This window comes from Pipistrellus kuhlii, unplaced genomic scaffold (assembly GCF_014108245.1).
Source record: "Pipistrellus kuhlii isolate mPipKuh1 unplaced genomic scaffold, mPipKuh1.p scaffold_m20_p_3, whole genome shotgun sequence".
NCBI classification, from domain to species: domain Eukaryota; kingdom Metazoa; phylum Chordata; class Mammalia; order Chiroptera; family Vespertilionidae; genus Pipistrellus; species Pipistrellus kuhlii.
In genome coordinates, this window is record NW_023425529.1 from 37,905,819 (window position 1) to 38,424,317 (window position 518,499).

Consider the following 518,499-nt stretch of genomic DNA (forward strand, 5'->3'; position numbering starts at 1 on the left):
TTTCCTATTCCCTTTGGGCTTTCTTCTCCTTCTGGATGAAGGGCTTCCTACCCTTTATTTTGTAACTATAGACCTCTTGCTGTTCCCAGCTCCCTCATTCTATCGAAATGTACCTGTTGCAGCTTTCCAGCTCCCCTATTCTATGGAAATGTACCTTCTGCTGCTCTGCAGCCCTGTGCTTCTTCCATGATTTCTAAAATTTCCTAAACTTGTCTTTTACATGCCCAAAAATTTCTGTTTCACCGAGTAAAATGTTTAATGATAATATAAAGAAAATTTGAAGAGAAAGTTTTGATAGTTACCATCTTTTGTGAATAAGGAAGTGTCAGGAAGTCTTCCACTTCCAGTCACAGTGAACTCTTTCTCTGAAATCTGTACCAACCTTCTAGATTGGACAAAATAAGTGTTAGGATAGGCTAACTGCTGAAACAAACAACACCCTGAAATATGGTAGCACTCATACTTGGGTAAAAACTGCTGTCTGACTTCTACCTTCAATTGCTTGCTTAAACAATAGGGTAGTTACAGGAGATTGACTCCCACTGACTCAGTAGCTTCAGGGGTAGAAACTGTAGATAACCTTTAGTTCTGCTTTTGTATTATGGGCAAGATAGGGCCACATCTAATGTCAAGCAGACGTGACTGGAAACCAACCCTGCAGGCTGTCCCCAGTCTTTAGAATTTAGTCTTTAGGATTTAGGAACAGACAACTGATTGGCCAGTTGTTTGTCCTGAGGGGCCAATCAGGGTTAGCTGAGGCAGTGACATCACCGACCTGAATAAAACTCCTGGACTGGGCGAATTTCGCTCTCTTCCGCCATGCTGCCGGCGTGAGTGGGACAGGGCCCATGCTAGCATGGAGATGGCTCTTTTGTTTATTGCATCGGACTCGGCTCCCTGGTGGTCCTTGGGGATCATGACTGGAATCCCCAGCCAGGACCATGAGGGACCCCCATTCCGAAGAGCCTGACTGGCCGCGGTAGGTGTGTGTTTGTCTGTGTTTTTGTGTGAGTGCTCTGGAGGGACTGCCCCTCCATCGGGGCTCTTACCTGGGTGTTTACTGGCTGCTGCATCAGCCATGGTTTGAGTCCAGATTCGAATCTGTAATAAATTCTAGCATGCTTAATCAAATTGGCTCCGGTGGTCCATCTCTTGGGGACTCGCTTTGTAACACACCCAAACAAATCTCAGAGGCTTAAATACACGTTTTGGGTTTTTTTTGTTTGTTTGTTTGTTTTTTTGCTCCACCAACCAGCGCATATGGTCCTTCATGGATCCAGGCTTCATCCCTGTTTTACCTCCATCTTTCTCTGAGTCCTCAGAGCCCTCTCTGTCCAGCCAGCAGATGAGTAAAGGAAGTGAGGATGCTGTCTGGGAGGTTTTTTAGGGGTAGGCTACATTAGTCAGTAACCTCTATTTAGGGATGTGTCAATGAAGTGATTAACTCTTACATTTTATGTTAATGATGGGAACAGTAGTACTGTGAATCTCACAAAAGGGATTGTTCAAAGTCATTAAAATAATTATATTGGATTATAATGCATTTTAATGCTTTAAGAAACGCATTCTGTGAGACTGACAGGTACTACACAATATCCTTATTCCTAAACAAGGAAAATTAATTTTATTTGGTGTGGCAAAGTGCACAGATAAAAGTTTGCATTTCTACCTCTCTTGCAGCTAGGTGTGGCCAAGTGATTAAGTTCTGTGGAATGATAATGTTCTTATTATTACAGCACTTGAGATGGAAAAGTTGGGTGAGTCTTTCTGAAAGGCTCTTTAAAACAAGGCTAGATAGCTGGTGAGGACTTTCTTTTATTCTCCACTTCCTCTTATTTCCTGCAAGAATGAAGATGTAATTACTGGAGTTTCAGCTGCTTTCTTGGACCTGAGGCAGCAGGTCCTTGATGATAAAAGCCATGAATTAGGTAGTTGGAAAAAAAAAGACAGAAAGGAGCCTAGGTCTTTGTAGAGTATGTCTTTCCCATATCATACCTGGCATGCCTACTTCTAGAATTCCTTTACATTTGAGAACAATAACTTCTACCTTATTTACGCCTCTATTATTTCCAGTCTCTGTTACTACTAGCCAAATATATTTTATAATATAAGTGAGACATTTGGCTTTACCAAAACTGTTATATATAAACTAGAGGCCCAGTGCATGAATGTTGTACACTGGGGAGGGGGGGGGGCGCGAGCAGGGGTCCCTCAGCCAGGCCTGCACTTTGTTGCAGTCCAGGAACCCTTGGAGAGTGGGCCTAAGACATCAGACATCCTTAGTGCTGCCATACACACCACCTCTGCTGAGCCCAGCTTCTGGTTGAGTGGTGCTCCCCATGGGGTCATAATGACCAGTCGTTCCACCGTTTGGTCAATTAGCATATTAGCCTTTTATTATGTAGGATATTTCTCATTACACAGTTCTTTAGTTCATAGAAAAAGTATTTGGATAGCAAACTTGTAAAATGAGAGCTGTGTTATCCAAATCCATTTGGTTCCTTGATTTAGGATAGTAATCAGAATTTAGACAGTAAGAGACACATATAGTTTTATAGGTAAAATTATACCTACTTGGTATTCCATATTCCTTTGCATATAATAAGATAGACAGTGGCAAATTTTTTTTTATAACTTTGCTAAATAAGAGAAGCAAATTGGCCTACACCTAAAAATATTTCTTTGTATATAAGTAGATAAATGTGAATTCTTTATCTGATTGAGAAATATTGTAGATTATTCAAAATATACATTTCTTTATTTTTCAAAGTAATTTTGATGTTTAATGAGATTCACTTCTATAGTAATTTAAACATTTTAAAAGTTTCAACATTTTTCTAAAAATTTATTCAACCCTATGTTATATAGGAATTTCAAAAATCTTCACCATCTTAAAAATATCTAGGAGTCTACTTACTGACTAGCTTTGATAAATAGTATTATAAACAGATATGAATATTCCCTGTCTGAATTTATAATGTAATCTTACAATTCTGGTTTGTACATCATTCTTTGTTACCTACAGTCTCAGACTGAACATTGTTTTATCTGTTCTCTCTTAAATGAATTCTCAGAGACAGCTCCTAAAACAGAAAACTCCCGTGAACAATTTCTCTCTGGTGTCTTATGTCAGTCATGTTTGATCTGTCCGTGGTCAATAGAGACTCAAGCTTGTTGGAGAATTTAGTGGAGTGGGACCACGGAATTCTCAGGAGCATGGAAGCTTGTCCCACTTTTTATTTCTCTTTACTCACTGCAGTGTGGCACATTTTAACACAAGTAATGTGCACCTTGGATTAAGTACAGTAAGAAGACAGTGAAGGATATATTGATACCTCAGGGAGAGAAATGGCAAACTTTTACTTTTGTGCTACTCGTGGCAAAAGTTTCACAAAGTTAACCAGACTCCTCCATGTATTTCTCACTTCTGTCTTCCAGTTTACCACTAAGTGGCCTTTACACGTGGCCTTTGTGATCCATCTTACTAAACTAGTTGACTTTGATCCAACGATGAGGCGGGGCTTTCTCATTAAGAAGCTGAGTCTGCTACTCTGGTTCCCAGGTCAAATTCCATTTGGCTTCAGTATGGACCAGTGAGTACATCTCATTTGCCCTCACAGCAATGCTCTGACCAGCCTTTCGGACTGATGCTGGGTGCTAGATTTCTTTCATTCAGGTTTTGTGAACAGGTTTTCCTTTTCATCTTGATGAGGAAAATAAGACAATTTTTTTGCAGGGGAGACCAGCAGCCTGACTCTGTATCTAGTTAACTAGTATCCCTAATGCACATTCCTGTCAGCCTATCATCTAGTCACTGCCCCTTCCTTAATTGTCTGGTCTTGCAAGACCTGTTTACCTAAATACTCATATTTTACAGAGGCCATAAACCATGAACAATACACAACACCCCCCACATGCACACACTCCGAGGAGATTATCAGCTTTGGTGCCAGGCCAGGCCTTTAGGTGTGGTCTCATGGCCCCCATCCCAACACATGGGGCTTTTTGCAAAGCCCACGAAAGGTCCAGAAGTTTGATCCTTATTTGGGGGACAACAAAACCAAAGGTATAAAGAGAAAGCTTCCTCCATATTGGTTGGCTCAGGCTTTGGAAATAAGCTCCCCTGAGTCATGATACTTGTACATCAGGAAATAAATGGGTTTTTCGTGATCTCTGGGTACTCCCGTGTATTTTTTAGTCATGTGGTAAATTCTATAACAATCTCAACACCCTGAACTACTTTTTCCCTTTTCTCTGCAATAACATTACAGCCTATTTCTTCCTACTCTAGCCAATGAATACTCACAAGAGAGATAGACCGGGTCATATGGTCATCTCATCAGTCTATCTCTCTTGTGAGTATTCATTGTACTTCCTCCTAAGGAAGCTCATTTTAAGGCCCTTACTCATTGGCTAATGCTTCCTCCTGAACCACCCTTTCACAGAACAGTGGCACAGGTCCTGTTAAGTCACAGTCCACTTTCCCTGGTTCTAGACACAATAACCTCCAATCCACTTTTACTTTGATTCTGTTTGTTTTTAAAGATTGTTTTTCCTGCCGAAACTGGTTTGGCTCAGTGGATAGAGCATCGGCCTGCAGACTGAAGGGTCCCGAGTTCGATTCCGGTCAAGGGCATGTACCTTGGTTGAGGGCACATCCCCAGTGGGGGGTGTACAGGAGGCAGCTGGTTGATGTTTCTCTCTCATCTATGTTTCTAACTATCCCTCTCCCTTCCTCTCTGTAAAAAATCAATAAAACATATTAAAAAATTTTGTTTTAAAAAATTGTTTTTCCTCTCTCCCTCGCTCCCTCCCTCTGTCCCCTCCTTTCTTTCTTTCTTCTTCCCTTTCTTTCCACCTGCAACCACTGCCAGTGCCCTGCTATTTTCCATGTAACTATTCTAGCTCATTAACAGTGAAGTAGAACAGAAGGGAGAGGTCCCCAGTGCATTCTCAAGTATATTCTTATTATTACAGCACATCTTAGGTGCTTATAAAGGAGCTGGGATAAATTTCAAAAGGATACAGATCTTTCTGTTCTACAGCTCCAGAGAAGAAAGAGAGAGGAACCCGGGTCTGTGTTGACTGTGTCTCTCCCATAACGGGGGCAATAATACGTCCTCGCAGAGGACAATTATGTGCACTATGGCTAGCTCAAATGTAGAAACACGTCTGAGATAATGGGTAATGATTTTGAGGAAAGTACAGCTCAAAGTGAGGTAAATTGCACTTTTAAGATTTTAAAGTCTGTTCAAATAGGATGCTGTCTTTCCTAATGGGAAAAGCATTGGGTTCCAATTTCACTTCCACGACTGCTTAGCTGTGTGATGTTGAATGTGAGATGGCAAAAGGAAGGGAGATGACTCAGCATCCTTGAGCCACAATATGAGCTCAGAATTGTTTGGGGGGTACTTCCTTATTATTCCCTGCTTGTTTCTACTCTCACTGCCTTCCTTCGGACATAGCAATTTTGTGACTTTTTCCCCTTGGCTTCTCGGAAAGGTGTGTCACCCAGGCCTGCCGGTGCAGGGCCTCTGGGCTAGATTGCATCTTTCCTTTCTCCTACCATAGTTAACTTGCCCCTGGTCTCACTCATTCAGAATGCTTGTCAGGTAACTGGAAGCCAATCTGGTAAAGTAATTCACAGCAAGGTGCTCAGTCACGGATTCATCAAACATTTATGGAGCACCCTGGCTCCTGTGCGAGGTGTGAATGACTGACCAAGTTCACTTGGCTGCATTTTCTTTTTTTTCTTTTTTTTAATTAAATATATTTTATTGATTTTTTACAGAGAGTAAAGGAGAGGGATAGAGAGCCAGAAACACCGATGAGAGAGAAACATCGACCAGCTGCCCCCTGCACGCCCCCACAGGGATGTGCCTGCAACCAATGTACATGTCCCTGACCGGAATCGAACCTGGGACCCTTCAGTCCGCAGACCAATGCTCTATCCACTGAGTCAAACCGGTTTTGGCTTGGCTGCATTTTCACAGTAACAATGGGGTAACCATGGGCTTGGGGGCCAGACAGTCCTGGATTTGAATCTTGATCTGTCACTTGCTAGATACTATTCTGGAGAAGTTTACTTAGCCCTTTTGAGAGTCTCAAATGGGGACAATAATATCTCCTTGCAGGAGGGTTTGTACTTTGAGGACAGTTATGTACACGAGGGCTAGCTCCCAGTAGCATTAAATCATCAGTGACTATTGTGATATTATTGGTCACCCTTTTCTGGTGTCATTTATAGGGGCCTTTACCACTTTCCCTTCTGATGTAGGTTGCCAGTGCGTTGATTCATATGAATGTTAAGTCTCATGGCAGGTTGTGAGAGACATTTAGGGAGACAAGGAAGTCCTTCCCTGCCTCTTACCCACACCAGTTGTCTCAGTTCTGACAAGAGAATACCTGCGTATCAGCTGTCTGAGGAATCTAAGCGGAGCGAATTGCTGAAGACACAGGAGAGGTGTTGTAAGGATACACAGGGGTATGTTTTCAAATGAGGCAGTCTGGCTATAAAACGCTAGGAAACAGACACAGCAGATCATGGAGTGAAAAGTAGGTCACTTGCTTGGAGTCCAGATATCGGGTAGCATACAAGGTGAAGAGCCCAACGCCATAAACAGTAATGGGCTGTGGAAACTGCTGCCGCAGCCAGAACGCAGAGGCCTGCCTCCCCGCAGATGCCGGGTGAGGAGAACTGCTGGCCCCTCGGCCGTGGTTTTGCCACACTTGCACGTATACGGAACAACCCCGTCAGCCATCAGCAGCAGCCTTGGGACAAAGAGGACAGTGATAAATCCAGGGACGGAGAGCTGGCACTGCACCAGGGCAGGAGGGAGGCGAACAGAAGCCGAATGAAGCTCACCCATTTTGCTTGCCTCCTAAATTTGCGTTGTACTTCTCAAACCTGTATGGCTCCAAATTTTACTGTGTCAAATTTCGTGTTGTCTAGAGGAAATGTCTGCTCATTTGCATATTCCTATAGGCCTTCTACCACTGTAGGATGTTTTCTGTGGTTGTGAGGATTTAAAAAACACACACACTTATTTTGTGTGCCAGCTATAAAGAATGCTAATCTCAGAGCCTGAGGCCAGCACTTCAAATGACATTTGGGCAGGTGTCTGAGGCTGTCAGCTGTGGGAGACAGGGGGAGGCAGACGTGCTTGTGGGCATGATGAGGGATGAGAGTGGGCGTGGTCAGCTCTCTTACACTGATGTCACTCTGCTCCTTGCTACTCTATAGTTCCCTTAAAAAAAACACACACCCACATAAAAAACATATATATTGATTTCAGAGAGGAAGGGAAAGGGGTAGAAAGAAAGGTATATCAATGATGAGAGAGAATCACTTCTCAGCTGCCTCCTGCATGTCCCACACTAGGAATAGAGCAGGCAACCTGGGCATATGTCCTGACCCGAATTGAACTGTGACCTCCTGGTTCATAGGTTGATGCTCAACCATTGAGCCATACTGGCAGGGCAGGTTCGCTCTTATTACTTACATTCATCTTTTGCCTACTACTCGTGACGGTCTAAATTTGGAGAGATTGTTGAGATAAAAGAGTAGCTGGGAGAACAAACTCTGGATTTAAACACTAGTTGAAAAGAAAGAAAAGACCGAGCCATCATATACCAGTGTTTCACTTTGGTCATTGGTGATTTGTAAGCAGAATCCTCCATATTTCTCAGGCTTCTGAAATTAACAATATTATGATTATTACCTTTTAAAAATAACATTTCTGTCATAAACTAAAGGTTCATTAAAGTGCTAGATTGTTGGAAGTTATTGAAAATAAACTACCTGAGACCCAGAGTATGATGTGGTGCTAGCATTATTTCTCTGACATCCAATGTATATTAATTTTATACAAAACTAGGGGCCTAATGCACGAATTCATGCACCTTGAAAGGAACTATGGGCTGTGAGGCTGTGATGGGCACAGGGGTGGGGTGGGTCTCAGCCCATCCTCTGCACCCCTGCCTGGACCCCACCCACTGTGGCTCCCTGCCCCCTGCCCCCCCTCTCCATTCCCTGGCTCCCTGCTCTTGCCGCTGCTCCCATGTGCTGATGGCCCCGGCCCCACTCACACCTGTTGACGGTGCAGAGCAATTTGGGCTGGAGACAGCATTGGGTGCAAGTGGAAGCTGCTGCCCCAATCGCCCCTCAGGAGCAAAGGGGAGGTGAAGAAGCCATCAAGGGCGATCAAGGCAGGCATCCACCAGTCACACCTGCTGACTGGCGCTGGCAGAAGGTGTGGGTGGCGGCTCTGGCACGAGCTACATGTGTGAGCAGGGCCAGTGCCAGCAGTGGGTGTGAGTGGGGCTGGTACTGGAAACAAGTGCAAGTGCCAGGTGGGACCGTGATACACAGGATCAAGGCTCACCCTGATGACAGTGACTGGCACCTCACCTTGGTCTGGCGCCCCGCTCACCTGTTCCACCATCTCACCGAGGCTGATGCCTGCCATGTTTCATGCATGCCCCTTGGAGGTCAGCACACCTCACAGTTCAGTTGTTCCACCGTTTGGTCTACTTGCATATTATAGTTTTATATATTCAGATGGTATAATTAAAATTTCACGCAACTCCAAGGCCATGAAGAGTTTAGAATCAATTGAAATAATTTGGAAACCAGGAGCTGTGAAAGACAGAAATAACTGTATTGGCTGCCCTAGCCCTTCCAGCTGTCCAGGAGCACACTGGGTTCGGCAGCCTGGGAGCAGATAAAGGATCTTCCAAAAGTCCACTTTTAAATGAGTATAACTATTGGTTTTAATATACTTTAAAAAATGTATATTTTATTGATTTTTTTACAGAGAGGAAGAGAGAGAGAGAGAGAGAGAGTTAGAAACATGGATGAGAGAGAAACATTGATCAGCTGCTTCTTGCACACCCCGTACTGGGGATGTGCCTGTAACCAAGGTACATGCCCCTTGACCAGAATCGAACCTGGGACCTTTTAGTCCACAGGCCAAACCGGTTTCGGCTTAATATGTTTAAAATAAGAACAAATGATGGAATTGAATAAAAATTCAAATAGTTCTAAATTGTTAGGAAGAGTGATTTGTATAGAAAATATGCCTGTTAATCCACTCAGACAAGTCATCCTTATGGATCTCTGTCAAAGGCATTGGCCTTACCTGAAGGGGTAATAAGCTGGTGAGGGGACTATATTCCTGACAGTAAGTATTTTTTTAAAACATAATGAGTGAGCCCTAGCTGATTTGGCTCAGTGGATAGAGCGCGTCAGCCTTTGGACTCAAGGGTCCCGGGTTCGATTCCAGTCAAGTGCATGTATCTTGGTTGCAGACACGTGCCCAGTGAGGAGTATGCAGAAGGTAGCTGATCAATGTTTCTCTCTTATTGATGTTTCTAACTCTCTATCCCTCTCCTCTTTTCTCTGTAAAAAATTAATAATATATATATATATATATATATATATATATATATATATACATAATGAGTGAATAAAAATTCCTCTTGGGAGAAAAATTAGGATGTGTTAGACCTTTTGTTGTAGGATTGAAAATTATGTGCATTTGTTTATTTGCATTTGGAGTCCTGACTTAGTAGGAGCACAATTTATATCTTTAACTGACTGGAATGAGCTTAAGATTTTTATAAGTTTAGACAGCCACAAAGTGACTCTTCCACTACTCCTGAAGGCAATGGAAATGATTTAAATATTTTAGAGCAGACTGACAAGGGATGACATCATTCTTTTGAGTTAAAAATCACCTTTTATTTTTCAGACTATAAATTATGTTATGTAGGAACACAAATGTCCTAGAATATTTTGAAGGGACACTCTTTATTATATTGATTGATTCCACTTAGCATCAATGCAGAATACATAAAAACACAATTTTGTCTAATCTTGGACTTAGTCTGTGAATTATTTCTTTAGTCCCTACTAACATAAAATTTACTTATATCAGCTATATTAATGCAAGCATAAGAGCTTTATTCTTCAAGGAGGTTAGTTTTATGAACTAAATTTAGAGACAATTTTTAGTTTATCTCATGAGTAATGATGCTATTTTAAAAAACATACAGAAGCAAGAGACTTTATGTTCACTTTTGGCTTAACCTTACTTGAAAATATGTGCTTAGTTATAGAACAGGTATATGCTAGCACTTACTTAGCATCTTAAAAACAAGGAATAGAAGATTTCATTTTTCAAGGCTGCCTTGTTGATGAGCTTGTAGAATCTTAAGTGCACCTTTATAGTGTTCCTGAAAAAAGGACACTGATTTTTTTTCCTACATGCACTTTAAACTTGCAGATGGATTCTCACTTCCAGCCCTTTATATATGATCAGTTCTAAGTTTTTGAGTGAATCAAATTTCTTGTGGTGAGTCGAAAGCATATAAAAGTAAGTGCTGACTTTTTTTAAATTCCATTTTCTGGAAAATAACTTTTAAACAGATAGTTGTCTTCTAACTTACAAGCAATCTGCACTTACCACCACCCCCACCTTAGCCTTCTTCTCTTTTTAATTTTATCTCTGTTCTCGTAATCTTAACATTTTAATATCACCATTCCTGTTTCAGTTTATATTTTGATATTTTTTAATGGAAGTGAGAAGTAGAGATTAGTGAGATAAAGTTCATAATATTTTAAAGAATCCTCTAACTCCATAATCTCTCTCTACCTTTTATTTCTTTCCATGACTTTACTTTTCCTTCCTTGTCATATACCTTTTCAACTTGAAATACCTCTCAGCATCACACCACTCTAGCAAAACCGAAGGGGTTTCCATAATTCTCTGTGATGGGCTGCATAAATTGACAACACCATGTTAACATGGAGCTGAAGCCGGAATTGTAGGGGAAGAGGCAACATTAGGTCACAGCTGCTGATTGGGTCATTAAATACCGGGTGAGGAAGAGGGCTTGTTGAACCAGTTGTTTGATTGTTGACCTAATAATTCACTTTCTATGAAGTAGAGTAGAAACAGTCAATGCCAAGCTTTCACTGCCCCCCCCCCTTTTTTTTTTTTGCCTCATAGTTTTGCTAAAGTGAAAAAGAGTAGGGGCGTCTACCTGTCTCTGAATCTATTTATTGCAGATTTTTCTGATTTTTGATTCTGAAACTTGATTGGTGGCTTGATTGGTGGCAGATTCTACTGTAAGATGAACTTCGCTATCTTGTTTCTCAGAGTAGTATCACATTTCTTCTTATGCTATTTCAGAAGGGATGTCAACCCAACAGCATTGATTTTCTCTATTATCACAGTCATGACTCGGTGGTTACTCTGAATTATGTATCACTTCTCTGTAGGCAGATGCTGAATTCTACAAAGAATTTTATTTTATTTTATTTTATTTTATATTTCCCAGATAAAGGATTTGAATAAAGATGATAAATAAAATTAGGGAAAAAATCATCCACTACACATTTTTTTCAGATATTTCATCTCTCTAGTTATTAGGAGCAAGTAATTAAAGGTATATTGCTCCAAACCAAATTGATGCATTGCTGTAGAAAAATAAGCAGCAAGCTTTGTTTGTTATGCAGCTATGCAATTTTATGCATATTGTCCACTTTATTGTTTCCATAATCAGAAGACAGCAGGAGGAAGAACACAGATCACTAAAAAATATAAGACAAATTAGTCACAAACATACAGACAAATCATTGAGTTAAATTTCACCAAACTTGCCAAAACCAGTTGGAGCGTCGGCCTGCCGACTGAAAGGTCCCAGGTTTGATTCTGGTCAAGGGCATGTACATTGGTTGTGGGCACATCCCCAGCGGGGGTGTGCAGGAGGCAGCTGGTTGATGATTCTCTCTCATCGATGTTTCTAGCTATCTATCCCTCTCCCTTCCTCTCTGTGAAAAAATCAATAAAATATATAAAAAAATTGTTTTTTACCAAACTTGTCTGCCTTTCTATGAGAAGACGTAAAATGAATAAAATTTGCATTTATCTTCACATCATAGAAATTATTTAGAACTATAGAATGTTAGAGGTGAAATAGACCATTATTGATGTGTCAATACCCTTATTTTTTACATGAAGAAATCCTGTATATTAGTAAAAATACACATACGTACATGGAGTGAAACTTGGGTGCCCATGGAGAAGCCCTACAAATACCTGGATCTCCTAAAGTTTACAAAAATGTATTGAGGTCCTGAAGGTACAGAGATTAACAAACTCGTCCAAGGTGGTACAGGTTGGCAGTGGCAGAGCTGACTAAAAGCCACCTTTCCTGATTCCCATTTTAATTTTTTAATTTTCTTTAAAAAAAAAAAAAAACTTCAAATGTGATATCTGCAAGGCCACTGAATTATTAAATTATTGTGTTTCTTTAGTGGGGAAGGACAAGGGATTTGACCTTCTCAAGAAAGCTAAGTTTTTACCATGACAGCCATGAGGGCCCACATTGGGTGAACTAGCTGTAAGTGTGGGTGCAGAACTAACATCTTGTTTGTCTCTTTCATGGCAACAACTAAAGAGAAGTGTTGGGTTTCAATGCATTTTACAAACTCTAAGAGATCCAGGCCTTTGTGGATATGAAATGGATGTTTAAGATTACAAGACTTTTCTATGGGCATCCAGCATCCAGCCGTGTGCTAATTTATGTGTATTTTTACCAGGGTACCAATGTGAGCTGACTTCTCTGATAGACCAGCTTCAGAAAGTCACTTGGCTCTGGTGTGAGCCCAGATAACCACTCAACACCCGTATCAAGACAAGATCTTTCTTTTATTGTTAAATACGTACTGCAGACAAACTCCCAGAGAATAATAAAACTTTGGTTTCTCAAAATAAAGTCATGATTAATGCTTTTTCAGGAATGATATAATGTAACATAGTTCAGTTACATGACAAAATTAATTTAAGTCATTTTATAAATGGCTATAGCTTAGTATTTATAAAATCCTTATAGGTCTAAAGAGCCCCTTAAGCCGTAGCCTGTTTGGCTCAGTGCACTGAAGGGTCCAGAGTTTGAGGGTTCGGTTCTGGTCCAGAGCACATGCCCAGATATGGGCTCTGTCTGCAATAGGAGGTATGCAGAAGGCAGCCAATCAATGATTCACTCTCATCATTGATGTTTCTATTTCCTTCTCTCCCTTCCCCTCTGAAAGCAATACAAATATATTTTTAAAAAAGAGCTTCTTAACTTTTTCCATTATGTTTTACAATATTTTATGAAAACTATAATGATATTTTGGAAATGAGGGAATCTTTTTTTAGACTTTCCGGATATATCTCTCTTAAATGTGGTAAATCTATTTCGGGACAAGGGCGTTCATACACAGAGAAGCCTGTAGATTCACAGAGCAGAACACAAATTATTATACAGTAATAAACAAGTAAAATGCCATTAAAATAAGCTTGATTTGTGATGACCAAATTCTTTTCATAGTAATCTTGTAATATCACTTCTTACTTTGCCTGTGAATTCTCCCATATTTATAGTCAAACCTTGTAGTTCAATACTCTTGTTCTTATAAGATATGTATATATTCCTTTGTTTTTATAATGTAGTATAACAACATGTTTACCTGTCTTTATCTCTATAAGATGAGCAGGATTAATATTAGTTTAGCTGTTCCTACAGTAGACAATAAATGTTTGCTAAAAGTATGAAGTAAACATTGCTTGAAGTAAATGGCAATCTGTTGAAATTAAAAAATCTTTTTCTCTACAGAGAATTCTATTTAATAGTAATTATAATAATATCAGAACTACTGTACAAATTGTACCCAAATAACATGGTAAAAATATATATATTGAGTAAAAATCATGGATTCAGAGGTGTGATGATGTTTTTCCATTAAAATTTTGATGAGGTACGCTGAAACCGAAACCGGTTTGGCTCAGTGGATAGAGCTTCAGTACATGCCCTTGACCAGGTTTGATTCTGGTCAAGGGCATGTACCTTGGTTGTGGGCACATCCCCAGTAGGGGGTGTGCAAGAAGTCAGCTGATCGATGATTCTCTCTCATCGATGTTTCTAATTCTCTATCCCTCTCTCTTCCTCTCTGTAAAAATCAATAAAATATATTTAAAAAAAATTTTTGATGAGGTATTCCTACAGGAATTTTGTTGTAAAAATATGAGGACTTTTACTAGACCTGTTATCCATGGGAATGAATCATGATTTATTAAGAAGTTAATAGAAGATATCCCAGTATAGAGCAGATGTTTTACGTTTACTATTTTATTTAATCCTCACTGTGGTCTGTACCATATATTATTAGCTAAATATTATAGACAACAATATCTGTTGTAGATAGAGTATGTACTAAAGTAGGATTTGAATCCAGGTTTACCTAACTCCCCCAAATATCTACCTTCTTTGTATTACACGACACATTTACTCACGCTAAAAGATAACATGATCACGAACATAACCACATTCTTTTGAGTGAGGCTGCAAACTTCAAACAAAATTGTGTAACTTTTATTGTTGTGGGCTGATAGTGAATTAATTGAAGTGCTTTCCACATCAGTTCAAGTACTAATTTTCAAGGATTTTTTTTTATACTGCAGATAAGAAACCTTTTGTGCCAGTTTAGTAATTTAAATTGAAAAATTACTTACATTAATATGTCATAGGAAACCAGAGAAGAACCAAGCAATGCTGGAGAGTTTGGAGTCACACTTTATTATGTGTGGGTCCAGAGGAAAATGTCTCAAATTCTGGGCCCCAACATGGAAAAATTTTCTCTATTTATATGTTTTTATCTTCTTTGTCTCCAAAATATGGAGTGTTTCCAGTCCCTTTTGCAAATTCTTAAAATATATATATATATATATATATATATATATATATATATATACACATATACATTTTATTATTGATTTTTTACAGAGAGGAAGGGAGAGGGATAGTTAGAAACATCAATCAGCCGCTTCCTGCACATCCCCCATTGGGGACGTGCCCACAACCAAGGTGCATGCCCTTGACCCGAATTGAACCCAGGACCCTTACAATCCGAAGGCCGATGCTCTATCCACTGAGCCAAACCAGATTTTTTTTTTTTGGCTTCTTATGGAAATTCTTAAAGAGCCCTTATGTGCTGGGGCCTTGAGACCTTAACCAAAGGCTTGGCCTGGTGCCAGCACTGATAATTTCATCAGGGAAGGTTTAATGGCCTCTTTTGAAGTGGAAGTAGTCTTATGTTCCTTATTATTCAAGCAAGCAAGCATTTACAGAAGCCAAATAGCAGGGTTAAAATTTCAAACAGCAGTTTTTATATAAGATGGATGCTTCAAATATATACATCTCACAGCACTATCACACTAAAAATTACATGCAAATATCTAGCATTGGTATTTTCCAAAATAAGGATGGGTCCATTAGCTAATGTTTGTGAAAGTAAGGGAAACAGAAAAAGGAAATGAGGATGTTCCTTATTACAGAGTAGGCCACACTTCTCAAACTCAGCTTAGGAAACCAGCCCTCCCCAGACCGAGGGAAGCTCTGTGGCCAGCCAAGCCGGTGATGCTCCCTCCCAAAGAAGCATCATTTCAATGCATCTCTCTCATCCAGGGAATGAAGAGTGCCTCTGATTTGTGGTTAGTGGGGAGCCTAGTCCTTCGGGTAGAAAGCTGAAGTATCAGTATGAGTGCCAGACTTCACCTGAGCCCGAGGGAGCACTGCTTCCCCTGCACCTGCACCCGCTCCTTCCATGTGACCTGACACTATGCCAACTGCAGCTCCAAGAAACGGGGCTCTAGAATCAGAGGGTAAAACCGGAAGATAACATGGGACCTGTTTCACGTGGTTTCTCCAAACTGTGTCGTATGCCCAGGGGGGCTTGGAGATCTGTGGCAAGAGGCTGCGGTGGGGACCGGGATGCAGGGTAGAGGCTGGGGAAGCTGAGTAGGTGAAGCCCCTGGATATTGTGCAAACGCTCTCAGAGGCCAGGTGACCAGGTGGCTAATTTAAATGACCACAGAAGGTGCTGTTGGGGGAACTGTTTCCATTCAAGAACGTAGGCCCAGCAAGACCAGTTCTTTAAGTGTTCATGATAAGCAAGAAATTCAAGGGTTGTTTTATTTTTGAAAATAGGAGATCTATTGGCTTTTTAAATATTTGCAATTAAGTTAAAGTTTTAAAGCAGTGTGAGAGTCAATGTAAATAATCCACTGACCAAATTGCCCCTACTTTGCAAGTTTTGTTGTAGGGTAGCTATTTGGGACTTGGGAGGAAAAGGGCCTACCTCATTTCCTCAAAGAGACACAGATTTCAGTGGTCAGGGATGGGTCTCCAGTACCAGATTACCCCCAATGTGAAGTCAAAGTTGAGACTTACTCATTCAATTCTAGATGCTAAAGGGCCGTGGGGAAGGCTTCCCTAGCTGCCTTTTTCTCCTACAATCTCCTTAGGTAACTATTTCTGTAGAGCTATGGCATCAGCAATTCCCTCTACCTGTATTTTTCCAACTTGAACGTGGGTAAGAACCACTCAGGAGCTGATTAGAATACATATTACTAAATTCCATTGCAAGAGACGGATCCAGGAGGTGGGTTCTGGAGCTTGCTTTTCACACCCACCTTAGTTTACTGTAACACAGATGGTCTGGAGAACACTCTTTGGAAACACTGACTCATCAGTGCCAGCTGGTGGCTGGCACATCTGTTGTCTCAGCCCTGGTTTCCTGCCGAAGTTAGAGATCTGTTTATACAACGGCCTCTTGGAAATATTCACCATCTCTATCTGGATATCTCCAAATTATCACTGTCTCATGGTGGGCCCATAAGATTATAATGGAGCTGAAATTATTCTCTCACCTAGTGACATAGCCATTGTACTGTGATAGTGCAACACATCGAACAAGTGTTTGTGGTGATGCTGGTGTAAAAAAATGTGCTACACTGCCAGTCATATAAAAGTATAGCACAGCCGAAACCGGTTTGGCTCAATGGATAGAGTGTCGGCTTAAAAGACTGAAAGGTCCCGGGTTCGATTCCGGTCAAGGGCATGTACCTTGGTTGTGGGCATATCCCCAGTAGGGGGTGTGCAAGAGGCAGCTGATCGACGACTCTCTCATCATGTTTCTGACTCTCTATCTCTCTCCCTTCCTCTCTGTACAAAATCAATAAAATATATTAAAAAAAAAAAAGTATAGCACATAGTTGAAACCGGTTTGGCTCAGTGGATAGAGCGCTGGCCTGCAGACTGGTGGGTCCTGGGTTGTGTTCTGGTCAGGGGTATGTGCCTTGGTTGCGGGCACATCCCCAGTGGGGGGTGTGCAAGAGGCAGCTGGTCAATGTTTCTCTCTCACTGATGTTTCTAGCTCTCTATCCCTCTCTCTTCCTCTTTGTGGAAAAATCAATAAAATATATATTTTTAAAAAGTATAGCACATACAATTATGCACAGTACAAAACACTTGATAAAAATAACAAATCACTGTTGCTGATTAATGTATTAACTATAGTATACTTTTATTGTTATGTTAGACTGTACTTTTCCTACTTATAAACAAACAAAAGTGTGCTGTAAAACAATTATGCTGTGCTAGGATAACAGCAGCCTCAACATTTCATGTTGTCTGCATCTCCTGATTGCATCATTTTCTTGTGCTTGATTTAATCTAAGCACAGGACAGTGACATGCCGTACAGGCCTGTGGGCTATAGGCTATCCATTTAGACTTGTGTAAGTACACTCTGTGATGTCCACACAATGATAAAATCAGCTATTTATGCTTCTCAGAATATATCCCTGTCAAGTGGCACATGACTGTATTTTCATTCAAAGTCTGCACAAAGATTTATATTCTTTATTGAAATGCATCATCCTTGATTTAAGTTGCTCAAGGCAGAAATCTGCATATGCACCTTTGTTGGATAGAGACTAGTATTCAGGGTGCAAGGAGCAAAGGGAATCAGCATGCCCACCAAATTGATGCTTTGCTACCCAACCTTTGCAATGGCTGCTCAGTTACTCTACCTTGGCTTTCTGAGTATAATCCAGTCCTTCTGGGACAAGTCAATAATAACAACCTCTTTATTTGTGGAGGTTTACTCTATGCCAGGTACTCTGTTTCACATGGATAAATCCAATATTTTCTTAATGCCACTGAACTTCCTATCCAGTGTTTAGAATCTCAGTACCCCTTGAGACTAGATATGGTCCGCATATTTCCAATTGCCAGAACCTCTACTTCAAAATTGGTAACGCCATCTTTCCCACTCTGATATCACCCATAAACCTACAGACCCCAGAGTCAAGGGTTCCTGCTATTGTTTTCTATTTGTGATTCCAGGGATAATGGTGGTTGGCTGAATTAAATCCTATTTAACATGTCTCCTTAGTAGTAAATCAGGTTGTGGCCAGCCCTACAACAATAGAGTGCTAGAATCAGAAAGGCATTCAGAGATTGTCTAGCACAGTGGTTGGCAAACTCATTAATAAACAGAGCCAAATATCACTGGTACTACAATTGAAATTTCTTTTGAGAGCCAAATTTTTAAAACTTAAATTTCTTCTAACACCACTTCTTCAAAAATAGACTCGTTCAGGCCATGGCATTTTGCTGAAGAGCCATACTCAAGAGTCCAAAGAGCCGTAGGTGGCTTGCAAGCCGCAGTTTGCCAACCACTGGTCTAGTCCAATTTCCTTCTGTTACATCCTTGAAAATTGAGGTCTGGAACCATAAAGTGATTTGCCAAGGGTAAGAGAGGAAGAACAAGGGTTAGAGATGGGGATCAAACCTCAGTTGTCTGTTTTCATGTATGCAAGCCCCACTCCAGGGGAGTTATTGTAAATGACACTGAGGATTTTTTGTTGTGTATTTTCTGTCTCTGCCTGCACTCAGTGCCTGGAGTGTAGTGATTGTGAATGGATACAACATAGGTGCATCCGTCTATAGTCGGTTGGCAATGCAGTGACCAGAATTCTCCTTTGATATAAAGAACTATGATGATATTAGAGGAAGATTATGTTTAATGCAGTATGTAGGCTGTTCAGCACCCCTAGTAAAAATGCAATGGAGGACATAGACATAACGCTGTTCAGCTAGGAGCTAGCTTAATCATTCTGCATATATGTCTCCTGCCATGGCCACCTATTCTAAAACCGTGACCCGTGTCTTTCTCAATGCTCAGATTCTTTCTTCCTTCCCTTCTTCCTTCCTTCCTTCCTTCCTTCCTTCCTTCCTTCCTTCCTTCCTTCCTTCCATCCTTCCTTTTAACTATATTTTTATTGATTGCAGAGATGAAGGAGAGGGAAAGACAGATAGAAATATCAATAATAAGAGAGAATCATTAATTGGTATCTCCTGCATGCCCCACAACCCAGGAATGTACCTGACAGGGAAATGAACCATGACCTCTTGGTTAATAGGTTGATGATGCTCATCCACTGAACAAAACTGGCTAAGCTGGATTTTTATTTATTAATTGCATGTTTCTCTGAAATAACATTGCTATGCATTTGTCTTTACTATCTGTGTACTCATGAGGAGAAGCTACATGAAATCATGGATTTAATCTTTTTCACCACCATATTGCTGGGACCTAGAAGAGTCCAAAATAGTAGATCTTCCCTAAAGTGATGGTTTAACATTTTGCATTGGAAGCCTGAATAACCTGCAACACTTTGGCATTCAGAGGCCTAATAACTCCCCACAAATAGAAGCAAAGCAAAAGCCCAGCACTGTGCAATGATAGAGTCATACTGTGAGAAATTCTGATAACATTCTGATACCCTTGCTGAGCCACTGTGATGAAGGAAGGAAGGGACTCAGACACTACAGAAAGCCAGGCCAAGCCCCTTCCTCATTTCTTCATATGATCTGGGAGTTGGGGGTGGAGTGGGGAGGATTGCTTCTCCTAACCCTCCGGGCAGGTGTGTAGAATAGTCCTTCAGCCTATGGATACGTGAAAACATGACCATCATCTTCAAACACAGAACTGAATCATTTTAACCTCTTATTGCTTGACATTTCTGGTGCCAACTTTTTATCTTACCTTCCATGTTACCATTCCTCTGCCCTCACCTCCTACTGCTAAAATGGCTGGAACAGAGAAATCCATCCTCAACAACCTGGATTTCGTCTCCTCCCCAAATGACATATCTCACTATCCCCTACTACCCACTCCTGCTAATGGACCACGGCACTCCTGTTCCTCCGGGCTTCCTCTTTCAGCTGCTGTCCCTCCTTTTCCTCCTAACCTCCTCCTTGCCTCTCTGCCTTGCCTCAGCAATATTGGTTGGGAACCCTATGGGTAATGAGCCCTGGTTTTGTGCTGTGCCCATTTCCTGGGAATTTCTTATTCTATTTATCTTCTGCTTATCTAAATTCTCTTTATCTCTCAATGTTTGCCTCAAACTTCTTCTATCTTGCCCTCTTTTATTTTTTGGTGGAAGAAAAAAAATGGATTTATTTAAGAACCTGTGGTATCCTGAGAAGATGGGGGACTCTCATCACAAAGACCATATTACTATCTCAGTGCAGGCAGAGGTTTTTCTGAGTGGGGAAGGGGAAAGCAGAACAAATAACCGGCAGGGATTGTAGCTCTCCATGCCTCTTTGAGTTAACACAGTCTGCTCAGATAACCATCTCGGAGCTGGTCAAGCGTTTCATCTGGCCTTCTATAGCAATTCCTAAGGATAGTTTTATTTCTCCATTTCAAATTTCTGTTGCCCTAATGGTCAGTAAAATACATTCTGCCCTCATATGTCACCTTGTATTGCTATTTATGGAGATGATAAGCCATCTCTTGTCTGCTCACTGAGAGCATGAGTTTCCTGAGGAAACAGACATGCTGAATCCATCTACGAAACTTCAGCATCTTGTAGTGCTTCGGATATATTTATAGGTGGTGGATTTGATACTTTACATGAAATGAAGGCTCTTGAAGGCCAGCATATTTTTAAGTTCTCTCAAATCAACACCCCCCACAACACACACACACACACACACACACACACACACACACACACACACTCACACACACCCCCCCCTTGGGCTAGGACTATTAAAACTTGTCTAAGTTGGTCTTTTGGAAACATAAAAAGGAAGAAGACCAGAAGACCATTTGTTTTAGGAGAAACCAAGCAAAAAGAAAGAAAAGGTCACATCAAAACAGAACAAAGGCAAAATTGCCATTTAAAGCCAGCAGTCAGATTCTTATGGATGAAGTCATCACCGATCTCCATGGAACACTGCTCCTGGGGAGTCAGGCACTGGCAGTTCCTAGGCCTCTGTATATACAAGAGCCTGTGGGGCAGAGAAGGCAAGAGGCCAAGAAAGGAACAGAAGGGAATGGGCAGTGGAGCAATGGCCCTCTCTGTCACCACAAAAGGAATTTGATAGAATTACTGTATTTAGGCAGATGCTTCAGGACAGGTAGGTCCATGTGTGAGACAGAGCTGATGCTGGTCACGAAGCAGGTGATGGTTCTACTTCTGCTCTGGTCGTTAGCTCACATTGTTTGCATGACTCCTTTAACTTAAAAACTGCCCAGGAAAGTTCCTTTGCCCAGCCATTTGTAGGCTAAAGAGCAGGCTAGGTGAATCAGTCTCTTGGTAAAGGAACTCTGGGACATGCAGAATATAAGCAGGGCAGGGGGTAGATGAACAATAATGATGATAAAAAGAACATTTAGGCAAAACTTAATATGTACCAGAACAAATACTAAAAGTGTAACACTGTTTACTCTCTCTACAATCTCTGAGGCAGGTACTGCTACTGTACAGAGCTTAAGTAATTTGCTTAACATGGGATCACTATTTTGTGGCAGAACCAGGATTCCTGACTACAAGCTCCAGTGTTCCAAGCAGTAGACATGCGATGACCACTTTTTTCCCAAGCAAAATCCAGGACATGTGGCCTGAAACATATTAGTGACCATTGGGTACAATAGGACTGGATATTTGCAGTTAAGACCAATAGAGTCACTGGCCTTTAAATGTCAGAAGAAAACTATAGATTATGTTCAAATTTCTATTCTTGCCTCGTTGGAAATAAGGAAATTCACTGTTTATATTTGGAGCATGCCATTAGCATCATCCTGATTGACCTATTGGTAGTTAAAAATAATTTTGCTGGAATCCATCAAGTCACTGATAAAAGTATTTCCTGATTGACTGGTAGAAGTTATTGAAGCTTCCAGGGATAGTTTCCTTTGCTTTAAAAGGTCATTTAAAGAAGATACATTTTGCTCATATTCAAAAATTTTCACCTATTTTTGAAATGTATATTGAGCTTGTCTTTTTTTTTTTTTTAAGAGTATAACTGTATTATTAATCTATTTAAATATGTGAGATGAACAGAAAAACATAATCTCATGTAGTTATTTCTAATTCTCTGTACTGTTGGGAGATATTTTACAAAGGAATTATTTATAAACAAGACACATTTTAAGCCTTTCTGCAGGTTTGACTTTGTATGTGGAAATGGAGTAGGCAGATATTTGGAGAGTGTGATTTGAAAGTTTCCTACCTAAACTATTTTTATTATTCCCCTGACACTGTCTGAAACTGTGGCTAATTTGCTGAATTCCTTTTACAGAAAATAAACAAAACTGGGTTAAAACATGAATGGGATAAGTTGGCCATCGAAAGCTCTGCCATCTTGGTTTCTTCCTGGGGTTTCTATCCATACCATTTTAATTTATTTATTGACTTATTTTCATACCATTTTTAAAACACTGGTGGCCAACACTGGAGATGGTTAATTTCTGTGAATCACCATCTGTGTACTGGCCGATACATTTTGATCCTAAGAAAAGTTTTCATGGAACAGTACATTTTGATAGGAAGGGACAATGGCCTTTATTGAGCATCTATTATATACCTAGCAATATATAGGTGCCTCACGTACATTAGGGCATTTATAACTCCTAAACAGGCGTCCTCAAACTTTTTAAAGTGGGGGCCAGATCACGGTCCCTCAGAGAGCTGGAGGGCCGGACTATATGAACTACTAATTGCTACTGTAACACCTCGGCTGCGCTCACTGCCCAAAAAACCTGGCGGGCTGGATCAGACTCCTCTGCGGGCCGCATGTGGCCCGAGGGCCGTAGTTTGAAGACGCCTGTGACAGGTCTATGTGGTAATGACTGAGATGGAGAATCGGGAGAACAGTAGTCTAAATCCTGAGTAGGATCCGTTCTTAAAAAGGCCAAATGACCTATTCTGGACCCTTAAGTTCTTATATAAATCTAACATCTCACAAATTCAAAAGTTAAAAAAGGCTGATCTGGGGAGTCTTATTGTAATTTTATAGTAGCAATTTGCTTAGGGTTTTAGCTCCCAAGTGATAAAACCAAAATTCATACCAATGCTCCCTATTCCAGGTGTCCTGACTATAAGAACCACATCCCTTCCCTGGTACCTGGGGAGGAAGTACAAAGTGAGGGATTAAAACATGGGCTGGTGCACTATACCACTCTGGCTAGTCATGAGATCTTGCATGAACTACTCAGTCTCTCTGTGTCTCTTTCCTCAAATGTAAACACAGAAGAAATGCAAATAGCATATATCTCTCAGGTTTGTTAGAAAGATTAGATGTTTTACTAGATGAAATGGGCCTGGTACACTATAAGCCTTCAATAAGTTAAGCTTTTATCACTGAATATGGTTGACAAAGATCAAAGAAGGAGCATTCCTGCTTGCTCCTTTGATAGGGCTAAAATGAAGATCGTGGGTGGCTGCTATAGCATACTAGGGCACATGCTTCTTAGCTAGTGGTAAGAAGGCAGCACTGACATTGAAGAAAGACTTGCTCATCTCAATATTTTTGCCTTGAAGTAGTCCTGGAAAATGACATTCTTTAAACCCTGAGAGCTGTCAAGTAAGAGCAAATTGTTTGAGTTTATTTTTAAAATTATGATTAAAGGAAGCAAGATTTATGCAAAGAAGACAGAGACCTAAAGGCAAATAAGAAGCTCCAGGTAACCAAAGCTAGATGTTTTGATTCTGATTAAGTTCATTCTACCAGACAACCTGAAATTCCATGGGGTAGAGTGAGCTCTTTCTCTCAAGTAGGCAGAAGAGAAGCTGCCCAATCATTTTTACCCTACTAGCTTTTGTGTTTTTCTGACTGTCTTTCCATGAAAAGAAAAGCGCCTTCTGTTTTTTGAGGGAGAGTGGGGATAATACACCACAGATCTCAGTATTACATTGCATTATTTATGAAACTAATTTTTTTCTTTTTAGTTTCAGCTGATTGAAGACACCTTGCTTTAAATGGAGATGCAAGGAACAGATAACACCTGAAACCCATTTTAAACAGTAATTCTTTGTAAAATAATCCTAATTGTAATTATAAATACATAGTAGAATCTAATGATTCATCTGTAGGGTTAATCTGCTACTTATCAAGCCATTTCTCAAACTCACTACATTAGGTATTGAGGATGCAATGGTGAGAAACCGCCCTCAAAGAGTTTACGTAGCTTAGTGGGGGGAAAAAAGACGTTGCAATAAATTGTAGCAAGATGCATGAAGTGTCAAAGTTAAATGAACAAAAGGCTAGCATAGGAAATAACTCTCAGGGAAAACTTTTGAAAGCCCCACTAAAGAGAATCTTACTGAACCAAGAGTTTCATCAGATGATCACAAACTATAACTACAATGTAGAAAAATGCAGTCATTCTTAAAGGCTAGAAAAGATGTCAAACTTGGGAGACGTATGGCGGTGAACTCCCAATCACCCCTGTGTTAACGAACTCCCCCACAGGACTTAGCAATGGCTCTCTCTCACCCATTGCACGATCTGCTGACATCTCAGCTCTCTCTCTCTTGCTACCAAGGCCATTTCTGAATCTCGCCAGTCCAGGAGAAGGGCTAGTTTCCTTGTAACCTAGCCATGGTAAGTGTATATAAATCATTCCATTTCCCATTTGAGAGCTACAAATCAGTGATCACTTCCATTAACATGGAATATCAGAATGTTGGATAGCAGCTTTTTAATACATGATAAGCAACTGGTAAACTGAGGTAGCAGTTGTTATTGAGCGTGGAAGGAAACGAAGGCCACAGATATCTAAATGAAAAAGATGACTCAAGAAGAAAGGAATTGGCCAAATGTGGTTCAAGGCTCTTCCTCCCTCAAGCTGCAGGTGAATCATTTGAAAACTACAGAATGACAGGCTCCTGAGAATTTCAGGCTGCAGAAACATTAACAATTGCGTGTGTGTGCGCGCGCGTGTGTATGCTTATTATATATCTGTGTGGTTAACTATGTTTATATACATATGTAGACATGCATATATATTTGTTTATTTCTAAGGGTATTAATGTGTGTCCTATTAATATGTATGGCAATATTTGCCTATGTGTGACAGACCAGACAGGCTAAAAAGTCTAAGACTTGCACTCCTCACGGGCTCTATCTTCCCCATATACCCACCCCTCCACACCACCAACCCACTGAAGCAGAAAGGATGCCTTGAGACCTAAGACTGAATTAAAAAGTTTGCAGCTGAGGATTTCCCATCTGGGAACCTCCTTGGTTCCCTGCAGAATGGTGGGTTTAAGAAGTCTGTGCATTCCCCTAGGAAGACTTGGACAGCTCTCCCCCGCCCCCTCCCAGTCCTAAAGCGTCCTCCGCCAGCCCGCAGCTGCCAGCTCTGCAGAAGCGGGCCAGGCCCAGGCAGGTCGGCCCGCGCGGGCTGGAGGGAGGGGAGCGGGGGGCGGGGGCGGCGGGAAGCGGTGCCTCCAGCTGCGGAGGCCGCCGCACAGCTGGAGCCGCCGCGGTCACCTGCCGGCGCCGTCGCCCTTGCGCTCCCGCTGCCCGGCCGGCGGCCCGCGGACTGTGCGGAGGGCGCCGGGCGTAGGCGGCGGCGGGTGGGCCGCGCCGGTATTTATAGCGGTGACAGCAGCGGCGGCGGAGCACCGCCGGGCCGTCTCGCCGCGCTCCCCAGCGAGGCCGCGGGCGGCTGTGCCCCCTCCGCTCTCCGGCGCCCCGAGCCCGCGCGGCCCCATCGGTGAGTACGCGGCCCGGCGCCCGGCGCGCCCCCCGCCCCGGTGCCTCCCCGCCCGCTGCCCGCAGCCCCGGCCCCCCGGTCCCGGCCGCGAATGCGGAAACCTCCTCCGGGAGCCCGGTCGGGAGCCCCCGGTGTCTCTCCGCCCTGGCCCTGGGCTGGCGAGCAGGAGGCAGGCTGGAGTCTGGGAGGGGGCCAGCGGGGGCGGAGGAGACTCCTGGGCGGAAGGCTGTGGGTGGGTAACCCTCAAACTCCTGCTCCAGGGGGTAAGGGACATCAGGACAGACCTTGAACTTTCCTCGCTTCACTAGTTCCCAGGATAGGGATTGAGTAGAAGCCCTATCCCCCTATCTGCCTGTCTGCCTGTCTGCCTGTCTGCCTATCTATCTAGCTATTTAGCTATCTATCTATCTAGCTATCTATCATCACTGGTTAAATTAACAGGTTGCAGTTATGGGTGTTCTCATGAAAAACAACAGCAACAGCACTTGAGTGTTTGGGTGTGTTATTAAGGCGATCATAACTCAATAAAGGTAATTGTTGATTCCCGTTTTCAAAAATACCACAGGACCACAAGTGTGTTTGACCCATTGTGGTAACAATTTGGCTTCCATTATTCATTCTAAACTGAGTGTGTGTGTGTGTGTGTGTGGTGTGACGGTATAGTAAACACCACATACTTATTTTGGTATTTGGTATTTGTGTGTGGAAACAAGTCTCATGAACCAGAAGATTTTTTTTGAGGAAAAGTATGTTGAATAAATGTGATTATAAAAGACATATTGTTTTGAAGTTCATGGAAGGACTTCTAGAAAGATTTCAGGGTTTTGTTTTCAGAAAACAAAACCTTCCAATTTATGGAATGTAAAGAATAGTACAATAGAATCCTCTTAAAGGCCATGGTTTGTTGTTACTGTAAAGACCGAGTTTTTGTCATGAACTTTGTAACTCAAATTGTGGATTTTGATGTAGGTATTTACTCCCATCCCCATCCCATCTCCATCTGATCTTTGTGATCAGAAACCAGTATTTGTCTGTTTTATTTAAATTGCCAGTCATTACAAAAATTTTTTAGATATGAATGAATTTTACTTTATTCACTAACTCTTACTTTCTTTGGAGTTGTATTTACAATAGATTCTTTACCATAAACAGATGTTGCTGAAAAGAAGGTCTAAACATTTTAAAAGAATTCATTGCTGATTATTTTTCAACTTATAATAACGTGAAACGGCTCATAAATATTTTGCCAGTTTAATGAAAAGTTGGCAATGCCTTTGTCAGAAGAGAACCCCAGGTCTACCTTGCTTGCAGGTTGTCTGTTTGAAAAACATGCATTGGTTCAGTGTTTTGTTATCCCAAGGACTGCAGGGTAAGAACGAGGAAACAAAATCACGTAAAGGTTGAAAAACTGTGAAGAGAACGTCTAGGAAGTGATTTATGGATATGATCTTGCAAATAAGGAGACCACAAACACCATCCTGGTATCTAAGCCACTTATGGTGGTTTCATTGATTGACTTAAAAGGTTGCTTTTTATTTAAAAGGCCATGTGGGCTCTTGTGTTGGACTAAATGTAAGGAGTTCTGAGTTTACTTCTGTTACTATTGATATAACCTGCATCAATCAAGTGCAGTATGTAAATGTTATGTGTCATCTCCTCATGTCTGCTTTTTCTTCCAACAATTCAAGGGACTAGTTTTATAATAGGTCTCTCCTTACCATAGGGCTGTCCAGACAAATATATTTTTGGTTTTCCGGCATTTCTCTTTTTTAAAGACTTGAATATTCATTTTCCAGAGTCTATTCTCTCTAACGGAGTCTTCAGTGTTTTTTTCCTCATCAAACTTGGTCTGTTATACCACCATGCATACATTGAATTTTTCATTGATTCATCCATTAGCAAATATTTATTGAGTGCCTAAGAGGTGCCAGCCATCATCTACTTGCCAGTACTTCTGCTTCCTTCCCAATGGTCCTTTATTTTGTATTCTGTACTTCTCAGTGTAGGGAGTTCAGCAGTATTAAGAGTATTGACCTTGGGTCATATGGATGTATTTCTGCCAGTTGGTAGCTATGTGACCTTGGGCAGGTTATCACCTTTCTGCATCTCCATTTCTTCCCTGGTATATCCAAAGGTTTGGTGTAAGAACTAAATGAGACGATGCACAAAAAGAGCTTGCCAAGAGCCCAACACATAGAAAGAATTTACACATGTTAATTAGCATTATGTTGTCTGTATCTGCTTCAAAAGGTGTTCATCTCAGAAAATGCATTTCCCATTTCAGGAAATGGCAATCCCATTTCTGGCTTTTGTCAGACCACGTCCATGTCCAGCCCATCAGTCCATCCAGACCATCAGTCCATCTTGCCAGCCCATCCTTTCAAATGTGCCCAGAGATGATGCGTTTCCAGGCATCAGGCAGAGTGGCTCTTCCGACATGGTCAGTCGGATTGTGTCCCTCTCCTGCTTCCCCTTTCACACAGCAGGAGAGCCCAGGTGCACAGGGTGGTCTCCAGGCAGGATCACAATCCTATGCTCCCTCCCAGACCTATCTCCTTTCATACTCCCAGGCACCCACAGCCTAGCCAGTCACACTAACCCTGGTCTGCTCCTTACGTGCACTAATCATGCACACAACACTGGCCTTGGCAATTTTTTATCCCTTCTGTCCGGATTACTTTTTCCCCAGATATCTCCCTGCCTCCCACCCTTGATTCATATTTCTGTTTAAAAGTCACCTTATAACAAGGCCTTCTTCAACTTTCCTTACTCCTGATGCTCCCTATTAACTTTGTCCTGCTTAATTTTCTCCACCAACTTATAACTTTACAAAATACATAGTATTTCATTTTTCTCTGTTTAATGTCCCACATGAGACAATAACAGGCAAGGCAGCAGGGCGTGGTCTGTTAGTAATCCTCATGCACAGGCCAGTACCTGTCACAAGTAGACATTCTAAGTATTGAGCAAACGAATGATGCATGTTATTATGAATTAACAAATCTGGACTTCACCACTTCCTCTATATGATTTTTGAGCCTTAGTTTCAATATTTGTAAAATTAGGATAATATTAATCCTTTGTAGAGTTGTTGTATTAAATATCCTTTAATACTGAGAATAGCATATATAGACACTCAATAAATGGAATAGATAGTTGATGTTATTGTCATGCTCATTTCTAATGGAAATGACCTGGAGTCACTTGTGTTTTAATAATGGTCTTCAGGGTAGGAAGTACATGGAAGTGACCAGACACTTTACAAATGAAGCCTCCTTTTGTCTTCACTACAACCTTATGGAGAAAGTACTTTTGTTAGGATTTTATTGATGAAGAAATGGAATCTCAAAGAGGTAAGGGATTTGCCCAAGGATTTGCCAGGGAGTAGCCGAGTCAGGCAGAGCTGGGCCATATTCCTCCCTCCACATTAGGCTGCCTTCTGCAAAGCAGATGCTCCTAATTCCTTTGAATCATTCTAATGACATTCTAATGGTGTGATTTTTGCCATTGAAAACACTAACAGGTAAAATCTGCTATAGAGGTGGGCTACATTTACCTTTTAAGAAAACAATAATAAATAATTTAAAACTCCATTTTTCCTTTTGACATACAATTTTACAAATGATTATATATTAGGGGTTAAATGAAACGATTGTAAAAATGTTCTGCTAACTGCAATGAACTTTACCTACATTAGTAGAATACTACAACTAGGTAATTGAAGAAAAATAGCCTTTAATGTTTTCTTGTATGATAAAACTAGGGACCGTTTGAAACACAGCTGTATATGTCACAAAATGCATACCTTAAAAAGTAAAATTAAAGTAAAGGAGGCCTCTTTCTTTCTTTCTTTCTTTTTTCTTTTTTTCTTTAATTCTTACCTGAGGATATTTTTTCAATTGATTTCTAGAGAGAGTGGAAGGAAGGGAGAGTGGGAGGGTGGGGGAGAGAAACATTGATGTGAGAGAGACACATTAATTGGTTGCCTCCCATGCTCGCTCCTACAAGATCTGGGTACCTACAACTGAGATACATGCCCTTGACCAGAAATCAAACCCCAGATCTTTCAGTCTGCAGGCTGATGCTCTAACTACAGAGCAAGCTGGCCAGGGCTTAGTACAGGAAGTCTTTTTAAAAATTATTTTTAAAAGAAATTAGATTCAAGGTGCTGAAATAATATTCACACTTTTGGCAGAGTACAGACACAGAGTACATACAGCCCTTTAATAAGAGCTAATAGGGGTTACAGGTGAAATTTCAGATATACATACCAAGAAGCTTCAAAAAATTTGAAGCGATTTTAATTTTATCGCATAATTTAGTTCTACAGTGACAATGTTCTCTTCCTGTGACCTGATTGGGTGTTCCCTGATGCTGAGACTCACACTAGCAGAGCTGCGCTTTGGGTGTGGTTTATTTGACTAATGATAATGTGTTTCTTGTTTTGTACATTTGATTAGTTCATCAGTGACTTTCCCATACACATCCTTACATATTTTTTAATATAAGTGATTCAGTCCATCTAGGTCATACCTGTCATTGTGTAGAACCTATTCATGAGCCAGGGTCTCTGTTGGGAACAGGACGTTCACACTTCTGAAGTCCTTCATTTGTTTATAAAGACCCTCATAAGGAAGGAAGGCCTCGTACTTTGGTTCATTGAAACAAATTATTACAATAATTGTCAGGACATTGATGTTGCCTTGGTCTGGTACCTGATCATCTTCTAACTGTTGGGGTTACCTCTAAATTATCTCCCCACTTTCATCAGGCCTCATACCAATTGATCATTTCCATGTTGACAGAGAAATCTTCCCCAAACCCTGCTCTAATCAAGCATATCACTCTTCTGTTCTGAAACCTTTGATTCCCTATTTTCCATTGAGTAAATTGCAAAACAACACTTTTGTACAATCTTCCTTCAAGTGGCCCCAAATTTTCATCAACTCTCACAAGTTACCCCCAAGCACTCTGTGTTCCAGCCACACAGAACTACTAATACATCTCTGTATCTGTACCAGACTCTCTCTCCTATGCCTTTGCTCAAAGTATCTTCCCAGCCTGAATATCCCACCGCTTTCCCATTTTTCTTTGAATTCTTCTCCATTCTTATCCTTGAATACCAGGTGAACTACTGGCTTGCAGTAAAATGGGTGGCATTTCTAAGAGCGAATATAAATATTAGAACTGCCAGACTTGGAACTGGTAACTGAAGGCCTGTGGGTTATTAGACAGCATATTAAAGTTTGAGCCTATAGTTACTAATATCTTCATCACTGTTATAATGTGAGAAAACAGAGGCTACCAAGAATTGATAGTGTCCTGTACGTCATGATGTCATCACTTATAAAAGGGAATTAAATGGTGGAGAGCTGAGAGATGCAGCGTTTTCTATAAGCATCCTTGGAAAATCACAAAGTGAACATCAGTGATGCGTGACCAAAGGACAATCATATCAGCTCCACTACTTATACAGATGCTCAAAGAAGAACAACAATCTGAGCCATTCTGTAGGCAGTCATATGGGTCCTGTTCTTTCTGATCATGTTACCAGTTATTTTGAATAGTAATAGTAGATTCATTTATCCTAGAAGTACTGTGAATCTTTTATCAGATAAATCTTTTATCAGGCACTTTTTAACTAACATATAAAGGGCAAAATTTTGGAGTTTATTTTTGGTGTGGAGAAGGCATAGCCTGGTGTCGAAGCCAGGTGGCATGGATTTGAATTCCAACTCTGGCAGAGATTCCTTTTGTTATTTGGTAAAAATTACTGAACTCTTAAGTTTTGGTCTTAACATTTGTAAAATAAGAGTATTTTATTCATTGGGCTGCTATGGAATTTAAATGACATTTAGTTTGTAAAGCTCATAGTGGTAAGTACTCACTAAATGTCAACCTTAGTAATAGTGATAATAATGCAGAGCCTGGTATTAAAATGGGATGGTGTTGGGTGGGGACACATCACTGCTGCTATTGAATGGGTCATTGGTGCAGTCTTTGGGCTCCTCTGCTCTTCTCTTTCCATAACGTCAGCCAAGGGCAGGTTGCTTTGCCTTCTCATCTCTCCTGAACCAGTACGGGGGCTTCTCCTTTGGAGGGTACCACTCAGCTCCTCCAGCAGGTGTTTAATGAGAGTCCGCTATGGGTTTGGCACTGAGCTGTGTCCTGGAAGTAAACAGCCCCCCCTCCCTGAGGACTTTATGATCCATGAAGGGAGACAAACACATAACAGATCACTTCAACGTGATATGATAAGAGCCAAGATCAAAGCAAACTTAACTAAGATAAAAGCTCATCCATGGGCCCAGAATTGGATTTAAACGAATGTAAAGGGTTAGCTGGCTGCGCTGCACTGTGTAGCATATTTGAATAGTCCTTAATCCTAGATTATTAATGTTAGAGTCACCAGGTGATCTTGTTGGTCATAAAGATGCTTTTTGCGAGCTGTGGAAGAAAGAAGAGTTTTGGTACTCTGGATGTCAGAAGCCCGAGGAACTAGAAAACAGGGCTGAGAGAATGAGGCAAACTTGCGGCAACCTTGTGTATAAAATCAGGAAGTGGGGATCCGAGAAGTTTTATTCAAGCTAGGCAGATTTTGAAATTGGGGACCCTGTAGAAGACATCACTGCAGCTTTGGAGTATGAGGTACGAATACATACCAGCCATTCTTAGCATAAAATAAAAAGACTAACAGATCAATAACAGAGCTGTGTTCATTTAGTATTTAAGTCACTAAATCTGTTAGTGGAAATTAAGAATAAGCTGTAAATGTGTTGGGAAATATTATATTGGGAGAAGCACTCACAGCTTTGAGGTATTGGTAAATTAGACAAAATAAGGGCTAGGAATGGATTTGGATTCATATGCTGGCTCTTCCACTTCCTGGATATTTGAGTCTTTGTTTTCTTACCTGTAACATGGGCATGATACCAGCATTCATAGCATCCCAGTAGGAATTAAAATCTCTTTTTAGTGCTGGTCTGTTGCTTAATTCTGTAGTTCTCTCTCTTGAGACAATATGATTACTGGAGAGGAATAGCTATCTCCAACATTTTTAAAAAGTGTTCTCATTCAACTTGGACATATAGACATTACGATATAGCCCACAAAGCAAGATTCTGAAGTTAAAAGCAACTGTAAAATAAGCATATGTATTATTTAAAAAAGAACCAAGGCCATATGTATTCAGTATTCTAAATTCTGCTGCCTTAATTGCATGTAGGTAGAGGGAGGGGGGAGGGGTTGGTGCAACTACAACAGAATTTCTCATTGGTTAGAGAAGCCATAAAGATACCTCTTAAATGATACCCTTATCCAGTTCTGATGGCAGGTCGGCATCACTTCTGCTTCAAGACTCATTGGCTTTGAGATGATTTCGGTATAGTCTTTGTAATGGTGGTCTCTGGACATTTCCAGAGATGTTGCATGCAAGTGGGTTGATATTTACCCATTTGTCATCCTCACCTATTGAATGTCATGAAAACACGTGACTTAGTGATCATTTTTGTTTTTTTGTTGCCTTCTCTGCTCTTTTCAGTGTGAGAACTATGCAGGTCTCTGCTGCTGCAGTGGGTGATGAACTTTACATTAAAAAAAAAAAGAAAAAAGAAAGAAAGAAACTTGCGATTGTCACCATTCCTAAGTGTCTGAGCCGCAGCCCCTGGGGACAGATATTTCAGAGAAGACACACAGGTCACAAAGGACTTGCAATGGCTTACAAGTTTGATGAAGCCAAGGCACAGTGACTGTTTTTGCTGAATTTTATGGTCATTCCTTTTGTGTTTATGTTGCTTTTCTAAAATACTTAAGTCTCATTAACTGAAATTGTGGGTTTAATTGACATTCATCAGCCTAGAATATTGGATTTGGGAGCCTTGGAGCCTATTCTGTTGACTTAGAGTTACTTTAGGCGTAGCTTGATCTTTGTACTTTTAGCCATGTACACATATACATTTTTCCTGTGCTAGAGAAGAATGTATTATATGGCAGAGCTAATAGAATCATCTCTAGAGCAGAATGTATCTTCAGAAGGTATTTGGGGGATGACATCCCTGGGGCTGGGCCCTAGGCTGGGAAAATGCCTGGGGCTGATCTGGCTGCTGGCAGGGGCTGGAGACCAGGACTTGGGGTCAGACTCCAGAGGCTCAAATCAGAGCTCTCCTGCTCTCATGACTTCTGGAAGTTACATAATCTGTGTGAGCTTCAGTTCCCTGCGTGCACACAAAGTGATGCCTATTTCAGAGGTTGTTCAGAGGAAAATGAAATAACAATGCATGCAGACAGCCAACACGGAGGCTGGATGTCACATACTGTAGGCTTTGTAAGAGTCTCTCTTTTCTCTCTCAGTTCTAGATACATTGAGAAGGAAGAAAAAGAATTGGCAGATTGTGGTGCAATCTTTTCTTTATTATTATTGTTTTTATCCTGGGCTTAATCAGCTTTATTATTGGGGGAAATGGGAAATACAGCTTAGACTGAGTACCGGATAGGCTTACCAAAATGGAACTCCAGAACCCCAGAATTAGGCAAAATCACCCAGCCACAGTCCTAGTGGATCTCGAAGGCTTAATGTGTGTGTGTGTGTGTGTGTGTGTGTGTGTGTGTGTGTGAATAGGTTGGCTCCCAAAAAGGAAAGAGAAGCTAAGGTAGGGTCTGGAAATCAGAATTTTAGATATATTTTTTAAATTGATTTTAGGGAGAGAGGAAGGGAGAGTGAGAGATAGAAATATCAATGATCAGAGAGAATCATCCATGATTCTGCCTCTTCCATGCCTCCTACTAGGGATTGTGCCCACAACTTGGGCATGAATTGAACTTGACCAGGAATTGAACTATGACCTCTGGTTCATGTGTTAATGCTCAACCACTGAACCACACTGGGTGAGCTGGACATCAGAATTTTAAGGAAGTTTCTCTATTTCCAATGTACATCCAGGTTAGGATCACCACTTAGGCATGTTAGATTTTTTTTTTTTTAACAGAGAGGAAGAGACAGATAGTTAGAAACATCAATGAGAGAGAAACATTGATTAGCTGCCTCTTGCACATTCCCTATTGAGGATGTGCCAACGCTCTATCCACTGAGCCAAACTGGTTTCGGGCATGTTAACTGTTTTGCATGGCCTCTACACCTTTGCATATGTCTAGATCGAGCATTCTTGCCTTCATTACTTGGGGAAAGAAATTATGCTAACTTTCCAATCTTGAACTTGGGTATGTACTCCTCTGTGAAATCTTCTTTTCTCCTCACTTCCTTCCTACAGAAAAAGTTGCCCATTCCCTCCTAAGTGCAACTATTCTACCACAGACTGAGCTATTTCACAAAACTTACTGTGTTAAAATTGACAACTAGGATGTGAACACTGTTTATAAAAGTCTATACACATATGTATATTCGTCAATGTTTAAAAAAAATTCTCATCATTTGCAGCAACCTGGATAGAACTAGAGAACATCATGCTGAGTGAAATAAGCTAGTCAATGAAAGGGAAATACCACATGACCTCACTCATTTATGGATATTAAAAAACATTATAAACTGACGAACCAAAAGTCAGATATAAAGACAGTAAAGCAACAAGCAGACTGTAAAATTACAGCAGGTAGGGTAGGGAGATCTGGGGGAGATAAGAGATCAACCAAAGGACTTGTATACATGCATATAAGTACAACCAATGGACACAAAACTCTGGGGAGGGAGGGTATGTATGGGGGGAGTAATGTTAAAATATGTACACAGATAATAATTTAATAAAAAAAATAAAAAAAAATAAAAAAAGATCTGAAAGTATATCCACCAAATTATCAGGGATTGTCACTCTGGAGAGAGGGATTAGGGTAGAAGAATACATGCTCAGTTAACTTCTACATTGCTTTAATTTTTAAGCAAGTCTGGATTATAACAGTATCAAAAATAATCTAAGACAGGAAAAGTATTGCATTGTGTTATTTTGCTCTGTGATTCCTCCTGAGGTGACTGCCACATGTCATCTCAGTCATCATCCTAATTTTGATCCTAAGTGTTCTGTCTTCTCTTATTCCTCCCTCTCCTCTTACTCTTTTATTTTTTCTTTCCTAAATCCACCTATAGGCCTTATTAGATGACAGGGAAGGCACAATATTTACTTGCCTCAATCTCAGACTTGCCTTGGTGCTGTAAGAAACAGGTATCATCTTTTTCTGAAGAACTGTTTATTGAGCCATTATAAATGTGAACATATAACAGGAAGAGAGATTGTTTGTTTTCCTGCTCTAACGCTATGTATCTTTTCTTATCCAGGTAAACGACGGAATTCAAGTTTTGAAGGATGGGTAAAGACTTCCGTTACTATTTCCAGCACCCCTGGTCTCGCCTGATTGTGGCTTACTTGGTGATCTTCTTTAACTTCTTAATATTTGCGGAGGACCCGGTTTCTCATAGCCAAACAGAAGCCAATGTTATTGTTGTTGGGAACTGTTTTTCATTTGTAACCAATAAATACCCCAGAGGAGTTAGCTGGAGGCTCCTGAAGGTGCTACTATGGCTACTGGCCATCCTCACAGGACTAATAGCTGGCAAGTTTCTGTTCCACCAGCGTTTGTTCGGTAAGTACCCATGAGCTATAATGCTGTAATTATTCAGTTACTATTCTCCAAAGGAGAGCTGTGTTATTTCTAAATGCAAAATTTAAGATGCATTTCCGATCGCTCCCTAGCCTTACCAGTAATTTGGTATGCACTGTTGTAGCTAGGCTCTTCAGCTACTCTCTGTTTAATGGTTTATTTTGTTTGATATGGCCTAAGGGAAATTATCATGAAGTACCAGACTTCATTTAAAAAAAATAGCTTTAGAAAAAAAAAATAAATGAACGTTTATGTAATCTTGTTTAGGAATAGATGAAAATAACCCTTTCCCCCATAAACAGTACTTAAGTATGATGTGGTAAATAAATAAGAATTGGCTTTAGGATGCTTATTTTGAGCTTATTCAACTACAGAACAGTATATAAGTAAAAAATCTCTCGGTGCTAAGCAACAGAAAAAGAGACTAAATTAGTTCAAGATAAAAAGATAATTCACTGTAAGGATTTTGGGTTGTTTCACCGAGATGAGGGATAGGATTTACTTTGATAATTGGGATAAATGGAACCAGGGGCTTGAATTCTTCAGGTGTTCTTTGTCTTGGCTCCTCTATCAGTCTGCTTTATTCTCTGCATTCACACTGAAGATCATTTTACATTCACCCAGAAAGACTGGCTTGACTCTCTTGATCCCAAGTTTAAACATTCAGGGAAGAAGCTCACATTGACCAGTTTGTGTATGGTTTCCACCTCTGGCCTAATTCATTTTGGCCAGGGGATGGGCAATATTTATCTCATCAATATTCATTGATCAGTTATTACATACCAGGCACTATTCCAGGAAGTGAATCAAAAAGGTAAGATATCTGCCCACATAAAAATGTATATCCTACAGGAGAAAGTCACTAAGCAAGTAAATTTCTAACCTGTACCATAAAGGGGTGGTAAGTGCTATGGGGAATAAAGTTTTAAATGCTGCTTGGCCACTTCGGAAGAGAACTTGGTAATAGAGCTTTGAATTTAGCACTTATAAGATCATAGGTGACTTATTGTGAGTGTTTTCAGTCTAGCAGTTTGGTTAGAAACAGATGGCAATGATTTAAATAATGAATGAACAAACTATGTACATACATATATAGTCACATATAATATTACATATATATTCCTTTCAGTCTCTACTTTCTCCGCAAACTTTTGCCATCTGGTTCTATTACATAAATGTATAAAATATACATATTGTCTATTTATTATATATGTACATAGTTTAAGGAGTTTGATGAAGAAATGGAAGAAGAAAATGAGAAATGGGAAGTGGCTAAAAATGGAAGGCCCGCCCTAACCGGTTTGGCTCAGTGGATACAGTGTCAGCTTGTGAACTGAAGGGTTTTAGGTTCGATTCTGGTCAAGGGCACATGCCCTGGTTGCAGACTGCATTCCCAATGGGGGACATGCAGGAGGTAGCCAATTGATGATTGTCTCTCATTGATGTTTCTATCTTTCTCTCCCTCTCCCTTCCTCTCTGAAATCAATAAAAGTATATATATATTTGAAAAATTGAAGGACCAATGGTAGATTTTTGTCATTGGTTTTGTTGGTGATTTTATTTGAGGAGTAAGATTGATGGATCTGCTTGTTGTTGTAAGGGAAGGAGCTAGTAGACTGAAGTGCAGGTGAGGATATGGAAGAAAAATAGCATCTCTGAAGGTTTCTTTGGTTTGTGACTTAGGACACAGCTAGAAATAGTGGCCTTTAGAGGCCAGGAAGAGAGACTCCTGTTCCTCAGAAATAGTCATAAATGAAGTGAAAGCTAGTACTCGAATGGGTCTGTTTGAAGTGGAGGAGCAGAGAGGGCGAATGTGCTGCCATCTGGTAATTTCTACTTTGCTATGAAGAAGGAAGAGCTAAAGATGGATGTGGAGAGGGTTGAATGGCATCCGTCTGAAGTGCTGAGCAGTGTTCTCTATGAGAGCTCTGCCACCTGGAACAGAAGTTGAGAGTGATTCATCTGGGTGGGGACCCTTCTGGCTTGTGGTTTTGGAAACAAAGGATGGAACATAAATGGAGAGTTTTAATAAAAGAGTTATTGATTTGATTAATAGGGGATCTGGTTGGATGTGGAAAGGAGGTGGGGAAGATGATAGTCTGGGAGGAGTGAACAAGAGCTTGAAGATTTGGATGAAATTGAACAGGTAAAATGAAAGTAGGAAAAGGGAAAGAATTGATGGGTGTGGTTAAAGTTCATATTCTAACATAATTACAGCTATTTGTTGTGGGGATTTCCAACTAGGGAATCTTTAGAGACTGGGTGCTGGAGTGGAGAGACAGGCCATTGATATAGAGGATATCTAGGAACTGGGTATTAGTTGGGCCTTCCACCAAACATTGAACAAGCATGGTATCCTGAGTAGTAATCGTATGGATAGAAGAGATTTAAAATGGGGGGGGGGGGGGGCAGAGGAGGAGGCACTGGGTCAGCAAAAATGGGTGGAGGGTGCTGGGCAGACAAAACAATAGATATCCCTTACAAGTGAAGGCTGGATATGTTTGTTACCCATTCAGGAAATTTACTCAGTGTAGAAAGTTAAGGTGAACTTAGACCAAAGCTTTCTGCCTATATTAAGGATGAATTGAGAATCATAGTTATGGTATTAATAATAAGAGAAGATCATTTGGTTTTGTAATTGCTACATTTTAAGTTATGCCATTGCAAAGTCTTACCTCCTATACAAAAATCACATTTTAGTCATAACTTACTTTGTAATTCTCCTGTTGGAATAAATAATTCACTCTAGATTTCAAGTGGTATATTGAGTACAAATGATTTTAAAATAGGGTAAAAGTGTATCTTTTTTAAATTTGATTTTGCTTAATATAGGGAAGATAGTATTATACAGTCAGCTTTATCATTTGTATTTGGCAGTATGGCAATTTCTTTTAAAATATATTTTTATTGAATTCAGAGAGGAAGGGAGAGGGGGAGAGGAGAGGGAGAAACATCAACAATGAGAAAGAATCACCTATCAGTTGTCTTTTGCATGCATGCTATGGGGATTGAGCTTACAATCCAGGCATGTTCCCTGATTGGGAATTGAACTGTGACATTATAGTTCATAGGTTGATGCTCAACCATCAGAGCCACACCGGCTAGGCAGCAATATGGCAGTTTCCTTCTATTTTTTTTTCTTACTAAAAATCTACAAAATTATATGGGGTATTAGAGAAGGGATGATAACCTTTTGCAAATTTTGATGACAAGTAGGTAACTGGACTCCTGATTGAATTTTCTAATAAACTTGAAACTTGTCTACTCCTGTTATCTCCCTTCACCTTCCTTTATGGCCATTCTTTCTTCCTTCACTCAAAAGCAGTCATATGCTTCTAAGAATTCTCTCCTTCATAATTCATTTTGATTTTGCTACCAAAAATAATTTTTCTACATGGCTAAATGTCTCCTGTGACTTACAGAATAAAGTCTTAAGTCCTTTGATTGATATTCAAAGCGCATTATGATCTACGCCTGCTTGACTTCAGACCTGATCCCTTGACATTCTATACTATGCAGAATTATTTGCTCATTCTCCAACCTGTGGGAAAGAAACTGGATTGAAGTGTAGACAAAGATATAGAAGAAAGACAGCATCTCTGAAGGCTTCTTTGGTCTGTGACTTAGGACACAGGTAGAAGTAGGGACCTTGGAGAGGACAAGAGGAGAGACCCCGGCTGCTCAGAAATAGTCTTGCATGCTTCTTGCCTTTCTTTGCATGTGTGCCATCCCATTCCATCATGCTCATCCCCTCCATGTTAAGTTGGTGAATTTCTCTTTTCCCTTCACATCCAAGTTCAAGCATTATACCCTCTGGAATGCACTCTTTAACTTCCTTCTGTCTGTTGTCATCCCCCTGGCTTCCACTTTTGTCCAATTGCACCAAAGAAAGTACATCAAGTACATCAGGGGACTCTGGAACTGGCAGCCATGCAACATTGTGGAAAAGAATCCAAAATTTAATGCAATCATACTCGTTGTTTTTATTGGCTTGGAATGTGACAAATGTTTTCTCCTTTGTTCCCAAATCATTAGCACTTACACAAAATTCATTTTTTTAAAGGCCATATTTAAACCTTTAACCATTTAGTCACATAAGCTTGTGGTAGTTGATGGTGATGATGGGGTATGTATGTTTAGAGGAGGGGTTGTTAATTGCAAGCACAGACATTTTTGTTAGTAGAAATTGGGATGGTTTACAAAATAAACAATTATTTTGTGAGATCAGTTAAATTGTTATTTTTTGTCATTCTCTCATGAAATGCCAAATAAAAATATTGAATAGAATGCCACTACCCCTTTCATGTAATTAACTTGTGAGTCTTCCCTTGTTTATTATGATGGATAGTCTCTTCTTAAAAGACTCCAAAAGGACAATACAATATCGCCAATTTTAAGCAGACATTCGCTCGCTTCATCCAATCAAAAACTCTCTCTGATCATTGATATTTCTCTTTCTCTCTCCCTCTCCCTTTATTTCTGAAATCAATAAAATTATATTTAAAAAATGAGGAAGAGCAAATGTTCTGTGAGCACATAATTTTAATTCAGCTTCATTGGTTATGACTTTTATCTTTTAATGTGACAAACATTACAATGTTGTGGCTATTTTAGTGAACAACATGAAACTCTCATGGACTGTAATTTGTAGGAGGAATTGTACCAAATAAAAATAGTGACTCTTGCAAATTGGAAATTACATGTTATCAGAGTCAGAAATTATTAAGTGCATTTTAAATTCTCTCTCTCTCCCATTCACTTTATGATTGGGATAATACAAGAGAATTAGTTTTCCTGCATATTAGCACTAAACTGTTATGATTTCAGACTGGTCACAAATCCTAAATTTCATAAATGTTGAAAATAATTTAGGATCATATGTGCTGGGACTGACCAGCAGACCCTGAGCAACGGATGAATGGATTACTCTGACATATGTTTCTGTGAAAAAGAGGACTAAAGGGCTGCTTGGCTATAGGGACCAAACAGTGTGGTTCACCTGCTTCCTTAGGCTTTTATTGTAACAATGGCTTGAACTAAAATTAACTACTAGACACTATCATCAGGGTAAGCATCCTTGAGAAGACACATACATCTGTAATGTCCTTTAAGTAAGATGCTTTGAAGTGTAAATATAAAGATTCCAGTAAAACACCCGGGGGCTCAGACTTGTTTGGAAAAGTCAAGGTAGGGGCTGCCATCTTCCACAAGGTTCCCCAATTTGGAGATTCCTCCTTACAAACTTTCCAACTAAGTCCCATGCTTTCTCACATCTTCCCCCCTTTTTGTTTTGCTGGCTGCAGTAGACAGAGGGAGGTGGTGAACTTTCTGCTTTGGAATATTGAGGTCTGCAAAGTGTGTTTACTGCTCAAGTTCTGATTTTGTGGACTATAAAAAAAAAGAAAAAGAATTATAATGACAGCAATGCTTAGTCTAATTAAAATGGGGTGCTTATAAGCATTAAATCTTGCCTTTTAGCAAAGTGTAGGGGACAGGATTATAAAGGGGAAGGAGCTAGGGTGAGGAATGTAGCTGTGTGTGGGCCTGGGTCTGTAGAGAATAGCTATTGTCAGGCGATGAGATTTTGTTGATGAGATGATGCTTTGACTCCTGGTGGGTTGGTCTGAAATGCTTATAGGTTCTGCTTGCTGGATTCACAGTGGAGTTACCTTCCCAATTACTTTGTATAGGCCTTGAAGAAAACTTTAAGAAAAACTTAACCCCTTATTCACATATAAGTATATGTATTCTAACATTTAAAATAATATGATTACTTTTCAGATTAATTCAGATGCTTCATCTGTAAGATTTATTATTCAGTACTAGAGGCCAAGTACATGAAATTCAGCTCAGCCTGCACCCTCTCCAATCTGGGGCCCCTTGGGGGATATCCGACTTACAGACTTTCCAACCAAATCCTGTGCTTCTCCACACATATGTGAAATCAGAATTGATGTATATTAGAAAAATGTCTTTAGATTTAATATTGAATCTTGTTGAGTATTATAAGATTTATAAAAATTAGATTCCATTGGGATGTCAGTTTTATTTTTCCAGTGCTTCTCTTTTACATTCATTTGGTAGATTCCATTAAAAAGGAAAAAAAGACCTGTGTTCAAGTAATGCATCCTAGCCTTTGGAGAATTCTGCATTACAGATATCTATAACTAGAGAAATCCAAAATTATTGTGCTAATAAAACTTTTGTACAAAAGGAGAATTTAATTTCTTTGAGTTTATTCAATAAATAATTCTTTAAAAATACATATTTATTGATTTCAGAAAGAGGAAGAGAGAGGGAGAGAGAGATAGAAACATCAGTGATGAGAGAGAATCATTGATTAGCTACCCCTTGCATGCCCCACATTGGGGATCAAACCTGCAATTCAGGCATGTGCCCTGACCAGGAATCGAACCATGACCGCCTCATTCATAGGTTGATGTTCAACCACTGAGCCATGCTGGCTGGGTAAGAAATACTTTTTATTCTAAAAAGGAATTGAAATGATTTACAACTACACATATGCTTGATACAATAGTAATAGAAAGTGAGGACCACAGAAAACAAGGAAAATAAAATATATTTTGATTTCATGAGCTTTATTACCTTATTGGTTTTGAGCTTCCTTGGAGCCCGGACAAAAAAATAGAACTGTGACATATTATATAGCTTTGAATATCAGAAATGATGAACATTACAAATTTCACAGGGAAAGTTTTCTTAGCACTAACTTCTGGGATTTCCTTGCCCTTAATTTTGGTAAAGAAAAATTTTTTTTCCTTTGCTTTATATAGGAGGCACTGAATGGTAAAGTGGGAAATGAAGAAATGGACTTCATACTGTTGTATCTTAATGCAGACATTCACAATATTTAGAGTATAGTTTTTGAGCATAAACACAGTTCTAATTTGTAGTCCATGAAAATTCTACAAAGGGCAAAGTGATCAAAGTGTAAGTAATGCTTTCCAATTGAATAACTTTACCCAAGGATGAATCTAAGAATATTAAGATTGATACAAATGTATTTCTCCAACAAACTGCTCCTGCTATTTGTCCCCCACCTCCTTTTTTATTTTTTTTCTAACATGAGCAGAGAGCCTCTATTAATTGCTTTAAAAAATTGTTTTTTAACATGGATGGAGGAAAGGCCAACTCAGATTGAATTGACAGGTATAGCATTTGATAATGATTCTGAACCTCTTAATATTACATAGTATTTTTCCAAAAACACATATATATATGTGTATATAGTTATTTATAAAATAATTCATGGTTCCCTAGCCATACCATTAGCCTGGGGGGTGGGGGGAGAGGGAGAAGCAGAGATTATGCTGTATTGCTTATCATTTAATCCTCAGTGACTAAAAAAATGCTAGGAACATAGTAGTGTTTGATACATTTGAATGAAGAATTATTAATGTTCCTTTGTTTTTTTGTTCTTTATGTGGACTTTGCTAATGTTGCCTTTTTATTGTAAGTTACAGAAGGGTATTCATTGTTCATTCATAACTGTGACTTGGTCTCTGCTCTTAAGGAATTTAAAATCTGGTTAAAGAGACAAGATACATATTTGTGAAAGATTACTATGATAATACAAGGAAGTACATAGCAAATGAAAAGTACAGAGTGTGAGAGCTGTGGGAATTCAAGAAGAGAGGTCATGGTGGGGCAGGAAGGCAGAAGACAACTTTGCTGCCAGCATGGGATGAGTCGGAAGCATGAGTAAGATTAAAATGAAAATAATTTTACAGATTTCAGATCATGGAGTGGAGGGCGTGAGCAAAAGAGATGAGAACAATTTAGCTCTTTTTGGAGTGAGGAAAAAACTGAGGGCATGCATATTGTGTTACAACAGAGCAGGCAGTGCAGTAGAAATGTGGGCTGGCTGTTATATTCTTTGGTTTTTCGATGCCAGTCCCATACTTTATCTCTTCTATTGCGGTATTTGAATCAAGGAAGGTATTTGGACATGGTGGAGGAGGATGATGAGATTAATTTTGAAGCAGAATCTGGTGGGAGTTGGTGGGGAAGAGGTTAGGGGAGTAGAAAGGAAGTAGGCAATTATTTTTGGAGCTTCTTGCAATCATTCAGCCTTGAGATTGTTCAGGTCAGTTTGAAATGTGGGTGGATGGTGGGCAGCAGGTTGGGGATGTATGGAGCCTGTGAGTCTTCAACAACTGATGGGATATGAGGAGTTGAGAGTAAGAGTGAAATTCTGGGAACTAGAAAGATTGGGCTGGGCGATTATAGGGGTGATTATTTCATTAAGAAAAGACAAAGTCGTTAGGAGAATGCAGTTAGAGAGCATAATGAGTTCAGGAAATGATGGGTTTAGGTAATGAGAATGTAGGCGACGGCCCATTTACCTTGAATGATCCTCAGAAAAGCACTGTGTGGGTTTACTGAATTTAATCCAGGCCCACCATTTCTTACTCAAACCTTGAGACCAGTTGTAGTTCAGAATTCAGTGCATGTGTTTGCATTTAGTAGCTCTCCCTATGGAGCTGAGAAGATACTCCATCATCAAACTCGTTAATATATCTGTAGCTGAATATATACATATTCACATGAAGTGACATAAATAAAGGCTATAAACAGCCTCATATCCGCACAAATTAGGTTTTGTTGCCAAATGAATTCAGGTTTGGCCAGGTGTTGCCAACAGATCAGCTAAGAGATCAGAGTCTTTTGGATTTCAGAATTACACAACCTGGATAATGGGCCCAGGCTTGACTATAAGCAACATTTCATATATAGCTTTGGTTCCCCCAAGATACCAGCTGCATAGAAATCATTATTCTTTTTTTTAGAAGCATGTCATTAGAAAAAAAAAAAAAAGAATCATTTGACTGATAACCTGGCATCTATGAAATACACATGTTAAAAGAGTATTTTTGTTATGTTTATATTATTCAAAATATTAAGGAGTATGCTATTTTCTGTGTATTTATGTCTCCTAGTTTTAAACAGAAAGTTGTGAATAAAACATTCTCAGTACATCCTGACATTTGAGAAGACAAATTCTCAGGCTTTTTTTCTTTTATTTTAACAAAAGGCTCTTTTCCATAAAATACCAAGTAAGTAACTCAACAGTGTTTTGTTATTTAATGAATTTAATAAAGCTAAATGCTAGATTGTTTTATATTGTCTTACTAGTAGCTTACACCTAGTTTGAAATTTTTTCCTTTGTGTTTGAGCTACACATATGATTTTATCAATTCAAAATAGGAAACATTCCAGAAAGTGTGGGCAAAATAGTCTTGCTGATACAGGAACATCCAAAACACAAAGAAATAAATTTAATCATAATTTAGGAAGGAAAACCATTTAATACAATGATATGAGTATGATCTGACTTCTCTTGTGTTAATTGAGATATAAGTAGCTGAGTAGTATAAATCTGTGGTTGGCAAATTTTGGCTCTTGAGCCTCATGCAGCTCTTTGGCCCCTTGAGTGTGACTCTTCCACAAAATACCATGGCCTGTGTGAGTCTGTTTTGAAGAAGTGGTGTTAGAAGTTTAAGTTTAAGAAATTTGGCTCTCAAAAGAAATTTCAATCGTACTATTGATTTTTGGCTATGTTGACTAATGAGTTTGCCGACCACTGGTATAAATAATTCTCAAGTTTATCCTGATAGTTGATAGTAAATATAAACAAATGTATATTTATTACTATTCAGAGTGATTGTCAACAATTATTTTAGGATTATACAATCAAGGTGATAAGGACTTCATTTTGGAGGGATTACTTGAAGAAATTCTATATATAATAGGTAGCCAAATGTTACTTAGAATACATGTAGTTTTAAATCCTTTCAAAATACAGTATTTGATGCTCATGATACACATTATTTAAATGTTCATCGCCTTCTTCATTCTCAACCAGTGAATACTGAGTGCCAGAATCTTTGTTTTTCTTGAGACTTGAATTGTCAACCCATAATTCATTTTTGTTGAATAAAATCATTTTAGAATCAGAAATGACAGCAGCGTTCAAGTTAGAGAAAGATGTTATTCCAATGCTTGGAGTGTCCTTTAACATAGAGGAAATAAGCAAAGTTTTTGATACAAGAGGTTAGGAAAGATAAGTTGGAAAATGATTGATATTTAGCATTAAACTGATCCCTGAGGAATACACCTCTTCCAGGGAAATTTGATGTCTAAGGGCTTTTGAAGTTGGTAGCACTTTACAAAACCCTCATCCTGTAACTTTTTTTTTTCCTTCTGCAAAAAGCTTTATTGTTTCATTTGGTCCCATGCATGGGAGAGGGCTTCAGGGTGGATAAAATAATGGCTAGTAGTTTTGAAAGAGGCTCAGGTAAAAGCTAGACACGAGGGGAATGCAGAGGGGCCTTTCAGAGGCCTCTGGGCTCCAAAAGCTACTAATCGTGTTTGAGAGTGAGCCTTTGGAAGAGATACTCCCCCAGCCCAGCCTGGGGGCCGGCCAGCCTATGGAAGTGAGTCAGGTGTCACCCATCTTCTTCATGAGTCTCACCTCTTCACCCCGGAAGTGGTTTTCCAGGAAGCCACAGAGGTGAGAATGTGCACAGAGATGAGGGAAAAACCCAGGGCCTGCATCTCCAAAATGGCATGGTTCGAGCTCCTCTTCATGGCCCTGAGTTTTGACCCACTCATCCTGAGAGGCCTCAGCAGTCCTGGAAGAGAATGCAACTGATTTTGCAACTTTAAGAGATGCTCAGCACCCTTGCGCTTCTCCGCCAGCTCTCCGAAGAAGTGGCCCACACCATCAAGAGCCACACGGTGGGTCGCAATAGAAGCCCAGAGAGAGGTAGGTGCGCGAGGCCTCCACCTCGATGGAATAATTCTGACGAATTAGGGAGGTCATGGTTGCTCAGCAATGAGAAGTTGAGGTACAAAAACAAACACACACACACATACACACAAACAAACAAACAACTGGTGTGTTGGCTGGTCCTGGAGGTGGTTCTGAAGGTGGTGACTGGATAAGATGCAGGAGAGTGGCTGGAGGCTGGAAAAAGGAGCATCCTTGGGTCTGTTCCTTCCAAACACTGTTGAAGCACGAGGCAGATCCGGGACTGCCGAGGGCACTGCCTAATCCTATAACTTTAGTGTTCTCACTCATAGAGAAGGAAAGGAAGGGGAGGCTGGAAATCCCCAGGTATGCAGTCACTTCCTCCCACGCCTGCTGAGTAGGTGCCCGATTAGGTGCGGCAGTGTGTTACCCAGCCATTAGCACTGAAGGGCAGTCAGCCGCAGCTTTCAGTGTGGAAGGATCCCCAGGTGCTCTAGTTCCATCAGAACAGAGGAAGCAAACAGTCAAGGCCTTACTAACACCAACTCAGGGTAGAGCATTGTAATTAAGCAATAATTAACCAGGTACATTTCTAGCTACTTTTTATTTATTTTTATTTTTTAAAAATATATTTTATTGATTTTTTTACAGAGAGGAAGAGAGAGGGATAGAGAGTTAGAAACATCAATGAGAGAGAATCAGTGATCAGCTGCCTCCTGCACCACCCCTACTAGGGATGTGCCCACAACCAAGGTACATGCCCTTGACTGGAATCGAACCTGGGACCTTTCAGTCCACAGGTTGACGCTTTATCCACTGAGCCAAACCGGTTTCGGCTCTAGCTATTTTTTACTGTACTTGTTAGAGATGCATCATTCAGGGGTCAAGGTACCTCTTCCTTACCAGGTCCAATCATTGCCTCCACTCCTCATTTCCCACCTATGGAAGGAAATGGTAGAAATTTCTTATGAAAATGGAATTGTAGCAGGCATACCCACGCAAGAGTAGCCACTTCACTGATGGGTGCAAGGTAACTAGCCAGTGAGGAACTTGACAGCTGGTTCAACAATACAGAGTAAAATGGGAAGTGAAGGGTGCTGGATTGTTTAATTCTCTCCTACCACATTGCTCATACCCCATTTGTTTGTTGTTCAGGTAATAAACAGTCCTGGGAAGAGGAGTGTGCGTTGAGAGGACACTGACAAATAAAAGTTTTCCCTGTTTTTCTTTTCTTTCATTAATCTTTATAACTAGAATCAGTTCTTAAAGATGTTCTCATTGGGTTAAAACAGTAGTCAGCAAACTTATTAGTCAACAGAGCCAAATATCAACAGTACAACGATTGAAATTTCTTTTGAGAGCAAAATTTTTTAAACTTAAACTTCTTCTAATAACCCCTTCTTTAAAATAGACTTGCCCAGGCCATGGTATTTTGTGGAAGAGCCACACTCAAGGGGCCAAAGAGCCACATGTGGCTCACGATCTGCAGTTTGCCGACCTTGGGGTTAAAGTATTATGCCGCTTGTGAGGTGTGATGAACAAGCGAGGATGTTAGCAGTTGGCATCACTGGGAGATGTAAGTCCACAGAGTAAGTGCTAGTCACTGGAAGAACATAGGAGAGTGTTCTGATCAGGAAGCTGTCCTGCTGTGCAGGATTCTGGAGCGAAAAGGGAAACAAAGGGCATTAGAAGTGAACCTAGGGGCTTCACAGGGGGTCAGGCTGGAATAAGGGGTGCATGACCTCTCCAAAGACAAACTGTAATTGCGTTCTAATGGTGGCTTTGCAGCTGTGTATTGATTTTGAGTATCAACGGTGGTTGAAGCAGCTCTGTTGGTTTTGATTTGTATTTTTGTCAGGGCCATGGCCCAGACTTACTGCTGAACAGAAATGGTAAACAGAAATGTTCAGGGTTGATTTGCTTGGCTCCAAGGTCACAACAGTAGCCAGCAGTAAAATTGGAACATAAACAGAAACCTCCTGATTCCCAGACAGGTGCCTTTTCAGGCATCCCAGATGGTGAGCTGGCAGCCGGTGAGCCTGTGGGCCTCGGGGCTGGGTTGTGCTAGGCCACTCCCTACAGCTCGCTCCACTTTTTCTGTGTTTAGGGACCTTTTCTGGCACCACCCTCTGCCTTACCAGACCTCTCTTTTGGGTAAGGAAAGGCATTTAGTTGACCTGGCAAGAAGTTGCACGGCTCCAGGACAAAGCCTGTCATTGCTGCTGACCCAGAAGGTCTCCACACAATGCTTCCTGCTCTGCAGCCATCAGCAGCCTCACATTCTGTGCTGGGCTTCACTTCTCTCCTTTCAAGAGGAATGTGATTACACATCAAGATTTCCCTGGGCTGGTCCATGCTTGTTACAATACTGCATGTCCCTGAGGACATGCCCATTGACATGGATAGACCAGCGAAGAGAAGACAAGCTGGTACACACATAAATCCAAGAAGGGTGAGCTTGAACGTATCTCTCAGCAGCCCAGGGAAGCTAATGTTCATATTATAACCTTTTAAACGTCATATTTTTCTGTTGTCTCAACATCCCCTCAAACAGGCTGTGAGTACCCTTCCCTGTGACCAGGTTTAGTAGTATAAGGTTTCCCCTTCTTGTTTCCCCTCTCCCGAAAACCTGTGACCTAGTGACATTCAAACACACCAATGAAACATCCCTGTATCTTCCCTTTGTGTCCTCCTGATCCCCAATAACGGTATTTGCCTACGGGTCCTTAACTCTTGGCTCCCCACTTGCCTTGTTGAGCCTGCTTCCTTGCCTGTCATGCCTCCTACCCACAATGGTGCCCCCTCCTGGCAAGCAGTGACTAGGATTCTCTAGGAATGAATGGTGTTTTCCTTCTCTGTCCCTTCTTGTGGCCACACGTGACTGACCATTCATGAAAGAATATAGAGCAAAGTTTCTTGTTCTTCCCAATTTATTTCTACTTGAACTGTCCCCCTTTTCAGCATCATCACTGACAAGCATATCAAGTACCTATCAGTTGCAAAGAACAGTTCTAGAGGCCATGAGACTGTCTTTCAGGAGTTTGCATTGAGCTATGGAGATTAGACACAGACGTATGAAAATACAGCTCTAATGAAACTGCATTGCCAGCATATGATGATTGCCATCTAAGAGGGATGGACAGTCTATTTTGAAGGTGGCGAGAAGTCATCTCCAACAGAAGTGGTCAAATAAGGTAGAAGTAGGAATTCACAGCAACCATAGCATCTCAGTTTGCTTGGGTTTGGTGAGAGCTTTCTTGTTCCATTTTCAGTCAGTCTCTGAGCATTTCTAATAATGGCGAACACACCCTCTTCTAGGAAGTCTGTCCAACCACTGTTTCTGCAACAGTGCTTGGGTCTGGATCTGAGCTGTGTCTTGCTCTTCCAGAGGAATTCCGTAGGAGGGAGAAGGAGGGCATTCCCAGCTGGAAGAATGGCAGTCACAAAGTTGTGGGCAAGGAAAGGACAAATGGTTTTGGGGTAAAGTGTGGCTGGGACAGTTTTCCTGGGTCAACAGATTTGTGCCCAATGGAGACAGGAAAGGGAAGTTGAAGGTAAATTGTGGAGGGAGGTGAATTTCAGTTTAGGAGTTTAAAATTCTGAAAACAATGGGGAAGACATGGAGCATGTCCCTCCCTTTTACATTACAAAATCATACAGCTTGTTGTTAAAAGAAACTACAATATATAAAGTCAAAGAAGAAAAGTAAACATGTTTGATCACAAGGATGACAGAATCACGATAGGAAGGTGAATGCAGGATGACTGGCACTTGGGCAGGGGGTGTGCTGCAGTCTCTAGAGTACCCCTGACGTCTGGTGAGGAAGGCTCCATTTGGAAGTGGCAGTGAGGATGGTGTTGAGGGGAAGGAAGGAAGGAAGCAAGGAAGCAAGGAAGCAAGGGTGTGGAGACAGACCTGATAGCTCAAAGCATGCTGTTCTTCTTTAAAAAAAAAAAAATAAAAAAAAAATAACATCTTCACTTTAAGAACTTATGTTCCCTGAGTCCATTCCCATTTACTGAACATAAGGCATATCAATCAGTTTCTAAAATTGGAACTTCACATTATCATTAGATCATCCTACTTTCTTTTCAGCTTGTTCACTCTTTTGGATTATGCTCATCGATTTGTCTCAATTAACCTGCAAGGTATTGGAGGCTTAATAACACAGCTTTAATAACTATATTTTGTTCATTCAGTAAATACTTATCGAGCATTTTCTAGGCTCTGGGGATGTAACACTGAATAACACAAAGCTCCTGCCCTGATTGAACTTCCATTTTAGTGGGAAAAGGCAGGTGATAAACAAGAAGTCATTACATATTAAATCAGAGGGCTGTGTTGTTGACTAGACAAACAAAGCTGAGCACTCCAGGGTGGAGTCTGGGACATTGCTGGAATTCCATCTCTGATAAGGAGATACTTGATAAAGACCTGAAGGAGATGAAGGAACAGCCCTAATAGCTATCTGAGAGGGGGATGGGTGGGGAAAACTTCTCAAGAAGAGATCAGGGCAACTGTCCAAGCACAGGCCATCCTGTATTTTGAGTGTTTGATGCATAGCCAGAGGCCAATGGCTGGAGCTTAGTGGGGTTGAAATGGGATTGCATATCACAGACATTTCATTGGAAAAAGTCCTTTACTCTTAAAGGAAAATAAAAACACTAATAAATATGTGTATATCACTTTGAGAATTTAGAGTCTAAAATAGGCATACTGTATTTACAATTGGTGTTTTAGCAGACTCCTTGACCCTCCTTCTTAATTTACTCTGAAATAATACAGAAAGATTTTTATTCTGGAAGTTTTATTCTTCTGAACTCCCCACTAGGGCCACTTTATGGAGTGCCCACCCCACCTCCATCCAAGCTGCTTTAAAAAATGGTGTTATTTAATACTTTTAAAGACTGTCTCTACTCCATGCTGTCCCTCATCCCTGGCAGCAGAGCCAACTCTGTAATGATATTTTCAGCAGTGGAGGTAAGGAAGAGGGTCCCCAAGGAGAAGTCGTGGGGCAGTCCTCATTGTTTTTAAAGTTCCTCCTCTCCGATCCTTTCATAGAGTAAGAAGTTCTGTCCACATGTGGTGGGAAGGCTGTAGAGATGGGGGTTCATAGCCCTTCCTACTTTTCCCCATTATATCCCCAGCCACAAGTCTGCTGGTTTAGCTAACTGAAAAATGACCTTATCCATTTATTTCTAGGTTGCTTTCCTGCTTCTGTTTAGAGCCTAAACCGATTACTGGACTCGATCCCCTCCACTGAATTTTGTAAACACAGGTGGTGGTTAACAATCTATATTTAAATCAGGACAGAGCATTTACTGACAGAATTTATTCTTAATTCCAGATGGCAGATCAAATTGAATATAAAAGAAGAATATTTTTACTCTTTTTCAGAAAGCCATCAGCAGTGGGTGGAGGAAGATCTTCAGTAAGAAAAATCAAGATATTTCAGACTTAGGAATTCAGGAAAGGTTAATAAAAGAGATGCTATGCATTCATTCAAGAGGTATTTCTAGAGTGCCTACTATATTGGAGGCCTAGTTCTGGGAACTGGGGATAATAAAAACAACAAAACACTTAAGGTTATTTTTTCTCTCTCATATGTTGTACACTCTGGTGGAAGAAATATAAATAATTGTGGTCATTAATGCAATTCACTATAGTTTTCTGTCTCATCCATTTCTGGAACATGGTAGGATTGTACTTCTGGTCTTGTGATGTGTTCTGGCTGGTTAGATGTGAGCTGGGTGATATGTGGTACTTCTAAGCTAGAGCATTGATTGCACATGCTATATCTTCCAGCTTTCCCCCCTCACTTCCTCAGCATTCAGCAGTGCTTCACAAGTTGCTGCTCTGTTAGCCTGAGTCTTAGAGTGAAGGTAGAATGGAATAGAGTCCTTAGCTGACCCTAATGGACATGTAGTTTGACAAAAGAATAAACCTTGGTTGGTTAAACACATTGAGGTTTTGGGATTGTTTGTTATTGTGACATAACCTAGCCTAACCTGACTGATACAAGATTTCAAAAATAAACACAATTCAAATAAGAGATGATTTCAGAGAATGATGTATTCTATAAAGAAAACAATACAGGGATCTGGGACGCTAAATGCCTAGGGTGGTCATACTCTAAATAGGGTAGTTGGATTAGCTTCCTTTGAGGAGGTTAGATTGGAACTAAGACAAGAATGATGAGAAGGGCCGAAACCAGTTTGGCTCAGTGGTAGAGCATCGGTCTGCGGACTGAAAGGACCCAGGTTCGATTCTGGTCAAGGGCATATACATTGGTTGCAGGCACATCCCCAGTAGGATGGCAGGAGGCAGCTGGTCGATGTTTCTCTCTCATTGATGTTTCTAGCTCTCTATCTCCCTTCCTCTCTGTAAAAAATCAATAAAATATATTAAAAAAAAAAAAAAGAATGATGAGAAGGAACTAGCCAAGTGAAAATCTGGAAATAGTGCACTGCAAATTGAAGGAACAGCAAATGAAAACATCCACAAGTGGCAAATATTTGGTACACTTGAGAAACATCAAGGATGTTGTAGGACCTGAGGAGGGAGGAGGGAGAGGAAGAAGTAGGTAAGAGTGATGTAGAATGTGGTAGATCAAGGTAAGGAAATTTTATTTCATTTTAAGACTGAGCTATCTTAGGGTTTTGAAGAGAGGAATGTCATGATCTTATTTAGGCTTTTTCAGTGACTTTTTGGGTTGCTCTGAAAAGAATGAAGGCAGGAAGACTTCTATTAGGGTCTAGTAATAATTAATGTCGTTTTTAAACATTCGTTTAAAATCTTGCTTGGCATTGACTTGTATTGACATAACCTTTAAACACGTGGTATCTACAGAACATGTGAAGTGCAATTAACAAGTTTTGCTTGAAAAAGTTTGTGTTTGGTTTGGTTTTTGTTGCAAAACTAGGGCTAAGAAGATGGCGGATGAAGAGCATATTCGGCACTGCATGCTTTACGAGTTCCAATTAGGAAGAAAAGCAAGTGAGGCTGCAAAAAACATCTGTAGTGCTCTTGGTCAAGATGCAGTTAGCGCCAGAAAATGCCAGCATTGGTTTGAGAAATTTCGCGAGGGAAATTTTTCGTTAGATGACAAGAGTGGTCAAGGCTGTGTGTCCAATTTTGATCAAGAAGCTCTTCAAGCTCTTTTGGTGCAAAATCCTCAAATTACCCAACAAGAGCTTGCGACAACTTTAAATTGTTCACAAAAAACAATTTCCAATCAATTGCGTGCACTTGGCAAAGTCCAAAAGTTTGGAAAATGGGTTCCTCATGGGTTGACCGACAACAACCGTAATCAAAGAGTCACAATTTGCAGTTCGCTCCTCTTTCGTCAAAACCATTTGCCGTTTTTAGAGCAAATTGTTACCGGAGATGAAAAAATGGGTGCTGTATGTTAATTTGAAAAGGCGGCCTCAATGGTTGGACAAAAATGAGGCTCCACAGCCCACGCCAAAACCTGACTTGCATGCGAAAAAAGTGATGTTGTGTGTTTGGTGGAATTTTAAAGGAATTCTTCATTATGAACTTTTACCATCTAACCAAACCATTACAAGTGCAGTGTATAGTGCCCAATTGGAAAGGTTAGCCCAAGCTTTAAGAGAAAAAGAACTCGCACTGATTAATCAGAAGGGCGTAATTCTTCACCATGATAACGCATGACCGCATACTGCAAGAATCACTGCTGAAAAACTGTGCCAGTTGGAATGGGAAGTTCTCCCTCAACCTGCATATTCTCCTGATATTGCCCCTTCCGATTACCATTTGTTTCGTTCTTTGCAAAACTTTCTTCTTGGAAAAAAATTTAATAATGAAGAATGCCTCAAAAATGCATTGACTGAATTTTTTGCATCAAAATCACAAGAATTTTACAACAGAGGGATTAAAATGCTTCCTGAGCATTGGGCACAAGTAGTAGAAAACAACGGCAACTATATTGTTGATTAAATTTTGTTGTATTGTTTAAATAAATTAGATTTTAAAAAGTATTAGAAAACGACATTAATTATTACTAGACCTAATAACTCGTTATTAGGAAATTTCTGTGTTTAAGGAAGGAGCATGGTGATTTGACTCAGGATGGTAACAACGGAGATGGACAGAAGTGGGTGGAATTAGAATGCATTTTGGAGATTGGTCCCACAGGATAGGATGTTGAATTGGATGTGGGAAACAAATTTAAGATTTGGGGATGAAAAATCAAGCTTCTATTTTGGACACATTGAGTTTGAAATGCCTATCTGTATACTCATGCTTGTTCAATGCAAATTTCGTATGTATGAGAATCCAGTTCTAGTAATATACAGTAACTTGTATCAGAGTAATTTTTATGTAGATAAAATTATAACCTCTTACCACCCCTTCCCACCTAAAAAGACACCTATTTTAAGGCATTGGAGAATGACCAAAGAATGGTGGAGACAAGAGGAGATACAAACTTGATTAAAGAGAGCCGTACTTACCCTAACCAGTTTGGCTCAGTGGATAGAGCATAGGCCTGTGGTCTGAACGGTCCCAGGCTTGATTCCAGTCAAGGGCATGTACCTTGGTTGCTGGCACATCCCCAGTACGGGGTATGCAGGAGGCAGCTGATTGATGTTTCTAACTCTCTAGCCCTCTCCTTTCCTCTCTGTAAAAAAAAAAAAAAAAAATCAATTAAAAAAATATATATGAGCCATACTGGTGAGATCCATGTGTATATAGTTTTAACCCTGAAGGTACTCCCCAGTACCTTAACATGGGGCAGCTCTAACTCCAGTAGAGAGACACATTTGGCTTGATTTGTGGGCTCAGAAGCTAGAATTCAGGGATGGCACAGCAGTTGGAAAGTAATGAGGGAAATCCTGAAAAGGGCCAACCCTCGATAGACACAGTTTAACAAAACTGGCATGAGGAGAAATAATCTGAAGTGCTATGTAAATTGAATTCTTTATTAAAAAGCTAGCTGTCCATAGAGAAATGTCCTGGCTTAAATGGTTTCATTTCTGGTGGTCTTGAGGACTTGGTGTTATCCCCTAAGGAAAAAGGGGGTCGGGATTCATTTATGTTTAATTTATTTAATACTTATGTAGTACTTATTATGTTCTTGGCTCTATTCTAAGCACTTTACAGATAACTTATTTATCAGGCATGTATATGTTGCTATGGAGAACATGGAGAGATGAAGGACAATTTCAGGAATGATCATTTTCTATAACATATACAGTAGAACTGAATATTTACAGCTGTTTTCTGTCCACTGGCAACAGAAACCTGTGACAAAACTGGGACATGCTTTCAAAAGTGCACTCTGTTGGTATGAACAATTAGTCAGTGTCTTATTCTTATGTTATCTCTGAGTGCAGAATAGGATGCAGTTTACAGTTGGTAAAGCCTGGACTATGAGGCCCAGTTGGACTGTTTCCCATTCCCTGTCCTTGCTCATTCTTTTCTGCCTTTCTCACTCTGATTGTTCTCTTGCATTTCTACATGTCATATCTTACATTTTCTTCAAAATTTATTTTAAACCTTACCCAATGATTTTTTGTGGTATAAACTCTCGTTCTCTCACATTTTGCAGGGTTTTATAAACCTTATTTTTTTTTGTTCTTTTATTCTTTTTATTGAATTTATTGGGGTGACAATGGTTAACAACATTTACAGGTGCATAGTTCTACAACGCATCATCTGTTCACTGTTTTGTGTGATCACCACCCCAAGTCAAGTCTCCATCCATCACCATTTATCCCCCCTGTCCTCTCCCATGAGGGACGAATGAATGAAGGCAGGTGTCTGTTATGTTAGATGAGGCAAAGAAGCAGCCTCCTTTGTGCAGCTTCATCCTCATTGGTATCATGATTTCGCAGCTGGAAAATAACTGAATAAAATATCTATCTAGTTTGACTGTCTGCACAACAGTGAGTAGTGCTTAGTACAATTATGTAAGCTATCACAAAACAATTTTGCAGTACTTAAGAATGAATTGACTTGTTATTGATTTGATAACTGATGTATGTCAGCAAGAAGTTAATGCTTCATAAAAGATTAATTAGATACTGTTATTTAAGCACTTATGAGGAGTCTTTTTTCTTGTGTTTAGAGCACAGTATTAGGTCCTATTGGGTCTTCAGTAATTCATTCAGATATTATTCTGATAGGAAAAAAAAAGGACCCAAACACATTAGTTGATGAGCTTTGTGGATTCTATCTTAATTTATTTATATCTTCATATAAACATACTTGTTAGTTATTAAATATGTAATCTTAAATGATAATTGCTCAACTGTGAGTGATGTAAATGAGTGTGGTAATCTCTGCTCTTCCTTGGGGTGAGTTGTGACTAAGGCATTTCAAAGCTCCCTATCTTCAGAACCACCTGCTACCTCAGGCTCATCATTTTCCATTTTTGGCTTATATCCTGGAGTAATCAAGGACTGGCTTGGAAACAGCATTGGCACAGACCGTCATTATGAGCACAAATACTATTCTAAAAATAAATTTAAAAAAATCGTCTGCCTCTAACCATAGAAGACCTATGACTAAGACATTGCTTCTGTTTGGCCGCTGTGGAACTCAGTGACACAGCAGGTAGTAAGAAGTAAGAAAAAAAAAATTTTTTTGAAGATACTTTCTTTTAGACATCTTATTTGCTAACTTTAGTTGAGAATTCCAAAATAATTTCCATGACAGAGCTTTTGTGTGTGTTTTAATGTTACCAGAGAATTAGCTTACTCAGGAATGGAAATCAGGAGTCACTTCATGACATATTGTATTAGAAGAGGTTGAACATCATTTGTTGAAAATCCCCCAGTTATAAAGGTAATTTTGAATTTTTTCATCTTTCAGTTAAGACATTTAGGATACGAATGTGTTTCTCTATTCTACCATCAAGTAGTATATTTTGCTTCATGGCGCAAAGAAATTGTGTCATGAAATAAAATTTAGCCAGTTTTTAAATGCTTAATACCTTTAATAGCATTATACAATTTACATAATATCCACAGATTATAGCCTACTTTTCCTCCTTTGATTCTTGTGTCAGGAAATAAAATTTAGCCAGTTTTAAAGTTCTTAATAGGTCTTATGCAATTTCTCTAATATCCACAGATTTCTAGCCTACTTTTCTACTTTGATTTTTTTTTTTTTGCCAAAAGAGAGAGAAATGATGATACAGATAAAGTGTTTTATTGCATTTTTATAAAATATATTGAAATAGATTACAAAATCAGAGTCTAAAATGTAGGAGCAACTGTCAAAATGACATATGAAGCCCAGTAGAGAATTGCATCTAAGATGCCATGCGAAACAAAATTTTAGGAAGTGAGTGCTCAATAGAGCTGAATGCCTTAAGAGAGACAGAAAGATGTTGCAAAGCGTCATTAAATGTGGTGATAGTTATAACAGAGACAGTAGTTTGTTATAAAAACTGCTTCCATTTTATCTTTTTTTTTTGAATGACAATACTTTATGAATTTAAGTTCTGTGTTACCCCACAGTTTAAAAAAGAAATAAAATCTTATTTTTCTTTTTAATAAGCCTAGTACAGGAGAAGCAGGCATATTTAACAAGGGCTCTGTAGCATAGGGATTCATTTAAAAATCAGTCATTTGTTTGAGATTCTACTTTAATAAAAACCTTTTAGTATATTATATGAGAGTACATTTAGATTCTACAAGTATATCTGAAATTCTGTTAACTCAATTATATGATATAAAGGAATCAAACGCATCTAACACATTCAGATGTTCACAGCTCTAATGTAGTTCTTCTTTAACAATTATTTTTAATGCCAAAATGTAATGAAAATATTGAATCTACTATTGTTTTTGCTTGCCAGGAATATTAGCCAGAATTGGAGGCTTATGCTGAGGCAGGAAAACATTTTGTTAATTTTATGTCATTTAAAAAATAAAAGAAACTTGCTCTCTTTCATTTTACTCCTTTGAAGGTTTATTTCTCTCCTCACTGTTTCTACCTATTTTTACTGTATCCTTTTTTCCAGTTAGTTTTTATTTCTTTTCTTTTATTGCCATTCTGAGAATTTGTTTCTTGCCTTTTGCCACATCAGTACTTAAGTTTTTTATATTTTATTTTTGTTTCTTGCATTCTTTTTATTCTTTTTCATTTCTTGTAATTATCCCAACCATCTCTTTTACTCATTTATCAGTACAGTCAGTGAGTTATAACTGTTTTTTATATAGCTAGTTTACTATTAATCTGAGCTTAAAAATCCATCTATCTTTTTTACTCACTCTTCCCTTGTCTTCTGTTTTGACTTTTCTTTTCATTTCTCTATTTTGTTCTTGTTTTCCTATCATAGCTTTTCTCACCTCGGTATTTTTCCTCTTTGGACTAGTAAACATGAACTTTCTTAGTAACGTTATAGGAGGGAATGAAAATGGGGAAGACAAGAGAACATTCTGCTTTTCCATCTCATTAAATAGGAAAAAAATTATGAAACTTTGTTCTCATCAAGGGTCAGAGGTCAAAAAGATATAAACCATATGAAAAGAAAGTACATTATAAAGTCTATGAAAGTAGATGTAGACCAGTTGAATCCTGGAAGATAGCTTTCTCTAGCCTGTCTGTTTCCCTCAATCTTTGCTTTCTCTTTTTGTTTTGAATCTACTTAGGTTCTTGAATAGTTGATCCTGCATTCTTAGTGTTCTTTTTAACTTGACTTGTTTTTCAGTTTAAGTGCTTTGCCAGTACTTGGCACACAAGAAGTGCTCTGTATATAGCAGTTGAGTTAATTTGAGCTTCTATCTAATATGCTGGCTTCTTTACCATTTACAGGTACTCAAACCCCTCATTTTTGAAAGGGTAATGGTGATATCACTTTGGAGCCTGGGGATGGAGGGAAGCCAGGGTGACCAAAATCCCCCTGGGGATGCAAGTGGGAATTACATTTTTTCACTAGTAAATAACATTGATATTTGATAAGTTTTTTTTTTCCTTCCAGTTTCTTAAGTAATAGTAGATCCTCAAGGGAATGAACTGGTTAAACAAACTGTATCAATTCTGCTCTGTAAAGAACAAGTTAGCCTCAACCATTTGATAGATATAAGTTGCCTCAAAGTATTTTATAAATGATTTTAAAAAGTGAAATGCAAGTAGTTTCTTTGCAGCATTAAAGAAATTAAAGGAAAAATTAACATAAAAAACCCCACAGGACAAGGGATGAAAAAATATGGTGGGGATGTGTGTGTACTTTTATATGTGTGTGTATATGTATACTAGTATGTAAGTATGCATGCATGCATGGAGTCATGTGGTATATGTCTCTTTGTGTATATTACACGTGTGCATGCATGTATGTGGCACATGTCTCTCTCTGTATGTCTGTTTGCAGTATATGTATTAATATATGTGGTGTGTATGTATATATGTATGTTATTTATGTGTGTATGTATGTGTGTATGTGCTATGTGTCTCTGAGTGTATGTGTGTATGCATGCATGTATACAAAAGGATTCAGAGTCTGGTAGGGCAAGAAGACCAGCAGGAAGGTCTGAGCTTGGGCTGTACTGGGAGCTGGCTAGGTGTTTTGGGATATAGAAAAGCTGCATGTCTATTATTTACAGTCTTGGGGACTCCGAACCCTAGACCCTTGGTAGGCAAACTGCAGCTCATGAGCCACATGCGACTCTTTGGCCCCTTGAGTGTGGCTCTTCCACAAAATACCACGGCCTGGGCGAGTCTATTTTAAAGAAGTGGCATTAAAAGAAGTTTAAGTTTAAAAGATTTGGCTCTCAAAAGAAATTTCAATAGTTGTACTGTTGATATTTGGCTATGTTGACTAATAAGTCACTGCCTAGACCAAATTTACAACTTTTTTTGTTTTGTTAATCCTCACTGAGGATATTTTTTCCATTGATTTTTCTTTTTCTTTTTTTTTAAAAATATATTTTATTGATTTTTTACAGAGAGAAAAGGAGAGAGGTAGAAAGCTAGAAACGTCGATGAGAGAGACACATCGACCAGCTGTCTCTTGCATACCCCCTACCAGCTGCCTCTTGCACACCCCCTACCGGGGATGTGCCCACCACCAACAGACATGCCCTTGACCGGAATCGAACCTGGGACCTTCCAGTCCGCAGACCGACGCTCTACCGCTGCGCGAAACCGGTTTCAGCTTTTCCATTGATTTTTAGAGAGAGAGGAAGGGAGGAGGAGGACAAACATCGATGTGAGAGAGACACATCAATTGGTTGCCTCCCTTCCCCTTTCCCCCACCTGACATCCCCTCCTCCCGCCACGTACCCTGACCTAGGTTGGGAATGGAGCCTACATACCCTTTATCAGAATTGAACTCAGGCCCTTTAGTCCACGGGCTAATGTTCTATCCACTGAGCCAGATTGGCTAGGGCAGTGGTCAACAGAGCCAAATATCAAGAGTACAACAATTGAAATTTCTTTTGAGAGCCAAATCTTTTAAAGTTTAACTTCTTTTAACACCACTTCTTTAAAATAGACTCGCCCAGGCTGTGGTATTTAGTGGAGGAGCCACATTCAAGGGGCCAAAGAGCTGCATGTGGCTTGTGAGCCAGAGTTTGCTGACCACTGGGCTAGGGCATGAGTTCTTTTACAAGAAGATCCACATATGAGATTTTGAGATAATGTTACTGCTTTATTCTTTCAGTAGTTCAAGTGGTTCAACTTGGCTTATATATTTTTTTCATTTTTATTTTAAAAGTCATGCTGGATCATGTCCAATAGAATTTTTTTTAATAAATTCATTTTTTAATAAAATCATTTCTCCCTGACTTCAAATTTGGCAGGGTTGACTGTCTAGCTGCTTAATATTCACAGAATCTAATTTGGGTCAGGGCCTAGAACAAAAATATGTTAGGCTGCTTTATTTATTTTTGAAAGGAAGAGTGGCAAATTATCACACCATTACTGGGTTTGGCTAACAACCAGCAAGGGGAAAAAAATTGGAGGCCATATGCCCCACTCTTCTCCTCTTCCCAGTATATATTACTTATTTTTTCAGAATGATATGGGCCCACAAATCCCAGTCTATCATACAGCTGGAAACCCTGCAGTTACTCTCATTTGGTAAGCTTAATCTAGAATAATTTGGGCAGCTAAAACTTTTAGACTCTTCCAACTTAATTGCCTTGTTGGTGTAGTTTTGATTGATTTTATTCCTATGGATATAATAATAATAATTATTTTAGATTTCAACTCCATCTCCAAGATGGCCTCTGGGGGTGTGGTAGAAAGGTTTGCTTTTTTTAAAAAAATTATTATTTTTTAATGTTTTATTGATTTTTTTTTTACAGAAAGGAAGGGAGAGAAATAGAGAGTTAGAAACATTAATGAGAGAGAAACATTGATCAGCTGCCTCCTGCACACCTCCTACTGGGGATGTGCCTGCAACCAAGGTACATGCCCTTGACTGGAATCAAACCTGGGACCCTTGTGTCCGCAGGCTGACGCTTTGTCTACTGAGCTAAACTGGTCAGGGCTCCAAACATAATTTCATTGTGTTTATAAGGGAGGTTTCCCCACATTAACAAGCAATTCCCCAGACACTAGCAGGGTATCCTACTATTTAGCTCAGTTCTGGCACTACCTACCCAGATATAGCATCAAATTCTACAGGTTGAGAGGTGAGATTGCACCCCTGCTTCCTTCTGACCTTCTGACTATAGTTCATAGAGTTTCACACACCATTCCTTAGCTTCCATTAATTTGCTAGAACAGCTCACACATTTCAGAAAAACATTTTACTTACTAGACGACTGGTTTATTTGAAAAGGATACAACTCAGGAACCACCAGACTGAAGAGATACATGTGCAAGGCGTGGGGAAAGGATATACCACTCTCTTAGCACCTGCATTTACGCACCAACCTGTAAGCTCTCAGAATCCAGTCCTTTTGAATGTGTATCGAGGCTTCATTACATAGTCATGGTCCACTAAATCACTGGTCATTTGTAATGGAGCTCAACCTTCAAAAGTGGGGTGTGAGGAAAGTGAGACCGAAAGTTCCAACCCTTTCATCACTTGGTTGGCTCCTCTGGCAACCATCTCCCATCCTTAGGTGGGGTTCACACGTTCCCTCATTAACATAATGAGGGTTTATTATAATTCACAATATCAGAGGCTTGTAGCAGCAAATAACTGATATCAATGTGAAAGACCAAAAATAATAAAAAGGTTAAATAAAATGTAGATCATTCATGCTAATTATATGGAATATCTTTAGCCTGGCCTGGTCAATGTGACTCAGGGATTGGAGCATCAGCCCACGCACCGAGGGGTTGCAAGTTTAATTCTCTGTCCTGGTTTGAGTGCATGGAAGGCAGCCAGTCAAGGTGTCTCTCACGCATCAATGTTTCTCTCTCTCTTCCTTTCCCTCCCTTCCACTGTCTCTTAAAAAAACAAATGGAAAAAGTATCCTCAGGTAAGGATTAACAAAAACAAAACAAAACAAAACAAAACAAAACAAAACAAAAATGATATTTTTAGCCTGGCCTGGTAAATAGCTCAGTTGGTTAGAACATTGTTCCCATACAACAAGATTGTAGTTTCAATTCCAGATCAGGGCACATACAAGAATCATCTAATGAATGCACAGGAAAGTGGAACAACACAATATTGATGTTTCTTCCCCTCTCTTTCTTCCTTTCTCTCTCTTTAAAATCAATCAATATATATATATTGTTACTTATTGATCTAAGATGATGTCCATGATGCTAAGTGAGAAGCACAAATTGCAAAGTGATGATTCTTTTATTGTAAAACCAAAAAGTGAATTACACACACACACACACACACACACACACACACACACACACACAATAAAAAAATTAAAAAAAATCACACTATATGTTTGTATATATTTTATTTGTTTGACCACAAAGTTGTGAAAAGACATACTCAGGTTTATGAAACTGTCTCCTAGGCAGTGTGTGTTGATACATCTTTGTATTGTTTCACTTGCTATAATAGAGAAGTTTACTTTTGAAATAAAAAAAGATAATAAATAACAAAAATAAGGAAAAAAAATCACAGCCCTAGCAAACTGCTTCAACTTTTCTGAAAACTGCTTTCTAAACTAGAGCTTCCTACAGTCTTCACAGGAATTCCAGGGCTTGGAACAGTGTGCCCTGCAGTCAGGATGACTTTTATAGTTAATATCATGGATTTTTGTTTTTGTTTGTTTTTACACAAGGCAGGAGCTAAGCTATTGGGATATTCTTTCAGTTACTGATGTTCTCAGAGGTAATCATTTTCAGAAAGGCTGATGAAAATGTAGTCAGCTCACATCCTTGCCCAATTCATGTCAAACAACTGATTTTTCAGAAGAGGAAATAGAAGATGAAATAGCAAGAATGTATCAATTCAGGAAATTATTTTCAGAAATAATCTATTATTTCCAATAGACAAGAGGAAGGAACAAATTTTGTACTAGCTAAAAATATAGAATAAGAAGAATGGAAAAATAGGATACAGCTAGCTGTGTACTTTTGGTAGCTCACTAGATAGATGGATGGAGATTTTGATTGAAATTTTGCCTTTTCAATGGAGAGCAGTAAGTATTAAAAGGAAAAATTTCAAAGCCTGGTAGAAATTTTAAAGCTTGATGGCACTATATAAAATCATTTTAAAATGAGAAATGTTAGTAATTTAAGAAACTAAAGTAAAACAAGTATTTTAGAATGGGCACACAGGGAAAGCTTCTGAATATTTTTCCACCCTTAAAACCCTTAGGATGGAGGATCCAGCCTGCTATTCCTCCCAAGAACATGCCTTGCTTTTCCCTTCCCTTTCCTTCTTTTCCCAATCCCTAATCCCGCCCAACCCTAGACATGTTACCATTAGCTTCCTCACTCCCAAGCTCCCAGGACCCTTCTTTTACCTCCATAACTTGTTTCCTAAGCTCATTTCTTCTAGGAATTACCTCTTCTATCTCTTTGACTTATCAAAAAAATGTTCTCTTACAATAAAATAAAATACAATAAAATAAAGTAAGAATGGTTATTGGTCATGGCTAAGATCTTGCAATTGAAATATGAACAGAGATGGTGACATAGTGACTTAAACATAGTAGGCAATCTATATTAATAAAAACCTAAGTGGCATCTCGCCCTCACATCATCACAAGATGGCCACCAGAGATGCCTGCCACAAGATGCCTGGCAGGGGAGGGCAGTTGGTGGTGACCGGGCCTGTAGGGGAGAGCAGTTGGGGGTGACTGGGCCTGCAGGGGAGGGCAGTTGGGAGCAATTGAGCCAGTGAGGAGGGCAATTGGGGGCAATTGGGCTGGCAGGGGAGCAGTGAGGCATCAATCAGACTGTCAGGGGAGTGGTTAGGGGGTATTCAGGCTGGTAGGCAGAAATGGTTAGGGGCAATCAAGCAGGCAGGTAGGCAAGCAGTTAGGAGCCAGCAGTCTCAGATTGTGAGAAGGATGTCCGACTGCAGGTTTAAGCTCAGTTCCTGTTGGGTCCCAGATTGGAGAGGGTGCAAGCTGGACTGAGTACCACTCCTTTCCCAGTGCACAAATTTTGTGCACTGGGCCTCTAGTCTATTTATAAATGTGTACCAATGATATTTTGAAAATATTGAAAGGAATTCCTAGGAAGCTGTGCTTATACTTGATTAGCCAAAAACAAATCTATTTGATTTAAATTATAAATGCTAATCAGAATTGCTAATTATACATACTGGCTTGTGAATAAGTTTGTCAAACATTACCACATCAGGTATTTGAAGTTAATGTTAATATTACTTTCATATTTTAGATGCACATAGTTTCATCCAGAGTTTATGCTGAAATTATTCTCAGAATTCAAACATTACTATAATTTCAATGTTTCATAAGAAGTGATAACAGGTTAATGAATAGGCAGATATGATTTATTTTTTCAAAAATTACAAGCAAAAATAACTGAAGTGTTTCATTTGATGTCAATGAAATTGAATGCTGAAATAGAAATAAAAAATTTTTGTAGCAGCTGTTTGGAGACCACCATATATTTCTGTATGTAATCTTAAATAATAAAAGGCTAATATGCAAATTGACCAAATGAAGGAACAATTGGTCGCTATGATGCACACTGACCACCAGGGGGGAGATGCTCAATGCAGGAGTTAGGCACACAACTGGCAAGTGCAGCGGTGGTGGCAGGAGCTTCTCCCACCTCTGTGGCAATGCTAAGGATGTCCAGGAAGCGAGCCTAAGCTTTCAGTTGGACATCCAAGGATTCCTGGACTACAAATCCTCTCCCTACCACCCCCCGAGTGCATGAATCTTGTGCACTGAGCCTCTAGTTCTGTATGTAATTCTCTTGCTCCCTGTTGGTGAGGTCACAATGAAGCAAACTTTTACAAGTTGTTCTAGTGCAGGTCCCAAAGCAGTAAATAAATTTTGCTATTAGGTAAGGCAAGTGTACCAATATTTGCAGCTCATGTGCAGAGTTGTACTTCCTGCCTCCTCCTCTGGGTCTGATGTGGGCTGTTGGCTTCTCCATAGCAAGCTAGGGTTCTATATCAGTGTCTTGTGGCCATTTGCTATATTTTAAGGAGAGTCCTGATTCCTCTCTGCAGAATTCATCAGTGGGCACCATATCAGTATGCGCAGTTTAAAACATTCATTTATTCAAGTTTATTTTACTCAGCTAATTGTTAATTTGTTTCCTCTGCATTGGGGGTAATCTATCCCCAGGTCGTTTGATGTTATCTTGAATAATTGAGAGCATTCTGGTACACAGCCACATTGCTACAGAAGCTGCTGCTAAGCCTCTGAGAGGCTCCCTCACTTGAGCGAGATTGAAATTGATTCCAGCTGGCTAGAGAAAAAAAAAAAGACATGAAGGCTGTAATAGACCCTTAGGAAGGAAATCTGTTTCAACCAAGACAGAAGAATGATTCATATGTGAGAAACATAAATTAACGCTTCTGTCTAGTCATTGGAGTGTTTCTAATGTTTCAAGTAACGTTATTTTATGTCTTATTTCATTAACTTTTTAATCTTTACCCAAGGATATGTTTTTATTGATTTGAAAGGGAGGTGGAGAGAGGGAAAGTGAGAGCGAGAGAGCCAGAGAGTGAGAGGACAGTGAAACATTGATCCATTGCCTCCCATTCATGCCCTGACCAGGGGTGAACCTGCTCTGACCAGAAATTTAACCCTCAACCTTTTGATGTACAGGACAATGCTCCAACCAACTGAGCCACCTGTTCAGGGCTTATTTCATTAACTTTTTTTTTTTTTTTAATATCATTGTTGAAATTATTACAGATGTCCCTCTTTCTTTCCCCCATTGCCCCCCTCCACCTGGTTCCTGCCCTGCACAGGCCTTTGCTACCATTGTCTGTGTCCATAGGTAATGAATATAAGATCTATGTTTAATCTCTTCCTTCTCTCTCCACCCCACTTCTTTCTGAGAATCATCAGTCTGTTCCATTTCCATGCCTCTGATTCTATTTTGTTCACCAGTTTATTATGTGCATTAGATTTCTTTTTCATTTATTTTGATTTTTAAATTCAATTGTTGATAGATATGTATTTGTTGCTATTTTGTTGTTGATATTTTTTTTATCTTTTTCTTTTCCTTTTTCCTTTTCTTAAAGAATACCCTTCAACATTTCATGTAATACTGGTTTGGTGATGAGAACTCCTTTAGTTTTTTCTTGTCTGTGAAGCTCTTCATATGACCTTCAATTCTAAATGATAGCTTTGCTGGATAGAGTAATCTTGGTTGTAGGTCCTTGGTATTCATCACTTCAAATATTTCTTGCCCCTTTCATCTGGCCTGCATGGTTTCTGTTGAGAAATCAGATGACAGTTGTATGGGTGCTCCATTGTAGGTAACTAACTACTTTCTTTTTGCTGCTTTTAAGATTCTCTCTTTGTCATTTGCCCATGGCATTTTAATTATGATGTGTCTTAGTGTGGTCCTCTTTGGGTTTCCCTTGTTTGAGACTCTGTGCTTCTTGGACTCGTAGGAGATTTTCTGTCATTATTTATTCAAATATATTTTTAATATCTTGCTCTCTCTCTTCTCTGGCACCTGCATAATGAGAATGTTGGTACACTTGAAGTTATCCCAGAGGCTCCTTGCACTGTCTTCATATTTTTGAATTTTCTTTTTCTTTTTGCTCTTCAGGTTGAGTTTTTTTTTTTTCTTCCTCATATTTCAAATCATTGATTTGATTCTCAGAATCCTCTACTCCAGTGTTGAATTCCTGTTTATTATTCTTTATTCCAGTCAGTGTATGCTTACTTTCTGATTGGCCCTTTTCCATGTTTTTGGAGGTTTCTAGGAGATTCTTGAGTAACCTTATAACCATGGTTTTAAACTCTATATCCAGTATTTTACTTTCTTCTATTTCTTTCATTTGTGACATGTGTCTTTGTCTCTCATTTTGGCTGCTTCCCTATGTTTGTTTCTGTGTATTGGGTAGAACTGCTATGTCTCCTTGTGTTGTTGATAGGGTGGCCTTGTGTAGTAGGTGTTCTATAAGGCCCAGTGGCTCAGCCTTCCCAGTCCTCTGAGGTGGGAGCTCTAGGTGCACCCTTTGTGGGCTGTGAGCACAGTGTTGTTGTGGTTGAACCTGGATTGCTGTTGGTGTCACTGGGAGGAATTGACCTCTAGGCCAATTGGCTGTGAGGACCAGCTGCGTCTACATTGGGAGAGTTGTTGTGCAAGAGACACCCCTATGGAGCAGGACTTGCTTCAGTGGGGCTTTGGTGCTCACTGAGTCTGCCCCTTGAGTGTGTTGCTTTTGAATGTGTAGAGTTGTAATCTGGTATGGTCTGACACTGACTGTTGAGTACACTGGTTCTTAGGTCTCCATGGATGTGCAAAGTTAGCCACTGAGTTTCTTTGAACATATATCTAGAGAGATCTGCAGATTCCCTTTCTTTGTATTGGGTTTGTAAGTTCCCAGTTGAGGCCCAATTATGAAGCAAGGGAGGCTGGTGCTGGTGTCAGATCTTGGGCCTTTTATTGATAGGTTTGGGGCTCCCTGACTCAGCTGCAGCTTCTTTGAGAGAATTTTAGCTTGAGCAATGATAGGCCATTCATATGCAAAAGCCACTGCACACAGCTTGGGTGGGTTGCAAATTAGATGAAGCAGAGTCTTAGGGAACCCCCAGGGCGGAGTCATGAGACCAGGAGGTCTCAGCATAGGAACAATGACCCCTAGCGAGCACCTCTGTCTGGGAGAAAGCCTTCCCCCAAGTTCCTTCCTTGATACTAGACATTCCAGTTCCTCCTCATATGTGTCTGTGTTTCCCAAAGCCTCACCCTGGAGCTGGAGCTCAGAGGAAGCAGGACCTTGTAAGTTCAGTTTGTATGCCAGCCTTTTAAGAGGAACAGCTGGGTCCTCAGCAGCCTCTGTGTCACTGAGCCCCAATCCATACTGGTTTTTGCAGCCCATAGTTATGGGAACTTCTTTTCCCAGCTCGAAGACCCTGGGCTGGGCATCTGGTGTGGGGCTGGGACCCTTTGCTCCTCCAGGTGGCCTCTGCAGAGATGATCTCCCTCCTGAATAAAAAAGCAGCACACTTGGGTGTACAACCAGCCCATTCCATGCCTCTGCACCTCCTTCCAGTCTCAGTGTGCTTTCTTCTTTACTTCTTTAGTTGTAGAACTTCCATTTTAGTCAGCTTTCCAGTAGTTATGGATGATGGTTGTTCTGTGTTTTAGTTGTAATTTGATGTGGTTGTGGGCAGTGGCGAGTACAGGCCTTTACCTATGCTGCCATCTAACACCAAGTTTTAAAGGGACTCTTCTTTCATTAACTTTCCTGGGACACTTTCTGAACCTTAGTTCTGTCTTTTATAAAATGAAATAGTAATACCTGCCCTCAATTCTACAGTTTTGTGAAGCTCACATTTATGAAAGGTTCCCATAAGTCAGAAATTTGTACAACACTCCAGGGCATTTTTTTGGGTCTTTTTATTACTTTTCATAACTTTTTCAATTTTGTACTATTATTTGGATACCACTTATAACCAACCAAGTGAAATAGTTAGAGCACTTTTAAAAAAATTGAATTTCTCACTAACTTGAACCTTTACCCCTTTTATTTTTTTTCTGTACAGAAAGAAAATCAAGCCTGTCAGTTACTCATGTCAAACTGCAGTATTATCCTGTAGAATTAAGGAGGTGTGACATTGCCATAGCTTGGGGAGCATGAGTAATTGCAGATGAATGCCAGCTCTTTCTGGGCGTGCGATGCCTAAAGAACAATGATGTTGCTCTGTTTCAGTTAGTGGTGCTTGCAGGTGGGTGCAGGGGCCTTGAAGCCTTGCTTACAGACCTGGAGACTACTTTTCTTTTGCCCTTTTCCCACTGAGGCAGAGCAGTGTGACCTCTTGCTGCTGCACTTTCTCAAAGTGATTGTATTTCACTTCTCTCGTAAACACGTCTGGTCAAAGAAAAAAGGTTGTCTTTTAAACTTTTGTGCTCCCGCTTGACAAGAAAAGTAAAACCTAGTCTCCTTTCAGGACCTTTTGGCCTAATGAGAAGTCCATCCTTTTCATTTTTATTAAGAATGCTTTTGTATCAACTTCCCATTCTTCATGGAGAAGTGCAATGTATTATATGAAGAAAGGATTGGGATTGATAAAGAGGCCATTCATTGGGATTGATAAAGAGGCCTGGGATTCAGAAAGTTTTAAATAGCAGAACCAGTTAAATAGAGAATTTTAAGACCCACAATGTGAAGATACTTGTTAAATACACTTTTTATTGCTTGTTTTTTGTTTTGTTTTTAATTCTATTTGGACATGTACCTAGCTTATATGTCTTTTTGGTCTATTATAATATCCCATTTATTTTATGCTTTGCTATACCAGTAATGCAGATATTATTAAATAAGGCCAGGATGTAATTGATTTTTTTTACAGAGAGGAAGGGAGAGAGATAGAGAGCTAGAAACATCAATGAGAGAGAAACACCAACCAGCTGCCTCTTGCACACCCCCAACTGGGGATGTGCCGGCAACCAATGTACATGCCCTTAACCGGAATCGAACCTGGGACCTTTCAGCCCACAGACTGACACTCTACCACTGAGCCAAACCGGTTTCGGCCCAGGATGTATTTTAGTCTTTTAATCTGAAGTTAAGTTTGGTGCTCAGTGAAATAGGTTCGATTCTCTAGATATGCACTGTCCAAAATAATAGCTGTTATTGAGCTACCAAGCACTTGAAATGAAGCTAGCATGATTGAGATGTGTTGGAAGTGTGAAATGCACACCAGAATTAGTACAAAGAAAATACGTAAAATATTTTAGTAATACTTTTATGTTAATAACATCTTGTGAAATATTTTGATACATTGGTTAAGTGAAATATATTATTAAAATTAATTTTTCTTTTCCTTTAACTTTTAAATAGGATTACTGGAACATTTAAAATTGATGTGAGATTCTCATTATGTTTCTGTTGCATAGTACTGCTCCAAATAGTCTTGATATAGATGTACTATATCTCTTTATCAAGTTACCTTACCTTACCCTTGATTTGGAGAGCAATTTAAAGAGGTCTGCATTTTATGGAAACATCAATTTTCATGGTGTCACATCTACAATTTCACTAGAATTACTTAAAGAATTTACTCATCTCCTAGAGGTTTCAGTTATAAAAAGTCGATTTGAAATTCACTTTGGATCAGCAAGTTGAGTAGTTCAGCTGTGTGCATATGCTAGTAAAGGAGGATCTTTCTGGAGAGAGGGCACTGTCTTGTGGAACATACTGAATATAGCAGTTCAGATTTCTGCCATAGATTTCAAGTTCCTGGAACAGGCAAATACAGTCATGAAAATATTATGACTGTCTATTACTTCAGATGTTGTGGGAAAAGCTCAGATTAATGATGAAGATGTTTATTTCTTTGTGGCATCTTTTTTAATGCCTGGAGCTCATCTCAATTCTGGGACTTATTTTTCTTAGTTATATAATGCTGAGGCTGAGACAATGTAATAACATTCTGATTTGGAGTGCTTTTTAAAATGATAAAACTCTTGTTCATATTTTTGGACTATTTTTGTCCTCCCCAAATTCCCAAATGAGGTTTTTGTATTTCATTGTTAAAACAAACAAAACCAGAGTTATATATTGTTGTCCTTTTTTCTGTGTAAAACCTGAGGGTGTTTACATTATTAAATCTATACAAGTATAGGTAAATGGGGAAGAAAATGTATAAACAGTAATATTAAATTTTCTCAAGAACTGGTTTTAGTTATTTTTTAGACATGCATTTTATTTATTTTATTTTTAAAAATATATTTTATTGATTTTTTTTACAGAGAGGAAGAGAGAGGGATAGAGAGTTAGAAACATCAATGAGAGAGAAACATCGATCAGCTGCCTCTTGCACAACCCCTACTGGGGATGTGCCCGCAACCAAGGTACATGCCCTTGTCCCCTGGGACCCTTCAGTCCACAGGCTTATGCTCTACCCACTGAGCCAAACCGGTTTGGGCTAGACATGCATTTAAAAAAGAGAAACTTATTGAAAAATCCTGGTTCATAAATTTCTTGGTTTCTATGTTCTTCTTTATGTTTTATATGTACATATAAAGATGAATTATTCAAGTCATATCTCATTAACACATTTCATATTTAAAGCCTGCCCAAAATAATTGCCACATCACAGATTTTTACACTGAGAGCAGAATAGATTTCTTATGATTTGAATTATATTAAACAGTCCAGTAAAACAGTTAAGATAGGAGCCAATGTCCAGCCAATTGGCTAAATGAAGTTCTCCATAGATTTTATTGCCTTTTCAGGTTTATGTAAAAACAGTTATTGTAGAATTTGTGGACCTATTCACCCCAATAAATTCAATAAAAGAGAAAATTATTTGAATAAATATAAAAGGAAAAAGAGACAGTAGTTGTAAGAGTAATTATAATGAAATGGATCTATTGGATTTCCTTTTCATGTGGAGACCCTGGCAGCCACATTACTGAAATTGGGCCCGTTTTTATATATATTACCTTCTTTAGGACAATAATATGAAAAATTATTCTGATTATGAAAACCGGACACAATATCAGGACAAGATCAAAACAAAACAAACAAGAAGTCAACCAAATCTATCCTAAGGAAGGAATCATAAGAATGGTCTACTCCATTAGCAAAAGAGGTCAAAATTTACAGTGAAGAGCTGAAATAATTGTTTAAACTCATGAAAATATTATGACTGTCTATTACTTATTAATAAAAAGGCTTTCATGAGTTTCTATAGAGTAATGCATTTTTAGATCACTATTTTATATTATGAAGTACTACTGTTAATCATTCATTAGATAAATAAATTATTAGTAGGATGAAAAGTTCATTTAAATACACATTGCCAAAAGTCAATTTTTAAATTTATAATAATCGTTTTAGTGATAACTACTGCTCAGTTCTTTCTAGCATTTCCAGAAATCTGTGCATGCTTCACAGCCTCCAATAAAGCCATCTGTTGGTGAGAGATCTTGACCCAATGTCAAGATCAACCATTTTTTTGTAGGGAAGTACTCATTCAAAATGGAATCTTCCGAACAGCTGTCTCAACCGTCTCCCATATATCTTGCTCCACTCCCACTGTTTTCGTTTTTCTATCCCATCCCATTTGTGAAAGCTAGGCCGTGGGCCAAAAGACACCTCATGGATTACTAGCAATCACCGTCACTTGAGAGCAGGGTGGCCACATGGCCTCTTTTGGTGTGAACAATTCAGCTTTGTGTGTGTTGGTCCTAGTCAAGGCGGGCTCTGTAAGGACACAGTTTGAGATCAAGGTACCTATGCCCTTGTAGGCTCGCTGTCAGCACGTGAGCTCTTCAAAGAGAATAGGATGCAGCTTCCCTCCTTACCATCCTTTTGTTCCTGATGGAGAGTTCAAGGCTTCACCTGTTTTTCAGTGAGAAGTTGAATGGCTGCAACCTACTGTCAGTCTCCAAAGCAGGAAGCAGGACTACTCTTTGGAACAGGGCTAGAATTTAGTACTCACAAGGAAAATTTCCTAGGAGCAAATCTAATTTGGTATTTTGTAAACTGTCGTTCCTTAGGGGATAAATGATTAATGCAGGCTAAGCATAAATAATGTACGGCTTCCAGCAATGTACACAAAACCAATTAAAACCAATTATTGGAGGTTGTGGGAATAGCATCATGAAAAAAATTAAGCTGTTGGAGGGCAAACTTTGATGGCATATGCAGGGACATTTACAAGAAGCCTGAGCCAAATGTTCTTACAAATGTGCAATCAGAATTTGCTTAGGCCGAAACCGGTTTGGTTCAGTGGATAGAGCATCGGTCTATGGACTGAAAGGTCCCAGGTTTGATTCCAGTCAAGGGCATGTACATTGGTTGCAGGCACATCCCCAGTGAGGGGTGTGCAGGAGGCAGCTGGTCGATGTTTCTCTCTCATTGACATTTCTAGCTCTCTATCCCTCTCCCTTTCTCTCTGTGGAAAATTAATATATAAAGAATTTGCTTAGGGTTTGGTCTGCTTCGTGACCATGCTTTTCAGCCAGAGCAGAGATGGGGGTCCCAGAACAGGAGCCCCTCCAGTAGAAGAGAAAACACGCTGATGCCAGCAGCTTTAAGGTGCTGCTGCTTACTGCAAGGCCTGGAGGGCAGGAATGAGTAGAAGTACACTTATTTGGGATCAGATTGAGTGTTGGATTAGCTTCAATACTCAGTAAAAGACCAATCAATGCAATGCATATGCTCATGAGAAGAGAGATTCCATGGACTGGGTATGGAAACAAAGGGGATGTGGAATGAAAGTCTGAACAGACATGTCTCCCAAGAAAACATGTGGGTTTATGAAAAGATGCTCAACTCCACTAGCTATTTGTGAAATGCAAATAAAAACTACAATGAGCCAAAACCGGTTTGGCTCAGTGGATAGAGCATCAGCCTGAGGACTGAAAGGTCCCAGGTTCGATTCCCGTCAAGGGCATGTACCTTGGTTGCGGGCACATCCCCAGTAGGGGGTGTGCAAGAGGCAGCTGATTGATGATTCTCTCTCATCGATGTTTCTAACTCTCTATCCCTTTCTCTTTCTCTCTGTAAAAAATAAATAAAATATATTAAAAACACACACACACACACACACACACACACACACACACACTACAATGAGCTTCTACCTCAATCTGTTAGAATGGCTATCATGAACAAGACAAATATAATAACAATAAGAGATTGTGGAGAAAAAGGAACCCTCTTCACTGCTGGTGGAAATGTAAACTGGTACAGTGATTATGGAAACAGGATGGAGGCTCCTCAAAAAATTGAGACTATAAATCCCATATGATCCAGCAACCCCTCTTGTGGGTATCTACCTAAAAAATTTGAAAGCATTTATTCATAATGATTTATGCACCTCTATGTTTATTAGAGCATGATTCACGATGGCCAGCACATGGAAACAACCAAAGTGTCTTTTCATAGATGACTGGATAAAGAATATGTAGTACATAATGACAATGGAATACTACTCAGCCATAAGAAAAGATGGAATACTGCCATTTGCAACAAAATGGATGGATCTTGAGAATATCATGCATGTAAGTCAGAAGTCAAGAACCATACGATTTCACTCGTATATGAGATAGTAAACTGAAAACAACAAATGAACAAACAAGACAAACAAAAACTCATAGACACAAACATCAGTATGATGGTTATTAGAGGGGATGGGGAATGAGATAGTAATGCGTAATGGGGCTCAAGTATGATGATGGAAGGAAGTTTGACTTTGTGTGATAAACACACAATACAATATATACATGATGTATTTAATTAATAAATTAAAAATACCCACAAAAAATGACAACCATTTTTTTTTGTAAGGAAGTACTCATTCCCTATAGTATTAATATAGATACTTTAAATATAAATTTAAAATGTATTATTTGCTTGAAAAAAAAAAAGAGTGGATTGCACTACTGGAGGTGAGACCATTGTCGTCTTTAGCAGTGAAGGCCACATTAGCGGTTACAGATTTCTTCTCTCTGATATACCTTGCAGACTCTATGTATCTTTGTATACCTGATATGCCAGAGGGCATTCTACTCTGTGGAAGAGAAGAGGAATAAAGCTAAGTTAAAGAACTTAGCTTTTCTGTAACAGCCTAGATACAGAAAAACTAAGTTCAAATATTGGTTCTGCTCAGTGGATATCCATTTAATGGATGTGCAACCTTGAGTAATTTACTTACTTTCTCTAAGTATCACCAGTTTCATGTCTCAAAAGAGGCATTACATCTACCTCATAGTATTGTTCTGAGGATTAAATAAAATATAAAACTTTCTACATTGTATCTGGCATGCTGTAAATGCTTGGTAATTGCTAAACTACTATTATGTATTAGATTCTATTTTGTATGAATAATACATTGTTGTATTTTCTTGATCAGATATGTCATTCATAGGCCATACAGTTCTTTTATAATTGCACTAGTGGCCCGGTGCATGAAATTTGTATGCATTAAAAGGGAATTAATTAGAAAAAATATTTTAATATTGCTATTTGCCCTTTCTCTATAATAGAAGTGTTAGAGATGAAAGAGGATTGGTAAAATGTATATGAAAATCTTTCTCCTGTCAGAGTCTGGGGAGTGCCATGGGACCCAGAGTCAAGTCCCTGCCCACCTGCACCTTGAAATCACACGAGACCCAGACCTGGCCAGCCCCACCACCAATAAGCCCTGCTGGGTAGGAGGTGCAGCCTCAGGTCCCCTGTCAAGTCCCACTGGTGGGGGGCATGGCCTGAGGCCCCCCATCAAGCCTTGCCAGATGGGGGGTATGGCCTGAGGACCTCAGTCGAGGCCCACTGGGCCAGGAGTACAGCCTCAGGTCCCCCGCCCAGGTTTGACTCCACTCAGTCTCAGGTCCTTGCTGATTGGTCATTATGGGAACCCCACCTCTGCTGTGGGTGCAGCCATCTTGTGATGGCGTGCAGTTAATTTGCATATTACCTCCTTCTTATATAGGATGTTATTCATTACTAGGCATTTGCATAATCAGAAAGCAGCTCTAAACTCATGAGAAAGCAAATCTAAACTCATGCCCACCAACAATGAATGGAGAGAAGGGAAGTGATATTTGTTGAGCACTTACGGTGTATTTTTGTGTAAATAACCTTAGTTTATTATAACAGCTTAATGAGATAGACACTATTATCTTTTCTTTAATGATGAAGAAACAGAGGATCAAAGAACTTAATTTGCCCAAGCTCATGTAGATAATTAATGGTGGAACTAGAATATCTTTGTTTAAAAACAGGATATGCTTTTGCATTTTTTGTTTTTAATAACTCACTTTTGGGGAATATCCATAATACCTACTTTGCTGAAATTTTGAAGAAAAGCAATACATAGATACCCATTACTTTTCATTCTTACAACAATGGATGAAACTTTTACCTCCCAAGCAACTGTTGGATGTTGAGTGCTTTTGTAAGTGAGCATGACCTTGGGTGAGGCAATTCTCTTTAGAAAAGGGCCATTCTTTGAGGGGACTGAAAACTGAGGGCTGTCAGTTGACAACCTTCCCTGCAGCTCAGGAAATAAGTTCTCCAATCTTAAAGGAGGTACCTGGGAGATGCAGCCCAGCATCCATGAAACTGCTATGATATTTGATTCAGAAAGAGGAGAAAAAGTAACATTTAATGTAGGAATATAGACTTTTTTTAGTATTCTGTTTTTGAAGCAGTTTCACAATAGACAGCTTGAAGCATAATATTTGGTGTTTTCCTTTCAAATGCTAACAATTCTCTTTGTAACTTTACACTAAATTGATTATTTCCACACTTTGCTCTAGAGTCTAAGACCACTATTGAAATAAAAGTACCATGTCTCTCCTGGTTCAAATGAAGATCATTTGTGATACTGCCATTTTAGAAGGATTTAAGATAAAAGAAATGTCTTTTTTTTAAATCATGTTTTAGACCCAAAGAAAAGGAATTCATATATGGCTTATTTTCTTGTTAGTACTGTTACAGAGGCATTGATTCAGTTGAGTTTAATGAGGTATTATGTTATATAATATTCTAAACATATTTTAAAATTTCATTTCCCTTTTTTAAAATCTGAAGCAGAAATCTGAGTGGAAAGACAGTGCTGTATTTTTGTTATTACCTTAATGATTCCTATGGTTTCCCCAGATAGGTGATCATGGACATTGCCTCTCCTCTATGAGGACTGACCTCTACACCCTTCTTACTTGATAGCAGGGGTGGGGAACGTCTTGCCTGCAGGACATATAAGGCCTTCAGAATTATTTGGTCTGGCCCTCTCAAGGCATTAGGGATGAGTTAATTAAATGTTTGACCAAATACCAAATATAGCAGGGTAATTTTTAAGTTGATGATTTTATATGGCCCTTGAATGCTGTTATAAATATCCAAATGGCCTTTGGCAGAAAAAAGATCCCCTATTGCCGAGACCAGTTTGGCTCAATGGATAGAGCGTCGGCTTGGGGACTGAAGGGTCCCGGGTTTGATTCCAGTCAAGGGCATGTACCTTGATTGTGGGCACATCCCCAGCGGGGGGTGTGCAAGAGGCAGCTGATTGATGACTCTCTCTCATAGATGTTTTTTAACTCTCTATCTCTCTCCCTTCATCTCTGTACAAAATCAATAAAATATGTTTTTTAAAAAAATCCCCTATTCCTACTTTCAGAGATAATCATATTTGATATCTCTCCTTTTTCTTTTTTTATATTTCAAGTTTTCTTTCTTTAAAAAAACGCCCACATTTTTATTGATGAGAGAGAGAGAGAGGAGAGGAAAGGAGAGAAGAGGAGAGGAGAGGAGAGGAGAGGAGAGGAGAGGAGAGGAGAGAGAGAGAGAGAGAGAGAGAGAGAGAGAGAGAGAGAGAGAGAGAAACAGAAACATTAATGTGAAAGATAAATATTGATCGATTGCCTCCTGCATGCATCCAGGTTGGGGATCAAACCAGAACCTGGGAATGTAGCCTGACCAGGAATTGAACCGCCAACCTTTAGTTGTATGGAACAACACAAGCAACTGAGAAACACTGGCCAGGCCTCAAGTTTTCTTAATATGAGCCCTCTTCTTTCCTTACAATGTGTTGAGTACTTGTGAACTGCACACCATACATTAAGTACTCTTCTAGGTGCTTGCCATGTGCCAGTGAACAAAACACATGAAGTCCCTTGCCCTCAATGAGTTTAAAAAAATAACTTACATTTATATTTTTGATCCCATTTCCATTATTAAGTCCATCTCTTAATGTCTCCTTTGGGAAATACTAAGTGATTATTTTAAGCTTCTTACCTGCTTTCTAAAACTGTATTTATATCCCCTTACTCTAATTATATCATAATCTAGCTACCCTAAAGCCACCATACTGTCTTATTTCTTCTATTGTCCAAGAGTAGTCAATATTTAGTGTTTAATCTTTCTTAGTTCTCCTTCAATCCTTAACTTCTGTAATCTAGGTTCTTACCTTAAATTTGACAATATTTCCCTTGGGAAAATACAATCACAGGTTTATCTATTTTTGCTTCCATTGCTACCATCCTACCTTTGTCTTGGACCCTTGCAATAGCCTCTTCCCTAACTAGCCACTTTAAAAATAATTACTTCAGTCTTCAAATTCACCTTAGGAGATTCTGGCAAGCCCATTGGGGTAGCTCAGTGGTTGAGCATCAACCTATGAACCAGGAGGTCATAGTTTTTGATTCCTGGTCAGGGCACATGCCAGGGTTCCAGCCTCAATCCCCAGTGGCGGGGATGGGGTGGGGTGGGGTGGGGTGGGGGAGGGTTATGCAGGAGGCAGGCAATCAGTGATTCTCTCTTATCATTGATGTTTCTGTCTCTCCCTCCCCCTTCCTCTCTTTGAAATCCATAAAAACATATTTAAAAAAAGATTCTGGCAAAATAATCCATGTTGGGAAGTACCCAAGACCAACTCCAGTTTTGATGATTCCCCAGGGGGACTCCCAGGCCATAGCATAGTAGTCAAAGGATGTGGTTTGTTATGGTGAAAGGATACAAAGCAAAATCAACAAAAGAAAGAACGTACACCAGACACAATCCTGGGGAAACCAGGCACAAGCTTCCAGAGTCCTTTCCCAACAAAGGCACACAGGACACACTTAACTTCCTTCTGCAAGGAGTTATGACAACATGTGTAAATTGCTGACAACCAGAGAAGTTCTTTCGAGACTCAGTACCCAGAGTTTTTATTAGAGGCTGATCACATGAGCATCCTCTGCCTGTCATATACCTAAATTCCAGATTCCCCAAAGGAAAGCAGTAGTTCAGCATAAGCCCATTATTTATACAGCTTAGGTACAGCAAGACAACTTTATTAGTTACTAGAGGCCTGGTGCATGAAAATTCATGCACTGGAGGGGGGTCTCTTAGCCTGGCCTGCCCCCCTCTCACAGTGTGGGAGCCCTTAGGGAGAGAGCCCCAGTGATCAGGGAAAGGTGACACCCCATCATACCTTTGCTATTGTCACTGCCGGCAGTGCAAGCCTCAGCTGGCCCTGGTTACCTGAGCCTCTGGCTGCCCTGGGCAGCTGGGCAGCCGCCATCCAAGGCTTGCCTGTGCCTCAGGCTAGCCCTGGATGGCTAGGAGGCTGAGGAGACTGGGGGACTCTGGAGGCAGATGCCCCGGTGGGGCTGAGGGGACTGGGTGCCACCATCCTTGAAGGCATGTCAGTCAATTAGCATATTCCCTCTTTATTGGCTGTGGGTGCCACTATCTTTGAGGGTGAGGCAGTCAATTAGCATATTCCTTCCTTATTGGTTGTGGGCACTACCATCTTTGCAATGGCATGGCAGTCAATTAGGATATTCCCTCTTTATTAGATAGGATAGAACAGTGGTCGGCAAACTCATTAGTCAACAGAGCCAAATTCAACAGTACAACTATTGAAATTTCTTTTGAGAGCTGAAAACTGACTTCTGCGCATGGGCCATGAAGTTTCAATTGCACTAAACATGTGCGTCCACATGTGATATTTTGTGGAAGAGCCACACTCAAGGGGCCAAAGAGCCGCATGTGGCTCACCGCTGTGGTTTGCCAACCACTGGGATAGAATGATGGGCATCCTTTCAAAATTCAAATTCCCACATACCATACAAGGGCTAATTCTTCAGGTCTTTCTAAGGGCAGGAGTTCAGGCCTGCTATGCTCTTTTCTACACCTTCCTCCTGAAGTGTAGTCTGACAGTCATTCATTGTGGAAATATTTTTGAACATCCACTACCTACCAAAGCCTTGTGGTAGGTACTGGAGATACAGTGGTGAAGAAAAGAGACAGAAATCTGTCTTGTGTTGCTTTTGATCTAGAATGGGAAATAAATAGCATGTACTACCATGCTAGGAGGTAATCAAGGTTATAAAGTAAAATAAAGCAGTTTAATGAGATAAAGAGCACCAGGAAGGGGTGGGCACTGTTTTAGATGGATCAGCAGGGAAGGGCTGTTTGAAGAGGTGAGATGTTAGAGACTTGAAAGAGCATCCAGGAAGAGGGAAGAGCAAGTCAAAATCCCAGAGATGAAATGAGCTCGGTGTTCCGGAAACAGCAAGCAGATGAGTATAGATAAGAGTGGAATATGGAAGGAGAGGGATTTGGAGAAACAGTTAGAAACTAGATTAGGTCGACTCTTTTTGTATACCATAGTAAGAATTTGGACTTTTATTCTAAGTATAATATAAATTTCTCTAAGTGCTTTGAATAAGGAGTGACTATCCAATTTGTTTTTAAAATCATCTTATTAAGTGCTGTATCAAAAACTGGGTTAGTGGGCAAGAATGGAGAGCATGAGACAGATCCAGGTCTGTTCTAGAAGTCAGGACACCCTGGGAGCTTGGACTAGAGTACGAGAAGTGGAGAGATGAGATTAGGACACTTCACTCACACAGAGTGGGGGGAGGTTTCTTATCAAGAGAATGATATGGACTTGTCAGGAGGAAAGAAATTAATGGCAGCCTTTTTGAAGACAGCCTTCACACTACAGCGCTCATTCAAATTGTTATTTTCAGTGTTTGTTGGTATATGTATTTGCCTCAATGTCTCATATCCCTTATTATATTGTAAATTCTTTGTGGGAGGGAATGGTGGCTGATTCATCTTTGTATTCCTAGTGTCTAATCCTTACATCACAGATTTTCATGCCTATTTCTTGAATAGAATTTTCTTGGCAATATTTTTAGGAAATATGTGCCAAAGTGAAAAAAAAAATAACTCAGTTCAACAAATAATTATTGAATATCTACTAAATTTGATAGGTTGGTTAATTATAGGTATCGATTATTTTTACATTTGAATAGTTTTACATTTTACAGATGAAGTCATTGAATATTTACTTGGTAAAGTTCTCTGATGTGTGCTGTGGGAGATACAAAGATTGCTAGCACCATCTTCAACATACATTATAAAATATGAACCTTACAATGGTCTGAGGTATGTGAGGAGAGTTTGCCAGCTTCATATTACAGATAAGAAATAGTCAAAGGAATTTATGGCAGATCTGGGCCTATCGTTACTTTCTTTATGTCCAGGGCAGTGATATTTCCAACACCATGTTTAGGATTAATGTTTAGTTTACATTCAAAACCCTTAATAACATGGCCATAAACTTACCCTCCCATTTATACCTCTCACTACTCTCCAAGTACTGGATATTCTTGTTTTATGAACAGGCTCAAAATGTTCCCATAATTTTGCTGATGTTTCCCTTTCTTTTCACATTATTTATTTTTACTTATTAATATGAAAATACTAGAGGCCCAGTGCACAGATTTGTGCACAGGTGAGGTCAGGCCAGCCTACCCCAATTGTAGCCAATTAGGCCGGACTGGCTGGCCCCACCACCTGGTGGAACTCCTGGTCGAACTGGTTGAATTCCTGGTTGAACTGGTAGAACTCCTGGTCGAGGGGACAATTTACATATTAGCCTTTATTATATAGGATTAATATTAATTGTGGTGCTACCATGTGAGATACTATACTAGGCATTAAAGATCCAAAGGTGAGTGTGAAATATTCCTTTCCCTTAAGGGGCTCTCAGCCTAGTGGTAGAGACAGTATCTCCTTAATAGAGCCTTATCTCTATCCCTCTTTCTTTTCCCAGCTCTTATTGAAATTCTATTTATTTTTCAGAGGTCAGCAAAAATGTTGCCTCCTCGATTTTTGTTTTCTCTTGTCATCTTAAAACTTTTATATGGCAGTGATCATATTGTTCATAGTTTGTAATTGTATGGTTGTCTTCAACTTCTTTGAGTCTCCTTCTCTACTGAACTTTGGGTTCAGTTTATAGTACCTATTATGGTATAGGCACCCACATGCTTTGTAACACTAATCTATATAAAAGCCTAAGCTGAACAGGCTGCGTGGGTGACCATGCCCGCAGGGGGAGGGGTAGTTGATGACCAGGCTGGTGGTGGTGGGGGGAAGTTAGGGGGAGTAGGCTGGCAGGGGATTAGTAAGGGGCAACCAGGCTGGTGGGGGGGGCAGTTAGGGATGATCAGGCAGGCAGACAGGTGAGCAGTTAGGAGCCAGTAGTCCTGGCAGTCAGACATCCCTTGAGGGGCAGTCTGGGGCAGTCTGGGCTGAGGGGACCCCCCACCCCGTGCACAAAGTTCATGCACCAGACCTCTAGTTAAATTATAACAGCTTCTTCTAGGTTGCCTGAAAACAAATCCTCTTAAACATCCTTTTTGAATTCTGCCTTAATCAGTGGCCTCTGCGGAATGAATACCTTAGTAACTCTGATTATATCAGGTGATTTTGCCTTGCTGCAGTTAATTGGGCTAGGAAAGTGATATGACTCCAGGGTGGTGAACTCATTCGCTGCATGAGTTCACCATAGGCCATCTCCAAGAGGGCTGCCATTAATTCATTTCCTCCTGGCAAGCCCACTAGCTGCCATTAATTTTTTTCTTCTAATGAGTTTGTTAGACCAAGATGTTACAGTTTCCTATAGATATTCACCCTATAATTTAATGTTTTTTGAGTCAAGCAACTATATCAGCCTGTGTACAAGGAGAGGAACCTACTCAAAAGGAAAATTGGAGACTGAGAAGATGGCTTTGGTCCTAGTTGCTTCCCAGTTTCTTTCTTTATGAGATTGCCTCTCAGATAATTAAAAAAAAAAAATCCTCCTTCACTTAAGTATTCCTTTACAATCCCACATGCTTTGACCTAAACATTGCCAGATTCAGTAATTTCTCAGTCAACATCTTCCTTAATCTCTTACTGCACATTTATATTGTATCCTAGGACTACATTCTCAAAATGTTTGTTTTCCTTGGCTTTTAAGATATTGATGATTCCAATTCCTCTTTTACCTGACAACTTTAGTGCTTGCCTTTATTTTTATCCTTCTAAATATGTGTATTGCCCAAGGTTTTGCTCTTGGCCTTCATTTCCTTTGTACGTATTTTATGTCTTCTTGTTCTTATCTATTCCCATGATGTCACCTGTCATCTCTACAAAGGTGACCATTAAATATATTTCTCTCTCTGTATCTTACACACACACACACACACACACACACACACCACCTGTACCTTCATAGTTTTTACTTCTCCCCTAAATTCTACTGTTTGCTTATCAACATCTGAAACTTCCCAAGTCAAAACAAAATTCTTCATTATTCCCTCCAGATGAGTTCATATAGCTATTAGATAATTTTTGAAGTACTTTCTCATATTAATCTAATGAGCCTGAGTCCTTATGACATTTTTATTTTCTGTCACTGGTGTTGTTCCTCTCTTGGTAATATAGCTGTAATTTTTTTTTACCCTTCTGGGTATTTTTAGTATCAAGCTAGACTTTTAGGATATATTATGATTAATAATGATTAATAATAGATCTTATCTAGGTAATGATTAGTAATAGTAGACCTTACTTAAACCCCAATTTCTAGATCCAGCCTAATCTGACTGTGGGATGAGAGATTGTTTTCATCTCATCTGTGATCCATTGTAGATATCTAGGATGCAGAAAATAGTGACTCCAGAGTCCCAGGAGTGAATTGATCTTCTTGACCTAATAGAATGTCCCCTGAAAGGTTTTCTATGGGTGAGAGCACCATGTGAGGTTGGTGTTGAATAACTTACTTCACAGTGTCCAGCACAGTAGTTAGTTGTACTCTAACAGAGTGCTTCTCTTACATAACACTTTTCTTGAAATTCAACTCCTGAACTGATTTGTTAGCATTTGCAATAGAACCAGAGTGTCTGAGAGATCTGCAGAAAGTAGGATTGGCTTTAAGACAAAAGTGGCCTTAGAAGTAGTTGGAAAAGTAACTGATCTGACTGATTCGAGAACTTCCAAATTCTCTCTCCAGTCAAAGAAGACCACACTCATCTTCCATTTGCTATGAAGCAGCTGTCAGTCAATGGGCATCTATAGAAGTCATATGCAGGTAACAGGCATGATGATAATAAAGCCTCTGCCCTCTCATAGGAATCTGTCTGACTATTGAGGAATCAGTACAAATTCTAATTCAACCACATGAGAACAGCTGATGACTATGCTGTTTTGTTTAGACTCACATTGCTTGACGTCTGGTCCTGAATATATTTGTTTAAGAAACCTAAAATATTTCCCTGAGCCCCAGTTGAAGGCATACTAATTAAACAATGAGCTTTGTAAGGCATGAAGTACAAGTTGGATTGTATAGAGTACAGTTTACTGAATATCTTTACTGATGGGTCCTCTGTCTAAACCATTGTAGCAATTTATGTTCATAATTTGTGAATGAGTCCAGAGTGATCTAGACTAACAAAAAAGATACACTTATTTTCAGTATATATTGTTACCTTTTATTGGGTGCAGTGTAAAACTTCGGTAATCCATCTATGCATTTTGAAGTAGCAATACTAAGCAGCCATATTTCTTGATCATTCGGAAAAAATAGGAATTTGCCACATTGTAAATTTGGCATATTGAAATCATGTGGGAAATTGTATTTTGTTTTCTTAAAAAGCCAAATCAGTTAACCGAAGACCTTGGAAATTCATTTTAGGTATATTTTTCCAACTTTTTAATTCTTTCTGAAGTAAGAATGTATAAAAATTACAAAATTTCCTCACAATGTAAGGTACTTTCATGCATTCTCTTTAAAAGTTTTACTTTTTATTGATTTAAGGAAGCAGAAGAGAGAGAGAGAGAGAGAGGGAGGGAGGAAACATACATTGATTTGTTGTTTCACTTATTTATGCATTTGTTGGTTTACTCTTGTAACTGCCCTGACTGGAAATTGAGCCTTCAACCTTGGCTTATCCAGACAATACTCTAACCAACTGAGCTACCTGGCCAGGTTCTGCGTTTTCTTTAATTGTTCTATCTTGAATTAGAAGAATCATTAGTCCTAAGTGGTATATTAGAGATAAAATGAGATTCAGAGGTAGTCAGAGATGGATTTGTCATTACATAGATCTTTGACCTTATACAAATTACTTTTCTTATCTCTGAAGAGGTTTTTCATAGGCTTCAAATGTACACATTTAATTCTCATATGCATCTATACTAATAAAAGGGTAATATGCTCATTAGACCAGGAGATCTTCCAGACATCTTTCCAGACAAAGCTATAGTGGTGGGGCTAAGGCAGAGGTGGTTAGGGGCAATCAGGTCAGGAGGGGAGGGAAGTTGGGGGTGATCAGGCCAGCGGGGGGGGGGGGGGCAGTTGGGGGCGAGCAGGCTGGCAGGGGGGAAGTTGGGAGCAATCAGGCGGTGGAGGGGGACAATTGGGGGTGAGCAGGCGAGTGGGGGGTTGGATGGGGGTGAGCAGGCTGGCAGGCAGAGTGGTTAGGAGCTATCAAGCAGGCAGGTAGGTGAATGGTTAGGAGCTAGCAGTTCTGGATTGCTGTCAGTCAGACATCCCCCAAGGGGTCCCAGATTGGAGAGGGTTCAGTCTGGGCTGAGGGACCCCCCCCCCCCCCCCCCATACACACACGAATTTCATGCACTGGGTCACTAGTATTAATATAAAACTGGTCAAAATTGGTAGCATTCAGGAAGTGTTTATACTAATCCTTCTCTATTGAACTGACTGGGTAAGAATTGAAGGTGAGTTTTTATTTTGAAGTTTGGAGCCCACATATAATGTCCTTAATCTATTCTCAAAGTGACAAGTGGAGTTTGCTTCAGCCTACTGCATTTGAATAGGGTACTTAGATACCTTGGTGTGCTTGCTTTTTCCTTAATGTCTTAGAGTTCTTCTAGGATTGTGTTCTTTTAATAGGGCAGCTACCACACACAGGTAGATTAAGACATTGGGACATTGAGCACAACTCTTTTTTTTTGGAAATCATCCCTATTAATTTTTTAAGGCACTAAAAAGAGAAATATATTAGATCCTTTATTGTACTTGAAGATACTCTCAGACTTTTAAACTATTCTACATTTTTGCTAATTCTTTCCCTTTTTGTTCAGGTTATTTTAAAAAGCAATGCATGCTAGTATAGAGTATTTGGAAACTATACAACCAAATGAAAGAGATAGAGATAGATATATATATAGAAAGCCATGAAAAAGAAAATTAAAGTCACCTGCTGTTCCATCACTCTTGACTAACCAGAATATAATTTTGTTTCTGGATTTTTCCATTTCATTAAGTATATGACAATATAATAATTTTTAAAGACTATATGGTTTCCAATTAGATATACTGAAGTGATAATGATATCATATTATAGAGAGAAATGGTAATGTTAATATTTCATGACCTAGATAAGACTTAATATTACTCAATCTACATAAGTTTGTAAACCTATCAAAAATCCTTTTTGATCAGTTATGTATTCTATTGGTGAATTTATAACCTGAGACAGAGTCAGGCCTGACAATGTTTATTACCCCATTGAAACAGAGGATGTTTAGGAGATCTAGGCTGGAACTAGACATGCCCTTTAACAGATGAGATTGGGGATGAGATGGGGATGGGGTGTGGGACTAGGATATCACTACAGACATTGGGTGGAAAAACACATCCAGGAAGGTACTTTGTGGCATGCAGAGAGCAGATGTTGTGTTTTAATCAGGACAGAAATAGGCACTGAGGGAAGTGAGCAAGGGACCCAGGTCCCATACCTAGAGGGTCGATGGGACTTGGTTTCAGGAACAAGGCAGAAGCCTCGCTGTTAAACCTTTGCCAAGGGATCAGTTATCAGAGTTGGATTAACAGCAAGGCTGACTTGATATCTAGTGCTCTATATTGAGCTAGAGTTCCCTTCTCATGAGAATGCTATTGGTCCAAAGCCTGAGATAAGGTTGAACATCCAGGGGAGATTAAGTGGCTTCCACTGTGGATAGAGAAGGCATGAGGGTAGGCGGGGATTGGAACCAGACAGACCACAGTAGGATCACCCAAAGGTGATTATCAATGTTTTAGAAGTTGGAGGAGTGTATGGTAACTCTGATAAGTCAGTCCTAGATTTAGTGCTATTTAACACCGCCATTAAATTGGTAAATCAGAGAATAAGTCATTAATTAGTCAAATGATGTTAATAAAAAATAGTAGCTTGCATTTTGGGAAAGAAAATTTCAACATTATCTTGAAAATTTGGACAAATGATTAAAACCAAACAGCCTCTTTGCAAGGACAAATGCACAACAGTACCTTTAAATAGAGGAGCAAATGCTACCAATACATTATTTCCACTCAATTACAGACTAAACTTTTGTAGTCCCTTTATTTTCTGGTTGACCTTTTCTGGAAAACTGGTATTGATGGATCATTTTAACTGTGACATTAGTAACTTAATTCTTGCCAGTTTTAAAGTGTCCTGAAATTTACTTGATTTTGTAGAGTCCAGTTACATTTAGAACAAGAATAAAATATTTATGAGACCTCTCTTGGTGCCACTTGGCAGGTACTTTTCAGAGTAAGTATTGTATTTTTTTGTTTGTTGCTGCTGCAAGTCAAGGAAAGTGGAAATGATGAATTTATGAAAAGAAAAAAAAATCTGTTTTATCTAGTGCTGGATGAGAAAAGGTCACTAGCACTACTAATTACTGCTTTAGCTGGTGCTGTAATAAGAACTTTTTAAAGAAATTGAGTGTTGAGGACATGAGGTCAATTGAGTACAAGAGGGAGTTATCGGATACAGAGTGGAGGAAAATACGAATTAGCTGAGTAGCAATTGGAATAAGTTATCACACTTTTAAAAAATGAGGATAATGGTGCAGTAGACATATTTCGATTTCATTTAAAATTGTTATAATAGTTGAAAGATAGAATCCACTGAATTTGGCTAGTGCCTTTTAAAAGACAAGATGAAGAGGTTAATGATAAGGGAACACTTATAGTCTGAAATGTGGGCTTTTGGGAAGCCTTGACATTAGAGAAAATTGTAAAATGTCTGATATAACTGCATTTAAAAAAAAAAAAATTTCTTCCAGTGAGCTCTTTTTCTTGGAGATTATGCAACCCAAGCAACACTCCTTATCTGGCAGCTCAGCTCTGCCTGGGCCATTTATATGCCTCGAATGGTTATCTGGTTATCTGACCTCTTGGAATACGAATCCTGTCCTTTCTAATTTTCCTACCACCAAGAGTGGTTGAGCAAGCGTTTAATTCTGCCTCAATGACTTCTTTATGTACTCAAATGCCATCTCTCTGATATCTTAACTTTTTCTCCTACAAAATGAAAACAAAACCCCATTCTTTAACTTTCGTCACTATCATACTTGGTGATAATACCTTCACAAAAGTGCGTTCTATCTAAGTGAATGAGCGTGCAGTCCCCTTGCCAGCTAGTATAATTAAGGAAAAAGAAGCATTTTGATTTTTCTAGGATCAGCTGGCCTGAGCTACTTGGCATCTTCACAGATGAAAAAAAAAATGATTTTTGAAAACGGGTTCAAAATCACAAGATAAGACTAGGTTCTTTAAAGAGTTCACAAAAATAAATTTTACTTCCTCAACTTTTTACTTTTAAAGTCCTTTATTTATGACCTGAGTGTTTTAAATTCTATCTTCATCTTTCAAATGGCAATTTCTTAGTATACCCTGAATTTACTCACAACCATTTTATATTGTAAGCAGTCAGTTTAAAAAAAAAAAAGTATTTTATTGATTTTTTAGAGAGAGGAAGAGAAAAGAATAGAGTTAGAAACATCGATGAGAGAGAATCATCAATCAGCTGCCTCTTGCACACCCCCTACTGGGGATGTGTCTGCAACCAAGGTACATGCCCTTGGCTGGAATCACACCTGGGACCTTTCAGTCCACAGCCCGACGCTCTAGCCACTGAGCCAGATCTGTTTCAGCAAGCAGTCAGTTTTTAAGATTGGGAAACTATTCCTATCGTATGTGAGTGAAACAAGCATTGAAATTAGTAGAGAACAGTTCACAACTAGACAGACAAGGTGTTGCTCTGTTTCTAAGTCCAAATGGCAGAACAGACTGTTTGAACCAGAGGGCTCTCTGTTGACAAAGATTTGATCTTTGAGTTGCCATTGAGTGTTCATGATGAGGAGAAAAATTTTAGTCCATGAAAATGTTTATATTTCAGTTCAATCTGTGCTTTTAAACTGTACTTTAGGCCTAAAAATTACAAGAGGGTATTAAACACCCTATAGCATAGATGTTAGCATTGATTCTGATACCGCCATTTATGAGTCCTCTCTATGCCCCTTCACAGGGAGGTCTTTCCTCCTCTGTCGCAGCCAGCTCTTTTGTACCAGTTGGTCATTTATCACTCTCAGGTAAGTGCCTTGGCGTCCATCTCTGACCTTCTCACTATCAAAGGAGAAAACATAGTGTTACAACTGTTCCAAAATGGCATTTGCTTCAACATTTGCATATCAAAAGGTCTGCTTTTAATTGTGTGTGTGTGTGTGTGTGTGTGTGTGTGTTCTCAAAATTTCTGCTCCCCTGTTTTGCAGAGAAATATTTGAAAAGGTGGCTTCAGTTGAAATGCTTCAGATGAGTTTCTTACAACTCAAGCTAGAACACTTGAAGATTCCTTGCTCATTCTCTTTTCAGGCACATGATGGGAGGATTCCTGAAGGGGAATGGGGAACAGAAGATAATTTTCCTTCTCCTTCTGGCAAACCCCATGGATTAAGACTTTCTTCCAGAACATTTCTCCCATTACATTACATTAACTATTGACCAGTTCACATATACTTTTTATTATTTATTTATTTATTATTATTTTTAAATATATTTTTATTGATTTCAGAGAGGAAGAGAGAAGGAGATAGAAACATCAATGATGAGAGAGAATCATTGATTGGTTGCCTGCAGGCCCCACACTGGTTATTAAGCCTGTAACACTGGCATGTACTCTGACCAGGAATCGAACTGTCCTTCTGGTTCATAGGTTGACACTCAACCACTGAGCCATGCCAGCCGTGCTACATATGCTTTTTTAAACTACATGTAATTTTTCATTTTATTTTGTGTGTGTGTGTGTGTGTGTGTGTGTGTAATTGATAATGTCAGAAAAAGGTATTCCTGGGCCCTTTGATTTGAGCATAAGTGTGTTAGGAATAACCTCAAGGGTTCAAATTAGAGAAGGATGAAAATTATTTAAGAAAGTTACTTAGGCCTGGAACAAGAATTTTTTCCATGATCTCTTGGCCCTGCTTTTGGCATAGCCTATATTTTATAGAAAAGGGAGTAAACTCAGCTCAGCTTATTGACAACCTTATGTTTCATTGCCTCCAGGTTAATTTAAGATTTTATGCTCCCAAATCCCCAAAAATCTTTTCATTATTTTTGTTTAGATTAGTGAAATGAGTATAGTTAAAATCATTATCTTCTTAGAATCACCAAACATATAATATCCTTAACTATTTACTTCTTTATTTCTGTTTTGGTTCCAATGATTCTCTTACCAACATATTTACCAGCGTGCTAAACATTACATTGTATTTTGCCATTAGTAGTTTTCTCAAACGTAATTTTCTCTGCAGCATACTTTTTATTTCTATTTTACTTATAAAATTTTAATACGTATCCAAAGTTGAGCAATACATATTAGATGAATTGAATTATTAAACAATGATGGTAGAATGGAAGCCCCATGAATGCAGGGATTTTTGTTTGTATTCTCAGCACTACAATACATGGCAGGCACTCCAATATTTGTTCAGTGAAATGATGAAATGTGATCTTTTTCCTCTCTTGATTAATGTTATCCTTAGGGCACTGACATTTTTATTGGTGCTTTTCCATATGTTTTTTTAATTATAACATAGCCTTTAATCTACTTTATGTCCTCCAAGAAAATTAGTCTCATTACTTACATTTACATTCATTTCAACCAAAAACTCCACAAAAGCTCACCATTTAAGCATCTGCCTATCATATTATCTTACTACTAGTGACCCGGTGCACAGATTTGTGCACATTGAACGGAAATTAATTAGAAGGTGGCCAGTGGGGTAGGACTGGGTGAGATGGGCTGGAAATGCCCTGGAGCCAACCTCCTGCAGTCTTTCCCCAGCAACCGCACCTGCACCTAGGGTGGCACTGTGGCTGGAAGGGCGTCTGCAGAGTGAATAGGGTCTCTCCAGGAGGTAGGGTCACTCGTCCTGGCCTGCAGGGATTGGGCCAAAACCGGCTCTCAGACATCCCCCAAGGGGACCCAGAGTGTGAGAGGGCACTCTGCAAAGTTGCTGTCCTTCAGGTTGTGGAGGGCAAATGCAAGTGTGAAGTCAACCAGATGGGGGCCGACAGTGCCCCAGCAGTAACATAACTCACGGCCAAAGGTGGAATTGTGCGGCTCCCTAAGGAATCAGGCTCCCTCCTCTCTGGTTTCGGGGTGCGTCACTTGGGAACCACTGCAGCCCAGTCACTGCAGCTTGGCAGCTCCTGTTTTGAGTGTTTTCCCCCTGGTGGTTGGTCAGGGTGCATCATAGTGATCAGACAGAGGGAGGGACACTTAGCATATTAGCCTTTTATAAATATAGATGGTCTTAAGGACATCAAAAATCAGAGCTCTTCTCCAAGGAAAACCTGTCATCATTGAGATTTTTCACAAAAGTTGTCTTGGGCTTTGAAACAGTTCAAGGGAAAAGTTCAAAAAATGTTTTGAGCAACTGGAACTATTTTGAAAACTGGAATACTTTTTATAAGCCCAAAGTTAATGGTTCTTAATCTTATTGGGACCATCAATCCTTTTGAAAATTTGTTATATCTGACTCTGTCAAATGCACATACCAACAGATAATACATTGTATTTACTTTAAGAGGTTTATAGGCCTCTGAAAACTCATTTGTGAACTGTCTGTGGGTGCTCTGAATCTGTTTAGGAAACCTGACGTTGAAGACATACCTACTAAACTCTAAATGCTTGAGCTCAGTGTCCATAACTGATTCACTCTTCATTACAGGAAAGTTCCTTTATGTTTAATAAATGTTGATTAAGTGAAACACTGTCTCAAGAGGAGGCTTTGGCTAAATTCAATCAATTAAATGCAAGCCCTGATCCTATAGCCGAATGTATAATTGATATATGGGGAAGTGGGGGCATGGAGAGGGTTAGAGAGAGGATATGTGTGGAAGGCTTGCTGCTATCAACATTATTTTTTTAAGGAAATATTTTCTTATTGATTTCAGAGAGGAAGAAAGAGAAAGAGAACAAGAGAGAGAGAGAGAGAGAGAGAGAGAGAGAGAGAGAGAGAGAACAATGATGAGAGAGAATCACTGATTGGCGGCTGCCTGTATGCCCCACACTGGGGATTGAGCCCACAACCTGGGCATGTGCCACAACAGGGAATCGAACCATGATCTCCTAGTTTGATTCTGAGCCACATCAGCCGGGCAACAACATTATTTATGGAGAACAAAACCGAGTTCCTAAGCTTGCTCTGATTCTGCTTTGGTTTTGTTCATCTTCTTTTCCATCCATACTTATCCCCTTCTCATACTTGCAGGTGTTCTAAGAATCTTAGTGCTATTGAATACTTCTTATTCTTCCTCTAGATTGTGATTCCATTTTATTTTTCTTTATCTTGGCTCCACATCTGATGTGGTGGTTGAAATGAACATATTCATTTTACTAATTGTGTGCCAAGCACTGTGCTAGGTGTTCAATGAAGAACAACAACAACAACAACAAAAAACACACAGTCCACAGTCCTTTGGAACTGTTAGCCTCTGGTTGAATGCATGCTAGAGAGGACAGGGGAAAAAGATATGGGGAATAATGGGTTACTTTCACAGTCTCCAACTGATATGTAAGAATAACGCTGAGATTGATGAAATTAGGTAGTAACACAATAACGCTGGTGGTCCAGCATTTAGAAGTGTTCAGGAAACCTAGAAAAGGGGCTGTGCATAAATTAATAAAGGGTCCAGAAACAAAACATAATATTGGAAAGCATCTGGGGAGGAGAGCAGAGGACCTTGGCTAAAGAAATCAAGTTCTCCTCATCTCAGGACCCCTTGCTTTTTATTAACACAAATTGTCCTAATGCAAGGGACATCAAAGGGTAGGGTTAGGTACAGAATCCATTGTCAGATTGGAGAATTGCTGGCTGTTCAGGTGTTTGGCCAACAGGAGGCAATAACATGTAGATTAAGATGCCTTGAGCTGTCTGGCAGCAAGCAATCATCCTTTTCAGGTTTGGGGAAATGCCTTTCAGCCATCCAGATGATTCAGCCCTTGCTGACATGTTGGAATTGGCTTCTGGTAACACAATAACAGTGGCTCCTTTAAGTTCTTCTCTCTCTCATTCATGAAGTCAATTCAGTTCTAGATTAAGGAGGTGTCTAAAATGCCATTTGGGTATATGAAAATTTGGGGATCAAAGGGAGAGGAAGCTGGCGAGCTTCAAAAGTAGGGATTTGACCATATTTGGCTATGTTCATAATGAAACAAGTTAGGAATCACTCTATAATGGTGGTATAAATTCAGCAAATTTAATTAAAGCCAATTCTATATAGATCTACATATCAGAAAATTTAGTATCTCCTTCCTGGAATTCCCTTCTCCTCTTAATCTCCCCAAGAACCCCAGCAACTGGCATTCTAAAAAAGATGGTTGATCTTCACTTTCACACCCTGTTAGTATTGAATGATAGTACCTTCTAGGCATACAAAAGCCCCTGTTCTGCTCTCCAAATCCAGGTCATACCCATTGATTGACCTACCCCTCAGTGACATCTACAAAAGGTGCTCCACACTCAGACTCCCCTTCAGGCAGTGGTCCCAGGGCCAGCCATTGTCCCCTAGGGTCCAAGCAATGTGCTTCATGGCTGGAAATGGAGTATAGACCAAAATCTGCCTTCTCCAATGGACCCTAGTAATGAGCATAGTTCATTACCTTGTCTCAAGGTAACTTTATTTCCAGAGCTTCATTACCTTCCTTTGCCACTTGACCTTGTCTAGTCTACCTGATAAATCTCCCTAACTTCAAACCTTTGTGCTTCTTAATGCAAATGGACCCACATCCCTTTTGGAGACCAGCCCTGCATAACTAAACACTCCTTCTTCATCACAAAGGGATTTTTTGTACCTTAGTCCCAGGATAATAGCTATCTATCAGCCCTAGAAATGCCTAATTTAGAGGACCTCTCAAGTAAGGCCTAAGAGAACAGAGGTTTGCATACATTATGAAGGAAAGGAGGAAGGAAAAAGAAAGGAAAGGAAAGGAAAGGAAAGGAAAGGGAAAGGGAAAGGGAAAAGGAAAGGGAAAGGGAAAGGGAAAGGGAAAGGAAAGGGAAGGAAAGGAAGGAAAGGAAAAGGAAGAAATAAAAGGAGGGGGAAATCCAGCAGTGTTTTTTGGGCACACAGCCCTCATATAGAGAGCAAGGTGAGAATGACTTCTTCTAATGGGAGGGTATGACCACATTTCACTGTTGCTACTGAAGACTTTTATCACCCCACTCCCCACCCTTTCCCCACCAGCAATACTCTCCTATTTGATCTAGAAAAGGAGCTGCTGTGGCCATTATTATATAGATAAATAGTGGCAGAAAAAGAGTGAAGAATGGGTTGAAAAGGGAGCGGAGAAGGATAAATTCATAGTCACTAACTCATCCTCCTTTCCCCAGCTATATTTTGGGACAATTTGGCACTGCTGGTCTCTGACTATCAGAAGAGGGAAAGCATGGAGGGAAACAGTACAGGGGAACTGGAATAGAGAGAGGAGGGGATTCCTTGTTTGCTCTTCACTGCCAAATATTTTCAGTGACTTAATGCCAACCATGCCAATCTCTTTGTTTTCTTAAAAATATTGCCTAAGTTATTAAGCTGAAACAAGAACATTGTGGAGAATTTAGAAAATGTAGCAAGTTTCAAAGAATAAAAATTCTCTTGCAATCTCACCATCTGGAGACCACGACTGCCAGTATTTTGACATGTTGTCTTAGGAATATATACTCATAAAACATGAGCTTATACTGTGTATTCAACATTTTTATGTCTATACCTTTCAGGTCATTAAATATCATTTGTAACTACATCTTAATGGCTGCATTATTCTTTCACCTTAATGCATCGTGATACTTGGTTGAACATTTAAGATGTTCCTAGCTGCCTTTATTTTACTATTTATATCCCTCCAATGTGAACATCTTGTCTCATAAATGTTTCCACATTCTCAGAAGACAATGAAGTGTTGTTGCATTACTGCTGCTGGAATATGCTAGGTCCTTATGGTGCTTTTTCTTCAGTTTCTGGGACTAAAAAACCTAAAGTCATCATTTGTAGTTTTTCTACCCCATCATAGGACTAATCTCTTCCAAGGGTTAAAGGGGAGCAACCCTGAGCCAGGTGTAGATACTGGATAGCACCTCTGGCTCTTTTTGGCTTCTTGTTGCTTGAAGTGGTTGCAGGCTTCTTCTCTGATATTATAATCTCAGTGTACATATTCCATCTGCTGCTCCTCTCAGTGCTCCATCCTCCCTTCCTGTACAATTAGATTTGTGTTTGGGTCACAAATTTAGGGCATATTCAAATTATCTGACACCATTTAGTTAAAATCTTCCATGTCCAATTGTTTCTGATGAGTTGTATGTAGGGCTCAAATCTAATCTATTGATAAAGGGATAAAAAAATAATAACTCACCTTGAGTGCATGTCATGTGTTAGGCAGTTAAGTAAGTGACTTATATAAATTACAATGTATTCCTAACAACAGTCCTATGATGTGGTTATTATCCTTATTTGGCATATGAAGAACAAGAGGCAGGAGAGAGTAAACAGTTAGCTCTAGGTCACTGCTATGGGCAGTCACTAACCTACTTGGTTGTCTGTCTCCTGAGCCCTCATAAACATGTTTTTATTTTTATTTTTATTTAAAAAATATTTTTATTGACTTCAGAGAGAAAGGGAGAGTGAGAGAGAGACATCAATGATAAGAGAGAATCATTGATAGGCTTCCTCCTGCACACCCCACATTGGGAGTCGAGCGTGCAATCAGGGCATGTGCCCTGACTGGAAATCGAACCATTACCTGTAGGTTCATAGGTCAATGCTCAATCACTGAGCCATGCTTTCAGGGCTAGTTTAATTTAAAACCACGAAGGTTCATAATTCTTGCTTGAATTTTCAAGCAATTACTTTCTTTATAATTTTAGTTTTCTTTTAGATTCTTATCAGGCAAAGAGCCAAAAATGTTATGAGGATTTACAAACTCATAGATTGTTGCAGCTGGAGTGAGTGATCTCAGTGGTCCCTGGCCTTATCATCTGGTTTTATAGACTTAGCCTGTGTGTTAGACTCGGGCTCTTTGAGGTTGATTTAGATTTCTGTGCTGATTGTTGGATTCTGTTCTGATCTCTATTCAATTGCCTACTCTGTGGCACTGAGTCATCTTCACCAGTTTGTTAGATTAATATCTTAGTGTTCAGTTGCTATTTATGCTCCAGCAGAACACCCTTACCATCAAGGGCACAGCCTGTGATAGAACATAACTGTCAAACACACTCACATTATTTGACAAAAATATTGCCTACACGCCAACTGTAGGATTCCTGGCAGAGTGCTGTGCTTATGGCTGTTACAAGGGAGATCATTCTGTCCTCTCTGGAACATTTATTTTCTTTATAATTAGTGACAGTGCCCTTTTTTATCTTTGTAGGCCACCATTTTGTATAGTGTGATATAGTTGATGCTTATTTTTATGTCACCAGCAATCAGATTTTTCGTTCCATTTTTAGAACATTTCTTACAGGGATTCTGAATACATTTTTTACTTCTCTTTTGGAACATATCACCAAATTCTTACAAAGCTTAACAGCAAAGTTATTCAATGCCAGCCTGAGAATTAATCACTGCCTAAACAAAAGGTTATTTCACCATGCTGATTATTTGGACAGCTCTGTATAACTGACTAGTTAATTACTTAGAAACTACTTCTAATTTTATTTTTCAAGATTAGATGCTCTGATGCTTTTCTTTGAAGTTCCTTTTCTTTCCTTTCACCTCCCTCCCTCCTCCTCCTCTTCTCTCTTCTCCTCCTCCTCCTTTTTTTTTTTTTTTTTTTTTTTTTTTTTTTTTTTTTTTTTTTTTTACATCTAATTTGATGCTTGCTGGGTACAATGCCTCAAGTGGGTCTCATTGCTCTTGGCTCCATGCCTGCCTCCCGAGCACTGGGAATTATCTTGCATTCTATTGAGTTCCACAGCTGTATGTCTTAACTAACACTCAAAACCACTGTGGCCATCCTCACCCTGCTTCTGAAAACGCTTTCTTCAATCTCAGTTGACCAACTCCTCTTTCCTGCCTACATTCCCTTTAACCTTTGTACAAGTTGATGCTTAACTGTACTCTCCGTGATATTTTCTTATTTGAATCCCATGATGAACACTATCTGCTATATCACTCTGCTGCTTTTGGTATTTTTTACTGGTACTTTATATATACCTTTTTATTGATTTCAGAGAGGAAGGGAAAGGGAGAGAGAAAGAGAAACATCAACGATGTGAGAGATTCATAGATCTGTTCCCTCCTGCACGGCCCCTCCTGAGGATTGACTCCACAATCTGGGCATGTGCAGATTGAACCAGTAACCTTCTGGTGCATGGGATGACATTCAACCAACTGAGCCACAATGACTGGGCAATCTTTGCCTAATTTCTGGGAATTTCTTCATTCTGACTTCAAACAGTCTAGTCTATTAGGGGTGTCGAACTCAATCAGAGAAGGGGCCAAAATCTAAAATCCAGCCTAAATCGCGGGCCGAATGGTTTACTGAACAGTCATAAACTGTCATTGTGATGGAAACGCAGCGGAGTGCAGTGATGACAGCGCGGTGCGGGCAACATTGCAAGGCCTGGCGGGACGGATTTGGCCCGCGGGCCTTGTGTTTGACACATGTGCATAGTTGGCATGAGCGTAAAAGTTGGAGCACATGAAAACGTTGGTTAGTCTGGGTGGTTGTATTTTGTCTTTTAATATAATGGTTGATTGTTCTCATCATTGATGTTTTCAACTTCGTTAGAAGCCCCAATAAGAAGTACCCATCTTCTCTGTCCAAGTCTTGAATAAATTAAAAAATAAGCTTATGGTGACCAAAATATTACCTCTATTCTGGAAGACTATGTACTGGATAATGTGACTTATGTCTACAGGCAAGGGGACTTCCTAATACTAACGTTCAGAACTAAGCAGGAGTCCCCAGCCCCAGACAATGCCACACTGCACATCTCCCCTTGGAGGCAGGGCAGAATTTGGGGTGCTCTCCAGAAGTGATTTGGTCTCTAGAGAAAAGGTCCTAAGTTATACACACTAAATCTCTTCATTCAAAATGATCAACAAGTCATGTCTGCCTAGAAGTGGAGATATGTTAGGAGTGCCATAGCTAGTGGAGCATTCTCTCTCTTGAACGAAACAACCTGGACTAGGGAATAGCCATTCATCCTAACAGTGTTAATTCTCTGTGGTAATCTGATGATTAGGGAAAAAAATGGTATGCTTGGTTATAATTGATTTATTCCAACATAGTTAATAAAAGGGACAGTTGAGATCTCAGGTAGTGCTTTTAACCACTATCTAAAGATGAATTTTTAATGTTAAATTATGTACACAGATAATAAATGAATTTAAAAAATGGGGGAAAAGAGATGAATTTTTAAAATACATTTTATTGATTTTTTACAGAGAGAAAGGGAGATAGTTAGAAACATTGATGAAAGAGAAACATCAATCAGCTGCCTCTTGCACACCTCCCACTGGGGATGTGCCCGGAACCAAAGTATATGCCCTTGACTGGAATCGAACCCGGGACCTTTCAGTCTGCAGACTGATGCTCTATCCACTGATCCAAACGGGTTTTGGCTAAAGATGAATTTTTTAATGTATATGATAGGCAAACTAGGGTGGCACCTTGTCACACATTGGCCATTTCACAAATCTAACACTGATCCCCAATATGCTCCTGCAATATGTGTTGCTGTTTCATCTTATGTGTTAATGATAAACCACAGAAACATATAGACTGTTACAATATAAGTATTCTTCACCACCAACATATCGTAAGTTATCACTTCACCAGGCACTGACAAATAACTACTTCCAAGACTCTACAAGAGGATTATTCAAATGAGATTATATTTAGAAAGAATTTTCTACTAATCTCTCTGAAGTTGCTGGTTTGCATACTTGATTAAATAAAAATTTAGTAATGAATTAAATTTTCTGTCATAATTTCAGGTTAGTGTACTATAAAATATTCAATTTGTTCAGTTTCATTTTGTTTAATTCTGTAACTATTTTGAGGACAAGACAGTTCTTTGAATTGAAAATATTGAGAAATACACCAATAGTCTAACCGCAGATATTTTTATTCCACATATACAGAAAAATAAGCGTCAGTAATATTCAATAATATTTAAGTCATAGAGGGACAGGGTTACTATGGGTGAGAAAGCATCAGGGTGAGAAAGCAGTTTATGCTTTATAAATATTAAATCATAACCATCAAAGTTTAGGATAGTGGTTATATAAGTCATTCTTTAACAAAACATCTATCATACAGCTTAGAAAATCATAACACTATATGAGTGTCTGTTAAATGAGAACTAAATAAAACAGTGAACTTAGTAGGAGTAGGACTTCAAGCAAAAATGGCACTGTGAATTCTAATGGTTTATATATCTTTAACTCTTTTCTAAATGCAATTTGTTGGCTATCCAGAGTATACTGTGGCTCCTTATTTGTTTGGCTTGTGTATTCTTTCTATACCTCAGATAAATTATAAAGCTCAGTAAATTAAAACTTGGAAACAATATTGCCTACAGGCTTGAAAGGCAAAAGAACCCTAACATCTAAATTACAATGCATTGTTATTCATTGAGTTTGCATAGACACTGATCTTCTAAAATAACTCCTGCATCTATTATTTTATTATTCATGTAAGACTCAAAACTCTGACTAAAAAGATAGAAAATATGGTAAAAGTATGACATATTATGTGAGTAACATTAGTGACACTTACTCTACAAAATTGCTCTTTGAAATTATTCAATTATTTCCAGGCTTTCATACTAAGAAACTTATCTTTACAAAAGTTCTTTTGGTCTGTCATCATCATGTCCAGCATTTTATTAAGGTAAAGAGACCACTGACATTATGAATATTAAACTTTCATTTCTACTTTGTGGTCTCAGACCTTTCCTCATGAAATCAGATATAATGTTATATTTTGTCATTTCCATGTTTAGCTTTCAGACTATCTATAGAGCCTCGAGGTATCTTTGCTGTGTAACAAATCACCAAATTCAGAGGCCTGAAACAATCATACACATTTGTGATCACACAGTTACTCTGGGTAAGGAATTTGGGGGTAGCTTGGCTGGTTCACTTTGGGATCTCTCAAGAGGTTGCTGCAGTACATTGGCCACAGTCATGTGTAGATGTAACTGGAAGTTTTCTACTGAGATGGTTTCCTCAAATGGATGGCAAATTGGTTCTAGCTCTTGTCTGGAGCTCTCATCTCCTTGGAAACTGAGTTTCAGTGTTGGGTTTTTTTTTTTTTAATTGTTATTATTTAGTAAATCTATAAATTAAATGGGTAGAGGAATTATCAAGCTTGCAAGTACCAGAAACAATCTGAAGGAGTTAGAGGACTTGTGGAAAGCCATTATTGAAAACCAAGTTCTAGAAAGAAGAAAGAAATCAACGAGAGATTTGAATGCATGATATAGATAATAGGAATATCAGAAATGTGGGTGACATGACAGAGTTTTTGGCCTCTGGCCTGGTTTTGTCTCCTCAGTATTAATAGTTGTGGCAGGACCAGAACCTCCTGTCCCCTCCACCTCACCTGTGACAGGGAGCAAATGTCCAAACCTTGTGATTGATCAGGATTGCTTGTCACCATGGGGCAGCCTGCATGGGATTAGTCTGGACAATTTAACCTTTCCCTTTTTGTCAATATAATGCCTGGCATTAAATGAAAACCTACTTTGAAATTGTAAGTAGCCCTGTTTTTTTTAAACTGGTATATCTATACTGATGATGATGATGTAAAAATTTAATAATGTGATGATATTCATTTTTCACAACAGGGTCCTATACTTTCTATTCTATTGCCCATTTCAAAACACAAAATTGTGATAATAACAACCTGTAACATTATGAAATTGTTTTATTTATCTTTCTTTTTTGATGGGTTTTGACTTAGAAGTGCTATTTAATATGATTTTACTTAGAAAATATTTAGAAAATAAAGAACAAATTGATTTAATCAACATTATAGGGCATTATAATATATGCATGCATAAATTATGCTGCTAAATCATACATAGGAATCCAAAGTAAGATGTAAGGTTAATTTAGTATTATTTTATTCAATTGTTAGTTTCTCCTTAAATGGAAAAGTAACAGGTAATAATTTCCTTTCAGAATTACATATTTTCCTCCTGAACAATAATAAGCAATTTATGTCAATTCCAATTTTCATTAGTCTAATGGAAAACCTATATTATAGTAAAATATAATATTTTGACTTTCTCAATAAAATGGAAGGTTTATCACTGTTTTCCTATGGGGAATAATTTATATAAACATATTACTAAAATTTTATTTTAATACATATACTTTTGAAATTGACCTTAAACTCTGGATCTGAAAATATGATTCTTGCTGAGTTTTTATACTTTAGGGCAATGTGTTCTTTTCTTTTCTTTCTAGAACCTCTTTTGAATTGCATATAGCATAATATATATTTTTAGTACCAAATGGGATTATATTTCAATTCTTGATATTTAGATTCTGTCAAACTCAGTGAATCACAAACATTTTTGATGTAAGCTCCTACTTCTAATAAGAAATTATAACCATCTGCTCAATATTTTTATAAATTCTCTTTGCACACTAAAATAACAAGATTTGATCTGATATTAATTGAGTGTGCCTTGAGGGCACAACAGTTTTATGATCCTATGTGAAGCTGTGTTTATCTAACTAGAACATCTTTTCTCCTTGATGATATTCTGATATGTTTTGCTATATAATTTTCTTTGCTGATGTCCCATCAATGGAATAATTCTCTTTAGTTATTTTTATTCTGTTGCCATTATAAATTTACAGAAACCAGTCATGAATACTTTAGATACTTATTTTAGTCTGATTGGAAATAAAGCACAATTAATTTTCCAGTGCTCTGGTCCAATTTCATTTTATCTTTTCTTCTCTTATTCTAGATGTAAGTAATGGATTTACATGTATTGTTAAGTATTTTAATATGTAAAATATTGAATGTTAATTAGATCTTTAAATAATCTTATCAGTGTGTTATTTTGGGTTAATTTTATTTATTAGTCATACAATAGAGAAAACATAAAAAGGAACCCTTTTTCTTTTTCTCTTACTAGGTGAGGAAAATTTCTTCATTTTTAAACTAAAAGTCTTTTGAGTTAGCCCTAAATGGTTTGGCTCAGTGGATAGAGCATTGGCCTACAGACTGAAAGGTCCCAGGTTCAATTCTTGTCAAGGGCATTTACCTTGATTGAGGGCACATCCCCAGTAGGGGGTGTGCAGGAGGCAGCTGATTGATGTTTCTCTCTCATTGATGTTTCTAACACTCTACCCTCTCCCTTGCTCTGTGTAAAAAATCAATAAAATATATTTTTAAAAAGTCTTTTGAGTTAACAGATTTTGAGCCAATCTTCTCTGACAAAACTAATTCAAGATATAGATTGGAACATATAGTCATGTGATCCAACCCTGTAAATTCTACATGGCTAGTGGCCATTCCTCCTTGTCTGTCCTGAATAGAATTTACTACCTCCTGAGAGATTCCATCCTATATGTTCTTTCTGACTATTACTCCAGTAGATGAAATACTTGATAATGAAAATGTCTCCCAAGAGAGGGTCATCTCTGACGTGCATTTTAAGGCCATAGGAAATAAAGGAGTTATTCAAGTGATGGGGAAAGAAGAGTATTCCAGGCAGAGGGTTCAGCATCAATGTAGAAAACTGCAGCTGTTTAGTGGTGATGGAACTAGAGTGAAAGTTAGGAAGTGGTGAGAGGGCAAAGGTAAGCCTGGGTCAAGTCAAGCAATGCCTTTCTGTATCACATTAAGGAACTTGAATTTTATACTTTAGGGGAATGTTGATCAATGAAAGGTTTCAAGAGAAGGGATGGTGTGCCCATACTTGTATTTTAGCTAGAGCTCTTGTCTTTTTATTCAATGGCTAGTTTATCCTTAAATGGAAAAGTGGATTTGAGGTGGAAAAGGCTAGAGTGAGGAAAACCAGGTAGGTTGTTGCAATTACCTACAGGTTGAGAACTGCTGTTGTAGAGCCTAAGACCATCAAAAAACACAGATATTTACATTATGATTCATTACAGGTATAAAGTAGCAACAAAAATAATTTTACTACATCATGAGGAACTGTATTAAAGGGCCATGGCATTAGAAAGGTTGAGAACCACTGTGAGAATCTCTACTCAAGAAGAGGGACTCAGAACTCAGGATAAAAATCTGGGAAATACTCCTTTCCATTCTTTTGCTGTTGAGAACATAGCAGCAAAAAGCCAAGAAAGTAAAGTAATTTCTCCATAATTTTCTTGCGCTTAATAGCCTACCTCTGTTTTACATAATGCATGTGAGCTCATTATATATTTTAATATGCTTTTATATTTTTAATCTCATTAAAATTTTATGACATCTTATTGGTCTTAATCTTACTGTATTTCCAGGAGGTAGTCTAAGTTGTAGTCCATTTCGGTGAACTTGAAACAGTATTTATAGCTGTTAATCTCTGCCCTCCATTCCTCACATCCAACACATATATATAGGTGTGTGTTCCACCTTAATGCTTATGATTGTTTTAAGATTTATATTCCATGACCTTGACCATATTGAAGGTGACAGTTCATACAATCCAAAGTAGATTTTACTAATAACATAAATATACACTCGGATTTATAAATATAACTGCGATTAAAATAAAAGTCACGTATAACCCTGCCAGAAATGTACCTCTCTTAGTGATGTCTTTGACTTTTGCTGACCTATAAGAACTATTTTCACTCAGCTATTTCCTGAAACTCTTTCTAAAGGAAAGTGTTATAAAATTCTGAATTCTGTCACCTATAGGAAAGTGGCATATAATTTATTGTCCAAATCCATACACTTAAGAAAGGATGGAGATGTATTAATAATTAGGCTAGAACAGTTATAAGCCACTACTATCCCAAGCAGTGTATAGTGACACTACAGGGCAAAGACAGCACATTTTTATGTGATATCCTTAGATTAATTTTGAAGTTCTTGGTTGATGTGATTTGACTACAAATTTAGGCCATACCACTTCTGGTCTGAAATATTGCAGCACTTTCATTGTGTGCTTCAGGTGAATTTCAAGCCAAATTAACCTGCCCTGTGTGCTAATGACTCTAATGATTGAAATTAGTGCCAGTGAGCTTGGCAAGGACAGCATAAATGGTACTGTCACATTTCTCTTTTTATTAACTGTCTCACTTCAGTCAGTATATAGTTAATTCACTATGTTTTATTTGCAAAGCACTCTTAAATCAACAGCATAATTATCTGACTTTTAAAGTACATTCTTAGTGAATTTTTTGATATATGCATATGTTAAGAGGGAGATTCGTGTTTAAATTTTCAAGGAACTCTAATTGCTGGTCTTCATAGTTCTTCAAATAGGTCTTGATTTGAAGCTAAAAGAACCCCCAGCAAAGGGAACACAGAGACTCAATGAGTCTAAAATAAGGTCAAGTTTTCAGCAACTACTCAAATGATGATTGACTTCAAACACCTCCTTGCCCTGCTCACAGCACCCAGAAGAACCATGGCTGGCCTGTAATAAGCACATTATATATTCGTTCAATGAATGAATAATAGTCCTTACAGTTTGTGCTTCCATATTTATGACATGCATTTTTTTTTTGTTCTCAAGCATTCTGTGCTTAAAATCTATTTATGGTACTCCTGACCCTGGGTTGTATGGAGGCTTCCCTGGACTTTCCATACTTTTTGATTCAACTAAATCAATCAGTTTGTAATTTGCAGGGCTGGTTTCCTTTGCTTCAGTAGAAAGTTTTCTGTGTTCTTTTAGTTACAATCCACATTCCACCCTGACTTTCAGATTTGCCCTTTGCTTTTCTGGTGCAAGCCAAGAAACCAGATGATGTAACCAAATCTCTCTTTTTGCTCTATTTAAAGTTTTAGCTAGGGTAATGTTTCTGTTAGCCTGGTTTCCAAATGAAATCTGAAGTGCTGTTTTAATAAAAGTGAGGTACAAGGGAAAATCTAGCAGTTAAATCTTAAAAGATCTTTCTATGCTCAGTAACCTATAAAGAGCCACTGTCTAGCCCTAGAAAGGCAATTTTCAGATGGAGATGTGTGTGTGGTGTGTGTGTGTGTGTGTGTGTGTGTGTGTGTTCATAACTTTGACTTATCATGAATAAAATGAGAATATTTTCTTGAAGGAGAAATTCTATTATAAAATTTTAGGCCTATCCTATTTTAATTATAGTTTATATACATATATCATCTCCTGTATCATTATTTAAATACACTTTCTCCGGAGTGGACATAAGTATAATAGAAACTTTATCTTAGGAGAAGCCAGATTGACCTGTATTTTTGTTTTTTACTCCCATGGTTTTCATCTTCCCCATCTTGCCCTCATTTCAATTCTCTACCATTGATGTAAAACACTTTTCTGAACTAATTCTGATGTCAGTAATTTTTACTTTAGTGTTCTTCCTAATACATTTTCTTCTTGAAATATTTACATTTTAACATGCTAATTTAGCATTTATTTTTGTAACTGGAATTTTAGGTCTCAGTATGGAATCTATGTTTTTGTGGGAGCCACACCAAACTCTGTAACACATGCATATGTCCTCCCCCTTCCTCCCCAAACATGCACACACACACACACACACACACACACACACCACACACTTGTGTAGGTACCTGAACATGTGTATGGATATTTTAGTATGAGTAAGGCTGAGTCATCTCTCTCTTGTGATAGAGACTTTACTTTTATTTTAAGTTTCCATGCACCTTCAGTAATGGGATCCTCACATACGGAAGGCCTGCCTTCGTTTTATTGTCTGGCCAGTGTCAGGAGTGGGTTTCTGGAAGCAAAAGGGAATTGTATGGAATTTATGCAACGTCTTTGCCATTTGTCTTAAGTAGTTTCAGCTGAATAAACCAAAAACATATTTGTAAAATCGACCATAGCAGGTAGGTGCTCTAATCCATCTTGTTTTTATGCAGCATGATGAGCAGTCTCTGTATGCTAGATTCTCATGTTAGTATCATTTAGTCCAGGATGACATAGGGTTTATTCTGGACTTCATCTCTGAGCAGCAAAAAGGACATTATACAGTGATTTCACCAATAAGTCAGTCTTAACACCAAAGACTTCAGAATGTGGTGGGATAATAAATGTTTGCTAAGACAGAGCAAAGATGAAAGAATTTTGAGTTATGGTATATACTGACTAACCATATTTATATTTCAGGTCAGTTGCTCCGGTTAAAAATGTTTCGAGAGGATCACGGGTCGTGGATGACAATGTTCTTCAGCACGATTCTCTTTCTCTTCATATTTTCTCACATATACAACATGATTCTTCTCATGGACGGGAACATGGGGTAGGTTATATTTCTGTTTTCTACTGTGGTGAATGTTATGTTTGAAACTCATAAGAATTCAAAGAGAATTCCTTAGTTTTTTAGCAGGCTAAATGTTGTTTACAAGTATTTTACACTAAGGAGGAATACTTGATGCATTTTCTTACTTGAGACATTTCAAGTATTTTCTCCCAGAAGCTTTACACAATATTTACGTTGTGTTTCTTATCCTTTAGGTTCTCTGTGAGGGTAGCTACTAATTTCATTACAGTGACAGAGAGTCTGAGAATCAGGAAATCTTATTGTTTTGTTCATACTCCCTAGATTAGTAAGGCTGGGTAGAGCTGAAGGTCTCCAGATTTGCAATTCCCTTGCTCTCCAATGCCTGGCTGAATAAAGTGTTTGATGCTGGTGGCATTTACAAAAAACAAAACTTTCTTGGCAGTTCCAACAGAAAGACTTTTGTTATAAATGGATCGTTTTAGAAGTGGCCACCCTGTATTAAATCCAGGGTTGTGATCTATACTTATCTAATCACTAATCAAATCACCATGGCTGCCGAGTAGATTGTAGATTATTTTTACCTTTCTCCAGGTCTCGGTGTGCTCTTGGTAAGTTTGAAGGGCAGAAAATAAGGAGAATTGCTTAGACTGTAGCATTAAGAACTAGATTAGTGACAAGAATAAGCTGCTTTCGATACCCGTGGTGCACTGAAGTAGTTCATAAGGAAGGTGCTGATTTATCCTCCCAGAGATTGGAAAGTTGGGTTATAGCCTTTCCTTCTAGACGGAGGTGAGGCAAGCTTGTCGGCCAGTTCTATAGTGCAATTACTTTGATGTTATACGTATGTCTTAGCCACCGCTGTTCAATGCCGAGAGGGATAGCTCAATTAAAATTGTGTTTCTTTCTCCCACCATTAAAGGAGATGAATAGAAAAGAGAAAGCAGGTATTTCACAAGTTTTACACTTTCATCTATACTAACAAATGATACATTCAAGAATGTGATTTTAGATCAAATGTTCAAGCTTTAAACATTAAAATGCTTTATTTATAATTATTTCTTGAGCTTTAAAATACGCCATTTCTACTGGGTCTGTTTTTAAACGGTGGAGCTATACACTCTAACGCACAGCTACTCAGAATAAGCCTCGGCCGCAGAGCTATGCCTGTGATAATGATGCTCTTAGAATCACCGAGCACAGCCAAAGGTCTGGAGCTGAAGTGCATGCTCACCACTGGAACCAGAGGGAGAATGGACCCAGGTCTCTAACTTACATTTTTAAGACTGCTGCTGGAAATAATACATTAAATAGTATATAAAATATATCTTTTTCTCAGAAGTTGACTTTTCATCCATTTCTATTTAAAAAAAAAAATGAAGCTAATAAACTAACCATAAGTGCTTGTTCTGAGGGAAAAACAGATTTAACTGTAATGAGTTAAATGCAACAATAGATAATTCCTGGCATGTTGTAAAGCACTCAATAGCTAATAATAAAACTTGCCCTAATGTGAGCCACCAGTCACTGAGCACTCGGTACCAGACATGACTTGTCTGACTTAAGCCTCATGATGACCCTATGCAATAAGTGTTTTTATTATCTTCATTTTACAGAGTCAGAAATTGCGGGCCAGAGAGATTTTGTCACTTGACTAAGGATGTGTTATAATTAAATCTGCATTTTAAGCAATAATAGAGGACTAGAATTCATAGCTTAATCTTTCTGTAATTAAGCTGTGGATTCTAGTTAGATAGCAGGCTCTTCGGCTAGCAGATTTGATCCATGGTCAATCCTGTTGCTCACTATATGCCCATAAGCCTTTCTTTATATTTTTGCCACTCAATCTGAATTTGAAAGAAGTAGGAGGTATGTGCAATACACTAGAATTCATGTGTATTGATCTTACCTAAAATCGAAAGTGATTTCCTTGGATTCTCAGACTAATTACAGCATTTCATATTCTTATGTATCTCTTGAACTCTTCATCAATATGCCTCATCTTTGTAGGAAAAAGACGATTTACTGAAAAGACATCTTAACGGTGCCACTTTAAAAAATAAGTCCAAAGCAAGGGATAAATTATTTAGTTCTATAGATAAAAAGAATTTCATCTCTATTTATAAAAGGTGTGTTACTGACTTTTATGACCCATGCCAGGGAACACTTTAAGGTAGGAATGTAAACTTGGAGCAAAATCAGCTCTAGAGCAAATGGATACAACTGTGCTTTGGGGGTTTTCCAGGAAACACCACGAGGTGTTGCCTCATCCTTTGCAGGGAACGATGGAGCCAGAGGGAGTGGAAAGGACAGTGGGCACAGATACCACAGTCAACTGGCTTCATACAAGAGGGTTGTTGGCGGTAGAGGAGCACTCAGGATTCTTGATGGTGAATCTGATGTCCACTGGGCATCTCAGTGTACTCTGGTGTGTGGATCTCTCTAGGAATATTGGTCTAGAACTATTCCAAAAAGGATTTCAAGGATTTTCCATGATGTCTAGACCTTCAGGCCTACATTGAGTGGTGTAAGGTTTTCGAGAGGGAAAAAGGAGTTTTCCTAGAATGATTGGCCTTCTCTCCCACTCCTACCCCCGTTTTAGGATTGGGTGTAAGTGTAGACTAAGACAGAGCCCTTTGATTCCTTGTTACAAAGAACACAATTCCTAGGTTTATCTGACTAGAAGCTCAAGAGTGTTAGCCAGAGCTAACTTGATAAGAGTCAAGTTGCCTGCTCCTGGCTCTCTGAGTACAGTGAGTTTCCTGGAGTATGCACTAACTCTTACACCTTTAGCCACCTGTGCAAGCCAACAGAGAGGCAGTCAGATGGAGGGGAAAGTGGCCAGTTGGCTGGCTGGGCCAGAAGGGACCAAGGTTCATGCCATTGGTATTTCCTACACCGAGGGAAGTCTCATCTTACCTTTGATTCATTCTGCCTCTCTACACCTCACACCGCCAAAATGCTGTTATCACAACTTCTTTTAGTCTTTCAGTCACCACGACCAAACTAAATTCATCTCTTTGTAAATGTCTGAGCTGTGGGTGAGGGTTCTGCTGTATATAGAAGGCTCTGATCCTGGGCAGGGTTTTACATGTAGACATACTTTATAAAACAACTTCCTTTTTACAAGGTGGTTGACCAGGTAACCTGAAGCTTGTCCTAATACAAAATCATTAGAAATGCTGGAAATAGAATGCAGCTGATAAACTATTTTTAAATCCATGGCTGGGCTTACCCATAAGAAGGGAAAAACCCTGAAGAAGGACCTGAAAACCAGGGCAGTGAGCCTGTGAAGTGACACTTGAGACAGTGACTTAGGGACTTGAGTTTAATTCCTGTGTCAGGACCAGAAATAAGGATTTGGTCTCGTATCAAGTGAGAAATTGAAACAGAAGCCCTTGCATTAGATGGCCGTGAATTAGAAAGCACATAACCACTAGCACAGGCAGCATCTACAGAGCTTCTCTGACACCCTGGACATTGGGTGACAAACAACAATCTTCCATGGAATTCATTACCGCAGCTGTGGCTTTTTTATTTTTATATACATTTTCCTTTTGCTTTTAGATACGTTCCCCCAAAACAACAACAACAACAACAACAACAAACAACAAAACAAAGAAAAAACAACTCATCCCTGGCCATTCTTTTCTCCCAGTTTCAGGGTCCTACTTTTCTCTGAGGCCCCTTCCCCAATAACTTCAAGAATTCCTCTGGTTTATTATTTAGAGCAATTTAGTTCCCTTTCATCCCAACTTCTGTCCATGGCAGTTTATCCGGGGTTTTTCCTTTCATAGCCGAAATCTTAACGCATTTTCCAATCAAAAGCACCAGTCCTCTGAGATAAGTGTTGCTGCCTTCTCAAAATGCCAGAGCATTTTGAGTTTGTTGTTTTAAAAGTAGCAGTTGTCCTTTATCTTTTGATTCAACTGATGTTTAACTGTCTCTTGGGAGAGAGATAAGAAAAAGTGGCAAAAAAAAAAAAAAAAGAGAGCGTTTTCTAATCATCACAGTTCAATAGTCTGCTGAATCATTTACATTCAGGGCTGAAGCCTAAAGAAAGTGAGATGATAATAGGAAAGAAAGAAATATGAAACCATTTCTTTCCCCACAGCCACGGGACTTTATTAAAAATGATTCTAAATAAATCCCTCTCCTTGCTTTTTAAAAATTTCATCTGTGTTCAGCTAGTTAACCTAAAGCCAGTCTATTCAGTAGAAAATTTCTATTTGGTAGAAATAAACAGAGGTGTGCAAAGTACAGGTTGAGGTTTTTCTAGGAACTGACACTTTAAACCCTTTTTGATGTAGTCTTTCTTAGTCATGGAATTTTTATAGCATCTACAGTATAAAGCCCTAATTCAAGAAAGGATTTCCTGGTGTTTTCAAATATCCCAGCTCCCCTCAGGATAACACATGTCTTATGTTTAAGGAAGGAAGCCTGTCCAGTGTTTCCCAAACTCTTCCCAGGGGTACGGGAAGAGTTTGGTGGGGGTACGTGTTGCACCGGAGTTTAGTGGGGATATGCACTGCACCGTGCTTAGCTGCACCTAATTCTACATTCCCATGAGTACGAGGGGTACTCAGCGTTACAAAAATTATAGAAGGGGTACACATATGTCAAAAGTTTGGGAAACACTGGACTGTACACCATAGTTGATGTTCATAAAAAAAATTCCGAAAAAAGCCACTTGATGGCAGCAAAGGGCACGTTTTCAAGCACTGACAGCCTCAATGTATTGTCTTTCTCCAAGAAAAGAATCTTTTGGATTTCTGAAGCTTGGTGTTGAAATGGTTGTGTTCCTAATTGTTAATGGGCTTCTTTGAAGAAATCCATGCAGTGAGCTCTATATAAACACTTACTATTTTGTGATGTGTGAGGCCCCCTTTTATGTTCTAAAACAATTTTAAATAATAGTGTATATAACAGTGTTTGCGCACACGTCTATATTTTATAGACTTAGTTCAGGGTTACAGGGATATCACCGAGGAAATTAGACACTTGACTTACGTATAAAAATTCCTCTATGAGTTGGAATTTCCAAAGACTATGTAGTATTTTAGGGTAGGGTATGAGGAAGCTGATGTTTTCTAGTGTTAATGACAAAAAGAAGGAGTTTTATTTTTCCTGATACAAAGCCTTTTCCAGAGAAGTTTTACAAATAGTAATTAGTAAGTAGGTATGTGTTAAGTATTTTGGGGGCCGAATTTGAGAAATAAGACAACATGGTTAAGGCCATTTTGAAAAATGTATTAGTATTTATAATCAGGACCTGAAAAAAATGAAGGTAAGAATCAGGTGATGGGTATAGTGAATATGGATTAGACTGCCTCTCTTCTGTTATCATCCTGATAAGTTTTATAAGACTAATGAGGAATGCTCATTAAACGTCTAAGAGAGATGACAGGAGGGAGTATTTGAAATGGACACTTACCTAAAATCTAAAATGAGTGGTAAAGAGGGGACAGCAAAAGGAAATGCATAGACTTGTCTATGGGTTGGAGGGAACTATTCGAGATATAGTGTTTTTAAAATCCATTGCTCCCAGCTTATTTAGGCCTTAGCTCTGATACTCTTAACCTCATTTTTAAAAGAATGCCCCATACTTCAGTCCGTCACTGTGTCCACACATGGTATTAAAAAAGACTCTCTGATTTATAGCTTCAGTTTCTGTTGCCTGAGGTACAGATTTTAGCAGATTATTTTTTCCCCAAAGCTGAATTACTCTTAAATGGAAAAATTCAGGGTGAAGTTTTACTCCAGGCAGTATTGTTCTCTTTACTAAGTTTGCTATTTTGAAACTTTCACGAATGTTTTCAGAGTCCCAAACTGTTTTGCTCTGTTAGTCACCACTGACCTAGCAGTAGAAGCTCTGAAACATACTTTTACTGTTAAGAACTGCGATTGTCACTTGCTATTGCTTTTCAAGTACACAGTTGGTTGACCTGCTACCACTCTGTACATGATAGCTTCAGTCTCAGAAAAGAATGTTTGTGTGTTTGATTCTCTGTTTTCAAAGGTGCTAAATTTATTTTGGGAAATAGCAAGAAAAAATTGAAATAGTCTTTAATAATGTTAAGCTATACAACTTTGGTCTGAGCTATACTGATAAAATTGTTGACCTTCAGGGATATTAATGTAGGTACTAGTAAAAGAAAATAAGAGTACATTATTATTTTCAAAGTGATGGGTATATGCTAGTAGGGATGGGTAAAGGATAGAAGCCCTGGGCAGGGTTTAGGAGCTGGGGTGGGGAGAAAGCTTAGTTGTAAATATTCATGAATCCTGAAGTACTGAGCCAATGGCTGGAAAGCTTGATTGGCTGCTGATTCAAGGCTAAATGCAAATTCTGCTGGAGTGGTGCTCTAAATAATTTGTTGGCTTCACTCTTAATTAGGCTAAACACTGACTTGCTTGTACAATTAATTCACAATAATAGCACAATTAATTACTAAAGCTAGGGGAAGGGACAGAGCTGGCTACTGAGAATGGGCTGGTGAGAAGAAGAGCTGGTTACTGAGAATGGCTGAGTCTGGTCAAGAGGGCTGTCCCAGGGGGCACTGGAGGGAGGCTTGGTGAGAAAGAAAGGCAGAGAGAGAAAAACAGAGAGAGAGAGGGAGTCAGGGAGGCAAGGAGGCAGAGTGAGAGAGACAGACTTATTTACCCAGAGGCATTAGAACAACAGGGCAATTTTCTGCTTTTAAAATTAATGCTTTCACATTACTTGGTTGGGATAGTACAGAGGTAGAAAAGCACAGCATATCTAAATTACCACAAGTTTACTGTTGGTATCGTCTGAATTGAATAGTTTTAAAACATTAATGAAAAACACAATGTTGCACCCTTACTATTCTGTGGGAGTGCATTATCTGTACAGACTCCACATTGATTTGACACACTTAAGAGGTGTTCTGTTCACAGTTGCTTATTTCAATTCTGTTGTTAAATAGTTCACCAGCTTTTGCAGGGGGAAAATTCTGATCCAGGAAACAGAGTACCTGGATTTTAGCCCCATTTTAGCCACTCACTGGCAAAAATAATTCAGAAAAGCTGCAGTTTTCTCATTTTTAAGATATGGGTTGTGATTATGGGGTTGTTACTGGTATTACTATCATCATCACCATCATCTTAATCTGGAAGAAATGCATGGTTCTAAAGTAAAGAAAAAAACTAAATTTAAGATTGCTGAGAAAGTGGCATTTCTGTCATAGTTTATCCCATTTGTAATCTAGTAACACCATAGTTACTTTTGAGGGATTGATGAAAAACAGTAGAGTTCTATTAATAAAAGACTTCAGCATTCAAATTGACCCTTGGTAAGGTAACATCATTGCGATACACTGCTCTGGCTGCTCAGGAAGGAATGGCTACAACCTCTTTCGCTCTTTCACACCAGGTCAGGAGAAGAATGCCTCTCTCATGGTGGAGAGAAGTGAGCGCACCTGTGCTCTCCTTGAGGTGAGGATCACATTGGAACCGGTTAACTTCCGTCTAGTGCAGTTCCCTTAGGCTACCGCCAGGGGACTCTGACATTCTACTTTTTTTCCCCTCTAGGGAAGCAAAAGCAAATATGCAAACATACTTGATAAATGTAAAAAGGCATGGAAGAGCATAATTTTATTTGAAATGTTAAAATTACTTAGAAGTGGGACACTCAAAGACCGATCTTGATTTAAGCAACCCTTACCTAATTAAAAAATACTAATACTAACATTATTTACAAGGAATGTTTGAAAGAAAGAGAGTATTAGATTTTTACTTATATTTTATAGTCTATGTAATTTAATTCTCTTGCCCTAAAATTCATATTTTAGAATATTAGAAGGATGATTCCCAGGTACTTTGCAAAGCATAAAATGTTCAGTATTCTGTGCAGTAATAACAAATAATATATATGCCACATATAAAATGCTTATTTTCTTTTAGCAAATAACAATAGATTTTTTTTTTGCTTCAAGATTATCTAGATCCTATCTATATGTGCATGTTGTGTTATCCTTAATATACCTTATATGGAATACCATAAATTATTCAGTATACTCTTATTAGAGATTTTGATGAGCAAATTAAATATAAGCATCCAAAATAAACCACTGATGATAAAGTTATGTGTAATACACAGAGATAAGAATCTGAAACAGTTCTGAACCTTACAGAGGCATCTTAGTTGAATATGTGGATATACATAAAGCTGACAAGCAAGTAGGATTTCATGGTCTTAAATGAGCAACAGATATAATATTTCTGTTGGGATCATGCCAAGTTAATATAGGGCTCAGCAGAAAGGGGAGAGCTAAGCTAAAGAATTTTATTCAGCCTCTTAAATAATTTAAGGGTCTGAAGAGGATGATATTGATTATTACTTCATTGCATCATCTAAAGGTGAATCAGTTTAGGGTTAGTTTATGAAAATTCAATGACCTAAACTAGTAAAAAAGCTAGGTTTGTGCACCCATTTGGTGAACTGCTTCTAGAGAATTTACTTATTACATAGACCCTTCAGGCTTTTGAGGAGTTCCTAATTGAAATTCCTAATAGGCATGTTCCTTATCTTTCTTAGGAACAAGGTCTCAGAGTTGGACTATCCACACTGTTGCTCTCACAGAGCTCTGCCTCAGTGATTACAAAACATTTTCTGATATCTACTTTACACATCAATGACCAGTTGTAGTTTAAAGACTGATCTCATTGAGCCCTAACCAGTCTGGCTCAGTGGATAGAGGATTAGCCTGCAGACTGAAAGGTCCCAGGTTTGATTCTGATCAAGGGCATGTACCTTGGTTGCGGGCACATCCCCAGTAGGAGGTGTGCAGGAGGCAGCTGATCGATATTTCTCTCTCATTGATGTTTTTAACTCTCTATCCCTTTCCCTTCTTCTCTGTAAAAAAATCAATAAAATATAGTTTTTTAAAAAGATCAATCTCATTGAGATCAAATACGTTTTGAGAGCTGGGTCAGGAAGCAGGTGATGGACACGTTTGTCATAGCCAGATAATGAGTGATCACAGGTTACAAAGACAGGGAGGGGATCTAAGTAACAGTTGGCAACAAGAGGTTACCTGACAGGGTTTTAGACTAAATTCATAGATTATTTAAGAATCAGCAACAAGATAGCACTAAAATCAGAAGTTTTGGAGGATTTAAACATGAACACTGTAGACCTTCTTCCCTAGCCTCCTGAATTTTGTGTACAAGATGAGGGAGTGTATAGACTTCATGTTTAAAACCACTGAAGGGGGTATCTCAGAATTAAAGCCAAAAGCAGGAGCTTCCAATAATGAGATCTTAGAACTATAATATATCAGTCAGGATAGGTTATAGGATGTCTCAGTAACAAACAAATCTAAAAATGTCAGTGGCCTAAAACCACCAAGTTTATTTTGTGCTCACACTGTACGTTCACTGTGAGTCAGCTGGAGGGTTCTAATTCGAGGCCCCCTCCCTGGGAGATCAAGGCTGAAATAGCAGCTATCGTGTGGGAGGTTAGTAGCTGGCCTTGGGTGGTCTCACAGCAGGAATTCAACATTCTGTCTGGGAGCTACATACTTCACTTCTCACAAGTCTTTGATTGGAAGTAATTATTTGGCTCCACTCAAGCACAAAAGGGCTGGGGAGTGCAATCATGCCAGGGACCCAGCAGGGGGAGCACACAACAGTTCAGAAACAACCACACTGACCACCACCGGGCCACTCCAAGCACACTAGGAAGTGAAGATGTTTTTTTCCTGAAACTTACATCACAAAGACCTTCCTCTATACAGTGCACTTAATATCCTTCTTCACACAGTGTCTTTCTTCCTGTGAAGGTGATGTATAAAATGATTTAAAAAAAAAGTAGTATAATGAGATTTGACATGAGGCATGGATGAATTTCACATCAAAGTCCAATTTTTATTTAATTGTATATGGTGTATTCAATTGTATATTATATTTGCTAGGAGAAAGGGGAGGTATCCTGGTTAGACATTGCACTGATGGTGGCTATGATGCTCTGGTTCAATTCTTGTCTACAATTGGTAGACATTCTGACTTGGTTGAATACATCTATTTTGGTTGGTACTTTTTACGCCATGAGTGTTCTAAACATGTTGAATATTATCCTCCGTTAGTGGAAATAAATGAGTTAAGTTAGTGAATTCAGGAGAAAAGGTACAGGTCAGCAGGACTTTATGAAGATATGAATAAAATGTATAATTAGTCACAGGAATTATGATGTATTTTACCTTCTCATTTCTACAAAACTGAGATGAGTCACGCACACAGCTAGATTTTGACCAATTAGAGTCAACTTAAGGCTGAACGTGTGCACAGCTCCTGGTTTCCCTGGCAACAGGGTTCCCTTCCCATGCTCATAATGTTATAGTGTGAGCAAAGTTATAATTGGAGGTAGAGAAATATGTCTTCACCTCCTACCTCTGGGAAAGTTAGGGGAGGAGTTTGCTAAAGGCAAAGGATGAGGTCATGATAATGAAGGAATTTGGAATTTAAAAAGAAAAGGAAAATGAAATTGAGCCTGAGCTTGATGCTTCTGGGCACAGCACTGCACATAGCAACGCTTCTCCCCCGACCAGTTAAAGCCAGAGGATATAGGAAACTGTGTGGTTGCCCATCTACAGGATCTCTTCTGGCAGAGCCCAGGAAAAGCCCTGGCCGGGAAGTGGTGGCCTGTGTGATGGCGTGGATTGGAGCCCTCTGCTGTGTGTGCTCTGCCCGTTCCTACAGATGCCCAGGAGGCTCTCATTTGCCCAGGAGTCAAAACAGACTTGTCCTTGATTTTCTGAGAAATTGGTTTACTTTGTCCTTCATGTTGTCCTTGAGTGTTACTTGTCCAAATATATTTTTTCAAACTGTTCAATAGTCTGGGCCTTTTCTGCTTTTATTAAATATATGTCGAATGTGCACCGCTGCTTGGAAGATTGAGAGACTGAGAGAGTCGGTAATGAGCAATTCACTTTTTCCATTCTATTTTTTTCTTCTTTGAACCTTTCTCGCTAGAAAAAGAAGAGGATAAGGAGTGCTCGCTGTCCATTCCACTCTATATAGCTCCTTAAACAAGTCCCAATTAAAAAAAAAGGATGAAAATTAGAAAAAGGCACACAGCATTACCTAGAAATAAGTTTGTTTTATAATTTATTATTCAAACCAGGGCACATTTGACCATGAAAGGGAGTGTTAATAGGAGAAAGGCATACATTGTGATGTCCATCAGTAGGGAGAGACAGGAGGGAAAAATGATCATCTGGGAATATTCTCTCCCCCCTCCCCCTAAAAAAAATGGATTCAATGCACTCTGAATATTCCTGGACATTTGTAACTAATTTATAGCAAAATTCTATTCTGATAAGGCCCATAATATTATTTTAAGATTCCAGATCTCATTGTCCTTTTCCAGGAATAACCTGTACCAGGTTAGAATGTAGTTAGAATTGATTCCAAGGCAAAAAATAAAGCCATAGGGATTCATATTCATAGTGCAGCCTCAGAAAGGGCCTTAGTGATTGACCAAAGAATGGTCAAGGTGAAGGACTGACTGACCAATTTGATTCCATTTTCTGCACCCATGGCTAGAGATTAGAAAATTAAAATCAGTTTCATTTTGCCATTTTTTTTCTTTTTTCTTTTTTTTTTTTTAGCCGTATCAAACCCAGTTTTCTCATCCCAGATCCCAATAGGAGTGAGTCCTTGTAACGTGAGAAAATGACTGTAACTGTGCAGTGGGCAGCTTCTGAGATGCTTCCAGTGACCCCTGCCTCCTGGTATGCATGCTCTTGGGCTCCCCTCCCCTTAGTGGCTGGCATCTAATGAGTAGAATATGGTGAAAGTGATGGGATTGAATTCCAAATGTAGGCTTCAGTGTTGTTGCCTCTCTCCTCTGTCTCTCTTTCACTCTCTCTGAGCCTTACTCTGGATGCACATTGCACATTGGGAGTGATATTATGGAGAAGCCCATATGGCCGGGACCTGTCCCTAAACAGTAGCCAGCAAGGACCTGAGGCTGTGTGAGGGAGCTTGCAAACAGAGCCTCCCCAAATCCAGCCTCAGCCCACATGGTGATTGACACCTGAGCCAGAGGTCTCAGGACACTGCCCTAGGATTCCTGAACTGCAGTGACTATGAGATAATACATGTTTGCTTTTAAACAGCTACACTTTATGACAATTTGTTCCTTCGCAAGAGATAACTAATATACTGTTTAAAATAGTGGGTTCTGTATTATGAAATGTTTAGAAAGAAAAAAAAAATGCTTATATACACACCTACTCATACACAGACAATGGCCACAAGATCCCTGTCTGTGGTGGGGAGCAGTTTTCCCTCTGCTCTTCTCCATTCTTGGCACAGATTTTATTCTCTGCTCTGTGTTTCTCTGGATGTTGTCTTCCATGTTGATGGTGGGTTAAAGCAGTCCCAGAGAATATTAGCAAATAATTGACAGATACTTTCAGACATAGGGGCCATGGATTGTATTCGACAGTAGATATTTGGGAGAAGCACTATGATCCTTCTGATGAAAACCAGAGAGAAAATTTCCCTGTGAGTGTTTACGAAGAGGACTCCAGCATGTAGGGAAAGGAATCCTCAATGGCATTCCTAACCATTTCCTTACAGGAGGTAGAACAATGAATTCTAGTGAGCCATTTCTCTTCTAGTCTGTCAGTATGACCTTTATTTCTGATTTTCATGACAAACCTAATTGTAGGTAGGACAGCCAAGTGACTCTTACCAGTTTCCCAGGAGAACACCTTGTGTATTGGGCTTTTTCAATATCATCGTGCATCACAGCACAGGAATTTGTCAGATGTATTTGGCAGGTGGATAGTTGACTTTTAAGGAGAGTTTAAAAGTTCTGTTGTGACCAAGGAAGAAGTAGTTGGCTGGTAACATCTTACTGTTCTTTCAGTTACATAATTCTGTGATTTAAAAAAAAAAATCTAAAATCTATTTTTTTTATGTGGTACTGAAAAGGTCAATATTTAGCTTGGGAAGCTAAAGGAAGATTAAGTTCAGGTGACTTCTAGTACTGTTTTGATTGTAGGTGTAGCTAGGACTGCAGAATCTTCTATTTCTCTCTGTAGGGCAGTACCCATTGTCAGAGTCTTCAGACGACAGGTGCCACACACCACTGTAATTTAGGAATAACGGTGCAGTGCTCTTTCCGTGAGGCCTGGAAAAGGACCCGCGTTTAAAACTATTTCCAGAGTTGGCAGTTTTCACTGCAGCCTGCACGTGGGCAAGTAATTCTTATGGAAATCACTGAATACTTCCTCAGGAGCTCTGTGTGACAACTGATTTATGTGTCGATCCTTTTAGTAGGAAATGAGTTTGATTTTTACTTCAGGAAGTAAGAATTATGTTGCCAGCTGAAATATAAAAAAACACACACAAAAAAACGATAAAAGCCTTTCACCCGGTAATGCCACAGCATCCCTAATCAAAGGAAGCGCCACCGAGCCACCGGAATAGCCTTCCCCTTTGCAGAACGAATCGGCTTCCTGTAATGAGCAGAATACTCGTAGTGATAGATGTCAATGCAGACTTATCATCCTTTTAAAAATTAATTTAAAACCCCACACCTGCCCTTAGATAAAAACCTTGGAGGCTTCTCGCATTTATTTTGAAGTCCTTCTGTTCTGTCATCAGCAATTTGCTGATCTCTCTCTCTTACTCAGGAAGAGGCTTTATTCAGCTCCTGTATCAGTGCTGGTCTTTGCTGCAAGTCTTGCTGTCACCCCAGTGTGTCCAAAATCCACCTGTCAAACCTCCTTGTCTGTGCACTTGTCATCATCCCTACCTTCTTGAAATGCTCTATTTCCTTGGGCTGTATTTTTTTTGTACACTCTTTTCTTTGTTCTCTCCTCTCAAGGTACTGCTTTTTAGCTTTCTTTAGGATCTCATCATTCAAGGTTCTAATCTGATTTTCTTACTCTCTCCAGTCTCGTTGTATGAGACCCACTTTCTGGCTTGTACACGTTTCTACTGGTGATTCTAAAATATTAAGTCCCAATTTTTTTTTTCTGAGTTGCATATCATACTAACTACAGTAAATAGCTATTGGAATATCTCAGTAATACCCAAAACTGAACTCATCTCAGCCTCCATTTCCCAAACCATTCCCTAAAGCCAGACACTTAGCTATTGTTCATTCCTTCTTGCCCTCCCTTATCTCATTCATGTGATAAATCATAAAGGCTTATTATTTCTACCGGCTATCTTACAAATCCGCCAAAACCCATTTGGCTCAGTGGATAGAGCGTCGGTCTGCAGACTGAAAGGTCCCGGGTTTGATTCCTGTCAAGGGTATGTACATTGGTTGCGGGCACATCCCCGGTAGGGGGTGTGCAGGAGGCAGCTGGTCGATATTTCTCTCCCATCGACGTTTCTAGCTCTCTATCCCTTTCCCTTCCTCTCTGTGGAAAATCAATAAAATATATTAAAAAAAAATCTTACAAATCCTTCTATTTAGGTCTATCCTGCCTGCTATGCCCTTCTTATGTCTTCTTTGAGTTACTGCAAAAGTTATCCCTCTCCATTCATTCTCTACACTGTGGTGATTCCTCTAAAAACAGAGAATCCTGGCTTACCACTCTTTAGTGGATTTTTATTGTCTTCATAATAAAGTCCAGATTCTTCCATGGCTTATAAGGCTTGCAGTAATGTAGTCCCAACTTACCTTACTATTCTGCTCTTCTGTTATTTTTGCCTAAAGATGAAGTTCCATCCCAAGGGAACTTCCTTTAGTTCTATGAGTAGAGCATTTGTTATACATTTTAGATATTAACCCCTTATTAGGTATATAATTGGCAAATATGTTCTCTCATTCAGTAGGTTGTCTTTTCATTTTGTTGATGGTTTCCTTTTCTGTGCAAAAACATTCTAGTTTGATATAGTCCCATTTGTTTTACTTTTGTTTCCCTTGACCAAGGAGATATATAAGAAAAAATGTTGCTAAGAGAGATGTCTGAGCTTTTATTGCCTTTGTTTTCTTCCAGGAGGTTTATGGTTTTGAGTCTTACATTTAAGTCTTCAATCCATTTTGAGTTTATTCTTTACATGGTGTGTAAGAATGTTGTCTCATTTCATTTTTTTGCACTTGTCTGACCAATTTTCCCAAAACCATTTATTGAATTGACTCTCTTTACCCCATTGAATGTTCTTGCCTAAAGCAGACATTTTAAATGATACTGTAGTGAACTGAAAGATTTAATTCTCAATCGCCTAAACTGCTACCAGAGAATGAATGACATGAAAGCACCTAAAGGAACATTTTATAGCTGCTTCAGTGGTGTAATAGCATGGTACCACATTACCCATAAAAAAGTAGCATTACTGACCACACATTATTAGATATATATTTTGAGTGATGTTTCTAGCAATGGTGTGTCTATGGAACTACTGTGTTTACTTTTGATATATTATTTATTTGTTCTTTAGCTTCAGGCAGCCTTTTAAAACTTTTTAGCTCGCTCATATTTTGTCAGCATTTCTCTAGGAGAGTTTGCAGATGGGCTGAAAATATGAAGCTGCTTTACAACCCAAGGTGGTTCCTTTGAGTTAAATGATGGATGCATTTTTTTTTTTTTACAACATGGAGCACTTTTTAAAAAATTTCACCCCTTGATATGGTCTACATATGCCAATTGCAGATGTGGCTGGGTGGAATAAAAGTTTTGTATTTTGGTTCATGTGTTACTTTAGCTTACCTGATCAGGGATGGTGTTAATGTGGACATAGAAGTTCACATCCTGATTGGGTCCCATGGCCCTTCTCACTCCAGCAATGTAAAATATGATCATCCCTGGCCATTTTGACCACTATGAGCATGAGCAGGGCATGTGCTCTTGAGACATTTTTCTGTAGTCCTTCTAGACTTGTGAGGATCATTGTGTGTTCTCTTGTATTTTATCTTCATGGAGAAATATAATTTTTGTTATAAGTGAAAACGCCACGGATGCGCTACATTTTTCTCCGTATATTTCTTGCTCTTCTTAAAAAAGGGAAAGCATACATAGAGACAAAGCAAGTAAGACTTTGGAGTAGGGCCATGGATAGCTTTTGCAGGCTTAGGGGATTTGGAGAGATAATGACTATAATTGTGCAAGTGTAAATTTTTCAGTAAGATGGCGGAGGTTTGAGTCTTGTCTCTGTTTATTAGAAGTCAAATTTTAAGCAAGTTTTTATGTCTCTGAGCCTCAATTTTTATATCTATAGATTAAAAAATACCTTTTAGAGTTGTTTTGAAGAGCACGTGTGAGATGCTGGATAAGAAAATGATAGTGTTGTTAATTTATTTTTCTCTGAAGACATGCTAAAGGTACATATTAAGTGGCTGGTTTGGCTCAGTGGATAAAGTCTGTGGACTGAAGGGTCCTGAGTTTGATGCCAGTCAAGGGCATGTGCCTGGGTTGCTGGCTCGATTCCCAGCAAGGGGTGGGGGGGGGCGTGTGTGAGGCAGCCCATCAATGATTCTCTCATCATTGATGTTTCTCTCTCTCTCTCTCTCTCTCTCTCTCTCTCTCTCTCTCTCTCTCTCTCTCTCTCTCTCCCCCTTTGTCTCTGAAATCAATAATAAAAAAAAAACTGGTTCCTACTTTGGGATCTTTCTGGCAGAAGAATCTGAAACGGGATTGGCTGCCCTTGGCAATGGCATGCACTTTAGTACTCTCAGAGTCTTATGGTTGCATTAGAGCTGTCAAGGCAACCTTGGCTTCTTGGTTTGGGATTAGTTTCCAAGACGGTATAATTCTTACTGAGCTTCCTCTTTAAATGTTCACTGTTTAAAGCACATGTGTCAAACACAAGGCCCGCGGGCCAAATCCATCCCGCCAGGCCTTGCAATGTGGCCCGCACCTCGCTGTCATCACTGCACTCCACTGCGTTTCCATCACAATGACAGTTTATGACTGTTCAGTAAACCATTCGGCCCGCGATTTAGGCTGGATTTTAGATTTTGGCCCCTTCTCTGATTGAGTTCGACACCCCTAGTTTAAAGGATGCTGCAGCTGAACTTCATTGACTGATCCTAAACCAACATCATTACCCATTTGTACATGCCACATTTTAGTGACTTACTTATTTTAAAAGTAGTAAAGTTTGCTTGAGAACTAAGATAACTGAGCAGTTAAAAAAGAATGTTTTGCATATTTTTTTCATCAGTTTAGGTATATTGAACAAGAATTCCAACAGATTATACCAGAATTGTCTATGACTCAGTCTTTCCTACAGAACCTTTCTACTTGTCAGGCAAGAAAAGCAGGACTTGATTAAATTGAATAAAGTAAGTTTTTCTATACCCTTCAGTTATTTGACTTTAAGCCATAATTGGAAAGAAAAGTTTCCTGCCTTTGTCATGCAACGGAATCTGTCCATGTCATTCTCCCTGGTATTTCACGGACACAGTGCTTTGACATTTCCCTGTCTTTTCTCATCAGTCTCAGTGTTGAGAGAAGCTCTGGTTGTATGTCAGTGGTTGACTCACTTGAAGTAAACTTCAACATTTAGAATTAAATCCAGAAAACTTTTACTTTTATAGTAGAATATTGATGTTATTGTTTGTTTGAAATAAAAGAATATGCGTGGCTGGTGTGGCTAAGTGGTTGAGCATCGACCTATGAAGCAGGAGATCATGGTCAGGGCACATGCCTGGGTTGCAGGCTCCATCCGCAGTGGGGGGCATGCCTGAGGCAGCTGATCAATGATTCTCTCTCATCATTGATGTTTCTATCTCTCTCTCCCTCTCCCCTTCCTCTCTGAAATAAATAAAAATATATTAAAATAAAATAATTTGTAGCTGAGAATTATTCTTTGGAAACTATGTTTTGTGACAGATTTGCTTTCTTTCTGACTTATTGAATCTTTAATATAGTTTAAAAGATTGTGGTTGATTATATATACATTAGACTGTGTGATACCTGAAAGTGGAAGAATGCTCTTTAGAATTTCTGTTATTTCCCTTTGTCTTCTTAATCAAATAACTAAGATAAGCAAAATTTGTGCTTTATCCCTGTATCTTACCTGTCTTGTTTCAGATGTACTTTTTTGTTGCCTTTATTCCAGTTACATGTATTTACCCTGTTTCCCCGAAAATAAGACAGTATCTTATATTAATTTTTGCTCCCAAAGATGCGCTAAGTTTTATTTTCAGGGGATGTCTTATTTTTCCATGAAGAAGAATACGGTACACATTTATTGTTAAATGAAAATAAAGGAAATTTATTACCTGTATACGGTATGCTAGTACGGTAGTTCTCAACACAAACCAGACAAACTGTGAATCCTACAGTATCAAGAATTTACTCATTTATTCAGTGACAATCATGTCATCATCTTCTGGAACATCATCATAACAATCCAATTCCTGAATTTCCTAGTGAATTTCTTGTGACTCCATTTCTTTCAGAATCAGTGGACCAAATCTCTCATGTTTAGCCTGGGGGGGCCTTATTTTCGGGGGAATGCCTTATATTTCACTCAGAAGGAAACCTGTAAGTAGGTCTTATTTTCGGAGGATGTCTTATTTTCGGGGAATCACGGTAGTATAACCTCCTCACCTTTGCCACAATATGAAAATGGATCTTTTTACTAAAAAAAAACACACACATTGACATTTGTCTTCTAGCTTAATGACTTTCCCTTCCCTAACTTTGTTGAGTTAGAATTGACAAAAAATTGTATATAGTAAGGTGTACAATGTGATTTGATAATATGTAAACATTTTGAAATTATTATCACAATTAAGCTAATTAACACATCTATAATTTCCCATAGTTACCTTAGTTTTGTGTGGTTAGAACATTTAAGATCTACTCTGTTAGCAGATTTCAAGTACATAATGCTGTATTAGTAACTATAGTCACCATGCTATACTTTTCATCTCCAGACCTTGTTCATCTTGTATAACTAAAACAGGATACGCTCTTACCAACATCTCTGCATTTCCACCACCCCAAGCCCCTGCCAACCACCATGCTACTCTCTGATCCTATGAGTTCAACTTTCTAGATTACAAATAAAAATGAGGTCATGCAGTATTTGTCTCTCTGTGCCTGGCTTATTCTACTTAACATAATGCCCCTGAAGTTCATTAATATTGTCACATGATAATTTTTTTTATTGTAAAGCTTGCTAATATTGTATTGCAGTGTGTGTGTGTGTGTGTGTGTGTGTGTGTGTGTGTGTGTGTGGTATGTGTGTTTGTCTCACATTTCCTTTATCCATTCTTCTTTTGATGGACACTTAGATAATGATATTCTTTCCTTTGGGTCCATAGTCAGACAGGAGATTGTGGGATCATATGGTAGTTCTATTTTTAAGTCATTAAGGAACCTCCATACTGTTTTCCATAATGGGTGTATGGAAACTTACAATCCCACCAACAGTTGCACAAGGATTCCCCTTTCTCTATAGCCTTGCCAATATTTGTTACCTTTTATATTTTTTGATGGCAGCAGTTCTAACAAGTGTGAGGTGATATCTCATTGTGATTTTGATTAGCATTTTCCTGATGATTAGTGATGTCAAACTTTAAAAAATATATCTGTTGACCATGTATATGTCTTCTTTTGAGATTTATATCCTTAATAATATCGATGTGCCTGTAAATAATATTTAATGCTAATGAATAATTTAGCCTCTCAGTGACAGCAAATGAATTTGTTGCTGCCTCACCAATGCTCTGCCTTAGCTACGGCTTGTCTGCCTTGTAACTCATCTTTCCTGTGACCTCATTCTTAGCCTGTATTTTGTCTTTAACTTGTCATTATAAAAATCCCTAATTGGGCTGTGTCTTCAGGTGCATTTTTTCTTTTATTAGTCTCAAAATGCTTTTTTTTTTTTTTAATCGAATCAAACAATATGGTCAGGGAGACAAATTGTATTTGCTAGAAGAAAGATAAAATTAGTTCTCTGTGTCCTTGACTATGCACATTTGTAATTGCTTTGGAGTCAAACTTTGCTTCAGATCCTGCCTTTGCCACGTTTCTAACTCCCTTGTCTTGGGCCCTAGTAACTATACATAATACTTATTAAGACCTTACTATTTTCCTGGTACTATGTCTCATGATTTGCATGTATCATTTTATTTAATGCACATTACAATCTTAGGAGGAGGGACCACTAACTGTAACCACAAAAGTAGTTTGCCAGTGGTCATGTAGCTGATATCATATTGGGCTGAGTTAGAATTTAAATGCAGGCTTCTGACTCCAGGAAACCTGCAGTTTCAGCCAGATTAAATTTTTCCAGCTATAAAGTAAAAATGGTAATAAATACCATGTGTGAAAAATGCATTTTTTCCTCTTTAAAACCAATCTTCATACATTTAACGTTAGCAGACTCTCAGGGTACGTTGCATTCTCTATCAAACGAGGATGATTTTTGCCAGAAATCCAATGCCTTTGTGGTAGTGATTCATCATTTTATAATAAAAAAACACACACAAAAAGCCTTATGATTTTAGCATGACACGGAAGAGCACATGTTAAAAGGACCAGCACCCACGTGTCCCTCAGCAGCCTCTAAGGGTGGGCCACTAGACTTTGGATGAGCCCTCGCCTAGTAGCCTATTGGTAGTTGGATGATGGTAAAAAAAAGCTGAGGAAGGGAGTTAAAGCAATTAGCATTAAGAGAAACCTCCATAGATGAGGGTGATGGATGACGGTAACAAGAGGGAAATTAGAGGCAACTTTCAACCTTGCACTCAGATTAAAAATTCTACAAGAAAAATATGGACTGTCCTCTTAATAGAAGTTTGTTTAATAAAGCTCTTAGTGTTTTAGCTGACTGGAGGCTAAATGACTATTAAAAGAGATAATGCCATAATAAAGAGGTGAGTAGGACTCTGCAGTATCAGACCACATCCAGCACATTTGATCAGATCTCAGTCCACAGGCTAGAAGTTTCATCGGTCATTTCCTTGCATTTGGAGGCTAGACTGCACTAATAAAGGGTTTTCTGACGGTTTTATTGAAGGAACTGTTAAATCCAGAATTTAGCCTGGGGAATGGTATCAGTGCCTTCAAATACGTGAAGAGCTGTCATGTATAATTGGGAGTAGGCTTAATCTAGGCAGTGCCAGAGGACAGAAAGGGAAAGATGAATGGATCACAGCTATAGGGAATCAGTTTGAGCTTACTGTAAGCAAGAGCTCTTTACATAAGACATCTGACATTCAAGTGCCTGTTTTGTTGGTGTAGCCATGTGTTAGTTCTCTGTCACTTGAAGTGCTCAAGCCACGACTAGCTAACTCACCTGATAGAAAGACAGGGTGCACAAAAGATTTCTACTTTGGATGATTAGTTAAAGTTGATGACCTCAAATGTCTCTCCAAGTCCAAAGTTATTTGATACTATAAAAGAAGACATACGTGTTTGCAATGGAGCAAAATATTCCCTTGTGAAATTGGGAAAGAAAATGGATTCTATTACAGAAATTACATTTTCAAGATATATTAATTTTTTATTGTACAAGTAAATATAATTTTCTTTTAATAAGTAGGACTGTAAATGTATTATTTTAGGGCAAGACTATAAATGTCAGGAAGACTGGATATTTGGGTTGGCTTAATTAGTTTCCCTGAAGAATATAATAGTGGAAGTCAAATTATAGGAGAGGCCTATGATGAGGGTGACTCTGGATAGAGTGAAGAGGTGAACAATTGAATATTCAATCACATCAGGTTCTAACGTCTCCATCTCCACACAAGGGAGGTGTCTACTGGGTTGACAGTCCACACACTGACATATTAGGTTGCCTCTTATTTCCTAAGTCAGAAAAGATGGGTCCAACTAAGAAACCCACACACTTTTGTTTCCTGATTAAAAACATTACCTTAGATCAAATTATAATTAAATTTTGTAGTCCTGTAGTTATTTATTTTTGGATACTTTTTTTGCTTATATATTATATGTGTGTTTTATTGCCCAAATTTTATATTTAAAAATTTCCTGTTTTGATTAGGCTTCTATAAATTAAAGTATGCAAGAAGACCAGTGACAAAATCTCATTTTAAATTAGTAATGAACTTACTATTATTTAGTTTTTCTACTTTACCATAATTATCTCATCCCTACATATACTTGACAAGTTTTTGAGTTGGCAAATCAATGTTTTCTCCTTTGATAATACTGGGAAAAGGTCTCCATTAAAAAAAAAATTTTGTCTATCTTTCTTTTTCAAGAAAAATCACACCGAATCACTCAGTAGCAATCTCTTCTGGAAGTAATCTGGGAATAAAATATTTCTTCTTTTACTTCTCCTATGTGATCACTAATCAGAAAATAGAGAGTATTTATGTATTAAATACTTTGTTTAGGAGCCCAGTCATCAAGGTGTTAAGCCACATGAATTTCTGGAAAAAGTCCTTGTACCCTATTTCCCCTGGTTAAGGATGTCCTTAATCCATGTCTTCTCAAGCAGATTAGCAAATCTCATTTTTAAAATTCATATTACAAAGTTGAAAATAACTACGCAGTTGGAAGAGCTGCATAATAAAACACTCCCAAATTTAGTGGCTTTAAAAGGAGCTGTTTTTTCCCTAGCTGGTTTGGCTCAGTGGATAGTGTTGATCTGAAGGGTGCTGGGTTCGATTTATGACACATACTTACATTCCTGGCTAGATTCCCAGGCCCCATCTGGGTGTTTTCAGCAGGCAACCAATCAATGTGTATCTCTCACCTTGATGTCTCTCTGTCTCTCACCGTCCCTTCCACACTCTCTAAAAATATTCTCAGGTGAGGATTAATTAAAAACAAACTAACTAACTAACTAACTAACTAACAGTATTATTTGCTCCACAGCTATAGGAGCAAATAAAACGGCTTTTTATTTGCTTCTATAGCTGTGGGTCAGAAATTCAGGCTGGGCTGGGCTGGGTATTTTTTTTTTTTTTTTGCTTGTCTCATGCAGCCTTAGTCTATCATGCTTTAGGATGACCTTACTCACAGGCTGGGTCTGTCAGTTCCTGCTCTTGGCTAGCCTACAGGTCCCAGCAGACTTGTTCACATGGTGGTAGCATCTCATAAGTCACAGGAGAGAGTTCCCAGCAGCACGAGGGCAAGCCCAGTGCATAAGCAGTTTTGAAGCTTCTGCTTGTGCCGCATTTGCTTGTATCCCACTGACCAAAGCAAGTCACATTTGGTGAGGAAGAGGACCATGCAGACCCATGAGTCCAAGGAAGTGTGATAAATTAGGAACTTTTACTATAGTTATCTATCGTCTCTGTGTGTACATTTTATTTTAATTTTTGATGCATTTAGTTTTTGCTTTTGGTCAACATTCTAGTAATATGAGCATAGACTCTAAGTATTGTAAAAACTGTGTTGTGGACAGGAGAGAATGAACATTCATTGAGCGCTCATGGGGCCAAGAACATCACTAATCTTATTTCATTTAATTTTGTGGACTTGGAATGAAAACGCTGAGATAGAGAAAGTAAATAACTTGTCCAAGGTCACAGTTAGCAAGTCATACTCAGTTTAATGGTGTCAAAGTCATAACAAAAGGGAATAGCTTAGAAAATATCAGTAATGGTACATATTATGGATAGGTACTATTTCATGAACCATTTTTGTGTTGGTTCACAGTGCATGATAAAATTCTTGCAATGAATAGTTTTCATGAAAGCAAACCACTCTGTTACCCCTGACAACCTCCCTTGAGCATGTGAAACCAGAATGCTCATAACCAGGGGTATTAAAATATATCACTATTTCCCCATTCCTGATTTATCTGAAAGCTGTACCTTGACTACTGTATTATGTTGACATAGTGTTTTAATCAGGTGATGAGCACCTGACCTTTTCCACTGCAGTTAATCTCTTTTTATCAGCATCTACTAACATTTCTTTGTGACTTAAAAGAAAATCATGACCTTAGGAAAGATTTGATATTCTGGTTGGGAGAGATTAGAACATAAATTTTCCTTATTGATAGACCCTTTTAGAAACCAATAAAGAACAAAGAGGCACCAAAGCAGTCTGGATACAATGCTGTGGGTTTGGACTGAAGCATTTGTTACTCAGATTTTTGTGTCTGAAAGATGTAAGGAGGAAACATTCTGTCACAATCTGTTACCATGTCTCTGAAAATCTCATTTGTCTTCACTCACGTGAGATGGAATAGTCCTTTTACAATCAGCTCACACACTGAAATGTCTTTTATTTGCAAAATGGAACCATTTCATTAAATGTTGGTAAGGAAACTTTTAAAGAAACATCAACAAGGCAGAATCATTTCCAATGGAGGTTTCTTTGGGCTGAAGTAAGTTTCTGCTTTGATGGCTTAATTTGAAGTTTCCCCCTTTGGGATTATTTTTCACCCAACATGAATAAAGATTGCAAATTAATAAGCTGGGAATCATTTGATGGAAAACAATAGGAGAAAAATGTCCACACATTTTTACAAATCTCTGCATGTGAAGAATTCAAACAGTAGCTGGAAATTCTCAAGAGTGCTTTATAGATTGATTAAGGATTTTTTTTTAAAGCCTTCATCTTCTGTGCTCACAAAGTAAAGTGTGTGCTGGAGCATTATTTTAAAGTCATTTTATTGTGAGGAAAACAGCAGGATTCTGCCAGAGTCCAAAGGCTGGTAAAATTGCAATGAAACACTGAAAATCACAAGGTCAAAGCTTTATATTTATATGAAAGTAATATTCACATGTTTAAAAAGGTGATAGGATTTTTCTAAAATATGGCATATTCCAGAGATACACTGAAAGACAAAATGGCATAATATAGTTTAATAATTACCCACAATTAAAAAATTATAATGAAGAGCATACTTTTTAGATATTAACTGTGATACTTTTTTCACTTTAAAAGTGCTTGTGAAATGTAATTGTGGTGTGATTATTTCTTACTGACTTTATTTACAAATATCATTTAGTGTGTGGAGTATTGTTTTGGAAGGAAAGATTTAGCAACAACAATTAGCTCATAATTAGTGCTGATACATTAATAAAAATAATCATGATGATAGTAAATAGACAATTGTAACTAAAAATAAAGGTTATTTTAAAAAGATAATTTTAGAAACAAACGAAGAGGAACTGAATATGGAATCCCAATAGTTTCCCTACTTTGGCTCACTGGGTCACACCTCTGACAGCTGAATACGAGGCTGGCGCTTGGAGAACAAATCACCAATGGGTGAGCCTGAGCTGTCATCTCAGATAAAAGGTTCCATAATATGTTTGTACAATCCTATCTAATAAAAGAGTAATATACATATTGACCATCACTCCAACACACAAGTTCAAGATAGCTGCCCCCATGTGGTCAAAGATCCTGTCCCCAAGTGGACACAAGATGGCCATCACAAAATGGCCAGTGGGGGAGGGTAGTTGGGAGGGACCAGGCCTGCAAGGGAGGGCAGTTGTGGGTGATCAGGCAAGCAAGGGAGGGCAGTTGGGGGTGATCAACGCTACAGAAGAGGGCAGTTAGGGGTGACCAGGACAGCAGAGGAGGGAAGTTGGGGGCAAACGGGCTGGTAGGGAGTGGTTAGGGGGTGATCAGGCTAGCAGGCAGAAGTAGTTAGGGGCAATTAGGAAGACAAGCAGGTGAGCAGTTGGAAGCCAGCAGTCCTGGATTGTCAGAAAGATCCCAGAATGGAGAGGGTGCAGGCTGGGCTGAAGGACACCCAGCCCCGTGCATGAATTTTGTGCACCTGGCCTCTAGTAATATTAATAAAATGTTATATTTCCATTACACCTGAATCCAGAGTCACTGCCCCACTTCTTACATGTTAATTTGAGGATCGCTAATTTTATTGGAAAAGTATGAGTCTTTGAATGAATATTTATTTTAATGAGTTCAGAGATGCACTACACCAAGAAAAATTACATTTGTTTAAAGTGGAGAGAATGACTATAACGTTATTCCTTTTTCACTTTAAAAAAAACCCACAAACTTCTTTATTGATTAAGGCATCCCATATTTGTCTTCAACCCCTCATTCCCATCCCATGCCCCCTCCCCCTGTTGTCTGTGACCACTGGTTAGGCTTATATGCATGCATATAAGTCCTTTGGTTGATCTCTCTCACTTATGCTCCCCCTACCTTCACTCTGAGGGTTGACAGTATGATTGACTGTCTCCTGGTCAGTTTTTGTTCATCAGTTTATGTTGTCCATTATTTTCCCTAGATGAATGAGATCTTATGATACAAGAAATATGCTTATAAGAACCAAAAATGAGACAAGCAATAATGGTTATGTTGAGAGATAAATGAATCAGTCTGTAGTGAGTTTCTTTCTGGGCCAACAGTTTTTTTGAGTCCCAATTTCAATGTCAAACAGTTCCTTATGTGTACATGTCAGCAATGACATTTCAGTTCTGGATGGTGGACAAAAGGTGGTAATGCAGGTCCGACCCTCTCTGGTTTGGTCCTGGGTAACCGGCAGTGACGCACAGCTGTTGACTGCTAGAATGGCAACGTGTCGTCAGCGTATTCCATCTCTGGACTTTCTCTTCTGTCTTCATGGCTGGAAAAGTCCTGTCAATTCCTTTCTGTTGCAGGAATCCACATGGTTTTGGAGTTGTTTCCTGAAAATATGCAAACACATATTTATAATGACAAAATTATAATGACCTTGTAGAATAATACCATGTAAGGATATTCTTTGCTCTAGGCCATGGCAGTTCCATTTCAAACTGGCTGTCAATTTCTTTTTGTACAGACAAGGTCTTAGTTACATTTTCTGTACCTCTCCCAGTAGCAATTAGTGATAGTCCCTTCCTTTGGTGTCCACACAAGCCAGAAACCTCTCTTTAATTTTACATACAAAGGAGCAGTGGTTTGATTTTGTGTCATACAAAAGAAAAGCTGGGTGGCGACCCCTGTGTAATTATACTTCCTTGCCCTACCCATAGCCCTCAAGGTGTTTGGTATTATTGGTGACTAAATTAGGTGGGGGATCAGTCCAGGAAAGGGCTCTTACCCATGAAGGGTCAGGAACATAAGTCCAAAATACTTCCCCATTTGCCCCATCTTTTCCACTTTTAATATGGTTTTATTGCTTAAGTTTTTTTTGTGTTTTTTTTTTTTTTGCTTAGTGTTAATGTTAAAATGTTAGATGTTAAAAGTAACAGTTCATTATACATTTTTGAGAATACATAAAAGTATAAACAAAAAATAAAACTCATCTATAATTAATATACTTAGAAGTGATTATGGTTAACATTTTGGTATAGACACATCTAAATCCCCCCTTACCTTTTCTTTTCCTTTCTTTTTAAATGTGGTGTAGCTGGATATAGAATTAAAAATGGCTACTTTGAACATATTCTTCAGCACTTTGAACATATTATTCTCTTGTCCTATTGTATCTATTGTTGATGAAGTCTTTATAATTTTTATTGCATTTTAGGTAATGCAATTTCTCCCCTCTATTACTGCTTTTAAGATCTCTTTGCATTTGAAGTTCTTCATTTTATTACAATATATCTAAAAGTGAATTTCTTTTTATCTTTCTTGCTTAGAATTTTGAGGGATTCCCAAATTTTATAATTAATATGTTTCGTGAATTCCGGAAAATTCTCAACCATGGGATTTTAGAGATTGCCTTTCCCTTCTTTCTATAATATCATTTCTGGAATTTTAGTAAGACATTCATTGGGTCATCTCATCTTATTTTCATTTCTTCTTAATTCATTACTTCTTAGTCTACATCTTTCTATTCCTTTGTGCCATATTATTCATTGCTCACAGATGTTTTCCAGTTCACTAATTCTCTCTCTAAACTCCAAAATTGAACTTTTGCTGTTTAACCTATGAATTAGACTTTAAATTTCAGACTATATTTGTATTTACATAAATTTTATTTTATTGTTTCAAATTAGCAATTTTCCCTCTTCCATACTGTGATGGGCTTAATTGTGTACCTTCCCTCCAAATTCCAATTTCCAGTACTTCAGAATGTGACTGTATGTGGAGGCAGGACTTTTAATGAGGTAAGGTAAGATGAGGTCAGATGGGCCTCTAATCCAGTATGACTGATGTCTTTATAAGAAGAAGAGATTGAGATTATGATAGCCACACACAAACACACACCCATATGAACATACAGTAAGAAAATGATCACTTGCAGGTCAAGGAGAGAGTTTAGTTTTTGTGTTTGGTGTAAGATAAGGGTCTAATTTCATTCTGTAGCATGTGGATATCTAGTTTTTCCAACACCATTTATTAAGTTGACTATCCTTTCTCCATGGTGTCTTCTTAGCACTCTTGTCAAAGATTACTTGAATGCATATACAAGATCTATTGCTGGGATTTGTCTGTGGTATCATTGACCTATATGTCTGTCTTCATGACAGTTATCATACTATTCTCTCCCAGGCAGCTAGCCTGTGCTGGACCTGTCAGGACTTCAGAACTTGTAAGACAGATGCTGATTCTTTAGACATCCTTGGGGAAGTTGGGACACCGGGTGCATGGATTTTCACCTACTCATTCTATTTGAGCAAGGCGGGGAATGGGGAAAAACCATGTTGTCTATTGGCCCTAGCTATCAACTCATTCCAGGCTGCTAGACTGTGCCACACTTTATCAGAGCTTCAGGACTGATCCAATGGATGCCACTTGGTTGGCTGGTCCCAGAGAAGTTGGGTCCTTGGTCATGCAGATCAACTCTTTCCCTCCCCAGCAGGTGGCTGGGATATTTTTTTGTCCACCCCCTCTGTGTTGAATGAAGGATAGGACCTATGGCATCTATCAGCCCAAGCTACCATCTCCTTTTTTTCTCAGGGAAACTAATTTGTGCCGGACAAGTCCGAGCTCAAAGATTGTCAAGACAGAAGCCATTTTTCTAGGGAAGCTCCTTAGAAAACTTGGGGTTCTTGGAGCATGAACAAATCCATTTCCTTCCCTGGGTGAAGCTGGGGGCCAAGGCATCTCTTCCTGATCACATAGCACTACACCAGAGATAGCGGCTCTGAAGGAGAATATTTCAAATTTCCTACTGGAGCCATTGAGTCTGGTTTCACATTCTCTGAGGTACAGGAGCCTTTCAATTAGTGTATGGATTTCTCACAAAGGGAACTTTTCTATTAATTATTGCTGAATAAGTATTTTTATGGAACGAGAAGGATTCAGAGCTTCCCACCTGCCAATCTTGCTGCTGTCACCTCTGTTTTCTGGTTACATTGTTTGTTGGAAATCACATGTGCCCTAGGCCAGTTTGAAAAATAATAATCCAATGGGCAGAAATTGAATGGCATTTTAATTTTTCTTATTTAGCTACTAGTGTATTGGAACTTTTTCATATGATATCAGCTATCTGCATTTCTTAAAGTTCAGGTCTGTATTCATATTCATCACTTTAAAAAAAGGAGCACATTTATCAGCCTACATTCTTGTCTGATGATTCATGATATCCATTTCTGAGCTCTGTCATATCTGCAAGCTATGTCTTTCTTGGCCTCCTCCAGGAAGTTAAATATTAATATTCATTTCTATGTTTGGCAGGAAAACACATGAATGTTGGAGGAAGATGGGGTGGAATCTTATTTTTAACTCTATTTAATACCTGCAATTAATCATAGAAAACTATTAATTTTAACTTGTCAGGATAGTGTTACTATATTTTAATTTTGCACCATTTAAAATAACATACTCCTTTTTGGTTGAAATCCCTTTAGGATCTCAGGCCAAGCCTTAGAAAGAATATTAGTGCTATAGAAAACACGAAAACATGAAACACTGAACAGAAAGATTTCAGTTAAATTTCTTCTTATAAGAGAATAAGATGAGATACGGTGTGGCAATAGGTCTTCACAGAAAGGGCCCATAAGACTTATCTATAGATTAAAAATAGATATTAGATGCCTGGCAGCATTTGCAAGAGTGGGATGTAGGCGTGTGTTCATGTTATGTCATCCTTGGTTTGGAAGTACTTCCTACAATTGATAGAAGAGTGGAAGTTTTAAGCTTTAGTTTATTAAAATACATAGATAGGACACATTTTCATAAAGTTTTAACGACTATGAAATTTGGCAGTGCCATACATTATTATTACATTAAGATGACTGAGTTTCACACCTCCTGCCCCAGGAAAGCTGTTGTTAAATTTCTGCAAATTAGAATGTAAGCATTTAGACTTGAGGAAATATGATAGATTACGGTACATTAGAAAATTCTAGAAAGAATTGCACCAAATATTACACAGTGGTTAAAATGAAAATTGCATGGGGGATAGTTTAGGAGGTCAATTAGTGATTGCTCTGAGTGATAAGTGGTATTTTTCAAAATGATTACAAGTATGTATTTAAGTGTTTGCTAAATGTAACATGTAAATAAGAAACTTTTTAATTATGAGCAACATTTTCTTTTCTTATTAGTTTTTGAGTTGAGCATGGGAAGTAGATATCACCTCAAAAGGCGTGTCTCGTTGATCAGTAGTGACTGCCTAGGAACAGTGATTTTAAAGACCTTCTCTATGCTCAGTGGGAAATGGAATCATTTTGTAATAAGTGATGTTTACTATATGGGCAAGGAAAAGGGGAAGGTGGCATCCATGTGTGGTATTTACTTACCCGTTTTATTATTTGGCCTTCATAAAGTATGTTAAAAAATAGATTTACAAATGGGTGAAACTTTATTCCTTCCAATTTTATTTTCATTTTTCTGGGACAGTTTTTGGTATTTGTTACTCTTGGGCATCTATACTAATAAAAGCCTAGGTGGCGTCTCGCCTTGTGTCACCACAAGATGGCTACCCCATGTCATCACAAGATGGTCTACCCCATCCCATCACAAGATGGCCTCCCCCATGTTGTCATAAGATTGCTGCTACAAGATAGCCAGCAGGGGAGGGTAGTTGGGAGTGACTGGGCTTGCAAGGGAGGGCAGTTGGGGTCGATTGGGCCAGTTAGGGAGGGCAGTTAGGGGTGATTGGGCTGGCAAGGAAGGGCAGTTGGGGGCAATCAGGCTGGCAGGGGAGCAGTTAGATGTCAAATAGGCCAGCAGATGAGCAGTTAGGGGGTGATCAGGCTGGCAGGCTAAAGCATTAGGGGCAATCAGGCAGGTAGGCAGGCTGGTGATCAGTTAGGAGCCAGCAGTCCTGGATTGTGAGAGGGACATCCTACTGCTGGTTTAGGCCAGATCCCACCCAAGGGGTCTCAGATTGGAGAGGGTGCAGGCTGGGATGAGGGACACCTTCCCCAGTGCATGAATCTCATGCACTGGACCTCTAGTATGTTTATATTACTCATTGCTTCCTAGTTGCTGCTCCTGACTCAGCCTTCACCAGGATGGGAGTTAGACTGCCAGGCAGTTTTGCTGTAATGCTTTTCATTTACATTTTAAAATTTAGATTTGGTTTCACAATGTAAGACCTGGGATCTGTCTACTGTTACAGTTTTAAAAATTTCTATGTTATTCTCTTTCCTACAGTTTATTCTACCCAGGGCTAGCTACTCTCTCCTGTTTCAAAGCCTGGTAGTATTTGTGAAAGTAACTTAACATTTGGGTATTGGAAGTTTCTGCTATTACTTATATGATTTTGATCAGATAGATCTATTTGAACTCAAATATATATATATATATATATAGATAGATAGATAGATAGATAGATAGATGGATAGATAGATAGATAGATAGATATGTGTGTGTGTGTGTATTTTTGGACAATTTTCATCTCTGTTCGAGAATTCTTAGCTGCTAAGGCTTCTAGAATGTCACAGCTCTTTTTTGGGAATGCCAGCTCCATAGAACATGTTCCTCTATTCCCCAAATAATAACAGCCATTGTCATTATTAAATATTAGGATTATTATATCAATATGCTATAATGTTAATATTAATGATATTATTAAGTAATAATGACTATTGTTATTATTTTGGTTTCTGCCTAAAACTTTATGCTCAGACAGCAATATGGAACAATTAACCTTCTTTAGAAGCTTAGATCTTAAAATTTCTCTTGTCCTTGGGGTCAGTGGCATTTCCTGACTCTTAAAGAAATAGGTTTTCAGTTCTGTGTTATTTCTGCACAATGACTGTGTCTTGCACTTCTTCCCAGGAAGCGTTTTGGGCACTATCTCCAAAATGGGAAGCATGCCCTGTAGTAAGATTTAAACTAGTACATAAATCAAGGCTACACTTCCTAATGTGGAAGCTGATGTGCCTTAGGAAACATTAATCATGAGAAAATTGATTTAGGAGAAAAACTTGTTAAAGGCGGTTCTTGGAATGGAGGGTATTGGAGAAGTGGACCCTCAGCCCGAGTCTGGAGCTCCAGAGTTCTGGGCAGCAGGCTAGTGTCTGCCTGATCTATTATACACCCGCATGGGGATGCGGACAGATCCAGGCAGCGAGGGTCAAGTGAGTCCCGGGTCTTTTTTCTTGCAGTTTCAGAAAATAAATTTTAAACCATTTTGTTACCCCGAAATGACTTCCCGGCAACTCCACATGGCCTCTTTAAGTGCTACCATGAGCTCTTTTACTGTTCTCTGGATGTTTAAAAGAAGATGAAATTTAGCACTACTGGCTTTTAATCTGAAAAGGAGAAAATATTTAGAAAATGATCTTGTATTTAAATGTTTTTATACCTCACTAGGCACAAGTTTTTGTGTAGTTAATATGGCAGTGAATTCCTCTGAAGTGTATACATTAATAGTATTAGTGTGCATCTTTAAATCATTAAAATTAATTAGGATTTAATGTGCTGGATCTTTGATCCAAAGTTCTCAAAGCATCTTGAGCCTGTCTGTATTGGCTCAGTATTTTTTCAGTCTATCCCTGTGAGGTAGTTGTTAAGTATTATTCCTTATTTTACAAATGAGGCACAAATGAAGCTGAGAGAGACTTAAGGGACTTGCTTAAAGTCCCAGAGCAAGTTGATAGCATGCTAAAAGCAATAAAGGAAAAGTCCCTTAACTTGAAAGATTTTCAACCTTTTTTCAGAATATATCCTACTCTAAAATGCTACGTTTTCCATGAAATGAGCATATTCTTATATACCCAGTGCTTTAGGAAATTAAAATGGACCTAAGAAGAATTTAATAAAATACTTCTCTCTCGCTATTACACTTTGATTAGGTTTCCGGGGAAACTTGTGATTGAAGTACCCTTCCTGCACATGTCGGTATTTCCTTTTGTGCAGTCAGATGAGCACTGAGAGAGGGCGTCAGACAGTAGCCAGGGGGAGTATGCTGCCTGGAAGAGCAGGTGAGGTTAGCAGGGGCTTTCTTTCTCATGGAGAACCTTGCAAGGTGAGATGTTCCTATTAATGAACAGACAGTGCCTCCTTCACATTCACTGAATCAAAAAGCCAAGGAAATGTTAGTGTTAGTAGAAGCCTTGGGATTTTCTGGGGCCATCTTCCACAAAATACAGGCTCTTGTTGCACTGTATGCTTGACAAGTCATCATGCTGGCTCTGCTTGAGCACTTTGGGAGAAGCAACATTGTCTTTTTTAAAGAAACTGTTCTGCTGGTGAATAATTGTAATAACCAATGCGCCACCATATATAGCTATACATAGTATTTATCTATAAACTTTATTTTATATATATATATATATATATATAAATATATAAAAATATATTTTATATTTATATATATGTAAATAAAGTTTATATATAAATATATAAACTTTATATATTTACACACACACACACACACACACACACACACACACACATATATATATAAAATGAAAAAAAAGATAAATAATGTTTGACCTCAATAAGTTTGGCCAAGTTGATTTCTGAACCTGCTTCTTCATCTGTATAATGAGCAATTAACTTATTTGAGTATTAAATGAGCTGGATATAAAGCATTTAGGAGAGAGCCTGTTACATAGTAAGTGCTCAATAAATGCCAGTTCCTATTATTATCTAAGATGAGGGAGGGAGGGGAGCAAGGAAGGAGAGAAAGTGGGTCTCATCATTCTGGTTCTTATTTTGCTCTCTATCCCATCCTTGAAGATCTGCCCACCATCCTTTCTCATTTGGATTACTGCTGGAGTCTCTAAACTTGCCTCCCTGTTTCAAGTCTCAGTCCTTTCAATCCACTTTCCCACATTTAAGAAAAGGGAACTTAATAAGGTGCAAGTCTGAGCATGCTAATCACTATCTTAAAATTCATTGCTCTTCCTGAACTTCAGGAAACTGTTTGACACCTTTGGTGATCAGCCCCCAACTGCTTCTTCAGCTTATTTGCACTAAACCAATACCCTGATTTACATTCCAAACTGTGAGCTGTGGGCAATGTGCTGGCAATCCACATCTGACCCTGTTTTCCTTCCTTGCTCAGACTTTGTTCTTTTCATCTTCAAGGTTCAGTCATTTTGAACCCATAAGTGCTCTCAGACTTTTATTTCTACCTATTTGCCATGTTTGATCACAATGACTTTTCTGTCCCTCTCCATCTCTTAACTTGAGAGCCTGGAGATCAGGGACTGTATCCTATTCACTGCTCTTTCTCCTGACTCCAGTTCTTGGCACATGGTAGGTAATAGGTGTTTGTTGAATAAATAACAATAGACAACAGAGTGGAATTACTGTTAAATAATTTCTTCAGACAAAGAGGGTGATAAAAGTTACAGAAAGGAGGGCTCATCTCTAACTGTATTTACAGGCAGAGAAAGGATCATAGCGTGTTGGTACTTGAGTTAGTGTTTTAATTGATCTTTCTGGAGTAAAGACATTCAAATAAAACTTGGGGGCATCAGTTAGTTAAACTGTAGCCTTTGTGTCAGGATGAAATTCCAACTTCTTAGCTGTAAGAGATTATATATCTATAAAATAAGTATTAAGCCTATTATAGTACTGTATGCCTCAGCTCAATTAAATCCTTAACTCTTCTGAGGGACAGAGTAAGCATATGTAAGCTGTTTTCCTAAACCCGAGATTAGGAACACAGACTGTATATTCCTGGTCTGTGCACTAGATCCTTGTGTTGGAGTTTAAGATCTTGAGTGGAGAGCCCTTGAGAAGATGGAAGGGGTGAGAGGTGTGAGAAGATACAAGGGAAAGAAAAAAAAAATTAATTGCTATATATGTGTCAGAGGGAACAGACATGGACTCACAGCTATAAAGTTCTTTTAAAAATACCAATAGTTGAGAATTTTTTTTCTCTTAAAAGACTAGTTTTATCATGCCAATGTTATTTTTTTATAGGAATGTTTTCATGTCAATGAAGATATTAATGCAGAATATTTAGATATTCATCCTGCTAAATCAGGGACCAGCGGAGTCCACAGGAGGCCTTTGGATGTCTCTTAAATGGAGTTATGTCTATGAAATTTAAAAAAAAATTCAAAATTTCATGAATACATTTTTCTTTCTCTGAGGAGAGAGACCATTATATTGTCACAGGTCTCCTGGTTTAACAAAGGTCAGGAATGAGGAGAATTTTGTGCTTTCTCCAATCGGAGTCAGGTAATGAGTTGCAACTCTGAACAATGGTGGTGTGCTTATTAAAAACAGACCCCCTCAAAATATTTAGTTACAGTGGAATATCATCTCAAAAAGACTTTAAAAATATTTATCTTCTTGTATTCCTCATTGAACAATCACAACAAAAAAATTTACTAGTTCAATTTACACTTAGCATTTAATGATGTGCAAAATTTTTTTCCATAGACTAACTTTTGTATAATTACTAAGCTTTGTTATTTTGAAGGACCAGAGGTTGGAAAAACAAAACAAACAAACATACAAATAAACAGCAACAAAATACCGGTACAGTCCTGGATTGTAGGCAGCAATTACTACAGTCTTCAGACATTTCTTAGTTTTCTTTCTTTTACATCTCATATTGAAACTTAAAGCTAGTTTTTCTTTTCAATGAATTGAAAGTCTTCTAATTATTACATTTTTTCAGTGAATCATATTTTGCATATATTTATCTCACACATTATGATTGATAGGAAATGGGTTTCACTGGGATGGGGATAGGAGAGAAGGAGAAGAGTTGGGATGTGGTCAAAGGAGAAAATAGACTTTTGAATGGTGTCTATAGTGTGGCAGGCCATCATAGGATTATAACATGTTATCTAACTGAACCCCTACAGCCATACTCTTGTATGTTAGATGCATATATACAACTCTATTGTAGGGGAGAAGGTTGAGGCTTCAGGAATTAAGGAATTGCTGAATGAATGGCACTCAGCTTATAAAATTGGTCTTTAAACTCAACTTTGACTTTGAAGATTATTAGGCCTCTCTCCACCCCAACTAGATTACCTTTTACAAAACCTGGTATCATTTAAGGCTCTTTTATTTATTTATTTATTTATTTTTATTTAAAAAAATATATATATTTTATTGATTTTTTACAGAGAGGAAGAGAGAGGGATAGAGAGTCAGAAACATCGATGAGAGAGAATCATCGATCAGCTGCCTCTTGCACACCCCACACTGGGGATGTGCCTGCAACCAAGGTACATGCCCTTGACCGGAATCGAACCCGGGACCTTTCAGTCTGCAGGCTGATGCTCTATCCACTGAGCCAAACCGGTTTCGGCATCTGAGGCTCTTTTAAATGCTGTAGTGTTCATACAGAAACTGACATTACTGTTACCAGATAAATTAAAAATAATTAGCCATACTCTTTGGAGAGCTAGAGTAACCTTCAAAGATGAAAGCATCACCCATAGTTAGTTGTTCTCTCATTAACTAGTACTAGCTAGTGATCTGGACTTTGTATGCTAGCAAAATACTGAATGATCAGAAGTCACAGAAAATAGACTGCCTACAACTCAAACATCACTGAAACAATTGCTAAGAGGATAAAGAGCCAGATAATAAAATTAACCTGTGTGATTTAAATATATATATCTTGGGAGAGAGAGATAGAAAAACCAATGATGAGAATCATTGATTGGCTACTCCAGCATGCCCCCTCCTGGGGATCCAGCCTGCAACCCAGGCATGTGCCCTGACTGGGAATCCAGCCGTGACCTCCTAGTTCATAGGTCAATGCTCAACCACTCAGCCATTTTAACAGGTTTTCTATGAAAACTCTTTTTTTTCCTGATAGCTCTATCTTGAAATAAGCACTATGTTCTTTAAAAACTTTCACAACTCCTATAGGATAGCATATACAACTTTTGTCTCAGTTCCTAGAGTTGTTACTAGGGTTTTAAACTGAGCTAGGTATCAACCTGAGTCCTAGGTATTACAGGATTTAATCTGAAACAAATATAGATGATATCAAAACAACAATAACAAATCTTTTATTGTTTTCCCCTGATTATAAAAGTAATACAATCCTAGTTTAAGAATCGAACCCAAAACCCCACACATGCCCTGATCAGATATAAAACCAGTGACCTTAATGTACAGGATGATGCTGCTCAACCAACCAAGCCATACTGGCCAGGACAGTAAAACACTTTTAAGAAAATAAAAATTCATATCTGTTAGCCACAGCAAACACTGTTAATATTTTAATGTACTATCTTACAATGACTTTAGTATACATTATACTTTCTAAAGTTGAGATTATACTCTATAGTTTTATATCTATTTTCACTAAATTTAATGTATCCATTTTCACTGGAACATTGTTTTTTTTCCTGAACATTATTTTAAGTGGCTTAAAAATACAAATTTAATTAATATCTATGGGATTTCTTTTTTTTTTGCCAAGAATAATCCATTCTTTGTCCCTTGTTCTCCATTGCCTACATGGTTATTTTAGGAGCAACCATGTTCTTATTTAACTATATCTCACTGGTTATATTTGATTGGAACAGAGGTGGGCACTTGGCCAAACTTAGCTAATTGGTGTGCTTCACCAGAAAAATTTTAAACTTGGGACCTCCCTGGTAGCTGAAGCCTTGGGGCTTTCACTGGCTATATTTGTTTGTCTTAATGAGAAGAAATTAAGTGCAGCGACAGAAAAAAAGCATGCTGCTGTGTCTGTAGCTTCAGTTGTTCTTGAAATTCAGCTTCATCTCCAACTTCCCATGACTTGTTTGCTCAACCTTTCTTTGGATGACTCGAGCCAGTAAATTCTCATAATGTTGAAGCTAGTTTGATTTGGGTCTCTGTTTTCTTCTAAAAAATATTCTGGTGAATACATTAACCTTAGGAGGTTAAAGGTGAGAAAACTGAGGCCCAGAGAAAGTAAGCAAGCTGAGAAATGAAGGAGGCGTGACAGAACCCAGATATGTTTGACTCTAAAGCCTGCAAACTTAATCATTAAGATTCATATTCTTTCTATATTTTTTTCAACAAAAATTGTTGCAAGAATGGGAAAATGATGCATTTTAATTTCTCTCTCTCTCTCTCTCTCTCTCTCTCTCTCTCTCTCTCTCTCATAGGAAGAGATAATTGAATATGAAACCAAGTGAACTTATTATCTTTCTACTTTTGAATTTCTGTATTTCTACTTGAAGACCCCCTCTTCCTACTCTTAAAATATACCTTGTCTATAAAGTCTAGTCTGCTTTTCATTTAGTAGGAACTGGTTATCAGCTCCTTTGTTAAAGATGCCTGGTTTCTTGTTTCTTCTTTTGCATTTCCAATCTCTCCCATCCCCCTCAAGTTTTAAGAATGTCTACATGGAACCTGTGAGATTGTTATCATTATCATAATCACTAACATTAATACTTAGTGACTGACATGGGTCTGGCATGAATTAGAAGGCTGATATGTACTACCTCATTGAATTTTTACTCTAAGGCTTTGTAGGTACTTCTACTACTATTCTTATTGATGCCATTGTTGTTATTGTTCTTTCAAATTTAAATATGAAGAAAAAAAGATTTAAAGAAATATATTTTCCAAGGTTAAATATGTAATCAGTGGTAGAGCCCCATTTTTAATTCATATCTATCTGCACTAAAGCCCATGGCCACACCCACTTAAATGTTGCTGCTTACAGCAGATTCTGTGATAGGCATGGTTCCCTCAAATGCATGGGCAAGACAGGGCAACTGCACGAAGCCACAAGATTGCTCTCGGCTGCTGGGCCACAGGGTTCAGTATTCAGGCAAGTGTTTAAAGGATTGTATAATGGAGTAGGGAAGATAAGATCCACAACCAAAATCCATTTCAACTAGTGCAACACATAGATCATTTTGCAAGTAGGATGGCAGTGATGCTTCCAAGCACAGGACTTATTTACTACTTGGGAATTACAGAGACAAAGTCATCCAGATATTGCCAGAAGGAAAGATAAGGACTGGAAAGGTTGTCAGGGCTATAGCCAAGAATTGAGGGGAGCGGGGGAGGGGTCAATGCAAAACTCTAGATTCAGCCAAAGAATTGAAATGAATTAGAAAACCAAGTCGGAGTCTGGTTATAGAAACTAACTGATCACACCAAGGTTGAATAAGAAAGTTGCATAAGAGTGTCTGTGGGTTTCCTGGTGTCACTGCAGATGTATCAGCATGAAAGTATATTGTATTAGTTAGGTTTCTCCAAAGAAACAATACCAATTGGATCTCTATCTTTCTATCATCTACCTATGAAAAATTATACAAATGATATATAAAAATATATAATACACGGGAAAGTATATAAATACATGAGAAAATACATCTATATAGCTATACAGATAAAATGAGATTTATTATAAGGAACTGGCTCATGTGATTATAAGGCTGAGAAGTTTTATGATCTACTATGTTTAAGCTAGAGATCTAGGAATGCTGGTGGTATAAATTCCAGTCATAGTCCAATGGCCTGAGAACCAGGAGAGCTGATGGCAAAAGTCTCAGTCCAAGGGCAGGAGAACACTGATGTCCCAGCTGAGTAGTCAGGCTAAATGAACAAATTTTACTTTCTTTCACTTTTTTGTTCTATTCAGGCCTCCAAGGCATTTGATGATGTCCATCCACATTGGAGAGGGCCATCTGCATTACTTACTTTACCAATTCAAATGCCGGAAACAAACTTACAGAAATATCCAGAGATGATGTTCAATCTGGGCACCCCGTGATCTGGTCAAGTTGACGGATAAAATTAACCATCACATACGCTAAGCACCGGCCATTAGAAAGACTAATTCCAGAGTGTATTAGCTAATGGGCAAAATCAGTGATTTGGAGATTAGCCAATATCTACTCAACCACTTGCTTGCTGAATGACCTTTAGCAAATTATTTCCCTGCTCCAATCCTAGATTCTCTTATCTGCAAAATGAGGACAGCAATATCTATTTTATAAAGTGATCATTAGGACTGAATCAACTGATAATTTATATGTAATGAGATACTATTTCAAAACATTAAGATAAAAATTCTTTGTTTTGGAGAAGGGAGGAGAATAGAGGGGAAATATATCAGCCAGACTTCTCCACAGAAGCATAACTAGAGGGGATGGAAAAATCCTATATAATAAAGAGGTAATATGCAAATTAACTCTCATGCTATTGCATAAGATGGCCGCCCCCATGTGGTCAAAGATGGCTGCCACAAGATGGCCATCAGGGGAGGGTAGTTGTGGGCAATCAGGCTAGCAGGGGAGGGCAGTGGAGGGGACTAGGCTGGGGGGGGGGGGAGGTTAGTTGAGGGGAACCAGGCTGCAGAAGAGGGCTCAGAAAAAGGTAATTGCTGAGACTGAACTTGGATCCTCTGATAGCCAGCAGTATTTATACCATAGTTCCTTACATCTCCTCAAGAGCAATGCATGGCCAGATACCTCATCTAAAAGACAGATCAGTTTATGCATAGTAGGAAATCAAAACAATAAAAATAAACCCAGAAATATATATTTTTAGAAGAAGATAAGGCTCAGTTTCTAAAGCCTGATTCGAGGAAACTTAAATATAAAATGTGAACTTTTCATACCAGTGTCTCTAGTTGGTTAACAATATCCTTTAGGAAGTCCTGAATATTTAAGAAGAGGAACTTTAATTGTAGGAAATTAATTTTTGGGAAAGGTGGATAATCTAGTGGTGATTATAAACTGCATTCCCAAGAAGCAAATGAATAACTCACAAAATGGTCACACATGGCTCCAACATTTCTGGTTTTGTTTCTCAGAATATGTTATTGATATTTCAATGTCCTGAGGAAATATATGCTGGATTTATTATAGTGATCCTTGTTTCTCTGATTTTTATGAAAATTGGCAAAGGTGATTTTAGCATATATTTCCAAAAAGTTTTAAAATAAGAGCCTCAGAAAGAATAACAGAGAGCCTAGTCTTTGGTCATCAACATCTGTCCCCCAGAGGGATTCACTTGGCACAGCCCCCAGCCCGGAGCTGGATCAGACAAAGGACAATGACCAATGTTCAGCTAGAAGTGGACTCAGAAGGTCACCTACTGGTGCTTGAGTCTTATTATTAATATCTGTTCTAAGACTCTTACAAGTCTTTGCTCAACTGCCCCTGCCCACTGAGGCCTGCTCTGACCTCCTTTAAGTTGCTATTTTATTTTATTTTATTTTTTAAAAAATATATTTTTTATTGATTTTTTACAGAGAGGAAGGTAGAGGGATAGAGAGTTAGAAACATCGATGAGAGAGAGACATTGATCAGCTGCCTCCTGTACAACCCCTATTGGGGATGTGCCCACAACCAAGGGACATGCCCTTGACTGGAATCGAATCTGGGACCTTTTAGTCCATGGGCTGACACTCTATCCACTGAGCCAAACCGGTTTCGGCTAAGTTGCTATTTAAATTATATCCCAACACAGCTCCAGCACTCTGAAACCCAATGATCCTACTTATTTTTCCTTAGCATTATTTATCAGCTAACATATTATATCATTTATTTATATAATGTGTGTTATGGATTGAATTGTGTCTCCTCCCTTCTTCCCCTCCCTGAAACCCCAAGGTTATAGTCCTAATTCTCAGTACGATTAGGACCTCTGACTGTGACTTTACTTGGAGATGATGTCTTTTTCGGGGTAATCAAATTAAATGAGGTCATTAGTGTGGGCATAATCCAGTATGACTGATACCCTGATAAAAAGGGGAAACAGACACAGAAACAAACGCACATGGAGGGAAGAGACAGGGAGAGAGAAGATGGCCAGCCACATGACAAGGAGAGCTTAGAACAAGCTCTTTCCTCCCGGCCGCCAGAAGGAACCAATCCTATTGACATCCTGATTTCTGACTTCTGACCTCCACAACTGTGGGGCAGTAACTTTCTGTTGTTTGAGCCACCCAGTTTGTGGTATTATACTTTATTATGGCAGCCCTAGGAAACTAATACAATGTGGTTACTGTTTTCTTAAAATTAAATGTATTGGGGCTGACATGATTATACAGGTTTCAGGTGAGGGTTTCTATGTTACAAGATCTGTAAATTGCACTTTGTGCCCAACACCCAAAATCTGATCTTTTCCTGTCATCATATATTAGGAACCCCTTCTCCCTCAACCTCCTTCCCTCTGATATTTATTGCTTAAGGTGTGTTTTATTCCACTTGAATCATAAGCACCAGGACAGTAGGCATTTTTCTGTTTTGTTCGTTGATAGATTCCAAGCTACTAGAACAATTTCTAGCACATAGTAGGGGCTCAATAAATATTGGTTTTAAACACGAGTGAATAAATGGGCTTAAATACAAGTGGTATTGAGGAACTCGCTACCTGTATCTGGAGGGTATTACGGTCTTCTTTTCAAAGGTGAGAAAATAGATACCTGAGATGAGGCTGCTCAGAATCATCATGGGATGTATACCCAGGTTTTCTGAACCCTGCCTCCAAGAAGGACAGTGTGTGTGCTACAGTGGATTTGAAACATTAGTCTGCATCAGCACCACCTGGACCAGTGAAGACTCAGGTACTTTGACCCAGAAGGCCTGAGAAAGTCCCGCAGGTTTCTAGGTGATCCTGATGCTGCTGTTTCTGGGTTGGCGCTTTGTAAGCCACTGCTGTATATTATAGCCAACTTCCTAACCTTTTATTATCTGGTGTGTATAAGTAACTCAACTATGTTACACTACCCCATTCCACGATTTGTGCACCTTTCTAAACTTTATGCTTAGGCACCTAGATGTAGCAGGAAAATGGACACTTGCATTTCCATTTCTTGGTTACTGCCATTTTTTGCTTTAATGTTATGCTTTTATGTTGCCCCCTTTCTTTCCTCGTATTCTTTGTTCTCCTTAACTCTGATCTTTCTTTGGAGACTCTACTTGTTGTATTGTGTTTTTCTCCGTGTTCTGTGAAATACTGTGCTTACTATGTGAAAATAATGTAATTTAATTAAGTTGAAGGTAAATTACCTTGCATCTAGCCTGAGCACAGCACAAAGGCTGCCGTAATTCCTATTATTAACTTCTCTTTGGAGGTTTTATTTGTTGAGGGGCATCTGAAAAACCTTAGAAACTCAGTTCAGAAAAACAAATTGGGTGGCTGCAGTAATAGTGTATAAATCAGGGACTTGAGATTTCAGACACAGAAGCTGAAGTTGCTATGGAAAATGTTTTCTTTCCTCTGGCTGTTATTGTTCTTGTTACCACCCATAAGATCTGTCCAGAAACAATGCACCATCTAACAGAGGGCAAGCTGGACTTCAACAAAAATAATTAAAACATTGAAATCAGAGGAAAAGGCCATCTTAAATCACTCATTGTTGTATCCATATTGATGTCTTTAGTTAAAAAAAAAAAAGAACAAAACCAAGGAAAGCTTTGATTGATTCCTCAAATATTTCTTCTATATTGTGATCAAATGAACAGTGATTCAGTTTATGTAATAAACTCAAATGATATTTCTCAGTATTTCCAAGTATAAAATTATTGGATTCTGTGGTTCTGAGACTTTTAAATACATACATTCATCTCATACATGGAAAAGCTTTTTTCAGTAGATTAAAAAAAAATCTATGTTGAAATGACAATTAGTACCACTAGAGGGCACTGTGGCCAAACATTTGTACCAAAGACATCCACAGGAGCTCTATCTTGACCAAATTTAGTTGCATAGGAACTGTTAGATAACCCAGATGTACTGGTCCAAAATTTTGTTTTAAAATTACTTCTTTGGAATTTGGAGTCCATTTTTCTCATAGAAACAATAAAATAGTGGTATGTTCCTCATTTAAACCCTCCCCCCAATCTGTTAAATATATATTACAACTGAGATTTATTTGCTATCCTATATAATAAAAGCCTTATATATGTCCCCTCGGTCGGGTTGGGAGGGCAGGGCCAGCAAGCCAATCTCCCACATTCCCTCCTCCCCTCCCCAGTTGGCCAGGCATCACCTGTGCATGAATTTGTGCACTGGGCCTCTAGTATAAAAATAAACAAGAACAAAAACAGCAACAGCAAAAAGCCCCAATAGAATTGCAACTTATTTATATACAATGAGGTTTGAAAAAAATCTGAATGTAGAGGGTTTTTTTTTTGTGGGGAGGCGGGTGCAATAGGTTTAAATACAGATGCCTACTAGCTTGGAAATACCTAGTACAAAGTTGCAATCCCACTTCTTCGAAAGCAACAATAAAACAAAAACACTCAGTAATGAACTGTTATCCTGCGGGTCACCCCAGTGACTAGGTTAATAGCATTAGTCCTCTCCTCCCCACTCCCTTATGTTGTTGGTTGGTAGGTTTGACTGGGCTCCTCCTCTCCCTAGAGCCCCCTGGGCTGCTTTGCTTTCTGATGACCTATAGAACAAATGAAGAGACTTGAAGAAATTCAATTTGGCGATATGGGGGGCCAGGCGGTAGTCCAACTCTAGTGGGAGAACTACCCTTGCTCTGGCCCTGCCATCCCCTTTTATTGAGGCTTTGGGGAAAACATCTTAAGCAACATAAACAGAAATTTACATGTAGCCCCTGGGCAGGAAATAACAGAAATTTACACAGGACAAATAAGGTAGATTCTGCTTCAGCTAACATAATCTCAACTAAAGGTTAGAGCAATTAAGGTTGTTGACCAGCCTTCCTGGCTTCCTGTCAACATCTCTTTTTCAGTGAAACTGATTTGGTTTCCAGCAATGACCACCATCTACGGACACCTCTGCTTCCCCCACCTCATGCTGGTCAGCAGCATTTCTTGTTTCTTTGTCTTAAAAGACAGCCAGATGTCTAGCCAGCCCCAGCCACTGGGTGAAGACATTTCCTCCTAGTCCCAAACTATTAAGGGTAATTTCTTGGAGCATCGGTCTTCCCCAAACTCAGTACGGAAACTGCATCTGCTCACTTTCCAGGTGGGAACAGGACTTTCCCATGGCTGCAGCACAACTCCCTCTCCCCCCTCTATCCTCTGTTCTAGAAATGGTTCCCCTTCCCCCCTCCCCTCTTTAACTGCTCTTCCCTCAAACTTAATGACTGTTTTTGGAATATCCAATTTTTTTTTTTTTTATCTCTCTTTAGGGCTTTTATTACCTTAGTCTACATTTCAATCAATGAGTATTTTCAACTAGATAGGAAACAAGACATGACTGACAGCTAATTTCTCACCACCTTCCTTCCCTTTTCTCTTTAGCTTGAATTGAGAAATCAGTTTTCTCTCTCCTCAGAGATAGCATAGGCAGATGGAGGTGGAGGTGAATGGTGAGCAAAATGTCTGAAGCTCTGTGGATCGGAGGAATGCTGACCATGGTCTTGCTCTCTGGATGATGAACGCCACAGACCACCCTCGCAGTTTAGGTTGTGTCAGTATCACCTGGGAGGGCTGGTCCAAAATGTAGACTCCCGGAAGTGTGTGGGGGGAAGCTCAGGGAAGTGCATTTTACATAAGTGGGCTTCTGAGGAGGATGTTATTCCGGCCACAAGTTGATGCATTATGCAATCGGTCCTCCTTTCAGGCTAATTTTAGAGCGTATCTTCTGTTTATGGGTTCTTGTTTTAAGGCAGCAAATGTGTCACTATCACCAAGGAGACAGGAGCGCCATTTAGTTGGTGTGTTTGGCGAGGTTATGAAATAATAATGTTTAGTAAAGGCGGGCACTGATCTGATCTGCCCATTCAGGATTACAGGCGTAGTATTTTCACAAAAGAAAAGCATTATTCATGAAACCTTCTGTGTGTGTGTGTGTGTGTGTGTGTTTTCTTTTTTAAGATGATAAATAATTGAAAGTAAGGTTGATATTCATATGCCACACCAAGCTTTTCTTTCCTTTTTTTTTTAATTTTAATTTTTTTTAAAGTGTAACGAGGAGACAGATGGTATTTTTTTTTTCTATAGATGCCAAAAAACAACAACTCCCAAATCTCACAGTTGTGGAAGCAAATCTTATATAATTTCCAAAAGCAGCATATCTCGGATCCCACTGGTAGCTTCCAAAAACAGCGAATCACATGGAGAGTAGATTGCACATTCTGGATGTTTGTCATTGGATTGGCTAAAGAGAAGGCATTTTGAGTGAAACTAGAGCTTTCTGAATACACAGAAAATTAACTTGTAAGAGGTGACATTTAAATGTGCCCAGCTGATTAGTAACGGATACATTTCCGTCATGTTGAGGTTTCCATGGATAATAGGAATGGCACCCCCCCCCCCCATACACACGTCAACATGTTATGTCACTTGAGAGGTGGTAGCCTTTCATGCAACAAAAGTAAAATTATTATTCAAATAGAGTGAGGACAAGAATTTTAGGAAGATCAGATAAATTCTCCAAGTATGTGTCTTGGTTAGACAAATGATGGCCAAAAAAATCTCTTGGCTGCATCCTTTTTGAATAAATAGATCGTTGAAATGACAGAGCTTTGGTTTTTTTCAGTGTTCTTTTTCCACAGCTAAGTGCTTCTGTCTACATAAGTCACATACTAATTAGTAATTAACCACTCTTATTTAATTAGACTATCTAGTTGGTGGATCATGCATTAATCACTCCCAGTTTGGTGTGTGCCTGTTGCTCGTGGTGACGAGGCCACTCTACTGGGTGCATTTCATGCTGTGTGAGGCAGCTGAGCCCAGACTCAGCCTTTTTCTATCATTGCCTTGAATTTAGAAAAGAAATATCAAAGTGTGTGAAGTTGCACTAACCCCAGTGACAACTAGACTTCTGAAATAGTTACAAAAGGCAAAAAAAAGAAAAAGAAAAAAAGAAAAAAAAAGAAAAAAAGAATCTTGGCTGACTGAATAAAGAAAGGAAACTTTCATTCAAGAGATTCATTATATTTTCTTCTTTTCTAAGCTTTGGGTTTTCTCTCCCATCGTTTGAAAATGATACGTATGCTTTAAGGAAAGGTAAAAATAGACTTTTAGACCTATTGTATTTTCAGGAACTATAAGCCTGCAATAAAAATTCAAACTTTCAACACTTTCTAAAGCTTTGGGTGAATAGAGTATATTAGATGAAACATACTTGAAAGAATTTTAGACTCCAGCCAGTTTGGTTCAATGGATAGTGCCCAGCCACGGACTGAAGAATTCTGGTCAGGAGCATGTACCTTGGTTGCAAACTTGACCCCCGGTCAGGTTGTGTTCAGAGGCAATCAGTTAATCTCTCTCTCTAATCTCACATCAATGTTTTTCTCTCCGTCTCTATCCCTCCCTTCCACTCCCTTCCACTTCCTAAGAAAAAATACCCTTAGGAAAAATATTGAGTTTTAACAATAACAACAATAAAGAATTTTAATTAGAAATGGCCACAGTAACTTAGAAGCAGTTATTTTAGTAAAAATGTTACATTTTTTAGATTATGAAACTAACCCTTTATACTTTTAGTTGTACTTTTGGTCTATTGGTTGTTATATAAGTGGAAATTTTCGCTATCATTATTAATTTCTTACAACTTACAATGTGTCTTAACAACTTCTAGGATGGCATCAATCATTTTATCCAGAAAGTCCTCTTGATAATTAACTCTCCATTCTCATAGCTGCACTTACCCACAAGTAGACTTCATCTAAGTCAGTGGTTACTAGCTCTGGGCAGAGGTCAGAGAAGGAGTTGATTTATGAATCCAAGTTGCCTGTGGAGTTTTTTTGCTTGTTTAATTGTGTATTTTTTTTGTTTTGTTTGTTTTTTTGTATGAAAGACTGTTGTTTGGAAGTGGAGTTTTAGGAAAAAGCACATTTGGGGCAGGCTCATCTGTGTGCCCAAAGTCATCATTTTCCCAGAATGTGAAACATGCAAAAACCTGATGCAAAGATCCTCTCAGACAAATCACTGCTCCATTAAACAGTCACATTTTCTTCAATGACTGGATACAGGAACAAAGATCCTTAATATTTCCCAAGATGTTCACCCTGAGAGAGAGGCAGTGGTAGAAACTGAGGCTCCAAGGAGGTATTGGCTCATTCAAATTTGGGCAGTTAGTTAGCACTGGGCTTAGGATCTGGTTTGGGCTTCTCTTTACTGTACCTTTGTTCTCCTCCTCCTTTTTCTCCTCATCATCTTTGTTATTTTGTCTTCCTTCTTCTTCTGGATAAAGGTATTTGGACAAAGAAATTTAAGTTTAATGTAGTAATTATTTCAAGTTTTATATCATGTTTTATTTCATGAACCAAATTTCTGATTAATTTTCATTAATATGGCAGGTTGATCAATCAGAGTGGATATGTACGGACTATAAACTAGCCAGGTGATGTGTTTTATTCTGTATAAATGCATGGGAGTCTTTTCTTTACATTCCTAATTATTGAAAGAATTATACTTCTGTAAAGGTTTGGAAGTATTTTAATGAAGCCTCTGTGAGCACGGATAAGGACTCCCCCTAAACTGCCCTGACTTTTCTCATTCCATGTATGATAATCCCAGCTTCAATAAAAAGAGTGAAGGTGTGATTGTTGACACATTGTGATGGAATCTGGTTGGTGATAATACTCAGCAAATAGAAATTCTTCCTCCCATTCCCACTCTCTAGCATAGGGAATATTTTGATCAGTAATGGCATTTCCTTAAAAATTTCCAATTATCTACGATACATATTAAAAATAAATTGGGATTGTTTTTTCTTTTGTGAAGATTGAAGAATTCTAGGTCTTTTGGTCAATCCATTGGTCAGGTCTAGGAGTCCTTTGATAAGAAAAACAAACAGCTTAATTCTTTCAATGAAAACAGTAGGGTTCTCTATAGCAGCATTCAGGTGCTATGATCTGTGAATACTGTTCACCCACAGAGCTATTTTATGTCTTCTGTATTACATGGAGCCCAACCTGATAAGAATCAACATTCTAAAAGCACATGTGGGTGTTATGCCTCATACCATCCACTTGCTATGTATTCTTCTTAGGGTCAAAGAGCAACGGTTAAGGATTTATAAAGTGTGGCATGGCATAGAAAGAAATCAAGAACACATTTTGACCTTGAGACTCCTGACTTCTGTCTATCACTGGCTGCCATCCAGCTTTGTGATGCTGAGATAACACTTACTCCCATCTATTGAAGGAATCAGCCTAACATTATCAATTATACCTCTCAACCCTAAAGTTTTCTGTGAATATTTAAGCACGTATGCTTAAAACTCTGGGCATGCCCCCAGGCTATGAATGCTGATTTAAACCTGGGACTAGGGAATTTTCTCTTAAACTCCAGCTATTTGCAAACATTCTTGAGTTCTCAGTACTCAGGGTATTTTATTTGACAGTTTGCCAAAATTAGCTAGCGGCTAGAACTCAAGCCTACGATCTCCACTCCATTGGGAAAATGCTGAAAACAGAATGGAGGATGCACTACATAGAAATCACAAAATCCAAAATTGTTCTTCAGTTTACACATCAGTTTGTTAAACAATTAACACGTGTCTTGATTTCGAATGCTAGCTGAGCTTGGTAATAGAAACAAGACTTATAAAACCCAAGCAGAACTTATCAGCTTGTTTGTTAAAAATATAAACAGGAGGAAAACTCATGCATTTAACTATTATCCTTTTCCTCTGCACAAATTAACTGACAAACTGCCTTTAGATTTTTTTTTTTTAATATTGTGTATTGTGTAACATGACTTCTTTGTGGTTCACTTTTTCATCACTTCTGGTTAGGATATTTCGCTGGCACCAAATCCAAATATTCACATCCAATTGCTTTAAATGTAACATAAATTAGCACATTTTTAGCCACTTGGATGTTGCCTAGTTTATATACTTCGTGAAATTGCACCCAACTTTTACTAACCATAGAGAAGACAGATTCCGGCTGTGAAAGATCATATCCTCCTGCCTTTTGGAGCTCTCTGACCCTCACCCTCACCTTGATGCTGAGTGACATCACCTAGACACATAGCCCCCTTCCAGTGTCCCTTTCTGTCCCAGGAGATCCCTTACCCTATCTCCTGAGTGGTGGCCACCTTCTCTGGAACTTCCCCTCTCAGGCAATTCTTACAGCCACCTAATAAACCTTGTTGTGTGGTACAGCCTCTTCCTCATGTAACCACCAAGTTCTCAAGCTTCCCACACATGTCTGACATATATCCATGAGCATATTAAGGAAATAATAAGTCAAATAGGTTTGTTTCTGGCTGAGCGTGAAGAGAAAGAATCTTTATAAATGATGGGTTGATAGTTGTTGTTTCTGCATGGCGTGAAACAGCGATTTGGTTTCTCTTTTATGTGAGTATTAAAGGCAGAACAATATAGAGAAACAACAAAGGAGTTAAAGTCAGATGCCTTGAGTCTGACCCTTGACTGTTTATTCCTGTGTGACCATAGGTGAGTCATGTAGCCTCCCTGAAGTTCAATTTCAGAGCTATAACATAATGATGATACTACTTATAATTCTTTTTATTGACCTCACTAGAGTATAGGGGATAAAGTATGTTGTAAACACTAAAGCATAGTGCGATTAAGGGGGTGGGCTTCATCTTCAAATCCTGGCTTTACTGCTAGGTGATCTAGGCAAACCTCTCTGAACCTCATTTAAATTAAAAAGATTTTTTTTTATCTTTCAATTACAGTTGACATTGAATATTACCTTAGTTTCAGGTATACAGTATATTGGTTAGAAAATTTATATGATTTTCAAAGTGATCCTCTGATAAGACTAGTGCACACCTGGCACAATGCATAGGTATTTATAGTACTGGAGGCCGATGCATGAAATTCGTGCCAGGGGCTCGGCCCTCGCAGCCGTGGTGGCTTGCGTCAGCCCTTGTAGCCACGGCAGTTTGCCTTGGTCCTTACAGGCCTGGCTTTGTTCGGAAGGACGTCCAGAAGGTCGTTCGGCTGTCTGGTCTAATTAGCATATTACTCTTGTATTATTATAGCTTATTGACTATATTGACTATATTACCTTTGTAACAGCCAAATTTGAACCACATTTTCTTTATCATTATCAGATGAAGTGACGATACTATTTCCTTCATAGGGTTGCTCTGAGAGTCAAAAGAATTCTTCAGTTGTTTCTAGTGCACAGACATAGACATGTGCATTGTATATATGCTGCAGTGGTAAAACGCAATGGAGTACAAGTATCATATGAGTCAACTAGAGATGTCATGAGAAATGTGAGCATGAGACAGAAGCAAGACGTTTTTGGGGTGGGTGATACTTAATTGAAGCAGTAATTCTTCATTTATGGGAAAAACAATTCACATGAAATGTGAATCGTGTAAAAGGTTGGAAGGGAAGAATGCTCAAGAATAAAAATGCTCTCAAATGATCAAAATAATACTCATCTATTCCTTACTCAAGATTCACACAGATATATAAGTCTCCACATATATTATACTCAAACCATAAAAATATTACTCAAGTACAAAGATGAATAAAAAAAAGGAGTCTTCTAGTTTTAAATTAATTCCAGACAGCGAATTACATCAAGGAGGTCTGACATCCAGTAAAAAAAAAACTACGAATAGAGGAAGCAGATTAATTATCAGACTACAGTTCAGTGGGTCCAGCATGACACTGAGTGCTTTTACTCATGTCAGGCTGACAAACCCAGTCCTCTGAACAAAAAAAGGAGACTATGCTTGAACAAGAACAATAAGGTGACTTAGTCTTCCTAAAACTGTTCATATGAGGACAGGAAACCCTTTTCAGAAGACTAGCATGGTATAATGGGATCAGAATATGCAATAAACAGTCAACACTTGCTCTTTGTGAGCCAGAGCATAACATTGTCACGTGCAGACATAAGGAGGTGCATGCAATTGGTCTGGTGTGCTGCATTAAAAGGCTTACAGATAAGACAATGCAGCTAAGATGAAGAATCTTAGACTGTGTGCTGAGCAACAGAAATGCCTTTGATGAAAAATGAAATAGAATACACACAAGGTGACCCAAACAGCATGTAGGATAAAGTCATCATTGCTGGATGGGCAGATGGGAAAGGGAGTGCTCCTCAAACTTACAGTGTATAATTTGGTGAATGGTCCAGAGAGCATGGATTTGCCTACATGTATGATGAGAACCAATTTTTATAAGATGAGCAAGGAGATTATTTAATGTTTCTTTATATGACTCAGATAGCTAGGCTATACATCTTTTGGAGAAGAAAGGATACAACAGAATAAATTAAAAGAAAGAAGGAAAGGGGGAGAAAAGGAAGGAAACAAATAACAAATTTAAAAAATGAAAGTAAATTAAGGGATTATGGTGATTAAGATGCAAATTTATCCAAACATTTTCTATTAGATTTTTTTTTCAACATTAGAAAATGTTACTTTAACCATTAGTCAGTATAACTATAAGAATGTTACTTTTGAATATGAATATGTAAATGACTATATTGATGTATATTTATCCATTCCTACATATGGAAAGATTAGAGAGCTTGTGTTAGGGACTAGATTTCTGGTCCAACCAAAGGGTAACTAGGTTGCTCTGCCACTCACTAGGGATCACATAACCACATAGTAACTAAAAACGTGAAGGACCTTAGACAAAGAACTTACTTGACTTAGCTAGGCTTTAGTTTCCTCTTATATGGAATGTAAACAAAATGTTCACATGGTTGTTGTAATGATCAGTTATGTGGTACAGTGTTATCAGCTATATTTAAACTTAGGTCCTCAGATCTTCTTCATCATATGAAAGTTTGAACCCTTTACCAGCCTCACCCTATTTGCTCCACATCCCATCCATGGCAGCCACTTTTCTACCTTCTGTTCCTGAGTTTGACTTTTTAAGGATTCCATATATAAGCGATACCATGTAGCATTTGTCTTTCTCTGTCTAGTTTATTTCACTTTAATCAAATTTATTAACAGTGACTGAATGAATGTTAGAGGGCGACATTCTAGGACTTCAGATCTTACAAGTGGTATTAATGAGACTGTTCAAATACAGAGATAATTTATGTGAATCCAGGCCCCTAGAGCTCTTCTGTTAGGTCTATCTAGAGTTCAATGCCACACACTGTTAGGTTATATATATATATATATATATATAATGTCTACATTTATATATATATATTTCTAAGTATATACTTACTATTTACTATCCATAGTTTCACAAGGTATAAGCCTTATTGTTTTTTAAAAGATATTACAGTATTTTCATATTATAATATCTATGCATAGACATGGTGTGAATGAGTAAATGAATGAATGAATCAATGTTTAAGTTTAGTGTTATTTCCTAATAATATGCCAGTTTTAAAAATTAATCCTTTGGTTACCTCAGTATTATGCCCTTGATAGAACCATAATATGTGATAGCTGTGAAGTCATCACCCTCACTAACAAATGAAATAACAGGTCTAGGATTATGCAGTGGTTAGCTGTCATCGCAAACATGGCATGACTGATATTCAGACATTTCCCTCAGATGGTCTCTAGATTTTAGGGTCATTCTCTTAATTCCTTCAGCAAAAAGAGAAGCAACTCCCGGTTGTCTTCTTTCTCCTTCAAGGACCACTGAATGTAATCCAATTAAAATGATTTTAATGTAAGTCTCCTTGATTGGTGATGGATAATGGACTAGATGGTGCTCTGCCACATGTATGTTACTGATTTTGCCTTCTGCTTAAGGATTTGGGTGATTTTTCTCAGGACAGACTTAAAAAGCATTAATAGAGTTTGATATTTTCTTCAGTTCAGTGGAGATAGAGAGGCACTGACTTTGTTTCAGTGATTCTTGTCTACGTTGTCATTGCAGAGATCATACGTGTCATTTTTCTATTATCTATTCATTCTATGATGCTGTTAATTTCTGAGAGCACTTTGCACATTTCTAAGTCCCTCAACAAAAGAAAGATGAAGAAAATGTAGACATGAAAATAGAGCATAGGTGGTTCTGTCCTTGAATTGATTTAGAAAACTTGTAGCAGAAAGACCAGCTAGGACATTACTACATTAACCTATTAACCAGAGCACTGACTCTTCTTATTTGTTGCTGTTACCTTAATCTATGATGGAAACTGAAATGTACTCTTTCTTTAAAGTCCATACTATTTACTAGTGTTCTCAATCTGGCTTGGGTTTTAGGTGACTTTTACCTACTGACAGTGCTACAGTGTTGAGGCCTTGTAATTATCTAAACAGGCCATGCCTGATAACAGATTACTGTTAGGTTGCACCAGAGCGAGTTGGATCATGCATCCCTGCTGTGTGAATGTCTTTGGATACAGATGAAAACAACCAGAATCACATTGGAAAGAAAGGAGGGTGATTGGGGGACTGTCTGAGTTTTCTTGATGTGTTTCGCTGAATGAGTACAGGGCAGGTGTTTTACTTCAGTATGGAAAGACTCGTCCCATTCTCTCTCATTTAGTGTTACCAAACTGTCTGCTCTCCAGAGTTTCCCTCTGTGCTGTATACACAGGTTTTGGGCACTAATAATATGGTTATGTGGTAGGAATTTCTAGGCAATAGGAATCTTTAGAGTTCTTAGAAATTATGTCATTTTGCAGTGAAAAAAAAACTCTCCCATCAAAATTGTTATGTATATTACTTTTAAAGAAACTATATATATATATATATATATATATATATATATATATATAATGAAACATATCATATGTAAGAAGGAGTATCCTATATTAGTGGTCAGCAAACTCATTAGTCAACAGAGCCAAATATCAACAGTACAACTATTGAAATTACTTTTGAGAGCCAAAGTTTTTAAACTTTTACTTCTTCTAACGCCACTTCTTTAAAACAGACTCGCCCAGGCTGTGGTATTTTGTGGGAGAGCTACACTCAAGGGACCAAAGAGCTGCATGTGGCTTGCAAGCTGCAGTTTTCTGACCATGGTCCTACATAATAAAGAGGTAAAAGGCAAATTGACCCTCTTGCCCTCACACAAGATGGCTGCCCCCATGTGGTCAAAGATGGCCACCACAAGATGGCTGTCAGGGGAGGGTAATGGGGAGCAATCGGGCCAGCAGGGGAGAAGTTAGGCATCAATCAGACTGGCAGGGGAGTGGTTAGGAGGTGATCAGGCTGGCAGGCTAGTGAGCGGTTGGGAGACAGCAGTCCTGGATTGTGAGAGGGAGGTCTGACTGCCAGTTTAACCAGCAGTCGGACATCCTCTGAGGGGTCTCAGATTGGAGAGGGTGGAGGCTGGTCTGAGGGACACTTTGGGTGATTTTTACCTCCCTACCCCCGGTGCATGAATTTATATCTTTGTAAGTTTAAGGAATAATAAAATATTTTTAAGTTTAAGGAATAATAATGAAAGATTTAAGCCTTCAGTCACAATTTAGTTTGGGCAAAAGAACCTTAGCCATATCCTGAAGACCTCTCTGCACATCTCTCTGATCTCCTATAATAAATTATGTGTTTATAACCTTTTGCTTTCCTTCATATTTTATCACATGTAAATGCATTTTAATAAATATATTACTTATTTTTGCATTTCTGTAACTTATGATAATATAAATAGAACCATACATAATATACAAGGTGAGGCAAAAATAGCTTTACAGTTGTTTGTATGGAAAAATAATACAATAACTAATAAATAATAACACAAGAATAAACTTGATGTTTCTTGTACCTACAACTGTAAGCCTACTTTTGCCACACCCTATATATTTTCTAGACTTGTTTTTTTCATTCAACTTTATTTTTATGAGATGTATCAATGTTCTTGGTTATGACTAAGGGATTATTCATTTGCAATGCTGCATTTTTTTGAAGAAAAATACCACAAATAATTTGTTGTTTCTGTTCTCAGTGGAAATTTTGGTTGTTTGCAATTGTTTTTGTCATTTTGAACGTTGTTGTTAAGAATATTCTTGTACATGTCTCTTTGTGTACATATAAACAGATAGCAAATATTACTAGGTTTCAAATTGAAGGTTTGTAGGTTATGGGAACCTCCGCTTTGTTAGATAATGCCAAATGATTCTCCAAATTTACACTCCTATCACCTGGGATCAATTCTTATTTATTCACATTCTCATCAAACTTTTAATGTTTTGCCCATTTGGGAGGTATAAAATGATATCTCATTGTGGTCTTAATTTTCTTAATTGAAGATGAGAGTGAATATCTTTTCATTCACTTATGTGGAAGACATATTCACATCTGTTGCCTCCTCTTTTCCCCCATTATATTCTTTTTCTTTTTCCTTATTAAATTTTCATGAGATCTTCAAATGCTTTGGATGTTAAATTTTTTTTTTTTTTTTTTTTTTTTTTTTTTCCCTTCTAGGTATATGGGTCATTAATAATTTCTCAAAATTTGTGGCCGCCTTGGATTTTTTATTATGAAACATTTCAAACATGTATAAAAGTAGAAAGAATAGCATTCTGAACCCCAGGGACCCATTCCCTAGATATAATAATATCAATTTCTTCGCTACATGGTTACTCAGATTTTATCCATTGCCACCCCTTAAGCAAATCCCAATTTTCATATAATTGTATTGTGGCTTATTTGTCACAATTTCATTTTTTTATGAACATGTTTCTAATTTTAATGTAGTTGAATTTAACAACCACTTTTCTCCACAAATCATGTGTTTATGTTTTTTTGTTTGTTTTTTTTGTTTAAGAATTCTGTAAACTGAGATCATGAAAATATTCTGCTATTTTCTTCTAAATGTTTGAATGCTTGGCTTTTTCACACTGTAACTCTTAATTCCATTTGAAATTAATTTTTATGTGTGGTGTGAAATATAGTCAAACTTATTTGTTTTCTTGTTTTTTTTATTTTTTTTTTATTTTTTTTATTTTTTTTTTTTTTAAATATATTTTTTATTGATTTTGTACAGAGAGGAAGGGAGAGAGATAGAAAGCTAGAAACATCGATGAGAGAGAGTCATCGATCAGCTGCCTCTTGCACACCCCCTACTGGGGATATGCCCGCAACCAAGGTACATGCCCTTGACCGGAATTGAACCCGGGTCCCTTCAGTCCCCAAGCCAACGCTCTATCCATTGAGCCAAACCGGTCTCGGCTGTTTTCTTGTTTTTTTTTAAATAGAGATAACTCTTTGTGCTAGCTAGGTGCCTGCTGTCCTCCCCAGCTGATCTCTAATACCATCTCTGGAATAGATCAATTTTACAAATGTGAGGGTTTATTTCTAAATTCTCTGTTTTATCTCTGTGCTGATGCCATGCTATCTTAATTGCTATAATTTTTTAATAAATACTAATAAGGTTGGAGCTCTCAGTTTTACCCTTCTTCAGGAATCTTGACTGTTCTTGGATCTTTGCTTATTTTGACAAATTTTAGAATTAAATTGTCAAGTTCTATCAAAAACTTTTGGGATTTTGATTGATACTGCAACTATGTGGTAAAGTTATGACTTTCAAAATTTGAAGTTATAACACTTCTATTTTTTATTTACTAGAGGTCTAGTGCACAAAATTCATGCATGAGGGGGTCCCCTTAGCCCAGCCTGCACACTCTCCAATCAGGGACACTTTGGGGGATGTCCAACTGCTGGTTTAGGCCTGATCACTCCTAATTGCTTACCTGCCTGCCTGCCTGGTCACCACTAACTGCTCCCCGCTGCTGGCCTGATTGCCCCTCATTGCCTCTGCATGTCGGCCTGGTTGCTCCCAACTGCCCCCTCCCTGCCAGCCTTTGCACCTAAGTGGCTTCCCTGCCAGCCTGGTCACCCCTTACTGCCCTTGCTGCTGGCCTGGATGCCCCTAACTGCCCCCCCTCCCCCGCCTGCCTGGTTGCCCCCAACTGCCCCCCTCTGCTAGCCTAGTTGCCCCCTGTGATGGCTGATCACACCTTACTGTCTCTCCCACCAGCTTAATTGCCCCCAATTGCCCCTCCTGCCAGCCTGGTCACCCCCAGATACCCCTCTCTGCAGGCCTGGTTATCCCTAACTGCCCCTGCCCCTGCCCGCCTGGTTTCCCCTCATGGTTCCCCTGCCAGCCTGGTCACCCCACGCAGCCTGCCTATTCAGTTGTTTGGTCATCCCTCACTAACCCCCCTACCAGCCTGGTCATCCCACAATTTGGTCGTCCCCCTGCAGCCTGGTCGCCCCATGCAGCCTACTTGTTCAGTTGCTTGGTCATACCTCACTAACCCCCCTGCAGGTCTGGTCATAGGCAGCCATCTTGTGAGGGCGTGACAGTCAATTTTCATATTACCTCTTCATTATATAGTATTTTGCTCTCTTTATTGTGTTTTTTAATCAAGTTTCTCCTCCTGTCTAGCTACTTAAAATTATAACCCCTATCCTCCCCTGGACAACTTTATTTTGCACCTATAGATCTTAGCACTCCTTGATATATTATGTGAGAACAATTTTGCATTTCTTTGATTACTTGCTGGAATATTGCCTCACACATACTAGGTACTCAAAAAGTTAATTTTAATAATCTCCATATAGATATTTTATATATTTTGATAGATCTATTTATTGATTTAGTAATGTGATGGTAAATGTTTAACAGTAGGCTCTCTGGGAAAGGAGAAAAGGTGAATGATTTGTAGAGTTTGCTAATTTCCATGGTGTAAATTCTCCTACTATGGCCAATTTCAAGCTACTAATGTGAATACAAAGTTAGAAGAAATGTGGAGTAGCACACCATTGTAAAGTATTCCCACCAAACAGAAATAATGTGTGTAAATAGACTCAATAACATAAATCACTGTAAATTGTGATAACATGTAATTAGATATTTAATTGTAAGTTTATATAATTTAACTTTAATGATATTTGTGTTTAACAAATTGCTTGCACAATTCTTGAAAATTTAAAATGAGCCTTTGCAAGTTGTACAAGCCAGCTACATACTACTGTCTAGGTTCTTTTAATTTTTGTGACTGTTCTAAATATCTCTTATTGATTTTTAAAATTATAATTTCTAACTATTTCTTGCTGGTGTGTAGGAATGCAATTAAGTTTTATGTAATGTCCTTATATCTGATAAACTGGATAAAATCTGTACATAATTTCAATAATAATATGTGCACTTTGTAGGTTTCTTTGTAGATAATTCTACCTATAAATTATAGTGTTTCTTTAATTCCAGTCTTTTCATGTGTTATAATAGAGGCTGGGTACATGAAATTCATGCATGGGTAGGGTCCCTAAGCCTGGCTGATGATCAGGGCCCATTAGGGCTTCCTTTCCCCGGCTGCTGGCTAGGGCCTTCCTTTGTTTTGTGCCACCCTCTGGTGGTCAGTACATGTCATAGCAAGAGGTTGAACTCCTGGTCAGTTCAACTTCCAATGGGACAATTTGCATATTAGCCTTTTATTATATAGGATTACATTGCTGTGTTATTGCATGCATCTCTCATACAATATTAAATTTTAGTGGTAATAGAAAAATTTCTTGTCTTGCTTCTGATTTTCAATGAGTGCTTTAAGATTTTGTTAATTTTTGTATCTTCTTGGTTTGGCAAAAGTTTTCTTTTACTCAGAGTTAGATAACAAGTTCTTTTTTTCATGAGTGAATGTTAAATTGATATAATTACTTTATATCTATTGAGATGATCAAATACTATACAGAAACTGTTCAACTTGACAGGAATATTTTGTGACATATTTAATAAAAAAATGGCAAACTAGAGAGAGAAATGGTTAACAGAAGTAAAAAGAGAAATGGAAAAATAAGTAAATAAAAAATAAATGTATGTGAAACATGTAATTAACCACTTGAACGATGGAAGAAAAAAGAGCATTTCATTTAATAATTTAAGAATACATAGTATTTTTGAATCACATTAAATATTTATAAAAATTGGCTATTTAATAGGTTAGCTATAAAACAAATCTCAGAAAATTTCACAAAATCTGTATCATGCAAGCAATATTTTATGGCCATAATTAAGCTTCTTTACAACCTACCTCTTAGTAATATCTTCTTATTTATAGTCCATTTCACCAGTTCTTCTTTCAACTATGAATAATTTCCCTTTTATCGCTTATGCTCCCCCCCTTCAAAAACAAAACAAAACAAAATAAAACAAAACAAAAACCCTGAAATTATAGTTATCAGTTCCTAAAATTCTTTATTTTTGAAACTTGCTAGGGTTTATTTACTTATTTAAAATAATTTCTTAATATATTTAAAATTTTCTTCAAATATTATTAAACAATTATTTTATATTGATTATATGATGACTGCAACATCAATAATCTTTGCTTGATTTTGTTGTTTTCTGCTATTTATGTATTCTAGTTTCTTACATACCCATGTTGTTATAATATATGCAATTGAATTTATAATCCATGAGTTTATCTAGGAATTCTTTGCATTTTGCATTTATACTGCTTTACTGCTGAGAAAATATGAGTTTGATTTTTTCATAACTGTAGCCTCTAGCAACCTGGGATTACTTTATATTGATATCTTGGCTTGTTGTTGTTTTTCCACAAAAAATTTGGGAAATCAGTCCCCAAATCCCTCACCTTCATCTATATTCAAGACAAATAGGTATATTTCCTCTCATTTCCTTCTACAGGGCACACTTTATTTTCTAGTTCATTAATTTGTAGAGGGTATTACTTTGTCAAGATTCTTGCTTCATTTGGGAGTTTACTACTTTTCATAGCCCATAGGCTTTGTCTGTACTAATCCCTTACTTACATGATTGTAGACTATAAAACCCAAGTGCTAGGCCTTTAGGGAAAAATCCCAAATTGATCAAGGTATATAATTTATCGTATATATTAGTGGGCATGGTTAGCTGACATTTTGTTGAGGATTTTTGCATTTATGTCCACAGGTGAGTTTCTTCTAATTTTTCTTTTGCATCAATTTCTTGTCAGAATTCAATATCCAGTTTTGCTGACCAAAATAAGTAAGAGAAGTTTTCTCTTTATCTGTTCTCTGGGAGAGTGTGTATAAACTTGGCTTTATTATTCTTTTTTTTTTGTTCTCTCTTTCAATGGCAGATATTTCCCAAGGAAGCTATCTGGGCTTGAACTTTTGTTGGATAAATTTTTAAAATTACAGGTTAATTTCTTTGGTTGCTATATGACTATTGATCCCCCCCCCCCCCCCCCGTGTAAGTTTTGTTTTATTATTCTATAAGTATATTAATGTTATTTACATTTTAATTTCATTATCATAAATGTTCTAATGCTCTCTTCTAATTTTAATATTTATAGATTTTTTAAAATACTTAATGATGTCCCTTTCCATCCTAACATTATTACTTTTGTTTTTCCTCTATTATCCTTGGTCTTTCCAAGGAATTATCAATTTTATAATTATTCCAAAGACCCAACTCTTTCTTTGTTATCCTCTCTAATTTTTCTGTTTTCTATTTCTTTAATTTTGACCTCTATGTTCTATTTCTCGTTCCCACTTCCTTTGCATTTATTTTACTGTTAGTTTTATAACTTTTTGAGATGAATATTTAGTTCATTAATATTTATTTTTTATTATATACATAAAAGGCTATGCATATTCTTGTACATTTCTATAAGAGCTTTGCTGAATTGGGTAAATTTTGGCACATGCTACAACTTGCAAATCTTTTTTTCAGCTATTATGGATCAAAACTGTTTTCCTTGCATAAAATAAAGGCCAAAAATAGAGGTCACACATATTTCAGAGCAGGTCCACGTCTAGCTGAGAAAGTTTGTAGTAGCCTGTTGAAGTAATACCAATTGGCCAAGACAGTGTGATGTGTTTTTGTCACACTAGCCCTCAATGGCTATGAGCATGCTAACGTTCAGAGCATAGCAAATATGAGCACACACTGTTCAGGGTATTTCTCTCAGAAAAAAAGAAAACTTTTAGAAACAGATAGTATTATAACAAATTAGTGATTCAAAGGTGTGACATTTAATGCTGTAATGATGTTTGTCATTGCATTCTCTACAGCTCTTAGCACATTCCTGATGTTTGCATGGCTGATATTAGAAATATATATTAAACAATAGGTAATTTCACTCTGGTTTTAATGGAAGTTAAAGAACCCTTGGGTTAGTCCTTACCCATGTATTTTTTCCCCTGAATGTGATGAGTTATGTACAAGTACTAGGAGACCAGTTTATGTGTATTTATGTAGAAGATAATGATAATTTTACTTTACAAAATTATTCATCTAAAATTACAAATTATGTATAAAATCCTATTTATCCACAATAAGTATTAATATTCAGAGTATACTTTGAAGAACTAAATAAGAAGAAAAGATTATAGTTTAATAAATTGTTATGAGGAGATCATAGTAGGAAAGCTGTATAAATACCTAATATTTTTGATATTTTAAAGAATTCATCAAAACATTGTGTTCAAAAATTAGATGATATATAATAAAATATTAAGGCTTTGGAAAACAAAGAAAAATGAAACAAAATATATTTTAAATATATCTAAACCATTAAAAAAAATTAACCATTTGATCCTTTGTGCCCTTAAAATGAAAGGCTTGGTTAATGGTTTTTCAACTAGAAAGAAAGGACAAAGGACTTATCTTTAGATTTTGCCACATTGCAAATAACAACTTTCCAGGAGCACATAATGATCAATGCCCAGTGAGCAATAACGTTTTATTTTATTTCACAAATTTTACAGAAAAGCTAACCATAGTCAATACTTGATCAACGAGGGGGATGGAGGGACAGGTTAGGCAAAACAATCAGTAGTTCACAGTTCTGATGCTGAATGAAGGGACTTGAGGTGTGCGGTTAGAGAGAAGAGTGGGATCATTGGAGAGCTACCGGTAGGAACCCAGCAGAAGAGCAAAGGTACTGAGTTGTGGGGAATCCAGACCACAGGGTTTGCTGGGCGGGACTTTTCCAATGATAGAGCTTCCCGTAGGTCAGACCTCAGGTATAAAACCTTCTAGGAACAGCATTGTTGACAAGTTCATGGAGCTCTTTGCTGATGCTCTCTCTGCTCCTAGTCTTTGTTGCTGCTTGTGTCTCTCTAAATGTGTTTCCGTCTCTCCTTTTAAAATCATTTAAAAATAAAATATTAACGAAACAAGCATATTTAAGGCATTGTGCTTGTTAGGTACACAATTGCAAGGAACTTTCAGTCTGGTAAGAGAACCATTTAGAGATCTATTTCTAACAGTTTTAAAGAGTGATTTCTTAAACCATTTTCATCTGTCACCTTTTGTTTCATAATGAATGTCTTATATTCCCTTGAGTTAGAATTTACATCAGTAAAGAATGAAGATTTAATCTTACTGACAGCCCCGAGGACATTCAAGGGCAATATCACCCATGTTCTAGAAAGTTTAGGACTGAGAGTGATGGCATATATTAAGGATATTTAGATTGCAAATTCTTCTAAATGAAAATTTATTATTTCATTATTCCTGAGGCTTCATTTATTATGATTCTTGGGATTTGAGATAATTGAAGACAACAATAATAATCCCTTTTATGTGTTATATGCCAGGGAGTCATTCATTTTGAAGGGTTCCCTAGTGTGTCTCAGACTGCATGTAAAGTTCAGGGTAGGAGCTCAGAAATGGTGAATGAAATGTACGTGGGCATATATACGGATGTCCTCGATGTCCTGAGGGGAACTTGCAGTCTAAAAATATGATCAATCTTGTGAAATGTCAGAGGTGTTACAAACCCTGCACCCAGCTCACTGTAGCCATGACAACATGATGCTGGAGGGAGGATACTAATAATGATTTTGATGATGATAGCAGATAATATCCACATCTGTATTAATGAACAACCATAACAAATACTATGCTATGCATATATGCAAGAAAATCAGACTTCCTTTCATTTCTCAAGAATAAATGAGTAATAAAATATATTTGAAGCCTAGAGGTATATAATTAAAAAGTATTATAAAACTAGGCTCTGGCAGGACTAATGTTGTAAGAGGAAAATTATCCATTATGTATTTCTCCACTAGATGTTTCCTCTCCTGTCAAGAGGTAAATCAGGTAATCATTTAGAGACATTTATTTAGATTTGCCATGATTAAGTTGTTTGACAATGGAAATCATATTATATATTTTAAAAAACATGCTTTTTATTGATTTGAGGGAGAGGGTTAGAGAAATGGAAACATCGATGAGAGAGGAAAACATCCGTCAGCTGCCTCTTGCAGACCTCTTACTGGAGATTGAGCCTGCAACCCAAGCATGTGCACTGACTGGGAATTGAACCAGGAACCTCTTGGTTCATGGGTGAGAGCTCAAGCACTGAGCAACATGGGCTGGGCAAAATTATATCTTGAAAAAGACTTTATGATGCATTAAATGGTATCCTAATGACTGAGTGAGTGAGGACAATAATGAGACAGGGGTGGGGACAAAGTGGAGGCATTAGTCCTGGTGGCCAAGGCCCACATGCACCACACTTACTGGAGTAGCAAATGGGCCTGGGTATATTGTAGCAGCTATAAAAGGAATGCTGTGGACTTCATCATTATACCTTTGGTCATAGGTTCTTAAAAACCTAAATTCAATTGGCAAATCAACACGATACATTAAATAAGAGCACTTGCTGTCTGCTATTAAAGAAAACTGTCTGGGGTCAGATACCAGCTTTGCCTCTAAGTATTAGATGGACAGTGTTGGTAAATTATTTAATTTATCTAAGTTTTAGTTTCTGTATCAAATACAAATACAAAGGTGGTAATAGGAGTGCCTGCAGTTCATAGAGTTGTCTTATAGTTTACACATGTGTAGCACATAATATGACTCAGTAAAATACTAGCAATGTTGCTAAAGTTTTAGAAGATAACCTCATTGAACAACTAGTTTCTTCAAAATATTCTAGGTATTTTTAACAACAGTTCTATGGGATCTAATGACTTTTTGGTTAGACAAATAAATGAATGAATGAATGAATGAATGAATGAATGAATAAATAAATAAATAAATAAGAAAAAAAATCATTTGGTTACTTCTTATTCTCCCTGAAGCAGCTTCAGTCCAGTTCAAGGTCACAATCAAACTTCCTAATGCACTTAGTGAGAGCCTCTTTCCTCCAGACTCAGGCTGCTTCAAGCTGGCTTTGGGAACTAGGCCATAGGGTTGCCTCCAACTTCTTCCCCAAGTTTTCTAGGCTGCTTCTGACTCCTCTGGCAAAGGAAGAGGTCAGGGGCAGGAAAAGTCATAACTGATGGTAACCGTCATGGTCAGCCCTGCTGGGACTCTCCAGGTAGCTGTGGAGGTTTGTGGGTTCCTTGGAGAACCTCCTGCAGTGTTGCTGAGAATTCCTCCTCTGCAGTTCCCTTGATGTGGCTAAGTAAATCTCTTCTGGTCATTTGTGATTCTTCCCTCATTCCCCAGACAATGCTGATATCTCCACCCTGACCCAAGCTCTCTCTTGTCCAGAATCAAAGACAACCCCTGCTAGCCTTCTCAAGTGTTACCCACATCTGACCCAGAGAAACCATACCTTTGGCTTAGCACATTCTGTGATTGCGGCAAGTCCCAGGTGCAGGGTCCACTCTTGGTAAGGCTGTCAAAGTAGGTGTCTTTTCTTTGGATTTCTCAGGTATAGACCAAACACAGCCTAGTGTATCACCTTAGTTCTAGGACACACACATGAATCTCTGATAGCATTTTCCCTAGGCTTAAGGTTTAAGGATATCCCTCCTTGCTTCCCAAAACCTCTCCTCTCAGTCTGTCTGACCCCAGAGGTGGATGACCAGGTCAGGGCTGCAAAAGAGGTTCTAACCATCTGCCCTGTAAGGTCTCTGACACTGACTGAGTACCCTGCAAATTAGGTCAGTTCTGCATCTATCTGGGTGAGTGAACACTCTCCAGGTTAAGGGTCCCATTCCACATGACTGCTCTCATTTCCCATAAGAGCCACAAGCTCTGGGTCCCTATGCTGCCTGCACTTCTGTCCAACTTGGCTACAAATTTGGGGGTTTCCACAATCCCCCTACTGTTCAAAAATGTATTAATATTAGAATGACACAGAACACAGAAAAGCACTACTGGTATACTTACAATGACTATTTTATTATAAAGGTTACAAATGAACAGCAAGATAGAGTTATACTTAGGGCTGCAGGTCTGAAAGGGTCCTGGGTGCAGAGCTGCACACATCAGGATGTCCACCAACCAGGAAGATGTTCAAAACTCACTGTCGAGAGTTATTATCTACGTCTTATTACATTGGCATGATTAATCAGACCAACTCATTAGCCATATGATTGAACTCAATCTCTAGTTCCCTTCCCTTCCCTTGAGGTTGGGGGGTTGGGCTGCAAGCTCTAACTTTCTAATCATGTTGATTTGGGGGGCAACCAGCCTCTTCACCTTGAAGATATGTACTGCCCCCTCACATCCTTGATGAGATATGTGACTAGTATAAACTCTGATATGGGTTTCAAGGGGATTTTATGAAAAATAAGATACTCCTGTCACTTAGGAAATCGTAAGGATTTTTTTGAAGCTCTGTGTGAAACCTTGACAGAGACCAAAATTTTATTTTTACTATACCAGTGAACTCATTGGACCTTGGGAGTAGTTGGTACATTTTGTCTAAGGGTTGCAGCTAAAAATTGAGACAGGAAGAATCCCACTTAACATCCTGTGACCCTGTTTAAGTGCAGCAGAACTGTTGATATAAATACTCATTTATAAAGGACAACTAGGAACTTTACTGGGTGTACCGATTAATAATGGCAGAATTAGTAATAAAAAGCACACACACTAATTTCAAGAGAAAGATGAAAAAGTGTTTTTATTCAAAGTAATGTCCACCACTAGCTTCACATTTCCCCCATCTTTGTGGATACCATCCCAATACACCTTTTCTTGTTTTTGAGGCAAACCATTCAGAGATCCAATTTTCCACTTCTTCATATGTTTTGAAGTGCTTCTCAGAAAATGCCTATGCCATCGATCGGAATAAGTGGTAATCTGAAGGAGCAAGTTCTGAAGAATACAGCGGGTGGGTTAATACTTCCCAGGCAAGATTTTTTAAGGTGTCTTTAACTGGTTTTGAAGTGTGTGATGGTGTGGCATCATGAAGTAAAATACTTTGCTGTATCTTCTGGAACATTCTGGTGGTTTCACGATCAAAGCATGGTTCAAATTGATTATTTGTTGTTGGTAGTGATCAGTATTAATAGTTTCACCTGGTTTTAGAAGCTCATAATACACCACAATCCCACTAAACTCAGAGCATTGTCTTCTTTCCAGAGTGATTTGGCCTTGCAGTCGATGTTAATGGTTGACCTGGATCAATCCATGATTTTGGGCATTTGAGATTTTCAAAACAAATCCACTTTTCATTGCCAGTCATATTTTGATGCAAAAAATACTTTCTTTTGTGCCATTGAAGCAACATTTTACTGATGACTTTTCGGTTTTCCATTTGTCTTTTGTTCAGTTGATGTGGCATCCATTTTCCTTCCATTAAAATATTTCCCACTGCTTGTAAATGATCAGAAATTGTTTGCTGAGCAACGTTTAATCTTTCTGCAAGTTGTTGTTTAGTTTGACATGCATCTTCATCCAATAATGCTTATAATTGTTGGTCTTCAACCTTCTTCGACTGACCTGGACATTTTTTGTCTTTCACATTGAAATCATCACATTTAAAGCGTTTAAACCAGCGTTCACAAGTATTTGGAAATGGAGCATGTTCACCATAAGTTTCCCGAAGTATACAATAACTTTTTCTTCAAAATAATAAATTAAAACTTCCCTCAAATGCTCTTTTTTTTGGCATGAAAATCAGCATTCTTAAGTGTAAAAATATCTATGATGTTAACACCTTCAGCAAATTTGACATATGAAGTTTTGAAGCTTGCTGTCAATACAACATAATAGCATATATGTCAAATTGCATATATATCAATATGTGTGTCACTATCTATTGAAAAAGTTCCGCATTATTAACTGGTACACCTAGTAAGTATGGGCAGGATCACTTTAAATGTTCTTGGAATGATCCAAGCATGATCATTATAAGGGCAAGGAAATGAAGCAGATCAAAAGCCTTGTTGAAAAATTGCATCCCTAATAGTTAGTGACATATTTTAATGTCAGCTGTAAACATCATAAAGGTTTCGCCTCTGGTGAACTAATTTGAATGGCGTTCCCCTGGGTAACCAAACCTTGAGAGCAAAGACATATATTGAGAAAGATATTTTCCTATTTTGAAAGGTATGTATGTAGAAAAAAAATCTACATGCCTATAAATCTTAATCCAGAATTGGAAAGGAATAATTTATCTAGCGATTTGTAATTTTTCAAAGATGTTTCAGGGAATTGAAATGCTTTGAGTTTGAAAAACACCTTGGGATCAAGTTGAGACTTCTTGAAAGGCTGCTTTTTTCCATAATCTGGAAATTGATTTTCTTGCAAATCTCCCTGAATATACGAACATCAAGTTTGAAATTCAACTAAAATGTGTCAAAGTGTTGGTGTGAAAGCTGAATGAAGAGGTTATCTTAAAAACATGTGACATACTTCAAATAGATATAAATAACATTTCAAAACTTTGGAATTCTGTGCCAAATATATTTTAAATATTAGAAGTACCTTGTTATTACTGGAACACAATTTTTCTTTAGCATTTAGGCTTATGAGTTAAGTTGTATGATGAATGATATTTTTCTCATAGTTAGCAATAGGACTGTTCATGTAGACTTGCCTTATTCTTCAAAAAATAATGTGCATGCTCCAAATACCATCACAGTACATAGCCTCGCGATGACTATACACTGCTAATCCTACTCTGACCTTTTATTGGAGAGCTACAAATTTATTACTTTATAATAAGTGCACAATTGGATGATTCAAATTCAAACTGATAACATAGAAAACAACTTTGAATGAGGAAGGTATAAATCAGTTATGCAACTTCTATTTCTATTTTGAAAAATCCTGTGTAGTTAGCAGGAAACTTACTCTCTTAAAGCTAAGTAGAGACAGGAAATTTAGATTAGACAAAACTTTGTATTAAATAAAATTTTTGTATATTTCCATTTATTATTTACCAGAGGTCTGGTGCACAAATTTGTGCACAGGTGGAGTCTGGCTGGCCCAGCCCTGATTGGGGTGGAGGGACAATTGGGGACAGGGCCGACTGGGGGGAAGGACTGCAGGTGATTGGCTGGCTGGCCCCATCCCTGATCTGGGGGTGGGTGATCAGGGCCACAGTGCATCAAAGCAACCGGTAATTTCGGCCTTCCCGTTGCTTGACTTTTATATAGAGAGAGATTTAGGATGTTTTTCATGAAAATCAATACATGCACTAGTGAAGTACAAACATTTAGCTTTTGAGAATAGTTATCCAGCCTCAGTGATGCTTTTAAGAATTATTTTTTAAATAATCTTTATTGTTGAAAGTATTACATCTGTTCCTCCTTTTTCCTCCATTGACCTCTTCTAGCCTACCAACCCCCGCCCTTGGTCTTCACCACTTTATTGTCAGTGTATACTCCCTACGATAAACCTAAAATCACAATAACAAAAATAATAACCAAGTCAGTGTAAAACATTTTTAAGATATGGATACTCAAAAATCTACCTTAGAAACAACACTATTAGTAAGTAAGAGCATGAACTTTGAAGCCAGGATCCTAGAGTTCAAATCCCAGTGCATCCACTTACCAGCTGTGTGACATCATGCAGTGCCTCCCTTCCTGTGCCTTGATTTTCCTCCTCTGTAAAGTGGTAACAACAATAGCAACTTCCTTATCAAATTAAATTAGCCAAAACCGGTTTGGCTCAGTGGATAGAGCATCGGCCTGGGGACTGAAGGGTCCTGGGTTCGGTCTGGGCAAGGGAAAAATTAAGTAATGCTTATAAAGTGCTTAGTGCAGTGTCTGAAACATATTGAGTGCAATGTAAATGTACTTTAAATAAGATATGCACCCTTCCTCTTTAAGTAAAAGTTTTGTCTGACAGTACCTCTTCTTCCCACTATTTCATTTAACATGTTATAATTATTTTTATTTCTTTAACATAGTAAATATAGTATGCAATTTAATTATTAAAAGGTTAGAGCATTATTTTTTGTATTTTTATAGCAAAAATTATATACATTTATTATACTTTTAACTTTCCAGCTTTCAAGTTTTTAAAACAAAGTCATAATATGCAGTCATGATTTTAAGATAAATAGTATGATGTGGAGTTATATGCACATATATACATTTATAAGCATTTTTTAAAATAAATTAACAATTGCTTTTTGTAATGTCCCAGTGATTTTCTTCTTAGGACCAGTGAAGGGGGAAATGGCCACCTTTTTCAAACCTCTCTTCTCAAATCATTTGCTTGTGCCATGTTGAGAAAATGTTCCAAACAAAAGCTTTCTCATTGGTTGAATTAGCATTATAGTTTATTAGAGGCCCAATACACAAAATTCATGCATAGAGCAATGTGTTCCACAGCCCCGCCTGCATCCTCTCCAATTTGGGACCCCTCCGTGGATGTCGGATTGCCTCTCACAATCCAGGACTGCTGGCTGCCAACTGCTCGCCTGCCTGCCAGCCTGTTTGCCCCTAACTGCCCTCCACTGAAGGCCTGGTCATCCTTAATTGCCCTTCCCTGCAGGCCTGGTCATCCCTAACTTCAGTCCCCTTCAGGCATGGTCCCCCCCAACTGCTCTCCCCTGCAGGCCTAGGTCCCCCCCCAACTTCCCTTCCCTGCAGGCTCGGTCACCCCCAACTTCCCTCCTGTGCTGGCCTGATCACCCCTAACTGCCCTCCCCTGTAGGCCTGATTTTTCTCAACTGCCCTCCCCTGCTGGCCTGATCACTCACAACTGCCCTCTCTTGTAGGCCTGGTCCCTCCCAACTTCCTTCCCCTGCTGGCCATTTTGTGGTGGTCATCTTGTGTCCACATGGGAGCGGCCATCTTGTGTATTGGAGTGATGGTCAATTTGCATATTACTCTTTTATTATATAGGATATTTTAATTTCTTCTCTAGAGATTGTTTTAGAGTCTTATACTTGCTTGAACAGAGTTGGAAGGAATTTTGCCATGTTAATAGCAGTTGTGGGTGTTAGAATACAGTTTTGAGAAAGTGTGTGGCAACGTTAGCAGATGGCAGGGATGTGAGCTTGACTTTCCCTTTTGTATTTAAACATCAATTATACTTGAAGAACATCTGTGGAGAAGTGGGTGACATAGGAGGAAAAACGAACAATGGATTTTCCATTTAGCCTGCTAACAACAAAAACAAGTAACATTGTGTGCTGGTCACTGTGACAAGTGGTGTGTGTGTGTGTGTGTGTGTGTGTGTGTGTGTGTGTATGTGTGTGTGTATTTTTAACCCTATATATATATATATGCACTTATATGTATGTAGCATATATATGTGGTATAATAACTGTAGGACAGGCTATGTTATGACCCCAGTTTTACAGATGAACAAACTGAGCCACAGAGAGAGGTTTTATACCTTGCTTGTTTTCACTATTGTAAGTGGTGGATCCTTGAATTAAACCCAGGTAGCATGGCTTTAGAATCTGAACTCAACACATATTGCCTTTCTAAATTTCTTGATCCAAGAATCAGAGACAAGGAGGAAGCCACATTCAGGGTGTCCCTCATAAATGTATATACACTTTAAAAGCTGATAGCTCAGTTTTGAAAAGGAAGTGTATTTTAATGAAATACAAGGTGTTTATATACATTTTGGGGGACACTCTATATTTTGTGTGTGAGCATGCATTTACTTTAGAACTGGGGGTATAAAATGTATCCTGAAGCATCATTTTAAGGACCGAGAAACAGCAGCCTCATGTAAGTCATCTGTGAAGTAAGATGGTGATTCCATTTAAGGCTGGCATAAGCTGCTAGCAGAGCAGCCATGAGCAGGCACCTTTCTTCAGGGTGGGGCAATGGGAGCTAAAGCTGTGATCAAAGCACATCTGCTATCTGTGAGTTACCCCTGGCTCCCTGGAAGAAAGCCTCAGACCTCAACCCTCTTTGTGATAGGTTTTAAGAAATATATATATTTTATTGATTTTTTTTTTTTTACAGAGAGGAAGGGAGAGGGAGAGAGTTAGAAACACTGAAGAGAGAGAAATATTGATCAGCTGCCTCCTGCACACCTCCTACTGGGGATGTGCCCACAACCAAGGTACATGCCCTTGACCGGAATTGAACCTGGGCCCCTTGAGTCCACAGGCCGACACTCTATCCACTGAGCTAAACCAGTTTCAGTGAGGGTTTTTTAAAGGAAGTTACTTTAAATGATGATTGACTTCCATTTGTGTAGCTTAAAAAAGTTATATTTTACTTTGGAGGGTTTAATCTAGGATTCTGACTATGTTTTATGCACTCTAACCCTCATGATAAAAGTAAACTGTACAGCTAATTGTTCATGTTGAATGTAGTGTCTTCTAAATTTATCATTTATTCAACAAAAATTCCTTGGTCACCCACTGTGTGCCAGTAATCATCCTGTTAAATTCTGGAGACTCATGCTTAAATAATACAGATATATGTCCTGCTCTTAATGAACTTCTAGGGCACATGTGTCAAACACAAGGCCCGCGGGCCAAATCCGACCCGCCAGGCCTTGCAATGTGGCCCGCACCGCGCTGTCATCACTGCACTCCGCTGCGTTTCCATCACAATGACAGTTTATGACTGTTCAGTAAACCATTCGGCCCGCGACTTAGGCTGGATTTTAGATTTTGGCCCCTTCTCTGATTGAGTTCGACACCCCTATTCTAGGGGGAGGCAAATGCTATTCAAGTACATGAGATAATGACAGAGGAGGAATAAGTGCTATGAGGAGAAAACAGGAGATATCAAAACTGCAAGTCTATGGGACAAATCTCTGATTGAAAGTACAAGTTTTCCTCCCCTCAGTGGCAGATATGTCACACAGTGGCAGATATGTCACAAGGGTCCTGAGAGAAAATTGTCATAAAAAGTTACTGCTATGATTAAGTATTTTGGATAAAAAAATAAAAAGCATGTGGCCAGCTGAGAGATTATAAAACTGATCTAAAAACAAATGCCAATTGCAACTCAAATTGTTGGGGGCAAAAACAACACTGCTCAGAGTGTCTCCAGATCTGGGTTTTGGCCCTGATTCTGACCCTGGTGAGCTATGTGATGTGGGGAAAGCCATATATATATATCTATTCCTTGATTTACTTATTCAGAAATAGAAATACAAAAGTATACATCAAGATACAATTGGCCAACAAAGCTCACAGGAAGTTGATTCCTTTTGCATTAAGTGGTGTCTGTTTAAACAATGCTGACTGGTCTCATTAATGCCAATATAGGCTTCAATGCACAGCGTCAGGATTTCACCAGTTTTCCAATTTATTTAACTGAGGTTATTCTATGCAAAAGTAAATCATTGCCAAAACATTTCTTTTATTTCAGTTATGTTGCTGAGAAGCCATTTGGGAGCAGCTGTGATTCAGTTATTATTTATTCAATATTAAATTTGGAGAAAACCAACCACATAGAGATGTAGGAAATAGAGATGCTATTTTCTGGATCAATCAGTACACTTGTTATTGACATCAGATACCGGGCAATTTAACTTACTCAAAATAATATATTCTCTGAGAATCTCAGCAGCCTCTGGTGACAAATGAAAGCTCACTTACAGAACAAGAGATAGGCAGATCAGTAGGACAAAACCTGAAGCCTATATTTTCCAGCTGAATGTGATGCTCTGTAATCACAACAGAGCTGTGTCACCAGGTGTTACCCAGGCAGGCCTTGGTATGTGATATTACCTGGATCCGCTTTTCTACGCTCTGATTACCAATGCAATCATTTCCTCAAGGTTTTGTATTTTTCTGAAGTTCATTTAAAAATGAACCAAACACTACATGTTATTTTCAGGGTATTTTTCCTTACATTGTTTCAAACTATTAACAGATTCATATACTGAAAGAATAAAAGTTGCCGTGGTGATTTAAAAAAATACCTGTAGAGGTACATTTATTCTGAAAGTGTTTCTTCTTTGGGAGAAAAGTGGTTTCTTTAATGTACATGTAATTATTGGAGTTAACGGCATTGTGGGTATGAAGCAAGCATATCCTGAGCTCTGTAGACATGTGGATTCTGCTGGTAAGCCTGCTCTTCAGCATTTTTGTTCATTGTGTTGATAGAGTGTGTTGTACATTCTCCTCTGTAAACTTTGCAGATCAGAGAAATCAACTGCCTGAACCAAAGAGGGAAAGAATATATTTTAGCTTATTTAAAGCACCTACAATTTAGAAATGAATGTGAATAATGAGTAAATCTATAAGCAAATGACTTATTGGCACCTACCTTCTTGTTGCTTTATAAAAACCTAGATGCCCAATGCTCAAAGATTCACATAGAATGGGCCTTCCTTACCATGGCTGATAGCACAGCCTTTGCGCTAGCCTGGAGCTGTCTTTCTACCTTCCTATGCTGCCCAGAGCCCCAGAGCCGCTGGGACAGTGCAAAATGCTTGCGTTGTCGCCATGGCGATGACACAAGTGTCCTGTCCCTTCCGCTGGACACCTGTGTATGCAAATTAACCTACCATCTTTGTTGGGTTAATGTGCATGCCCACTCCTGATTGGTTGGTGGGTGTCATGAAGGTACAATTTGTATCTTTCTCTTTTATTAGTGTAGATTACTAAGATAAAGAGAAAGTATACAAATAAATAATTGTGAGAGAACTAGAGATCACTTTTTTAAAAAAAAAATCCAGAGTCCCATTGTTATAAGAGAAACTCAACTTTTGAGAAAACTCTAGTAGTATTGGTGCTAGGAAATATATTACAGTGGTTAAAGAACACATGAAAACCTAGCAAATGTATTGCAGTGGTTAGAGAACACGTGACAACCTAGGAAATGTATTGCAGTGATTAGAGAACTCATGACAACCTAGAAATGTATTGCAGTGGATAGAGAACACATGTTAACCTAGGAAATGTATTGCAGTGATTAAAGAACACATGGTAACATAGAAAATGTATTGCAGTGATTGAAGAACACGTGAAAACCTAGCAAATGTATTGCAGTGGTTAGAGAACATGTGACAACCTAGGAAATGTATTGCAGTGGTTAAAGAATACTTGAAAACCTAGCAAATTTATTATAGTTGTTACAGAACACATGATGACCTAGGACAGTGGTTGGCAAACTCATTAATCAACAGAGCCAAATATCAACAGTACAATGATTGAAATTTCTTTGGAGAGCCAAAATTTTTAAACTTAAACTTCTTCTAACGCCACTTCTTCAAAATAGACTCCCCCAGGCTGTGGTATTTTGTGGAAGAGCCACACTCAAGGGGCCAAAGAGCTGCATGTGGCTCGCGAGCCACAGTTTGATGACCACTGACCTAGGAAATGTATTGCAGTAGTTAGAGAACACATAATAACCTAGGGAATGTATTACAGTGATTAAAGAACATGTGAGAACCTAGCAAATGGTTAGAGAACACGTGATAACTTAGCAAATGTATTGCAGTGGTTAGAGAACACGTGATGACCTGGGAAATGTATTGCAGTGATTAAAGAATATGTGAGGACCTAGCAAATGTATTTCAGAGGTTAGAGAAGATGTGACAACCTAGGAAATGTATTGCAGTGGTTAAAGAATACTTGAAAACCTAGCAAATTTATTATAGTTGTTACAGAACACATGATGACCTAGGACAGTGGTTGGCAAACTCATTAATCAACAGAGCCAAATATCAACAGTACAATGATTGAAATTTCTTTGGAGAGCCAAAATTTTTAAACTTAAACTTCTTCTAACGCCACTTCTTCAAAATAGACTCCCCCAGGCTGTGGTATTTTGTGGAAGAGCCACACTCAAGGGGCCAAAGAGCTGCATGTGGCTCGCGAGCCACAGTTTGATGACCACTGACCTAGGAAATGTATTGCAGTAGTTAGAGAACACATAATAACCTAGGGAATGTATTACAGTGATTAAAGAACATGTGAGAACCTAGCAAATGGTTAGAGAACACGTGATAACTTAGCAAATGTATTGCAGTGGTTAGAGAACACGTGATAACCTAGGAAATGTATTGCAGTGGTTAGAGAACATGTGATGATCTGGGAAATGTATTGCAGTGATTAAAGAACATGTGAGGACCTAGCAAATGTATTTCAGAGGTTAGAGAACATGTGATGACCTGGGAAATGTATTGCAGTTGTTAGAGAACATGTGATGACCTGGGAAATGTATTGTAGTGATTAAAGAACATGTGACAACCTCACTTTCTCTTTTTGAGTCTTGAGTTTTAAAAAAGTATAAGTGGGTTATGGCCCCCATTCTGTGAGTCATTTACAAAAGTTTGCACCATTGCCTCTTGTCACATTGAAGAAGTAAGGCGTACTTTTCATTTTGTCAGCAACTCACTCTGTGACAGGCAAGGCCTACCTAGTGTATACAGCAACATTCTCTAATGGGTAGCGGGTCCCACATGAGAGCCTGCAGTGTGCTCATTAAAATTGCAGCAACAGAAAAAGCAGAATAAGTTGACAACAAATATTTGACTATGACATTTATATGTATTTCTTCTTGACATGCCTATGGGCATGTCACTGTAAATTGTCCATGAGGATCGAAGTGACAGCTTTATGGACTAAAATTAAAGACCCAACCTCTCGCTTGGCTAAATGGTGAAGAACAGAGTGAAATAGCTTACATGTAGCTGTATAATTCCGGCATGACACATTTTAGGCATATACTATCCCAAGTACTTTGAGAATTGGAAACCACACATGAGAAAGTGAATATCAGCCATTGATTTCCAAATGTGAAAGTATGAAGGCTCCTAGCCCTGCAACCATTACACAGGCAACAGTAGTATCTACTTCTCAGGAATGTTGTGAAAGCTCCTAGCCCAGTGGCTAGGATTATGACAGCTTCATGGGTATTTAAAGTTTCCTTCTCTCTAGCATTGCCTCTCTTTACCTTTAACAAACAATTCCAATAAGTGCATATTAACAATAACCACTGCAAATGTTGGCAAGGAAAGTTTGGAGCAAGTGAGGAAGAATTCAGGGGAGGTGGGAGTTGATTTAGTCTTAGAAGGAACTTGGGATGTAAGCTAAATTTGAGGGGCATATGGAGAGTGTTCTAGGCAAGAGGACCTGGGAGAGCAAAGGAAAGCAGCAGTATTTGCTGGGGTTTCTGAGGTCCACGGAGGAACAGCTAAGGCTGGAGGCTGGTTGCAGAGGGCTTCAACATGATATGCCCAAAGGACTGTGGACCTGACCTTCGAGGCATCGGGGACATTGGTGAGTGATTTACCTTGCTAGAATAATGGCAACATTTGTAGAGAAAACTATGCCTAGAGAGCGGCAGGTTTCAGAAATAAGATGATTTATTTTTAGACATACAAAGATTTTAAGAGAAGAGGGAGGCACAGAAGCATGGAAGAAATGTTATGGCTGAATATATCAAAGCTATAGTGTTGGTGAGTTTTCAGAGAGAGAGGCAGAGAGATAGAGAGAGAAAAAGGAGTGGGGAGAGGGGAAAAAGGGAAGCAGGAGGTCTTAACTCTTAACTGATTTTGGCATATGCTCACATTTAGCAGATAGGAGGCAAAACTGGTAAAAGGCAAAATTGGCAAAAAAAAAAAAAAAAAAAAAAAAAAAAAAAAGGTCACTGAGAGGGTTGACTCATTCATCTCCTACTAGATTCAGTTACTCTATGGCTTTATAGGTTTTCACTCACTTTATTTTTCTAACAACCTAATGCAGTGCTATCACCAAATTCCAGCACAGAAAGGGAGATGTTGGCTATTAAATTAGGCTGTGAAATTTTTAAGTTCAGACTTGGATTTGAACCAAGGATTATCTGACTTCGAGCTCTGCTTCTGTGATTACGTCCCCAAAGCAAGAGTTTAAAGAGGAAGGTTTAAAATGGTTTTGAGAAGATATACAAAATAATAAAATTAGACAAATCCATTGCAGGGAATGAAGAGGAAGTTCATGGTTAGAAATTAGAGACAGGGGGCACATATTCATATATTCGCTGGAGAAACAGTCCTTAGTGTCTGGAGTCAAAGGAGGATTTGGGGAAGAACTTTTATGAGGAGATGATTAAAAGGAAGGGCTATGTTTTACAGTGAAGCAAAAAATAAAATTAACTCTGCAAAACACAAGAAGGAGAAAGAGGAAGGGCTGGTCTAGAACTTTCCAGCTCTAAGGCAAGATACAGTGGCTGAGGGTCAAGGAGAGAGACTGCAGAGATGTGCTTAATGGAGATATTTCGGAGTGAAAATCTCTGCCTTGTGTGACATGACACCTCCTATTATCCTACAAAATCCAAGATGTACTTGGTATGATTAGTTTTTTTTTCTTGCAAGCTTTACATTATTGTCAATGAGGCACTGAAACTGTCACCCCATAAGGAAGAGGGCATTTCAAGGACATTTCATTTGTCTGAGCTGTTTTATATTGCTTCATGATTATAGTGGCTGAGGTAGTAAGCAGTAGAGAGCAAGATATTGAAGGTACCGAAATGAGATGAGATGGACTCAGAAAATAGGGTGTTATGAACAAGAAGCGTTGTTCATCTTTTACTCAGAAGCAGAGGAGAGGGAGAAGCTTGGGAAGGAGAGCAATATTTTAAAGTGAAGTGGTGATTGTGCCTGGGAGAATTTGGGGAGACACACTCAAGCTGAAAGGTTATGTCAAGGTGAATGCCACCTTATTCTGTCAGTGGCAACAGGATCATTTTCTGGGGTGAGGACGCAGAGCTGATGGAGGGCTTGAGGAAGGCAAATGTTTGTGTGTTTTTTTCCCCAGGACAAACATCTAAAGTGCTTTATTCAAATTAATGTCTATTGCTAGCTCCACATTCCCCTCATCTTTCAGGTAATTTGTGGATACCATCCCAATAGAACTTTTCTTGTTTTGAGGCAGACCATTCAGAGACCCAATTTTCCACTTCTTCATATGTTTTGAAGTGCTGCTCAGAAAGTGCGTGTGCCATCGATCAGAACAAGTGGTAATCTGAAGGAGCAAGGTCTGGTGAATATGGCAGGTGGGTTAATACTTCCCAGGCTATATCTTTTAACTTGTCTTTAACTGATTTTGAAGTGTGTGATAGTATGGCATCATGAAGCAAACTTACTTTGCCGTGTCTTCTGGAACATTCTGGTCATTTCACGATCAAAGCATGGTTCAAATTGATTATTTGTTGTCAATATTAACAGTTTTACCTGGTTTTATAAGCTCATAATATACCACACCTTCCTGATCCCACTAAATGCAGAGCATTGTCTTGTTTCCGGAGTGATTTGTCCTTGCAGTTGGTGGTGATGGTTGGCATGGATCAACCCATGATTTTGTGCATTTAGGATTTTCAAAATAAATCCACTTTTCATCACTAGTCACAATTCTATGCAAAAAAAGACTTTCTTTCAGGAAAGCAAATGTTTTTGCCTATCTGATTGAATGAATGAATAAAATGATTTCCAAGCAGCACAGAAAGATAGTTTTGAATGTCATTACATTGGTTTAGGTATTTGTCTAGCAGTGTTGCCATTTGGAGTAGAAGTGAATGAAGTCTAGGGATATTTTTAAGCAGAAAGGACTACAGGCTATGCCTCAAATAATGTCAGGAGGTTGTTGCCAATTTTTAAAGAAGTGATTAGGTATAAACCAGCTTTCTTAAAAAAGAAAAATCTCACTAACTAAATTTATATGTCCTAGGGCATCTAATTAAAGTATGTATGTAGGTATTGAGATCATCTTCATTTTGATTATATCCTTATTTTATTTTATTTTATTTATTTTATTTTATTGTATGTGTGTGCCTCACAGGCTCTACCTTTGGTGGAATTATTTACATGTGATTAGTCTCCTATTAAGCAGTTCAATGTTTTGCTCATGATGGGCTGTTAGATATGTTTCATGACATTTTTCTACCCTCTGTCGTTTGCCCCTATCTCAGCATAGACCCGAGAGCCTGGGTTTTAACCAAATAGTCCTAGTCAGCCCTAGACCACAGCTGACTGGAATATTGGAGTCCAGGTCCTGGGACAGATAAGTCACAGTTAATTAGTGACTTATGATCCATGACCTGGCAAGAAAAGATGAGCTATACTAATGCAATTCTCCCTCTGGGGAATCTTATTTGATAAATACCAAGACAAGAAACTGAAAGTGGTTACTGAGATGGAAAGGCTGTCCTGAAGTCTACCTGTGGCCATGCTGGTGGAAAAGGCATAGTTCCAGGTCCAGTTTCTAACAGGACCTGAAGATCTAATCATAAAAGTATCATTTGCACCATTTGTCTTTAAAGAGCATGACCTTTCCGGCTCATGGGTAAAGTGATGTAGTGCACCTGCTGCAGGAGCCACGTGATGCTTTCTCATTTGAGCAGTCGGGACATTTAGCTGAAACTGGAAACAGTGCCATCCGTCCTCCTGCAGGAAGTTGCTGCTCAGAGAACTCGTAAAGAGACCCTGAGACTGAAAATCCTGTCTCCAAGAATCTTTTATCATCTTCTTTGTAAAACATTTGGGATGCATATTAGTATTCCTTCAATATAGAGTTATTTCCGTTTTGAAGCAAGAAGAAACAGTTAGGAGTATGAAAGAATGCTGCAAAGCCATTAAGTCTCTGACAGTTGGCATTCTCTGCATAACCTTGAATATTTTATTAGCAATGCCGGTTTGCTTTTCAAAATATAGCCTTACTGCTCAAAGGAACCTCCAATACACTTGCCAGCTGAAAAAGTTTCAAATAGGACACAGATTTGTCAATTCTGGTTTTGTTCTTTGCTCTGTGCATTGTTCTTATCCATTTCACCCTTAGAAGATATAAGCCAATTAACATTGCATGCAATTTTCGGGTGTCCTAAAGGATGTATGACTCTGAGGCACAGGGGCGGTTCAAGAGAGTTGCCAGGGCAACCAACCAATAGACTGTAAATTAATAGGGTTGCTCCTTTTAAATATGATATCAGATGGAAGGAGGGAAATTTTAAATTATTTCTTCTCATTTTAGGGAGATTCTAAACATGTTTGTATGTTAAGGTGATTTTATGGGTCTCATGGGGGTCCCCTGGAAGGAAATACTGGGAAGGAATTCTGGACTATGTCCTGCTAGGTCAAAGAAGAAAACCACAGAGCATGAGATGATTCTCTCAAAAGACAGATGATGGCAAACTTCTGGAGTCAAGCCAAAATTAAGCAGGCCATGGATGAGAAGGTGTCTATATAAAGCCATCAGATCAATGAATCAGTTGATGTTATTTCTATTTTGTTTCAAAGAGCCTGAATATTGATATTTACTTTTAGTTAATTTAAACTTCAGCTATTTGCATAATATATATGTTTTTAATTGAAAAAGGGTTTGGGAGCTCATGGTAGTTTATTATTTCAGTAAAGCTCAGGGCTTGCAATTTAGACCAAAAAACCAAACCAAAACAAAACAAACAAATAAACAACAACAACAAAACAAACCAAACAGCAAAAAGCAAACAAACCCATGATTCTGTGACTGACTGGTGCTGACATTATTTATTTATTTATTATTGACTAGAGGCCCAGTGCACGGATTCGTGCACTGGTGGGGTCTCTCGGCCTGTGCCCTCTTACAATCCAGGACCCTTCGAGGGATGTCAGAGGCCAAGTGCAGGGATTCGATCTGATCTCTGCAGGCTAGGCCAAGGGTCCCACTGGTGCACGAATCCATGCAATTGGCCTCTAGTATGCATATAAGATCTTTGGTTAATCTCTCCCTGCTCTCCCCTTTTCCCCTTTCCCTCTGAGATTCATCAGTCTGTTCTATGTTTTCATGCCTGTGCATTGAGTGTCTGCCCCCTATTGGTCAGTGTGCATCATATTGAATGGTCAAATGGTCACTTAAGCTTTTATATATATTTTATAGATTTTTAGAAAGAGAAAGAGAAAGAGAGGGGGGGGGCAGGAGGAAAAGAGGGGGGAAGGGAAAGAGAACTATCAGTTTGTCATTTTACTTATTTATGCATTCATTGGTTGATTCTTGTATGTACCCTGAATGGAGATTGAACCTTGGTGTCCGGAACAATGTTCTAATTGATTGAGCTACCTGGCCAGGGCCTGGTGCTAAAATTATTTAAATTTCAGGGCATTTTTTCAAGTGGCTCTTGAAGAAGGAGTGTCATTGAGCTGGTGAAAATGACTCAGGTGATAAATTCTTGTGCAATCTACTTTTTTTAAAATCAGAGTTTTCTTTTCTGAATGGTAGGATTACAATGTGCTATGGTTCTTCTCTTTGGTGTTGAGCAGTAAGAAGTTTATGCTTAATTTAGCGCTCAATGACAATAGTTTTTAGTTTACTTTGAGCAATATGACCTGAAAAGGTAAAGTTAATATTTAAGAAATTTAGTAAACTATAAGCTCCATGCAGAGGTTTTGGTTATCCTCAGTGCCTACAACAGCCCCTGGAGTTCTATCAATGTTTCTTGAAAAAGTGGGTCATTCATAGATAAATGTATAAGTGATTATGAGATTATATATATTTTTTATTTGGAAAAAATAAAATCCCTACCAACTTACAGACTTGATTTGGTAAAAATTAATGTAAAGAAGTCAGAGTAGAGGCTTTATAAAAAGCACTGAACTGAAATTGCCCTGAGAGGTAAGGAACGGAGCAGTTCGTGTGGTAAGCCCTCAAAATTAAATGAAGAATTCTCACTTGTGTGCGGACCAACAAGTGTAGCGGAAACTCACCAACGTGGATGGGGTTGACCCTCATGTTAATAATAATGTTACAAGAGAACATTACCATATGCAAATGAAGGAAATAGTAAATATGTTTTGTGATCCAATTAGAATCTCTGAGAAAGATCTGGCGAGGAGTGTGGCAAGGGCTGGCGGGATGACTAAATGAGACCATAGGACTGGCCTTAGCTTTAGATGTGGAAGGGCACTAAGAAGTTTCTGGGTCTGTGGCATTGTTGAGTTTCCTGCTGATGTGGCGATTTAAATAAGCTCTATGTTCTGAGTTCCTTGTGTTACCTGTTCTATTTTGAAGCCATTTGTTTAAACAGAGAAAACTTCAGGCCTTTCAGAATGTGGACTTCATATTGTGTAGGCACTTTTGTAGATTGGCATGAGTGTCTAGCAGAGACGGCAGCTGGTTGTCACAGTTGATTATTTTTCTTGACTCTTACCGGAAGTTTCAGCCCACCCAAACGTTTTTAAATAAGTAGAAAGGGGAATCATCATTAAAGTCTTATTTACTCTTTATAACTTTCAGTTTATTTATGAATGGTTTACTCTGCATGCAGCTTGCTGTATAAAGTACCTCAAATTCCTTTTGGAAGTTGTCATGACATAAATAATATATTTTTTTAAGTTGTTGATTGTTTTACAGCTCAGAAAAGTATAAACTCTCAAGCATTAAATCAGTTTTATTTAAAAAATATATTTTTATTGATTTCAGAGAGGTGAAGAGAGAGATATCAATGATGAGAATCATCAATTGGCTGCCTCCTGCATGCCCCCTATTGGGGATGGAGCTTGCAATCCAGGCATGTGCCCTGACTGGGAATTGAACCAGTTTATAGGCTGATGTACAACCACTGAGCAACTCTGGCCAGGCTTAAATCATTTTTGTTTTGTTTTGTTTTATTTTATTTTAATTTTTTAAATTTTGTTTTTAGTGAAACTTAAGGAAATATTAGTGATCTATACCATTTTGAAAGCTATAAGTAAGTAAGGCAGTGCTTGGCTGTGGTGTTTGCAGTCTGGTAATAGGTAAAAGAAAGGCCTCACAGAAAGGTAAAAGGCTTGAGGTAGAAGTATGACTGGTGTGTGCAGTCAAATCCAAGGAGTGGGTCAAGTTAGGGGAAGATGGCAGGAGATGAGGTCAGGGAGTTCACAAGGGGCAGACCCGGAAGAGCTTCTGGAGGCCTGGGAAGACTGCCTATACCCTGACTGACATAGGGAGTCACTGAGGTGTTTTGAAGCAAAGGAGTGATGTGATCTGATGGAGGCTTTAAAGAGGATTATTCTGGCTTCTATCATTGTTACAGTTAGGAACACATTTAGTTGCAAGTAACAGAATATCTGATTAATGGTAGTTTAAAGCATCAGGGGGTTATTTTTCTTATTTTTGTTTTTTGATGCAAGAGGTTTCTGGAATTGGCTCAACATTTCTAGCAGGCCATCATAGGCCCAGGCTCTTTTTCTTTCCTCCCATCCTCCACGTCTCAGCTTTCCTCTTTGCACTCCTTGCTTCATGGGTTCAGTATGGCTGCTGCAGCTCCAGACATCCCATCTTTAAGGCAGAAAGAAGGAAGGAAAGGCAACGCTAGTCATCTCTTCCTGTAAAACTTGACCTCCGTGTAGCAGGCTATTTGTACGTATAAGAGAGGAAGAGGAAGGAAGATGACTTGGGGATGGGTGTTGGGGCAGTTATCCTGTAGTACCAGACAGTCACTATCTGTTTTATCTGTGTTGTTTTATCAATTTATCAGGCTCTTTCATGTACATTTCCCCCTCATGTGAATCCTACGATGGTCCTATGGTGGCGGGAAGGAGGGGCACAAGGAAGAAAGGAATGGTAAACTCCGCTTTAGAGATAAGAAAGTCAAGGCCCAGAGGTGGAAGTGACACCTCACAGGTATTTGAATGACAAGGCAGAGACTAGAACAGATGCCTCTGACTCTCATTCCTTATTCCTGGCACCTCACTTTAGAATCATATGAAAAGCCTGGATTCTTTCCCTAGCAGATGCTCTGCCATTTGCTTCCAGCCCCCTCCAGTAAACAAGAGGCTACTGGGAGGCTCCTGCTCTCTCTTTCTCTGAGAGCTTGGCGATGGCAATTACTTCTGGCTCTTTTCTGGTTATACAGATTGGAGCTCCTCCAGGCAACCCAGAAACCAAGGAGTAAGGAAAAGCATTATTCTAGGGAGGGAAAGGGCAGAGTCATCCTTGTGGGCTTTGACGCAGTGAGAGTTCCTGAAAATTCATGAATAAAATGTTTCTGGCAGAATCATTTAAAACACACCAGAAGAGCTCTCTGCAAAGAAAGTACATGGTTATTAATTTTGTGAATAGCATCATTATTTTAAAAGAGAACAGTTGCCCATTGTCTTTGGATGCCATCTGTGGTTTTCTATACAAGACGTGCTTAAAGCTGGGTTTCTAGGTAACCTTGAGAAGCAGAAGCACTGAGCTCAGGCCAGATGGGTGGATGCAGCTCGCAGAGGCTCTTGTTGCGACTCAGATCCATCTTCTGTCCAGGTGTGCACTCACCCTTCCCTTGCAAAATACTGATATTCTTTTATCCAAGAGACTTTGGTACCAAAATAATTAATGACCCAGGCTTTGACTATGAAGGCATACAGTGAGGCCCTAAGTGTAGGCATAGAGAATAAAAATGTAAAGAATTATGGCAGATGGTATTTTAACTTATTTATTGATATGTTGTTAGGGATATAAACTACATTTATATGTGTGGGATGTTACTATTTTTATTACTATTTCTGTTTTATAGATTAAAAAACCTGAAATTTAAAGATAATTAGGTTATTCCTAGTTACAATCAATAAAAAAAATCAGAACTTGGGATTTGGATCCAAGCATGTTCTACTTATCGAAATACTAACATATTTTTGTAGGGTACTGAACACTCTAGATTTAACACATGTGTCAAACACAAGGCCCGCGGGCCAAATCCGTCCCGCCAGGCCTTGCAATGTGGCCCGCACCGTGCTGTCATCACTGCACTCCGCTGCGTTTCCATCACAATGACAGTTTATGACTGTTCAGTAAACCATTTGGCCCGCGATTTAGGCTGGATTTTAGATTTTGGCCCCTTCTCTGATTGAGTTCGACACCCCTACTCTAGAAGAACTCTAAGGAATAATTAGAAAGGTGATAAGTACTAGGGGGTTTCAGGGGACTGACTTCTGAATGAAATAATACCAAAGGTATCCTATTAATGGGATTTGTTATGGCCTGGGTCAAGGTCAATGTGGTTGATCCTCACATTTCTATGTGCTTAAGAATCACTTAAGGAGTCTCTTTTAAAATGCTAGTAAATACTGGGGCTCCAACCCAGAGGTTCTGGTGAAGTAGTGGTGAGGCAGAGTCTGGGAACCTACATTTTAGTAAGTATGCAGGCAATTTTGAGGCAGGTTTTCTGCAAAGGACATTTCAAGAAATGTTGCTCAGAAGTCAAATTCAATGGTCAGAACTGCATGAGGCATTCAGGAGGCTACAGCTGCGGATTCAGGCGTTGGCAAAAATAGACTCCCAAGTGAAGATAAACAGGGTTTCTTCAGTGGAGACTTTCCCCACTTGTTCCAATTTGGCCCTGAGAACTTAGAGAAAATACAGTAGCAGAGCAGCTCCTTCTCTAGGTCAGGACACAGAAATAAAAAATAAAATGCTGAAAGGGAACTGTACAGCATGCTTTATTTACTTTTCCCTCTTACTTGATTCGATAATTTTTTATTTCCCTCACACAGCCAGAAAAGATTCTCCAAGGATGCCAAAAATATTGCTCTTGTCACTATAGACTTTACATCCCCACTGCTTGCTTGCTTTCTGAATCCTTAGAGTCTTTTGTCTTTTGCTTCTTTCTGACAAGAATTCAGTTCCTGGGTTCTGAGTTTTTTGTTTTGTTTTTATCAAAACTCTTAGGGTTTACTTTCTTAATAATTTTCCTATATATGACACATCAGTTTTAGCTACAGTCATGTTACACATTACATCCTTAGTGCATTTTTATGTTATAATTGGAAATTTGTATCTTTTGACCATCTGACTACCTTTCTCCAATTCTTTCTCCTTTTACCCTTCACCTCTGCTAACCACAAGTCTGATCTCCTGATCACTTTATCTATGAGTTTTATTTTTGTTTTTAGATTTCATATATAAGAGATATCATTCATTATTTGTCTTTCCATGTCTGATTTATTTCACCTAGCATAATGTCTTTAAGATCCATTCTATTGTTGCAAATGATAAAGTTTACTCTATTTTATGATTTCAATATACCAGAATTTCATTATCCATTTATTCATCAATGGGTCCTTGGTTGTTTCCATAACTTGGCTATTATAAATAATGCTGCTTTGAATGTGAGGGTAAAGACATCTTTTCCAGTTGGTGTTTTCATTTCTTTGGATATATTTCCAGAAGTGGGATTACTGGGTCATATTTTACATTTAATTTTTTTGAAGATCCTTTATACTGGTTTCCATAGTGGCTGCACCAATTTACAATCCCACTAACAGTGCACAAGGGTTCCCTTTTCTACACATCTACACTGGTCTTTGTTATCTCTTGTCTTTTGGATGATGGGCATTCTTAAAGGAGAATGGTGGTATCTATTGAGGTTTTAATTTGCATTTCCCTAATGACTAGTGATGTTGAATATCTTTTTATGTACCTGTTGAACTTTTGTGTATCTTTTTTGAAGAAATGCCTATTCAGGTCCTTTGGCAACTTTTAAAAATTGGGTTATCAGATATATAGTTTCCAAATATTTTCCCCATTTATAGGTTGTCTCTCACTTTGCTGATGGGTTCTTTTGCTGTGCAGATGCTTTATAGTTCCATATAGTCCCACTTGTTTATCTTTTCTTATATACTTCATATCCAAAAAGTCATTACCGAGATTCATGTCAAGGAGCTTTATACCTATTTTTTCTTCTATTGATAGCAGTTTCATTTCTGTAACCTATTTCAAGTTAATTTTTGTGAGTGATGTAAGAAGTGGTCCAATTTGCTCTTTTACCTGTAAATATCCAATTATCCCAGCATCATTTATTGAAGAGAGTCCTTTCCCCACTGTATCTTCTTGCCTCTCTTGTCAAATAATGGTTGACTGAATATGCTTGGGTTCATTTCTGGGCTCTGGATTCTGTTTTATGTCAGTATCTTCGTGTTTTGATAATTATAGCTTTATAATATAGCTTGAATTCAGGAAGTATAATACATCCTGCTTTGGTCTTCTTTCATTTATGGACTTTTGTGGTTCTGAATAACTTTTGTGATAGGTTCTTGCTTCTCTGGCCAAGTCCACGAAGTTCACAGGAAGTCCAAGTGTTCAGTTTCCTGGATGTCATTCAGACCTGAGGCTGGGCTTAGGCGGAGCACAGTTTTATTTTAAATAGGGACCCCAGTCTGGCAATGAAAAGAACAGAACAAAACAAAAATCCAAGGTTCTGGTTTGGAATTTAAGTTTGCTCCTTCATTCAACAAATATCTATTGAGTGTTTATTGCCTGTCTGTTAGATGTATGCCAGGTGCTACACCAGTAAATAATTTATGATTAAAGAATTGATTTAGAAAAATGTGCTGTCTCTGTATTCCTGCTGAAAAACCTTTAAAATATGCTTTCCTATTCTATATTATAAGCTTATTTAAGTATATTAATAAAGAAGACATTTTCAAACAGTCACAATACTTATTGATTAGTAAATACTAAATACTTCAGAGCCTGGAGAACTCTGTATTTTCATATCCCAGAGAACTCTATCTATTTTGGGGGTAGTGTAAGGAATCACAGAGTACTAAGAGCATAGACTTAAGAGTCAAAAGAATCTTGGGACACACTTGCTTCTGATTCCTGTTATCAGGGTTAACTCAGGCAAGTTACTTCTCTCTGAATCTCTTCTTATTTATTTTTCTTTTAAATATGTAATATATATTGTACTTTAAAGGATCTTCCTAAAGATTAAATAACAAAACTATGTAAAGCATTTGGCACACACTTAATATTTAATGAATTTCTGTTAGCATTATTATTGAGGTTTTTCATTTGCCCTCAAGGATATGATGGTACTGCGGGGAACACAGATCCATCCTTATTTCAAGGTGAAGTGAAAGGCAGTGTGATGAGAACCAGATCAGTCAGAGCAACAATAAGGTTGAGGGAGGTCAGAGCAAAGAGAGGTATTGGGAGGAGCCGCTCAGAACAGCCAGTCCTGAAGACATGGTACAGACAAGCATGCACTCTCTGCCTATATTTGCAAATTAATCTGTAGTGTGCAGTACTTATTTTTGAGCTACCCAGATAAGAAATATAAAAATGGTAAGTGGCAGAATTAAAAGAACAATAATTTTTATAAGAGAAAATTAAAAATGGATTATTATTTTCATCTAGGAAAATGGTTCTAGTTCATGTACCATTTTGAAAAGGTAAAACAAACAAACAAACAAACAAACAAAAAATATTCCAGACAATAAGAAAACTATTGGTAGTGATTTGTTTTTTTTGCTTTAAAAATTTCCTTTTCCCTCACATGCTTAATAGAGGGGGTACAGGAAGTAAGTGTAGATTTAACATGTGCTGATGAATGAATGAATGTGATTTTCATCTTTTCTGATTGATTTTGCAAAGCCACAAACAAAATTATTATTTTTTTTGGGGGGGGAGGGTGTAAAAAACACAACTTATCTGGAATGGGAGGATTGGTAACTTTTGAAATTGTACCAGTTGCATTATATCCAGAGTGATCATAAAAGCTATCATTCAAAATGGGACACTTTGAGAAAGGGATTCTTTATTAATAATTAAGCAGAGACAATGAGTATCAACCTGGGTTGTACTGAATAAACAGGTTTTATGGGCAGCCTGATTATAATTTTTATTTATTAAAGAACTATCTTTAGTTGTTTGTTAATTAATATCAGTAATAAATTAATAGCTCCTATAAAAAATAAAGCCCACTCATGAAAACACAATGAGGAAAATTGTTTAAAATAAAAGGAAGACATTAAAGTTAATATTTATAGAATGCTTATTTGCGAGGCATTATCTCTCATCCATAGATATAAGGCTGAGAGAGATGTGTAAATTCCCCAAGGTTAAATTCCTAGTATGTAATAGCTGTACATGAGGCTTTAATTTCAAATCTGTCTGACTCGGGACATTATCAAATATGCATTGACAGCTCTGGTCTAAAGCAGAAAGATGTTTAAAAACAGTGTTTAAGTAAAAATTGTGATTCTTAGAAAAACTCAGTGTCACAGGAATAGCAAGATAACTCGAGAGAAGAGGTAAATTGGATTTTTCCATGAAGGTTGGAGTCTCTCTTCCTGGAATCCCTAAGAACATGAGGACATCTATTGTAGTTTGGGATAATATAAAAATAAAATTTGGAAAGGGCTATGAACCGTTGTGCACTAACACATTATTTTTACTAACTTGTGTCTTGTCTCCAAAGGTCCATTTTGTTCCCTTAGGAGTTGAGTGTTTTCACCTTATCCTTGCCTGTGCTAATTTCATGGCAATACGTGATGATTTCTTAAGCTGGTTCAGTAGTAACCTTGTCTTTGTGTAAGAGATTAGAGCAGGGTTCCTTGTGACTCCCATCTTGAACTTTATCTCTTCTCCAGTTAGGTTTTGGTTCAACACATGAAGGATGATAGCAGTGTTGGCTGAGGAACAAAGGAGCCGGAAGAGCTGCAGTCAGACCACTGTCTTCCAGCCCTGACTCAGGCAGGCAGCAGCTGTGTGGCCTTGAGCATGCTCCTTCCCTTCTCTGTGTAGTGTTGGCTTCATGGATATGCAACCTGTGCGCTTACACATAACCTGGTTCTCAGAAGATCCTGATTTTGGTTTAATGCTCCACTGTTCTTGTTTTGAAATTTTTAATATTTAAAAAAATATTTTTTATTGATTTCAGAGAGAAAGAGGGAGAGGGGAGAGAGATAGAAACATCAGTGGTGAGCCAAAACTGGTTTGACTCAGTGGATAGAGCGTCGGTCTGCGGACTGAAAGGTCCCGGATTCGATTCCGGTCAAGGGCATGTACCTTGGTTTCGGGCACATCCCCAGTAGGGGGTGTGCAAGAGGCAGCTGATCCATGATTCTCTCTATTGATGTTTCTGGCTCTCTGTCCTTCTCTCTCCCTCTCTGTAAGAAATCAATAAAATATATTAAAAAAAAAAAAAAAAGAAACATCAGTGATGAGAGAGAATTATTGATCACTGCCTCCTGCATGCCCACTGCTGGGATAGAATCTGAAATCCAGGTATGTACCCTGAGCAGGGTTGAGTAACACTGGCTGGATTATAATATTTTTTAAACAAAGAACTAGTTTATTCATTTGTGAACAGTTATAGTAATATTTCCTTCATCTTTGGCTACATGGGATCCTCCTAGGAAAGGATAGTCAAGCAGGAAGGCACAGTCATAACTTGAGCTAAGACATTAAAAAGAAAGGTTGAACTTGGCTATCACATTGTGTTACGCTCTCACATTGTTGACTTAGCTAGCTGTGACATGCACCACGCTGTGAGAGGTGGGGAAATCAAAGTGCTCTTTTAAATGAGAATGCCTAGGAGACAGTACAAGCAGCCTTGTATGATAACACGATCATGTAAGAAGATTATGGACAGGACTTCTTTTTACTTTGGCAAAGCTGGGCTGGGATATCACAGTGCTGGTACTGGCATCGATGCCAAAGCTTGATGGACTGGCATTTGCCCAGTGATAAAGCTCTCTTCTAGGTTTTAAGGAACCTTCCAGAGCCAAAATAGATACACCCACCACAACTATCCCCATGAAAATGAACTGACATTGAGGGAGGAAGTGGAGGTAAATGGAAGATGCCAGGTGGTTCTTCAGGTGCTGTACTAAAAACACATGTGAGAAATTTCCTCATTCTCTGAGAAATAATTTCAATAGATTTTGTAAGGGGCTGGAGGTACTTAAAAACATTAGAGAGAGATGGATTGTTGATAAAATTAAGACCAGGTTTGTATTCTGAGTTAGTGTGGTCTGTGATATATTAGTGACCTTAACATATGAGCATCTTTTACTTCTATGAATTACTGATGGAAATAAAAAGTGGACAAATGACCTGAGTAGACACTTCTCCAAAGAGGACATACAGATTGCCAAAAGATGTATGAAAAGATACTTAACATCACTAATCATCAGAGAAATGCAAATTAAAATCACAATGAAATATTACCTCACCTGTCAGAATGGCTTCCATCAATAAATCAACAAACAAGTGTTGGTGAGGCTGTGGTGAAATGGTAACCCTTGTGCACTATTGGTGGTAATGCAGATTGGTGCACACACTGTGGAAAACAGTATGGAGCTATCTTAAAAAAGGAAAAATGGAACTGCCTTTTGACCCAGTGATTCTACTTCTGGAAATATATCCAAAGAAAATCAAAATACAAATTCAAAAGAATATATGCACCCTTGTGTTCATTGCAGCATTATTTACAACTAGAAACCTGGCACATGAAATTCATGCACAGGTACTGTCCCTAGGCCTGACCTGTGGTCGGCCATCTTCCTCAGCTGCCTGCAGTTGGCCCTGCCCCCCATCCCCTGCCACCACCCACCTCCAGTTTTCCATTTGCTATTGGGCGATTAGAGCCTGCCAGCTGGGCAAAGGGACTGAGAGGTGGTCAGTGCACCTCATACTGACTTGTCAAGCAATTGTTCTGGTTGTTTGCCATTAGGGTCAATTTGCATATTATCCTTTTATTATATAGGATAGCCAAGGTTTGGAAGCATCAGTGGATGAATGGATAATAAAGCTGTGGTATATCTGCATAATGGAATACTACTCAGCCATAAAAAGAAGGAAATCTTACCCTTTGTAACAGCATGGATGGATCTGGAGACTATTATGCTAACTGAAATAAGCCAGTCAGAGAAAGACAAGTATCATATGATTTTACTCATATGTTGACCTAATGAACAAAATAAACCAACCAACAAAATAGAAACAGACTCATATCATAGACAGAGAACAAACTGACAGCTGTCACATGGGTGGGGAGTTGTAGAGGTGCTTGAAGGGATTAAGAAAAAAAATATCTAACGCATAGTCACAAACAACACTACAGTGATTACCAGAAGGTAGCGGGGAGAGAGGAGGTAGAAGTGTATATAGGGAAGATAAATGGTCATGGAAGGAGACTTGACTTGGGGTAGTGAACATGCAATGCAATATACAGATGATGTGTTATAAAATTGTGTACCAGAAACATATACAATTTTATTAACCAATGTCACTTCAATAAATCAAATAAAAAATAAAACAATACATTTTAAAAAGTATAAAAATAATAATTACTGATGGAAGTAATTTAATTCTAATTATATATAAGGCAGCATAACATTTAAGTGAATCATAACTTGAACACCAGAGGCAAGATAAAAACAATCCTTTAAAAATGTTGCTAATTAAACCTTCTGTATAAAAATATAATAATGGATTATTACTGTGGTTTTACAAAGTTTTTTTATTTATTCCTAACACCTCTCAGCTCAAGAAGTTGAAGGCTGTTTAGTATGCTAGTGAGGTATTCTGTTTATGATCCTACCTTTATCCTGTAGACTTAAATGTGATAGCAATTCAGCACCTATTCCCAATTAGCCAATGCTGTTATATATTTCAGTAATCAGTCTCCACAAAAATATGTTAATTTCTGATTATGCATGGATAAAGGTAGTTGTTCCCTTTGGGAGTAGAGATGGATACAGATCTGATGGTGGATTCATTGTAGCAAGTTGTGAAATGTTTAGCCCAATGGAATAGACAAAAGTGACAAAAACAAAACCCACCACCCATATCTGGGAACGGTGGAGGTAAAGGCAGGACTGAAACTACTGCTTTCACATTTTGTGCAATGCCCTTTTCTTAAGGCCAAAGCAGGAAGCTGATTCCTCAATCTGCTGTGCCTGCCAGGGAGAAGAAATATGCCATTTCACAAGTACTTTGCCCAGGTGTTTTTGTTCCTACCAGCTGGCAACTATAGAATGCAGTACTGTCTTATCCTCACTGGGAGACATTACAACAAGTTCCTGGGGAGTTAACACATAGGAAATATCCAGGCTTACTCAGCAGGAGCAAAGCTTAACCAGCGGAAGGTAGGAGAAAGTGTTCATTAGAACAGTTGTTCAAATGAGTCCCATTTATAATGCCCTACCAACCTGTGTTTCTTTACCGGATGCATTTCCACTGGTACAACTTGCTGCAAGCAGGTCAAGAACTCTGCTCGGAGGTTTTGCAGAATACAGAGAGCTTTGTTTTCATTTGATGTTTGAACCATTTTAGTTTATAGCCTATGTAAGAACTTTTACCCCCCAGAACTTTATGTCTTGGTTTACTTTGGAATGGCCTGAGCTAAATTTATTGTGTAGAAGCAACAACAAACAGATATAACATCACACTCCAGCCCCGAGCCTGGTTAATTCATTGCACCTTTATGTTGATCTGAAGGGAATGGCTCCTGCAAGATTTTGTTCTTATTTGCAATGCCATCTGCTAAACTGTTAAATTATATTCTAAACTTTTTTTTTTTTTAATGAGATGAAGGGTTACTCCCTAAGAACTTAGAAGCATTAAGATAATTTCATGGTCAGTGCTGACCTTGAAAAAGATGCAAAATGTTGCTGCTTCAGACTAAACAAATGATTCCAATAGCATAATTTTTATTTCATTTGCTGCCAGTTCCAGCTTCCTTATATTTCCTTATTCATAGAAAGTCCTTTCTTCTCAGACATAGCTTTAGGAATTCTCTGATTTGAAAATATGGTATTGTAGTTAATATCACACAAATCCAAAGAGATACTTGAGGGAGAAAAATAGCTAACATTTCCATGATGTTCCTCACAAGCAAGTAGCTCAAAATAAATTCAGCATTAAAGAGACAGAATTCAGAACGGAAAATTGCAGGAAAGAAATAGCCATAACTTCTATGTTGATGATGAAATCTCAGGGAAAAAAAGGAAACATTGCAATTATCCAAAATGTAGAATTTTTATAAATGGAGCACCATTTGTTTAAAAGACATTTTGATATCACTGGCACTTTTTCCCCCTTCGACTGATGCTTTTCAGGATCATGCCTTTGCAGGACAGAGAGATGCTAACTATGCTAGAGATATTTAAGAATATCTAATTTATTTGTAGCCATTAATAAGGCAATATTCAATAGTTTAAATTGGATAAGCTGTCTGAGAATGATGCCACGTTCCCAGGAAACAGTTCTTTAGCATTCTAGGCAGGGCCACTCTCCTCAGCTTGGGCATTCCATTGTGCCACTGCCGCTGGCCCACAGCTGGCTCTCCATGATGGGCCATTTGCAGCTGGCAGCTCACAGGGTAGGCATACTTGGGTGACCCACAGGGAAGGCAGTGGGGACTCAATGCACACTATATTTGTTCCCACTTGTTTAAACTCAGTGTTTAAAGATAGACCAAGATATTTCAGATAAGGCAGTTCTGATGATCTCCACATAAAATTTTATGAAACTGAAGGGAAATGTACTAAAATTTCTTTACCCTTAGGGAGGTACTTTTTAAAGTGAATTTAAATTAAATGCAATAAAGGAGTTTTTCTCTAAGTACTCTAGTGAGGTTAGGTAATTCTTACCCAAAGAACCATCTTAGAACCTTAAAAACAATATGAGAAACTCAAAGGTTTTCTTTTTCTTTTTCATGTGATACATAGATGATTTGACTTTGGATGGAGAGCATACAGTGCAATATTTAGATCTTGTAACAGAAATTCACACCTGAAACCTATTTGATCCTATTGACGAATGTCATCCCAATACATTTAATTTTTAAAAATGATACTTTTAAAAAAGAGACTTTTCTAAAAGAGAATAACTTTACACTATGGCTCTGGGGCCAAATCCTGGTAGATTTGATTTGGTCCATGAGCTAAGTGATTTTTACATTTTTTTTTAAAGTTAAATGTGTTGGATGCTTATTCCATACCAGGCTCTACATACATTGACTCATTTATCTTCACTGAAATTTAATGTGTTCGGCACTATCAGAATTTCCATTTTTCAGTGAGGAAACGGAAACCAGGAGATAGATCCAAAGTCCCTCAGCCAATAATTGACAGAGCCAGGGTATGGACACTTGGACTCCAGAATCCTCGCTTTTAATCAGCACTCCAATGCCACGTATGCCCTTCTCCCACTTGCTTTAACTTCATTCTCCAGCAGCTCTCTCCAGATATCTTTGACTCCAGACAAGTGAAACCCTTTTCAATTCCCAGTATGTCTCCCAACCTTTGCAAGCCGTGGGTCTGCACTAAGGGTTGTCCCTCTGGAATGCTCTCCTCCCAGCTCTGCCTTTCCTAATCCTGCCCACCCTTCAAGAACTAGTTATTCCTCAGAGTAACCAACTAGAAGAGAAGATGCTCTTCATCCTAACACCAGAACTTATAGCGACTGACAAGACGAAGACATTTACAGAATTACAGGAGAAAATGTGGATGGATAGAATGATATTCACATTTTTAAATGGTTGGGAAAAAAACAAAAGAATAACATCTCATGAAACATGAAGTTTGTGTAAAATTTAAGTTTCAGTGTCCATCAATAAAGTGTTGCTGGAACATAGGCATGCTTATTCATTTGTGTATCATCTGCTACATACTGTCTGTGAATTGGAGCTGTTTTGTGTTGCAAATGGCAAGTGGAGTTGTTGCAACAAAAAGTCCTCAAAGCTTAAAATATTTACTATCTGGCCCTTCAGAGAAAAAGTTTGCCAACTCCTGTTCTCAATGATTTCATTTCTGATTTTGATCTTTCTTTACATAGTGATAATGTAAGTCGTTTTAGAGTTAAACTGGACTTTATGTTATTGTATAATTATTTATGGACTAAACATTAAGACCACATAATCCTAACAGGTTGGGTTGGCTCATGGTATTATTTTTGCATTGGCATTTGCATGGCATCTAAGAGGTGCCCAATAAATATCAGAAACTGAAAAATATCAGTCCTGAAAGGAATAATCCATTTTAGTTGGGTATTTTTGTTCTTCTGATCTAGTTTAAATTGTGGTTTTAGGGACTTGTTTGGTTTAGTAATATTTGTCATGTCCTGAAGTAATTAATTGCCATAAACTTGAAAGTAATATATTTTTGCAACCACAAGCTATATTTGCATCTGATTTAACTTGGCTAAATGCAATCCTAATTAGTGTTCTAACTTTTACTGTTCCCAGTTCATTTTTTATAGTTCCTCTGAGTCACACAGTATTAAAAATATATGCAAATCTGTACGATGATTCACACTCAGAGACACAAGCTTCTGTGATCTGTAGATATCCATTTATACATAAAGAAATTGATCTGTATAGAATCAATAATTAAATGGCCTTGGAATATAAATCTGAGATTTCTCCCACAGAATGGCTTTCTCCTAGTTGACTCTTCTTTTTGATTCTAAGTCTGTGGCTTTAATGATAACTGATTGTAATTATTGTGAAAGTGAAGCAATCTTGGGATTTCTTTTGAAGCTGAAATAAGTCCAAAATGTAAAAATTCTGACTGAGTTAGTAAACAAATAAATCTCTAAATCTCATCAAGCACATTCTTTATTGGAATCCCTGTAAATTGGAAACATGGTGTCTCACAGTTTCATTAATGATATCATGTCAGCATGGTTTACTATGTCACATATGCCACATTTAGGTGTTAGAGCCAGGGGTAGCATTGCTGTGAGTAGGAGTCACTTGTATAACTCTCAGTGTAAGAAAAATTTAAAACCTTTTAAAAAAGACAGGTATACCAGAAAAACTTTCTTAGGCAAGTAATATTAAAACATTATTTAATTTTGTATGAAATTTTAAGCTGTATATGTGAGATGTAAGATCATGTTAACAAAAAGGAGGGTAACTGTTTGCTCATATGTAAAATAAATACAATAGTCCTCTTAGAATAACATTAATACCATATTAATATTTACTTACACTGTTTGATGTAAAATTAAAATTATATTCATGTTATTTATAATATCATAGCTGCATGTTCCTATTAACTGAATGATAGTGTAGGAAAATCTGAGTTTAGAATCAAAAAAAGGATTTAACAACATATTAAATTATTTTAGTCAAAATTCAACATTTTTTCACTAGGAATATGTGAGACTTAACTGGAACTCCTGACCACTTTAAATGACTTTATTTGGTTCTTAATAGCAATTTGAATGATTGATAAATAAAATACAGTTGGGGAAAATGAATTATGTAAAAGTGCTTTCTAAGAAGTAAAGAAGAAAATTAGACTAATTACAACTAAGAAATAATTATGTCACTTGATTTTACATATAAATCTTTAAATACATTTAAATATACCAATTATGAATATAAAACAATGTGTGCTACCCACAGGCATGTTAAATGGCACAACAATATAATGAACTCTACCCCTAGATGAAGAATTAAAACATGACTGATTATATCATCCAGGATCCCTTCAGAGCTAGGGATTGTTTGCAGTTTGTTTTTATTATTCTAATGTCTTTATTTTAATTTTATATATACTAAAACCAAAAAATGTTGTTGTGTAATTTTGCTTATTTTTTTAACTTTTGTAATTTTTTTGTTTTTTAACCTCTAATATTGTATCTGGCTGTATTTCATTCATTTTCTCTAAATTTAGAGCCCATCCCATGAACAAACCAGAAGTTATATACCTTTATCCTATCATTGGACATTTGGGCAATTCAGTTTACCCTATTACTGTGTTTCCCCCCAAATAAGACATCCTCCGAAAATAAGACCTACTTACAAGTTTACTTCTGAATGAAATATAAGGCATCCCCCCCGGAAATAAGGCCCCCCTAGACTAAACATGGGAGATTTGGTCCACTGATTCTGAAAGAAGTGGAGTCAGAAGAAATTCACCAGGAAATTCAGGAATTGGATTGTTATGATGATGTTCCAGAAGATGATGACATGATTGTCATTGATTAAATGAGTAAATTCTTGATATTGTAGCATTCACAGTTTGTCTGGTTTGTGTTGACAACTACCATACTACTGTACCATATACAAGTAATAAATTTCCTTTATTTTCATTTAACAATAAATGTGTACCATATTCTTCTTCATGGAAAAATAAGACATCCCCTGAAAATAAGACCTAGCGCATCTTTGGGAGCAAAAACTAATATAGGACACTGTCTTATTTTTGGGGAAACAGGGTATATACTACACTGCTGTTAATATTAGTGTGAACATCTTACAATACACATTTGCAAAAGTTCTTCTAGGGCATGTAAATGAAGATCAGAATTGTGAGACTATAGTTTATCCAAATGTTCAACTTTACCATATAATGACAAATTCTTAAAAAAAAAAAAAAATGCTTGCACTAGCATGTCACCAGCACTACCTCACTGGATCCACATTCTCCATAGCATTTGGTAATATCAAACTTTCTAATTTGTGCCAATCTATTCAGTGTAAAATTATTTCATTGTGGTCTTAATTTTCATATATCTGAGCACTAAACAGAGTGAACATCTTATATATATATTTGTTATTATTGCCAGTTTCTTCGTTTGTGAAATGCCTTTTGTCTTTTCATGTCTTTTCTAATATTTCTTCCTTAGTGTTTGGTGTTTTTTTAATTGATTTATTTTAAAAATTTGTGTGTGTTTTTCCCCTCTAAATAAAATCACCCTTAAATACAACATAAATCATAAGCCAAATATTTTGGAACCCAAAAGGCTTTCAAAACACTATGTGGATTCTGAAAAGCCGTGTTAATATTTTTAAATTTAAAATGATCTCCAAGAAGAGAATGTCCATCTCAGTTTAAATTTTACATTTAAAAATAGGTGACAGATATATGTTTTTTAAACCTAGAAGTAAGAGTGGTCTTTCATCGTAAAGCTCTTTGCTTCTAATTCACCTATTATTGGGATAAGCTAAGAACTGAACTTGGCTCTGACACTTGTATTTATGTTAATCAATTTTCATTAATATTGGATTTTGTACTTTGAGGAGTTTTCCTATATTTATGGAATTAAAAAGTTCAGCATGATAACAACTTAAGCCATTGCTACCATATCTGTAGTTTTATTTTTAAAAAGCCCTTTACTGTAGTATACCATTATGCCATATGGTAACATATCAATACAAAAGGTACTTTAACATAATTATGTTAATGATTGTAATTATTTAAAACACAATTTTAGAATCCAGTTGTGCCCCGAAGTGCCATTTCAGCTGTGAGAGGGAGAGTGTGTTATGAGAAGTGCAGCTCTGCTGGTTAGGTGTCTCTGGCTCTTGCCTTCCTCTGTGTCTGAAAAGGTCACTCTCTGGGAATGTCATTCACATCACCTGTCTCCCTGTGAGCGGGCTTGGATTCCCACAGCCTGGCTTTTAAGTGCTCCTTAGGGATCACAACCTCCATGCTAAGTCTCATTACTCCCTGGCTTGCTGTGTTTACAGTGGCATAACAATGGCCCTGTTGGATTTGGTGCTGAATACTTCCTTGCCCTGGTGCTTCCTGTAAGAAAGTGCTCTGCACTTCTGCTCTCCTCAGACAGTTACTCAGTGCTCCCCGTGGGGGTGAAAGTTTAAGCAGCTTCTGAGGAGTAAGGAACTGTTATGGGAGAACTTCTCTGAGATCTTTGTTTCTCTGCACCACTTCCTAGCGGCAGGATTCCTGAAAATTACATCCAGCTAAGATGCCTTGAGGGTTAAATGATATGAGTGTCTGACAGAGTATGTACTCATTAAATGTTGCCATGAAGAAAAGCATGTTGGTTCTATATTGTTATAGATCTACAAATTTGGACTATTCCGTGTTTTGCTATTAACGTAAGGGTGCATTACCAACCTTTTATTTTTAACATAAGGGCATCTTTTATTTCATAGTGTTTTGTACTGACCTTATTTCCCATAATCTGATGAAAATAATTTGATCGAGATTTTGTCTCATTTATCTATATAGTACTGTGAAAGTGCTTTTATATGATAAATGCTCAAAAATTTTGTTTTGGTTAAATTAGTAAGGGGCCCAGGGCATGTTTTTATTATGACTACAGAGTCAATAAATGTAGTTGGCTAGTAGAAATATAACATATTAGAGGACCCGTGCACAAATTTGTGCACTGGGCTGGGGGGGAGGGGTTATCCCTCAGTCTGGCCTGCACCCTCTCGTAGCCCAAAAGCCTTATGCCCGCAGGTGTCGGCAACCTGCGGCTCCAGAGCCGCATGCGGCTCTTTTTGTTAAGTGAAAAAACCCTTTTTCTGCACGATCCGGTATATAGCATTAAGGTAAGAAACAATATATGCAGTGTTATATTTGTTTTAAATGTCGCAATGGTTTTGCGGCTCCCAGGTTTTTTTTTTCCTTCGAAAACAGGTCCAAGTGGCTCTTTATGTCTTAAAGGTTGCCAACCCCTTAGGTCAGCTCCCCACTGGCAGTCGGACATCCTTAGCGCTGCCTCAAAGGCAAGAAAGGCTCCGCCACCACTGCTGCACTGGCCAGTCTTGAGCCGGCTTCTGGCTAAGCAGCGCTCTCCCTGTGGGAGTGCATTGACCACCAGGGGGCAGCTCCTGCATTGAGTGTCTTCCCCCTGGTGGTCAGTGCAGGTCATAGAGACCAGTCATTCTGTTATGTTAGACTTTTATTATAGGGGTGTCGAACTCAATCAGAGAAGGGGCCAAAATCTAAAATCCAGCCTAAATCGCGGGCCGAATGGTTTACTGAACAGTCATAAACTGTCATTGTGATGGAAACGCAGTGGAGTGCAGTGATGACAGCGCGGTGCGGGCCACATTGCAAGGCCTGGCGGGACGGATTTGGCCCGCGGGCCTTGTGTTTGACACATGTGTATTATGTTAGACTTTTATTATATAAGATATTCATTTGAACTTTTAAATATAAATAATACTTATAAAGCCATTATTATTTCAAGGTGGCTAGTGGTGCTGGGGGCTCTGTCTGTTCACTCTCACCAAGTTATCTCTGGGGACCTTGATCTGAGTACATATCCAAGGTCACCCTCAGCTCCCTCTTACACATTCAGAAATCCATTTCAACAACACAGAAAATAGACCGAGAAAGATGTACTAGGGAAGAGCAAAATGGTTTCTCATCTATAAAAGATATTTGCTAATAGTAAATTCTAGCTCTTGTATGTTGGCTTATTTAACCTGAACTACTTTAAAATGATATGATTTCTCTTTTCCCTGGGAAAGAGAAGTGATCTTTCTTATCCCCAGGCCTAATTATCCCTGAAATAGTAATTATAAAATATTAAACATACTGTCCCTTTTGTTCCCTTCTTTGCCAGAGAAGAGAAAGAGAAGAAATGAGGTAGTGCTTCTTTAAAAAAATTAACTTTTTCTGAAGTTATAGTTTATGGGGGAAAAAAGAGAGAGATTAAATTTTCCCCAAAGCCACAATGGCATGTTCTAATTCTTGCTTGTCTTTTTCCTGATCCAATCTTTGTCAGACCCAATTTTGCTAAAAGAACTTTTATTCTAGTCTTTCTATGAATAGTAAGACCACATCTCATGTTATTCTGTAGTATGGAGTTTTAAATTGTATGAATTTTTTCTCCTTTATCAAAGCTTCCTGCTATAAGTATTCTAAGAGCAATTACTCCCAACTATCAGTTTTAACCAAGAGAATGAAGCTGAAAGCTAATGTCCATGGAAAATGGAGCCAGCCTCCGCCTTGGCTCTTGTTTCAGTTGGCCAGCAAGTGTTTAAATGCTTTGGCTTAGGGAGTCCTGACTGTTGCTTACAACTCTTGATTCCTGTTCACATCCTACGTTGGTCCTGTTCTCCAGACCAGAACCAGATTTGCACACCCAGCTGCTTTCTACTTGAGTCTGTTTGGATCTAGACCTGCTTGACTTTCTCTGCTTCTGGCTCAAATCCAAACAAAAATCTTTCTGTGTAGATCAGAGATTCAGAGTTCTCCGTGTATCTTCAATTTTGGTGAATCCCTGCAACATCAAAAAAAATAGTGAAGCCTACTTTTTAAATATTGTTTTCACTGTTGGTACTATAATGCCTGAACATGGCATAGGTGACTAAACTATAACCCTGGCTTCTTGTTAAAACAGCCAGGGTCTGCTCCCAGGCCTTGTTTCCAAGAAGAATAACTTGTATCTCATGTTAATTAAATTAATATTTACTATTTATATTATTATGATTTTATAAGTAATATAATAAATTGCTGACACAGAAATATTCCTATTCTAATTCTTTTACTATATTTTTGTTTGTGCCACACAATCAGAACATGTAGTTCCAAATTGTGTCTGATTATATTACAAGTTTTACAAAAAATATTTAGTTAGAATTTTAATCAGTGTATATCATATTGTTCTATAAAATACTAATTTGTTCACAAATTGTTTCAAAATTTTATAAGCAGAAAGTGTGCTGGACTTTTTCTGTATGTTCTTTAGAATAGCATGGTAAATGCAAAACATATTCAATATGCACTTTAGTTGATAAAATAAAATTTGCAATGTTTTTCTTTTCTATTCTTGTTATTTTTCAACAGACAAGCTCACAGATATATAGCATTAGAAATATTCCTCTCTGCCTCTCTAATCTACACTTATATTTACCAAATGAGCAAAGGATGTTAGCTTCATTTGGTTCTAATATACATGTAAGTAGCTCTACACTTACATTATAAATCAGTATTTCTCAAATGGTTTTATACCAGAAGTCCTTTACATTGTTAACAATTATTGAGAACTTAAAGATTTACTTCAGAAATTTTTGGAAAATACCAATATACACAAGCACACCATTCCGTTAGCTGATAGAGTGATGACAACTCCTATATCAATTAGCCTCTGGAAAACGCCCTTGTGCACTTGAGGTAATCATAGTGAAAAAGTCAAATAACAGCTTAACTTTCTTATAAAAATAGTTTTGTTGTCTAGGGCCCCCAGACAACACTTTAAGCCTGCTGTCTAAAACATGAAGTGGTAATAACAGGAAATAGTTGAAGTTTGCAATGTGATTTCACAAATGTTTTCTATTTTGACTTATTCAATAACACCATGAGATTATGATGATGCTATTTTACAGGTAGCATTCTTATGTTCAGGGAAATTGAGTGATTGGCTCAGGGGAGCTCATCTGGTGAAATTCAACTCATCTTCCTACTGTAGAAACTGTGGTTTCTCCCCCCACTCCTCCCATTATGTCGTATTTCCTCCAATACCTGTGCAACCTAAAATTTTTCCTTTAAAACTAGGTCAGTGAAGTCTAGTCCCAGAGTGTGAGGCTGACTTGAATCAGAACTGGAGTCTCCTTTTAACTTTCAAGCGATGCTGTGCTGTCTGATCTGGTCCTGTGTGACAACTGAAAGTTGAAGTTGGCTTCAGGGTAACTTGTAGATTCTGGAGTCTTTCTCAGTTGGTCCTAGGTAGTTCTGGGATCACACTTATCGTGAGCCTATAATTCTGCATCAGAATGTAGCTGTTATCTTTATTATTATTATTATTATTATTATTATTATTAAAAATATATTTTATTGATTTTTTGCAGAGAGGAAGAGAAAGGGATAGAGAGCTAGAAACATCGATGAGAGAGAAACATTGATCAGCTGCCTCTTGCACACCCCCTACTGGGGATATGCCTGCAACCAAGGTACATGCTCTTGACCAGAATCGAACCTGGGATCTTTCAGTCCACAGGCTGATGCTCTACTGAGCCAAACCGGTTTTGGCTTGCTGTGCTCTTTAAAGAAGCCTGCTAGACACAATGGTTTGCGATGGGGCTACCCCAGGCAGAGTAATGGGGTACCTGGACTGACTTGCCCAGCCTTCCCCACGCTGCCCCTGATTACTAGACTGAAATGATCAGGAGCAGGAATATCAAGTGCTGTTTGCCTGGGAGCTGGCCCTAGTGCATTTATCTCTTTGGAGGACAGCACTGTCCTGTACTGTCTTTAAGCTTTAACCTTTGGGCAAATCAAACTGACAGCACCGACCACCCTGTAAATCAAAAGGGACAGGGTCAAAGACCACTCTTTTTCTCTGTTGCTGCTCAGGGCTTTGGTTCTCCAAGTGTTAAGCATGAAGAAATATGGGTCACAGGTGTAAGGGACACAAGTGTGTGCTGGGAAAGAAACTATATTTAACCATGTTAAATTTTCTTTGAAATCAGGAAAAGGAAGGGTGAATTTATAGAGCTGTATAAAAAGTTTTTTGATTCTTTGCTGTGCAGTAAGCTGATTTAGTTAAGTAGAATAAAATGACTGGTTTATTGAAATAAAAAATGGTAATGTTTTAGAAACTATCTTTCATTTCTTTTCTATCTGCTAAAAACAAAGCAAGACAAGCAAAACAATTAACCATCACATCAAAGCTCTTTTGTCTGTGAAGAAAAAGTCCATATTTCTTAACTTGGCATTTAGGTACCTTGTCATTCTTGTGCCCAATTCAAAACCACCATTTCCACGTGGTCTCTACTTTTCCAAACTATTGCACCATCACCTTAAGCCAGGCTGGCCTGCTGTGCATTGCCCTGCCCCCCTGGTTTCTACCTCTGTACTTCTGCTCAGATGGTCCCTCAGCTCAGATTCCTCTTTCGTCATTTTCTTTCTTTGTTGATTTCTACCCATTCTTAGAACCCTTTTTTTTTTTTTTTTTTTTTTAACCAGTCCAAAACATGGCAATCTCTTCTTCCTACAATCTTCCAGAGTAGGGCTTGGAAAGCTTTATTTATTTATTTTTATTTTTATTTTTATTTTTATTTTATAAAGATAGTACATGATTTAGGGGTTGATGGGCCATAAGGTCTCTGTTATTGCTACTGAAATCTGGTGTTTCAGCATGATATGCATTTGTGAATAACAATTAAACAAACACTTAATTTGCAATAATTATTTAAAAAGGAGCCCTTGTTCTTCTAGAGCAGTGTTTCCCAAACTTTTGACATATGTGTACCCCTTCTATAATTTTCGTAAGCTGAGTACCCCTCGTACTCATGGGAATGTAGAATTAGGTGCAGCTAAGCACGGTGCAGTGCATATCCCCACCAAACTCCGGTGCAACGCGTACCCCCACCAAACTCTTCCTGTACCCCTGGGGGTACACTTACCACACTTTGGGAAACACTGTTCTAGAGCATCTATTATGATTATCAGTCACTTACCATGTAATGTGTTCTTTTCTCCAGTACTTATCCAACTAAACTATAAGTTCCATGGAGACAACCTTATCATTTTTAATATTTCATATACCTCTCCTGGCACTTTAAACATGATATGTATTCAGACATTCAAATGCCATTTAAAGACAAGAAAAACACTTGGTTCAAGTTTACTTCCCTTCAGCTGCCCTTTGGCTCATGTATTAAATTCTTGATGTTTTGTTTATGTGCTGATTCTTTGCTAAATGCAGGCATCCGTCAGCCCATGCTGAGATGTAGAGTATTGCTTTCTATGTTAAGGCAAATATTGAAGATCAGGATAAATGCTTTAATGTGTATCCTAAGAAAAGATCTCATGATTTATTTGCTGACAGAATGGTTATGATGAGACCTTTTGCTTAGCCTGCCAACAGTGCACTCATTTCTTAGGATAACAGAGTGCTGTAGGTTGGCCTCCTGACAGAAAGCCTGCTGAGTTTTACCATTTAATAAAATAGAGTACACAGTGTAATTTGTACAATGTCAAACTCCAAAGAACAATTTATAACAATAATGTTTCTATTTACAGCATTCTGCTAAGGAAGGGACAATAAAACGTCAAGATTGACAATGTCCACGGATTGATATTGAGGTCAGAAGGGGAAATAGTTCTGTTCTCAGCGTTGCAGCTTCAGTTGGCACAATAGAGGGCAGAATACAATCAGCTTTGCATTCTTTTTCAAAATTCACTGCTTCGGAAAGGACAGCAGTCTGGATGTTATATTTACCCAAGAGAAAATGATGTATAAAAACAGAAACTCATAAAAATTGTATGTTTCCAGTTATTTTCCTCCTCCTTTGTTAGCCTGGAAAAAATTCTGGTAAATGTAGTTGGGTCATCCATTTTTATTCATGCTGCATTGTAACCATCTATTTGAATATGTCAGCCATTTCTTCCAATACTACACTCACGTTTTCTGGTGACATAGATGGGGGTCTGGTGACATACATGGAGTCTAATTATAAGCTGTGAGAGTTGTAGAACTGGTGAGGGTGGGAGTATTGCCTCCTCTCCCCCAGGTAGCACAAGGAATTACTTACTCAGGTGCCTCATCTTAGAATGTGAATTAGCATGATTCACTGGTAGCAAAGAATGGTTATGCTGATCACAGTGAAGAACCTGATATGTCAGCTACTTCTCTTTATAATAAAATAACTAGTGAGCATAGAAATAACTCATTCTTGTACCAGTGTGTGGATTTAAATGCTTAACATTTTTTTTAGGTACTTATTACATTCTAGATTCTTCACACGTTGATATAAAGTCATAATTTCTGAAAATATAGTTCTTATTCATACCCTCTGGTCAAGATGTTGCCATCTCAGAGCAAAACACTAACTTTGTGATTTGATTTTTTTTTTTTAGTGCTACAAAGGGGAGGTACAAAGAGCTTTGAAATTCTATTGTAAGGAAAATTGAACCGACCTAGTTTGGAGTGGGGTTTGGGACACAGCAGTTCCTTTGAAGCAGTGGTAATTACAATGCAATCTGAAGGGTGAGTAGGATTTAGGAAACTGAAATCAGTGGGAGAACAGAGGGCAAAGTATTCCACAAAGAGGGAGACAGTGTGTGAAAGTTCAAGGTGAGCCTGATAAAGTTCTAGATCTCCAAGAATCCTGACTTGGCTTGGTGCTGGGGTAGGCTAAATTCTTGAAAGAATAACACAACGGAATGACTTACATTGTTCCAGTTAAATGATATATCCTCAACTCACTACAAAATAAAACCAAAGGTTCTTCTTTTTCATGGTATTTCTACTTATTGCTTCTTTCATAAATTCCATTTTTATAATAATTATTATTCTTATATAATTTTTAAAGCTTATTTAGTGCTTTTTATATATTGTCACATATATTAGCTCATTCAGTTCTCACAATTAATGTAAATAAGAGTCAGAGGCCAGGCTGCTCCTCAAGGGGGATGGAGGGTGTCAGCACAAGCATCATGGATTGTTTTCTGCCAATTCTGATGTTTACAGTGAAAATCAGATAGATGTTAAAAATCATTTTTTTTTTTATTTTCAACCCAACCATAGGAGGTTCCTTTTTTCTGGGAAGTTATAAATCAGGCACATCACTGAGAATCATCTGTTTTCATTGAATATGATTGTTTAAGAAATTACATTTTCTTGGTGGTTAGTGATGCTAAAAGCCCCTTTATTTATTCCTGTTGGATATTTGTATACCTTCTTTGGAGAAATGTTTATTCAAGTTCTTTGCCTATTTTTCAGGTTTATTGAGATACACACACACACTCACATATTTTAAACAGGTAGATTATATGTGTATATAATATATACTGTATGTATATTTAAATATAATTTATGTATATAACATTGTTTAAGTTTAAGGTATACAAGTGTTGGAGTCATACACTAGCATACTGATTGCCATCATAGCATTAGCCTTTGCTCATTTTTTAATCAGGTTGTTTTTTTATAGTAAGTTGCAGAAGTTTCTTGTATATTTTAAATATTAACTTCCTTATTAGATATGCAGCTTTTGAGTATTTTTCTTTCTGTAGGTTGCCTTTTCACTCTGTTGCTTCCTTTCCTCTGCAGAAGCATTTTATTGATAGTTTTGTGTATCTATTTTTTGCTTCTCTTGTCTGTGTTTTTGATGTTACATCCAAGAAATTATTGCCATGAACAATGTTACAAAGATTTCCCCCTATGTTTTCTTCCTGAAATTCTATCATTTCACATCTCCAGTTACATTTTAATCAATTTTGAGTTGATTTTTGTGTATGGTGTAAGATGAGGGTCCGATTTCACTTTTGTTGCATGTGGACATCCAGTTTTCCCAATACCATTTGTTGAAGAGATTATTCTTTCTTGATATGTATTCTTGTTATCCTTGTTGAGGATAAGTTGCCCATTAATACGTAGATTTATTATTCTCTTTGTTTCATTTGTCCATATACTTGTCTTTATGCCAGTACTACTCCATCAAACCACAAAGAGATGCTACCAGTCTGGATGACCATTATCAAAAACAAAATGAAACAAGTGTTGTTGATGATGTGAAGAAATTGGAACGTTTTTATGATGTTGGTGGGATCATAGAATGGTGCAGCCACTATGGGAAACAGTGTGGAGATTTCTCAATTTAAAAAAAAAATAGAAATACTATAAGATCTAGCATCCCCACTTCTGGTTATATATTCTAATGAGATAAAATCAGGATCTCCAAGATATTTGCACTGTTATGCTCAGTGTGACATTATTCACAATAGCCAAGAGGTGGAAGTAATTTAAGTGTCCAATGAAGGATGAATGCATAAAGAAAATATAGTGTACATATAATAGAATATGCAGTCTTACAAAAAGGAAATCCTATCATATGTGGTAACTTGGATGGACCTTGAGGGCATTGTGCTAAGTGAAATCAGCCAGCCACAAGAGGGCAGATATGGCATAATTTTGCTTATATGAGGTGTATTGTCTAACATATAGAAGCAAAAAGTAGAATGGTGATTGCCAGAGGCTGGGGTAGGGGGAAATGGTAGTTGCTGTTCAGTGGTATTAGATTTCACTTATGCAAGATGAAAACGTTCTAAGACCTGCTGAACAACATTGTTCTTACAATAGATGATACTGTACTTTACAATGGAAAAAACTGCTAGGAGAGTAAGTCACATGTGTTATTAGTTATCACAATAAAAAAAAGAGAAATATCACTGACTTATTACTTTATCTTGCATGTTTCCAAGAGACAGAACCTTCTGAGGGACAAAGTGATGGAACACAAGAGAAAACTGATTCCTCTTGAAAGAAGGCATATAGACTGGATGATCACTTAAGTTTCCTTTAGCTATGGATTTCTATGATGTAACAATATCTCTGTTGGAAGAAGTATGATCTGGTTTGCATACCGTTGTGCATGATTTAGGAATGCTGTCACTAGTATAGGGATGATTTAGTAATGTTAATTTACTAACGGGGTATATTAATATACTAATGGTGGTATTTAAAGGGCTTGTGGGTAAAACATCAAGGAGAATGAATAGCAAAGCATAAAGGATCTACTTTAGCTGTGTCACTTATGATGTATCGTGGTCATTGTTGATACATGAGTATAATAAAACATTGCCATTCAATTAGAGTAAGTTAACTTAAAAAATTAATATTGTCCTATGCTTGATTCCATTTAAAGGGCTGGGGAAAAGGAAGAGGGTTTTGACCTAGTCCCTATGCATTGGCTCCAATGACAGAATATAAATCATAGTAAATCATGGACCTCTGCCTAGTTCTGCAGTCTGTGTGGTGCATGTCAGTGTCAGACTTTAAAAATGTGTGCCTCAGTTAGAATGGCATGCATTTTGTCATTGGACAAAAGTGAGTGGAATTCATTGGAGGTTAAAATTTGGCCCTTTGAAAATGTTTTGACACTTTACCTAGGAGCCTGCATTTATTAATAATAATGGTTCCTAAATTTTTATTTTGTCTGGTTTTCTAATTCTATAGGAAGCCTCAGAAATAGTGATGAAGGGAATGCATTAATGAAAAGTATTAAACATTATCTTTGAGCCCTAACCGGTTTGGCTCAGTGGATAGAGCATTGGCCTGCAGACTCAAGAGTCCCAGGCTTGATACTGGTCAAGGGCATGTACCTTGTTTGTGTGCACATATCAGTGCAGGAGGCAGCTGATCAATGTTTCTCTCTGATCTGTGTTTCTAACTTTCTATCCCTTTCCCCTCCTCTCTGTAAAAAAAAATCAATAAAATATATTTTAAAAAATTATCTTTGAAATCTTTAGCGCAAGGAGCAAGTCTAGATGGTTGATAAGAGACAGTAAGTCAATCTATGGGAACATCCATTTAAATATTTCTTTCATGTCCAATGTTTAATTTTTCTCATTCCTGCTTTAAAGATACTTCAAGAATTTTATTATTACTAAGAAAATCCATCCTGTGGGCATGCATGTCAATCTTTCTCAAAATTCACTCATTACTAATGAGTAGAATGGATTAGGGAAGTCCATGCACCAGTGTATGAGTAAACATGTGCACTGTATGAGTATATGAAAAACGGGGAAAGGGAATTAAAATTTCAAAAATTCCTACTATGTATCAGGGACTCTGTTAGATATTTTCTCTAATTTATAAACAACTAATAAATATTTATTGTTTGAAAGTATGTGACGTTGTTTCATAGCTACATACCATAATATTTTTCCGTCAGTTGTGTGGTCTTAACAAGACTAATCCATCACAGTCATGCATCGTTAACAATGGGGATTCATTCTGAGAAAGGTTTCATTGTGGTACTGACATTCATGGCAATGTCATCGTTACACTAGCATCATAGAGTGCACTTATACAAACGTAGGTGGCATAGCCTACCACACACCTATTGCTCCTAGGCTACTCACCTGTACAGCATGTTACCTTACTGAATACTATAGGCAACTGTAAAACTGGTGAGTGTTTGTGTATTTAAACCTATCTAAAGCAAAGAAAAGAGACAGTAAAAATACAGTATAAAAGATAAAAAGTACACTCATTTAGGGCACTTACCATTAGTGGAGCTTGTAGGACTGGAGGTTGTTCTGGATAAGTCAGTGAATGAGTGAATGTAAAGGCCTAGGACATTAGCATACATGGCTTTGTAAACACTTGATAAACACTATATGCATAGCCTACACTAATTTTATAAAGTATACAATTAATTATACTTTTTATAAAAGTATATCTTTATACATTTCTTTAATAATAAGTTAACTAGCTTATACCAACATTTTTATGTATAAACTTTGAGTCTTAAAACTTTAAGATTCTTGTAATAACACTTCACTGAAAACACAAATACATTGTACAGCTATACAAACATTTTCTTTATAACCTTATACATTTTTATTTTTAAAAATTAAAATTTTCTAACTTTAGAATTTTTGCAAAAAATGAAGATGCAGACACACAATAGCCAGGTCTAAATAGGGTCAGAGTCACCAATACCACTGTCTCCCACCTCCACATCATGTCCTACTTGACAGTCTTCATGGGTAATAGCACTCACGGGTTGTATCTCCTATGATCACAATGTCTTCTTCTGGGAAACCCCCTGAAGCACTTGCCTGAAGCTCTTCTTGAGGAGCTGCCATTCTTTTCAGAAAGATACCCTCAGGGATTTGCTTTGTTGTTGTTGTTTTTCCCCTCCATCAGAGATTTGCACATAAGCAGATAATGCACCACAGTCCTCTCCATTAACGGAAACCTTTCAGTGTTGGGGTCCATGTCTTCAAACTTTTAAAGAAGCTTGTTGAATAAAAGATTCTCCTAAAACTTTCACTGTGAAATTTTCTGAGGCTGTTCTTCTTGGTCTTCTCCTGCAATTTCCTTTTCTCTCATTTCTTCAGCTATGTTTTCCTGAGCCAGTTTCAACACTTCTTCATTAGTCAGTGCCTCAGGGACCACCTCCAAGAGCTGCTCAATGTCATCCTTATCCACACACAGGGTGCAGTGTGCATCATCTCAACCACAGCCTCGTTATTTTACAACCTCTTCATCCTTTTGGCATTATGGATGAACCTCTTGAGGATCTTCTTCCTGATGCCATGTCACTCCTTGGTGACATCACTCCAAATCCAAACTATGTTCTAGTTGCAGTCATGGATGCAGACCTTCCAGAATTGCATCAGTGTCTTCTGTCTTCTGTGTCTTCCTCAGTTGCTATAGTAGCCTGGGCAAAAGTCCTCCTCAGGTAGTAGGCCTTAAAATTGCTATAAGCTATTGATCCATGGCTTGGATCAAAGAAGGGGTGATTGGAGTCTCAGAATTCTAAGAGACTACTAACATTCTCACAGATTATCTCACATCATCAGTTCCAGATCACATTACAGACTGGCCAGTGCGATTTTACATTCAGACAAACTTAAAACACGTTGCCCAATGGGAAGAATAAAAATCCTCCCCACCGCACACTGGCTTCCATTTTCTCTTCCTGTCTTGTATCCCACCACTCTCCTCTCTCCCCCAAACAGGGACTGGCTGCCTCTGAATTTGAGTTCCTGCCCACAGGTCTGTCCTCCTCCTCCTCTGTCTAGCCTCATCCAAGGCGCTTAATTTCTTTGTTCCTTTTCCCCATGGACACAACAGAGGAAGCTGCAATGTCCATATTAAGGGGAGATTGTGATGGTGGGAGGAAATAGGCCTGTGTAACTGCCGAATTTCCTTCCAGCACTGAGGTTCTTGTTACTGTGGGCTCAGGGGGGATTTGCTGAGGACGTTCAGGAAACCAATAAAGATAATTAAAAGTTTAGAAAATTAGAACCATGAAAAGCAGGTAAAGAAACAATGATTCAGCCAAGAGAAGAAAAAGCCTGAGGGAAGATATAAAGAGGAAAAATGATTGCCTGGAGGATAGACTCAAACAGTCCACCATTAATATTGAGAAGAAACAGCAAAGCACGTAGGATTTATATTTGCCACGAGAAACATTTCCCAGGTAAGGGATTGGCTATCTAGAATAGTTTATTCATGAAACTTTCAGAATTTATTTATCCACAGATCTAAAAAGATATATTTTCTTCTGTCTAGCCAATTTAGGGATGAAACTGCGGGAATGCAGAGAAGTGAATTGGGTGATTTCTTGCAGTCCTATTTTCCCTCAGTAAATCAGTCTCTCTGTCTTTCTCTGTCTCCTTTTGCTTTTATCCATTTCTCTCTGGCTTTCTGTCCCTTTGTCTTTCTATCTCTATTTCTCTCTCTCTTTTTTCCCTTTCCCTTTATTCTCTTCTCTTTTTTTCTCCCATCCCTCCATACTTCCACCCCATCCTTCTCACCCAGTGTAGCAGAAGATTTTCTGGAAATGGTACAAACACTGCTATTCTCCTTTTTTTGTTTATCTCACGTTCACTGTTATCTTTTGGCTGGCATTCCAAGCATTAGAGTAAAATTTCACTTCTGTAATTGATGAGGACAGAAAAGTTTGATCACTTGCTTTAACAATACTTCTGTCTTCTATAATACACTTCCCTTAGCACAGCTCCACCTCTTTTTTTTTAGAAGAATTTTCTCTACAGCTTGTGGGTATGTTTTATCTGAGAACTGTTAAGTTCCTTCACTACTTGATATTAGAAGTCCGATGGAAGGAGTATTAACCAATAACACTGCTCTGAGGAGCAAGAGAAGCCATAGCTGACCTCTGAGTGCCATCCTTGTAGGTTCCACTTCTAACCAAGTGGTTATTTGCTATCGTATCCTTCTATTTACGAACACTTCCCCTTTTCTTTTGCTGCTGGTTGCAATGATCTTTGTCGTTCTCTAATAAACATTTCTCCTTCATGGTATTTTTCTTTTCTTTTAAATTTTCAGACATTTGGTGCAGGTTTCACCTTATCTTTTTCTGAGACCGGCTCTTCATGGATGCACCCTACTCCAGCATCCTATCACTTGGCGTGCTGATGGATCCTGGCACCTGCCATGGGAATCCACATAGCATGTAGGTGACAGCTGTTGAAGCTTGTATGACTCCTGAGAAAGTCAGATGGCTGAATCAATACAAATGTTTTTCTTTTCTCCTGAGCAGGCATAATATCTCATCCTTGACTATTTTAAGCTGGTGTTTACTAGATTTCCCCTTAAGCATTTCAGAAGATGATAGGTAATTTCATTTTGTTCCTGCTTTTTCCCCTCCTCCTCCTCCTCCTCCTCCTCCTCCTCCTCCTCCTCCTCCTCCTCCTCCTCCTCCTCCTCCTCCTCTTCTTCTTCTTCTTCTTCTTCTTCTTCTTCTTCTTCTTCTTCTTCTTCACTAGTTCACATGTCATAGTTGAAGAGAACTATAGATTCCATTCTTGCAAGTTCACTGTAATCCAGCAAACTGAGACTTTACAATATAAATTCTAGTGAGATGAATGGAACTGGCACTTCTCCTGAAGGGTGCAAGAGAGGAAATCAAGTCAAGAGAAAGGAGTAGTGGTCATTATTCACAAGATACAGAGTGGCTTGTCTATAAACGACCATTACTTACTGCTATTTTCAACAGGCGCTGCTAAGTAGAAGCTGCCCTGGAAAACTAGGAATTGAGCATAAATAGTGTTGCTATAAGGTAGAATTTTTAAGTAGTACATGATCTGTAATAGCAAAATAAAGCCACTTAAATTATTGCTTTGACTTCCTGCCCTCTATCCTTTATTATTATTATTTTTAAATTACTTTGAGCATATAACACCACTTCAGTCAAAATTCTATCATATAAATGTTTTCAACTAAGTAGCATATTTTTCCTGTCACACATATTTACTGAGTCATACCATTTTCTAAGTGTTACTAAATTACCTTATTTATTAATTTATTTAATTCACACATAGGCTCCCTGATTGGTATTTGCGGGGGCCTGATCTGGCAGGATCTCCCTTTTCCGTGTCCCACACAGAAAGAGAGAACGAACCGGTTCTCAGTGGAGGCGCCCAGGGATTGAGAAATATTAGAAATAGAGAGAGACTGACTGACGACCTCCTAACCCAGGCAGCACATCTATTTATACTCCAATCCAACAAGGGGCTTCACAGGAAAACAAGGAGCCTGGGAGGGCCCAGGTCCCACCCACTCCTTCCTCCTGAACAAATACAAGCCAGGAACTAAGAACATCTCCTCATGCCCAGGGCAGGAGTGCAACTGACATGATTCTGTCAATATCTGGGGCCTAGTCAACAACAATCTATAGAATGTCCAGGTATTACCGTACTATCTCCATTTGAAGTATATGAAAGTAGACACAGTTTTCAGAGAGTTAATAACTTTTTGGAGGTCAAATATGAGTATAAGTGACAGAGCCCAAGAGTTTTAAAATTAAATTCCATCTAATTTTTTTCCTCTTGAACCTTAACTCTTCCAATCAGTCTGTTGCTTTGAATGATAGCAATTACATGTCTAGGAAATTTGGAGCATGGGAAATTTCTTCTATAGGTTGCATGCTCCAAATTAATAATTGACACCAAATTAATAATTGGCAAGTAATATATATGGAGTATTTTGCATGTGGAATAAAAGATGAGATCTAATTATAGTGTACATTGAATATTTACTATCTCAGTTTTTGAGAGCACTTAGTTCCTTCCATAGAAATGGGATAATGTAGCACAGAAGAAAGTATATAATATTTGTTACTCTTAAATCCCTTTTCTTTTTTTGTTACTTTACTGTTAACATTGCATTCATAATCTGAGAGATCTTTCTTCAGATGGCAATCAGGATGATCAATTGGTTACTCTGAAGCTGATGGTATATTAAAACAACAATAGCAACAGGTATTTATTATTTAGTAGGTACTAGAGGCCCAGAGCATGAATTCGTGCATGGGTGGGGTCCAGCTGGCCCATCCCTGATTGGGGCAGATTGGGGCCGGGCCTATGGGAGGAGGAGATGGAGGGATGTTGTCCAGCTGGCCTGCCCTGATCAGGGCTGTATCAGAGCTGAGCCAGCTGGAGGGAGGGGCTGCAGGCGATGGGCTGACAAGCTCTGCTCCTGATTGAGGTGGGGGGGCTGGTTGGGGGCAGGACTGGCATGGGGAGGGGCTGTGAGCGGTGGTCTAGCCAGCTCCCCCCCTGATTGGTGGGGAGCACTGATCAGGGGTTATGCCAGCTGGGGGGAGGGGCTACGTGTGATAGCCACCGGACTTGCCCCTGATCAGGGTTGTGGGGGCTGATCAGCAGTGGGGCTGGCCAAAAGGAGGGGCCATAGGCAGTTGGCCGGTCAGCCCTGCCCCTGATCAGAGTGGGGGACCCATTGTGGGAGGGGCCATGAGCTCATGGAGTAGGGGGCCAATCAGGGGCAGGACTGGCCCCACCCCCTATTGGGATAAAGTGGGTGATGGGGCAGGGCCAGTCAGGTTGGGGGCTTGGGGATTGGTTGCAACCCCGCCTTTCATCAGGCAGGTTCGCTGGTCACAGTGGGCATCATAGCAACCAGTCATTCCAATCATTACAGTGTTCTGGCCCTGGAGAGAAATGATTACAGAGAAAGGAATTATGAGCTAGGAATTATGAGCAGATGCCTTCATCAGGCCTTGTGTTTGCTTGACTAAAGAAACCATCCCCACATCCAATTCTGGTTTGCTCAGAAACCTCTGAAAAGGAGTTCATTCTCTCTGTGATTTGTTTCCCCCATATGATCAGTGAGGCTGATTATATTTACAACCAACCTTCATCAGTGTTTTGGGGTTAATAAAAATATGTTGATCAAGCATTACGGATGCTGAAAAGTCGCTGCCTAAGTCTTAGTACAATAGAAGTGTAGGGATAAAGGTGGGAAACATTATTCTTCTGTGTATTTAGTTAATAAAACAAACACTACCATTTCCTATAAAAACATTCCTACACTCAGATTTTCTACATATGGATTCTATATTCTAGACATGCTCGTTTTTTGTTTTTTTTTGTTTTTGTTTTTGTTTTTTTAAGAATCTGAAACAAGCCCTAGATAAAAATATCTCTCTAGTCTTAAGTCCAATTTACTATAGACTTTTCTTTTTAAAACTGTATACTGAATGATTTTTCAGAAAAGACCTTAAATCATTTATTTTCTTTAAGGGTTATATGCTTGAACTTTTTCAGGGTTGGAAAATGTGTTGCATGGGTGTGCCCTACTCCTGCAAATATGGCGGATCTTACTGGTCCATAAAAGTACTCTGCTTTCTTGAGTAAAGACAGAACCTCAGAATTAATTATCCAAAACACATTGTTGTTCTAGGTAGCTATGACCAATCCATTAGAGCTGGAGATTAGTTAAAGCCTTTGTCATTCTTGACTAACTTTGACTTTCTTTTTTTACAGCCCAGGAATCTAAAGTCCAAATATTATTTTAAAAAATTATTAAGTCAAGCAACTTATTATTTATGTTATTGTATATACTAAAATCCAGATGTACATGTTCCCACTCCAGTTTTACTCTGAAACATCAGACTGTTTGTATAATTTTAAAGCCTGGGTGCAGTGATCATGTTTTCATATTCTTTCTGATTGATTGTCCTATTCATTAAGTAATATTTATTGATCAACTACTAAACCTGAATTAGTGTCTCAGTAGTCTAGCCACTTAAGAGTTCAATAGAGAAAGAAAGTAATGTACAAAAATAACCATAATACAAGATAAATGGTATTCTGGTTTAATTCACTCTATTAGGAACACAATTGCAGCTCTCTCATTCCTTAAGCCTATGTTGCTCAATTACTGGATGTCTTTCTTTCTCTTTAAAGCCAGTCTTCTGGGATTAAAATACCTACACTCATGGCCTCCATTTCCTTTCTTCTTATATATAACCAAACTCATGGACTCTCATATTTGCCTCTACTCAACCACTGAAATGATCTTGCTGAGGTCAATAATGATGTTTAATTTAACATTATTCTAATTCTTAATTTTTCATTCCACTTAATTTCATACTGTCAATCAATTTCTTTAATTTATTATATTCCATTTTCTTGTTATATTTCATTATAACACTCTCTTAATTTTTTCTCCTGTCTCTAGAAAAGTCCTCTCTTTAAACAGTGTAGGGTTTTTTTCCCCTCTCTTCCAATTACTTTACGGTTGGCATTCTTGTGATTCTGGCCTTAATTTCCTTATATTTTCTTTGTGGAATTTTGCCCACTTTTGTAACTGTGCACTTCAAACTCCACCTCTAATGGGAGTGTTTTTGCATATTTCTCTCTATTGCAATACAGACTAGTACATTCAGCTCCTTACTTGGTATTCAATAGGCATTTAATCTCAACTTTTCCAGAACTGAATAGATCTCTTCTCTTCAAATCTGCTCCTCTTCCTGTTTCCTAATTTGGTGAAAGCTACCGCCACCCACTCAGTTGCTGAAGCAGAAATATAGAAATCAAGAGATCTTCTCAATGAAATTCCTCACTCTATCTTTGTGTTATAGATTTATTGGGATATACAAATTAAGAGTTGTCTTATTTGTAGATTATAATTTATCTTTATAAGTCATGATCTGTCTATTACTTATCATATCTCTAATCTCCTACTACATTTTATCCTTATACACATATTGATTTCTTTATTTAGAGACTATGTACAGATAATTATTGGGGGGAAATTGTAGCAATTGTGTTGACTGATGGAATGTCAGATAACATTTTCCTCAAATTTTTAATGCTTTTCACTTTTAGTATTGAATTTTAAAAACACTCTATGATTAAAAGCTTCTTAAAAGAAGAAAATCAACAGAATACAGGGAAGCTTTATTCATGGAAAATAATAAAACTTGATGTTGAGTTTTGTTCTCATTGAGTAATGACCCCAATTTCTTTCTAAGAGAGTGCTAATAATTTAATTAATTAACAAAATTTTATTAAGTGCCTAGTTTAACCTGGGGGAAGTACTGTGGTTTAGGAAACAGAAAAAACAAGTCATCTTTGGAAAGTAGGGGAGGAAGAGAAGGAAGAAGTAATATTAGAACTTTATTTCAAAAGATAGGCAAGAGTTGACTCCTGAAGAAAGTAAAGGAAGGCATTCCAGGCATAGGGAACAGCATTGCGTAAACCTGACAGACACAGAAAAGCAAGGGGGACTTAGGATAGCTGAAGGTTACTATGTGTATGAGATGGAGAGGAGTAGAAAGATTGTGTGCCATGTTATTTTTTGATCCATAAATTTAGTAGGCATTGGTGAAAGGAAACAGAAAGGACTGCTTTCTTGGTTAGCTATTTAAATATTATGCATATCTACCTGTCTGGTGTGTGGAGTGGTTGTGTGTCAACCTAGGAACCAGGAGGTCACGGTTCGATTCCTGGTCAGAGCACATGGCCAAGTTGTGGGCTTGCTCCCCAGTGGGAGGTATGCAGGAGGTGGCCAAACAATGATTTTCTCTCATCATTGATGTTTCTATCTCTCTCTCCTCCCTTCCTCTCTGAAATTAATAAAAACATATTTAAGAATAAGATACCATATCTGCCTTTATCAAAATCAGTATAAAGAGCATTTGTCTTCAGCCTCTATTTTCCAGGAGTTGGTAGTTTTTCACTTCCTTAAACTTCACTTATTTTTCACAGTTTCTTTCGGTAATACCCATTGTAAAAATCTTATTATATTTCTTGTTTTGTCATAAGTAGTTTTATCTCCATCTGTGATTTTAAAACACAATTCATGCATTTTATTTTCCTGCTCTTGGGCATCATTTGGGATTATAATGCAGCCATCCGCAAATAAATTTCCCCTAAATTCCTAAATAATCTAAAGTAACATAAACTGCCCCTCTTTACTCATGACGTATGCCCTCCAGTTATTTATTTGGAAAACTGACTCCAATGTGAGTAAGAGCAGTTCAGGTGGGGTGATGCCTGCTTACTTCCTGCCACTTTGAGTGCAGCATGTGCCAGGCATATCACCTTATGGTTGGAGCTTGTTCCAAACAAAAGGTCTCTAATTTGAACAAATTCTCAGTTTGTTAATCACCAAAGATGTAATTATGTCTTCATGTGCTGTGCACTTTTGAATCAATAATTTTGAAGCAGATTGTTCTTTGATATTTCTATCATTTTTTCATGAGTTTCAACAGAGAATTGGGTAGTTAAAATTGAGCACCCTGAACAGACGCTAGCTGCCTTTGGATGGCAGGATGAATTTTCTCAGTGGAATTCATTATTAATCTGGTGGACACCCAATCTGACGAATAAAGAAAGGTCCTTTGCTGGAAGGCAGGAGGCCATCCCTGCTTCTTTTTCACAAGCCTCCAGTGTGGTCATTCCTGATCTGTCCAAATGTACATAACTGTGGTATTTGTGGGCTTAGAATTAGAACATGCCCTGCTTTTTATGCAATATCCTGCTTTTCAGGGGTCTTTGTAGTGCCTTTGTGACTTAGTGGGGTGGCTCATGCTCCAAATTGCCTTGCGGACCAACAGGGGCAGTGTGCAGAAGTTTTAGCTGTGGTCCCCGAGTCTCTCTGTGTTAGCATCCCCAGGAGGCTTAAATCAGCACTGTTGCCTGTGTTCCCAGTAGTTTCATTATGTCAGAATCTATTGGGCCCAGGCAATGATGTATCTTAGAAGTTCCCCAGGGCAATCTACAGTGACACCAGGATTGAGCATGAGCAGAGCATAGATTAGAAATGAAGAATGGGCAGGGCATGCTCACCTTTGAGCAGTGGTGGAGAGAGCTGAGGATTCTGGGAAGGTGGTCTTGGGCATGGAGGAGATGAAAATCCATATAGATCTTTAAGGAAGTGCAGTATAGGCAGACAAAAATTTATTTCAGGTGTAGAGTCGGCAGGATGGAACTGAAAGGCTTTGAGAGAGAAAACTCAGAGCAGAGGTTAGGAGATGGGGCCGAGAGCAACTGGTGTGCCATTACCTGGTGCCCTTGCAGGTGGGTGCCCAGAGTAGGTAAAGCCACACCCTGAAGAGACAAGGACAGGAGAAGAGGGTGATTTGGTTAAATAGACAACAGATACTTCATATTAATAGAAATTACCATCGTCTGTTAGATATCTTCTGTTCTTAATTGGGAGTGTAGCATGAGGACTGTCAGACAGACTGAAGCCACTCAACACTTTAAAAGAAAAATGTTAAGGAAAGGCTGTTGCGCCCTGATTTTTCTTTCATTGTGCACTTCTACTTCAACCATAAAAAGCAGGAAAGTCTTCCAGGCTCAGACGCCAGTGTACATCTGGAGGCATCCCTGAGGCCTGTTCTCTCCATTTTAAGCACTCCGAGCATGCCCTCACTCCAGCAGCAAGCGCTAGATAAAACGCTAACCAAGTCTGTAACTAGAAGGCTTGTTTTTTTAGCTCAGGGTTGCTACTAGCTTCTTTTGTCCCTGCCTGTGGACATTGTCTGATTTTATACCCTAGTGCCCACATTTCTATGAAGTCACTCTCCTGGACTTGATGAATTGCTTTTTTATTAAGTTGATAAGGAGCTGTAAATAGGCCTCAGTTATCTGCTAATCCTGGGCTTTGTGATCCCAGTTCAGATTCTGATTGCTCAGGCCCCTCTCGTGACTTCTGTTTGTTGGGACACATTTATGGCAACCACTGTTAGGAGGTCCACTGGGGTTCCCATCCCCTTCTCCTGCCCTGTAAGCCACCAGTGCTTCAGTTCAGGGATTTATGAAGATGCCTGAAAGTATGATTTTGGATAGTCAGACAACACATACATACATATAGTGAACCTAAAATCTGTGAATAAGTATGTGCTCTTCTATTTTTAGCATAAATACATACAAAACTCAGTTTGGGTTGATATCCACTTTCAGTTCTTCCTTACTATCTAAGAAAAAAGGTTGTGTTTCTCTCAAAGGTGGAACCTCTCTCCCTTTCTCTTCAGATTTAACCAGTATGAACTGAATGCCGACAGCATGGGCACTGTGCTAGATATTGCTACCTGTGTTTGTATGCTGCGCTGGAACTAGCAGGAGTCCAGAAACAGTTTCTGATCTTCACAGATCTGCTGGCGGTGATTTCAGAGGTTATTAGCATTCTGCAGTGTTTCTCACAGGCTGGTGACTGCTCAGCACAGTGTGCTGGATATAGTGTATGCAGAGGATAGTCTGCTCAAGAGATAGTCTGTTGCTAATGAAAAAAAGAAATTGATCATTTAATAAAAATACCCAGTCTAACCCTGACCTCTGCATTCAAGAGGAATGAAAAGTGAGTACCTTTGGGTTTCAAAGGAATGCTTTTTAGGCTGGACATGAAAGTGAGTGAGTTATCTGTTAACTGCAGCTGTTCACATAAGAGCAGGAAGTTGATGCTTGACAGCAAAAATCATTCTAGTGTGAGTAAGGACTTCAGAAAGGAGTGGGGAGACAGAGAGCTTATGGAGGTTTCTGTTGAAACAACAAAACTCCTTACAGACTGAGGTACAGGTGTGGATTCATGGAAATTGAATTAAAATTTCAGAAATACTGTGAAATCCTACAGTTTGAATGATAAAATATTGACACTATCAACTTTCAGCTTCTCAACTAGGGTATTAATTAGAAGCATCTTCTCTGTTTGATGAGGTATTTGTGTGTGTGTGTGTGTGTGTGTGTGTGCGCGCGCGCACGCACATGCACGTGTGTAGAGAAAGTAGAAGCAATGTTATAGGAATTTTGTTAATTTTTTAAATTAAATTTGTGGAAATTTTAAAATATAGTATCAGTTGTTAATGGGAGTTGTCTTTTTGGATGTGAAAACAAATAGGTATTTAATTGTAAATTGGGAGTATGGCTTCAGTGATGGTTTGTTGTTATGTATCCAGCTAATTAACCACACACCAATCTAGGTGTTGCTGTGAAGGTCTTCTGTAGATGTGGTTCACACCTACAACCAGCTGAATTCAACTAAAGGGGCATAATCTTGCTAATGTGGGTGACCTCACCCAATCAGTACAAAGCAAAACAGGTTTCCCAGAGAAACAAGTTTTTCCTGAAGATTGAAACATCAGCCCCTGCCCAAGTCCAACCTGCAAAATTACTCTACAGATTTCAGACTTGGTGGCCACCACAATTTCATAAGCCAATTCCCTGAAAGAAATATTTTTGTGTATGTGTATCTATATGTATGTATGTGTTGTCTGACTATCTATCATCTATCATCTATCTATCTATCTATCATCTACTTATTATATATCATCTATCATCTATCTATCTATCTATCTATCTATCTATCTATCTATCATCTATCTATCATCTGTCTCTAATCATCTCTTACCAGTTCGTTTTCTTTAAAAAACCCTGACTGATAGAGTTTTCTAAATGGAAAGCATTTTGAAGCTATGAAGTAGATAACATCCAAGTAGACTTGGGGTAGGTAACAGGGTTTGTTATTCCACTGTTCCCATTCCTCTGAGTGTTTGAAAAAGCAAATCTCATGAAGGCTGTACACAGCCTTCCCTCCTGCAGCCACTGCTTCCCTGGCAGCAGTGAATCTCCCTCTAATGTGCCTGCTGCCTCCAGCTGTGTTTGCCTCTATACATCAGTTTCTTCCTGCTTCACATGTGTTTCCCTCCTCTTTCCCTCTGTGAAGCCTGCTCTTCTCCCTGCTCCCCAATTCACACCAGAACTTCCTCCCCTCACTTATAGCATTTTTCACAAAGGGCTCTGTGGAGGTATTTGAATGTTGCTATTGTTTTTGACTTGCTAAATGGTAATGACCATGTCTTATTCATCTTTCTATTCCCAGCATCTAGTCCAGTTCCAGGCACAGGAACTGTTCAATAGGAGGTGTTCAAATCACTGTTGTTCAACAAATAAATAAATAAGTTACTGACTATATCCTTCTAGTTAAGCTGCAGATGGCTGGAAGGTGTCTTCAGTGGCTATTCTTTCAGAGCTGGGTTATGCTTCTGAAAAGAAATTTCTAGGCAAACTTCGAATTCCTACCCAAAACCTATGCTTTCAATATTTGCAGGGAATAATAAACACATAAAGCTGATATAAGTTGATCGTGCAGAGATCTCTGGCATCAGCTATTCATAGCATGAATGCTTCACACACACAGTACAACTTTGGGCTAATTTATTCTAACCTTTCTAATTAATGACCTGAAGCTCTACCTGCATTCATTAGCAAGAAGCCCACTTTCCCTTTTGAAGTTTGACCCAACCAATCGACCTTCACTTTAATGCCTTCTCATATACCGTCCAGGGAGGAAGCTCTGCCCTCTGATTATTCTTCTACTTGCGTGTGTCTTGCTGCCATGTGGTGTTGCTGTTGAAGCAAGCGTTCAACTGCACGGATACATGGGCTCCTGCCCTCTCAGCATGGGTGTCCTCCCTGGCCCAGACCCTCCGTAGCCACAGAGTGTCCCTCAGTCATGTTGGGTGCTGGAAACAGCTCTCCCATCCACGTCCTTGAGTTGGCATCTTGGTTAGCACTTTTCTCAGGGTGTGTGTTGGGAGTGTCCTTGTCATTCTTCCCTACTCCTGGGCCTTAGTCAAGCCCTTAACAAGCCTTCATACTCCCCCTCTTGAGGAAGACCACTGGTTTCCTATGAGTGGCCAGCTCTGCATGTCTGGGTCTTGGAGAGCTTTGCTGATCTCACCGGAACTTGTTATACTCTTTTTTTGGTCCTCATTTGCCAGCACCTTTCTTATCTTAAACAAGCGAGCTGCTGGGAAATTGCCCAGGTGATTTTTCATGGAGCTGAGGGAACAAGGGCTTCGGGGTGACTTTCTGCTCCACACATTGAAGTCAATGGAGCAAATATTAATTTTTATGGGTCTTTCAATCAGCACTTGATTTACTCTCTGCCTTACAGGCATGATGTGTGTCAAAAACAGTAGCCATTGCTTTGATACGGCTGTACCATCACTTTTCCACAAATAAATACAAAGAATCATGGTTAGTTAAAAAGAAGGAAGATGTTTAAAATGTAGTGCCTTGTGCAAGAAACTCAAACAACCTGAATTCCAAATGTGAGTTGGCCGCAGGCTTCAAAACAGGGGCTGAACTGCAGTGTAGGTACTTAATGCCCTTCACTACATCATTAACTTCAGCTTTATTTTTTATTATTCCTTTATATTGTTCTCAACCTGGCTAGGACAATGCACTCATTGAGCTGTTCCAACACCAAACATGTACCAGGCTTCACCGCACCTCAGGAATCATCTGCTATTCCCCCACTTGCCTTTGTGGCTCCCTCCAATCCAATATAAGAATGCTTTTCTCCCCAAAGCTAAGTTGATCTTTTGCTATGCAGTATTTCCCCTAAAAATGACAGCTATAGCTGCCATTTCTTAAGCCTTTTCTATAATAATAAATAGGTACTTTTTTCATAATTCTTTAAAAAAAATATATTTTATTGATATTTTACAGAGAGGAAGGGAGAGAGATAGAGAGTTAGAAACATAGATGAGAGAGAATCATCGATCAGCTGCCTCTTGCACACCCTCTCCTGGGGACATGCCCGCAACCAAGGTATACGCCCTTGACCAGAATCGAACCCGGGACCTTTCAGTCCGCAGAACGACACTCTCTCCACTGAGCCAAACCGGTTTCGGCTGTTTTCATAATTCTTAAACATGTAGAAATAAATACCTACCCAAAAGTACTCAGAACACCTATGTGCAGCTTATGATTATAAAGTGAATTATTATAAAATATTTATAAGTGAATGCCCATGTGACCCATGTTATCACCATTCATGTTAAACAAAAGAACACTGTCAGCATCCCAGAGCCCTCTGCTTCTCTTCCTAATAGAAAGCCTCTCTCTTCCTCCAGAGTAAGCCCTATTTTACTTTTATGTTCTTCCCTTGCATTTTTGACAGTTTTACCATGTATAATACTTTTCTAATCACTATGGCTTAATTTTGCCTGTTTCTAAGCATTTTCCACTTGTAACTACATAATATGTTCTTCTTCTTCTTCTTTTTTTTTTGTTTTTTTTTTTTTTGTTTGTTTGACTTCTTTTATAACACAGCTTCTAAGCTCCATCCAGTCTTTGTATAGTAGTAGTTTGTGTGTGTGTGTGTGTGTGTGTGTGTGTGTGTTTGTGTGTGTATTTCCATTGTTGAATAGCCTTCATTGTTTGACTATGCCCTCCCATCTTTTGTTGCTAGACATTCTGGCTGTTGCTAGTTTTAGGCTATTATAAATAATGATGCAATAAACATTCCTGCACATTTCTCTTGTTGCCTCTGTGCATATCTGTGCTTAAAATTTTCTTGTGGGACAGTTTCTAATTATGAAATTCAGTTTGCTTTGTGACTAGAGCCGTTTTTGTATTCCTATGTACATTTTGGTAATTTGTAAATATGTTTTTCTTGTAATTTGTCGGTTTCATCTATATTTCTTAAAATGCACTCTGATGATCTGTTTAAACTCTGCAGCATCTGTAGCGATGCCCCTTTTTCATTTCTGACATTGGTTATTTGTGCCTTTTGGGCTCATATTTTAATTGGTTTTACTAGAGAGTGATCAATTTTAAGACTTTTCACTGGATGTTAAGTGAGAACTTTATGTTGCTATCTCCTATTTTCTGTGTAAATTTGCTGATTTTTTTCCCATAGCATTTTGTCAATGATAACAAAATGATGTTGAGAAAAACATTCAAGGACCTGACTAAGGGGAACCTTACTAATGACAAAAGTTTCAAATTATCAGGATGATGTAATGTCCCCCAAAATACAGAAATTAAAATAACTTAATTCTTATTTACATAAATTAGCTTATGGTAAAAATTGGTTTCATTATACTTTATTTTATAAAGTCACAGAATCTGTTGACTACTTTAAGTGAGTACTTACTGTTCGTTGGTGTCTCACATTTTCTGTGTGAATTTATAATACATTTTGCCTTCATTTAAATTAGTGTACTAGTACCTACACCATATATTTTTATTGTTTGTATATTTTTTTCAACCTTTTGAACTTTCAACCTTTATGGAGCTTTAGTTTTAGATAAAACAATTTTTTTATAGTCAACTTACAATAGAATTTTGGCTTTTCAGGTCTGAAAAATATCTTAATTCTAGCCTCATACTTTTTCTCTGTTTTCTGCATATGCTGTATCCTCTGACTTCCCTGATTTTGTTTAGTTTTGAGTTTTTTAAAATTCTGCTGGAGATTTTGCTCAAATATATGATATCTGAGGTCTGTTCATTTTTAAGAGTGGCCAATAAAAATATGATTGGGAAGTGTGTGAGTAGACAGACTTGTGACCAAGGAAGAGGGTTGTGGTTGATAGGAACTTGTCTACTTCACTGGGGACCCCTCAAATGATAACAGGCTTTTGGGAAGTATAGACCTGGCTAATTTTCTTTGAGGTGTAACTTCTTCTCTCACTCCAGGGCAGTGAAGCAATGTGCATGTACTGTTGTTGGAACTCAGGATCGGTGAAAGTGGCACAGGGTACACTAACAGAATTTGTAATGTTGTCCCCCTTGCCTTTCACACAGATATCAGTACCTTTGGATGTTGGCATGCACACTGACAAGATGAATAGCTGCAGCACAGCTTTGGTGGATATCAGTAGAACAGGATAACTTTGGAACCATTTTTGATATCAGTGTCAACTGAGAATAGCATTATTGTAACTAAAAGTTCTAGCAGCACAAATAAATCTCTCTGAAAACTCATTGAATTATTTGGGAAGAACCTTGTGGGCTTGAAATTCTCATAAGTTGTGTGTGTGAATAGGGGGGAGGCAATGTGGCTTTATTTCCTTCTATTCTTTCTATAGGCTGAGTAGAATTTGTGAGGCACATACTGCAAAAGCAGAGCTTGGAATTTATTGTTAGAGCAAATAAATTATTAAACTGCATAATTAATAAAGTTGCAGAGCCAATTTCTGGTGCAACGAAGTGATATCACCTCTAATTTGAAGAGCATGTGATAATAATCAGACATTATTAGACTAAGGAGATAGCCATAGGTTTAGCTCTGACACAGAAAACTCAAATCCAAGAATTGCTGAAGGTGAAGGGTGTGTGATATTTAGCATTCCAGCAGTACTGAACACCTGGAAAGTCTTTGGACTTTATATGTGCTACCTCATATTACTCATATCATTGGTAAACTTAATTCTAGGATGCCTTTCCAAACTTCTTGTGAAACTTTACCCAGCTCTCTGTTCTCCACTAAGTGGATGTATGCTTAATCTGCCAAAAGTTAATTATTATATTTATGTCTCATTGTTTTCATCCCATTATTTCTTATCTATCTTGATCTTTAAACAACCTGAACAATATCCTTCTGACATATGCTGATTAAAGTTAAATTTGGTTTTTGTTTTTTTTTGTCCTGCTTTGAGTAACATCAGAATCTTAGCAGAATGCATAAATATTTTATGCCTCTCTAATTACTTTGCAAGAAAGCATCATTATGTAGGATAAATTAATTAATGCCATTCTGGCACAGCTTGCAATTCACTTTTACAATTCAATAAGTTTTATTAGAATAGTCATAAACACATTGAATGTTATTTAACTTTAAAATATGATTAAGTTAGATATAAAGATAATTTTATGGAATTTGTGACTCTGCAATTCTTTGAGATTTATTGGGATTCTCTTGGCAACAAGATCAAGATTTACAAATTTTGTGCTTTCTATTATTTGTCCAATAACTTTAGTAAAGATACATGAAGTATCTTGATAGTGTTTATCGTAAGTAGAAGACAACTTCTTGATTGTATATTTCTGGAGTATTTGTGAAGTTGAGGGGGAAAAAATGGGCTAAGAAAACAATTTGGGGAATAACCACAAAATTCTGTAACTTTAAAATTAGTTTTGAGGCTATATTGTTTTGTAACCTTGAAAACTTCTAAAGTTTTACTTTACAGAACAAACAACAAATGTGGTTTGGCAGTATCCATTTGCAAAGTATTAATAGTAAAATATTTTTTTCCCACATGGATAAAATGAATGTCTTTACTATCTAGCTATTGTATTGATGAACCAAGTCTTTTGGGATAGAGGGGCAATGTGAGAAAAATCATTAAAATATTCTGGGAAATGTATTAAACATAGGAGTATATTCAAATTGACATAGTAACACTTGGGAAGGGATGGCTTTTAAGAGTAATGGCAGGAGATTTCTCAGTGGATAGGTTGAGTTACTAATCTTACGCCAGAGGAAAGAGGATGGCGTTTCAAACAAAGAGGGCACTGCATACAGATACTACGGTACGTCATAGAATGGTGTGGTATTGAGTGAGACTGATTCCATGGTGAGGAGCAGAGCCTGAAAAAAGGAGATTGTGCAATAGAAGGAGATCTGTCTAAAAAAGAAGATGGCTTAGGAAGAGTGGAGAGTCTTTTTACTCTGTGGCAATAGGAACTACTATAATTATTTTAGAAGGTAGGAACCAGGACGCCAAAGATCAACAATTTAAAAAATATATATTTTATTTTATTTTTTTATATATATTTTATTGATTTTGTACAGAGAGGAAGGGAGAGAGATAGAGAGTTAGAAACATCGATGAGAGAGAGTCATCGATCAGCTGCCTCTTGCACGCCCCCCACTGGGGATGTGCCAGCAACCAAGGTAGTACATGCCCTTGACCGGAATCGAACCCGGGACCTTTCAGTCCCCAAGCCGACGCTCTATCCACTGAGCCAAACCGATCTCGGCTAAAAAATATGTTTTAATCTTTTATTTATTTATTTATTTATTTTTTACAGAGAGGAAAGGAGAAGGATAGAAAGTTAGTAACATCAATGAGAGAAAAATATAAATCAGCTGCATCCTGCACACCCCCTACTGGGGATGTACCCACAATCAAGGTACATGCCCTTGACTGGAATTGAACCTGGGACCTGTTAGTCTGCAGGCTAATGTTCTATCCACTGAGCCAAACCAGACAGGCAACCATTTTTTAACATGCTTATTATAAATAGTTGTCAGAAGCTTTAAATAATTTATTTAATCTTTGAGAAACCCTTATGAAGGGAAGGTATTTTTAAATCCCCATTCTACAGATGAGGGACAGGGTGGTGAATGAGTTCATCATTTGTCCTTGGTTTGATTGGGGAGGTTGTTTGCAAGTCCAGCACTTTATGGTTCCAGGACTTCTGCTCTCCTGTCATAACACATGACAACTCTAGAAGTCACTCTAGTGGCCATAGATATTCTATAATAAGGGGAGATAGTCACAGGAAAATGGGCGATGGTTGTGTTAATTCAGAACAGAGAAGTTTATGAAAGGAGCTAAGACATTGGTAGTGATGATGAAAAGAAAACACCATAGATATGAGAGCCCTTCAGAAGGAACCTTAGTGACCAATCAAATGTTGAATTAAAGGAGATGGAGGAATTTATGTTATACTAAGGTTTCTGCATCGAATATAAGTGAAATTCACCTAATGGGCTGAAGCTAGGTAAGGAATGAAAAGTATAGTTGAAGTTTGGTGGGTTTGTTCAATAAAAGATCCATCTACAGTCTTTTTATATCTGACTTCCTCCTAGACATTAGAAGGGATAAATGGCTAAAATTGGGGAATTTGAGGTGATATTTTATGTATAAGTTGTGTTAGGTACAGTTGCAATTGTAAATCATTTCAGGCCACTTCTACCAATTGTCTGCAGCATTTTGACATTTCAGTGGATTTTGCTCCATAGCTTTATTCACTAAGTCTTTCCTGGAAGGTCCATACACATATATTGAGCTCTATCAAAGCCTATAATTCAATAAGCAATAGCTAGGAATTTTGAGCAAAATATTAAAATGTGGTTATTTTGGATAATAGTTGACTAAGTGACTAGATTAAAGGCTGTTAATATTTTCCTGAAGTTTTGTAGTGACCAATTGTACCTCAATGTCATAAGGATGTTTAGAGTTTTTGTTTTGTTTCATTATGTGTAATGCAGATCTGTAATTATGTAAGTCAACTCCTTATTCATGATTTACTTATGTGTGAAGCCCCCTGTATTGTTTATGTTGCCCAAACATGGCTGGGAGAGACAGCTGAGACAAGATGAAGCCATCTGGCCACAGATGGATCCCCAATGAAGCATGAATCAGTTTTGGTTTGGTGATCTATGCTTACTGCCTCATGTTAAACTTTCAGAGACTCAACTCATAAATCACCTGGCAATGATTGCATCCACTTACATATAAATAACAGGCTGAAGTGAGTTGGACTATTTATTTATTTATTTATTTATTTATTTATTTATTGCTAGTGATCATGACTCACCTGTAAGACCAACTGATCGTATTGCAGTTTTATCGACTATTTAGCCCATAATAGAGTCTGTTTAGTTTATGACCATTTAGGTACAGTAGTCTTACATTTATTTTCACAGTTCTGGAGGCTGGGGTCTGAGATCAGGGTACCGGCATGGATGAGTTCTGGTGAGAGCTCTCTTCCTGGCTTGTAGATGGCTGCCTGCCTACTGTATCCTCTCATGGTGGAGAGAGAGCTACAGTAATCTTGGTAGCTCGTGTTTACTGGCTAAGATAATTATGAACTTTTCCAAGATCCTATAGTTAGAAATTTCTACACATTTGTTATGAATTTGACAGGTAAGCTTGGAATCTCAAGAAGACATAAAATGTGAAGTTGTAGCCTGAAATAAAAATTTATTGAGAATCTTTAAAGAAAAGTTAATGACCAATATTTACTTGAAAGGCTGATAGAATTGCAAAATTTTTTAGAACAATACATAGTAGAGATAATCATCTAAAATACAAGACAATGCAAAATATGTGTGAATAATTGAAATAATTAGGTAAATACTCCAAACAAAACTCAAATTTTAATGGTGCCTCGTAGCAAATAAAATTTAATTCAGAACCACTGCCTGATACCATTGGGTATAAAGTCTCACAACTTTATGAGTCCAATGTGATATTCAGACTGGTTCAAATTGCTGATGTAAATGTATGCATGCCTTGTCCTTTACAACCTAAGCAGGAAATATAGTTAAATGTTAATGGATATGCAAATCAGTAAACTAATAATTGAAAAAAATTGACAGGTATGCATATTTGTAATTCCTTAAATTTTTCCAAATCAGCAAAAATAAGATTAACTACTAACTTTTATAGATCACTCTTCACTTTTAAATATATTAGTTATTTCATAAATTCCCTGTGCTGTCTCATCTTCATAACATCCAGTACTCATCACCTGCCCACAGCCACGGGGGAAGGGCCGAGCTTTGATTTGTGCTGATATGTCATTGTAGATATACATGTGATAGCTATCATGGAGATACAAATGTCGGTGGAGAAATCAAGTGAACACGCAAAAACAGTTTAAAAACATGTTTAATGTCTTCCTCCTTGGAAGTGTGCTTCATGATTCAATCTCATTTTATTCTGCTTCTAGGGTTTACAATGCATAGGTCTACCCATGCCATATAGAAATAAATGTGAAGAATTGGGGTTATTTAGTTAATTCATACATGTAAGCAAATACTGATCACTTTCTACATGTGGACATAGCTCTAGGTGCTAGCAAATCAATAGTGAAAAGAAGAACCAAAATAACGTCCTGTCCTTCTGGAGCTTATTGTCTAGATATTGTTTTCTCTCTTGTTTTTTAGTGGTAACGGTTCTATTCCTTGACATCTTAGTAATGTTTGAATGAATGTTGGCTGTTATATAAAATATATATAAAGAGGATGTAAGTGATATTTTATTCTTTCAGAAAAGGTTCCTTCTTTCCTCTGTTAAGTAAGAGGATGAGAGCCTGGTCACCTAAATCCAGGCATTGAATGGACTGGCAAGGATTGATTCCCAGTTTTGTCAAGGACCATCTGTCTGTGGTTTCCTCCCACCCTCCATGGCTCTGTGTATTCTCTTGGGCCATCCCATCTGGTGGGTTCTGAACTATAGCAATCTCTTCAGCGTGGGGAACTTGCCAGACCTCTGCTGTGCTCTTCAGGGACTTTCTGCTGAGTGTCTTAGCTTACCCCCTGAACAAACTCAAAATTTAGCAAAAGTATCACGCGCCTTTCTGGGCCCCTATTTTCTCAGGAGGATCTTGGCTCCTTAAGTTTCTCATGTCTTTCCAGTCCACCAAGACTGCCCTCTGTCCAGGCGAAGTCCAGAATCAGAAAATGTCCCTTCAGGAAATACAGCTCTCCTTTTTATGATTCTTTTCAATCTGGTATCTCGGATTTTTCAATTCTCATTGCTTTATCAGCTCTTGTATGTCTTTAAGCAGAATTTGGGGGTAATTTTATTTAGATTTTTTTAGGTTTTTTTGGGGGGGGGGAGTTGGGGGAACTGGATCACTGATCTATTGCAAGTTTATCTCATTTTATTTTTAGATACTGAATAAAAGAACGATACCTTCTTTTATACACATCTATTCAACCACAACGAATGTGCCCTGACATTTCCACCCTAGCCTACTGCATTCTAGAACTAATTGGCAAAGTAGACAAGTAGGGTGTGGCATTGAGCATATTCTTCAAAATAGGTGTAATCAGAAGAGCTGGACAGTTATCAGAGCGAATACTTCAGAGTACTCTGAGTTCACTGCCCGAGGGCTATCAGCAGTAGTGGTACTGATGGGAGTAACACAAACTGTCCAAGTCAACATGGGGACTTTCAAGTAGAGGCTGCTTGATTAGGGAACTCAGTGGAGTCCGAGACTTCTGGTAGCTCTGGGGAGATGCAGCTTCTGGATGCTCTTCTGACTTTTTATCAATTATCTTTAAAGGAAATAAGTCATGCCTGCTAAAATACTGGTAAACAGAGCAGTTATCCTTTGTGGTTTTTATTTTTATCTCTCCTTAGCACTTGTAGGAAGAAGGTATAGCATAGTGGTTAAATGCCTAGATTTGGAAGTCAATCAAATTTAGATTCAAAACTTGTCCATTTACTAAATGCTTGACCTTGAAAAAGTTGTAAAAACTCTTTAAAACTTTAATTCCATGTCAATGGAACAGGAATAATGATACATGTCATTGTCCTGACATGTGGAGACACAGTGTTTAAAGTGCTAATAACGGTCTCTGGAACATTGGAAGTGTGCACTTTATGGAAGCGATATATGTTTTGGCTTCTATGGAAAGCCATGGAGTTAGACATGCAGAATTTTGGGGTGAGACCTTAAGAGATTTATGCAGATTTTCCAAGGTAGGTGAATGAAACATGTAAAAATATAGTTGTTTTTTTAAAGTTCATAAGTTTGTTTTTGTTATTAAGTAAAACTATTTCATTATCTGTTTATTTTATGGATTACAAAAACTATCTGAAATAACACCAGAAAATACATGACTAACCTGAAGATGGTTTGCCTCTCAATGGCTTCAAAATATGTGCTTCTTCATACATTTAGTAGGTAAATGACAAACATATCATTCTTTACTGTTTTTTTTTAAAGTTAATCTAAGAAGAATCAGGTTCAAATAGTACTCTAAACTGTACAGGTATTTTCATATAAGAAAAGGAACACAATTTCAAGTAAAAAAATCTGAGAGGAACAAAGAGAGAGAGAGAGAGAGAGAGAGAGAGAGAGAGAGAGAGAGAGAGAGAGAGAGAATGATATTTAGTTCCTAACTACCATTCATTAGTTATGTGATATTGATTAGGCAAGTTAACTGATCTGAGTTGCAGTTTTCTGAGAAATTAAAAAATGGGAAAATAATACTTAGGATTTTCTTGACTATCAAAGGAGAAAATGGAAATGAAAATGTGGAGTAAACAATAAGCATGGTCTCATTACTTGTTATACCTTTGTATCTCTCCTTGACCTGTGAAGAGTGCGAATTGGTGTTAGCAAACAAACAAGAGTTAGCTAAACAAAATGAGTGATGAAATTCAATTTCTGGCTAGTGTTACTTAAGTAATAATTTAAAGTAGATATCTTTCAATCCCGTTTTACATTGCCTTGTCGTGTGGAAATTTCCCCCAGATCTTGACATTATTCCGAACATTTTTCAGGTTTTATATCTGATGCCTCATCCCAGCCCCTCTCCAATAGCCCTGCCTTGACAGGCTGAAGGAAAGTGAGCTCTTCTCTTTCCTTTCAAGTTACTCTAATTCCACAGTTGTTTCTGCTCTCCTCATGCTTGAGTGAGCATGAAATAATGCCTTTGCTGAGTATTTCTGTTTGATTTTCCAAAAGCTGTTGTCAGTCTTACAGCTCAAAATGGAATGCACATGGTAATTGGCATAGCCACAGTCTTTCTCGCCTAATTGGAACTGACTCACACACCTCAGAGCCCTTCCTAGCCTCTCCAGTTGGAAAGTGCATGTGAAGAGGGGAAGCAGGAAAGCTTACCGAGAGGGGAAATGTCTCTTTGCATTGTGCTGAACCAGGAACCTTTGACTGTATGGCTCTCTGAGTCTGAACAATCTCTTGTGTGTTTGTTTCCACAGAGCATATATCATTACAGACTATATGGGCATCCGAAATGAAAGTTTCATGAAAGTAGCTGCTGTAGGGACCTGGATGGGGGACTTTGTCACAGCTTGGATGGTAAGAAATTTTCACTTCACCCATTTCACATCTTATAGAAGACATGTTCAAATGTTGGATAGACATCACTTTTGATGATTTAGAGATCATAGTTACCTCTGTTTTGAATGAAACAGATTCACTAGTATAGGTAAGTCCAGATATTATGTAATATCTATTTATCTTAGGAAAAAAAATACAATTGTAATATTGATGGCTATTTCCTGGGCTATATGTATATATAAACATATACACATTCATGAAATTAATAAAAATATTACCTGTGAAATTATATTTGTTGTTGATTTTACCATGTGCAAAGTTTAGGTAAGGAATGTTGTCTGGCCTGTCTCAAAAAACACACATTAAATATTATTTATGAACTTTTAAAATAGTTTTTCATATTTGTTTTGCTCATTGAACCTAACTTAATTCTAAGAGTTCTGAGAGTTGTGTATTTTAATCTTTTATGTATTATTATATGCCTGCAACAAATACACAAATTATATCTCATGCTGAGATCATCTGTTAAGATAGTAGCTTCTGTTTTTAACCATTGGGTTAATTTAACAGAGTATGTACTAAAAGGCTCTATGACTTATATGTTTATAAGAAAATCTTGGAATGCAAAGAGCATAAATATGGGACACTTCAACATTCATTGACAACTTTTATAAGTACAGTTAACCCTAATTAGCTTTATTCATATATCACATGACAATGAGCCCTACCAAAGAAATGATGATACCCAACATAAACAGGAATTGGGATGGATGTGCCCCTACAGATGTGTTGCAGAGGCCATAGGTAGCTTGTCATAACTGTTACTGCATTTCCATTTATAGCTTTGCTTCTTACCTAGAGTAAGGTTTTTCAGGGAACAAGAAACAGTGATATCTTAACTGCTGCTTTGTGATCATCCCGAAAGAGTATTAAGTAATCGTGAAAGGGTTTGTATAGCCTGATTTTGAGCCTCCTCCCACCTCTGTTCAATTATAGAATGTTAACAGAACAAATTACCAGATGCATCTCATTCCATTAACTTTAAAGTCTAAATTTGAAAAGTGATTTATTTTATTTGCACTCACTAGAAATATATATTGATTTCAGAGAGGAAGGGAGAGGGAGAGAGAGAGAAAGATAAACATCAATGATGAGAGAATTATTGATTGGCTGCCTCCTGCACAACTTTCCACTGGGGATTGTGCCCACAATATGGGGATGTGCCCTGACCAGAAATCAAACTGTGACCTTCTGGTTCATAAATTAACACTTAGCCATGCCAGCTGGGCTAGAAAAAAAAAGTCTTTAAAAATATTTTTTCCCTTCTATTTTAACTGTGCCTGCTTTGTACACAAATATTAAATTATTTTTGTAAATATTTGAATTGCAAGTTTTGCCTTTTTTTTCACATGCTTTTATTTATTCAGACAGGTTTTATAATTCATATTTATGTTGCTATTTTATTTTTCAAAAGACTGTTTATTTAAGAAGCAAAGCTGAAAAACTCCTCCTTACCAGACTATAAACTCTTTGAGGAAAATTACAGTGTCAATAGTGTTCACAGTTGTATTCCTAGCACCCAACACAGTAGCAGGCATACAATAGGTGGTCAAGAAATTGTTATTGAAAGAGTCAATAGATCACTAGAGCGCATAAGATTAAGTTCCATTTCTCTTTCTCTCATTACACTTTGTGACTTAGTGTTATAAAATGAATTTGCACAATGCTAAAGGGGATGGGAAGAGAGCTGTGTTGTTCAGAATACATATATATCAATTCCCCTCTCCTCATCCCCCCACCAAGAGCTATGCACTGGCTCCTGCTAAGCTTCTTTCCACAACCAGGAGCACACATGTTTGTAAATATCTTGAATGGAGGTAATTCTCTCAGAATGGTGATGTGACCATTCTTTATAATAAAAGCCTAATTTGCTAAGTGTCCAATTATCCAGTTGACTCTTCAACCAATCAAAGTGTAATATGCTAATGATATGCTAAGGCCGCTCACCTGCTTGCTATGATCTGTACTGATCACCACGGGGCAGGTGCTCCAACCAGTAGATTAGTTTGCTACTGGGGTCTGGCCAATTGGGACTGAGTGAGATGGGCCAGACGTGCCATGTAGTCCTCCTGCAGTATCTTCCTGGCCGGCCAACCTCTTACAACCCTCCATGGCCCCAATCATACACCAGTGGGGTTCCTCGGCCTGACCTGCGCCCTCTCACAATCCAGGATCTTTGTTGGATAGCCGATTTTAGCCTGAGGGCATAATGACTGGTCATTATGATTTGCACTGACCACTAGGGGGCAGATGCTCAATGCAGGAGCTTCCCCCTGGTGGTCAGTGTGCTCCCACAGCAGGAGCACTACTCAACCAGAAGCTGGGTTCACAGCTGGCAAGCACAGTGGTAGAGACAGCGCTAAGGATGTCCAACTGAAGGCTTAGGCAGTCAACATCCCCCAATAGCTCCTGGAAAGAGAGAGGGTGCAGACTGGGCTGAGGGACCCCCTGAGTTCATGAATTTCATGCACAGGGCCTTTAGTGTGAGTATAAAAGGCATTCTTTAGTAAAACAAAGATTGAGATTCTCAGATCCCACCAGATGGTTCCTTGAATGGTCATTATTGCTGTCAGTGGCATAAGTTCTGCTATGCGCTTGGGGGAGAGAAGGAAGCGAGGTTGAGATGTACCACTTCAGTCACTGAAGCAGACAGACAGCCTTTACTGTGCAAGGCAGAGATTGGTTAACTCTCACTGGGTGGAGGGAGAGAGGATTAAGAATGATTCATACTTGAGAATAATTTGTACTCCTGCTGGAATAGTCTTTATTAACAAATCTAGAACAGAATAGAGGGAGGAAATATTTCTGCAGCATTTGAGAATAAATTATTCCTTCTAGCTTAAACATAGGAAATATAAAATAAGTTTTTGTAAATATACACGTCCTAACCTAAAATTTAGTGAGTTTTTCTATTGTTGTCCCATGCTTATTGCGTACTTGCTAAGGAAAGGGTGTGATTATCTGTGTTATTTTCATTTCACCAAGTTAATAATAGCTTATTTAGTTCAAATTTTTCTATTATACACATGTCACTCTTTTGTGGATTGCTATCAAATGCTGTTTATCAATGAACAATAATCTGGAATACAACAGAGATCACATCTAGCTTGTTATTCTCCCTAGAATTGAGCTTGACAATTTGTATTATGATCAATGCCAGGTTCCTAATTATTTCTCTTCCACTGATATTTTAAAATGACAGAATAAAAAGCATAATTGAATTGATTTAGTATCTAAAATAAAGTAGCAATAGCAGCTTTACTCAACTTCATAATAGGAAGGAATTTAAACTGTGAGACATGGAACGAAGAATCAGAGCTAGCAAATGCATTGAATAAGTGTAGGTGACCAATGGAAGGGCACCAGATGTGTAACCCCTGGATCCAGCCTCAAGTGCCCAGCAGTACTCTGAGGTGGTCTCTTTTGCTCTCATTCTCAGCCTATTCATTGGAGCTAGTACATGACTTTACTTCAGGATTAGTTAATTCCATGTATGGAACATTTGTAGTTGCATTTCATTATTTTATCCAGTGAAACTGAAACTGGGTCAAGAACTTAATTGGGCAACAGACTATCTTTCTATAAAATTTTTATGCTAAGTGAGATTCCCTAGAAAAAGAGCATGCATCAGGTGCTTGGGGACACCTGTAGACATACTCTCCAAGGAAACCGGTAAGGAGACGAGGGACACAGGAGAAAAGAGGGGGAGGAGGCAAGTGCAGATGTGGTCATATGGCTTCAGGTAAAGTCTACCTTGGGCAATTTCCATTGCTCTGGTAGGATGTTCTTGGGGAATTTGGAGCATCAGAGGTTAAGAGGATCTGGGTGGGGCACCAGCATTGACTACCACACAGAAAAAACACAGGACAGTAGATTTAATGGCACCATAATTCCTGAAAATCATTGAATTAAAGAGCATAATAGAGGAATTATTATTTTAAAACATATTTTTATTGACTTTAGAGAGGAAGGGAGAGGGAGAGACAGGTAGAAGCATCAATGATGAGAGAGAATCATTGATTGCCTGCCTCCTGGGGGTATGCCCACAACCTGGGCATGTGCCCTGGTCAGGCAAGGAATTATTTTTTACATTACCTTTTTACTCATTAGAAAATTTAGAAACAAATATGGCCATTTTGCTTTCACATGTATAAATATTTTAATGTCTCTATAAATATTTTATCATTGTGTTTCATGTTCTTTAAATATAATAAGTTTTCACTAAAAAATTAATAGGATAGGAGAGTCCAACCTCCTATTTTCTGATAGCATCACAAATGGTGATGAAGAGTCTTTTGATGTTTGGGACCTTTAAATTTTTAAAGTAGTAACAGAATATGTGGAATAAAAAAAAAATTCTGAGTAAAATAGACTTGAGTATAGAAAATAGATATTTAAGAATAGAATCACAAACTCTGGCTCTGCTTATAACTCCCCTAGATTTAATATCTATCAAATTCTATAGTATGTTATCAGTGTACTGTATGTAATTTATATCCATTTATTAAAAATTTATGGGCCATATTATTTTAATAGTATGAAAGGCATTGTGGGAAGTGGATTGAGGTGTTTACACTGAGATGTGGAAGACACTAAGCATCTCTTAGAGAATGACATATTTATCAGGAGCAGGGGATGCTCACTTTTCTTCTTTTCTATTCCCAGCTCAATTTTGGCTTCTTTTAATTCCATTTACTTTCTTTCTATTACTTGGTTTATATTTCCTCAAAGAAGGTATCCTTTTGTTGACCCATTCTTTATAATTTTTCTAACAATGTTTCATAGTTTTTAAAAAACCATTTGTCAATTATATGCCTGAAACAGTTTAAATAAAAGATAGGGGACATTGATAGTTAAAATTGTCCCCCCTGAAAGTCAATAATATTATATAATGAAACTAGAGGCCCGGTGCACAAATTCATGTACCAGTTGGGGTCCCTCAACCTGGCATGTGCCCTCTCAAAATCTGGGAGCCCTTGAGGGATGTCAGACTGCTGGTTTCGGCCTGATCCCCACAGGCCAGGCTGAGGGATCCCATTGGTGCACACACTGGGCCTCTAGTATGTATATAAGGTCTTTGGTTAATCTCTTCCTGCCCTCCCCTCTCTCTGCTTCCTTCTGAGATTCATATGCCTGTGCATCAAGTGTCTGCCCCCTGATGGTCAGTGTGCACATAGCTACCAGTTGAATGGTTAGATGGTTGCTTAGGCTTTTATATATATAGACTATTGACCTGTTACACAAAATTTGTGTATGGGGGGTGTCTCAGCCCAGCCTGCACCTTCTCCAATCTGGGACCCCTTCGGGGATGTTTGACTGCCTGTGGGAGGGCAGTTGGGGACAATCAGGCAGGGGAGGGCAGGGATTGGGCCTAAACTGGCAGTCAGACATCCTTCTCGCAATCTGGGACCGCTGGCTCCTAACTGCTCACCTGCTTGCCTGCCTGATTGCCCTTTACCACGCTGCCTGCTGGCCTTATTGCCCCCAAATGCCCCTCCACCAGCCTGCTCCCCCCCCACCAGCCTGCTTGCCCCCAACTGCACCCCCTTGCCGGCCTGCTTGCCCCCAACTGCCCCCTCTCCCTCACTGGCCTGCTCTCCTCCAACTCCCCTGCCCTGCCAGCCTGATCGCCCCTAACCACTTCTGCCTCAGCCCCACCACCGTGGGTTTGTCTGGAAGGATGTTCAGGTCTCCCAGTATAATTAGTATATTACCCTTTTATTAATATAGATAAAGGCCTGGTGCATGGGTGGGGGCCAGTTGGTCTGCCCTGAAGGGGATCCCAGATGTGTGTGTTTGTGGGTCTTTTGGGGGGGAATGGCCGGCCTGGGCTAGGGCCTGGGGTAGTTTGTAGGTGGACCACACCACCATTGGGGTGGGTGGGAGGTTTCTGCTGGGGATGGAGCCAGCCTGGGTGAGGGGCTGAGGGCCATTTTCAGGCTGGCCACGCCCCCATCAGGATGGGGGTCTCCACTGGGAGGCGTAACCAGTCTGGGTGAGGGACTGAGGGCCATTTGCAGGCTGAGGGCTGTTTTCAGGCTGGCAACATCTCTTTCAGCATGCTGAGTGGGGCAGGATCTCTGCTGGGGAGCATGGCCGGCCTGGGCTATGGGCTGAGGGCCGTTTGAGGGTGGTTTGCAGGCCTGCCAAGACCCTGGCTTTGTCTGGAAGGACATCCAGAAGGTCTCCCGGTCTAATTAGCATATTACCCTTTTATTAGTATAGATAAGGTTGTTAATATTAACTTAGATTAGAGCATCAAAAATGAAGCCATAGGCTTCTTTTTGTTGATAAAAATAGTTGGATTATCCTTCTTAAACATTTTTTAAACTTTTATTTGCTGCCTTTCTGTGGGCCAAGCAGAAAAAGGAGAATTTTCAGTTAGCTCCCAAAGTTTTCAATGCTTTCAACTACTTTACTATTCTGCCAAACTAAATAACTTTCTTGGTAATATTTAATCATAGATTTTAACAAAACATGGAATATAGACATAAACCTTGGCTTGTTTTTTTTTTTCTTTTCTTCTTCTAGTGTGTCAAAAACATTTGTTGAATTCTGTCATTATTTGGGAGAGAAGTCTTTTTAGGTATTAAGAGACAGTACTATTACATCTAAACTTTAGAAACTCAGCTATTTATATCTATTCCCATTTAGCAAACAACAGAGGTGGAAAGCACCTTATTTCTGGGACTGGAAAAGAAAGTAAAAGGATACCTTTATGTTTTATTATAATTAAGGTACATACTGTGGTTGATTCCAGGTTATAAGCTATGTTTTGTTTATATGCGTTGCTATTCTTTAGTAGTTGTTTGCCCCAAGAATTTTTATAACTAAATATGTTTATGTTCACAGTGTATGTTCCATTTGTAGTTAAGTGTTCTATAGACATCAAAAAGAAATTTATAGCAATGAAGTTCCTAGCACTTACGTTTTTGTGTTGTTGCTTAATAAAAGCTATTATACCATGTTTCAACACTGAAGTATTTGAGTGAACAGAGGGACTATTTTGATAACGAGTGGCTGCGTAAAAGTCACGCTTAGCATTTGTTCTTCTCTGTTCACATGTATCTGAATTCTGATTAGGAAATAAAGAGCTTTCTTTTGCCCTGGCAGTCTAGATAAGAAAAGACCTGGCCTGGCTCCAGTACTCTTCACTAGTATACCAAGTTGCGTAAGGAAACATCAAAAGTAGCTTTGTGAACACGACAGTGCGTGAAGAAAGGAGTCAATTAAACATACGTACAATCACAAGGAAACTTACTAGTGAAAGATAATAGCAAATCAGTACCTTTGACATTTCCAAAGGTGTCAAATGCAGCAGAAGACTGGGTCCACATCAGTAGTTTCTTTAGTGCTACAGAGCAGAGATCACTGCAAGTTAGGGCAGCACGTGTGCAAACTTAAAAATTTCAAGTTGTTCCTCACTGCTGAGCAGAGAAGCAGTGCCTAACTGAGTCAGGTGCTTGAGAGGAGACAGGAAACCTGGAGAGAAGCCACCTGTTTTCATGGAAAAGAATAGCACCTCTCATAAGGCTTTAAAAATACATCATAAAAGATAATGTGAATCTGTAGCTGTTGAAGAAAAATGAAAACTAATAATTTTCAAGTACCTTTCTCCTTGACTTGGGTTATAGTTATCCCAATTTCTCTTTGGCGTTTTCAGTTTCAACTAGAGCTGACAGAATCAGTGGAAGATTTTTGACAAATCTAAGTAGGTTTTTAAAATGCATTTTATTTTGCCTCGATAAAAATTTAGCAAAATGAATAAATTTTTGCCCTCCCAAATGCTTGATATCTAAAACCATTCCTTAATTGAATGAGTATTGATTTAGATGATGAACATATAGTTTATTACATAGCTTATTATATGACTAGAGGCCCAGTGCACAAAATTTGTGCATGGGAAGGGGGTGTCCCTCAGCCCAACCTGCACCCTCTCCAATCTGGGACCCCTGGGGGATGTCCGACTGCCTGTTTAGGCCTGATCCCACAGGCAGTCAGACATCCCTTTCACAATCTAGGACTGCTGGATCCCAACTACTCGCCTGCCTGTCTTCCTGACTGGCCCTAACTGCTTCTTCCTGCCAGCCTGATCACTCCCTAACCAATCCCCTGCCAGCCTGATCAATGCCTAACTGCTCTCCTGCCAGCCTAATTGTCCCCAGCTGCCCTCCACTGAAACCCTAGTCACCCCCCAAAACCTCCCTTGCATATTCCCTCCTTATCAGATAGGGTTTTTTCTTTAGCATATTGGACAGTCCTAACTGGTTTGGCTCAGTGGATGGAGTATTGGCCTGCAGGCTTAAGGGTCCCAGGTTCAATTGCGGCCAAGGGCATGTATCTTGGTTGGGGATACATGCCCAGTGGGGAGTGTGCAGGAGGCAGATGATTGATGTTTCTCTCTCATAGATGTTTCTAGCTCTCTATTCCTTTCCCTTCCTCTCTGTAAAAAAATCAATAAAATATATATTTTAAAAAAGGAACATTTAAAATTCCTCCATATCTGTCTGGCTGGTGTAACTCAATGGTTGAAACCCCAGGCTGCCACCCTTGGAAGGGGATTGCACCCTGGTCAGCCTGAGACCCCAGCCCAGGCTGCCACCATGGCAGGGGATCATGCAGCTTGGTTGCAAGGCCCTGCTGTCCTGAGATACCAGCCCAAGCTGCCGCCCCTGGCCGGGATCGTGCTGGGTGCTGGCACCTCCCAGCTGGACACCCCAGGTTGCCACCACTGGGAAGAGTTTGCTGCGTGGGAGGCTGGTGCCTCCCAGCTAGACATCCTAGTCTGTGGCCGCTGGTTGGACTTGGGGACTCCGACGGGGCTAAGAGGACTGGGCGCCACCATCTTGTGGATATGGGTGCTGCCATTTTTGTCGTAGAGTGATGGTTAATTTGTATATTACTCTTTTATTAGATAGGATTCTTTTGACTATTAACAGGGGACTAAGTATAATTAAATTATAAGTATATAGTTGTTAAAATATGTTTTTGAGCAACAAATTGTTTTATACTATATTGGTAGAGATATAATGCCTTTTCAAGGACCATTTAATTTTTTCCCCCTAAGATATAAAAAGAAATATATCTATCTGTATTTAAAGAATATAATTTTTAGAAATTCTTTATTTTGATTCTAGGAACACTTAGTAAAACAAGCAGAAAATTATTCTTGGCACATATTCATGCAATATTTTTCTTTCTTAGTCATATAAGTCTCTAAGATAGGGCCATTGGTGTTTTTCTGAAATTGCTGACACCTCCAACTGACTGTGTCTATAGACGATAATATTTTTGAGAAAATAAGTTCTCTAGTTTCAAAGGACCTAATTAAGCTCTGTGTATTCTATCAAATGGATACTGCACAAATTTATTTTAGTACTATATTAGCCCAAATATCAGTTATCTTTTGCCTTTATTCAAATTACATTTATATCCACAGATTTTTTTTCTTTCTTTTTGTTTTTAACATTTTTATTGGTTTTAGAGAGAGAGAGAAAGGAAGAGGGAGAGAGAAAAAAAAAATTGATGGCTGTCTCCTGCATGCTCCCTACTAGGGATTGAGTCTCAAGCCCCAGGCTTGACCAGGAATCAACATGTGACCTCTCCCGGCAGTGATGATGCTCAACCAATTGAGCCACACCAGCCAGGGAGTAGTTTTATGTGACAAAATTCATCAGATAAGTTGTCACTATGCATCATTTTTAAATATTTTACTAAATGTTGATGCTGCAAAGTTACAGACCTTTAGTAGACTAAGACTTTTATGAGAACCTCCCTCACTTACTCATTAAATTAATAATCACTTAATAAATATATACTAAACACCTACAGAATAATAACAAATGTGTGAAGTATTAAACATTAGAATATATTATAGATGGTAAAAATGGAATTATAATATCATTGCATTTAAAGTTGACTTTTCCTTATTAAAGTAATCTCCTTAAGGGCCTTGCCCCAGCCAGCTCTTTACAATATTGTCCTATAGCATCTGTTTATATCTTCCCAATATCCTTTCAATAGCCTAAGTCATCAATTTGAGGTGAGGTTTTAATGAGTGACAGTGGCTTTTTGTGTTAAACTTGCATAAATAATAAATACTGGAGTTGCAAATTCAAATGCCCTGAGGGCCAGGGTGATCTAGTAAACATCTGGTATAAGATGAAAGGTGTGAATGGGGGAAAGGGGAGGAGGGAGCTGTGCTGAACCAGAGAACTTATTCCCTACAAAGAGGCATCAAAATTCAGTTTAGTGCAAAAATATCAGGAATGCAAAGTAGGATATAACTCCAGCACAAATTCTGCCCACTGGTCATCCGTTTTGTGTTTTATAAACAGGAGAATCAAGATGGATACTGACATGATAGGAAGGATCCATGTGAGGAGTGAATGTGGGACAAGCGCCATTCTGGGAAGTCTCTATTACACCTCTTAGCCTTATCCTCCCTCTAAGGGTTGAGTCTCCCCGTTTTATGAACACTAACATGCAGGGGAGATAAGATCTCTCTGTACCCTAATCACAGCTGATAAAAACAGAGAGTTTGTACCACTTTCCACCCAAATATTTAAGGCTCAAGTGGGCAAGGAAACATTTTCATAATAACCCTTTCTGAAGAGCTAATGAAACGCTTGTTATGGTGGTCAGGCTAGCCATTGCCAGCATGGGTGCAGAGACCTAAGCTCATGCTGTATTTGTTGACTTACTAACTAGCTTTGGTTTATTATAAGGAAATGGCATTCAGTCGGATACTTAATGAGTATGCACTGTGGAAATCTTAAATGAGTACAATTATCATTAAGAGGTCAGCATTTATAAAGCTTCTAGGCAGTTGCTATATTGAAACAGTGACCCAAGCTTAGTGTTTAGTTCCTTGCCCCAATCATTTTTTTTTACCTGAATTCCATAAGGTGGTATGGCTCCCAAATTTGTCTTTACATTGGAATTACCTGGGAAGAATCAAAGACAACTGATACCCGTGACCCACTCCAGAGATAGTGATTTAATTTGTCTGGATTGTAGCCTGGATATTAGAATTTTTTTTAGTTTCCCAGCGATTCTAATATGAAGACATGTTTGGGACCATTTCTGTAAGGTGATTCCAGGAAGTTTGGCATGGGAGTATTTTGACATATGCTTTGGGGTCAAAGCCATCCGATATTAAGCTGAAGGGAAACCAAAGGTAGGAATCTTTTGGTGCCCAGAGACTATACAGCAGAGAAGCAGGCATGTTGTCAAACATGAATGAGAATTTTGCAGAAGACCAAAGAAAACCAAGGACGCTACAAAGAAGAGGAGGGATACTGTGTAATACACCAGCGAACTCAGGGAACAATTTTCCAAATCTGAGTGAAGGAACACGCCCTCCCTTATATCGCCCTGTGGTTCTTGTCCCGCAAACATGAATTATGCTTCCGGTCCTTTCCACAGGCCTTGCAAGAAGGTTCCCAGGTGATGGGGGTCTCCAGGCCATATGTGATGGTCTGGCCTGGTGCCAGTGTTAATAACCTGCTCTCTGGGGCAGTGCACTGTCCACAGCCCAATAGCCTCTGTAATTAGTTCTGCAAGACCAGTATCAGGGAAGGAGGTAGTGACTTAATGACAGGTTATCAAGAATGTACACTGAGCTTGCTGGCATGGATTCAGATCACTATCCCCCATGTATCAGGGTTACATTGGAATGAGCCCTTGTTAGCCTTCTCAAGAGGAGGGCTGGTTTCCTCATTGAGTCACAGCACCCAAGAGCCCATTGCCACGGGGCAATGTAAGCAAGCACTAGGGAAATTTACCCAGCTTCTAGTTCTAGATCTAGAACTTGATTTGGGCTCTTATAGAGTAACTCTGTGACCTCCTTCTGATAAACTCAGCAGACTCCCAAAAGGATGCTGACCTACTGAAGAGATGACCACTGTCAGGATGCCCAGTCTTTGGCTCAAACTATTTAAGAAGTTTACCTCTGTAGATACCAGAGCAAGCATCCCTCTTCCCATCTTTTCCAAGCTCATACTATGGAGAACAATTATGACATAATGTAGCCTATTCCAATACAGCACCGTCTACATACACTTCCTTTCGACTCACCCTCCCACCAGCAATGATCTGCACCCCCAATTCTTCATGTGCTTACATTCGATTCCTTACCTCTCGTTAAATGTTAGTAAGCATTGTTGCCATTTACCCAGAGGGTGGCTTACTTTGAGTAATTATTCCTTATAAAATATGGCTGTGAACTGATGTGAGATAAAAGACAAAGCGTGTAGAATTATGACTGTTAAGTGTTACTTAATTTAAAAAATTTATAGCGTTTCACAAACAAGTACAACTTAAAATATAGTTCACAATTAGCATTTTCTGAATGAAGAAAGTACTAATTTTTACACCTTTTTATTTTCTCTATACCAGTGGTTGGCAAACTGTGGCTTGTGAGCCACATGCGGCTCGTGAGCCTCTACCCCTCTGTTGACTAATGAGTTTGCCGACCACTGCGTAAGGCATTACCCTTACCCAGAAGTTTTGACTTAAAGACATTAGTACATTATTAAAATGTTGTGTTTTTTTTTTTTAAGTGTTTTTCCCTAAGGTAGTGGTCGGCAAACTCATTAGTCAACAGAGCGGCAAACCGTGGCTCATGAGCCGCAGTTTGCCGATCACTGCTCTATACTGTCATTCCCACAGCTCAGCAAAACATGAACTGATGCCAAGATTGTATAGACACTATTTTTTATAGTGAACTATTTAAGTGATTTTTTTTAAATGAGATCAGCTTTAAGTAGGTCACTCAAAGTATAAATATATCCGATGTTAATGTTATGTCATTTGCCAGAATTTCCACTGCTAGAGGAAGTAAGATCTAAATTATATAAATTATGTTTAGTGATGAAAATTCACAATGAAAAATTTATATTCTTTAAGGAATACTTATATCTCATGCACGCTTTCGAAAGATGACAAGACAGTCTTGAATAGATAAATCATGACTCCTATTTATCAAAATAAGTTCCTATTTATCAAAAGAGTAGTGTTAAAAATGCTGAATTTTAAAATATTATCTTGACACAAAGTAGAGATTTAAACTTTTAACCACCAAAGGACTTTGACTCATAATTTTCCTTCCTGATGTGGACCTTTAATTCCAAATATTATTTTGAATTCCTCTGCCAGTATTAGAGACAAGAATAAGGCACTCGATTTAATAATTTTCTTGTCATACACTTTTAATCTTACTTATTTCAGTAGAGTTCAAGTTGCACATTTTGTTAAAATACTAATTTTCTATTTTCTAAAATGGATTATATGTAGAAAAATTGAAAGCGAGGGCATTTGGTCCACACCTGCCATTCAAGAGCCAACTTGGGAGTCAGATGAGTAAGAAGACACCCTCCTAATCAGTGACAATTACCAGGCACTTCTCTGATTTTCCTCCCGCGTATGATTCCACAGCACTTCATTGACTTGTCTATAAAAGTAAAGCATGGAGTCAATTAAAGTGTGGCCACAAAGGGAGTCAGAAGCAAACCCAAGGGAACAGTAGGCGAGGTAGGTGGAGATTTCAATTCAGAAGTTTTGAGAAAACAGCTGCACAAGAACAACAACTTTTTGATGGGAAGTGGATCTTGACAGCAGCTCAGATCCCTGATATTTCAGCCCTGCTCATTTGTCAGCATGAAGGCACGAGAGAGTTTTAGGAGATTAAGTAAACTTCATGCCTGAAAATATAGTTTGACATTTCTTGAATGCACTTGACAAGACTCCACATACAATTATAGTGGTATTCTTTCCAGCTAAGAGACGATTTTTCGGGGAGGTTGAGTTCTTTTATTCAAATTCAAATATAATATTTGGTTGCCATGGCATCTTTAAAATACTAATCATATAGTGTTGAATTTTAAATGTTGGGTATAGGGTGTTTTAGTGCGGAGGGGAAATAATAAACCTTGGCAATGCTATTGCAAAAATTAAATTGCATTTGGGAACTTTAAGAAAAAAAATGAGCAAGGCGTGATAAAGTCAATTACCAGAGACTCTACACAATAGGAAAGTGATTATTGACCATGTTGTCAATGGCGGTCAGTGTCCGCCCTGCTCTTTGGCATTGTGCTGCGGTACAGCTGGCTCACAGATTGTAGCTAATGTGAACGTGGAGAAGAAAGGTGGCTGAGGGCGCAAGGGTTGCATCCTACAAGATGCCAGCAGCCTGAGAGACTGGGTGATGCATGTTTACTGGCTAGCACTGGTGAGAGGAGGGACCAGTGGGGACATTCTATGACAATTGGGATGATTAGGAGTAGGGGGAAGTAAATGGAATATAATAGTGAAGAGAGAATTGGAGGGAATTGTGCAGGTCATGGAGTAACATTTCATCAGTGGGGGTAGTGAGTGGCAATCATTGTTAATCTGCAAATATAGTAGTCATTCTATGTGGAAGGCTGGTCCCTACAGAACTTCAAAATGTTACCTGCTTCTCTTCAGAGGCAATGTCTGTTACCACCTTAAAATTCCTGTCTTCTCCCTTTTCCTTTCCTCTGAGAAACATTATTTGCCGGCCTGTTCACTTCAGTTTCAGGAATAACTGCCAGCAATGTCCAATCACATTAGTTACTTAAAAAAAAAAAAAAAAAAGACAAAAACTGCAGATGGTTTAATTTTCTAATACAAATGCAGAGGTGTGAATGGTTAATCAGACTGAAACAATTGCAGAGCTCTGCTGTGGAAAGCTTACCAATGCCAGCCTCACTTGCTTTTGATGTTAGCATTTTCCCCTGAACTGTGGGGTCCATAATTTTTAATGAAGGCTTTAGCCCATTCATGCTTGAAATTCATGAGTATAACGGGCAGCCAGATAATCACAGATTTGGTGTCACACTGTGAGGCATATAATTTCTGCATGCGTTTGGATTAGCACTTGATACCCTACAATATAAGGCTATTTCCTGTTCTCCCTAAACATACCATTACATGTAAAAATGCTGACAAAATTATTATTAATTATTTTGTAACTTTGTTGAAATCATCAATAGCATTAAGTTAATTGAGATGGCTCACGAGGTGCTAAAAGTAACTTGAAAAAAGAACCTGAGCCATGGCCAGTGTGGCTCCGCGCTCAGAGCGTCTCCAGTTCAATTCCAGGTCAGGGGCAGGTACCTGGGTTGCAATTTGGATCCCCAGTCCTGAGGGAATGTGTGGGAGGCAACCAAGGGATGTGTCTCTCTCACATCTCTACCCCCGTACCTCTCCGCACTGTCTCTGAAAATCAGTGGAAAAAATATCCTCCCCTGAGGATTAATAACAACAACAACATCATCATCATCAACAACAACAACGAAAGGAAAGGAAGCCTAGCTGCAGAATGCCTGGTGAGAAGCAACGTGCTGATGTGGAAATGACAGGGAAGGCACAGAAACAATTTAGGGTAATGTGCGCCTGCACACGGGTTCCTAGGTTCAGATCAGAGAGCAGATGAGAGCACAGCCACCCTGGGCAAAGGAAGACAGAGGGAAGTGGCAGATTGTAAATTAGCAGGACCCTGCCAGGAACCTGAAAAGAACATGACATATCCTAAAGGTGTTCCAAAGATAAAAATACATACTGAGAATGTGTAGTTGTCCAAACCACCCCTGGAGTACGGCTCATGCATTTGTAAGCAAACTTAACTCTTAAATGGCCAAATCTGTGCTGTCATTTTACTGAGAATTTAAACTACTTTTGCCAAGACTGGTTTAGCTCAGTGGTAGAGCGTTGGTCTGCGGACTGAAAAGTCCCAGGTTTGATTCCGGTCAAGGGCATGTACATTGGTTGTGGGCATATCCCCGGTAGGGGGTGTGCAAGAGGCAGCTGGTCGATGTTTCTCTCTCATGGACGTTTCTAGCTCTCTCTCTCCCTTCCTCTCTGTAAAAAATCAATAAAATACATATTTAAAAATAAATAAATAAACTACTTTGCTTGTGTGTTAAGTACATTTTTCTATACACATGCATAAATATATACATTTATATATAATTTATATACAGAAAAGTTAATATATAAAAATCTAGGTTTCTGAATAAATGTCCATAAGAAGTTAATATCTAACGTTTGCTGTTCTCTGACCTGTTCCTCACACTGGGGTTCTGGTCTGTAACTTGAATTGTTTCTCATGTTCTTAGGTACTAGAGTTTAACTTAACATATAAAAATCCACTTTTCCTGACCTTTAAACATTTTATTTGAAATAATAAATAGCAAAAGGAAATGGTTATAGTGCAAAATAATCCATTAGTGAAATTTGTTTCAAGAAAGAAGGCTATTTTTTAAATTAAATATTGTACATAATTTTTCAGGAATACAACTATTGAATCAAGTTGGATTTTATTGATACTGTTGAGGAAATTACTCTGTCAGTACCCTGTTTCTTATTAGTGATTTGAAAGGAATTATTGTAGTTGTGATAGGGATCATGACAATATAAAATTTATTGAGCCCAAGTGCCACAGCCTCTTCTAAAATTTTTTAATCTATTGATTTATTTAGAGCCAATGCTATTAGGTGTATTTATTACTACCTTTATTTTACAGTTGAAGACACAGAGGCATTGTGAGCCAAAGATTACACAATTATTAAGTGACTATAATCAAGGGGTTTCATGAGCATTGTGCAATGGGGTTATTAAGGACAATGAATAATACCTCATTTATTTGCCACCAATAATAGAGTTTCTCCAGTTAATATTTAACATAAATGCAACTTAATTACTGCAAGTTTTGGGGTATAATTACATTTTGTTGTAAATGTATCTGAAATTTGTTGCAAATGTCCCTATCTTAATAAACAAAAAAATGATACAGATAAGTTAAACTTTTTCATTTATAGTGGAAATAATATTGAATTTGCATAGAGCTGATTTCAAATTTCAATCTTGTTACTTAGTAATAATATGACCTAGACCTTAGTTTCCATATTAGTAAAGTGAGCTGATACTTATATCTTTTAAATAACTTTGCAAGGAACTGTGGTCACAGTAGACTATTATAAATGCTAGCTGTTATTACTTTTATTGCTGACAGTGGCCCCAGCCAGAAATCAATTTCTTTTTTTCTTGTTAACATTATAATGAGACTAGAGGCCCGGTGCACAGATTCATGCACTGGTGGCATCCCTAGGCCTGGCCTGCGGGGATCAGTGGACCTCCATGCCCCTGCAGCCTGGCCTTACCCTCGAGCTCACCAGGCCCTAGTCCACTGTCTGCTTTGATTCTGCACAACACGAAGTAGTGCGGGAAATGGCAGGGGCCAGGGAGGAGCCTGAATCCAGGCTGGGTGCTGTGCTGCTCCCACTCATCCCAGCCCTGCTGCACCTGCTGCAGGCTTGTGCCGTCTGTCCTGATTGGGAGAGGCTCGCACCACTGCCAGCCATGAGCCTTGCATCTGTTGCCTGTTGATCAGCTGAGTGGCACTCCTACTGTGGAAGTACACTGACCACCAGGGGGCAGCTCCTACATTGAGCATCTGCCCCCTGGTGGTCAGTGCGCATCATAGTGACCGGTTGACCAGTCATACGGTCATTCAGTTATTTGGTCACTTAGGCATATATGTGTATAATATATATATATATATATATATATATATATATATATATATGATATTGAGTGGAAAAACAATATTTGAGAACCTGCTGTTAACTTGAAATGATATGTGCAACTACCTGTTTGTTGCAGCATTGTTTTTATTTTTTTTATTATTTTATTTTATTTTTTTATTAAATTATTATCTGTGTACATATTGTTTTTAATAGTCAAGATATGGACACAAACTGAGTGTCCATCAGTGGATGAATGAAGAAATTGTGGTATATAGTTATACAGTGTAATATTATTCAGCCATAAAAATGAATAAAACCTTTCTGTCTGTGACCTACATTGTGACTGGACCTTGAGGGCATTATGCTAAATGAATAAATCAGGAAGAGAAAGGCAAGTATGATCTCTCTTGTATGAAGAGTTAAAAAAGACAAGCTCATAGAAAACCCCCAGAGGCAGGAATAGAGGGTAAAATAAGTGAGTGAATTGTTTATTTTTAATTTTGGTTTAAATAAATTGAATAGAATTAATTATTAAACCAATTATTTTTTAGAAAGCCTTTTCCAAGTGATATTTGCACCCTAGAAAAATCTTCACTGACACTCAGTGTATTTTGACTGGTCAGCAGCATAGAAGGGACTGTACATGGGCATTTGCTGCAACACTACCCTATGGACCAAAGATAAGTTCTGGCCAGCCTCAGCCCTCTCTTCCGGCTCACCTCATGTCTTTTGAATAACCTTAAAGAAGGCTTTGCCATTTGAAGAAATCAACTGGAAAACTTTAGAGATGGCTTGCTAGGAAGTGTACACATTCTTCTTTGGAAGAAAGAGAATAATTTAGCAAATCCATGATGTTTGCATTTTAATGGACTAGCCACATTTAAAAAACAAGATAGAAGTTCCTCAGCAGTGAGTATGTCATTTTTAAATTGCTCACCAGGGCTTTTCATACATTCTGAATATCTTCTGTCCTCAAGTTGATTCCATGGCATACCTTCAGGGACATGGAGAGTATAAAAATGCTCTAAAATTGAATTTTTAATGATGAGTTCTACATTTCTCAATCTACATTTCTATCTTTAGCTACGTTTGCATTTCTGAAATGATCTTTCTCTGAAGTTATAAAAAGATAATAGAATCAGTCAGTAAACACATTCTTATCCTTGCATGCTTTGCCTTAGAAGCGATAATAGGTAAAGGTGTGACCCCATTGAAAGCACTGTGGTAAAGATTTTGGATAGTCAACCAGTTTTATTGGTGAAAACATATAGAATTAGAGCACGAAAACAGAAAAGCTGGCCTTATTTTATACTTAAGCCAAAACGACTATTTCACTGACTCCCAAATGAAATGGTGAGCATCATCAAAAGGTACTAATTTAAATAGCCTTTTGGATAGCCATTGATTTGGCAGTGTTCAGAAAAGGAAGCTTGAAAGGCAACATTCTATGTAGCATCCTGATTACGTTTTATGTTTTAAGACAAACATGTCTATTCTAATGGCATCTGGGATTATTGAAGCCATTCATCTTAATATGCCAAGTCAAATTTTTTTTCAAGTACTTTTCCATTTAGCATCAAGCCCCACATTGGAACAATCTCTTGTTTTCTCCCTTTCCAGGCCAGGTGGGGCCTCAAGGTCATTGAAATGACTCCCTGTGCTCCTGGGGCTCCGGGTGAGAAGGAGGTAGGGTGGGATTGGGCAAAATGCCTTCTCCATCCCCAGTGGTCCTGGAACGAATGGCATGTAAAGTAGAATGAGAAAGACCGGGATTGAAACCATAGCCACAGAACTATACCAGAACTATAAAGGTCAGGACAAAAACCCTCCTTAACAACAGCAAGATAGAAATGGGGGACAAGTGTTTTGAAAAGGAAGGAACAAACTAAGATGATTCCTTAAGCTCTGAAGCACAATAAGAGGATTTCTGAATTCAGGGGTCAGCAATTTTGGCCTTGGTTAGAGTGGGCATTGGAGGGAGAATGTGTTTACTGACTGATTCTAAGGCAAAGCATGCAAAGATAAGAATGTGTTTACTGACTGATTCTATGAACACAGTGGTTCTGTAAATACTCTGAGAATTGCTTAACCATGTTCTGGATGGTATGTTTTAATGTCGTGGTTATACCACCTTCAATTAAGTAAAAAAACAAAACAAAACAAAACAAAACAAAAGTAAATCTATAAAAATTAACATATTGGGTTAGTACAAGCAATTTTTTTGTGGAAGAAGTAAAGTTTCACATTGTGTTGGACCCGAAGTGCCAAAGTCAACTTGAATCTCCTTAATAAGAACAGTTTTGGGGGGAGAGCCAACCTACGTGCTGAAAACACTTACAGTTCGTCAGCGAATTCATTGTCTTATGGGAGTGAGTTACACGAGACTAGTCTGTTTCTAAGTGCACACATCACATTTTCTCCAATAAGAACACTTTACTACTTAGGTGGTCATGCTGCTACCAGCCTTGCAGTTAAAAAATTATATTTATTAGCCCCAGGTCAGAGTCTTCCGTTCAGACAAATGTAAGCATTCTGCAAAATCTTCTTCCTTGTTGAATGGATCAGAAGAGCAATGTCAGCACAGAATTCTCCAGGTACTTTATTTCTGAAACTAGTCTCCCTACCTGAATTTATAAGGTTTCTTATCAAATATGGAAATAAAATATAATCTGTCTGTCAAAATTGAAAGCCTGTACAATTTGGTCCCATACTAGTATTATATCCAGCACACTGCAGTTGCTTAATAAATTATGTTCAATGAATGCTCTTCTTTTAAAGACTTGCCATATCTCTGAGGATTTTTATATCTTTCTTCTACTTGAGTTTCTCAGAAGTTTAGGATCCATACAATAGGGTAGCTCCTAGAGTATTTTTTTTTTTCTGGATGTATTTGTATCTGACATGATATGCAGTAAAATGTACTTTATTTGTATTAGACATTAAGTTGTGGTGTGCTATAATACAACTTGTTGGATTCATAGAATTGGTCTTATATTAGATCCCCTGCCCCAGAGACTAATACAATTTTTCAGATGTCTAGGCACACTCATTTTGCTTCAGTGTTAATGGAGATTAATAATGTAAAAGTAAACTGAGGAGTCAGATCATCAGGGGTCTGGTTCCAGCTCTGCTACTTCCAATGTCTGAGTATCCATTTCAGCCCCAGAAGAGTGAAGAAGACTATGTGTGCACATAACAGTCCTAAGGCTTGTCTTACGTAGTATATATAGGTCATGGTATGTAAAATACCGGTGCACAGTAGTTCAGTACCCAGTACAATAGGAACTAAAAGAAAAATTTACTCTCTTCTTTCCATATTGTCCTTTTATTTTCTAAGTTCTTACATTCAGCTAGGCCTGATAGAAAAAAGCCTGTACCTGCAGGAATGATGACAGACTTGGAGAACCTATTGCTGGGACTATTCTTTCTCCCAAAACATTTTATTTGTAAAAGTACATGGATGTTATTAAAGCAATGGAAAGTAAAAAAAGAGAAAAACATCACTCATATTATGACCATCATGAGAAAACCAGGATTAATATTTATATTCTTTAAAAATTTTACATATATGTACATTATTATTATTACATATTAATATTATATTCCTAATTCTATTATGTAGCATAATTACAGGAGCACTTTCTCATTGTTATTAAAATTTTTTCAATGATTATATCATACTCTGTGTGATCATAACCTAGTTCAAGGAACCATTCTTTCTCGTTAGGCATTCAGTATCTTTTTGGTGTTGTGCTGTTTTAAATAACCATACAGGTTGTGCATGAAGTTTCACCAAACTTTCATGTTATTTTTTTCATAAAGATTACACAATTTAAAATTGTTGAACCCAAAATATGTGCTTAAATTTTGTTATTGTGGTAAAATACATGTAACATAACATTGACTATTTTAATCACTTTTTAATGTATAGTTCAGTAACATTAATTATTTATAGTATCCTGGAACTATCAACACTATTAATCTGCACAACTCTCATTTTTCTGAACTGAAACTCTGTATCCATCAAACCCTAACTTCCCATTCAGTCGTTCCTCAGACCCTGGCAAGCACCATTTGCTTTATGTTTCTATGAATTTGACTAATTTAGGTGCTTTATATAGCAGAATCATACAACATTTATCTTTTTATAACTGGCTTATTTGACTTGTCATAATGTTCATGTATGTTGTAGAACATGCAAGAGCTCCCTTCCTTTTTTAAAAACAGTGAATAATATTCCATTATATGTACATGCCACATTTTTGTTTATCCATTCATCCTCTGATAGTTATTTGGGTTGTTTCCACTTTTTGGCTACTATTATGAATAATGCAGCTATGAACGTTGGTGTACAAATGTATCTTCAAGTGCCTATTTTCACTTCTTTTCCCAGAAATTAAATTGTGGGATCTTATGGTAATTCTGTGTTTAATTTTATAAAACATAAAACATGTTTTCTATAATGAATGAACCACTTTACTCCCACAACAGCAATGCACAAGGTTGTTCATTCTTGCCAGTCATTGGTAGTTTCCATTAAAAAATAATCATCCTATTGAATGTGAAGTGATATTTTATCGTGCTGGTTCTTTGCATTTCCCATAATTGATGATGTTGAGCTTCTTTTCATGAGATTATTGGTCATCTAATATCTTCTTTGGAAAAATATCTATTTTAAGTCTTTGATCATTTTTAGTCAGGCTGTTTGTTTTCTATTGTTGATTTGTTGGAGTTTCAAAATATATATATTATGGATATTAGCCTCATATGAGACATGTGATTTATACATATTTTCTCCAATTCCATGGTTGTCTTTCACTGTTGATAGTGTCCCTTGATGCACGAATACTTTTATTTTGATGAAGTCCAGTTTAACTATCTGTTTTGTTGCTTGGCTTTAAGTGTCATTTGCAAGAAATCATTGCCAATGTCATGAAGTTTTTATAGTTTGAGCTTTTATATAATTAGTTCTTTGATCCATTTTGAATTAATTTTTGCACATTGTGCAAGATAAGGGTCCAACTTCATTCTTTTACATATACATACCCACTTCCTCAACATCATGGGGAAAATCTTTTGATCATGATCATTTGCGTGAGGTTTAGTTTTGGATTCTCTATTCTATTTCTGTTGGTCTATAACAGGGGTTGGCAAACTGGGCCGCGGGAGCCACATGCAGCTCCTGAGCAACGGTTCGCCATTCTGCTGACTAATGCATCTGCTGCCCACTGGCCTATATGTTTCTCTTTAGTTAGTCTATATGCCAGTGCCACACTATCTTGATTACTATATATAGTTTTGTAGCAGTTTTTGAAATCGGGAGTGTGAGAGCTGAAAGATTTCTTCCAAGTTAAGCTGCTTAGCCATAGTACTTAATATCATAATAAAAATGTTTTGCTCATTCAGTGGGCCAATGTATCATTTTCTCAAAAATCTATCTCTGACCACCCTATCTACTTCAGACTCTGTAACTCTGATGTTCTCTGTTTTACAAACTGAGCACCACAACAGAGACTATCAGGAGATGGTAACTTAGAGGGGTTGTCAGAGGCAGTATATTAGAACAGTTAACATTTTTTTGCTGACAGCGGAAATATGAGAAGGAGCCAAGAAGAGCGAAAGTAGAGGGAAGAGTGTTCCAGGGGTGGGCACAGTGTGTGCCAAGCCCTGAGACAGCTGAGAGATGGGTGCATTCCGGGAACTCAGGGAAGGCCAGTGCGGCTGGAGCACAGTGCGCGAGGCAGGGATGCTCGGGCGGATGAAGCTGGGTGGTGGGCAGGGGCCGCGCCAGGCAGATACTCGAATGTCTCCTTCTAATTATTTACGGGTGAATTTTCTTTATATTTATAAGATAGTTAATACATATTTTTCCTGATTATTAAAAGGATCCATTTCATGTTTATTTCTAAATGTTAAAGAAATGGTTAACGTTTTTAAAAAAAAAAAATTTCAGGAAAAACTCAAAGAGAAAACAATTTTGCATACATCTGCGACCTAAGGGTAACTGCTTTTAACATTTGGCTTATTTATTTTTAGTCCCTTTTTCATGCAAATATCTTAGCCATATTAATGCAACTCTGTTTGTAATTTACAGAGCCACATTTTTGACATTATGATCCCAACTAATTATTGAATTTATTTTGTAAATATTTTTTAACAATTTCCAAATGTACCATCATGTGGATATACTTTATTTATTTATTTATTTATTTTTTGTTAGTCCTCACCTGAGGATTATTGTTTCCCATTGATTTTCACTTTCTTAGAGAGTGGAAGGGATGAAGAGGAGGGGAGAGAGAGAAAAAACAAATCCATGGGAGAGAGACACATCTATTGGCTGCCTTGCACATGCCCCTAACTGGGTCTGGGAGTTGAACCAGGTACGTGGTCTTGACTGACTGATGCTCTAACCTCTGAGGGACACTGGCCAGGGCTATAAGAATATACTTTAATGAAGTGGCCAGAGAACATGGCCTATGGTCAAATTGAAAAATGTTTTGTTGGAACACACACTGGTTTGTTTATGTTTTGTTATATATTTGTTAAATTGAGGTTTAAAAATGATATCTCATTATTGCCTTAGTGGGGAAGTATTTTTAAACTAGTAATCTCATACCTAAAGATGCCCACTGAACTGTAAACTCCTTAATGGAAAAAATAATGATCCTTGTCATAATGCCCAGAGATTAACACTTAATGGGCTCTCAGCATATTTGTGAAGAATGACTGATTTTCTCCCTTACATAGCAGGGAGGAAGAGAGTTCAAATTACAACCAAGAATCCAAGGGACATTACATAGGGGGCATGTTTTCAGCTCTTAAACTTAAGTTTATTGAAACCAAAACCAAAAGTGTTTTTTTTTTTAATCTTTTAAAATAATTCTATATGGGGATTAAAATCTGGTGGTCTTCACTTGGCTATTGCAGTCCATTCTTGGCATTATAAAGTGTCCCCAGTATTGTGCAGTTCCAGCACATGGTGAAGAGAATGCTATGTAAAGGTCTCAAGTTAATTAAAATGCTGTCCTCAAAGAATTTTTTAAAACACAGGAAGAAAGTGACAAGGTTAGGATTTAAAAAATAGCAATGGAAGACTGGTACATTATGGAAGACCAGCTAAGAAAGGAAAGGGGCAAGTTATGCTTGACAAATAACATATCTAAGGCTGTCATCTTCCTGGTGTTGACAAACGGCTATCTCAGCTGCATTTCTCACATTAACAAAATCAAGCTACAAACCATTAAAGAGATACAAGCAGCACCTCTACCAAAAAGCCCAGGACCATTTCTTACTGGTTTTCTATTTACAATGCAGGGCAGACCATTTCTATAGGAAAATGTTGCTTTAGCACAGAAAGATACACAACTATTTGGGGCTAAATGGATACGTATCTAAATCTGCTAGAGGGAAAAAAAAATATGCTGGGCAAAATATTATGGACTATCCATCTTCCTTTTCTTCTTTACACAAAAGATTTACTGTTATGGCTCATTTAAGGCTCAATGCAAAATGAACAACCTCTTTGCAGAAAAAAAAAACAACCTACTCTTTCTGCACACATAATCACAAACCTGCACTGTAATTGACACATTTATTTACTTACAGCTTATTTGTGTTCTGCGTTTGCCTGTGGCTGGGCCTCTGCAGGTGGAGTGAAGTGAACTGTTGCAAATGTAATTAATGGTGGTGAGCTGGGTATATTCAGGCTGAAACCCCTCACACTTCTTATTTCACGCCTCATGAAAGTTATTAATACTTCAGTCATAAGAACGTATACAGTGGGGACTGATTAGAGTATGAATTGATTAAAATGTAATGATATAAATCACTCATTTAACCATTGTTTCTCAGTTTTAAAAGAGAATGTAATGATTAGCTTAGCAATTTCAACCATAACTGGATTGTTCTCTACAACTTTGCCAATGAACTGTTTAGAAATTGGCTTGGAATCCTCCAATGATGGAGATCTCTTTACCTTATGCAGAGGTCCATTCTAGCTGACAAGTCTGGAATTTTTTGGGAGATTTTTTTTCTTACAGTGCCCTGACAGCACTTTTCTTGAGCTTACACTTTGTGATGATTGTGTTAATTGTTGTGGCTATATCAAAACTTCCTCTTTCAGATGACAAGCTATTAGGTAAAGATACATAATATAATTCATCTAGGTATTTTCTTCCCAGAGAAAGCATTTACAACTTAAGTCATTTCTCAGTTGACTTGATTCAAGATTCTTCAATATCCCCATCACTATTTTATCCACATTTCTTCTTAAAATATGGTTTCACCACAGAATTCATTACTCCAGCTAATGGCATGACCAACCCAGAAAAGAGCTATGTTATCACTTCTCACATTTTAGATACAAAGTTAATTTAGCTCCAGAATACATTCAGGTTAGATAATCACATCAATTTATTGATCTACTATTGATCTACGTTGAATGCACTGACAACTATACTCCATCACATAAAGCACAGCTAGGCCACGACTCTCCCATTCTGCACCTGTCTAATTTGTTTATGAACTAGGATGATAGAAACTTACATTTAACCTTATTTGATTTTAACTTGTAAGATCTAGGCCATTTCTGTATTTTTTTAAATATATGCTTTGATCAGTTTCACTCATCTAATCGACTTATCTTTGCCAGTTCCCTGTCACCTGCAAGTTTCAAGCACAGAATTTAATCATGCAATTCACTGATTGATATATTAAACCTCGACATTTCCTCTAGGTGGGCATCATTTCATTAATCAAACTCTTTGGATAAGGTCATTCAACCAATTTCAAACCCATAACTGTCACATTGTAGTTAAAAGCCTGGATTGAAAAGTTGGAGATCCTAGAGATGATTCCCAAGCCTACCACAAAAATGATGTAATATTTTAATTACCCTTGATAAATTATTTAATCCTTCAACATTATGGTTTTCTTACCTTTAAGAGGAAATAACATCTACCTCTCAGAATCTGAGGAGCACTTTAAAGGAGATGAGTACATAAACTGCTTAGCATAATGCCTGGCACATAGAAAGTACTCAATTAATACTGGCTATCTTCATCATTGTGTTACTTAGGAAAAAAACGAGCTGTAATAACAACTAATTCTAAGACCTTAGTGCTATATAACACTGGTTGGCAGGTGGCTTTTTTTGGTGCTATGATTCAGGGACCCAGGCTCTTTTAATCTGGGAATTTAGCCATCCCTTAAGATCTCCATGCCTTTTTTTTTTTTCCTTTTTAATCTAAGAAGAAGAATCTAAAAGGAGTGTGGAAAAGTCTCACCTATTTCAGAACTACCATCGCCTAGATGCAAAATAAATCACTTCAACTCACATTCCATTGGGGAAAACTAACCATGTGACCTCACCTAGCTTCAGGGAGGGCTTAGGAAATGTGCTTCCAGGCTGGGTGGTAAAGGAGAATGCACAGTTTTGGTGAATAATTTACCATCCCTGCCACAATCACCACCACTGCTGTTACAAATATCCTTTCATTTAAACCGAATGCAGCTCATCTTCCATTATCTTCTTAAGTAGGATTCTTCAGCAACTGTGATGAAAGAACTGCCTGACATTTCATCATGTTATTTCTATGTACCAAGAAGATTTGAGGCATTATGAAATTATTATAGAAAACAAGAAAATATTATAACCTGATAGGTAATTCAGCATATGCCTCCTGACATGCGTAGAGTTGCCCTAAATTACAGCAAGAGGTTGAAGGTATCTCATAGCCTGGTTGTACTGATTGACAAAAGTATGATGAGTTGGGCAGTGATAAGAGCTTCATTTGATATATAAACAACAACGACAAAACACACCCTTTAATTGAAATTATTAATTTAAAACAACTTACTAAATCTATTAGTTATCTTTCTTATATTAGTATATACCATTATTTTAGGGTATTAAAACATTCCTATGAATATCATTATGACTATTATGGTCATTTATAATAATCAATTGCTGTGATATAATAAAGATGAAATATGCAAATTGAGCATCACACCATCAAAAAGATGACAGTGCCCATAGCCATAAGATGGTGGCACCCAGTCCCCTCAGCCCTGCCAGAGTCCCACAATCCTTTCAGCCCATCCAGGAGGGCTGGGCTACAGCCCCACGGTGCAACCAGACCCTCCCTCAGTCACCCAGCCACATAGGGCCAGCCCACGGTGCAAGCAAGCCTCGGACGGTGGCTGCCCAGCCACCTAGGGCCCCCTGAGGCTCAGGTAACCAGGGCCGGCTGAGGCTTGCACTGCTGGCAGTGGCAGCAGCAGAGGAGTGATGGGGGAGCTGCCTTCCCCTCATTGCTGTGTCACCTTCCACCCCTGAGGGCTTCCGGACTGTGAAAGGGGGCAGGCTGGGCTGAGGGATCCCCTCTCCAGTGCATGAATTGTCATGCACTGGGCCTCTAGTATATATACTACATGGGCAGATTATTATGACCATCTGATGTTTGTAGGCAAATTATCTGTATACTGCATAATATGGTATATGGAAGCCAAAGGCCTGTTTGGACTCCTTTGCTGTCTGCAGTTACCAAGATAAAACATCTCCAATTCGCACAGGAACACAAAGATTGGACAGTTGAGCATTGGAAAAAAGTCATATGGTCCCATGAATTATGTTTCCAGTTGAATTATGCAGATGGCAGAGTGAGAATTTTGTGGAAACAACATGAAAGCATGCACCTCATATGCATGCTGGTGGGGGCAGTGTTATGGTTTGGGGCATGTTTTCCTGGCATGATTTGGGCCCTTTAATTTATGTGGAATAATATCTGAACAGCACAACATACCTAAGAATCATTGCTGATCAAGTTCATCCTATCATGTTGATGGTGTATCCCAATGGAGATGGCTTCTTCCAACAAGACAATACATCATGCCACAGTGCTTGTATTGTGCAGGAGTGGTTTCAAGAGCATGAGGGAGACTTTACCTTGCTTAGGTGGCCCCACAATCACCAGATCTCAATTCAATTGAGTATTTGTGGGACCAAGTTGAAAGAGCTATGAGGCAGCTGGCTCCACAACCATCAAATCTCACAGAACTGGACAGTGCTATTCATCAGGCATGGTGTCAGATTTCTCATACCACCTTTAACATCTTGTAGAGACAATGCCAAGAAGAATCACCACAGTATTGAAGGCAAAAGGTGGGTGGCCTAACAAAGTACTGATGGGGTGGTCATAATAATCTGGCCACTCAGAATGTATATTCATGTAGAATTTAAAATACCCAGATATGTACTATAAAAAAAAATAGGGCCAATAATCCTCAGTTAGAGATAACAGTTTACATTTTTATGTATTTCTAATATTTTTCCCAGTTAATGCCTACATTACATTACTTGGTAAGTATATGAATAGATCCTTGTTTATTTAGGCAATCCCTATTATTGGCTGCATCTCTATGTAATTATTGTTTCATGTGCCACAGTACACTGTGGTGCAATCTCAGTTTACCACTCTTTTAATTCTGCATACTTATTTACTGTGCATAGTTGTAAATTGAGGATACTTACATTTTTAGGTGACATGAAGCTGGACATGATTAATGATAAAGCACTGAGCTGTACTAAAGGCATATGTTCAACATGCATTTGCCTAGTTCCTGCTGCTCCAAACATTATCACTATGTTGTTTGATGTAAACATTAACTGAACAGTCCTAGAGAGTGCTGTGCCATGGTCTTTACTAAAGGTCTGGAAGAACTTTAAGAGACCAAAGATAAATTTTCCAGGTCCTAAATGGTTTTATACAAGTGAAAATGGGTGAAAGACTAGGATCAAAGGCAGGCAGATAAGGAATAAAGTCACAAAGGATTAACATGAAACTGAGTAGTATGTTGAGAGAAGCTGGAGGGAAATGCAGGGAAGGACCCGTATGTTTGGCCTTGGTGTTGGCACATAGGAAGCCAGGGAGCTGATGGCTAACACCCCATTTTACAGAATTCCCTCCTGTTCCATGCATTCATTGCCTACTTGCACGTACTCACTTAGCAAGATCTTCCCAAGCACAAAGACTAAAACACACCTGTGCAAAAGGTGTAATTCTACAAGCATTCCCTCAAGATTCCCAATCCTCGGTGCTCAAACACTAATTGGGGTACTGCTTAAAGGGACTTTATTGATAAAACTAAGATTGCTCATGATCCTTAAAATGTAATCACATGTGCCGAAACCGGTAGAGCGTTGGTCTGTGGACTGAAAGGTCCCAGGTTCAATTCCAGTCAGGGGCATGTACGTTGGTTGCGGCACATCCCCGGTAGTGGGTGTGCAAGAGGCAGCTGGTCAATGATTCTCTCTCATTGACGTTTCTAGCTCTCTATCTCTCTCCCCTCCTCTCTGTAAAAAAATCAATAAAATATATATATTTAAAAATGTAATCACATGTGCTGTTAAATGAACATTAAAAGGCAGAAGGGGTTAGTCAGGAAGGAGCAGCAGAAGATATGAGGCAGAAGGAGAGGTTAGAGAGATTCAAAGCATGAAAAGGACTTGACCTATGATTGCTTGGTTAGAAGATGGAGGCAGGAGATCAAAGAAGGAACGTGGCCTCTAAAAGCTAAGGATGACCCTCATACTTCAACCCACAAGGCGATGGACACATCAGTCTTACTACAGGGAAGTGAGTACTGCCAACAATCATAATGAACATGGAAACAGATTCTAGAAAACTAGCACAGCCAGACTATGCATCATTTCCTGATTACACAACTGTTATCTAGTAACTGGGCGTTGTTTTAGGCCACCAAATTTGTGTTAATTTGTTATAACCAATGATAGAAAACCAAGAGAGTCTCAATTATGTTTAAGCATAACTTCCTGTGCCAAGTACCCAAACCTAATCATTGACTTACTTGTCTATGTTCCTCTTACAAAGTCTTAAATTAGTTTTGGTAAGTCATACCTTCTCTGACTTCACATCTTCAGTGACTATTATCGTGCCTAGCAAAACATGATTGCTGAAACACTGACTGAAAGAACAATGTTGTAAGGCTACAGTCAATGAGTTGAGCTATACATTCAATCAGAATAATTGGGCAATGATTATTTTGCCAATTTATAGAAATAGTATAGTGATTAAGTTTTTTAATTTTAAGTTTAGCCCTATAAATGATTTTTAAGACATTTCACCATCTGTTTATCTTCTTGGAAGAAGTAGTCCATAAAAGCACAAAAGAAAAGTAAATTATTAATCATACAAAAACTTAGGAAAAGGCACTGGGACTTTAAAAAAGCATTTTTGTTTCATGAACTTATGTTTATAGTTGTGAATTTATATTGCATACATGTAACTTATTATTAGTTGATAACATTCCTATTTCACATGATATTATATTGTGTTTTATATTCTATCCCATCATGTGCTGTAAATGGCCTACTGATCTCCTTGCTCTCTTTTCCTTGAATCAGGTAGAGTGGGTCTCTCCTCTATGAAAACATGGATTTGGGCTTGTCTAATGGTATGCACACTTCTGTTTAACATGCTATACAACAAAAAAGAATATAGTTAATATTGGAGATAAAACAGTGCATTAGATCTCTTGCTCATTTTTTGGACCCACCTAAAAGTCACACTTTTAAAGCAGCCACCAGAATGTTCTGCAGAAATTTGAGACGAAAAGTAATGCATAACTAACAGCAGCTCCTCAGGGCATTGCAGCAGGCAGAATGCAGAAGGATCAGCAGATGATTCCCCTGGAATCTCTGCCAAAACCTCCACTTCTGTGAAAGGGGCCTTTGGGAGGTGTGATAATGAGGTGTGGTTAGGATTTTGACATCTGCTCTTGCAGACAGCATGGGAAGCCTTGGACCTTCCCAGATCAACCCTGACAGCTGAGTCAAGGAACCCTTGTTGGCTCACCTTCCCATTAAATCTTATGCCTCCATGAAAATGATTGAAACATTTTTATCCTCCAGAGACACAGAGTTGGCAAACCAACAAAGGTTGGTCTAGAGAGAGTGGTATTTTACACTTGACTACATGTTTGTTTAATTGATAGCTAACTTGGTAAATTCCCTCTGAGCTGGTAAATGCACAGGGAAAGATGTGGAAACTTCAGAAGTGCACACGTGTGAATTGCTTACCACGAGACACCCCCATATGTTATATCACATGTAAGCAGTTTTCCTAGGGAATGGGGTGGCTTCAAATACAAATGATTTATTCTCACAATAGCCTGTTTTTTTGTAAGGAACATATGTTTAAAAAGCTAGTAATATTCGGAGCTCTGCTTATTTTAACATAATTTTGACTGTTCACATTTTATATCTACGAGGTCTAATTTTACAGCCCCTAATAGAATCTACTTCAGCATTCTTCACCTGATAATGATTTTGTGAAAGAAAATAGAAAAAAATAAAAGTTATAACTTTATAAAAAGACAAATATATATATATATATATATATATATATATATATATATATATATATATATATATATATAACAATGGCACTAGGAAAGCAAAACTGGTTTCATCTGCAATCTCGCAAAGCATCATTACACCATGTGTGTGTGCTCTGCACTTTGGAAGCACATTAAATTTTTAATTCATGAGCCTACAACTTGTTCATGGTTCTCCAGTGGACTAGAGGAATTACCCTCAGTTGAAGCATGCCTAACTTACTCATTGGGAGTGATTTGTGAAGTGCAAGAATCTAGGAGTATATGTAAAATAATCCTAATCAGGAGTAATTTCATATGTATATATCCTCATTTAATTCTCAAGGCAGTCAAGTTTTTTAGTACATATTAGTTTCTTGCACAGAAGGACTATCACTCAGGAGTTTTCTAAAAAATATTTAATGCACATGTGCTCTTGAATTATATAGACTTCTACATTTGAATATTTATTTCCCCCATATAAGTCTAATCCAGAAGAACAGAGGTAAATAAGAAAGAAATCAAGGTCTTCATGATCTTTAATATTTTCTTCGTTTCTTTTATCTACATATTTGTCAAAGCACAAATTTCATTTTTCTATTTTTAATAGTACATTATTTTATGCTATATCCTTGAAGAGTAATCGTGACTATATGTAGTGTCTCATATTATACCCTTTAGAACTAATGCTAGACAATATTCATTTGTGCATTTAATCATTTATCAAATACTAGCAGGCCAGTGCATGACTTTGTGCACAATGGGGGTCCCTCAGCCTGTCCTGTGGGATCGAGCCAAAACCAGGTCTCTGACATCACTCGAGGGGTCCTGGATTGTGTGAGGGTATAGGCCAGGCTGAGGGGCCCCACTGGGGCATGAACAGGGCCAAGAAGCGATGCGGGAGGCTGGCCAGCCAGGGAGAGACCGCAGGAGGGATCGAGAGCATTTCCAGCCCTTCTTACTCAGTCTAGATCGGCCTGACCCCAGCAGCAAGCTAACCTACCTGTGCCCCCTGGTGTCAGTACACGTCATAATGAGTGGCCTTAGCATATCATTAGCATATTATGCTTTGAGTGGACAACTGACACTTAGCATATTAAGGTTTTATTATATAGGATAAGATAGTGCCTGGAGAGAAAAGGGCCATATATTTTCAGTGCTTGGCACTCAGTAATGTTTTTTTAATTCATGTGGAGAAATTAAAATCAAATATGATGGAACCTCTAAGCTGGAGGAATTAGTCTAATGAAGGGAGCAAGAATATTGCATTTGTGTTTGGTGTAGGATCATAAGTAGAATTAAATAAGGAAGTGAGCAGCTTCTCTGGCAAGGCACTATGTCCTAATATTTGGGGGTCAGTATCCACTGCCCTTAAATAGCCCCATTTTACCACCAATATTTGATTATGGCTATGGCCAGTTTACGTACGGGGTGCAGTGTACAGTACAGTATTGAGCAGAGAAACCCTCTATAAGATCCTAACTGACTCCTATGGAGCTTTAAACAATGATTTACTTAGCATTGATCTGTCTATCCACCAGGCCTGAAAAAGAATCAATATAACTAACTTTCTATTTCAAGGGGTAGCTGATAAAATTAAATCCTTATTTTTGGTGGATCTGAGAATGGCTTAAGAGATGAAGTCAAAGAGTCCAACCTGGTATTTGGAGGAAGAAGATGCACATAAAACACTTTCCAGAAAAAATTTTAAAGGGATTGTGAAATATGAAAAACAATAAAATGGCCAGGATCACCTCATGGGGCAAGGAAGGCATACATAACCAGGTCTTAAAGATCACATTAAATTACCTGGCCAGTGTGAGCTACTTACATCTCTATATCTGATTTCAGTTATTTCTAATTTGGGCTTCTGGTGTTTTAGATATACTTGGTTCTATATTCTCTTTCAATGACTCAGGTCATATTCCATTTGACTTTGGCTTTGCTTTTCTGCTTACCTTTTGCTGCTAATCTTGATTCATTTTTTCTTATTATTTTTCTGGTCCCTTTTCCACTCTTACTCTATTTCATTACTTAACCAATTCAAGGACTCCTTAACTTGGTAAAAAGACAGAATCTGAGCATATTGGCAGATGACCATGGTTTCTAGAACAATTCAGCCATACTGTCTATCCCTAGGGCCAGAGGGCCAAGGAACTCCTCATTAGGCTTAACTTGTTACTTACTCCTTGACTCTTGTCTTTGAAGTTCAATGGATAAATACAAAGGACTGGTAAACTTGGGTGAAAAGCCTCCTTGCTCCTACTGCTTTCTCCCACAGGTGTTCTATTTTGCTTAAAGTTACCCACACCAAGTACTTCCATCCTCTGCCACTATCACTCCCTCTTACCCTCCTGTCTGTCTTACTGTTACAGGTGGAGAGAACTTCATGTCTCTGCTGGTTGCTAGTGGGAGTAGACTTCTTACAGTATCCTTAGAAAAAGAATTTTCTCAGACTTGCACAAGAGGGTGATATATTGTAGAAAATTTTATTTCAATGGAATCAAACCCCTGAGTTTCAAAGGTCCTATTTCTCTTTGTTCCTTGCCCTCCGCCCCCAAGAAAGAAGTCCATCTGTGCTTTCAGTAGGGCTACAATTGAAGCTGTTGACCAGAATTTCCATTCCATATAGGAGCAGTATCCAATCCTGCAATAAGCTAGCTTCGTTTGTGTTCCCAGTTGTAGTCCATCCATCCATTGGGTGTGGGGTCTCTATGGCCTGGTACCATGGGATTATGGAGGAAATACATACAGGAACAAATCCAAAAGAACCAGAGAACCAGGAGAACCATGAGTCAAGAGAGATGGCTCCTTTGCCTATGATATTATGTATGCCCACTATTTTGTGGCCTTGAAATCACCCTGTCTACTTGAATCAATCCATAGTTTCCAGGCCTGACTGACAGGAACTTTCCCCTAGTCACCTTGACTCACTGGGAATACGTACATCTTCTCCTCTGTTGGACCCCTTCCCCCAGTGACCTACAGGGAATGGTTCCCTGGGGCGTGTGTAATTCCAGCTTTCTGGTGAAGCTGCCCCAAATGGCCATGCTAGTGATGTCTGGCCTCTTTTGTTCCTTTCCTAACTAATTACAATGGTATCATTACTGTGCTCATTTTTTTCTATGTCACTCATCATCTTATACCAAATAATGTAACTTAAGTTTATTATTGAACATTTTCTTCCACTAGAATATAAATACCACAATTATTGTTTGTTTTTACTAATATAGCCCAAGGATCTAGATTAGTACTTTAGCACATAGATTATCTTTAATAAATGTTTATTGAATAAATGAGTGAATGACTTCCATGCTCATCCATAATTAGAAAAGGATTTATTTTGCATTCTTAATGTTTATTTAAAATACCTATTTGCAAGGAATCTTTTTTTCTTCAATCAAGTGTTATTTCAGAAAATGGCATTTCTCTCAACAGTATGAAAGGATTAGTTTTTACTGTGGAAGAAAAAAAGCTTTGTGAGAATAGCTTTGATAAGCTAGAAATGCTAAAGGAATGCTAGATTTGCTTCTGTACAATATATTCTGGGAAATAAAGCTGTTTACCTTAGGATCATGTTATCATGAACATGAATTTTATTAACCTGTTTGTAATATACAAAAGGATATGACAGCACCCTAAACCTGAAAGTGAAAATAAAATATTGTTTTGCTATTCCTTCATGACAACAAATATATCTTAGTAACCTGCAACGCTTACAGGTCTTTGTGTGAACGGGAAAAGAAAAGAAGGTTCAGAGACCTTAAATGGGCAAAGGAAAGCAGTAATGTGTTGCTATTCTTCAACACTCAAGGAAAGAACATAGAAGTACTGACAAAATGAATTTGTCTGCATCACTTTATATGGGGATTGTAGAAGCTATTTTAGAAAAAAAATTGATTTTTTAATAAAAATTCAGAATTTAAATAATTACTTCTAAAGTTTTAGAAACCATGTGCTAGAAAAAATTTGTGAAATTCTGGGTTTACCCATTTTTAGGTGAATAGCAAGAAAGCATTATTTTTTAACAGAATGCTCAAGGGCCTTATGCAAAAAGGTGACTAAATTGCTCAGTTAAGTGAGCAGAGATATCAAACAGGACCAGCTGTAGACCAAGGATTGGCCACATCAGGCTCTGCACACAGGGTGAACTATAAAGGTGTCCATTTGGGGAAAATAATAACGAAATGGCCACTCAAAATATTTTAATAAAATGGGCAACTCACTTCGATGATACCTTAATACTTTAAAACTATATCATCTACAATGCTAAGATTTTGAAAGAAACTTTGGATTTGGGAGTGGTTATTTTTATAGAAAATATTTTTGTTGGTTTTATTATACTATTAAGCCACAGAGATATAAAGCAAAAATATTACTGCTTTAAATCATGGTTTTCTATGAAGGGTGTTGTGGCAAATCCTTTTTAGAACTTTGGAAAAAATACCAAGTCCCGGGTTCTGCTTCAGACAGATGTGATCCAGATTCCTTGGGGTGAGGCTCAGCAGTTCTACAATAGGAACATTATTCAGGTGGTTCTGATGCCTGTTGCTGGCTTCGGATCACTACAAAAAAACACACACAACTCATTTGTTGGATTCTCCATAAGTTTCTAGAAAAATATCTAGATAAATGAAGCAATATATGAAGTAAGGAACAGATGATAAGTAATTATTTCATTTAAGTGCTCTTCAGATTTACAACTCTTTTATCCACAATTCTGAAACCTCAAAAGCTTTGAAAAGAACAACAGAATAGATTTTATAACAACTCATCCAGTGGCAAAACCTATCCTGCCCTCATTGTTTTTGGCAAAACCAGATCTGAGCTGACACAGGGCTCTTTATTTATCCCGCGTGTGGCGAGCCATGTGCTCTGTTACAGAAGCATGGATATTTTTTGTTATGGAGATGGACCTGAAGAACTGTATTGTATGATGTTGCCTGTTTAGAATATGAAGAATTCAGGTTCTAAAATGTATATGGCCCCAATAACTTTTGGATAAGAGATGGTAGATTTGTAATAATGGCTTCAGTTGACATTCTGTTCTATTTGTCCTGCATCAAACTGATTTGAGTACCTTTTACTGGTTGGCTCTAAACTCCTTTAGGGAAGGGATGCTGATATGCTCACCATGTACAATAATATCCTTACATATTTGGATTATTTAAAATAGCATCTCCCTAGGCCTATATTAATCAGAGTTCAGAGAAACAGAGCAAACTACATAACTACATATATATTCATATACATATAATTGATTCATACTTGGAGTTGGCTCACACTATTATTGAGATGGAAAAGTCCCACATTCATTTGTTTGCAAGCTGGAGACCCAGAAATGCTGGTGCGGTAATTCAGTTAGAACACATGTGTCAAACACAAGGCCCGCGGGCCAAATCCGTCCCGCCAGGCCTTGCAATGTGGCCCGCACCACGCTGTCATCACTGCACTCCACTGCGTTTCCATCACAATGACAGTTTATGACTGTTCAGTAAACCATTTGGCCCGCGATTTAGGCTGGATTTTAGATTTTGGCCCCTTCTCTAATTGAGTTCGACACCCCTAAGTTAGAGTTTAAAGGCCTGGGAATCAGAAGCACCTGTGCCCAAGGACAGCAGAATATGGATGTTCCAGCTCAAGCAAAAAGAACAAATTTGCCCTTCCTCTGTTTTTTATTTTTTTTATTTTTTATTTTTTTATTCTGTTCAGGGCCCCCACAGATTGCATGATGCCCAGCAATCTCAGGGCAAACTCCTTTACTCAGTTCACCAACTCAAATGTTACTCTCTTCTGAAAACACCCTCACAGCCACCCTCACAAATAATGTTTCATTAGCTGCCTGACCTCCCTTAGTCCAGTTAAGTTAACAGATAAAGTTAACCATTACAAGGCCCCACATCAATCTTAAGAGGGATGCAGGGCCTACGATCCCCATTATAAGGACAAACAAACTGAGTCAAGTCATTGAACCATCACAGTGCTCAGGGAGAGCCACAGTGAGTGCTTGGTATTTAGTAAATTGAACATTGATTTAAATTGAGTTGACCTAGCAACTTAGTTTGGTTTTTTTTTTTCCTCTGCAAGTAAAGGAGTGTGTGGTGGCCAAAACCAGAAAGTATTTAATAAAGCCTTATAAAATACGTAAACATTTTTTAAATCCCATGATCAAACATAAGAGTTAAGGCATGGCTTGGCTGGTGTGGTTCAGTTGATTGAAGCATTGTCCCATGTACCAAAAGGTTGCAGGTTAGATTCCCAGTCAGGGCTCATACCCAAGTTGCAGGTTCAATCCCCAGTCGAGGCGCATATGGGAGGCAACTGATCGCTGTTTATCTCTCATGTCAATGTTTCCCTCTCTTTCTCCTTCCATTAACTACAATTAATGAAACACATATATCCATGGGTGAGGATTAAAAAAAAAAAAGGGTAAAGGGATGCACATCTTATGTATTATCAGAGTCATCTTCTTGTGTAAAGATGAGTGTAGAAGGATAAGATTGCTACTAAATTGTGATTCTAAATGTTTCATTCTCTTTTTTTTTTTCAGAATTAATACAGTAGTTGCCCTCATCTTTATACACTTTCCTCAAATATTAAATAGTCATTCTTAGAGGAGAGGAGTGTGGGAGGTAGGCTTGGGAGAAAAGGTTGATTCCGTGTCAACCTCATTCCCTCTCTAGCAGCAGAGTCTTCAGAGGACCACACACAGCACTCACCACCCTCTTCACCCCATACTGGGTCCCGCGCTTCCTTCTCTGACTGCCCTGTCTTTCAGGGCATATTGGATGCCCAGTGTTTTCAGAAGGGGACTGTCATTTTTCAAATGCAAGTGTAAGTAAGTGTGGGAAGAGGAGCGAGAATAAAGTGGCCTGGTTAGTCCTAAACTGCTCTGTGCAAGCCACGCTGCGTCTCTGTGTCTGCTTCTCCGTGTGTTAAATGAAAATTGTCAGACTTGTCCCACACCAAGTGGCTGTGGGTATGCAGTAACTGATGTTTCTGAAAGTGCTTTGAAAATTATTGTACACTTAATGCAAGAGAAGTACTGGTTGAATGCATTGAGTTGAATGAAATATGTTTCCACAAAAAACTTCTGAAAATAGATGATAAATTATTCATTGCAGTAAATCATCATTAATATTAATCAAGTAGACACATAGTATGTTGGCCAAGTGCTTAGATGTTGGAGCTGAGCATTCCTGCATTTAGTCTGCATCCTGGCCCTGCCACACTGTGACCTCAGACCACATAGCAAGCCTCCAAGCAGCATGTTCCCGTTCTAAAAAAGCAGGAAGGCAGTGACGCTTAGATGGTGAAGAAAAGTGCATATTAATGGGTTGTCAATAAACATGTGTTAAGATCCCAAAGATATGAAGTGAAAATTCAATTAGCCTTTTCGCTGCTTCAGACTAATTAAAGGTAGAAGTGAGGTGTGGGGAGGGAGACATCTCTCAAGTGCAACAGCTTCTGTACTTGTAGACTTGAAAACAAAACAGAGAATCTGTGGGGCTTATTGGACTGTGTTTCTTTGAAAACTATTGAATATCTTTATTCTTTCTAGTGTTAATTCTTTCTAGACATTAATCATGCCTTCCTAGGATTAAAGATGAAAATTGAATTCTTTGTTAAAACACAGTGTTCTATACAGTGTTAAAATGAGGACGACAGAAAAGGTGTGGAAAAACAGAATTGTTCCTGAGATTATGGTGAACCAGATAACAGGAAAAAGCAACAACTGCCACCACCACCTCCAAATACAAAACACATTGGCTATACATATTTACTTTTTACAAAACAAATAATTTAATAAAAACCGCTATCTTTTGAAAATAACTGTCTTTTTGTAGGAAAGTAAAGGAGATCAAAAACAAAATGTGACACAAACCCAGATAAGTAAGGTGAGGGCCTGAGGCTACTAATCAATCATTAGTGATTTAGGGCTCTTGTTCTAACATTTATTTGAGAAAAAGGAGACAAAACTGAGGGTCCAGTTGATATGTTGTCAAATGAGGAGCAGTCAACATAAAGCCAGGAACCCTGAAAAGCTACATTCCCAGTGAGAAGGTTGACTGAAAAAATTGCCCCCAATAGGTATACAGACTAGAAACATGGTTGTTATGGTTGTCTTATCAGAGGTCCTGGAGAGAGGAGAAAAATGAAGTCTCCCCTGAGACTTTACAACCATAAGCTATTCCTCAAGTGGGTAGATGATCCTAATTCTCACCACCAGCCAGGTTTAAAAACCTCCACAGTAGGAATGTATTTTAAAGTGATCCCTATTTGTAAGTTTCTGTAGGTCCTTCATAGAACCAAGCATACATCCTCTCTGGAGGAACACATTAACAAATCTATTCTTTAAATACCTCCACAAATAAAATGCCAACAAACGTAGCTGAAGAGGAAATTACATAAAACAGAAGGAAACAATTATCATGAGTAATACCCTGTTTCCCCGAAAATAAGACAGTGTCTTATATTAATTTTTTGCTCCCAAAAATTCGCTAGATCTTATTTTCAGGGGATGTCTTATTTTCGGGGAAACATAGTAACAGTAAATATAACTAATAGAATTACACTCACAAATTTCAGTTTTTAGAATTATTTCTAGAGAACATAATATAATATTTTTAAATAATATATTAAAATTAATAAAGAGAGAATTGAAAATAAAAGTCAGGAACAAAAGACAGGGTAATTTGAAAACTGAACCAGAACCTTTAGGAATAAAATATATATAATGATTGAAATGAAAAAATGTAGTTGTTAGGTTAAAGAGCATGTTAGATAAAGATAGATAATTAGTAATGTTTAAAATACATGTGAAATGTATTTTTTCCAAAATAGTGTACAAAGAAATAGAAAATGTCTAAAAGCAGGTAAGAGATATGAAGTGAGTTCTAATGTGGATGTGATCAAAGTTCCAGAAGGTGAAAATAGAGAGGACAAGAGAGACATTTTTGAAGGAAAAAAAGGCTTAGAACTTTTTCTAATTATTGAAATGCATGAAACTTCATCTTCCAAAATCACAATAAACTCAACACAGGCAAAAAATTTATACCTTAACAAATGAAAGTGAAACTACATATCATTACAAGGAAAAGCAATAAGAATTTTTAAAGAAATGCCAGACTTACCTGTAAAGAAATGACAGTTGATTTCTACAAACAACAATGGAGGACAGAATATCTTCCATGTGGTAAAAAATAAACTGAAGGACATAAAGGTATCAGCATAAATTAAATATAATATAAATAAAGATACGATAGAGAGGATTAAAATAGTCAAATTTTTGAAAGCCTAATAAAATTGACAAATCTATATAATATTAATCAAGAGTAATAGAAAAATGATACAGATTAGTAATAAAAATGAAAAAAATATTAATAGAGATAAAATGGAGATAAAATATATAATTATATGCTTCACTCTAGATGAACTGCAGAAAAATAACAATGAGGGAAAAAAAGCCAGCTGTAGGAAAATGTATTATGCTACTAAACTATTAATATACAAAATATATATAACTAAGTAATATTTTGTTATACTTATGCTTACATCCAGTGAAATCACAAATAAAAAGATGAAAATGGGAATTGTAAATCCAGTATTTAGAATTGTGGTTACTTCTTATAGGAGTAGACAGGATAATTTGACCAGAGACAAATACACAGAGGACTTCAAGACCTTTGATTTTATTGTATATTGTCAGACACCATGCCTTGCCAGTGTGGCTCAATTGATTGGAGCATTGTCCCATACACCAAAAGATGGAAGGTTCAATTCCTGGTTAAGGCACATACCCAGGTTACTGATTGGGGCACGTGCAGAAGATGGCCAATCAATGTTTCTCTCTCACATCAATGCTTTTTTCTCTCTTTCTCTCTCTCTTTCCCTTCCCCTCTCTAAAAATCAATAAAATTTTAAAACAGACCACCTAATAAGAACATATTCTACTGTCTACTTTTGCTATATTTATGTATTAATTAAACATATGCTCTATGAAATATATAAAATTTTTAAATAATTTAATGAAAACATCTTGAGAAAGTAGCTACATCTGAAAAGTCTGATTGAAGCATACTTACTAGATTTAGTTTTTTAAAATATTCCATAAAATCAATATTTTACTTGTATTTAAAATGAAAATATTTCATTTTAGTTTTAGGCAATGAATGCTGATAAGTAGGATATTTATTACAATGATACAGATTTAGGATATTGCTTTAGGATTTCTTAGGTTGCTGTTATGTCACACAACACAGTTGATAGTGTTGTAATTATACGAGAGGTCTTGTGCACAAAATTAATGCACTGAGGGAGGTGTCCCTCAGCCCAGCCTGCACTCTTTCCAATCTGAGACCCCTCCGGGGATGACCAACCAGCAGTCAGACATCCCTTTCATAATCCAGGACTGCTGGCTCCCAAGCACTCACTTGCCTGCCTACCTGATCACCCCCTAACCACTCCCCTAATAGCCTGATCGATGCCTAACTGTTCCCCTGCCAGCCTGATTGCCCCCAACTGCCTTCACCTGCTGGCCCGATTGACCACAACTGCCCTCCCCTGCCAGCCATCTTGTGGCAGACATCTTGTGGCCACATGGGGATGGCCATCTTGTGCAAGGGTATGATGGTCAATTTGCATATTGCCTCTTTATTATATAGGAGGATCTGTTTTTAGGCAATAATACAACATAGAAATAATACTTGTGTTCACTTATAAACCATGCTACTTGTCAATTGCCTTACTTTAAACCTCTCAAATTCTGAAAATGAAATAAAGGTAGTTATATCCAATGAATGATTATCAACCTCTCCTTGGACCTATTATTTACTAACAGTAGAAATGTCAACCCAATGGAACATCTTTTCACACCATCAGCCTGTAGCTTGGATTTGTCATCTTATAGAATTGGTTGAATATATATTGGTGTGTCTGTGTATATGTATATATCATATTATATTATATTATATTATATTATATTATATTATATTTATTATATTTATTATATTTATTATATTTATTATATTATATCAATTATATTAATTATATTATATTATATTATATTATATTATATTATATTATATTATATTATATTATATTATTATATCCTTGTTGAGGATATGACCGGGAATCCAAATCAAGACCTTTTGGTGAATGGGGCAACATTCTACCACTGAGCCATACTGGCTAGGGCTGGTTGAATATTTTGATAAATTCTAATTATACAAGCAAAATGGCAGGCTACACAGAAGCCCTGGGCCTGGAGGCTAAGCAAATTCCTTTGACTCTCTCATTAGAGGCAGCCTGTATTAGGCATTCCATTCAGAAAGCTGGAATGCTGTTGTCCTGAAAATGAGATTGATTTTCCCTTTGAGGCTATGTTTGCTCTTTCTGTGTTCCAATGGATCTAGGTGGATAATTCTCCTTACATTCACATTTCCAAAAATATCCTTTATTTCTCTTCCCATTGGACCTCCATTCATATATTTGGTTGCGAAGCCATCGTATTATAGTGTATTTTGTACAATTAATTTACTAGCAACAATTACTTATCTATGTTTACAAAACAGAGAAGATATGCACACGGAACACTAATTCTTTCAAGCCCAAACCCCAAAATTAATGTTCAATCATGTAATATTGGGCTACTGTCATTTGGTAATTTAGCCAATCACAAGAAATAACATGTCAGAAGATGATATAAATATTTTTCTACTGTCTTATGTTCAGCAGAATCAATAATAACTCACTTTTTCACATATTCTAAATTATAAGTGTGATGGAAAGCAAATTGTACGGGGCACATGGTATTTATTTGCATTTGTTAACACACTGTTTGAAACTCTGCAGACTTTGCTTGGGAAAGTACTTTTTGATTATGTATATTTCTGTATTCAGGTGATTCAGGGATATTTTTCTAAATGTTCTGTATTCTGAGACATGCCCAATTTCCTTACTTAATAATAAAACAGCCTATGACTCATTGTAAATCAGCAGGGATCCAGCAATAAGGTGCAATACATCACGAAGGCAGTGCAGGCTATCATTGGAGATAATAAGCAGGTGCATTAATATTCATGCTTTATGCAATCCTGGTTGCGCTTCTGAAAAGCTGTAGAATACATTCCAAGTTTTATGGTTGCCAGTATATTTCCCAGTGATTTTCAGATAGTTCTTGTAGCAATTCACTCAAGGCATCACTAGGTAATTTAGAAAACTTTCTCCATGGCTTCCATTTACTTAATTATATACTCAGCTAATGTTCCTCTGCAAGTGTGCATATTCCTTTTTTGTTGGACCTTGGGTCTGTCTTTGTCTCAGCTGGAACTGAGTGCTATTGTGTGAGGCTGATTGTAAATGCATGTCTGTGTATGTGGTGTGATGTGTGGTGGGGTCAGGGGGCAGTGAAAGGGGAAAAAACACATTGCCCTATAAAGTACAGAATTGAAATGGCAATTTAGGCCTTATTTCCACATAGATGACCTAAGAGGAAAGAAAAGAATATAGTGCTCTACTACAATAGAACTGGACCACCACACACAAGGATACACAGGCTGGGCACTGTCCAACTCCCCCACCTCTGTCATACAGTGTGCCAATACCACAAATAAGGCATATGAGAGTGAACTATTTTTAATCTTTAAAATGTGTGATTTATATCTGTCCTTATTTAGTTCATTGATAAATACATTTACAATAAAGCCAATATATTATGTACATGGATCACACGAGTAAGCATGCATCTCAGGTTTAATATCCCTCTTCTTTGAAGTTATATTTGATTTATTTGTTTTTATCTTTCCAGGAATTTAGAAAGACCATCTCTATCTCTTTTAGAATCTTAACTATATATCTCCTGTGTCTTTCTACCTCTCCCGGGAGTGAAGGGACAGGTTGGGAGGAAAAGGAATACTCTACTGTCTCTGTATTATTACTCCTATCCCCACTGCTACCATCTCATCCTTTAGCACCAACATCACCACTAATTTCTGGAAGAGATTTCAATGGAAGACACTACACTAAGCTACTGCGAGTGTGCTACTTATCCTAGCCTTCTTCATGCTGCTCTTGATTCCCTTTTGTTCAGACATTTATCCTTTCATGCATTAATTTAGTAAATGTTTACTGGGAGCCCACAGTACACCAGACTCAATACAGTGAGAACAAAAGGGACAAAATCCCTGTCATCATGGAATTTATATTCTGGAGATGCGTACATTTGCAGGGTTAACCCAGCCACTTTATATTTTTTGCATTTTGTAGCCTCCTTCTATGTTCAGAGTAGCCATGCTAGAATAGGGATCTTTTAATTTCTCCATATTTTATATGAAGAATTTATATAACATCAACCTTTGTCTTTAAAATATCAGCCTTTGATACATGGAGGTAAAGTTTCAAGAATACATTAAAGTGCCCCTGGAATCTTTAAATATGTTTTCAGTTAAAAATGTAAACAGCATTGCTGTTTAGTGATGAGAATATGTTTGCATTAGAAAATGCTAAGATTGTGTAAGAAAAAGTTAGGATCCCAGGTAAGACATGAGAAAAAAAAAGTCACCAAAAAACTCACTACTTGTCATGATGGTGCTGGGTATATTACTCAGTGACAGCTCTATCGATGAAGAATGGACCCCCATCCCTAATTTGTTCAGGTGTTTAGAATGATTATGTACCAAAAGGGCATGGAAAGTTTTGTTTCTCACAGAGTGAAGTTCCTGGGAAGAGCCTGGTGACTCTCCAACAGGACAAACAGTTATCAGAATACCCATAATCACAGTGTGGGACATAACTGAGTGAGCAAAATTAAATTTTAAAAAGGGGGGTAGACACAGAAGACAGAGAAAACAAGGATATACATAATTATTTCTCTAAATCACACATGTCAAACACAAGGCCCGCGGGCCAAATCCGGCCTGCCAGGCCTTGCAATGTGGCCCGCACCACGCTGTCATCACTGCACTCCGCTGTGTTCCATCACAATGAGGCGTGGTGACATAGGAGGCTTGTGATCTCGCCGGCCCCCTCACTGGCCCCCGTACTTGCTATCTATTACGCATGCGCATAGATAACAAGTCACGCGAGATTCAGGAGGCGTGACCTATAGTCCGGCATCTGATGTGGTTGTGCAGGTGGCAGAGCAGAGGAGAGAGTGAGTGTGCGGGCATAAAAAATACACAGCAGAAGCTGCCAGTTCCTGGCATAAAGTGCAGGCATAAAAATCGCAACAGAATCTGCTATCTGTACCCAGCCAGGCATTTCTTGACTGACTTTTTTTTTCTCCACTCCATCTACCAAATCAAGCTATCCCTGTGCAGTTTTCAACTTTTTCCTTCTAACACAGATTTCCAATAAACTACATCTTTTACTGCCAATATTGATCCCAAAATGTCCAGGAAAAGAAAAGTTGACGGTGAAGGCAGACAATTTAATGACAAATGGGAAAATGAATACATGTTTGTGCTTAGAGAGGGCAAAGCAGTGTGTATATTGTGTTATGAGACAGTGTCGGTGATGAAAGAGTACAATATACGTCGTCATTTTGACACCAAACATAATGTTAAGTATGGCAAATATACTTTGGAAGAAAAGCATAAAATTGTTAAAGAACTAAAAGGCAAACTACAATCACAGCAGCAAATGTTTACAAAGGCTACAGCGAAAAATGATGCTGCAGTGAAAGCAAGCTTTATAGTGGCTGAAGAAATTGCCCGTACTTCAAGGTGTTTTTCAGAGGGTGCCTTTTTGAAGCAATGCATGCTAAAAGTGTGTGAGCAAGTATGCCCAGATCAGATACAGAGTTTTCAAAATATCAGTTTGTCAAGAAACACCATTGCAGATAGAGTTCAAGAACTCTCAGGAAATCTATCATCACAGCTGGCCGAACAGGCATGCAGTTATCTCGCTTTTTCACTTGCTATCGATGAAAGCACAGACAACACTGATACAGCGCAGCTGTCCATCTTTATACGTGCTACGAAGACCGACCTCTCTGTCACTGAGGAACTTTTGGATGTAGCTGCCGTGCATGGGACGACGACTGGTAGAGATATATTTGAGGCTGTGGAGAAATCTATAAATAATTTTAAATTACCCTGGGAAAAGTTGGTGGGGCTAACTACCGATGGCGCACCTTCAATGTGCGGAGAAAAGAAAGGCTTGGTTGGACTAATGAAGGAAAGAATGCAAAAAAGTCACTGCCACACACCCTTGATTACTTATCATTGCATTATCCACCAAGAGGCTATGTGTGGAAAAGTTCTGGACATGAATGACATAATGACCACACTCATTAAAACTATTAACTTTATACGGGCACGTGGCCTGAATCATCGCCAGTTCCAGCAGTTTTTACAGGAGGTGGGTGCAGAGCATGGAGACGTGCCATACCACACAGAAGTAAGATGGCTGAGCAAGAGTGCAGTCCTCAAAAGATTTTTTGAGCTCAGAGAACAAATTGCTCTTTTCATGGAAAGTAAAGGAAAGCCCTTGCCTGAACTGTCGGATCCCGCCTGGCTATGTGATTTTGCTATGATGTGTGACATATGCGAGCATCTTGCCCAACTGAATCTGAAGCTGCAGGGACGCAAACAAGTCATCACGAAGATGTCTGACATGATCACAGCATTCCAGCGTAAACTTCAACTATGGAAGTCCCAACTGGAACAGGACAATCTTGCCCACTTTCCCGTTTGTTTGAGTATCTCAACCACTATTTCTGGTACTTTTCCTTGCAGTTGGCTGGCTACCAAAGTTAGCCGTTTACTAAGTGAATTTGAGCGGCGCTTCTCTGACTTTAGAACTCAGCACTCAGGCTTTGACATCTTTGCCAATCCTTTTACAGTTGATGTCAACAATGTGCCCCATCACCTTCAGATGGAGATAATCGAGCTTCAGTCTGACAGTGGCCTGAAATCAAGGTTTCAGGATGTTGAAATTGAGGACTTCTACCCTCTACTGCCCCCTGACTCAATGCCAGAGCTCCGACTTCATGCTGCCCGTATTCTACCCATGTTCGGGAGCACCTATCTTTGTGAACAGATGTTTTCAATAATGAATCTGAACAAAAACAAGCACAGATCACGCATTACCGATGACAACCTCCATGCTGTTTTGCGGGTTGCTACAGCCCAAGAAATAAAACCGAACATTGACTCATTGATCCGGGGAAAACGGTGTCAGACATCTAGCCAGAAAACAAAACAATGAGCATTTTAGGTACATTCCAATATTACTGTTTTGCTTGATATCAATATTACTGTTTTGCTTGATAGCATGTGAGTTGGTTAACAGCACTGTTAAGGTAAAGATTGTTCCACTCATTTTAAATTCACATTTCTGGTTAACATTGTCAGTTTATGACTGTTCAGTAAACCATTTGGCCCGCGATTTAGGCTGGATTTTAGATTTTGGCCCCTTCTCTAATTGAGTTCGACACCCCTGCAGTCTAAATAATAGAATAGAAGTAATGGAAAAGAAAAGAAATAATTAAGGATTCCAAAAAGATTATATACAGATGATGAAACATAGAATTGTACATTTGAAACCTTCATAATTTTATTAACCAATGCCACCCCAATAAATTTAATGTAAAAAATGACTTCACAGAATAAAGACTTGAATCTTTAAACTAAAAGTGGAAGTTGTTGCTAGAAAAGTGACAGACAACAATAGATAAACTTAGCAAAATTATCATATTCAAAATAAAAAGCAAATACTGTGACACCCCAGAAAATAAAACAAAACAATAAAAATTAAAAAACCACACACAATAATTTATCTGTAAAAGATGAAAAAAAAAGTCCAGATTCCACTTTTATCAGATTCCTCCTTGATTTCACTCAGTAGTGTTAAGGTTTAAAAGCCAGTAAATGATTATCCCTACAGGAATCTAAGGGAAACCTTTGCTCCTCTATGACCTGAGCTTACATGATGCTGTGGCAACAATGGCAACATGAAGACAGCCAGACGACAGTCTGCCATGGAGCTTCATGGCTTACAGAGCTCATGGATGAAATGGGGAAGGGAAAGATTGTGGTACTCAAAGAGTTAAGCAAACTTCTTCTAGCTTAGGAAAAAGACCTGCAATTTTAAATTCTAATAATCTTCCCAGGGGAGAAGCATCAACAAGTTTTGCATTGTATTTATGCTGCACAGCAACCTTTTTGCAACATTTTTAGTCCTCACTTTCCTGTATATTTTCCCACAAAGACTGTCCTTGACCAACACCAAAAATGAATTTGATTTCTCTAATGCAGCAGGTAATTGGATTTTTCTTTATTGAATGCATCCCTTTAATGATTGTCTCTGCTCCTTGCCAATTTAGCAAGTGCCCTGACATTGATCTGATTATATGACTTAAAATAAATAGTTGGAAGCTGGGGGTGAAAAGGACCAGCTGTCTGGCATCAGAAAAAAAAATGTATTTTGTCCTCATCTTGCCATTTTACTGAGAAATCTTTTACCCTTGAATGGCATTTTTGCAAAACATGCTGCTGTAATAATTAGTCATATAGCAACAGATTGCCTCCTTCTAGAAAATATAGTAATTATTTCCCAGAAAGTGCCCTGGAGAAAACATTGCAAGTTAAATAAAATTTACCCAATAATCATGCAATTGCATGAAAATACCCATTACTATGCATACTCTTTCCAGAACAAGAAAGATGAATGTTGTTGAACAGAATTAATTAAATCTTTTAAAAAGCTGGCAAAACATGAAATATTTACTTAAGTATTTATTTGCTTAACTTGAGGTTTTGTGAAAATAAAATTCGACACAAGATTGTTATTCAAGAAGATGACAAAGGAGCAGTGAATAAAATTGTTGTATTTGAAAAAAAATAGTGATTCTTTCCTCAGGAAAGTTGTGATATAAAACTCTCTTTATGCTCAAGAATATATGGGATATAAATTTTCTATTTTTACCTGTAGTCTTTTTTAGTAACAATGTAACTCACTTGACTCATGGTTAATTTTTATTCTATCATCTTCCCTTTGTTTATTTTGATAAATGTCACGATTTTTAAAATTGAAGATACAATTCATGGGTGAGAAAATAAAGTCATAATTCTAATAAGTCATGAAGAAAATGAGTTTTCTTTTAAAAATAAGCTAACAAGTGTTTTTTTTTTCCTTTTTGAATTCTTAATATCAGTTGCATGTACACTTATCAAAGTAATTAATAGTTTTAAGAAATTGAGAATTTAAATTAAAACCAGTTATGATTGTTGAACCTTTTCAACAATGAAATCATATCACACAAAATTACTGTGGGTCCTAAATCAGACAGAGCTGTCATAGATCTGCAGTGTTGTTCAATGAAGATCAATGAACTTGCTTTGATTTCTACCATCCAGGGGAAGTGGGGGAGTTCTAGTCCTAGAAATGACATGAGAAAGAATATAGAGAAAAATTAAGATCACATGGGACCTAGAGTCTGGGATCTTTACCCACTGTTCTGATTGCATCCTAAGTGAGCATGTGCGGCTTTAGCATGTCAGTGAAGATTTTCAAGAACATTTCCGGGATGTTGTGTTGCACAAGATGGGCTTGCTTAAGAATCAATAAACCTTCTGCAGGGAGGCCAGTAATATTGAAGAGGCCACTGATCCAGAGAAACTCCCCACTGGATCACCATCTCTCATCACAAGTTATTAAATCTCACCCATTCCAGGTTAGGTCATTGCTGGAAGTTACATTTACATGTAATGTTAAGGCTTTATTAAGAGCAAAAGAAAAAAATTTCAATGGATAATGAAACTTCTTTGTTACTCTATTGAGTGTATTCCATTCTTTATCAAAATTCTTAACATTGATCTATCTTGCTCTTTTGGATTTGAGGTTATTAAATAAAACCATAATTAATTAAATAATGTTCTCTTCTCTCAAAAGAAAGGTATATTTTCTGGGAAAAGAAAAAAAGCGTTTGTGTGTGTGTGTATGTGCACATAAGCTAACATGTCTCTTTATTAGAAGGAAGAAATTCATTTTTCATTCTCCCAGTTTTTTAAAGCTGCTTTTTATGACATCTACATATTATTCTTTGGACACTTGCTGAAACTATTAATAAGGGATTTGACAGTGAACAATTTACTTTGCTAATGCATTTTTTAAAAGCAAGCATTTATATGCTTGTACATTTTTGTCATTTCTTCTTTGAATAATATTTTAGTCTTTTATATAAAAGATCATTAGGAAAGGATACAAAGGTAAATATTCAAGTTCAAGTATTTCAAAGCCTAGTGGAGAGAAAAATGTGCATAAGTAAGTAAAAGAGATGGTGGAAAGTGATATGCAACATGAAAAGGGTCAAGAACTTTAGTTGGAGGGGAAAATGAAGACATTACAATGGTAACATGACTGTATATAGGCCTCTGAAGACTGGCAAAACAAGTGCAGATGGAAAAGGTAGAACATTTTTGGAAGAAGGAATAGAATTGCTAATTGTATAGACGTGGAGACTTGCTAGGTAATTGGATTAAATGTGCCTTAAAACTTTATCCAAGTACCATATTTCATAAATCATTGAAGAAAAAAAGGGAGAGAGGGAAAGATAATATTTTGTCTGGAAATAGTTTTTGTTTAGCTAACTTAGAAAGAATATGATACTTTATTATATATTTTGTTTCCATAGATAGTTTATTAATATTTTAATAATGTCTTCTTTTATAAGGTAATCTTGACTGATGTTTAAAAAATAATCTCAATATTTGACATGTTGAATGACCTTAAATATGCTCATTTTTATGTAAAGGATATGAACTAAAGAAAGCATATTCTTCTAATTTTTATCTTTGCATATGTTCCAATGTTAAAATACATACATTTTTAATTTTCAATAAAATATAAATTATTTACAGATTTACCTCTGGATGTAAATTTCTGACAGTGCTAAATAAGTTTCTTTGATTGCTTCAGGTCACTGATATGATGCTTCAGGACAAACCCTATCCTGATTGGGGGAAATCTGCGAGAGCTTTCTGGAAGAAAGGAAAGGTTAGGATCATTTTATTCTGGTAAGAGATTATTTAATTTATTGATTTATACCTTGTCTCATTTACTAAGTAACTTGGATTAGATATTTACTTTAGATATATAGAATTCTATGTGGAGAGACATTATAAATGTGTACTATGTTCCATTAAAATGATTAAAACCAATCATTATAATTATTCTATGAATTTCCGCTTACAAATTTTTACATATACACATTTACAATATATATGTTTTGATAATATGGTGATGCATAGATTTTAGTAGAGGTAAGTGGGATTTTGACTGAGCAAAAACAAGATGTGGTTTTTATCAATGAATTATGATATTAATAAAGACTTCAGTAAATGCTAAATTTCCAGTATATTTGACATGATATAATTTACTTTGAAGAAGTTATACAGAAAAGGAACCTCTTTACCAATCACATCTGGCTCATTGGCATTTCTTATGACAAAATTTCCTTTAGATCCCCAGCCCAATCATTGCAATTTAAAAAACAATTTATGTCTGATAGAACTTTGTTGTGATTTTTTTTAGTGGCATCACTGTTATTTATGAGTATCTGAACAAGGTTAGACAGAAAAGATAGGAATGTGGAGAGAGCAAGAAGGCATCTTCTCCTGGCTGTGTGCCACTGTCCAAGCGCAGGGACTCAACCTGATTATGAGAAGTTATGTACACTGACATGCAGAAGAGTGTAATTAATGATGCCTTGAGCCTGGTAAATTCCATCCTCTCCACCTGCCTTTTGAAATGAAGGCAAAATCTGCTTATTTTTGGATTTAATTTGGGGGCATAGAATGTTTTATGTGTAAACTAGAAAAATCATAGTTACTGAGTACTTGGAAAAAGCACTCTCTAAGATATCTTTGTGCTTTTGCACTAATCATTAAATGTTGCTAGACATAGAAAGCATTTTAAACTTATTTCTTAGCAGGTAAATAAAAGTAGATTTTTTAATAATGTAAAAATAAGGGAGAAACCAAAATGGCAGCATAGATAAACACCTATAATGTTGCCTTACACAATAATTTCAAAACTGCAACTGAAAGACAGAGCAGACATGGTCCAGAACCACTGGAAACCTGCCTGAATGGAAATTCTACAACTATAAAAAAAGATAAAAGGACACTGAGACCCAGAGGAGCTGTGGAGGACAGGTGCGGAGATCCACATGTGTGAAAAGGGTGGGTGGCTAAATAGGTGGCTGGCTTACTCATGGTGCTCTGAAAGGGCTGCAGCAAATGTGCAGCTAGGTTTTTCATTCAGGAGGGAAACAAAACCTTCTGACTGCACTGAAATCTAGTTCTGGGTGAGACTTTGGGTACCCAGACTCATTCGGGGAGAAACTGGACTGTCTGGCAGTGGGAGAAACTCAGGGCAGCCTTCTCTCAGAGGTTCATGAATCTATTGCTGCAGGACACTGAGACATGGGCCTCATAGGGTGTGGGTGATGGAAAATCAAGGCTGTCTGCTCAGCTCTGAGACTCTGCCCCATCCAAGCTGAGCACAAAAGCTCTCCCACTGGAGACACAGCTGATCCTCACAGCCAATTGGCCTGGAGGTCAACTTCCCCCAGTGATACTAACAACAATCTAGGCTTAACTATAACAAGACTGCACACATAGCCCACAAAGGGGCATACCAAGAGTGTCCACCTCAGGTAACTGGGGAGGCTGAGCCACTGGGCCCTGCTAAGACAACTAGCACACAAAGCTACTACATCAACTCAGGGAGGCAGCCAAAATGTGGAGACAAAGAGGCAGGCCACAAATGAAGGAAATGGAGGAAAGTAAATGAATGGATATAAAGTTCAAAACTACGGTTATAAGGTTTTTCAAGAATTTTTTAGAAAAGGCCAATAAATTTAACAAGCTGAGACCGGTTTGGCTCAATGGATAGAGCGTCGGCTTGGGGACTGAAGGGTCCCGGGTTCGATTCCGGTCAAGGGCATGTACCTTGGTTGCGGGCATATCCCCAGTAGGGGGTGTGCAAGAGGCAGCTGATCAATGACTCTCTCGCATCGATGTTTCTAACTCTCTATCTCTCTCCCTTCCTCTCTGTACAAAATCAATAAAATATATTTAAAAAAAAGAAAAAGAAACGGCCAATAAATTTAACAAGATCCTTGAAGATATGAAAAAGTATTAACTAGAAATTAAGCATACACTGACTGAAATAAAAATATTATATAGAGACCTAAAAGCAGACAAGAGGATTTCAAGAACCAAGTCAAAGATATGAAATACAAAGAAACAAAACACCCAACTAGAAAAAAGGAAAAAGCCTCTGGAACAACTTCAAACATACCAAGATCAGAATTATGGGGGTTCCAAAAGAAGAGATAGAGAAAAATACTGAAAACCGATTTGAAGAAATAGTGACTAAAAACTTCCCCTACCTGGTGAAAGAAATAGATTTACAAGTCCAGGAAGTGCACAGAAGCCCAAACAAGAGGAATCCAAAGAGGACCACACCTACACACATCATAATTAAAATGCGAAGAGCAAAAGACATAGAGAGCATATTAAAAGCAGCAAGAGAAAAACAAGGGAGCCCCCATATGATTGTCCTCAGATTTCTCAATTATGCAGGTCAGATAGGAGTGGCAAGAAATATTCAAAGTGATGAATAGCAAGAACCAACAACCAAGATTAATCTACCCAGCAAAGCTATCTTTCAGAATTGAAGGTCAGATAAAGAGCTTCACAGATAAGAAAAAGCTAAAGGAGTTCATTACCACTAAATTTGTATTATATGAATTGCTAAAAGGTATTCTTTAAGAAGAGGAAGAAGAAGAAAAAGATAAAGATAAAAATTATGAACAAATACATATCTATCAACAAGTGAATCTAAAAACCAAGAGAATAAAAAATCTGATGAACAGAATAAACTGGTGAATATAATATTATAGAATCAGGGGCATAGAAAGGAAGTGGACTGACAATTCTTAGGGAAAAAGGGGAGTTAGGGGTGTGGGAAGAGACTGAATAAAAATCATACACCTATGGATGGGGACAGTAATGGGGAGGTAAGAGTAGAGATGGGGTAGGAACCCGGTGGAGGGGAGCTAGGGGGGAAAAAAAGAGGAACAACTATAATAATCTCGACAATAAAGATTTATTAAATTTAAAAAATAATAATGTAACAATAAATATTTTATAGGTATTTATTCACATCTGAGTCTATGAGTCAAATGTGGTCTATTTTTATGATGCATTTAACCTCCAAATGTTTTCCTGCCTAAAAAGTTTCCCATATATCTTATGTAAGTAATATGCTTTTAATATTAGTGGCAAATGTTTATTAAAGGCACATTTTGCTACAGGCACTGTGATAAGTACTTAACATTCTATATATTTGCTCATTTATTTCTGACACATAAGGTAGGTGCTGTTACTATAAGCATGAGTCTCTGACTGAAGCCCCAGTTTTTATTTTTATTAATTATTTATTTATTTGTTTGTTTGTTTTACAGAGTGTATTTTTCTTTATTTTTAAAATTATTTTATTTATTTTTTAAAAAACCTTAATTGTTGAAAGTCCTCCTTTCAACAGTAAAGGAAAAAAGTCCTCCTTTCCCCCATCAACTTCTTCCAGCCTGCTCCTGCTTCTGTCCTCAGGCACTCATGGAGCCATTTTTAATCATTACACTACACTGCCTCTAGAGAAGAACAAAAAATACAATAAGTTGCAAATTTCCAAATGATTATCTCTAATCCATTTTTAGATAAGCGTTCCAGATAAGAATGTGAGATTCTGGAAAATTATTCTACCCTACAGAATTATCTATAGGGTTTTTAAGAATCACAATTTAAAAGGAGATAAATCTTATTAGTAAAAATGTTTATGACCTATCTCTTTTAAAACAACCTACACTTACTTTATAGAAATCATTGGCAAGGTTTTAAATGAAATCAAAGCTAGTGTTTACATACTATACACTGTGTCATCCACTCAAAAAAGATGTTTTCTTTCCGTTTTGCCTTAATTAAGAAACGAGAAATTAGTGTGAAAAATCTATGGTGGAGTATCAAAAAATCTATGGTGGAGAAGAAATTTTACCAAGGGCAGCTCTCAGAAGTTGGAATGTGATTATGTGCAGCAGTGTGAACAGTACAATTTGGAATTTTGTTCTAGTAAGCTACCTCTTGCTTATGTGCAGCTATCAATACTTTAACTCATTAATGCCTGCCAGAAGCTGTTTTGTTCACAACTGTGTGGCTTTCTTCCTTGATTCTTAGTGATAGCTGTCTCTACAAGGAAGAAAATGGTTCTTGTTTATTTCAGTAATTGTGCAAAGATGAGGCTATGGCACATGAGCTCTTATGTCTGAGAGAAGACAAAATTGCGGCCGTATTTGAAAACCCTAAAAGGGAAAGAGAAGAATAGTCACAAACCTTGGCTTCCAAAGCCCGTTTCTCAGGCTTTTGTATAATTAGAAAGAAGAAAGATCTAAGAATCTAAATCCCAGCTGAATGCCATGTACTATTTTATTTTTCAGTGGGACTTCCACAAACTATCTTCATTTGTATCTGTAGTAAAAGAACATATACTTACAAAGCAAGTAATATGATTTTTTTTTGTTAGCTCCTATCTTTATGTCTAGAGACATAATTTTTATGATTTTGATGGGAATCATCTTGGGATGATATTTTCCAAAAGGTTAGCTCTTAAATAATAAGAGATGACACTCTTCTGTGATTAGGAGATGAATTGGCAGAAGGTATTGGGAGAGGTAGTAATCATTCAGGCTTCACAAACACTCCAGTTTTCTGCCATCCAAACCCATGACAGAATTACACTTTGCTGTCCCCTCTGCTCATGTGATTTGCTTTCACCAGTTTAAATGTGAGTGAAAGTGGCATGTGTCACATCTAAGTAGAAGCCTTTAATAGTCATTGAGAAAAAAAATTTTTTCTCCAATAGCAATTTTAGAAGCTTGTGTCTAGCTAGAGACCTTGACATGCATTTTCTGTGAATGGCTAGAATAAGCCAAGTATCTTTAACAACAGAGTAGACACATAGTTGAGCAAGAAATGGTCCTTTACAAATGTTAAGCCACTGAGGCTTGGGAATTTTTTGATACTGCAACATAAACTAGCCCATTTTAATGCATGCAGAAATTGATCTCTGGAAGCAGAGAACTGCCACAACAGAAAACTGAAAAAAAAAATTTAAAGGGCTAGGTGGCAAATGGCAAGGACAATGGAGGCTGGCAAGATGGTAATCCAGGTGTCTTGGTGGTGAAGTATTTGGGGAAATGATGTCATGAGATGCTCTTGGAGAGATTGGAAAACAAAGTGCTAACAGTGTGTTGTTGTGTGCAACTGTATACAGTTGCCCATATATATATATTCTATTCTGATGCATCGAGATGATTATCTTTCATATTTTTATCTTTTATTTTATGATTATTGACTTTTTAAAAAGGTATTTTATGTAGTGCTGTGATAATTTGGGTGAGCATCTCTTAACTCTTACTTGGGAAACAAATGTAGTTGCTGGTGTCTTTTTCCTCCTTTGAATACCATGGTTATTATTATTATTACTAGAGGACCGGTACATGAGATTTGTGCACTGAGGCGAGTAACGGAGAGTCCTTCCACCCTGTCTGCACCTTCCTGCAGTCTGGGACCCCTTGGGGGATGTCTACCTGTTGGCTTAGGCCCAATGTCCCCAACCCCTCCTTGAGTGGAGGCCAGGGTGGAAGGGAAGCTTGGCTTCCTCCATTGCTGGGGCCACCCAAGCCTCCTGCTTGCTCCAGCTCCATGGCCACTGCCATCTTTGTTGGGTTAATTTGTATACTCGCTCCTGATTGGGTGGTGGGCTTAGCAGAGGGACAGTCAATTTGCATGTTTCTCTTTTATTAGTGTAGATATGTTTTATTGACTTCCGAGAGAGGAAAGGAGGGGGATGGAAAGATAGAAACATCGGTGAGAGAGAAACATCGTCAATTGGCTGCCTCCTGCATGTCCCCCACTGGGATCGAGCCCACAACCTGGGCATGTGCTCCAACTGAGAATCAAACCTTAACCTCCTGGTTCATAGGTCAATGCCCAACCTAGCCAGGCACCATGGTTATTATTAAAATGAACTTATTTGTTTCACTTTGATTAGTGAAGAGCTAATCATAAGTGATTATTATCTTACTATACATGGTGTGGGAGACTAACATGGCAATAATAAAATAATGATAAAATGAAAAAAATTAATTAAAAAAGACCTAAGAATCAGAGGCAATATCAGTCAAAAGTGTTTCAGTAATTGCTCTTCCAGCATCATGCTCTATGATATGTATGACTACTTGTGCACTTATGCAAAAGAAGTGTATTTAGTTATTCACAATTCTTTCCAGCTTTGTAATGCTATCTATAACAAAATTAAAACCCTGACAAAGAGCCATTTTGTCTGCTTTACCCTAGAATGTGATTGCTATAGCCTGAATGTTTTTCCCTCCATAATTTCTATGTTGAAATCCAGTACTTTATATAATGTTATTAGGAGTTGGGTCCTTTTGGTGATGCTAGCACATGAGGGTGGAGCCCTCATGGATGGGATCAGTGCCCTTCAGCGAGATCTGTAGCCCTTTCCACCTTGTGAGGACACAGTGAGAGGCACTGTCTCTGAATCAGGAAAAGCATCCTCACAAAATAAAATTATGCTCATGTCTTGATCTTAGATTTCTCAGCTTCCAGAATTGAAACAAATTTCTGTTGGTTTTAAGCAACTCAGGCTCTGGTATTTTACTATGGCAGCACAATGTTCTAAGACATGGACAAATGAGTGTATGTTCCATGGGAGCAGATTCACATTCATATATGAAGGATGCTCTATTGATGGGAGTCTCTATGCTGAGTGAGTTTCCCACATGAAGAGCTGACGCTCCATCAGTGAGAATATTCCTGCAAAGGCTAGGTAATCTTTCAGGCTATAGGTATATTTTCACATTAAATGAGAAAAAAAAACACACACACATCACTCCTAATTTTTAATCGAACATGAAGATTCTGTGACTCTACAGTTTTAACTACAAAAGTATTACCCATTTTCTGGTTTATAATAGTCTACTTTCTAATCCAATATTATCATTTAATATGCCCTATATAAATCCATCATTATTATGAGAAAAATTTTTACACTAGACAATAATTCATGAGAGTTTTTCGCCTCACTTCCCAAATAAGAAATTAGCTCATATATTTCCTCTGGGTGAATTTTGTCTACTTGCCTATATCCTTCCTTCCATCTCAACACATCTCTTTAAGTAGTTATCTATGCTTGATTAATAGCTGCCTCTATGGCTAAGAAAAAGCAGAATGGTTTTAGTCCAAATCAGATAGCTATACCCACTGAATCATTCACATTAACTTTAAACACTACACAGCCCAAAGGGTCCAATGTAAGTCTGGCTACATCTAAGCACAAAGATCCAAGAATGTACTTCAACTAGTTTACTGTGTTGTCATATCATTTGGAGATTTTCATTAAGAGGTAAAATATTTATTTATTCCTGAGAAATTTAACTCTCAGACCTATATTAACATAATCCTATGCCCTTCTAGACTTAATTTTGCTGAATGAACCTTGATTTTATTAACTTATTTAAGTAAATATTTAAGTTGTGAGAACAATGTGAAATAGTGGTTTAGAAACACAGACTCTTGAGCCATCTGTGTAGCTTTCAATCCTGTCTTCATTACTTACTATTGTATTAATTACTACTATTTTAACTGGTATTATGCTTGTAGTAACACTGCACCAGGTGCTCTCCATGGTTCTGAAAACTCAACTTTGAAAGAGGAAAAAGGGAAGAGGTAATACCAGTAATGGGTATGGAATATTCATTTCCAAATATAGATGTCTCTTTGACCTTCTCTCTCACCTTCTGACTATACTCACTCTTTCTACTTCCTGCTTGACCCATAGGTACTAAGTTCTAAGTAGTTCTAAGTGATGTAGTTCTAAGTGAGCTCAGGGAAAATTGTGTAAAAGAACTAGAGCCGAAGTATATTTTCAGGATAAGCAGAAACCAAATGGGGAGAAACATGGCTAGTAGTTAGGGTATGTGGAGTGAGGAGAGGCAAAAGTCAAGGCTACCATTGAGTGTGTAGGCTTGAGCAATAGAACAGGTTATACTATTCAATGAGATAGGAAATGCTGATGGAGGAGGAAGCTTCAGATGGCATAGTGACTTGAATGTATTGAGGTGATGTGCTTATATAAATACCTAATAATTATTTTTTTAATATGGATATGGTACTGAGGAATGAGGGAATAGAAGTATGCCATGGAAATATAATTAAAATTATTTTGGTTTATATTTTTGCTCTCATATAGATGTTGTTACCTATATGCATATGGTATATTAAGGACTATGAGTGGGTGTAGAGTGAGATTAAAAGGTCTACTGAGGTCAAACCTATAAAGTTCTTTTAATTGGGAATAGGCAGAAGAGGCATCTACAAAGAAGACAGAGAAAGAGGAACAAAAAGAATGAAAGGTGTATGTCATAGATGCCAGAGATGAGCATGTATCAGGAGACATATAATGTCAATAGTCTAAAGCTGTAAATATACCAAATAAGATGAAAATGCAAGGTGTTCATGGGTTTTAATTCTAAGAGGACCATGAATGGTGACTTGGCAAGAATGGTTTTCTTGAATGTCACGAATAGAAGCCAGACTCATACTCAATCAAGGTGTGAATAAAAGCCCCAGTAGTTGGAACAGTGAGCATAGTCAAAAGATAAAAGGACATCTATATTTAAAAGTGAATATTCTCTAGGAAGAATTTAAATAAATGTACTGGTTTGACTACTTACTGATTTGTCTTCTGCAGAGTATGTCTTTTTATTTTTAAAAGCAGTCATTAAAAATTATTTGCTGCACAAGTATTGCATTAAAGCCTCTTATGTTAAATTCTGTAGTGAATATTTACTATGTATGTAATTCTCATTTCTCAGTAGAAAGATGGAGAATAAAGAGTTGATAAGGGTTTAAGTTAAAATACCTTTAAATGTTTAAAGAAATGTATTATAGTCAAAATGGTGATGAAGTTCTCTACATATTTCTGCCTGTATCACATTACTTGGGAGCAGGAATAGCCTCTTACTTACCATGCTAAGACTTAGCACATGCCTGCCACACAGGAGGTATTGAATACATTCCTGTTTAATTAATTACGTTAGTGAGGACTTTCAATCTACCATACTCTATAATATTTCTGTAAATGTCTTCAGATAGAGTAATTTATTGAAAATGATAAAATATTAGTTAAAAGTATTTTGACCTTGTGATTAACTGATAAGAAGATTTATAATGCTTAAGAATTACTTTTTCTGAAAAATATTTATAAATGATTATTTTCAGTACTTTAGAAATTATCTTGGTAATAATTTCTTTAGCCACAAATTCTGTGTTCTACCTACAACTAGAAAGTCTACTAAAATCATGTGGGGTATCTAACTACAGTGATGCAACATCATCCTCATATTGACCCTGAAAGCTTTTATATTAACTTATTTTCCTCATTTCATATAGATAAGTGAAATTTAAAGAAAAATAATTAAATAAGTTGGTCTTAAATTGCTTAAATGGCATTATAGACCTTTCTTTAATTGCTAAAACCCAGAATAGCAACATTGAGCTCCAAAACAATCCTTGGATTTTTGAATCTTTAACAGAAAATGCCCTTTAATTAGGACTTGGAAATACTGCATAGTTTTTCTGTGTAACAGTTATTGGTCGAATGGTTTATTCTCCCTCAATTTGAAATTGTATTGGTTGAATGGAATACTCCCCTGAGCCATGAATCCTCAGTTATACTTACTTAGTTTTTAAAGTATAAGCCATACTTTCACCTGAGTTCATGTATAACTGCATAAATGCACAAATTTAAAATAGAAACAATAAGTCCTAGAAAAGAGAAAGCAACATTTAACCAAGGTTCATGACTTGATCCATTTTGGCAGTGTGGGACATGTTGGCATATCTTTCCATTCTTTCTAATGATTCATGCCCCCACTGTCACCATCTTCTGTAAACTAAAAATGCAAGTATTTGATGTTAACAAAACAACAAATATTTCAATGACTCAACCTACTTAAAATCCCTGATACTTCATTCTTGTTATTTCCTTGTTCTTTCAATAACATTTAGGTATTTATCTTCATTCTGTGAGTATTTAAAAAGTGACTACAATGCAAATATTTCTGAGTAAAATACTGCTATGAGAATGTTTTTGCTGGCATAAAAGTCATTTTTTAAAAAAGTGTGCATGTTTTTATGTGCTTTGATCAAAACCTGCCCATTAGAATTAAGGTATACTCTTCAGGTGACAATTATATAAGAATAGTTGTAATTCTTCATTAAATCACTCCCATCATAACTGTGCATCCGCTTTTTTCATTCTGAATGGGGGAGCAAACACAGGCTCAGTGTCACCAAAGTATAGCTGGTTTGCTTAATACTCATGATTCACTATGGCTCACATCTGGTTCTGAGATGGGCAATACACAAACTCAATTTTGTGGTACATTAGTCACTGTTGGAAACTCACAACTGATTGATTTTCAAACCAAATTTGCTGGTAACTAATTCACTAATGTTCTCTACAGGGCAACTCTTTTACCGTTATCTAAGTGAAAGTAAATCCTTGCTTATTTCATGAGTCACTGAACAAAAATAAGCCACCTCCCTTAGTTTTCTGAGCACTGGGAAGGGCAGTTTCTTTTTGGGCTCAGACCAGTAAGACTGCTATTCTCACTCTCATGCAGAATTAATTCCCCCCGGCAATGCTGTTTTCATAAACCCAGCTCTTGTTTTCAGAATATCCTGTTTCTACATTGTCCAGTGCTGGCCAGAGCTCCCTTTGTTAATGCAGTCTCTTTAGCAGAAGGGGTGGGTACATTAATTGTATTGAAAGTTGAAATGCTTTGATGCTTGTTGCACTTAAGTGTGGAAGATATGCTTAGTGTAACATTTTTAATTTAGATCCGTAAATTTTGAAAAATAAATGTTGCTCTCTGCCAGTCTTCCTTAAACCCATTCTATTGTTTGATGTAGTTCAGAATTAGCAATATTTTAAGCAAACATTCCATAAACTCCTAGTAGTATTGTAGAGGCCAGAGAAAACAAGAATCATGATCCCAGCCCTCAAGAACCATGCAAATGATTTGGCAAGTCAAAACTCATAACTGCAATGAATGGCAGATAACATGAGATGGTTTGCAACCAAAAATTTAATTATCTCACACTGTCTGTGATTGGGGTGGTCATGAAAGTGACTATGGACGAAGTTGGACCTAATTAGGCTCTTGAAGAAACCAGAGGTCAAGAAGAGGCACAGAATCATGCTGAGTGAAATAAACCAGTCAATGAAAGAGAAACACCGCATGACCTCACTTATTTATGGGTGATAAAGAACATTATAAACTGAAGAACCAAAAAATAGATATAGAGACAGTACAGCAACAAGCAGACTGTCAAATTACACAGGGGAGGTTAGGAAGTTCTGGAGGAGATAAGAGATCAACCAAAGGACTTGTATACATGATATAAGTACAACCAATGGACTCAAAACTCTGGGGAGGGAGGGCATGTATGGGACGGGGAGGGGGGGCAATGGTACAAAGATAAAAATCAATAAAATATAAAAAAATACATTGACCAGTTCATCTACAAAAAAACAAAAACAAAAGAAGAGTCACAGAGAAGTAGAACCTTCAGATGTTGGAGGTTCAGCAAGTAACAAGAGTACTCTCACCAGTAGACTGGAACAGTCAGTATTCTCAGGTCCAAATGCAGGTTGGATATTAATAATCTTGTTTAGGGCTGTTTTAGATCAATGTACACACAGGGTCTTACCTAAAAATATGTCAGATTTTTTAGGATCTACCAAAAATCTACTGATCACAATGAGGTTCCGAACTAGGCAAGCAACAGTGTTGGCCCAGTGCTGAATCACCTGGGATTGTGTCAGGGAAACTGTCATTCTCTCCTGTCCAATGAGAAAAAGAGATTTACTGTTTGGTCTTTTATACCCAGCTATACTGTGGAAGGGTATTTATGTGGATTTCCTACCTTGTTCTTTCACTGTGAGTTGAGAGAAGACACCATGCTTTGTTTTACTCAATATTACCAGGGCCTACTAGCTATGTAGTTAGTAACTGTTCCTTTGCTGGTGCCAGAATAAATGAATGCAACACTCCTTGGTAAACAAACCTAGAACCTTCTAACCTTTTTTAGTAGAAAGATGTTCTGGATGAGGACATTCTGGAGAGAGTTTGTCAGTATAAGGAGCCCCATGGGGTTACTTGGGGTTTCTCCCTCCTCTTGGGGTTGTCTCATTTGCATTACTGCTGCCATTACCATAACATGGGCCAAGCATGACATAAAACACATTCTTTGTTTCTCTTTTTCATAGTTAATAGAGTTAAGTTTTTCAGTAGACCAGCACTGAACATTAAAAATCTCAAGAAGAAATGTTTTCAAAATGTACAGATATATCGGGTCTAGTAATAATTAATGTCGTTTTTAAACATTCTTTTAAAATCTTGCTTGGTGTTGACTTGTATTGACATAACCTTCAAACACGTGGTATCTACAGAATGTGTGAAGTGCAATTAACAAGTTTTGCTTGAAAAAGTTTGTGTTTGGTTTGGTTTTTGTTGCAAAACTAGGGCTAAGAAGATGGCTGATGAAGAGCATATTTGGCACTGCATGCTTTATGAGTTCCAATTAGGAAGAAAAGCAAGTGAGGCTGCAAAAACATCTGTAGTGCTCTTGGTCAAGATGCAGTTAGCGCCAGAAAATGCCAGCGTTGGTTTGAGAAATTTCGCGAAGGAAATTTTTCGTTAGATGACAAGAGTGGTCGAGGCCGTGTGTCCAATTTTGATCAAGAAGCTCTTCAAGCTCTTTTGGTGCAAAATCCTCAAATTACCCAACAAGAGCTTGCGACAACTTTAAATTGTTCACAAAAAACAATTTCCAATCAATTGTGTGCACTTGGCAAAGTCCAAAAGTTTGGAAAATGGGTTCCTCAGAGTTGACGGACAACAACCGTAATCAAAGAGTCACAATTTGCAGTTCGCTCCTCTCTCGTCAAAACCGTTTGCCATTTTTAGAGCAAATTGTTACCGGAGATGAACAATGGGTGCTGTATGTTAATTTGAAAAGGCGGCCTCAATGGTTGGACAAAAATGAGGCTCCGCAGCCCACGCCAAAACCTGACTTGCATGCGAAAAAAGTGATGTTGTGTGTTTGGTGGAATTTTAAAGGAATTCTTCATTATGAACTTTTACCATCTAACCAAATCATTACAAGTGCAGTGTATAGTGCCCAATTGGAAAGGTTAGCCCAAGCTTTAAGAGAAAAAGAACCTGCGCTGATTAATCAGAAGGGCGTAATTCTTCACCACGATAACGCACGACTGCATACTGCAAGAATCACTGCTGAAAAACTGCGCCAGTTGGAATGGGAAATTCTCCCTCAACCTGCATATTCTCCTGATATTGCCCCTTCCGATTACCATTTGTTTCGTTCTTTGCAAAACTTTCTTCTTGGAAAAAAATGTAATAATGAAGAATGCCTCAAAAATGCATTGACCGAATTTTTTGCATCAAAATCACAAGAATTTTACAACAGAGGGATTAAAATGCTTCCTGAGCGTTGGGCACAAGTAGTAGAAAACAACAGCAACTATATTGTTGATTAAATTTTGTTGTATTATTTAAATAAATTCGATTTAAAAAAGTATTAGAAAACGACATTAAGTATTACTAGACCTAATATCTCCTCATCTCAGGGATCTGAACAATTGCAGAGACTTTCTATATTTTTTCCACATGCTATTCTGGCTGATTCTTTGTGGTTTGAGCCACCATATTTCTGGCTGTAATAGAGTCCTTTATAAATAAGTCTAGTACAATGCTACAGTCACATTTCCAGTTATAGGTTTGAGTTATTGACCGACCCAGAAAATATTCTCCCTTGTATGTAGCTTTCACTCTACCCAGAGTATTACATATGAACCATGCAGGAGCCCAAACCTACATATAACATTGAGTCATTTTCTATGTAATTCTTAACCATGTTACTTTTAAAGTCATTGCCTCTGTTGAATAATTCTATTTTAAAATGACTAGCATTTATTGAATGCTTCTGGTTTGCTCAGGACTGGGCTCTTCACAGTTTTTGTTTTATTTAATCTGCACCTTCACTGACCAGATTTTTATCATTATTATATTTGTATCTTAAAGACAAACCCTGCGGCTTAGAGAGGTTGCATAGATAGTGAGGAGCAAAGCTGGGATTTGAGTACAGACAGGCTGATTTCAGAACCTATACCATACTGCACTGAGCACAGTCACTTATTCCAATATTTTAAGACATTTATTACAGTTAACAATGATTAGTCCTATTTTTCATATATATATTAGCTCTATCCCTTTCTTTCTCCTGACAGATGGATTTGGGTTGACTAAAGACATAACTCCAAGAATTCTTCATCTACTTATGTTTTAATACTTTTATGTTACACAGATAATGAAACAACAATCAGTTTAGTGATCTACTCAAGGGCACAGAATTAGTTAATATCTCTGTGACAATGAAAACTATTTCTATTGGTTCCTGGTTTAATATTCATTTTACTGTATTACATTACCTCACTTATTCATACTTTTTTAAATCAATGTAATTCAAACTTAAAGAATTTGCTGATGACTGGATATGTTGAGTTAATAGTTCTTGTAAGCCAATAGTAATAATCAGAACATTCTGTGTGGTTTAAATTGATTTAATTGTATATCATTTTCTCTCAATTACGGGAATTAGGCAAGAAAAAGATGTGCAATAAGTAGTTTAATATGCCAATAAAGCATGATGTATTAACAGAGGCTTCATTTAAGTTCTCATATGAAAAGCCAGTTGCTATTTTTCTTGTTTGTTTTATCTCCAGGAATTTCAAGGACTTAATTTCTTTAAAATGTATTTGCAAGATTGAAAGTAAATATTGCATTTGTTGTCTTAAATGTTACAAATTATAATTACAACAAAAACTTGGCATTTTACTAGAAGTGAGAAGATATTAAATGTAGTCAGTTAAGGATTCTACTCCTTGGAAAATAGTGAGTTCAATGTTCCTGCAGAAAACATCTGCCAGAGAGAATATTTAGATATTAATTGCAAGAATAGACTAGCTGATATCCAAAAAATTTTGCCTTCTAAAATTCTATAATTCTAAGTAAAAATTTTCTTATCTAAGGCTATTTATATGTTTGGACAGACATGAAGTGTTCAGAATAATGACTACAGCAACTCAAAGGAACATCTTATGGAAATTTTCATCTTAGCATGCTTATTCTTTTGAAAACTATCAGCCATTAGAAGATATGCTTTGGGAAGATACTTAATGACATAAAAGGTGGAGGTAAAAAAGATACCTACAAGTAACTTTGGGAAATCATGTTTTAACTGGGAACTGGAAGACTAAAGACTAGACATAATTAGACATAATTAGACATAAATAACTATACCCAAGTTGGTAAAGTTATTTCTCATGGGACATCATTTGACAATTCTGAACTTGCTTTACATGAATACTGGAATTAGCTAATGAATAAATGAATAATTGGTGGTGGGAGCCAGATTTGTCACTGGACAAGAGGGAAGTCACAGGAAAAAGGGGGCATTGGAGTAGGCTACCATGAACAATGTGGTACTAAATTAGTGTCAGGGACATCATTATGAAGCCATGCTTAGTTTAATATAGAGTAAAAGAAAGTTGCAAAGATAATTATATATATATATATATATATATATATACATATATATATATATATATATATATATATTAGAACAAATACATATATTTCCTAGTTCTGTGTTGCAGAGAGGTCTTATAATGCCATTCTAGTAGAACGAGCATGCCCAGGACCCAGGTCTTAGTTTCAAAAGCCATTCTTCAATAAAAGAAATCAGAAGACCTGGGAAAAATGACAAGTCTGGGGCAGAGAATGTATAAATATAAGATGATTCTGGAAAATCTTATCATGCCAATAAGTGTTAAAAAATGAAATGTTGAAGACATGTCAAAGAGTCACAGAGTAAATTTAAATAGCTCCCATAGCCAAAGTTTGAACAATTGGATCAACAAAATAAATGATATAATATGATCTATTAAAATCCAAAGTACCAAATAAATATCCATGAGCCCATACTATTATAAATAATTTATCAAATAAATGGGGCTACTAGAGAAATTCCCCATACAGAAGAATTCTAAATAATTTATATAGATACTCCTCCTTTCAAAATAGTGAATCTTAACTCCCCCTGAGTATGGGCTGAATTCTGTGCCTGGCTCTCAAAGGGCAGAGTATGGAAAAGGGAAACAAGTAACTACTCTACAGTGGAGAAATCCAGAAAGTGTTAACCTGGCCATGTGTTTACATCAGTGATAAGTCATGTTGGTAACATGGATTAAGACCCCACATGTGTCTAAAATGCTGTCCTATTATAAGCATTTTATATGGATTTAAAAATGTTTAGAAATATTGTATTTCTAAATACAAAAAGCCATCTGTCTCCCCACCTTTTGTTTAACAATTTGAGAGGCCTTCTCTCAAATGATTAAGTGAGCTTCAGTTGTTTATAGAAGAATAACTTATTGTTGCCTACTTTTAGTTATATCTGAAGGCTATAACAACTATACTGTTCATATGGTCAGTGTCCTAGACTTAGAATAAGATTCTAAAAGTGGACTTCTGATATCAGTTTTATCTATGGATAACATTCCCATCTCAGTGTAGTGATATCTCAGACATGTTACAGAAGTGCCAAGAACTTGCGATTCTTAATAGTTCATGTCTTCTTTATAAGCCTACTTGTAGCTGCTAAGGTTTGGAGGTACAGGGGATCATCACAAAATTTTAAATTATTAGTTAATGATACTATTGAGACTTTGGTCTAACTGGTCACTTTTGGAGGACTTAGTCTTATTTGGTTAAGTTTGTCTATTTAGGGTAGCTTTGTTTTTCAGATTTCTTCCTCCTACCCATTTTCTTGACTTTCTTGCCTTGCTTTAAGATAGGGGTGTCGAACTCAATCAGAGAAGGGGCCAAAATCTAAAATCCAGCCTAAATCGTGGGCCGAATGGTTTACTGAACAGTCATAAACTGTCATTGTGATGGAAACACAGCGGAGTGCAGTGATGACAGCGCTGTGCGGGCCACATTGCAAGGCCTGGCAGGACGGATTTGGCCCGCGGGCCTTGTGTTTGACACATGTGCTTTAAGAAGATGCAGGGGGAAAGAGCCTCTGGATCTTTACTGTGGAATCATTGGTTTAGCCTTATTTGCGAACAGTAATGGCTCAGCCACAATTTATCCTGTCTGACCTTTCAAGCCCTCTTCTGGTTAAGAATTCCATTTATCTTCCCTCTACATTCATCCCAAGTCTCCACAGTCCCCTTTCTTAATCCAATGCTTCTGATGTCCACTCCAGGAGGTACCTGGAGCTGGTTCATCTTTTGTATTTAGCCACATACCTCTACAAATGCCATAAAGCCTGTGACATTATTCTTTTACAGGAAAGACATGCCACCTTTCTTGGGCCAGAGGTGCCCTGCTGTGCTTGAGTGCCGTCATATTTATCTGGTCATTTCTACATGTCACCACATGCCCCTAAAGTGGGCCTTGTTGGTGTAGGGCAGTGTTTCCCAAACTTCTCTCATGATGAGAATCACCTGGTGGAGTTGTTAAAATACAGATTCCCGAATCCCAACTAAGAAGTGCTAAACTAGAATTTTTGGGAACATATAGGTAAAATTGTATACTTAACTAGTATACTAATATACTAAAATTGTATACTTAACTAGTATACTAATATACTAAAATTGTATACTTAACTAGTATACTAAGCTTAGAGCACTAATTAATATACAACTTAACTAGTATACTAATATACTAAAATTGTATACTTAACTAGTATACTAATATACTAAAATTGTATACTTAACTAGTATACTAAGCTTAGAGCACTAATTAAATATACAATTTTACCTATATGTTCCCAAAAATTCTAGTTTAGCACTTCTTAGTTGGGATTCGGGAATCTGTATTTTAACAACTCCACCAGGTGATTCTCATCATGAGAGAAGTTTGGGAAACACTGATGTAGGGGAATGAGGTCCATGCTATCTGATTCTTTCTCAAGGAGAAGACTTTAAATTTCATGCCTCGTCCATGTTTATTTGCCCTGACTCTCTTACAAACACACATACACACACACACACACACACACCACCCACTCATGTGCACACACTTAAGTGCACACACACACCCCTATCCATACACATATGCCCCAAAACCCACACATACATACACTTGAACATATGCACACACAAATATATTGAATTGATTGTAATCCTTGGTTCATGACACTTTCATTAGTGATCCTGCCAAGACCATCTTTATCTATATATTTTAGTATGTCTTTATTTTATAGATTTTAATCATTACCAAGTTGCCTTAGTACAAACACTTTAAATTTGACTCCTTTGTTCTGTCACCTCACATCTACATTTACATTAATAACCCTCTCAGCCCCTTTATCTGTGACAAGTCCTGAACAAAGAGGAGCTGGGAATGAGTCAAGCTTGTTTTAAGTACATTTGTTTAACAAAGTCTTAATTTTCAAGAAAATTACCGTTGGTAAATTTCAGGTATTACAAAGCATGTAAAGAAGGATTTGGACTTGGGAGCTTCCTTCATCCTTGTCTCTGAAATCCTCCCTTGAAAGTGTGATCCCACACTCCCTTTGTCTGTGAAGCTGGTCTTGCTTCTGCATACTCTTTTAGTAACCAGACCATGCCAGAGGCAATGCAATTCACTATGATCTATCAATGCTTGGCAGCTATCATATTAGGGCAAATGAAGAATTTCAAAAAATTACCATAGCTTTGTTCTCCTAGGCCTGCTCCTTTCAGCCTTTCTCAGTCCTCCTCCAATCCTCTCTCCCCAAGGCAGTTTTAGGAAGCCTGAGGCAAGGCAGCCACCATCAATACCAGTTCCACTCTCTCCTCTGCCTGGAAGGGATGGAAAAGCAGAGCCCAGTGCTTTAAGACTGACATGCACAATTTATTTGCATTTGCATGTTTGGGAAGGTGGAATCTTTGCAGGCTGCTTTTTCTTAGTACAGCAGTTTCATATGTCTTTGTGTGGAGTGGTAAATTTGGGGGAGGAAAGGAAAAATACTCTATGTCAAAAAACATACTTTGTATGTTTTATCCAATTGGGGAAGAACACGTCACATTTAGGTTTCTCCTCACAGTTTGGAAATCTAACTGGCTGAGATTCTCTTACAACATGCTATGAAGCAACTTTGTACTTAACATGCAATATGAGTATCAGAGAGGAAATGATAGGCCAAAAAGCTGCCATGAAACTACATTAACATTTACTTGGTATACATTTGAATTTCCCCAGTTGCACTGAAAGAATAGCACAATGGAAGAGTTGCTGGAATTAAAAGAACAGAACGTTGCCAAGGTTGAAACTGTCAAAGGCAATTTAGTCTGCTTCCCCCCTCTTCCCCCAATCCCATGAATAAATGAGTTGGCTTGTTTCCTTTTAACATAAGATATATAGACATACACTGAGTGGCCAGATTATTGTGATCTCTGAACGCATAATAATCTGGCCACTTAGTGCATATCCTATATAATATGCAGAAATGTCTATTCTAGTGCCTATGTTTCTCACATGGGGGCTATATTTCTTATTCTATTTCTTTCATTAAACATCCAGAGCAGCATGTAAATGTCTATAAGCAGCATGATGAGATGAAATGAGCATAAGTATGGATTTTTAAAACTATTTTTATGACATTTGGTAGATAAACCTGAGTTTCCTCCTGTATATGCTAAGGATGATAGCATCCACCTCATAGGGTTTTATAAAAGCTATGTGATAATATTTATTTTGATTTTTTAATTATAATGAACATATTAACCATATCATTTTTAGGTGTATAGCAGATTGATTAGACATTTATATAGCTTATGAAGTGGTCACTCCAATAAGTCTAGTACCCATCTGACACTTTAACATACGTGTGATAATATATTTAAAACACCAACCTTTGTAGAGGGTCTCACACACATTAGTACTCTTCCTCCTTCCCCTAATCCAGTCTGGTAACTATCCCACTGTGGGCACAACTTTGTTAAAGAATATCCCTATTGAGCAGAAAACCAGGGGAGCTCCATGGGTGTCTTCTACAGCTAAAATGGGATTACACCAAGCAATGGCGCTCAGTGTCCAATCCATTAACCTCAGAGACCTGCAGTTGAAGCTATGATATTTTGCATAGAAAACATATACTGTGGTAAAGTCACTAATGAAGATACTTTATACTAAAATGAGTGGCCAGATTATTATAATCTCTGAATGCATAATAATCTGGCTAATGTGTGTGTGTGTGTGTGTGTGTGTGTGTGTGTGTGTGTGTGTGTGATAGAGGCCCTTGTGCATGAATTTGTGCATGGATGAGGTCTGGCCAGCCTAGCCAGGGGGAGGGGAGACATGGGCAGTTGGCCAGCTTGCCTAGTTGAACTCCTGCTCGAGGGGACAATTTGCATATTATCTTTTGGGGAAAATGCTACAATTACCTAGAGTCAGAAAGAATTACTACCAATGTTTATTCAAAAGTTTTTCTTATTCCACCTATTGCACAATCTGTTCAGGTACTGTGGTCATCTTCTCCATGTGGGTAGGCACCAGATTGAGAAATGATCTCTCTTTCTGGATAAGAATTGAATGACTGGGGCAGAGGTGAAAATCATCGGAAATGCCCTTAAAATAGTATAGGTAGAATGAATGATTTCTGAAAGGTATAATATACAACTAGCAGACTCCCTGGGTTCAGTATCATAGAATTTCTTCTATCCTGAAGTAAGCAGAGTACCTCACTTTATACAATATATTAAGAGAAAGAATGAACTCAATATGTCTCCATCTTTCTATCTATCTACATCTATATTTCTATTTATATATAGATCAACATATATTACATCATACAGAATATATAATAAAGATAGAATATACATCTTGCAAAATGTATGTGTTGAAATCCTAACTCCCAGGACCTCAAAATGTGACTCTGGAGATAGGATCTAATTAAGTTAAAATGAGCTCATTAGGGTGAATTGTAATCTCATATGATTGATGTCCTTATTAGAATAGGAAATTCAGACAAATACACACAGAAGCAAAACCATGTGGAGGCCAGAGAGAAGATGAACAAAGGAGAGAAGCCTCAGAAGAAATCCACTCTGCCAACACCTTGAACTCTAAGGTCTAGCCTCCGGAATTGAGAGAAAATAGATTTCTGTTGTTTAAGCCACCCACTCTGTGGCCCTAGCAAACTAGTGCACTCGTATAACAGAAATACACTAAACATCAGACCAGCTCATCCTAATCCTCAAACAATTAGCACTTTAAAAAAAATAACACCGTCTTACGTAAAACAAAAACAACTTACTCCCATGGATTTTTACAACTGTACTGTCTAGAGCCTGGATGCCTTTGGCTCATTACATGCTATGCCCAATCTCCTCCATGTTCAGTATTTGCATTTCAGAGTCACAGCAGTAGTTGATTTGCAAGAACATGACCCTGGGGCATTTTATTATTTGCAGTCGTGAAAGAAAAGATTCAATCATGTTTAGTCTATTATACTTATGAAAGCAAGAAATGAATTGTTAGAAGTTAGACTTATTTGCAAGTTAAAACAAAGTGGGTTTTCAAGTTAGCTAGAAAATTCAGTTTACTCAAACAGCTCCTTTCATCTAACCACGTGTTCAGGCGGGACAACTAAAAATAAGCCTCATACTTACTTCTACATTTGAACAATAATACATTTTACACACTTTGTATTTCCAAGGTGCTTTATAATCTACATAAGATCTTTGTAAACATTTTCTGCTCTTCTGTGAAGCCTTCCTGGATCTGCCAGTAGACTCAACACTAATTGATCTCACATCATTCCGTTTCCCTCTTGTAGCTTTCATTGCATCATTACTGGTTTGTTTAACTATGTGCTGATCTTTTCAAAGGCAGAGACTATTCAAGCCTGTTCATATATCCCTTCACAGGGCCCAGCAGAGCTTGTGGCATACAGCAGGAAGCCAGTGAATGTTTGTGGAGCTTCTTATGCCTTCCAGAGGCACTATTTTTTAAAATATATTTTATTGATTATTTTTACAGAGAGAAAGGGAGAAGGATAGAGAATTAGAAACATTGATGAGAGAGAGACATTGATCAGCTACCTCCTGCACATCTACTGGGGATGTGGAATCGAACCGGAATCGAACCTGGGACCCCTCAGTCCACAGGCCAACACTCTATCCACTGAGCCAAACTGGTTTCGGCAGAGGCACTATTTTTACAGCTATAGAACCTAAGATCCAGCAAATTTAAATGACAAGTAGGTTAGGAAGCGACACAAAACAGGAAAGTTACTCTGGGGAGGGAGTGATATGGGAAGATGAGCAGGCAGTCAGAGGCTAGATCATCTGAGGTGTTGAGATTTTTGTTCTAAGGGAGTTGAAAAGCCATGGATGGTTTTAAACAGATGCATGATATGGTTTCATTTACATTTTCAAGGATTGCTCTGGCTGCTGAGGGAACCTAGGAGACTAATTAAGAGGACATTGCAGGCACCCTTGAGAGAGATATTGGTGGCTTAGGGTTTAGACTCTTGGTAAAGCTACTGAAACGAAAATATGTCGATTGATTCCATATATGTTTTGGAAGGACAACTGGCAGGATTTGCTGAGGATTTGGATATGAAGAGGTTATTTGTTCATTTGACCAGTAGTTATTTATTACCTGTGGTGTGTCAGTCACTGTTTTAGACAATGAACGTATCTGATCAAAAGTAGAGAAGGTACTTGCTGTCAGAACCTGCAGTTTGTCTTCTAGTGGGATTATACAGACAAAAACAAAGAAACAAACTAAGTAATTAATTACTGTATTCCCTTAGTATCCCTGGGGAATGGTTCTAGGACTCCTATGGGTATCACAACCCACAGATGCTCAGGTCCCTTATATAAAATTAGTGGCCCAGTGCACAAAATTTGTGCATTAAAAGGGGATTAATTAGAGGAAATATTTTAATATTGCTATTTGCTCTTTATAATAGAAGCGTCAGAGATGAAAGAATTTTGGTAAAATGATATGAAAATCTTTCTCCTGTCAGTCTGAAGTGCACCACAGGACCCAGAGTCAAATCCCTACCCTCCTGTGTGTGCCTTGAAATTGCACAAGACCCAGACCCAGCTGGCCCCACACCCATTGGGTGAGATCCACACCCACCCTGCCCCACCCCGGTTAAGCCCTGCCAGATGGGGTCAGGCAGCTCAGGTCCCCTGGCCTGGCACTGGGCAGGGGGTGCAGCCTTAGGTACTCTGTCAAGTCCCGTTGGGCTGGAGGCACGGCCTCAGGTCCCCTGGCCCAGGCGGAGTGGAGGGTATGTCTTGATGTCCCCTATCAAACCCTACCCAGTGGGTGGGGTCACAGCCTCAGGTCCTTTACCCCAGCCCAGCACCATACAGTCTCAGGTTCCTGCTGATCTCTTGTTACTGCTTGTTACGGGAATCCCATCTCCTCTGTGGGCACAGCCATCTTGTGTTCCCGAACTGAGCGTGCTGCCATTTTGTGATGCCATGAGGTTCAATTTGCATATTATCTCTTTATTATATAGAATGATGTAGCATTTGCCTATAACCTACATGTATCCCCCTATATACTTTAGATCATCTCTAAATTACTTAAAATGCCTAATAAAATGTAAATGCTATGTAAGCAGTTGTTATACTGAATTGTTTATGGAATAATGACAAGAAAAATGTCATACATATTCAGTACAGGCACAACCATCATAGGCCTAATTACACATAGAACAGGTCGGCAACAATGCAACAGTTATAAAAATATTTCTGTGCAGTTGGTCTAAGCTGTGGATGCTGAACCCATAGATCTGGAGGACCAACAGTAAAAGCTCATGATGATTTGTTACTTAAAAAAGATAAAGTAGTGTGGTGACCTGGAATTGCCACTTTAAATTGGTTGGCCAGAGAAATTCCTATGGATATTGACTTAGAGAATCGAATGACAAGAAGGAGCCAGCCACAAGACCTAGGAGAATATCCCATGCAGAGGAAATGATTAATGCAAAAACCCTGATGTGGGAACATGCTTGGCATTTTCCAAGAATATAAAGGAAGAATGCATGGCTTACAGGAAGTGAAAAACATTGTGTGTGTATGTGTGTGTGTGTGTGTGTGTGTGTGTGTGTATGTGTGTGTTTGTGTAGGGGGGGAGGTGGGGGGTGTCTTTTGAGATTAAGTGAGTATAAGAGACAGTTAGTAGAGGGTCACCATAAGGAACATAGCAGGAAGCCATTGTGAAAATTTAGCCAGTTTTTTAAAAATAATTACTCTAATTACTGTGTAGAGATGGATTATAGGAAGGCAGTATGAAAAACAGTGATCTGGGCAGGGCATGATGTTGGCATGGACCAAAATGGTAGTAGTGCAGATGGACAGGTTTACATCGATTCTGGATATGCTTGGAGGGAAAATAGATGTGAGGAGTAGCAGATGGAGATGATTCAAAGATGACATGTAATTTGTGGTTTTGAGCACCTGGGAGAATGATGATGCCATTTAGAGATGGAAAATTAACAGAGGAGCAGATTTGGAGATGAGAATCAAGATTTCTCTCTCTTTTTAAAATTTCTTTATTGATTAAGTTATTACATATGTATCCTTATCCCCCTATTACTCCTCATCCCCCACCCGCTCATGCCCTCACTACCCTCTCCCCTCCGTTGTCTATGTCTACTGGTTAGGCTTATATGCATGCATACAAGTCCTTAGGTTGATCTCTCCCTCTTCTCCCCCTCCCCTGCTTTCTCTCCGCTCCCCTAGATTCCCTCTGAGGTTTAACGATCTGATCATGTTTCTCTGTCTCTGGATCTGTTTCTGTTCATCAGTTTATATTGCTCATTATATTCCATAAATGAGTGAGAAAAAAAAAATTTTTTCTTTGGACAGGTGTATATTAAACGCCCACATTGTCAAATAAGCTAGTATTAGAGAAAGAAAGTGGGAAAAGAGTTGTGACTTCCAAAGATTCTTATGTGAGCAATGAATTATTAAACGTTAAGTTGTGATACCTATTAAGCATTGAATTGGAGAAACTAATGTATCCTAGCCTAGTTAAGACCATTTAACCTTAGGCAAATCAATTTTTTTAAAAAGCCCTAAATCCTGTATTTATGAGTGAGTAGAGTCACATTGTTACCTTGTAACTAACTAGTTATTAATAATTAGAGGCCTGGTGCATGAAATTCGTGCACAGGAGGGGGGGGGTCCCCTCAGCCCAGTCTGCACCCTCTCCAATCTGGGACCCCTTGGAGGGATGTCTGACTGCTAGTTTAGGCCCAATCCAAGATATCATGCCTAAACCAGCAGTGGGACATCCCTCTCACAATCAGGGACTGCTGGCTCCTAACTGTTCACCTGCCTGCCTCATTGCCCCTAACTGTCCACCCTGCCAGCCTGAGCATCCCTAACCATCTCTGCCTGCTGGCCTGGTTGCCCCTAACTGTCCCCCTGCCCGCCCCTGACCTCCCCACTGGCCTGGTTGCTCCCAACTGCCCCACCTGCCAGCCTGGTCACCCCCAACTGCCCCCTTGGTCGCCCCCAACAGCCCCCCAATAACCTGATTGCCCCAACTGCCCCCTGCCAGCCTGCTTGCTCCTAACTGTCCCCCTGCCAGCCTGGTCGCCCCTAACTCCCGCCCCTTCCCCATGCAGCCTGCTGTTCAGTTGTTTTGTCATCTCTCACTAATTCCCCTGACAGCCTGGTCACCCCATGCAGCCTGCTGTTCGGTCGTTACTGTGAAGGAGTCCTGACTAATTTGCATATTAGCCTTTTATTAGTATAGATAGAAAAGGACCAAAGGGAGGCCAGACATTATAAGCATGGCCATCTGGGCAGTTTCACCAGGAAGTTGTGACTTTACACTCCCTGAGGGACCCTCAGTGCATTCCCTACAAAATATTGGGGGAAGATGGGTACATGTGCAGTAAAGTCAGGGTGAGGTAGGGGAGGTGCCTCCCAATCTAATCTGGAACAGAAATCATTGTCCAGAGGGAGTGGGGCTACTACAAACCCTTAAAAATTTGGGAATCCCTCAGGCAAAGGAGTTCTCTCTCTTGAAGCAATTGTGGATCTTTTGTTCCTCTGGCTTTGTCTCTGCCCCTATACCTTCCATAGCCATGTGGCCCTGTAGACCCTGCATGCAATGGGCTGATAGACTATGGCTAGAAACACAAAGTAAGCTAACCTGATGCTGGGTTGGACTGTAAAGACATGGAAGGGAAACTCTGGGCAAGGGAATTAATCCTAGCTCTGCTAAAAGCAAAATGAAACTTTTTCCTTGGCTGAATGGAGGGAAATGGGACTTTGGAAACTCAGGGGTTTGATTTTTACTGAAATAAAGCTTTTTACAATATCTCATCCTTCCATGAGAGTCCCAGGAAATTCCTTGTGACATTGCAAGAATTTCACTTCCACCATCAACAGGTGGGGACTCAGAGAGTTCCCTGCTGACAATAACATCACATGACCTCTCAATATTGAGGCATGGTCACAGCTCCTAGTACACTGTTATCAGACGAAGCCATGTGCTCATGGAGTCCAGATGGTGTCCCATGCCAGAAGAATGGGCACACCGCTGTTCATGCCTATTGCACAGGGATTCTGGAGCAACTCATTCCTAGATTCCCTCCCCCCTTCACTTCTTGCTTTCCTGGAAATCATCTCTTGAGTCACTAATCTCTGGGAGTCTTCCCCTCATATTTGCCTCCCTGCTTTTAAATAGAGGCAATATATGTACTCATGTTTCCACCAATTCCACTGTTTAAGACATTCTCTTAAAAAATTCTTTACTATTGAAAGTATTTCAGAAAGTTTCCATCAATTCCACTGTTTAAGATATTATTTTAAAAAATCTACTATTGAAAGTATTACTCCTGTCTCCCATTGATACCCTCTCCCCCCACTCCTGCCTCATCCCCAGGCCTTTCCCACACTATTGTTTGTCCATGAGTTATGCATATATGCATATAAGTTTTTTTTATTAATCTCTTCCCACCCAGTCTCCCTCTGAAATAGGTCAATCTTTTGCATGCTTCAATGTCTACTGTTCGAGATATTCTTTGGGAACTATAATTTAGCTGTAGCACTTGGAAGTCTTATCTTTACCTACATTGGAAAAAACTTGTAGATTACATGTGTAGGTTTCTTGAGGAAAATGTTGCTCTCTATTCCAATACTTTTAATATACCGCCATATTCAACACACAGATCAATGGAAATGTTCACTTATAAAAATAGCATAAACTAAACTAATTTTACATTAAAAAATTTTTCTACCCTGGGTGGGGGGCTCACTTGGTTGGAGTGTGGTCCCATACAGCAAAAGGTTGTGGATTCAATTGCCCATTGGCAGATTTCTAGTTTCTGAGTTCCATCCCTGGTTAGGGTGTGTATAGGTGGCAAATGATTGATGTTTCACTCTCTCTCCTTCTCCTCCTCCTCCTTTGTCTTCCCCTCCTTCTCCTCCTCCTCATTCTTCTTTTTCTTCTCTCTAAAAAAATCAATAAACATATCCTTGGGTGAGAATTAAAAATATATCTTCCATTGTTCAATTTTGTGAGCGACTTGACTCTGCAGTCCTATTCCTGACTTATGTGCTAATGGCCTACTTTGCTGTACATATTCTAAAAGTACCCTGTTATCCCCATTTCTGATTCAGATTCCATGTCAGGCCTCCACTATGACCTGAGCAAGGTATTTTTCTATTACTTCATTTAATGGGCACATCGACTCTTTGAAGTGAGAAAGCACAGCCGGAGAGTGGGCCGAGACTGGCTCAATATGTTACCATTAGTAAGAGGAGGAGCTGACACCTGTTTCCTGCTTTTAAATAGTGATCATGTTAGCTTGGTTTAAACATGTATTATGCCACCGTGCCCTACTATAATATCTATTCTTTCAGCTTGCTGTCTACACAATTTACTGAGTCACTGGCTGTGATTTTATAGAAATGCTTACTTTTATTCATGAATTATTTTTACTTTCCCAAAATATGAATTGTAGAAGAAAACAGTAGCTGCCAATCCTCTTTCTCTACCCTGGTTTTTACTGAGCCTCTGTGCAGCACCTTATAGACTTATGCCTAGAAATGCAGACAGTAAATATGTACCAAATGGATGATTAAACAATATTGTTTCCTGGATATCTCATCTTGAATGTCCCGGAGACCCTCAACAAGAACTCATTATTTTTTCCTTAATTCTTCTCTTTTCTCCTCTCTTCTTCATCCTCTCTTTCCTTCCCTCCTTCTCTCTCTCTCCTCTCCACACCCTGTGTTTCAGAATGGCACTATCATCTATTTGCTTTAATTTTCTGTACATCACCTCTACAACCAATAATTCATCTTTCTAAAAACTCTTTCTTTTTGTAACTATGCAATCTGTCTGCTATCCTCTCTCCCATTTTCCCCAGTTCAAGTTATCACCTTCTTTCTCCTGAAATATCACAACAGCTATATACCTCTTTCTGTCTACATCATTGTCCCCATTTAACTCATTCTTCAATAAAGAGGCAGAATAAAATGTCTGTCTTGTTTAAAGTGTTTTGATGGCTCCCCTCTAAGAACTTCCAGAAAATGTTACTAGGATTTCAAAATTGGTATTATGAAATTTCTTCTTGGGTCTTCGGCTCCGTCCTTGTCACTTTCCACTGCAACTCTCTTGATACTCTTAGCTCTAGTCTTTAATTAAAAATCAATGTCTTTAATTCTTAGAAGGCTTAGCATTATCACTTGCCTTTGAATCTTTCCACACTGTTTTATCACCTCTGCCTGCAGCTCTAAAACTTTTTTAATTGTGAAATAAAACACATAGGCAAGAAAGACTTAAACATAGGTATTATGTGATGAGTAAATATAAATATAGTGAACACCTGTGTGTCCTCCACTAAGAAATGAGCATCACCAACATCTTAGAGGCCATCCAGTGACTCTTTTATACGACACCCTCCTATCTTCTTCCCACATACCCAAGTGAACCACTATTTGGACTTTCTGGCGATCAAGTCCTTGCTTTTCTTTATAGCTTTACCAATTACACTTGAATTTCTCAACAGTATGGACTAGTGTTGCTCTGTGTTTTCCTTCTTTCACTTGTAATTATATTTGTAAAGTTTACATGCTTTAGTGAGTATCTCTAGTTACATCAGCATGTCAACTTTCCCAACAAAATTGAGATTTTGACTATAATTTCACTGAAACTATGAATCATTTTGTGAAGAATTCATGCTTAAATAATTTAGAATTTTCCAGTTCTGAACACAGATATGTTTCCCTTCATTTAATGCTCTCAATGAATTACATAATTTCCCCAATGGTTGTGTGTTTTTGACATATTTCTAGGGACTTCATATTTTACAACACTATTGTAAAATAGTCTTTTTAATAATTTCACATTCTCACTTTTGTTAGTAAAACTAGATTTTATATATTGCTCTTATATTTAGTAATTTTCTAAATTCTGTTAGAAATTTTTAATGATTCATATTCAATTTATTGGGGGGGGCTTTATTATTAACCATATCTCCTGTGAATGACAGTTTTGCTTTACCTTTCTTAGTTCTTATGCATTTTATATCTTTTTTAACCTTACTGTGATGTCTAAAACCACCAGTACAACTCCTGAGTAGAAGTGAGAAGACTAGTTGTTCCTTATTTCAATAATGTCTTTAGTAAGTATAATATTTGCAGTGGTTTTGTTTGTTTGTAGTTTGCCTTTATTAACTTAATAAGTTTTCTTTTGATTCTTAGTTTGCTTAGTTTGCTTAGGATTATATTATTTATGGATATTGAATTGAATAAAATTATTTTCTGCATCTGTGGAGATAATCATATGATCATAGACATTCCAGTCAATGTAGTGAGTTACATTGATTGATTTTCTTTTCTGCAAAGTTTTTTTTAAAATCTTAGGTACAAGAATTAAATTAATCATAATTTTTTATTCAGGACACTGTCTTAGTTCTAATTCATTCATGCTCACATTACATATTTATATAATTATTTTAGTGAACTATTTTTAATAATATATTAAGATGTGCAGCACTACATACAAAACAATAGTTGTATCACTCACAATAACTGACATTTAGCACATGGCCTATTTTCATCTCATTCCTTGCCTACCCAAGCAAAAATAATCTGAAAACTTTACTTTAAAAATATTTTATTGTCTTCTTTTTAATTTATTTTTATGAAAAATGTATCATAGTGGCATTTACTTTACCCCATAATATTATATTGCTAAATTGTATTCATATTATTGAAGGTATATATAATTATTTGTTTTGACTATAAAATAAAATTCTATTGTGTGTGAATATAACAGATTTTATTTGTTCTTTCTCACTTTGAAGAAATTTGGTGTGCTTCCAAGTTTTTGTTATTTTTATAAGGGCTTTTATGAACATTTTTACATCTTGGTTAATTTGCTAATATTAAAATAACCTGCACAATCTGCGATAAGCACAATTTAGTAACATTGCATTTTACTTTTCATATATTGTTACATTTAATTGCTAATATTTTTTGGGGGGGTTTCTACATCGAAGTTCATATGTAATATAGGCCTGTATTTTTCTTTTCAAACATTGTCCTTGTGTATTCACTGAGTGGCCAGATTACTGTGATCTCTGATCATATATATTAGAGGCCTGGTGCATGAATCCAGCCTGGCCAGGGGGAAGGGACATGGGCGGTTGGCCAGCCTGCTTGTTGGTCAACTCCTGGTCCAGGGGACAATTTGAATATATATATTGAATAGTATATAAGGCTATACACTGAGTGGCCAGATTATTGTGCGTTCAGAGATCATACGAATCTGGCCACTCTGTATATTCAGGTTATGCTGGCATCATAGAATAAGTTGGGTTGTGTATACTTTTATTTTTTCTGTTCTCAGGAAGTTTTAGTATAAAACTAAAATTATTTCTTGAATATTTGGCAAAAATCATTGAAGACATTTGGGCCTAAAGTTTTTCTGTGAGAATATTTTCTCTATAAATGATTCATTTTCTTTCATCATTAAAGGTGACTTGGAGTCACATTTTAAGTTTTGTCTTAAGTTTGTTTTGATAAATTATACCTTTCTCAACATTTATCCAGTTTTGTCAACACTTTCAGATATATTACCATGAACTTGTTCTCAATCTTCGCTTAATCCTGTCAAGGTCTGCAGGATTTGTAGCCATGACCACTTTTTCATTTCTGATATGAGTTATGTGTGCCCTTTTTTCCTTTATCATTCTTTATAGTTCCTCAATATTAATTAATCTTCTCAAAGCCCTAACTTGGTCTTTGTTAATCCTTTTGATTTTGTTGTTTCACTGATTTCTGCTCTTTTTTTCTTCTACATTTTTGGCTGTTTCTTTTTTCTAACATTTTGAAATTAAAATGTAGTTAATCTCTTCACAGGCACACTTATTTTCTAATAGATGTACTTAAGTATTATTTCAGGTAATTTTTTAGTTACCTATTTGTTATTGATTTCTAGCATAATTAAATTTTGGCCAGCATGTATAGTTTGTGCAATTTCAACATTTTGAAATTTGTGAAGACATATTTTATATCATTTGTACATAATCACTTCTAAAAATTCTTCTGATGTGTTTAAAAATGTGTGTTCCATATTTTGGAGTTACATAGCTCTCTATATATCCTCTAGGTCTTGTTTATTAATTGTATTAAATTCTATATTTTTGTTACTATTTTGGTAACAAACCCAGCTTTAATTCTATTAGTGTTACTGTAAGAATTTTAAGAAATGCATCTTTATGAAAATCTAATATTAACATTTTTACTTTTTCCAACTTTACTTTTTTTTCCTCTTCATTATTTTCTCAAGTTCTTTACACCTGGTATCTTTTCTTATTACTTCTCCCTGAAGTAATTATTATTTCTTTAAGTGTTAGTTACGAAATCCCCCAGTTACTATTTGAAAATTGCTTAATTTTACTTTAATCTTGAAGTACATTTATCTGACTATAGAACTCTAGGTTAAAATTCCTTTTTGCATTTAACACACTGACTACTCATTTCTGGTTTCCATTGTTTCTGTTAAGAAGGTGGCTGCTACCTTTCTCTGTAGCTCCTTTGAAGTTTCATCTTTGTTTTTGGTCTTTTTCTCTTTTATAATGATATGCTCGGCTATGGATTTAAATATATATGTAGTGACATACATATTATACTTGAGATTTCTCATGATTATTGAATCAGTGGACAGATTTCATTCCTCAGTTTAGAACTTTTAAAAATTCTTTTTTCTTTTTATTTTTTTTTACATATTGCCATGGCACTATTCTCTTACACTTCTCTATCTGGGTTGCCAATTATATGAATATTAAACCTTCTCACATGTCTTCTATTTCTTGCACTCACTTCTGTTTTCCCCTCTTCACCTCCTCTCTATGCTATGTTCTTAATGGGTTCTTCTCGTCTATTTCTTGTTAATTAGTTCTGTCTTTAATTCTCTATTAATCGTGTTCTTATTTCCAGTCATTTTCACTTATAGAATTTTTTTTTTAATATGCTATGTCATTTTTAAAGTTTTTGGTTTCCACATGAAATTTGTAAGCTCCAGGTGTACTTTTGACACATTTATTGAAAATTGTAAATATAGTTATTTAATGGTTTATGTCTGATAATTCTATCTGAATAGTTGAAACATTGATGCTATTTCTACATAGTCTTCCTCTTAATATTTTCTTTTCTTGCATACCTGGGCAACATTAGCTCTAAAATAGGCATTTTGAATTTGAAAAATGCTCTATAGGAGTAATTTGTGGCTTAAGATTGTGATTTTTTTCTTTGGAGTAGATTTTTTGTTTCTTTTGCTTGGTCCTTCAGGTCTTTCTCAATATACTAATAAGCTCAAGGTTTAAAGTATCATGAACCTACCCAGAATGAAATTTTAAGTCTGTTTGTAAAAGATCTTGAGATACATTTAGCTTTCCCTCTTGAGTAGAATTAAACAATAAGATATTCTGGGTTTAAACATTCTGTATTAGAATACAGGAAATGTATGTTTTCTTGCAATAAACACATTTACCACATGAAGAAGAGTTGGAAATAGCAGAATAAGATACTAATATATGCAAAATGCTTATTTTCTTTTTAAAAAACAGTGTGCTTTTGCATTGAAAAAAAAATCTTTCAGTGGCTTTTTCTTCATCATCAGTAACTTAGTTTGCTGCACGCTGTGTTTTAAAAATCCAATTCAGATAAGACATTTAGTATCATCATTTAGACGTGCCATTTTCTCCTGCTACACGGCGTTTAGGTGACAGCAATATATTTTGAACAATTTCTGCAAACACACTTCTTTAAAATCTATACACAAACTCAATTAGCGTTGAGGTCAGTAAGTGGGAAGGCATTTATAGAATCAATCATTTTGGGTTAAGGAGTAGACACCCTGCAAGCTTACTAATGGAATGGAAATAATGCCTGGAACCCCTCCAAACAGTGACAATCTCAATGGAGCAATTAAATATGTATGAAGAATGTTTGCTGAGAAGTTCAAACACATCAACCTGGGCTTTATATTTTTGGTTTAATTTATTCAGCACCTTCCAGTGAGCTGGTGCTTGACGGTCTAGCAGCGTTTCTGGGGCCTGCACATCCTGCATCCTGCACGGAGCTTTGACTGACAGTCCCTGGGAGAGAGTGGCTATTTTTAATCAGCTGAAGAAGCTCAAGCAGGGAGGGAGAATGGGAGTTTGGGATAAGCATTCAGGTACCCCACACGACCTCCTTAATACATTTGGCAATGTTAAGAGTGTGTCAGACAATCTTCATCCCATTTAATTGAAAGTACCAGCATTAGCAAAACCCCATTTCTGTTCACAGTGGTGGCAGTTAGGCCTTCAAATTACAATTCACATATGTTATTGCTGTAATCTGTATCTTCAGATCATTAATTTTCTCTCTCGCAAAGAGAAGGCTGCATAGTCTGCATGGTAGTGACTGGCTGCACTTTATGCCATTTATGAATAATGGAGCTATTATAATATTACTGAATAAATCATCTATAAATAAGTATTGCTGTGTGTTTTTTTTTTGGGGGGGGGGGGAAGAAATAGAGTGAGAAGGCATCATTTTCCTCTGTGCCCTAGTGTTTTCTGAATTATATAGAATGTAAATATGCTTCACGGAGAAAGGTTGTTTTCCTTTGGTTTGTTTTTTTCTTGGGGGTTGTATTCAAACATATGTGGGACACAACTAATAATCTCTCATTGGATAGATTTGCTCAGTTATTATTCTAGGCTGAAGTCTGCAGGAAATGGAATCACCAAACAACTAGAACCCATATAATGTGCAAACTATCAAAGAGGGTCACGGTTTTGAGAGGATTCTCGGTGACCTGATTTCTCTGGCAGCTACCCCAATCCTCTCCCCATTGCGTGTGGCCTCGCCCTAGGGAGCAGCCCTGCTTGGAGAGAGAGCCGCTACTCCGGAGTGAATGACAGCTCTGATGGATGCACTGCAAAGCCCACGCATTCATCTTTGAGAGAGATTTACAGCATTATTAAAGGGAAAGGCTGGAGCATCACCATAATTTAACTGGATCTAACATGAAAACAGCCCTTCTAAAGTGGAAACCTGAAATCCCACGGAGGCATTTAAAAGGTGGTTACTGATGGCCCTGTCATGGCCAATTTATGCGCCGTGGAAGCTCCGTGCTTTCAAAGCTGCTTTCCGGACCCTGGCGTTTAAAGCCTGTGAGGCTATTGGTTGGATGCCTTTCTTATCCTCAGGAAATCTGAAGGGTGATTGTGTGATGAGAGATTCAGCTCCGCTGGGACAGGCCGTTTCACGGTCTTTGATCGCAACCTGAGGCCAAGCTGGTTTGACCATGGTCCCAGACCACCGAGGGAATGCATTGCAGTCCATTCACTTATAAGTAAGGTAGATTTAAGAAAACTATGTATCAAGTTAACTTATAGCCTTGGCCAAAGCATAATCTGAAATACCAAATAATCTTATGAGCTGACACAAAAGAATAGTTAGGACCAGCAGTCCTAACTGTTCTTGTAGTTAGGGACTCGGTATCCTATGAGGTTGAAGAAAATGGCCTTAAAGTCATGCACCTCTATTTAGGTCAAGTGCAAATTTCCAGGGTCACAAACAAGTAAGTAACAAAGTGAAACATCCAGCATCAGCCTCTTAAAGTGCTGATTAGGTCATATTTTTAGAAGGAAAAGTGCAGAAACTTTTACTCTGCAGCTGGTAATACCCTACCCAGAGATAGTCCCCACCCTCCTCTCGCTGCCCCCAGCCTCAGCCTGCTTCCTTACAGAAAAAAAGCAAAAAAGCAACCTTCCTGGCACAGTGTACAAGGCTTTATAGCATCTGCTGCACCTCTCCAATTCCAGTTTTTCATCTCTTGGTATACTTACACACCAGCTTACACAGGATCAGCTCAGATTCCGCAGGCTCTCCCTGTGCCCTTCTGGGTGCCCTTGACCATACTTCACCCTTGCCTAGAGGACCTTCCTCCCTCTTCCATCCGTTAAACATCCACACCCAAGTGCTCATCTTAAATGCCTTTAAAAGCAACAACAGAGTAGGATTTAAAGGCATTACACATGTCAGGTCACTTCATCCAGGAGAAAATTTAATTGTTCTCTAAAATGAGAACAATATAGAATATGAAGGAAAAGTTTATTGGTTTTGATAATTATTTACTTGGAAGACAGTAAGGAAAAAAAGGGGGAAGGAAAGGGAGAGGTAAAACGAGAAAAATAGCAGTCCTCTTTATATTGAGCCTGAAATTAGGGTCCCTGGCCCTAGTCAGGAAGCATGCGGGAGGCAACCAATCAAAGTGTCTCTCTGACAAAATGTTCCCCTCTCTCTGTCTCTCCCCCTCTCTTCCACTGTCTCTAAAGATCAATGGAAACATATCCGAGGGTGAGAATTAACAAAAACAAACACAAAAGAATTAATCGATTAGAAAAACATTATGAAAATAGAACAAGTTGATAGAAAAATATATAGGAATGACTATTAAACATATAAAATGAACAACTTCATTATTGATCATAGAAATTCAAATAAAAGCCATAAGATACCATATTCCACTTATCAAATTGGCCTTGGATTTTAAAACGATTTTTGCCTGGCCAGTGGTTGAGTGTGACCCATGAACCAATGGTTTACTGATTTTATTCCAGGTCAGGGTACATGCTTAGGTCTCGGGCTCCATCCTCAGAAGGGTGAGTGCAGGAGGCAGCTAATTGATGATGTATCTCTCTCATCAAGATTTCTATCTCCTCCTCTCTCTTTCATCTCTCTCTAAAAACCAATAAAAACATTTTTTAAAAATGTTTCTACTGTGTTAGATAAACATAGACACTTTTCACTGCCAGTGGGGATTGTACTTTGAATCAACCTTACAAGAAAAATATTTTATAATATGGAAAGTACACATAAAATAACTATGTCCTTTATTCAGTAATTATTCTGCTTTTGGATCATATCTTAAGCAAGTACTAGATATTGACTAGGTTCTAGAAATAACTAAATGTCTAATAACAATACCAAGTAAATTTAATAGATTTTTGTCATGGGATGTTACAGAACTGTGTAAGATAGTATTTTTGAAGGATGTTTAAGTTTTCTGATAAAAATATCTCAAATTTAATAAGCTAAGTGAATAAAGCAGGATACAAACTTGGACATGGCAGGATCACAATTTTATAACACACACAAGCACACGCGCGCGCGCGCACACACACACACACACACACATTCATACATAGCTATAGAGAAAATATAATACTAGAACTGAATACAACCAAAGAATAAAAACCACTGGCAGGAAAATCATGCATCAGATTGCTGCAGGAATAATTTTATTTTCTACTATATACTGTCCTGTAATTTTCTATTAGCATTTAAAAATGATATAGAAGATAAGTTTTGAAAAGCAATCCTCTCTCATTTCAGAATGAGGATATACGACTGGACACTGATGAGACTTAGGGATTGTTGGTGACATGAGCTGTTATAGTCACCTGACAGTCAATCCAGCAAGGGCTCTGGTCCCCAACAGCATGTTTATATCAACCCCGTGTAACTCGACTTGCATTACGCAAACACTAGTTAGCAGCATTATTGTTTTGTGGTTAGCAATTTTGGAAAAACTTTATTTTAAAATAAATATATACACACACACACACACACACACACACACACACACACACATACATATGTGAAATGTAGCCCAGCTGGTGTTGCTCAGCTGTTGAGCATCAACCTATGAACCAAGAGGTTACCAGTTGGACACATGCCTGGGTTTCGGGCTCTGTCCTCAGTAAGGAGCATGCAGGAGGCATCCTATTGATGTTTCTCTCTCATAGATATTTCTATCACGTTATCTCTCCCCTTCCTCTTTCTAAAACAATAAAAACACATTTTTAAAATTATGTACATATAGCTTGTATATACATTTTATGTACATAAATGACTATATATAAACAAATCACACATATACACACATATATTTTTAAAAATAGAACATGTTTTCTGAATTTTTAAATTACATTTCTGTATATTATTTTAAATTGCAGGTATGTCCAGCCTATAGTATTTAAAGCTCTTTCAGTTGGATATATGGAATCTCATTATTATACTTAAAATAGTTAATATTAGATGTGGACCTAAAATGTCATGTTTTAACCTTTTAAATATGAAAAAGAGAAGAAATATGCAATCACATGTTTCAATAAAGCTAAATTCATTATGGGCCCCATCTCATTATTTATGATTTGATCTGAATCACAAGATGAAATTACTCTTATAAATAATACATGGGTATTTCGTGTGGATTTTGATATAGATTTATACAATGTGGAATTTTACTGCCTTATATTGCTAGCATTGTTGAATTTTATGCCAAAAATTATGGCCAGTAGTAATATAATACACTAGAATTTAGTATGATGTCACCAACCCCTCAAAAATAATTTACAGATACAATTAAAAATCAGTATAAAATAACCTGGGCTTTTATTGAACTTGATTTCTGCTTCTGAAAAACAGCATTATTTGAGATAATAAAATAAGTGTTTCTATTTAAAAAAAAAATCAATGCCTTAAAGCATCTTCATTATCTCAAAAAAATGCACAATTTTTTTTTCTACAGGCTATTGATTTACCAGTCCTAGTATGTGATGATATTTTTGTTTTAAGTCTTTTCAAAACAGTTTGTAACTTGGACATTATGTAAATAAATAGCCCAGTTTTATACTTAGTCTCTTCCCTTTTCCAGGTCTGTAACTGGGTCCCCGTTGGCCCCAGCAAAAGATCTTTACCACCCTAGTTAACCTTTCCTCACACAAAGGAAAAAGGGATTTATGAAATATCTATTATATACCAGATACTTACACATATGATACTTCATCAAATCTCAAATAGCCCATATACTAGGTCATCTAAGAGACCATGTGACTTGAGTAAAGAATACTAAGGCAAGAAGAAGTTGCATATTGATGAGAATTTTCCTTTCCTGAGTCAAGTATTCCACCTAGATACCACTTGAATCCCAGATCCCTGGTTCTACTGGGTGAAATTAAACACTTCATGCAGGAGAACAAAGAGATATAATATGCAATGAGGAGGAATCCATGAGAAAACATTTCTACTTTACATAAAATATATATTGTGCACAGATTTTGGGGGTTGACCCAGAATTACTGCTGGCATAGTATTTCTCACCTTTGCTGTTCAGTCATAACCTTGTTAATTTTCAGAGCCTTCTTTAGAATAATTTGTATCTCATACATAAAATAAACAGGTTCAGAAATCCTAGAGATCATTTTTATTTATTACTTTTATGGAGAGATATAATCTAATTTGAAACGGGGAGATGTTGGTCGAAGATCAAAGCTTCAGTTACCCAGAATGAAGTTCTGGGGAGCTAATGTAAAGCTGGTGTCCATAGTGTATTATATCACATTGGATAATTGAAATTTGCTAAAAGAGTAGGTCTGAAATGTTCTCACCACACATCACACACACACACTATATGAAGTGATGGATTTGTTTAATTAGTTTGATTGTGATAATTATTTCACACACACACACTATACTGTATATATGTATATAGGTTAATTTCTTGTTGTATACCATAAATATATAAGTGAATTTTTGTCAATTAAACCTCAGTAAAATTGGAATAAAAAATAAATTGCATTATATATTAAAGTAGTTTGAATATTTATGTTTTCCATGATGGAACCTTAATGACCTTTTTCCTATGAAAGTTCTTATTTTGGTTTAGCTTCAGATTTAACTCAGTAGTACTAAAACATTAGGTAGGTATTTATGGACAAACTGCATCTATGGAATAATATTTGATGCTAGACAGTACAAACCCTGACAAAGCATAAACAAACCTTCCTACTCATTCCATTAGGTTTCTTAAAATATGTATTTGTAGGTTTGGTTTGACATTTGTTCTTGGTACCTTAGGCAGTTACTCTCTATAATACATGAACAGGCATGGCCTCGGTGAATAATTGGCTGTTTTATTTCTTTCAATAATTTGAAAGACTTGCTGCTCATGGAGCTGATTATGAAGTTTCATTCACTTATGAAAACATTTTTCTTCTTCCCTGATGACATATGGTGTGTATTCTAGGGAAATATTTTAAACATTAAAGCATCACCAGGGGGAAAAAAGATTAGAGTGTTTTGACATTTCTTTTATTTAAACTCTTAGAGGAGAAAAATCAACTTTGTTAAATGAAAGCATCTATATTTTTTTAGACTTCTTTGAAGAAACATTAGAGATGAGTTCAAAACACCTGTAGTATTTAACTTGGAAAGCTTGGCACAATTCAATAGCGTTTCTTTAAGGCATCTCAGCGGAGAACATAGATTTCCTTGAGAATCACATGTAAAATTCATGGAATCCAAAAATGTGTAGCGGTGACTGTGCCCTAGGCTTCTGGAATATTGAGAGGAATATTGATAAATTCAGCCCAGATGTTTCATCAGTCTGCATTTTACAGCAGGGGAGACACTAGCTACAGGCGGCCACTGATCATCTGGGATATAGCCAATCTGTACTGAGGTGTGTACTAAGTGTAACTGTATATATACTTAGGAAGTATACTGAATGCCAAGGATTTGGAGGAAAGAGAGTGGTAAATACCATTCATAAATTTATCTTAATTATAGGTTGCAATGATAGTATTTTAGATCTATTTGGATATGTTATTAAAATGAATGCCACTTTTTTCTTTTCACCTTTTTTTTAATGTGGCTACTAGAAAATTAAAATTTACATATGTGGCTCACATTTATGACTCATGTTATATTAAACATATATATCAATATGTATAAATATTTAAATAGAAATAAGCTTCATTTTTTTATAATGTGTTCTGTGATATACCTCTAGCACTTCCAGGTAATTGTTCCTCACTAAATTATAGGTAACGCTGAGCCTTTCTTCTAATCATCTGAGAGCTATGGCTTACCATGAGGTGGTAAACCTTATCTTAAATGTTCTAGTCATGTAATATAGCAATGTGAGTTCCTAAGAACTATGAGTTTCTACAATGTGCTGGGTGAGTTACATAATGATCTTATTTACTCTTCATAACACACCATGACGTAGTTTTTATAACCCTAGTTTTAAGATGAGGAAACCGCATTTCAGACAGATCAAACACTTGTCCAATACTACAGTGACTAAGTAGTTGAGTCAGGATTCAAACTTAATGTGTGAACTTTTACAACCCATTCTTTGTTCACCATGCAACTGCCCATCTTATATCTCAAAGCATCCAGAAATCTACAAAGCTACTGACTTCTATCAGGGAGTGAAGTCAAAGTGTCCTGATCTTTTGGGGGTGATTGGAATTATTGTGGATAACAGTGAAACAAGATTTCTCCAACCTAGGTGCTCTATAATTAAATCTATACTTCAAGGAATGATAAATCATTGCATTTCCTGAAATGGACACTTTATCTAAATTTTTCTGTGTATATTACCATGGCAATGACTTAATAATTACATTTGATAGTATTAAAAATAATACTGTCAGTTGCTTGCTCGGTGGTTAGAGCACATGTGTCAAACACAAGGCCCGCAGGCCAAATCCGTCCCGCCAGGCCTTGCAATGTGGCCCGCACCACACTGTCATCACTGCACTCCGCTGCGTTTCCATCACAATGACAGTTTATGACTGTTCAGTAAACCATTTGGCCCGCAATTTAGGCTGGATTTTAGATTTTGGCCCCTTCTCTGATTGAGTTCGACACCCCTAGGTTAGAGCATGGGTCCATATCCTGGACCAGGGCATGTTACCTCAGTTGCAGGTTCTATCTCCAGCCCTGGTTGGTACTTGAGCCAGAGGGAACCAATCAGTGAGTCTCTCTCACATGGATGTTTCTCTCTCTCTTTGAGTTACAGAAAAAAAGCATTTAAAACTAAAAACTTATTATTAAATTATTCATGCTCTGGTTCATATATAGTACTATAAATATTTGAATAATTAAATAATAGAACTGATCAGTTTATGTAATAAAATTTTTAGTTAAAAACCAATAGTTTCTTAAAAAACAACAAAACCCTACTTTGAAAATGACTGAAGAAGCACATTAGAACCTTGTGTTGTAGCCTACCTCAAGTAGGTTGTGCTGATTTTGTTCACTGGACAGAATTAGCTGTGGATATCTTCCCTGTTGCTCCCAGGTAGGGACTGGTGGTAGTCATAATGTCCTTCCATTGCACATAGATCTACTGCCCAGAAGGTCCTGTTGGTCACCAAAATAGCCCACAGATACCTGCATTCCCTTAATCATCCATAGACATTACTGTCCTTTCAATGGTAATTCCTATGAGATTGTGCCTTCAGGTTCATTTGTGGTTTTCTGACTTGTGTCCCAGCTAAGAGGAGGTCTTGCCTCAGCCACCAGGAGCACAGCTGTAAAGACTCCTTTAATGTTAGATAAAAAGCCATGTGATATCAAATGAGATTGTACGTAAAAAGGCTGTAATTCCTAGTAATAAAAAACTTTCCATTTTCTAATATTCTTTATTTGTAATCCATTGGTGATATAATCTACTAGAGGCCCAGTGCACAAAATTTGTGCACGGGGGTGGGAGGGTGTCCCTCAGCCCAACCTGAACCCTCTCCAATCTGGGATCAGGCCTAAAGGAGCAGTCAGGTATCCCTCTTACAATCCAGGACTGCTGGCTCCCAACTGCTTGCCTGCCTGCCTTCCTGATTGCCCCTAACCACTTCTGACTTCCAGCCTGATCACCCCCTAACCACTCCCATGCCAGCCTGATTGATGTCTAACTGCTCCCCTGCATGCCTGTTTGCCCCAAACTTCTCTCCTCTGCCATCCTGGTCACTCCTAACTGCCCTCCCCTTCAGGGTTGATTGCCTCCAACTACCCTCCTTTGCAGACCTGGTCCCTCTCAACTGCCCTCCCTTGCAGGCCTGGTGCCTCTCAACTGTCCTCCCCTGCTGGCCATCTTGTGTCCACATGGGGGCAGGATCTTTAACCACATGGGGGCAGCCATATTGTGTGTTGGGGTGATGGTCCATCTGCATATTACTCTTTTATTAGATAGGATAGAGGCCTGGTGCACAGGTGGGGGCCAGCTGGTTTGCCCTGAATCAGGGTGGGGGTTTGCTTGGGGTGTGGGGTGGCCTGAGTGAGAGGCCTGTGGTGGTTTGCAGGCTGGCTATGCCCCCTGGCAACCCAACGGGAGGCCCAGGTATCTGGAATTTATTTACCTTCTACAATTGAAACTTTGTAGCCTGGAATGGAGCCAAGTCTCCTGCTTGCTTTGTGGTGGCAGCCATTTCTGTTGGAATTTGTTACCTTCTATAATTGAAACTTTGTAGCCTTGAGTGGAGGCTTAGGCCGGCCAGGGCAGGTGGAAAGCTTGGCTTCCGCCATTGCTAGGAAAACACCTCCTTCCTGCTCTCTGTGGTGTAGCCATCTTGGTTGGGTTTATTTGCATACTAGCTCTGATTGGCTGTTGGGTGTGGCTGGTGGATGTGGCTTGTGAGTATAGTGGAGTGATGGTTAATTTGTATATTACTCTTTTATTAGGTAGGATTATTATCTCCTATATTAAATACTAAAACAAAAAGTGTAAGTATTTATTACTTGATATTTGGAAAAAAGACTATTCAGAATGAAATCATTTTAAAGCTGGCTACTTTGGCAAACATTTTTTGCTATGGCAGCCTGTCCATTGGGCTATGCAAGTTTAGAAGGAAAAAAGACAAATATATTTTTATGGATAGCAATTAGCTTAGTTTAGTAAACAACCCTCTATCTCTCCAGACTCACCCTCAACCACCACTATTTTTTATGTGGGAAACCATATATAAATCATGGATTCTGGGAGCAGGAAGAGAGACAGGCATAAATCTTGGAGTTAAGCATTTTAATCAGAATCCACAAGTAAGCAGAGAGATAAAAAATAATTTTAAGAAGCTGCTTTTAAAATATTCTAGTTTTAAATTAAGAGTTGCATATTAGATTTTAGCATATTTCTTCTACTAGTATCTCTATTATAGAATAAATTGAGTCCAGTTTGTCTTAGATTTTTAAAATGTAATTTTGAAGAGTAAGTCTATAAAGATTGAAAAATTTACTGTATGTTTGTCCACCTTAATATATAATTTTTAGGAAACATCAATTTAAAAATTATTAATAAAATAATGATCATTTATGTAGTATCTGACTCAAAAACTAAAATCTTCCATCTACTGCCTCCAAAATACAAAACTATAACGTAGAAAGTGCAAAACAGTCTGAAAATTTTTCTCTTGGTACCAAAAATCTGGACTTCTGGCACAATAGAAAGAAAGCCTTTTGATATTGAGGATTTAGCCTTTCTTTGTATTGCATTTACCTAAAGGCTTATATTAAAAATCCTTGATGTTGTCGGTTCTTATGAGTACTAGTTGTTATATGGAAAATTCATATTAAAAATAGAGCTTAAGGAAGCAGTACAATTTAATAATAAAAACATTGATGGAAGGTACGGTGTTGTTCAATAAATCCTACTATTGATATTATGACATTTAACTGGTAATAAAACCCATTCTAAATTTTCCATTGGAGTGATAAATTGAAGACTAGGAGTTTGAAAAACCTTTACATGTGCCATCATTTTGAATGGGGTTTGAAACAAAGTGTTGGAGTAAAACTCAATTAAAAGCATGTCAGGATGCCCTCTGATTGAAGTTCTGGATTAGACTTTTTTTTTTTTTTCTTTTCACTTTTCACCTTGTAAAATTCACCTTATTGTAATTTTCTATTGATTTGGGCAGGAATTACAAGATAATGACCTTTGTTCAGAGCTGGAAATTACCTTGCTTAATGAAATGGAATGTAAACAGTCAATGTGTTTGCTATTAAAAGAAAATCCATGGGAGCTTTATGTGAAAGGAAAACATGTAATGATTAATATAGGTATAAACTGGATTCTCCAGAGCTTTTTCTGGACATGTTTATGCAAAAGAGAAGCTCTGCCTTAAAAGTAAGGAGGGAACAGTGTCGTGCTAACTGTATTCAACATTCTAAAATTTGAGTGGTACCACAGATTTTTCAGTACACACACACACACACACACACACACACACACACACTTTGCAATGTGTATGTATATGTGTGTATTAATTTCAGTTTCTATAAATTTGAATTAATGGTGCATATATGCTCATACACTCATTGTTCACTTATTTGTTTCAGAAAAATGTAACATAGAAATAAAAAAGAAATCCACTTTTCATTTGATGGGAAAAGAAAACTGAAACAGAGTAATGACACGATCAGGGAAATTTTGTTTACCCATTGGTAGGAACAGAACAGGGAAGTCTGTTTATTCCTGTTGCTTCATGTTTGATATAAATGAAGGAGGTATTTTATTGGAGGTACAAAAGTAATCAGTAGAAACACACACTAAGCTACCAGAGTATGCTTCCCATGATTTTTATTCCATATTATGTCTTTATAGAAGATAAATTGATATCATACACCACTATTTTTCATGGCATGAGATTAATTTTTTAATATTGCTATCCTACCAAATGAAAGTCACCTTTAAGAATGGAAGCTAGGTTAAAAAAAAAGTGTTCTACTTTTTATATAATAATTTATTATTGAAATTGTGCTTTTTTATAAGGCTATAACTTTCCTTTGCTGTGTCACAGAGAGTTAGCAGCATTTATAACAACACATTTAATTTAAATAAGTTGGCGTTTGAACTAGATAACACTTTCAGTTTGGAAAGTTAATGATATGGTAAAATAAATTCAGAGTAGCCTTTACCTATTATGTAAAGTTTTAAAGAAACCAAATGTTTCTATGTTTATTTATTTTTGATTCCTCCTGCCTTTTAGAAAAACATGAAATCTGTTATTCTAACTATTTCCTGTGTGATATGGGACCTGTAAGGCAAAATAAATGTCATCTAGATAAAAGAACTGTGCCTGAAGATGATCAGTCATTTGGCAGACCTGCCATCAATGATGCTATCCTTTCTTTGGAATACTTTGTCATATTTCTCATAAGGAAAAATAATGAAAAACACATTATTGTATAATATGTGAAAAGTATAAATTGACAATGCACATATTCTTTCACCTGCTTAAAAAATAGATAATCAAGCTCTATCCTGTTAGTTCATAATTTATTTTAGTGAAGGTGCATTTATATCCTAGAGGGTTACATAAACATTGTCAAAGTAACAGAATTGTTTAATGTTTTACAACAATTCAACCTAATAATTAGAATCCCAGATTTAGCCTCTAAAATGTTACTAAATGTCATAGCTTTCTAAAGAATCCAGAGTTCTCAGTATACACCTACAAATAGACTAACGGTGCCTACATAGGTAAGAGATTCAGTTTAATAGGATAAAGCTATATTAAACAGACTAGGAGATAACCTATTTATTTCTGGATAACCTATTTTTTTTCTGAATAGTTTGTTTTTCATCTGCTTGTTTGTTCATTTTTTCCATCTCTCTTGTCTAACTAAAAAATCTGACCCTAGCTGGAAATCCAGAATCCACTCTCAGTGTTCTCCATCACCATCTTGATTTTAAAACTCTTAATCAAGCTTCACTCCATGGCACATGTTTTGTTTTCTATCATCAGTTTTAGCTCTTAAAATAAGTATTTGATTTTTTTGAGATAATTTTTATATGTGGTGTGAGGTATTAATTAAACTGTATGATTTTGCATGTGATTATCAAATTATCCTAGCACCATTTGTTGAAAAGACCTTTTGAATGGTATTGTCACCCTGGTCAGATATCAATTGGCCATAAATAGGTAGGTAGATTTCAGGACTCTCAATTTTATCTCATTGACCCAAATATCTATTCTTATGACAAATGTCCCTTGTGTTTTCATTTAAATTTAGTACCAGCTTGTGAATTCTGCCAACAAATCAGCTAGGGTTTGGATAGGGATTACACTGACTGTGTATATAATTTTTTTTCTTCAATTTGAGTAGTATTTCCATCTTGACACTATATTAACTCTTTCAATCCATGAACATGAAATGTCTATTTGTGTCTTCTTTAACTTCTTCCAACAATATTTATAGTTTTCAGAGTATAAGTTTTACACTTATTTTGTTAGGTTAATTGGTAAATATTTTATTTTTTTGATACTAAAATAAATGAAAATTTTATCAATTTTGTTTTTAGATTGCTCATTACTAGTATATAAAAATGCAATCAGCTTTTGTATATTGATCCTGCAACCTTGCTTTATTTAGTTATAAAAAGCAGGTTTATAATTATTTGTATGGAAAATAAGACAATAAATAATAATAAATAAGAACAAACTCTGTGTTTCTCATACTCATAACTATACACCTACTTTTGTCCCACCCTGTATCATGTCATTTTTCATTTTAATTTATTTGCTTATTTTTCCTGCCTAATTGCCTGGTTAGAACTTCTACTATAATGTTGAATACTTTGTGATAGCAAACATCCTTCTTTGCTCTGATATTAAGAGGAAAGCTTACAGTTTTCACCATTAAGTATGCTCTTAGTTATTGGTTTTTCATAGATGGGTTTTACCAGGTTGAAGAAGTTTCTTTCTATTCCTGGTTGATTAAGTGCTTTTATCATGAAAGGATGTTGAGTTTGGGGTTGGTTTGGCCAAGTGTTTTTTTTTCTCTGTCTATTGAGATGATCATGTGATTTATTTTTGTGAGGGGGCCATTTTTCTATTAACAAGATAGATCATGTTGATTTCCACATCATAAACTAATTTTGCAATCTTGGTATAAATTCCAGTTGGTCATTGTGTATGATTTTCTATTATATGTTGCTAAATTTTGTCAGTATTTTGTTAAGGTATTTTGCATCTACGTTAATAAAAATATTGTTCTGTAATTTTCTTTTCTTGTGATATTATTTTGTTTGGTATTAGGGTAAACTGGCCTCATAGAATAAATTGGGAAGTATTCATTTCTCTTCTATTATTTGGAATAGAATGTAAAAGACTGATATTGATTATTTAAGTATCGATACTGGCTACAATTTACTATTGAATGCCATCTGGACATGGACTTTTCTTTGTGAAAAATATTTTTTAAATTACTAATTTTATCTCTTTACTTGTTAAAAGTCTATTTAGATTTTCCATATACTCTTGATATAGCTCCAGTAGTTTGTGTGTCTTTAAAGAAAAAAGGACATTTCACCTGTGTTACCTAATTTGTTAGCATATTGTTGTTTATAGTATTCCCTTATAAAACTTTTAAAAATTATTTCTGCAAGATCAGTAGTGATGTTTTGTGTTTCACTATTGATTTTAGTCATTTGAATATTTCTTACGGTCAATCTAGTTTAAGATTTGTTAAGTTTGTCAATACTTTCAAAACAAATAATATTTTGTTTTGTTTGTTCTATTGTGCTTTTATCCTCGATTTATTTGCTAATTTTTATTATTTCTGTTGAGCAAATGGCATCTGTTGCTTTTCACCAGAGTAGCAGTCTGCACTCTCAGAGTCACTAAGGAAAACACAGTGCAGTCAAGCATCAGATAGAACAATGCTTTACTCACAGAGAAGAAAGAGCAAAATCGGTTTTAGTATTGAGCATCCATCTCCTATTCATTTCCCTATTGGCAGTGGGTTTCTCTCAGCAGGCAATGCAGAACAAATGGCCTGCGTGCACCCATCTTGTATCCCAGAATGAAGGACTCTGTCCCCTGCCTTCGGGGGACAGGTATAGCAGTGGGGTTGGCCAAGTGCCACATGGAACACATGCTTAAGCAGAACAAAGGAACATACATCAAGTCTAAGACAGGGGAACATATTTCTATACAGGATGATTAGTTTAATACAGGCTGTGTGGACTCTTTATCTCTTTGGAAGCAAGTGTTCCCTGCACAAAGCCTATTATTATGTAACTGTGTGTGTGTGTGTGTGTGTGTGTGTGTGTGTGTGTGTGTGGAAGGGAATCTGTGGAGGTCGAAAGACTGCATGGCACATGACTGCCTTTCTCAACACTTTTATTCATTCTGTGCTTTGGTTTTAGCTTGCTCTTTTGCTAATTCCTTAGGGTGTAATGTTATTTATTTGAAATATTTCTTTTTTTTTAATGTAGGCAATTACAGCTCTAACTTTGCCTCTAAAAATTGTATCCTGTAAGTTTTGATTTGGTTATGTTTTAGTTTCATTCATTTTAAAATATTTTTAAATCTTTTGTAATTTATTTTGTGACCCATTGGCTATTCTGTATTAATTTCCCCCAAATTTCTGTAACTGCCTTCCATGTGTAGCCTATTGATTCACCCCAACATTTGCAAACCTACTAATGGTTTTTAAATTGTATGTTATATTTTAAAATTTGACTCACTGAAAAATCAAATAATATGACTGGACATGCAATTAAGGCGATGGCATTAAATCTGTTCAAGTGAAGGAGCATACAACCAGTGCCAAGGTCACATAGACTCACTGTTTCATACTCAAACAGTTGCTCAAAGTCATGGACAGTCAAGGAGAGAAGAAAGAGAGGTCTACCAGTCTTGTTTTCACTGCACTTGTCTTCTTGCTTTTCATCCATGCCTCTTTTTACTCAGGTCCTTTAAATTAATCATAATATAATGATAATTTTTGAAAATTACCCAGTTTCACCAAGTTATGGCCCTTTCCACATTGGGCAAATCAGATATTTCTGTGCTTGCTCTAGAGTGAATGGCCTTTTTATCACTTAATGGTACCCCAAAAAGTATAACCATTTTCATCATTTCAAAGATCAAGACCTTAATAGAAGTACACATAAATAAATAGTATGAACCACTACTAGAAACCAGTTTCTCTCTTTTCTTTGACAAAGTTTTCTTTTTAAACATTTGAAGAGTTTTTATCATTTGGATCCTGTTAAATGGATTATAGGGCTATAATAAGTTAAATTTTACTAAGAGAAATTGCATTTAGATATTAGTTGGCATTTTTTATGCTTGAATGAGCTGAAAAAGCATCATTCTCTCAGTTAAATTTTAAGAAAAGACACAGAAACAGCTTTCCCTGCTAACTACTTTCTCTTTATACACTGGGAGACAAATAGCTGGACCAATTTTCTGTTAAGACTAATTTTCATTTTCCAATTCAGTGAGCTATTTACTGTGAATAGATGTTCCCAGGAAACCTAGCTTTATTCTCCAGTTTGGATAGGTAATGGTTGTAGTTGATTTTAATTATCTTAGGTGAGCATTTCTTTCCTGTATCTAGTTTGGAAATGTTTCTAATAAGCAATCATTTTTAGGTTTCCAGAAATCCTACATTTCTACAGCCATATTAACTTCCCATTGCTACATAACAAATTACCATCTTAAAAAAAACAACAACAACTATGTATTATCTTAAATAAGTCCTGTAAGTCAGGAGTCTGACAAGATGTGACTGGATACTCTGCTCAGACTTAAGCTGTCAGCTGGCTGCATTTTCATCTGAAGCATGAGGTCCTTTACTAACATTATTTCTCTTGTTGCAGAATTCAGTTCCATGTGAGTATAGGACTGATGTTCCTGTTTTATGGCTCATTTTATCCCTCTAAGATGATCCTTTGTCTCTTCCCTCAGTCCACCAAGTAATTCTAGTGCCCCCCATAAGACTTCCCTTTATTCCTGATTACACTCTGATACATGATGGTCTTCTCTTCCTAATTACATTATAACTCATTTCCCTAATTATATTTTAACGTATTCTAGAGTAGATGTATGTGTGTCATATTTCTGTGCTGATATATGGTTGTCCCTCAAATATGCATGCTAACTACTTTCTCTTAATGAGGAAATGATTAAGTCAAAGTCAAAATTTGTTACCGAGAAATACATTCTATGAAACAGAATGACTTGAAATGGCTGTTCTTCATTGATACAACATACCAGAAAATTGAAACATTAAATACCTTTGCCTGATATATTTGGGTAAACTCTAATAAAACTATCAATTACTTGGCTAATCTCGGCTAAATATTTTTAAATTGAATTATTCAGTACCCTCAATTTTCCTCTTCCTCTTTACTGAAGATCCTGGGAGCAGAACACAAATTAGTACCATATCTGGGTTTACAGAGAAAATATCTGTAACTATATTTATTTTCAATTTTGCAATTTTCAGGGGAGTCTTATATTGAAGAAGAAAGTATTTTCAACAATGATTCATTTTCAAAATTATTCAATAAAATTTCTATGTAGCATTTGGAATTTGGAGGCATGAGTTTATTTTTGAAATTATATTTCTCTCCCTTCTATAATATTGTTTTATTCTGGACCTCTCATATATTTCTGGTCTTATTAGTCTTCATCTTTCTCTGGATACATGGTAGAAAGAGGTGATCTTCAAAATTTTGCCTTGATTTTTTTCTTATTTTAAAAAATATTTATTTTTTTTTACCTGAAAAATTGTATTCATCCTATGACTGACAAGTATATGTGTTTGAATGAATTGGATTTCAGGACCTGACCTTTCTTTGGCCCAGATTCCTATCTCCAGCTGACTGTTGTTCATTCATATATATATGAATGAACTTTGTAATATTTCATCCCTGCTTTCTTTCATATTTCTCACTTCAGTTAATGGCTTCACAATCCTTTTAGTCACACAAACTACAATAGAAACTTTGAAAACTTAGCTATTCTTCCCTTATGCTTCATTACCCATCCATTAATATTCCCATACTTCACTTCAAATTTGTCTTTTTCCTGCAATAGCCTTTCCATTGTAGAAATCTATCCATCTTTTAGGTCTAATTTAATTAAACCTCCCAGCTACCCTTCCTACCTGATAAAAATGAATCAGGTATTCTTGGAAATATCCATAGCTTTATGGTTTTTACTTGTGTTTATTTTGTATGTACTATCATCCTTCTACTAGCAACAAATTTCCTTAAGGGCAGAGATTATTCCTCTTTTCAATTTAACTCTGTGCCTTTGGCATAGTAGATGCAAACAAATGTTTCTTGAATTCTCTGTGCTCTTGCCTGCATTACAATGTAAGTTTCTCAAAAAGCAAAACTATTTCCCAAACTTATACATTACAGCATTTTCTATCCAGGAGCTTTCTAAATTCTTGAGGAAATTACACATTTTATACAGCTTCAAAATTCTCCACTAGGTTGACCAGACAAGGCTGATGCTCTGCCTTTAAAATGCCAATAAGAAGCCCAGCCCAAATGGCTCAGTGGTTGAGAGTCTGTCTACCTATAAACCAGGAGGTCATAGCTCAATTCCTGGTCAGGGTACATGCCCAGGTTGTGGGCTCAATCCCCAGTGAGGGGTGTGCAGGAGGCAGCCGATCAATGATTCTCTCTCATCATTATTGCTTCTATCTCTCTCTCCATCTCCCGGCCTCTCTGAGTAAATAAAAATATATTTTAAAAATGCCAATAAGCAATTCTTAATCAAATCAAAGTTATGAGTTGGTCCTCTGATCACTAGTGCATCATGCTAGCCTCCTATTTTTGAGTGAGTATTGTTTTTTTCAACAGTTTGTTCTGAATACTTAAATAAAAAAAAATCTTCATGAGTACCCAACAGAAACTAAATATATATCTGCAGTAATAAAGCTTTAGGTGCTTTAAAAATATTTTCCCTTAGAATTAAAGAATGAAGTGTGTCTTCTATAAATCTAAATACTAATGTTTGATTTTCCATTGTGATATGACATTATTTCCATAAGTATTTTTTTTTTACAACTTTAGGAAATATTTTTGTTCTTCTTGTCTATTTTCATAAAAGTATTTTGTGTTCATACTGTCTACTTTCCTCAACATTATATCATGAGCCCAATGTCATTGAAAATATTTTTTCCCCAGGGGTGTTTGTGGAGAGTTCTGAAAGTATTCTTCCCAATGGGCAGGCTCCTATTGATATATCCTTTTCAAGAGATGTTTGAGATGATAGTGAAAATATACTCATGGCGTTGTTTTTTCACTTATCTAAACATATTGGCTTCAACAAAGTCACAAAATTTTACTTGAACATTTATTTTTAGCCCAGCATGCAAATTCATCCTATTTCTTAAAAATCAAATAAGACATACTTTTGTCCTGTTCACTCCTCCTTAAGGAGATCCTGGTTTTTCTTATTTCTTTTAAAAAGCAAATTTAACAACCGGAAAAAGATGAAGCTTGGGACATTTAGTATAAAATTCCTACTTTGCAATTTTAAAAGTCAGAAGTATGTTTGGCATATCACAGCTGTCATTCCTTTTTCCTTAAAAAAATAATGGTTATACTGCGTCCTGACATTATTTGTAGTTAATGGGCATTATCTTTATTACCACTTTCAATACTGAATTTGTGCTAATATTTTATACCCAAGGCAACAATGAGTAGAGTATGTTTTATATGTTTTATTCTACTGAACCGGTGAATGGCTTAGTATATACAAGGCAATTTTCGCCAGGAAGAAAAATTGGCCTGGGGCGTTTGCTGAGACACACACGATGAATATGCCCATTAGGTCCACCTGATCTAATTTTGTACTGCCCAGGCCTCTTTCTTGGAATCTCTGGAAACACTGGAAGGAAGTATCATCAATTTCAGTAGTATCTGTGCTTGGTCAAGAGTAAGGGACAAGTATTATCTACTCCAGGTTGAATTAATTCACTTATTCATTCCATTGCTTTTTAAGTAACAATGATGTGCCCGTCATTAGTAATCAGTAATAAATGACACAGCCTCTACCTTGCAATCTACTAAATAGTATTTTTCCTAAACCATGTTTTACTCCATGCCTAAAACTGTGAAGCAAAAAGGAAAAAAAAATGTTTTCTCCTGACCAAAACAAACTGTGTTCTATACCACTTAGCTATTTTTCAGTACCTCTGGGTAAACAAACATTACTCAGCCAGAAGAATTCAAGCACCTAAAAAAAATATATGGTTATTTCATTTGCCGCCTCTATCAGAAAAATTGTTGGTGCCCAGGATCCCACACAAGGATGCAATGGTTGAGCACTGGAGAACTCCAAAGGGCATACGTAGATTAGAATGTCAGGACGCTGTTGACATAAATTACAAACTTCAAGGCCAGATGCCCTGACCCAGAGGTTTCTTTTCAGTCTCTTCTTTCACGGCCTTTCAGGAACCAGAGTTACCAAGTTGTTTCTACATTTCCATTTCTTCCGTGCTTTCTGAGCTCCTGCTGTGTTCAGGGCACTTCTCTTCGTAGGGTAATAGAGAGATATAAAGATAAATAACACATAAATGCACCCTTTAATGGACAACATTAGAGTCTAATCATTTCTTTTACAGACTCCACATCCCAGTGGAGCCACAAACAAGATTAGTTATTAACTGCATCTCCTTTCTCAGGGACCCCATCTTAACAAATGTGTTCGGGTTGGCCAAGAACTGGCAGTGACATTTACTTAAAACCCATCCGGAGAATCAGTGCTAGTTCACTAGGGCACTTAGCAAAAATTGCTTTTGTCTTCCCTTCGTGCTTTCCCATCTCAAGAGTAGAATACCGGAAGGACACTAAGCCATTTCCTTACCGACTATCTGGGGGACAACCTTGACTTTGTCAGCTAGGTCATGCTGCTGAATAAACTCATAGAACTGGAGTGGTGATTGTTTCTCTTGCAGAGTTGCAATGGCAACATTATAATTAAAACAAGCAAAATGAAAAGGGTTGGCATTCTCCCACTGCCATCTGTGACTTCTGTGTGCTAGTACTTAGAGTCCAAAGGGGAACTGGATGTTTGCAATGAAAATGAAAGAAAATATTCTTCTTCTTATGCCTGTTATATTTTCCCCTCTAAAAAACAGAGTTAGAGATTATGGTATTAAATCATTTTAAATGTTATTGCCATAACACATTCATTTATTATGTTTAGTACTTGAAGTATGAGATTATATGTTAACTATAAAATTAAATTGCCATCTTGATCTATGTATTTGTTTATGATAGTGGTAACCTAAAACCTTCCATTTTTAATAATATTTGCAGATTTTGATTTTACTATGAGAAATGATAACACATGGTTTTGATTGTTCCAACATTTTAACATAAGAATTTTTAAAAGAAATCGAAGTGATTTTCTCTCTTTAGATGTTACAATAACTGTATAGTATGATCAGAAAGGTATATGAGAGTCATCACTGGAAAAGAATATTATACATAATTTAAAGCATGAATAATAGCTAATGCATTATAACACATAAAGGGATATTATATCGAATCACTTAAAATTGCTACTTTTATTAGGGTAAAAGGTGGTCAAATTTTGGCAATTTTGTTTGACTCGGCTCATAATATATTAGTTAAGAGAGTCTGCACATTCCTGTTTAATCAAACTGAAAGTGTGTGACAGTTAGCCCTTGATTTAATGTCTGCTTTCAGGCAATTTGACTATGCAGTAAGTCTATTTTAAAGTGGTTACGAATGGAAGAAGGAAAACAATTGTAACTAATTTAGTTACTTAGCATGAATTTACGTATTTTTTAAAATCCAGAAGTTAGGTTACAATAACTCAGACTATGAAATAGCCATGTTTGGGGGGATTATCTACATTTGCTTACATGGACTACTCTGTCTCTGATTACCATATAAAATAAATATTTGAAGAAGCTATCAAATGCCTATGTTTCCAAATGAGATCAAGATGATATTAAATGTTTGAGAATATCTGCAGATTTCCAGCTGAAGAAAGAAAGTGGTTTACCGCAGGACAAGTCCCCTCAGAGTCCGTAGATCTAAGTTCTCACTGAAGTTCAGTCACTGGCTGCCTGCGTGACACAAGCAAGTCCCCTAACCCTTCTGGAAGCGTTTTGTTTGTTCACTTGCCCAGAAACTCCTAGAGCACATGTACATTCACACTTGCTTAGCAGCCGCTCTGTGGCTCCTAGGGCCCTCCCAGAGGTCAGAAGCCACTGGATCAGAAAAGCACTGTTAGCTCTTCTTGTCTCAAACTCTAACTCTTATTACTCTAAGAGGAATCAGCAACAATTGAGGAAAAGCAAACACATTGGAATTTTGAAAGTGAGATTCACCACTCACGCTGATGATTATTTATGAGTTCTTTTTATTCATTGGCCATCAACCAGACAGTGAGTGATATTGATGAGCCAGGATGTCCTGCTGGTGCTGGCTGCAGCCTGAAGGGAAATAATCCAGATAATTGCTTAATTAGATGCTTCTTAAAGAGAGAAGCTGGGACTCCCAGAGAAGCATGGTCCAGAGGAAGCATCTTTTCAACCATATTGCTTCAGTAAAACCAAAGGATGTTGCATGGATGGCCAGCCTTTCCCAGGTTCCATTTCTGCTGCCATGGAAATATTCCTTTTAGCGCTTCCCTGGCAGTGGGTGGCAGGGTCTGTCAGTTTTAGTTTTCCATGTTAAGTATTCTGGATCATACTTTTCCAAGGAAAATAAATGAACTCCTCACTACAAACATTGGAACAGGAGGGTCCTAGCAGGTGTTCCCTATGACAGGCCATGTGTACAATGGTGATGACAGACCGTCATGAGTGAGCCTGGGTTGGAATCATCTTATGTCACTTATATCTGATATTTCACATAACTTACAAAGTGTGTAACCTGATTTGGGTTATTTGAATTTTCTGCAACTCATTTTGAGCAATTGTAAATTGAGGGTGGTGATAACAGGGTCATGGTAAGGATTGTGTGAGTTGATTTGTGTAAAGAACTTATACCAATGTTGTGCACATTGTAAGTGGCATATTGCTGTAATGGTAATATGCTATTATTACTGTCCTTTTTTCACATAAAAGCTTTTATTTTTATTTTTTTGTAAATCTTAACTGGGTCTTTTAAACTGGTGTTTTGACTGAATTATCATAGCATGGTAAAAATATAACAATTATAAGCAGTGGCTCAGAAATCAAACCACATGCAACACATTTATTTCTTCAGCCAAATCTAGCCAAAGGACTGAATATAATTTTGGAGCTCTAATAACCAATAAATGTATTTTGGTTTCCCTATTCATTTTCTTTTTTTTATTCTCTGTAGTCTTTATTTTTAGGGCTCTTTCTCTGAGCTATATGTATGCATATTTAATAATTGCCATTTTTATTCTCTTTGTAGTATTAAATATTAAATGTCAGACAAAATACTTCCTTTAATTTCCCTTTGGAATAATAAAATATTACCGGTAACTTTTTCTTGAGATCTATGGCAATACTCTTTGTCAAAACAGAAGTACTTAATAAAGTCAGAAAAACATCCATGAAAAGCTCTTAGAGTATTACATATTAGAGTAATTGAAATATATCAAATAAAGCAAACATCTAAGAGGTGAATTGATATAGATTTGGTTTTAGGAAGCTCTTACACAACAGGCATTTTGAGAAACTCCACTTACCAAAAATAGTATTAATGATTAATTTTAGTGATTTCATTCACGATGAGATTATCAACGTGAACAAGAATTTTTTTTAAATCTTATAACAGATGAAGTTTCTGATTGCTCAGCAAATACTTTATTCCAAACTCACAGATTTTGACATCTAAAAACGTTGCTCTGCATAATAAATTTTACAGCATCAGTTTACATATTAGACCAATGAAGTAACATTAGAGTATGAAATTTCTATATAGTCAACTATCCTCACAAAAGGAGCTTCCATGTATCTCTGAGGGAAAGTGCAGGGGAAGATGTTAAAAATACTGTAGACCAGAGACTCTGAGCAAGAGAAAGGCACTGCTGGAGCGAGGTGCTGCAGCACTCCTGTCTTCTGGCTGCACACCGTGGTGCTGAGTATCAGGGAGGGGAATGGCCTCATGGGAAGGATGATATTGATGGAACTGAAATCCTAGCTATTTACCAACCTCTCAGCTATGCAGTGCATCCTAAGGAACTATACCTGTTCACGGCATCCTGTGGAACATCATTTGAAAAGCTAAGCATGATGAGGAAATACTCTATTACCCAAAGGAGCTTTGAAGAATAGTCAATATTTATCTTTCCTTCATGGAGGTTGTTATAGTCCTTGTTGGCAAGAGAAATTATGGCAATTTGCTTGAAGTTTCTCAAACTCAAAAAAGAAAACCCAAAACACAAATTGACTTAACCTGGAGAAAAATTTATTTAAAAATCACATTTTTCTTATATTTCGCTGCATAATATTTGCAATGTTTTTCTGTTGAATTGTAAAAATAATTTTTACAATTATTTAATTCATTTAAATTTCTGGAATGGAAATAATCAAAGATATTCTAAATGGTAGAAGAGATTATCTATATTTTACATTTTGGAGATCATGAGTCAATTTATTTTGATTTTGTAATTTTCATAATGTAAATGAATTTTTATTATAAATTTTTATTTTTCAAAAATAAAACAATATATATTTTCTATCTCTGGGGGAAATCTAAGAAGGTATTTGTTATATTAGCTATATCAAAATTCAAAATTTATGCTAATAATTTGTTCCAAATCAGATGTTGTGAAGAGAAAATCCAAAATTTTGTTTTAGAAATTTGTATTTTGTTCAATTCAAAAGATAAATCTAGGGTAATTTACATCATTGTTTTGGAATGTCAATTATTATAAAAAATTAGAGGGCAAAAACAATTTTGTTAATTCCCAAAATGGATAAGTATTCATCTAAGGTATAATTCCATATTTATATTTTTCTTTTCTTTTTTCATTAATTTTTTTCTTTTATTTTTCTTTAGATTTATATTTCTTAAAATTACTTTTCTCTTTTATTTTCATCTTTATAGTTCAAAACAATAGAGGTACCAATACAACTCTGAAAGAACTGCATTTTGGACAGTTCTCTAGCAGACTAACCTGTATTTTAGATTTACTTTGAATGACAATATTAAAGAGTAATTTAAGTATCCTATATAATAAAAACCTAATACGCTAAGTGTCTGACCATTCAACCGTTTGAGCAGTCACCATGATGTGCACTGACCACCAGTTGGGATATAGAAGCAGACACTCTGACCAGTGGGTTAACTTGCTGCTGGGGTCCGACCAATAGGGACTGGGTGAAAAAGGCTGGACATGCCTTGGAACCCTCCTGTGGTACCACCCTAGGCCAGATCATGCATTGGTGGGATCCCTCAGCCTGGCCTGAGCCCTCTCAAAGTCCGAGCCCCCTGAGGGGGATGTCAGAGAGCTGGTTTTGGCCTGATCCCTTCAGTGCACACATGCACCAGGCCTCTCATTTTTTAATAAAAAGCTTAATTAATAATTATTACAATTTTTAAAAATGTTCATTGACTTTTATCTGCATATAATTATGCAAGATTTTATGGGCGCCACCAGCTATCTATGTCATGATTCCTATGAGGAGAGGTTGGCATGTAGAGGTGGTTTCTCTATAGAGCTCATCAGGCTATTAGGAGAATGATGGGAGGTCTAACTCTCTCTCTCTTTGTTAAAAGCTAATAGATTCCAAGGACTTCCTCACCCATTTACCATCTATCTATGCTCTTCCATAGACATGTTCCCCAGTAAAGGAAGTATATGCAGTGAGAAGTACACACCAATGTCCTGTTTGCCACACATTGCACTAACAAAGGTCATTTGTAATATTTTTGTTGTTAATTTCTTGCTCTGTAATCATTATCTTAATGTTCTTAAGGGAAACTCTTTGAGGATATGCTAACATATCTTTTTCTAATTCCTTTTGAGAGGCAGCACTTAATCTACTTATTTTTTCTTCTTTCTTTTGGTGAATGTGCCTCAGGGTAGGTACTTGGCTAGGGGTAGACATTTAATATAGATAGCACAGATAACATGCACTCTCCACTGGATGTGTGTTATTATGTCTGATATTCTTTAACAAGTGTCTTGTTCCTTGCAGGACGGTTCTGTTCACTCTGACTTCTGTGGTTGTACTCGTCATTACAACGGACTGGATCAGTTGGGACAAGTTGAATCGGGGATTTTTGCCTAGTGATGAAGTTTCTAGAGCTTTCCTGGCTTCTTTCATCTTGGTCTTTGACCTCCTGATTGTCATGCAGGTAAGTGTCTTTGTGTTTCCCTCTTCTCAGTGAAACTGTGCCCTGCTTTGTTCTCAGTAGAACAAACAAACACTAAGCAGAGAAAGGCTCCATAAAGCTAGAGGAGGCCATCATTCACAGTTGCTATTAATGGGGCCTCCTCTGACCATATTTTCAGCAATTTTACCAGGATAAGCCAATTGGGCTTTTAGGAGAGGGGCACCAAAAATGCATTGGATGAGCATTGCAAAGTGGGCCCCTGGAAACCATACAGCATGGTGGTGCTTCCTGCCAAGGCTTCCAGGGAAACAAAACAAAACAAAACATAAAAGACCCCCTGTCATTCAGTAAATGGAAAGCTACAGAGATGAGGATGATATAGAGCCAGCAAAACAGGAATCAGCAATTGACAAAGCAACTCAGGGTTTATAGCAGTTGAAAAATGGAATGATATAAAAATGCTCTTTCGGTTATGGAAATTATCACTTTCTTTCAGGATTCACCAGAGGTCCTTCCATTTTTATGTAAACAATATTTCTGCCCTGCTTAGCAACAGATTGTTTGTACAATAGCATCCTGCTAACCAGTGCTGCTCATGTAATCTTCCAGTGTTAATGCTTTAGGATCTTAGGAGTGTCCTCTGAATGGGACAAAAGGAGACATTAGCTATTTCTTGGCATTTTATCTTGCTCATTAAATGTCCTTCCATTTGCTAGACATTTTCGTGTTGCTTTCATAAGGTAATTTTGTGTGTGTGTTTTTTTCCTCCCAAGGCATTATGTTATTAGAACAAAGGCTCAATTGCTGAAGGGAAAGTATAGTCTTTTGTGCTCCGAATTTATGTGAGATTTCACAGGATAGCAGACTGGTTTTCTCATTTCTAGAAGTAAAAAGAGACCATTTTAAGAAATATTATGCAGTGTTTCAGTAGAGAAAAAGGAGAAAAGCAATCTATTTTTTATGTAATGTAGCTAAAACATGAGGTTTAACATGGTTCCTAGAGTATATGGCTATTTTAATGGATGATAACTTAAGAATATCATTGCTTTAAAAATTATTTGAAGATATAAAATTAAATTCTTTGTGTCACCTAAAAATTGATGTGTTTATTCTTTCTCCACATAGCGGAGAAAGCTCCGGGCTTTGAGTGAGAAAGTATTGGTGGTTTCCATATCTGCCTCTCCTTACCATAGAACTTCCTCTGGATGTTATAAAACTGAATTTATAGTACTTATGCAATGATGTATCATGCATTGCTTGTTTAATTTTTTCTCCTTCCATATAATACTCCTAATATACTTCCTTAAGTGAAATATCTGCTTTAGCCAAGTGGCCCACTTGTACCTCTTTGAATCCATCTTAGAGTGAAAGGTATAAGTAGACAAGTAGACCATTGAATTTGTTCAAATGTGTATTTGTGAAAGCAAAAATTTCCTGATTTTCTACTATCATCCACTACCACTATCTTATTTAAATAGTTTTAATTATTCTTCCTATAGATCACTAAAAGCAGGGACTTAAAGTGAGAAAACATTACAATTTACAAATATTATCACTCACTCAAAAATTACCTAAAGGATAGAGGTAGAATAAAGGAAGTATAGTTAGGATTTCTACAGGCAGAATCAGCAGGGTTGGGCAGAGGAAAATATCCTAGATGAAGGAAATGGCATGAAAATGTTTACTGACTAGTAAAGTGTTAAAGTGATCAGAGTAGCCAGAGCACCAGTTGACTGAAGATAGTTTGGCTTAATCGAAGTGGGAATGTATTCCTGTGTCATAAGGATGTCCTACAGAATCAGGGGAGGGATGCATTTTGGAGACACATGAAAGCCAAGACTAAAGTGTAACAGAGAACCCAGGCCTACCTTTTTCTCTCTGTCTCTCATACTTTTTTATCCACTTCTGCTTTATTTTCCTCTTCCTACAAAGCAGCTCCTTTAGCTTCCCAGCTCACAGATGGACATAACCCCACCTCATAGGGAGACCACTGTCTAGGTGCCTAATTCCAACTTCCTGGCACAGGATTAAACTGTGCCATCTGTGAAATCTCTGGGAGTGAGGCAATATCCCTGCCCCTCAAAGAGGAGAGAGGTTGGACCTCAACGGCCAAGTTAGTAGGCATCTATTACCAAGTGTAAAAATTGAGGCCCCAAAAGTAAGTTTTTTTTAACTCCTATGTCTTTCCCCTGACATTGAGTCAGCTAGCCAAGCCTATTGATTCATCTTTTTGCTCTGTCTCTTATAGCTTAATCCTTCTTTCTCATTCCTTTGCCACTATTCCAGCCCTGTCTATCCTCTGTCTATAGTAAAATAATCTCCCTGAGGAATCTTCTGCCTCCAAATGTCCCAGGTCTCATATACCGTATACATAATCTTCTCATCTGAAATGCCATGTTGAATGTGTTACTTCTTAGCCAAAAATAGACAGAGACTCCTCATTATCTAAGAAATTAGTCAGTGATTCCTCATTGTGAGTGCCCTCCACAGTCTGGCCCTGGCTGTGTTTTCTCCCAGTCTCTGGTGCCCTAGCTCTATCCCAGACCAAAGGGCTTGTTTCTTAGCCCTTGACAACAGCACACGTATTCCAGGATGTCTCTGAGCCTTATTTTCCTCCCCAGATGAGTCTCCTCCCTTCTACTGTGCTCATCTAGACCCTACCATAGAGAACTGTTCCAACTCCCCTTCATTGCAGCCATGTGATTACTTGCTGCTCTTAACTTCTTGGAACTTTGTACCTGGACTGCAAATCAGCATTTCCTGACCTATAGAGCAGAAGCTATTGCTTATAACTATCGATCCCGGGAGGCTCCCTAGCACGCAGGCAGCAGTAGGCCCAGAGTAATAACTGCTTGATGAGGATAAAGAAGTTTCATTTCAGCACTGAGTCTCCTGTAAACCCTGTGCCCATGTGGGAGCATCATATTGTAGTTCCAGGAACTAACACATATGGTAAGAGAGTGAGTTTAAAGAAACAGAGCCCCAGAAGGCTTCTATAGTCTAGACATTTAAAAATATACAATACAAATATCCTAATAAGACTCTAACCAACTCAGCTGTGATCTCATCCATTCCATATTTACATATTGCAGACAAAGGAAAAATAGAAAAGTAGCAAAATTAGTGGAAATGGAGTGAGCACTTTCACTAAATGTTTGTCCTCATTCAAGTTATTCAAGTGGTTTAAAAGCAGTTAACCATAGACTTTTCCAATGCTATGAAAATGTAACTTACATACACTACCAAAAGATATTTTGATGTTTGGTGAAAAAAATAAAAAGTAACCATAAGAATATAGTACTATTGCTATAAATTTTTAATTTTACCAAAACCAGCAAGCTGCTTCTGAATATTTGTAGCAAAAGTAGAATTATTTTTATGAGTATGTATTAAAGAACTTTTCTACATTTAGTGTGAAAACTCTTTTCTAGTCAAGTCTCTAGAAATAAGGCAAAAACAGATGTCAGTTAAATATAGCATGACTCATTACTAATCACCCATTATTATAGGACATAAGAAGCAAATTATAAAGAACACTTCTTCTAAGGAAGTTTTTAGCTCAGATTCTGTTTAATATTTATAATTATGGCACTTTATTTTATTATACCACTTTAGTTCATTAAATATTTAATTTGTAGTTATATCCCACCCATTCATCTCTTCTGCTTGATTAAAGAACAAACATATTTAAGATATATGAATCAAACTCTATATTGTGTCATAGAGTAAGCAAAGAAAAGAAAGTCTTAAGTGTGTGTGAGAAAGAGAGAGATAAATAGGAGGAAGCTTCAAAGGAGAGATGAGAGTAGAAGGACAGGCAGCTAGAATTTGAAAAGGCAGAATAATGAACAAGAAAAAAAAATTTGAGCTGAGACTAGTATTATAATCACCAAGGTAAGAACTCAGTTTTGTCCCATTAAGTTCAGAAAACATTTAGGAATTCATTCCTAGTGTTTATCACCTTAGGTGCTAGAGACAGAGACAGAGGAAAGGAGATCAAAGACCATGACACAGTCCTCAGGAGTTTGTAGTTGCACAGAGGAATTAATAATTTAATAGACTGAACAAGATTGGAAAAGCAGAGACATTTTAGAAGGAATTATATATTTTGAAGAATTATTCATGTAGAACTTAAACACTTCCACCTTTGCTACATTTTAAATTAATCTTTCCCACTGACCCAGAATCTAGTTGCTGATATCAAGGGTTCAGAAGACAGGAAGTTTCTCTTTCGAACATAAAGAGTAATCTGTGCTTTTTCTAGATAGGAAGAGAGAAGGAAGAGAGTGAGGAGAGGTGAGGATCAAAATGATGGCTACAGGTGGGGATGCTTTGAGGAGCCAATAAAATTCTCCAGTGTGTGTGTGTGTGTGTTGTGTGTGTGTGTGGTGTGTGTGTGTGCGTGTGTGTGTGTGTGTGTGTGTAGGGGTGGAAGTGGACAGGAGTAGGCAATGGTAATGATCATAGAGACTGATGGAGTTATGTCTGTCATGAAGTTTTCAACGATTCCTTGTCTCTCATAAATGCTCTATATAATTGAACTCTAGATATTGGGGTAGGAGAGGCATCAAGATAGCATCTGCTGAACAAAATATCCAGAAGAAATAACTTGCAAGATACATTTATGTCTATGTCTATGTCTATATCTATATCTATGTCTATATATATATCTATACTAATAAAAGCATAATATGCTAATTAGACCAGACATCTTCTGGACTGGACTTCTTCCAGATATCTGACTTCCTTCTAGACAGTTAATGGGTGACCAGGCTGGCAGGGGGGCAATTGGTGGGTGGGTCGGCCAACAGGGGGGCAGTTGGAGGGCTGCCAGGCCAACAGGGGAACAATTGAAGGGAAATCAGGATGGCAGGGAGGCAGTTGGGAGCCAACAGTCCTGGATTGTGAGAGGAATGTCCCACATTGGAGAGGGCGCAGGCTGGGCTGAGGGACACACTCTTTCCCACCCCACTCCCCAACCCCGGCCCCTCTAATAATTTTTTTTTCTTGAATCTTTCTTCTCTTTTTCAACTTCTCCTCTGGAAGATTTCTCTCACCAATTTTGTGTGTGTGTGTGTGTGTGTGTGTGTGTATCTTAGATATATGTATACAAACAGATTTATAATATAAAAATACATTATATATGCCATAACTTAGCTTTATGGATTTCAAGGTGATGAGAGAAGTCTTATAGAAGAGTGGCTTTTAAAGACAAAAAGAAAGATTCAAGGGTCATATTTTGGTATATCTTCACATTGTTGTTACATTTTTTTTAACACTCCTTTCTCATAGTTTATCTGCATATCTGCCTTGTACCTTTCTACCTCCCTACCTCCTATAACATGTGAGTTCTGCAAGGAGAGGAAATGTGTTTTTCAATTTTTTTATTTCCACAGTTATCTCATGTTCAGTACACTGCAGTTTTACCATAAATATTTGTTGAATGAAAGGATAAAGGAATGAACATAACATTATTTCAGAAAAGCCAAAAAAGCAGAAAAATGAACCATCAGTAATATTAGATTAGGTCATTTCCATTGAATTACAATTTTACAGATATTAAATATCCAAATAAAATATGAATAAATTGATCTGTTAAGTGTTAAAAAGTACTCTTGCTCTAGTTGAAAAGCATTTAGAGAAAAGTGATATTTCCTGAAAAGTAATTCTCAATGCACTGAAAAAAATAGTTATAAAAATTACATTCTACAAACATTTCACTGTGCAATATCTAAAATGTGTTTGCTTTCTGTTTTGTGCCTGGTTCTCAGAAGTAGGTTGACTAGTTTAAAATAAGACATTTTGGGTATTTATAGACTGTATTTTAAAACCCCATTGACCTGATTTTAGTAGTATATTGCTTCTGAGGTCTTAGCTGTAGAAAGCAAAATCAATCACTTTATAACATAGGGCAGGACACCAAGCATGAACCTATTTTAAGTAAACAGCCAAAATATATTGTCATATATTTTCAGAATGAGTGATTCCAACTGATTTTGTTTACAGGTATACTTAAAAAGAAAGGGTTGTTTAAATGCCTGTCTAACATTTTAACATCTTCTTCAGCTTTGTGAATATAATTATATAACCTTCTTCAAATTATTTTAAACTCCTTTCACAAATGTTTTACATCTTCATTTCTCTTATTCAAGGTTTGCACTCCTATTTGAAAACACAGTAATCGTAATTTCTGCCATAGGTCCCAGCAAGAGTATATAATTTAAGTATTGTCTGGATTAATCATAAATGCCTATTGTGTTTAGGTGCCTAAGACTTTTAATCCCACTTTTATTTACTGTCATGATTTTGTGTATCTGGCACCACTGCTGGCCCAATTGAAAGAGAGAATCTCTGTTTAAGGAGAATAATAAAGGGGAATCTCAATATATTTATTAGAAGCCCCAACGATTAGCCTCCAAATAGTAGGCAGACTTACCATCGTAAGTCATATCCGTGCAGCATGGAGGAGTCCAGCCAAGTGGGCAGTCTTCAGGGTTTGCCAAAGGACATGTCTTAGCAGGTGACTCATAATAACAGGAAAATTTCACCAGAAGGGAATAGTTGAACTGCATGCATTGGGATTAACGAGCAAAAAAAAAAAAAAAAAAAAAAAAATTAGGAACTAATCATGGGTACTAGAGTGACAAACACACTTGAAAATGAAACTAATAATCTGGTGGGCATATGCTATAGATCACAATTTTGAAACAGGCAGTAAGTTTTATGAGGATTATTGTGAACAAAAGAGATCACTCAAGTCTTTATGGATAATGTGGGAAGAATGTTGCTTGAAGGAATGATAAGATTTGGTTAAGCAAGTGGAAAATAGAAACATTTAAGTTTTATCCCAATTTAAATACTCTAATCCCCAAGGTGTTGTTCTTTTTTAAGAGCTGGAATATGATTTAAAAACTGGGAATATATAAATTCTATACTATTGCACATAAGCAATAATTTTTCAAAGCCACCTGAGGCAACAAGATATAACTCCTTTGAATTTTGCTTTTCCAATAGATGCATGATTGTTTTTAGGTGCTGTGGAACGATTAGTTCCTGATCATCGCTCCAACACAATGCACCCCCTTTGGCTCTCACCCCATTTTTGCATGTGTGTTTTTCACAGTTGACCCTGGAAATCATGTGTAGCAGTTGCCACTTGTCATTGGAACTCTTATATAAGATTTTAAAAAGTACAATATTAAAGACTGATGCATTCAGTCATTTCATTAGGCTCCCAGCTTCTCTGTGGCAGTTTTTTGTTTGTTTGCTTGCTTTTTTAATAATTTATTTTATTGATTATGGTCTCACATAATTGTTCTTATCCTCCATTCCCATCCCAACCTCCTCCCTACATATGCCCCCTCCCCCCTGTTGTCCATGGCCACTGGCGAAGCCCGTATGTATGCCACAAGTCCTTTGGTTGATCTCTTCCCCTTACCCCCATCCTCCCCTACTTTCCCTCTGAGGTTTGAGAGTCTGATTGCTGCTTCTCTTTCTCCGGGTCTGTTTTTGTTCATCAGTTTATGTTGTTCATTATTTCCTCTAGGTGTGTGGGATCATGTGATCCAAGAAATACCCTTGTAAGAACCTAAACTGCGACAAGCAATAATGGTTATGCTGAGAGGCAAATGAATCAGTCTGTAGTGAGTTCCTTTCTGGGCCAACAGTTCTTTTGAGTTCCAATTTCAATGTCAAATAGTTCCTTATGTGTATATGTCAGCCATGATATTTCAGATCTGGTTGGTGGACAAATGGTGGTAATGCAGGTCCGACTATCTCTGGTTTAGTCCTGGGCATCCTTCAGCAATACACAGCTGCTATCTGCTGGTATGTTGAGGCATCATCAGCATCTTCCATCTCTGAATTGTGTCTCTTCTCTCTTCATGGCTGGAGCGCTTCTGTCTATTCCTCTCTGTTACAGGATTCCAGATGGTCTCGGAATTGTTTTCTGAAAATATACAAACACATTCTCAACCAAAAGTTAATAAAGGGATATTTTCTTTTAATTTGACTTGAGATTCTTTTTCATTCCCCCAAATAATTTTCCCTGGCTTGTTTTGACACCATGTGTGTATTTTCATGGGTATCTTGCTGTGAGCGTTTCAAATGAAGGTTAATTTTCTAAAGTACAAATTTTTTTGATGTGAATTATTCTCAGGATATTTTTCCTTACATGATATTCTTCCACTGTCACCCCCTTTTTTTACTATAAATAATAAGAGAGTTTTGGAAATTTTATAATGTAGTCTTGATAGCTTTTACATTTTAAATTATTTGCACTACACTATGACTGCTTTAGGTTCATAACATGTTGTGCAATTTTACCATGGGATGCTTTGTCTGTGGCAGGTTTTGAACTCAAAATGTGGCTATATTCAGGTAAGAATGTTATAAGCTATGCAAAATGTAAACTGTATTGACAGACATTCATTTCAAATATCTTCTCTCCAGTACAGATGGGCCAATACTTTGTAATTACTCTTAATGAAGTGTCAAGGATCTGAGCTTTTTCTATAGGCTAATTGTTTATAAAGATAAATTTAGAAACAAGTTAAAAAAGAAAGTTTGGAGGCAATGACAAATTTCAGAAGCCGGTACAACAACCCCCAGTAACTCAGAACATTCATTTAAACTAATGCCTAAAATAAAAAAATAAAAAGCAAAACAACCATTTTTAGACAGACAACTTTAATAATATCTTAGAATCAGAATTTTAGATCAGAAGGAACTCTTCGGAGCATATGACCATATCCTGATATTTACAGCTGAAGCCTGAGGTCACCAAATTAGTCAGTGGTTGGGCACAGTCTAGAACCTGGGTCTTCCAAATCTCAACCATTATCCCAATTAATCATTCCAGGCCTGTTTTGATTTTAGCTAAGGAAAATGATATCCTGATGATACACAAAGAAGTTAAGAGTCTGAGCCAGAATGCATTATAGCCATAATTTGCTCGGAGAGATGCATACTAGGGGATGATTCTCACCCTTACCTGATTTTAAGAAACATCAACATTCTTAGAAAAATTTGAGTTCTCTGTTGATGGAAAGGTTACCTGAAATTTCTGGTTTGATAAGCTGGCAGTGGTCCTGGGAATTACTCTTGTGACAGTGGTCACCTTACTAGAGTCAACTGTGCATTGGTTAAAAATGCAGATTCTTTGGTCTGCCTCTCATCTGGTGGCATCAGAATCACTGGGGAATTATAAAAGTAAGATGAATGATCCAATTAAAAAATGGGCAATGGACCTAAATAGAATATTTTCAAAAGAAGACAGAAGGAAGGCTAAGAGGCACATGAAAAGATGCTCAAAGTCACTAATTATCCCAAAGATGCAAATCAAAACAACAATGCAGTACCATCTCACACCTGTCAGAATGGCCAAGATCAACAAATCAACAAACGACAAGTGTTGGCGAGGTTGCGGAGAAAAAGGAACCCTTGTGCACTGCTGGTAGGAATACAGACTGGTGCAACCACTGTGGAGAACAGTGTGGAGTTTCCTCAAAAAACTGAAAATGGAACTCCCATTTGACCCAGTAATCCCACTCCTGGGAATATATCCCAAGAAACTAGAAACACCAATCAGAAAGGATATATGCACCCCTATGTTCATAGCAGCACAATCTACAATACTAGCTAGAATCTGGAAACAGCCTAGGTGCCGGTCAGCAGATGATTGGATCAAAAAACCATGGTTCATCTACACAATGGAATACTATGCTGCCATAAAAAAGAAGGAATTCTCATCATTTGCAGCAACCTGAATAGGACTACAGAACATCATGCTGAACGAAATAAGCCAGTCAATGAAAGAGAAATACCACATGACCTCACTCATTTATGGATATTAAAGAACATTATAGACTGATGAACCAAAAGTCAGATATAAAGACAGTAAAGCAACAAGCAGACTGTCAAATTACAAGCGGGAAGGTAGGGAGATCTGGAGGAGATAAGAGATCAACTGAAGGACTTGTATACATGCATATAAGTACAACCAATGGACACAAAACTCTGGGGAGGGAGAGTATGCATGGGGGGGGCAATATTAAAATATGTACACAGATAATAATTTAATAAAAAAAATATTAAAAAAAATAGAATCACTGGGGAATTGGTTCTGAGAGGTTGACTTTTTACTTAGCCCAGATGTTGTTTCTCTGAAACTCACTGCTCTAAGTTAATACTGGTACACTGGTAATAAGTGAATGTTTGTTGTTATTTTGATTCAGATGACTTTATATAAAAGAACCCCAAGTTAGATAGAGCATTTATATAAAGCATTTATATAATTTAGAGAACATTTATATAGAGCATTTATAAAAGAACCCCAAGAAAAACCCCAATTCTACTTATGACTCCAGGTATTATAATTGACTTGATGAAGTTTGGGGAATTGTTCAGAATTTTGTATTTCTCCTATAAAACTACATCATTCCTATGGTGCATATTATGAATACCGAACAATTAAAATCAAATATGTGCCTGGTGTATTTTTCTCTTATTTTTGCTGCAAGTATACTATGTAAATATTCCTCTGCTGAAAAAATGCATTTATGTCTAAGGTGCTTACCATTTCTTTAATCTTTGTTTGATTGCAATAACTGAGTACATTTATTTGACAAGTTGAATAAGATCTAAAATGAAAGAATAGCATGAAACCAAAGAGGTATATTTTTCTCTGTTTTATAATAAAATAACTTTGTATACAAATATGTGTCTGGGAGGGGGGCAGGATTAAGTATTAATATGTTTTTTTTCACTCTTCCCTGGGAATTCTAAAGAGGGTGAGAGCCAAGAAATATCCTTTGATTTAATGAATAGGGCACAAGTTATGAATGCAAAAATGAAGAAACTGGAGACCTAGAGAGGGATTCTTGCCTATGCAGTAAGACAGTAGGAGCCAGAAGGTTGGAAGGAATTGTTATGGGGGAAATAGAGAAGTCATAAAGGTGACAGCTACCACAGCTAATAGAACTTGGAAGAGAGAGAAGATTTTTCTGAAAAGTTTGCTCTGCCATTTACAATGTTGTATGCTACATCCAGCTTCCCAAGAAAATTTCAGTTAATATAATTCTACAGTCTTTTTGGCATGATTTTTCTCCAGCCCCAACTTTCTCTTTCAATTCAAAATGAACTATTGGGCAAGAGTCGGAGAAAGACAAAGTCATGAAGACCAAAGAATATTTTGATATTTGGAATGTGAAAATCAATGAGTCCTTACTTTTAATAAGTAAGTGGATAAATAAGGTCTGGTGGGTGTATTCACTTTACGGCCAGCTCTTCATGTAACTTTTGAAGTTGTTTCCTCTTTTGGTTTCCATGAAACTATTTCTTTATTGACTAGAAGCCAAACGATGTCTCCTTTCAGTCCACTGTAGCTAACGATGGGCATTACTTTGAATAAAGCACTTTAGATGTTTCTCTTGAAATTATCATGTTTTCTTTGATTACAAAAATCTGCATTATTAATTTTTTAATCTGCATTATTAACTGGTTCATGTAGCATGTTGCTTTGTTTCATGTTGTTTCAAAGCTCCCTCAGGCTCTTCTCCTGTCTTTTGATTTTTTCCTCTAATCGCAGTTCAGATTGGGTGTGTTTTGCTTTCCTGTCTTCTAATTCGTTAATTTGGCCCTCCACTTCTCCTGGTCTACTGTTGAAAGTTTCCGTGTGTGTGTGTGTGTGTTTTATTATTGCATTTATATCATTCTTTATTTCCTCCTGATTCTTGAATAGGTTGTTGATTTTTTTCATTTCATCCAGTTTATGAAGTGTATGATCCTTATTCTGAATTCTTTGTCTGATATATCGCATGCCTCTGTTTCATTTATTTCTTTTTCTAGTGTTTTCATCTTTTCTTTCCTTTAGTGGTTCTTCTGTCTCCCCATTTTTTGCTATCACTGAAGATCTAGGGGTCAACTCGCCCAGGGCCTGTGGCTGCATTGGAGGGCTCAGGGGCGGGTCACTCGGTCATTGGTGGCAGCTGTTCCTCTTGTGGTCAATAGCTGCTCCTCAGACATTCACGGGCTGTTGCTTCTCAGGCTGTCACGGACAGTGGCTGCTCCTTGGGTGGTCATAGGCTTAAGTTGTTCCCCTGGGGGTTGTGATGGCTGCTTGTTGCACGGTCACTGGTGATGGCTGCTTGCTCCCCACATAGTTGCTGGGTGGTGGCTGCTTGTTCCTGGAGTGGTTGCAGGTGGTGACTGCTTGTTCCCCATGTGGTTGTGGGAAGTGGCTGCTGGCGTGGTCACAGTGTCTGGGGATAAAGCATATGGCTGGCAGGAGGGTAGAATGCTCTGGAACTCACAACAGCCCTCAGTCAGGAAGGCTAGAGTTTGAGTGTTCATACAAAGGCAGCAGTTCCCTGGTCAGTGTGGTTGTAGGGTCCCAGGAGGTGTCTGAGGGCACCTGGATGGAAGTGAGACAGGACTCTCAGTCACTGCTGTTCTCCCCTTCAAGATGGTGTGTCCTGTGTGGCAGAGCTGACACTCCGGGAGAGATTATTGCAGTAGCAGGGGCTACCTGGCTAGGTGGGGTATTATTGCAGTAGCAGGGGCTAATGGCTAGATCCACTAGCCCCCAAAGGTCCTGCAAGACCTAGCTGCCCTCACTCAGACATCCACACACCATACATCCATACACTCCCTTTTCACTCCTCACTCATTCACACTTTCTCCCTCACTGCCATCCTCCCAGCCGTCATCTTGGAAAAAAAAAACTGAGTACAATATTCTTTCTCTTTTTTCAGACTTACACCATTTCCCCGAAGTTATATTTTTAACAAAAATATCTCATCCTCAAAATTCCTCTATTAGAAATTCTATTCATGCCATACCAAGCCTTTCATCATCTAGCCCATGCCTATCTGCTGGCTTCTTCCTGATATCACCCTCCTTGCCCATCCCCACCCATAGCTCCATTTTATACTCCATAGATTCTGAAATACCAGTTGATTCCCTAAGTCATAATGCATTTTTTTTTTATGGTGTAGGCTTTGGCACATGCAACAGGAGGGCCTCTCCTCAAATTGCATGCTTTGCTGCCTTCGGGCATCTTTTAACCTTCAACTTAAAATGAAACCTCTCTGTGTAGCCTCATTTTCCTCTCTCAGATAAGCTTAAGTGTTTCTTTTCTTTTGTTTCCATGGCAGTTTTTATAGATTTCAATTATAGCCATTCTCCTGTTGTATTTCACTTGTTTGTGTGCATATATAGATAATCATTTTACTGAAAGGTTGTGAGAATTGCATGGAATAGTTCAGCTCCAACAGAGAATATTCAGTAGATAGTGGTTAAACTCAGACCAGCACCTAGACCATAATATGGAAAGTCACTGGGACTCAAAAATCATGTTTTATTCCAAATGGAAGCAATTTTATTACACGTTTTTGGGATCAGGTATTTATATGAGCAACTAATAAAGTTTCTATGTGAGAATCATATTTGTATTGATCAGAAATGGAAATTTTTGTTTTTACAGGTCTTTTTTAAGGTCTATTGACATTAGATAATTTATGCATTAAATTTCATATAGATTCTGGAAATATTTATCATGTAATTGAATTTCTTCATATTTTACAAAGCACAACCATTTCTATCCAAAAGCAATCTTTTTCTGATGCTACTATGTATTTCTCTGAACCCAGTTTTTCCTCACATAAACTCTTTTAGTTGAAACTGGTGTCCTATATGACTGCAAAAGAGACTAGGAGAATGGTAAAATTTGTTATGCTTGCTCTTCCCTATATTATGAAACAGGCTAGGAAAATTATGATTGCAAATTCATCAGAAAGAGATTCTGAGCATGGCAGAACCTCTTGTATTTTTTTCTAATATATGGGAAAAGGAAGAGAGGTAAGAATATTACCACTGAGCCTTGATTTAGCCCATCATGGCTAGTAGGGGAGATAAGGTGACATTTCCCTCTCCCCAGGAGCTTACTTGTGAATGGAATAATGAAGAACTGTAGTGGCTGACTTTTACATTAGGAGTAAATGTTTCTGTTTTTATGGGTGAGAAAACAACACCAAATGAATTAAAATTATAAAAGCTCATAATCTTAAATTCATTCATAGATGGTATCTTATTAATTTATAAAAATAACAACCATCTACTTTCAACTGCAAACTACTTAATATTAATAATAACACTACTTTGCATTATATATCTTCATCTAGAATCACTCAAGGATGCAAGCTTTATGGCAGGGCTACCTTTAGACATATATTTCTTATAATAAAACAAAAAAGTTATGGCTTATTTTAATAAAGAGGGGAAGGAAATGTGTGGGTTTTAACAATATAAGTGGAAGAACTTTGGAAGATGGATTCTTATAAAATAAGATTTTCTAGCTGGAAAGATTCTAGCTATATGACGGGGGAGGGGTGAGCTATACAAGGGCATAATGAGATTAGAAAAAAAATTAGTTGATGATTTATGTCAGAGTAGACACTACGCTTAGCACCTTGAGCATGGTTCAGATGTTAGTTCTGTTTGCATTTGCTTGATTAGTAGCTCCAAAACATTTTCTGTTTAATCTCTAAGGTTGTCTAGATAATTTAATGTGTATTTTCTGAGACTGACTCAATGAAACAGTGCTTGAAGAAATAATGGAACATCTTTTTTAAATGATTGATTCCCAGGGATCTAGAATGTTTAGGCACCCTCACTATTTCTGTTCACATTTATGGAATGCTTCATCTCTCTACTAAAATGACTTTCTAACTCTCTCATCTCTTAGTAAAAATAAATTTGATTTGGGTTTAAATGTCAGAAAATTATCCCCATCTCTGAATAGCCTGTAACTTGCTCATGAGGCTACTAGTATGTAGAGTAGGTCATCACTGAACTTGAGGAAGCAGGGCCAATTTCAGCACTTCCTTTGAAATCTATTTTAAAGCTCTATAAAAAGCAGGCGTTGGGGGGTAGAAATAATGCTTTTAAATCTAATTATTATGTAACAGTTCCATGATGCACAGTTATCTACAAGGGTATTTTAATAACAATTTTCCAGAAAGGTAGTTCCAATGTATACACCACCAACAGTAAATAAAAATACCTGGTATGTTAAAGAGAATAATACCTCCCCCCCCCCCAAGATGGAATAATAAAGGAGTAAATGTTTCTGTTTTTATGGGTGAGAGAACAACACCAAATGAATTAAAATTGTAGAAGCTCATAATCTTAAATTCACTCATGGATGAAATTTTATTAATTTATAAAAATAACAACCATCTACTTTCAACTGCAAACTACTTAATATTCATAATAACACTGTTTTGTGTTATGTATCTTCATCTAGAATCACTCAGTCTCTAGAACTGCAAATATGTTAAGTTACATGGCAAATGGAAATTAAAGTTGCACTGAAATTAAAGTTGCCAATCGGATGACCTTAAAATGGGAAGATTATCCAGAAGGGCCCAAGTTAATTACAAGGGTTCTTAAAAGAGGAAGAAGGAGGTAGAAGAGAACCAGAGAGATAGCAGGATAAGAAGGAGCCGGTCCAACACTGCTGGCTTTGAAGATAGAGGAGGAGGGCCAATAAGTCACGGAATGCAGGTGGCATCTATAATCTGAAAAGGGCAAAGTAACAAATTCTTTCCTAGAGCTTCCAGAGGAAGGCAGCCTGCCAACACCTTGATTTTGTTCCCTGAGACTCCTTTAGAAAACTTGACCTTCAGAATTATAAGATAATAAATTCATATTGTCTTAAGGCACAAAGTTTATACTGATTGGTTACTGAAGCAATAGGAAACTAATACACCTGAGTTTCTTCATATCTTGCTGACATGGATATTATTGAACTTTAAAAAAAAATTGGTAGTCCAAAGGTCAAAAATATCTTATTATCTTTATTTTTCATTATTAGTTAGATTGAGTTTATTTTCTGTTAGATACCAAATGGATATTAAAATTGCTTTATCGACAACCAGCTTATGGTTGATCCTATTTCATTATTGAAGTTTTAGGGTTTTTTCCCTTACCCATTTTACCATTAAGTATAATTTTTGCTATTGGTGTATAAAACATTAAGAGAAGTACTTACTAAATCTTTAGCCAGAATTTGTGGTGAATTTTTATAGAGTAAAGCATCTTTTTAACATCTCTAGAGATGATTAGATGTGACTTCATTGTTTTCTACTTTCATCTATTAATATAATAAACTATGAGAAGAGGGTTTTTTTCCCCCCATGACCCATCTTTACATCACTGAGTATGTCCTACTTTGTGCACGTGCATTATTGTTTAACATATGATGAACTGGGTTTGGGTGTATATTTATGTATGAGACATGTGCATCCTTCTATTCCGGCTCCCTTTCATCCTGTTATGTTAGTGCTGTAAATAGATTGAAGGCCTCTGTCTCTGCTGTGCTCTAGAAGTGTTTAGCTCTGTGGGAGCGATTTGTGTTGCACTCTGTTGTTCTGTGCTTTGTTCTTCATCTCCTTTCCCTCCCTCATTTTTATACTATGTCAATAATGTCAATGACAAAAAGGAAAATAAATATATTATCTCAATCTGCTATTTTGAAATTGAAACCCCCACCCTGCCCATTTTTTTTTTTAATCACAGAGTTTTTATACCCTGAAGCCATTCCTGTGGTTATAGAAGGAACAGAAGGTAAGGCATCAGAAAGGGTCTCCTTGGAGAGTTGTTGACAATATGGCTTCTGGCTGCCTATAATTTCATTAGATCTCTTTTCCTCTTATGTTTTAATGTTGTTACTAATATTATCATGATTATACCTTATATGAAAGCCTGCTCTTACTTTACCAAATTAAAAATACATAGTTTATTCTTCTTTTATAACATCAACTTGGACTGTGTTCATTGAAGTGTCCAGGATAGAAGAAGTAATCTCATCATGTTACTTCATCCTGGTCAGAACATTTCAGCAGAATTATGTGGAATGTGGAGAAATACATTGAAAGTGTATTGATTTTCTTTAAATCGCAAAAGCATTACAGATTCTTTGCCAAAAAAAAAAAAAAATGTCACCACGGAACAAAACAAAGAAGGAATAATACAATTTGTTATAATACAATTGTCTAGGTAAATCCAACTTTATTTGTACACTTTAATTTATGCACATAATTGCATAGATAGTTTTCCAAAACAGAAACATCATCTACATTATTATTGTTTTGTAATTTGCTTTTTCACTTCAAAATGTATTATTAAAATTTTCCACATCATGAAATATTCTTTCACAAGATTATTTTAATGAATATATTATAATGTCATTTGTGATGGTATTAACAAATTCCCCATTGTTAAAAATTTGTGTTCATTTCATTATTACTTCTGGTGCTGCAATGAACATGATACAATAATTATTTTCTTGAGATTAATTCCCAGAAGTTAGTTTGTCAAGTTAAAAGGGTTGCATATTATAATGACTTCTAATATGCTTAGGCAAATTTCTCTCCAGAGGGTGTTTTATTTATCATTCCAAGATAAGAATAGGAAGGTGACCATTCCCATCACCAACAAAGAATATTGGATTTTATATTACTAGTTTCTAAGTTGATTGACAAAAAAAAAGTATTTCATTTTGATACATTTTAAAATTCTTTATTGTTTAAAGTATTAAATATACTATTGCATATGTCTCATTTCCCCCTCTTGGCCACCTCAGAACATGCCTCCACTTCCCTAGCATCTGTGTCCATTGGTTATGCTTATATGCATACAAGTCCTTTACCTCCCAACTCAACCCTCCCTTGCCTTCCCTCTGAAGATTGATGGACTGTTTGATGCTTCTCTGTCTCTGGATCTATTTTTGTTCACTAGTGCATGTTGTTCATTATATTTCACACATGAGTGAGATCATGTGACATTCTTCTTTCTCCCACTGGCTTATTTCACTTAGCATGACGGTCTCCAGGTCCATCCATGCTGTTGCAAATGCAAAGAGTTCTTTCTTTTTTATAATCAGCTGCCTCCTACACACTCCTTACTGGCAATCCAGCATGTGCCTGACCGGGAATTGAACCAGTGACCTCTTGGTGCATGGGATGATGCTCAACCAACTGAGCCACACCTTTGCTCATTTTTTTTTTTTTTAATCAGGGTACTTAATATTTGTCTCATTGGCTTGCTCTTGGCACATTAAAAATATTACCACATTTTATGTTATATGTGTTATAAATATTTGGAGTTGGCAAACATTTACAACAGCTATTTTGAACCTTAAGTACGCCCCCAAATCACCAGCAAATATGTTTCTATGTTTGTGTGCTATGGAATGAGATATACATGCATGAACGTGTGTATGTGTGTGTGTGTGTGTGTGTGTGTGTTTGTGTGTGTGTGTGTGTACATAAATGTTTAATGTAAATTCATAAAAAATGCCCATTGAAAATTCTACCTTAATAAAAGAGTAATATGCAAATTAACATCACTCTGCTCAAGCCACGCCCACCAGCCACGCCCACCAGCCACGCCCACCAGGCTATCAGAGTGAGTATGCAAATTAACTCCAACCAAGATGGCTGCAGCCACAGAGAGCAGTTGAGAGGCTTGGGTTTCCCTGGCAACGGAAGCCAAGCTTTCCACCTGCCCTAGCTGGTCTAGGCCTCCATACAAGGCTACAAAGTCTCAATTATAGAAGATACATAAAACCAAACAGAAATGGCGGCAGCTGGATTGAGCAGAGGGATTGGCTTCGCTCCAGGCTACAAGTTTCAATTGTAGAAGGTAAATAAATTCCAGATACCTGGGCCTCCAGTTGGGTTTCCGGGGGGCATAGCCAGCCTGCAAACCACCACAGGCCCCTCGCCCAGGCCGTCCCATGCCCCAAGAGAATCCCCACCCTGATCCGGACACCCTTCAGGGCAAACCAGCTGGCCTCCACCCATGCACCAGGCTTCTATCCTATCTAATAAAAGAGTAATATGCAGATTGACCATCACTCCAACACACAAGATGGCTGTCCTCATGTGGTCAAAGATCCTGCCCCCATGTGGACACAAGATGGCCACCACAAGATGGCCAGCAGGGGAGGGCAGTTTGGAGGCACCAGGCCTGCAAGGGAGGGTAGTTGAGAGGGACCAGGTCTGCAAGTGAGGGCAGTTGGAGGCGATCGACCCTGCAGGGGAGGGCAGTTAGGGGTGGCCAGGCTGCAGAGGAGGGAAGTTGGGGGCAAACAGGCTGGCAGGGTAGCAGTTAGACATCAATCAGGCTGGCGTGGGAGTGGTTAGGAGGTGATCAGACTAGCAGGCAGAAGCAGTTAGGAGCAGTCAGGAAGGCAGTCAGGCGAGCAGTTGGGAGCCAGCAGTCCTGGATTGTGAGAGGGATGTCCGACTGCCCATTTAGGGCAGTTTAACATCCCTCGAGGGATCCCAGATTGGAGAGGGTGCAGACTGGGCTGAGGGACACCCCTCACCCCATGCACAAATTTCGTGCACCCGGTCTCTAGTTTGATATAAAATGTCAAGTTAAAATTCTGGAATCAGAATCTTAGAGAGCCCAAGTGTGATTCTGATTCAGGGAATTCACTTTTTGGCTTAGTTTGTTCAGCATGTAGATGTTTTCTGTTTAGGCTTGTTGAAATCTGTCAGTTGCTTCCTTTGTAATCTCTGTTTTTTTTGTTAACCTTTGAGCACGGTTTCAACAGAGGCATTGACAAACCTGAGATCATGTCCAAAGGCCAACAACCAAGATGTTGAGACCCCATAAGAATGACAAAGGAATGGCAGAGGAAATGGGGATTTTAGATTGAAGCTTATAGTCTGCAGGGGGGTGGTGGGGACAGGAGGTGCGGAGAGATACATTAGCTATCTTCTACTGTCAAAGAATGACTGTAGCTATTCTGCATTGTACCTGAAGGCTGTACGAAATACAGTGTGTTGAAATTCAGAGTAAAGAACCATCTTACATTTGACTTTTTCTTTATAAAAGATCTCTGATCCTGTTAGTTTGGAATCCTTCTGTGGTTTTTGCTGCCTCTAGGAGAACACTAAGTGCCCTATAAGAGCCCTCATTTAAATACCTCACTTCCCTCCACTCCCTCACTACTCACCCAGTGAGCTGCCCAATGAATGGCTTGATGTTTCTCAAAAACTCAAGAGGTTCGTGTACATTTCCTCTGTCTCAAATACGCATTTCACAAGCTATCTGGTCTACTAAACCCGCTTTCTTTGGCCTGAGGCCTATGTTAACCCTAAGCAGGACCCAATCTTTTGGAGTCAGTTTCTCTCATAATCTTCTATGGAATGTCCCCAGTGTGACCTGATCCAGGAAATAAGTCCCCGAAAAGCCCAATGATATCTGTATATACATTTACATATATTAATATGTCATTAATATTTATTAGTTATAGGCTAGGTATTACAGCTACAAAGATAAATAAAATATACATCCTTTCTTCTAAGATCCTCAGCATCTCTGAAAAGAAGAATTAATGAAAATTTAATGGGAAAATTTAATGAATATTTAAAATTGGGAAGATCACAACTATAATTGCACATTTCAGCAGTTACTGAAATTTGAGTGAATTTATAATGCATCTAGACATAAGATTATGTTTAAGAGGCTAAATAAAAGGAAAAGAGTTAAACTTGCTTGAATTACATAGAGAAAGCAGCATTGTATTCTGAACCAAATGCCTAGTTTTTGCCAAGATGATTAAGTGAGAGATGTTCATACTTCCAGTGAAAATTTGATTGGTGTTATACAGCATGTTAACTGAAAGACATGCTCATTTTTACTTGCTTAGGAATCCTCATAATGTTCAATAAAGTGGCTGCATGTTTTTGCATAACAAAAGGCAATATGCATAGTTAATCACTGAATGTCTTGAGATAATGAGTGTGTTAAGTATTTTAGCATCTGTCATATTTATATTTCATCTTGATCATTAATGGATAACTTTGTCTTCCACTATATAGAAGTCAACTTTTTTTTTATTGTAATACAGCGATTTGAAGTAGGAGTTGTGGGTGTTTTTTTGTTTTTTTGTTTTGCAGCAAAGGACTCCCATGTATTGCATTTGGAGTCAGTCATTTCAAATACCAGGGTGCTTACTGTGCAGCTGAAGTTCCGAATCAGTAAGAACCCTGCAATTGCCAAGGTCAGAAGCCCCCAGTATTTTAGTTCCATATGTTCACACTCTCAGAGCTGGCTAGTGGGTGTCATGGAATGCCCATAAAGGGAAATGCATTCATTGACATTACACACAGTGAGTTACCTGCCAAGGCCCAGGCCCAGGCCCAAACTTCTGTGACAGATTATAAATGTGTTTTTCTCTGCAAAGCAGTGAGCCAGGTAAGTGATTTCTAAATAGTAGACTTGTCATCCACATGCAATTGGATGTTATCTCTAGCTGATCAAAAACCTGAGCTTTTTCTCAAGGTTGATTAATAACCCTTTTATTCTTTCACTGTAGAGCATCTTGGGAGTTGTATTAGCTAAGGCTGACTTCCTTTGCAAGTCACAAAACCGTGCAGAGCCCACCAGACTATGAACTCCTTGCAGGCATGAGCCATCATATTTGTCTTAGAATAATCGCCATTTAGCCAGTGTATTGCAGGGAGAGTTTCCATAAATGTGCGCTGGGTTGAATTAACTTTATTCACTGTGGATGATTAAAGCTACCAAGGACTTCAGCATTGTTAACACTCTCAGTTCTCTTTAGGATTTGAAGCTTTAAGAAACAGTACATGTTATTCTGCCAGTAAGTAAATATCTCCACCAAGGAACTATTAGCTCTTAGTTAGTTCATTCATTCAAGTACTTTTAGAAAACGTGTCACAGACCAGACATAGCAGCAGATTCTAGCCAAGCAAAGCAATTGTTATAATCAATGTTATAATTTTTAACTAAAAAACATCTTTGGTTGGGATTTGGACCAGTTTTTTCCAATGTTTACCTTAAATGTTTGCTACCATTTCCCCTTGTTTATAGAGAATTCTAGAATTGTCCTGTAGCAGAAAGATCTGCTCATTTCAGAGAGTTCAGAGACTTTAAAAAACCTGGTGTAATCAGGTAAAGAGAAAATCAGAAATAGTTGTTACAAGGTGGAATGCATACTAGTAAAAAAAAAAAAAAAGTCTTCATTGCATCAATGGCATCTTATCTCTGTGACTCTTTTTTAAATTAAAGTATAGTTGACATGATATGGTATTATATTCATTTCAGTTGAACAATATAGTGATTCAACATGTAAGCACCTTATGAAATGATCATCACAAGTCTAGTAACAACCTGTCACCATATAAAGTTTAGAGAGACTGCCCCTCCCTTGATATCTGATCACCCTGGCCTGCCTTCAGCAAGAATCCTATTCAGTTAATTGCCCTTGTGGTAATTTTCCAACTTCTGACCCCAGCCCACCCCACCCCCCCTGCCACTCCTCTCCTTGGTTATAAATCCCCATCTGTTTTCACTGTATTTAGAGGTGAGTCCGATCTCTCACCCCTATTGCGGTGATCTTCCCCCTTATGGCAATGGTCTTGACACCTATTATAATAATCCTGAATGAAGTCTTACAGTTTTAACAAATGTTAGATTAAGGTTTTTTTTGTAACACAGTTATCACTTCCATTTATATCTAGAACTTTTCTATCTTAGAAAACTGAAACTCTGTGCTCATTAAAAAATAACTTCTCATTCCCTCCTCCCCTCCCCCTCTCCCTCAGTCTCTGGGAACCACCGTTCTACATTCTGTCTCTATGATTTTAAAGACTCTGTGTACCTCATACAAGAAGGACTATTTGGTATTACACCTTTTGTGACTGGCTTACTTTAATTAGCATAATGTCTTCAAGGTTCCTCTATCAATGGACACTGGGCTCCTTCCACTTCTTGCCTGTTGTGAATAGTGCTGCTGTGACCTGGATGTGCAGTATCTGGTTGAGTCCTAGCTTTCAAGTCTTTTGTGTTTGTACTCACAAGAGAAATTACTGGGTGATATGGTAATTCTAATTTTAACTTTTTGAGAAACTGCCATATTGTTTCCCGGAGCGATGGCAATATTTTACAATCCCACCACTAGGACATAAGAGTTCCAATTCCCCATGTCTTCTCAAACACTTATTTTTGGTTGTTTCTTTTTTTAATAATACTCATCCTAAAGAGTGCAACATACGTGGGTGAGGGCATGTTGCTGCCTCCCCACCATCCGCACACTGACCACACGAATACACACACTCACATCTGGGAGGACACCTCCCTCTGGCTGGCAGCAACAAGAGTCTCACTGTTTAGTGACATTACTGAAAGGTGATAGTCTTGTTTTATACTATTGAACATTTTAAATCTCAGTCATAATACATTGTTAGTCTGGAAATCTAACTACAAATGCTATGATTCCTCAGTAATCAATTTACAAAAAAAAATATATATATATATATAATCACACCATTAATGAGTTGATCAGTTTCCGTATAGAGATGACCACTAGAGTATTTAATTGGGGGGAGAAGGGGGTGCAAATAAAAGCTTTTAAATAAGCTCTAATATTTTTTTCCTTTGGAATGCCTTTTAGAAAATAGTTTCCTTTTTAAAATATCCCAGCAGCTAGTGAATCACATAAGTGGTACCATTTAAACTCTTTGATCATCTCAACATCTTTTTAATCTCTGCTGAAGCTTAGGCCTTGTGTGTAAACAAAGCACCGGGAATGCCAAGTCGGAATGTGTCGCATGAGACATTAGTCCTCTGAGACCCTCGTCAGCTTTAATAAAGGTGATGCTTCATAAGCCTCGAGTCATCTTTGGGACCAGCCATCACTAATAACATTAAGTTCAAACCCATCTCAGTGCTCCTTTGGGTTCCATATTTGTTTCATCTACACAAGGTCTGCATGCCAAAGAGTTAAAGAGCTTTTAAACAATTAGGAAAGAACGTCTTGTCAGGTTAAGCTTAAGTGTTGACAGTTTGGATCACAGAGTAATTGTTCATGAATTAGCAATGCATTGTGGTTCATTGAAATTTAATGGACAATACTGACTACTTCTCTAAGCTTCCAGTAGAATCTAACAATGTTTTGTCAGAGTGTGGGGTACCCTTTCTTGGACAGTGGATTTCCCCCTCTCATTTAGGGCATAGAGACCCAGGGACTGAATCCTCCCAGTGCACCCCGCTCCACCGGACAACTCACTGACACTCGCTAACCCTTGGACGATGAGAAAAATTGTTATTATCAACATGGGTTTTACCTATGCTGCCAAAATAAATTTAGCTAATTAAATGATATTTATTTAGCAATTATGTGAGTGCCTACAAGGACCAGCTCTGCGAGAGGCTTAGCACTAATTAATCAATTTATGACATACATCAGGCACATTTGGATGCAGCAGCCACTTTCTTTCTCCATGTGTACAAACTGAGATCCAGAGAAAACATCCTGACGGGGTCACCTACCAGTATTGGGTCACTCTCTGGACTTCAGTTCCCTCATTTATGGGATGGGACAATAATACTGCTGCGAGGCGTTGCTGTAAAAGACAAATTGCATAATGTTTTACTTGAGTCCTCTTTCTTCTTGTCTTTGCTTTGCAGGAACGGAATACATTTGTGACGAGCATTTCACTTCTTATTAGGAGGTGAAAAAAAATCTGCTCATTTAGATGAATGAAGTCAGTCTTTCCCTGAGTTATACCAGATTGCTCTGCATCAGGCAAAGATCTGGTCCAAATGAAAAGTAAATAGGCTTGTTTAAGGCTATCTTTCAAAATACTGTGCAATAATACAACCATTGATAAAATTGTTTTATAGATCCCTGTTGTACTCTAAGTTAAAATTAAAGTATAATTAATGTATAATTCACTTTTTTAGGCAGAACCACTTTGCAGCTAGGGGCTTATAAAAAAACTAAACAAAAAAACCTCGCGCGCCCGCGCGCGCGCACACACACACACACACACACACACACACATGAATTGTATTGCTATGAAATATTGATATTCAATTTCGGAAGTTTTCTTTCTAGTCAAGCCTTTGTGTATGTATTTGTGTCTATGTGTGTGTATACAGTTTTAACTCAGTTAAAGGATTTAAAATATTTGTAACTTTACAATAGTTTAACCTTAAAATAATTTTGTATAAAAGCTATACTTATTCAATTGCAACTGATACCAAGAGATTTAAAAATACGTTTCTGTACATTTTGGACAGTTTATTGCATTACATATTTTTATTACAATTGATAAGAGTTTAAGTCTGGTAGCGAGTGTTTCTTAATATTTCAAAACTGATAAGTAGTTGTGGTGCCCAAACCACTGAGATAGATAGTTGTCGCATCTCTTACCTCTCTGAGATTGTGTTGTTCTTATCAGAAGTGTCTTGGACAAGCCACCCCCAAAGTTTCTTGCTTCAGATATTGGTGTAATATCCTTTATTTGACAAGAACTTACTAAATGTCAACAATATGCCAGGATCTGGGCACACATTATGGTGGATAAAAATGGCATTGCCCTTTTAGAGCCTGGAATGTAGGAGCAGAGGCAGATATTAATCAATGAATCAGAAACAAATACATAAGTATAAGCTGTGTCTCTCTTATGGAAAAGTTCAGGAGGACATGAGAACATTGAAAAGGGGGACTTGGCCTGGTTTGGAGAGCTTGATTGGAGATCGCCTCTCTGACCAATCATTTAGGTGATGAAGGTGATGTAGGGAAAGAACATGCACTTTGAGTTTCAAATCTCTCTCCTTTGTCCTGCAGCACATGGTTTAACCTCTCTGAAACCTCAATTTTCTAATTCATAAAAGGACTTTATTGTATTTACCTCAATTGAGTTACTGAAGACCGTAAGATAAGTCTATTCGTGACTGGCACATCGTGTGTATCCCCTACTAAATAATGGCGTGCTTTCTCTCCTAGCTCCTTGGATGACAAGCTTTCTTTTAATGCCTTTTAAACTTGTAGTCATCTTCTTAAGTCTTATTCCAAATTCTATTCAAGTCAAATGCAAGCACGTATGATATGGAATTGTATCTGCTATGGAAATACTGAAACTAAATTTAGGGCATTCTATTTCGAGTCAAGTGTTTGAGCTGTAATGTAATTAAGGTAATGGATTCACTCACTTCAGGAATATAGCATGCATTATGCATATCACTAGCTGGGCTGAGTGAAGCCATGTGACTTAATGGAAAGCCTATCTAGCTAAAAGTTAGGAGGACATGACTGTAATTGAGATTCTCAGAAAGTCATACTACGGCTCTGAGTCTCAGGTGATTCCTAAATCCCTTTTAGTGCAATCATCTTGGGAAGCTGAAAAATGAGGGCAGTGCCCACTTCACATGGTTGATTCTTGTTCTTTTTGGGATTCTTAGCTTAAGGTCGCCTCCTCTGAGAAACCTGCCTTGACTACCTAAGGCAGTGGTCGGCAAACTCATTATTCAACAGAGCGGCAAACTGTGGCTCAGGAGCCGCATGTGGCTTGCAAGACGCAGTTTGCTGACCACTGACCTATGGTTTGGTTATGTGTCACTCCCATGGGCTCCCCTAAGAATCTTGTAAGGGAGAACCCTGACACACTTTTCTGAATGTCTGAGCACAGAACTGCTCCTTCCCCACACTGTGCTCTCCATGAGGATGGGGAACAGTGCCCATCCCTTTCCTTAGCTCTGGGAACAGTGCTTGACACCTAATAGGTACTATGTAGTGAATATCAAGGTTATTACCTAAGACAGTTATGTGCTCCATCGATCATACTGTCAACCCCCAGAGGGAAGGTAGGAGAGGGTGGAGGTAAGGGAGAGAGATCAACCAAAGGGCTTGTATGCATGCATATAAGCCTAACCAAAGGACACAGACAACAGGGGGGTGAGAACATGAGTGGGGCATGGGGATGGGGAGGTAATGAGGGGGATGAGGACACATATGTAATACCTTACTCAATAAAGAAATTATTGATAAAATGCAAAAATAAAAAATAAAAATAAATGTTCTCAAAAAGTGTGTAAACTGAGCTTTCCCCTTAAGGAGATTATTATTAAAGACTAAAATGCATTAAAAAAATCTGACAGCATAAGAAGGGCATTATCAAATGAGGTGCATTTTATAAGTTCTTTAGGGGCTCCAGGGATGGTCAAGGAAATTTGAGGGTTTTGAAGAATGGAAGAGGATTCACTAAGCAGAAAAGGGAACAGACACAGCACATGGGGAGATTGGGAGTGAAATGTGGACCAGAGTGTTGACCAAGGCTTAAAAAGAACAGCAGGGTCCATGGTGTTTAGCAGTGGGAGATTCTGCTGAACAGGCAGCCTTAAGTTTGACTAAGGAGGGCCTTGAAAATCGAGAGGAGTGTAAACTGGTGGGACATGGAAATGTGGAGCCATTGGTGGTATTGAGTATGAAATTGACACCTCAGAATAAACTTTCTTGAAATGTTGGCTAGATTTTAGCAAATGCACTGTCTAAAACAAATAAGACTCTGAACAAGATCATTTTTAAAGTAGTGCTTTGTGTTTAGTTAGCATTCTTAATTCAAAAGTCATCTGCATTTCTTGTATCTCATTGGTCATCATAGTAGTTCAACTAGGTAGGAGGACAGTATTTACAGAGGAAGAAGCAGATCTCAGAGAGGTGATGTGGCATGTTCAGGGTCATCTAGTTCATGTTTGCCCAAGAACTGGCAGAGTCGGAATTAAAAGGAAGAATTTCTGAATTTCAGATCTCTGTCATTATTGTTAAAACTAACATCATCCAATGATAACAGCTCTATAGTTCAGTTTTCATATGTAATCATGTTAAAAGGGTCCAGATATTTTTATTGATAGGGGGTATGTTGTTGTTTTTTAAGTTAAAAATGTATGCGTGTTTTAAACCTACAAAACAGCATTGAAGATCATTTGTTAGATGTTGTTCAATAAACCAAAGTTCATAATGTTCAAGTAATACAATACTCAGTCACATGCATTAATTTAGTTTATATATAAAAACCAGGAACAATTCTTGCCATTAAAATGCATAGACTTTAAACTATAGATTTAAAGTATAAGATATAAAACAAAAAATTAGGATTTAGTACTAGGGCTGATTTTCCTGTAGGAGAGACATGATGTATATGCTATAAATAGAATAAATTTAGGACATGGCAATTAATATGTTTGCACTAATGTCTTGAGTGCTGTTAGTAGATTCATACTCTTTGGCCACAGAATAAGACACGTGATCATTTATTGTTGACTGCTTTGTGGGGAGCCTGTGGGGTATTGTGTTTAAGAGGACACATTCTAGAGTTGAATTTGTTAGGGTACAAACACAGGTAAATCGCCCCCCATTAACTAATTTATCTTAGGCAAATTTCTTAACCACTATAAATCTTAGTCTTTGTCTATAAAATGTGGATAATATTCAGTAAATTTTATCTGGGATCTTTTGAAAATAGGAAAGGATAAGGAAATTAATTGATGGTAAAGAAAACAATTTCACCCTGGCTGGTATAACTCAGTGGTTAGAGCAAAGGCCAGAGCATAGATACCAGTCAAGGGCACATACCTGGCTTTTGGAGTTTGCTGCCCACCCTTGGTTGAAGCTTCTAGTTGAGGCCCCTGCCCAAGACAACAGTTGATGTGTCTCCCTCACATCAATGTTTCTCTCTCTCCCTCCGTCCCGGCTTGCTACTCTCTGAAAAAAAAAAAAAAAAAAAAGGGAAAAAATATCCTAAATATCCTCAGGTGAAGATTAACAAAACAAAAAAAAGTGTAATAAAAAAATCCTCCTGCAAGCAAAACCATGGTTATACATAGATATTATACACAGATGCAGACATTCATATATTTCCTATTTGCCATGACCTACGAATTTGTATTCTAGCACATGTCTAATCCATTTCATTTTTTATCCCTTCACTATAGAAGTGTCAGCACTAGGTTTGCAAAAAAAAAAAAAAAAAAAAAAAGGAATACAGTCTTTTATGACATTTTACAGATTTTCAGTGGTTTGTGATGATTAATGAAGCTTTATTGGAAACCAGAAACAAATAATTCATGGATTCCTGGTCTTAGGTTTTTAAAGAAATCCATTAGGCATTGGGGGGAGGGGGGAAAGCCTGAAAAAAGAAAAAAATGAGGGAAAGTTGAATTTTAAAGGCTTTTCTTTTTTAAATCAAAGCTCCTTTTTTTTTCTTTTTTTAATTTTTATTTTATTTTTCTCCCAAGGAAGCTCTATATGTAAAACCTGGAGGCTGACATAGAGTAAATGTACTTCATTAGTGCTTCATTCTAATTTCTCTTTCCTTGCCCTTCCTCCCTCTCATGCTGCACGCTACATCTGTTACAGAATTATTCATTCTAAACAACATGCATAAACTTCATCAACAGGACCCACTGTTTGTTAGAGCAGCTCTTGACCCTCCCATAAAAGAGTTTTAAATTTAAGCTGCTGACAGGGGTAGTATTCTGAAGTTAAAAATGTAAGAAGCAAAACTCATCTTTGAAAATATGATTTGAAAGTCGATGCTTTCCATAACTTCTGTTCCTTTCAGCTGTGTGTAATATTCTTTGTGATTGTAGAAACTTGTAAGAAATGCCTGGTAGAGTAAGAATGTAGCAGAGTGGCCTTGAGGGGAGGAATCAATCTGAGAAAATGAAGGGTGATCCCACTTCCAGGGAATCAAGCCCTTCTTCTCTGGTAGGGACTGAACATCAGACTCCCTACTTCCAACTCATCCAGATGTTAGAAAAGAAAACTCTTCAGAGGGAAGGCTGGGGAGGGTGGATGGGGGGGTGGGAAGAGATCAACCAAATACCTTGTATGCATACATGCATAACCCATGGACATAGACAATAGAGTGGTGAAGGCCTGGGGTGAGGGACAGGGACAGGCTAGAAGGGGTGAATTTGGGGGAAGAGGAATGGGACATATGTAATATTTTCAACAATAAAGATTTAATTTAAAAAGTAAAATAAAGCAAAGAAACCTAAATACTGTGTCTTCTGATTGAGATGAAGACAAGTACCCTGCAAGAAATCCTTAGGAGTTAGTGCTAGAGCATGCAATCCATTCCAACACGCCCCATTTCACTCTAGAATGTGTCTCATAGTCAGTGAATAAATTTCCTACATTAGTTCTGTTTTGTCTGAGTCCTAAGAATGGTTATTAAATTAATTGTTAGTGTTTCTAAAAGTTGACAGGGTTTTAGAATTCACAAAATATGACACTTTTCTTTCCAAGAAGAATTGAGATTGGATTGACTCCAGGTAGCATGGTAATCTATAGATAGATAGATAGATAGATAGATAGATAGATAATATACCTTCACTTTTCACAAACAATTATACTTTTTTAAAATATATATTTTATTAATTTTTCACAGAGAGGAAGGGAGAGGGACACAGAGCTAGAAACATCAATGAGAGAGAAACATTGACCAACTGCCTCTTGCACAGCCCCTTATTGGGGATGTGCCCACAACCAATGTATATGCCCTTGACCGGAATCAAACTTAGGACCCTTCAGTCTGCAGACCAACGCTCTATCCACTGAACCAAACTGGTTTTGGCACATATTTATTTTATAAATGTATATACAATAATTCAGATATAAATATATATGCTTTACGTAAAAATATGTACCGAATTTTCCGGCGTATAAGACGACCCCTTAATTTTTTACAGTTAAAACATAGGTTTAGGCCTATATTCGCTGTATAAGACTGCCCCCCATTTCCGAGGCAACACCAGTTCTTTTTTTAATAGACCTCCTCTCTGACTCTGGCCAATCTGAGCAGGCTTTTTACAGTACACAGTGTCGTCTTATATGCCGGAAAATACAGTATTGATTTATTCAAAGTATCTAAGCCTTAAATTAAAGAATGCAGAATACTTTGGGCAAAAGAATGTATGAATCAAGTGTTGGTGAGGACAAATGCAGCCCAGCAGTGTTTCTTTTCTTTGTGAACCACAGAGCAGAGAAAGCAGCACTGAAAGTTAAAAACCAGCTTTGAACTTCTAGGCAATTGATGAATTTTTGAGAAATTTTACACAATGCCTTGATGTAAAGTAAGGTAAATAAATGTGGAGTGTGTGAGTATAATTTGGTGGATTTAGAACTGATTGAAGAGTGTACCTAAAAAAATTGAAAAAGACAGTGTTAGCTTATAAAGTGACTTCTAAAAGTTTGCAGTAGGCTTTCGTGTTTAGTCCTATTTAACTAAAAAAAAAAAAATTATAGAAATTATATTCTGATCAAATTTGCAGATAAAACACAGAGAAAATGTATAGATAATATCATATTAGATAACAGAACTATAGGCAAAATCCAAATCTAAGAAGATGCACTTTACCCAAAGTAAAATGTGGGTTCTATTCTTTAAACACCCATACACACTCACAAAAAGATAGTAGAAAATAAGCTTAAAGGTAACATGTGTAAAGTATTTTCAAAAATAGTGATGAGTAGTGGATATCAATTGTTAACTGGCAATCAAAGCAGGAAGCTAAGGGAATCAAGGAAGAAAAATACTCACATAAAATTAGACATAAGAAGAATAAATAACCATGAGTATGGAAGAAATAATAGGAATAATTTCAAAGTATTCTTAAAAGCATTATGCAAATGTATTTGTACATGCAGGCACATGTTCTAAAGCCAGCATCATACATAATGCAGAAATATTAGAATTTTCAATACATTTTCTCTTATGTTATGAACAAGATAAGATGTTCTATCAGTGAGAGTTGGTTGCAGATAACAGAAACCATTCTTCTAGCTAGTTTAAGTATAATAGAAAGGCCACATGGCAAAATTGATTATGAACTTTTTGGAAGAGCTGGTGGAGTAAGCTCTAGGCTTCGCTTCCTGATATGTCTCCTAGAGGAGGCCTGCCAAGAGCTCTACCATTTCTGTGATTTTGAAGCACAGAAATCTGGTATCCATTGCCCCAACTGTTTGCTCCTGGCCTACTCCCTCTCAGGTAAAATCTGTGGTAGCACAATAAATGCCCTGCCTACTACCTCTTAATATCTACATAACTAGGCATTAGACACCAGGTCTCTATACCAATATGGTTCAGAAAACACACAATCTCTATGGCAATGCTTCTGGTTTGCAGGATTGACAGAGCAGAAGCACAGCCCAGTTTGCCTTACTCCACCCTCTGAATCTCTTGTGGAGACACTTTCTTGGTGTGAGACACTTTCTCAAATTATAGGTAGAATCTGAACTCAGTGCAGTCTTGGGAAACAATCTTAGTTTTCCCACCTCTAGCAAGTAGTAAGTACCGTATTTTCCGGCGTATAAGACGACATTTGAAATGAAAAAAAGCCTTCTCAGATTGGCCAGAGTCAGAGAGGTGGTCTATTAAAAAAAGAACTGGTGTTGCCTCGGAAGTGGAGGGTAGTCTTATACAGCGAATATAGGCCTAAACTTCTTTTAACTGTAAAATTAGAGGGGTCGTCTTATATGCCGGAAAAATACAGTAATTATAAAAGGAAAAGGAAAATGCCATGATTGAAGTGATCTGAAACATCTCCCATTTTACCTTTCACTTCTCTGGATGTAGCAGCCAACGGAATTAAATAAGAAAAAGAAATAAGTATAAGGCAGGAAATATAAGCATGTTTACAGCTAATATGGCATATACTTTGAAAACCAAAGAATCAGCAAAAACACTATTAGATACAATAGGTTTCAGAAAAATATTTGGTTTTAAAATCAATATATAGAAATCAAATAGCTTTTCTATAATCAATAACCAATTAGAAAATACAATGAAAGAAGTTATCTCATTTTTGAGAACAACTGCAAAAAAGATATACCATCTGACATAAAGTTTAAAAAAAAAAAAAAGTAGGTTTTAGGTGAAGAAGCTCTTGAAAATTCCTGCTATAGTACATACATAAGAAAAAAACAAAGGTGTAGACAATCTTTGCTTGGACTAGGAAGATTCAATATGGCCAGTATTGTAATCCTATATAATAAAATTCTAATATGAAAATTGACCAAATGGTGGAATGACCAGTCACTATGATGCACACTGACCAACAGGGGGCAAACGCTCAACACAAGAACTGCCTCCTGGTGGTGCACACTGACCAAGAGGGGGAGTATCTCTCAGCCAATAAGCCAGAAGCTGAGCTTATTGCTGGTGAATGCAGTGGTGCTGGCAGGAGCCTCTCCTGCCTCTGTGGCTGTGCTACAGATGTCAAACTGCCGGCAGGAGTGGGCCTAAGCCATCAGTCAGACATCCCCTAAGGGCTCCCAGACTGCAAGAGAGTGCAGGCTGGGCTGAGGGACCCCGTGAATGCATGAATCTTGTGCACTGCACCTCTCACTTTCTATAATATATATATATATATATATATATATATATATATATATATATATATATATATGGTGTGTGTGTGTGTGTGTGTGTGTGTGTGTGTGTGTGTGTGTATATGTATATATATATATACATATATATACATACACACACACACACACACACACACATATATATATATATATATATATATATATATATATATACACATACACATACATACTAGAGGCCTGGTGCACAAAATTGGTGCACTGGAGGTGGTTCCTCAGCCCAGCCTGCCCCCTCTCACAGTCCAGGAGCCCTCAGGGGATGTCCTACTGACAGCTTAGGTCCGCTCCCTGTGGGGCGCAGGCCTAAACCGCAGTCTAGCCTCCCTCTGCGGGAGGCAGCGGGGATGATCAGAGGAAGGCACCACCCCCATTGCCCTGCTGCTGCTGCCAAAAATTAAGTAAAATGCTGATGATATTAATAATGGATACAAGTCTTGTAGGATCTATTTTGTGCTTTACATTCAACATATTTTATCTTACTTAATCTTCACAGTAATATTATGAATGTGTGCTCTATCCATTTTATAAAATGATAAAATGTAATGTAACTCAAAGAGGCAAAGTAAACTATTCAAGATGGTCCATCCATGACCATTTCAGGAATTTAGTTCAGGGTAGGCTGCAATCAGGGTGCTGTTCCTTCCAATGATCACAGATAAAGGACTTGAGTGGGAAGTGCACTGAAGAAATGGAAGCCAGTGAAATGAACCGGCCCCAGCTGCTGGAGGAGAAAAGGGAAGCTTCCAGCTAATAGATTCTGGGCAACTGCTTCGGACTGCAAGAGTAGGTGTGACCTAGGGATGAAGTTGGTCAAGCATCTTCAGTCTGACCTTTACTCCTTCCCAGACCAAATGTCATGTCCTGCCCTAGCCAGTTTGGCTCAGTAGATAGAGTCTTGGTTTGCTGACCACAGGGTCCAGTTTTGATTCTGATCAAGGGCATGTACCTAGGTTGCAGGCTCCTCCCTGGCCACGGCCCAGGTCAGGGCCCAGGTCAGGTCTCATACAGGAGGCAACCAATTGAAGTGTGCCTCTCACATTGATGTTTCTCTCTGTCTTTCCCTCTCTGCTCCAGCCCTAGCCCCATGGGTGCAGGGCTGGGGTCTGGCCCCCTGTCTGTTGTTCTCTCAGGTTCTGGGCCCGCACTAGGCCCCTCCTCCTGAGCTGGTCGTGACTGTTATAGCATCCTGGCCTAATGTGCATATTGTCTCTTTATATATGTAGAGAGATTGTGAAGCCACAATTAAAATAGTTTTTACATTAAGAAGAAATGGACCATTGACTGGATTAGGGAAGAGATTTAGAACACATCTGAAATACTTTATAGAAATAATTTAATGTAAAATAAAGGTGATATTTTATGTCAGTGAGGGAAAGATAGATTATTCAGTAACCATTGTGACAATAAGCTAGGTATTTGGTGGGGGGGGGAAGTTGGATCACAACCCAGTTTCTTACCCACTTCTAGATGAAGCAAATGTTTGAAGATAAAAGGAAAAAAAAAATGGATAAAGAATATTAGGAGAGAGTTGATAAATATCAATGGGTAATACATTTATTAAAGGAGGTTCAACCTCACTTTTAATTTAAGGAAAAGCAATGAAACTAAAGATGCCCCTTTTTTATCTATCAAATCTAAAGGCCGCAGGACAATCTCCATAAACACTGACTTGGCTGTGCTTTCTACTCTTCTGGAAAGCTTAGCCAGCACCTCGGGTCAGTTTTCAGTGTTATCTGGGGAGACTGCGCACTGCTAAGCTGGTTTCCAGCTATAGAGGTTCTTTCCTGTTAAAAATAATACGAGGCTTGGAGAGAAACAGCTCAGCCTCTCATCCCACACTATCTAACTCAGGGATGCATATGAAGAGTATTTTTTCTGGCCCTGGTCAGTGTGGCTTGTTAGGCATATCCTTTGTACTGAAAGGTTGCTGGTCTAATTCTGGGTCAGGGCACATGCCTTGGTTGTGGGCTTGATACCCCAGTGGGGGGCATGCAGGAGGCCACCAATTAATGTTTCCCTCTCACATGGAGATATATATATATATATATGTATATATCCCTCTTCCTATCTCTCTAAAAATCAATAAAAAATCTTAAAAAAAAAAAAAAAAGAAAAAGAAAACAATTTGTTCTCTGAAAGGGTACCTAGTAGTTGCCTTTGGAAGAGGGAGGTGGTGGGTGGAGGTTGTGGGGGTGCAGAAAGAATCAGTTCTACTATAGGCATCTAGATGCCTCTAGGCATGTTTGAATTTCTGACCACGTATACATTTATTTTTTAAAAGAGATATAGCATTTCCTGGCCAGAGTGGCTCAGTGGTTGAGCATTGACCTATGAACCAGGGGATCACTGTTCAATTTCTGGTCACGGCACATGTCCAGATTACAGGTTCATCTCTAGTAGGGGGTGTGTAGGAGGCAGCAGATCAATGATTCCCTCTCATCATTGATGTTTTTTTCTCTTTTCCTCTCTAAAATCAATTAAAAATATATATTTCAAAAGATATAGCATCTAGAATATGGTGTTAGTCATGCTCTGCCCTGAGGTTCAGATGTAGCCATTACCCTCTGAGCCTGTGAACCAGCTAGAACATGTCAAGGGAAACACAACCATGGCAAGAGGGAATCTGCAATCATGCCAGAACAAGCATCCGAATGGGTTACTTAGCTGGAGGAGGAAGAACTGGGATAGAAGTTATGTCAGTATTTAGGGGGGGGGGGGGGGGGGGTGTCTGGAAAATACATTAAAATGTATTTGTTGTGAGCCCTAGGGATATGACTGCATCAGGGAGAATGCCAAAGGAAACAGTTTTGCATTGATGAAGGAAGAAACTACTACGCAGTGAGGCTCAGAGGAGGCTGTTGTGGCATGAGAGCTGTTCAAAACTAAGCCTGGTGTCAGGTTGGATTAGTGGAATAAAAGGGTTAGAGATCAAACTCGAAGATTCTTGGAGGCTATTATATTCCTTACTTGTACTCATTGTTAGTAGGAGTCCCCAGATATTTTAAAAAACAAAAAAGGAACTGTTCTACATAAGAAAACAAACATAAATAGGTTATAAAATTCCAAGCCAGCCACCTAGTTTCTTAAGAACGATGCTGGGGCACCCGCTATTTAAAGCAGGCCACGCGTCACATCCAAAGGCCACTGGGCCACTGTCATTATCTTTTCAATTTGGCTTTGCTCTCTGCTTTTTTTTTTTTTTCTAAAGGTTAGCCAGCTTTGCTGCATCTCAGCTCTCAGGAAAATCTAGGGAGGGAAGCTTCCAGCTAATAGATTCTGGGCAACTGCTTCCGACTGCAAGAGTAGGAGTGACCTAGGGATGAAGTTGGTAAAGCATCTTAGGTCTGACCTTTACTCCTTCCCAGACCACCATGTCCTCAAAGAGAATGCATAATGCCCCCGGGAAGATTTCTGGCTTCTGTTCCAAGCAATTACTGAACTAATCTAAATGACACAAACATAGACCATTTATCAAGGTCAGCCTGCAGTGATTTGCATATCTAGGCAAAGTGTTCCCAATACAAAGGGTGAACCAAGGCTAAGTAAAGCAGAAATGAAGTGCTGATTGGTCAAAATGAAAGAAAAAGGACTCATTAAACATTTAGCAACGAGAGAGTTTGCAGGTTGGTTACCTGAATGATTATTGTTTTATTAGTATGTGACAAAAAGGCATTTTTCTTCTTTTGTAATAACCTAAGACACAGGCCACCTTGATAATTTAGATTGAAACGTTCAACTTCAAAGGATTTTTAACATTCTTCTTGACAAATATGAATAAAGTAAAGGAACATAGACTTAGCTTGGCAAGAATATTTCCAACCTAGACACCAAATCCAACTCCCTTTCAGATCTTATTTCCTACAGCAATCAGCAAATTCTTTAACATTTAGTGGCTGTCCATTAACTGCTCCTAAAAGGATTCTTCCAGTTCTGTACACCCACCTGAAAATTTACATCAAAAGTTAATATCAGGCCCTGCCTGCTGTGGCTCAGTTGGTTTGGTGTCATCCCATGCAAGGTTCCATTTCAGGTCAGGGTCCCAGGTTGCAGCTGGATCCTCAGTAGGGCATGCAGGAAATAGCCAGTCGATGTTTTGCTATCACATTGATGTTTTTCTCTCCTCCCTTTCTCTCTGTCTGAAAAAGCAATTTAAAATCTTTTTAAAATGCTAGTATCAAATAAGCCTGTCACAAAACTTTTTTTTGCCTTATTTTATTTTTATGAGTTACCTAAAAATAACAAAATTTATAAAGGCAAAAAGTAAATGATAGTTTCCAGTTCCCAGCTAGTTGAAATCATTGGTCTAATAGTTGATGACTGGTTTAATGCACCCTTCCCTGGGCAGGCCCGCCTTATTGATAAACATCCAGGTGGGAGGTATAGGAGACCCTACAATCATAGGCAAAACTCCTTTGGAGAACCAGAGACAGGACTTGGCCTTATGCCATCCAGGATCTTCTCCATGCAGCAGTGATGACATGAATGGAAAAAGAGAAGCAACATAGCTCTGAACTAAGTGATGCGCCCTTCTGAGCACGGGTCCCTGTGTGACTGCACAGGCTGTATCCTATGAAGCTGGCCCTCAGCGCTTGCTCAATCTTTACTTGGTGATAACCATACTCCTAGTTAGCTTTCATCTAAGGATGTAAAAACTACATGATGTCTCTATTATTAAAAACTAGAGGCCCGAAACCGGTTTGGCTTAGTGGATAGAGCATTGGCCTGTGGACTGAAAGTTCCCAGGTTTAATTCTGGTCAAGGGCATGTACCTTGGTTGCGGGCACATCCCCAGTAGGGGGTGTGCAAGAGGCAGCTGATTGATGATTCTCTCTCATCAATGTTTCTAACTCTCAATCCCTCTCTCTAACTCTCTGTAAAAAAATCAATTAAAAAAACAAAAACAAAAATAAAACTAGAGGCCCGGTGCAAAAAGTTGTGCGTGGGTAGGGGTCCTAGGCCTGGTTGGTGATCAGGGCTGATGGGGCCTTCTGGCGGTGGCCTGGGACGTGGGGTTGGAGTGAAGAGGCAGAAGGGAGAAAGTAGGGCTCCTTTTGTAGGATGGTGTAATGGGGAGGGAGATCAATCCATGCAAAGGCCCTCCCTGTGAGGGAGACTGTTGTTTAGGCAGAGTTGGCTGAGCTGAGTGTCTGGAGGAAATCTTGAAGGAGTTGTATTAGCTCTGAATTTTGGTTCATTTCACTGGCTCCCATTTCTTCAGTGCACTTCCCACTCAAGTCCTTTGTCTTGTGCTCATTGGCAGGAACAGCACCCTGATTGCAGTCCACTCTGAACTAAACTCCTAAAATTGTCATGGATGGACCATCTTGAATAGTTTACTTTGCATCTTTGAGTTACATTACATTTTATCATTTTACAAAATGGATAAAATACACATTCATAACGTTACTGTGAAGATGAAGATAAAATATGTCAAGTGTACAGCACAAAATAGATCCTACAAAACGTATATCTATTATTAATATCATCAACATTATGATTATTACTTTGAGAATGTAAAACTAAAGATACATCAAACAGGCTAGCGCAAAAGTCTGTAGGGATTAAGGTGAGTAGAAAAGTAATTCCTATTCATTTACACAGTTAACATTACTATTATTTGCTTATTTTCAGAGTATTATTTTGTATGTACAGATGTAATTAATTCTACATTTTAAAATTGAAATTGTCTAATATTAAACCTGGTACTATTAGATTCTATTTTTCATGGTTGTGCAAATAAGATAATTAGGGGCAGTGTAACTTCTGTCTTCTACTAAAATTACTTATTTCAATCCTTGAGAAATAGAATATTTTAAAGCTAAAAGGGACCTTACAGATTATCTAATAAAGTATCCTCTTTTAACAAATGAAGAAATTAAGATCTTCTATATTGTATCTTTTAAAGTGTTGGATTATTTCCCACTAACAGTCTATCAGGTCAATATAAATGAAATCATTTTATTTGTTTAATTTGTTTATGTTTAAATAAGTTAACAAATTATTTCAATCCATGCCTTAGCTTTCAAGCTAAGGTTTATAGGTTTCTATTTATTTGTGCCCACTGCACTCCTAGTATGCTCTTGAAATGATTATTTTGGACAAATGCTCAGTCATATTTAATTCATAAGTGGCATGTTGCTTTAGTAATGGTGTATAATACTTGCAATATTCTAAAAAGATGTATTTAAGTTAATCTACCTGCACGACTTTCAGTTTCTGCATGATGATGCTATGCCCATCATTCCTAAAACAGGTCAATGTGGTTGTCTGTCATCCTGTTTAAAGTAGAGTGTGGCTGTCCATTATCTCATCTTCAAAATACAAGACAACATGTAGCACACAAAATACACAACAGAGATAGCCTCGCTCTCGTTCACTCTCACGCTTTATCTTTTCAATAGGAAAAGTGCTCAGTAAGTCTATTTGTCTCTTAGAATCCTGCACTCACTGCCTGAAATGAGGCACCAGCACAAGCGTGGACCCTGTTTCCCAGAATGTGCCTCTTCAGCATGTGCTGCCGAGTTGTTCCTCATTGTGTCAAAAGCAGCTTGACCAGTTCCCTTCAGAGCACAATCTGAATCAGCAGAGTGATTTCAAAGTCCAGTGCCTACTCTGCCATTGGCAATCTACATGAATTTTAGCCAATGAGTTTTCCAGCACAGGGAAAAGATGCCTTATGCCAAAATATAGGTAAGATCTTCAGCTCACTAAAACGCCGTAATGGCTGTACCTTTCCATATGCTTATACTCAGTAAGCATAGCATTGAAAATAATGCCCCTCTGAAAGATGCCATTTGAGAAGACATCATTTTTCTGGGTCAGTGAATTAATTTTGATTGCTTTTTTTTTCCTCATGAGGACATCAATTTCCCATTTGTTTAAATAATTGAATACAATTTATTTGTAAATCTTCTTTACCATGATTTTTACAATACAATCTGACTTAACTCCACACACAATAAATTAGTTAAAAGGACTTGTTTTTCACTGTGTCATCTTCCAAATTAAATAAATGTACCTATCCCATAATCTTTGAGTCAATGGCAGATAGTCTTCTAAGTTTGAAAATTTTCCCATAGGTCACAGATTTTGGAAGGATTTCAAAAGCTGTGCTTTTTAAACCTCCACTGAGGCTACAATGCTATAGAAATAAATTTGAGCTCAAGAGTATTCAGACAAATATCAGGTGTGTTCCCAAGAATACTCTTGGGTTGAAGGGCACCTAAATTTTAAGTATTCACAGAGGAAAAGCTGTTAGTTTCTCTGAGTGATTCCTATCTTTCAACATCGCTTCATAGTTTTGATGGCTTACAGACTTGTGTTTTGTTATGTGGGACTCCTTCAGATTATAAACCCCCAATTCTTCATACATGAGTGTAGGAGAGGTCTGGAGATGAAAATCATCAAAAAAATTAATTTTCTTAAAATCCAGCTCTGTTCCCAAGAGAATTTAGGATGGTGACAATCTTCACATAAGATGTTCACTACCTTCTTAGGGAACATTGTGTTTTTCTTAATAATAGAGATAATATTCTTATAAGAGTTAGCAATTACAGGATCAAAGTGATAGGACAGCATTTTAAAATCTTAGAAAAAATAGTCACAGACCATACCTGTCCCCTAGCAACAGAATTTTTCCTCTAAACTTTTCTTTACTCAGTTGTTAGTACGTTGGTTTCAACTCTGGATGAATAGCTTTAAAAAAAATACCTACATCTGTCTCACTATAGAGCAACTGAGATGACTCTGTGAGGGTGGAACCCAGTGAATGGAGATGAGTTTCCAGCCTAAGTGGGTTATTTTAATGCTTTACTGAAGAGATCAGTCACAAAAAGTAGTGTCCAATGGAAAAATAGAAAGCAGTTGATTCAGCTTCTAGTTAGAATCCCACTGGAGCATTGGGTTAGAAACATGAAGGACTATTATGAGTAGATGTGTTTCATCTCAGATGGTTATAAACATTGTTTTCACAGAGATTATCTTAAAACAGAAACATTTTTTTTTTTAATTTTAAGAACATCTCAGACATTATCAAGCCCAACTATAACACAGAACAGACCAGCTAAACTCTTATTGACCAGTAGGTGATGGCATTATTTACTGTCATTTCAGAAGCACATATTTTAAAACTTGTTTTTTCCTGTGTTTATATCTTTATTTTTTTTTCTTCGATTTTCTTTGGAAAGTTAATACTAAATCTAGTTCTATATTTTTTAATTTTATTTTTCAATTACAATTTACATTCAATATTATTTTGTATTAGTTTCAGGTATACAGCATAGTGGCTACACAATCATTTACAGAGTGGTCCTGATATTTCCAGGAGCATCATACATAGGTATTATAATATTAACTTAGCATCATACATAGTTATTATAATATTATGGACTACACTTTAGCTGTACTTTACCTCCCCATGACTATTTTGTAACTACCGATATGTACTTCTTAATTCCTTTTTCACCCAGCCCCCCAAGTCCCTCCCCTGAGGCAAGAGAAAAAATATAAGCAACTGGAACTACATCAAGCTGAAAAGTTTTTGTTTTGTTTTTTCAGAGCAAAGGTTACCATCAGCCTTGTTTGTTCATTTATTTTAGTCTTTAGATTCCACTTATAAGATAAATCATATGGAATTTATCTTTCTCTGACTGACATATTTCACTGAGCATAATACCTTCTAGGTCCATCCATACTATCTCAAATGGTAAGATTTCTATATTTTTTATGGCTGAGTAATATTGCACTGTATATATGTACCACTACTTTTTTATCCATTCATGTAATAATGAGCATTTAGATTGCTTCTGTACCTTAGTTATCATGAATAACACTACAATGAATATAGGGGCGCATATATCCTTTGGCATTAGTGTTTTGGGTTTCTCAGATAAATCCCCAGAAATGTAATTAAGACAGATCCATTTTTAATTTTTTGAGGGAACTCCATACACTTCCCAGAATGGCTACAAAATCTGCATTCCCATCAACAGTACATGAGGGTTCCCTTTTCTCCATACTATGGCCAACACTTGTTTGTTGGTTTATTGATGATAGTCATTCTGATAGGTGTGAAATGATAGCTCATGTTTTTTTAAAAAGTATCTTTATTGTTGAAACTATTACAGATGTCCCATTACTTTTACCCCTATTGACCCTCTCCATCCCACTTCAGCCCCCTCTCCAGGACTTCTGTTTGCATTTCTCTGATTGTTAGTGATATTGAGCATCCTTTCATATGTCTTTGGCCATCTGTATGTCCTTTTTGGACAAGCATCTACTCAGGTTTCCTGTCCATTTTTGATTGGATTGTTTGGTATTTTGGTGTTGAGTTGCATGAGGCTTTTTTATATACATTTCGGACATTAAACCTTTACCAGATATATCATTGGTGAATATCTTCTCAGTAGGTTGTCTTTTCGTTATGCTGATGGTAAACTTTGTTGTGGAAAGAAAAAAACTTTTTAGTTTAATGTAACTCTATTTGCTTATTTTTTTCTATTGCCTGAGGAGATATATTAGAAAAAATAACGCTAAGAAAAATGTCAAAGATTTTATCACCTGAATTTTCTTCCAGGAGTTTTATGGTTTCAAGTGTTACATTTAACTCTTCAATCCATTTGGTTGTAGACTTAGTTCTATTACATAGAACAAGGGAAAAACAGTTTGTTTTACTTGAAATTTTTGTCTTTGAACTTAGAAATGGGGACATTTGTAACTTTGGGAGAAGTGTGATGATGGCAGGAAGGACCAAAGTAAGAAAGTCATAACATAAGTGGTAACTTTATGCTAAAACGTTGGGACCATCTGAATGGGGTTCTTCTCTCACTAGAGTTTATTGTTCTCTGCAAGGCTCATTCTTTCCACATCCTTAAATAGTGTTAATTTTGTGAGAGAGCTGTTTTTATTTCTTTATTTTCTAAACTGTCTCCAGGTTTAAAGTACTGTGCCAGTGAGAACAGTAAAACAACATTCTTTTGTTGTAAGTCTTTCTCAATCTCCATGAGTACTAGAACAAAAACACCACTACATTATTATTAATCAAGCATATATTTAACAGAGACCCACTGATATAGGACTTCAAACAAACTGCCTTTTTTCCCCACTTAAAATACTACATACTGATGTCAATGGTATTTTTTTCTTATCATTTTCAAAACCTTCGATCATAAAGTATGATGGAGTGTATATTTCAAACCTTCACAAACTTTTGTTTAATATTTTTCTGTGAAAATTAATAAATAGCAGAATGAATTGACTCATTTTTCATGGCCTATGTTACACAAATTATCTTCTATTGTTTAAACAAACAATAAGTGAATTTCTTAATTACAACCATATGTTAAAAGAAAGCCGCCCATTCAGTACAATATAAATGAGGTACTTATTTTAACAGCTATGAAAAGTTGGATCAAGTTGTCAGAGTGCTTTAGCAGATTTGTAATGGAGGAAATTAGGCTTGGTTAGTATGTGTGGTTCAAGTAACGCAAGCTGCTCCTTTCTGAGTGCTGGTCTTGTTCTTCTACTATGAATCACAACATAGCAATTGGCATTCCTGTCAGATCAACTTCAGAGTGCTGGGAGCAAGCTGGTCTGTGTCACTCCACATGAGGATATATTCTGGAATCTGCATTTTAGGTCCCTAAAGCACTCTTTTTGGAAGTAGCACCCTTCCCTCCCTGAGGGCTTAGTCTGTCTTTTTTCCTAATTTAGGAAAATACAAATAGAATAGATTCACTCACTCACATAAGCACTCATTCATTCTTCAATAATTTTTTCTTCTTAATATAGTAGGTGCTAAGGACATAAACAATGAATAAGATAGTCCATGCCTTTGAGATACTACAATACAATCTAGTAGAAGAGAAAGACAAAATCTGCCAACTTGTCATATGCAAATACTCCTAATTCAGTCAGGGAAAGCAGAGATGGCATCTATGAAGGTCACAATGAGCTTAGACTCAAATGTCAATGTAAGAAAATGAAATGCAGGATGAATAGAGAAGTAGCCAACCAATGGGTTATGTTTTCAACTGACCCAATTCTTCTCCAAGCCTATGCCCTATCACTGACATTTTCTTTAGAATCCTCAAAAATATTGTCTAACTCTTCTAAAAATAGTTCATTGCTGGGAATAGCCAATCTTCCTTAGGAAAGACTTTTCTGGCATATTTTATTCCTGGAAGGCCCACAAACAAATCCTGGTTCTGATACAGAAATTTGATTTGAGTTGCACAAGGAATGATTAATTACATTTTGCTTGTGGGTTTTTAATAAAAAAAATTATTTTAAAATGCAAGCCAAACTTTTGCATTTGTCAAAATCCAAGTGAATTTGTCATTTAGAATATAGTTCAGAATATTTTTGACAAGTCATCCCAAGTGATTGCTGAAAACGGAACAGGATAAAGTTCCTGTTCTCTGCACAGCACTGGCATTGGTAGATATATCGCTGTGGCATAAAAAGGCTGAAATTGCCTTTTCGAGCAATTGCTCTCGGTAAATCCTCTTCTGCATTGGGGTCAGATAGGAGGCTGCTGAACAAATTTATCTTCCTTTCATTTTTATTCACTTTTCTTGCCATTTCCATTTTGTTTCTTCTTTAAGACAGAGACAGGCATGTAAAAAGAACACTTCACTAAAAAGAAAGTAAAATGCTTTTAATTTGGGAAACAATTTTTAATAGTACTAAGCTGTGAAGAGAAATAGTCATAGGAAAAAGTTTTATGTCTTCTGAATTCTTTTGAAAATTCTGGTGCAGAACCATCATTGTTGGGGAAAGCATACAATTAGAATTAATTTTACCTGCATCCTCATAGTACATAACTTTTTATTAGTAATAAAAGTAATAAAATCAGCAAACCCAATGTAAATGGATAGATGACGCTGTTTTTATTATTATTTCCAAAGGATGAGATAACTAAAAATTCATGCATGATGCTGTAAAAATTGAATGATGTACAGTAATTTTAAAAAATGACTTTTCTTTATACAAGTTGACCTTTTCAGCTCCATATATTTGTTTAGAAACCTATCTATCTTATTAATAATATTTTAGAATAATCAAAATTCTATTTGAACTTAATAATGAAGCTGTTTTGAGTGTCTCAAAATGAAAGAGTGAGATATAAGGAAATTCGGTTCTGTTTCATTCGACGCTTCCTTTCCATTGGCTGTTTGGAGATTACAGTACATAGACTCCCTGGTTAGAGCAGTCCCTCCTTATCTTCAGGTTTCACTTGCCATGGTTTTCAGCACATGACTCATCGCTTTGTCCAGCACCTTTGAGTTGTAGACACTCACAGCCCTTTAGTCATTTGGTATCCACCTGGTTCTCAGACAGACTGTCCTGTTATCGTGGTTCTTGTGTTCAAGGAACACTTATTTTACTTAGTAATGGCCCCAAAGCATAAGAGTAGTGATGCTGGTAATTCAGATTTGCTGAAGAGAAGCCATAAATTGCAAAAGTAAACGTTCTCAATGTAATAAGGAAAGAAAAAAGAAATTTATGTTGAGGTTGCTAAGCTCCATGTTAAGAATGCATCATCTATCCTTGAAATTGTGAAGAAGGAAAAAGAAACACAATAGCTGCTAATTTTGCTCTCTCATCTCCAAATGAAAATGTTTCAGCCACAGTGCATGACCGGTGCTTATGGGAAAAGCATTACATTTGTGGGTAAAAGACATGAATAGGAAATGTGTTCCAACTCATCACAAGATGTGCTAGACAGCACGGAGCAAGACTTCAGTGAGGGATGGCTACACAGATTCTGGAAAAAAATTTGGACTGAGGCTCCATCTGCTCATGAAGAAGCTGCTACCACATTTTCCTATTGCGTTGAAGTAGGAGATTAGGGTTTGGTACTATCTGCAAATTCAGGCATCCCCTGGGGGTCTTGGAATTAGCCCTGGCAGATAAGCGAGGGCGACTGTATTCCACCTGAGATGTACATATTACCCATGGCCACCCAATCTGTGTATACTTTGTCAGATATGATTAGATTTGTATGGAGAACCCTCAGGGATCAGCCTACCAAGAGTCCATTTGCATGATGGATTGAGAAGTATTTTAAGAAATAATCCATCCTATGGGAACAGAAAGTTGATATAGAGAAAATGGATAGAAGTAGCCTATACACAGCACCGGAAGAAAGCAGTACCTAGAACAGAAAGAATGAATGCTGCAGGAGGCTTGATTAGACTATTAGAAGACTCATACAAGAGGCAGGCCAGGAAATATCTTCTGCACTCAATCCTGCCTTGCTGCTATTGCACTATACTAGGTGTACTGGTTAATAATCGTGGATTTTGTAATCAAAGAAAACATGGTAATTTCAAGAGAAACATCAAAAGTGCTTTATTCAAAGTAATGTCCATCGCTAACTACACATTTCCCCCATCTTTCGGGTAATTTGTGGATAGGATCCCAATAGAACTTTTCTTAGTTTGAGGCAAACCATTCTGAGGCCCAATTTTTCACTTCTTGGTATGTTTTGAAATCCTGCTCAGAAAGTGAGTGTGCCATCAATTAGAACAAGTGGTAATCTGAAGGAGCAAGGTCTGGTGAATACAGCAGGTGGGTTAACACTTCCCAGGCAAGATCTTTTAATGTGTCTTTAACTGATTTTGAAGTGTGTGGTGGTGCATCATCATGAAGCAAAATTACTTTGCAGTGTCTTCTGTTCCATTATGGTTGTTTTGCTATCAAAGTGTGGTTCAAATTGATTTTTTTGTGGTTGGTAGTATTCAGTTTCACCTGGTTTTAGAAGCTCATAATACACCACACCTTCCTAATCCCACTAAATTCAGAGCATTGTCTTCTTTCCAGAGCGATTTGGTCTTGCAGTTGATGTTGATGGTTGACCTGGATCAGCTCATGATTTTGTGGACTTGGGATTCTCAAAATAAATCCACTTTTCATCGCCAGTGACATTTAATGCAAAAAAAATAAAATAAAAAATCTTTCTTTCGTGCTGTTGAAGCAACATTTTACTGATGACTTTTTTGCTTTTCCATTTGCCTTTCCTTCAGTTGATGTGGTACCCACTTTTCTTCCTTTAAATTTTTTCCCACCACTTGTAAATGATCAGAAATTGTTTGCTGACCAACATTTAATCTTTCTGCAAGTTTTTTTTGAGTTTGACATGCATCTTCATCCAATAATGCTTATAATTGTTGGTCTTCAAACTTTTTATCTTGACCTGGACGTTATTTGTTTTTCATATCAAAATCATCACTTTGAAAGTGTTTAAACCAGTGTTCACAAGTATCTTGAGATGGAGAATGTTCACCATAGGCTTCCCAAAGTATACTACAACTTTCAACAGCACTTTTCTTCAAAATAAAGTAATGAGTTAAAACTTCCCGCAAATGTTCTTTTTTTTTTTTGGCATGAAATTAGACATTTTAAGTATAAAAATTCTATGATGTTAACAACTTCAGAAAATTTGACATATAAAGTTTTGAAGCTTGCTGTCAATACAAAATAGCATACATATCAAATTGCATATATATCAATATATGTGTAACTCCATGTATTGAAAAAATCTGCATTATTAACCAGTATATATAGGTTCTCATGTCTTGCCTATACTTTACAAAAGTTCTTTAACACAAGGTAAAACCAACATTTCTAATGGTGGAATCAGGCAGTTCCACAAAGTCTAATTAGAATCCCCAGTGGCTTTCCAGTGTTTTCCCAGCAGGTTCATGAGTATAGCCCTCTGTGGTCTATACTGTGAGTCAGAAAGAAAGAAACATGGAAAGGCAGATGCTGCTTGGTATAAAGAGAACCTAGTTTATGTGCAATTGTCAGACCCACTGGTTGGCTTTCCAGAAATAGTGTGTGGAAAAAAGAAATAGTGTGTAGGTGTGATGGTGGAGCATTTTTTTTTTTAGGTATATATTTTTAAATTCTCACCCAAGGATATTTTTATTGATGAGAGAGAGAGAGAGAGAGAGAGAGAGAGAGAGAGAGAGAGAGAGAGAGAGAGAGAGAGAGAGAGAAACATCAGTGTGAGAAAGAAACATCAATCAGTTAGCTCCTTAGATGCCCTGACAGGGGATGGAACCTACAACCTTTTCAGTGGATGAGACAATGCTCCAACCAACCCAGCTACCTGATTGTGCAGTTGGAAATTCTTAAAACTAAGAGATTTTGCAATGCCTTGTTAGTTTTCCTCTGAAGGGTGTCTTGGGGACAATAGGTTAGTGTAATGGGATAAGAAGAAGAAAAAAAACACACACAATAAATTATAAGATTACATGTAAAACAGATAAACAATAAGAATTGCACTTGCCAAACAACAAAACTAAATCCAAATGCAAAATTATAAAAGAACAAAATGTATTTAAATTAAGCTGCTTTCATTCATTTCACTCATGATGTCCATAGCATTTGAAGCAGAAATAAAAATGTTAACCAAATAAGGGGGATCACAGTAGTGCTTCAGTGGGTATTCAATTATTTTATTATGTTTATTTTATTTAGAATATTTTTTTTAGTTTATTTCCAGCTTTGACTTCTTCCCCAAGAAGCAGATCCACATTTCCAGTGATCTTCTGTACATCACCACTTAAATATCCTATGGCCACCTCATGCACAGTCAGAACTTAGTTTATTACTTAACATTCTCCCCTAAATTGCTCTGCCTCCAAAATGTTGTTGTTGCTGTTGTTAATGATGCTCCATTCATTTAGTCTCTAGAAAAGGAAAATAGATTCATCTTTTTCCTCACCTGCTCCTTTGGTTCTCTTATCCAGTACACTGACATCAGTGCCATTATTCATTTATCAAGTCTTACTCCTGCCTGCTACTACTGCACTATATGTCCTCATCATGCCTTGCCTAGACTTTACAATAGTTTCTTAACACAAGACTCTCCCTACCCTAGTCAGTAATCTACCTACATTATCACTGTGGTCATCCTCATTTTTTTTTAATTTATTTTATTGATTTTGTACAAAGAGGAAGGAGAGAGATAGAGAATTAGAAACATCGATGAGAGAGAGTCATCGATCAGCTGCCTCTTGCACACCCCCTACTGGGGATATGCCCGCAACCAAGGTACATGCCCTTGACTGGAATCAAACCAGGGACCTTTCAGTCCCCAAGCCGACGCTCTATCCATTGAGCCAAACCGGTCCCGGCTGTGGTCATCCTCATAAAGACAGATCCAATCATGCCATTTACCAGCCCCAGAGTCTCTATTAGGCCCATTGCATGCACCGTAAAGCCCAAGTTTATAAGCATTTCTCAAGAAAGCCCTCACACACTGGCCACTCAGTCTCCCTGCATACACGTGGCCCATTCACATCTACTCTTATACGCTTCCACACTTTCTCCAATTGGCAGAATCTTAGCCTTCTTAGTCATACTTTCAACAGAGTCCAAAAATCGCCTCTTCTGGGAAGTCTTTTTGAATGTTCTCAGACAGTATTACTTCCTTCCTTCTCTCTATTCCTGGAACTGCACTTCCAGCATAGACCTTAGCATGTTTATGATTATTTCTCTATCTTGGTGTCTGTGTTCACATTAGGCTGTGATATCCTCTAGGACAGAGAACTGTCATAATCCTCTGTATCCCCAGAGACTCACAGGGTACCTACACAGTGGCTACAGAACAAGTATTTTAAAAATGTATGAATACAGAAGCACAGTGAAATGACTAAGTCAGAGGAAAGACACTGTGGCTTCAGAAAGAAGTGCAGGAGGACAGGGTCTGGCTAAAGGGAGAGCAGAATATTCTTAAGTCAGAGCTTTTGTTAGGAAGTAAAAGTGTCCCTTCTCTAGAAATGCTCAGAGAGTGATCCCTTATGAGCAGCTGGATAGGGAATTTGTGCATAAGGTAGGGAGTAGCCATGCTAAATGACCTCTAATTTAATTCAGAAATTGTGTTCCTCCTCATTAGTACACAGTCCCTTGCATCATCTGATGATTTCTAGTAAGCAAGAATATGTGCCTTTTAATGCTAGCTCTATATGTTTATGTCCCAATAACTAATTGGGAATGTATTCATTTGGAACTAAACAGAGAAAGGGGAGTGGTATACTAGTACACATAAATGACAAGTGGTAACTTTTAGAAGATTGTATGTCAAAACCCAAATATCCTTTCTTTAACATTGAAGGGAACTAGGATTGCCTTTGGTACTCTGAGCACAGGAAGCACTTTCTGCACACTCCTGGGATCCCTTCTTCTAGTTCGGCATTCAGGGAAATTGCCCAGCCGGAATTTGGAGTTAGTCCAGTCCTGTTTGCTTTTGCTAAATTGTAGCTCTAATATCTCTGTGGGTTCTATAAAACATAAATAATTATAATGCATTGTATTTATATAGCACCTGTCTCTAAGGAGCATAAAGAGCTGCATGGACGTTACTCCATTGCATCTCACAGCACAGTGGGGACACTGAGAGAATGCAGGTGATAGTACATCCCCTTTGAACCCAGAGCTGAAAGAGAATTGTTTCAACCAAAAGTAAATAAAAGCAAGATTGAATAAGAGCAAGATTTATAAGGAGATTTAAAGTTAGAGTTTAAGGAAAGAAATGGACTATATTAGAATTAAAGAGAAATTTAAAGCCAAAGAAAAGAAAGAATTGCTCTGAAAAATTGAAAAGTGTTGAGAGTATGTTTATAGATATTTGTATACAAAATTAAAATAATATGTGACCACTATAAAAACTTGAAAAGCAAAGAGATTTTTTAAGCCATCTATAATTTTACTATAATAACAGAACAAATTTGGTATATTATCTTTATGTCTTTTGCTAGTTATTTTTGTTTGTGCTTTTTTACTATGAAACTGGAAAATCCCATTTAGAATTATAGCATATATTAAATTTTGTATCATGTATTTTTACTTAAAAATATCTTATACAGTTTGCATAATTATAATTCTGAGAAGCTTAGGTAATCTTCCATGGGATGATATAGCATAATTTGTTCCACTCTTCTACTATAATATTGTTTCTACTTTTTCACCATACGAAATCACAATAAATTGAAGTTTATCTTTATGCATAAGGATTTTTCATTTTTAAAGTTATTTCCTTAGCAGAGATTTCCAGACCAAGAATTATCAGATTAATGTGGATTTATGAGTATGTTAAAACATGAATGCATAAAAAATACTCTCAAATTAACATACTGTATAAGTGAAAAAAATATGAAAATAACTCTATCTAAAGGCCAACCATGTTTATAAGTTGGCAAAGCAGCTACTTCAAAATTGAAAAATTAAGCAGTTTTTTTGTCTTTGTACAAGCTAGTGGTTTGATTATTCAATTCAATCACTTTGACTGTGGAAAACCAGATAAAAAAAGAGAAGATTTTATCTCATGAAAACACAAATTTGTACCAGATATAGAAGGGTAAGTTAATGTAGGGGGAACAGGTAATTTCTCTGCTTTCAACTTTAATTTGTGTGGTCAAGTTCTCTGAAAACAATTAGAAGTGTGAGTGTGTGGGTGTGTGTGTTTATGTCTATACCAATTCCTGAAGTTCCATCTCATGATGATAAATAGGATTGTAAAAATTTCTCATTTAATTATAGAGGCATTGGGGGAAATGGTATGCATATAACTGTTTTTCTGTTGTGAATTCTTATATGGTTATCTGATTTATGCCATAGTCCTTTACCAACATAATTACCACAGAAGTCAAGAATAAAAACTATTGGCTTTAGTTAAGGTATACATTACAAAATATTGATGTGTAATGTAAATAGTGGCCAAGAAAATTGCCTGGGTAATGTTACTTCAAATGGCAATTAATCTAAATGATGAGTAGAGTATGTAGTCAATACTAGGTTAAATAAAATAAGGCACATACCCTTAATCAGGGGCTTGGATATCTTGATATTTTAATCACTTTTCTCAATAATATTCTTAATGATAATAAGTCATATGCCCATTTTTATCTGTCTTATGGTTGGAAGAAATGTAAATTGGCTCAGGTTAATGTGAGATACCGAAAACATTTTCACTAGCTTACAAAAATTTTATAAACCATTCTCATTTTTATTGCTTTAACAATGGTGTTCAAGTGATATGCATTGAGCATATCAATGTGGCTGTTCCATAGGTTGTATTTTCTGTTTTCCTACATATTCTAGTGACCATGATCTATATTGGGAAAGAATAGGACTTATGTCAAAAAAAAAAGTAGATCTGTGAAACAGATCTTTACAAAACTTAAAGTTAGATAAACCAAAGTTACTCACTGGGAAAAGTTTATTTGATCTCTTTTTAAAACCATCAGCTCCACAAAATATAGCCAAATGAGCAATTTATATGGCTACATTCTATTCCTACAACCTGGTGAATTGCTACATTATCTCAGCAGACTCATGGCCACTGTGAAAATGGAAGACAGAGAATAATTGGTTAATTTACTCATTCTCTCACAGTTTGAATGAGAAACTCCTTTCCCACTAGGTTCATTGAGAGCCTGTTTCCTGCTTTTATTATAAGGCTTCCATATTATCCTATAAATACCGTTTAATTTATTAACCGATTCTATAGAAGTAAGTTTAATGGAGGCAGAAATTTTGACTCATATCTTTGGTATCCTAGAGCCTTGCATAGTTTCTGGCATATAGTAAACACTTAGTAAGTATTGGTGAATAAACAAACAGTTTTTACTTCCTACTATGAATGTAATGTTATGCTAAGGACAGAGAGGGAGATAAAGAAGAGTATCTTCAATTAGTGTATAGTCAACACATAAATTGTGAGAAGTGAATGAGCACCTGCACTATTTTATCAGGGAGCTGTCACAGGCATTTTGGTGACAGCTCTGAGGAAAACAGCCAAGACGACTTACATGTACCAAAAATTATGGTGCTTGTGAGTAATGGATAGGCATGTTTACACAATAGGCATGGTTACACAAATTAACCCATAAGTACCGAGGTCTACTTCCATAACTTTCTCATTCATGTCCAACTCCCTTACTAGAAGTCAGGGTGCACCTGGGCTTTTGTACACCATTGCACTCCTAGGACCCAGCAGATTGCCTGGCATAAAGTTGATAAATGAGCAACTGCTTTGCTCAGTATTCTCTGCTCTTTGTGTGGCTGGATCATTCGCATTCTTAGTTCTCAGCTCAGGTATCACCTCTTTCAAGTTGCCTCCTTGAGTGGCCTCTTTCTCAATCCCTGGTTTGTTTCCTTTGCAGCACTTATTACCACTTCTTCCACTTAAATGGCCCCCTCTAGTTTATTCTGCCTGACAGAGGGGACTCTTTTGGTCTGTTTTGGTCTCTTTTGCATCCATAGCATATATCACAGCACCTAGTACCTTCCCCTGGAGAGGTCCTATCTTCATAAAGTTAAATAGTTTTTACTTCCTACTATGTATGTAGCATTATCCTAAGGAGAGAGAGATACATAAAGAAGAGTATCTTCTAACCTTATCTGAAGTTCCTTCTGCCAAACAGTCATCCCAGTTCATTTTCTCTTTAGCATTAAGCATTTTCTGAATTTTTTCTGTTTATGTGTCTATGCTACATTCAGACTGTTAACCCTATAAAGGCAGAGCCTGGTTCACTGCTGTATGGTCAATGCTTAGAAGAGGGGCTGACACAAACAATTGTTGAGTATGCTAATATCTATATATACACAAGCCTAAGCGACTGGCAGACTGGCCAGTAATTATGACTGGCACTGACTACCAGGGGTTAGACACTCAGTGCAGGAGCTGCTGAGCTGCAGTCACTTAGCAGCTGTAGTTCTTGAGTGATACACCCAGAATCAGAGAGGAGGAAGCCTTATTCTGGGGTGTGTCACTCGAGAACCTCCCTCTCACAATCTGGGGCCCCTCAGAGGATGTTGGAGAGCCAGTTTCAGCCTGATCCCACAGGCCAGGCCGAGGGACCCCACCGGTGCAAGAATCCATGCACTGAGCCTCTAGTTTAGCAAATAAAAAGCAATGCCATGAAAGGAAAAGAAAAGACAAAAGAAATTGTAAAGCAAAGAAAAGAGAGGTTCTATTAGCTAGTACAGAGAAGCAAGTGTTAACTTAGAAATGCTGGTGGTGGAAATAAGCTCTGCGTTCAGAGGAAAATAATAAATGTTGAAGTCAAATATAGGGGGATTAGTGAGAAGAAACAAACAATTGCAGGCAAACATGTCTACACAATTCAGTAGCTTCTTTTGGGGTTCAATGAGAGAGACAAAATGAACAATGAGTAGGAGACCAAGACAATAATAGCTCAGTTAGAACCAGGACAAGCTAAATTCTTACTCACCTTAGGAGTGGAGTATAAAGACTACCACTGGGTATATAATGGGCTTGACAGATCTAGATTTGGCTTCTATTCTTCCATTAATTAACCTATTTCCACAATTGCAAAATGGGAAACTTAAACCTAACTGATAGAATTGTTCTAGAGATAATATAAGAAAATGTATGCAAATCACTATTCCTGAGGCAGAATCTATTCCATTTAGCTCATTGAATGGTGGCTGTTGTCATAACCGTTCATGAGTTATGGTGCCTGGCTGGAGGTGTGGCAAGCAGAATATTTATTTAATAATATTAAAAAAGAAAATTGATGTTCTTTCACTTAGGTAACTTTAGATAGAGGGCATCTCTTTATTTTGGATCATAGCATGAGTACCCTATTCATCATGCTATCTAATTTTCAGGAAAAGCACACTAAATCATAAACCATTGACTTGAAAAATAAAAATAATAAATTGCCCATTATGATAATATCTCTTCTTTTACATTGTAATTGAGGCTCCGGAGTACATTTAAAGAAGTTTTTCATTGATTCCAAGCAAATTAGCCTACCTTAAAGATGCTTGTATTAAAACACCTAACTATTATTCGTATGTATTGTTCCCAAAGAAGAGATTTGGAGAAGTTCCCATTTCTGGCTAAGGCAATCATGTATCTTTTTTGAAAGGCAATGGTACATGATTAGTTGAAGTTTTTAATCTGTGTGTGTAGTTAAGAGCGGATTTATTATTTTAAAGAAAACACAATATTAAATGCCCTAATATCTCTGACTGAGAGTGGGGGGTGGGGAGCAATCAGCAAATCATATTTTGTAAACAATTTGGAACCTTTTTAGAAATTAATTGCTGGATATAGTCAATTTCCTGAACAGCTTTATAATGATGTTGATTCATAAATTTCCCCTCTAGTGAGAAGTAGTGAATTAAGTGCACCTGGGTTTATGTATGAAAAACAACATATTAATTGATTTAGTATATGTGTTGCAGATATTCATAAAGCAAAGTTTTTGGCAACTGGCAAATGTAATAATTTCACATTTACCTATGACTCACCAAGTACAATCAATTGCTTGAAGGCAAAATCTTATTTTAGTTTCTATGATTGCCTTCATATTGCTATTCTGTGCATTAAAAGTTCATTTTCAGAACTATGTGCTTACCAATTTTTATAAATAAAAATTCTGGGAGCATACATTTTTTTCTGATAATTTTTGCCACTCTCCCAAAATACACTGTTTCTTTGTTTCTATACATGCTCAAGGGTATTATTTGTAATATTTCTAAATATGACACATTTCATTAAAAATCTGTTATATTACACAGATATATTATATGGAGCTTCCAGCTTGTAACAGATGTACTTTTTAATGTTGGTTGCACTAATAATTCTATTTAAAATCAAATATCACAAAAGGCTTTGAATAAAATTATGAATAATGTTATATTTATGGAAATTGTGTCATCTTTTACTGGTCATAATTCTGAGCCAGAAGAATTCATCCTTGAAGTGAGAGGCTTCCTGTAACACAATAACTTAGTTTACTGACATACAGGATGAGGAAGATTTCAGATAAAATGAAATAGTTTGTTAGATTGTGTGTGTGTGTATATATATATATATATATATATATATATATATGATTATATAATATATATATAAATAATCCTTTAGTTCTCTTTCTTGTGTTCTCTTCTGCTTTGAGTCCCCTACATAATATAAAATTCCATCACTTAATGATATGCACAACCATCATGATATGTTAGTACCACAAATCTTACCTTCATACAATTACCAAAGAAACATACAATAAAAGCTGTGTCTTTTTAGGAAAGTTTGATAGCCATTGCTACAATAGTAAGCACTAAATCATCCCCAAATCCACCCTGCTTCCTGATTCAGTGATATAGGAGTGTGCCATCAGAGTGCCTAAGTATAATGAAAGATATCCTCAGGTGATAAAACAGACGTACACAGAAGTTGGGAGATAATGTTCATTCTCAGAAACATTCTAAGTGTAGAACCAAATCTATGGATTGGCAGTAAAAATTCCAAGGTGGTCATAAACCACCTAGAGTTAAATGTGCATCTCATATTTTGCAGGCTTTGTCAATGACTTGCAGGATAAGCATAGACATAGACCCATTCCTTCACTTTGCAATGGAAGTTAGATTCCCTCTTCATGTGCTGCAGGCAGCAAATACATTCTGAAGACATCTTGTTTCAAGACAAGCTACACTATACCACTGAAAGGAAACTTTTTATTATAGATATGCATTAGTATTAAACAGATGCACATATTGGCATGGCAGTTGGCTTTTAGGTGGGAAGATAATTGTAACACTATAGCCTGACACTCCCCCCCCCCTTAAAAAACAAACAAACATGAAAACACTTGATATGATACTAGTATACAAAAATATCTTTGGAGCAGATTGGCCTGGGTCAAATCCTTTTGGTACCAACTATGCAATATTGGACAATTCACTATTCTTTGAACCTCAGTTTACTCCCTTATAAAATGAGGAATAACCTGCCTACCACTGCATAATTGCATGTGATTTGCAGTAGATCAAATGCTTGACACAGAGCAAGTCCATGACAGATTTGGTTTGCTTAGTCTGAATAGAATATGAACATTTGGTTGATCTAAATAGGATTTTATTTCTCCTAAATGGGGTTCTCAGTGAGAAGGGTGTAGTGAAATATAAGTCAGGGACTACGGATTCAATTTTATCAGCTCTCTTCTCTATCAGCAATCTGTTGGGTGATATGGGAGGAGCTATAGACAATAACCCTCATTATCTATAACTGTAAAAGGAAGGCTTAGTTATTTATGAATATCAATTGTTATTCTTTGAGAATAGATGCTTGGCATACAGTGGACATTGAATAACTTGAATTAGTTAAATAATAGTTCAATGCCATTCTATGGGGAACTTGAGTGTTATTGGGAACTTCTGAAAGAAATATAGATTTGAGCCCTGGCTAGTGTTATTCCGTGGTTAGAGTGTTAGCCTGTGTACTGAAGTGTTATAGATTTGATTCCAGGTCAAGGGAATGTACTTTGGTTATAGGTTAACTCTCCAACCCACTGTGGGAGGCAACCAGCTGAGGTGACTCTCTCTCTCAGATCGATGTCTCTCTCTCCCTCCTTCTCCTTCAATCCTTTCTACTATCTCTAAAAAGCAATGGAAAAAATATCCTCCAGCCCAGCTAATATAGTTCAGTTGTTGAGCATCAATCTATGAAACAGGAGGTCACAGTTCAATTCCCTGTCGGGGCACATACCCAAGTTGCAGGCTTGATCCCAAATATGGGGCATGCAGGAGGAAGCAGATCAATGATTCTCTCCCTTATTCTCTGAAATCAATTATATATATATATATATATATACACACACACTAGAGGCCCAGTCTATGAAATTCATGCACTAAGTGTGTGTGTGTGGGGGGGGGGGGGGCAGAGTGTCAGGCTCTAGTGTCCCTCAGCCTGACCTGCATCTTCTCACAATCCAGGACCCCTTGGGGATGTCTGCCTACTGGCTTAGGCCCTCAGACATCCCTCTCATAGTTCAGGGCTCTCACAGTCCAGAACCCCTTGATCCTTCTTGCCTTTCTACAGCAGAGGTGGGAGAGGCTCTCACCACCAACGCTGTGGTCACTAGCCATGAGTCCGTCTTCTGGCTGAGTGGTAGTCCCCCTATGGGAGTGCACTGACCACCATGGAACAGCTCCTGTGTTGAGCGTTGAGCATCTGTCCCCTGGTGGTCAGTACACATCATAGTGACCAGTCATTCTGCTGTTCAGTTGACTTGCACATTAGCCTTTTATTATATAGTACTAGAGGCCCAATGCATGAAATTCATGCACAGGCGGGGGAGGGAGGGGAGGACTGTACCCTCAGCCCAGCCTGTACCATCTCCAACCCAGGATCCCCCAGGGGATGTCTGACTGCTGGTTTAGGCCCAATCCTGTGCCTAAACCAGCAGTCGGACATCCATCTCACAATCCAGGACCAGGACCACTGACTCCTAACTACTCACCTGCATGACTGCTTGATTCTCCCTAACTGCCCGCTGCTGGCCTGGTCATTCCTCATTGCCGTCCCGCCCCTCCCCCCCTTGCCGGCCTGGGTCAAAGGGCATCCTGCTGTTTAGTTTGTTTGGTCTCCCCTCACTGCATCCCTTGCTGGCCTGGTTGCCCCACACAGCCTGCTGTTCAGTCATTTGGTCATCCCCCACTAACCACCCTGCTGGTCTGGTTGCCCTACGCAGCCTGTTCTGTTGACCATTTGGTTGTTTCAGTTGCAAAGGTCCCTTAGGCTTTTATATATATATCTATATCTATATCTATATATATATAGATATAGATATAGATATAGATATAGATATAGATATAGATATAGATAGATAGATAGATAGATATATATATAGATATAGATAGATAGATAGATAGATAGATATATAGATATATAGATATATAGATATATAGATATATAGATATATAGATATATAGATATAGATAGATAGATAGATATTCTCTAATGAGTATACAAAAAAACAAACAAAAAATTCAGGCTTGTCATTCATTCTGTTAAGGCAATTATGGAATCTGTAAACCAAGCCCACTGTAGCCACCTCAGGCTTTTCATAATGGATTGTGTCAGTTCAAGGACAGGAAACTACTAGCATGCATGTTGGGCTTCTTTACTCCAGTGTATAAAATTGTTTTCCAAAAGGAAACTGAGTGTGATAGAATATCTCTCACATAGGTGCCCAACAAGAAAAACAATGTATTTTAGCTTTTTGTTTTTGTTTTTGCCATTGACCTCTGGACTAACAATCATTTCAGAAAGTTTTTCAATTCACTGAGGGTATAATTCACAAACAACAAAATGTATTTTAGTTTTTCCATCCCTCTGACCTGCCCCTACACTGGTATATCTTATGTTTCTAGTCTCTTATCTCCTACTGAGGGTTGATCATTTTTCTCTAGAGCTCAGAGGATGAGCACTCTTGACCTAAAACTCATTGAAGAAAGGAATGGGATGTTGGGCAGTTCAAATCCATTGCTCTAAAGGTTTTACTTTCTGTTCGTGTCATTGCTGAGTGGTCCATGAGGGTCAGAGGCTGAGACTCCGAGATTGCTCCAGAATCTGAAACCTTTACCCAGAAATATGAAAACAGCAGGAAATAACACAGGATACAGAACAGCAAGATCCAGCCTATTGTTTCCAAAAGCTAAAGCATTCAAGACACATTGAACTTAGCCCAGGGTTGTTTTGGTTTGTTTTTAGAAAGTCAGTCATCTACATTTCACAAAGGGTGATGGCCAAAATATTTAACTACTGATAGAGCAAAGGTAATGACCAATCAAATGGACATTGCCCAATCAGAACAGACACCAGCTGAAAATACACAGCCAGTCAATTCATACTGGTGCATACCTTTTTACCATTAGTCATTGCAGAAACTACTGAAAATATAAAAAGGGAACATCAGGTGTCAGAGTCTCCTATTCTACCAAAATTGAATTTATTTTACACAGTAAACATATCTGAAATGAACAGAACCATAGTCTCTTTCCAGTTACTGACTTGTTACCTTGCTTCCATTGATAGGAAACTCTTCTTAAAGTTTTGTATTTATTGCCTCTACTTCTCACCTTCTATTTTCTCTTGAAAACACTGTAATCAGGCTTTTGTCCCCAATATCAGCTTCCTATAGAGCTCAGAGGTTTTATCACAATCAACAACCCTGATATTATGGTTAATTTTCAATCTTCTTACTCAAAGCTTCATCCACATTCAACATCGTTGATCACTCCTTCCTTCCTGAACCACTTTTTTCACCTAGCTTCTAGGATGTACTTTCTCCTGTTCTTCTTGTAATGTATGCCATTCCTTTTCAGTTGTTTGTGACATGAATATTTTATATGGAATCACATTTACTCCCTGATTTCCACTGTTATTTTCCACAGAAAAATGACCTCAATATTAAATAAAAACTTTACCAAGGACAATATGTGCTCTTATGACAGCATGCAATTAATTTTCCTGAGTAGCCCCATAGAAGAAATTAGTCATTTAGACAATTGCATGTGACCATTACCAGCAGCATGCATAGAGCCAGAACTGATACTGGAACAGTGGCATTTTGCACCAAATGTGCGAATACAACAAAGCACACTATAACCAAGGGCTATGTGTTACTGCATGACAGCCAGTGTCCGAGGAATAACATTAAAGTTGTTGTCTAACAACTTCTTTCTACTATATTCTACTCTTTTATTATTAGGGAAAGATGAGTTAATAGGAGCACTTATGTAAGTAAAAAAATTTTCCCATTTATCATATAGTCAATATTTATTTTCTATAAAAAGTACAGAGTGGTTCAAATTGTTGTTTGGTGACCAGTGGAAGACTTTATCCAAAAGGACCTATTATTGAGTTATAACAATGTATTTCCTTTTTAAAAAAAAATATATTTTATTGAGTTTTTAACAGAGAGGAAAGGAGAGAGGCAGAGCTAGAAATATCGATGAGAGAGAAACATCGACCAGCTGCCTCCTACACACCCCTTACCAGGGATGTGCCCGCAACCAAGTTACATGCCCTTAACCAGAATCGAACATGGGACCTTTCAGTCTGCAGACCGATACTCTATCCACTGAGCCAAACCGGTTTCGGCAACAATATATTTCTTTAGACTTTGCACCAACTTTAGTTACCAGGCACTTGTCACAGCCAGTGGCTTGTCTCCTTGTCTCTCCCCTGCTCCCCCACAGAAGTCTCTAAGATGTCAAGCACTCTTTCTTTGTGTACTGGTGAACTGCATTGCCCTAGCGAGGGTATTGATTTCCCATTATTCCTAGATGCCACACGATGCATTTCTATTAGTTGTAAACACTTACAAGACTGACTTTTATTTTGTCCTTCATCACATCAGTCTGGCAGGGCAGGACATCTGGAAAGGAGGGCCAGTGCATTTATCAGACCCTCTTCCACCTTGGTTGCTTAAGCGAATAATGCTTTCAAGGTGTCTCAGTATAACAAAGCTTGTTTTAAAAAAACCCACTGGTCTCTTGACAGGGCCTCATGGTAAGGTCTCTTACAAGAAACAAACTACATTTACTTTTTTAAATCTACTCTGGGACTGACTTACTTGCTTTTTTATAGGCATTATTATATTTCACTGATGAACGTTGGCTTCAGAATTAGCCAGGAAAATTCATATTGGCCTTTGCTAGTAAGAAAAATTACCGATAAAGAAAATACATTAAACAAAATAGGCCCGATTGCTTGGGCAACAACAGTTTTGAGAGTTCATTGATATCTTAGAATGTACAGAAACACATGCAGTAGTCAGGTTCTTTAAACATTTTTAAGTGGAAATTTATACTTTGACTTGGATTTGTTTCAGTGATGAATGTGATCTGCCATCTCCAGTACTTGTTGACAAAAGCCTATTTCAACCAGAAAGCCAAGGTTTTTTTCCCTCAGAGGTTTTTAATCTTTTAAATAGCATATATGCGTCCTGGGAGAAAACTCTAAGAGGTTATAGAATTCATTTGCCCTTCAGGGGGAAAAACCAGTAGTGAATATTAAGAGAAAATGAGAGTATAACATCTGAGAAAAGGGCATTAGTCAAAGGACCTCTGAGAAACACCCTCGTGCTGTTTCTCTTTTGTCCATCGTCCACACTTACTGCAGGCCCTCTCTGATATTCCCCTTGGCCTTCACAGCCTTTCTGGTGCCACCCACTGTGGGGAAATGATTCCCCCACCTTTTTTAAATCACATGTTGGTTTACCTTATTTTTTCTTGTTTTTTGACCTGTTCAGACATGTCTTATTGAGCTTCTTTACATTTACATGGTCCCTGAAAGGATTTCTTGGATCATCCCAACATGCATTTTAACTAAATCCCCCAACAGTAAATGCCTCATCTCACAATATTTGCATTTGACCTCCACTTTCTTTCTCTAATTATCCACTGTCTCCTTTTCTCTTTGCCTTAGGCAAAGGGCATAATCTTTAGGTTACTCTATGGTTCCAGTACACCTAGTTTATAGGGGATAAAACAACTTTTTCTCATAATAAAGAATCTCAGGTTGATGTGTAATGTTATTTACAAAAACAAGTATTTATTATGTTATCTGTTTATGTAAATACATTCTCAGTTTCCAATTACATGAAACCAAAAAAGGGTTGTTGTATATCTTTAACTTTGAGAGAGCTCCATTCATTAATTGAACAAATATTTGAGTTCTTATTTCACTGGAAGGAACACACACACACACACACACACACACACACACACACACACACACACAGACCTGTAAACTCTTAAGAGCTTACATTCCAGTGGGAAAGACAGACAATAAATAATAAAAAAACATAGAAGCAACATCTACTATATGTCAAGGTTTCTAAGGATTTATGCAGCCAAGGGATCCCATGGCAACTTTGCCAATTAGAAGAAGCATAGGGTTGCCAAAAGAAATCGAGCACTTGAGATTCTTAATGAGAAACAAAAATATCACCCAAAGCAGAAGTACAATTTTTCAGGCCACCAATGCTTATTGTCATCTGAAATCCTATTGCTAGGACACTGATAAGCATAGGGAAGCTAAGGACACTTTATAAGCTGGGGAAATATTTGGTAGTATGATGTTCTGATATCTGATGATCTAAATTCAGGAAGAATAGAGAATAACAAAGAGAAATAAATATATCTGTGAAGAGGCTTTTGAAATAATTTAAAACTTAATAATCTAATGCCTTTAAATAGTAGATATACAAAGTATTATATTGAAAAATGTTGGTTTTTTTTTTTTTTTTTTTTTTTTTTTTTTTTTTTTACTAACATTTAAGAATCTATTCTCAATTATACTCTGGATGGTGATCAGTACTTTTCAGTAAAATATAATTTAATCTATCTCTACATTTCCTCAAAAATCTAGTGACCAATCCTTGACTCCAAAAATAAAACTTATGTTCTGATACCCTGGCTTTAGTATGACAGGATAGAGTAATCAGTGTTATTCCATTTTTTTTATCCTCCCACGGTTCTCTAAATAGAAATGAGGTCTCTTCCTTTGCTTTGGGAATTGAATGCTAGTTGGGGAATTCAAAACAGTGTTGGTTTCAATCTTGAGTTCCTCTGCATACCAAGCTCAATTCTTAGGCCCGAAGGCATGCCTCTCAATGAGAAAACGTGGGGAAATACAGAATCCAGTCTATCCTGAAACCATCTTGGCTATATACTTAACATGGCCCTAAAATTCTATTCCAATGTGGTTCATGAATAATGGGGCCACATTTGGACAGAATCACATTTGGACAAATCAGTCCAAATTACACATCCAAATGTAATTTGGTCATCAGTGTTCAAATGTGATTTTTATTGCTATGCTAGTAGACCATAGCGTGTAAAAAAAAAATGAGATTAGATATACACCATGGCACTGCTCATTTATTTTCCCATGGGAAGTATGCCCATCTGAATAGCAATGGATTGTCTGTCACAGATGAAGCGAGATACAAAGTTGGAAGTCTGTTCATCACCATGAGCTGATGAGGACTGGCCGGAATAGCATGTGTAGTAAATAATAATTTTTACAACTCTAAAGCGCAAATGTGACAGACCTCTGCAGTTATTGTTAGGCTTAATATCAGAAGGTAGTAATGAAGGTTTGAATTACTAAATACTGATACCATTTCTTGAAGAACAAAATAAATTAATAATTCTTACTATGCAATCACAGGATCAGCCTGGATCTACCCTGGTCTTAGCAGCCGAACACATCTTGCCGCATCATTCTCTTAAGTCAGTGGTGAGCAAACTCACTAGTCCACAGAGCCAAATATCAACAGTACAATTATTGAAATTTCTTTTGAGAGCCGAAAACCAACTTCTGCACATGGGCCATGAAGTTTCAAACACACTGTACATGCACGTGGTATTTTATGGAAGAGCCGCATTCAAGGGGCCAAAGAGTCGCAGTTTGCCGACCCCTGTCTTAAACCAACATTTTTATCCTGTGTTCAAAGTACATATTTAAAATTTACGCATAAGGAAAAAAAGCCAAGGCTCTCATGTAATTTGTGTGTGAAATTGGCTGTACATCCACAGCACAATGCCAAGAGAATCTCAGTATTTGCCATCAATCACCCGTTATTCAAATTTCCCTCATCAGTTGGATTACAAACCAACTATTGTATTTCTGGGACAGCTGTATAGAGGAGAAAGAATTTCAGTTATTCTTGTTCAAGGTAGGGTCAGATAAAAATGAGGGCCCTCTTTGAATGGGGATGGAAGGAAAATAGTTTAAAGCTCCTCATGGAAATGGCCTTTGGTGAAAGAAAAGCAGGCATGACTGCCATTAGCGATTCTCAGCTAGAACCAGATATATCAGGTAAAAACAATTTCAGTTCTTAATAAAACATGGTAACTGCAGTCACTTTTCATAGTTAAAGACAGCATGACCTAGCAGAAAGTATGTATTGTTTGGGCCAGGTTCTGCCATATGGCAGCTATGTGAGTGACATTGTGACAACTTAACCTTCTCTAAAGTAAACCTTCTCATCTGTGAAATGGGTTCATAGCAAGCTTTCAGGATAACTTGGTATATAAATATAAATAATATTAATAAATATAAATATAAACATAAACATAAACTAGAGGCCCAGTGCATTAAATTCGTGCATTGGGGGTAGGGGAGTGGGGAGGAGAGGGTGTCCCTCAGCCCAGCCTGCACCCTCTCCAATCTGGGACCCCTGAGGGGATAAACTGTCAGTCAGACATTGCTCTCAAAATCCAGAACTGCTGTCTCCTAACCATTCGCCTGCCTGCCTGATTGTCCCTATCTGCTTCTGCCTGCTAGCCTGATTGTCCCTAACTGCTCCCCTGCTGGCTTGATTGTCCCTAACCAAGAAGGCCCTACACCCAAGAAGTCTTGGGAAATTTCAACTTTTTTACATTAAGATAATTAATTGAAATTTTAAATTACTATTGTGTGCCTTATTTTTTAATATTCAAGTTCTTTAAAAATATTCACTAAATACAGAACTGATCATTTAATAATTCTTTCATTATTAAAAGTGAAAATATCTGTACTAATGTCTATGGATTCACCTCAAATGTTTCTTTATACACTGAGTGGCCAGATTATTATGATCTTTGAACACATAATAATCTGGCCACTGAGTATATTATGCATTCAGAGATCATAATAATCTGGCCACTCAGTGCATTTTGTGCATTCTTTCTTCTCATGCTACCTTGTTTCCCCAAAAATAAGACAGTGTCTTATATTAATTTTTGCTCCCAAAAATGCGCTAGATCTTATTTTCAGGGGGTGTCTTATTTTCCCATGCACTAGGTCTTATTTTCGGAGAATGTCTTATTTTCGGGGAAATCACAGTAGTTATGAACTTTACTTTGATGCCTGTATCCAAAAACCAAGAGCAGGTGAGACACCTGCAAATACCCTGATTTGTGAAAGGGAGTGTTATCCCACTTGGTTTTGCTTTCATAACCAGGAAATAATTAATGACAGTTTGGGAATTAATTCACTGTTTGTCTCTTACATCAGCATGTCAGGCATCCATTGTTGGGTTCAAACTAATGCTAAATTGCAAGAGAGCAGGATGGGAGTCTTTGGCTTGATGTAAACGGAAAAATTTACTTAAGTGAATCAGGTCCTTTTTACTTCGTCTTCTTACATAAAACATGCTATTATAGGGCTTATATATTTTAAAGGTAGTGAAACAAATCTAACCCATATTTATAAAATATGGATTGCTTGCTCCCTATAAAAACTTAAAATCAGTTCTGCAGAAGAAAAAGATAAACATGTATAGATGCAAATCCATTCCATATTGGTTTCTGAGTACCACATTAAAGAGAAAAGCTGAGGATATAAGTTATGACTTAATGTTGATTTTGAAGGAAAACCGCTACCTAATGTACATAAAATAACCATCACCGAATGAAACTGATACATCCAACAGCTTGGCTGCATTGAAATGATTTTCAAATAAGTGCTTACAAAAAGTCGATTTGGGGATGTTTCACTGCTTAGGTACAAAACAAATCACAAATGTGTTTTTATGTTGATTTTCTCTTATAGGACTGGGAATTCCCACATTTCATGGGAGATGTGGATGTAAACCTCCCCGGCTTGCATACGCCTCACATGCAGTTCCAGATTCCTTTCTTCCAGAAGATCTTCAAGGAAGAATATCGCATTCACATAACAGGTATGCTCTAACCTTGAACAGGATTTGTCTCTCTTAGAATAATGCTAGCTGCTATAAAAGAAAATAAAAAGCTTACGGTGGGGTGGCATTGCATAGGCATACATAAATATAGCTTTACTTCTTACTGAACAGTACCAGGTGATTCCCGCTGGTTCCAGATCCACTGGGGCTCCAGGCTGTCACTCTGGGACTTACACAGCTGGTGGCTTTAACAAGTGCAAGTTCAACATCCAACAGGCAGTTGGGAATAAAGAAAATAGGGGGAAATGGGTAAGAAGGCTTCCCTGTTTCTTAACCACCTGGGCCTGAAAAAGAAACATGTCATCTCCACTCACACTGTATTGGCAAAAACTAGTTGGGAGGAGGGGGAGTGAAGGAGGAGGAGAGGGGATGCAGTCCCTGTTTGGGCAGCCACTTCTGCTGTCCGACCTAGTGCCTCTAGCAGCGCAGGATTGTCAGGGGAGAGGACATATCTTCAATGCAGAGAGGTAACATAGGTTGTCTACAATAAACCATTGTCCTTATAGCACCCCGCCTTGTTTTTTGTTTTGTTTTGTTTTGTTTTGTTTTGTTTTTATTGGTGGGCTTCCTTTTCACAACCTCCAGCTCAGTAAATTTTTTCAACACAAACACTCTTTGTGCTTTGGTCTTTATTTCCACCTGAGATCAAAACAATGGTATCCAGGAGCTCCCATCAGACCATACGTCTTCGGGGAGTTAGCCCAGGTCTCATTTGATTTGCGTACAAACCTCCTTCTGTGGCAGAGCTCGTGTTTGTCTCCAGTGATTCTCCTGTGGCTCCTCAGACGATTTCATTTTCAGATGCGCCTTGTGTTTGAAACACCTCCAACATGATGTGCTGTAATATTCTTTCGTGGCAGCTCAGTCATTTGCTTCTAAAAAAGGCTTCCTGGGGTTATGTTTTATACCTTTTGTTTCTTCCTAAGAAGCATCAGGCAGCTGCGTGACCAAAGGAGGGATGGCATTCCTTCTCAAGCTGTTCAAATGCAAGTCGCCCATGTGTGTACACGTTTTCAGGACAATGGCTGAGGATCCCACACCTGCTATGACAGAAACTGCTGAGGAAATCTGTGCTTACACTGCCGTCTGTGCTCCTGAGTAAAAATAGCCTGAACTCAGAAAACGTGAACACGCTGAAGCCGGTTTGGCTCAGTGGTAGAGCATCGGTCTGCGGACTGAAAGGTCCCAGGTTCGATTCCGGTCCGGGGCATGTACATTGGTTGCGGGCACATCCCCGGTAGGGGGTGTGCAAGAGGCAGCTGGTCGATGTTTCTCTCGCATCTATGTTTCTGGCTCTCTATCTCTCTCCTTTCCTCTCTGTAAAATATCAATAAAATATTTTTTTTTAAAAAAAAGAAAGAAAAGAAAACGTGAACACATGAGCACTGCAGAAAGACCTTTGCTTCTCAACTTGAAGGCTGTTTTGCTTTTTTTTTTTTTTGGCTTGAAGCATGAGGCGACCTTTCTAAATTGCAGAATGAGCTCATGAATAGGGAAGATGCAGCAGGTTGCTTCTCCTATTCAGAATGAATGAGGCTCATCCATTAAATTCACCGGGTAAATCAATCAATTTGAGTTCAGGTCACATAGTGGTTTCAGAGTCCCCACTTAATCTCGGCAGCGTGCTCCCCTCCCGGACTTCTAAACAGCCATCATGCACATGGCATCGTCGTATCCCTTTGGGTGGGCTTTTGCCTGGACCATCTGCTCTTGCGATCAGCTCTTGTCCCATGCCATCATGGCACTAATATTGTCTCGGACTGAATATCAGAATCCCTGTCAAAATGAGACTGCTGGAGGGTAGACTATCAGGTTTAAAAGGGAAGGGGCAGATTCAGAGAAGCCATTGATTAGAAGAAAAAAAAAATCAAGCTGTTGAAAGTATTGAGTTCAGGACTATTTTGCATGTTTTTTTCAGATATACCGTCATTTAAAGACAGGGGCAGGTTTAAGTGTTGTGGCCCTCAAAACTTACACAATTTGGGATGCTCTGTTTAAAAACATGAAGAAGAAAGTACACCTGAGAATGGTAGTGAAGCCTTGGGAGGAGACCAGGCAGACAGGGGTTCCCGGAAGCTTCAGATTCCTTAGCTTTGAAGTAGACACTCCTATGCCTTTGAGTGTAAACCTTTGTTCGACCAAGTATTATTTTGCAAAAACTTAGTGGAGTCTGCAGGTTAATAAGTTTGCCAGGAGATGGAGATATATTGTGATTAAGGTTTTCGTGCAGTGTTTGCCAAATTATGCTGATTAGCATATCACCTGGGGAACTTTATAAATATACCGATTGTTGGGCCCCATTCGTAATGGTTCCGCCCAGTGCGTCTGCGCAAAAGCCAGAGACTGTGCCTTTTGCAAAGCCTCCCTGGGGATGCTGATCTTTGGGATCTTCTCAGTCCGATTGAGAAGACACAGCTGAGGTCAGACTGTCTCTGGAGTCTGGCCAAGTTTGCAAATGTCTGGGTGCCTGGTCCTCCCGGGGGGGCTTTTGAGGATTCTGCAGTTTAAATTATAAATACAATAGGGCTCATGTGGGCTTTGCAGTGAAGGGATTCATCAAAAACAAGTGAAATTTAAATTGTGCCAAGGAGATATATCTTTGCCCAGATCCACCCCCAATCACATTTCCTAGGAAGTGGTGATAGGAAAGAAAGTCCTAACTCCTCCCCTCTTGTTTTTGTTAGCTACTGTCTTTGTTCTGCTAGTTGGCAGAAGAGGTTGCTGAGGCCGCTCTGAAATGTCACCTGATCTCCTGTGAAAGGCCTTGGACTTCACAATGACTTTGTGAAATCCTTGTTTCTGGGCAAACCCTAAGTAAAATCTCCAAACCACGGCGCTCAGGGTTGTATTTCATAGGCTCAGTAGTTAGTAGCCCCCGACTGTACAAGTGCACTGCAAACCCTGACTTGCTCAGCTTCTCTGAGTGCTTCTTCCTTCCTTAGAGAGACGTCAGCGCTTTTCTTACTAAGCGAACATGGTATCATCACTGGGATGCTTAAGCGTGAAACCTTCTATATTCATCAACAGTTACCAAACTATAGTGTGCCTGAGAATCACCTGGAGAGCTTGTTTAAAAAAAAAAAAAATAGCCCAGCCAGCATGGCTCTGTGGTTGAACATCAACCTATGAAGTAGGAGGCCTGCAGTTCAATTCCCAGTCAGGGCACATGTCCAGGTTGTGGGCTCAATCCCCAGTAGGGGGCATGCAGGAGATACAGATATGTATATAAATTTATTTATTTATTTATTTATTTATTTATTTATTTATTTATTTATTTATTTATCTGTCAGTTGCACACCCAGAGTGGATGCCTGATGTATGTGTGCCACTGCAGGAATGAGTGGAAATGGCTGGGGCCTGCCTGGACAGGCTGACTTCATGATTCAAGGTCCCAGACCAGGCCTCTCAGGTCCTCCTCCTCCGCCCCGATGCCTGGGAGGTTGACGGGCCCTGCAGGCCAGCTGCGCAGGTTCACAGGCAGGCAGTGTGTGTGGCACTAAAGTCCAGGACAGCCACCCACAGCACAGATTGATCTCAGGGCCTCAGAGGATTTTGGAGCCAGAGCACAGAGTGTTGTGACAAAAGTAGACATGCAGGCCCTAACCGGTTTGGCTCAGTGGATAGAGCGTCGGCCTGCAGACTCAAGGGTCCCAGGTTCGATTCCGATCAAGAGCATGTACCTTGGTTGTGGGCCCGTCCCCAGTAGGGAGTGTGCAGGAGGCAGTTGATCAATGTTTCTCTTTCACTGATGTTTCTAAAGTTCTGTCCCTCTCCCTTCCTCACTGTAAAAAATCAATTTTATATATATATATATATATATATATATATATATATATATATAATATTTTATTTATTTATTTATTTATTTATTTATTTATTTATTTATTTATTTTTTAAGTAGACATGTTGGCACTCCAGAAAGGCCTGGGGACCACAGAAGAAACTGATGCTGATGTGGAAGGGATCCTTAGGACCCCCACATAGGGGTCCTAAGGATCCATGTGCTGCTTTCTCTACTGTGTGTGCTCTGCACTAGAAGAGGCTGGACAGGGCCTGCTAGGGTTTCCGAAGGATCCAGGATGGCCATACCCTGGCGTCAACCATTGCGCCTCTGTGATCTGCAAAGGGCATGGACGCACAGGGAGGCAATGGAGTATAGAGGTTTGGGCATAGGCTCCAGCTGCACCATTGACAGCTGGCATGGCCTTTGTCAAGCTCCATAACTGCTCAGAGGCTCAGTTTTCTCATCTGTTAAATGGAGACAGTACTGGTACTTACCCCTTGATGGCTATGAGAATTAAATTAATTAACATGTACGAGGCACTTAAAACAAGGTCTGCCATGTCTTAAGCACTCAAATTCTCACTGTCTTTACCTAAAGTTTTGCCATGGATCCATTCAGGGTGTGTGTATGTGTATGTGTGTGTTGTTGTTTGTTTGTTTATTTTTTAATTTAATTTTTTATTTATTTATTTTAAATATATTCTATCGATTTTTCACAGAGAGGAAGAGAGAGGAATAGAGTTAGAAACATCTATGAGAGAGAACCATCGATCAGCTGCCTCCTGCACATCCTCCACCAGAGATGTGCCCGCAACCAAGGTACATGCCCTTGACCGGAATCAAACCCGGGACCTTTCAGTCCGCAGGTCAACGCTCTATCCACTGAGCCAAACCGGTCTTGGCTATTTTTTAATTTTAAAAGAACATAAAACATTAGGCAGTCAAAGAAAGGCACCCTGATTATTTACCCAGTATTCTGAGTTCTCTACTATGACTGCGCTGAGTCCTCAGGAAGGGAGACTCTGACTATGGCAAGACTCGCTCCCAGGGAACTGCTCTGGATGGAGGGGGCTATGTGACACTGATGAGTTCCCATTCCCGTTTCAAAGCATTAGGCTTCGAGTGGTTTCTAATCCTGATTCCAAGCTAGTTTTCCTTATGCATGTCTGAGTTGTTGCATCTGTTCAGCTCCTCTGGGGCCCCCTTGACAGATGGTTTGCTGCATGCAGTACGTATATCATCGCTATCTAAGAGTGTGTTCAAATATTTTTTTTTCTGGGAATTTTTATTTCACTAACAAAGCGGGGGAAAGGTTAGCGATTAGGTCACCCTGGTGCTTTTAGCCCAACCCCAAGTAGATGCTAAATGCAATGGTGTAATCCTCTCCTCTGCCCCCTTCTCCTTTACCTGTAAGGTGAATGCGAAGATGGATTCAAAATGTGATGTATGAAGTCTCGAGAGGTGAGAGAGGAATGGCCTCTCAGTTCAATCTTGGGAGCTCCTCTGAGTCCTATTAATGCCAGTCTCTCGGTGGAAGCTCTGCCATCTGTCACCCCAGCCAGACAAAGGAAGGGTCCCGTTGGTGGCCATCATCTGAGTAAATTAGGCAGGGGCTGGGGCAAGGCCGGGGGAAGGCCTGTGCCTCTGCGAGGAGAGAATTCACACTGTTGGCACAATAATGCCCGCGGGAACCCTCTCTGCAAAAATGGAAAACGAGGAAGTAAACAAGCCTCTGTGGCGTCCGTGTTCTATTTCAGTGCCCTGCATGGCGGAGGGCACAGGTGCAGCACATGGCGAGAAGGGGGAAAACAATGAATAAAACCCTCGGCTTTGTTTCCAAAAGTGCATGATTTCTGGCCAACGAGTTCCCGGAGATTGTTTTCCAAAGAGCCCTCCTGTGTCAATCAGATCGTGGGATGTGCGAGGGAGGGCGGACCAGTGGTCCATCAGGCACAATATTCTGTCTGACAGAATTAGCGAGGGACTTGTTATAGGGAAACAGGATGCATCCTGTTCACCAGGAGAGTCCCCCAAGACCATGAAGTTATCGAGAGTACACAAGGACCTCTTGCTCTTCTCTCAGTTGTGATTTTTAAAAAATCTTCCCTGAAGCAATTTCCATTATCAACACATTTATACAGCTCTAAGAACTAACTATGTTTGCTGCTACCTAAAGCAGCAATTCATTTTATTTGTCCAAAGCTCATCTTCTTCAGGCCATAGTTGCTTCGCTCATAACCTGTGAGTCCTGCTGCCCTGAGCTGGTCCACTTTGCCCCTCTCCCCCAATTGAGGTGTCCGTATGCATAGATGAGGATTTTTGTTATAAAACTCACATGCTCCTCAGAAGCTGTCTTCGCACTGAGAGGAAGAACTTAAAATATATAATTAATCTATCTTTGACACATGAATACTTTATTTTCCAGTTTATATTAGATTTTTGCAATATCCCCGAATTCAAGAGATCATTATAACATATGTATTTGATTCCAAGGATAGAACTTTACTCATTGTATTTTTTTTTTTTACACACTATCTCAGAGCTTACCTGTTTGTTAAGAGGCATTTTCTGAATTAATTTGTGTCTACACCTAATCTAGGATCTAGGAAATACAAAAATAAACCTGACATAGTTCCCAGTCTCAAGAATCTTCTGTCCATTCTTCAGTACAACTAGATGGATTTTCTTCCTCTTTCATCATCACCAGTTTCTGCCTCTACTCATCATATCAGATTATGTCCTAAAGGAATAGTCTCCCACTTAGGAAGCAACAATGACCAGAGGGGCACTTTGAGAAGCTGTATTAATTAGCTTTTAAGTTTGAAGAAATACTTTACTAACTCAAGTAACTCTTATTAATTCAAAAAGTATTTAGTAAATATCTTCGAGTTTCTAAATGATCTCTTTCAGGGATCCAAGCACTTAATGTGGGTTCTAAATGTTCATAAATTCCCTAGGCAGGGCCTTAAAGAGATGCTAGTGCAGTGAGTCCTGTTTTCACTGCTCTTGTCTGGAGTGAGAGGGCATTGACTATGGCCAAGAAGCCTGATATAGCCTGATGTTATTTCTTTAATTATCCGAAACTCATCTTCTTCAAGGCCAGGGTTTCTTAGTATCCCATAGTGCAGTGTTTCCCAAAGTGTGGTACACGTACCTCCAGGGGTATGGGAAGAGTTTGGTGGGGGTAAGCATTGCACCAGGGTTTGGTGGGGATATGCACTGCACTGTGCTTAGCTGTGCCTAATTCTATGTTCTCATGAGTACAAGGGGTACTCAGCGTTACAAAAATTATAGAAGGGGTACACATATGTCAAAAGTTTGGGAAACACTGCACTAATTGGCTTTGTGGAAAATGACAGTGTCATGTATTTGTCTGGATGCCAGAGTCTGGCCCAGTGTGGTATCCACTTGGTGGAATGTGCCCACAGCACAACTCAAGCACTGTGCTAGCTGGAAACTACTGGGTTAAAGACTTTTTTAAAAATATTATGATTGACTATTTGAATCCTGAGAGTTTTGTTATATGGTGAAAATATCGGTCCTTTATAGGCATTTTTCTTAGTTGAAAAAATGACAGTGTCCTTCAAATTGTTGTCACTTCCTATGGCAAATAAGGGTGATATTTAATGGAGAATCCTTTTAAAACTTACTATCCCAGGATTCTATAGACTCCCACAAAGTAAAAAGATAAAATTATCATTATAATGTCATTTTTGACAATCTGTATGATTCATTAAAAACACAATATACAAGAAGGAGGTAATCCCACCAACAGCATGCAGGGATTTTGCATTAAAGGAGACAGTGAGATATTTCAACAGGGAGATTAATAGAAATAATGTATGGATTTGTACCTTGCCACCTTGCTGATTTACATTATGCTAGGTCATTGGAACAACAGGAGGAAATGTAATATTCCTCCTCTGATCAATGTTGAAATACCAAACCTCTTACTGTGGTTGGCTGTACACTCACAGCACACTTTGGGAAATGAAATAGAAGCACTTTCTATCCTTCCGTTTTTTGTGCCTTATATCTTTTCCATGCAAGGTATCTCAGGGACTCAAATTTAGTTTTTATGTTAAGCAGTTTTCTCAAAGTACATGTTTGTTTGTTTGTTTTTTTCTTTGTTTTTTTTTTTCTTTTTGAGGAAAGCTTTCTCCATCTGGAAACGATGTACTCCATCTTTTAGCTGCAATGGTGAGATTTCCTGACCCATCATAAAACATTAAAGTTTAGGCAATGTTTATTTCACAGACTCATCCAAGAGACTCTCAGGGCTGAGAATAAACCATTATCTAATAAAGAGGCAATATGCAAATTGATTGCCGTGCCATAACAGTCAAGATGGCTGTGCCCACAGCAGAGGTCGAGTTCCTATAATGAGCCTTAACAAGCAATCAACAGGAACCTGAGGCTGCGTCGGGCGGGCCAGGGCAGGGGACTGGACCTGGGGCTGTGCCCCCGACCTGGTAGGGCTTAACAGGGGACCTTGGACCACACACCCTTGCCTGGCAGGGCTTGACAGGGAACCTCAGGCCATGTCCCCTGGCCCAGGCCAAGAGATCTCAAGGCACACCCCCCAGCCCAGGCCAGGTGACCTGAGGCCGTGCCCTCCACCCAGTGGGGCTTGATGAGGGTGGGGGCTGTCTGGGTCTGCCTAGCCCAATTGGGGTAGGGCTGGCTGGGTCTGGATCTTGTGTGATTTCGAGGCTCATGTGGGTGGGCGGGGACTTGACTCTGGTTCCCGTGGCATGACTCAGAGTCTGACAGGAGGAAGATTTTTATATACATTTTACTAATTTTCTTTCATCTCTGACATTTCTATTATAGAGAAAGGGCAAATAGCAATATTAAAATATTTCCCCTAGTCAATTCCCTTTTAATGTGCATGAATTTCATGCATGGGTCACTAGAAAGGATTATGTATTGATAGCTCAATTCCCTCACCTTATAGACAAGAACAGCAAGGTTGAGTTGTCCCACCAGGTTTTGCTTGGGTTTACCACATCTCATAGGGCAAAAGTAGTTTGTTTGTTTTTTAAGGAGGAGAAAGCACTACCAAGGTAACAAACACTGTGTGAAAAAAATGTAAGGATGGATGTTAGAGAAAAATAGACATTCTTTCTCTCTAGAAATTGATAGAAGGACCAGAAGTCATGCCAAACAGTCTGGAAATAAACAAAAAGTAAGAGGAGCCACTTCTTCTAAATTTTCAGAAACTTCAAGTTTTGGCTGAATGGCTATGACAGTGAAGGGAAGGACAATACTATAGCCATAGAATAAGGAAATATATCACTAAGCATGCTACTCAATCTCCTCTCTGCCCTCTGTGCTTTCTCATTTCAACATGGCCTCTTGGCTGGGGTGGGCAGTAAGGCACTATCTCCTGTCCTGTAGCCTCAACATATGTGTATGTACGAGACCTTTGCTCAGGAGCAATACTGCTGCAACCTATAGAACAATGACCAATTGCTACAGGTTTTTAACATATTACATATGATGATTCACAGAGCATCTTAACTAATAATAAATAAGCATGCAAATTGACTGTACCACTGCTATGCCCACAGCCAATCAGGAGTGAGTATGCAAATCAACCCAACAAAGATGGCATGTTAATTTGCATATGCAGGCACAGAGCGGCCAGGAGGGTGGGATGCCTGCTATGAGGTTTGGGGAATGGCAGAAGGAGCTACAAGAGCAGTGCTCCAGCTAGGAGTGAGAGCTTGCAGGCTCCCAGGCAGCCTGGAGTGAACCTAGGGGAAGGAAAGCCTATTCTTGCACAAATATTGTGCAACAAGCCTCTAGTATTTTCATATAGCTACACATTGGGACCTCTTAGGTAACTGCACAATAATGTCAGTACACAGTAATTCATTCTGATTTATCCAAACTGGTCACCTTTAATCTTTGTTACAAACCCTTACATACTCTTTTCTCCCTCTGCTCTGCCACTGAGATCCTATAGTAACTGGGTTAAAGAAGTAAAGAAATTGTAAAAATAATATCAATACTACCCTAGATTTTTGGCAAACAATATATTTCAGAGAACTTCAAATAATAACTTCTCATTTTATCCTCACAATAATCCTTTGATGCAGTTACATTGGTATTATTCTCCACTTCACAGAATAAAAAAAAAAAAAATTGAAATCACAGAACTAGTGAGTAGAAGGATTTGGGGAAAGAGGAGAAAAATCATAAAACTTGAAGGCATGTAGTTCAATGTCCTCAATTTGAAAATAAAATATTGAGGTCTGGAGAGGTTAAACAGGTTACTCAAGGTTGTATTATTCAAGTTCAGCGTTAGAATGAAATCTCCATCTGTGGATTTCCAGCCTGCAGCTTTTGTCACGAGGGTATTCCCTCTCACAAATGAGTAAAGATGTGTGAGAGCAGGGTGATGGTACCCATTAACTGATGCATTTTTAATGTGCTTCCCTTCAATCCCATCTAAATATTCAGACTTCAGGTCGCATAAGAAATAACGTACAGGGATTCTTCAGTGTCAAACTTTAGTGGTCAAAATGACCCAGCACCATTCGTCTGAGATGGTAGAAAAATAATTTTAAAGTAGGAAAAATAGCTCTTTCTATCTTCAAGGTTTCCTAGTGTGATCAGTGTACATAGCTCCATTTTTTTTAAAAGGATTGACTTTTTAAAATATATATATTTCTATTGATTTCAGAGAGGAAGGAAGAGGGAGAGAAACATTATGATGAGAAATAATCATTGATTGGCTGCCTCCTGCGCGCCCTCTACTGGGCATCGAGCCTGCAACCTTGGCTTGTGCCCTTGACTGAAATCTAACCTGGGGCCCTTCAGTCTCCAGGCCAATGTTCTATCCACTGCGCCAAGCTGGTTGGGCCATAACTCCTTTTTTATTCTCTGACTTTTTTTGTTTTTGTTTTTTCCTTTGTCTTGAAACATTTGCTGAGCATCTTTTCCCCACCAGAAAAGCACTTTTCTCCAAGCTCCATGGGCGTCCCTTTCTTCTCCCTGATTCTGTGCTGCTGCTTATCTTCAGTTTCTGATCTCCTGTCATCACCATAGAAACAGGGACCCTTTATGGAGGCCCTTGCCCTGTTCAGGAGTTTATCAAAATGACCTAGAGGGGGAACAAGTCTCTCCAAGGGCCCATTGTGAATCAAAAAGGTGGTGATCAGTCATCCAAGTTCAAGGACCTCTTCCCCTCATCATTCATTCTGGCTTTGTAACACATAGAATTCACAGCAAGGAACAAGTAGAAATCTACAGCAGAGAAGCACCCAGAGCGCCTCTCAACTTACTTTCTATCATGGAAGCTGTACATCCATACCTCCTGAACACTGGATGAAAAATCTCTGAACGTTTTCATTCCATTGCTCATTCATCCCCTGCTTTTCTTTCTTGCAGTATTCTTCATTCTTTTTCTTCTCTCTCCTCTCAGCCTCTTTTTCCCCCCACATGACCTGATTTTTATTTTATTTTATTTTTTTTGTATGCTGTTCTATCTACAACATAGTAAAACAAACTAAAAGAAATGAGGAAGTTTCTAAACTGCTCTCTATCCTGCTTTTCTTTCAGGGATCACATGGGTTACTATTTCTTTCAAAATCCTTTCTATAGAAATTAGCCTTCAGTTTTTATTCCATTTTCTCAACATCTTCAGCATTTATGGTTTGATCATTCATTAGGCACCTCTCAAATGTGGCTTCTTATTTTATTATTATTATTATTATTATTATTATTATTATTATTATCTATTGATGTCTCTCTCCTGTTTGTCTAACAAATGATGGGTTTCTCCCCTGAAGGCAGAAACATATATCTCAGCATTTCCTAAGGTATCCTAAGCAGAGTCTATTATGAGCACAGTAGATGTTTGGTAATGATGCTCACCTTTGTACTTGATTGCATTTTTCTGGCTTTAGTTTCCTGTATTTGCTTCTCGTTGATTCTTAGTGAGAATTAGTTTCAGGTTTGAAGATCCAGGAGGGCATGAGTGGCTTGAACTTCACAGTGCCCAACATTGTAGATGTCTTATCATATCTGGAAATGTTTTCAGTGTTCCAACCTACTTTCTAATTTAGGTGTGCAAAATAATTCATTCAGGCAAGAGCTTCCATTATAAATATTATAAACCCTATAAAGTTGAATAATCTCAAAACAGGCACAGAGTTATAATGCCCCTTCATATAGTTTACATAAACTTTCTTCATAGAGAAAAATTGTACCATCTCATGCAAATGAAGACATTATCATGGCTTAGGCAAGGCTTTGATGATAATAATAGGAACAATTATAAAATACCTATTACACTAGGCACTGTACTTAGCATTTAATAATTTCATGAAAAATGCTAACAGCTTTAATAAGTACTATTATTTTCTGCATGCAAAGAAATTGGGGCTTAGAGAATTTAAATAGAGCCAGGATTAAAACTCTTCAACCTTGCATGTAATAGGAACTTGAAAATGTGTAATGATGATGATAAAATATTTCCCTAAACTCCTCACGAAGTTTTCTTTTAATATAGCTATATATTCTGTGAGAGTACATATTGCAAAATACATTTTTATCATTCTTGTTTTAGAAAGTTTGCCCAAGATCATAACTCTCTCCTTTCTAAAAAGTTATACAATCAGGTGAATTAGTAATTTAATAATATTCAAAACTATCTTCAAGTACAAAATAAAAAAATTGGCATTATACAAAAAATAATTAGAACTAAAGCTTCTAGAAGCTGTTTCATATGTCACCTAATTTGCTATGGAAAATCTGTGAGGTTGGTATTGCTATTTTATTGTAATAAACTTGATACTGTCAAACTTGCTATAAATGATGATTATAATAAAAATTACAATGGAATGTAGTATTCCTTGAAAGTTTTTTTTTCCACATTTTCCATTTGTAGAAATAAAGACATCACTAGATAATATAACTTTTAAGAATATCTTATTTATATAAAAATTTAAAACACTACAAAGACATCATGGTTACGATCTCTCCAATTCATGTCTTCTAAAACAGTCTATTAGGAGTAGTTATATTTATATGTCTAATAAATGCATTCTGTTCAATGAGAATTTGATGTAGTTATTTTTAATGTCTTGAAGTGAATGCTCAAGGAGTATTGATTTGAATCACATCAACTAATGGTTTAATCAACAAGTCACCTGCAAACAGCAGTGTGAATTCAATTGATATGCTGCTGTGCTTGCATTGCAAAATGATTTATGTCTCACCCAGACACTATAATAAAGCTCTAAGAGATATTGAATTATAGGTTGGCCTTTCCTAAGAATTTTATCAGAACTTTGTTTCTAGACATTAAGTGAAATGTTCTAGAGAATAACCTACATCGGCCCAAATTTGAATATAACCTGTGGAGCCTATAAAACAAGGGGATTTAATCTGGTTAATATAAATACCACATATTACTGGCTGAGGGACCTACAGTTATGTTTTCTTATGCCTACCATCCATTTAGAAAATTCCCTTTGCCAATTTTCACTTAATGGCCGCATAGCACTCTCAAAAAGATGAATTGTTAACAGGTCTAAAACATTAACAATTTATATTATTATACCTTTTTATTGGAGTAAACTGTATGGCAGTATTATGGGCCTTTTACTAATATGCAGTATTTCTTTTTAAATGCAGGTAAATGGTTTAACTATGGGATTATCTTTCTCGTCTTGATTTTGGATCTTAACATGTGGAAGAACCAGATATTTTATAAGCCTCATGAATATGGACAGTATATTGGCCCAGGGCAGAAGATATATACAGTTAAAGACTCAGAAAGTTTAAAGGATTTGAACAGAACCAAGCTATCCTGGGAATGGAGGTCCAACCACACTAATCCTCACACGAATAAGACCTATGCTGAAGGAGACATGTTCCTCCACAGCAGGTTCACAGGGGCTAGCCTTGATGTCAAGTGTATGGCTTTTGTTCCAAGTTTGATAGCTTTTGTGTGGTTTGGATTCTTCATTTGGTTCTTTGGACGGTTTTTGAAAAATGAGCCAGGCATGGAGAATCAAGACAAAACGTACACCCGCATGAAAAGGAAATCCCCATCAGAGCATAGCAAAGACATGGGAATCACTCGAGAAAACACCCAGGCCTCCGTGGAAGACCCTTTGGATGACCCTTCTTTGGTTTGCATTAGGTCCGACCTCAATGAGATTGTCTTCAAGTCTTCCCACCTAACGTCTGAAAACTTGAGCTCTCATTTGAATGAGCCTACCAGCGCAACAGAAGCTGACCCTGATGCAATAGCTTCAAAAAGTACACCCACGAACTAGATTCACTTACTTGGATACAGCAAAAAAAAAAAAAAAAAAAAAAGCAACCCTGAGTATACCTTTCAATAATTAGTTTTTCTTTTTGTAAATGTAAGGTCTGCTTCGTGTTAGATAGAAAAATACAAACAATGCCACAACGGTGCTCAACATGCTTTTTCTAGGAGTCATTGTTTTCTATTTGTATGATGATACACGTGCCTACTATATATCCAACAACCTTCTAGAGATTGCTTTTCACAATTGCACAAGCTATTTATTGACTTTATGGCATAGTAGAAGATTAGCTGATTACCTGTGTATCTGATGTTCAACCATAGTGGTGCCTTGAGACATTAAACTGTTTTTAACTGTACCAGAAATGAAGTGTGGAAGAGTTCTCTAATCTATGTCACATGTGATATATGTGTGTGTGTGTGTGTGTGTGTGTGTGTGTGTGTGTGTGTGTGTGTAGTTATTTTGATATATACTTTGTGTCTGAGCAGAAAAGGGGGGTAGCCTCAACTGTGGCTCAGAAAATATCTCTTGGTTTCTTATTCGGCAGCGGGATTGGTGACTTTGATAGCTGGGCTACAGAGATGCGTGGTGATTACCTTTTAATTTTTATTGGCTGTCCACCAAATGCAAGCACAGAGGCTAAATTCTGTAACAAAAGAACGGTAATCCAGCACGGGTCACTACTTGTGAAATGTGACATTCCCCAACCAGTAATAGCAATTAGATGATAATACTTAATTATGTTTTCCTAATTAAAGATAAATTGCTACTTGATTAAAAATGCTGCCCTTCACCTTCGGGAACAAAGGTTAAGAGGCACAGTTGGATGAACTCTCAAATTTGTTGGCATTTACACAAAGCCCTAGAAAACCAAGGAACTGAAGTTTTAATCATGTGAGGGTTGCACAGCCTACCATCTACAATATTTGTACATCTTTCTGTAAATATGGCTCTGGACAGTAAAAATTGAAAATCAATACATGCCAACCCTGAGCAAGGGAACTACTCTAAAAGTCATACAAGGGAATCTTGTGAGGTAGAAAAGACCATGTTTAGTGGCTTGTTTTGTGTGCATGTTTTTTTTTTTAATTTAAGAATTAAACATTTTATATTAATAATCAAGAAAATTTTATATCAGTAACTATGTGGTGTCATTTTTGTTTATAATAGAGGGGTTCAAATGTATCTTACTTTACCAACAGCCCCTCCTTCCATTTTTCTAAAATCCATGCCAGACAAGTTAAGAAGTTAAGAAATGGAACATTCCCAATTTGTCTTTAATTCCCTCTCCCCCCCCATAAATTGTGGTAACATGTTTCTTGAGGAGATTGGAGAAGATCATTTTTAAGGCAAAACTTTTTTTTTTTTGTCACATACTAACACAGCTGTAATTTATATTTATGATTTTTTTTAATCTCCCTTGTTTTTGATCTACTTGCTTTTAAGCTTGCCATCATGCTGAATTTAACACAACTCTGCATTTATCTGTCACTTGAGAGCCAACTTTTATAAATGTTTCTACAGTTGTTTACGCAGCAATTGGAGCCATGCACCTGCTGGTTTTTCTTTACCTTTAATAGCCACGCATGGGACTACTTCAGATCATGAATATCTCTGACACTAAAAATACAGAGATCAAGTTCACTATAGTAACCTATTGACCACACTGTTCAAACAAACTTATCCCTGACATGTTGTTACATTGGCCATTACCAAATTAGCATAACATAGAAGACTCTAGGATATGGGAATAATACCACCTAGAACTATATTTTTATTTATTCTTACAGAATGAAGAAGAAGTAAATTTACTTAGAAAGTGTTTATTGTAAGTATATAGTGTTTATTAAAAAAAAAACACAAGAAAGATGAACAAACAATAACTCATAAACACAGACACCAGTTATGGGAATTACCAGAGAGAAGGGAGTTGTGGGAGAGTAGTAAAAGGTAAAGGGGGTCAAATATATGGTTACCAAAGAAGATTTGACTTTGGGTGGTGGGTATACAATATAATATTGTATATAGATAATGTATCATAGAATCATACACTTGAAACCTATATAATCTTCTAACTAATGTTACCCCAATAAACTTAACAAAAAGTTAAGATGATAAAAACTAAAAATAAAATCTTAACATAGTAGATGCTTAAAAATATATTATTTGAGAATACTTATGTGGGTATTAAGAAAAAAGTATTCCAATGGGGGCATTAATTAGCAAAAGTAAGGTAGGGGGAAAACACACAAAACCTTAGAGCACTATGCTTCTGTGTTTCTATGAATTAATGAGAAAAGCTATCAACTGATATGAAAATATATCTTTAAAATTTCCATAAATATTAGTAACAAATGGAATAATTTCCAGGGATGGCACTTTAATAGCCAAACAAGATTTGAACTTTCAAAGGCTTCCCATAGCCAACTGTATATACCAATCAAGACCTTTTTATCTATACACTAGTCTCCTTACTCACCCCCCTCACCCCTATCTTTTTTGGATATTGTGTACTTGCACTTATAACAATTAAAAATTAGAAAATTAAAAAAATCAAAGTTAAAATTACACCTATTTATGCATAGTCTTAGATTCTGAGTTATATACCAAAATTAAAATTATACCCATTCATGCATAGTCTTAGATTCTAAGTTCTGTAGTCTATGACTCTATAGAATTTTTTGGACTATTGAGAGAATTTTTTTTTAAGATGTGCAGTAAACTGAGAAAATGAAGAGTTTTTTTAAAAAGGATTAAATATCACTAATCAGATTCTAAAGAAAGCACAACAAATATGATGCCTTAATTGCAGTGGTGCTTAAGGAATATAAACAACTACATTTCTACTGTTTAGTAATTACAGTATTTTATTCTGGCAGAAATGGCATTAATTTAACATGATTTTAGTATTCTACATTATAAAGTATTTCATTAGTAGTTTAAATGGAAAATGAAATAAATGTCATGAAATTAAGCCTGATAATAAATGCATAGACATAAATCTCATCATCACATGACCACTTGTTGTAACTATAGTTAGTTACCTCATCTTCCCCCTGTGGTGGTTACTTATCACGTTCCCTTATCTTTTAGCACATCTTAGATCACCAGTGAATCTATTAGAAATATTAAGAATCATCTCGTTCCCATTTGCTCTAAAGTCAGCCAAGCATGAAATCTTTTACTTTTTAAAGCTCAGATTTCACAAGTAGTTTCCAAAAGCACTACTGGCTGCCCTTATGATGGAAAGAAGTCATCCAACAGACACACAGATTTGAGGTTGGGTGTCTGTACCACTGTTGAATCTCACCACTGGGCTCCATAGCAATTGCTATGTTATTTGGCTGTCCTGTGAGTCCCAGACACAACCCACTATGAAACATGAGAAAGATAATGTGAATGAATCACTCTCAGCTGTCCCTACAACTGACAGCTCATGATGCCAGCTGGATTATCTGACAAACACTCCACACCTCAGCACCTCCACACACACCCCATCACCTGATCATCTATCTCCTCACTCTAAACTGATCCCTATTTTTAATTAAAAATATTGGTTAGGCATTCACTATCTGGGTATTGTGTTTTTGTTAGCTTTTCCTGCCAAGACCATTAAGCGGCTTGCTGGTCTGTCTGGTCTGATTTCCTCCAGCTTTTCCCCTCAGAACCAACTCTAACCTCTTAGCTACACTCACTTTTAAAAAGCAGGTGGAAAGCAACTTAGTTGTGCAACAAATAAACTGGCACTTTCCTCATTTATCCCTATTTTTATGTTTAAATATGTTTTAGTGTATAGGCTTGACAAACAATATATGGAACCAGTATTGGAACCAATACAGATAAGAGAATTGAGGTAATAAATGTTTGACTTACTATCATTTAGGGCTAGAACTGGTTTATAATTTAAACAACTATAATAGAAAGTTTAGATGCATTTGCACCTCACAAGCCACTCATGTTGAAGATAATTAGGAAAAGAGGTGGATATCTATATATATTTAAAACCCTAATATGCAAATAGAATGGCAAAACAACCAAACTACTGAACAACTGGTTGCTATAACATGTGCTGACCACCAGGGGAGCATGTGCGGAACATGGCAGGCATTTGCCATGGTGGTATGGTGAAATAGGTGAATAGGGACACCAGACCAAGGCAGGGCACCAGTTGCTGTCATGGGGGGGTTGGGGTGTAAGGAGGGAGCCTTTGGTGGTTACTGAAAATTATTTGCTCCTATGTGTCGTTGTCCCACCGACACTCACGCCTGCTGCCATTGCCAGCCCCACTCTCACCCACTGCTGGTGCCTGATGCTTGGTGTCATCAGTGGGTGCAAGTGGCAGCTGCCAGCCCCAATCACCCCTTAGGAGCAGGAGGAGGTGAAGTCATCAGATGGACATCTCCAGAGGGCTCCCAGACCAGGTAAGGGTGCAGGCCAGGCTGAGGGACCCATTTCCACCCCCCACCCCCCATACACCCCAAGTGCATGAATGTCTTGCACCACCCTCTAGTTTACAATGAAATGAAAAGGTTAGGCAGATGGAGGAGTGTGAGTGAAGTTTGGTGAAATGAGGTCTTGGAAATGAAAAATGTGGACCAGCTCTAAAACTTCAGGGAGGGAAGCAATGCTTTTGTAAATGAAACTTCAACATGATTTCAACATTCCTGCCTTTAGATAGGAGACTCAAAAAGGTGTGTTCAACATAACTGAAGGGATTACACAAAAAGTTGGCTGGTTGTTTGGTTGTGTACACATTCTGACCCTCAAATTACTCTATGTCTATCCGTGGGAGCATGGCCAGGCCTGGGAGAGGACACATTGGAACCAGTAAAACAAATTACAGAAGTGTTGGAGAGGGGGAATATGAGAAGATAAAGACAAAAATCAACACTGAATTCAGAGAGACTGGCTGGGCCAGCCTCCATGGGAGAAGAAAGCAGAGCAGTCTGTGTGTGTGCTAGCATATCATTGGCATATACGAGCTGGTGACGTGATAACAAAACTATCTTGCAGATACTTTGTGATAAACATTCTGAAAATTTCTAGTGAGAAACAATATTGGACAGTATTATTACTCATTTAATATGTATAATATACCCCTGACATTATTTTAACTTAGTATGAGGTATCAGTTATTAGACTTCAGAGAATATAAAGCACATACAATGTGCCTAGCTGACATTGACCTATGAATTGGGAGGTCACAATTGGATTCCTGGTCAGGGCACATAACATGCCCAAGGAGCAGACTCGATCCCTAGTGTGGGGCATGCAGAAGACAGCCAATTGATGATTTTCTCTCATAATTGATGTTTCTATCTCTTGCTCCCTCTCCCGTCCTTTCTGAAATCAACAAAAATATATATTTTAAAACAAAACAAAAGCATATATAATGTATTTCAGAGGTTTACTTCTTATCTCTGTGCTCCAACATGATTTTTCATAAAGTCTTAAGTTCCTTAATGCAAAATAATTATAGTACTAGGCTTGAGGACTTGCCTGTGTGATTGAGAGGGACTACTATAATTTATGATTGAGAACTATAGTAACAAAACAAATTTACAGATGCTCCTCACCCTAGCAAAACTTTCTCACTTTTATCCAGATCTTTGCTCAGTCCTCATATTGATAACATTAGCATTTTGAGTATTTTCTATGGATAAATTAATTATTTCATTTAATCCTTACATTAACCATTGAAGGTAAGTATGGATAATTTTACTTTACTGACAATAAAACTGAGGGTCAGAGAGGTTTATCAACTTGCCCAAGGTCACAAAAATGGCAAATGCAGAGTTGAGATTTGAACCCAGGTTTGTCTACTTCAAAGTTCCATTTATTTTCCAATTCAAACTCATAAACTAGAGAATCCATCCATCTTAAACAGGATCTTTGATGAGGAGCAGTTATAAAACCTTCAGATGCTTGAGATGCAATAATTCACATCTCTCAGGAACCTAACTAAGTTAAATAATTTCCAACAGCTGTCTGGATGCAATTTACAAGGTAAATCATATGATTGAAACAGATAAGTTTGAATTAAATGACAGAAGCATTCAGTTCATTGCCAGGTGTCCTGATTTAAGCTACATTTATAAAACCGCAACACAGATTTGTCTTAATACAATTTTCAGCATTGGAATTGGTTTCTTTCATGCTTTTACTTTCCTTGGGGAGGGAAAAGGATGGATCTCCGCATGTTGTAAATACACTCCCAGGCAAATGTCAGGGGAGAAAAAGGTAGTTACAAATATTAAAGCAAGAAAAATAATGATTAACAAATGGCTGGTTTTAGAGGGCATAATTTAAATATAGGCTCTAGAAACAGCTCTATTTTAAACTGACTACCCAAAATGTATTTTTGGGCAGTTTTTAAATCTTTATTGTTGAGAGTATTATAGATATCTCCTTTTTCCCTTAGAGCCCTCCTTCACCTGGTTCCCACCCTGCCCCAGGCCCTAACCGCCCTATTGTCTGTGTACATAGGTAATGCGTATACGATCTTTGGTTAATTTCTTCCTGTACCTCCCTCCATCCTTCCTTCTGAGATTCATCTATCTGTTCCATGTTTCCATTTTATTTTATTTTATTTATCAGTTTATTTTATTCATTAGATTCCATGATCAATTATTTTTATTTTTAGAGTCAATTGTTGATAGAGATATGCATCTATTGCCACTTTATTGTTCACATTTTTATCTTCTTTTTTTATTCCTCTTCTTAAAGAATACCCTTCAACATTTTTAAAAAATATATATTTTATTGACTTTTTACAGAGAGGAAGGGAGACGGATAGAGAGTTAGAAACATCAGTGAGAGAGAAACATCGATCAGCTGCATCCTGCACACCCCCTACTGGGGATGTGCCCACAACTAAGGTACATGCCCTTGACTGGAATTGAACTTGGGACCCTTCAGTCCATAGGCCAACGCTCTATCCACTGAACCAAATCAGGGCCCTTCAACATTTTTTAATATACTTTTTATTGTTGATAATATCACCAATATCTCCCATTTAAAAATCTTTACCTCGCTGAGGTAGCTGTATTGTGAGAGGAATGCACTGGCCTAAGCTGTATTGTGAGAGGAATGCACTGGCCTTGAAGACATATCATTTGAATACTATGAACCTTAGTTTCTCATCCCCCAAATGAGACTAACTTCACAGAGTTTTGAAGCATTCTGTGCCCAGCAGCAAGCTGTGCAGATGTGTGGTGTGGGCTCCAGTCCTCTCCGGCACCCACCTTTCAGCTCCCCGGCTGATGCTGCCATTGAATGTGGTTTGGCTGTTTGCTCCCAGTTTTCTGTCTCTCTGTAGTTGTTTTGAACTCTACAAGCCACAGTATAATCCCTTTATACTTTTAACAGAAGTGCAGATCCCCTAGTTGAAAGCAAGTGTCTAAATTGTTTACAATCTATGGCTGTAATCCTTCAAACTGCTGGGCTGGGCTTATTCCTCAAGGAGTTCTTAAATTATTGCCTTCCTTTTATGATTATTTACCGGCTTCTCTCATCAGAACTTTCACATCATGCCAGTAATCCACCACCTATCATAAATTTCAAAAAGGAAGGGCTGGTGTCCTCAGCATTTAAACAAGAGCCAACCCACACACCCGAGCCCTCACTTCAGGAGCCTCGGACTGTGTTTGGATGCAGTGAGGACACTGTGTGTGAATCAGGATGTGGCCCCAGCCCAGTCTTTTAGGAATAGCCTCCTTAGTATAGTATTTCATGGATTCAAGGCAACTCCTCGGCCAAGCATGGTGCTTATGGAATACATTATATTACCTAGACAGTCCAGTTGATTTCAACCTAATAGCCCTGACCTGGTGACTCAGTTGGTTGGAATATAGTCCCATACACCAAAATGTTGTAGGTTTTATTTCTGGTTAGAACAAATATCTAGGTAGCAGGTTCAATCCCTGGTTGGGGGACATATAGGAGGCAACAGATCTCTCTCTCTCTCTCTCTCTCTCTCTCTCTCTCTCTCTCCTTTTCTTCTCTCTCTCTAAAATAAATTAACATATTCTCAAGTAAGGATTAAAAATTGCCACTCTTTACTGGAACAAAATGTATAAGATGAAAGAGGATGGCCAAGTCAAGAAAGACCACTCTAACAATTACTTTTTAGATTTGATAATGATGAAATTACTATAAAGTTACCTTTGAATTTTCAGAGCAATATTTAGAGCTTCAAATATGTCAGAAACATGGACAGCCATTTAGATTTCCCAGGGGTCTCCAGTGGGAATAGATTGTATTTATTCAGTCTCTCTGTCATGATCACTTTCTGCCATGCAGGGATCTCATCATCTCTTGCTGGGATACCTGCCATGTGTCTACCCAACTCTCACTTTGTCCATTGCTCTCCATTTTTTACACCTGTACCAGACAGTCTTTCTAGAGTCTGAATATGATCACATCATGTAACTTTCTCATGGCCACTTATTGTTGACCAGTGGTTTTTAATGAGTGTGCACAACTCCAAATTCCCAATGACTTAACACTAAAAGTTCATTTCTCAGGTTGCAATTGAATTGAATATCCACTGGGTGGCCTTCCATTCAGCAATGTGATAATTCGGATACATTCCAAGTGTCGTGTATCTTTGGCTAGTGAGGAAAGAGAGAAAGTAAAGGAGATTCTGTAGAGGGTTTTGGAAACAGACGTGGAAATGGCATGCCTCACTTTCTGTGTTCCATTGATCAGACTCTGCTGCAGTGCCTGACTAACAGCGAAGAAAATGTCATTCAGCTCTGTGACCACCAAACACAAGGAACAGTTTGCACGATTTCTAGTTAAAGACTCACTAACAAAATATATACCCAGCCAAGTTTCACCGCATAATGGAGGAAAAGAAGTCCTACATCTGGTCTCTGCAAGCTGGAGACATAGGAAAGTATTGGCATAATTCAGTCTAAGTCCCAAGGCCTGAGAACCGAGGGAGCCAAAGACACAAACCCCAGTCCCAGTGCAGGAGAAGGTAAGTTAAGATGTTCCAGATCAATCAGTGAGGTGGGGAAAAAGGGAGGTATTTCTCTTTTCTCTGCCTTCTGTTCTCTACCTAACCACTTAGGGAAGGACAATCTACCAATTCAAGCAATAATCTCAGCTGGGAACATATTCTCACAAACACACCCAGATACAATTTTTAACTGAGGTACCCATGGTTCATTCAAGTTGATACACAAAGTTCACCATCACAAGGGGGAAGGATAGAACATTTAAAAAGGGACCAGGCTGGCATGGCCCAGTGATTGAGCATCAATAGATGAACCAGGAGGTCATGGTTCAATTCCTGGTCAGGGCACATGCCCAGACTGTGGGCTCGATCCCTGGTATGGGGCATGCAGGAGGCAGCTGATCAATGATTCTCTCATCATTGGTATTTATGTCTCTCTTTCTCTTTCCCTTCCTCTTTGAAATAAAATAAAATATATATATTTAAAATAATAAAGTATCACCAAAGAACTTATATCCATGCTAGAGGCCCAGTGTGTGAAATCGTGCAAGACCAAGACCCAGCATGCCAAGGGACCCAGTGTTAAGTTCCACCAGCACTGTGGGACCCATCAGTGCAGCTCCTGGTGACTGGTCTTGGGTCGTTATGACATTATGACCACTGGGTTTTTATTATATAGATATGCATAACCCATAGACACAGATAATATAATAATATGGTGAAGGCCTGGGGAGGAGCTGGGAGTAGGACGCAGGGGATCAATGAAGGAAAAAAGGAGGGACATCCTTAATACTTTCAACAATAAAAATAAATTAAAAAAAGTGGGGGGTGTCACAGTTGAGCCAGAAAAGTGTGTATAAACTCTTCCTCAGTTAAGGAAGGCTCAAGATAGGTACTAGGAGTCAAACCAGGACGAAGCATGAGAAGCAATGAAAACAAAGAGCACCAAATCAGAGTAGCAGCTGGAAGTCCACTGGACTAATTCCCGAGGCAGTGGTGCTCTATCCTCACCTGACTGGTCAGTTTCTTCTACTGTGGATTTGCTGGGGTGAGTTGATTGGGATTGACTAGGAACACAGTTACATCCTAAGATGCTGCTCTTTTAGAAGAAAGGAAAAATCCTACCCCATTCTTCGCAACTGTGAGCAGATGATGCTGTGTAAGGGACTCAGGGAACCCACTGGCAGGAATAGACAGAGTGGAAGAGGAGGGAACAGGTTAACAAGATTTCGCATGTTGTGCTCTGGAAACCAAAATTAGAAAATAAAGCCAAGTCAGGCTCGAAAACTCAAAAGCACTGCGATTCCAGCTGCACCCTTCCAATTTGTGTCTCAGAAGCCTATTACCATGTTGGAAACATCCATTATCCCTCCCATTTGAAATATGTAGTTCTTTTAATCAATTGCTTTGAGTCGGTGTTTAGAATTATTCATGAAAGAGTTCTATTTTGATGGCATTTGATGAAAACCAGCCGCAGCAGCCATTAATCTGATTAGTTTTGTGTGGGCTGGAAGAGGAAACTGGCACACAGCCCTAAGTGAGTCAATAGTATGGGGTCTAAGGGAGAACATCCAGGCAGCCTTGCCAGCCTGGGACCCAGGGCAGGATGAGGCTGAGGGGGAGAGAAAACAGCAGGACAGACGGGTCTCATGTCCTCTCTTTCTGCCTCTCTGGCATTCTAGCATCGGTCACATCTTACCCAAAGGTAGTGAATGTAAGACATTTTCCTTCTCTCCGCCCCTACCCAAGCCTCACTTCCTGTTGTCCATTCTAAAGGACAGAGCATAGAAGATTTTTTTTAAAAAAATCTAAGTGTTTAAATATATGTCATAGCCAACCCTCAAATAAAAGGGTAATAAATCTGGACATTGAGGAAAGCAGGAGTCAGGACCAAGGGTTTATTTTCCCTGCATGGTTCATCTATTTGAAAGGGTCAGGGAGTGGCTGTTCAAGAAGGCAGAAAATGCTCTTTATCCCAGAGATCCACTACTGGGGGAGGCGCGGCAGCTGACACTGCTCAAGCTGTCAGGGTGTTGTCTCCGTTCCAGAAGAATCCAATCAGTTTGAAGCAGGGAGCAGTCCTGGGAGAGGGCCAGAAGAAAAGGGGCACAGTCCAAGTTGGGGAACTGACCAGTTCATTGGTTAAGTTTTGGATGTGCCCTGACCGGGAATGGAACCCGTAACCTTGGTGCATCGGCACAACATTCTAACCAACCGAGCTACCCAGGCAGTGCTACACTAATTCTCATAACTATAATTAAGTAATAATTTGTATTATCATGTACTGAAAGTTGTATCTTTCTATTTTTACCCAAGGCTCCTCTTTACCAGTAACTCTATTGCCTCTCTCAAATGGGAGAGGTGGGCAGGGGTCAGAGCGTGTTTGGGCCTTGTTGACCATGTTGAGGAGTTTGTACTTCCTTCTGAAGATAAAAGGAAACTTCAAAATATTTTTAAGTAAGAAATGGTATCCCTGATATAACCGTGTTTTAATAATCACTCAGACAATGGATGCCACCAATACAACGAGATGATGAAATCAATCTAGCCTTGACTTCGCTCTCTTTAGGTTTCCTCTCTACAACTGGCCAACATTACTCACTACTTACTTATTTAAGTATATTTTATTAATGTTTTACAGAGAGGAAGGGAGAGGGATAGAGTTAGAAACATTAATGAGAGAAAAACACCAATCAGCTGCCTCCTGCATTCCCCCTACTGGGATGTGCCTCAACCAAGGTACATGCCCTTGATTGGAATCGAACTGACATCCTATTCACTGAGTCAAACCGGTTAGGGCCTCTTAAAAAAAAATAAAATTCATATATATATTTTTATCTTTGTTGTTGAGATTATTACAGATGTCCCTCTTTTTTCCCCCCATAGCTCCCCACCACCCAGTTTCCACCCCACCCCAGGCCCTTGCCACCCTATTATCTGTGTCCATAGGTACTGAATACGTGCATATAAAGTCTTTATCTAATCTCTTCCTGCACCCCTCCGACACCTCCTTTCCTCTGAGACCTGCCAGTCTGTTCCATTTCCATGCCCCTAATTCTATTCCATTCGCCAGTTTATTCTATTCATCAGATTTTTTATTAATTTGATTTTTAGGTTCTCTTGTTGATAGATATGTATTTGTTGTCACTTTGTTGTTTATAATTTTTTATCTTTACCTTTTTATTCATCTTTTTCCTCTTCTTAAAGAATACCCTTCAGCATTCCATATAATACTGGTTTGGTGATGATGAACTCCTTTAGCTTTTTTTTGTCTGTGAAGTTCTTTATCTGATCTTCAATTCTAAATGATAGCTTTGCTAGGTAAAGTATTCTTGGTTGTAGATTCTTTCTACTCATCACTTTAAATCAATTTCTTGCCACTCCTTTCTGGTCTGCATAGAAATCAGCTGATAGTTATGGGTACTCTCTTATAGGCTAGGGGTCTGGTGTGAGTCTGGGACTCCTTGCTCCTCCAGGTGGCCTCCAAAGAGGCAATCTTCTTCCCTATTAAAAAAGCAGCACACCCGGTTGCTGGACCAGCCCATTCTGAGCCTCCACACCAGTCTAAATAAGCTTTCTTGTTTACCTCTCCTTGTAGAACTTCCACTCAGTCAGCTTTCCCACAGTTCTGGATTATAGTTATTCTATATTTTAGTTGTAATTTTTATGTGATTGTGGGAGCCTGCAAGTACAGGCATTTACCTCCTCTGCTGCCATCTTGGTTCCCCATCGGTCCACTCCTTTTTTAAGAAAAGAAAAAAAAATCTCCATTCTTCAACTAGTTATAAACAAACAAAACAGTAAAAAGCCTTTTAACTGACCTATGGTGAACTTGGGAATGTGCTGTTCAGACGCCCAGGGAGAACTTGCTGCCCAGCTGCGTACCTGTGTGGGATATAGTCCATGGACAGCTCTAGCTGTCAACTCCTCATGATTAGCCTCAGCTGCAGAGCCACCTTCCCCAGGGACACACCCTTCCTGAAGCAACACAGATACATGTTTTTCTATCTCAACCAGAAAAGAGTATCAGACGTCATTTGCATTCGCATGAATCAAAGAAAAATATTTACTAGTATTTATAATGTTACCCAAGGATAATTCTCCTGCCCTTAGTTAAAGCATAGCTTATAGAAATCTGGATCATCTGGAGTTCCTATAGAACTTGATTTTGATTAGTTTTATCAATGATATTATGTTTATAGGAAAGATTGGGCAAGAGATGGCTAGTATACAGGAGAGCTTATTTAGTGAAATGTGCCCCAAATGGTAGGATTTGTGCCCTGAGAAAATTCAGGATCTGCACATTCATATCTTTAGATGCCCAGTGGTGGAAAACATACTGAGATATCCCCTCTAACTCAGTCTATCTTGCACCTGCTAACACAAAGAAGAAGCTCAATGCCTAGTGGGCTGGATTTCAAATACAGAAACATAGCCTCAGTTCTTATACCAGGCAATGGGAAAGGCTTCCAAGTTCAAGTGGAGGTAAGCCTAGAGCAGGAGAGGAATCTGCAGGAGGTTCAACTGAGAGGCAAGCAACTCTGCCACCACCTGGGACATAATATGAGCAGACTCCATAGTGTTGGGTGGAACTGTGCCATGCCCCACTGAGAGAATCACAACACAGGCCCCAGTTTTCTGGAGCAAGGCCATGACATCTGCAACAAAATTACATGCTTTTGAAAAAACAACTTCTGATGTGGTGCTAGGTCCTGGTAGAAACAGGGCACTACATGACCATGCAGCTCAGTGGCTCATTATGGGCTGGATTCTATCAATCCCAGTCATAAGGTTGGTAGGCCCCGTTACAGTCATTGTAAAAAGCAAGCAGTACATCTGGTACCAAACACATGCTGTACCAAAGAGCACAAGTAGGCAGGCCAGACCCTCCACACCTGGCCCATGATATCTGCTAGGGACTAAATATTTGTATCATCTCAATATTCATATGTTGAAGCCTAATTCCCAATGTGATGAAATTTGGAGGTAGGTCCTTTGGGAGGTAATTAGCTTTGGATGAGGTTTGGGGAATAGATGAGATAGATGCCCTTACAAAATATAAAGAGCCAATCTCTCCAACACATGAAGACATGGCAAGAAAACAGCTGTCTGTGAACCAATGTGGAAGCATTTCACATTACCCTCACTAGATACCAAATCTGTTGGCACCTTTATTTTAAATGTTTTAGCCAACAGATATGTGAGAAAGGAAGTTTATTGTTTTTAGCCAATCTATGGTATTTTTGTTATAGCAACCTGCACTGACTAAGACAGCAATCATAATAGTTCTAGAGGCCCTGTGTATGAAAATTCATACACTAGAGGGGGTGGGGAGTGTCCTTCAGCCCAGCCTTCCCCATCTCACAGTCTGGGACCCCTCAGGGGTGGGAGGTGACCTGGTGATCAGGGTAGGTGACACCAGCAGCACACCTCTGCTACTGCCACTGCCTGCAGCACAAGCCTGGCTGGCTCTGGTTACCTTAGCCTCAGGTGGCCCTGAGCAGCTGGGCAGCCACCATCCAAGGCTTGCCTATACCTCATGCTGGCCCTGGGGGGCTGGGGGACTGAGGGGACTGCGGGACTTCTGAAGCAGGTGTGCAGAGCAGCCAGTAGGGGCTAAGGGGAATGCCACCATCTTGTGGCTGTCGATGCCACCATCTTTAAGGGCTTTTCAGTCAATTAGCATATTTCCTCCTTTTGGTTGTGGATGCCACTGTCTTTGTGAGGGTGTGATGATCAATTAGTATATTCCCTCTTTATTAGATAGAGTATTTCCCTCAACTCATACCTGTGAACATATAGCAGATCCAAAATTAACAGGGGGGGGAACAAGCTGGGTTTATGGATAGCTTGCCTTGATATATGGGTACCAGCTGAAAGTGGACAGCAACTCCACTATGTCTCATTCTGGGAGGTGTTGAAAGACATTGGAAAGAGAAATTTTTCCTAGTGGCCCTTGCTTGGTTTACCTGTTTATGTATTGTGTAGAAAAGAAAAGTAACCCAAGGTTAAAATCCATATGGATTTATGACTCTGGCAAGTAGCCTGGCAGACTAGTCAGGGTTGTGGGAGCATGTGAATGAACATAAGGGGAGTGGTCATAAAGTATGAAGGTCTTTGAATCATATATTAACACTCATAAAAAAAAACATTCAATATGAAGGAGGAATTAAACCAAGTAGACAAAATGACTCAGCAATTGATGTCAGCCTCCATCACTGGACTTTCCATGTGGAAAAAAAATGTATGACATAACCTGCCTTTGCTCTCTAAGCTTCTATGTCTGTGTTTTCAGGGAATTGTTAAGGTTGAGTCATCAAGGCAAAAAAATTAGGAATAAACTCGAACAGGCATGCTGGGTAGGCAGTTTCTATTTGAAGAAACTAGAGCTGCCCACTGAAGATATATCACTTTAGGGAAGATGTTTTGTCTGTCATAATTCAGAGGGAGTTTTCAGCAAAATCAGTTCATTGTGCTCATTAAGACAGCAAAAACAATCTGTCAACCTGACCTCTCCACCATTGTTCTGTGAGCTTTGGAGCTGTCCAGACGCTATGGGGATACCTGCCTCCCTGGCAGATGAATAAAACACTTCAGGGCTATGCTGCTAAAAATAGGAACTTTTAAATAAGTGCAGCAAGCCCTTTCCTCATTCTGCCAAGGTCCTCAAAGACTTTCTAAGGATATCGGGTAGCTCTTAAAGATTACCTTAATTAAGGGATACTGGATCAGATGTCTTTTTTGCATATAAAATACATGTTTATTCCAGCCTCTTGAGACCAAAAAGCAAAATATGGAAGATTAGTAAAGGAACAAAAATAGATCCATTGATGCAGTACTGTTTTTATTGCACTATTAATAATATATCCCATGTTGAATAGATGCAGAAATATCTGATAATTCATGACAGGTGAGAATTCATTTGTTCTAGAATCCTAAGGGTTGCTATGGCGGTGGACAGATATGCATTCCTTGGGATTATACAAGCAATTTCATCAGTGCCTCTTGCAGTGTGGTCATCAGGAGAAAAGACAAGCAGTGCTTCCATGGGAGCCAGATCTGATATTGAATTGTCTCCAAAGGCAGATGAGGAAGACACCAGGGCATGCTTCCTGAGGCTTTCCTTTCCAAGCAGTGTGTTATGAGGCGTTTGTTTTATTTGGTTTTGCAAAACCAATTTTCACACCAAAATAGTCTCTATACTAAATCCAGCAAAGATTGGCATAAGTACTTGGTCATTCTAACAATCTGTAAACAAAAATGCCTGTGTGCTACACACACACACACACACACACACACACACACACACACAGTGAAACATTTCTGCACATGTAGTAAGGTGATGATTGGATTTTCTGAGTTTATAATGTTTCATTGACAAAGTGGAAAAAAGTGAAATGTAATGATATTCTTACAAATGTTCCCCATGAAGCACATTTGGTTCATGGGCTCTTTTTCCCTTTGTGGCTAAATCATATCTTATAAATTTCTATATTTTAAATAGAACCTTCAATAAATATATATTGGATGGATGGATGGATGGATGGATGAATGGATGGTGACAATGTAAGTGGTGTGTTAGCTTTACATGATGCATGGTTTTATCCCTTTTATTTTCATAATTAATCTCTTAAAACTTGCTTGCCCAAATTATTCAGATCTCCCTGAGGTGTTTTCACTTCAAGTGTTCACCCAAGAGGCCACTCAGCTCCATGCATTTGAGAGAAGGGGTAAGTCGGCCTAATCCATTATCATTATTGATTCTTTCATTGCCATATGTGGTTGCATTGGAAATTGGTCTGTCTTAATCACATGGGTTGTTTCACATTGATGAGATGACACTCATGAGAATTTGTAGCCCTTAAAATGTACAGTAAGGGGAATGACCCGCCCTTGACTTCCCAATGAGAAAGTATCTTAGTTTATCCTTACATGCAGGGCCATTCTTTATACAAAGCATAATTCAGTGGATAGGGTGTTGGGTCTTGAGCATTCTCTGGTCTTGGTGTCATAAGGGCCTGAAATCAGTCCTGTTCCAAAATCAACTTTAATCTTGATGTTATTTCCATATGGTGTATGCCCTTAGGGGCTATGAAAAGTTGACATAAGTGGAGCCATTTTAAAATAAAGCCAGAGCATATAAAGCCAGAGTTTACACGTCTTGCTCCTTAGACCTTTGGAAGGTTTGAACTTGGGGAAAATAACCTTTGCACTGGGCTGAACCAACATTGTCTTACAAACTGTAAGGCAAATAGGAAAAGCAGACGTCCTGGCAACAAGAACTGAAGACAGAATCAATAACCAGCCATGTACAGCTAAAGAGTAACTCAGCTTGTCTGCACCCATAGAATTTTTTTTTCTTTTGTTCATGTAATTATTCCCTTCCTTTTCTCTTAAATCCCTTGCCTTCACCTTATAATTGGGGCACTATTTGGGATTTGGGTTTCACCCTCATTCTGTGCTCTCAGAATTGTATTTATTCTGATTCCAATAAGCTTACTGCTTTTTATTTTGGTTTTTAAATTATAGTTTGACAATAATCTACCAGCAACCTATTGTTTCTTCCTTCCAAATGACACACTGAAATCATGGAAAGCCATGATAGAGTTTCTGATAATATCAGTACTGAACCTCAACAGAGTGATGTCTCTTTTTCTCCGGGAGGAGTCTTCGTCCCATATTTAGTCTCTTCTACATCCCAAGGGTCATTGAGAGGGATTCCCTTGTCAGGCTACCAGATGTCCTATTCCTTCTACCTCAATGGAAATCAGCCTTAATGTAACCTAGCAAGGAGTACTCAAATATTATCTAAATACTGAAGACCTGCTACAAGGTAAACTGAGGGCTCTATCCAACAAACAAAGAAAACACAGACGCCAATACTCTTGCCACAATAATTTTGAGTTCAGACTCCCCCTGTATTGCACTACAATGGTGACAGTTAATGAGTATTAAGTACATTACTGTGTGCCGGCCCTTTGCTAAACATTTAATACACATTATGCCATTTGATCCCTATGTAGAGTCTGTGATAGACACAACTGTCTCCTTTTACGAATTAAAAAATTGAGTCCAAGAGAAGGTCAGGAACTTGGACAATGTTGCAGAACCAATAAGGGGTATAGGCAAATTCAAATTAGGGACAGTTTAATTTATAGATATGTAAATTAATATATAAATGTATAGATAGTTAGCTATATATGTTGTGCCATTCTGAGCTATATACCCAGGCTTCTTGCAGGCAGTGAGGTGGAAAGACAGCAGAAGACATGACAAGGAGAGATCAGTGAGAGTCTCCTGATGCATTACATTTTGTCCTTTTTTTTTTTCTTTTTCTTTTTTCTTTTTGCCTATGTCATTGTGGTACTTTACCATGGTCCTACAAAATAAATATTTTCTGTGTCTTACGTGCAGCATTTCTTAGACTTTAATGTGAAAAAGTCTAAGTCTGCTGAATCAAATTTGATTACAAACATATTATAGCCTTCCATTGCCTGCAGTATTCTGTGAGAATCAGCACATTTAAAATTCACACATGTTGGAATGTGTTGTTTCTTTGGCCAGTCTTTGTTTTGATATGATCTTGCTGTTTTACTCCTTTGGAAAGTCAATTTTCTCAAATGCAAATTCTAAAAAAAAAAATTTTGGTGGAAAACTGCCTTTAGCTTTTGGTCTATGCTTCTGTTGGCAGAGAATTTTACATGATACCAAAGAAAGGCAAAGAATTTAAGCAAAATTAGAGATTATTTTTAATCATCAAACACCCCCCTATTGTGTAAGTTCTATATTTCTGTAGAATGTTTGGATTCACATAACCAAATTACTCTTTCTTCCTCAAAACCATTCCTTCTCTTGTATTCCAGAACTTGGTGCTACAAGATATAAACTTTACTTCAAAGTGCTTCAATATAAAGGGATGTAAATGTTTGCATGTTTATTTAATGTATGTTCTAGGGTAGTAAGTTGTCCTCATGGAAACTCATTTCTAGGGTGGTCAGCTAGCAAGTTTTAACATTAGATCAGAAAGGCCACACTGCAAAATGCTTTCTACAGCATCCTATCTAAGTTCATCTCTGATTTGATGTTAATAAATGAATGCCAGAAATGAACTCTCATTGGTGAAATTAATGATATTCAAGTTATGATGATAGGTTAATGATACTTGCCATTTTTACATGAACCCAGAATCCAGAACCTAGCAAGTCTTTTGCTCTTAAAGAAGCCACTTAAGACCTAAGAGAGCCCTCTAAGTCCAACCACCAGATCAAAAGTTACCATAACTTGCTTCTAAAATATTGTTCAATCTGCTTCAGGTGAATATTTCATGCAAGCTGTGGTAAGTCACTTAAGAGAAGAGAGAAATGAGATGCCAATAAGATTATAAGTCAAACTGAGTGCACCATTTTATGCCTGCTTAGGAAATATTTAATTTAATAAGCGTCTAAGTGTGTGGTAGAATTTGGTTCTGTAGGGAGCAGCTCTGGGGTTAAGCCTTGTACTGATCTGTGGCAGGACCACAAACAAATCCCAGCTTGCAAGACAGAGCCCTCTTAGCTTAATTAAGTTTAACTTTATAGCCCTCCCTAATTCCTTCCTAGGTAGCTGATGGGCTGTGGGAGGTGCAGCAAGTGCTGCCAAAACAAGGTGAAACTCATAAGAACATTGTAAACATGTTGACCACTACCCTTGTTTTGATCTGCCTATAAAATAAAGCCTTGGATTTAATACTGGTTCTTTCTGTGTCCTCATCCAGGCACTGGAGATCCACCGAGCCCCAGCTGTATTCTTTTGTCTTTCTTTTCTTTAATCCTTCACCACTCCTCCTCAGGCTCACCGAACCCTTGGCTGTGCTGGCACAGCACAGGTTCAAGACCTGCTTTTATGATAATGTTTACCTTTATTGTATAGCCCAGTGGTTGGCAAACCATGGCTTGTGAGCCACATGTGACTCTTTGGCCCCATGGATGTGGCTCTTCCACAAAATATCATGGCCTAGGTGAGTCTATTTTGAAGAAGTGGCATTAGAAGAAGTTTAAGTTTAAAAAATTTGGTTCTCAAAAGAAATTTCAATCCTTGTACTGTTGAAATTTGGCTCTGTTGACTAATGTGTTTGCCGACCATTGAATAGCCTTCATCATCTCAAACTTTTAGAGACTACATTAATCTATACAAGCACCAAAAAGAAGTGCATTGTTCAATTGGCTTAAGTCTGTTTGCATTTAGTTATCATTACCACTCATCTACTTATGCAAGTTAGAAATCTCGGTATCAGCTTTTTTACTTTTTATTCAGTTGTTTTTTAATAAATTGAAACTGGCAGCAAATCTAAACCTTTCTAATATATTTCTAATACCCTCCTCTCTAGGTATCCATGGCTACCCACCCAGACTAGCTTTTCATTATCTATCACATGGATTATTGACACAGCCCCACAACTCTCTTTCATCTTGTGTTTTTTTTTCTCTCTAAGATTTCTGCCATAATATTTCACCAGGATAATCATGTCACTCTCCTATTCAGGAACCTTCAATAACTCTCTCCCTCCCTTTTCTTTTTAATAGGGTAAAATTAAATTCTTTAATTTGGAATTCAAGGACTGCCACAGACTAGCACCTGTTTACTTTTGGTGTCCTAGGGTTTTGCTGAAATGCAAATGGATTGTTTCCTCTCAGTTCTCCCACAGTTGCCACAAACACATGCCAGTCACTGCTAAGGTCATTGCTATTGCTCCTATTGGTTCCTCTCTCTAAAATATACACCTTTCCTTCTCCATTCTTCAAAGCTTAAGGTAAATGTCACTGTTCCCATTAATCTTTCCTGATCCCCTTAATCAGAGGTAATCATTTCTGCTTCTATTACTGTGTCACTACATATATCTGAGTTTGATTAGTTGTTTTATTCTCCCCGCCCCCTACTAAATTGTGAGTGTTTGGAAGGCAGGGATCACATATTTTTCACTTTTTGTTCCTTACAGCACAGTGATGATAGGTAGTTAGTTGATACCTTTGAATTACAGACTATACACTCACATTCAGTTTAACTTAGTGGTTTACTAAATGTCTACTCTAAGAGTAGCGACAAGAAAATTTAAGTGACTATAAGGACCATGGTGATGGTAGTGGTGGAACAGGAGTAAGAGGGAGTTAAATTCACAGAGTCTACATCGCAACCCCCAAGATACTGATTCAGGATATAGGACATGCACTTTCAAACAAACAGACCAGCTAATTCTGAAGCAGACATTCCCAGGACCACATCTTTGGTATATGAGCGGTTGGTAGGGCATGAACAAGGAATACCAGTGTGAGTCCAGGGAGAAGGACTTGTGAGCACTGGGAAAGAAAGCCTAGAGAGCGAGTGGGCCAAAGGATGATTGCTCCATATGTCAAAGTCAAATGCTTTCCTATGTAACACTAATAAACAATTTAAAATAAAACACACACCTTTGTAAAATAACACCAAAAATATTTAGGTATAAATATAACAAAATATATGAAGATCTCTACATGGAAAACTACAAATCCTGGTAAAAGGAATCAAAGAAGGCATAAATAAATCTTCCAGTCTCTCATGTTCAGAGATTGGAAGATTCAATATGATTTAGGTCTCAATTCTTCCCAACTTGATCTGCAGGTTCAGCTCAATTCCAATCAAAACTTCAGGAAGATAACATGGATTTTAAAGTTTATATGGAAAGAAAAATGACTCAGAATAACAAACACAACACTAAAGATGGAAGAACAACATTGAAAGAAGCTACAGTAATCAAGGTAGCATATCATTAGGGAAAAGATAGACAGATAGGTCAATATAACAGAATAAGAGAGGTCAGGCTTAGACTCACAGAACCAAATAATCTTCGACAAAGGAGTCAAGGGAATTCAATGGAAAAGGATAATCTTTTTAACAAATGGTGACAGAAAAAAATTGACATCCATATGCAAAAAAAAAAATAGTCTATACACAAATCATATACTTTTGACAAAAATCAACTCAAAATGAAACACTAACTTTTCATGTAAAATGAAAAACTATAGAGCTCATTGAAGATAACAGGAAAATCTAAGTAACCTTGGGTCTGGCAATCAGTTTTTAAACACAAGACTAAAAACAGATTCATTAAAAATTTGATAAGTTTTATTAAAATTAAAAAAAATTGCACTGCAAAATATACTGTTAAAAGGATAAAAAGAAAAGCCAGACAGGAAGAAAATACAAATCTTTAAAAATGTGGTATCAAAATATACCAAGAACTCTTGAAACTCAATAATAAAAAGTAAACAACCCAATGGAAAATGAACAAGACATCTAAACAGAACCTCAAAGAAGTTATACATATGGCAAGCAGCATATGAAAAAATTTCGACATCATTAATCATTAGGGAATTACAAATTGAAACAACCATGAGATAATACTAAACAACTATTAGAAGGGTTAAAACCAATAAAATCTTTTGATACCAAGCATTGAGGATGAAGAACAATAGGAACTCTTATTTATTAGAGTGGGAATGCATAACGATACGGACACTTTGGAAGATAGTTTGACAGTTTCATACAAAGCTAATCATAGTCTTATCATGTGCTCCAGAAATCATGTTCCTAGATATCCATCCAATTGATTTGAAAACTTAGGTCCACACAAAGATCTATACATGAATGTTTATAGAACTTTTATTCATAATTCCAAATACTGGATGAAGCCAAGACATCCTCAATAGGTGAACAGATAAACTGCGGTGTATTCGTACAATAGAATATTATTCAGCAATAAAAATAAATGAGCTATAATACTACAAAAAATGTATGGAGGAATCTTAAATGCATACTAATAAGTTAAAGAAGCTAGTCTGAAAAGCTGTATTACTGTATGGTTCAAATTATTTTGAGTACTTGACATTCTGGAAAAGGTAAAACTATAGAGATAGTAAAAAGATCAGCTGTTCCCAGGGGTCAGATGTGTGTCTATGTATGTATGTGGGGGAGAAGGGGAGCGGGAGGGTGACTAGGCAAACTACAGAGTACTTTTAGGGCACAGAACTATTCTGTATGATATTGAAATGGTGAATACATGATGCTGTGCATTAGTTGAAGTCCATGGAACTTTACAGCACAAAGAGTGAACCTTAATGTATGCAAATATCTTTTAAAAAACATCATTTAGGAAAGAATGTGACAAGAGAATCTAATTGTATTAAAAATTCATGAAACAAGCATACTAAAGTAGATGGTGGGCAAAGGTGCTGACCAAAGTGTGGAGTCTGCAAGACTACAAACAAAAAGAATTGCCTATAAAAACTGTATCTTCTGGGTCACAGATTAACAATTCTGATAGTGCTGCACATGCACTGGAATTGAACAATTAAGTAAATGAACAGGGGATAGTAGAAACCGGTTTCCTACTATTGGAGTGGGAATTTACAGATAAGCAAGGGAGGAGGTTAGAATGATCCATATAATAATGGATTAGAGCTGGAGAAAGCAGTATGATAAACTCAGTTTGATGATATAGTTACCAATGTAGCACAGAAATATGTATAGATACACATATATATACAGGTTGGTATACATCATATGTTTATTTGCTCTGTCAATGGATAAAGTCTAAAATAAACAACACCTGAGGAAGAATGGGAACATTTAGCACTTAGATTGTGATTTAAAACCATCCATGCTAATAAAAGAGTAATATGCTAATTACACCTGGAGACCTTCCTACATCTTTCCAGACAAAGCCATGGTGGTGGGGGCCGAGGTACAGGCAGTTAGGGGTGATCAGGCCAGGAGGGGAGGGAAGTTTAGGGTGATCAGATTATTGGGGGTGGGGGGCGCAGTTGAAGGCAAGCAGGCCAGCATGGGGGAAGGGAGGCAGTTGAGGGCAAGCAGGCTGGCAGTGGGGGGCCAGTTGGGGGTGATAAGGCCAGCAAGGGAGGGCAGTTAGGGGCAAGCAAGCAAGCAGGAGAGGGCAGTTGGGCATTCTCCAAGGGGTCCCAGATTAGAGAAGGTATAGGCCAGGCTGAGAGATACTTGCCTTCCCTGTGCATGAATTTCTATCTAATAAAGAGGGAATATGCTAATTGATCATCATGCCCTCACAAAGATGGCGGCACCTACAGCCAATAAGGAGAGAAGATGGCAGCACCTACAGCCACAAAATAGTGTCTCCTCAGCCCTACTGGGGCAGCAGATACGCGGCACAGCTGGGCCCGCCCCCAGGCAGGTCTGGCCACTTTGTGTGCCTGCCTCTGGAGTCCCCCAGTCTCCTCAGCCCCTCAGTCCCCCAGGGCCAGCCTGAGGTACAGGCAAGCCTCGGATGGTGGCTGCCCAGCCACCCAGGGCTGACCCAAGGTGCAGGTAAGCCTCGTATGGCTGCTGCCCAGCTGCCCAGTGCCACCTGAGGCTCAGGTAACCAGGGCTGGCCAAGGCTTGGGCTGCTGGTAATGGCAGCAGCAGAGGTGTGATGGGGTTGTCACTTTTCCCTGATTGCCAGGTCACCTCCAGCCCCTGAGGGCTCCTGGACTGTGAGAGGAGACAGGCCATGCTGAGGGAACCTCCCCTCAAGTGCATGAATTTTCATGCACTGGGTCTCTAGTTCTTCTATCAAAGGAAATAGGGCTCCTTAGAGAAATGTCTGGTTTTAGATCTGGGACAGGAAATACACAAAATGAGACTGGAGCATGTTATAGTACCAGAAAATAAGGAAGTAATCAAAAAACAAACAAGACCCACATTGAAGGGTATGTCAGATGGACACAGGAGCCAACTGAAAAGCCTCCCAATGTCAAAGTTAAAATAATTTGAGCAACAAAATAAATAAAGTACTGAATTATAGCCCAAAGAATAAACTCTATGAGTTCATGCTGGTAGAAAATTACTACATTGTACACCTTTAAGTCACACAAGGTTATATGTCAATTTATCCTAATAAAGCTTACATTTTTAAAATAAAAAATTAAATAAATAGAATTTAAAGCTTCCAGAAGTTGAATGATACTAGAATAATGTTTCCTTTAAATAAACTTTTTTTCACTAGTAATTTTGTTCAGATAAGAGGTAAATATTTACTTGATAAAATACATTGCTCACATTATTATAATGTACTAGAGGCCCAGTATACAGATCCATACACCAGGGGGTTCCCTTGGCCTGGTCTGTGCCCTATCACAATCTGTAACCTCTCAGGGGATATCAGAGTTCTGGTTTCAGACAGATCTCCACAGGCCAGGCTGTGGGACCTCACTGGTGCACAGATTTGTATTCATACAAAAACTTTGATTAATCTCTTTCTGCCCTCCCCCTCCTACTTCCCTCTGAGATTCATCAGTCTGTTCTACGTTTCCATGCCTGTGCAGGTCTACCCTTGGTGGTCAGTGAACATCATAGGTATTTATGATGTTGAACGGTCAATTGGACAGTCGCTTAGACTTTTATATATAGACTAGAAGCCCAATGCATGAAGATTCGTGCAAAAATGGGTCTTTCTTCCCCTGGCTGCCAGCACCACCTTCACTCTGACAGGAGTCGCCTTTTTACCTGTGCTCTGGCCCAGAACCACCTTTCCACCTTCCGATGCTGCCTAGAGGCCCTGAGCAGCTGGGGCAGTGTGGAATGCCTGCATCATCAACAAGGCGATGATGCAAGTATCCCACCTCCAGCCAGTTGGCACCTGCAGATGCAAATTAACCTGCCATCCTGGGGTTAATTTGCATACACACTCCTGATTGGCTGGTGGGTGTCAAGAAGGTATGGTCAATTTGCATCTTTCTCTTTTATTAGTGTAGATAACATTAGGGCTTTACAAGTACAAAAATACTTTATATCTAAAAGGATATATTTAAATATTATATTTCATCAAAAGAGAGACTAATAATAAATGATAAGAAAAAGTAAATACACTCTGCTCACTCAGGTACAACACAAATTAGGGCTCACACTAATGCAAATCATCATGATGAGCACCAGGCTCTTTGTGAATAGAGAGTGGCTCTGACAACTTCCATTTCCTGAGGCTTCTGGCTATTTAACAACACCAACAACAAAAGATGGACCAAAATAGGACTATAGACATTTTTAGTCCTATAAACATTTTCTTTCCTATCTTATAGTCCAAAAAAATTGGCTTATATTTCTTAAATTACTTCAAATTGAAAAATACATACAGAGAACAAAGGCAGAAATATATAATTGTCCTGTTTATCAAATAGTAACAGGATTTCTAAAATATATTAAAGCATAGTGTATTACAGACAGGTGAGTCACAAATGTGTCTGATGAAAATTTTATCTGTTTAATCTCTTATTCTTAATTTTGCACTCTGTGTGATAATAATAACAATAGCATTTACTGAACACTTACTATGTTCTATCTAGGACAAGCATGTCAAACTCAAAGACTAACACAGGCCAAATAAACAAGGTTTAAGTTTATGTGGGCTAAGAAAAGAAACAAAAGCTTCAATTTTAATAGAAATGTAGGTTTATTTGGATAGAGACATGCTAATACAAAGGGCTGAAATAAATGAGTAATCACTAGCATAAAGTAACAGAACATTTTAATAAAAATTAATACTTTTTTCTTGAACATTAACTTACCAAACATTGAATAACTGCACAAATTAATAAGTGTAACAAAAATAAATGTATTTTTCTTGTTCTCCAAAAGCAAAGTATTTCCTGTTGCACACAGCAAACAAGTCAGTCCAATACTAATGACTTGGCAATTGGCTGCTAAAATATTCTCTGCTAGTATTAGTGGAGAGAAATGGTGTGGCTGCACCATTAAAGGAAATAAATGCAACACAATTATAGTAATCAGTCATTAGAGAACATTGTAGTTTGTTAATAATTAGAGTCCCAGTGCACAAAATTCATGCACTAGAACAGTATACCACAGCCCAGCCTGAACCCTCTCCAATCTGGGGCCCCTCTGGGGATCTCCAACTGCCATAGGGAATGGCCTAAACCAGCAGTTGGACATCCCCCTCACAATCTGGGAATGTTGGCTCCTAACCACTTGCTTGCCTGCTTGCCTGATCACCTCCTAACTGATCATCTGCTGGCCTGATTGATGCCTAACTGCCCTCCTCTGATGGCCTGATGACCCTCAACTGCCCTCTCCTGCTGGCCTGATCACCTCCAACTGCCCTCCACTGCTGGCCTGTTTGCCCACAACTGCCCCCCCTGATGGCCATCTTGTAACAATGTGGGGACAGCCATCTATTGGTGGCCATCTTGTGATGACATGGGGGCAACCATTTTGTGATGACCAGAGGATCACCTAGGCTAATAAAAATTAATTTCATAACTTAATTTTTACAATTTCTACAATAAAGTATAGATTATGTATAACAGGATATTGTAAAAATTAAGTTGTGAAATTTTTATTAAAATGTTTCTTACATACTGTTATATTGGCTGGACCATAAAAATATTCATTGTGGGCCGCATGCAACCCACAGGCCTTGAATTTACATGTTTGATCTAGGGACTACTAAAACCTTCCCAATAGCTATGAGGTAGATATTATCATGATCTTCATTTCACAGGTGAGAAAACAAGGCATGGAGAGATGACTGTCACAGCTGGCAAGAGTGGATCTGATATCTGAACTCTAGTGTCCTCTGTGTATAATCCCATATTCCACGGCCTCTGCCTCTCTGCAGGTGGATAAAATCATCCAGAAAGAACCAGAGAGGCTTTTTTGCCTGTGAGAAGTCAGTCCCACCCTTAGTGGCACCAGCCCTGTTCTGACAAGAGTGGCCCCACCCTGTGGAGCTACATGGAGGAGGAGGGGCACTACACAGCCTCTGCTGCAGTGTCTGTCTCTGGGGAAAACACCACTTAAATTTGCTGCCAGTGGCCACATGAATAATTCAGGACTGTGACCGGGTGCTGCAGCTGGTGGCTGTTCCTCTCTACCTGGTGGCCCCAGGAGACCTGTAAATCCAGTTCAAGACCTCAAATGGCAAAGAGAAGAGGACAAACAGCACTCCCAGAGATGCAGTCCGTAAGGACAATCCGGTGAGAATTATGAAAATAGTGTTCCTCCTGGGAGTCTGACCTTGCTGATGAGCATAAAATCTAATTCCCTTCGCCGTTTCCTGAGAGCTCGGTCTCTGCTGACTGCCACAGCCTGCCCGCCCCTTCCTTCACCAGTCACTTAAAAATGCTGCTTCTCAATTACCACACTGTTTACCTCAGAAGCTTCATTAAGCTCTGCTACAGGGGTGGACCTCCCAGAAAGGAACTGGATTTCAACAGCTTTGATTTAGAGAGCAACCTCATTTTCTATTTTAAAAATAAACAAAGGAAAGCCCTGCGGTTTATCCACCTACCTTGTCTCCATTGCTCACAGGCCTTTAATTTTTGTTTCAGTGGTGAAAGACACCAGCCCCTTATCAGTTTCTTGTTGTTGTGTGATGTTGAATAAGTTACTTAATCTATTTGTGACTTGGTTTCCTCATGTACATACGTGGAATACTAACACCTCCCTCACAGGGTTATTGTGAGGATTAATGCAACTAGTGTGATCAGTATGACTATTATCCTTGAGGGACAGAAATCAAGCGCCCTACCCAGTGTCGATTATGCGAACAAATTCACCATTCGATGGGCATGAGGTACATCCTGTTGCTCTGTTTGATCTATACCCTTTGTATGGATGATGCCTAATTCTACAGGTCCAAGACCACTCTTGAAATTAAAATTTTATATGCAAATACCTGCTAAACATATCCACTTGACCCTCATAAGCATTTTATATTTTGTGTGTTTAAAACTTGTCCACAGACCTTCTTATTCTATTGATAATTTACTTTTTTTTAAATATTTCTTTGTAAACAGTCTGAAATATTTTTAAGTTTTAAATAGCTGTACCAATTAATTCTAATCTATGCCCTAGGTGGGTTTAGTTAGTATTTGAAGTATACCATCAGAAAGCAAACTTCAAGGATGATTACTAAACATTTGAATTCTTTTTATCAAAATCTAAGACCTTAGAATATATGTAATTAGCCTAAGTCCTTGGTCGTCAAACTGCAGCTTATGAGCCACATGAGGCTATTTGGCCCCTTGAGTGTGGCTCTTCCACAAAATACTATGGCCTGGGCGAGTCTATTTTGAAGAAATGGCCTTAGAAGAAGTTTAAGTTTAAAAAAAAAATGTGGTTCTCAAAAAAAATTTCAATCGTTGTACTGTTGATCTTTGGCTCTGTTGACTAATGAGTTCGCCAACCACTGGCTTAGGGATATCAAAACTCAAAAATAATTATTAAATAAATGAATGTATTTTAGAAAGATGACTAGTTAGGGATGTCTCTACCCCTCCTCCCCCCTTCTCACACAAACCTGAAAAATTAATCCAGCAATTACCTGAAGCTAATGTGCTGTGGGTTCTGCACCCCCTATTCCACACAGGACCTTGTACCCTAACCAGACTAGAAGGTCAGCTGCTCCTTCTCTCAGGAAGCACCAAAATCATTTCCCCTACAAGGTGCTGGCCAGGTGCCTGGTGCAGAATGTGGCACTATTTTTGTATCTCCTTGCTATGGTGTTTGGGCATTGCACAGAATTTGGCCTAAGTTTTCACACTATCTGATAGCAATGTTATGGGAGGGGGAAAAGCATAGACCACACCTACCTCTGCTCCATCAGAGGTTAGCATACTCACCAAATAATCTGACATCTTCTGACCTCCCAAACTGGCTTTACAACAGTTTGCATCAATGTCTTGTCTGATGGCTGCCCCTACAATTCAGCCTGATGCTCAAGTCCAGAATGTGATGCCAGAGAGAATGGGCCCTCGCAGAGTCACGAGCAAAGAATTTCAAGGGCACACGCGTGGGAGAAGTGCAAGTGCAGTGGCAAGATTTACTGGGGCGAAAAGAAATAATATGCCCTCAGGGATGTAGAGAGTGGGCAGGCTCTTGTAGCAAATTCCCTGGGGTCCTTGTTAATCCTCCATATTGTTTCTTGGTTCTTGAAATAAGCAGGATGTCTTTCAAACTGTCCAACCTGTTTGCTGAGTTTTCCCAGGGCTGTGCTGGGCCCTCCCCATCCAATCCCTTTCCTGAATTTTCAGGTGAGAGGTAGGTCTGGCCTTTATCTTATCTGATCCTTTTCCCTGGCTAACCTCCTCCCTTTGTGGGAGCTATTTGGCTCCTACTATAAGAGCCTCAAAGCTCTGCTTCTTCATCTGCCTTCTACTAGCCTGGGTTTAGCAGGAGGACCTTCCTCCCCCCCCCCCCAGTCATCTTCGGTTCTAGGGTGTTGGGCCCAGTAAAGGAACTGTCCCTTTACTATTTATCCCTCCCAGAGTTATCCCTGGAAAGGGGACACTTGTTGCTGGGAGAGACCAGGAAGCAGGTCTTTCCTGCCTGCATGGGGACTAATGTCCCTTAGATGGAGGATATGGCTGTCCCAGATGTGGCTGTCCCCTGGGGTGTCTGTGAAGAGATAGCCTCCCGATCTATTCAGGCTTAGCCAGTTTTGATCTCTTCTCTTTTGTTCATACCTAATTAGCTACCTATGCTAACAGTTGTAGCTCTCTTAGATTATTTGCTTTCTCTGACATCACTCATCCAATCGGTCCTCATCCTTACAGTTTCTCCAGGGCGTTTCTTCCACCACATCCTCGTTAACTGTGTCATTCTCCCCCTCCCCTCGTCTCCCCATATCTTCTACCACCCTCCACATGGCTGTCACACTAATATATTCATGAATTTAACCTTATTCCTCATTCCACTGCCTCTTTCCCCTGCTTTCAAAGGCTCACCTTATCAACAAGATAAAAAATAGCTTGCTGACATTCATCATTTTCTCTTCCACCATAGATAGTATCTGCCCTGGTTAGATCTGCCATTCTTGACTGAGAGAACCACACAGTAACTTGCTCTCATTCATTTCTGTATCATCAACACCCAGAAGGTAGCAGGTCCTCAATGCACATTTGCTGGAAGGAGAGAAATACGTAAGTTGCTAATCCACTACTTAGAATGGAATTCAATATAAGAGCTAATGCTTTTAAAGTAATTACTATGTGCTGGACACTATAAGTACTTCACCTTAATTAATATATTTACTTCTCATAAAACACTATAAGATAATATTCTAATCATTCCATTTTTACAGATGCAAAAACTGAAGCACAGAAAGTTCAAATAACTACTCCAATATCATTCAGCTTGTAATTAATAGAACCGGGACTCAAACTGTGAGAGGCAGGCCCCAGAGGCAGTTTTTCTAACCATTACATTCTGCAGTCTCCTGCAGTCTTTGGGATGAATGGAATTCGTGGTTAACAAAATTTTCAATCACTCTTTACAATTCTGAATCTCATTGTTATTGCAAAATGAGTGTAATTGCGCCTGGCTCATAGAATTGCTGTGGGGACCAAATGAGATGATTCTATAATATAATGTCTTTTGCTCTGTGTGTGCTGTTACCTTCTTCTCCCCTCCGTCCCCCTTTGCTTACTCCACTCCAGTCAATGGTCTCTTTGTTTTTTCCTCAAACACATGTCACATGTATGTAAGTGTCTTAGGACATTTGCATAAGCTGATCCCTCTGTTTGGAATTCTCTTCCTCCAGGCACTCACATAGCCAGCTCTTGTCACCTTCAAGTCTTTGCTCAGATGCCACCTTCTCAGTGAGAGCAAACTTGAGTTCCTTATTTAAACTGTTCTCACTTGCTATACTCTTGACACTCTTTATTCCACTCTACTATGCACATCTCTCCAATCACCTATCATCTCCTAGTATATTATATCATTTACTAATGCCCTGTTTTGTCTATCTCTAGCTGGACTATAAGTTCCATGAGAGCAAAGATTTTACCTGGTTTATTGAAAGATTTAGCCCAACTGCCTAGAATGGTGACAAGCATGGAGAGGCATTCCATAAGTATTTGTTGAATAAGTGAAGGCTTTTTTCCTTTCATCTTCATTGATTGTAGCCCCTTTTCATCCTCCAATATCAGTTTATGCTTCACTTTTTCATGGAAAACTTCTCTGGCAACTCCTCCCACACCCTCCCCCCTACTCTAGTTCAAGACTAGTCCCTGGTACTTTTTCTCCCTACTACTAAGAACAATTCACCAATGTTTATGTTTGTAAATACTTGATTAATGTGTGTTTCTTCAGCAGATACTAATGTCCATGAAGATAGGAACTATTTTGTTTACTGTTTTATCCCTAGGCCAAGTACAGGAGTGGATAATGAATGACTGGATAAAGGAATAAGCACCCCCTTTTTCACAGCTTGCAATAGATGGGTAAAGGCTATGTGAACTCCTCATATGAATACCTTACAGTGACATGCCACTTTAATTTACTTAGCAAATGTGATAATTAATTTCATGTGTCACCTTGAATGGACCACCAAGTGCCCAGATATTGGGTCAAACATTATTCTGGGTGTTTTTGTTTTGGTATCTTTGGATGGGTTTAACATTTATATTGGTAAACTGAGAAGAGTAGATTGCTCACTCTCATTTGAGTGGGCCTCATTCAGTCAGTTGAAGGCCTTAAAAGAGCAAAAAGGCTGAACCTCCTGCGAGTAAGAGGGAATCCTCCTACTTGATTACAAGCTGGGACATTGGTTTATTTCCTGACCTTGGACTTGCACTGAAGTATCAGCTCTTCCTGGTTCTCAGGATTTTGAACTCAGACTACAATTACACCATCTGTTCTACTCGATCCCTAGTTTGCCAATTGCAGATCTTGGGACTCTCATCAGCCAATTCTTTACAGTAAGCCTCTTTACTGGTTCTATTCCTCTGGAGAACCCTAACTAATACAACTACTGTACTTGGCTTGCTCTTCAACAAAATCTTGGAACATAGGTAGAGCAGATGGTTTTATGTGAAGTCACATATCTTGAATGTATCCAAACCAGAACTGGAACCCAATTTCTCTGATTCTACACAGTCTTGTTTTAGTGCCTTTGTGCTTTTAAGATAACAGAGCAGCTGGTAGAAAGATTCTTGGATGGCCCTTATAAATGGCCTTGTCCTTTTCAGATGTGCTTCATCCTAGAGTTTTCCCTGGGATCAGACTATAAAGAGCTCCCAAATGAGCCCTTCTATCTGCCTCAGTCCTGCTTCCATTTATCTCTTTGCCCCCAGCCTGCAGGTAGATGGACAATTATTCAATCAACTAGTTCCTAGTTATTCTTCCCAGATCTATTAATTATCCTATATAATAAAGAAGTAATATGTAAACTGACAATCACTCCAACACACAAGATGGCTGCCCCTATGTGGACACAAGATGACCACCACAAGATGGCCAGTAGGGGAGGGCAGTTCAGAGGGACCAGGCCTGCAAGGGAGGACAGTTGGGGGTAATCAGGCTGCAGGGGAGGGCAATTAGGAGTGACCAGGCTTGCAGGGGAGAGCAAGTGGGGGTGACCAGGCCAGCAGGGGATCAATTAGAAATCAATCAGGCTGGCAGGAAGTGATTAGTGGTTGATCAGGCTGGCAGGCAGAAGCAGTTAGGGGCAATTAGACAGGCAGGCAGGTGAACAGTTGGGAGCCAGTAGTCCTGAATTGTGAGAGGGATGTCCCACTGCCTACTAGGACTGCACCTAAACAGGCAGTTGGACATCCCTTACGGGGGTCCCAGATTGAAGAGGGTGCAGGCTGAGAGAAACAACCCCCCCGCTTCCCGTGCAAAAAGTTTGTGCATATAAAACCCTAATATGCAAAAAGACCGAACATCCGAACAACTGGCCACTATGACATGTGCTGACCATCAGGGGAAGCGTGGAAGATGTTGGGCATTAGCAGCAGGCAGCAGAGTGTGGAACATGGTGAGCATCATTAGTGGGATGGTGCAACAGGTGAGCGGGGGCACCAGACTATACACCACGATCCCACCAGGCATTCGCACCTTCTGCCTGTGCCAGTCCCTATTCACATCGCTGTCAGCACTGGCAGCATGTGCAAGAGGCCACAGGGCTGTTGCTGGGAGCAGCTGCGCGTGCCTGGTTGTTCAGTTGTTCAGTTGATTCACACAAGAGCAAAGAATTTTCAGTAACCATCAGAGGCTCACCCCATGACAATGATTGGCACCCTGCCCTGGTCTGGTGCTCCAACTCACCTGCTCCATCATCCTGCCATGTTCTATGTGTGCCCTCTGGTGGTCAGCACATGTCATAGCAGCTGGTTGTTCAGTTTTTTGTTGTTTTGCCATTCTTTCTATTTGTATATTAGGGTTTTATATATATTAGAGGCCCAATGTACAAAATTTGTGCACTGGAGGGGAGTTCCTCAGCCTAGCCTGTGCCCTCTTACAGTCCAGGAGTCCTGCAGTCAGCCACTCCTGAAGAAAGAGTCCCTGCCCACCCACTACAGAGTAACTAGCCAGGTAGCCTGGGCCTCCCTCTGTGGGGCAATCATGGAGCCTCCAATTGATCTTCCCATTGGCTAGTGGCCTGGGCCTTCCTCTGCAAGGTGATCATGGGCAGTGGTGGGGACCCACCAATCACATCACACATGCCTTGGCTAGCCTGGTGCCAGTAGGTGTCATAGTGTGGTCATCCAGATGGTTGTTCCACTGTTCAGCTCTGTGGTCGATTTGCATATTGTGCTTTTATTATTATAGATTATTAGTGGCCCTGTGTACGATATTTGTGCATGGAGGGAGGTTTCCCTCAGCCCAGCCTGCATCCTCTCCAATAGGGAACTCCTTGGGGGACATCCCTCTCACAATCTGGGACCGCTGGCTCCTAACTACTCACCTGCCTGCCTACTTGATTGCGCCTAATCCTTCTGCCTGCATTCCTGATCACCCCTAACTGCCTCTGCCTGCCTGCCTGATCGCCCCTAACTGCCCTCCCCTGCCAGCCTGATCTCACCCCCAACTGCCCTTCCTGCCAGCCTGGTTTTCCCCAACTTTCATCCCCTGCCAACCTGATCAGCATCCCCATTGGCAGGCAGTGCTGGGTTGCCACGGCAACCCAGTACTGACTGAAGGACTGACTTCTGGGGTTAGGTTGAGCCTTCAGTTGGTCATTATGGAACTTGGGTTTTTACATATTATGATATGGAATTTTTGTGATCCATAAAAATGCAAACTATATTTCAAGAGTTACTATGGGAACAAATGATAAATAGAAGTAATATATATATATGTGTGCCTGCTTATTCAAATTTAACATTGAAAATGAGAAATGCAAAGTCAATTTTAAAACCACATCTGCTAAACTCTAAGTTACCTGTGAGAACAACAAAAAATCTCACTTGCTATATGAAACCTTATGAGATGGTTAATTTTATGTCTCAACCTCATTGGACTATGCGATGCCCTAATAGCTGTTAAAACATTATTTGTGGTGTGTCTGGGAGCATGTTGCTGGAAGAGATTAGAATTTGAATTGATAGGCTGAGTAAAGAAGATCACCCTCAACAATATCAGTGGGCATCATCCAATTGGGGGACAGAATAGAACAGAAAAGCTGAAGAAGGGTGAAATTTGCTCTGTGATTACATTTGAATCTTCCATCTTCTCCTGCCCTCAAACACTGGCACTCCTGCTTCTCAGATCTTTGAGCAAAGACCAGGACTTATACCACCAGCTTTCCTATTTCTTCAGCTTGCAGAATGGGATTTCTTTAATCAGTCACTAATGATGTGAGCCTACATCCATATATCTATGTGCTGTCTATCTATCAACCTACCTTTCTGTTGGTTCTGTATCTCAGGAACACCCTCACTAATACACCTTATCAACCTGCTTCATTTTGCCCTAGCCAGTTTGGCTCAGTGGAAAGAACATTGGCCTGTGGATTGAAAGGTCCTAGGTTCAAATCCAGTCAAGGGGACATCCTGGGTTTCCAGGCTCTATCCCCAGTGTGGGGCATGCAGGAGACAGCAAATCAATAATTTTCTCTCATCATTGATGTTTCTATATCTCCCTTCCTCTCTGAAATCAATAAAAAAATATTTTTAAAAAGAAGCCATTTCTTTGCCTCAATGGAAAAGTGTAATTATCTTATATGAATTATAATACACTATTGCAATTATTTCTTTGCATGGTCTTGTCTCTTCTAGACAAAGGTCTTGTGTATTTTTTTTTAAGTAGGGACAGCATCATCGTTGCAGTTCAAGCCCTGAGCACAGTACCTACCATATTTTAGTGCTCTTCTATGACTCATGTGATGCTGCCAAACCTCCCACCCTCCACCACAGCAGACAAATCACACCCCTTTTCTTTCAAAGGGCATTCCGAGAAAACAAGATATTCATAAGCCCCCAAACATTTTCCGATATCCAGCTGACATCACTTTAACCAAAAATAACTAGACATTTGTCACTTTTCTAGTCGCCTTAATGACACTGGGGTAAAGGGGACAGCTGTTGAGACCTTGCCCTGGAGAGCTAGCAGAAGGAAACTGCTTACCAAGGCACAACCACCCAAGCTTAGACTGAAAACTTCAGCTAATGTCGTTCAGGACGAGAAGTTTTCTGATGAATTTCTGCCTCCCAATTCATGCACAGAGAAATAAAGAACAGAGGCTGGTGTAATTAGCAAGCAGATCTTCAGCAACAGGATTTACACCTGCACATAAACATGTTCACTGAAGTTGGGATGAACATTTGCTAAGGCAAATGCTTTTTGAAAAATTGTAAACCTAATGATCTTGCACTGACAGCATAACCTTGAGCTTATTGCCAAATAGACTGCCGAGTATTAACACTTAATGGAAGAAAACAAGCAACAATAATGGCCCTTCTTGTGACCCCCAGATCAGTGACTCCCTGAGTGCTTTTGAGGTCAATGGAAACACTTTCTTACTTGCTGGTCATTTTTTATGTAGTTTTATGAATTTTATTATCTGACTTGATATAAATAAGAAGCATTTCATCAGTCAGTGCAAGATGCAGTAATTGCTTCTCTTCCTGCATTTCTTAACCCCAGAAGTGGAAACAATCTGCCCTGAACTACAGTAGAGGACAGTTATTATTTTGAAATAGGTAAAATCATTAAGAATTCTTTTGTGGATAAAGGGTATCTGTGGAATTTGTCACACATAAGGGTGGGGACCTGAAGGAAGATGAACATGTAATAGATTTCCCATTGTTTGAGGTTTCAGTAAGCAAATATCTCTATTAATGGGAAGAAATCCCATATAGTGTGAGCCAACCACCTATATACTTACTCATCAACTAAGCAACCATGAATTCACATAAACATCACAATGAAAGAAACACAGGATAGACTATGAAAGGGCTTGAGAATGAATCCTGTTTTTCAACCTCAAATGATCAAAATAACAACTCTGAACTTCCAGTTGTCTTATCTCAAAAAATAAGGATAGTAATTTAGAGATTATATGACTGTTGTGAGGACAAAATGAAATAATATTTATGAAACTGACTTGTATAGTCTTGAATAAATGTTATTCAATAGGTCAGCTGTCCTCCCTCACTGGCCTGATCACCCCCAACTGCCCTCCCCACCTGACCTGATCGCCTCGGCCCCACTACCATGGCTTTGTCTGGAAGGACACACCAGAAGGTCTCCTGGAAGGTCCCCCAGTCTAATTAGCATATTACCCTTTTATTAGTATAGATCCCCATTTAGAACTCTGCTTGATACATAAACATAGAGTCAATAAGCCTATGTTAATGAATTGATATTTCTGTACAAAATATTGAGTCATGAACAAATAATGCAAAAAGAGTTAAAATTCACTCTAGCTGGTGGACAACAGCAATGAAGATGCTTGAAGGAGATAGTCAGCACAGACCAAGTAGGCAGTGCCATTAGCACCAGCAGAGGAGGCATCACTCCAGAATCTCCTGCCTTCCAGTCTTCCAGCCATGTTGGTCCCTGCCAGTTTCCAAGACAGATTTGCAGATTCCTCCAAAGCTTGTGTGTCTACTCAATACCTTCCTTATAAACCTATTTATTTCTTTAAAAAGGTCTGGCTTCTGTTACTTGCACTATGTGGCCAACACTGAATTGGTGCCTCTTTGGTGCCTGCAGAACAGGAGCTGCTAAGATTAGAGTTAAGTGGAATCCTTATGATGGATGCAATCCCATTTTGATGGTATCCCATATGGTGTGAGCTACCCAGCTATATGCTTACTCGTCAACTAAGCAAATGAGGTGATAGTTAGCTGCAATAATCCTGAATTCAACAATCACATACACATCACTCCTGAACACCTGTGAAGAATGCCTTGATTCATAGCTAATTCTTGACTATACAATGGTGACATTGCAGTAAGCAAAGATTTGTTTTAGACCATAATAAGTACTAAAAAAATTAGCCTAAACTGGTTTGGCTCAATGGATAGAGCATGTTTCTAATTCTCTATCTCTCTCCCTTTCTCTCTGTAAAAAATCAATAAAATATATATATTTTTAAAATTAAACATCTCTGCTTTTTAAAATATAATTTTGAAGGCAAGCAATAGAGGGAGAAAACATCTATAATTTCTAAACGATGACTTGTATCCAGAATAAATAAATATATAAGATAATTTTACATTAAATAAAAACATATAAAGGATTCTTAATAAAAAGACAAAGACTTGAAGAGATATTTACAAAAGAAGATATAGAAATGACAACAGGCACATGAAGAGACTCAACATCATTAGTCATCAGGGAAAAAACCTAAACTCATACATTCCATAAAAATTATATAACCATTTCCAGAAACATGTTATCAAATTCTATAGAAATACATAATACTTATTATGAAACCCACCTCTTCTACTCTAAGGTATTTACACAAAGTAAATAAAAGTGTATGTCTGCAAAGGCATGTACATACATATTCATTGCCGCTGTATTCAGGAGAGTCTAAAGTGGAAACAATCAAGTGGCCTACCACCAGGCAAATGGATAAACAAATTGTAGTGCATTAACATGATGGAATACTACCCAGCAATAAAAAGAAGAAACTACCAATACACAAAACAACATGAATGAATCTTAAACATTATGCTGAATGAAATAAACCAAACTCAAAAGAGTTTGTACTAGCCCTGGCTGCTTTGGCTCAGCTGGTTGAGAACTGGCCCCATGCATCATAAGGTCACTGGTTCAATTCCCCATTCAGGGTGCATGTCTAGGTGGCAGGCTTGGTCCCCTGTACCTGTTTGAGTTCTCTCTCTCTTTCTTCCTCTCCCTTCCTCTCTAAAATCAATGAAAACTTATATTTAAAATAGTTTGTACTAGGTAATTTATTCTTGCCCTAAAATTGGCAAAGTAAGCTCTAGAGATGGCAACCAGATTGGTCATTGCTTGATGCAGAAATTTGTGGGTCAATGGGTCTGACTGCAAAGGACATGACAGAAATCTTTGTGGTGATGAACATAGCCTATATCTGAGTGACTAGTGGTTAGATGGGATAAGCTGACAGTGTGGGTAATGTACTATATATAAATTATACCTCAATCAAGTTGATAAAGAAATATGTTTGATAATTTGGATCCACAAAGCATGAGGCAGGATGAGGTAGATGCTTCTATAAAAATGATAGAAAGTTAAGTGGAAATGGAGAAAAGAGGGAGTATTTTCACTTAGAGAAGTTAAAAAAAAAAAAAAAAAAAAAAAAACCTCCTGAAAAACACTGTTTGAGTGGAGGTTTGATGGCATTTCAACAGAAGAAGACAGAGAAAGGAACACAAATAAAGTGTGTCTTGGGGATGGCAATGAATTAGGTATGGCTGATTCATTCATTCATTCATTCATTCATTCATTCATTCAGCATATATTTTATTGATGGCTTGCTAGAACCAGGCACTCCCTCAACAGACAAAATTAAGTCCCTGCTTTCATGGTTCTTACATTCTAACATGGAAAGACATGAAAAAACAAATGTATGATTTATCAGCTGTGCAATATAAAGCTGGGTAAGGGGAGAGGGAGTTCAGGGTTAGAGTTGCTCTGTCAGAGAAGGTAATTGGCAAAGGCCTGTCTGAGAGGGCGACATCTGAGCAGAATCCTAAATAAAGAGCCCTGCAGATATCTGCAGGAAGCACATTTCAGACAGAAGGAACATCTAATGCAAAGACCTGAAGAGGGAGCATGACTGGTACATTCTGGGAACAGCACTGAGTGAGGATGTAGCATGACTGGTACATTCTGGGAACAGCACTGAGTGAGGATGTAGTGTCTGTAGGACAGGAGCCAGAGGGAGCAGGGCAAGGAATAGGGCAAGGGATGGGGATTGCACAGGAGAGGCAGAACTCGCAGGACGGTGCTTCTTGTCAGTGTGCAGTGGGAACTATCTGGGAATTACATTACACTTTACTTTTTGACTCAGTGGGTCTGGCCTGAGATTCTGCATTTCTAAGAGGCACAACCCAGATCACTCCTTCCTTGAAAAAACTGTCATGATTTGGCTTCTGGGACACTGTTCTCTTGATTATCATACCTGACTGGACACTTACACTCGGTTTCCTTCACTGGCTCCACCTAATCTCTGGGATTTACACCAGGCTCTGTGCTAGGACATTGTGTCCTCTTTACACTCACTTGATGAGCGCACCTCATGTCATGGCAAGAGGTATCAGCACACCCTCACGGGTGCTGGGTTTAAATCTCAACCTTGGGCATTTTCCCTGAACTGAAACTCTAGTATATCACTTGCTAGGACCACATCTTTGGAGTCATCCTTGACCTCTCTCCTGCTCTCACAAGGAAAATTTAATTTGTCAGCAAAAATCCCTCGGCCTTATTTTAAAAATATGTCAAAAATTCAATTAGTTCTTGTCACCTCCTCCATAGCTATTCTGGTTCAAATCACCATAATATCTTGAATGTATCCCAACATTCCTCTCCTGAATGCAGCTGGCAGATGACGCTACTCCTTCAAATACCCTCCAGGACCCTGCACTCTTCCTACTTGAAAAGTGGTCTGTGGGTCACCACACACTGAATTTCTTTAGAGCTTTTAGTCTTAAGTCTTCCCTTATCTAATGTTGATATTGCTGGTGTAACTTTCCTTCTATCCTTTTATTTTTAATCTTTATCACTTTGTTTTAAGGTTATTTCCTACAAGTAGTATATACATAGGTGTGTTTTTTTTAACCCAAATGACCATTCCCATCTTTATGTAGAATCTATCCAGCTTGGCCCATCTAGAGTCATCAGGAAAGGTGTGGCCTCCTTTCACGTGCAATTGCCTCGGGTGGACAGCACTGTGCATTAGATTCCTATGGTCACTGGACCAAGTTGACACAACTTAGTGACCTAAAACAACACAGAACTATCTGATGGTTCTTTTCCTTGGGAATCTGACATGCATTTCAGAGGCCTAAAATCGAGGTGCCATCAGGGCTGTGGTCCTTTCTGCAGGCTCTAGGGAAGAATCTGTTTCTTGCCATTCCGTTTCCAAAGGACTCCCCCATTCCTTGGCTTGTGGCCCTGTACTCCTGCACAACCAGCCACACTGCATATTTTGGACCATTCTTCTGTGGTCAAACTTCCCACTTACCATACCTGGGAAAGTTTCTAAGGGGAGGAACTTGTGTACTTAAATTGAGCCCACCCAAATGATCTAGAATAAACTTTCCATCTCAAAGTTCATGACTTACCTTTGCCAGATGCCTTTTGCCATGTAACACGAATTATAGGACATGGACATCTTTTGGAGGCCATTATTATCCCCATCATGCGCAGAACTGTCCAGATCGCAGTGTCCCCTTTCTTTTAAATTACCATGAGTTAGCATTACTTTTACATATTTCCAATCACCCTGTTGTTATCGATTTATATTGAACTATGCAAGTTGCACAACTACTGGCTTATATCCAATATCTCTCCTTTTATACTTCTCCTTTCTTAAAGTTTCTATTCTGATTCATTTATTACATCTGACTTCTCAGACAGGTTAGTAGCATAGCATATTCTTTGAATTTGGGTGTCTTTAACTATATTTTATCCTAACCAGTGGAGAATACCATGCTCAGATATAAAATTCCTAGACTGGCATTCTCTTTTCTCATCAGTCTGTAGTTGTGTGTGTGTGTGTGTGTGTGTGTGTGTGTGTGTGTGTGTTTTCCCACTGTCTCTAGCTTTTATTACTAATGCTATGAAGACTGATACAAACCTGCTTTTTCTCATTGTTATTGCAAACTTGTTAAGTTTTCCTCTTATTCTTAGAGTTCAGTAATTTTACCAAGACATGCCTAGGTATGTGTGATTTTTATTTTTTTCTGGTTCCTTCCTGGATCTCAGTAAGCCCATCTAATGTGTAGATTCAAGTCATTCTTTGACTCAGGTAAAATTTCTTCTGTAAAATTTCTTCTCTTTTGAAAGAAAGTGGTTTAAGAATAGATATGGGAGAGGAGATTGAATGAGAGAGAATGATGCATAATAAACACTCGGAGAATAAAGCTCAGATAGAAGAGATGACAGGTGGAAAACCCCTCAGGAGATCTTCTCTCTTCTCCCTCCTCCTTTTTCTCCTTCTTCTATCTAGATTAGGGGTGTCGAACTCAATCAGAGAAGGGGCCAAAATCTAAAATCCAGCCTAAATCGCGGGCCGAATGGTTTACTGAACAGTCATAAACTGTCATTGTGATGGAAACGCAGCGAAGTGCAGTGATGACAGCGCGGTGCGGGCCACATTGCAAGGCCTGGCGGGACAGATTTGGCCCGCGGGCCTTGTGTTTGACACATGTGATCTAGATGATACTCTCCCACATATTCCTTTATCTTAGTCTGTAATTCTCATTATGTCTGAGTTATTTCTATTTTATTTGCCCTTCAAGCCTTTTCACCTTTTTTTAATGACTTTGTGGGTTCACCCCTGCATTTTGAAATATATTTTCTACTTAGTATTTCAAGCTTCAATTTGGGTTTTCAAGAGTGACAATCCTTTAAGTCATTTACTAAATATCTTAAGTTGAAAATCAGACGTTTGAAAGGCTAATACTGAATATCTGTAAGGAAACTCAGGTTTCCTAAGAAGAGTTGTTATGTGCTGTTGCGCTCTCCTCCCCAACCCCACCCCCACCCCCAACACACACACACACTCACAGGAATATTTATAATACCACGGGGCCTCAGAAGAAGCTTCTGGTACTCCTTTTGAGCCACAGCATTCGCTTGTATGCCAGTGAAAGTGTAGCAATTTCCGCTGCTGTGAGCTGATTTGAACAGTTGTCAGCCCCCTGTTGGAGTCCCAGGGGAAATAGTCTTGTGAGTTGCTTCTCAAGCTGTGAGCCTCCTCACCTCCAGCTTAGGGGCAGAGAGGGCTCAGCCCCTATGAAACGCCTCTGGACATCCTTACAAGAGCAATCAGCATGAGGAAATCATTGTTGCTTCATTTTATTTACTTATTTTTTTTTTCTGAGAGATTATCATTCTTTAAGGATCGAGGTTGAGGTCAAGCTAGGATCCAAGAGCCTCATTTTCTCTCTCTATGCTGGGAGTAAGATTTGCGAGAGAAGGAAAATTGTGTATGTCAAGTACAAAAATAAGCTTAAATACCATATGAAAAAAACATATATAATTGATCCGTGAATATATTTTCATATCTTCCTCTTCTTCACAGATTAAAATTGAAGAAACACTTGCTTGACTTCTAGTTTGAGCCAGGCAAATGTATACACTGTCATATATATTAATTTATTTATTTCCACAAAAAAAGAGCCATGAGCAGGTGTTAATCTTGAGAGATAAAGAAGAATCTGTGCTCAGCAAAATCAGGAAGCTTAAACAGTCACCTGAAGTTGTAGAAACAGAACTCAAACTCAGATCCTTTGTTTCCAGGTTCCACACTACTGTCCTAACGATGCAACATTATGTCCTCAGGCTTTACTAGATGCTCATTCAAGAGCTGTCCATTATCACAGCATTTATATATCTTTTGCAAATCGAAGCATCTCTTTTTTTAATGACTCATACAATAAATTCATGCTTGAACTTGGTTTATGAAAAAAGTTACTCTATTGACAAATGTGTTTTCTTTGGCAAAAACTCAATGCTTCGTAACTCCCACATCTTCTCTGTTTCCTCTATTACCAGAAAATTGAGCCAAATTTAAGACATAAGTACAGTTATCAAGTCACCTAAAGTAACAAATAACACTGGATCCCTTTACTCCTTACTTAAGAAACTTTCTCCTCTTCATAACTTTTTTTTGAAAGCATCATTAAATAATTTTGAATAAATCAAGTAAATCCACAATAAACATGTTATTTGCAATAATCTGCAATTTTAATGAATATTTTAACAGGCTCTGGGTCCAAAGAGTTAGAAAACAGCTGGATCAGCTAAATAACTGCCAGGACCTTCACCAGAGTACCCTGGATGTTACAAGGCTCATTTGCCATGCGCATGTGCAAAGGCAATGACACAGCAATTTTACTGTACCCACTGCATAGGTCCACCTTTATCTTATGTAACACTGATGTCACTATTTGGCAAGAAGCCTCTATCATCTGTGCTAGTATAAAATGTGTTGCTCACCAGCAGAGGGGACTGCTTTGGCTGGCTACTTTGTATGCAATGGCTGCTGTATCTGTAGTCAAGCATATCCCATATACCTATGGTTGCTCGTATCTTCTTCCAGTTCCCTAGCTGAGGGGCTCAGACCCAACAATAATTTATTGGGTAGTTTGGGGCATAGATGAGGAGTAAGATAAAGAGATAACTAAACTGTTCTCCTTAAAAAATTAAGGAAAATTTGGATTGGAAGAAAGTGGTTTAAGGATATGGGAGAAGAGATTGAATGCCAGAGAATGATGTATAATAAACATTCAGAGTATAAAGCTCAGATAGAAGAGATGACCGATGAAGAACCCTCAGGAGATCTCATGTCTGTGTCTATCCCTATAACCCTGTTGTAGGGCCTAGAGACCGGCATGGGTTGTGGACACTATAGTTGACTTCCTTTAACACTCCCTCAGCTCCTGTCCTTAGACATACATCCCTTGCTCTTTTACTACTAAAGTCACATCAGCACATCTTTAGCACAGTCACTGTGCACAGCATTCACTTGGAATGTGATAATATGCCTACTCAGCACTGCTTCCTGTTACCTTTTCTCCCTGAAAATACAGGCTGTTCTAATTTCCTGCCAATCTTGAGGCTTCTCCAGAGCAAACATCATATTAACATATGCCCTCAACTTTAGATGGTGACTTGTCCAGCTCTCCCTACAGCTCTCTGGGGTTCATAGACATCTCAAGACCCACAATTTTGCAGTTCTGGTAATTTCCTTGTGGACTGCTCTAATCTTAATTGAAAATTCTTCTAGGGCCCTCTTCTTTGACTTGGAGTTGAGAGTGGGAGTGGCCCACAGGGAAGGAAGAAGAAAATTAATCATTTTCCTCTGAGGTCTACATCACTCTTCAATTCTTGCTTCACATAGGCTGGGGTTTTGATAAGGATTCATGGCCACAGACTAGTTCTGCTCCCTTTAAATATATTCATCCTGGATGTCTCAGCAACTCTCAGAGACTTTTTGGAAAATAATCACCCATTGTCCTCAAAAGGCCTAGTTGGCCCGACCAGCATGGCTCAGTGGTTGAGTATCAACCTATGAACCAGGAGGTCACCATTCAATTCCAGGGCAGGGCACATGCCCAGGTTGTGAGCTTGATCCCCAGTGTGGGTCGTGCAAGAGGCAGCTACTCAATAATTCTCTCTCTTTGATGTCTCTCTCTCTCTCTCTCTCTCTCTCTCTCTCTCTCTCTCTCTCTCTCTCTCTCTCTCTCACTTCCTCTGAAATCAATAAAAAATACTTGTTTTAAAAAAGGTCTACTTGTAGGACCAGTTCCCTGGGAATTGCCTCTGAGTCTTTGAGATTTGCATACAGGAGGTGTATTGGGCAATGTACTCCTGATCTATACCTGTGAGGGGTGAGAAAAGTGGAACTGGGCAGAGGGAGCAGTTAAATTGCGATGATGCTGCAACAAAAATGTTCACCCAGTCCTACAGGAAGCTCTAGAGCTGGGAGGGCCCTTTAGAGTTGCCTCTGATTGGAATAAAAACTTGACTCTAGGAAAAGGACATAACCTTGGGGACAGGGGAGGAGGAAGTGATAAAAGAATGAGTTACTACTACATTCAGAAAACAACACCCATGATCTTTTGGCTCTTTTATCCTTTAATGGCCTTTTTCTGTGGCAATTTGCCATGCCATTCTGTCCAACATTTACTTCAGGAAATAAGACATATCATCCTAGGTGAACGCTACACTGACTTTTTAAATCTCAGTACCACAAATAGAAAAGTGCTCAAAGGGGACACCAAAGTCAATGGAGACAATTCGTCAATGACCATGGCTTCACTCAATCCAGCAGTCACTGCCAAGAGTGCATTTCCCTTGACCCAGCACACAGGCTTTGAATTTATTACCTCTATTTCTCTAATTAGACTTTTGCCTAAACAAATAACACAATCAATTAGAACTTGAAGGGGAAACCAGCTCTCAAAGGGCAGTATTGCATTTTCTGTCAAGATTTGCTCATTACTCCTAATTCTAAAATATACACTCCATTTGCAATATCTTTATTGGCACAGACTGCATCCCAGAAATGGGAATTACTAAGACACAAATATACTTCCTCATAGCAAATCTAATACCTATTCACTTTAAAAAGCAGTCTTACAGAAATGATTCCTCAGAGTGGCACTTTATATTTAAGTTTCAAAAAAGCTTTAAACTCTGGGACTTAAAATCACTTTCCCTCTTGTCTGTTTCTCCATCTTAAATGGCACTGGGGAGAGGGGCAGGGAAATGTACTGTATACCTATTCTGTGCAATATCAGGGTTTGCTATGAGGATGAAATGTATTTGAGAAAACATAGACTCTTCACATGTCTTAGAAAGATCAGTCTTGTCAAAGATAGCATAATATGATACAGGGCTTCTTTAAATATGCATTGAAATTACTTGTAGTATTTATTTGAAATAAGATTTCTGAGCACTACTGTAAGAGATTCTGATTCAGTGTTCTGGGATGGAGCCCAGAACTCAGCATTTATAACAAGTACCCTGACAGTTGAGATGTAAGTCGTGCAGACCTACATGCACAAAAATACATAGAGCAGCATAGTTATGAATGGCAACTGGGTTTCTTTCCCCATTCTGCTGGTGACTAGCAGATGGCCCTGGACAATAGCACTCAATGATCCTGACCCTCAGTTTCATCACATCTGCCTCTGGCATTCAAAGGATCTTACATTTGTCCTGGCCAGTTTTACTCAGTGGATAGAGAATCAACCCTTGGACCAAAGGATCCGGGTTTGATTTCCAGTCAAGGGCATGTATTTGGGTCCCAGGCCCGATCCCAGTTCAGTAGGGGCATGTGAAGGAGGCAACTGATTGATGTGTGTCTCTCACATTGATCTTTTTCTCTCTCTCCCTGCTTACTCCCTTCCACTCTCTCTAAAAATTAATTTAAAAATATCCTCTGATGAGAACCCAAAAAATAAAAAATAGAAGGTTATTTTTGTTAAAGAACTGAATTAGAAATTTAAAAAAAAAACTTTTTTAAGATGCAAACTACTCTGCAAGTGAGTGAGAGTAGAATTTTATGACTTTACTCCTAAAGATAGGAATTTAGAGGGAATGGGTAGAGTTGTGGCTAAAGTCATACAGCTCTGGAGAGTTTAGGTGGGAAAAAGGCAGGAAGAAAATATAGAGGACATTCTCCTTGGGAAGGTTAGAGTGAGCAGTGAAATAAAGAACTAAAGTCTGGTTCTTCTCAAATCTGCTTACTCCCAGCACTTCTATTTTAATGACATTCCCGATCATGACTACTGTTACTATTTCTGTGTAGGACTCATGATTTTTAATAAAGACGCACCCTACCATTATAAGCGGTAGAAAAAAAATACCGAGTTTGTGCTCTAAGGCAATTTTCTACTAGGATGATCTACCTTGATTTTAAAAAGTAGCAATAACCATGTACCCACCCGAATATACATAGAAATTAATTATGCCTAAGTGCACAAAAAATGGCTTCCAGCTCTGATTAAATCAATTCCTCATTATTTCTTCCTTTAACAATCAGCAAAATTAAGTAGGTTACAATCATGCTACCTTTGACAGGTCTTTTAAATAAAAATACATAACCAGACTAACCTTGCACCTCTTGACATGTGGGAAGTGTTGTGGTTTCTCTTTGTTCAATCACTACCACCTAGCTTTGCAGGAGATTAGCAGCTTAATTTTTATTTAGCCAGCCTTAACATTTATTGAGCACAGTTCAAGGATAGACAGCTCTATGGAATTGAACGTGGCAGGAATGGGTGGTAATAGATACACTCATACATATATACAGTAAGATCTTAAAGAGCCACTAGATCTAACCTTGGGAAGTTCAGCAAAACTGCCAATTGCTGCTTGTAACATATGCAGCTTGAAATAGGAGAAAACATGTATTTCCTTCTCAGGAGGAGGCAAAACTTCACTGAAACTCTTCCTGGACTTATTCATCGCACTGCTGCTAAAAATGAGCTATTGATTTTCCTCACACCATACGATCTGTTGAGAAAAAACTAGCAGAAGTACATACCGAGTAACAAGCAGGCTAAGGTTATTATTCTATAAGAATGAGATGATGGGAAAGTTTTGACAACATATAGAATTAGCAAACACTGCTCAAGCACAAAGCAAGTTAGGTACCATTATATAGAGCATTTAAAATTTTGTGTCCCAAATCTCATCTCAGGTTATTATGCTCCTAAGTGTAATGCTAGGCTAGCCTACTATTGATAGTGCTTTCTTCTCTGCAAATAAATAACATCTTTGAAAATATATCCTTTCAGAAAATCACTGAAGACAGTTGGATCATTTCAGGAACACTTCTGTATTGCTTAGGAAAAAAATAGTACCATGATACAGAAAGAAAAAAAAGAAAGTACATATGAAGGAAATTTTGTATCCAAAAATGTCACATCAACAATTTGATCATTATCTTTGTACCCAAATCAGAAAACTCTATCTATAGTAAACATTCAAAGGCACCTTAAAAAGCTATTTTTCTAAAGTTTGTGAAGATGGTGAGGGCAACTCTTCTCTGTACCTGTGATGAATAGAGTCCCCAGGGCTACAATGGGTGGATTTCCCATGTGTAGTTAGTTCCTGTGGTAGCACAGCATGGACTCAGCAGCTCCCCCAGAAAACCAGAATGGAGACCATCTGGAAGGCCATCCTGGCTTTGTTTACCTCTGGCCTCTGTGGCAGCCATCATCATGCCAATGGAGAATAAGACATGGCAGCTGAGGAACACTCCCAAAGCCTCTTTGAAATGACAATATGAATTTAATCAAGGTGAACGATCAAGAATAAAGAATTGATTTGGTTCCTAGAATTTTAATTTTTAGTTCTAGGCTGGCATGTCAGGCATGGCATTCCTAGGGCAGCTCTTTCGTCCTCACTAGGACTTGGATCCTCAGTTCTAGCAGGCAATGGCTGCTTAATGAATCAGCTCTGATATTCTATCTCACATTGTGTCCACTCCAATAATATTCACATAGTGCTTTATAGTGTACAAAGCCAAATCCTCCAGCAATTCAATAATGGGAGTAAAGCTGAAGCTGTGAGGAAAAAGCTCAGTGAACTCAGAGAAAGAGTTGTATACTTCCATTTTAATCCCTGCTTCTTCATAATTAGGCTGGGAAATTCAGCGCTAAAGGTAAAGTTCTCTAGTGCTCTCAGCACATGCAAATATTTCAATCTTAGTCCCTATCCCCCATCTTGCCTCCACTGTCCTAGGTTACCCCAGGACTCCTGGAGAAGAGAGAAAAGAACTCAGTGAGATACAACAAGAATCAATGGGTTACATTCTTCTCCCACTTTACTTGGGTCTGGGGCATGAGCAATCTGAAGAACCAGCAGAAGAAAAATGCAACTGTAACAGAATGAAATGTTTGGCCTCTCTGACTCCATCTTCTTCAAGCCTGCTTTGTTCCCATGTCCTTCGCGTTAATAGCTTTTGCTTGGTCCTGCATATAGACATGCTGATCATTAGAGGAAATCTGCTTGGGGCTTGAGTTTTACAAAAACAGCCCTATACAAGAAAGTGCCTCCCTGGAAGAAATAAGGAAAGTATATACAAACATAATAATTGTTTATCAAAGATTTGCAGCTGATGTGAGACTGAACTCACAGTAACTAGAGTTGACAGATTAAGAGCAACCTGAAGAACCCCCAGAGTGGTTCTCAGCTGCCATGTCCTGTTCTCCATTGGCATGAAGATTAAAAAAGTTTTACAGTCTTCCTCAAAATAAACTGGCATCCAGAGGTCTGATTGTCAACCACCTCTTTCTTGCCCTTCCTGTTTCCCCCTTCCTTTGAAATAAAAGAAGCCCGAATTCTGTACTTTCTTGAGATGGTTCTTCAGGATACTAGTCTGCCATCTTCTAGGCTGACTGGCTTTCCAAACAAAATTGCTTTCCTTGCTCCACCACCTTGTCACTTGAAGTACTGGCTGTTGTGTAGTGAGTGGGATAAGCTTGAACTTGTACAAACGACTTCTGTTAAAGGAGCCTCTGCCCAGGCTGTCATCCTGTTTTTGTAGAAGTGACATAGTTGTAAAATACTAAAATGACCTGCCTGGATGTTCAGACATTACAAAAATTACTCTACAAAATATATATTTTTCAATTCTCACATTTAAAAAGAAAATTAAAAATATATGTTTTTACTAATTGAAAGGAGGGAATGAAAATTATTACATGGTTTCTTATCCAAGAAGAAGAAATCCAGCTTCTAAGTACATAATTTTCTGAGTATTTTATTAGAATCTAGAATTTTAAAGATGAGAAAATTAAAGATATAAAAGACTTAACATTCAATAAGTGATAAACCAAACTTCTACTTCCAGGATTATTTTACTCATTTTAAGGGACCATTTTGGGACTTCAAGCTGACTCTCAATTACATAGTTTTCACTCAGATGCTCTTCTCCAAACACATATGTTATTGAGCTTTCAGTTTCTCTGTTCTAAAATTGCCATTAAATTTTTCATACCCTGAGCTAAATTTCAGAGTATCAACTGATCTCTCAGTCCTGCTAGTTTATAAATGTGTCCTTATTTCTACAGCAAGGATTTTCTCTTTAGTCTAATCTATGCCTTGTGCTGACATTCTGCTTTGTCTGGAACACTTTGGCTCGGCTCTGACTCAAATCTATTTTCACAGGGTTTGAGAAGCCTCCTAGAAAAGTATTCATCTAAAGGGAAGAAGGAAGCACGCTACCACACTTGTAACAAAGCCTTTGTTGTTGAAAAAGAATAAGAATTTTGAGTATACCATAGTGGCTGTCACTCCAATTCATCTATAGACTGGGTACATGTCCAAAAGGAGAGAAAATGGAAACTAAAAATTGAAAATGCAATTTCACACGAAAAACTGAAAAAAGCAGATTGGTGTACAGATCTTGCTGCTTGGGGACCCCTCTGACATATGATAACACAGAGAGGAGGGAGGCGTTCCACCCGCTGCCCATTTATCTGCTACAGGACTTAAGTGCATTGGCAGTGATGCCTGGGGGAGCAGTGGCAGAGCTTACTAGAAGATAATGGTGCCCACAGGGGTCCTTGAAACCTAGTGGAGCAATAGCAAAGCCCCAAGGGAGCACAATCACTCATGAGAACACATAAGATAGCCCTTTGGGTTCAAAGAAATGCTTGGTGGAAAATTTCAATCTACAACTGAGTGCAAGAACAAATGAAACTTACTTGTAACAAATACGTATTATTATTATAAATAATAAATCATAACTATAAATAATAAATTCATCTCTAGCCACAATCTGGAGATGCCTTAGATATGCAGATTAGTATGACCATCATGGTGCCATGGTTGATTGTCGACCTATGAACCAGGAGATCATCGTTCAATTCCTGGTCAGGGCCCATGCACAGGTTACAGGCTCAATCCTCAGTGAGGAGTGTGAATGTGGCAGCCGATCAATGATTCTCTCTCATCATTGATGTTTCTATCTCTCACTTCCCTCTCCCTTCCTCTCTGAAATCAATAAAGATCTCTCTCTCTCTCTCTCTCTCTCTCTCTCTCTCTCTCTCTCTCTCTCCTACTATTACTACAACTACTACTATTACTACCACTATTACTATATACTAATATATGCACTGAGTGGCCAGATTATTATTTATTATGACCTCTGAACACATAATAATCTGGCCACTCAGTGTGTGTGTGTGTGTGTGTGTGTGTGTATATATATATATATATATATATATATATATATAGCCTGGTGCATTAATTCATGCATGGGTGGGGTCCAGCCAGCCTGGCCAGGGGGAGGGGACATGGGTGGTTGGTTGGCCTGACTGTTGGTTGAACTCCTAGTTGAGGGGACAATTTGCATATTAGCCTTTTATTATATAGGATATACACTGAGTGGCCAGATTATTAGGCATTCAGAGATCATAATAATCTGGCCACTCATTATATATATATATAATTTTTATTTTTTAAAGAAATGCAAATTAAGTTTTACCCAGCTTTAGCTTCTGTCAAATACATATTAGGATTATGGAGGGTGGAAAGGAGGTTAGGAGAACTTATAAGAATGCGAGATATTCCTATGCCACATATCCTATTTAGTAATAATATAATTGTAATTGATGTGATTATAATATATGCAGCTGTCTACATCCACTAACTATTAATGGAATTCCAGGGTTCTGTGCCCCATTTTACTTTCTTTTTAAAAAAAATATATTTTTATTGATTTCAGAGAGGAAAGGAGAGGGAAAGAGAGAGATAAAAACATCAATAATGAGAGAGAATCATTGGTCGGTCGACTGCCTCCTTCAGGTCCCCTACTGGTGATCGAGCCCACAATCCAGGCATGTGCCCTTGACTGGAATTGAACCTGAGACTCTTCAGTCCACAGGCTAACATTCTATCCACTGAGTCAAACCAGGTAGGGCTGTGCCCCATTTTCTGTATCAGCTCTTCAATGGTGACTTTGTCTGACACTTTAGAAACATTTCCATGGAATGCTATTGTCAGGGCTTTTTGTTTTTTGTTTTTGTCTTGTTTTGTTTTGTTTTTCATGAGTGAGTTACTTTTTTCCTAGGTTAATGGGAACATGTTGTCCCTCTGATTGTTTCTTGAATTCATATCTCTATCAAGTTAGGAAATCTGAACATTTTCAGAAGGTTAGAGGAAGAAGTATAGAAATGGTGTACTTGTTAAAGAAAATGATTTTAGATATTAGATATTTCATTAAAAAATGAAAAATGCTTAGTGTGAGCATTTACACACATACAAGTGGAAAATTATAATGGGCAAGGTGTGGTTCAACATAGGGACATTACCCAAAATCACAGGTCAAAGCTTAATCAAGATTGTGTGATGCTTTTGTCTAGTTTCATGAAAAAAGCATTAGGTCATAAAAAAAAGTAGTTTTGACATAGGGTCAAAAATGAATATTTGCAGGCAAAATTAGAGCCATTTTAAATATGAGCCATTTTAGAGCCTGAAAAGGCCATTTAAAATATTCTGAATTTTTCAGCTTATGTTTCAGAGGATTCTAATTGGACAGAGAGAGTCTAAGTATATCTAACATGAAGAGATGCTGGTGTTCTGTTAGCCCATGAAGACAGAAAATAAAGAGCAAAGAATCAGAGGGAAAGAGAGTATTTGCAGGCAACAAGATTATACCATATGTCTTTCATAAATTTAATAGGTATCTTACTCTGATTTTATGGCATTTAAAATTGGTTAATATTGGCAAGTGTGCCATAATAATAGCAATTCAATTATTTAGTAACTGTTGATTTGAGTCTGGTACTTTTCCCCCCTGAGACTTAGTTTCCCATCTGTAAAATGGAGGAAATAGTTTTTCTAAATATCGTAGAATTGTGAGAATTGAAGGAGAAAATGTTCATGTAAGTTCCACATGAATGTAAAATATACTTGGTTAAAATTACATTTAAAAAACACTTAACTAGAGTGTACCACAAATAAATAAACAGAAAGACCCAGGACTCTCTGTCAAAGTAGCAGTAAGAAAGGAAAGGATGGAGGCAGAGAGGGGAGGAGGGAAAGAAAGAGAATATATCAGCCAATCAGGTTTATGATGTTTTCTCTTAAAAGGACCATTTGAAGCTGAATTTAGTCCAACTGGTTCTTGTAAATAGACACAGTGCTATCCACTGATGAGCTTCTATTTGAAAGACTAAATAAAAACTTAAAAGTCTACTAATTTACTTGCCATAAGTTCAGAATTTTTAAAACAAGCAGAGAAAGCATTGGTTTATACTCTTGTGTTACTCTCTGTGGCTATATTATGTTATAGAAATTAATAATAAACAAATGAGGTTACAAGTAGGAAAGAAGTGTAAATATACTAAGTTTAAACTTTTCAAGACGCCCTCAGGCCCTTTAAAAATATAATTTACATATAAATAATCGACACCTCATTATAAAACATTTTGATCTGTTCAAAAGCAACTCCCAAAAGGCTGCTGGTAAGAAATGCTTTGTTTGACTAGTTCCAATTGTTGTATTAATTAAAATTTAATAAGACAACCAAGCTCAGTTTTAATTAATTAGTTAATTAACCAGCAAACACAGTAGAAAACCAATAGTAAAAACCAGTGCAATTTTACGATTAAGACTGCCAATACCAGATTAGCTTCCTCAGCAAAAGTGAATTATTCTTGTGTTAATGAAGTTGCATTTACTTTCATATTTTGACACTTTAATTCTCAAATCTTTCACATTTGTAATACTCCAACTCTGTAAACCACAATATTGATGTGTTTGACTTTAGTGTCCACATCCAAGCACACACTGAGTTTCTTCACCCAGTTTATTCATATATATTTGAACTTCACCAAAATGTTGTCATTTTTAGCTGAGTGATTTTACAATGGAGAGAGACAGAGAGAGAGAGAGAGAGAGAGAGAGAGAGAGAGAGAGAGAGAGAGGGAGAGAGAGAGAGACCTGGTTTTTAGACACAAGAACTAATTTGAGGAGCTTGATTAATTTGCACAGCACAGCATTTTGCTCGTCTATTTGACTTTCTTATTCTCTTTTATACTTAGAAAATGTCCTTGGCCTAACAGTCCTTTCTCTAGGAGTGTTAGAAATTCCTGGGAAAGGTCTAGGGCATTAGTAAAATTAGTACATTTGAAATATTTCATTTCTCTCGTGTCTTTTAATTAGAACTTCTGATCTATTGAGATGGCGAAAAGAGTGCTGTGTCTTGTCTGTGGCCTCGTTAATAATTCATTTGAGCAGAGGTCTCACTATGATACTTTGCTTGGTCAGAGTGAGAAGACAGATTAAGTAGGATAAAGGGATTCTTATCCAGGTAGTAGATACTCAACACAAAGGGGCAACAGTGACCTGAAAGCTGGGGTTCAGGGTGACCTTGCATATCAGTTTTCTTGCTCACCCCATGTTGCCATGAATGTCCAATTTGGGGACCCATGCTGCACAGAGCAAGAGCAAAGCAGACTTTTTGGACACCTTGGACAATCTAATATGGATCACTGTCGGCCTTGACATTTATGTCAAATGCTGCGTCAAGACAGGTAATGAATGTAACTAAATGCCCTTGTAAGGGGCCCAAAATGCCCAAAACCACAAGACTGGGAACTTGCATAAGGATGCCATCTAGACACAGATACAGGTGGGACTATCACCTGCTCTGGGCCAAAGGAACCAGAGCTCTGACCACCCAATGCTAAAGCCTGCTGCACCACGGGTCACACTCGGAGCCCTGCCAGACTTCTACTCCCCCGGAAGCGTGCCACCTGCAGCCGCCTGGTCTGAGAGGGACACTGGCCTCTCCACCTGCTGTCCTCACCAGTGACTGGGAGTTCATGCCTCACTCTCACGGTGCTCTCTTTGATTTCCAAGCTCTGTGTTTACCTGGTTAAATCATTCTCTTCTCTATTTGTTCCCTAGGGCTGCTGTAATAAAATACCACAGACTGGGTGGCTTAAACAACAGACATTTGTTGTCTCACCACTCTGGATATTTCCTGTCTGAAATCAGGAGGTCTTTAAAGAAGAATCTGTTCCATGATATGTATACAGGTCCTGGAGGCATCAACATTCAGGGATTGTTTTAATATAATCTCAGAATGAGATTTTCTGGGAAATATGGATGGATTGAACCCACAACACTTTGAGCAAAATCTAAAGTGGGGAGAATGTGTGTGTATGCTGGGAAGAGTTGCTATGCCTCAGGAGCTGATCAGATAGATGTCGCATGGGCCAGGGGGCCAATCTAGGGCAGAAGTTACAATTATATCAGAAGTTATGATTATATCAGGAGCTGCTGCTCACACCAGTCCCGATCACTTGGCACCAGCAGCAAGTGTGAGCAGCAGCTGCTGGCCCTGATCGCCTCTGAGGGCTTCTCCACTTCCCCCTGCTCCTGAGGGGTGATTAGGGCAGCAGTCGCTGCTCGCACCCACTGCTGGTGCCAGCCCCAATCACTCTGTGTTGTCAGCGGATATGAGGGGGGCCGGCACCATTACTGCATGGGTGCAGCAGTGGCGGGAGCAGGGCTGCCTGCAGACAGGGGTCTGGGACCAAAGCAGAAGGGCCTGGTGGGGCCACAGAGGATGGGCCAAGACCCATCCCTGTGCCTACCACAGCCTGGCAACCCACAGTTCTTTTCCATGTACACCTAGTGATAAATAAAAACATGTCAATTGATGTTACTAATTGAAAAAAAATAAACTAGGATGAGGAAATAGGGGTTTAATAGAGAGAAAGAGGGTGGGGTGCATTATTTGGGAGGGTGGTCAGATGGATGTGATAAACTGCATTAGGGAACAGCAGGAAGTCAGGAGCACTTCAGGCAGCATTTGGGTTAGCAGCCCTGGCTCCAGGAGCCGGAGGGGAGTGGGTGATGTTTGCCTTACGCTGTATGAGAGAACAGCAAGGAAGTCATTGCAGATGCTACTCAGTGAGCATGGGGAGAGTTCAGGAGATGAATGTTGGAAAATTTAGAAGGAGGTAAAATGTAACAATATATAATGATGACAAATAGGTACAACTTGCTAATGCTTGGCACTTTTCTCTTGGGGATTGTGCATGAAAAGGTGTGGCCATCTCACAGTGACCACCATGAATTTAGTCTAGACCCAGGTGTCTACTTTCTGTCTTGGATGAGCCAAAGAGATGAGTGCAGTTACCTCACCTGCTACTGCACAGCCATTAGCATGCCCACAGAAATGGGGTGGGGGCTAAGGGCACACCCAGCTCTTGCAGTGAACAAAAGCAATTTCTACATTGTTGGGTGCATAGTTAGTGCTTCTAAGTGTAAGTGCTATTTATATATATATATATATTTTTTTTTTACCTAGGAGGAATGATGAATTATTAAAAAGCACTCAGCTTGATTCTTTTTTCCCCCTGCAACACATATTTTCTCATAACATTTAATGCATAGGAGCCAGGAAACTTAGCCAAATGTTATGTATAGAAAATGTTCTCAGCAGCTTAAGAATCAAGTCAGCAATCGAAGTGATTGAAAATTTACACAATTAGAAAGCATGATCAGAATTTAAATACATCATTATAGCACTGTCTCTACAGAGAGCTCTACAGCTCCCACCCAGCTCCAAATTAATGCAAAAGGAAAGAGGGGCACCGAATTACAGACCCAATTCCAGCTATAAAAATTACTCAGCCCTCAGTCAATAACCTGGCCGATTTTAAATTAGGGAGAAACCATACTTTGCAGGTATCCATGCCTATCATTTGATTAACGTTTACAAACAAAAATGAGTTCTCCCAGCCCTCTGGTGAGGCATGAAATATTTTCTTTTTCTCCATTTGTAGGCAGAGAAATTTGCAAGAATCGCTTTAAAGATTTTTTTTTTCAACAATTGCACAAAAATCCGGGATAAAGCAGAAAATTGAACTTGGTCCTATGCTCCGGTTGAGAGGACAATGCTCATTTCCAGCTTCCTGGAGGTTTGAATTCTAGCCATTGTGGGAAGGCTGACAACCCTTATCTAAATTGCCCTTTTCCCAAAGCTTGCTGCAAATGGGGCAGGGGAAAACGGTCCCCGCCCACCTCTCATCCTTATATAAAGAGAGCCTTTTCTCATTAGGACTTCATTTTAGATTCAATAAAAAGGACTTGAGTTTCACTTCTGAAATTTCTACCTAACCAGGTACAAAGAATACCTGTGGGGAATTAGGAAACATGTTTGAAGGAAGAAAGAAAAACAAAAACAAAAACCTAATACTGCTTTAGTCTAGGTGTCATTTGAATCAGCTTGCCCCCTCCCTTTTGAATAGGGAAAGCAGATGGTTTTAAACTCTTCATGACCGTCACTCTCTTCCAAGGCATGATTCACTGGTTTGAATTAGACGGATGGAAAGGATCTTAGGATTTATTTAGTTTAACCTCTTCACTTTATGAACCGTTGGCCAAGGGTTATGCACTCATCTGCCTTGGGAGACACAGTAGAAAGCAGCACCTGAAATTGAGTACATATCTGAGGTCCTGGTGTGAAGCGTGCTGTTCAAACTGAAATATTTAAGCTCTTTGGGGCTGAACAAAATTCCAAACACCCTCCCCCTCCTGGAGTTCCATAGCACCGAGATCTCCATGAAGCAGGCGAATAACGCCTCCAAGCAATCAGGTATGAAATGTGTTTAACATGTAGGTACTTAATTATTGTTAGCTACTATTATTCAGAAATAGTTTTCAGTTGCCCACAAAAACATGAGTCAGCTCTTACACGCCTCTATGTTTATGTTATAAAGACCAGCCAGAGCTCAGTGCCTGAAAAAGAACAATTGCTTAACCATAAAGCCACACAGACATTTAAGGATACAGCAGTAACTATGCAACCCTATCATCCTTCACTGACATTTAAACAAGAGCATCTGCTATCTCAGACAGTCTTTGCTGGCCTATTTTAAGGATACCGGAGTGGCTGGCTCAGAGCAGGTTGCCAAGAGCTTCCCTGGGGAATGAGGCAATTTAAAGGGGCCGATCACGCGCCAGGTCCATGGAAAGGAACACTGAATGGAACTCAAGCTTTCGTGAAGCTCAGGTCTGAGTCTGGGCTGGAGGCAAGGGACAGTTGTACTTATGTGGACACTGCCAATACTACACACCCTGTTCTTTGATTTCTCCCCAACTGTGCCTGAGGAAGGAGGAAAAAAGAAGAAAAGGAAGACTATTTATAGTTCTGGACCTCATTCCTTCCCCCTCTTTAGACCCTGGGTGGTTGTCCCCTTTATCTTCAGAGAACACCTCTTGGAGGTTAAGCAATCATGGTGCCTGCCATATAGCAGACACCTGGGATATTCTGCTGAATAAATGAATGGCTGAGTGAATTCTCTTTGCTGATAAGAGACCGTGGAACCTCAGACTCCCTCCTTGCAGACAAGGAGTGGAGCTGGGTTGGAGGAGGGAAGTGAACTAATATTGATTTAGCATCCCCTGTGTTATATGAATTTCACACGTTCCTTCAGGAAAGCACCACCTCACAAAGGGCGGGCAGGAAAATGCAGGCCAGCTGCTCCTCTGACTAACAGCCACGTGCACGCCACTTCAAGTGCATTAAATCTGTTTCCTGCTTACTTTTCCCACTGTTCATCTGGGAGTGCTCAAATTTAGAGTCATTTTAGTTAAGCACTAATTAACCAATTAGCAACTGTCAACTTTGTTTTCTGTCTTTTTTTTTTCTTTTTCTAAAGTTCTCTAGGATTCATGGCTTTTTTTCTTCTTCTTCTAAGTTTCTGTCTAAGAATTGGCTTATGTCTGTAGACATCATATCTTTGCAAACAAAGTGTAAGTAGCAAATATAGCCTATGTCCTCCCGCTCCTGAAAATCATAGACCCTGACTATGCCCCGAAGCCCTTGTCTGTCCCTCCTGTTGGTGATAATATCTGTTCCCCTCGAAACTCTTTCTTCCTCATCAAGAGGGAAAAAGAAAGGTCTGATAAATTGTTTAAGAAAATAGATGTAGCTGGAGAAGAAGACACAATGCCCAGCTTTTTCTCTGTTTGTATTCTAGGATTTACAGAGAGGAAGGGAGAGTGATAGAGAGTTAGAAGCATCGATGAGAGAGAAACATCAATCAGCTGCCTCCTGCACACCTCCTACTGGAGATGAGCCCACAATCAAGGTACATGCTCTTGACCGGAATCAAACCTGGGACCCTTCAGTCTGCAGGCCAACGCTCCATCTACTGAGCCAAAGCGGTTGAGCGAGGATGCATTAATATTGATGATGATGATAAAACTTAGTTCAAAGATTTTTCAGCTGAAGTAAAAGTGGCAGCAGCCTTTTATCGGGTGCACAGCAGGCACACATGTGAGGGCATCTCCCGTTTCCTAGCTCCCTTTAGGTAGCCCAGGTTCTGGTGACGCCCCACTTACTAGCTCTGCAGCACTGAACAACTTAAGCACCCTCATTACACCTGTTGACTCCTTTATAAAGTAAGGATAAATATAATGACAATTAAATTATGTAATGCATATGGATTGCTCTTTACACTGCCTGATACAGCGCTAAATGACAAAAAGTAGTTCTTAGAAGCATTCACTCAGCACACATTTATTGGGCAGTGTGATATAGGCATAATGTTTAATACTGAGGATACAAATACTTTCTTCCCCCTCCGCATTTTAAGGCCATTTAGGCACAGAATTACCATAAGAATGAAGCACTCTAGCTCTTGAGGCTGTGTCCCATATGTGTATTTCTCATAGAAAGGGCCCTTGCCCACTCCTTTGGCCAAGGCTCATAGGCAAATCAGAATGTCATCTTATATCCAGTTAATCGACAAGTGTAGAATGTCTGATGGATTTTTCAGTGTTGCTCAGTGGTTAAGCCTTGACCTATAAACCAGGAGGTCACGGTTTGATTCTCAGTCAGGGCACATATCCAGGTACTGGGCTCGGTCCCCAGTAGGGAGCTTGCAGGAGGCAGCTAGTCTATATTTTTCTCTCATTGATGTTTCTATCTCCCTCTCCCTCTCCCTCTCCCTCTTCCTTCTTCTCTCTGAAACCAATAAAAAACATATTTAAATAAATAAAAAAGAAATTCGGCCAGAACAATTCTGAACTGGGAAATTACTGACTTTTCACAATTCCTTGACTATCTTAACATTTGATTATTGGGCTCTCAACTATTTGAACACCCATCTGATTATGAGAACTCCCCTACTGTGAAAAAGTACAAGATCTTCCCCTGGAGAAATGGAGGAGTCAAACATTACCTCTTCTCACCCCCCAGCAACAAACATGTGACTTCAACAGTCAGATGCTTTCACCTTGGACTTTAAATCATGAGAGAACTGGGCAAAAAGACAGGGAAAATGATGGTCTGTTCCCAGAAGGAAGGTTGGGAGTCTCCTGATGGCCATATGGAGTGTCAGCAGTGGTGGTGACAGCACAAAAGCTCTAACTGGACTGACCTATGGCAGCACCAGGCTGTGTTTCTTGCTACCAAGGCTTATTGATTCTGGCTGGTTCTGTTTGTTTTTTGTTCCCCCCCCCCCCCAAAGATTCTGTGAACTCCCCAGATTCTTCTAACTACTTTTTACCTAAATTAGCTAACGTTGATTTCTGTTGCTTGCAACCAAAAATCCTAACTGAAATGTTATCTTTTCTCCTTTGACTGGGTGCCCAACATTGAGATGGTTTACAGTGCCTCTGCTCTCATGCCAAGCTGAGGAGAGTGGCCTGGCTCCTACCGCAGGAGTGTCCATATGTCTGGCTGCAGAAAATGCTTGTGATGGATGCCTCTGATGGATGCAGTAAGAGAGAAAGAAAAAAAGGAAGCAAGAAAAGAGGAGGCATAATAGATGTTCTTTGATACCTACCCTTATTTATTTTAGGGCTTGAGTCCAGAGCAGTGATTTTATTTTCCTGCCCAACTTTGGTGCTTAAACACAAGTCTGCTTAAAAACACATGCCAGGAAAGGCCTCCAGGAAATATTCACTTTAGTTCTTACTACATTTAAATTTCAAAGCATAAATTATTAGGTAAAGATGAAAACATAATGATATCAACTGATGTCCAGCCATAGGAATTCAGTCTGATAAAGAGGTTTGCTCATCTTACATTTAAATTTCAAAGCATAAATGAATAGTTAAAGATGAAAACATAATGATATCAACTGATGTCCAGCCACAGCCCTTGGTAGGCATGAGGATACCGCATTTAATCATTACGCCTTAACCTTCATCTGTCTGGGCGAATGCCATAGTATGAGGGTTTTTTTTCCTCAGGACAGAGGATAATTCCTTTTCACAGTGGTAGGGGGAGTGAGGCAAGGGGACCTTCAGGCAGACTTCTCAGCCTATCGTTTGTCAGGCATTACATCTTTCAGGATTTTCCTTAAGTACCCTTGAGGGAGAAAGCATCTCTTAAAACAGTGGTTGGCAAACTCATTAGTCAACAGAGACAAATATTGGAAATTTCTTTTGAGAGCTGAAAAACCGACTTCTGTGAATGGGCCACGAAGTTTCTTTCAATCACACTGTACTTGCACGCCACACATGGTATTTTGTGGAAGAGCCACACTCAAGGGCCAAAGAGCCGCATGTGGCTAGTGAGCCACAATTTGCCCACCACTGTCTTAAACCTCATGAATTACCCATTTAGTTTTAAGAGGTATCATGTTGTGGAGGGAAACAGAGATGTATGTCAGGGGTTTCCCCTCCAGTAAGACACATAACCTCTGTAGGTCTTGGTTACTGCCCCACCTTCTGTCCCATAAAGAGGTTTGCTCATCTTACCTCCTGTAGCTTTAGTTTTGTTGGCAATCATGTAATGCTTACCAGTTTCAATTAAGGATATTGCTCAGAATAGGAGCCAGGAAGCAGAGAGAAGAAGAGAAATGGGGAACAGGAGAGGAGGTAAACAGCTTTGGCATGCCACACCCAGGACACAGCCTGGAGATGAAGGAAGTATTGGAAGAACTCAGCCCAAACAGAGAAGGTGAGCAATTCCAATTCCAGTTCTCACCTACTGCCCACCCTCACTGAGTCTCCTGGGCTGCATGGCTCAGGTGGAAACATGGGCAGGGCTGGACCTACACCACTTCAATCCCCCTCTATCCTAAGGAGACCCTAAGCAAGCCCTAGAAGCACAGGCAGACCAAGGTCCTCTACGCCCAGGCTCTTTAACTGAAAAGATGAATGGATTCAAGAAATTATTTAAGCTCCCTAAAGTCCTAGTTTCCTCATCTGTAGTAAGGGGATAATTGTACTGCTCTGTAAAGTTGTGACGGGTTAAAGGTATTTTATGTACTCTTACTGACATTGCACAGTGAGCAATCAATAATTGGTAACCAACATTATTGTAATTGTTCTTGTTACAATAGTTAATATTGTCACTTGTCTTGAGGAAACCATGGGATGCCTTGAGATGGCAATTCTTTAGAACTGTTTTGTAGCTCATGTGCAGAGATCACACAAATAGGACTTTCTAATACTCTGTTTTACACGGGTTATGCCTCCTAATGCAGACCTAGTGGAAAAGAAATAAATTCTTTGAAAATGTGGTGTAGGAGGATTAAAGGACAGTGTATGAGCTCTTGAGGGGGATTTTGGAGACATGGCCATCTGAAATGCATCCTTCCTCTCCTGAGCAATGCCAAGCTGTTTAGCTCTCTGGACTCAAGCAGCAGCTGGGTCCCACTGGCAGGTGTGTGTAAGTGACACCTCAAGGTCTGCTGGGGTCCTAAAGGAAACACTGCAAGGGCTTCTTCTCCTCTGGTCTAGACAAGCACTTAGTTAATGGCATTGAGCCTAATGCTAGGACTTCGGCTAGTGAGTATAGATAAGACCAGGATCGCTAGGGGAAGGTCAATGCCAATGTTACATTCCTAGGAATGCCATGGAACTTCCAAATAAGCAAGGAAATAAAGATGGAATGAATCACAAATTATGTAAAACAACAATAATTTTAAAGAAAAAAAAATTATGAGATCAAATAACAAATAAAGTTAAAAGAAATAAAATCAGATATCTACATGTAAGTGCAAAAACTGCCAGATTGTATTAAAAACAAAACAACAACAACAAAAAAGCTTTATGTAGTTTATTAAAGGCCCTGTGCATGAAAATTCTCAGCCCAGCCTGCCCCCCTTTACAGGATGTCCTACTGAAAGCTTAGGCCTGCTCCTTAGGGAAGCAGTCCGGCCTCTCTCTGTGGGAGGCAACAGTCCAATCAGGTGTATAGATACTTTCTGGAGGCAGCCATGATATTTCAAATCTGGTTGGTGGACAAATGGTGGTGATGCAGGTCTGATCGTCTCTGGTTTTACCTGGGCATCCTTCAGTGACACACAGCTGCTTTTGGCTAGTCAGCGTCTTCCATCTCTGAACTCTTTCTCTTCTGTCTTCATGGCTGGAACACTCTTGTCAATTCCTCTCTGTTGCAGGAATCCAGATGGTCTCTGAGTTGTTTTCTGAAAATATACAAACATATTCTTGAGCAAAAGTTAATAAAGGGATATTTTCTATAAATTTGACTTGGAATCCTTTTTCTTTTTTACTTTTCCCAAATGATTTTCCTTTGGCTTGTTTTGACACCATGTGTGTTTTTTCATGGGTCTCTTGCTGTAGCATTTTGAATGAAGGTTAATTTTCTAAAGTACAAATTTTCTAGATGTAATTTACTCCCAGGATATTTTTCCTTACATGATATTTTTCCACTGACACCCCCTTTTTTAATTTAAATATTAGGAGGCTTTTGGAAATTTTATAATGTAGTCTTGATAGCTTTTACATTTTAATTATTTGCACTAAAATATGACTGCTTTAGATTCATGTTACACAATTTTACCATGAGATGCTCTGCCAATAAGAATTTTATTTCACAGTTTAGGAACAGCGTTTTGTACAGTACAATCAGTTTTTCTAGAATATTCACTTATTTCAATTAACCAATTTAATTTCCTCAGAAGGGAAGTTCTTTATATGTCCTTTGACTAATTGTCACTTTTATTTATAATACTGTAATATGTCAAGTTTTCTCACTAGGTATAAAAGAAAAAAACAAGTATATGCTGATTTCTAGAAACATACATTAAACATAAGACTAAAAACAAAAGGTAAGAAAAAGATCCAAAATACAAACATGCAATCAACAGTGATGGGATGACCATCAGACAAAATAAGACTATAGGGAAAAAAACATGATTAGAGATGGAGAGAGACATTCCATAAGGATAAAATATTAATCTACCAGGAACATATGATGATTCTAAATTTATATGACTCCAATAACATGGTGAGAACAGACCACTCCTCTCATGTTAGAGAACTTCACTGTACCCCACTAATTAGAGAAGTCTAGCAGAATCAGGGTCAAGTATAGGGTATGGAATCTTACCACTTTGCTCCTAACATGAATTATTGTGACATTTGGGCAGTGGCTAAAGATTTTTATTATGTTTATATTTTTAAAGACTATTTCTAACTAGATAGAAACCTTAAGAGACCCTGGGTGCTGACTTATACTAGGTCACAAAGTTGTAAATTGCATCCAGACCCCTCTGAATTCTGAAAGATATGACCCAAAGTTAAAGAGATTAAACAAAAAATCCTCCTTGCCTTCAAGCAACTTGCACTCTGGGGAGGACGGACCTATAAAAGTAACTAAAATACAAGGGATGGTGCTATAAATGTGATAAGAATGGTAGAAGCAAAAATATACACAGCGTATGATGCTAAGTGTCACAAAGAGAGGTTCAAATAGAGTAAAAAATAATATAAAAAATATAAATTCAAAGTCACCAATTCAAACACAGAGTGAGAGATACCCAGGGTTTTATTTCACCTCCAGTTCCAGAATTGCCACAGGTTAAATGCAATAATATCATATCTCCATGGGTTCTATTAGGGCACCAGATAGCATTAATCCTTGCATTTAAGAATAGTTTGAGATCTGTTTTTTAAATTGTGACCTAACAAAAGAATTGTGATGAAGGTCAAATTGTAAAGAACATGGAACTGCCTGGGAGACCCTCACTTCAAGCAGCTTTCAGTCTTGCCTGATTTCCACATTCTCCACTGAGCCTTCCGTACGTGTGCATGGCTTTGGTGGGGATGCAAACACAGAGCTCCCACTGCCTTCAAAGGACTGCCATGCTGAGTCAGCTCAAGAGAAGAAAAATAATGTAGTTGAGACAAGCATCAGCTTCCCAAATAGCATCTTACAAGGCCCTCCATGTGAAAATCGCATGGCAGGCATCTAAAGAAAGCATAGGGGCGTTCAGAAAGTGGCCGGCAGAATAATTATTCTATTATATTTAATTACCACAGTGCCTGCTGTAAAATAGGCCCAGACAACTCCAACATCCCCCTTCCTTCCACTCTTTCACCCTCAACCCCTGTTCCCTTTCCCTCCTCCTCCCATCTACCTGAATACAAACCAAGCCCACGGGTCTTTAGTTAAGACATAGCCTTATATTCCCTGCAGAAATGCAGGCCAATTGAAATGCTTTGATAACAAAAAGTATGTCCAGAATAAGACTGGGATACAAAACTAATTTCTATTTAGTGTAACTCTTTAATTCTGAAAATTACACCTTATCTGCTTGTCCAGAGAGAATAGAGATTTGGAATAAGAATCAGAAAAGACTATCAGTGCTATTCATTTTATATCTGTGTATCTATAGAAAGAAAGTGGGATTAAATAATTAGCTTAGTTACCCAAGCAGGGTATTTAAAAAAAAACAACTTTTTTTATTTAAAAAAATTTATTGAATTTATTGGAGTGACATTGTTAACAGAATTATATAGGTTTTGGATGTACAATTCTACAACACATCATTTGTATGTTGTATTGTGTGTTCACCACCCCAAGGTAAGTCTCCTGTCACCATTTATCCCCTCTGTCTCCTCTTCTACCTCCCCCACCTCATTCCTCTGGTAGTCACTATGCTGCTGTCTATGTCGATGAGTTATTGGGTCTTTTGCTTAACATGATGAATTCTGACTGTGTGTGTGCATGCATGTGTGCCAGGCACTGATAAGTACTGAGGGTATAGCAATAAACAAATCAAAGCCTCTTTCTCAGATTGCTTAGCTTCTAGTAAGAAAACAGACAATAATAAATGTTATGATATATTTATATGTTGGGGTGATAAATGCTATCTATAAAGAAAGAATCAAGCAGGATAGTAGAGATAGAAATTTTAGAGAGTGAAAACATTACTACTTTCAGACAGGTGGTCCGAGAAGGCCCCTGTGAAAAGGTGATATATGAGCAGAGCTATAGAGAAAATGAGGGAATTAGCCACTCGGATATCTGGAGTAATAGCAGAGAGCACAGTATGTGAACAATGAGGTTGAGCAGGCTTACCATGTTAAAGGAACAAGACCACTGTGACTAGCCAGAGTGAAATGATAAAGGAGAATGATAAGAAATGATGGCATCGCCCTAACTGGTTTGGCTCAGTGGATAGAGCATTGGCCTGCAGACTGAAAGGTCCCAGGTTCAATTCTGGTCAAGGGTAACTTGGTTAAAGGCACATCCCAAGTAGGAGGTGTGCAGGAGGCAGCTAATTGAGGTTTCTAACTTTTTATCCCCCTCCTTCTCTGTAAAAAATCAATAAAAATTAAAAAGAAAAAAGAAAAAGAAATGATGGCATAAGAGTAGCAGGAGAGGAAAGATCACAAAACTTTTACTATCCATGGTAAAGACTTTGGCTCTTCTTTTGAGTGAAGCCATTAGGGGACTTTGAATGGAGAAGTGATATGATATGACTCACATGTTTAAATTATTTCCTAGGTTTGTCCTATGGAAAGGAGACAGAAGTGGAGCAAGATCTGAAGTTGAGAGACCAAAATTGGTAAAGGTTATTGAAATCATCTGGGCAAGTATTAATAGTACCTTAAACTGGTGTGGGAAGGTGTTGTGGCCAACCCACAGAAATGAGGTGCAGCTCCAATCAAAATTTGCTTCAGATGTCAAGACTAATGAACACACACACACACACACACACACACACACACACACACCAACATGGAAAGTTTAATTACACATATAATGAGGCTTTTTGAAGAGAACAGGGTAGACCACCCAAGATGGTCCAAAAATGGCTTGAGAAATCAGGAAAAGGAAACTGAATTGGGGGTTCGATGGTGATTAGGAAGTGGGCTATATCCAGAGTTCTCACACGTGGTTTGAATCTCTCCCAGGTGGCAAAGGAGGGGGCACCTGGGGCTTTTTTAAAATCAGGTTTCCCAGATGGGGGGAAGGGGGAAGAAGGAGAAGAGGGAGGATTAGGCTTAAAAACTGTAAGCACTCAAACATTCAAGAATACAGTGAGAGTCTTTTACCTAATTGAGACGGTAAGAGGTGGTCAGATTCTGGAACTATTTTTAACACAGAGTAATAACATTTTCACCGGGAATGAGATTAGGGGTTAAAGAGAGACATAAAGATGATTTCCTCTCTCACTATATCTTAGCAAATAAAAATTTTAAGGACCTAAGAAATCAAGAAGAAAGTTGTTTTATTTATTTATGGCCTCCCCCAATCCCTCCCCCTCAACCCGCCCTCCCGACAACTATTACATAGAAATTTTCATTTAAATATAAAGACCATGACATTTATGTGTCTTTAATCCTCTCCAACCTCCCCAACTGTTTTCTCTGGAAACTAAGACAATGCACTGCAAGTAGGAATCTTAAAATACACTTCCTGATAGAAAAGATTTACACTAGTATATGATTAGAGCATTCGGTTGACTTAAAACTATATGCTACCTTGGTTCTCACTGAGGTCAAATGCCCAACTTTAAGTGAAATTTTCTAAATTATAAATCCTTATTTATCATAGATATATTTAAATATCTGGAGTATAATAAAAAAAAGTTTTTACCTTACATTACAACTTTTATTTCAAAAGTGACCTTTTATTATTTTATAGCTAATTAAGGAAGCAGCCATGTTACAATAAAAGTGTCCTAAAACAGAAATGTAAAATTCTGGGGTTTATTCCACTTTTGCCATCCACTAAGAACATGTATGGTCTTGGGCATATGGGTTCTCTGAGTTGCATCAGTAAAATAAGGGAACAGGACTTCGTAATTCCAAGGATTCTTCTTTCAACACCACTATGTCACTGCTGATGGCAAATGTGAAAGCTCAAAGAATACTTGGATGATTGTATGAACTCACACAATGACTTGTAACAAAACCCTTTATCCTCTGTCTTGTCAATCATGTGAAATAGCTCTCTGGTTAGAGGAAACACATAGCCCCCAAGTTAAATTTTATCATGATTATTTTTAAATAAGTTTTTAATGAGACCATTTGTGTCTATTGTAGAAATAATAAAAAATATTAAACAGTATAGAAAATACATTTACTGAATATTAGTAGACTGGACTGTGTTGCGCATTCCCGATCTTTTAGATTTAGAAAGAATAAAGTCAAGGGAACCTTTATGTTATTAAAAGTTGACTTTCAGCCAAAACTGGTTTGGCTCAGTGAATAGAGCGTCATCCCTCACAAGTTACCAAAATCAGATGATTACAAAATAGTTGGAAGTTATACAAAAAAGGGGGTTCCTAACTGGGTCACCAGAACAGTTCTAGAACTATAGGTCATTTCTGGGAGGGAAAACAGGGACATCACTGCTACCTCTGAAACTGCCTTTGTTCAACAGACAGAAAACTGAATATTGGATATTGGAACATTACTCGTGAAAACCCATGCCCACAACCATGCTTGAGAACAGAAACAGCCAAAAGGGGGTAAGAAGATAGCAGCGCCATGTTATTGCGTTCCAAATTTTCTGCAAGTGCATCCTAACTTGTGGGATTAATTTGCAACCAGAATCCAAGTTGCAAGAGAATCTCTGAAAGCAGAAAGGAGGCTGAGTGAACCCATTCATAATAGTCAGCATCAATTTTAACCTCCCAGGTGAATTTGTGAAAATGCAGACTCTTGGGCCCTCACCACACTTAAAGTATCATAGTTTTGACAAGTATTACGTGCCCTAGGGGATTCTCATGCTTAGCAACATTTGGGGAAAATTAATTCTGGAGCTCAGTATGAGCTCTAGAATACACAGTTATTATACACTAGTGGCCCAGTGCATAAAATTCATGCACGGGGGGGAGGGGGGGCGGGAGTTGTGGGGGAAGATGTCCCTCAGCCTGGCCTGCACCCTCTCCAATCTGGGAGCCCCTTGATATCCTACTGCCAGTTTACAGGGATCGGGCCTAAACTGGCAGTCGGACATCCCTCTTCCAATCCAGGACTGCTGGCTCCTAGCCATTCATTTGCCTATCAGCCTGCCTGATTGGCCCTAACCACTCTGTCTGATGGCCTGCTCACCAGCAACTGGCCCCGATGCTGATTTGCCTACCCCAAACGGCTCTGCCCCCATCAGCCTGATCACCCACAACTGCCCTCCCCTCTTGGCCTCTAACCACCTCTACCTCAGCCCCACCACCATGCTTTGTCCAGAAGAACATCTGGAAGGTCTCCTGGAAAGTCTCCCAGTCTAATTAGCATATTACCCTTTTATTAGTATAGATAGAGGCCTTGTGAACAGGTGAGGGCTGGTTGCTTTGCCCTGAAGGGTGTCCCAGATCAGGATGGGGTCCCACTGGGGTGTCTGGCTAGCCTGCGTGAGGGGCTGTTGGCCATTTTCAGGCTGGCCATACCCCCTAGTGACTGAAGCTCCACCCCCTCCTTTTTTCTGTGCCTCCTTGAGCGGAAGCCAGGGTTGGCAGGAAGCAGGTATCTGGGATTAATTTATCTTCTATAATTGAAACTTTGTAGCCTTGAGCAGAGACCAGGGCTGGCCTGGGTAGGCGGGAAGTTTGGCTTCCTCCATTGCCAGGAGCAACCCAAGCCTCCTATTCACTCTAGCTCTATGGCCGCTGCCATCTTAGTTGGATTAATTTGCATACTCATTCCTGATTGACTTGTTGGTGAAGTGGAGTGATGGTTAATTTGCATGTTTCTCTTTTAGGTGTGTAGACTAGAGGCCCAATGCACAAAATTCATGCAAGGGCCATGGCCCCCACTGCTGTGGTGGCCACCTCTGCTGTGGCCCTTGCCCACTGTGACTTTGTCCTAAAGGAAGCACATCTGTCCTAATTAGCATATTATGCTTTTATTATTATAGATTATTATAGATATCCAGAAAATATTTTTCAAATACACGATTTTAAAAAGAAATATTGAAACACACCTATATAATTTCTGTGTAGCTGATTCTACTCTGAATCAGAAAGTGAAACTCTTATCACCTTAGGTAATTGTCCACTTTACAATGCCAAATGGAAAAAAAAATTTTTCTCTGTTCAGTGCTTTGCTCTCCTTAGTTCCTCGTGCAATTGGGACAAATATTGACAATTTGATGGCTGCATTTTATTACAGGAGTTTGCCTAGTGCTTTCTCTGGGGATATTTCAAAGTAATGTCCAATTCAGAGCTCAAAATTTATTCTTTTCTAGTTTGCAAACAAGGAACAATTTAGAATCATTCCAATCAGAAGAGAAACTCCTCATTTAAGAAATAAAAAATGCATATTTTTTTCTTTGTCTAAGCAAAGTCCTCCATTGAACTATTGATTGCATGTAACTTCTGATGATTTATTGGTTTAAATGACTAAATTCATAAATATGTGGAATTTACAATTCAGTCAGAAACATCACATGGACATTGCATATAACTTTGCTCACAGTGCCTAAAACAATGTTGGCTGAATTAATTAAAGATTAATTCCTAATGCTGACTTACTTTGCTAAGATAAAGCATCTGTAGCCATTTTAAAAAGAGACTTAGTGGGGGGTGGGAGAGAATTGGGCAAAAAAGAGAGAGAAAACTTACAGACATGGACAACAGTGTGGGGAGTGCCTGGAAGAGGGGAATGGAGGAACTGGAGGTGGGTATAGGGGGAATAAATAGTGATGGACAGAGACTTCATTTGGAGGGGTGAACATACAATACAGTGTACAGATGATGTGTTGTAGAATCGTGCACCTGAAAACAGTATAATTTTGTTAATTAATGTCACCCCAATAAATTCAATAAAAAGGAAAGAGAACATTTTAAAAATGACTTAGTATTTCCTACAAAATGTAGCTTCTGAGGTTTCCTTATATATGAATTTTAATCCTATCATTAAAAGGTTATTTTAATCATGAGAAGTGGCACGTTCTCTTTTAACAGACAACTGACAAATCTTGGTGGCTTACCACATAAAGGCTAATTTCTCACCCAATGAGCCCATGGAGTGTTCAGTGTCAGCTTTCCACACTGTGATTAGGAATCCAGTCTCCATAAATCCTGGGGCCCCCGTTCTCTGAAGCAGGGTCTGAAATCATCTTCTGTAAAGGCCAAATAGTCAATATTTTAGGCTTTGCAGTCAGGAGGCAAAAGCAAAGACATCATCTAGGGTCTTTTCATAACAAGAGAGAAAACAAATTTCAGCAAACAATATTTTGATGAAATTCACAGTATAATAACTGTGTAATACAAGCCTACTAATGAGACAAATAAAACTAATTTGTCAGGAGGATACATTTTTGCTTAATTGAAGTTTAAAATTAGTTCCTCTATCATCAAAATGAGTGTAAGTGGTCTGTTATGAGATTTATTTTTTCATATTTCATCTTTTCACATGGATAACTTCTGCCAATGTCGATATTAATCCATGAGTGTCTGATTTTAATTGAGCGTATTTATCTCTTGCAAAGCATTTTCAGGATTCTATTAGATTCTTTTTCTTTTAAAAAAAATATTTTTATTGATTTTTTACAGAGAGGAAGGGAGAGAGATAGAGAGTTAGAAACATTGATGAGAGAGAAACATTGATCTGCCGTCTCCTGCACCCCTCCCCCACTGAAAATATATCCACAATTAACGTACATGCCCCTGAACAGAATTGAACTGGGACCCTTTAGTCTGCAGGCTGACGCTCTGTCTATTGAGCCAAACTGGTCAGGGCTATTTGATTCTTCTCTTGCCTTTCAATCTGTCATCACATTGCAGTTTGATCACTTCTAATTGAAATTAGGAGTGAGCGCCTCGATTGAACAATTATATGGATTTTGAAATATGAAAACATTCTTGTGCTTGTATTGAGATAAAATATAACACTGAAAATTTGTGTTGGAATGAAAATTTGGGGTTTTGTTTTGAATTTACAAAATGCAGAAATATATAAAACAGCTTATTCAAAAGTTAGCTACAAAAATATTATCCCATTTATGTTTCACAAATAAGTTCTATTTTGCCTCAAAATTTTAGCATTGAACATTATCAATTCTGTAGAAAAGCTGATATCCAAAGTCAGTTTGTATTTTATAACTGACTGAGCAGAGTTTTCCTTGCTCAGAAAAAATTCAACTTTCACTCTATTTATTTTGACAATAAAGCATTAACACAGCTAAACCATTAGAGGTATATAGAAGGACAATTGGGATGTCCAGTTTCTATTCCTAACACAAATCTATGGAACTAATGAAGGATACATCCATGAAAGCCAATAAAGTACACTGTTGACACTTATCCTATCTAATAAATAGGGAATATGCTAATTGACCATCATGCCCTCACAAAGATGGCAGTACCCACAGCCAATAAGGAGGAAATATGCTAATTGACTGCCATGTCCTCAAAGATGGCGATGCCCATAGCCACAAAATGGTGGCACCCAGTCTCTTCAGCCCTGCTGGGTGGCAGGCAGGCAAGCGGCATGGCTGGGCCTACCCCTAGGTGGGTCCAGCTACTCTGTGCACCTGCCTCTGGAGTCCCCCAGTCCCCACAGCCCCCCTTCCTCCAGCCTCCCAGGGCTGACCTGAGGCACAGGCAAGCCTCGGATGGTGCCTGCCCAGTCACCAAGGACCACTCCATGCTTAGGTAACCAGGGCTTGAGCTGCCGGCAGTGGTAGCAGCAGAGGTGTGATGCAGATGTTTCCTTCCCCTGATTACCAAGTTGCCTCAAACCCCTGAGGGCTTCTGGACTGTGAGAGGGGACAGGTTGGGCTGTGAGACTCCCCACTCCAGTGCATGAATTTTCATACACCGGGCCTCTAGTGTTTTAATAACATGATAGATGCAAATATTTTCCGCTAAGTTTTTGCTCTTGAATAATACAATAAATAACTAAAGGCTTTAAATACTTTATTTTTTTCACTAACTTTGCTAATTTATTCAACCAACTCTTTTTCTGCTCCACATATATTTCTATAATCATCAGTTGTAGTGCATCTTACCAGATATCCCTTCAGATGGAATTCACTAGGACAGTGGTCAGCAAACTCATTAGTCAACAGAGCCAAATATCAACAGTTCAATGATTGAAATTTATTTTGAGAGCCGAAAACCTACTTCTGCGCATGGGCCACGAAGTTTCAATCACACAGATATTTTGTGGAAGAGCCACACTCAAGGGGCCAAAGAGCCGAATGTGGCTCTTGAGCTCCAGTTTGCCGACCACTGCACTAGGATATAGGGCAATGGTCACAAACTAAAGACTGGAGCTTGTTGAGGCCCAATACCGAATCCCAAGGTTAATTACATGACTTATTGTGTGTGTATGTGTGTGTGTGAGAGAGACAGGATTTGTTCAGACTGCCGCTTTCTTCATTTGATGTAACAAAATTATGGTAATCTAAATTTTTGTAAATAAATTCCTGTGGCTAGACTAAATTAAAATTATCTGTTCTTCTTTAGATCCTTAACTTAATCACATTTTCAAAGTCGCCTTTGACATATAAAACAACACAATCATGGGGTCCAGGATTTAGGATGTGGACATCTTTGTGGGGAGGGGGGTATTATTTTGCCTATCATAGTTAAAAGGTCGCAATATAAAAAACAACAAAGCTTTGCCACCTAATTTAATATTAGCATAATCCATACTCCACTGTGCTTTTGAAATGTGACATTTGAAGTCCACTTTTCTCTTCCTTTTTTGTTTTGATTTCATGAAAATGCTCTGATAGTAGAAAAATAAAATCAAATAATGGAATATTCATGGCAGCCAAAATGCTGTCAAGTTATAACTGCACCACTATGATGAGTCAGCAGGGGGCAACAGTAAAAGCACTACATTGTTGCAACTATTCAATTCCACCATTGCAAAGTAAACACAGATATACTAGTAGACAATACATCAATGAACGTGAACATGGATGCGTTCCAAAAAAAATTATTTATACAATAATATTGCAATTTACATTGTATGTCACTTTGAATGTAGTGAAATATTATTTTCTTATTTTAAAAATACTTTTAAAAATGGAAAGCATTTTAGTTTATGGGTGTACAAAAATAGGCACTAAACCAGATTTGGTCTGTGGCCTGCAGTTTTCTTTCTTCTAGGGTCTCAGAGCCCTCTACTGCAGGAGATTGTATGGGCTCTACTTAGAATAAGACTACTTCACTTCTGCCCACAATTCATCAGCTGGAATGTGATTACCTGGTCATATCGGACCTACAAAGAACACTGGGAAATGTAGTTCCTCTGTGTCCAAAATAAAGGGAATATATATATTGGTGAACGTTAACATGTCTATCATAGCCTGCTCTTCTGATAATCAAATTTTAATTTTCTCTCTCCCCCCCCCCTCCCCCACATGTAGATTTTACTCACTTCCAAAGTCCAGTTCAGAGACCAAGGTCTCAGGTCATTCATGTCCTCTGCAGTACTGCAGATATAGTTGGTCATAGTCCTGTGACCTGTGACCTTAGAATGTGTCCCTGACATCCATTGTAACAAATAATTCCAATTGGAAAGGGTAAGTAAGGGAGAGAGAGCCAATACCTGCTAGGGGGAATCCAGCTGGACAAAAGCTGTGAAGGCTCCCTACCCAGAGAGCAAAGGAGGCACACTGATTGTTTTCTGATTCAGCTCTCTGGAAGGAACACTAGCACCTAGCACAGTATTCTCTGTAGCCTGTGACTCTAAACCTTGGGAGGTTCTTGCATAGCTCTTGTTCTCCTTGAGACATCTGAAGTATGTTATGCCTGCTTTCTTTGGGCCTAGAGAGCTTTGACAGCCCACTGCCAATCTAAAGACTATTTGAGTGCTCTTTAATTACAGGGTCCCGGAGACCACCCTCATGGTTTTATGTGCCATGCAATTTCCTCACGAACAAAGCTGCAGATTTATTTGCTTACAATAAGTACCATGTGCTTATCGCCACACCCAAAGATGCTTTCCGGGCATTGCTTTCAAATCAGCTTGATTTTATTATCTCATTCTCTCATTTGTTTTTTCTTAACTTAATGGTGGCTAATCAGTTAGTTCAACAGAAGTGTGTGATGACTCAAAACCTTTCTCAATCATATCACTTATTATTTGGGATCTAGAAGGCACAGACATGTCCAACCCTTTGAGAGTCCACATTTTTAGACTCTTTCTATTTCCTCTTACTTCTGCTTGCAAAGTGGCCAACTCTTTCCTGAGCTCATTTCTTTCTTATAAAACCTGCTGAAAGCAGACAACACTAGTTAGGTTGGACGACTAACCTTGTTTTCCAACCCTTTTCCCTAGGGCTGCAATTCAGTAAGCACATGGTCTGCCTATTGAATTATTGCCGGCAACAGATGTTTTACAAATGTTTTTTCCGTAGCATAATGTTTCCTGATGTTCAGTCTGCCGATCACCTTCCTCCTCATAAGCCACATTCAGTTTCCACTGAAAAATATAGGCATTAGTTTGGCTACTAGTAAGTGCTGTAGCAAACAACATTAAAACTTCAGTAGGATAACAATTACATTTTATTTCTCATTCATGGCCTAGTCCAATTTGGTGTTCATTGGGCAGCTTTCTATGTAGTATCTGATTCTAGTCCTTGGGAGGAGATTTGATCAAATAATTATTTAAGGCTCCAAATCTAAAGACTCTGAGAAGATACTACAAAGAATGACACAGGAATTAAGGTACTAGTATAAGATAGGTACTTGAATAACTTAAGAGAAAATAAACCAAAATTTAGATCCAGATGAGGAGCAAGAGCCATTAGATGTCATGTCCCACGGAATTGGGATGAAACTCTTAAAATACTTCCTCAGATTCTCCTATGGATGGGATTGGTTAGGAAGTCAGACCAACAGCTGCAGGATCCAGAAGGCAGCAGAGAAAAGAAGCCAGGCAGATGTTACCTGTTCTCTCCAAAGAGCACCTGAGCATGGCACAGGAGTTGGCCAGATCTCAGGAGAGCTTCTTCTTTAAATGGGCATTATCCCTCTTTGCTTGTGTTGAGCATCCTTTTCATTGTCGCCTTGGGAGTTGGTTTAAAGCTTAGAAATAGCTTAAATTTCTTTGTTTTGTTTTGGAAATAGCAAGCTTGTATCAGGATTAGCTTTAATGCTAATTGGCATTTATGGTGAACTTTCTTTGATTTTATTTGTTTTCCTAATTAACTCCTCAGTATTTGTATAGTCTCAGTGACTATCTATCTATATATCTATCTAGGCAATATACAAATTACCCAGGACACTGTAACAGTCATGACAGGCTCAGGCGGAGCAGGGCGAGCAGGCAGGCCTGCCTGCAGAGAGTGGGGAGAAGGGTGGGACTACTTGCTCACCAGGGTGCATCAGCAGTCCTGTCTCTGCACCTGAGCTGCAGAGGAAAGGCCTTTTCTGACCGCTCATTGGCTAAGCTCCCTGTTTACCACTCTTGGTAACTTGGGTAATAAGAATCCAAGAGGGTGATCTAGGGATTTTCCACCTCACTCCTGGAGGAAAAAATGAAGGTCCACTGCTAGAGGAGCTAAGAAATGTCATATCCTGCCCTAGCTGGTTTTGCTCAGTGGATAGAGCCTCGGCCTGCCGGGTTTGATTCTGGTCAAGGGTATGTATCTAGGTTGCAGTCTCCTCCCTGGCTGGGGCCTGGGTCAGGGCTCAAGCAGGAGGCAACCAATCATAGTTTGATTGATGTTTCTCTCTGTCTTTCCCTCCCTCTTCTATGTCCTCTAAAAATCAATGGAAAAAATATCCTCCTATGAGGATAAAAAAAAAGAAAGAAAGAAAGAAAGAAATGTCATATCCTATGAAAGACACATCTTGAAAATGCCTAAAGAATGTTGTCATTTTTTTGTTGTGAAGGGACTAGAGTCATTGTTGATGAAAACACCTTGTTGGCTTTTGCAGTGGCCAGCAGTGGCAGCAGCAGTGGGGTGATGGGAGCAGTGCCTTCCCCTAATCAGCCTGGTCACCTCCTTCAGAGGGAGGCCAGACTTTGGCCTAGGCCCACTCCAGGGCAGAGGGACCCTCCCCTTCTCACTGCCCCCCACCCCCATACACAAATTTCATGCACCAGGAATATAAATATAAATAAGTAAATAAATGTAATCTCCTTGATCACTATACATCTCCTATATTATAATTATCATGTGATCCAGCAATTGCACTTCTGAGTATGTGTCCAAAGAAAATGAATACAGGATTTCAAAAACATACCAACACCCCCATGTTCACTGCAGCATTATTCACGATAGCAAAATATGGAAACAATCTATGTGTCCATCAACAAATGAATGGCTAGAGAAGATGTGGTTTACTATTATATCAGAATACTATTCAGCCATGAGAAAGAAGGAAATCCTGCAGTTTGCAACAACACCTTATATTATATTTTTGTCAATTATACCTCAATTGAAATCTAGAACATAAAAATTATTAATAGAGATTGTATTCTACACTAGCCTTCAATGGCACTACATAGAAGTCAAGAGGTCAGTAAGACATGAATCCTGCTCTCAGGTGTGTTCAGCAGGACTGAACACAATTAAGTGAAAGGTAATCAGGAGGAGGGGGAAAATAATGTACTGGAAATTCAAGTAAGAATACAGATTTAACATTTGTTCTACATGTTTGCAGACAAATGTGGTTTGCTAAGAAGCATAGGGGAATGCTATCTTATGTTATGGAAATAAAGCATATAAAAATAACAAGAAGAAGCAGCAGCAGCCAGCAGCGAAGAGGCTGCCACACTCTTCATTGTTTTCATACTCAACTCCATCCCTATGATGTTTGCTCAGATAGCATTCAAAAAGATTCTGCTTAAGTAGCTGTCTTCCCCTCATCAGAACAATGATAATGGGATGGTTATCAAGCAGTCAGATTAATAGTAAAGAGAATAAATTTTTTAAATGTAATTTAAAAAATACATAAACTAACATATAAATAAGACAGTTCATGTTTGATAAAGGTTAAAGTATAGGCAATCCCCCCCCCCTGCCTTTTTTTTTAAAGGAGGTGGAACAAAACTCTGGGATGGCTAACATAGTCAGGTACAGAATAACAAAGTAGCTTTCAGAAAACACATGCCAAATGTCTCAATGCAATAACTGTCTTCATTGTTAATCATCACTCAACGAGGTGTTTGACTTGTGTCCCGCTCTGTGGAGAGTGAAACTGTAACCAAAGTGGTACAGCTCTGTTCCTGTTGGCGTTGCTGCGCAGTTAAAATAATTCAAATTACTGAAATAGAATCAAGCTGCTTTATTCACAGCAAGGCAAGGCCACGTTCCTTTGGAATATCATTTAGAGATGATGAAATGGTGAGCGCAGTTCTGTACCGAGGAATGTATTTACTACACAGGTAAAGCACAATTACTAGAAAATTCAATTTGAAGTAGAAAATACATGCCATTGAGGAATAGTAATATATCACTGAACAGAATGCGATTCTACATAGCACTGAATATGGTATTAGAAAGATGATTTCATATACACACTTGGGAGAATGTAATTTGAATATAAATGTTCTCTTACTTAGCATTTTGAAATTTTTACATATTTCAAATATATCAGAAGAGATCATTTGGTGAATTGAAAGGAGAATTTTTATCTTCTTGATAAGATAGAGAACTCCAGTAAAGGATTCCCAGTGTGCAGTCTCAGGTCCTGAGCCCTATGTGGCTTTGGCTGAGGGACTTGGAGTTTGGTTCCCAGCTTGACACATCTACAGGCACATGAATGACTGGAGAACATCTGGAATGGAGCATCTGAGCTCTTTTATGAGGACAGGCTAAATAACTTAGAGAAATTTCATCGTGGAGGAAGAGGATTCTAGCCGGCTACTTGAAGGGAGGTTTGAAAAAATGGCCCAATAAGTAGAACTAGAATGAACATGACATAAATTGTTGAAATTTAAGGTAAATAGATTTCAGCAGATGTTCTGAAGAACTTAGAGGATTCCAAAACTGGAATGGATGGTTTTTAGAGGTGGTAAGTTTCTTATTTTTGGCATGTGGAGTTATTTGGAGATATAATAATCAGACTTTTAAAGAAATAAAGAGGTTATAAAAGTAACCATTAATGATACATATGACAATTCTCTATGGTAAAAATGAGAAGAAATCAACTATTAAAATAATTTAATATATCTAGGAAAACATTGGCAAATATATCAAAGGATTTCTAACAATTACATATAAGTATTTTTTTTAAATCAAAAACTTTTTTTATTGAAAGACAGAAGTACAAAATATAAGTATTTTTATTGTGACTTATAAGCAAAACATCAAAGCACAGACATTTAGTAACAAAGAAGTAGAAAATGAGAATCTATATAAGTTTAACCTCAGTTATTTAAAGCAATTAAAATCAACACTAACCTACCATTTTATATCTAATAAGGAAACACTATTGAACAATAAAATTAAATTTATAATATACGATGATGGAAAGGTTGTTTGAAAAAGAATTCTGTACATTGCCAGTGGCATTGTTCATTGGCACAGCCTTTAGAAAAGCAATAAGACAAGCTAAAACCCATCATTAGACCTGTTCATAACTTGCTTCATTAAATCTACTCTTGATAATACAGTGTAAGGAAATAACTTACATGGTTTTATTGCAGCAGCATCCACAACAGTGAAAAACTAAGAAGGAAATAAACTATATTTCCAACAAATCAATGAAATATTTACCAGTCATTAAAATTCTATGAACACCTAAAGATGTACACATTGTATGTAATAAAATGCTATGGGAAAGTTAGAAATAAAAGCTATAATGTGACTGCAACAATGTAAGATATATAAGCATGAGCAAAGAAAAATAGTAGCAAACGTGGTGAGATTGTAATTTTTTTCTTTACTATTCTGTGTTTAAAAAGTGGAGCTGTATTTACTGAAATAATTAGGAGTGAAGACCTTTTATACCTGGCATTACCATGAATAATTTTTGAAAAGCTTGCTTCCACAAATCCTGTAATTTCCATACATACATACGAAAAACTGACTGGCTTAGCATGAGAATAGAAATAGAAGTGAAAACACAATTAATTAATTTGTAAATTCACTTATCTGTAATAAATACCATTATTTTTAAATACCTGAAATATACAAAATGAAATATAAAAACAAGTCTAACCAGAACTATTATGCACCCTGAGTATCTGGCATCCTCCTCTGCATCACAGAGACAACTGCTTCCTGATTTGATATTTATCATTACCATGTATTTAAAACACTTATACTTGAATAAATACAAAGAGTTGAAAAAAGTAGGTTTACAGGGTTTTGCATGGAAAAATAGAAAATGCAAAAATAAATAATACAAAAAAAAATAAACTCATGTATTCATGACTGTAAACCTACTTTTGTCTGCCCCTGTATATCCGATCTAATAAAGAGGGAATATCCTAATTGACCTTGATGCCACCACAAAGATGGTGGTGCCCACAGCCAATAAGGAGGGAATATGCTAATTGACTGCCATGCCCTCAAATATGGCAGCGCCCACAGCCACAAGATGGCGGCATCCAGTCCTCTCAGCCCCACTGGGGTGGCAGGTGCAGCAAGGCTGAGCCTACCTCCAGGAGGGCCCGGGCACTGTCTGCACCTGCCTCTAGTGTCCCCCAGTCCTCTCTGCCCCCCAGCCAAGCAGGGCCTCCTAAGGTTCAGGTAACCAGGGCCGGCTGAGGCTTGCACTGCTGGCAGTGGCAGCATCAGAGGTGTGATGGGTCATCACCTTCCCCTGGTTACTGGGTCACCTCCTGCCTCTGAGGGCTCCAGGACTGTAAGAGGGGGCAGGCTGGGCTGATAGACCACTGCCTCTTCAGTGCATGAATTTTCATGCACTGGGCCTCTAGTTCTTATATAATACTTAGTGTTACACATTTCAATGTTTGTATAAATACTGTTATGCATGTATTT

At 38.3% G+C, this 518,499-nt stretch overlaps 1 protein-coding gene across 2 annotated transcripts; it reads left to right on the forward strand.

Annotated features, from left to right (window-relative positions):
• Positions 1-25,603: 25,603 nt before the first annotated feature.
• Positions 25,604-436,847, forward strand: TMEM117 (transmembrane protein 117). 2 transcript variants are annotated; one of them, XM_036457197.2, is made up of 8 exons: positions 25,604-25,908; positions 36,191-36,222; positions 108,159-108,291; positions 243,857-243,956; positions 295,862-295,959; positions 355,475-355,634; positions 422,264-422,393; positions 435,846-436,847. In XM_036457197.2, exons 2-8 carry the CDS (start codon positions 36,219-36,221, stop codon positions 436,490-436,492), a joined length of 1,272 nt encoding a protein of 423 aa, XP_036313090.1. In that variant the 5' UTR covers positions 25,604-25,908; positions 36,191-36,218; the 3' UTR covers positions 436,493-436,847. The 2 variants fall into 2 exon arrangements, with proteins under 2 accessions (XP_036313090.1, XP_036313089.1); XM_036457196.2 differs by having other exon boundaries at positions 25,605-25,908; positions 36,191-36,495.
• The last annotated feature ends 81,652 nt before the right edge of the window (positions 436,848-518,499 follow it).

Coding starts and splice junctions, on each gene's coding strand:
- TMEM117 (XM_036457196.2), top strand. CDS start 36,219: ATGGGTAAAGACTTCCGTTACTATTTCCAGCACCCCTGGTCTCGCCTG. Junction 36,496..108,158: donor GTTCCACCAGCGTTTGTTCG/GTAAGTACCCAT, acceptor TTTATATTTCAG/GTCAGTTGCTCCGGTTAAAA. Junction 422,394..435,845: donor ATATCGCATTCACATAACAG/GTATGCTCTAAC, acceptor TTTTAAATGCAG/GTAAATGGTTTAACTATGGG.